Source organism: Pipistrellus kuhlii, unplaced genomic scaffold (genome assembly GCF_014108245.1).
Source record: "Pipistrellus kuhlii isolate mPipKuh1 unplaced genomic scaffold, mPipKuh1.p scaffold_m20_p_18, whole genome shotgun sequence".
In the NCBI taxonomy this organism is placed as follows: Eukaryota; Metazoa; Chordata; class Mammalia; order Chiroptera; family Vespertilionidae; genus Pipistrellus; species Pipistrellus kuhlii.
In genome coordinates, this window is record NW_023425493.1 from 20,252,297 (window position 1) to 20,829,012 (window position 576,716).

At 41.4% G+C, this 576,716-nt stretch overlaps 2 protein-coding genes and 1 non-coding gene across 8 annotated transcripts; 2 read left to right on the forward strand and 1 right to left on the reverse strand.

Moving 5' to 3' along the window:
* Nucleotides 1-10,207: 10,207 nt before the first annotated feature.
* Nucleotides 10,208-305,540, reverse strand: PAPPA2 (pappalysin 2). 2 transcript variants are annotated; one of them, XM_045583190.1, is made up of 23 exons: nucleotides 305,456-305,540; nucleotides 212,738-214,559; nucleotides 189,619-190,690; nucleotides 141,920-142,065; nucleotides 129,076-129,369; nucleotides 126,620-126,812; nucleotides 122,947-123,068; nucleotides 119,626-120,115; nucleotides 116,678-116,806; nucleotides 111,530-111,621; nucleotides 106,137-106,330; nucleotides 105,288-105,434; nucleotides 94,219-94,354; nucleotides 93,535-93,751; nucleotides 74,446-74,617; nucleotides 70,740-70,917; nucleotides 69,423-69,636; nucleotides 52,546-52,714; nucleotides 51,012-51,147; nucleotides 49,243-49,352; nucleotides 42,447-42,518; nucleotides 11,730-11,828; nucleotides 10,208-10,364 (listed from the first exon to the last, which is right to left on the reverse strand). In XM_045583190.1, exons 2-23 carry the CDS (start codon nucleotides 213,639-213,641, stop codon nucleotides 10,290-10,292), a joined length of 5,361 nt encoding a protein of 1,786 aa, XP_045439146.1. In that variant the 5' UTR covers nucleotides 213,642-214,559; nucleotides 305,456-305,540; the 3' UTR covers nucleotides 10,208-10,289. The 2 variants fall into 2 exon arrangements, with proteins under 2 accessions (XP_045439146.1, XP_036297967.1); XM_036442074.2 differs by lacking the exon at nucleotides 305,456-305,540 and adding an exon at nucleotides 216,281-216,459.
* A 62,305-nt stretch (nucleotides 305,541-367,845) lies between these two features.
* COP1 (COP1 E3 ubiquitin ligase) lies at nucleotides 367,846-462,801 on the forward strand. 5 transcript variants are annotated; one of them, XR_004988676.2, is made up of 21 exons: nucleotides 367,897-368,570; nucleotides 376,129-376,188; nucleotides 378,337-378,434; nucleotides 383,774-383,850; nucleotides 384,886-385,005; nucleotides 389,329-389,397; nucleotides 402,826-402,885; nucleotides 404,605-404,681; nucleotides 410,866-410,923; nucleotides 415,638-415,752; nucleotides 419,217-419,352; nucleotides 425,735-425,878; nucleotides 429,727-429,835; nucleotides 430,197-430,278; nucleotides 431,551-431,667; nucleotides 437,743-437,860; nucleotides 439,022-439,146; nucleotides 440,496-440,656; nucleotides 451,176-451,219; nucleotides 459,908-459,952; nucleotides 462,466-462,801. XR_004988676.2 is itself a non-coding variant. In XM_036442075.2 (20 exons), the coding sequence occupies exons 1-20, from the start codon at nucleotides 368,155-368,157 to the stop codon at nucleotides 462,481-462,483; spliced, it is 2,205 nt and encodes a 734-aa protein (XP_036297968.1). In that variant the 5' UTR covers nucleotides 367,846-368,154; the 3' UTR covers nucleotides 462,484-462,801. The 5 variants fall into 5 exon arrangements, 4 of the variants coding, with proteins under 4 accessions (XP_036297968.1, XP_036297972.1, XP_036297970.1 ...); XM_036442075.2 differs by lacking the exon at nucleotides 451,176-451,219 and having other exon boundaries at nucleotides 367,846-368,570; XM_036442077.2 differs by lacking the exon at nucleotides 451,176-451,219 and having other exon boundaries at nucleotides 383,774-383,838.
* Nucleotides 453,300-453,438, forward strand: LOC118721799. Its single transcript, XR_004988823.1, has one exon. It is a non-coding gene; the product is annotated as a small Cajal body-specific RNA 3 (non-coding RNA).
* Nucleotides 462,802-576,716: the final 113,915 nt, after the last annotated feature.

Here is a 576,716-nt window from a genome sequence, read left to right on the forward strand (position 1 = left end):
TGGGGCAGCAGAGTGTCTTGAGATCCCCCAAGGACTTGAGTGGAGGGTTTGTGCCCTAGAGAGAGAAGTCAACCACACCCTGATGACATTGCCCAAAGCGTGTCTGGAGGAACTCACCAGTCTAGAGAGGGTGATGGTACCAGCCAGTATTCAGCCTCTAGTTTCCAAGCTGCCAAACAGGTCTTAACGGAGTGGGTCCTGACTTCCAACACTCACCCAGCCTGGTGTCCCCACAAATGGACACCATGAGAGCAGTCATTTCCCATGGAGTTTGGTCTGTTATTTTTAGTTAGCCACATTTCTTCATATTCAAATGTTCTATTAAAAAACTGAGTGTGAAAACCCCCCACTTTACTACTGTAGAAGGAAGAAAGAATATGATTGACCAACTTCAGGTATAGCAGTATTGTTTAAAAGAGAATTATTGTACGATTACTAAAAATGGAACTAAATAATAAAGCTGTTAGTAAATGTCCAGTGTGTGGGTATTACCTTGTGTTTTAAATAATCAGTGTCTGGTTGGACCAACTAGGGAATCGTTTTAAATGTTAGGTTCCAAATACATAGGTCTTATCACCTGTCATCAAAAAGTTAGATTTTAACAGCAAATTATAATCTTACACTATTACTACCTAGTGATGAGTCTTACTTTTTCTCTGCCACCTATTTAAATGTACTGCATACAACACAGCACGCCCAAGACACACTGGTGGGTAAGATGAGCTGTTCTCCATCTCAGAGTGTAGCACTTTATGGGGAAAGTTAGACATTGAAGCCATCATTACAAAGAACTCCAAACAATTTTTTTCTCTCTCTACAATGTAACTAACTATAAATAGATGTCATCTCACACCACTCCCTTTATCTTTCACAACCAGATGTGAAGGGTCTGCACACTTAGTAGGCCCCCTTGCAAAGTAATGATGAACCTTCTAACCTCTGCAAGCAGGAACTACTATTAAAAGATGGCTATAAATTCTTTGACATCTCCCATCTAAAAACATTATCTGCTGGCTCTCTTCCTGAATCTGGGCAGGATTATGCCTATTTAAACCATAGATTATGATAGAAGTGACACTAGGTGACGTCTGAGTCATAAAAGGCCTTGGGCAGGATTATGCCTATTTAAACCATAGATTATGATAGAAGTGACACTAGGTGACATCTGAGTCATAAAAGGCCTTGGGACATCTACCTTCTTCTCTGGAATTCTTACTCCGGGAGCCCTGCATTATCACAAAAGATCTGAGGCCACCTGCCAGAGTGCTCGTGTGTGAGCACTCTCAGCCAAGGTCACAATGTAAGCGCATGGGGCCCAGCCTTCCAGACATTCCTCCTGAGGCACCTGACACATGAATAGAGCATCTCAGACCCTCTGCCAGATGCGTACCACCCAGCAACCTCTATCAATGACTCATGAAAGAGAGAAGTCACCCTGCCAACCTCAACCTGGATTCCTGATCCTAAAAATTAGACATCATAAATAAAATGGTTATTATTGTTTAAGGTCCTCATGACACATGAGCTGAACTAACGGCAACATTTCACGAACAAGCTTTCTGTCCGTCGTTTTATCTGATGATGATGGGAGGGGGTGCCTTACCTACAGCAAAACTGATCAAGAAGACAAAGCCATCTTCAAGCCTTGATGCTCAGCCTGGATATCAGCACGTGTACTTTCAAGGCTCCTGTGACGTGAGTTTACTGGCATTCATGGAGAAGGGGCACCTCCCTTGTCTGATATCACTGAGCGTGGATGCAGACTCACATAGGAGTCACAGTAGTCCAAGTACACACCACCCCCCTCCCCATCTGGTCATATCCTCAGACAGCCCAGCCCAGCCCAGCCACTGAGATGTCTACACACTGAGAGAACGTACCACACCCACGGAGCTGTTGTGTCTGCGACATGGTAACCCTGACCAAGAAGGTCAGTCCCATACACTTCAGATCTCTAGACCTTCCAGACAGTCTCTCTTGGGTACCAAACAGGGGAAGATGTTTTGATCTTCACTCTGTAGGCTCTCTGTCCCTTGGCAACACAAGAGGGATCTGAGGAGGCCCACAATAGAGGTGTTGGTGATGGAGCTGACTGGAGCAGGCAGGGAATGGGGGGGGGGGGGGGGGGACATAAAGGGAGGGTATTTGGTTGCCACAGCAACACCAGCAAACACTCAAAGGGGAGGGTGTGGCCCAGGATTTAACGAAGTGCCACTGGGTTTGAGCAGCAACTGGAATGTCTGAGTGTAGCTGCATTCCTCCCCACAGAGCTGGGCCAGGCCACCAGTGGGGGCTGCCAGAACCTCTCAGGAATGCTCCGGGTGAAGACAGGCTTGGAACAGACAAGCAGGCCTCAGGTGTGGGCTTTCTGACCCCCCAGCCACAGAACGGGGCCTCCCAGAAGGAATTTGGAAAACTCCACCAAGAGCCAAAGCAGACTTGATCTACAAATATTGCCACCCCTCCCCCCAAAAAACAAACACTGAGCCTGACATTCTTCAGGGTGTGGGCAGGCATTTGAAAAGTTCTTCCCTGCAAATGCTCACCTCTGTCTTTCCCTTGCTGTCTGCCTTCTCCACAGTATCCTCAGTGGGGATGGACCTGGGTCTGAAAACCCTCACAGGCTGATCGATCAGAAGACAGGTTGGTGGCGCATGCTAGCAACAGGAACGTGGGTGGCAGTGGGCTGGTGAGGCAGGTTTGGAAAGATGCTGTAATGAGAGGTAAGACCATGGACATGGAGCACACAAAGCCTGAGGTCAAGGCAGGGCCCGTGTCGGATTTCCCAGTGGTTAGATGAGGCTTCCACTAACCAGGAGATTAACCAAAACCCCAAGAAGAATGCCCTAGTGAGGCACCTGCTAGCCAGTTACCCATTAGGAAGGAGGCCTGAAGCTCCCCCTAGAAGCTGAAAAAGCTATCTTGGGAATCTGACCTCGCCTTCTGGTCCAGGTCCTCAGACTCAGCCCTTCTCCAAACAACTCTCTTCTGTCTCATTTCATCTTCCCCTGAGCATCAACTAATGAGGCAATTCTTATCTGAGATACAGCAGGAAGGGAAACGAAGAACATGTGGTGAGATTTTTAAGGGCTAATTAGGGTGATTTGGGACACTTCCTTGGAAAAGGAAGAAAATTCATTCATTCATGAATATGTATTATTTCTTGAGTTCCAGCTGTGCTATGGAAAGGAATTCATACGAATGCTTTACATGCCAAATGCTTCCAAGGGTCACTAAAGTGGCCCCACTGAATGCTCATAACAACCCTGCAGATATAAACGTATCCCCACTTTACAAACGGGCTCTCAGAGACCCAGTCACCTTCCAACACCCTCCTGAGCTGGAAATCTATACTAGGTCTTGAGTCTGAAGCCTGCACTCTCTCAATGAAGAAGCATGAATGCCTGCTAAAGTTCACTTCAGGGGATAGGTTGAAATACACGGATGTCTCTGTACCTCTGGGAACTTCATTTATATTTGAGGGAACCTTGCTACTCTTCCCTAAGCCACAGCCATGGCCTGGAGTCCTCTTTACCTCATTAAAGTACCATGTCTAGCTCTAAAATCATTATGGGTGGGTGCAGATTGCTTGTTTATGAGCATGCTACTCAGGCAGAGGCCTGAGACATGCTCGGACATTAATAAGACCCTCTAAGATTGTGGATCAATTACATTGTCTTGCTGACAGTTTAAAAAAATTTTTTAAATCCCTTCCCTTTATACTTGGAATCACATTCTAACTGTTTAATTTGGGGTATTAAAGTGGCACATAGCATGGCTTTAAATGAAATTTATATTTAAAACATAGCGGAAGTTCAGAGAACATTTAATTGCATGTGAATGGGTATGGTGGGAGAGGAGAGGGAGGATGGGGAAGAGGAAAAGGGGAGAGGGGGAGGGAGATCAACAAATTCATTAGAATTCTCTCAAACTTTAAGCCAGAAAATGCACAAAAAGCCAGCATATCACCATCCCTACTATTCCAGCTCCATAGTAGACATTTCACATTCACTATACATCGAAGTGGGGAATTATTCCATTTTAGAGGTGGTAAATTTTAGTCTTGAGCCATTAAATTACTTGCTCAGGATCACCTGACTTTATCTCAAGTCAGGTTGTCTCTTAGAGTCTCTATCTCATCTGATCAACACTTACTATTTCTTTCCAACCAACATGGAATACACATTTCAAAACCGAAATGTGCCTATTTGTTAGCTGAACTAAAACATATCTCAACCTAAAGTTGACCCCTGAATTCAATGCAGTCTCCTAGGTTGGGCCTATATTATCATCACTTCTTGGATTATTGTTAAAGAACCAAAGAATAAAAGTGTCCACAGGTCCACTGACCCTCCCCAACACTATATATATATATTGGTTTTCAGATCCACAAAAATCTGGGTTGGGATTCAATTCAGCAAAATTCAAGGTTTTGTCTAGGCAGGGCACTGTGCAGGCAGGGCCAGAGACCTAACACCGAGTGAGGATGTGTTTCCGGGCCCCTGTGTGGGAATGTGAAGTACTGGCTTGCCGAGGCCACCTGGTTCAAGGGGTGAACATGGCCAAAAATCCAACCTGTGTCACACTTCCCAAGCCATGGTCTCTGATGAAGGGGGCTGGTCTCTACTTCAAAAGGCATCAAGTGACCTAATGGAACCCCGAGCTCAGCTGACTTCGAAGAGTTTACAGTTGAGTAGGGGGGAAGACAAGAACACACAGAACCAAACATCAGTCAACTAAATCGAGTATCTTAGGAGAGGACAGGAAGGGCTCAGGGACATAGTAACATTTTCAAGAGCTTCATGACAATGGAGAACACGAGAAGGGGCTGAGGAAGTGAGACAGGGAAGGCACTCCAGGGTAAGGCAGGAGGTTGGGGGATGAACTCACTTCCCCGCGTGGGGAAGATGTGCTTTTTCAGAGGCAGTGACAGGTCAGTGCAACAGTCAGTGCTGGGACTCGTCTGGCCACTGAGGACATGCAGAGTCTGTGGACTCGGTTCCCTGAGTCATGGCTGGCTTGAAGGAACGACGTGGACTCAGTGTGCTGGTGAGTTGGGGGCAAGAGGCAGAGTGGGTACCTTGCTTGGCCATGTTACCATGGTCTGTTGAGGGGTTGATGCAGCCTGAGCCAGGGGAGAGCAGGGCAGATGGAGAGGAGAAGGATGGGTGTGAGAGGAATGGGGATGCAGTGGGTTATGGGCAAGCACAAAGAAACTGGTGGCTGAGGAGACCCTCCCTCTGATCCCTCTCTGCCCTCACCTCCCTCCTCCCCTCCCTCTGTCCCAGAGCTGGCCTGGGTGCACCTCTACACATGCACCAGCTCTCTCCCACCTCAGATCTGCTGTTCTCTGTGCTGGCTTACTCAGCCCCCAGCTATTCACTGGGTACCCTCTCCCAGAAGCATCTCCCCTGGCTATGCCAAACCTCTTTTTTTTTTTTCCCCATAGACTCTTCACCTGCAGACATATTTCCAGGTATACTGTTTGTCCCCTTAACCTTTTTCAAGCTCTATGAAGACAGAGACCTGGTTTTGTTCACTGAGTAGGTGCTCAGTAAATATTTCTCAAATGAAACAACATTATCTGCTATGTGGGTGTTTTTTGCTTCTCTAAGGTCAGAGAAGTCCAGGCATACATTGTACAGCTCTGGGGCACAGTGGGTTCGTTAATGCTAGAGGGACTGGCTATTAGGCAGGATGACCCATAGAAGGAAATGCTACAGTGAACCATTTGATCTTTCAGAGATTCAAGCCGAGGACCGCACAAAACAAAGAGGAAAAACAAAGGGCTCATTGCCAAGGAGCTGACCATAGATAATCACTCACACCTCAAGGTGCACTGCCACCAGACTAGATTCTGACCAGAAAGTGTGCCTTTGAGCCTAGGTAGGCCCAGGCCATGGAAAACCTGAAAATAACTATTATTTTTAACCTCAATCTTACCTTGTTCCAGACCCAAACACCAAGGCACATACATACACTTGGGAACTCTGTGAGCGTGGACCATGGTGGCGTTACAGTCACACCACCTCCATGGCCAAGCCCCGTGTTTTTATCTGAGCCAACCATTGGGTGAGCTAGCGAGATGCCCCAAAGCCAGCCCCAGAGATGCCCTGGAACTGTTCATAAGAGGGCCCTTCCCACTGCCCTCCTGCCCAGCCGGAGCCCCTCACCATCTGGTTGGCCTGAGCCTGAGAGCACGGCTCTCCAACTGACCGTGCCTCAGCCTGTCATTTCAGGTTTCAGTCCGTGGAAACCAGAGCCCCCGTCGCTCCAGGACTGTCCCTGGGGAAGCTGTTCAGGAGAAGGCAGCCTCACCAGATGGCTCAGGCCAGCCTGCCAGAGTGGCATCTGCAGGGACATCTGCTTATACTCAGGGCCTAGCCTGGGCTGCGGGCCCTGGGAGGGAGCACTCAAAGGCTCACTCTCAGTTGTCCTGCCTTCAGTTACCAAGAAGTCCACAAGGACACCCAGGACACCTTGAAACACAAGCAGGTAAAGACATGTCGCCTTCCCATCTCAGGTCTGCACTGGGCCTCGTGGGCGGGACATCGCATAGAGGAAAGCAAGCATATGCGACATCCCTTTTGGGACAGAACACTGGGACTCCCATCCCAACTGCACTTAGTTGTATGAACTTACATTTCTCAGTAACCTGTCACTCAGTGTCATCATCTTTGAAATGGGGAAAAACAACATAAAAACACACACCTCTTCATGCTCTGCCTAATCCATGGGCAGCCATAAAGAGTAAGCAAGCACTTGGTGAACCATAAAGAAAATGCAAGGTGATACTCTTTTTATTCTCAAATGTTCACGTGTAATCAACTCCCTGCCAAGGCCTGAGCTCCCATCCTCACCTGCCTATTCCTCAGGGCTGCCCAAAGGGCTCCCAGGGGGCTGAGCGACCCCCGCCTTCTGGCAGCCCAGAGGCCTTGGCACGCTGTCCCCCGCTACAAAAGCCGCCTGGGTGGGCCAAATACTGGGTGAGATTTCCAATTGCCTAAAAAAGCAGCCATATGCTTTCTTCAAAAGCCTGCTGCTCCGGGCTCCTGTCCTGCCAGTACCACCTTCATGGGGGCGGGAGCTTACCACAGCGGCATCACTTTGAGGTTCCCCCCACGGTCCCCTTACACAGCCTGTTACTCACCGTTCTCTCTTCCTTCTCACATCTTGGCATCTCACAGAACCAGGCCTGACCCTCAGTCCAGTCATGGCACCTAAAGGAACCTTCTTCACCAGCCTGAACTGGTGTCCTTGTCTATGAAATGAGCACATGGAAGTTGAGGATCTGTTGTGAGAGTTCAATAAAGTTGTGTTTGCCAAGTGCACAGCATGCATGAGCTGGCTGCTACCTTCCAGCTCAGCTGAGTGGCCCACTGACATCCAGTGACACAGCCTTTCCTCATCCCACTGCTGTATTGTCAACCCTTTCTGTCCCGTGGCCCAGACTCTCCCCCGTTCCCTTTCCTGCTGCTAAGATCACATGCATCCTTCACAGCCATCCTTCAGATGCTACCTACCTTGGCATCAGGAGTGAGGCCCACTTCCTCTGAACCGTAAAGGGTTCTTGCCCTTTGTTGCTGTAACTCCTGAGGCTCTTGACATCACTACGGTGCCCTTTGCTTCTGTATATCATCACATCTAACAAAATTCCATGTTTCTCTTCCTTACACATACCAGTTATTTCCTCGTTTCTAAAAGCCCGGGAGGAATGGTGGGTCTTCAGTCAAAAACCTCTGCATCTGGCACTGGCACTCGGAAAGCGATCTGGAAGTGGTGGGAGGACTTACGGAATAAGGCACCAAACACACCTCACGTGCTAATTTCTTTAATAAACACCTTACAGTTGTACAGAGTAACGTGCTGTGGCTGTTACCTTCCAGTGCAGGGATGGGTTCTGTTCACCGTGCTCCCCTCAAGCCCTCTCTCGGGCACCAGCTGACATGCTCACTGGGGGTGCCACAGTGCAGAGCAAGCATCAGGCCAATGGCTCATAGTGGACAGAAGGGAAAGGGAGACTCCAGGGCAGCTCTTCCCTTTCATGTGCAAGTCTGTCCTCTCGTCTCTGGTTGGCCGCAGCCAGCCATTCCTGGGCAACTGGATACCAGAGTCTCCAGTTACCAGGGAAAAGAGGAAGCAGAGTTGTGACTTGGGAACAAAGACATAGATGGGAGGGGTCTTGGGAGAGGCTGCCTGGGACCCCACGGGGGAGGGGGTGAGAGTCACAGAACTCTGACCATCCTGAGGAGCGAGGGGGAGCTAACACCCAAAGTCCTTTAACTTGATGAGTCACCGAAGGAGCTCAAACACTAAACTGGGCACAAGGGCTGAAAGGACCTGCCCCAAGTGGAGGGCTTTCCAGCCACCACAGCAGCTGGAATGAAGAAGAGCATGCCCTCCAGGCGCCCCTGGCAGGCATCCCCAGCAGAGAAGAAAATACCTTTACGTGAAGGATGAAGAGAAGCATGCTCACTCCACTCCTGGGGGACAGAGCACAGACCTGCCCTGGCATGGCCTGTGGGCTCCGTGTCCTTGTGGGTACTGCCGCCTCCTGAGCTGGGCTAGGCCAGGATGTCTACTGCCTCCATCTCAGACAAGGACGGACCCTGCACAGAGCTAGATACCCCGCCAGGAATTCGGGTACTTTCTCCAAGAAAACAATTTTACACTTTTTTTTTAATGGAGAGTTGAAACTTTTCCATTGTCCTTGCCATGGGGAAGTCTACCAGAATCCCAGAAATAAACATTTATTCTCTTCTTGGGGCACTAAACGTGAGCCCAGACAGTGAGCGGTTTCTCTCACGCCTCCCGATTGGCGGTCAGGAGGATGAGCGTTGTTGGATGGACTGCTCTTTCTTTCCCTAGTAACTAAGCCACCCTCATCCCATGTCCTCTTCACCTGTTCCAGAACAGTCTTCCTTCTTGTGTGACGTGTAGTTCCAGATAGTGGCGGGTCACATGTCAGCGTCCTGTTTGCGCAGCCATGGACTCGGTGTTGATGGGAGACCAAGTGGCTTCAGGGGAGGCAAGCTCTCGGCCCTCCCCGAGATGACAAACTGGGGTCTCAAACAAGAAATTAGTTCCTGACGCCCATTCCCTGAGGCCTAATCCAGAAACTGTTGCCAAGAAACACAAACGTCATAGACCTGATGTAAGAAAGCCAGCCTGGGATGCAAGGAGAGGCGGGTTAACTGGTGCGGCATGAACGGCCCATGTACCCAACTAGAAGGAATACAAAGTGAACCCTAAATAGCTGAAATTCTTCTTTCTCCCCACAGAGTGTCACCCTTGCTCCACGTGCTTCCATAGCTTGGTCAGATGGAGCTGTCTGGGCCACAGATCTCACACATCAAGCCTGAAGAGAAATTACTCTGATTCGGAGTCAGTCAAAGGATCCCTGTGGTCAGCATTGGAACCTGGAACAAGGTGGCGTCTGCTTGCACATTTCATCTCTGGACCTTGATTAGCCATGGCCTCTCTCTTCTCCATGGCTTCCCTCTGCTCCTGCATCCTCTCAGCTCAGCTCATAAAAAGATGATTAGCTGATTCAAGAGCCCCAACTAATCCGTCTCTCTTTCCTCTATTTTCCTCAGCCAGCCCATCCCCATGGATACAAAGGTGGTAGAAGGACTTGCCTTTCTGTCCTCAAACCCTCGGTGTTTATTTTAGATGTGAGCTTCACAGCAGCATGTGTGGAACAATGGATAGTTTTTAGCTTAGTAAACAGCAAAAAATATAACATTTATATATATATATATATATATATATATATATATATATATATATATATATATATATATTTATATAATTATGTTTAAATACTTATAAAGAATAACTAACCTCGTTATTACTTTGGGCGACTACACAGATGACAGGGAGAGAGCCAGTTTAGAACAGATGAGTCCTGAAAGGTGGCAGTTCATTCAAACTGGGTGTGGAGTGTGTGTTTGGTAATGGTGTACAAGTTGGGTGGGGCTGAGGAATGGGCAGGGTGCCCAGCAGGGAGCCGGCAGAAGTTGAGGATGAAGTTGGATAAAATATAAATGAGGGAGGAGGGTCCTTGTACACCTATCATATTTCTCCTACTTTTAATCAACTGCCTACGATTCTTCCCTATTTGAGCTACTTGATGCAACAGGTGGCTCCTCCAGACCTCCTCCCGCGCTCCTCATAAGCTCCATGCTCTTCTTCATTCCAGGAACTGCCTTCCTCAGTCACCTTTTGTTTCCTTCCCTGGAGGACTCTCTTTCTTCCTGCCTCTAGGGTGGTAGGAGGGACTCCAGCAGTTACTGGTTCTCTTCTGCCTTGGGGTCTCGGCAGGTGCATTCATCCAGGTCACAGTCAGCAGCGAATGGGATGACCTGAGGGTTAAGGAGATGAGGTGGGGGAACAGCAACAACTGCCCGGAGGACATCTATGTGACTGAAGTTAAGATGATGGGTATAAAGCACACATTTCTAGGAACCTATAGCTCCTGTAACTCCTCCTTCTAAAGTTACCACTAATGTCTAAAACTGTTGCTGTTAATGTTTTTGTCATATTATTGTGGACACAAAATCTCTATCAAGTAGGTAAGATGAATGTCAGTGTTTTTTCTTCACCGAGAAGGCTAAGAGAGGTTGGGTGACTTAACCACAACACACCACCTGGAAAACCAAGGCCCTATCACCCAGGTCTAGGACTCTGTGCCTGGATGTGCTTGGAGCAATAGGACCATCTTGGCATCTTCATAAGCATGAGGCTTGCCTTTCTTGAATCAAGGATACACTCTGGCTTGATGAAACAGTGCATCTCTCTACCCACTGTTTATGGCTAGACTGCCTTCCTGTTATGTAATTATCTCTCCTTCATGCCAGACATGGTCCAAGAAAGTCTGCACTGTTGGCATTTCTATCAATAGATAAACACACTTTTGGGATGTCCATAACTAGCTTCAGAGAGATTGGGGCATTCAGGACACAGGATGTAAAGTGGCAGAGATTATACCCTTTGGCATGGACAATCAAATGAGATAAAAATAGATGTGTTTTAATGGTCCAAACACACTGGGCAGAAATACCATCTCTTGCATATTTCTGATTCAATAAATTGGCCAACTAGCATCAAATATCTTTGGAGGAATTTTTTTTTTCTTTAATCCACATTATTGCAAAATTTCAGCCTATTGAATTTTACAGGCTTAGCTTAAGCATACTTGCTAATGTAATAGAAACCAGATAAATAGGAATAAAAGGCATTGAGAGGAGAACCACTGTTCAGGATATGATCCAGGAGGACTACAGGTAGTTTGTGGTGGCCATTCAACATATGTTTGCAATATGCTTATAATATACTTTATAGGATTATTAATTTAATTGTAAAGATTAATAACTGGATATTACTTCCTGCATCTCTGTGGGGTGGAGGCCATTATTTCCTAACTACAAAGATGTTTCCTGAAGGTTAAGCAGGTGTGAGTTTCTCAGGAGCAATAGCCAGGGCTTTTCTGAAGGAGGTACTGTACTGACAATTAGAGAATTAACACTTTTGAAGGAGTTATCCTAAAAAACCACTATCCTTAATCCTGTCACTTTAGAAACCCTGTGATTGTTCATTGTGACTCCTTCTTCTTGACTGTTGAATAAAAACAAATTGTGATATACCAAGGAAAGAAGGAAAACTAGCCAATGCACCTGCTTCTTTCCTGGGGTTGTCCCACCCCCACCCCCTGGGAGGCCCTCACTTACCTTCTTGGAGGAGAGTGTGGAAGAGCAGCAGTCACCCCCATCGTAATGGCAGTAGGCTCGGTTGTTGATAGTATCACACCAACCATCTGCTTGGAAAGGCTGGCAAGGAGGTGAGAGTTCAGTGTCCAAGCCCAGCTCCATCTCCTCTCCCACTCAGCCTCGCCCAATTTAAGCTGCGAACTCAGGAGATATTATGGAAGAACACCCAAGGGGCATGACACAATTGACCTCCCATTCTAAGAAGTTAAAATCTCAAGACCATCAGGCCTAAGGAATGATCAAATTTCACCTGCAGAGCCTGCACCTGGCCTACTCAGGGGTCCAGAATGTTCGTCTGAACTCCTTGATGAATTGTTTCATATTCTTGTAATAACAGGCCCTTATATCATGTAGGCTACAAAACAGCTTCACACATTTCATTTTATTTTATTTTTAATCCTCACTAAGGGATATGTTTTCACTGGGTTTTAGAGAGAGAAGAAGGGAGAGGGAGAGAGAAACATCAGTGTGAGACACATCGATCAATTGCCTCCCACAGTTGCCCTGACCAGAGATCAAACCTGAACCTGGGCATGTGCTCCAACCTGAAATCAAACCCACAGCCCTTCAATGCAAGGCAGAGCTGGCTTTAAAACTCCTGTGATACCAGTGAGGAAGTGGAGATGCATAGAGATGACAAAGATTGCCTGGGGTCTCACAGCTAAAGCAGAGTTTAGGATCAGCAGTCATGTATCTTGATGTTTTGGTGCTTCTCACAGACTATGACTTTCACCCCTTCTCCTGGCACTTGTACATAGGATCCTATCAGTCCTACGGTGCTATGAAGACTCAAATGATGTCTGTCCAGAGTGCAGTGGTTCTCGGGCCAGGACACCCGTGCTGGAGTAGAGATAGTCCAACCTGCATAACCACTTGTGCACAGCAGCTAGACATAGGGTTATAGTAGAGAAAGCTAAAACATTCCCATTCACTGCTCTTACTGCTTCAAGTTCATAGAAGCTAAAATGGGAAAAGGGCCCAGGCCAAACCAGAGTTAATGGAGTGTTTCACCCCAAAAGGCAATGTGTGATAAGAATAGCAACAAGCGGTTAAAAAAGTAGCTCAGCGGCCCAATGCATTGCTTCTATCTGTGTTTTCCGATGGTCTTCAGCTCTACAGCAGCAGTTCTCAACCTGTTACGACCCACAGGTTGAGAACCACTAGCAGGGTCACCTAAGACCATCAGAAAACATAGGTATTTACATTATGATTCATAACAGTAGCAAGATTACAGTTATGAAGTAGCAATAAAAATAATTTTATGGTTGGGGGTCACCACAGCATGAGGAACTGTATTAAAGGGTCGTGGCATTAGGAAGGTTGAGAACCACTGCTCTAGAACCACTCGTGGAGGGCAATGGTGGCCCACAGCTTCCTGGAGGTCACGGCAGCCAGCCCACCCACTCGATCACATCAGCCAGCCCACCCACTCGATCACATTAGCTCTCCCCATCCTGAGTGATGCCCAAATGCAAAGTCTCAGGAAACATCTCATGGTCAGATTCTCTGTCCACAAAACAGTCAATAGACTCCTGAGTCCTGAGGCCACCTTCCAGTTTACATGTTCACATCACTTTCCCCCACCCTCCTTAAATGTCAAATAGAAGGACTGTTCTCTATTTTGCTGTGCTTTGATGAGACAGATCACTAAACTGAAATTAAAATTTAAAAAAAGTCCATTAAATAATTTTTAGCAATTAAGTTACATCAGAACGAGCTCATCCAAGATATTACTTCAGTGTTTTGATTTACTCTACAGGGTCCCGAGGTCACTTGAGCATCATTCCAGATGTGTACCCCTTTGCCAATCACCAAAAAGCGGCTACTTGTGGGGTGGAACTCAACAGGTGTTGCACAGCTGCACAATAATGTCCACAGTGAGCCGGAAGTGAAAATGAATTCTGTTTTCAACACGGGCCTCACCAGGCTTAAGAGAAAAGATTCCAAGAGGAGCATCTGTCTTTGACATGAAGCCAGGTCTCTGGCTCTGGAGAATGGGGAATAGATACACCATCAGGATCTGGGTCCCCACTGCAGCCAAGTAATTGATCAAAATACAGCTACCTGCATCCTAACACCTAGCAATGCCCGGAGGTCCTCCCTGGAGGACCAGATACATCTATGGAGATTCCCCCCCAAGTTTTTCTTTTTCAAGTGTTTGGAGTTTATTTTCTCATATAACGTGACATCTGTTCCTTTTCCTCCAACCCTGACTTATCATTGGCACAACATCATCGGTTCCTCCTTTCCTTTTCAGCCAGTTGTCTATAAAAGAGACCACCCAAAATACTTTTCCCACACATAAAAGTATGGTTGCAGTATGGACAGCTTTAGCATTTGGATGAATAAAGGATCCAGGGGAATCTTTCTTTCCTAAGTGCTCCCCAAGCATGGCTTCTCACCTCAAGAACATGAGGGAGGACACACAGAGAGAAGTGGTCTAGGTGACCTTCTAGGCCCCACTGCACTTCCACTGCCACAGCCCAGACAGGCTTCCTACAAGCTGCTGCTGCTGCTGCAACTCTGCTCTTAGAGGGTCATCTGAGAAGAGAAGGGAATATGTAAGAAGGAGCAGGAATGCAGAGAAAAGGTTGGAAAGACCCCAGTATTTAACTTACTATATACCTATTAGAATTAATTGCTCTTCCCCCAACCTGCCAAAAACAACTTCTCCACCCGAAACAAACAGAGGCTCCCATGGCAATATGGTCCTGGGAAGCTGAGAATGGAAAAAAATGGGAAGGGAAAAATGACTAATTGATCCCAAGTTTTTAAGCTTCTGTAGACTAGATGGAGACGGGAGAACAAAGTCTCAGTCCCAGAAAGGTGTCCAACCTGGGGAGGCACTCCTTCCCGGGAGCTTTCCCAAGGGAGGGTGCCAGAGGCTCAGTGTCTCTGCTGTGTGACCACCGATGGCGCCACAACACCCACCCCTACGCCCCATTCCTCCAGTCACATCAGAAAACAAAGTGTATTTTTCAAATACCTGAGCCTTATTCCTTTAGAAGCCACATTTTCATTTTAACCCTTTTTGACAAAAGAGAACCTGTATAAAATGTCTATTTCACTGACTTCTAATAACTTACAGAATATAGAGTCATCGACATGAACACTGAGAGCGCGCGCGCGCGCACGCACACACGCGCACACACACACACACACAACACAACACAACACAAACCCAGGCCTGTCTCTGGCTTCTTGGAATCATACTTTAAGTGAATGGGTGAGTCTGAGAGTCTGGGTTGCTCTTCTCATGACCTACAAGCTGGATGGGCCCTATTGTAGTTGCTGGAAGGCCTTTCCTGCCAGCCTCTCTGTGCTAGTTGTGTTCCAGGCAGATGTGGCGGCCAAATAAATGGCTACATGTAAATGAAGGAATACGAAGAGGAAGGTGCTCAGTCTACCTTACCTACTAGTACACTGCTTTGGAAACTTCTCAAATTGTCTTTACAATTTCTCATGTTATGTTTTCAGGGAATAAGCTGGTTAAGGTTTTGCTGGGGAGTTAACCCTAGAGATGGTGGCCTTGTCTGTTGTCCATGGTTGTAGTCACTTATGGGGTCGGTCAACATTCTTTATCCCACACTTACAGGTGCCGGGCACTGTTACAGGAATATGTAAATGAACAAATAAAACATGTCTCTGGCCCTGCAGAGACCCCATAGTGAGCAGGTATCACTCACTCCCACGATGAGTGCTGGCACAGAATGAGCAGAAAAGACAGCCCTAATTCAGAACTGGGGGGCGGTGTTGGCATGAGCTCTCAGGGGCTAGCTCTACAGTAGCCCTTGTGGAGGATGCACAGGACTGGATGAGAAAGGAAGAGGAGCCTGAGAAAATTGTCGAGGGATGAAGGAGAACACAGAGAAGTGGGTGGTCCCAGACTGCTTAGCACAGGGCCTGCCCTGGAAAGAGTTCTGACTGGGTGGCTGGTAATGCCTCTACGACTTGAATCAGACTAAGGATATTTTTCTCCTACAGCTTGCAGAAGTCAGGCCACATGTATGTGTTAGAAAGGTTAGTTTAGACTTCAGATCTTCTAACCGACAGGCTGGGCTCTCAGCCAGAAGTGACTGTATCACTTAGGGAAGGCATAGGCAGAATCCTGATTAAGCATCTTGAGGAGGGTTATGGACCAGGAGAAGATGTGATCAAGTGTTTGCCTGAGGCCTAACACATTTTCTTTCACCCACACCAACTCCCACCAAAACCCTCTAGTGATGTGAAAGACAAATGAGCCCCATGCCCACTTCCTCGCATTGATTGGGCTGCACCAGGCCCAGGAGAAGCCCACTGTCCAGGACAGTTCTGAGGCTGAGCCCAAGGGGGCCCCTGTTGCAGATACAAGCTGTGTGAAAGCATACTACTCTTCTGTGTGTGCTAATTCTCTTTCTTCTGACTCTTCCCTTGAATGGTGACCTCTGGCCTGATTCTTCTTACCGTATTTTCCGGCATATAAAATGACTTTTGAAACGAAAAAAAGCCTGCTCAGATTGGCCAGAGTCAGAGAGGTGGTCTATTAAAAAAAGAACTGGTGTTGCCTCGGAAGTGGGGGGGTAGTCTTATACAGCGAATATAGGACTAAACCTATGTTTTAACTGTGAAATTAGGGGGTCGTCTTATATGCCGGAAAATATGGTACTCTTCTTTTGCTGCGTGGATCTACCTACCGTGTCCACACTGCCTGGGATCCATGACAAGGCACTCTTAGCATCTCAGGGCCAAAACTTGAGAAGTGTTTGAGGTTACTCAGGGACCCTTGACAGCTACAATGCTTTTTGCTTGTTTTGTTGTTTTAAGGATCATAGATACATGAAATTCTAAGGCGTAATGGAGATTTGAAGACCACTTAAGCACAAAATTCCCATTTTACTAATGTTGAAATGGAGCCTTAAAAAGGAGACATGTCCTGCTTGCAAGGCCAGTTAGTGGTAACCCTGGGAACTGAGCCCAAATGTCTTGATTCTTGACCTGATTCTCTTTCTACAAGACCAGCCTCCCATGATTTGATGATTTCATTAGTCTTTTATTGATTGGGAATGCAGGTTGAGGTAAATTCTCTTGGCACCTCTATAACAAGAAATTAGGTACAAAGGCATTAATCATGAAGTAATGCCAGACATCCAACATGGAAAGTGAGAAAGGGTCATAGGTATAAAACCTGAATTCCCCTGAACCCCCACAACATCACTTCCCATTTTCTCAGTGATGAGTCCAAGTTTACCCCCAGCAAGCGCCCTGGCACGGGGGCTCCTTCTCATCTTGGGGCTGGGTTGGCCCACATTGGCAGAGAGGCTGACCCCCCCACCCCCATGGAAGCAGCACCATGCTCCCCTTCCATCAGCAGATGCCTGCAATGCAGAAATGTTTGTTTCTAGCCCCAGAATGCTACAACCAGGAGTGTCTCTGCTCGCTGCAGGCATCTGAGGAAAGAGGAAATGAAGTCCTGCCACTCCTCCTGGGTGCACCCCTTGAGGTGGAAGGTGCCAATGAGCTCATGTTGGTGGGTTTGTGACAGTCTTCTTGGGAAATGTAAAACTAGGACAGCTACGCTGAAGTGGACTGAGCAGGAAGAATCCCTTCCAAACAGCCTCCTCTGGAAACCCTTCCCTGCTTCCCCGACACAGAGTGCTCTCCATGCTTCTGTGTTACTCCGGTAACTTTTATGCATATCCGCCTTGTAGAACTCAACCCTCTGAATCAAGGGCCCGGGGCCCAATTTTTTCTTAATCCCAGAGACTAGTTCAGTGCCAACACACAGTAAGTTCTCAACAAATAAACCAATATGATGGTGGCTACCTACATTTCCTATGCATACATAGGAAATGAAAAGGCCAGGTCCTCCTTTTCATGATTCATTGACTCTAGAAAACTTACTAGGCCTGCTGCTTTATAAAAATCACATAACTCAGAGACAGGTCCAGCTGGCAAGGGCACATGTCCTTTTCTTTTTCTTTTCTCAGTATAAACCTAGACACTATAGTCAGATATTGGATTTGAGATAGAAAAAAAATACACATACACACACACACACACATACACACACACATCTTACCAGGTGTAGTATTGGTATATGCTCATTTCTGAGTGGGAATAGATAGTAGAATATACCATCTAAAAGTTCTCCTTTTATAAAGAACCCCAACATGTTGGATTGAATTTAACACTATCCTCTCAGTTGTACAGCTGGGATAATGAGGTCCAGGGCCAAAAATAAGAAGCAGCTGAAAACCAGAGAAGGCAAGGCAGTGGAACTACGGCTGTACCAGGGATGTCTGCAGATTCCTGTCATCAGGTGGCTGGGTTTTAATAGCCAACCAGGAATAGGGGCCTAGGTGTGGGGCCTCTGCAGGGTGGGGAACTTCTACGTGACTCCGTTAGTGTTGGGAGAAGATGACCCTGAGTGAGGGCTGACATGCATGGCATAGTCAGATGGCAATACTGCCCAGGCTGGAGAAAGGGAATGATGGTACACATTCTGGTGCATGGGCAGAGGGAAGCAGCCTTGTGTAGTGGCCCTGAGACGTGAGGTCTAATCTGATGCTCCATTGTGCTTTACTGGTCCATGTGAGCTTCACCCTCTGCCTGTGGAAGCCACAGATCACCAGAAGAAGAAAAAAGCATGTGTATACCCTTCACAGAGAAATCTGATGATAACCAGCTTATCTGTCACCAAAACCAAAGCACAGTCTTATACTAGACATCAGAAAACGGTGCAAATCTCTCCCAAGAGAAACAGCTGGAATGAATTGAGATCAAACAAATAAAAGCAAACAAAGTAAGGTCAGAGGACTTCTTTCACCTGCACTGTTTTCATCTGCTTCAAGGTGCCTAGTTGAATAGCTCTGGACAATGATCAGTCTGCTAAGCATAGTGACTGAAGGCATGGGAGGTGGTGTTAGGTAAGCCTATGCCCAGGTTGCAGCTTCCGTCACCGCTGGTTAGGCAGCAGTGCCGTCATCTGTGGATGAGCAGAATACCCACTTTGTAGGGTTGTTGCAAGGAATAAATGAGCAAATGGAGGTTAAACACTCAGCCCACAGAAAGCATTCAATGAACCCCCGTTTCATGGAGGTGCCAGGAACATGGCCTGTGCTTTTGCAATTGTGGGCGGGTGTCGAAGTTCCCTTCATAGACATTCTGGTCAGAAAAACATCCGGATTCCGCCAGCAGCATCCAGAGTCAAAGCTGTGGATGCTCCTTTCCCTGCGAGCCTCCTGCCCCATTCATTTCACCAGAAAGGTGCCCATCTGAGTCACGGAGGCGTGTCAGGGGACGAGGGAAATGGCCTGGGACTTAGGAAAACAGTGGGAAAGGCCTGGCTGGCTCCTGGCACCTGTGTCTCTCCTCAAACCACCGTGGAGACATGGAGACGTGGGTGTCTTAGCCTCTGAAAACCCCCAGCTGTCATTGACACCTCTGCCCTTTCGTGTGCGGGGAAAACAGGAAGGTGAGAGGCTGGCTGGGACTCGCTCTCCAGCCAAGAGCAACCTCCCAGCAGCCCCTTTCATTTGACTGCAAATAAAGACCTGCAGACCAGACTTTCCACCTGACTCACACACACACCCAACTTGTTTCCCCATGTAGTCTCTCCTCTTGACCCAACGTAGCCCCAGACCTTCTCATCCTCCCCAACAAGGGTGGGGGTCAGATCCTCAAGGGTGAAGACAGGGCAGAGGATGCTCATGTGAGACTGCATTTATCCTAAAAAGATCTGCTCAACACAAGAGCCCTGCTTCTCAGAGTGAGAGCCAGGAGAAGAGAACACCCCTCTGTGGGCCCTTGCCATGCTCTTTTGGAGGCTTAGAAACAAAAAGACACAGCCCTCCTGCCCATCTGTGAGTTGTGCCACTAAGAAATGCTACTGTCACCAGTCACTGCTATGGGTCAGAGTGTTACCCAGAGGCATCACCCAAGGTACCATGCTCTGTGCCCTTGCTCTTATATCTCCTGCCCCCACTTTTACCAAAACTGCACAAGACTGTGAAGGACCCAAGTAAAAGTAAAAAACCCTTTACTTTTTCAGCAAGTCTCCACAATCACTCTCAAGGTCACTGCCTGGACCTGAAGCATCAAACCCCAACTCTGGGTCCTAAACAAACAAAATCCTCGAAACTCTTTTTTCACCTCCTGATTCCCTTTTTTCTGGAGCAGCTGACCAGCGTGGTGGGCTCAGCCAGGTTTTACAAAGCCAGAGATTCCCATCCCTTTGCTATCAAATTCTGATTTCAGGGCAGCACCAACCTGCCTCCTTCTGGAACCACAGAAGGTGGGAACAAAGTTTCCCAAGATGCCATCTGGTGACCTTGGCAGCAGTCCCCCTTGTGGCCTGGTGCTGGCTCCCAACAATAATGACCTCCTCTCAGACGTCACACTCTCCCTTGCAGAACTGGGGAGCTGTTAATCTCCTGGTTTTGTTCTTGTTTTCATGGCAGGAATGGCACAGGTGGCCTGCAAGTTCTCGCAACACAGTCTTGCTGCATGGCATTTGGCTTCTTTAAAAAAGGAATGGATTAACTGCTGCTTATTCCCGGAATCTTTTGCCTCCTTGCCAGCTAACTGAAGCCAGCCTAATGCATTTCAAGGTCAGAGGTAGAAACTTTGAACACCAGAGCTTGAACTCAGCAGGGGCCATGGGGTCAGAAGCACTTCCCCTTTGTTCCCGCACTCTTCCTATTTACTTCCCTTGGCAATAAATCCCCCATAGACGCACATTTCCTGACATGACCTAGTAGATGCCTAATGAGTATTTGGTGAGACTTGTGGGCCCCCGGTTGACTTTATAAACAAAGGAGGCAGAATACTTTTTGCTTTCCACTCCTCCTGCCTTTCCTCCGGGATAAGGTCCCTTTCCTCTGTCTTGTCCCCTGGCCTCCCCAGATATCTGTTTCCACTATGCATTACTCTCTCTAAAATGTCATCTGCTAAGAGCCTAGTGTGACCTTCCAGGTACAGGCTCAATAACTTAGACTCTGAGAACCCAGCGTAAAGATGCAGGAGAATGAAACTGAGCCACTGGCACCTTGTGAGCAGGTGGGACCTGCTGCCTGGCCGCCAACCCCTCTGCAGGGGGTTGCTCACCCAGGTCCTCCTTTCCACGCCTCTGCCAGGCCCACGCCCCATTTGACAGGAGTATCAGGCTACACGTGCTGTTCCAAGCTCACACAGCTCTGGGAGGGGGAGGAAACACCAGCCTGAGGAAGCAGGAGTCAGAGGTGCAGAACCCGCCACTAGGAGGAAGGGAGGAGAAGCCTGTGGCTCCAGGTGGGCTGGGCACCCAGCCTCTACTTCCCTCTGTCTCTGTCTCCAGCTTCCCTGGCCGTCCCGAAGGAGGTTGAGGCAGGCCTGAGCAGCCCCGCCACACGAGCTCACTGCCACCCCGCATCCCCGCCATACACACACTCCTGCCAAGCAGCTCCCAGGCATGTCTTGGCTCCCAGGCCTGCCCGTGGAAGATGACTGGGAATGCAGACTGTGGGAGGAAATGACAATATTCATTGTTTGGATTAAATATTTTTTTTGGCCCTCCTGCTATTTGCTGAGCCGCCTATTTTTCCCCAACCCCATTCTCTCTCATTCTTTCCCTCTTTCCTCCTTTCACCCCTACCCCTACCTCGTTTTCTTCCTCAGCAATCAAGTATACATAGAGAAGCTTCCAGGAGAAAGACTCCTAGAGCGGGAAGAGCTGTTTTAGGAAATCAGTGGTTCACAAAGCCTTTCGCTGTTCTGATACCACACCCAGCTCTTTACAGAGAGGTTTCACCTTGGGGTAGAGCTGCATCTACACTGCTTCCAGTTTTCGCAAGTGTTCATGGGATATAACTCACAATAACCCAGGGGGGTAAGTTTTATTATCATGCCCGTTTTACAGATGAGAGAAAACAAGTCCCAAAGCGGTACGGAATCTGCCTGAAGAGAAGATGTAGAGCCACCGTCTGATGCCCAGGCCTGTGCTGTGACCGCCCTGACATGGATGGTTAGATGCCTTCAGCATTATCTCCAGTTCGCAGTCCTGTGCTCCTGGTCCAAACTCTCCTTCAAACTATGAGCATAATGCAGCCACTTTCCGCCTGAGGAAAGCCAGTGTCACAGCCATGAGAGACGTACCACGGAGGATAGTTAACTTTAAGACAATCCCACAGGCCCGGTATGGGCTGGTGCTGGAACCCTGGGGTCTCTGACGGACCCGAAGTTAATGTGACCCCTGTACAAGCCAGCACAGTAGGCTCTGCACGTGACAAGGTCTGTCTCAAAGAGTCTCTGGCAGCATCAGCACCAAATAAGGCAGCATAGGAGCAGTTTCTGAGACAACAGCGCAGAAACCACAGGCCAATAAGAACTCATCCCCAGCATAACAGATGGCACCGCAAAGAGCTACAGGAGGTCAGAGTAGGAAAGGGGCAGGACAGTTCAGAAGGCTTTATGATACATGTGCAATTAGGCTTCATCTGTGAGGGTGGACAGGATTTGGGCAGAGAAATGGGGAGAAGATTCCCAGAAGGAGGGTACATCCAAACCAAGATTTCAATGCAAAAGAGAAGATATACCTGTGGTTTTCTGCCTTGAGGATTAATGGGCCAAGCTTGGAACTAGGTAAAAATCTCCATCCAGACCAGAGGAATCTAGTCCTTGTCCCAGAGACAATGGGAAGTGATGGAAAGTTATTGTTTTGGAGGTGGTTGTTTTTTGCTTTTGAGCAGAAGATAATAAAAGCTGAGCTTCAAAGGTTAGATCTGGGAACAGTGAGGAGTGTTTAAGAGAGAAAGGGAGGGACCCAGAGCAGGTGAAAGATGACTTCAAGCATGTCTGAACCAAGAACAGAATTGGCTGGTTGTAATATAGAAAAGGAAAAAGCAGACAGGAGGGGGATTTGCAAAGGAAAACAATTGGGACTTGGTGAATGGTCATATTTGGGTAGAAGACCAAAGGAGATGAAAGTCTGTCTATGACAGTTGGCTTTTCTCAAAAAATTGTATCATTAAAAAAAAAAAAAAAAAAAAAAAACAAACCAAAAAAGCTAGAAAGAATCCTTCTGAAACCTAAGGACTGGGTCATGGGCAACAGAGGCCAAGCCGTCAGCAGACGCTGCCCTACCTCACAAGGAGACGTTGTACACATTCCCTTTTCCATATAAATACAGGCTTGAAGGTCCACACATTTTCGCTCCTGTCTGATGTCTGCCAGGCTTTCCCCACAACTTAGACATGACTATTTTATTACCCCCAGCCACTTCCAGCACCAGCTGAGTGGAGGAATGGCAGGAGGGAGGTGTCATGTTTATTCTAGAAGATTCTCTTGCCAACAGTCTTGTTGCTTTTAGCCTCAATCTGATGTTCAGTGCCTGTGTCTATCAACAGCGCCAGTTGTGGGGCTGATTATTGTGGTTCTCGTCCTCAACCTGTCACGCCATCCTGGGTTGTCAGCCAGGCTGTTCTGTGTTCTGTTAATTGGTCAATCCATCCAGTCTCACTTGCATCCATATGGAACCCATTCTCCATGCAAGTGTCTCGTTTACATTCCCTTTATCTACGGGATGCTTGTCTGTGTATCTTACTCACTCATCCACTGAGCGGCTGCATCTGTTTCACAACATGTTCCCTGGTCTCATCTCCTCGGTTTCCAATCCTGGTGGAGCAGGGCTCATGAGCACGCCTCCTCTTTCTCCTCTTGCTCTGGCTTAAAACTTGCAAAGCCCAGGGAGGTAGCCTAAAAGGTGGCCAGCATCTCCTGGTCATATCTCCACTGAGTTTTCTAAAAGCCCATGCATTCCTAGTTTATGTGTTGTTTATTTGTTTTTAATCTTCCTACCAGTTTCAACCCAGGGTCTCTGGACTCAGACCGCCTGGGTTCATACCCTAGCCCCACATTTGGACATTAAAGCAGCCCCTCAGTATCCTCATCAGTAAAACGGGAATGATAATAATGGGAATAATTCCTGTAGTAGGCTCCTGGCACACAATGAACACTCAATGAAGTTATACTGTGAGACTAGGAGAAAATCCCTTGTTTCCTGAGTACACTGAGCCCGAATACTTGGGTACTGATGGCTCCTTGTCGGGGAAGATTGACAGTAGCCCTCCTAAAAGTAGCCCTCCCTCATCATTCTTCATCTCTCATAACTATGACCAGAAATCCCAAGGACTTCACTGTTCACCAACTATGGGGACAGAATGACTGTATATAGCATGCCTTAAGCAGACAAAATAGCCTAGCAAAGTTCTCTGAAATACCAATCACCTCTCTTCTATTCCAGTACTGACAGTGAGCTATAGCAGCAATGCTGTGTCAAAGTCTGTCCTTAGTTCCTAATCTCCTTTTTATTCTTCCCATCATCCCCACCCCCATGCTGGACTCTGCTCCCTCTGACCACACTCCTAAGCAATGTATCCACCCTACCATAGCATCTGCCTTTGGGAAAGCAGCTGACATACTGAGGGGTCAATGAAAAATATGTATCTGCAACTCAATAAAAGATAAACATTAAGGCAAAAAAGTGACTTTAATTGTGGAAAGTTGGAAATTTTGTGAGCCACATAGAACAGATCAGTATTTGGTGGATAAATAAGGGCAGCACCTCCAAAATCACATAGTGGAGGTAGCCACTCATTAAACAAAATTGAGAAACCCAGCTCTGGGTATCAGGGTATTTCCTGCCTGGTAAAGTGAGTATAAGCAAAGCAAAACACACGTTGCTATGACTGAATGGTGTTGCTCCCAAATGCATATGTTGAAACCCCAACTCCCAAAATGTTGGTATTTAGAGGAGGGGCCCTTACGAGGTAGTTAGAGGATTTCATGAGGGTAGGGCCTCATGATGAGATTAATGCCTTTCTAAGAAGAGACACCAAAACTTTCCCTCTCTGTCTTGTGAAGACACAGTGAGAAGGTGGCCATCTGCACACTAGGAAGGGAGTCTCCACCAGGAAACAAAACCTACCCACACCTTGATCTGGGACTTTTCAACCTCCAGAAATAAGAGGAATAAATGTCTGCCTGTGGAAGCCACTCAGTCTATGGTATTAGGTAATAGCAGGCCACACTGTCTAACACACGCATTATTCGGAGAACTTATTAATTTAGTTATTTTTACTGACTTGTCAACCCAAAGAGTTCCCAGATATCCTGTCTGAAAAGAGGGATTATGAAAGGAGGTAAGAGGGGGGACAGCAGGAAGCATGGAGCTCACTAGATTCTGCTATTCAGTTATTGCAATTCTGGATGGGCACACAGACCTGAAACCAGGACAGGTGAGCACAGCCAGCAAGCCAGGCAGGCTGCAGGCACTTTGGACTCAGCTGAAGTATTATCAGGAACAGAAGTGGTTCCAAGGCTAGACCATTCCAGGAAACCTACAGCTCTGCAGACATGCACCACCACGTTTCATATGCCTCCCTTTAGAAAGACTTCAGTTGAATCTAATCTCGTTTTCAATTAGTGCTCACATCGCCTGGTGAGGCAGGTTTATATGATTATCTATATTCCATTGATGGGGAAAATGAGACCAAGGGCCATGGCCCAAGGACACTTGGGGAATGAGCAATAGAGGTGAAAATTAAACTTAAGCATTTTAAACTTCCAAACCGGCACACAAGGGAGAGGACATTGGGGGAGAGATTTCTCCTCTTTGTTCGGGATCTTTCACATCTGGATAATGCATATTCAATTTACTACTTGGTTTCTCTCATTAAAAAATAAAATAGTAACTACTTCTGAACCCCAATATGTCATATTCAATGCATAATACGTTTTTCAAATAATATACCAGGAGCAGCCAAAAGAAAAGAATAAAATGAGGATTACTTAGCCAATTGTGAATATTAATGGACTATTTATAAATGTTTAATATTAAACTAGATTATGGATGGTGGATATAAATACAGAATTAAATATGCCTCCTGACCTCTAGACACTGGTTTAACTGGACATTCAAAATATGTACACTAACAAAACACAAACAGTACACAGTTCTAACTGCACAGATAAGAGAAAGCTCTTCTCATTGCTAATAAATTGTCGGCTGAGCGTATCTCACAACAAACTGAGATATTTCTGAGACAGGAGCCCGCTCCAACCCAGTTAACTTCATCTTCACCTCCTCTCTTGTCATCAAAACCAACATCCAAATATTCACCATTCTATTGCAGAAAGTTTTGCACTGAGCCTCTTCTATCTCTTCTCTTCCCACTTCCTCAGTTCAGTTACTTTATAAAGTTCAGGTGAGAGATGATAAGGACTTTCACAGCCCAAATTTGCCACCATGATTTTCTTCCTAAAATATAAGTCTTATCATCTTTTCTCTGCTTACCTGATATCTCTGTGTTCCCCTGACTCACTGAAGTGGTTTAAGGTCATGTGACCATGTTCTGGTAAATGGGAAGGCAAGCAGGAAGGATGTGTTATTTCTGGTCCAAGGGACTCAAGGTTTACTGGCCTTTCTCTTTGTATTGTCTCTGCACCTTTGGAGGTAACCATGGAGACCACATCTTAAAAAGACAGAGGAATAAGATAGGCACTCTAGAGATCCCAAATGTTTCTGTGAGGGAGAAATCCATCCTCTCTCACGTTAAGTCACGGAGATTTCAGGGTTAATTTGTGACCACAGTATGCTCTGATTAATTCAGTCTATTTATAAGCCTCCATTGGATCAATACTGGCTACGGAATAAAGTCCAAACTTGTTAGCTTGGCACATAAGAGCCTGAGTGATCTACCCCCTAGCTCTTAACCTCAAAATCATGCCACACTTATTCATGTTTCCCGGATCTGTTTCACTAAGCAGGCCAGTAATATTTTCTGTGATTTGCCACCAGTGGTGTGGGTTGTTTGCTCTATTGACAGTATCATGGCAACACTTGAGTAGTACAGAAATTGGTATCAGAAGTGGGGTGCTGCCATAATAAACACCTAAAACACTGGTATTAGCGTGGTGTATCAGGAAGCAAGGAAATTATTTTGGGAAGCTATAAAACTGAAATAGCTATTTATGCAGTGCCAAGACATTTGATTAAATGTTTCCTGTAGTTGTGAGGACACTTACAATGTTAACTGCTACAACTTGCAGGTCAGAAAATTTACTTAACAACCTATTGGCTTTGGGTAAAGAGATTTAAAGAAGAACTTACTGGGATGAGCTGGTAGTTACTACCTTTACTTGATAAAGAGGGGAGCATAGAAAAGGCTGCTGCTTTGCCAGCAGAACCGGCAGGGAATCTGAGCACTAGGAATCACAGGACTTTTGAAGCCGAAACACAAGGCTGTTCCTTATCCCTAACTAGCCAGCAAAAGATAACGCTGAGAAATGCTCTGTATTGGAAAGGCCTTCCAAGACTGAAGTTAAGACCTAATTGCAGGCAAAGACCAAATCAAGGGGTGGACCATTACATGATTCGCTAAGACATCTAACAAAATTAAAATGGCACCTGGGGGAGCCTTGCAGCTGAACAAAGTGACTCATAGCAAAGAGACTAAGGATTTTGTCCTGGAGCCACCTCATAAATGCAGAATACCTATAATTAATGTGAGAATGAGAGAATAGGGAGGGAGGTAGAGGGAGAGAGAGGGGGGGAGGAAAAAAGGAGGGAGAGAGAGGAGAAGGACGAGGAGGAGGGGAGGAAGAGAGAGAAGAGAAGGTGGAGGAGGAAGAGATGAGGAGGAGGAAGGGGAAAAGAGACAAGCAGATCTTAAAAGACATGATGTGAGGACAGCCCTTGTAACATGAATTTGACTGAAGTTAAATAGATAAATAAATAAAGCTTGTGAGAGTTTAAGTACCAAAAGTTATCAGCCTAGAAGAAAATGGACTTCCTATAAGAAGAGTTTTGGTCCCCTCTATTACCAGGAGAAAGCAGGCTGAGAAAATTACTTAGCTTCCAAGAGGGAGATAGTCTGATGCTCTTTTTGTGACCCTAAGAGGATAATGGAAAAGAAAGAACTTCCAAGAGAGCAGAACCAAGAGCTATGAAGAACAACGGAATTAGGAGCTAAATCCAGGGATTGATCTAAAGCTATTAAATGAGTAGTAGGGGGGGTTGTAAATTTCCTCAGCAGGATTTAAGAATTGTTGTGGACCAGTGACTGTTACCTGCCTCTCATTTTTCTCTTTAAAAGGGAATATTTATTGTATTTGTCTTATTCGGCTCCACATTGCCCACCGGGTATAAGGAAGGCAGAGAAAGTGGAATTTTAAGTACAGATTACATAAATACTCCAGATTAACTTTAGCATTCCAGATTAAGAGAAGCTACATTGCAACCTGATGTAAATAACAGCATTCCAGATTTCAAGCCTAATGTGATAACTGGATAAGACCTTTGGACTGACTTAGGGTGAAGTGGGGTGAATCTGAGTATAGCAGATGTTTGTGTCTAAGAAGGCTAACTGACAGATGTTGTTTTATGTCCACAGTACCCTTTACTCTCTCTTCCTTTGACATGACTTCACTATCAGCAGACCGTGATTACTCTCTCTTCCTTTGACATGACTTCACTATCAGCAGACCGTGATTCCCCTTCCGACAAACTCTGGACTTGGCCGTGTGGTCTGCCTTGACCAGTGGACTGTGAGCGTGTGTGGCAGATGCTACATTGGACCAGAAGTTTGGAAAGCACTGGCATGCTTTTGCAGGCACATGGAGCATACTCGAACCCAACCCACAGTCTACAGCAGAACTACGTTAGTCAGCCTCCAAATGCATATAAGGAATAAATATTGTTATTAAAAGATATCGCTAGTTGGGGATTACTTGTTAGGCAGTATTATTACAGAAAAACTTGATGACTGCATCTTGCCATTTCCGTCCACATCACACCTTTGCCTTTCCATATACTCCTCTTTATCCTTCAAAGTCCACTTCACATGGTACCCCTCCATAAGACCTTCTCCACAAGAGTAAAAAAAGTTATTTGATAAATTTTCTATTTTCTCATACAACTTTGGTCATATCTTTGTATCAATATTCATGGGGTAGTAATTTAATTTTTTACCTCTATTGCATACTCTCTGCTTGGAACGCCTACTCATTTTTGTAATCTTGACACACAGTAGGCATTCAGAAAATATTACTTTAAGTGAAGAAATGAAGAAATGGATGTGAAGGAGTGACACGGTTTAATAACCATGGTGTAAGCTGGGAGAGGAGGCTATGGGGCGTCTACAAACACAGCCATTGGGGGGAGCAGCAAGCCTTTAGCTTTAGAAATGGTATGAGGCTCAGACCCAAAAAAAATCTGCATGAGTTTGTTTTTTCATGTGTTGGAATTTGGAACCCTAGATTCTGTAGCTAAGCTTGGGGAGGTGGGAAGATGCTTCCCATGCATGAAGTATTGTACATTCCTGGGTTAGAACATGTTTTCTTTGGGGGTTGCTGTGGTTTCTTTTTCTTTTTTCTTTTCATTTTTTTTCCAGCTTGGAAGCATCTAATGTTTGCAATAACAATAACAACAACAAAAATCTGAGGCTGGCCCAGCATGAATCAGGCGGGAATTTGTACATGCAGTGGGTGTAGGGGGTAGGGAAGGGAGGGTAGGAGGCCAAGGGAGGGGAGAAGAAAAGAAAAACACGGTTGCCAGGAGCTTTGCAGAAGAAAATGCCATGCAGAACACGTGGCTGGCACAGGGGGCAGCAACATCTGTTCTCGATGAGGATCCGGGTGCGCGGCTGTGTGTGCATGTGTGTGGAAGGAAACCCAGGCGCTGTGCTGCAGGAAGTCTGCTCGGGCCTCGGCCTCTCACCGGGGTTAGATCCGCTGCCAGCTTTGTCTTGAGAGGTATGCTACAGGCTCGAATGGGGCTATGGAAAACAACCCAGAGAAAAGCCACAAGCGCCTCTTGACCCACTTAAATCTTTCTCTTGCCAAGTTCTCATTACTGATCTTACATAGGAGGGAAAACAATGTACGTATAAGACTGAAAAGGCTCTGGAGAATCCACTGGGGAAACAAAAGGCTTACTTAGGATTCCTGGGCAGGGCTTCTGAGATAAGGAAGAGGCAATGAGTCTGTTCACAAAAGAGGTGCATAGTCTAAGCAGGCGTCTTCAAACTACGGCCCACGGGCCACATGCGGCCTGCAGAGGAGTCTGATCCGGCCCGCCAGGTTTTTTGAGCAGTGAGCGCAGCCGAGGTGTTACAGTAGGAATTAGTAGTTCATATAGTCCGGCCCTCCAGCTCTCTGAGGGACCGTGATCTGGCCCCCACTTTAAAAAGTTTGAGGACCCCTAGTCTAAGGTTTCTTTTATTTGCCTGTTTTGCTTTATTTTTATTTCTTTTCGTATTCAGTTTGGTTAAGCATTCAAAAGCTTAACAATATTCTCTCTTATTCTTATTACTCTGTTCAATGAAATAGAGGGAAAATGAGGTGGAGGGTTTGTATTTCTGTGGACAGTGGGAATCCTTTCTTAAGGGGAAGCTTGTGGAGCAAGGTCACCCCAGCTGGAGCTGGGATACTGTCAGCAAACCTCAGATCTGAGCTGTTGTGTGACCCTTTAAACAGGAGTCTGATGTCCAGTTGGGTGCCTACTCTTGGAAAGGTGAGTCCTTTCCAAGAAGAGCCACAGAAAACCAGCTTGGAGCTGGAGGCCTGGAAGGAATCAGGCTGGTGGACAGGGGAGCAGAGGCTGTGCCCTCCTGGCCTGTGACAGTTGTGTGCACTGGTCCTGACCACTCCCTTGGTGGGAACACTGGTGGGCCCTTAGGGTGTGTGGCCTGCCTCAGGCTGGCCTCACTTCAGAAGCCTTTTCACACAGGGACAATAATAATGAAGATAATCCCGTGCACAGGTGTAGCATTTTTAGTGTCTACAATTTGAGAGCAAAAGAAGCTAAAAGTCGACCAAGGAAGACATCATTTTCCCATGGGAGTTAGTGATTGTGACTACTCCTTAGCCAGGGAGAAGAAAGGCAATAGATGGAGCCAAGCTTTCTCTCATCAGAGAAAGAGCTGAAGGAACCCAGGGAGTCCCAACCTTGCCCAGCTGAGAATCCCAGCCCTGGGCCACACTGACTGTGCACTGAACTCCACAGCAATGACACAAAAAAGTAGTCAGTAGAAAAAACTCTTCACGGTGTCAAGAAACTCATGGTCTACTGGAAATTTTTTTATTCTTCACAATTTAGCAAAATGTTTCTTTACCCCCACAGTAATCAGGCTGCTTCTTCAGGCTGTTACCCTCTTGCCAGTTCTCTCCGCAGGCTGGGGCTGCCCTGACCATCCTATCTCATTCAGCCACTAAGAGGTATTTACTGAGCATTTCCCATGTGGTAGTCAATATATACCATTGTCCCAAGGACTTGAGATAGAACAGTGACTAAAATAAAGTTCCATCCAGTGGGGGAAATAGACATTAACTCTAACAAGTAACTTAGTGATTAGAAAATAACAGTTCTATAAAAACTTAAACAGGTCTGTGTAAGTGAGCACTGTGTATTGGGGGATAGGTAGAGAATGAGGAAGGACATCTGTCATTGTTGGTCAGAAGGTCAGACAGGGACTTTGGGAGGGTGGGGTAAGCCACTGGAAGGACTTTCACTTTTGCCTTGAGTGAAATGAGAAATTACCCGAGGGCTTTAGTAGAGGGATGCTTAAAATGCTACATTTTAAGGGGACCCCTTTCACTGTTGTGTTGAGAATAAACTGTGAGAATACTAGTAGACAGGGTATCATTAGACCAGCTAGGACACCGTCGCAGTAATCCAGGTAGCAGGTGACACAGGTTAAGTGGTGAAGTGGTGGGATTGTGGATACCTTTTAAAGACTGAGTTAGTGGGATTAGCTGATGAATTAGATGTGGAGAGCAAGAGAATGAGAGAAATGAAAATGACACCAAGGATGTTGTCCTGAGCAACTGAGATGGACAAGTCAGCACAGAGAAATGAGAAGCCACTGCCCATGAAGTCCTTGAATTCTTCTGAATTCCATTTGTTACCCTACAAACCTTATCTCCAGTCATCGTTCTAGCTTCCCTACCTGCCTCAGAGCCAAAGGAATCTGTAACCTCTTCTACCGCCTTTACTTTGAGTCTCTAGTCTCTCAACAAGATTACTACCCAAAGCCAATAACTATATTCAAGTCTCACCCATATCAAAAGTCTTTTCAGGGACACTACTTTCCCCAAAGTTCCTGCCGATCTCACTCCTTGTACTGAGCTTAGAGAGCAGAGGGCAGGCACTACTAGTCTTGCAAATAAACCTACAGGTGCTATCTGATTTTTTAAAACTGGATTCATATATTACTTTTATACAATTAAAATTAAGTTTTAAAATATTATGCAAAAATATAGCTAATAATATCAGCAGAGCTGAGATTTAAATTCATTGGCCAGGAGTTGAAATGTGTACCCTTTCTTACACGTGCTATGATCTGTAAATAACTGCAATCTTTTGGGAGTGTCACCTTTTCTCTATTATTAATTCACTGGTGGGTAAGGCAAAACATAGATACACAAACATACAACATACACATAAGAGTGGGCAAAAGTAGGTTTATAATTGTTTGTATAAAAAATAATATATTAACAAATAATAATACAAAAAGAAACTCATGTACTCACAACTGTAAACCTACTTTAGTTAATCTCTGTATATATTTTATACACTTTGAAAAATAAAGCGTAAGAGATTTAATACACTATTTTGCTAGTGTTCAGTCATTATACAAACAATTATTTAATAAAATAATTTCACTTAAAGGAACATCTATTTTGGTAGGATGAATTAGAAACAATTCAAATGATATGAATTTTTCCAAAGTGTTTGTCCATATGATTATTTAATAAAAGCGTTATACAAATGACAATGATGGTAAATGGCAATGATGGTAATTCATGTCCCATGGAATTTAAGATCAGTCTCTGTGAATGACCTGCGTCAATGCTCAGTCTGCATCTAAAACACATTTTAGAAGCACAGTTAGAAATGTCAGTGGAGCAAAGCCCCCATGAAAAGAAGAAAGGGGTGGAATTATTTCTAGACATAACCTGATTATATCTGCTAGCTGCTAATTTTATAGCCTCAGCATAATGAATGGGAGGCATCTAGAAGGTCAGGCAGGTCAAAGAAAGCTGCATTTCTGTGATGTCAATTTTGCAGGAAAGTAGTATTTAAATTGTCTGCAAGGCTAGGCTAGACATGAAAAATCAAAACAACAGAAAAAATAAGGAAAAGCATGGAGTAAATCAGAAAAAGGGTGCGGTGGGAGGAGAGAAAGGGACAAGCCATGTCATAAAGAGAATTAACAGAGTGAGAAAGTGGCCCACCCAGGAGGCTGAGAAGACAAATGAAGCAGAAGGCAGCCTTCGGGAAGGAAGCCCACCAGGATGTCACAGTGTGGCTCCACGGGAGTTTCAGATGAGCATACATTCTCACGAATGTTGTTCATCTAGATGAGGTTTTCCAATTTGCACGGTTGTGCTTTTAATGTTTCATTAAAAAAAGAAAAATAGCGAGGAAAAAAAACAATGGTTTTTGCTTTCAAAATGAAAACCTCGTCCTAATTAACATTTGGAGCTGGGCTCTCAGAGATTCCAGCTGAGGGATCTGAAGTCAGGCCCTGCACCGAATGGGCCCCTGGACAAGCCTGCACACATGCCCAGATTTCCAGTCTGGTGTGCACTGCACAGAACTGGCAGCGACGTTCACAAACAGATCTCCGAGGGACTGGAATTTGGCAGCTGGTAGGGCTGAAAGACAGCTCCAACTTAAGCTAATTTTCAGATTTTCTCTGGATTTTAACACATCCAACACGTATTTAGATTTAGATTTGTAAGGACCTCCACTACCCTGACCAAAAGTGGAATAGCTGTCCCCAATAGCTGCTGGGCCATTGCTCTCCCCACTGTGATTAAACCCTTTTTAACTACCCCTTTCTATTCACAAATATTAAATAAGCTGGCAAGACAGTAAGAGAAAAGTAAGCCCATACGACCCATCCTCTGAGAGGCAGGGAAGACATGATTGTTATATCTGATTTGTAAACAGCTGAAATATGGCAAAAAGAAGTTTGATTATTGGCTAGTATTTACATGACAAGATATAAATAAAGGAAAACAAGAAAAGTTAGTAGACAACCTCACAATCCCATCATACCCAAGCAATCAACTTGGAATAGAACATTGGGGTTTCTGTATATAGACCTCTTTAAACAGAATCATTTTTCTCCTTTTAATAAGGAACTTACACATATTCAATGTGAGTGTTTTTTTGGAAGATGAGTAGCAATTCTATCTGGTCACAGTTTGAAGTTCAAGTCCTGGCCACTTACTAGAAGTAATCTGTGACTAATGATACAAAGGCATTCCTAAAGCCCAGTAACAAGAGATAAATCTTACAGGCAACCATGAGACAAGACTAGAAAGAATGCCTGAACAGGTTTCCCTCAGCAGCTGAGGGGAAGAGAAAGGAGAGAGGTTTGGAATCAGAGGGGGTCTTAGTCTTGGGTGTGTTCTTTAAGTCCCTGACAACTGTCACTGTTGGGCCATCTTCCTCAAACCCTAGGGCGGCAGGTCTCAAGCCTCAAGGAGCCTCGGAACCACCTGGAAGGCTTTGTACACTGGCTGCCAGACACCCTCCCCAGGGTTTCTGACCCCAAAATGCTGGGTGGGACCTGGCCAGGGGCCACAGCTGCCTCACCCACCGGGTTCTCTGAAGGCTCAGGTATGGCTGCCCTCACGTGGGAGTCCTAAGCCTCAGAGAACTCCCTGGGCCAGACTCTCAGAGGCCTTGAAGCATTTCCCTTGGAGAAGGTACCCTTCCTGCTTTCCCACAGGAGGGCCTGAGCCTGGTTTAACTGCCACAGGGAACATGGAAATTATACGTTGATGTTTCCCAGATACACATATGTTTTCACTTCACCTTTTAGAATAAAGAATACTCAAATTTATGGTTATGCTATTGGGTTTTACCACCTACAATTGAGCTGCACAGATATGATGAACTAGAATACTTTTATCTATCATCTATCTATCTATCTATCTATCTATCTATCTATCTATCTATTTATCTATCTACCTACCTATCTACCTACCTACCTACCTACCTACCTACCTACCTATTTTTCTTTCTCACATCTTGTCAGAAAATAACGAGGACTCAAGATCCTAACAAGAGATGAAGCCCTTTCTCCAAAAGAGCCCCACATCATCATAGTTCCCTAAGTATCACCATTGCTCAGGTATACTCTTCTCCCACCCCCTGACCTCTGATCAGTCTCATTGAGATCTGCATGCATGCATTCTGCACCCAGAATAAAACACATCATATAGAATAATGGGACTCTTAAGTCTAACTCCAACTCCTCTCTACTTTTTCTTGGTTCAAATTCTGGGCAAGAAAAAGAGGCTCTATAACCACTCAATTTTCATGCCATCATATCTACTTCATATCAATTATGAATTGCATCTCCCTCCCACCTCCTACATCCCATCAAGGTTGAGCAGTGGACCCAGGCAATGACGGTTAGTGATCAAGAAGCACGTGTCCCAGCCCCACTAGCATGGCTCAGTGGTTGAGCATTGACTTATGGACCAGGAGATCATAGCTCAATCCCCAGTCAGGGCACCTGCTCGGGGTGCAGGCTCAATCCCCAGTGTGGAAGGTGCAGGTGGCAACAGATCAATGATTCTCATCATTGATGTTTCTATCTCTCCTTTCCTCTCTGAAATCAATATCTATCTATATCTATATATCTATATATCTATATATCTATATATCTATATATCTATATATCTATATATCTATATCTATATCTATATCTATATCTATATCTATATCTATATCTATATCTATATCTATATCTATATCTATATCTATATAAAAGAAGCAGCAGCAGCAGCAGCACACGTCCCAGACACAGCTAACGGGGCTACTATCTGAAATACAGAAAATAAAAGGGAGAGGTCCAAGACAACAGGGAAGAAAGAATCCAAGGAATGGCAATAGCAAGTGGAATGAATTAGTAATGGAAGCACTGCTGTTATCAACTACTAAATGTATAACTACACTAACTGACCACCTACATTTAAGTAAATGTGGCTGCTCTAAGCTACTAGTAAATTTGTCCCCAAGGCCTCCTCACCTAGACTTTCCACCCACGATTCCCTCCTATGCAAATGTTTATCAAGGTAGTAACTCTTATGGTAATGCTACATAAAAATAGTTCTATTGGTTGCTTTAAGAAAACACAAATATGTATGCATTTAAATCCACTGCATGCTAGATGTATAGGGAAAGAGAATACCAAACAGCAGAAAACGGTTAGCCATATCAGAGAGATCATAATACATATTACTTTAAGATGCTGCAAAGACTAATATGCCTTTAAACATGTCCCTTTATAACCCTGTAAAAGTCTAATACTTTCAGGATAACCTCAGACAGATTTATGTGAAACAGTTCATTCAGTTTTTTAAGCCCATTATTTTCTATTCTGTTCTTAAAAGGGGATGGTGACTATTAACTCTTCTCTAAACTATTTACTACATGAAAATATTTACTAAAGATTAATACTATATTAATATTTATTCTTTTCTTCTTAGGCTTAAAAATTCCAGTTCTTTTGATTTCCCCCCAAGGGTATTATTATCCCTTTTAATGTTGTTTTTTGTTACCATCAATTGTTGTGTATTTTCTAATGGCTATGGAGCCAGATTTAATGAGAAAATAGAAAGAGATCAATGGTGAGAATCCTGAAAAACGAAGGAATTATGTGGGTTTCTGTGGGTCCCACTTACACTTATTGGAGCTTTTTTAGAACAGAGCCATGTTGCTGTTTATTCAGGATCAGCTATAATTTTTCGTTAAATTGCCTATAATTTAAAAGCAATCCAGTCTTTTCGGGCTTATAAGAATTTCCATTGTAAAAAAGTTTTATTAAGCAAGCTTTTATCAAATCCTCCTCCAGGTCAGGTTGGCCTCTCACTCTCTCAGTGTATGCACATGTGTCTGTTAGGATAGTGGGGGGAAAGCACCAATTTTGCTTTGAATAACAGAAACTATTGAAAATTACTGATAAGTGGAGTTTCACTAGTTTGTCACACATTCCATGCGTGTCTACCAAATACTCATACCTTATTTTTATCAGGCTCTGACTCACATATTTTAGTAAGAGTTTCTCTTACCAGCTATTACCAGGACAGAAATAGTAAAACTCAAATGGACTGATGCCAAGCTAGGACAGTGCCTACAGATTTCCCAAATGCAACCCATAGGTAAATAAGAACAAGGCTAACCAAGAAGGCCCCAAAGCAGTGCAGGGGCCCTTAAGAGAAGGGCACAGGGATAATCAAGGTCAAAATCTATGTAGAAGGCAAAATTCCCCAGAAATAAGAGCAGGTTTCGTGGTTCCCCTAAAAAATTAGCATGACCCATACTTTACAGAGGTGTGGCCTCTCCACCAGCCCCAAACCATAATCCTATGTCTCTGTCTTCACAGTTTACCGAACCCAGAGTTTGACAAGTTTAAAAGATACATCTTACCCATTACATTATAAATCTGGGGAAACAAATTTTGAAAAGTGAAAAGTCAACCAACTTGATCAAGAAAACACGGTAGGGAATGGCAAGGAGGTGCATGTGGGACTCCAAACCAGGACACCACCCTGTGTCTATGGCAAGGCCTTTCGATTCTATGCAGGGCAGGTTTTTACTTCTCATTTCTTCTACTTCTTCCTTACCTTTACCTCCTATCTTTATTGTTCACACTACTTCCCAGAAAACTGATCCAATCTTTTGCAATTGTAAGACTCTCAAAGTCTAACTTCTACCTTCAATTCTCTGTCCCTGCTGAGAAGCAGATGCCACTGAATAATCAGGACTGATTCTGTCCAACAGGTAAAGAGGTAAACAAAACATGTCCTGCCATTCAGGAGTTTGCAGACTGTTGGAAGGACAGACCTATCAGATAATGTTGGAATAATGTGACAAGTGAGATAACAGGTATTCACCATGGTATGTATAAGAATTCATAGGAGAAATGTCAGCTAATGTTCAAAGAGACTTACTTTAAATTCCCCCCCCAAAAAAAACTTAAATGATTTTTAAGATTTACTGGAGGCCTCAAGAACATCAACTAACCACAGCTACATGAAGTAAGCCATAAATAGTCATAACTGGATATAAGTGAACTGTTTCTTGGTTCTTAATATGTTGCTTCAATAAGACCCTTTCCCCTCACAGTTACTTATATTATTCCTTAAGCAATATCACTATTACTATATTATTTGACAATTTATATAATACTTTGACATCAGTTATTTCACTTGCTTCTCACAGGAGTTCTGAGAGAAAGCCAGACAAAGGCTACACATAACTAACAAATATAAATTCAGTATCTGAACCTAATTCCTCTGACATTATTCCACCCCTGTCCTCCTGGCAACTCTCATTTATGAAAAGGAAAGGGCAAAAATAAGAACCAGCCAAGGGCTGATGGGAGAATCAGAAACTGTAGTCCAAACAGGAGGCTCCTGGGAAGAACTTGCAAGAAATACATGCTCACAGCAAAAGCAGAGCCAAAATGTAGGTTACTGGGCACTCAATGTAATCATCCCTCAGGAAGGGAACTAATCATTTCTATCCAAAGGGAGGCTATATATGTGGTCTTTATTCTCAGCTGCATTCTCTAGAGAACAAGATGCTCTTAATATAAATGGAACCTAGGATGGTGGACTTTGGGGAGAAAAATGTAACCTTATAAAGAAGAAAGAAAGAAGAAATGAAGGAAGGAAGGTATGAAAGAAGGAAAGAAGAGAGGTAAGGAAGACTAGAGAATAACACTTATATGAACTGACAGTATCATATTGCTCATGATAGGATGAACACTCACTTCAATTATACCCACAAAATGAGGAGTCTTTCTCCCTCTCCTTCCCCCTCCCCCTCCCTCTCCCTTTCTTTCTCCATTATGGGAAAAGAGTACACTTTCTTGGACAAGCACATGACAGAATAAATATTTGTTTTCTACACAGACTTCTGTATGCTTGTCTGTAATTTTAATGGGCACAAGTTTGGGAGTAGAAAGAACAATTAGGAATGCAATAGCCCAAATGAGAAACATTGAGGCCCCAACTAGGAGTGAGTAGAGCTGCTCATCTAACAATCTGGCAACCAGATGACCAGGTGACAGCCTGAATATGGCAGTGTCTCCAGGTGATTTGTGAATATGGATCCCTGTTTCCCTTCCTTCTCTTGTTTTCTCTTTCCCACCCTCTGAGTTTGCACCTAAACATACCGAGGCCACACCAGCAGCTCCACCCACTGCTTTCTGCTGTACTTATTCAGTTCATGACTAATGCCACCACTTTATAAGCACCTATTATGAAGATGTGGATTAAGACTCAAATGCTTTATATACATTATCACAAGAATACCTCATTACAACTCCTTAAACTAGTGTTGCTGCCCCCACTTCCCAATAACCATAAGACACAAATGCTCACTCCACTTGACTGACCCAGGGCTTGAATCTATATTTGTTTGATTCCAAAAACTTTCAATCAACCGAGTCATCATTCCTTGCCCATTTGCAACTTACAAAACAAGGACCCGAAAAATCTAAGGAGTTCAGGTCAACAGGCCAAACACAAGAATCAATGAGAAAAATATAATTTAAGTCTGAATAAGTTTGGGTTGCAGATATCTAGTACACATATCTTTTGTTTGATTTTTATATATTTTTTAAATTCATTTTTAGAGAGAGGAATTGAGAGGGAAAGAGAGAAAGAAACATGGATGTGGGAGGAAAACATCAATTGGCTGCCTCCTGCATGCCCCCACAGGGATCCAGCCCAAAGTCTGGGCATGTGCCCACACTGGGTATTGAACTGGCAACCCTTTAGTACATGGTATGATGCACAGCCAAGTGATATACACACATTCTTGTTGAGACAATGGCAACACAAATGACAATGAACAGATGGCATTATTTATACACATTTTTTTGTTTTGTTTTTTAGGGGGGGGAAATGTACAGCTATCATCTAAAAAATGTGAGAGGCATAGAACAGTGGAGAACTAAAGGTGAAATCTCTGTGGCAAGGGGGATATGACACACAGAGGCACCAAAATGATACAAAGTGAGACATGGGCTAGGGTAGTGAGGTGAGGGGTTCCCTGGCTTGGGCTCACTAAGAGAAATAAAGCAGGAGGACTGCCACTGTCTTATAAGGCGGAGTGTCTAAAAGGCACACCTTAGAATTCTATTCAGTACTGGAAAGCACAAAACAAAAAACCCTTTTTAGAGCAGGGAACAAGGTGTCTAATTTGAGCTCATATTTCTGTGCTGCACTTTATAAAACTTCTTCTCTTCGTCTAGCCCTCTTCAGTTTATCTTGCCTCTGGGTCTCTTTTCCCTCCATCTGTCTGTGACACTCTTAGGTTTCCCCTAATATATTTAGCTGACTTTTTCGAGTAAAGAATTAAGTGTTTGCCAAGATGCCCCTAGAACATGCCAATTTATGCCTCTCTCGTTCTTTCTGTCTCATTCTTACTCTCCCTCTCTGCGTTTCTTCTTACATAGTTCCTGTGAGTTGTTTCTCCTTCCCTAATCATTTTCCTTTCCTATGATTAGTGATTCTTCTTTTTCCTTTCCTGTTTTTTTCCAGGCCTTTAAGATATTTTTCTTCCCTCTAGCCCTTGATGGAAGACCAGAAGAATCTTGTTCTTTTCAATCTGATTTTGTAGAACAATCAGAATGTAAATAATGTTGGCTAGAAGTATTCCTAGACAAAGGAAAATTCACCTTAAGAACTCCACAGGCTAGGAACCTTCTCATCTGCTCCCACAGTGACTAAAGTTGTGATTCTCAAACTTGAGCAATCTCACGGATCCCTGGGGGTCTTGCTGAAAGAGTCCTGGGTCTCGCCCCAGAGCCTGCAATGCAGCAGGTCTAAGATGAGGTCTGGGGGTGTGCATTTCTGACAGGTTCCATGGTGGTATCCATTGTGCTGGTTCAGGGGCCACACTTGGGAGAACCACTCAAGTGAGAGGACCAACAGCAGTTGGGTGGTCAAGGCTCCGCTGAGCAAGGTAACAGCTCGGCAGGGAATGGAGTTTCATTCCTTGTCCCAGCAACCACAGGACATGGAGAAGCCTAGGGAACTCTAGAATAGGGATCCAGAGGATGTGCTGGGGTGCAGCTAGGTGGGGGAGGAGAAAGAGGGAAGCTCCATGTTTAACCTTCTGGGAAACACTGAAGCCAGCTCCAAGGCCTGCCAGCCACCCGCCCTCTTGTGATCTCACAATGAAGCAGCAGAAGGGAATTCTCAGCTCCTTTGATCCCTTCCCAGGCCCAAGTCCTTTGTCTGTTTATCTCCCTGTTCTCTGGCCTCCTCTTCCCTATCCTTACCCCCTGCCCAGTGCATGAGTCACTCCTCTCCTCCCAGCCCCACTGTCATCTGTTTTTCTAATGATGGCAGGAGATGAGCTGTTTTGTTGGCTGTGCCATCACAAAGCGCACTCCATGCTCGCCCTTTTCCTGATGCCCTCTCAGAACACTTTTTTATTGGTCTCCTTTCCCTTCGTCTCAAACCTACCTTTTCCCCTTCCTTGGCCTCATGTAGTCTCCAGCTTACCAGAAATAGATCAATATAAACAGAGATAAAGAAGATTGGGAGAGAAGGGTAACTAACATGCAAGTTGGTTGGGGGTGGGAGGGTGTTGGAAATCAACAGCCTTTAAACAGCTCTCTCTAGCACACAGCAGCCAGAATGACCCAAGTATTGATGCTAAGTGGCTTAATTACTTCCAGTGAGAGATTTGGAGGTCAAAACCTGGTGTGATTGAGACTAGAGGATTTGTATTTGTCACTGACTCTTCCCAGGGTGAAAAAGCTTAAATGGTGTTTGCATGTGCTTTCTGGGTCATCCCCCATCAGTGCTGCCTCACTCATGACTCTTCCTTGCCATCACACATGTTAATCTGGCTAAGGAATTCACAGCACCCTAGGTGCCCCAAGGCAGGGAATCCCCCATGTGAGGAAGTAGACAGGAGTCCTCAAGGTAGTAAAGGTCTAGTTTGGTTTACTCCACAGCGAATTGCAGGTCTACCCCAGAGGTGGGGAACACAGATGCCTGCCTAACCCCGGCAGAGGGTGAAAATAAGGTAGGAAGCCAGAGGCCGAGGGGAGGAGCATGTTGACCTGAAGAACAGCTGCTCTTCTGGGGTTGTAGCTGCTACACAGATTCAGCTAATTGTTGCCAGATAGTCTTGTTTTTCAAGAGAAAAATCTTTGCACAAAGTGTTTCATATTTATTTTTACTTGGAGTATGTGTGCCTGTGTGTGTGAAATGTTTTATATACACATATGAATTTTATGTGAAAAATCCCAATTTTAAAAATATTAGCAATCAAAACAAGATTGTTTTCAGACACTGTGTTGGCCAAATAAACCTGTCTGTGGGCCATCGGTCTGCAAAACTCTGATCTAATTAAGCTCAAACAAGGCCCTGTTAAAGAATCCCAAAACCATAAATAATTCTGATTTGCTTTTAACTTACTTTTATTGAGTCATTTCAATGAAACCCTGGAATTTTGCTTGAAGAAAAGCCAAAATCAGAAATACTAATATCTGTAGTTGTAGGGTTGTAGAAATTAAACAAAAAGCACAGAATTGGAGAAAGGGAGGACCTTGCATTAGAAAGGCTAAAGGCCTGGAGTTAAGCAGAGAAGTGTGGGAAAGGGTGGTGACTTACCTCACAGGACTGGATGCAATGGATCAGGACAGGGTCCGGGTGCCACAGACGCCGCCCAGTACACACGATGCTCTGAAGGAGAAGACAGAAAGTGCAAACACTAAGACACCTGGTCAGTGAGAAAAGGGGCATGTCCTGCGCTTACCCCACAAGCCAAACCCCAATCCCTGAGGAGTGAGACACTGAGTGGGACTCATGAAGCAGGTCAAAGCTGACGGGACTTTGCCGTGGAGCTGCTAGTCCTGCTGATGGTGCCACGGCACAAACTCTCAGTGGAAGGGACTTTTTATCCTCTTCCTCCTCCTTCTCCCTCCTTAAGGCATCAAACTTTCCAGAGCAGTGGTATAGGTGTGGTTTTAAAAAGCATCATCAATATTATAATGAGTATAAAGTGGTCTTAGGCATAATATTGATTTCATTTGTTTGCCATTTTTAATAACGTTACAAGAAATGGTGAGATGGCTGTGATCAGGAAGCAGCGTGAGTTTTTAAAGGCTGAGAAATACAGCCTCACAAGAAGAGTCCTGAACCAGAAAGGGATCTCAGAAATACCAGATCGTAAGATGTGAACACCAGGCAAGCCCTGAAGGCCAAGTGCACTCTGCAGCTCTGTGAACACCACTTTCTCTTCCTTATAGGGAAAAAAAGAGTCTGTGCCCTGATCAAATAGGGTTAATGTGAAACCACTGGGACTCAAAAGGGAACCAACGTTAAGCTGTTGAGTGTGAAAACACACTCACATTAGGACACAAGCTACTTTCTCATTCCCAATGGCCACTTCCAGATGCACATTTAAACAAATAGTCATCTATTCTTTGTTAAATGACAACTCATTTTCATTGAGCTTCTTCCATTTAATTTTTGTATTTTAAAATTTCCAAAGACCCACCTCAGGAAAAGAGGAGGTCCCATAGGAAGTTTTCAAAGAGACAGAGGGATTCTCTCCATAGCCTGCAACCCAGCCCACCCACCCATGTTCAGACTTTCATACTCACATTTTTTTTTCCAGTACAATAGGAATTCAGTTCAATGGTAAGAAAAGTAACACATGGGGAGATACAAGCTTTACACAAGATAGCACCCTATTAATTGGAAATTATAGACTCTACAATGCTATGGCTACAGTAATCAGATTGCAGACATTTGCATATATTAATATGGGTATATATGAATAAAAACCTCATGGTCAGCTGTGAGAATAGGAATCTGCAATATTCTCCTGGAGTTACATGACTGTAAACTAAAACCCCTCCTTCACAGCTTCCCTAAAGGAAGTAAACACTAAGAATCCTAACAAATTTTGATATTCAAAATTACATATTGTACTATTGTAGAAGGTGCTTTGGCTTAAGTTATCATTGTACTTTAATAAGAGGATTATTAAATTTATTCAGGACTACAGACATATAAGGTAACCCCAACAGGGAGGTTCAGCCTCCTGAGAAAGTGAGCTGTTCTCCTGCACTTAAAGCCATGCAAGCAGACTACATACTTATAAGCTCTGCTACCTAGAAATTATTCTCATTTATGTTCTGATGCAGACACCAGTGGAACTCTATCACCAGTAATGGTAATGAAAATGTACAATAACTTGTACCCTTGAAATGTGAATGCATGGCCACTGGCTTCCTTCTCTTAGCACTGTATCCACTAAAGATGCCCATTCCCACACTAATCAGTTCAGATCACAGGTATGCATCAGTTCAGATTCAGTTCAGGTCATAGATATGCATCTCAGTAGGAGAAAGGGATGCTCTCAGAGTGCTCAATGTCAACATCCTCCCACCAGACATTGAGCACTCTGAGAGCATTGACTGTTCACATGTGTACAGTCAAACCCTCCAATAAAGAAATACTTGGCCTTGAAACTGTCTCATGATGACCACTGCCAGACTCTCCAGAACACGCTGAACTTCATGTGTCAGCTTCTCTTCTACCCGCTAAACATTCTGTCTGGTTCACCCCTTTTACAAATGTAGGAGTGTTTGGTTTATTTAAAACTTTAGAAATTCTCAAAACATATATTGCAAAGGAAAAACAAAAGAGAGAAAAAGATTCCATCTTTACTTCCAATTCTTTCTCTCCAAGGATCTTCTCTGCTATTATTTCCAATTTATTTTTATATCTTTATATTGTGTAATTTTATTTCATGATCATGTCCTATCTGTAAAATATAAAAGGTATAAAAGTGTACATAACCTCTACCCTGCTCCTGTTCCCACTATTTTCCTCCCTCCTACTTTTAGTTGTTTTCTATATCACTAAAGATAGTCTATGCATATACTACATATATCCTATATAATAAAAGGGTAATATGCAAATTGATGCTAATGGCAAAATGACTGGGAAAAACCGGTCACTATGACACGCACTGACCACCAGGGGGCAGATGCTCAGTGCAGGAGCTGCCTCCTGGTGGTCAGTGTGCTTCCACAGGGGGAGCACCACTCAACCAGAAGCCAGCTCAGGGCTGGCCAGCACAGTGATGGTGGCGGGAGCTTCTCCCCATGGCAGAGCTAAGGATGTCTAACTAACTGTGGGGGACGGGCCTAAACCATTAGTCAGAGTCGGACAACCCCTTAGGAGAGCTCACGGGCTGCCAGAGGGATGTCTGACTGCCAGCTTAGGCCTGATCACCCAGGGAGCAGGCCTAAGCGGGCAAGTTGATATTCCCCCAAAGGGTCCTGGACTGCAAAAGGGCACAGGCTAGGATGAGAGACCCTCTCCACCCCAGTGCATGAATTTTCATGTATAGGGCCTCTAGTGTATGTATAAAATCCTTTCTTTCCTCACTTAAGTAATAGATTTCTTCTGTGCTTTGGTCTATTGTTGTTTGCTTGCCTAACTATATTTCATTTCACAATGTTTCCCGGGTGTTCTGTGCATTTTATAGGAGCTGGGCTGCTGTGTCCTATTGACCACACAGTGCTCCACTGCAGGGATGGAGTGGAGCACTGTGTGGTCAATTACTAAACTAGATCTATATTGATGGGTATTTTTTTCTAACAGACAAAATCTTTTGTTCTAAGAGACAAATTTAGTCTATACTAAATTTAGTCTAATTACTAAACTAGATCTATATTGATGGGTATTTTTCTCTAACAGTCTAATTACTAAACTAGATCTATATTGATGGGTATTTTTCTCTAACAGACAAAATCTTTTGTTCTAAGAGATAAAGCTTATGTGTAAATCATTTCACATGTGTACAGACACATCATCCATAGAATAAATTCATGGTTGTGGAATTAGCAATACCCATGACCTATTTTTAATGATCTATAATTCAGTCTTGTGACTCATTCAGACTGGCAGCCTTTCTTCATTTCTATAAAAATGCATAAGTTTCTGGTCCCTGTGTTTATGCCTTCCTAAATTTCAAAGTCCTTGAAAACTGAAACTGTCTTCCACTCATATTTATCTCAGTGACACAGAGAGAAACAATGTTTTATGAGTAACTGTCAACCACTAAATATGATGTTGTATCACTAGAATTCTCCCTTGTCTTCTGGCCTATGACTGTCACTCATCCTGTAAGTAAAGATATGCATATAACATTAATTGAACTAGTTATTGATCAAAATTGGAGGAAAATTTCAAATGCTTTTCAGGACCTAAATTTTATGGGCACATTTATTGTGGTGAGGTGAAAGAGGAAGTAGAAAGTAGGAGGCATAGAAGGCCCTGCTGAGTTTGTCAAATTGAAATAGGAAGTAGAAAGAAAGAGGCATAGAAGATCTTGGTGAGTTTGTTAAATTCATTGAACAAGGGAACTCTTCTGCCATGGCAGTTTACATAGCAAGCCAACCAAAACATAAGCTTGTGAATTCCCTCAAGGTCATGCAATTGAAACATAAGGACAGCCAATCACAATCTGCCAACCATGCTTTACACTATAGCCAATCAATTAATAACTTCCTTGCTTTGCTTTGGCCTTTTATCTATAATAAAGTATTTCCCTGGTGGGGTGCTCCTAACTAGTCCACTGGAATTGATTTTTGCTCAAATAAACTCAAAATTTTAAATACTTTGGTTTATCTTTTAAGAGCTCAATATGACTTTCTTATTTTCTGGAACATTTTTGGCGAATTATAATCATATATGATTACATTTGAATGGCTATTGAAAATGATTGAGACAATAACTTTATATCCTCTGTGCAACCTTATCAAACCCTAACATTTTGCTCTATCTGCTTCCACATTATAATAAGTCACTAAAGATTTAATTAATGTCCCCAAATGTGTCCCTCCATTATCATTCTCCTTCCTTCCTTCCTACTGGGTAAAACTATTTTGAATTTTTAAATTATTATTGCTATATATTTGTATGTAGTTACAACTATTGCTATGATACTATTGGCAAGTCACTGCTCAGATGAATTCATTGTGCAAGAGCAGCCAATAATTTGTTTTGAAATTTCAAACAGAAAGAGATTCAGAGAAAATCAATTTAAATATTTGAGCCATTAAAAGTTGGTTGGGCCATTTAAAAAAAAAAAGTTTAAAGTAAGAAAAAAAGAAAAGGAGGAAGAATAGTAAAAGGGAGGACATGAGAGAGAGAGAGAGAGGGAGGAGAGGGCAAGGGAGAGGGAGAAAGAATACCATTTAAGGGCTATTGGATAGTCTAAAGCTGTATGAAGGCCGTTGCCTAGTTAAATGCCTAAAGGTCACAAGACTGATGGTTAGCCAACAGTAAAATCTAACAAAAAAAAAATTTGCTCAATTGTGATTTTTATTTTTATTTTTATTCCAATAGTTGTTTGGCTCATCACATCAGACCACAGAGCTCTGCTGCTGCCCATGTTTATGGCAATTTCCTTATTTCTATAGATGTAGCAACCTAAATGCAGTATTATTCTGCATATTTTCTTGGGCCATTGTACAATACTCTGGCATCTACTTTCCAGTTCCTTTTCCTTTGCCCTCAAAGACCCTCTTGACTAGTCTTCTCTAGCAATGAGGGATTCAATGCCTAGAGACATATTCAAAAAGAGTCAGCAATTCCATGCTTAAAACTGATGAAAAAGATGGCCTTTCCATGGCTCATGGAACTGGGCCATTTGTTTTCCCACTGATGGGGGGCAAATATGACTGGAGCTGTCATAACTGTACCCTTTAACAGGACACTTTGGGGAGATGGTGGCAAGGATTAGGACATGAGGAGGCAGAAGGGTGGGTGACACCATTCTGTTGGAAATTATGGCTCCTGGAAAAAATGATCTTTTCTTTTTCTTCTTGCTTCTCTATTCCTCTTAAAACATTTTGTTTTTATTTTATTAATTATTAATCCTATGGCGACCAATTTGAAAAACAGCCAGAAATTATAAGATTTGTTTTGAATGAACAATTCGGTTGAAAAACTGGGGAGTTAAGAAAGGGATTTCATGCATTGTTGAGAATTTGCAAACCTAACATGTTGCAGCCACAGGAAAATCTAATTAATTTGGACCTCACTTCATTAATTTGATTTCATAATTATAATATATTAAAAAAAAGAGAAGCATTGTCTGTAAAAAATACATTTATGAAGCAAACTACTATGGGAAATAGGATGTTATGATGGATGCTCTTGTACTACAGAAAGAAATACTTTCAAATACAATTTAGAAACACTCATTTACAACCAATTGCCACATTATACATAGAAAGTAATCTCCCCATGAAATCACCTTCCTCAAGGACCACTTCTTCACTTGCAAGTCAAAACCTTAATTTTCCTAGAAAAGCCATGAGATATCATAAAACACTCTCTCGTCACAATGGTTAATCATAAAAATTTAACCTTGCACAGGTTTTGTGGAAAAATCAGGTTTGCCTTGAGAGATGGTTCTCTGGAGGTAGGGACCATTCTTCTCTGGGCTCCTTCGTTTTATCTGGCAACCTTATTCTGAGCAGAGGATGAAATGAGTCATGCATTGAGGACATCTGGGGATAAGAGTAAGGTATCATTCCTACCGTCAAGAATTTTATGGTTCTGGTGTTAGAATGACAGATAAGAGAAAAGTGAAGAAAAAAATGAAGAGGAAAAACAGATGAGGGAAATACCAAGTGCTCCCACCAACAGTCTAAGGAGCAACTCCACAGTCAGGCAACCTGGACATCAGGCCTCTGGGTGCTGCAGGAGGATGGTCAGCAGAGGCCCTTGTGTCTGGGTGTGAGCAATGGTACTGCCTGGACATTTGGCTGTCTCCTGCCTGTCCCAACTACCAGACTCCACTGCTCAGTCACTTTGATGGGCAGGCATTTATTTGACTGTTGAGAGCCCTTTTGTTTAGCATCCTCTCATTCTATCGGGGTATTTCTCTGCTTTTGCCATCACCATAGAAAGGCCTAGATGTCTGTGTGTAGTAGGTGAGGGAGGAAGATGCCTTCACAACAAAGGCCCTGAAAGTCCACTTGAGAATTTCAACCCTTACCTCTTGCTTCTCACAACCAGCACACCCCTAAAACATTTACAAAATAATAGCATGTCTCCATCCTTACTCTCTTCTGTTGGCAAGGCTGAAGATGGAAGTAAACTTTCCATCTTAATTTTCTTCCTGTATTATCTGTTCTTTGTGTTTCAGAATCTTCCTTCTCTATTATCTTTGAAACATTTCTTTGGATGTAGGCCATCTTTTTTCTCAAGCTTTTCCTGTTTTTCCTTCTTGATTTGCAAACCTTCTCTTTAGGAAATGACCCATGTAGTTGTTTGCCTTAAGGATGCTTTGAAAGCCTCTGAAATTATTCCAGGGAACATGCTGTCTGTTGGGAACTGCTCTGTCTTCGATATGTAAAAGTGTATCTTTGCTCACCTGGACTTTGATGGGCTCCATCCAGTGCTCCAGAGTGTCTGCAGTGATGTTCACAGGCAGAATCACTGGGTCACGAGGGGGCACTACACATGATGGGGTGCACACTGCACCTGAAGAAACAGAAATTTACAGCACACACTTGACTTTCCAGATCTCAGTCTTTTTCATTTGGAATCAACAGTTTTGATTTTTCCTCAGCAATTCCTCTCTATGCTATGGGTCATCATTATCATGGGTATGGGCAAGACTGATATTCCTCTTGTATGCACCTGTGAAGATACTTTATACACAAATTAGTGGAGGGCCTCTGCCCCCAAGTTAACACTCTGTGCCCCAAGTGACCACTCTTCTTTCTAGATTCCTTTGGGATCTCGGAATCTCTTCACGAGCCAGCAGTTAAAAGATTAACTCCTGGTCCAGCAGACCTCCAGGACCCCACTCTGGGATTCTGTCTAGCCAAGGTCTATCCTGATTGGTTGATGCATTTTAAGTACATTTAATATTATTTCTGCCTCTAGGATCATCTAAAGCACCTACTACCTAAGAACTTTACTAGCTGACCCATAAATTTTGAAGGCAGATTAATAATTTCTACATTGATGATCGTTATGCTGGCAGCCTTGCAAGAAAATGATGTGATTAAAAGAAGAAACCAGGGGAGATCCAAAGCAGAGATTCTGGTCACATATTGGCCTCTTAAAGGAAAATCTTGGACTCCACTCTTTTGTAGATGGAGTCCAAGTGTCTCCCAAAATTCAATTCAAAGAAGGTACACTCCAGGGTTTTCTATTTCCTCATCTATAGATTTGATGATCTCCAAGTTTCTTTTCAGCTCTTACTATCTCTGTTTTTATTTTTATTTTTTGCTAACTTGTATAATAATTCAAAAAGCCACATGACTCTAAAGGACTCTATATATCGAATATGTGAATACATGACCTATTAATGTAGAAATTGGAGGGTAGAAAGATGAGAATTTGCTCATGAAACATCACTTGAGAAGCATAGTCCAAGCTCCCCACTGCCTGACCTCAAGATATCTCAGTGCAAAGGGCAATTTGAAGAGGGCAAAGAACCATCTCAGAAACTAATAAGCTTTCTCATGAACTGAACTCAAATTATATCCACTGGCATTACAAAAGTTAGAATGGCTTATAAAATCACTGCTTGCTTGTACAGTTGGCATTACTCTCACAAGGTTTTCCACCAACAGCATCTCTTTCCCATGATGCTTTGATCTAGCCAGGGCTAAAGTGAGTCCACATCACTATAAACCAGTTCTGGCCACAGAGACCTTTAATTGCAATTATTTAAGAAATTGCCCAGAGGCTCTGGAGCCTGGTCCTCTACAGAGAAAGAATGGCTGAAGATCACACAAGCAAATGCAATCTCAAATCGTCCCTTTCAGGAACTCTCTCCTACAGCCACACTGCAGAGGAGCCTAGCACTTGCTGGGTGTGTGGCTCCACCTTCCCACCTCTCCTCTTGGAACTGCAACTCCTCCCCAAACTCAACCACCTTCAGCCTGCAGTGAAATAGGTAACATGACCAGACACTAAGCAAATAGCCCAGCAGCTGCACCAACATTATACACACATGGAGGAGTAAAATAAATGTATTTGTTATAGATTTCTATTTTATTGAAGCAGCTCAGAGTCAACTGCATATCCATACACTCCTCAGGGAGAACACTGGATCTATTCAAGATTCAGCCAGGCCTAATAAAAAGATTACTTGGCAACAGAATCCACACCTCTTCTTGAACTTACCAATCCCATAGCCCTGTTCGCACTTGTATTCCACAAAATCCAGCTCCGAGGGTGGTGGAGGACATTCCCCTTGCAGCTTCTCACACAACTTGAACTCCTCACTCCACAGTCCTTCCTTCGTACAGAGGATGGGAAGCTAGAAGATCAAAAGTAAAGAAAAATTTCATTATTGTGTTAACTGCATCTAGACTGGGGAAAGGGGATGTAATCAAATGGTAGTGTTCTCTAACTTCTAGAACTTAGAATAAAAGACACTCTTAAAATAATAAGCCATGTTGTTACTGACCAAAAAATGTCAGGACAATTTTTTAATGTTTTCATGTGAAGGAATCATGAAAAATTTTGTCATCAATTTATTTATGATGTGTTTTCCTTTGGCTATAAATATAGGATGAGCTATCCACTGTAGCCTATGTATTCTGAGATATTTTTGGAAATTTTTTTCTCCTGGTGCTATTTTGCTTTGATTCACCCATACTGTCACACAAATATTGTTTGTGGCAAATGTCAGGCTTTTTTCAAGATGAATTTGATCTAGTGAAACAAACTCACAAAATGTTGAAGGTACTTTTTGCCTTTCTGCTTGAATGCATACAACAGAGTTACTTTGGATCTCACTGAACTTCTGTTGCCTTTTCCACATGTGTGCTGGTTTGTGTGACTCTTAGCTTCACACCTCCAACACAAAGTATCCTAAATGCAAAGAACATACAGTATAGAACTAATTCATAAAAACCAAGAAAGTGAGTTTTTGGAATTACAGATAACTCTCCCTTCATCTGGCCAACTTCATGAGTCCTTAAAGAGTCAGTGCAAACAGATGTGTCTGATTTTTTGTCATATCCATAGCATATTCTTTTCACATCTATCCTACAGTGCTCATCTTAGAGTGCTGGATACTGAGATACAGACATATGCCAGGAGACCAGACAAGGTCACTGACCTTTGCCTAGAGAACCTGGTTAACTTCCTGTTTCATGTATAATGTGGTACTTATAAAGATTCCAAAATAAAATTGATCTTAATCATATAACCATGATAAGACTATAGTTTTCACGTGGGACCTCTTCTGTCAAAGTCCTAGAGAGAATAAAAGTACCACTTTCAGCTTTGCCTTTATTGAGGAATTCATATGTCTGTTCAGGACTCTGTTCCATTGAAGAAAGTAATATTGGTATTTCTAGCCATGTTAGGTCAGTGGCCACACATGGAAGGAAATCACGTTGTTGAATCAGAACCCCAGCCTTTTTTGGAATTTACCAAGGTATCCAAATCATCAGGTTTTTCTTCTTATGCAAAAGAAAGTTCTTAAAGAATATCCACCCCCCAAAACAAACAAACAAACAAACAAACAACAACAAAAAAACATGGTATCTTCTGAATTCCCTATGAAATTATATCAATACTCTGGTTAGAATCCCAACTTAGTAAGGCCCTGTGTGTTGGAATTCACTTATATAATTTCTACTCAACATTCTTGGTCATTAAGACTAGGGTACATCCTGATCCAAAACACAGTTCAAGTCATCCTCACCCTTTCACTTTCTCGGTTACAGGTGAGCACACATTGGCTATCGAGCTCAAAGCCATTGGTACATTCGTACATGCCCTCAAACACAGGAGATGGGGGCTCACACACCACTGGGATGCAGTGACCTTGCTCCCAGGTTCCGTCCTCCAGGCAATGTATCTTCAGGAACTTTCTGATAAGATATAAAACATAATAGTCCATCAGACTGATTCACAAAGGTCATGGTGGAAACACTGGATACTTAGTACTATATGATAAGAATTAGCAAATAGGCAGGGGCAGTTGGATTTGGTTAGCCAAATGTCCTATCCCTCCAATCTAATGTCTAAGACATGGAAGTAAAAATAGCAATGTACATTTAATAGTGATAGTAATAGCTTGTATATAGTAACCTTTGATTTAGAGCTCTCAAAAGAGATTGGTAAATATCAGTGCAGGGTCTAGATTACTTAGTTGGATTTTTCTCTAAGCCTTTCATCTTGGAGCAGTCTCACATCTAAGTGCACTGGTAGGTTGGAATACAGAGATGGTTATCACACACTCAGGGGACCACCCAGGAGGGATCAGAGGGTCATCAGTGTTACTATGGTGATATAACTGAAGTTGCCAATATTTACTGGTTCTCCAGAGAGGGTAGATGATGCAGTTTTATGAGTCTTCTTTTAAAACAGAGGCTCTCACCCTGAACTTCAGAAGGGGTAAAGCCTTGCTGGAGATAACCATGGTCATTTTGTTTGTTTATAGTTAATATTTTTCCTTGGAAAGTATTCGTGGCTTTCATCAAATTCTCAAAGTAGACATGACTCAATCCTGTCCTGAAAGACTTGCCCTTTCTTCTCATGCAGAGACATGGCCTCCAACCAGAGAGACTGCATTGGAGGTGGATGGTAACCAACAGAATGAGGTCTTGCTACTGAGAATTCCATCCTCTTCCTCTTCTGACTCACTGCCAATTTGAAGGATCTTTCCATTTTGCAGTTTCAATAAATCTGCTTCTGATTCAAAACATTCCTAGGTACAGATAAGCTTGTGACTCTAAAATAGAAATAATCCTTTGGCCATTGACTCACCCATTTGGTGAACTTAAATTGCTATTTCCAAGTATCTGAATGTCTTCTGTAAATTTAAATATGCCCATCATCCACACACTTTTAATTAGTTACTGTACAATCTCTCCTGTGTATTCTCCAGTGTTCAAACTTTACACTAGTGTAACATTTACCACATTGCTTTATATATGTGTATATCTCTTTCTCAGTAGGTCAGAAGCATCCTGAAGACAAGAAATCTTATTCTTGTTTTTTTCATTCAGGGGAACTAAATAATACTGGCTTATACTAGGCATTAATTAAATATTTGCAAAATTGAATCATTTAATCCAAATTTCCAGTGTATTAGGCTCATTGTAGAACACATTACATAGTTTTAAACAACTGAATAATCAGAATACACTTAAATAAATGGTTTTGTAATTCTCATGTTATAAAGAAACAAACTTGCTAAAGGTCCTGTAACACAGCATGCATTTGATTTAAAATAATTTAAATAAAATTTAATAGTTCAACATACTCTATCTAATAAAAGAGTGATATGCAAATTAACCATCACTCTGCTACACACACAAGCCAATCAGGAACAAGTATGCAAATTAACCCAACCAAGATGGCCACGGACATGGAGCAGCAGGAGGCTTGGGTTTCCCAGATAATGGAGGAAGCCAAGCTTTCCACACACCCTGGCTGGCCTAGGCCTCCACTCAAGGCTACAAAGTTTCAATTATAGAAGATAAATAAATCCCACTGTGTCAGGCTTAATTACCCTTTTATGCTTTACAGTCCACTTTTAATATTTTTAAAATATATATTTTATTGATTTTTTACAGAGAGGAAAGGAGTGGGATAGAGAGTAAGAAACATCAGTGACAGAGGAACATCAATCAGCTGCCTCTTGCACACCCCGTACTGGGGATATGCCCGCAACAAAGGTACATGCCCTTGACCGGAATCAAACCTGGGACCCTTCAATGTGCAGGCCGATGCTCTATCCATGAAGCCAAACCAGTTAAGGCCCACTTTGGATATTAATAGCATCTCTTTCCTACTGAGTAACCCAGACGTCCTTTATCGGTGTGGCAAAAACAGAAGATCCACTTAAAACTTTGAATTGAGTAATAAATTACAATGACAACATTAGTCAAATCTTAGTAGACAGCTCAAGGAATTTTATATGTGCACACACCTGGGGAACCATGGTAACCATCACTCAGATCAAGACACAAAGCATTTCTAGTCCCTCGATGCTCCCATGGTGTTCCTTCCCAGTTAAACCTTCCCACTCGCCTGTAACCCGCATTATTCTTTCATCAGCATGGATTAGTTTGGCCTGTTCTTGAATTTTAGATCAATGAAATCACACACAATGTATTCTCTGGTATATGGCTTCTTTCCCTATCTGTATCTGTCATCTTAAAATCTCTTCCCAAATGCACTTTCAATGAAGGGTTTGCTGTTGTTTTTTACCTAAGGAAGCTCCTTTTTGTCTCTCTCCTGGACTGGATACTTTACTCTTCTTCCCCCTACAGAGTGTATATCCTCCCGGGAACTTTCTCGTTCCCACCACCTCCCACAGATAAAACCCTTTCCCTACCTCTGCTGAACTGACATCCCGCTGCTGGAGAGAACAGGCAATACCACTGACATTAGGGAGAGCGAGGCTGTGAAACCCTGCATGTCAGCATGGTTAGAAAGGAAAACCCTCGCTTGGCCAGGATGATACTATTTTGACTTCATGTGGTATTTTTCTCTGAATTGGTTGGAACACCTCAACCAGGAAAACAGTCCTCTCTTTCCTTGCCCAGAGTGAGGAGCCATTCAACAATGCTGATTTAGTCTAGTCACTTGCCAGTTTAATAACCTCAGGGGTGAGGGGAGACAGATCAAACTTGGATGGTGGGTGTAGTAGATGGTGCCCAGACATTGTGATAGGTCCTGTGCTATAAACCAACAGAGTATCAGTAGAACAGAGAAAGTGGAATGCTGGAAGGTAGAAAGGGAGGCAGCATAATTCACAATTTGCCCCTGGACCCCATTGGAAGCACCACAGGCAGAAATGACGACAGAAGGGAGAGAGTCCTAACCCCTAGGATATACAGTTTCCTTTCTACATGAGATCCCCACAGATTCTCCTACAATTTCTTCTCCCTTGTACAGGGATGGCCTCCTAGGGCCATCTCTCCGTAAGCCTGTCACAGCTTCTGCATGTCATGTCTCTCCTCAGACTTCTTACAAAGTATTCATTCCTCAGGCCCAATAGCCAGGCTATCTCTCCTGGCTCCATTTTGACACCTGTCAAAATTCCTGTTTATGGAATTTATCCTGAGATCCTATGGTATGCAACAGGCACATGAATGCCATGAGCTGGTCCTGGCCATGTTGCCTGTAATTGCGTCAGGAGCTCAGAGTGTCTTGGGGTCCTCCAACCTCTAGGAAGTGTGGTTTCTGCACAGGGCCTCTGAAGAGGACTAATGCCTCTGGCAGGACTCTGACCTTCAATGGCAGGACTCTGACCTCCAGTGGAGCCACGGCTGCCTCTTCTAGTTTGGTGATGTTGAGGAGTGACCACTGACTTTATTTTGCTAATCCTCACCCAAGGATTTTTTTCTTTCATTTTTAAAAATTATTTATTGATTAAAGTATTTCATGTTTCCTTTTCCTCCCACTGACCTTTCCCCAGCCACTCTCATGCCCCAGCACATGTCCTTAATAAAAAACAAACAAACAAACACACCTGGATTATTCACAATGTTCCATAGCGTCTATGCATTAAGAGCCAAGTGGCACTGTGAAGTCACTGAAGTGAATGTGTTTGCATTTCTAAGAATGAAGGCATTGGATACTAGACCAATGCACGTGGACAAGTCCTCACCAGGACAGAGATCCCAAGACTTCTTTGATAGTCTAGTCCAGATGTTGCAGGTTGAAATAGGGCTCTTCTGCCGAGTCAAGAGAAAAGCATTTGGTGACCCATGCATGGGAGGATGAAGTGCAGAGGTGAAATTTATTGAAGCTGGAGCTAACAAAAAGGACTGTCCCCAGGTGCCCAGAATCTGTGTCTCATCCACAGCCAGGAAGACGTCCAACCTTGTTTTCAAGTACAGAAGGGCCAAGGGCCAGAAATTCTGTGCCATTGGTTCAATCCATGCCAAAGCTCTTTCCCCATCTAGCTAGCTTAATCTCTGTTACCATCTATGCTTCGGCCTGCATTACTATACCTAGGTCCACACTTAAGAGCCACACGTGAGGCCCACACTTGGGCTGCCTCAGCTGATGGGCCTGCATGGCTGCTAATAGAGGGAATACAGGAACAAATAAGACACCTGCAGGAACAATGCATGGATGCCACCAATATAAGCTTTCATTATATTACCTGGGGCTTGGGAAAGACCATGCATCCTTTCAAACTAACCAATCTCTTACTCAGTCCTTCAGGGGCTTGTACTGGGCCCTCCCCATAACCAATATGGTATTTTACCCAGATTAGACACCTCCCCTTTATGGTCATTGCTTTGGCAGCTACTATGCATGCCTCAAAGTAGAAGGACCTCCCCCTGTGCCATCTTGGCTTCCATTGGGCACATGCCCAGTAGAGAAATTCCACCCACCCTCCAAAATGGCACTACCAGGCTCACTGACACGTTAAGTCCCTGCAGCAGAGAGAGGATGCTGTGACTTCCTAGTAAATGAGGCTCAGTGTCTGATCTTAATAACTGATCCCATTTGCTCCCTTTTTGTATTAATATCTAGCTAAGACAAATGCCTTTCCCATTAAACATTCTAGTTGCTGCCTATCGGCTTGGTATATTTTCTTTATCTTAGTGGAGTAAAAGAAGTGAAACTATCTCATTTTACAGGCAAGAAACTGCATATTAATAACCACGAGGTGTCTTGACCAAGGCCACATAGCAAGCAAGCCACTGGCTAAAGCAAAAATAGAATTCAGAATTTTGAAATTATGATATAACACTCTGACCATTAGACCAATGGCTACCAAATGACATTTGTAGAAAGATTATGTGGGAACCATTTAAAAATAAATAAATAAATAAATAAATAAATAAATAAATAAATAAATAATTTTAAAAACACCTTTGATTCACAGGTGTACAGAACAGTTCTCCTGGGCTGACTTAGTACCTTATATTTTTAAACTTGCCAACAGTTTTAATAGGTAGCTAGACTGCCAAACTAATAAAAATCCATTCTAGCAAAACTAAGTCATAGGTATGGAAACCAGAGAGCATTTCTACCTACCTAAAAACCTGGTCAAAAGGCTAGGTATTTAGCAAAGACCAAACAGCTACAGCCTTACTATGCACATGATATCCTGAGAAGTTGGAGCAGATGATTAATACTGATTTTCCCTCTAACTACTCCAGACAATTTCCACAATTTCCAAGTTAGAAGATGCATTTTCTAATTTCCATAACTCATGATAACCACCTAGAACTGAAAATCCAGCTGTACTTTTTCTGGTTTTTAAATCTTTGCCAGAAATGAAGATCTTTTAATCAAAACTTGGCTGAAATTTTGATTGATGTTGCTTGAGGCACACATGTGTCTACCCCATCTTTCTATCACAAAGGCAGGGTTTTAAAAAGCAATATTTATTTTCCATTGGAGAAAGTGAAAATATTGTTGACTCCAAGAGAATGATCAGGTCTTTGCTGATGGAGGGCATCTGGTGTCTCCAGTGGTTAGCCCCTGGTGAGTACTTACAATAACAGAATAACAGTGGAACACTGAGCACTGTGTAGAATACATATCTCACTTTATCCTTAAAACCATCCTGTGATAAGGGCTACTGTAACCTGATTTCTTGATTCCTTATCTCCACATATTCTCTTTCTTAATCAATCCCAGCTCAGAAAGACCACCCTGTTGCTCAAATTTGAACTTAGAAGACTTTCTTGATTCTATGCTATCTCTCAACTTACCTTTTCCTCAAGTCCCCATCTTACCTCATCTATCCATCAGCAAGTCCTCTCAATTTTATGTTCCAAATAGCTCTGGACTCTGCCCCATACCTCATGCACATATCTCAATGAGTGATCGCCCAAATGCCTACCTCTCACTTCGACTGGATACCCTATTTCTCTGGATCCCTTCCTATGTGGTTGGCAGACACATCAAAGGGATATTACATAAAAACAAACAATTAGACATTCCTCTCTTTAAAAAAAAAATCAATAAAATATATATATTTTAAAATCTATGCTTTCTCTTTTTTTCATCATGAGGTCCTACATAATCAGGCCCCACTTCCTCCGACCTCATCCTATGACCCATTCTTTAATGCACTTGCTCCACACTGGATTTAGAATCCCAAGTACAACAAAGCTCCTTCCTGATAGAGTTCGTTGGTGGCATTCTCTATGCCTCCCTTTTTGCCCTTCTGATTGGCTCTTCTTCCTATCTAAGAATTATTTGGGCTATCCAAGAGCATCCTTATTTTATAGCTTTAATGTTTGAGGTTTTCTGTCAGAGCACCTGTATATCTCTCAAAGACTGCTTCCTCTGTAGTCGTGTAATAATTTCATTTTTAATTCCTATTGCCCATCTCCCCCACTGAAATATGTATAAACTTGATGAAGGCAAGACTTTGCTTACTCTTATACCCTCTATGCCCAGCATAATATCTGGTATGTAATAGGCACCAATAAACATTGGTTCAATGAATGTTTGACTTTATTTTACAGATGAGGTAGGTGAGGTTTAGAGAAGAAAAAAAGCTTTGCCTGGGGTTATGTGACTAATGGCAGAGCAGGAATGAGACCAATGATCTGATTGTCAGGCCTAAGTCATAATACGGAACACTAATATTCCTAGAAACAGAGCTGCAGATAGATCACCTCCTCTACTTAGCACCTTTGTACTGAGTATCTCCAAGTCCTACCACATAAAATAGTCCCAGAAAAGGAGACATAAGGGCAAGTTGTAATCATATTATTTCCATTATACAGTCTAGAAAACTGAAGCATTAATTAAGTCTCTTGTGTGACATGTGGTCAATTTTTTAATTGAAATCAGAAGCCTCTTTACTCAGACTGTAGTTCAGCCCCTTCCTGTTTACTGGTTCCAGGAGCAGCCTTGTGGGTGTCGCCGAGGAGCATGTCAGGAATGCAGATTCTCAGGCTCCACCCCAGAATCTGCAGTCTAATGAGGTCCTCTAGCAATTCCTATGCACATTATAGTTTAAGAAGTACCGATCTAGACCATCTGAAAAGACACAGTCCTCTACCCAACCCCCCCCCCCCCCCGAGACAGAACTGTGGGCACTGCCAACCTTCACACCAGTTTCTTAATGAAGTGCTGACCTGGTTTCTCAAGCCCGGTTTCTCAAGGTTGACTCCAGCGTGACTGGTCCAAAGCCTGTCGTCCTTACCCCACATTTCTAATAGCAGGCCAACCGGCATGTGGCCCAGCCCTTCTACAGGACAAGAAACAGTATCTGCAGCCTCAGCCCACATTGGCTTCGGTCTTCCACTCTTTCCTGATGAAAAATAATGCCCCGAACAAAGCTCTTCTCCCCTGTGAAATAGAGCCCCTCTGTTAGAATAAGCCACTGTTAACCCCTAAAAGTGTGTGGACAATTCCACGGTTAAGCCTGGCTACTCCACCTTCTATCTTTCTGCTGCTAAAAATTAGGTCTCCAAATTGGCAGTTGAAATAATGCCCTGTCCTTAGATCTGCACACCGGACTCAAGTCTGGGGCTCCGTCTTCATCTCTCTCTGCCACTGCCTCAATTGTTCAACACTCAGCCTCTCTCACTTCAAGTTCAATAGTTCCCTCTTTTCCATGAGTCCCTTGGCCTCTCTGGTACATTCTCCATATAGCTGTCAGCCTTATCTTCCTACCAAATCTGCTCAGGTTACCCCCAGACCTAAAAACATTCGAAAGTTTCTCTAATGCAGTACTCGCCAACCTTTCAGACCTCATGGACCACTGGTTGGCGACCACTGCTCCAATGTATGCAACTTAAACACAAACATATACAACAGCTGATAACATTGTTCTGCCCTTCAATCCATGTTTGAGGAACTGGTGATTATGCTGAAATGCAGGTGAAATGGGTCCAAAACATGGAAATGTTCAATAGGAATCTCTTGCCTTCACCATCTTTCATCATTCAGGTATCTGTCCATTGATAAGTTCAGCTAACAAATATTCACTGAGCTCCTAGTATGTGCCCATGCACTATTGTAGAAACATACATTAATATTAAAATAGGGAGCCACCAATGCTGCCTGGAACATAAAGGACAGTTTGACATGGGTTCATTAGATAGACAAAGAGAAGAAGGCATGCCTAAAAGAAGGAACAGAGCATGCAAAAATGCAGAGGTGGGACAGGTAGTGTATGTTTGAAGCTTTGGACAGGAGCCAAAATGAGAAAAATATGCCCCATAATGGCCCCTGTGGAAGGGAAGAGGTGGGGCAGGGTCATACCAAGTCAGGGGGGACAAAATTCTGATAGGAAAAGGCCACAAATTATATTAATTCAATTTCAGAGGGTGGGTTCTCCCACTTGTAAGAAATCCTTTGGTCATCTTCACAAAGTTTTCATCTTAGGAATCCCTCCAGGTATTGTTACATCCCTGGTTCCTGGTAAGTCTGACTCACATGCAAGTGTGATAGAAAGTGTTAACATTCTACACACATATCCACACCCGCCCCTCTGACTCTTCTGAGAATTAACTGACCAATCACTGCATGTCACTGTTGCTTTTCCTAAAAACAAAGCTCATTGCATGTCTCCGTGTCCAGAAGCCTCAGAAATGATAAAACCTAAACCAACTACAATAATAAGGTAGAGAACTTTCTGGAAGGTTGTGACACACCTAAGGACTTGGGAATTGGCATAGGTAAACCATGTCTTCGCAGTCCTCCTGATCTGTCATCCTCTGATGAGGGTTGAAGTGAAATGGCTGATTAGCCTTCTCCTGGTCAATTTTTCTTAACTGGAGAGGAGGCGTCGGAGGTCACAGTGGTCCTCAGCAGGCTTTTGGTGGCTGCCCTGGGTGACTCCCATCAGGAAGACAGTGAGCAGAGTGGTTCTGGGCAGATGATTTGGAATCAGTAGACTAATGCTCAGACTCCAGCTGTGGCTCTTAATAAATCTCTCAAGTTTAATTAATTACTTAAAAATTAAAAACTTTCTCAGTTTTCCTATCTAAAAATGGGGATAATAATAGCTCCCTTATAGGGTCATTAGAAGATTTTATAAGTTAGTGTATATAAAGCATGTAGTCCAATATATAAAGCATGTAGCTCAATAAACAGCAGAAATTATTAGCTCTTATGACAAAAGGATCTACTCAACCACACTCCATACTCCCCTCTCCATCCCTCACTGCCCCCGCCGGGTGTGTGTGTGTGTGTGTGTGTGTGTGTGTGTGTGTGTGTGTAGTGTGGAATATTATTCTACTCAATCTTCCCACCCCAATTAATTCTTCATTTTTGTCCCACCCAGAATCCTTCAGCGGACAGTTCATAAATCAGTTTGGCCTGAGATAACCTCATCACTAGAAAGCAAAGAATAATACTCACCCTGCAGACTGCAGAGGAGTTAGTAGAGCTAGAGACAGAGGATGGGAAGGAAAAGGGAAGAAGTGAAAGGGTGGAAAGCTTAGGAGATGAAGAAAGTCCCACTGGCTTATATAGAACAAGCCAGTGTTCCCTCGGTCTAGATCTAAAGGTGTTTTTTTTTTTTTTTCTGATTAATAGAGACATCAACAATCAACATAAAATCAAAAGAGGAAGGACAGTTTTACCGTAAGATACTCCCTAGACTAAGATGGAAGGTCACAGGGGAATTTATGAGTTCAACAAATGTCTTTTAAGTGAAGGCCTGCATGCTAGTCACCAAGGCCGCGTGAAGCCTGAACGGCAAGCTGGCCTGCACCCAAGTGTGCATTTGAGTGGCCAAAGCTTGGAGCAGACATGCAGCCCTTTGAGGCCAAAAGAGGCCATAATAAATTAGCCTGAAACTCACATTATCCTCTAATGACAAGAAAATTGAAGATTCCAAAGATAAACTTTGAATGTATTTACTATAAACTCTAAAAAAAGACAATGATTTAATAAAAAAAATTCTATTTCTCAGAGATTGCTGAGTGTACATGTTGATTACAATATATCCCTTCACTGACAAATCATAGATAGCACATATGTCTACATGTATATACATACATATGTACATATGTTTAGCACCTACTCATATATTAGCTTTAAAATTAGGTAGTTGTTTTTTTTTTTACTGATTGTTTAAAATCACAAATCCAGGACACTGAAGGAGTTTCAGCATTAGCCTTAAGTTGCATTCATTACCCAAGTCCTTCTTGTCCTTTCTATTATAAAATAAAATCAGGTGAACCTCTGAGATTCAAGCTATGGCTCAAAAAGATCAAAAGGGCCTACAAATCTAGGTAATGTGTCCAGGACATGCATTCCCTGTCTCCTCCAGACCTGCCTAACCTACTTGCCCACCCTCATTTCTGAAGTTTGTCCAGTTCTATCTTGCTGACTATTTCATTTCCATTTATCCTCCTCCCTTTTCTCCTTTTCCGTTCCATGGTCTATTTGAAGCCTCGGTAGTATTTGGATAACTCAGTGGGCTGACAGCGGGATGAAATGAAGCATTCAGAGAGGGTCCGGAGTGGGGGAAGAAAGTGCACATTCTTTACAATTTAATGATCTTACTGTTTTGATTTGTGTGTGCATTTTTTATAGGCAGAAAATGTGTTTCCCCATCAGTTGGTCACTGAGAACTTGTACCTCCCACTTAGAATGTCAGCTTCACTCTTTCTGGTTTTTATTCTGTTCTTCTGGAGCATAGGGAGCAACCATGCTTGGGAGATAAGCAGCCACTGATAAAGCTGTAGCTGAATCTTTCTCTTGTTAAAGAAGGGTTACCTGTTAAACACACGAAAAGCAACTAAGCTGGTTGAAATGCTGCTGCTGCTGATGATGATATAAATAAAAAGCAGCTACTGATGACTGAAAAATTATTATGACTAAAAACTGTGTTTGGCCCTAACCACTTTGGCTCAGTGAATGAAGTGTCAGCACTCAGACTGAAGGATCTGAGGTTTGATTCTCAGTTGCAGGCTCCACCCTTTTGGGGCACATGCAGGAGGCAACCAATGTGTCTCACATGGATGTTTCTCTCTGTTTCATCCCTTCCCTTCCACTCTGTCTAAAATTCAATGGAAAAAATATTCTCAGGTGAGGATTAACAAAAAAAAAATTTTTTTTAATAAAAAATAAATAAAAACTGTGTTTGGTTATTTACATTAATTCTCTCATTAAATCCTCATAAAACCCTATAAGTACTCCTATTTCCTATTATCTTCATTTTGTAAAATAAGAATAGTGATAACACAAATCAGTAACTTGCTTGAGGTCACAGAACTAATAAATAGCAGAGATAGGATCCAAATTCAGATCGCACTGACCCTGGAATCTGTAATTGAACACTAAGCCAAGTGGTAATTCTAGGACTAAAAAGGCTTTCCTAGCAATGTGACTAAATCATCTTCTTAGAAGTTTCAGGAAAGTTTTAACTTACAAATTAAATGCAATTCTAAAAATTTTTTAAAAATTATATCTTCAAGGAAGACCTGGATTCAGTTTTCTAGGGAGTGAATGGAGAACAAATGACCAAAACTCATCGAGAGAAAGAGAATAAAACTTTGGCTATCCTTCTGATCAAAAGTTCTCTAAGTATAACCTTAAGTATTGCCCACTAAGATCATGCTCAAGTAGTATTTGTGCTTGTAATATATCACTGCTTTTTAAAAAAATCCCCTGGTGATGATAAATTATTGTATATCACTTCTTTCCATGTTCTTATAGCCAAGTTCTAACTCTTCTTATTGTAAAAAATGCAGCATAGACTTTAGAGCTGAAAGTCATTCAATATTTTTTTCTTATTTTACAGATGTGGGAGGGGAAAAGCCCATAGAAATAAACTACTTTCCTCAAGCTTGAAAGTCTTTATACCCAAGAGCCTGGGCTTTGGGGTCATAATGGTTTAACCATATACTAGCAATATTCTGAGTCTGTTTCCTCATTTGCAATAGGGCATAATAATATACTGAAATGTATTATTATTATATTATAGCAGATTGTAGATTATAATACCATAATGTTATATTATACTATTGTCTAATTCTATAATAAAATGTATTCATGCCATTTATTAGCACACATAGAACACAGGAAGAATCAATATCACTGTCATCATTATCACTGACCCAAAAGGACAGAGCCCAGACCTTATGCTTTTAACTCCCTGCCACACAAATGGCTTGTATGTGCGGAGATGGGTCAAGTATACACATCTAGCTCCAGGGACTCCAAGGCCCACCTCTGAAGTTGGATCAGAAAAACTCATTGAAGAGGTTTAGCAACCAAACATTCATTAAACAGTAAACAGTCACAATATGAGACCTAGTTAGTTATTGCATTATTGACCTAGATTTGTGTTTATAAAACTTAAATAGATTTATGTCCTTTGGAAGAGCTGATCCCATGGGCAACCTTCAAAAAGGATGGCTGCTTACAATTACTTTCAAGCAGATCTGACAGCAACCTTTTGAATGGCTTCTTGATGAATGACATAGAAAGAGAGCCTAAGTAAAGTTAGAAAGTTGGAATAATTTAGAAATCAAATTAATTATGGGCCCTAATGAGGTTAACCTAACCACACATAAAGTTAACACCTAATGAGAAAAAGATAGCTATGAGTGTGAAAGATAAGCGAGACTATAATATTTTTGATAAATTTTAAGTTAAACACATTTATTTGAGCTCCCTAGGAAGTCAGGGTAATAATACAAAGGAATCATTAATGATGATGTGTATATGAAAGTAAATTGCATAGAAGAAAAGGAAAGGGCTTAAAGGAGAGTGGGTGTATTATAAAATATGAATAAGAGAGAACTGAAACTACCTAAATTTTATAGTTTCTCTGGAGTTACAATTCTGTTTGTTCCTCTATATCTCCAAAAATATATAAGCCTTAAAGAAACTTGCAAAAATATGCTATGCAAAAAATGCTGTTTCACTATTTTTTAAAAGAGACAAGCATTATTCTGGATTTTCTAAGGAAAGTCAAAATCCCACAAAAAAGTGATAAAAATGTACTTCTCATATGGAAAATAGGAATCGTGCCATTTATAATAATCACTTTCTTGCTTTTTCCTACTTAGTGTTGACTGTATAGTGAATGTTTTCAATATTATTCCAAACATCATTAATTGTAGCAAGATATTTCATAATATGGTTGTACCATCATATGGCTGCACTATATAATGGCCATTTAATTTTGCTTTATTAATTTTTTCTGCCCTTCAACATTACTTATACCTTCTTCAATTTTCCTCTGGGGAATCCATGGTTTTTGGGTGATGCTGACTCCACTCATGACTTCAAGGTCAGAATACTTGACCCAGGATTGAGCCATATCATCTCCCTGATCTCGGGAATTAGACTGAGTGCGGGCAGCACCACCCTCAAGTTGCAGGAAGAAGGGCAAGGAATACGGGGTCAGGAGAAAACCCCTACCTGTACCCATGTCCCCTTTCACGCTGTTTCTAGGAGAAATAATGCCCATGAGCAAGGGAACATGGAGGCTGTGTGCTCCTTGAGGCTGGGAGCTAGGTCTTATTCATATGAGATCTTCATTCCCAACCCATTGACAGGCACAGAGCATGCTGGTGGGACTGCCAGCTGCAGCTGTGCCATTGGACAGCCCCTATGTGGAATGGAATGAAGCTTAAACAGGTTGGATGGAAGGAGAAGTCAGATCCAGTACTTAAGACTTCTTTTCTCTTAAAACAATGTTCAATAGGCTTGAGGAAAAGCAGAAAGGGAAGGAACCTGGCTGATATTTGGGCCATTGTTTACTATTTTGAAAAATAAATGAACAAAAAGTAATATCCAGGATATGAATTAAACCTCATAGTTTATGAAATATTCTCAGGACATTATCCACTTTCAGCCTCAAAACAACACTGTTGGATAGAAATAATTACTCTGCCTCACACTGTGGATGCAAGCATTGAGACATGGGGGAATTAAGAACATGGTTCAGGATCATGCAAACAGCAAGTTGCAAATCTGACCATCAGGTGGGAGTTTCCGGTGCTCACAGACCTGCATCAAATCAGCATGTGCCACTGGGTCTGGATTGATCTCCCTGCCTGCTTTTCTCAGTTTCTTCTCCTCATGCCCACATGCCTAGAAAGAAGCTGAGGGCCCCATTTATACAACTCTGGGCTCTTTCCACCAAGCAAGAAACAAGGCTGACACAGTTCATTGTGTAAACACCAGTGGCAAGTGACAGTGATTTACGTCCAACCTGCAAACTTCTGATTACCAACCAGCCGCCTGCTATGTAAACAGATATAAACAAAGATTTAAACCAGTTTACACGGGGCAGTAAATAACTTAATTTCTCCCCAAAACAACCCTTGCGGCACTTGCAAATGTAAATATTTAAGCTAAAAAACGACGCCGACACTGTGATGTAAGCTTCCAGTTTCTCGATTAATTGGAGAAATTGTGCCAATGAATGCCCCTTGTGTGCTCCTGCCTGGGGTGGAGATGCAGGGTCGGGCAGAAATCCCACTGTTCTGGGGAGAGTCTCATTGGGCCCAAGAGCTAGAAACAATCCTGCCACCCTTAGATTTTCCTGGTCCTGAGACTTTTCTCTCCCCCTCAATTATTCTTCACCGCACTGCCCTGCAGACAGCTGAGTGGGGTGCAAGTATGTGAAAATGGAGGTAAGAAGAGGTGAGAGGAAGCAGCCTCAACTCCCTGTGATACCATCCTCGCTGGAGAGTAACCAGGGCACTCACTGCCTGTCGACATGTGCCTATGAAAATTGACCCAGATCCTATGAAAATCATATGCAAATGTATTTTTCATTGTCAAAAGCTGTTGACTATACCTGCCAGAATCCACTGAACCAGAATGCTGCTGCATATAAATTTTTCATCAGAATTATTTATATTCTATTCAACCTGGCTCTTGCCTCCTCAAACTGGGAGGACAAGGAATGGGATTGCTTCTCCACCTCTCATAGGTGAGTCTGATCTCGGATCGTCCTGCCCTGGAAAATCCACCCACATTAAGAAGGCTGGGTATTGCCTTGGCCAGTGTGCTCAGTGGTTAAAGCATAAGCCCACACACTAAAGAGTCACAGGTTTGATTCCCAGTCAAGGACATATATCTGAGTGGCAGGTTTGATCCCTGGCCCAGGTCAGGGAGCATGAAGGAGGCAATCAATCACTGTGTCTCTCTCACACTGATGTTTTTTTCTCTCTCTCTCTCTCTCCTCCCCTCCTTTCTTCCCTTCTGCTCTCAAAAACAAACAAACAAAAAAAAAACCCACAACAATAAAACTTTGAAAAAAATATCTACTATAGTCAAACTTCTAATAAAGACCTGTGTAAGAAATAAATTTTATTTTCTTAATTTATAGTAGCGAAAGCATAGCTACTATTTATTGAGTACAAGGAGTTTCTTTTTCTGAAAGTTTTCTGCTAAGGAAACAGTTCTTTTTCTGAAATCATTTAATTGAGCAATTGGCACAAGGCAGGTATTGGGCTGGACATGTGCTATCTCTTTTAATCCTAACCCAACACTGTGATGTGGGCAGTATCCTCAATTTACAAAGAAAGTTAAATAACTCGACTGGGTTTGGTCAACTGAAAAAAAAAGGGGGGTGTGTGTTTGTGACTGGGACATGAGCTCCAGCATGACTGTCTCCCTCTTCACCATGCTGGGAGCTTCTGTGTTAGGTTGCCATGTTGTCAGAAGACAGGCGCTAGATCTCATGTCTCAGAGTGTGTTCACAAGGGCCCAGGAAGAAAAAAGCAAAGAGGCTATAATGACAATACTAACAGCCCAATGAGACTCCCCCCAGAACTGGGGATTTCTGCCCGACCCTGTACCTCCACCCTAGGCGAGAGCACACAAGGGGCATTCATTGGCACAATTTCTCCAATTAATACTAATACGTATTGAGTTTTATGCTCTAAAAATAAATTTACTAAACCTTATGTTTTATACATATTAATCTAGTCTCCAGATAGATATTATTACTTCTATCTTCATTTTATAGAGGAGAAAGACTGAGGCACAAAAACAAAAACAAAAACTTCCCTGCATCACACAGCAAATAATTATCTAAACTGGGGAGTGTCCAGGCAGTTTCTCTCAGAGTCTCAACCGTAAGTCCTGACTGTCCTGATGAGGACGTTCCCACACATAGAATGACACTTGGGAAGCTCCTAACACTTACTTTAAAGGAAAATGATCATCAGGGCAGAGATTCTTTTCATAAAGCTCCCAGGTGGCCCTGGCAGGTTTGGCTCAGTGGACAGAGCATTGGCCTGTGGACTGAAGGGTTCTGGGTTTGATTTCAGCTAAGGGCACATGCCCAGGCTGTGGGCTCAATCCCCAGTGTATAGGAGGCAGTCAACCGATGGTCTCTCTCATCACTGATGTTTTTATCTCTCTTTTTCTCTTCCTCTCTGGAATCTATATATATATATATATATATATATATATTATATATTAAAAAGCACCATGTGAAACTCTATGGGATCTCCTATGGGAAAGAATAGATCCTCAGAAAGCACACCTGGTCGACCTGCCTGTCATAATTACACAAACAAATAAAATAAGCACTGGAAAACTCAGAAGCTTTTACTACTACGTACTCTCAAAACAATGGTCTGGGATTTACAGGAGGGAACAGGAGCAAGGTATGGGATATGGAGAACTTTGAAGACCAGAGGCGATCCAACTTACTTCCTGACTTTACTCTCTGCACTTTCCTCCACGTAGTAGCCAGGTTTGCATTCATATCTGCAGGCGGAGCCCACGTCATGGTGGCCCTGGAGGCAGTGTGGCAGGAGCAGGTTGGCATTGGGGATCGCAGGGGGGGTGTTACACTCCAACTTGCAGTAGGCTTCAGGGAGAGACCAGAGCCCATCCTCAAGGCAGGTCAGCCATGGGCTCAGTCCTAACTCCAGGAAAGAGAAGCAAAGGTGCTCAGAACAGAGAGTGCAAAAATACCACAGCAGAAAGAACTGAAACCTGTCAATGTATTGGCATTCTTGGAAAGGACTTTATTCTTTGTTGGGCAACTTCTCCAAAAACTTGGGACAAGTGTTTCTCCTATATTTATTACCCACAGAACATCCCATGTGACCTATTATACAGAATAGAGGTCAGGTAAGTATTCCCTGACAGTATCATGGGAAGCATAATAATGGATTACCTTCCCATAGTGCTTATTATAAGCCAGTCATTGCTGTAAGCATTTTACATGTAGTAATTTATGTAAACTTCAAACCTCAAAAAAACCTATGAAATTGATTTATTATCCCCTAATTTAGGGATGAGGAAATTGGGTTTAGGTAACTTGCCCAACTAGAAAGAGACACAGGCAAGGACTGAACTCAGGCAGTTTGGCTGTAGAGCTCTGTGCTTAAACACCACACCATGTGCCTACTAGAAGGCATGGTTTCTCCAAGTTGCAATCCATGAACTTCTCATGGTCCCATCACCAGCCCACACCTGACCTTCTACATCAGAACCTGTGAGCAAGGGGCTCAGGGAGCTGTATTTGTAACAAGCCATTGTTAGGCACAGGGAAGTGTAGGAAGAGGTAAGGAGAAGGTGTGTAGTCAGAGCCGGTTTTCCTCCCCTTCATCTGTGACTGGCAGTAGAACAAACCTTATAAATGAATTCTCATTTATGAACCAGAACTAAAAGCATCACTCTCATAGGATGGGTGTAAATATTAAATTTTAAAATGTGCATGAAAAAGTGTAGCTTTCTCCTTAATATTATCAGGACACTGCTAGTTGGCTTGACTCCGGAGGACATACAATCAAATAAAAACAGAAGAATGCCTTAGTTTCTCTCTGTAAGGAGATCCTGAGCCAGGAATCCTTCCTGGTTGTTGGAAAGAGTGATGTTGCCTTTGTTGGTGTTATTAGAAGGTGGTCCAGCAGAGCACATGGAAGAGGATTGGGGTGAAGGGAACATTCTCAAAGTACCCTCAAAGGAGAGAAGGATTAAAGGGACCCTGCACACAGGGTCTGGTCAGCTGAACAATACCTTGAAGCTTAGCTGGTGGGACACAGGAGATGGAGCAACGTTGTAGAAAGCTGGTTCCCTCTGGGCAGGAGAAGTTTGCGTAATTCACCAGAGCTGGGTCGGGAAAGCCACAATCAAGGGGCATACACCTCACTGCCCGGTCCCAGTGCCCTGAGGAGCACGTGAGCAGAATGTCCTTCTAGAAACAGAGAATTTTCTTCTGTAAAGGTCACATCAAAACATTTATCCAAAAAAATCTTCCTGGTAATTATTTGTTCAGACATTCAAAACAGGTACAAATTGTTTTGTCTTTCTCCCTCTTTGTATTAACATACAGCCTCCCAACCTGATACTGATGGAAGGCACCTATTTGTATAAGAGAACCACTGAGTGGGGATGTTCTGCCAGGCCAGCTATGGGCTGTCCTCCATGTATGCCTCCTGCTCCACTCTCCACCCTCCCCTACCTGCTTGGTGCCCAGGGATACTGGCCCTTGTGTATCTCAGGCCTCTGACCAGGACACAGTGGCAGAAGATTAGCAAGTAGGGAGGGAAAGAGAGGTCAAGGTGCTGATTCTCCTTCTCCCTCCCTAGAAGGTTACTGCAGTTTTGCTCCAACCTTCAGCAGCCCTCTCTGTACTGCTCTTGTGCTCTCTTCCTGCGGGGTCTCTAACTGCTCCCTACAGTCAACCTTCCAGGCCTTGAGTGCTAACAGCTATTTCCCCCTGGGAGACTGCACCAACTCTCTGTACTTTCCCTATTCCCTGCTGCTACCTTTGCAAGTAGTCCCTTTCTTAAATCCTCCGAAATTGCCCACTTCTGAGCATGTCATCTGTTTCCTGCTGGGACCCTTATTGATAAAGCAACTGATAAAGCTATTGAACATTGTCATCTCAGTTGAGGATGGGGCACAATATCTAAGGACAGTTGAGAATTATTATCAGGACACTTCTCTGATAATTTCTATCAGGCACTTTCCAAACCTTGTGGTTCAACTTCAAAGGTTCCAGCCCTCTCCTTGGGCATCGGCTCTGCAGGGTAGCCCTAGAGTTTAACATCCCCAAGTTAATGAAGAAAGAGACACTGACTGAGCACCTGGAAGGCCAGGCTCTGTACTAGATTTGGGTAAAAACACCCTCAAGGATCAAAATCTACCAGCAGAGCAAATCACAGGTTGGTCCAGTGGCTCAGAAAACACCTGAAGGAGAAAGAATGGAAAGAAGGAGAAGGAAGGAGGTACAGAAAGAAAATGGAGAGATACGCTTTTATTGGTTATATCCTACTCCCTTCTAAGATGAATCGAGAGAATATAATCCAAAGAATGCAAACAATGAAAGAAGTAGAAAATGGGGACCATACAGAAAGGACATATATAAAAACAACAGCGATGTCAGATATGGACCTTTTCTATGGATGAGGCAGCACAAAGGGGTGTGAGGGGGGACTGCCCATCCTTGTGCTGAGGGAGGTGACACAGGAATTGACCTTTGAGTAATGAGCTGGACTTCCCAGCAGCAGAGGGGGAGAGGGAGAAGAGAAAAAAGTGTTTAGAGTGAGGGGAACAGACTGAACAGGGCCTGAGAGACCTGGAAGCTCAGGGCATGTTTTGGAAAATACACAGCTGACACTCTAGCCAAAGGGTTACCAAAGGTCAAAGACAGCGAGTGGGAGGGATGATTTTGGGGATCAGCCAGGAGGCCACGGTGACCAAAGCCAAAGGTAAAATGACTAGTGAAAGCACCTGTCACCCCTGACACTCACTCCTGGCTACCAGCTCCGCCCTGCTTCCCAATGTTTCCCTGTTGCCAGACACATTTTTCTGTTTAGTTTCAGTTCTTGTGTCAACAAAAAGCAAATATCCCCACTGTCTTGTGATCACGAGCAGGGATTGTATAATTTCCACAGTGGGGCCAGTCTGTGTGTGTGTGGGGGGGGGGGGGTCTGGCTGGAGAGCTGACTCCACCATATGGTTGGTGAAAGGCAAGCTCCCAACCCAGATGCTGTCCCACACACACTACAACCTGGATGCCTGGCTCAAATCACAATGATCACTCAAAGAATACCTCCCAAACTCTGCACATATTGCCTGGTTTTTCTCCTCGCTTCATTAAGTACTGTCTATCTTTGTTTTGAATTTGCTCTTAATTTTAATAACTTGCAAAGCCTGTCTTCTCTTCTTCCCCTTCCTTACCTATCACAAAAATGTATCCAATCCTTAAATTCGTTTTGTTATTATAGTTCTTTTCATTTGTTCTCTTTTCTAGATCAAGTTAAGTTGGGTTAAGAATGGGTGGGTGATGCCGAAGCTGGTTTGGCTCAGTGGTAGAGCGTCGGTCTGCGGACTGAAAGGTCCCAGGTTCGATTCCTGTTGAGGGCATGTACATTGGTTGTGGGCACATCCCCGGTAGGGGATGTGCAAGAGGCAGCTGGTTGATGTTTCTCTCTCATCGACGTTTCTAGCTCTCTATCTCTCTCCATTCCTCTCTGTAAAAAATCAATAAAATAAAATAAAATAAAATAAAATAAAATAAAAGAATGGGTGGGTGATAAGAGCATCATATCACCAAGGCATCATAGACCAAGGATAGTCTCAAGATATATTGAAACTGTTTCTCTCTAAGCAGATCCTAAACCACCCGAAGCCAATGACTATGTCTCTAAATTCTGACTGTCCCTAAGCAAGTGAATTTTCCATTGACCCACAACCTGCTGGCAATCAACTGGTACAAAATAAAAATAAAAATTCCTTTCCTCCAAACTATTGAAATCTGACTGCCCAACACGCTCCCACCCTTTCCTCCTCACACAGCATCTCTCCAGGTCTCTCCTAGGGCACTATCTTTGGCCTACTGCCTCCGTTCACCATCTCATATTATGGCTATGCCTTAATGGTTGATTTCAAGTTTAAATTTCTCTGCAGCATACCAAAAGCTCTATAAAGAAAAAGTAGAAAATACCATTTTTCATTGAGAAGATAGCATCATGCTCAAAATAATGGTAGCTTAATGGAGTGCTCTGTACCTATCATTCTGCTAGCAGCTTTAAAACTATTTCCAATCAGTCATCATAATAACAAAATGACATAAAATCTTCTGTTCTAATTATTTTTAAAATGTGAGGACAAACTTTAAAAGGTTCCTTTGGTTTGTTTTTATTTGAAATTACACATCTATTAAACGGTGCCAAAATTTCATTCCAGATCTGTCTACCAAGCTATGCTCTTACCTCCAAGTCACCTTGAAATCCTGGAAAGGGTGATGTGGTAGAAATTTGGACAATTCTGACAAGGCTAGAATCATGACATAATCCCCACCCCAGGAACTGAGGGAAAGAAGTCAGCTCTTTTTCTCCAGCCTCCTTGTAGGAGGACTGGGGGTCAGACCATGGACCACAGATAGGTGGCTGCCCCCAACTTGCCTGCATACTGTGGACAAGGCTCAACTATGGCAACTCATTTTGAAGGCCAAAAAAGAGGGAGAAGAATGGAACAGGCATTCCTATCTACTGCCCATCTGGAGAGAAACTGACACCCGGGTATGGGAACAGCACTGTCTCTTAGACACCTGCATTGCTGTAAAGCCTTGCTTCACCTGGCTTGCTGGAGTCCTCATTTTTTCTTTCATCAGATCAATAAGCACCTGCCCTTCCTTGATGGGGCCAGAGAGAGGAAGATGAAGACCTTCTCTCCCCAGGAGTTCAGTCCTGATGACCATGGGTTTCCAACTCACCTGCATGGGCTTGAGGTACTGTCCACTGCTCGCCTGAAGGACAAACCCCCTTTGGCAGGTGATAGCGCACTTCATGTGACTTGGCCCCAAAGCGGTACAGTTCACCACATCCGTGTGCTCCAGCAGCAGTGGCGCACAGCTGCTCTGCTCCCCACAGGGCCGGTGGACACAGCTGAGGTGACAGAAAGAGAAGCATCTTAGAATAGCAAGATATTTTCTTGCTCTTAGAGCTGTTGGCAGTGATGCTAAATATTAGCCAAAATGACTACAGTGAATTTCATCATCATGAATTTGCTTTATTTTTCCCCGAACTGTGTTAGTGTTCAGTGACTTTTCTAAGAAGGTGAAAAAAAATGTCTTCGACTATGCACATAATGCCTTGAAATAACTGAGAATTGATTTTAAAAGCACTGGTCCAAAAGAGATAAATTTGATCTGAACGTGCTAAAGTTGCTGCTTGTAATCCTATGCCCATGGGACTGAAGTTATATGGCAGTGACATTCTCACTTCTATTACCTATACTTTTTAAGTATAGGGTGAAGGGATTGGAGTTGTATGATGTAAAGAAAGCCTTTAAACCCTGGCTATTCCCTGCAATGTTGTGGTATGCCTCATACACTCCATGGATCCCCAACAGAGGGAGAACTAAATTAGTTGGGGGAAGGGGTTAACTGTCAGGCGTTAATTGCATATGTAGTACAAGAAATACATCTTTGTCTCTGAGTCTCTATTCAACCTCTCAGGATAAGGTATCTGAAACCTGACTGTCCATGGAGTCAGATCAGAACACCTCATTAGTAATGCTAAAAAACTCTAAGTTCCATAGATGCTACATGCCCTGATGTCTACAAAACATATTTCTTCAATGTGTTAAGTGGAAAATACTGGAAAACAGAGTCATTAATGGTTGTGGTTCATGTCAGTTTCTGCCAAGAAATTAATGTGAAATAGCAGATGCTATTTTTCAACAACTCCATCCAATTAAGCCATGTCATCATTGAGGACAAATCTGTGCTGAGATACAACACAAAACAAACCCTGTGAATGAGCTTCCTTCCACGAGAATGGGGTTCCATTAACTACAGTTGCTATAACTACCAGTGGGCAAAGTCTGTCCAGCATTGGCAAAAGGGAGGAAGAGTAAGACAGGGGAGCACAGACCAAGGGGAAAGTGACATGAAATAAAACCAAGACCAAAAAAATATAAACCACCAAACCCAGACCTGTTTATGAAGTGAGAAATGGTTTTAGGGCAGCTGCTGCAGATTCCTTCACTAGCTTATATTTCCATGTGCTTCCTTTTTAAGGAATTTGTTTTATGAGGACGGTGTTTGTCAGGTCGTTAGCTTCTGATGGCATCTGGTACCAATTGTAGACTTTTCTCCCTCACACCTCAACCCCAAAGCCCTTCTGTATTTCTCTTCCACTACAAACACCGCTCTTCTGAGTGAAGATGTGTTCTTCGTTTTCCCACCGCCCGCGCATGCTCCTCTCCACCTAATGCTATATAAGTTCCAATATCATAAAGGTAATGCTAATAGTAAAAATTAGTCTTTAAAACTTCTCAAAAGCATTCTTCGTAGGGTCTTTGGACATGTGCTAACGACAGGGGCAACCATGAAACCTTACAATACCCCAGGGAGGGGAAGAGTTTGGTATTTATCTTGGTCTGACATATAAGGAAACTGAAGCTGTTTGGAGACTGGCTGCAGGCCACACAGCGAGTAGGAGGAAAATCCTCAGGCTGGACCTCAGAGCCCTCACTCTGGGGCCAGCCTAGACCACGAGGCCATCTCCCTGGGGGTGAGGCTGCTTCCCTGTTGCTTTCTTCTCCATTCAAAAGCTAGCAGCACAGGCAAGGCAAGCCAAAGAGTGCCTCAGCAGGGTCGCCAGGGGGAAAGTATAGAATTTTTAACAGTACACCTCCCTTTTGAGCAGTTTTCTCTTAAATGAGAACAAATGGTATTGGCCACATTTGCCCAGCGTCCATGGACTGCAGGGTGCCTTGCTCAGTGTGTTTCCTCTTTTGGCAATAGAGCCTCAACCTTCCACCCACTTTTTCCAGATCTTTCTTCACACCTCATCACAACGTGTTCTTAGGTAAGTATATGATGAACCCAGACAGATGTGATTCACAGGTATTTCCATTTTAACAGGAGACAAGTTTTAAGCCAAAGGAATGAGTTTCTCATGATGGAATTTTGAGTCAGGAGGGCCTTAGAAATCACACTCCTCTGTAGATGGCCACCTACTGTGATCTTAGCTTTGCTTTTTGCCTCTCCACTTCTCTGGATAAGCTTCCCCTCTCTCTTCTGTCCTCACTCCCCAAAGTCATTATATGTGAGGGTTTAAAAAATGCTTTCAACTGAAGAATCCCTATTTCAAATGTATTTAACCCTAGGCTGTCCTGCTCTTAAAACATCAGCTGCTTGTGGTCATCCAAGCTTAAACCCAGCACTGTCCTGCCATGATGATTGGTGGTTTTCCTTTGTTGGTTGGGTGAGTGCCACCTGTCCTTGGGAAGCCTTTGGTGGCACAGTTCCATAAAGGGGTGACCTTTGTATGTCATGAGGCAGGCTTTGTCAACCATAGTTGTAAACTTTACTCAGGAAATGTTAAAAAATATATGGATGCCCAGACTTTGTCCCCCTGGAGGTTTTCATTGTATAGACCTGTGGTGGGATTCTGGCATACATGAGTTTTTGTTTCAGACTTTTGATGCTCACCAGGAGTAAAATGCAGCACCAGAAAGGCCTGGATATGTGTAACCTGAAAGATGTCAATACATTTATAGATGAAGACTATAAAATGACTGGGCTTATTCCAGGAGAAACTGACCCCACTGCTCAACCATTATGCTCTCATGTATTAAGCACAAATTATCACATAGAGGCCACCAGATAGATCAAAAGCAGAAGATATTCCCCTGCTCTGAAGAAATTTTCAGTACAGCAGGAGAGAGAAAATAATTAACTATGTGTTACTGATTATACATTGATGGCCATTCCAGAGAACATTTTATCATTGGATAGGACTTGATATCAATGAATGTATAGGACTAGGGAAAGCCAGAGAGAGAATACCCTGAAATGTTGCCTCTGATGCTGTACAGTCAGAACACAGGGCAAGACAACACTCTCAAAATCACCATTTCCTCCATACCACTGAGAACTGGCGGTTTTTTGTGGGTTTGTTTGTGTTTGTTTGTTTTTACTTAAGAAAATTCAATATGTGTGGCTCTCTTAAATTTTGGCTAACAAATTTAGAGAATTTATACTAAAGGAAGTCAACATCTATATTTAAAGATAGACTAAGAGCCCATTCCTAAAGTTCTCCCCTGCTGTCCAGGGTTGGGTGAGGAACAGGGTGAGGCACCAGAGAGCAGGTAATATCCTCCACAGAAGGAGTGGACAGACTCACTAACAAATCTATCTTGAGCTGTCCCCCAGGGTATGCCAAACCAGGCACGTTTTTTCAGTTTTCCATCCCTTGAGGCCACTAGAGAGAAGTTGGCATAGCTTTCAGCCAAGGCCCACATTTGGGAAGCTGGGTAATTCCTATGAATGGTCAAAGGGCTGGCTGTTCTGCCCACAGTTTCTTTACAGCTTTGGCTCAAGGTTCTCCTAAGGAGCTGAGCCACCCTGAAAGTTCAGGAGGGTATGACAATATTCCAGAGTAAATCAGAATCAAGCTACATTTCTCCCAGGTGAGAATTGATGGAAGATTATGAACTAAAGACCCCATTTCTTAAATATAACTGCTGGGGTGGGGGCAGGGAAGGGGAAGTAAACTTCAGCAATGATCTTAAAGTAACCATAGCAAGTTTAAACTTAAATGGACCTTAATGGCAATTCAACCCAAATTCCTCTTTTTAAAGATAAAGAAACTGCGAGAAAAAGAAATGAGTTATTCTAGATCTTTCTACTGCACTAAGACTATAACAACAACAACAACAACAACAACAAAAAGCATTTAACTAAACTCTGGCTCAAAATCAGGATGACATCAGTTTATGAAAATTTTCTAGTCAATATCCTGCCTTCTCTCAGGCAGCCAGAGAAAGCTGACCACAATTTGATGTCTGGACTCCAGGCTAGCTTAGGAGAAACCAGCTGGCATCTGCACCATACTTTCTAAGGAAGAGCATGGTGTGATGCAGAAAGCAGCAAACCCATGTGAGCTGGGGTCAGGTCTTGGCTTGCTGGTGCTTATCTCTATGACCTTCGGTAAATCTCTTAACTATTCTGGCCCTCTGTCTGCAAATTTGTAAAATGACAGGGTTGAAGTAGGTTCTCTTGAAGGTCCCTTCCAGCTCTAGCATGATATTTAATTTCATAGATGAGGTGATAGTGGTATTGGGGTGGGAGTACAGCAAACCATGAGTGGGCAGGATGTGGTGGAGAACCCAAAAGGGAGTTTCACATGATCTTTCTTGCCCAGTAAGTTTCTACTCAGTGTCCATACTTTTCAGAACACACGTTAAATACAATACAAGATTGCAATTTCTTTACCCAAGAAGTGCCATCATTGACCAAAGAGCTATGCCATTAGTTTTGGTAGAAACAGCTCTTTTAAGGTTAAATAGTAAAAGAGGATCAGATGTCTCTCCATTTCTTCACTGTGTTTTATTGATTCTATTGAAATAAAAGGGTGTGGGCTAAAAAGGAATGTATGCTCTGGATTTGGCAGTAGAGGGTGAACAGAATGTGGAGTGGACTGGAAGAGACAAAGTCCTCATTAATCTTCTCACCCCCAACAGCAAAACCAAATAATAATGATAGCATCCATCCTTAGAGAGCTTTGCTGTTTCTCCAAACCAATGCAAAAGGAGATGGCCTCTGCTCTGGCTCCACATTCTGCCTCCTCCTTACTCTGGCCCTGTCTTTTTGTAGGACAGGGACTATCAACCTCCTTAGGCTGAACCAATGCTGGTACTTTGAGGGTCTCACTCAAGGATCATACCAACTGGGAAGGGAAAATTAATTCAAGTTCTTTGAAGATTCTCATCTGAGAGCAGACTCTCAGTAGGAGCTTTTAGTCTTCCCTCATGACAGAAACGATGAATTATTGCACAAAGAAGACTTCTCTTTCATTCCTATATATCCTAAAGAAAGTGGAGGTTTCTCCTGCCTCTACTGAAGTCTCTACCCTGAAGCTGGCCCCTCAGAATATCTCTATTGGGAAATGTCCATCTCTTTCTAGAATGTGACCAGTTTGTAAGTCCAGGACTGGACTCCTGTGGCCCCAGTACTGGGTAATTTGCTTTGCTCACTTCTAATTCTGGGCCCAGTTTTTACCATGCTTGGTTGTAACACTAGCAGTCCCATCCAAATGCCCCCTGTCCTTCTAAAGAGAAACAGATTTATATCACCCAGCCAAAAGCACTCTCTTTCAAAAGCCCCATGTCACCAAGTTCCAGAACCCATGATGTTAATGTAGACTATAAAATATGTGGAATATCAAAGGAAGAGTCAAAACAATTGCTGGCTAACCCCCAGGGAATGTGCTTCTTAGCATGCCCCAGGGAAGCAGAATCGCCTATCAGAAACAATAACAATGACTTTATATACACACTTTTTTCCTGCAGTTTGCAAGGGCAGCAACACTTTCCACATGGGCATTTTTCTGTGATCACTGCAGCCCCCACCTGACTGCATTGAGGACTCCTCTCTACCTGTTATTCATCCCTTGATATAAATTAAACTATTAATTCAGTAGTGACACTTCCCCAGCTACATTCATCGGTCAAGCCTAGGGAATTGTGAAAGGTGGAGTTAAGTGAGGGAACACGCAGTCCTGTGAATAAAGTTAATGGGCAGGAGCTTCTATTTGTGCTGTTGCTAGAACAGTACCTATGGGGCAGAAAGGAGTAGTTGGCTTCTCATCAACTATATGTAAGTTGAGGGCTTGATGATTTGCAAGCCAGCACCTTGAGAGAGCTCTAAATTTACCTATAAAAGTAGAATCTGAAACACATGCAGGGCCCCTTTGGGACTCTCTCTCTCCTCCTTGGCTTCCTTTCCCCATAAAGTTTCTGGACTCCCCAACAGAAGCTTCCCATTGTTCCCATCATCTTGTAATCCCAGAATTTGTCAGTCCTCAACTGACATCAGATTTGGAAGATTACTCCCTTCTGTCCTTTTACTCTTCCTGGCACTCCAAGCCTTGCAACATCAATGGCTCACTTTCTTATGGAGAAATGAAGGCACGGGGAAGGGAAAGGACAATCCTAAAAGCATATGGTGAAACTAGATGGTGTAGCCAAAAGCAAAAGGCAGGGTCTGGGTACTGGGCTTGCTGCCACCCCATCACCACACTTCCTCCGCCTCCATGGTTATGGCTACACAGAACCAGACACAGCCCAAGCCGTTCCAAACAGAACTTATGGTCAAACCTGTCAACAGTGTCTGTCTCGTTGGCAGGCTGGCAAAATGACAGAACCCTAGAAATGTTTTTTTGTTTTTGTCTTCTGTGCTCTCTCCACCAGCTGCCAGGAAGAGAGGCCACAAGGACAGGCTAGATCTGAGCAAAACTGGAAAGCAGATGGCATTTTAAACTCATTTCTGTCCAGCATCACTTTCTCTGCTTCTGCTCCCCTAAACTGCCCAATGCCTACACTAGGTTGCATTCCAGCAGGGTCCTGGTTTGTTTTAGAATTGTCAAGGTGTACAAGAGAATATTCCTGGTATAAATAGGTTGATAATGACTTAGAACATTTCAATTTCTATCAAAAAAGTTATTTGCAATTTTAAAAAGGCCTGCATAGATGGTCCAGACTTGAAGGAGAAAAAAAAAAAACCCTCCTAATTTCTGAAACTGAGATAAGGCATTGGAAAGTCACTGTTTCAAAGTCATTGTATTGAAGCCAACCAATTCCTTAGAGGGAGACACCAACCCCAAGTTTCCCAAAACTGTCTATGCCTGTTTCACTCAAAAGCTGTCACTCAACTGGTTCTTAGAATATATCCACTAGGAGCCATCTCAGATAACACTTTAATAAAGGCTATCCTATATAATAAAGAGCTAATATGCAAATGGTCATTGCGCCCTCGGGCTCTTGTGCTGGGAGGTGGGGGGAAGAGGGGCTTGAAGGAGACCTGAGGCTGCATTCCCTGCCGATGGGGTTGGGGCTGACCAGGTCTGGGTCCCACGCAATTTCAAGGTGCGAGTGAATGGACAGGGACTTGACTCTGGATCCCATGGCACACCCCAGACTGAAAGGAGGGAGATTTTCATATACATTTTATTAATTTTCTTTAATCTCTGACACTTCTATTATAGAGATAGGGCAAATAGCAATATTAAAATATTTCCTTTAATTCCCTTTTAATGTGCACAAATTTTGTGCACTGGGTCACTAGTTTCTATAATAATCTATTCATAGTCCAATAATTGCCTAAATGAGATCGTGTCCATGACCTTTTGTTGTTGTTGTTGTTATTGTTGTTGTTGTTGTTCCTCTATAACCCCATGAGAACAAATAGTTAAAAAGACTCAAACAGCTCACTCACTGTGCCTCCCCAAGCAGACCATCAACCACCAGGCCATCTATCATGGAGGAGGACACTGAATCCTCTGCAGTGAATTCTCCTCCTTCTCCCTCATACGGACAAGTCATTCTGGGAAAAGGAAGTTGGGCAAGAAACCCAGAGAACAACTGAGCAGCTATAATTCTTTCCTTGCTTAAGAAACAAAAACAGATTCAATGTTAATTTGCTAAACTACTTTGGGGAAGAAGATAATCAAATGAGTAGAAATGCAATACATATTTCATTTCTACAGTGGCTTTCCCAGCAGAGCAAGAGAGAACACTTCCCACCATCCCAAAGCATTAAAAGGAAATCCTTTCCTAAAAAAAAAAGTTGAAGAACTAGGGAATGAGCAAATGTTTTAACATGTGTCCCTAGCAAAAGGAAGGAAGGAGCCCTTCACTTTGTGAAGCTATCAAGAGAGGGGTAATCTGAATGTTCTACATAGGACAAGTTGGGGAGGAAAAGACTGGCAGGGCATAGCAGCCTGATCCAGGCAAAGGAGGAAGGGAAATTGCTGGCATTTCAACTCTGAGCTCCCAATAATTGAAGCACAATAGGAACTGGTAAAGCAGCAGCAATGAGGGTTATAAGGAATAATGAAGCATAAAGCAAAATGACAGATAATAGAGATGGAATGATCCTGTTACCAAGACCAGGCTCACACACTGATTATAGCAGGGACGGAATGCCAAGGCACTGAGCTGTTTTCTGGCCATAGGCCTTTGGACTGCGACTCAGAGGCCTTACAATCCAGCCCCAGGCCTACCCCTGAATTACAGCATAAACAAGAAGGGACATTTTCATACCTGAGTCCAGGTCTACAAAAGAATACTTCCTCTCCCAAATTCTATGGAATTCCTAAAGTCACAGAAACAAAGTTCTATGGGAAAGTTGCTTTCCTTTCTACCACATCCCTCCATCCCCAACCAAAATTTATAGTGCCTTTCCCAGCAGCAAACTCCTGTGGTTTCTCCATGTACAATGGAAGGTGACCCAGAAATCCTCTGTACTTGACTTAGGGATAGAGAGGCTCTGTCTTCTCAGTCAGAAGATCCACCTTTTCAAGAAGATGTTTCTCAGGCTAAAGACATCTTTTGTGGCACAACACAAGGGTTCCATGTAAGAGGGCTCTGAAGAGGCAAGGCAGGTGGGGTAAGTCAGCCTCAGCCGACATTAATCCTGCTTACTCTAGTTCATACATTGCCAATGGAAAATTATTGAGTTCTTGGTGATCGCTAACTGTTGTTGCTTTCCTAAGTATTATTTATTTTTTGCAGTCCCTGCTTCAGGAAACAGAACTTGAAGAACAGTGCCTATACTAACGTACATGCGTGGAAATTTACAGGTGGTCCCTGAGCATCCAAACCAAACAAGATCTATATTATGCTTTGATTATTCAGTTTTTAAATTACAGATCGTCTTCTCTGCACCAGCAAAAAAAAAAAAAAAACACAAAAAACAAACAAACAAAAAATCACAACATAGCAGGTATGTTAATAATGTGTATATGCATTTTTGTTACATATACAAGCGTTAGAAGCTGAAATCCAGTATTATTATGATGATGATGTACACAATGATAGCCTAATAGTAAGGGTTTTTAATGCATAAGGTAAATTTGTTTAAAAATTATTGCCTTTAAAACAGAATCATACAAGAGCACAGCGTGTTTGTTACCTTCTTCTTGACTCAGAGACAATTGTTCCCTAGGTTCCTAGCCCAGTGTCAGCAAACTGTGGCTTGTGAGCCACATGTGGCTCTTTGGCCCCTTGAGTGTGGCTCTTCCACAAAATACCATGGCCTGGGTGAGTCTACTTTGAAGAAGTGGCATTAGAAGAAGTTTAAAAAATTTGGCTCTCCAAAGAAATTTCAATTGTTGTACTATTGATATTTGGCTCTATTGACTGAGTTTGATGACCACTGTCCTAGCCCAACTTCCTTTTCCCAGAATAATTTATCCATTAATTATGGGGGAAGGAGGAGAATCCACTAAAGATTTTGATTTTCCTGGTGGGTGGGACGGATGGCCTGGTGGATAATAGGCCTGCTTGGGGAGGCACAGAGTGTGTGTGTCCATGCTTAGGTTGCTTTAAGTGAGTAGGAAAATAAAGATTTATATAGGGAAAGAAAGAGGAGAGGAGAAAATCAGGGGATGATACTACTCTTTTCAAAAACATTTATTTTTTACTTTAAAAATGGCTTTTTATTCATCAGTTTATGTTGTTCATTATATTTCATAAATGAGTGGGATCATGTGATATTTCTTTTTCTTTTTCTTTTTTTTAATATATTTTGTTGATTTTTTACAGAGAGGAAGGGAGAGAGATAGTCAGAAAGTCAATGAGAGAATCATCGACCAGCTGCCTCTTGCACACCCCCTACCGGGGATGTGCCTGCAACCAAAGTACATGCCCCTGACCGGAATTGAACCTGGGACCTTTCAGTCCGCAGATCAATGTTCTACCACTGAGCCAAACCAGTTTCAGCGATATTTATCTTTCTTTAACTGGCTTATTTCACATAGCATAATGCTCTCCAGTTCCATCCATGCTGTTGCAAATAGTAAGAATTCTTTCTATTTTACTGCAGCGTAGTATTCCATTGTGTAGATGTACCACAGTTTTTTAATCCACTCATCTGCTGATGGGCACTTCGGCTATTTCCAAATCTTAGCTATGGTGAATTGTGCCACTGTGAACATAGGGGTGCATATATACATAACATAAACTGATGAACAAAAACAGATCCAGAGACCGAGAAGTATCTATCAGACCATGAAACCTCAGAAGGAAGATAGGGGAGGGTGGGGGTAATGGGAAGAGATCAACCAAAGAACTTGAATGCATGCATATAAGCATAACCAATGGACACAGACAACAGGAGGGTAAGGGCATGAGTCGGGGGGGGGGGGGCAATAGGGGGATAAGGACACATATGTAATACCTTAATCAATAAAGAAAAAATTTTAAAACCTTTATAATGGCACTACCATTTAAAAGTTAAATCATTTTTAAATTTTAATTATAAAAAAGGACATTAACTTTTCTAAAAGACTGCCTTACATAAAATGAAACATACATACACACTCCTTTACACACTAGACTAAAATTGCTAAAACAATTAACTCTTAATTATCCAATATTATGGAAATAAAAATGATGCAGATCATTTAAAAAATAACAATTTCTTATTTTTATGTTTTATAATTTTATGATCTTCTAGGAAACAAACTGATATTACTAAATTAAAGTTACATGAATGAATACTATAGTAATTCCAGTTGAGCCACAAGGAATAGAGCTCTGAATGTGGCTCAGGCTTAGGAATAAAGGGGAAATGAAGTTGGGAATAAAATATGGGTAAGGATCACTCACAAAGCAAAGATGGTATATCTAGAGAGTGGAGAATTGAGAGGACATTCCTTGGTATCTGACTGACCAACCAATAACGGGGGGAAATCTATGAGAAGAACTCACTCTGAGAATTACTATTCCCCCATGCTTTTGTCCCTCATTCAAATTCTTCACAGGCCCATTGTGGCCCAGGCTGTGTGGTGAGTTAAAATTATATAAGTATAATATGTGCCTCTGTCAGGTTATGAGACACACAGATGCTTACAACTTTTCAACTAGTCCAAGCTAACATAATTTCTGAACATGATTGTTGCCTCCTAGAATCCACACCTATCTCATTTCCTCAACTTGAGTATGGGGAGGACCTGTGACTGGCTTCTAAGCTCCTGAATATGTCAATAGGACAATGTCACTTCTGATTATTTTGCCTAGACTGAAAGATATTCTTGTTGAGAGACCCTCTCTCTTGATGACTTTGAGGAAACATGAGGCCATGTGAGAGCTGGCCAAGGGAGATGGCTACTGACAAGGAACTGAGCACATCCTCAGTGCCACCCCCAGCAGGAAACTGAAGCCCTCAACCTTTCAGAACCAAGTGCCAAACATCCTGAGATCTTTCCCATTCAAGCCTTCAGATGAGAACCTAGTCCTGCCTGGCATCTCACTATAACCTTACACAAGATCCAATTAAGACTGGTCTAAAATCTTGATCTCAGGAACTGCAAGTATAAATGTATGTTGTTTTAAGCTGACAAATATGTAGTAGCAATAGACAACTAATACACACATAACCTAGGCTTTCAAAATTGTAGGTCTCCTTTCTGGCTTACCTGCACTTGTAATCTCCAAGAGAGTGAAATATTTTTTCTCTGATTTTCTCTCGTGAGGAGCAAAATTCTTTTTTTTTTTTTTTTGAGCTAGGACCCAATTGGAGCTGGGTCAAAAATTCTCTTTTTATAATGACCTTAAGTCCCCTGGATTCTGCCCATAAAATTGCTCTAATCTAGAAATTCATTTCCTGAACTTCCCCCAAAGTCCCAAGAATGTTTTCAATTCCACCCTTTTCACCTACTTCATCAAAGATCACTAGCGTACCTGCATTACTTGGAGCCCACATGTACATTTCATGGTTTCAGGGTTTCCTCAAAATAAATATGCCATTTACATAAACACATCTTAACTAGAGGTGCTCTTTATTTATTCCAGGGTCAGTTAAGCCCTGTTACCCCAATCCAAATACAGTGTGAGGGAGGGTGGTGGTATTTCTTGGACAGCAGTAGACATAAGTATATTTCTGAAACAGTCTTCCATTCATATAATGAAAACTTTCTTTACTAAAACAAATTACTTGAATTCTAGTCTTAGTTGTGCTAATCTCAAATAAGGTGAATTTGTGCACTTAAATCTCAGTTTGCTCAACTGAAAAATTATTCCTGGCAACTCTAGGCACTTAGTAAACATTTTAAATGATGCATAGTCTATCTCTTTCTACACACACACACACACACACACACACACACACCATATAGAATACTTTTACAAATCTATTTACTTAAAACTTTTCAGAAGCCTTTTTATTAAAGTAAAATATAGCAATGTACATACAATGTGCACATACACACATAGAAACACACACTCATTGTATTAGAACTAATTGCATGAATCAATTGGATAATTGATAAAAAAGCATCAGAGCATGACTATATAAAGTGAGTGAGAAAGTATGAGAATAAGAATGAGAGAAAAAAGAACTCAGATTTCCATGTAGATATTAACTTTAAAAGATTAATATCACACTCAATTTTAAGTTAGAATACTTGGCTTTGATAGGCTATAGTTTAAGGTAAACCTCAGAACCCACTCAGTTTTATATTTATGAGTATCTATTACTTGTTTTCCATCTCAATCAGAATGTGTATTTATACTGAATAAGCTAATGAGGTATTCATACTTTATGTTTGCTTTGGACTTCAAGTAAGGTCAAAACATAAAAATAAAAATAAAAGAAAATGTGCATTTCCAGTGAGGTCAATCTACTTACACGTTATATTGAAAAGTGGTTTTATAATTAATGTTAGGAACTTTTTAAAAAATCTTATCTGAAACAGAAAAGACAGAAAGGGGTTTCTTGACCTTTTCTACCAGTTACCAACTTACTGCCTCTCAGTTCCAAATCCACCCTTCATTGCCCAGAGATGGGCCATGCAAATGTTGCTTTTTCACCAGTTAATATCACATCATGTTTTCCAGGAGACATAAGGAGAGACACTGCAGAAGAAAAGACATCTCTTCTTGATTCCTATATGGTTTCCTCTCCTTGCTTCTGCTGCACTTGATGTCCATCAGAGCTTCAGTCCTTAACTTCTTGGTGCTCGCCTCATAACAAGTTTCAGTGACATCCTACCTTCCCATCAAGTCCCACCAGCACTGAGCTGGCTTTCCAGCAGGTTTCAAAGGTATGCCAGTGAATGACTCCCCAGAAAGTTTCATGTACCCCAAAGGCAGATGTCCAGCAAGCAGCTTCCTCATGAGCCAATCAGCAGCACCTCACTGGGGGATATAATTCTCACCAGCCCCAGCCTGTGAAACTTTAGAGAACTTCCCTGCCACCCAGGGTGCCACTGCCCACTCTCTCCATAGAGATCCTCCCACAGCCTCTTTCACATTTGTTCCTTCCTTTGATACTCTTCCCTTGTCCCTAAAAGTAATAGTTGCTCCCTTTATCTGCTGCTCTTCTATGAATTAGAGTTCTCCATACCCTTTAGTAATGAGTTATTTATATTAAACTTTGTTACTAGTAAATGGTTATTTATATTAAACTTTCCCTATTATAGCTACATTGCCCTGACTGGACCCATCCAGAATAGAACCAGAAGTGATACTGGGAGACAGATTCACAAAGACAGGATCTGGGGACCAATTGGTCCTGCCAATGTTGAGCTCCTTGCCAGTGGGAAATGTGATGCTAGCAATCCTGAAGTGCAGTGGGATCATAACTAATGAGCTCTTACAGACAAAGATCCGACTGGAAACACCAGGCAGCTGCTGGCCTTGACTGTGGGTGCTGTGCACACCACTGCTGAACACATTACAGCAGCAAAGTGGAAGATGGCACACCAAGACCATGAAGAGAAGCATTGTCCTCCTGCCATCTCTCCTGAACCCTCTACTGACAAAACTTAATATCATTCCAGCTGGCAAAGGGTCACTCCTGTTCTGGTATTTCAGAAGGGGGCACCCAGACAGAGATTGAGAGCCGAAAAGCAACACATTCACAGATCCCTGGCACATCTTGTAAAGGGAGGATGGTAAAGGTAATGATGGGGGGCTGTACTACAATGGGGTGTTAGAATATACTACAAACTCCACGTCTCATTCTCAGTTAATCTCACATGAATACTATTGAGTCATTTCTCCCTGCTTGCCACTTACATACCAACAATACAAAAATAAATAAGAAAACTTATCAATAGCAAAATATAAGACTGACAACTGGAATCACTGAGGATTTCCTGATTTCAAAATGTATGAAAGCTGAATTGAGAAACATCATTGGAAGCCAAAGCATGGATTTTTTTTTTTTCCTGAAGAAAAAGCAACTAAGGACTGGGGCCACACTCAAAGAAGAGAGGGAAATAGGAAGTTCTTTCTTCATTCCAGGTAAAGACCAGAAAACTGTACACTGACCTTCAAAGGTCACAGATCTGTTCTCCATCCATCAGTCCTTATCAATACTGCCCCTTCTTTACTATTTCAAAACTTCAGGTCAGAGAACATAGCAAATTTGGTGGGGTGGAATCAGAGGAGGGAGCAGGGAGAATTGGCAAATGCCATTGGACCCTAAGACATAAATGTCCCAAAGAGAAAAATGCTCAAATCCTAAAGAATATCAGAGGCTTGAGATCATGAGATAAATTTTCAGAATAAGATCTTGGAGCACTTTTATACAGTGAAATCCTACAGTGCGATGAAGCAATGTGCCCTGGGCTCCCTGTCAGTCCAGAAAGAGAAAGGTTAAAAATAAAAGTAATTTTTATCAAACAAATGCAAACAAAAGGAAATCAGGGATGGAAATTTTAATCCTAGATAAAGTAGAATACAAAGACAAAAGCATTTCAAGGGGCAAAAGGATTGGCAATAGGTTTGATCCTAATAAAGACGAAACAGTCACGGGCAGTTAGACACCTAATTATTTCACATCAAAGTATAAAAAGCCAGTACTATTATACTTAAAATACAAGAAAAAAAGTGAAAGAAGCACACTTGTTTGGAAGGTTACAGTACATTTCCAAACATTTGTTGGGCAGCTAAAAAGAAAAATCAATAGGAGGGAAAGTGCAAATGCTGAAATAAGATGCACAGTCAGAAGCTTCAACCACTGTCATGAGACCACACCCTGGGAAAGGAGATAATGTTTTTCAGAAAAGTCAACACAGGATCTGATGGATACATCATTAATTAGGGTCAGAGAAATTACAATCAATGTTTCCACTGGGTTCATGTGACTGGAAGAACAATTCTGTCGTAGCAGATACCACATGCCCAACAGCAATTCTCTCCTGTTAGTGAATTCTTCTGGACTTGACCTTGTGAATTTCCAAAGTAGATAATCTGAGTTCTAATTATCTGCAGGCAAATGCACTCCAAGACAAATTAACCTATTAGTGCGTGGGTTATATTTTGAACACATTCTCCCTCTGCATTGATCAAAAACATGATTCCTACTTTCCAAAGTCATCAACACAGTCCTGGATTGGTTGGAGGGTCTACCTCATACTCTAACTCATGGGATGTTGTGGCACATTATGTAGGGCCTTTCTCTAAAATCGTTAGAGCTGGAAACAGCTATAAATTAAGAATGACTTGAGATATTATTGAGCACTGATGGCCAAAACCTGGAGCACTAAACTTGGTTTTCTTTAAAGGGTTCATTGTCAGTACACTAAGCCGAAAGGGTAATAAACTGAGTAGCCGTCAGAGCAGAATGGGAAACAAGATGAAGAGAAAGATCAAAGTCAATGGGTCCAAGCCAAGGATCGTGAATGTCACTGGAGAGCCAGACATGGGTTTACTGGCCTCCAATGAGGCTCTGTGGGCCAGTCAGGCTGGTTTCAAGATGCATGTGGTAGGACAGACAGGCCATTGGTCATTACTGGTTAAAAGCAAAATGGCTAACACGTCTCCTACTGCCAGGCCTCTGTCAACTCTCCCTTGCCCATTTTAGTATTAATGGAATTCAAGTCATAAAGGGTAAGAAGGGGAAAGCCAGGAATCCCTCTTACTGTGCCCAGCTTTTGAGGGTTTCATATTATGGTCTATCTATATCTACAATTGTGATTAATACAAAGATGCAGAAAGACTTCTAATCTTTCAGAGTATGGAGGGTACTGATTTTAAATCTGTTCTGAAAGCAAATATATGGAATCTATTCAGTTTTCTGAGTATCAAAATGTACTATATTGCACTGATTTGCTGGCAGAGAAGGAAAAGCCAATTTTCACGGTTCCTATCAGTCAGATGTGGTTTAGAATTGCTTATGCATTCCAGATATACTCTACACATACTGGAGAGTCATATCTTGTTTCTGCTGGTTTGCATGCATGCATAGAAAACTTGTCTTTTCCCCAGTGCCAAGTGAAAAGAAATGAAGAACTAGCAGCAATGCAGCAATAATCTAAGTTAATCACCTTCTTTATCAAAACGTCATAACTTCAAGAGTGGTCTATAGAGGCTATGACTTCTATTTTTCTGGCTTGCTTGTTCAGTTCTCTTCCATGGAGTATTGAGAGATAAAGTCTGAACTGTCACTCAACACAATTTCTGATCCCTACTATGTGCCAGGCCTTCTGCTAGGTACCAAGAGATATTGAGCAGAAACCCCACTGCAGGCTGCTATTTATTTACTTGCTGTTTGTTAATGGGAACAAACAGCAAGTAAATAAATAGTTACCACCCAGTGTGATAGCTGCTTTTGTTGTGTGTGGATTGTGTCCGAGACCCTCTGGGGGCAGGGAGGGAGTCTGCCAAAACTTCACCAAAGAAGGTGAATCCTGATGGTGAAGCATGTGTTGAAGTAGAGAGAGACTGGAAGGCATTCAAGAAAGTAGGAACACTATGTGCAAAGACATGAAGCTCATCAAGAACACATGTTTCAGGGACCTGAAAAAATCCTGTATGGCTTGAGGCCAGAGGTAGGGCCAATGGAGAAATAATTTGAAAACACATAAGAGGCAATAATTCTAGTAAACTATGTTATTTTAATAGTCTACATTCTTGTGTTAATATGTGATGTTTGTGTATTAAGAAGACAGGAGTTGCAGATAAACTCGCTAATGTTCCAGTGTGCGTTACACTGGCTTACTGTTTCTCCCTCCCCAGCACTTGCAATAATACCTGGCACAGAGTTTGCACTTAACAAATGTAAACTACTTTTACTGCATGGGAGAGACAGCCTCTAAGGTGCCCCTAATAATCCATGCCCTGATGTAAATCCCTCCCCTTGAGCATGAGCTGGACTTATTGACACATAATTAAGGAATAGATAATATCAGACATAAAGGTATTCACTTCCAACATCTTATATAATAAAAGTCTAATATGCAAATCGACTGAATAGAGGAACAACTGGTGGGACGACCGGTCACTATGATACACACTAATCACCAGGGGATAGACGCTCAATGCAGGAGGTGTCCCCAGCCTGCAGGCCCCAGGCCAGCCAAGGTGGGTGCCAGGGGGGGCCCTCCTCCACTCCAACCCCCCATCACACAGAAGGAGGAAACTGGCAGCAGGGCCAACAAGTGGGTGGCACCAAGCTGGCCAATGCAGGAGCCAGCGGGGACCCCCCAATCACCCCACCGGTCACCCCACACATCAGCCCTGATCGCCAGCCAGGCCTAGGGAACCTACCTGTGCATGAATTTCATGCACCTGGCCTCTAGTGATATTATAAAAAGACTGTGGCATACTTCTGGATAGTTGCATGTAGTACTCAGATGCTCTTGCTCTCTTTGTCACTTGGATCATTATTTTCCATGTCATAAGGACACTCAGGCAGCTTATGGAGGAGCCCACACAGCAAGGAGAGGAGCAACACCTTCATGAGCATGCCCACTGTCAGCACCTGGGTGAGTAAGCTTGGATGCCGATCTCCTGGGGTCTGCCAACAGCCACAGGAGTGAGCTCAGATGTGAATTATTCAGATCTACTCAAGCCTTGAGATTACTGCAGCCTTGGCCAATAGCTGGATAGAAACCTCATAAGAGACTCTGAGCCAGAGGCACTCAGCTGATGTGTATTGAGATTCCTCACCCACACAAATTGTAATAAGCTACTACATTTTGATATAACTAAGATATTATATTAGTGACATCTACTCTTATTCCATAACTATGGTTGGTTTTCTTATATACCAAGTTGGATATGGTAGTATCAGACTTTCTTTTTGGTGATGAAGCATGGCCTGGAAACCAAGCTTTTGTGACTAGGATCCCATCTGCCTAAGGGACCACACTCCTTGAGGGACTGAACCTGTTACTTAGTGTCCCACCCCAACTAATCAGACCATTTATAGAATGAGTCCAGCCCAGCTACAACAAAGATTACTGTGTTTGGTGTACTCCCCATCAGGGCCAACCTGGGCACATCAACACTTCGAATTAGAGTCCCTCCACTACTGTCAGCTGAAGTCTAAGAAAGGTCTATCTATATGATGACAATCACAGATGTCCACAAAAAGACACATGTAGCTAAAATATTCTTGCTTTCCATATGTAACTCTACTTGATTATAACACACACCTTGGAAACTAACTGTTAACCTTGGTATATATACTGTTCAGGTGGGAGCAAGTGAGAAAGCATAGATTGCTTGGGGAACACTGGGTTTTATGGCCACGAATTTTTGGCAGTTTATATAACAAGGTTAATTTAAAGACATTGGTTTTACACATAAAAAAGATTTTAAGACCTTATAAAGATGTTAAATAGTTACATAAAATATTATGCTCAGTAAAGAAATAAAAAAATATAAAACCCAAATGGGCCTTCTACCAATGGTTCTTTGCTTACTTATGTCTTTTTAGCAGTTCTTAGCCTCTTTTTCTAGTTAGCGATTAAGCACCCACTGCATACACAATACTATGTATGGAACTGATAACATCTCATTACAGCCAAATGGAAAAGAAAGAAAGAGGACTTCGTACCTCTGTCCCTGATAATTTTGCCCCTCATGCTCTGGTACACAGTCATTAGGAAGTGAAGGATTCAGGTGGGAAGCTGTCCTGAGAAGCACGGCTGAGATGCCGATGAATGGGGATGAGAAATTCAGCAGCATGGAGGCAGTAAAGTGGGAGAGGACATTCGGGTGAAGGGTCACATTGACAACCAGTGGGTTATGTCGGCATGACAGTTCATAGATTCCTGGAGAGACATAAGGACATGAATCATATGTTAAGCCATTCAGGTAGCTCAGCAATTTTTAACCGGTGTATTGCAAGAATTTTTAAAGCATGCAGTACCTAATTATTTAGTCAGAGGCACAGACCTCTTGTCCCTCAGATTGTCATGAAAAAAAAAAAAAAAAGACAACATCCAACACAATAGTCATCAGTGTGGATGAATCAAAATTAAACCTTTTTTTTTTTGTCATATCAGCAAAAAACATTTTGTGTGTGTGTGTGTGTGTGTGTGTGTGTGTGTGTGTGCGCGCGCACGCATGCCATGAGATGAAAAAGGTTGAAAATCACTGATATAGCATATCTAGTACTCATTTTAACCTCTTAATAGCTGTGTAACATGTGCAAGGTCCCAAAAAATATCAGGAACAGATAAGGAGCTGACTCCTGGTTTACAAGACTGTCCTCTAGAAACTCTATTGTCGGACTCACCAAGAGAGTAGTTGTTTCCACTGATATCAGTCAGGTGGATGGTCACTGTGGGCCGCTGATGTTTCCCAGATACCAGGCCATCAGACGTCAAGAAAATAAAAATTGTTGTAGCCACTCCTGGTCTATTAAAACACACCTAGGCATAAGCACAGACATGTGTGAGCCATTATCTCCATTGGGCTATCAAGACACATTAAGTAAGAGCTCCCTTCTCCCTTACAAATAAGAAGAATGTGGAGTAGGAACACAAAGAAGTCCAAGGACACAGCAAAAGTTAAATAAAATTAGATGGAAAGGGGATAACTTTCAGCTACTGAGCTTCCCATCTTTTTCTGGGAATTCTGGCCTCAACTGTTTCTTTTTTGCTTCAACCAGTCTTTCTTTAAATGCCTCAGAAAGATCACTAAAAAGACACAATAAGGCACCACAGGGTCAGCCAATACCTCCTTGTCTTCACAGTGAAAGCAGTGGACAAAGATGGTCACTGAGCTAATGTTTTACTCTGAACCGGCCCAGGTAATTATTCTTCCCCACCTCTCCATTTTTCCCTAACATTTTTACCAGAACCTCCCACTTAGCATCTGAACTATGACATGGGGAAGAGGTTATTTCAGTGTCTTGTGTGTGAGATTAGAAGCTGCCAAACTGTTTATTCTTATGTGGTTCTCCTGGTGCCCCAAGCATGTATGTCCTATCCTTGATTAAAAAATAAGCCAACACTGAGGCACAGGAAAACCAGGTTATTTGTAAAGAATATGCCTCCATGGTTAGGCTGATTAATAATCAAACAGTCTTACAGAGTGAACTATGGAAGTCTTATCCCTGGAAATCCTTTATTATGAAAGAAAACAGCATAGAATTAGGGATGACCCAAAGAGCTGCTTTTTTTACACTGAAATCATTTAAAGTGGTAATTCTAGTTTTATTTCCTATAGCTCAACATTATTATTTTTTGTCCTGATTTTTATAGGGGATATTTTATTTTTCCATATAGGACTTTATTTATTTACCCTTTGTATTGTATACATATTCAAGATATTTGTTTACTGATTGCAGAATGATTTTAGTCTATAGAAGGGCAATTAAATATTCTTTTACATAGGAAATAAAGTAGAGAGATACTAGAAAACCACAAGTCAATTTGACTCTCCTTTTTCTTCTTTTTTACTATTGAATTTATTGTGTTAACAATGGATAATAAAATTACATAGATTTCAGTGGTACAATATTATAGTACGTCATCTGTATATTAATTTCTGTTGAGAAGGAATTTCCACCTTCCCTGATGTTATCTGTGTGTGACACTGTTAAAACCTGTGTACATTTCTATTTTTTTTTTTCAGGTTCTGAGGGTGATGAAGCCAGGAAAACTCCTTGGAGTAAAAGAGAGGAATGGTAGGGACCTCCTCTCAAAAGTAAAACATGTTTTCCATTTTCACAAGAATTCTTCCTTGGCCGCAGACTAAATTTTCCCAAATCTTGGTGGTATGCTTAGAGTGTTCATTTGCACTGCTGGCTTAATTAGGGGATTTTATGATTTGCAGTGGTCGATGGCGCACAAGTCTCCCTTCTTCCTCTCCTTTGAGGGAAAGACCAGCTACACTCTCTTTTTACAGTGTCTTTCCCCCCTTTTTCATTTCCCCTCTTTGAAGTAATAAATATTGCTTTACAACTTAAGAAATATCCAGACCCATAGATTATGGCTTGCAATGAGGTCCTTTGTCCCTAGCTGGATGAGGACTAGACATGAAACACACGGTAAGGTAACCAACAGCCTCACCTCATGCAAAGTCCTCAACTCCAGCAGCAAAGGACATCAAAGTCGCCGGAAAGGCCCACAACCTCTTCCTTTTCACACACCACAAAAGAGACCGAGTGCTGGAAGAAAGTTCTGGGTTGTTTCCTGAACCAGGACCAGAGTCTAAACAAGGACCTGGTGGCTTTACCCCAAGTAGCCTCAGACTTGAAGAGTGGGGTGGGCTTCAACAAGGAACAGGAAGCCCAGTTTCCCACCTTCAGTCGGGGTTCCACACAGACACCACCCACATGGAACTAATTAGTAGGAGTAGATCTGATGGTGTGGATTTCTCTGTCCTAAGGGCCTGTTCCCCAAACCTCCAACTCATTTTACATCTTCCAGAAACGTGTCTCCTGGCTCTAAGGATCTTTGAATACCGGTTAGTTTGAACCCTGGAGCCAGCTCCTAGTGGCAATGTCCCTCTCTGAGCCTCAATTTGTGGAATGTGCCTATGCCAGGATTTCCAGGCCCTGGCTCTAGCAGAGAAACCATAGGTGAGACTTATAAAGGAGACAGAGGCTGAGGAAGGCAGGGATAAACATAGCAAAGAAAGACAAGGATCTGATAAAGATATATAAGATGCCCACTCTTGGGTATTTCTTCTCAGAGCAACACAGAAGGGGGAACTAAATTCTATTCTCATCTAAACACCAAATAGGCCCCATAACAGGAGCAAGGAAAGTACAAACTCTCTCATACAGCCCTCGGATCCTCAAAATCAGAGGTTAGTTTGAATCTGCTACACATGTGCTTAATCAATCTAAGTGGGATAAAATGGATCAACTATGTTCACCATTCTGGAGAAGAGGGCTGGCCAGGCAGAACCCTGGGTTTGACTCTTAGCTCCCTCTTAACTCTTGGGTAAATATGAGCAACCCAGCATCTCTCCTCTAAGCCTAAGGTCCCTCTTCCCCACACTTGAGAAACAGACATACTACGAATCTCATGAGGCTACTATGAGGATGAGATGATATCTGAAAACACGTAGAACAATGCTTATCATCTAGTAAGGGCTCAATGTTCAATAATTGTTATTTCAAAAAAATATTTTTATTTTGTTTATACTTCAGGAAGAAAAACAAGGATAAAAAATAAAAATTTTAAACGAAACATACATCCATACATTTTGGTATCTAGAAAATTGTGATTTTCTGAACTGTATAGATTATAGAAATGTGAGTTGCTGCTCTAGGTTCTACTTTCATAGAAACTGGCAATATTTGAGGCTCTTGGTTTGGAATGTATCTCTATTTTATAAGTGGAATTTATGAAAAATGCATTATATATATAACTCTTTTATGAGTCTTTTCAGGAAATTCAGTTCAATATACAGTTATTAAAAACGTATTTTTGCCTGGCCTGTGTGCCTCAGTGGTTGAGAGTATCGACCTATGAACCAGGAGGTCATGGTTCAATTCTAGGTTGGGGCACATGTGCAGGTTGCAGGCTCCATCTCCAGTAGTGGGCATGCAGGAGGCAGCTGATTAGTGATACTCTCTTATTATTGATGTTTCTATCTCTCTCTCCCTCTCCCTTTCTCTCTGAAATATATATCACACTTGTATTTTACATATAAGCTTCTAGAATTTTCAGTATAATTAGAATATTAAATGTGTATTCCTTATTCAAACATAGAATATTTTTAAAGTTCTCTTTCCATAGCCATGTCACAGCTGTTTTAATAAATAGACCAAACTATTTTTACTTCATATAAAATAATGAATTTTGTGTCCATAGATATGAAAAATAGTGACTGAAGCAAAAAATTTGGCCGAATGAAGCTTTTACTAATTCTACCACCATGCCACCTTTGGCATTACAAGTATGACATCCCTCTAATCGCCACACAAAGTGCATTGTCTGAACAGCTGGCCCCACCCCCTTCAGGGCAAAGTACCTCAGATGCACCTTCAGGGAGATTACTCAGATCTGAAATGAGGATCTGGAATGACCCAAGGAAAAAAACAAACAAACAGCTAAGATGCTAAGAAGGCAAGAGAATTGTGGCTTTATCTATAAGGTTTTATAATTTGTCTTAACAAGGAGACTAAATTCATGTCATATATGGCCAACATAAAATGAATTTGAACATGGCTCTTATGAAGAAGAAAAACTAGGTGGACATCAGAAAGGTGAGATCTTTTAGAAAAATGAGTGATTACTGGGACTGAGAAATGTTCTCAAAATAGAGGGATTGCCAATGAAATTAGCTCAGTGAATCCATTGCAAAATACTTTGAAACAGAGAAAACATAAATTGGATGGATGGATGGGTGGATGGATGAATGAACGGAAGGACGGACAGTTATGGACAGAAGTAGAAAACCAGTTCCACACCCTGTTGTTTTTTTCATCCAAAGCTTGCTTGTTCACCACCAGATCTAACTTCTGGCCACTCATGAGGGAAAAGCTGAAAGAATGTTTCCCTAGCACAGAACTTTTGGGGCTTAAGAAATCCCTCTTCAATGTGTCTGCTCGGTAGAAACACTTAATATACTCCCAAGCCAAGCATTTCAACTTCCAGGTCATCCTTTGTGGTGGTCATTGGAGAGTAGACCCTCAAACTATACCACAAACTTGAAAAGAATCTTCTTCGAGGTTTTAAGATGCTTTTGGTTAGTTACAGGGTTATTTTTTTCCTGTGCCTTTCAATCTTCATTCATCTATGGCACTTCCTGACCCCAGAGAGGAGGAGGAGGTCCTTGAGTAGGATGAGATGGGCAGACATTCAATATGGTTGTGTCGCACTTGACAGTTTGCCAAGTGTGATCCCATGCTGTGCTGGAGCCTCCATCAAGCTTGTTGGGTTTTTACTTCTATTTAAGATTTTTGTTCTGTAATATCCCCAGAATACAAAGGTTATACTATAGAAGTGGGAAAAGCAGGATTCTGATAGCTTAAGTGACTTCCTCTAGCTAAATGCTAGAGAGGCAGGAATTTAGGTTTCCAACTTTGTTCTGTATTCTTTTGACTGCCCGATGGTTGCTAATTTGGAGTACGCAGGAAATCACAGATTCCTTAGGACATGTGTTGACATTTGTGCCCCTTCTACCTCCCAAAATGAAGTCATACAAACACATAGGCCTAAAAGTTTCATACAATTTCAGGGAGCTAAGAGAACCCTTTAAAAGCCATTAGCAGCCCAACTGGGAGGGAGGTTGTCAAAAGAAATTAAGAATGCTTGCACTATTGGTTGACCTATATGCCTTTTTGTAGATGAATAATTATCAAATATTGGAAATTTTATATGGATGCCCTAATAACACTGCAATCTGTGCAGATTTCAGAAATTTGACAAGAGAGAGATTAACTCTCAAAATTTTATGGAAGTTAGCTGAAGTCTAAATTTAACAGATAAAAGAAAGGTGTGAGACAACTAGCCTCTTGTGACTGAGCTACCTTGGTGGTCTCCATACCGGAGGATGTGAGTCAAAATGCGAGGGTTTTGAACCTGATTTAACTTCATTCCCGTGTCCAAACCTCTGTCTCCTTTGGAATTGGTCAAAACCCAGGTGATTTTCTGTGTTGTTCTTTCAGAGTATAAGTGAGGCTATAAACAGCGTGGGTTTATGTGACTCTTTTTTCAGAAGTGTGAGGTCATTCTGTAAAGTGAAGAGGGAACCACCATGGTGACTCTCACTGTCCAGAGAGAAACATTTGAAATGTATGCTTTGGCAAGTAAGTGAAAGGGTTCAGATCAGAATCAACTCTTTGGCTCAATTCTTCCTAAGAATTTTCCTCATTTGTGATTTTAAACATTAGGGCTAAGTATGTAGAGAATCCATGTTAGAATTTGGGAGAATGAGGGGTATCAGAAACAGACAAAAACAAATCTTTAGTGAATACTGTGGTCTGTCCCAGATCCCCTCCTTCATGACTGAGCACTTAGCACACAGCAGTCTGTTTCTGGAAACTGGCTTTAGAAAAGAATACCATCACAAGGTCAGGCTACATTGCCAGATGGGAGGAGAGGGCAGAAATCCATGTCCAATGGCCTTTTGATAGGAGTGATGGTATATAGGTAGGTCAATTCAAAAGCGTTATCCCAGCTCCTTTGGAATGGGATGCTGACAGTTTAATGTGGCTATTTTTCCCTCTGCTCACTCCTATTTCTTTCACTCCCCCACAGCTGTTGATCCCAAAGGAAGTTCTTGATCAATCATTGCATAGAACACTCAGAGTATGAATCCTAGGGAAATTCCACTTTTGACAAAGTCTGAGGAAGAGACAAAGTGCTATGGAATATAGATGGAGAGAGTTCTCTTAGGAACAAAAATGAGGGGATGAAGGAGCACTCTGCAGAGCCAAGCAAGCTTCCTTCTGGTTGAAAAAAAAAAGTGCTATCTTAATTATTCATGACACTGGGAGTCTGCTCAGTTGTCATGTCCAAGCCTGTAACAGCTTCCATGAAAATCAATGAAAAGTTAGATTAGCAGTAATCAGATAGGAAAGTGGACAATGAGTGCTTTAGTCTCTGGGGATAAACTGTAGGTATGGGGACATGCCCTTTTTTCTTCAGTGTATCAGGCTAGGTTGGGATGAAAATAAAAAAAAAAATTATATATACACATTCATTGTTGCTTTCTCAGGATTCCCCAGGCAATGCAAGGAACTGCATAGGTTAATTTTCCAAATAGAAGACTTTCTTTTAAAAGGCAACAGCTTTTTAGAAATTTCTATCATGTGTACAGAAATAATTCCAAAATATACTAGAAATCCTGCCTTCTTAAACAGAGAATTCTCTGGCTAGTTGACATTCTACATATCGCTCTGTGTGGCACAAATGCTCTTGGATGCCAACTGTATTTTGAGCAGTAAGGCCCTAAAGCAATCAATGGATATAACTATCTTTGCCCTTAGCACCTAATGACCTAAGACTGTTCTCTTATTAATAATATGTGTTTATCTCGTTTATTTAAGCTTCAAATAAAACGCAGACATGGAATGAATTGTTTAGTCCCAACACTTCATTTTAAAGCTAAGAAAACTGGTGCCCAAGAAGATTATATGATTTATGTAAAGTTTCTTGACTGGTTAGTGGCAAAGACAAGGTTTAAAATACTGTTTCTCTGAATACATGTTTTCTCCCAATTTTTCAATTCCCTACTAATTTGTTGCTTCTTTTCTATGCCAGACTGAAAATTCAGAAAACTAATATTGTTATAATTCCATGCAAAAGTAAACAGTCTCTAACAAAGGGTATTGTCAACTTTCTTATGAATAAAGTCAAAAAAATTCAAAGTAATAATTGGACTTGGTGCCTTCTACACATGAGGTCTTTTTTTTTTTTCTTTCTAAATCATAAAATTTGGATGGTTTTCGGGATGTTGGGATGGTTGAAGTAATCTCTAAATAGAGTATTGTCACCTGACCAATTAAATTAAAAAGCATTATAATTACTGCCTGATTTAGGAAAAACAAAAACAAAATTTTAATATCAGAGCACAACAAATAATTTTTTAGCATAAGTGTGTCTTGAATATAAAGCAGAACTTATTTACACTTAAAATTTATTCACTGTTTATCTGAAATACTTTTTTTTGCAATCCAAAGTTGGAGAGATATAAGAATGGACAATAAAAGAACAGATCAAATAAAGAAAAACAGAGAACACTAATAAAAAAAAAAAAAGAATAAAGGAATGGAGGAAAGGATATGATAGATAATTTTAACAAAAGAGAGAGAAATGTTAAGTTTGGTAGACACTTTTTGACCAACAAATAGAGAATACACATTTCTAACACAAACTGATCCTTAATTTCTGAATAAAGGCTCACTATTTAAGTGATTCCTAATAAAATGTAGGGCCGTGAAGAAGAAGACAAATAAAAATATCTCATACTGACACACAGCTGTCATAATAATAAAGTTGTTATAGTCTGAAAAATCAGTGCTAGAAACAAGCAAAATGCTTTTAAAACCCCATGATTTTAAAAAGAAATTATGAGATATTTTAAAATACTTAGGGCATATTGATAATGAAAATAGTGTATCTGACATTCATAGACTACAATTACAGGTGTACTTAGAGGGGGGAAATTAACAATGAAAACAAATTATTCAAGGATTCAATACAAGAAGCTAACAAAGAATGCAGGTGTAAATCCAGAGACACAGGAAGAGAAGAAATGCTAAAGAATAGAAATCAGTGAGTTATCAAACTAGAATGATAAAATAAAGAAAACTGAAAGCTGGTTTTGAAGAAATCCCAGGCACAAGTAATTGGAAGAAAAAAAGAGAGAAAAAAATCCAAAAATATATAATATAAAGGGATTGATAACTGTAACTAATATAAAAATACATTATGAACAACTATCAGCACTAAATTTGAACATGTGGAAGAAATTAATACATTTATGGAAATATCAAACAGTCCAAAATTGGAAATGAAAAATTGAATATTTCAATAAAAAACAAAGTCATTTAAATGACAATCATAAATCTCTTCTCTAAGAACCACAGGCTCAATTGGTTTTATAGGTGGGTTCTGCCAAATTTTCAAGGAATGGGTAACTCCTATTTGATACATGTCATTTCAAAAAATGTAAAAAAGGGGAAACTGTCCAATTTTATAAGGCTTATATAATGTGAATATTCAAAAAAGGAAAATATAAACTAATTCCACATATGAATACAAATGCAAAGATCCAAAATAAAAATTAACCAATAAAATCCAAGAATATATTTTAAAAATACCATAAACAAGTAAATTTACTTCATGAAGGCAAAAATGATTTGTATCTAAAAAGTAAAACCAATCTATCAATGTGATTCAATATAATGATGGATCAAAAGAGAAAAATCACATGATGTCTGATAGATCCTCCCTTCCTCCAACTGATGGACAGAGTAGTATGACATAACCTGTATCTGCAGCATAGACATTTCTGAGCACCTAACAAGGCACCTTATATGGAAATCTGTCAACAAGAATAAAAATCCAGCAAACAAACAAACAAAAAACAAAAAGAAAAGACAATGGTGGAGGTGAAATCTGAATTAAAGGTAAATAGAGTTATAAATAGCTGACTGCAAGAATGCTGGGCCATTGCCATTGGAGAGACTCTAGGTGTCCAGCCGAGGAGCTCAGTGAATTTGAACTTGTTAATCAGTGTGAACGAGAGAAGTGGTGCTGATAAAAAAGGATGAACATGCCCAGAGGGAATTAGTCCAAGAAAAAAAATCGCCTTAAAAAAAAGCCCTCAGAAGTATTTTATACCTTAAAAGCTTAAAAAAGGATTAATTTTTTTTCAAAGAAAACTCCAGATTTAAATGGTGTTAATGATGAATACCTCCCAATGAAGCATTCATCTTAAATGGAAATTGCTGTTTGAAATTTTAACCCTGCTAATTGGCTTCTATAAATTCTTGCTTACTAAGACTACTCCCACTTCAGAAAGGCCATTATACTCCCACTTCAGAGAGGCCATTAAACATTCTCCAAACAAGGTTATCAGTGCTGGTGCCAGGCCAGGCCTCTGGTTGAGATCTCAAGGCCCCAGTACATATGGGCTCTTTAAGATCATACAAAAGGGGCAGGAAACACTCCATATTTGGGAGACAAAGAAGGTAAAATCATATAAATAGGGAGAATTCCTGCATGTTTGGGCCCAGAATTTGAGAGACATTTTCCTCTGGACCCTCACGTAATAAATATAACTCCATCTCTTTAAGTATTGCTTTGTTCTTCTTTGGTTTTCTGTAACACCAACTTAATACCAACCTTACATAAAATATTCCTGAGGATTGGAGAAAAAGGAAACTTATTTTAGGAAGTAAAATCTAGCCTTCATCATAAAACCCAACAAGATCGTGTAAATTTTAAGAAAATTGGGAGCCAAGCTCTAATAAACATAGATGAAAAATCACTTAAAATATCCACAAAATCATTTCCCAAATTATTGACAAAGGATTATACATCACATCATCTTCAAGTTGTTGTTTGTGTTCCAGGTCTGTAAGATTGGTTCACATTTAAATGTTTGTCAAAGTCAAGACACTAACAGGACAATGGAGAAAATAATAAGAACATCACAGATGCAGAAAATCATTTGATAGAATAAAAACTATCTTTTGACCAAAAACTATAAAATATTAAAAGAAACTGAAGATTTAATTAACTGAAAGAACATATTAGAAGACTAATATGTTAAAGAGAAATCTCTCCCCAAATTGACATAAATTCAATGAAATCCCAATTAAAACTGCATCAGATTATTTTTTCCACATGTGGAAACTGAGGCTGATTATAATATGTATATGGAAATTCAAAGGACCAAAAACAGCCAATATTTTCTAGGAAAAAATAAAGTTCTAGAACGTACATTATCAGATTTTAAGACTCATCAAAAACATTCAGAAAGTAAGAATGTAATGTCAATGCAAGAACGTACAGATCAGGAGAACAGAATAAAAAATGAATAAGCAGAACAAACTGAAACCTGAGGGAGATCCTTTACATGCCCAGAATTCCTGAAATTAAGGTGTCAGATACCACATTTGGTGAAAATGTAAAGCAATTGCAATATTTATAAGCCTCTGATGGAAGTACAACTACTGTGAAAAAATAAGTGGGATTATCTACTGAAGCTGGTCAATTGCCTATCTATGATCTAGCAGTTCCAAATCTACTCGACTATTTTTATAAATTCACCACAAAAAAGTATACAGAAAGTTTATGGCAGAACTATTTGTAATAACATAATAGAGAAAAACTAAAAATAATCCACAAGCTCATGAATATGGATAAATAAAGTGTGATGTATCTATGCACTGGAATGCGACATTGTAATGATGAAAGTATATACTGTAAAGGTTCTCACAAGAAGTTCAAAACTAGACAAAACTAACCTATGGTGCTAGAAGTACAAATAGTAAATACCTCTGTGGCATAATAACTGAGGAGAATGATAGAACCTTTTGCAGGTGATGTTAACATTCTGTTTCTTGATCTGTGTGATAGTTAGAGTGTAAACTTTGCAAAAATTCATCCAACTGTGCATTTCTGATCTTGGCACTTTCCTGTATGTCACACTTCGATAAACTGATTATTTAAAAAGAAGCATACATTTCAAAAATAGGTGAAATCCAAAATGTAAACACATTGAGATGACAAAAGGAAATATTCTGACAAGTCGTTCCAATGAATCATGTGTAAACACACACATGCATGTGTGTGCACACGTGTGTGCATGCATATGTATAGACACATGTATAATCTACCTGCATAAACAAAACACACACACACACACACACATATTTGGGCCACTTACTTTGAGCCAAACTTCATCCTCTTTCTCCAGGGTTTCTTCAAGCTGCTCACTGCCTTCCTCCCCAGATCGGTTTCCACTGGGGACACAGGGAAGCCAGCCAAGAAGAGGTCGATGGTCCTGTAAATCTGGATGGTAGGATGTGCAAATCTGAAATGCAATTTCAACCAAAAATTAAATGTGGAGGGTGAAAGATGAGTAAACTCTCCAGCTCAAAACCAAAGTTTTCCTCTTTTACTGAATGCCTTATTGGCAGAACACTTTTCTCAGTGTAGAAAAATATCTCAGCCATCTCCATTAGCCTCCAGAGAGAACTTGCCTCAGTAGAAAAATACATGTGCCAACTCTCAGCCCACCATCAACCAGCTAGGACCTTAATTAATATATATATATTTTTAATTTTGTTTGATCTTTATAGTAAATCATTGAGTCGAATACAAAATGATTAGTATACCCATTTTATGTAAGAGAAAACGGGCCCAGAGAGGTTAAGTGATTTGTCAAATGTCATGTAGTAATATTAATGGTTATATTGGTGGATCTGGTAGTGTAATCCAAACATTCAGACTCTTCCATGCTTCTCCTTCTTTTTTAAAATAAATTATCTCAAACACAAAGCCCAAGTGTAATTTTTAATATGTGTACTTCTAAGGTTAATTTTGACTTGGTTCTGTATACCTAGAAGCCAACCCCTGAGGCGGGGGGTGGATAATACTTGATTGCTAGTCTAAAAGCTTTTCTAGACTACCTTATTTTATTCTTAGTCCAGTAAGAACAAAATGTGATGCCGAAGTCAGGAGAACAATGTCACTTCACAATTTTCTCAGACTTTACTCTTCTGGCTTAACTTACTGTGGAATGAGGTTCTCCTGTTACCAAGGAAACAGGACACTTGTTCTTGTCTTCATGAGCTGAGTAAGCGTGGGTAGCCCACTGATCCAGGTATCCACTAGGAGTGTAGAGACCACAGTCTATGAGGCTGTTTTCCCTCTCAAAAGGTTCACATATCCCATCTCCCTCAAAGACATAGCAAAGGCTTGGCTCTCCTGCCAAAAAAATATTGTATGACATTTGAAAATGTGTTTTTATATATGTCATGTAAAAATAATTACATTTTTTTCACCAACCCATTAGAGAATCCCATCATTGACAGTCTAAATGCCCACCCCAAACATGCAGACCACACACTCTCTCACACACACACCCACACACACACACACACAACCTTAAAGAAGCAGAATTCTTTTCCAATGGGAAAGAGGTAGAATCCACCTATATAATAAAGGTATAGAAAGGGGTGGAACTGGGGAAGAAGAAACAGGGAGAAAAATAGTGGCTGTGGGCTGGATGAAAAAATAAATTTTAAGGAATAGCTAGATGATCAAGATATTTAGGGGATATTAGAAAAGTGGATAAAAGAAGAAAGAGAATTTAAATAAATGATATGTTTAAGGTATTTGGGTCCCTCTCATAGTTTTTTAAATATTAAAGCATTTGAGGGACTGCTTTTCAATTACTTTTCACTGCTGAATTGTGTGTTTTTAACTCAATAGGCAGCTTATCTGAAATTGGACAATTTGGGCTCCAGCTTTACAAGGGTTACTACCTATTGTTTCTTTTAGTCTCACAGCAATCATGTGAGGTTACTATGTGTTTTCTGTTGGTTTCATAAATAGGAAACCTGAGTCTCAGTGATTTTGAGTAACTTGTCAAAGCCCCCTGATTCATATGCCATATAGTTTGGATTTGAGCCAAGCTTACATAATTGGGGTTTAGGGGATTCCCATTACTCCACCTGCCTCAAGCTTTGACAGGACTGAGCCCTACTCACTGATAGGATAACTCTGACTAAGTGAATACTACTTAGCTATTGCTCTGTAAACTAGCCTCAAATGTAGAGAGTGAGGGGCAGTAATAAAAACATTAAGTTCTAATGCTTTTTCTACCAAAATGTGGGGCAATTATTATTAGCAACACAATTCTAATTTCGCACTTCTACTTTAACTGCACATGGGGGGGGGGGGGGCGGGGAATCATGATTCAAACTAAAGCAACCAATAGATAACACACTCAATAACATCATTACTGAAATGTACCGTTACTATACCGGTCGTTTTAATTCTTCACGGCAATACCACAAGGCTTTTCCAGTAATATTCACAGCTCATTAACATGTTTATTAATCATTTTCCTTAATAATTTATTCAAATCTAAGATCTTTCTGTGGTAAATTGAGCTTTACTTGCCAGGAATAAGCCACTGTTCCAAGGACTTGGTTCTAAGCCTATCTGCGGCTTTAGATTCCTGCATTTCATTAAACCTAGGGCTTGTTCAAAATCATTCCCCAGACCCAATATATGTGTATTCGGAATGACTTCCCCATGATGATTCTCTCTCTCCCTCTCATAATAGATACATATACATATGTATTTATGTACATAAGCATGTGTATATTTTAGACATATGTACATATATATATATATATATATATATATATATATATATTGTGTCGGCAGCTACGTAATTGCGGGTTTCACACACATATGGCTTCAGTTGAATTTTTAGGTTTGCAGACGTAGTACAAATGTAAAACACATTTTGTTATTTGGTAGTTGGCTATTCAGCTGTTAATCAGTGAAAAAAGTTTTTTGATCTGTTTTGTAGTTTTCGTTTGGCGTTCGTTGAAAAATGGAAAATCAAAAGGAACATTTTCGTCATATTTTGCTTTTTTATTTCCACAAGGGAAAAACGCATTGCAAGCTCATAAAAAGTTATGTGCTGTTTATGGTGACGAAGCCTTAAAAGAACGGCAGTGTCAAAATTGGTTTGCCAAATTTCGTTCTGGTGATTTTTCACTCAAAGATGAAAAACGCTCTGGTCGTCCAGTTGAAGTTGATGATGCCCTAATCAAAGCAATAATCAATTCGGACTGTCACAGTACAACACGTGAGATTGCAGAGAAGCTTCATGTATCACATACATGCATTGAAAATCACTTAAAACAACTTGGCTATGTTCAAAAACTCGATACATGGGTTCCTCACGAACTGAAAGAATCACAGTTAACGCAACGCATTAGCAGCTGCGATTTGCTAAAGAAACGTAATGAAAATGATCCATTTTTAAAACGACTGATAACTGGCGATGAAAAATGGGTTGTTTACAACAATATCAAGCAGAAAAGATCGTGGAGCAGGCCAGGTGAACCAACTCAAACAACATCAAAAGCTGATATTCATCAAAAGAAGGTTTTGTTATCAGTTTGGTGGGATTACAAAGGAATTGTCTACTTTGAACTCTTACCACCCAACCGAACGATCAATTCTGATGTCTACATTGAACAACTAACGAAATTAAACAATGCAGTTGAAGAAAAGCGGCCCGAATTGACAAATCGAAAAGGTGTTGTATTCCATCATGACAATGCAAGGCCACACACATTTTTGGTCACTCGGCAAAAATTAATGGAGCTTGGTTGGGATGTTTTGCCACATCCACCATATAGTCCTGACCTTGCACCATCTGATTACTTTTTGTTTCGATCTTTACAAAACTCCTTGAATGGTAAAAATTTCAATAATGATGATGATGTCAAATCGTACCTGATTCAGTTTTTTGCTAATAAAAACCAGAAGTTTTTTGAACGTGGGATTATGATGCTGCCTGAAAGATGGTAAAAGGTCATTGATCAAAATGGGCAATACATTACAGAATAAAGTTATTTAGTTCCATGAAAAATTGTCTTTGATTTTCTTTAAAAAATCCGCAAGTACTTAGTTGCCGACCCAATATATATATATATATATATATATATATATATATATATATATATATATATATATATATATATCTTTCATAATGTATATAGGGTTTATAATATATACTAGAGGCCTGGTGCACAAAATTCGTGCATGGTTGGGGTCCCTAGGCCTGGCCAGCAATCAGGGTTGATCAGGGCCTACAGGCAGGGGGTACAGACAGTGTGGAGGCACAGGGCATGGGGAGTTGGCTGGGACCCCGAGGAGGCAGCTGGCCCTCGGTCCCCCTGGGAAAGGGGCTGCATCTGCCACTACCCATTCCCAGTTTCTTGTCACAGCCCAGGGCCCAGCCCCGATCTGGTGATTGGGGCCTGCCCGCCAGGGGAAAGGACCACAGAGGTTGGCCAGCTGGGAGAGGTTGGCTGTGGGAGTACAATGACCATACTCATAACCAATTGTTCCAGTTGCTCTGGTCAGTAGGTCATTTAGGCTTTTATATATAAGAGAGATATTTGCTTTCTTTTTCTATTTATTAACCGGTGACTGTTTTCTTCTTGCTTCTCTATTTTTTTTATTTTATTTTTTTTTTTACCACATGCTTAAAATTTTTGCCTCTTGTCTTTTTCAAATCCACCTAAAAAATAACAGACGCTTTTAAAACACATTTTACAATAATTGCTTCAAACCTAATCTTTGGAGAAATAATGAAATAGAACTATATTCTTAACCTACTAGAAATGTATTACTCACTGAAACAGATGTCTAACTGTGGAATATATCATGTTTAAACTCACCCTGTAAAAGTTAGGTGCAGTCTTACTGGAGTTAGAGACTCAGGAAATATAAGCCAAATTTACGGGGACCAGATGTGATAGCAACCAAGTGAGGTTGGCTCTGAAGTCAAATGAGATTTGAGCTGCACTAGAGAAGGCACAGTGTTTGGGAGCAGGGAGGAGAGAGAGAGACTTACTACATGTGTTCAATATAAGACCTCTAAGTACGACAAAAAGAGATGAGGCAAACAGAGGTGGGATTAACAAATAGTTGTGCACACAAGAGGGCAGGTAGTGGGTTCAACATATTCTGCACATCCAGACCACAAATGGAGTCTTGAATTCCTTTTTGGACATTGACCACATGAGTCATGACAGGTAAGGATAAAGGGGGGAGCATCCGGAAACCTAAGCACCTGATGAGGCATTTGGATCGAAAGGAGAATAATGGGGAGGCATTTCTGAATGGTAGTCAAATCAAACCATGCAGGGGGATGATCCTCTATAGTTTCACAGCAAGAAGAAAGCACCTAACTAAGCATTAGGAAAGCTGTGTCCCAGGCCTGGCTTTGCGGGGGCCTTGCTGTAGTGCTATGGATGGGTGACTGAAATGCTTCCAGCCTCAGTTTCCAAACCAAGAAGGAGAGGTGAATTTGATGGCAGATAAAGCCATCTTTAAATAGAACAGTATGTTTCAAGGTGCATTATTCACTACTAGAAAGTGCCCATCTCTCAGGAGCTGTATAAGGAAGCTGGACGCATGTTACTATTTGCCTATATACAGGCAGGGAGCAGGTTGTCTCTAGACTCATGGTTCTAGTTGGATAAATGGAAGACTACTAAGATCCTATGATTTTTATGACTCGGTTCTAGAAAGCAGGAACATTTGTGTTCTGTGCAGTAGTTAACACTTTAATAAATTCTACATAATTATAATCATAGCCTACTTTATCTTAAGATTTAGGGACATGGAAATACTTTTAAATGCACTATTTATTTAAATAACTTTACTGAGTGGTTATGCCCACAGAATCACACAATGTATGCAGATGGGAATGGGAAGACAGTCTACTTTTAAGAAACCTGCTGATGACAGTTTTTAATCATAATTGGGAAAAGGGTGGCCTCTCTGAATGGCAGGAGTCTAGAGTCAAAGCCACCTCATTCTAACTCATTACCAGTGATTCTCCAAGATTAAGAAATGTTATGGCTCACTGTCATGCTTCATGATCTTATCCATGAAATACAGCACTCCCTTTGGCTTAGAATGATCCTTTACCCTATTTTTCTGTAGAATTCATAATGATTGGGCTATTTTACTGATATTGATATTAGACATGAGGATCCAGGAGAAATCCTTGGCAACATTAATCTAGGGGGCAGTATAACTTAGTGGTTTAACATGCAGATGATAGAACCATACCTCCCTGGCTCAAATTCTGACATCACCACCTCCAGTAGTATAAGAGAAAGCAAGATACCGAAGGTCCCTGGTCCTCTGTTTAGTGACCTTGTACTTAGAGTAGGGATTAAATGAGATAATGTATGTGAAACAATTAGTGCCTGGCACACAACAGATCCATCAAATGTCAGTCATTATCATCACCATCATCACTAAGCTGTATGATACAGGATATCAAGAGTTCACAAAAATAAGACATGGGGATACGTCTAAACCTAGAACATGAGCCTGCGCTGGTGTTCCTAAACTCACCTGCACAGTTGAAGCCTTCCTCAAGGTTGCATGTCCTTGAGCAGCCATCTCCGCTCAGAAGATCTCCATCGTCACACTCTTCGCCCAGGTTCCTAGAAGGTAAAAACAGACATATATTAGTACATACACATAGAAAATGGTTTCTCTTTCTCACTACCACCATTTTAACTTCTTTTGTATATTAAAAAGTACATGTATGAATGATTTCACATATTCATGGAAAATAAAGAACAAAATAAATGAACAAACAAAACAGAAGTAGACTCATAGATACAAAGAACAGACCAATGGTTGCTTAGTAGATAGAACATCGGCCTGCGGACTGAAGCGTCCCAAGTTTGATTCCAGCCAAGGACACATACCCGGGTTGTGGGCTTGATCCCCAGTAGGGGGCATGCAGGAGGCGGCTTATCAATGATTCTCATCATTGATGTTTCTATCTCTCTCTCACTCTTCCTTCCTCTCTGAAATCAATAAATATATATTTTTAAAAAAGGCATACAAATTGGTAGTTATAAAACAGTCAAAGTACAGTGTATGGAGTATAGTCAATAATATTGTAATGACAATGGATAGTGCCAGATGGGTACTAAAAATATCAGGGGGGAGGGACACTTTTTAAGTTAAATAATTGTCTGACCACAATTCTTATATAAAATAACATTGAATATCAACCGTAATTGAAAATCTTAAAAACTTCAAGCTGAAAAAAAGTGGGAGCTAGGAGAATGCTTTTTCTCACACACACACACACACACACACACACACACACACACACACATTAAGTATACAGACAATTATAGAATTAAGCAATGACAGCTGATTGGCATGTCTGGTGGGAATTCCTCCAATGAAAAGTAGCTCATGGCTCAGAAACATCTAGAAAACCCATGTGGGTGTTTCTAGTAAGTGGTCTTGAGCTAGAAAAGTGCCAACCAGTCTGTTATGAATGAAATCTGAAAAGTAGTGCAGTGGATTTGGTGAGGAGGAAACTGCTTGTGATGGGTGGGTCTGTTTTCTGTTCATTTTTATCTATTTCTTTGTTTTCACTGTTTTGTTCCATCTGTATGCAGTTGTTGTTAGAGTTAAGATTTTATAGGAGTTAAGTCTGTCTATATACCAAGAGACTCAGCAGCCAATTGCAGCCTTCCCTCAGTCCAGGCATCTCTAAGGCTGTCTCACTCCCTACTACCACTTCATGGCAGCTAACATGTATTGCAGGGCAGAAACATACAGGATGGGGCAAAAGTAGGGTTATAGACGTTCCTATCTTATATAATAAAAGCCTTATATGCAAATTTCCCCCGCAGGCAGTCGTTTGACTGAGTTCAACTGCTCACTGATATGTGCTGGCCACCAGGGGTCAGTGTAGAACATGGTAGGTGTCAGCTATGTGCTGCGACCTCTTGCCAGCTACCTGGGGGTGATGGTGACAGGACAGAAGTGTGGTGAAAATGCTGGGTGTCTGCCAAGCTCATTCTCAATCCCCCTGCTACCCTGCCCCAGACTACAGGGTTCATGTGCTGGGGAAGACCCCCATGCTCAGGTGTCGGACGCCTGCAAGGAGCCCACCCCACACCCACATGGCCTCTTCCAGGTGAGGTGGGCAGCAGCTGCCGGGACCAAAGGGGTTGGCCAGGCTCCTTGTGGGTTTGCCCTGGAGCTGGTCTGTGAGGCTGGCCAGAAGAGAGTGTGCTGTCCACCTGGCTTCAATGCTGCACTGCTGGCATCCCAGAGGCCCATTGTGCCCCAGCCTGCAGCATCTGGCCACACTCACTGCATCTCTGTGTGGGGACTCAGACGCCATGACTCAGGTGGAAGGGGGCACATAGGGGGCTCAGGGGCCCATGTGCTGCCCCGGGCCCAGAGGTTAGCTGAGACCTGCCCTTTCATGCCAGACACTCATTCTTTGATTGCCGGCCAGGCCTATGGACTGCACCTGTACACAAATTCCGTGCACTGGGCCTGAGTCTAATGGAAAATAATCTACACCAATAAAAGAATAAGATGCAAATTGGCCATACCTTTGCAACACCCACAAGCCAATCAGGAGTGAGTATGCAGATTAACCCAACAAAGATGGAGGGTTAATTTACATACACAGGCACCCAGCGGCTGGGCAGCAGGGCAGAATGCTAGTGTTGTTGCCATGGCAACAACGCAGGTGTCCTGCACTGCCCCACCGGCTCCAGGCCTCTGGACAACGTGGGTAGGCGGAAAGGTGGCTACAGCCAGCGGGAGCAAAGGAGGTGCCAGCAGCCAGGGGAAAGAAGGCCGATTCTTGCACGAATCTTCATGCATTAGGCCTCTAGTACAATAATAAAAAAATAACAATAAAAGAATAACTCTGGGGTTTTTTTGCATACTAACAACTATAAACTAACTTTTGCTGACCCTGTCCTGGGAGAAGAAAATTATCATTTTTGTTTTGAACCTCAAAAGCTGATACAATGAACAACTAAATTTGGTTTGAGATGTGAAAGTTAGGTTAAAGTGAGGGATATATGAAGCATGTTATGGGAATAAAATAAACTTGGGTTAAAGCCACTTTGAAAGAACCAAGATTTAGCTGTTGTAAAATAGATTGAGGGCTACCATTGTTTCTCCTTGACTTTTTATGATGTCAGAAATGGATACACAGTTTGGAATGCTCAATGTTTTCAGGCCTAATTCATTACTAATAGCTACAACCATTGTTTAAATTATTCTTCCTCAGTGATGGAATGAAGATTAAGTAATTAGACATAAAAATGCTTTGAAATAAATTTAAAATATGACATAAATGCAATTGTATAATAATATTTTAAATGGTAAGTTGTAAATGGAGAAAAGATAGATGATATGTAAAAATAACATAATTAAAGAAACTTCAAGTTTATTTTCATCTTTAAGATACTATAATATAAGTATATTGTATATACTCTCATGTACTTCTGCCTATCAGAAATATGAAACCCAAATTATGTATACTTTTCAATTTTCTAGAAGTGACATTAAGAAGTAAAATGAAACAGGTGAAATTAGTTTGAATAACATATTTCATCTAGTCCAAAATATTGCATTGTCAATAATTAGAAAATTAATAAGCTATGTTACATTATTTCTTTGTATTCTAGGTCTTTGAAATCTGATGTCTATTTTTCACTTACAACACATCCCAATTCAAATACCTCATCTGTTTCATATTTCTTAAAATATATAGTTGAAACGGTAGATTCACCTGCCCAAATTGCTCCAGAGAAATTTAAAGTTTTTAAAATAACTGAATCAAGTTTTGTTTTTTAAACTGACTTCAAATAACTTAAAATTAAAGTGTCTTAGTTATAAGTGCCACATTTCAAAGGCTCAGCAGTCACTCTGGCTAGTGGCTCCCACACTGGGCAGCACCAGCTGAATGAATACTGCTTGCAACTGGTGGGCCCTCTGCAGCCTGTGTCTTGGTAGTCTTATTGATCAGTGGTTTCCAAAGTGACAACTTTCAGTTTTTAATAACAAAATTTACCTAAACTAGAGTCTGAGCATGGACCTGTGATTCCATCAGAATTAATTTCTTGAGTTTTAAATGGTGAATTAAATAACTTGCAATGGCTCCCTCTTGTTTTATGTGTAACTGGGAGCCTCCAGCTAAGACAAAGCAGCTATTCAGAGACTTCTTCCTGCTGGATGGAGGTACTAAGTGAGATTCTTTACAAAGAGGGAATATAGCAGGAGCTTAAAGGAGCATTTTGATAAGGAACAATGGGAGGCACAGTAGCCAGGCAGGTACTGCCTCAGGTTAAGCTGCTTCAAGGCACAGGATAGAATGTGCAATGCCAAGTTAGGAAGAGGGACCTTCACTCCTTTTGCCTAGACCCCCATGCAGATGTGGCATCGTGGGACCTCAAGTCAGCTGCCATCAGAGAACAGCTGTAGGAGAGGCTACAGCATAGAACAGAGTGTTTTCTTCGAGGAGGGCTCTACCTGGTTAGGAGTGGGGACCATGAACCCCAAAAACCTCCATTGGTGGGCAGCAGACTTAAAAAGAGGCAACCAGAGTGGGGAACACATCAGCTAGACTTATTCTGTGCATAGGCGAGGCTTCCCCAGGGAGAAATTTGATTGTGGTGAGGAGGGGAGAAAGGAGGCAGCATGCAGAGATTGAATTAGGCAAAAGTTGGCAGTTAACTAGTGAGGTTTGGGTATTCAAGTAACCTCAATCACCTCCATATATTACTGAGGTCTGGGAACATTTGGTGTTTATACTTCTATGAAAAGCAATAGGCTTACACTAAAACCTAAGGACCTTAGGAGACTGAGAAGATAAACAGTATTCAGTAATTGCTAAATGATGGGGTGGGATCCCAAGAGAGGCTATGGAATTGATTGCTATTAGGGCTTCACGATACAATACATTTTCACCTTGTCTAGGGAATTAAAAATAGGCTAGACTGTTAGCATGCAAAAATCTAAGACAAATCAGGGTTTCCTACTCCCAGAAGCTTGTGTACATGGCAGGTGATATCAGAGGAGCTTCCAGGACATGTTGATGTAGTGTGACCGCTGGGACATGGGAGTTTTATGTGCTAAATTTGGGAAAGTTCCAGGCAAACTAAGTGAATTAGTCCTCTAGGGTAATAATGAATAAAGGAACATAGAATGTTAAGAAACCAAAAGGGGAATTCCACCTTTACATTGGTGCATTGGTGATTTTATAAAATAGCTGCAAACTACATTGTATGAAGGTCTTCTAAGGTCCAATAAGTGGCACTCAGAAAATTAGACTGGCCTTCCTCAGATCACACCGCTAGTTGGGAGTGATAAGCACTGATCCACCAGTATCCTCACATCCTCTTGTAGCATCATTTGACAAGTAATCTTCTTTCCTACATATATCTTCCATGGACCACAGTTGTTCTCTGAAACCTTAAAAGCCACCCACCCACCCCCCTAGAGTCAGCCTCAATATCTCAGTATTGTGAGGTCAGATCTAAATAAATGTGAGTCCCTCTTGAACTATGCAGGAATGTGAGTGACCTCACAAGTTCACTGCCAGGTCTCAGAGTGCCCTGTCACTTCCTTTTCCAAAACAAGTCCCACTGAAACTGTAGGCAGACCCTCCTGCTCAGAGCACGGGTTCTGCTCTCACACTCCCATGCACCCAGCACTCACCTGGCCACCTTCCCATCTCCACAGTAAGGAGCCCCATGAATGTGGCTCAGAGGCGGTGAAGCTTCTCCCAGCTCTGCTCCTGCCACAGCTTGAACTTGGTACTGATATGCCTGCCCAGGTGTGACCTCCCTGTGGAAACCAATGGGCTGTGATTACCACATCCAGAATGTTTGCAGGAGTTTAAAATACATGTTATGGGGAGCATGAATGCTAAACACATGCCACATATTTCTGAAAGCAAAGACCAGGGCACGCAGTCTCCAACAGCAGCCGAAGGTTTAAAGCCATATTCATTTCAGTATTCCCCGTGCATTGCACATAGTGAGCATGCAGTAAATCAAGGCAGAATTAAGAGTGAACTAACAAACAGTCCTACAAAATCTAGGAGGGTGGTATTTCCAGTGTATCTTTACCATGTTTAAAAGTAACGTCAGCTATTTAAAAAATAGTGTATTTGCAAAGTAACCAAAGAAAAGGAAGATGAAACTTCAAAGTTTGGGCTCAGCAAGGCCCTTTTGTGGATTACAGGTTTTTTTGTTTGCTTGCTTGCTTGCTTTTGTCTCTTGAGAAAAATCTTGTCTTGGGTACACTGAATACATAGTGAAAGAGCATTTTCTCCTAGGAGGTAAGAACACCTTCCATCATCATTTTGGGGATGCAAGAAACTCCACAATTAGAAATGTGTTCAATTACTCCCCACCTCCGAACCTGTCAAAATGCAACACTCCAGGTGTGGAGTTATATCACTTGGCAGCAGAGATGGATGGAGTCTACCAGGCTCTCTCCAAAGTCCACGTGGACAGACAGGTGGAGAGCATGAGGGAAAGGACATTTAGAAGGGGTAGGGGCTTGAAAGGGGGGCTGCTGGTTCCAGAAACAAAGTCTTCCTTCATCTTATTGTACTGCAGTGCCTGCCCTGGAAAACTACTGCCAAATCCAGATGGGCTTGTGGGCTGGGAGCGCCTTCAGAGGCAGGATCTCAAAGGGTTGTTAGGACTCCCACCTGTGGCCACTGTGAGTGTCCTGCCAGGCAGGACCTTTTCTTTGCCACCAGGCTCTTCACCTCAACCACAAAGCATCACGCTCTCACTTGATGCTGCCACCACCAGACAAGAAATGTCATGGGGTTTAAAAACACTGTTAAAAAACTCTGTACTGGCTTTTAGTTTTCCTATATAATAAAAGGCTAATATGCAAATCAACTGAACAGCAGAACAACCAGTCGCTATGACACGCACTGACCACCAGGTGGCAGAGGCTCAAAGCAGGAGCTGCCCCCTGGTGATCAGTGCGCTCCCACAGGGGGAGCACTGCTCAGCCAGAAGCTGGGCTCATGGCTGGTGAGTACAGCGGTGGTGGCAGAAACCTCTCTGGCCTCCGTGGCAACACCAGGCCATCAGTCAGACATCCCCTGCGGACTCTCAAACTGTGAGAGGATGCAGGCTGGGCTGAGGGACACTTCCCTCCTCCCACCCCCACCCCACCCAGTACACGAATTTCATGCACTGGGCCTCTAGTTTTAATAGAAAAGACATCTAATATTACAGACTTTTACATTTCTAAATTAGCTGTCTCTGGGGAAGCAATCATCTCATGAGAGTGCCAGGTACTTTCAAAAGCAAATCAATCCTCATGGCTTCCCTTTACCAAGAAGTTTCTGTTGGATTTCTCATCCAGCTACTCATAAGTCTGACACTGTGCTACGGCTGGAAAGGGATGGGGAGGGGGCCCCAACCTTTCATGATGTGACATTGTAAAAGGCAATCTGTTACTAAGGAAAGGAAACCAAAATGAGACTAGGTCAGAAAATTAGATTTTAATCCTGAGACAACCATTTTCTAGCTCTATTCAAACAAATCACAGTTAAGCTAGGTTTTCTCATCTACAGAATGGGATACTATTGACCTTAAAGAATGTGTATTAGCGTGTGTGTGTGTGTGTGTGTGTGTGTGTGTATGTGCAGTTATTAAGTTAGATAATGAGTGTCATGTTAACTGCCCAATTAGAGAAGCTCAAAAATGATATTCTTTTAAAATTCATCCCTATTTGCATGAGCTTTTGGACCATTTCACTGTTACAATTTGGAGAGCAAGTAGGGGAGGAAACTGTAGGAAAGCTCAAGGTGAACATTTGTCTCTACTGTTTTGTATCTGGGGCAGATGGCTCAGACTATCCCAGATGTGCCCCTGCTCAGTCATGTGAGTTTACTATTCCTTTCCTTAATGGATAAGGACTCACCTGCCACCCCTGAATCAGGAATTGACTTAATGTGGCTACTGGAACATTATCATGAGTAACATATAAGCAAATGCTTGAAAATGTGAGGGTTTGGGTCTGTCTGCACTCCCTGCTGCTGAAGAACCTGCCACACTCAGGAGGAAAAGCACAGGCCACGCCTACTGGGCAATGAGGATTGTGTAGGAGGAGGCCTTGGGTTTCCCAGACATGCCAGCCACCTCTATCAAGCCTCCAGTATATGCATGAGGACATCCTGAGCCATCTAACCCCGGCCAAGCCAGTCCCTATGGAGTCACCCAGCCAACCCATAGAAACATGAGAAACAGTGTTTGTTGTATTAACCCACTATGTTTTGTGTTTATTTCTAATTTGGCAAAATATAGCACCTCTGATAAATCTTGTTTTACCCTGAGTTCTGCCCTTAGGGGTAGGGAGAATTTGTCTTTGGTGATACCAGCCTCCCAGTCTAGACACTGAACTCTTTTAAGCCAGTGACCTCCTCTTAGTCTGTGTCCATGTACTGGGCACACAGTGCTGGGAACACAGTAGAACTCACTAAAAGGAAGGCCAGAAGGAAGAGCAAGAGGAGAGTTGGGAGAAAAGGAGAGAGAGAGAGAGGAACAAGTAAAAGAGAAAGCATGAAGTGCACATCATGGGTGGCCAGAGACCGAGAAACACCATGGTTTAGAAAGCCCCACTTCCAAACTCACGTGTCCGTGAACTTCCTGTGAGGGTGTGTGGCCACGGCAGGTAAGCCACTGGCAAAGGGGGGTTCCCGGAGCACCTGATAACGCAGGGGCCGGCAGCCAGAGCAGAGAGGGCTGTGAGGCTGAGACGTCAGGAGGGCAGCATCCACCTCCAGCCGTTCATCGAAGGTATACAACTTCACCCCCAAGACCTTGCCGTCAACATGTAGCTTGATGGTGAGTGGGGTGTCACAGAACGTGTCCAGGGGGCCCAGGTGCACAGACTTCTGATGTTCAAGCAAGATTTCTGTGTCCAAGAGTGCCTGGGAATTGTCCACAGAGAGATAGGTGACCCACAGGGTGAGGGTGTCAGCGTGCACTGGGTGCTGGAAGAGCATCTCCAAGCTGCAGCCTTCCACCGGGCAGGGCACCGTCATGTTCATGTGGTACAGGTGCAGCTCGGGGCTCCAGGCCTGCAGGCTAGGCTCACAGGGCTGATCCACATCGGGGGGTCCTGGGGGAGGTGGACAGAAAGACAGATCTATCAGGCACGGCCATCATAAGCCTGCAGGTGAATAGCCCATGGTGGCAGCCATGAAGAAGAATGAGGAAAAGGAAAACTTTGAACAAATTCCTACAGAAGCTGGTTAGCTGAGTGGGTTAGGTCTCAAGTACAACTGAGGACACAGGAACAACAACTCAAAAGTACTGTGTCTCGATCCACGTCTTCTACTTGGTGTCTTTTAACAAAAGCTCCAGTAGAGCCCTAGGAGTCCTGTGACCCAGATGCCAGGTGGGAGCCTGAAGCCAGGCAGAGAAGCTCAGTCGCTGTCCTTGTCCTTGTTAATAATTAGGATAAATTAATGCTTCTGATGTCCTGTTTTATTTGTAAATAAAGCCAATGTCTGCTTCACTCTGACACCACACTGTTTAACTGGGCTCCACAAAACTTTCATCCCCTAAGGTGGCGCCTTTGCAGCCATGTGCTCGGCTTAAGTGCATGGGAGCATGCAGGTTGCTGCATGGAGAAAACGGCAGGCAGGAGAGAGGACACTTTTTCTTGAGTGGAAAGCAATGGAGATTCAGTATCCAAGCAATATTGTATTGGTGAAAAAACAAATATCACAAGTAATATAAAGGCTGGCTCTATGGAAAAAATCTCCATGAGACAGTTTTCTTTTTGTCACATGGGGGAATTGCAGAAAAAATGCTAAATCAGGAATGAACAGAGCTGGACTTCAACCGGTGCTATGTGGCTGTTTAAGCTTTGATATCCTCATTTATAAGTACTATTTAACCCCTGTTTTACTAGTTAGTGTGAAAGATTTATACAATGTTCCAGAGGAACATTTGCAAAAATAGAACTATGTAGCCCTTCAGAATATGTAAAATAAACAATATGACAGAGGAAACATGTTCAAATCTATGTGCGTGTGTGTGTGTGTGTGTGTGTGTGTGTGTTGTTCTGTGTGTGTGATGTATATGTGTATTACATCTTATGGTCTTTACTATTTTTTGCCTATATGGTGAATCCATTCATTAATTCATTAATTCAACAAAAATGTACTGTGTACCTCTTTTACACCTAAAACTCATCTAGATATTGAAGGCGGAATACTGAACAAGAGAGGTAAAGGTCTTTCTTTATATATTCTACAGTAGGGTGACAGGTGCAACAATAAATAGTAGAAGGTAGAGGGTATTCCAGGTGGTAATGACATCTTTGAAGAAAAGTGAAGGAGAATAAGGGCTAGTGAATGATGGGGTAAGGCTGGAGGATATTTTAGATTATGGGGACAGGGAAGTTGTCACCAAGAAGACAACATTTAAGCAGAGCATATGGCTGGTTCAAATTTCTATTCCCCATAGAAATTAGAAAGTATTTGGTGGTCAATAAGTGTTCCTTTGGTGACATTAAATAGGTTTTGAGCACATTTATAAATATATGTGTTTGTGTATGCTCTGCTGATTATTCGACTACTTTCATTGTGTATATTGCAAATATGACTTGGTTCTTCACCTTTTCAAAGCAGAGGAAGACCAGTATTTCTTAGCACTATTTTCTGATAGTTGTTCCAAAACACTAGCAACCCTTTTGGAAGTGACCCCTAATGAAGCAGTATATATTAGAAAGTTTTTATTATAATCTCATATTCAAACATGACACTGAGGCCCTAAAAGTTGACCTTGTTTGCATGAAGACACAAAACAAGGAACCCAGAACTTCTCATTCCTTTCATTTCTACCAGATAACTTTAAATTAAAGAGAAAAAGTTCAGGGACAGAGTGTTAAATGGGCACTAAAACACCAGCCCAGGACAACAAGGCCAGAAATGGCCTTGTATGAAATGCCAATCTCTAAATAGCCCATGCAATGCCAACATAAATTTTATAGAAACTATCTGTTCTGCCCTGGAATCTCTCAGTTGGAAGGAGTCCTATACGAACAATTGGATAAACCGTCCTGCTCAAGCCTTCTCCATGAGGGTCCTGTCATCTGAGGAAGTAGGAGCCCATGGGGACAGCTGGTGAACAGTGTCAGCTCCTAGGCCAATGTTCTCCATTTGTCTTGTCAGACTCAAGCCTGGAAAGTAACTCAGAATCTTGTCCAACATATCTTACTGAGTAGCTTTTAGGATCTTAACAAATACAAGAAAAAGAGAAAGAGGGTGATTAGATAAACACTGAAGATGGAGAGGATGAAGAAGTTAACCCAGTGATCAGGTGCTAACACTCATGGACCAACATTTTCTGGACTTGAGTTACAATAACATTCATGCTCTGATTTGTCTGAGAGGCATGTGAGTGAACATATAACTGAGAAGCTCGGGGAGACAGGAGAAGAGACAGCGAAAAACATCCCCCCTCTAAGAGCCCAGCTTAGATTGTAGCCAAAGCACAGTCAGTACCAGTGATTAATAGACTCATAAAATGGCAAAAATGAGAATGCTCCACTTGGAACCCCTAGTACACCCGTGTCTGAGTATTCCCCTGCAACGTGTTCTCCATTCCTCTCCTAGGAGGGAGGGACAGGTGGGCGGGCACTGTCCTGTGGCACCAGGTGCTGTAAGCACCTGAAACACCACGTAAGAGCAGTCGCATCCTGAGGTCACCTCCTGCTTTAGCTGACTTCCCCACCCCTGTCTTCCATGCTGACCTTGGCCTTACCACAGCCACTTTAAGCACGTGTAGGACATCCAGCACACAAAGGTACCAGGGAGTGTGTTTCCCAATAAATCACACACATACACACTCTCACACATTTGCACACCACATCTCCACTCTCCACCTCAACCTCCATTCTCACCAACCACCAGGGTTAAAGAAGAAAGCCATGGTCCTTACCCACTGCCTCCTCTGGAGTCCAGTACCCCGAGGAGTCGCACACCCGCCGGGAGGAAGCTGTGTGTACGTACTGACGGAATGTCCCATCCTCCGTGCAGGCACCACACATGCTGCCTGGGACCCTGGAAGATGAGGGGGGAGATGGGGAGACTCCATCAGATGGCTTGGAGAGCCAAATTCAGATCTTTGAGAATGGGGAGTGGCAATAGGTTGTGAGACCCTAGGGGCAAATGTGGAACAACTATTTATCTCATTTCCTTCTTGAATGAACCTCATCTTCACAAAATTCATAGAGACACGAGAAATCTTGAGGTTAGGAAGCAGAAGAACCTAAACCCTAATGGAGGCCTGTGGAGATGAACATGGGCAGTTCCATCCTCAAGCATTCGACTTAGAAGACTGCACCTGCATCTTCCAACAGAAAACTCCTTCCTATGCTGACTCTCGATAAGTCACCTGAGGACCCTGCATTCCCCCAGCTAAAACAGGCACTGATTTTTAGAGTACATGTGGACTTCTGCTTTAAACTCCCTACTTTTACTCGCATGCATAAAAGTACTATGAAATGTAATGCCCTGGCTCTCCATCACCTGTGGGGCTACAGCTGAATTCCTTACCATGATCCAAGGTTCTTCATGGGACAGTTCTTCATGAATTTTATGTCCTCATCACAATAAACTAACCACCATTCCACAAATATATCAGACCCTTCACGGGTTCTGTAAAACATGTTCTCTCTCCTGCCAAAGAGCCTTTCTAACCCTCTGTTTAGCCAACTCCTACGTATCCTTCAAGGCCCATTCAAATGTAACCTTGGCAGAGGTACTTAGTCCCACTCCTCTGAGTGGCCTGCACTCTGTCCTCCTGGCATCTCCTGCACACTGGCTCCTACCATAGGGCATCACTTTGAGGTATTGATAATCCCCGTCCCTACCCTTTCTCCTTTGCCTGTGAGCAGGTTCAGACAGAGCTCTGCTCTATGCCCAACCGTCAGCATAGGGACTGGCCACAGCAGTCCCGCGGGGACAAAGTGGGGTGTATGGGCATACCTAAGACTATTCAGAGCCTAGGAAGAACTCTTCAAGCATCATATCTGCAGTGACTGTGAAAAGCATGAACAACAGCTGAATAAGGAGGGGCAGTTGAATAAGGAGGAAGCTCATCTCTGATACTTTGAATCTTTTTAGGAGCCCAACTGTGAACACACATCTGAAAATGGAGGTATGGAATCAAGGTCTCTCTGTAAGGAGGGGAAAAGCAACACCTGGTGACATAATAGAAACAATAGTATTGTTGAAGGAAGGTCATAATTACTATGCTACCAGCCCCTCATATACCAAGCATGGTGCCATGAGGTGGTTTTCATAAATTATTGCTCATCCCTGTAAGAAGAAGTCTGTTTACAAATGAGGACCCTCAGCTTAAGGAGATTAGGCAAATAGCCTAAGGTCACAAATTCTTCAATTCCTATAAACCAGTTCCCAAATACCAGGAAGCCTCCAAGACTCTGGCAAGGGCAAGGGTTCGTTAGCTCCAGCCTCTGCTACAGTCAACACTGCGTAGGTGAGGACACAGCTCCAAACCACATTCCCCTAATGCACTTGGCCCTTCCGGGGCGCCACCAAGTGCGTGTTCAGACTCCTTGCTGACCTAAGGACTCCAAAGACCCACTGGGGAGACTTACGCTTAACATTCATGCTCTGGGGAGGAGTGGAGTAAACAGAGCTCCCAGCATGACACAAATTGCTGGGTGTGTGACGTGCATCTCCTCGGACACACGTGTGGGGAGGCCTCAGCACTGCGGCCACCGGCCTGGGAAAGGGAAAAAAACACTGCCTTTCTGCCAACAGCCTCGAGGCGAGTCAGCACTGATGTCTGCATTATCGCAATGTCTGTACCAGAGCGAGAACGGGAAGATTAAATTGTTTACATGTGTTACATAAACGGATGTAAAACTCTGGTTTGCACATGCCCATGAGGACTCACTGTTCAGCCAGTCCACCCCAAACTACACAGGCAACACACACAGAAGTGGATTCTTACACACATCACAGGGAATGAGCCAACTCACAAAGAGAGACCCTGAGTGCTGTGGTGCTGGGACATTCAAGAGTGCTTTATAGGCCCTGGCCAGGTGGCTCAGTTGGTTAGAGCATCATCGCACATGCCAAAAAGGTTTGAGATCAATCCCAGGTTGCACACATGGGAGGCAACCGATCCATGTTTCTCTCTCACACTGATGACCCCCCCTCCCCCATTCACTTCCTCTCTAAAAATCAATTTTAAAAAGCATGTCTTTGGGTCAGGATTAATAAAAGTGCTTTATAAAATTGCGGGGTCCAAATGATGTCACCAAGGTATCAAGGACAGGTGGCAAGATCCCAGAAGGATGGGATCACAACTTGGAAAAATGATTCACCTGCTCTGCCCCATCCCTGTGTCTCCCTGTCCCTTCCTCTCTCTTCCCCCTCCCCCCCAAGCTCTGGGGGAAGATGGGGCACAAGAGAAACATGCTCCAGGGACAGTCAGCATCTTGGCTGGGCCTGACACTGGAAGGAAAGTGCAACACAGAGCAGGCTGTGTCTACCTGATAATGAAATAGCCCTAATTGAAAAGAAATAATATATTCCATGTTCCCCACTTCTGAAGTTTCACTGGATGTCCTCAAATTTATCTCTGTAGTTGTGGGTGCTCAGGTAAGCCCCAAGTGCTTCTCTATGCTTCAATGAGTATGTCATAGCAGGAGTATGCTTACTATAAGGACTAAATGAGGAAATTACAGGTGAGATGCCTCCCACATAGAAGAACCAGACAGACCAAAGCCACTCTCAGAATGAAGTGGCAGGATTGGAAAGTTGGAGGCCCGCAAGGATCACAGGTGGGGTTCTCATCCTCGTTAAAACACATCCATTCCCCCATCCTCCCACCAATTGTCAGAGGTCATCTTTTCCTACCTTCTCCCCTTTGGAAAAAAATTTCCCTAATGTGAATTTACACCAATATGTAAAGGACAAATAAAAGCTAATATGGGTATAATGATTCTCTTCAATAAGCAGGTATTAGGTGTCTACTGTGGCAGGCCAAGGGACAAAGGTGTAAAAAACAGATGCTCCTGCCCCCAAGGAGCTGCCAGTTGAGTAGGGCAGACATAAAAATGAACAGATAATGACTGATCCACGAGAGGGCAGCCATAAATGGGGCAGGTACCAGGTACACTTAGAGGCAGAGAGGGCACCAGATGTCGACATAATCCAGATAAGCCCCTGATGCACAGCTTGTAGGAAGCCTGCCACCCACCAACTCATCCCCAGAACTGCTTTCTTCCCTGCCCCACCACCACTGTGCAAGTAGCAGCCTCTGTGCCACCTTGCACTGAGAAGGGCTGATCTTGATCAGATCTGTCAACCTCATCATAGCTCCTGGCAGCTGGCCAGAGGTGACATTCTGCAGGAAACATCTTCCAGGCCCCTCGCTGAGGAGTAAGCATGGGCGCTAAGGTGCGGAGCCAGGGGCTCTGTTAGGGAGATGGGAACTGAGCAGCCAGATGGAGGCTGGAGGCGGCAGCCTTCAGTGGCTGCTCATGTTCACAGCTCCCACTGGGATGCCCCTGACTTCACACCCTCCCCTAGTGCAGAAGAAAAACCACAGCGCAGCCATGGCAAGGACCTCTCACCTGTCATACATGACTCCACTAATCGGAGGCAGCCAGTAGATAGTGAGGGATGTGTTGGACTGCCCAATGACCATGGGTGGGATAGGAATGGGGGTGGGCTTTCGGCTTTGACTCCATTGTTGATACACAAGGTCCAAATAGCAATGCATTCGGGCCACTTGGTTAGGAGTGAAGCTGTCAGTGCAGTCATCATCTGTGGGAACAAAAAAGGAACAGGGGAAATGGAGGTGCTAGCCTGCAAAATCCACCTCGGTGGGACAAGCTCTGCCTCATTCACACCTGTGTCACCAGCCCCTAACACAACACCCCACACTTGTTAGGCCCCATAAACACCTGTTGAATGGATAAATGTATTCTGTTCCAGAAAATGTCTGTGTTGGGAATGGGAAAGAGAAGGCAGAGAATAGCATTTGCTGTCTCTAAACCTGGCCATTACCTTGATGTTGGGCTGGGCCAGATGGGCCCAGGGGTTCAGGGCTGCTCTAAGTTGATGGTTGCCTATTTGGGGATCCACAAGATGGCAGTGTTTCAGCATATGCCTTTTTATTCGGGAACATTTGTGGAGTTGCAGACACCTGCTCCATGCCCAGTGACTTTGGCAAGGGTGAGTGAATATTCAGTAAAGATGCTCAAGGGGAGACAGAACCTAATGTCAAGGAGGCAGTAGGACTGGAACTGTGGTCCCCACCTCACTTTCCAAACTGGTAAAATCTCCCTATTTGATCTTTCCCCCCAGGGGTAGAAAGGGAGTTATCTTAGTTTCAGGGCCTCTTTTAAAAAAAATATTTTTTAATTTTATCTTTATTTTTTATTTATTTAAAAATTTTGTGTGTCCTTATCCCCCCCAATATTCCCCCATCTCCCCCCCCCCCCATTCATGCTCTCACCCCCGTTGTCTGTGTCCATTGGTTAGGCTTACATGTATGCATACAAGTCCTTTGGTTGATCTCTCCCCCTTACCCCCACCCTCCGCTACCTTCCCTCTAAGGTTTGAAGGTCTGATCGATGTGTCTCTGTCTCTGGATCTGTTTTTGTTCATCAGTTTATGTTGTTCATTATATTCCATAAATGAGTGAGATCATGTGATATTTATCTTTCTCTGACTGGCTTATTTCACTTAGCATAATGCTCTCAAGTTCCATCCATGCTGTTGCAAATGGTAAAAACTCCTTTTTTAATAAGAGCGCACCAAACACTCGCCCCTGCTGCTTCTTTTAACAAAATACATTTTATTGAGTTGCAGAAAGAGACAGGGAGAGAGAGAAACATTAATGTAAGAGTATAATATTAATCAGCTGTCTCCTGCACACTCCCACCTGAGGATCAAGCCCACAAGCAGGGCATATGCTCTGACTGGGAATCAAATAAGCAACCGAGCCACACTGGCCAGAGCTGCACCCTGCTTCTTAGATGTTTCCTCTGCCCACTTGAAAACCAGGACTTAAATAGCTCTGCCCTCTGCAGCCCACTGTCTGGTTGCTCTGCCCTGTGACCTTGTTGGGGGAAGAAGGGAGGCTGGTCCTTATGAATGTGATGCACCAGAATTATACACTGAAATGCGACTTGGATAAAAATTTATTGATCATGACCAGCTCACGACCTCTTCTTCCCTCCAAAGGCATAGCAGTGTTCTATGGTTGATTTATTTTTATTTTTTTGATAGTTCTAGAACTTATCACCAAACAAGTCCATGGAACTTATTTAAAAATTCACCTCTTTCCTTCAACATTGGAATAAGTCATTATTTCAAACCTGTCCTTAATTTTAGCAATAAATGATAAATTTGAGTCCATTATCAGGAGTAATACTATGACTAGTATTACTTTTGGCCAGACATGAGGAAGGTGTCAAAGGACAAGGAAGAAGCATAATCCAGGATAACAAGACCAGACAATCCAGTTGTTCCCAAGGCCAGGAAATTATAATTTTTTTTTAAATGAGATGGCACCATTTGGGGAAGGGAGGTAATCAGCACTTGCTTAGTATTAGAAGAAGAGAATCTGATACTTTAACATAAAATGAAAAGATATCCTGAGCTTAACATCAATGAAGGCCATTTTTTTACCAACTTCAAAAATAGTACAAAGAGCCACCTTGACCCAGAAACCTTGTCCCCATCACTATTAGATTCTTTCAAAGTAAATGCCCAAGAGCATGGACAAGAACAGGAATATTCAGGTTGTAGAAGTCAAAGGCAGCTCAAGAAAGCTTTGTATTATAGAAGTGTTTTTCTTTTCATCTCCAGTGACAGAAAATCTAGTCAATGAGACCCCTACATATCTCAAAATTTCTTTAAGTTCTTCAAAGATATGAAGAATATCTCATGATAAATATACTTCAATGCTCAGGCATAAATGACTGCCTGAAAATCCTCTCCACCTCCTGCACATCCATTCTCACAGCCCCCAAACTCCCCACATCATCTTCATTGAAAGCAAGTACATTGAGACTGATACCTGTGTAGCTCATGTAGTTACTGAATGGAGCCCCCAGGAAGTGGGTAAAGCCGCAAGTGTCATTGGTAGGCTCCGGGTCCTGGCACAGCTTACTCTTGGGAGTGGGCGCAGTGTCAGCACAGAGGTCTCCTGTGTCCATGGAGGGCACTGTCTCCCTGCAGGGGTCATCGCAAGATTCTCTTTCACTGACCCCTTTGAAGACATGGTAGAGTCCCAGGACATGCCCCACCTCATGGACCATGATGTTGGTATGGCCAGGCATTCCGTAATAGGCTGGGTTGAGGACAACGCCACCTGTAATAGAAGGTTTGGAAAACATATCTGAGCATTTGAGGAATGGCAGCCCTCTGATCCTTAGTTATGTCTTCTTATAAATTAGCAAGTGTTCAATGTCAGCCTCTAAGGCAGGGGTGGGGAACCTTTACCTTCCAAGGGCCATTTGGATATTTATAATATCATTGGTGGGCCATACAAAATTATCAACTTAAAAATTAGCCGGCTTTAACACTCCTAATGCACAATCCCTAAACAGGAGAATGTAAATTTAACAAGACAGTGCTTAAATTCTAATGAAAAACATAAGCCTTTTAACACACTACTGATAGTAATATTTTCTTTTTATTCTGAAGAGATGGGACTTCTTCCCCCAAATCATCTGCATGCAACATATAGTAAAGAGCTTGGCTAACATATGTGTGTTAGATAGAATGTTGCATATGCTAATTTAGGAGGAAGTGCTGTGTACAATACTCATTAAGGAAAAACCCGAGGTCCTGGACCTCTTACAGTAATTCTGTCCATGAGAGTCTGAGTTTAGGAAGCCACATTGGGGTAGAATTTAAGGAACTGGAATGTGATCCTGTCATTAACTTGCTATAGGACCATGGCTCTGCTCTTGGACACTCTCCATCTATAGAATGAGGGGCTAGCAGGGCTCAACCCTAGGCTCCCTTCCTGTTCTCACTCAGGCCCACTAAGAGCTAACATGGAGTACTGCATAAGACAATCATAAATATCATGTGAAGAAATGTGGCTACCATGAACTGTCACCACCTCAGCCTTATGTGTTCCAAGATTTCCATGTTCCTGGAGCTGGCAGCAAAGGGAAAGAGCTAGGAAAGAGCAGCTCAGACATTCTGCTCTCAGATCTGTCCTGGGTTTTCTCAGGAGCAAAATTCACTGCCCAGTAATCCTCGTGGCCTTCTCTCTACCACACTGTCCCCTCCTTCCTCTCTCCTATGGGATCAGGCAGAAACCAGCTCTCTGACATCCCCCGAGGGATCCCAGATCATGAGAGGGGACAGAATAGGCTGAGGGACCCCACCCTTGCACAATTGGGGCCAGGGAGGGATGCGGGAGGTTGGCTAGCCACGGAGGGACCACAGGAGGCCTGGTGATCAGTATATGTCATAGCAAGCAGTTGAATGGCCTTAGCATATCATTAGCATATTATTCTTTGATTGGTTGAACAGACCACCAGACACTTAGCATATTAGGCTTTTATTATATAAGATTAGAGGAGTGGGTCCTAGTCATTCACCCCCACACACATGCATTTCATGCCAAAGTCTATGTGAAGCATAAAAGCTTGCTGTCCAAAATCTAAAGACAAATGTGAGAACTTCTTTTCATGAAGAAGGAACAAGACATGGTAAATAATAAAAACTGAGTCCCCTGAATGGTCAGACCAAGGAGGGTCTGAAGACCTGGGAACCCCACCTTTCAGGGGCCTGTGTATTCCTTTCCCAGGAGTGACTTCATAAGAATAATGAAATGAAAGTACAATTGCCACTTTCCAGGATTATTTTATATTAATACTAGAGGCCTAGTGCACAAAATTTGTGCAAGGGAGGAGTGTCCCTCAGCCCATCCTGCACTTTCTCCAATCTGGGACCCCTGGAGGGATATTCGACTGCCTGTTTAGGCCTGATCACGAACTGCTGGCTCTCAACCGCTCACCTGCCTGCCTGATTGCCCCCAACCACTTCTGCCTGCCAGCATGATCACCCCCTAACTACCACTCTCCTACCAGCCTGATTGACACTTAACTGCTCCCCTGTCAACCCAATTGCCCATAACTGCCCTCTCCTGCCACCTTGGTCACCCGTAACTGCCCTCCCTTGCCAGCCTAGTCACTCTCCCCTTCCAGCATGGTCACCCCCAACTGCCCTCCCTGCAGGCCTAATAACCCCTAACTGTCCTCTCCTGCAGGTCTAGTCCTCCCCAATAGCCCTTCCCTGTATGCCTGGTTGCCTGAGGGACCCCACTGGTGCACGAATCCATGTACCAGGCCTCTAGTATTCAATATTTAAATATTACAATATTCAAAACCATTGCTCATTTTTGTTTCTCCTCATCTTGAAGGATTAAAACATAGATGAGGGATAAAATATAGTGTTAACATGGGGGACAGAATCCCCTCCCTTGTAACAGAATCCCTTCCTGTGTGCTCTCTGCTCCAACCTGCTACATTGAAATAGGAAGTAGAAGACATGCCAAAATATGGGTTCAACCATACCGTGGCTCCTCAATCTTTACTCTAAGACACTGTCAGACTCTCTCTGCCTTTGTTCACCTCCCTAACACCTGTCCAGCAAGGCTGTCTATGGACAAGACCAAAAGTACCTAAGCAAGGGAAACTAAGAAGCAATAGTAAGAATAGAAGAGCAACAAGTTAAAAATACTAGTATTTCACCCCAGTGGTTCCTTGACTCCCCTCCCTCCATCCCCTTTTCCCACTGCCCGTTCCAGAAGCCAGATTCTCCTCATTCATCCACTACCTCACTAAGAAATACAGAACAGAGTGAAAAGCAAGGAAAGAAGGAGTTCTCTTCTATCAATAGCTGTGATAGTTTCCAAAGCCTATGCCATTTGGGTTCTGAGAGGTCTCCACGGTTTAGCCAGCATGGTGGATAAATGGAGGATATAGTGAGTTTTGCCTCATGTTAGCAATGTCACCCCTACATCTCAGCCTAGAGAAGATTCTCCTAATCTGGAAGGGAAAAAAAGGAATAGAAGGAAAATAATGAGAATGTATGTATGATGGTGGGTCTGGATTAAATAGAACTTTCCAAAGCCCTAGTAAAAGAATAAAGATTCAAAATAGTGCATGTGGTCTGACAGTGGGGGATCTTGCCTCCTTCTGGTGATGAATTCCTGGGTTCATGGTCTTGATCTAGAGAAGAATGGCTGACCAGTGGAGCTTAAAGGAAAGGGTGACAGAGAGACCCCAAGTGACGCCCTGAAGATGGTTTCCTGATGGGTGCAAGGGTCATCTCAGATGCCAGCCTCACCTGATGACTGAACATAAAATGGCCTTGGCATCTGTAAGCCTTCTACACATTAGATACAGCCCCAGGCAGAACAAGCTCAACTACTAGTAAGAGTAAATATCTACCACTCAACATCATAGGGACTCAAAATAGAAATTAAGTTCAATTATAAAAGAATAATTAAGAATTTAATTTCTTGCATATCTGAATGTATACACTGGGATTTGAACATTGCCACTGACTGTACATAGAATGAAATATGAATGGGACTTCTGCGATTTAGCAACTGGTGGCCATGTGTGACACAGCTATTGCTTAATGGACTGACAGTGGAGCACACTTCCTTAGAAGACCTTTTAGCTTTGATTATCAGGGACAAGCTAACACAGTAAGACAGAGTTGTTGTGTGGTAACGGGAAGAAAATAGAGGGAAGTTGCTAATTAAAAGATGAAATCTAAGTAGCAGACAGCCAAGCTCCCAAAGTGATGCTGTATTAGCAGCTTCCAACTGGCTTTTCCCAGCTTCAGCACAAGGCAGCCAGAGCGGCACGTGGTGAAGAAAATGATTTCCAAAGCCACTTCCATTCAACACACACACACACACACACACACACACACAGACACACACAGACACACACACACAGAGACACACACACACCCCAGACACACACAGACACACACAGAGACACACACACACAGACACACACACACAGACACACACACACAGACACACACACAGACACAGACAGACACACACAGACACACACAGAGACACACACACACAAAGTCACACAGACACACACACAGACACACACACACACAGAGACACACACACACACCCTAAGGCAGTTTGAGAAAAGGACAAGTTTAAAGCAGTTCTGTAAAACTTTTAGGGCTGAATATTATATGCCCATAAAACATGGCAGTTGAGGGCTGATGTGCAGGTGTCTACATAATTATTAATACTTCCAGTTATTGGCTAAAAACACTCCTCAAAATACACTTTTCATCACAAAGGGACAAAGCTACCAAAGAGTGGCTGGGGGGTCCAAGGAAGAAGCAAAGAACTGGCAGAAATGGAATGATACACAAAGGGAGAGAAAGAAATAAAATATTTTTTAAAAAATCATGGGAGCTAGAAAAAAACAGCACATTTTTAACAGAACCAGACCAGAAACCATTCATCTCCAAATCTTGAATTGGCTTCTTAGTTTTATAGTCTGTGGTCTCATTAAAAGGAAGTCCTTATTCTGGGCAAGACTAAACCAAGAAAGGGATGTGTAAAGGATAAAGATTTTGCAGTGTGGTATCATTTTTTTTTTCTTCTTTATACACTTTTAGCCATTACTACCTAACAACTGTCAAGCCCTTCAGGCTCTCCAGCTACTCCCACCTCATAGAAAAGTAGTATGATTTTAAAAACTAAAGATGCTATTACTGAGGCAATGAAGATTTATGATGTAATTCCTTCCTTCCTTCTGAATGAGGAAAGTGCTTCAAACACACACACACACACACACACACACACACACACACACACACACACTACTTATGCCAGAATTTCAGGCACTACAAAATATGTATTGAAATATTTTCTATAATTCATTTATTAACTTAGCATTTATTAAGCATCTACTCCATGTCAGGCACTGTTCTGGGCACGAAGTAGTCAATGATTACTAGTTTAAAAGAAGAGATAAAGGTTATTTGTATGTAAATAATCACACATAAAGATGCTTATTTATTCCACCTACTTATAAATGCATGATCCTACCTTTGGGACACCCCAATTTCAGGGCATGAAATTTATATCCTAGAGTAATTTTGTCCAAAATTTTCACTATCCAAAAGTGCTCATCCAAGTTTGAAACCCCAGTGAACCTGGGATAAGCCCACTTAATGAATGCTGTCTTCTGACAATGAAATAATCTACAACAGTAGCCAGTGGGTGATTCCAAAACCAATCCCTGTCTTGTTAATGTCAGGTAGCCTGTCTCATTACTAATCCTACAATTCTTCCTATTTACATGGTGATCTCCAGTGTACATACCTCATTCATTCCTCATCTACGGAAAGAATCCCTCTGCTTAGGCACCATAGAGACCCATGGATAGGAGTTAGTATCTCCTTTGTGTGTGGCCCAGCCACTTAATGGTAGTGCACCAGCGCTTCCCTCTTTACCTCCTGTACACTCTTCTACCTCCTCCTCTGCTCTCTGCACCTGCACTCATTAAAACAATCTGGCAGAGACTACCAAAGACTTCCTGCTTGTCAAGTCTCTGGCTGCCTCTGCCCCTGAGACCTCAACCCCACTGTGCATTAATGTGGCACAATTGATGTAACACCCTAATCTCAATGCCAACCTGTTGGTAGGAGGAAGTCGAGGCTTGTCCTGAGAGACCCCCTCCAAATTTCTGTGTGATGAAAATGTATCCCACACCTGAGCTCATCTCTGCTACTTCCACCTTGCCCACTCCCTACTCAACTGTTGCTTTGCTTTCCCCAGCCCAGAGAGCTGTCCCTCCAGTATCACCCCAAGATGGCTGCTCTCCTTGGACCCCTGGGTCCAGTGACATTCACAGACGCTGCCCTACAGCCACCCATCCCCACAAATGGCCACCCATCACTCACTCTTCTCTGACTGATAAAAAGACTCCCTTTGCTTCTTATCAGCTGCTCTACCATTGAAAGCAGTTGTACCCCTAAGTACACTTTTTTTCTCTTTGTAAATAAGCCAACATCTCTCCAGGGCAAAATCTTCAGGTTGAAAAGGAAGTGAGATGGGAGGCTGTTAGCAAACCCAGGAAGGTCAACCACAGACACACAATGTTCGAAACGTTCTACCCTGCCGCTATTATTGCTGCTACTAATGAAGCTAGCATTTCTGAGGCTGTGCTATGTGCCAGGTACTGTTCCTTATGCTTATTACCCCCATTTTATGTATGAGGATACTAAGGCCCAGAGAGGCAACTTGCTAAGAACCAATTAGTTCCTATCTATATGAAGCTATATTCTACTCTATAATTCAAAGATTTTTCCCCCCCTACAAGGTCACATTTTCTGAACTCATTTGTAGATCCTGGATGTTTAAACCCCTATTACCAGCCAGGTTCAAGTTCCCTCCCACATATCCTTTGGGTTCCATGCACACTGGGCCTGTTGCTTGTGATCTTATTGGGATGTCAGAATGTTACTTGGCAAGACAGACATTTTCTAGAACAATTAAGGAAGATGGTTGGCCCAGGACACTCCTGAGTGTCTAACTCCAGTGCCAGAGAGTGACCAAGTCTCTTGTCTAACCTGGCCAGGGTGCCCTGGTGCTGAGTTCATTCCTGAGGCACCAGTATTTGTGGGCCACAGGGAACTTTCTCAGATCTCTCTCTCCTTTGGCAGCTGGTATACCTCTAAGTCCTGCTCCTCCTCCTCCTATTTAAGTCCCTTCAGATGACCCTCAACTCAACATATCCAAAACCAAACCAGCTCTCCCTTTATTCCTCCTTTTCCTATATTTTCTGCCTTGGCCCACCAACAACTCAGTCAAAAAGAATTCTTCTCCCTCCCCACATTTACTTAATTATGTGAACAGTTTCTCAGTACTTAGAGCTATAAATTTTTAAAAAGCAATATAACTAATGCTGAATCCTATCTTGTTACAGCAATTGCTATAAGTCATCCACAGACATAATAACTAATTTGGAGGGGGAAAGACACCTCATTAAGATGTGCATTTCCCATTTTGTTTACTAGTCATCAACCAACACTTAAAAATGTTGATTTTTATCAATTTTGAACAACTAATCAGTTCCAAAATCAGCTCAATTGAGGAGAAATTTTCAACAATTTAGAACTTATCAGTATTGATGTGAATATCCTATTTGTGTTGTTATACCACAGTTTTGTTAAATACTACCATTGAAAAAAATAGGTAAGCAGTTTGTGGAATCTATTTGTATTATTCCACATGCAAATATACTACTGTATCAACATTTAAAAGTTTAGTTTAAAAAATAATTAATGCAAAAATTTGTTTTATTCAAAATATGTTTTTTAGCAGAGAAATGGGTGACCAACTGTTAGAAAAATAAGCACCTATATGTCCCATTAATATGAAATTCTATAGAAAAAATGAAGTAGAAACACAAATTCAAAGAGAAAAAGAATCAGTGAATAGTACCCCAATGTTAAAAAAGTGTGTGGCCACAAATTTTTAAAAATAAATAAGGATTATCAAATTGTTATATTACCAAGGATACATTTAGAAGAGTAGACTTAAATTTTATTTTAAAATTTCAATAATTTATAATAGTATAGAAGAATTTATATTATTTGCTTCTACTGAAATGTATGATTGAATGTTTAGATGTCACTTTTAGGCTGTGCAAAGGGTACAGTGATTTTTCAAAGTCTTTTAGGGGGTACAAGTGCTCTGCAAAAATAAATTTGAAGATCACTCTTCTAGCCAATATATTCCACTTTAACAGCCCAAACCTTGGCACCTATGAGCCTACTCAGTCTGGAATGCCTTCTCACTGTCTGCCAAGCAAGGCTCTTTCAATTCCCCTCTTCAGCCTCGCCCCTCTGGAAACTCATCCCAGGTGCTATGGGTACAACATAGTACCTTCTCTCCAGCTCTTGCCTGACCTCATGTGCGGTATCATTACACTGCACCCTAAGTGTGTGTATACACTCTATCTCCCAGGTAAGCTGTGCAAACCTTTAGAGTGAATTCCTTTATTGTCCTATCTCTGGTATTGCCATGAAACAGATTCAATAGGTTCTGGATGAATAAGTGAATTAATTATCATCATGTGCCTGGGATTAATAGTTTATAAAGAGTTTACCACTTAAATTAGTTTTCTGCCTTTGAAAATATATTTTCAATTTAAGTGTTGAGTACTAAGGCTAAAGATACTCAAACCAATAAACATTAGGGGATCTCATACATTCATTTACTTATGAAAAATTCTGCCCTGGGTTACTAATAGGATTAAAAGTACAAAATTACCCTAAATGGCAGAAATGACATTTTGGCAAAGGAGGACCACACCTCACCTTGGTCTTTTAGGATAGTCACTGAAGCCACTGGTGATCAGAATTTGGATTCAATCTTCAAACAATGGCTACTGTACTTATCTTCTAGGTCACTCAGCTGACTCTCAAAATGCAGGAGTCATATGTGCTGATACAAACAGGTAATTTCAAGACTTGAAAAGACTATTAAGAAAATCCTAGCCTGGTTGGTACGGCTCAGTGGTTGAGTGTCAACCTATGAACTGGAAGGTCAAGGTTCAATTCCTAGTCAGAGCATATCCCCAGGCTGTGGGCTCCAACCAGGAGGCAGCTGATCAATGATTCCCATCATTGATTATTTTGTCTCTCTCTCTCCTCCTCTCCCTTCCTCTCTGAAATCAGTAAAAATATGTGTGTGGCCGAAACCGGTTTGACTCAGTGGTAGAGCATCGGTCTGTGGACTGAAAGGTCCCAGGTTCGATTCCGGTCAGGGGCATGTACGTTGGTTGTGGGCACATCCCTGGTGTGGGGTGTGCAGAAGGCAGCTGGTCGATGTTTCTCTCTCATCAACGTTTCTAGCTCTCTATCTCTCTCCCTTCCTCTCTGTAAAAAATCAATAAAATATATTTTCTTAAAAATATTTGTGTGTGTGTTTTAAAGAAACTACTAAATCTCTTCCCCTATCATGTTATGCTGCCTATACTGTTCTATGCCTGGTTTAGGTAAAAAGAGTTTCTTTGTTCAATCACAGTGATGACTGAACAAGAAGAAGTACCCTATTTTTCAGACCATAAGACGCACTTTTTTCCCCCCAGAAGTGGGGGGAAAAAGTGCCTGCATCTTATGGTCCAAATATAGCCTATACATATACTTTAAAAAAAAAGTTTTTTTACTTGCCCGGCTCTGTGTGGTCTCTGTGTACTTGCCCGGCTCTAAAATGGTTCTAAATGCTGCTGTTTACTTTACAGGGTTGATTACATGTGTTTATGACTGTGATGTTGGATTTTAATGCACATAAAATATTTTAGGACACTATTTGTTTCAGAATCTTTTTTTCTTCATTTCCCTTCTCTAAAAACTGGTGCGTCTTATGGTCCGGTGCGTCTTATGGTCCGAAAAATACGGTAAGTATGAACAGGAGCCATTTCACACTGAGTCAGACCTCTCAGCTGCTCAGGCTACTTCTGAAGATCACATTACCTATCAGGCTATAGGGGGACATGGCTTTAAAAAATGCTTAAGAGTAAAACATAAGTATCCCAAGCTTCTTTTGCAATTCATGATGAGTCAATAATTTATGAGATAATTCTGGAAACCATTTAAATTTAATACCTTCACTCATTTATTCATTTATCTCTTCATTCACTAAGCATTCAACAAGCACCTGCTATATGCCAAGTCTCTGCTTCTGCATAGAGGTTATAGACCTTATGCAGATTTCACAAGGTCTTATATGCACACATGAGTATGTGTAACTCTACACAATTTTATCACAGGGATACCTTTGTATAACCACACCACCACCAAAATCAGGGTACTGAACCCTTGCCCGGTAGCTCAAGAGGTTGTAGGTTTGCTTCCTGGTCAGGGCACATACCTAGGCTGTGGGTTCAATCCCTGGTCAGGACAAGAATGGGAGTCAACCAATTGATGTTTCTCTCTCACATCAATGTCTCTCTCTTATCTTTCTCTCCCTTCCACCCTCTTTCCCTCCCTCTCCCCATCTCCATTACTCTCTAAATATATCCAAAGATGATGACTTAAGAAAAAGATACTGAACTGTTCCATCACCATTAAGATTACCCACCTGCTATCATTTTGTCTCACCCATACTCATACCCTGCCACCCTATCTCTACCCCATTCCTAACCCCTGGCAAGCACTAACTTGTTCTCTGTCTCTATAATTCTGTCATTTTGAAAATAACTACATAGATGGAATAATACAGCAGGTAACTTTGGGGATTTTTTTCCTACTCAGCATAATACCTTTGAGAGTCATCTGAGTCATTCCACACATGAGTTCTTTGTTCCTTCTTGTTGCTGAATAGATTCCATTGTACTACAGATGGACTACAGTTGGTGTAAGCAGTTAGCACTGAACTCACTTTTGTCATTTGCAGTTTGAAACTATCCTATATAATAAAAGGCTAATATGTAAATGGACCAAATGGTGGAACAACCAAACAACCAGTTGCTATTGACATGCACTGACCACCAGGGGGCACGAGTGGAACATGGGGTCAGCAGCAGGTGGCAGAGCATGGAACATTGTGGGTGTTAGCTGCGGTGAAATGGTGGAGCAGGTGAATGGGGGTGCCAGACCAAGGCAGTCACTGTCATTAGGGTGAGGCTCTGGTGGTTACTGAAAATTCATTGCTTCTGCGCACCGTGGTCCCACCAGGCGCTCACACCTGCTGCTGATGCTGGCCCCAATTACTGTATGGAGTGAATGGGAGAGGTGGTGGGAGCGGGGCTGCTGGCACATAGGGAACAGGAGGCTGTGGCGGGAGGGGCCGGGCAGGAGCATGGAGGATGGGATGTGCCCCTATGCTCACCACAGCCTCACAATTCACAGTTCCTTTCAAGGTGCATGAATTCATGCACTGGGCCCCTAGTTACAAATAAAACTGCTAGGACAATTGATATAAAAGCTTTTGAATAGGTTTAAGTTTACATTTCTCTATAATCATTGTCCAAGAGTCCACTGGCTGGAGCACAGGGCATATGTTTGCTTAGTTTTATAAGAAACTGCCAAAGTATTCTACAGAGTGGCTATGCCATTTTACATTTCACCAGCAATATAGGAGAGATCCAGTGTCCCTACATCTTCACCAGCATTTAATGCTGTCATTATTTTTAAAATTAAAATATAGTTGGCATTCAGTATTTGTTGTCCAATATAGTAATTTGACATTTACATACCTCATGATGCTATCACCACAATAAGTCTAGTAGCTACCTATCAGTGTGCACATGTATTCCAGTTTTATCAACTCTATTCCCTGGGCTGTACCTTACATCCCCCTGTATTTTTTATTTTGGCCATTCTAATAAGTGAGTAGTTACATCTGGCTTCAATGTGAAATCTCCCTAATGGCTAATTATATTGAACATCTGTTCATGTGCTTATTTCCCATCTGTATTTCCTCTCTGGTAAAATGTTTGTTCATGTATTGCCCGTTTTCTAATTGGAATGTCTGTTTTACTGTTGAATTTTGAGAGTTCGTTATATATTCTAGATACAAATCCTTTGTGAGATGTATAGTGTGCAAATATTTCTTCCAAGTGTGATGTTTCTTTGTCTAAACAGACTCAGAGAAAAAGTTTTAAATTTTGATGAAATACAATTTATCAGTTATTTATATGGACTATGCTTTTGGTGTTATTTATAAGTTCACTCTCTCGTGTAGTCCTGCCCTGACGATTTTCTCCTATGTTTCCTTTTAAAGTTACCGTATTTTTTGGACCATAAGACGCACTTTTTCCCCCCCAGAAGTGGGGGGAAAAAGTCCCTGCGTCTTATGGTCCAAATATAGCCTACACATATACTTTAAAAAAAAGTTTTTTTTACTTGCCTGGCTCTGTGTGGTCTCTGTGTGCTTGCCCGGCTCTAAAATGGTTCAAAATGCTGCTGTTTACTTTACAGGGTTGATGACATGTGTTTATGACTGTGATGTTGGATTTTAATGCACATAAAATATTTTAGGACACTATTTGTTTCAGAATCTTTTTTTCTTCATTTCCCTTCTCTAAAAACTGGTGCGTCTTATGGTCCGAAAAATACGGTATATAGTTTTATTTTTTATATTTAAATATCTGATCTATTTTGAGTTAATTTCTGTACAAGGTGTAAAATTCACATTAAGATTCCTCTTCTGCCTGTGGATGTCCAATTGTTTCAATACCATTTGTGGAAAATACTTATTGTCTATTAATATCAAAGTATATGTAAGAATATTACCTCCTTTATTCCTCAGAGTGGTAATACATTCTTTCTCTATTATTTATTTTTTCTTGAACAGGGTTGTTTTTTCACTCTAGGGGTCTATCAATTCTTTTCCCCAAAAAAACTTTTGGTTCTGTTAATTTTATTCTAATGAATGTTTACTTTCTATTTTATTTCTTTCTACTTTTGTTACTTTCTCTGGTCTTCATTCATTGGGTTTAATTGTTATGCCTCCAACATATAGAATCAATCTCATTCCATGTCATCACTTTATTTACATCTAGATTATAGAGTTAGTCTAGAACAGTGGCTGGCAAACTCATTAGTCAACAGAGCCAAATATCAACAGTACGATTGAAATTTCTTTTGAGAGCCAAATTTTTTAAACTTAAACTTCTAAGGCCACTTCTTCAAAACAGACTCACCCAGGCCATGGAATTTTGTGGAAGAGCCAAACTCAAGAGGCCAAAGAGCCACATGTGGCTCGTGAGCCGCAGTTTGCCGACCACAGGTCTAGAACATCCTGGATATTTCCCTCTGTTTGCTCTGATATCTCTTACCTGTTTGCAGTGAAACATTTTGACAAATTCATGTTTAGTCTCCACTTCACTTACCCAGATGACTGATGGCTTCCTTATCCCAAGGCCAGGTGGCAGCACCTGCAAGGTCTTCCCTCACAGAGCTGGCAAAATAGACATTGAGGAAGTGTGTACTGTTGAGCTGCAGCGCCTCCTTCAGCTCCTTCACACTCATGTAGGCCCTGTAGAGCACAAGAGAGGGTCAGAGTCACACCGAGGGGTCAGCTCTCAGGGAATAGCACAGCCACAACTACTCAGACACTCCCAGCTAGTGCCACTTTTTAGAAGGGCAGGGAGGCAGAGACCAGGCTGTCATGAAGACATTTTGGATATTTATTCTAAGATCAATAATACCCCACCTTGTTAACATTCAGTATTTGACGTCAGATGATTTCTTCAAGATAAGCCCAATGTGACTCCTAGTTCTTTGCCCTGAGATTTATCCCAGGCCATGGTGAAGGCCATCTAACTCTCAGTCTCAGCTTCTTTGCATCACACTGCATGCTCTATATTAAGATCAGAAAACCAACTGAATCTTTATCTCAGTATATGCTTCTTCCCAGACATTACTTTTTTCTTTTTATCAATATATATATTTTTTTATTGATTTCAGAGAGGAAGTGAGAGGGAGAGAGAGAAACATCAATGAGGAGAGAGGATCATTGATCAGCTGCCCCCTGCACACCCCTCACTAGGGATCAAACCTGCAATCGAAGCATATGCCATGACCGGAATCAAACCATGACCTCCTGGTTCATAGTTGGATGCTCAGACACTGAATCACACTGGCCAGGGCTCAACCAGACATTACTTTTTAAGAGGGGAATAGTGGCTAGGAAAGAAAGTGAAAGAGGATTTAAAAAAAGAGAGAGAGATGAGTGATAGGTAAGAGAGTGTGTCATAAAGCTACTGCAAAAAAATATTATATATTTTTTTATTTTTCTAGCCCCTTAATCATAGAAATTCTACTCCTACTCACTACCTTATGATACCAAGTATCTTTATTGATGATCTTAAAAGCACTAGGCAACATTATGTTTATACTTACCGAATCAATGGTCTATTAAAAACACATGCCCTATGGCCCATTAGAAAAGAAAAGGAAATAATCATTTGATCTTTTTATATGCTCATATATAGTCAAAGACCTTCATATTCCTGGTAACAGTGAAACTTAACACTTTACCACAAGCAAACAGAGGCTGCCATTCTCACTGAAGAGCTATTCTAAGAAGGAACAAGGAAACCAGAGCTCAGTGGCCCCTAGGACTCACTAGATGCTTCCCATAGTGGCTGGCCATGGTTTGCACTCCAAAAAGGGGAATGTTCTCATCACAGCTTCAACTGAACAGACCGTTCCCTCAACCAAAGTTGGATCAAACTTCACTGTTGCTATTCTGGTAATCTCCCAACCCAAATGCTCATGTTAGGACAACATGACCTTTCTTCTCTTGCTTGCTCTATCTCCCAGCCACACTATTGATGCCATCTACTTATTGATGCTTTGTGTAGGATATATTAGCAAGGAGTACCCAAGAAATAGAGATCACAAAGATTGAATTTTTTAAAAGATAAAGGTGTGTAGGTATGTAGAGCTAAGACCCATTGGCCATAATATAAGAGCTTTTCTTCCTTTAAAAAAAAAATTAGTGATTGATTTAAGAGAAAGGGGGAGGGAGGGAAGGAGGGAGGGAGGGAGGGAGGGAGGAAGGGAGAGAGAGAGAGAGAGAGAGAGAGAGAGAGAGAGAGAGAGAGAGAGAGAGAGAGAATATCCAGTCATTCATTAGGTGATTCCTGTATGTGCCCTGATCACAGGGGATCAAACCCACAACTTTGGAGATTGGGATGATGCCAGGACCTAAAGACTGTTTTAGTATTCTTTGGAACAGAACCAAAAAGAGAAATAAAACATAAAAAACAAAAACGATTTTGTTTTAGAACCAGAGATTCTTGGGAGAAATGGGATTTGAAAAATACTTTCTTATAGAGTTATAATATCTTGGAAAAATAGTTCTCAGCCCCAAGAAATCATCCAGTTCCACGAGGTGATGCCAGATGTGATCAGAGGGATATTCCTTCTGCTGCCGTCCTGGAGACACAGTGTGTTTTGGACTGTTGCCTGGTTTTCCCTGAACATTAGTCACATCCGTGTTCCCTTTCTCCTCTATTAAAAATAATTACAATTTCCTGACTTGATAAATTAATGGTTTGAAGCTGTGATGACATCAAATAATTATTTGACATGGAGATGCCCCAATAGGCCAGAAGACAAGAGTAGAAAAGGGGCAGATGGGAGATGAGACAAGAGAAGAGAAATAGAAAAAGAAAGGAAAAAGAAAAGAAGAGCAAGAAGAACCAGAAAACACCTATATGCAATGCAGGGACCATGGAATAAAAGTCATACCCTTCCCTGTTTCTATCCAGAACTCTTATTATCATTAGGAATTGGTAATCTGGCAGTTCTCTCTCTTTCCCCCTCCCTCACTTTCCCAAATCTCCTGTCCCTGGTATGGTTTACTTGGGCTATAAGTGTGTTTTTGGCTCCTCCACCTGCCATTTACCAGTCTTGGCGACCGACTTTCAGTCCTCCCTCAACCCAGCAGCAGTTCCACTCATTTCCTTTGAGCATCCTCCAACAGGCCTCTTCCTCCACCACCAACCTTATTAACTGGTTCTATTCATCACCCTCTTCTCCTTGCCCATCCCTCTCTCCAACCATAAAGTATCCTTCCAGATGAAAGTGGTTATATCATACTGGTGGCAAATTGGGTGTGGTTGCTCCAACTCCTGCACTCCATGGAAATATAGATAGAAGTCAGCAAGTCCAAGAGAAGAAGACATTTCAAAACGCAGTTTAAACAGTCATTCATTGAATGGATAGAAAAATGTCTTATTTTGCTGGAAACAAGGATTTGTGACCAGATGATTCTAGAAACCAAAAAAAAAAAAAAAAAAAAAAAAAAAACACGTAAAAATACAGACGTCAGTATATCTGCTTTGGTATAGAATGTTTGCCTATTACAGCACACGTATGCCATGTTAGGACTTACATCAGAGCCAATGAGGACAAACAGCTTAGCTTGACACTAATGTGGCCAGAGTCTGGCTCAGACCTAGGGTGGGGAAAGTGAATATTATCCATAAATTCAGAGTTTAAAATTTTGCTTCAAAAATGATTTATTAAGAGACAAACTTGCTATTCTAAAGAACTTAATATTCAATGGAAGGTAAAATGACATACATAAATGTTATAAAAAGCATTAAGAGTCACAAAGTGACCATGTGAAATGAGAGATGAACTGCATGAATCTGCTTAATTCCTGCCAGGATCTCCCCTTCCTCATCCTCTTCACACTCTAGACTGAAATACCACACCCTTCTCCCTGAGGACTCAGACCAACCAAAGTGAAGGTGCATCTTTATTTTTATAAAAATTGCCTCAGAAACAAGTTTCCCTTGAAGCTGGCATCCCAAGTGGCTGTGTGCACTGCTGCCTTCTCTTACTTCTGACATGCTCCTGATAGATGCACACTTGCCTCACTAATATTATGACTCTGACCCACTGGTTTGGGATAAAACCTTGCCTGGTGTAACATGGATGTCATCAGCTTCACTTCCATCACTTCCATCACAGCTTCTTTTGTTAAAGTTGTTAGCAACCTGCTAATTGCCCTTCCCCACAAATGAAAAAAAAAAAAATCAGTCACCTTCTAATTGGAATGTGCCATATAGCTAGGACCCAATTAATTATAATGACTATTATTAGAGGCAAATAAATTATTGTTACATAAATGATTTTCACTTTAATAATTATTTATCTTGGCAAAAAGGCAGACTTCAAAGAGTTTAGTGGTGTGTGTGTTTTTATTGTGAATCATTCTAGTCCCTATTTTGCTTATTATTCTAAAATCTGTAAATTTTAAAACATCATTCTTTGCATTTTTATGCTTCATATGTATTCTCTCATATGAAGGTCACAACAATCCTATGAGGTTAGCATATTTTATTTTACAGATAAGAAATTAAAGTTTACAGAGATAAAGTCACTTACTCCACACCTATAAGTTTCAGAGGCAAGTTTTAAACCTGAGTCCCTCTCACTTCAAAGCCCACATTCTGTATCCTATTCTTAAACTGGTTTTCCTATAATCTTTGAGTCAACTGTGTTGGGCTTTGGCAATGAAAAGTTGTATAAGACATGACAGTTGTTTTCAAGAAACTTTGTGTGGTGATGAAGATAACTGTGTAAACAGGTGGTTATAACACAAGGTGACAGGTACAATGATAGCCATGTGAACAAAATTATTTGCAAGAGCAGAAGACGGGTTAAAAAATCAACATAAAGAACCAGACAGATGCTATGAATCGGCTTGTGCACAACTTCCTCACCCCTTTCTTGGGTGTCTCCCTGCTCTGGAGGACAGAGAAGTTAGGTTCTACATTTCTCCAATTCCCTTGCCCCAGAGGATCTGGATGTGATTGAGATTCTATTATACTAATCAGCTGTGCTCTAGTGAGAAGTGGAAGGTGACAGTGAGATAAACACCTTTCTTCTGACTGTTTGTTTGCTTTTTTATCTGCCTGCCAGGATGGCTGGGCGAGAGTCCTGGTGCCCAGGCACCAGCAGTGAGGGTGTGGAGAAGCTGGTGCAAATCTAGACAGAGCAGTGCTGCTGGGACCTCAACACTCCCTGCCTTCCTGTCTCTGACAGGGGCTCCACTTGCTCTCCAGTTCTTCGAGGTTGTTCTGAGAGATCTTTCTAGATGCCCAAATGAAATCCTACTACACTGGCCCTTTCAAAACCTTTATAACCACTAAATTCCTTTGTTGGTTAAAATAGCTACAGTACTTTTTGTTTTTTGCAACTAAATTTTGACTGATTCAGAATTATATTTCAGCTGTGTTTACAATGTTTGATTTTAGTTCTCAAGGCAGAAGAACAGGAAAATACATTCAAGCTGATGAAGAAATGGAGCAAGGGTTATTGTTTTTAATCTGAATCATAGAATTATACCCTAAGATCCAAAAAAATTACCTATTTAGGTGCTGATAACAAATTAACATTCAACTCTGTGGATAATAAGAGATGCAAAAAGGCTGAAATTGAAAGATATTTCAAGTTCCATTAAAGGAAAAAGAGAAATTTGGAAACTACAGATTAGTAAGCACAATTATCAATTCCCAGAAGTATTTCCAATGCATAATTAAATAGACAAATGTTTACAATTAGATAAGAAAGAGGTGATGACTGGAACTACCATGGAATCACTTGAAGGGTGGGGGAAATCACACAAAATTAATCACATTTATTTTTTGTTGCTTTGGGTGTTTTGTTGGATTTACTGGAATGGCATGACTCCTTGGAGAAAATATGTCTTGATTCAACAGGATACATGATGAATCTCTTGCTAGATCTTAATGAGGATGGTGAAGAAATGCATAGTTGTATATTCCTAACAACTCACACCAAATCAGAAGATCAGGTCTTTGTATTTGCCCTGATTTAACTGAATTATTTAATCAATGTCTTGCAAGAATCTACACAATGTAATTTTATCACATTTTAAAATTATCTGAATTAGAAAGATGATATGTTAGATTCAAATACATATCAAAAAGCTATGATTATGGGGGTAAACTCAAAGGTAAAATTGACAAGTTTCAAATGTAAAATTTAAATTTAAGCATACAAAAATAACAATTGCTAAAATACAGTATTAAGGACTCTAGATTTAGCAACAATTAATAGGGGGGAATGACGACAGATTTCAGTTGCAACAGCACTCTGTGACTCCCTGGGAGAAACTATAGTCCCCTAGGATTTAATTCTAGGCACAAAGAGAGTACATTGCCACAAATAGACTTGTGTTTGGTTATCCTATGCTTCCCTTGGACATGTCATTCTTGGTTCTCTGTGGTCTATACAATCAAATCCTTTACATTTCCTTTAAGTTGCCACACAAAGCCTTTTATTCTGACCCCCCCCCCCCAGAGTATCCTAGCACCACTATGCCATTGACTGAGCTAAACTGATTTATCCACTGATGTCAAGTATGCCTTTAATCTTTTTGGTTTTGAGGTTATTTGGTTGATTGGTTGTTTTGGTTTTATTTTGGCCTCCCTGTTTTACTTATGTTCTCCCTTACATATACAATTAACAAAGTTGTTTGTCCCCAACTTCCTTCCTCTGCCTGCCTGGTCATCCCTAACTGCCCTCCCCTGTAGCGTTGATCGCCCCCAACTGCCCTCCCTTGCAGGCCTGGTCTTTCCCAACTGCCCTTCCCTACTTGCCTGATCACCCACAACTGCTCTCCCTTGCAGGCCTGGTCTCTCCCAACTGCCCTCCCCTACTGGCCATCTTATTGTGGCCATCTTGTGTCCACATGGGAGCAGGATCTTTGACCACATGGGGGCAGCCATCTTGTGTGCTGGAGTGATGGTGATTAATTGGATGAGGCCAGTCGAGGAAGAGGAAGAGTCCAAAATAATGTCTGAGTTTTTAAATTGAGTAACTGGGCAGCACAATTCACTGAAAATAGGAGAAGGAACAGGTCTGGGTGAGTCAAATATGAATACAGAAATGGGTGTACCTCCTAGAGTAGAATTATTTTAATTCCTTTCAGGGACTTAATATTGAGAAATTCCTGTCTCAAGCACCACTTCCTGGGAATCGCCTGGAAGTTAGAGAAAATAGGAGAGGGGGGTAAGAGAAAAGAAAGAAATGGCTTTGAGGGTTGATGGTAGTAGTTTGAGAGGAAGCTCCTCTAGGCTGCTTTCCCAGTAAATAAAAGGTGAAGGGTCCCCTCAGAGTGGGAAGTGAGGTGATGGGGACAAAAATTTGAGAAGACTCAGAAGGTATGAAATATCAGTGTGGGAAAACAGGGAATGGGAAAGCACTTACTAGGGAGATACATGAGACCACTTAGATGGCATTCCTGAGAAAGGACTGCCATGCTCATCTCCTCCTAAATCCAGTAGTCATCACACCTACTTAGATGTAAGTAAAAGACTTCTGCTGTCACTCGCAATTTCTAAGTACAGTAGCGAATTTTTTTCCTCAATGTGGAATTTATAAATGTTATAGAATAATAAATTCTGTTAATTATAAATTGTATACATGCTTAGATTATATATAAACATGAAGATGTCCATTCACCCTTAGCCCTCTGGAAAACTGTCCTCTGCAAGGTCACCAAATATCTCCTAGCTCCTCTTTCTAGGACACCTCTCTGCCTTTTCCTTCCTGACCTCTCTGAGGCTTCTGGCTTCAATGAGCACTTCACTTGGCTTCAGTAAGTTGGCATTCTCCTGCTTTATCTCCTATAGCTAGACACCCCTTCCCATATCTCTCCTGGGACCTTCTCTCTCTCCCCCATCTCTCAAGCACTGCTCTCCCCGGGCCCTGCCTCTGCTTTCTTACATATCACTCTCTACTTCCCTGGGGTGAGCATGTTCACTCCTGCAGCTTTTCTTGCACTGATGACTCCAAAATGTGTGTCTCTAGCCTAGATTTGTCTTCTGAGTTCCAGGTAAGTATATTAACTGTCTACTGGTTATTATCCCCTAGATATTTGAGACCTCAAACTCATGAAGTCTAAAACTCAACTCATCCTCCTTTTCCATTTCCTCTTCTTGTGTTTCCTTGTCATGGAGACAAGCATAATCATTACTCTGTATCCAGCACTCTGGATGGAAGTTATCTTTCTCAATCCCATGTCCTCTCTTTCTCAATTCCATGTCCAATCAATCACCAACTCGAATAAGTTCTATATATAATATTTCTAAAATCCCTCCCTCCCACAATCCACTCTGTCGTTGCTTTAAGCCATCATACCTTCTTTCATAGTTTATTGAGCAAAATCTTTACTGCTAATCTGTGTCCATGGCTAGCCTATGTCCAGTCTGCCCCATTTTCTTCCATCTTCCTTATGGAAATCTGAGTAAGCCATTTACCCACTCCAGCAGTATCCAGTGCATTTGAGATGAAATCCAAATGCCTTAATACATTTTCAAAACCCCTCATGACTGGCCCCTTGCTACCTGTATGGCTTCATCTCTGGTCATTATTTCTCTTACAATGATTTCCCAAATCCACTAAGTACTTATAGCTCTGCATCTCATGGTTCCATGAAGGTGCACAAATTTTTTTTCAGCCTAGAATGTTCTTTTTCTGTGAACTTTTCTAGTAACAACTATCCACGATTAAAAAAAAAAATTGGTCCTAACCACAGATCTGGTTAAGCCTGGTACTACATCAGCATTGGTTCAACCAACTGATACTGAGGGTACTGTGCTAGTGACTGGAGGAAAGCTATAATGTCAGTGGAGATCCTTCTGATTCCAGAGTTCTCTCTCTAACATGGTACAGTATTGCTTCTAATGATAGACTAAATATTTCTCAATATTAAGTCCCTGAAAGGAATAAAATAATTTTACTCTAGGAGGTATACACTTCCTAGGAGGTACAGCCATTTCTGTATTCATATTTGACTTTTTTATAAGGCAACTAATTCCAATGGACCACCAGATAATAAAATAAGCATTTAAAGAATAGACTCATAGACTCCAGAAGTCTCTCTGGTTCTAAAGAGATACAGGATGGGAAGATCCAAATCCTCCAAGGCTTCTTCTCACAGCTTCCCAAGAAGTTGCCTGAACCTGCAACCAGGGCCCACTTGTCATCATTGGCTCCTCATTCCACCTTCTCACTGGACAGGGCCTCATAAACCCAAAGCACCCACATGGAAATTTCATCCATGTGCCTCCTGATGAAGAGACTTTTGATGGGAGAATTTCTTTGCCTTTTGCATGATCACTTGTAAACTTCGATTTTAGATAGTTGCCAGACCATTCCTGTCCATCTGAAAGTTGAAAGTGTTGTAATGGCTGAGGAAAGAGAATTCTGTAGTCATCCATTGCAACACCTTCCTTGGCCTCCCTTCCCCACTCACACCTCCTGGCTTGTCCCTGACCTACCTTCTCCTCTTCTCTGAGAGTTGGCAGGCCGGTAGGCATGCCCTCCAGCCACTCTTCTTAAGAAGAACAGGACCAGTGTTTGTCTAGAGAGAGCACTCCTCCATCCCTCTCCCTCTCTGCCCCTGACATCCATGCTTTGAAGCCAGCTGAGGATCAGATCATGTGTTGGCTGAGCAATTACATTCAGACTGTGGCCTAGCAATGACTCACACTCTTGTGGTCTACTTGTGTTTACCAGGGATACTCGATTCCAGATGGATTTCCCTTTCCCCAGGCAACCTAGAGCTAAGCCATGTCTCCATTTTTCTCCTGCCACCCCAGCACTCTCCACATTACCCTTTCAATACCAATGGTCTCTAAAAGGTGTGTTTGTGTGTGTGGGTGTGGGTGTGGGTGTGGGTGTGTGGGTATGTGCGCGCGCCATATAAATAGTCTTTCTTGCATTCTTTTTCTCCATCTCCTCCTTCCTCTTCTTTTTTTATAACTCTTAAAAAATGGTAAAAACCATTTTTAATTTACAGATCAGACAAAAGTAGGTGCAAGCAGAACTTGGCCTGCAGTTTACAGCTGTAGATCCATTTGGTTCTAAAGTCAAGTGGCAATTCTGAGAGTAATGTGGATATTGGGGCTGACTTTGCTGCAAAGTTTTTCCCAATAACTTAGACTTCCTTGACTTATCTCAGAGCCTGTACCAACACCTGCAGGAGTTGCAGGGACATCACCATCACCGACAAGCACTTGAAACCAAGGTGATGGCGAGGATGACTCAGCTTAGACTGAACTTCATAAGAAATAATGATTCCTTATATACTTTTCACAAAAGGGATTTCATGGTAGAAATAAAGGGGGAGAGAGGGTTGTTCTCCCTTCTTTATTTCACATAGAGATTATTAAATGTTCTGAAAGCTCCTGTATTAAATTAAACTAAATTTTTTTAAATTTCTAGGGGATAGCATAAGTAGTAGTAAAGATTTTAACCCTGAATTAAAATGACCTAGTTATTGTCGGCTTTGCCATTTTCTCATACCACTCGGAGCATCCTAGGTAATATGCAAATTGCCCTTCACGCCCTTGTGTAACAAGATGACTGCCCCCACATCACAAGATGGCTGCCCCATATCATCACAAGATGGCCACTCCACATTGTCACAAGATAGCTGGCAGGGGAAGGCAGTTGGGGGTGACCAGGCCTGCAGGGGAGGACAGTTGCAGGGGACCAGGTTGGAAGGGGAGGGCAGTTAGGGGTGATTGGGAGGGCAGTTAGGGGTAATTGTGCCTGCAGGGGAGAGCAGTTGCGGGGAACCAGGCTTCAGGAGAGGGCAGTTGGGGGTGATCGGGCCTGCAGGGGAGCAGTTAGGTGTCAATCAAGCCAGCAAGGGAGTGGTTAGACATCAATCAGGCTGGCAGGAGGAGCAGTTAGGGGGCAATTAGGCTGGCAGGCAGGTGAGTGGTTAGGAACTAGCAACCTCGGATTGTGAGAGGTATGTCCGACTACTGGTTTAGGCCTAAACTGGCAGTCGGGACATCCCCAAGAGGTCCCAGATTGGAGAGAGTGCAGGCTGGGCTGAGGGACACCCCCTTCCAGCGCATGAATTTTGTGCACTGGTCCTCTAGTTATATAATATTGCTAAGCCTGGTTCATGGTGTGAAAATTATATGATCCTTTAAAAAGTTAACATAATAATACCTACCTCCTTACATTGTTCTGCAGGTTAAATGAAACAATGTATATAAATTATCACATGACAAAATACCAACTACATAAAAAACAATGGTTATTTCTCATATTTGACAAAGTCACACTTTATGTTTTTTAAATAATAATTATTTTAAAACCAGTGGAATATAATTTCACAAACTGATATCAACTCAGGCTCAGGCTTGTTTTAAAAAATAGAGAGAAGTAAGCAGGGAAAATGGAACACAGACTTAACTTATACTATTTCTTTACTGTGTAACAACTTATAAATATAATTATTTATTTGAGAGGAAAAATTCCATTTTAAAGAATGAAAAGGGAAAAATAGACCTCAGGTAGAATAGTCGCCCTATACCAGGCAAATCTTTTAGATGCTGTTACAAAAGCAGCTTCTTAATGGACGGACTAGCATATCTAGGTGAATGCCTCAGGCTCTGCAAAGGCAGAAGAGGTGGGCAATGCTTCTGGGTGTAGAAGCTTCCCGAGGCTGAGTCTGGGTCACTGATAGAATGACCCAGAATTATCCTAATTCTATAATAGAATTATCCTAATTCTATTCCAGTACTTGGAACAAAAAGATGGGTCAACCATCAAAAACTAAGGAAGAAAATAGAGACACAGGAGAAAGGACCAAGTGAGTACATCTTCATTTTTTCACCTGGTGTTTCTCCCAAAGACAATTTTAAAAGCTAAAACAAGGATGGATGGGTCATCTGTTTAGCCTCATTCTTTATTTAAAAAAAAAAAAATCAGCATTTCCGACTCCAGCATCTATTAAAAAAGTTGTTTCAACATTCAGCATTCTTCATTTGTCTCCCCTACACACACACATGCATGCATAAGCACTTTCCTAAAACCCGAGTTTATTTTTAGGCTAGAAAGAGGGTGTTCCAGATCAGAGCCCTCTGCTCTTCAGACATTCTCAAATGGTCCATTGCCAGATCTAAAAAGGCCACTGTAGAATTTATTAGAGGAATGTTCACAAAGCTCTGATTACTTTTAACCAGAAAATGAAGAGAAAAAAGTTCAAGAGTCCTCATCAGATCCAATATTGCACGTGGCATCCAAGAATTTTTAGGGGCTGGGAATCCTCAACAAACCCCAGCCCAGCCTATTCATCCACAAGTGGCACGTCATGGAGGGCTTCAACTTAGCTGACATTCAGTCTTTTCTCTTCCCTATGAAGGTACAATTCTGTTTCCCTAAATATTAGGGGAGATTAGGCCAAAGAAAACTTGAAACAATGCATTCGTTTTACAGCTCTAATGGCTCAGCTGAGGCCTGCCAATGAAAACGCTGGCTAAATCATTCCAGGGAAGCTTCTACCAGAGCTAATAAAACCCACCACCTCCTCCTTTCTGCCACTCAATAATAATAATAACTATTATTATTATTATTATTATTATTATTATTATTAGGGCATTTTGGCCTTTTCCAATTGGAATACACAAAATACCCAAAGAATGTTCTCTTTTCAATAGATAATATGTTTGGGGTACAGATTCATATTTACTTTTCATGGTATGGTGAGCATAATTTCAAACAAAAAATCAATGTGAGGTTTTATAGTAAAGGGTATTTTATAAAACAATAGAATGGAAGATCTGAATCCTGACAGTCCTGAAAAATCCAAGTAGGGTCAAACTTCATTATTGAGAATATAAACATGTCTGATGTTGTATGATGTCTTTCTTTCAAAAAATATTTTTTGGGAACTTACCATTTCCTAACCCTGTGTAAGGCCCTTGGAAAGACACTGAGATAATTCAACTAAAAGGAAAAAAGGTCTACCCTAGATAATAATTAACCAATAACCCCCCCACACTCTTATCCCACATGATCATGGGAACCTTTTTGGACCCTAAAAAAAGAGATTGGCAGTCAAAAATAAGAGAAAAAAATGTTGGGATCAGGATATAAAATAAGAAAAGAAGCAAAAGGAAAGGCAGAGAGAAAATAAATGTGTTCATTATATGGCAAGGCCACTAACAATTGAACCAAGCCACTATTATATACCAAGGCCACTCTTGTCCACCCCTATATAAGAAGAGCAATTAAAACCAGACAGTTGGAATTAGATTCCATGCCTTTCAACCTTCAAATTACCAAGAGAAAGTCATCAAATTCCTCTCAATTCCTTCAAAAGAGTGTAAAGCTATCACATGATTTGGAAAATGTCTTCTGGCTTTCTCATCTAATATAATTGCTATGGAAACCACAGGAGTCCCCTGTTATTACAATTTATGTGGCATACAATGGTGCCACTTTCCCATGGTTCAGTACTGACTGGATCACAAGGACTCAGGCCTGGAGAAATCTGCTACATTGATTCAGTGGTTCAAAGAGAAGAGAAGGAGCATGTGAAAAATGTTGTCATGTGCATTGTTTTAGAGAGACTTTGAGCAAGCTATGGGGAAGCTTTGGCCTGAAACAATGCAGTTAGTGAGGCCTGTAGCTCATCCATTCATCTTCAGGTAGTCCCTTCTCTATTCCATCCTGCACCTTGCTGCCAATTAATATTTCAAGGAATAAATGATGTTCCTGTCAGTCTCTACTCAAAAACCAACCGTGGGTCTTCATTACCCAATAATTAATTTTAAAATCCTTCATTTTGTGTTGAAAATCTTTCAAGCTCTTGATTTTTTACCTTCTTAGTCCCTATTCTTCTGCAACTACCCTGACCCAGTTGAATGACACTGCTCTTAATTTCCTGAATACACCTAGAAAAAAATACCTCATAGACACAAATAAGAGTACAATGATGACAAGAGAGAAAGGAGGTTGGGTGGAGGTAGAAGAGGGTATGGGGGGCAATAAATGGTGATGGAAGAGACTTGACTTGGGGTGCTGGACACAATATAATATACAGATGATTTATTCTAGAATGGTATACTTGAAACCTATTTAATTTCATTAACTGTTATTCCAATAAATTCCATTTTTAAAAAAAAGAAAGAAAATAGGAAACAAATAGTCAAATATTTCTGGAAATTCTACAATTACCTCTGTAAAATGAGGCAGTTCCAATTGAATGTCTCTACTAATTTATATGACTTTCACTTACAACTGTATTGTTGACGATAGCCCTTTTATATTCTCCACAGCAAAGTGCACCAATGAGAAACAATTCTATGCGGGTGCTACAAAGGCACAAGGAAACAACACTGAAAAGGCTGTTTCGTGTTATTTACTCTGATTCCCTGGTTTCAGAATTGATGACAAACATTACTTGGCATTCCTGGATTTGTGGTTTTTAGGCCTCCAGGACCCATTCCTGGTCATGTCAGGTTAACTCGGGGCATTTGGCAGCACTGCATAAGGTGCTGTGAGTAACTTTGGTTTTGCAACCTCATTTGTCATATAATTAAATTATTATATAATGAAAACTCTGTACCACACAGTAAAATGTTCATTCTCCTACTGTGGTATAGTATGCCTAAGCATAAAACAGCCACAAGAGAAGATTGTAAATGACATTAAAAGGTCAGCCTTAAAATTATTTTAATTCATTTACAAAAAAGAAAAACAATAAAATGAACAACAAACCCGGGAAGAATTAATTTCCACACCAAAGGGACTGAGGAAAGTTAACTTGAAAACAGGAAATTAAAAGAAAATAAATGCTGGGACAGGGCAACAAAGAGAGAGGAAGAGAGGGACCTCTGCATCCTTGTCCTCTCCAGAGCTCCTGTCTCTGGCCTAAAATTGGACAATTTCCAGCCAATCATTCATCTCAGAGATGAGCACTGAGTCACTCTCATGAAGTACTTCTGCTCCCCATACTAACCAAATACCCCTCAGTAGGTGACTTACCTCTGTGTATGTCAATGCCCTCACCTAAAAACAGAGTTCATGGGTTTTCTTAACTCATTTGGTTATTGTGAAGATAAATATAAATCATGAAGACTAGTGCCTGGTAAAAAATAAGCAACAAGTATCTCTTCATCTTTTTTTGTTTGTTTGTTTCATTAATAAATCTCTTTTTAAAATATATTTTGATTTTTTTACAGAGAGAAAGAGAGAGAGACAGAGTCAGAAACATTGATGAGAGAGAAACATCAATCACCTGCCTCCTGCACACCCCCCACTGGGGATGTTCCCGAAACCAAGGCACATGCCCTGGACCGGAATCAAACCCAGGACCTTTCAGTCCACGGGCAGATGCTCTATCCACTGAGCCAAACCAGTTTCGGCTAATAAATTTGTATTGTTTATATTATTACAATTGTTCCTCTTTTATCCCCCATAGCTCCCCTCCACCCAGTTCCCACCCCAACTTCTGCCCTTACCTCACTCCGATTTTCCTCACCCATGGGTGTACGATTTTTGTCCAGTCTCTTCCCACACCCCCCACAACCCTTTCCCCCTGAGAATTGTCAGTCCACTCCCTTTCTATGCCCCTGATTCTATTATATTCACCAGTTTATTCTGTTCATCAGATTTTTTATTCACTTGATTTTTAAATTCACTTGTTGATAGATATATATTTTGTTGTTGATAATTTTTATCTTTACCTTTTTCTTCTTCTTCCTCTTCTTCTTAAAGAATACCCTTCAGCATTTCTTATAATACTGGTTTGGCGATGATGGACTCATTTAGCTTTTTCTTATCTGTAAAGATCTTTATCTGACCTTCAATTCTGAATGATAGTTTTGCTGGGTAATCTTGGTTGTAGGTTCTTGCTAAACGTCACTTTGTATATTTCTTGCCACTCCCATCTGGTCTGCAGTGTTTCTGTTGAGAAATCAGCTGATTATCCTATGAGTGCTCACTTGAGGTAACTAATTGTTTTTCTCTTGCTGCTTTTAATATTCTTTGTCTTTTGCTCTTGGTATTTTAATTATGATGTGTCTTGATGTGATCCTCTTTGGATTACTTTTGTTTGGGGTTCTCTACGCTTCCTGGACTTATAAGTCTATTTCTTTCACGAGGTGGGGGAACTTTTCTGTCATTATTTCTTCAAATATGTTTTCAGTATCTTGCTCTCTTTTCTTCTGGCACCCCCATAATTCTGATGTTGGTATACTTGAAATTGTCCCAAAGACTCCTTACAATATCTTCATATTTTTCAGTTCTTTTTACTTTCTGCTTTTCTAGTTGGGTGTTTTTTTTCTTCTTTGTATTTCAACTCTTTGACTTGATTCTTGGGATCCTCTAGTCTGCTGTTGAATCTCTGTATATATTTTTTTTTATTTCAGTCAGTGTATGCTTAATTTCTAGTTGGTCCTTTTTCATATTCTCGAGGGTCTCACTAAATTTATCAGCCTTTTCTAGAAAATTCTTAAAAAGCCTTATAACCATGATTTTGGACTCTATATCCAGTCATTTGCTTTCCTTCATTTCTTTCATTTGTGACCTATTTCTTTGTCTTCACATTTTGGCTGCTTCCCTTTGTTGATAGAGCGGTTTTGTGAGCTACGTGTCCTATAGGGTCCAGTGGCTCAGCCTCCCCAGTTACCTGAGGTGGACACTCTTGGTGCACCCCTTTGTGGACTGTGTGCACAGTCTTGTTGTAGTTAAGTTTTGATTGTTGTTGGTATCACTGGGAGGAATTGACCTCCAGGCCAATTGGCTGTGAGGATCGGCTGTGTCTATAATGGGAGAACTTCTATGCTGGAGACATCCTTATAAGACAAGACTTGCTTCAGTGGGGCTTTGATGCTCACTGAGTCTGCTCCCTGAGTGTGTCCCTTATGGATCTGAGGAATTGTAATCTGGATGGTCCTACTCTGACCCCTGGGTACACTGGCTCTTGTATCTCCAAGGAGGGCTAATTTAGCCTCTGCATAAGGCTGCCCAGCAAGAGCTACAGAGAGATCTGAAGATTCACCTTTTTTGTTTGGGTTTTGGAGGTGCCCATATGAGGCCCAGCTGTAAAGCAATGCAAGCTGCTGTGGGGCCTTAGGCCTTCTTTTGGATGTTCTGGATCTCACTGAATCAGCTACAGTTTGTTAGATAAGTTTAGAATTCAAAGGACAAAGCCATTCATATGCAAAAGCCCTTGTGCTCAACTTGGATGAGGCAGAGTCTCAGGGTGGAGAAAACAGCAATGGATTCCCATCAGCCCTGACCTAAGAGGCCCCTGGCTTTCAGTGTCCCAAGGTAATCGCTGCACCCACCTCTGAGAGAAAGCCACCCTTGAGTTTCGCCCACTGTCAAACAGTCCAGTTTCTCCCTGTATGATTCTGGGTCCCCAGGGTCTCGCCCAGACCTGGAGTTCAGAGCAGTCAGAAACTTTCGTTTCTTCCCACTTGAAAAAGACAGCCGCGTACTCAGTTGACAGCCCTCTCCTCTTGCACACCTCCGAACCTCTGCACTTTCACAGCTCCTGTGAGTCTCAGTGTGCTTTTCTCTTTCCTTCTAGTTGTATAATTTCCACTCAGCCAGCCTTCCTATGGTTCTGGATGATGTCTGTTTTGTCTTTTAGTTGTATTTTTTAAATTGTTGTGCAAGTCAGCAGTTCACATGTTTACCTATGCCACCATCTTGGTTTCTCTCAGAATCTCTTCATTTTGTTGTTGGTTATTGTTTTACTGTTAATAAATTAAATCATACGTCCTCCATAGTGATTTTTCCACTTTTTCCTAAGAGTCAGGTCCCTGTGAGGCTAAGGGACTGGAGACCATATGTTTACAGGTGTGCCTCAAGGCTACCAAAGGGGAAACTGTTTGTTCCCTTTGGGAGCTAGTTCCTAAATAGCTTTCATTAAGTAAAATAGCTCCATTGCTAAAATAAAATTTGAACAACCCTTCCCGGGCCACAGGGCCATTCTGAGCACACTCTCTCTTTACTTTATTAGCTCCTACCCTGTCCCGAGCATCCTGTTAGTTAGCCATTTATCTATAGGTTTGATTCCCTGATTGTCTTTATATGCAGTGCCCCACAAGATTTCAAAGTTGAATAAATCGCAGCATTTTTTCTTCGGTTCATGTTTCTGTGAGCTGATGAAAAATAATAATAAAGTACATACAACTACACTGTTACTACTAATTCTTAGTCTTTGACCTCTGTTGAATTCCCATTGCTGCTTGGCAACCCAACATGTCTCTCTCAGCATCAAAATTACTCCATTTCCTTCCCTACTGAAATCCTTTCTCCTTCCTTAAACCACCTACCTAGCTAAATCCCACTCAACCTTAGAAGAATTTGGTCCCAATCTAATGAGAAAATGGAAGCCACATGGCAACACTTCATTTACTTTGCTCTTTCCCACTACAAACATCTCCATCATCACCTATCCTTCCTCATTCTAGGTGTGCGGATAACTGTCAAGACAATATCCACCCTCCACATGCTTTTTCTAAGTTTTTTTTAAATTAAATTATTATCTGTGTACATATTTTACCATTGCCATCCCTCCCTTACATACTCACCCTCCCCAGAGTTTTGTGTCCATTGGTTGTATGTATACAAGTTTTGATGTGCATATTCCATTCCTACTGAACATTTTTACCTAAGTGTTTTACTGAGCATTTCGAATTCATTGACTAATGCATTTGCTCTGCTCTGCTCTTCATTCCCAAACCAGCTACTTCTCCTCAATTCTTCATTATGGGGCGTTTGCCATTTAGAAGTCTATGCCATAAATGTACTAGGTCTAGTAATAATTAATGTCGTTTTCTAATACTTTAAAAATCAAATTTATTTAAACAATACAACAAAATTTAGTCAACAATATAGTTGCTGTTGTTTTCTACTACTTGTGCCCAATGCTCAGGAAGCATTTTAATCCCTCTGTTGTAAAATTCTTGTGATTTTGATGCAAAAAATTTGGTCAATGCATTTTTGAGGCATTCTTCATTATTAAATTTTTTTCCAAGAAGAAAGTTTTGCAAAGAACAAAACAAATGGTAATCAGAAGGGGCAATATCAGGAGAATATGCAGGTTGAGGGAGAACTTCCCATTCCAACTGGCGCAGTTTTTCAGCAGTGATTCTTGCAGTATGTGGTCGTGCGTTATCGTGGTGAAGAATTATGCCCTTCCGATTAATCAGCACGGGTTCTTTTTCTCTTAAAGCTTGGGCTAACCTTTCCAATTGGGCACTAAAAACTGCTCTTGTAATGGTTTGGGTAGATGGTAAAAGTTCATAATGAAGAATTCCTTTAAAATTCCACCAAACACACAACATCACTTTTTTCGCATGCAAGTCAGGTTTTGGCGTGGGCTGCGGAGCCTCATTTTTGTCCAACCATTGAGGCCACCTTTTCAAATTAACATACAGCACCCATTCTTCATCTCCGGTAACAATTTGCTCTAAAAACGGCAAACGGTTTTGACGAGAGAGGAGCGAACTGCAAATTGTGACTCTTTGATTACAGTTGTTGTCTATCAACTCATGAGGAACCCATTTTCCAAACTTTTGGACTTTGCCAAGTGCACGCAATTGATTGGAAATTGTTTTTTGTGAACAATTTAAAGTTGTCGCAAACTCTTGTTGGGTAATTTGAGGATTTTGCACCAAAAGAGCTTGAAGAGCTTCTTGATCAAAATTGGACACACGGCCTCGACCACTCTTGTCATCTAAGAAAAATTTCCCTCGCGAAATTTCTCAAACCAACGCTGGCATTTTTCTGGTGCCAACTGCATCTTGACCAAGAGCACTACAGATGTTTTTTGCAGCCTCACTTGCTTTTCTTCCTAATTGGAACTCGTAAAGCATGCAGTGCCGAATATGCTCTTCATCTGCCATCTTCTTAGCCCTAGTTTTGCAACAAAAACCAAACCAAACACAAACTTTTTCAAGCAAAACTTGTTAATTGCACTTCACACGTTCTGTAGATACCACGTGTTTGAAGGTTATGTCAATACAAGTCAACGCCAAGCAAGATTTTAAACGAATGTTGAAAAACGACATTAATTATTACTAGACCCGATACATGTCACCCCTTCCCTCTAACCCTTCCTATTTTCTATCAGTCCCCAAAGCCCATCTAGTCCTCATGCCCTTCATACATTTATCTTCTCTCCACTTTTACTCTCAATATATTCTCTTAGTTTAAGCATTTATCATTTCTTCTGAGAATTAATATAACTTCTGTAATGCCCCCCTCCAACCTATTTCTACAAAATTCTAATCTCATCACATACTTTTAAATAATCTTCAGTAGTTCCCCATAGTTGAGTACACAAGATTTGTCATGATCTCCTTGCTTAAGTCTCTGGCATCAAGAATCTTTTCCCTTAACATAATCTCTGCTCCAGCTTTCTACTCCCTCATTGCCATTTCACTTATGTGTGCTTTTTTACACACTTATTTTGCCTAGAATGTCTTTATAAAAATAAATACTTATTTTAACATAAAAATAAATTTATATTAATGGAGATAGAAAAAATATATTAATACATGTAGTAATAACCTTTACCTAAATTTTATAACTCCTCACCAGGGAAGCTTTCTCTCCCCTTCCTGTCTGATGTAGACACCTCTCACCTCTCATTGATGTTGTCTGATTAAGTACAGATCACTGTATGCTGCAAGCTTTTGAAAACAGGACCTACCTCCCACTTGATTTTGTGTCCCCTGAGCACTTAGCACATTGGTTAGCACATGCTAGAGCTTTAGTCATGTTTTAAGAATCTTGTATCTTACATTCTCCAGGAAGCTTTCTCTCTCTTCATCCCCAGTTTTTGGGGGTGGTCCACCCAAGTGCTTCTTAAAAAGTAACTGAGCCCAGTAGGGAGAGTGCAGGAGGCAGCTGATCTTTGTTTCTCTCTCATTGATGTTTCAATTCTCTATCCCTCTCATCTCTGTAAAAAAATCAATAAAATATATTTTTTAAAGAAAATAACTGAGATACTCTGTCCTAACATCTATTACACTGTATTATAATTATTGTACTTCTCTTCATATCCCAGTGTCCTCCCCAATGCCTGGCACATAGTAGGTGTTCAAAATACCCTTTCTTAATCAATGAATAGATGAATTAGAACAAATACATGAAAGAAACACTTTTCATAAAACCCAGCCTCTGCCATATGGCCCAGTCCTGATCACTGAACTTAGACCTGTGTCATTCTCCCTATGTTAATTTCCTGAGTACCTAAGGACACACAAAATTGAACCCCACACACATGGACCCCATTCAGGGTCTGAAATTCTAAATTCCATCTTGATATCTGAAGCTCTGACAGTTTCGTCTGATACCAGCAGCCCATCTGCTAGGAGCACTTGGGGATGAAGAAGGAGAAAACTTCCTGTAAAATGTAAGATATGAGAGGAACCACTTTCTGATGGACTAAGTCCCTTTGAATTTACACCACTTGTGTGTGTACACATATATCCAACTATCTAAAAGGAAGCTGACTCTGATACCATGCCTATCTTTCTGTTACTATCATAGGGAGTTATTGGAGTCAAATATCTCTCACTGGGAAAACACTATAAACCACAACAGATGGGGGTCAGGTTGGTCTGTTTATACCAATTTTGATTGCTTCCCATTGCTGGTGAAGGGCTTCAATTTTATGGTAGAATAAATTGCAACTGCAGCCTAGGATTCCATATCCAGCTCTTAACATAATAGACCTGTCACAGGCAACACATCTTGTGAAGTGCAAAACCAGAGAGAAAATTTGAATTTTATCTGAAAGCAAACTTTTTAAAAATAGGAGTCTACAAATTCTATTCAACAGCTGAGAGAGTTACAATTCCAGATGATAAACCAAATAAAAAGGCAAATACAAGATTATCTTTTTAATGGAAACTTTCAAAACCAGCCTACACACATGCATTGTATCATCTACTTTGCTTGGGTTTATCAACCAGAGGTTAATCTGTACTGATTTTTTCAAGAGACAGAAATCAAAAAAAATATCCAATACTAATCAAATAGTGGCATTATACAACATACATATGTTCACAAAAGTATTCATCCCCTATTTTGTTATATTTTTACATCATATTCTACTCATCAATTAGATTATAAAGCTCTTTAGGGTGAAAATCACAGCATACTTCTTTATGTATCCCTCAGCACTTAGTATCATGATGAAAGCATCTATATATATAAAAGCCTAATTTGCAAAATGTCCCCTCAGGAGTTCAACTGCCCAGGAGTTTGATTGCTCCCTATGATGTATGCTTATCAACAGAGGGTGGCGCAGAACAAAGGAAGGCTCCGGTTGGCAGCAGGCAGCCAGAGGAGGGAGGCCCCAGCTAGCAGCTAGCTGTTGCTAGGGACCCTACCCATACATGAATTTTGTGTGCTGGGTCTCTAGTATGATTAATAATTATTTCATTAATTGAAAAACATACATTCAACAAACAGGCATTGGGAACCTACTAAGTCCCAGTCTGAAGACAGTTCTAAATTTGTCAAATAGGTCTACAGAAGACAAAAATTTCTAAGACACCAAGATCACAATTTTTCATCATTAGATCACTCCTTTACATATATCGATATTATCAACTCCCTTGTCTTTATTTCATTGTATATGCCCTTGGCAAAACCTCAAACCTAGTTAACTCAACATTTCCACAGATCTACCAATGGAGATGACCAGAGAAGAACACACAATGGTGTGATGTGGACTCAATGTGTGGCCTTCAATCTCAGGTTGGCCCTTGTGCTGTTCAGATCCTAATACACTTCCCTGGTCATTCACTCTCCTGTTCACCTAAAAGCTACAATACATCTCATCATCTTTCTCCCATCAAACCTCTCACTCTTTCCTTCTCACATCCTCCTCTCAGTTGATTACCTTCATGCCTCTTTCACAAAGTAATGGAACTGAGAATAACTTTGGACAAGCTCCCCATCATCATCTACCCACCAACCCCGAAAGACCCTTATGCTCTGATCCTCCTGCTGTTAGGTGAGCAAACTGGGCTCTGGCCTAAAATCAGTCCTCCTGTTGTGCCCTGGATCTTATCCCCTCTACCTTCTCTAGGCTAACACTTAGCACTTCTTCCCAAGACTGACAAACTTTTAAAATGGCATGCTCCAGCTTCCAAGAGTATCTTCCTTTTAAGTTTTTCCTTATAAGGAAGAACAAATTATACTATCAAATGGATCTTTAAGATAATGAAGATAATACCTATATCTAGATTCTTTTAAAATAAATAATATCAAAAATAAAATTCAGTTTAGATACACAACCAAAGTTAAATAAGAGCCTGGAGGCAGGAGAAGGGCTTTAGACTGGGACTTGAGAGGCCTCAGATTAGTCCTTGCTTTGGGCAATTCATTGACCTCTCAGTCTCAAAAGATTAGACTGGAAGACCTTTGTGGTCCCTTCCAACTCTCAGATTCTTATTTGGCACTGGCATTCTTTCAGACAATCCATTTTTGGAAACAAAACAATGTATGGTAACAAGTAGTTGACTTCATCCAAATTTGTTTTGAGAACAATGAGGACTTTTGATACCAAACCAATGGACACATATGGTCAAATCTATACAGTCCCAGTTCTGCCAAGTTCTCACTCTCCTGCCTTTCTCCAGGGTCAATAGGCTTTACTTCAAAACCACACTGATGACAATGTAATAAGTACAACAGCAGAGTGAAAGGAAAACAGAGGAATGATTGGGGATGGGAGTGGAGGAAGCAATGAAGCTGGGTCTTAATACAAAGTGACCCAGATGAAGGAGCAAAAATCTATCCCAGCAAGGGAGGAACAACTTCAAAGGCATAAATGTGGGAAGAAGCCTGACAAGTTTGGAAAACGATGAGAAGTTTTGTGCACTCAAGGAATGATGAGAAATGAGAACAGAATGGTAGATAAGAGGAAAATGGAGAAAGATCTTAAAGGGCTTGCTAATAAAACATACCCTATTTGGCATGCATTTAATTTATTCTTGTCACAATAATGATAAATTAACCGGTCAGAACCAAAGTAATGAATGAATTCTATTTGGGGATTCATGTGGGCTTATAATTTATGCTTATAATTTAAAAGCATGCAAGGAACTCTGAGCCCTTTGGTACAACTATCATCTGCACCGTATCGTTGGGCAGGTAATGGAGATAGGTTAACCACCTGCTCAGATGCACAGCGACTTTAATGGACTTATGTTTTGTTTTGTATTAGTTTAGTGGCTAGACAATCATATACTTTAAAAGTGATCCCCTTGGTCTTCCCAGTACCACCTGGCACCAAACACAGTTATAACAATGTTATTGATTACATTTCCTGTGCTGTACTTTATATCCCTGTAACTACTATGCAACCACCTATCTGTACTTCTCTATCCCTTCACCTCTGTCACCCAGAGCCCCTACCTCCTCCCCTTTGGAAATCATCAATCTGTTCTCTGCATCTATGAGTCTGTTCATTTATATTGTTCTTTACATTCCACATTATTTAAGGTCATGAAGTGAAGGAAAGAGCAGAGGAGTTGCTTAGTAAACTACTGATGATTATTTAATTTTTAAAAATCCTATCTTTTGGGAAATCTCCCAGAGTTCTATACCCGATTCTGTTACCCTGGGTGCCAGGACCACTCTCCCCTGGCCCCCTGCAGAAAAGCAGCTGTACATAGAGAGGAGGCTTCAACAGGAATAGCCAGCCCCAGGTGAAATGAGGACTGGCTGCTTTCTCGGCCCAACCATAATGAAGGTTGGCTCTATGCTTTCTGGCATGGCTAGAGTTCACACTGTTCATTTCAATGGCCTGCTGGCTGCCAGAACCTCTCTACTGCCTATGATCTACACAGCCAATAGTGAGTCATCACACGGATGGTTCACCTCTCTGAATCAGAAACACACTGACTCAAACAGTCAAGGGGACTTGGTTCAGAACAGAATGAGAAGGGGAAAAACAGCAGGGCAGGGAGTAGAAATCAGAATGGAGGTTCTTGAGACAGATGTCAAATGATTGTAATAATAATGAAGGGAATAGGTGGCTTGGGCCATTCGTGCAGGCAATGACTTCCCTATTATGTGAGCCCATTTTCATTTCTCTTAGACTTAGGTGGGCATAACTGAAGTTGACAAGAGCAGATGACTTGAGAGGTTTTACTAGAGGGAACACAGCACACCATCATGCTTTATCACCTCTCCACTTCTCAACTGTGCTAACATCAAAACCCCAAACGCAGAAGGAAACTTGCTTCTTATGGTTCACCATCATAATTTATTGGTAAGAAACTCTTTCAAGACACCTTGATCTCAAACACAAAAGAAAACAGCTTGACAAGTGACCTCGGGGGACAGACTTGGCCTGAGGTCATTCCAAAGCCTAATAGACTGTAGAGATCACCCATGGCCTCCAACAATTGCAAATTTATTTAGCACAGAATCACTGGGTTCCTACCATATTCTCTATGCAAGAACTTGCGAGGCAAATTGAGAGATTCTGATTGTTTTTCTATCAAGTGAGGATAATACTCATCTCTCATAATGGCAATTAAAGGAACTCATGGGATAGACTATGCCTGGAGTCTAGGAACTGGAGATTAACTACAGCTATTCAGTCATTCCAGAGTTCTGGGATTGAGCCATTCCAACTCAGTTCTGTACTTAATTCTCAGCATTCTGGGCTGAGTACCGTACAGGCTTTTCTTCTGTGTACATTCTAGATCCTAACTCTATCCCCCCATTTTGGTGTTACATTGAAAGAAAACTGTGGACTATTTTTAAATTTAAGTAAAACTGACTAATGAGGACAGCGTAAAGAGAATGTCAAGTGACGGTCAACATAAGTAATAGTTCTGACCCAAGATACTTCATAATTGGTAGAAAGTGTTCTTGACTAATATTTTTAAAAGAGAGTAAAAGAAAAGCAGAAAGAGTATTTCTTAGCATGAGGTGTTATTTCCACTAACGGCAATTACTACAATAGCAGGCCACTGATGCCAATTTTGAGTTGCCACTGACAGAGTGGGTACCTTGCAGGAATCACCTGTGCCAGAGAAAAATAGCTGCCATCAACTGGTCCTTCCTGGAGTTTTGAATGGAAATTTAACCTTTATTGCTATGAAATTGGCTTTGTCTAAACTGGCTGGACTTTTCTCTCTTTTTTTACTTTGCTGGTTTTGGTTTTTTAAAATATATTTTTTTACAGAGAGAAAGGAAGAGGGATAGAGAGTTAGGGATAGAGGGGTAGTAGGAATCCATTCTGATTCCTACTCCCTGCCCTACTGTTTTTCCCCTTCTCATTAGGTTGAGTCAGTGTGTTTCTGATTCAGAGAGGTGAACCATCTGTGTGATGATTCACTATTGGCTGTGTAGATCATAGATGAGCTTCCTCCTGCACACCCCTCACTGGGGATGTGCCCATAACCAAGGTACATGCCCTTTACCAGAATCGAACCTGGGACCTTTCAGTCTGCAGGCTGATGTTCCATCCACTAAGCCAAGTTTCAGCTTTTTGTAGTTTTTTTTTTTTTTTTTTTAATGTAAGACCTCATGTGATAAATTACTTGCAAAAGTGAAACCTGATTGGAAAGTATAGATAAAAACTAATAAGGATGCTTCATTCAGACTTAAAAGTAGAGAGCAGGGTACCAATGGTGACTAGGAGAACAGCATACTGAACCACCAGTCAGTATCATTCCTTTGTCCATTACTACATCCAAGACCTCATCTGGATTTCTAGGTTAACCCATTACATTCTTCCTAGTATTATGTTTGTCATCTTCCATTACAAGGAATTCTTGTTGAGTTTAAAAAACAAAACAGCTGAGGAGACAAAATGGCGGAAGAATAGATAGGCGGATTCTGAGCCTTGTCCCGAAGCAGAAAGAGAGAGCAGCTGAGGGTCTTGCTGTGAGTGTTTATTAGCAAGCCAAGAGACAGCCAAACACCAGAAGAAACTGGAGAGCTACTGACCAGGGTGCCCCTGACAGGGAAGCACCCACGGCTGGGCTAGGTCCCTTCCCGGAGCTACCTACAAGCTTGGACGGAGAAATCTCGCCATCTTGAAGGGAAATTGGATCGTGTCAGAGGCCTGAATATCCATAGACGCAGTGACCACCAAGCAGCTGTGACCCCCAGAACGCTGATCCCAGGCGGCGCGAACACTTGGACTCACAGGAGTGCCCCACTGCACGGCGAAAAGGTCAGACTTAGCGAGGAGATGGTGAGTGAGTGCTCGCGGAGAAGACAAAAGAACAGGGGCGGTGATTACAAGTAGAAGCCGCTGGCTGTTGGGCGGGTGTCACCTGTGAAAGTGGATGGGGCTCCTATTAGGGAGACATCTAAAGAGCAACACATTTGGATCTGACTCGGAGGGATATCAGAGAATTACAGGAGATTACAGTTGGCTCGGACTTGTTTCCTGCCTCCCCTCCATAGACCAGTGCCTCAGAGGGGGAGAGGAGGGGGAAGCTAGAGAGGCTTTAGAGCCTGGGAAGTCAACCTAGAAACCCTGCCACCCAGAGGCTAAATCACAAATTGACCCTAGTATAATAAAATCAAAGCCAGACCTGCTTAAAAATCAGGACCATATTACAACACTGAGGAGCAGTGAAACGCAGGGAACTGCAATATTGTCTGGACTAGAAAAAAGGCATGCTAAACAGAACAATAGAGGAAGTGAATGACCTTCATTACTGCAAATTTTATTTGAATTTTTAAATTTTTTAATTTTTGTTTTTTATTTTTTTCATTATTTGTAATGTTTACTCAAGAAACTATTTTTTTTTCTTTTTCCTGACTTGATTTTACCTTTTAATTATTACATTGTATACATAATCAATATTATTACTACTATTTTACATTTTTTATCTTATTTTCTTTTGTTTATTTTTATTATTATTATTTTATTATTTCGGGATTACTGTTCTACAGTCTATATTTATCTTTCCTTCTCCAATGCTTTATTCTATCTCAACCCTACCTTTATGCCATCACTCTCTTCCTAACCTTTTCCTTTGGTGCCCTGTTTATCTTAACCCTTTCCTGCTCTGGATTTTCCCCATTCTTTCTGTTTACCCCCTCCTAAAATTTCACCTTACTTGTGTATATCTAATTTCCAACCCCCTGCTCCAAGCCCATTCACACCTCCCTCGTCGCTGTCCAAAAAAAAAAAAAAAAAAAAAAGTCTTTTTCTCTATCCCTTTGTAGTTGTATGTTGAATGTTAATTATATTGAAGTTTTATGCTTTTTGTGTAAGAATGATTTGCCTATTTTTTTTGTTTTTATGTTTTTGTTAGCTAGGTTCTAGTCACCTTTATTGGAGGTTATTAATATTGCAAACACATTTCTATTCAGTGCCTTGTGTGTTATACCTGGTTGTGTTCTATTTTGTGCCTTTAAGTCAAAGCAGGAGAAAGAGAACTACACAACCAGACATCCTAAAAAGAGAGATCATGGGGAGATAAAGAAACAGCCCGCATATGAATGAAAAGCAGGCATCACCAGAAAAGGAAGTAAATGAGTTAGAGGCGAGCAACCTACCAGAGAAAGAATTCAGAATAATGATCATAAGATAACTAAGAAGAATGGAAGATAAATTTGACAATATGAGTATGACCCAAGAGGAAATGAAGAAGAACCAAGAAGAAATGAAAAGTGACATCACTACTGTAAAGAACTTAATAGAAAGCATCATGAGTAGACTAGAAGAAGCAGAGGACTGCATCAGTGAGCTAGAAGACAAGATGGAAAAAAAATACCCAATTAGAGCAGCTTCTGGAAAAAAAAAAATTAAAAAGCAGGAGGAGAGTCTAAGGGAACTCTGGGACAATACAAAACAAAACAATATTAGAATAATGGGGATTCCAGAAGAAAAGGAAACTGAGGAAGACATGGAAAATGTATTTCAAGAAATAATGACAGAAAACTTTCCTGAGAAAGAGAAGAAAAAATCCACACAAATCCAAGATGCTTGCAGATTCCCAAGCAAAATGAACCCCAGAAGACACATTATAATTAAACTGGCAAACACCAACGACAAAATAAAGAGAGCCATGTGAAGCTGCTTTAGGAGAGGCCCATGTAAAGAGGAGCTGACATCTCTTGCCAACAGCCACATGATAAGTGATCTTGGAAAAAATTCAGTCAAGCATCGATGACCACAGCCTGACATCTTGACAAAAACCTCAAAACACCCCAACTAAGTACCTCCCAGATCCCTGCTCCTTAGACAACAAAGGCTTGTTATTTTACACTGCCATGTTTTATAGTAATTCGTCATTTGGCAGTAGATACTATCTGAAAGAGTACATTTATACAAGAGTTGGTAAACTGGAGCCTGAGGGCCAGTGCTTGTTTTTATAATTTAAGTTGTTTTGAGACACAGCCACAGTCACATATTAGTTAACATATAATTATTATTTTTAGTTATAATTTATACCTCCATAACTCACTTCCCAGTCCAGACTGTGAATTCTTTGAGGGAAAGTGTGTTTCACTATACTAGATACTAAAATAGACTTTTGATGGGCTACAAGTATAGCTCATCTTTAATCTCTAGTGCCTCGAATGACAAAGAAGGCATTTGTTGACTTAATAAATGCTTGAGATTCTAATATTGTTTGAATAAATGAATAAACAAAAGAATAAATAATCAGGGTAGTTGCTTGACGCTATTGCTCAACCTTTCTCATGATGTTCCTTACAAGTTCACTTATTGAAATACTGGTATCAGTTTCAACATATACCAATCAAAAACAGCCCGTGCATACGGGAAAATCTTTAGTTCCTGGTGCATTTGAGTGGTTGGCTGAAATATGATAAAATCTCCTTATCTTAACATTTTGGTACGGTTAGTAATAAACATTTGGTCAACAGTGGCCCATCTCTGAAGAAAGGGAAAGAAGCAGATGACTTCTGAAGATCCAGGTGACCCATCTGGAAAAGCTGTATTGACAAGATGAGTCTAAAAATATGAACCTTGAGTAGAGACCACCAAATTGAGTCTAGTATGGCCAAGGAGTTGATGGTTTCACTTGATATTAAAATACCTCAAATTGCAAAATGGAGGAACTGAAGCTTAAGAGGCTACATAAATCAGTACTTATTGAAATCAGAAATATCACAGGAATTGTCTCTCATAACACAACTTGGCTAAGTTTCCTAAATCCTAGCTGGTGCACAATCCAAATATCATTCTCACAACTCCAAAACCAAAACCTTCTATAAAAAGGAAGTGCTATAAACGTACTTTTTAGGTCAACTCAGGAGTCATTATAACTGACAAGATGTCCTGATTCCCTAAGTGGAAGCCTCTTTAATCTTCTATTAAGTTTGTTCTCCACACACCACAGTTTACTCAGAAGTGGACCTTATTATTGCTTTAAAACCCTGCTTAGATACAATGTGAAGGTTCTAGATACCAGAGGAGGCCCTTGCATTAAACCTGACAGAAAGGAAATTAAGAAATATAACCTCTCAAGAGATTTATTTAGTTTCTGACCAACCTTTCAAGTTTTCACATGTAATACTGTAAGTCATTCAATAGGCAGTAGGCAAAGCTGTCCCAACACCAAATACTGCTATAGTACAGTACATCGCAAAGTAAATCAAGTTTCCACATCTCTAGGAAAATGGCAATGGGTGGGCTATCAGATCTCCATATGGCTCTAATTAAAGCCTGTTCAATTACGGAGCAAGTTCACAATTGGAGAAAAGAAATATAATGTGCCTGTATACTACTTTCTTTTCTTCCTCCAAAGAGTTCATGAGACTTTCAGAATTTACCTTGGTTCTACCTCCTTAAGAGATTAACAGCAGCTTCCCCTTCACCAATCTTGTCTTCATCTCCCTTGTTCTGTCTCCCCACCTTCCACCATGCGTTGGGCTAATGATTTAGTCATTCTTCAAAACAGAAGAATACTGCCAGTTCTGGGAAAATGATATGGCTTTTTTAGTCCACTCGTAGTCATAATTTTTCCTGATTTCCAAACTTCTCCTGTGGCAACCAAAATGTAGCATGGGCACGAGGCTATTTTGTGCTTTTGAAATTGGGAGTTGCATACTGCTCTCCATGCCAACTGCAAAGACTTGTTCACCAAGCCAGAAGCCTCCCAAGGCACTCCAGCCATGGACACCACAGAGTCAGTCCATTCTAATTTCCTAGGAATCACATGACCCATGGTGACAGTCAGCTCTGGGTTTCACTCTCATTCTGAACTTTAGTTTACATCCTCTTTTGATGAACCTTCTTATTTTTCTCCAGCATCATCTCTTCTATTAACTACTATATCATGTGAACCTAGTAGACCAGATAAGCACATGGCCACATAGGCATGGGAGTCTATTAAGGAATCTATAATTGCAAACTTCTCTTGATCCCCAAAAGATAGGTTTGAAGCTATACAGTTAATCAAAGGCATGGGATAAAATGGATAAACCGAGACAGAAAATTAGATAAAGCAACCTCGACCTCCTGCCTAGTAGCTTGAGTAATTACGTACAATTGGGAAAACAAGGAATCTGACAACCTCTCTTTGGGTCATCAAGCTTCTGTGAGCATAACACAACACAACACAACACAACACATAACATAAAACATAACATAACGTAACGTAACGTAACGTAACGTAACATAACATAACATAGCATACAGTTGAACTAAATGATCTCCAAGATCCAGCTATGACGTTCCATGACTCTGAATAGGTTTGTGTATCTTTCAGAATTTGCTTTGGTCCCACCTCCTTAGAGATTCACAATAGCTTTCTCCAGAATCACATTCTTTCACAAAGCTCTTGAAAGAAGGAAATGGGTTAAAATTGTAAGTTTGCTTCCAATTTTAGCACATGGAGACTGACTGGAAAGAGGCTATTATGAACAATCTTGACCAACCTCAAGCACCTACACTGTCTGAAAACCCCTTGCCCCCTTCTTAAGAGACGGCTGTCTCTCTCTTCACCAAGTATATCAAGTCTTCCAGGCAAAACCTCTCTCAAATCCCTGCCTGCTGGGGAACAGCTCAAATATCTCTGTCCACCCTAACCTCGTTTCCTTGTCTCAGAGAAATTGTGTCCTTTCTTCAGTCCATGTCTCCCACTGTTGCTGGGTTCTGAATCCCTCCGTCTCTTACCTCCACAGAAAGGCCAGACTTTTGATCATTGTTTTTAAAACTGTTTCAGGATAAAATTTTCCAACCATTCTCTAAAAGGTAGAAATTGAAGTAAAGCTGAGGAGCAGACCCAAGACTGACTCTTTAAGAGAATATTAGATTTTTGCATAAGAGTCTATTGAAAATGTGTTTCATTGCACTACACAGTTTTCTCTACATGTGGTTCCTGAGAAATTTCTGTCCAGTATCACTCTCTATGCCAGTTGTTCTGTCTCATAAACAGAGTGAGCCATCCTGTCTCCCTCTTCGTATTGATTCTGGGAAGTTCAGAGCTAGCTCTGTGGTCTGACTTTGGCATGTTTAATATGTATCCACTCCTTTGGCATACTGAATTTAGCACTGACTTCATCTTCTCTTATCTGTCCTCATTTTCCCTTTTTCTCCTCTTCCTTCTTTTAAATGATTGTATCATATGAAAATATAAATTATACTTTAAGTCCTACCTGCAATAAGATATGGTATAACTAACTCCAAAACAAATTAACAGACATTTCTTATTCATAAGTATGTATTTAAAGTATACAAGTATTTCTCTTTCCATAGAAATTAAATCCAAATATGTAAGAAAAGCACTGAAATATGCCTTAGAAAAGGATTCCTTATATTTGAGGTCTAGTATTGGTTACAATAAATCCACTCAAATTAAAGATGCTGTGACAGTTCCCAAGAACTCCAAAAATAGGAAGACCAGTCCTGCTTGCCTTTTCACTATGGGTTCTTTTCAAACTACCTGTGGTGTGACAGACTCAACCACTAAGAAAAAGTGTGATTGTATTTATTTACTGATCAAGGACTTATGATCATGCAGAAGAGCCCAGAATGACAGAATTAGAGAGGATTATTTTTTCCCATTATATTATTATCTATGGAAAAAGAAGTAGACCAAATTATTAAAAGGGGAGAATGACCAGTATATATAATTACAAAATGTATTTAAAAGTATTATGTTCCATATATGAGTCAGTCTGAAATAATATTGGACAGTGACTGCCCCATAATTTCACAGTTAACGGTAAGGTCATTGAATGCATGGTAATTATTATTATAGTTACTGTCCTAAATCATCTTATGCTATACAATAGGTGCCAATTCTCTGTCCTAATACACTCTTCTTTCCGGCCTCTACTACACATATTTCAAGAACCCATCCTTCCCGATGGGTTCCTCTAGTTGGGAAGAGCAGAACGTATGTATGATTCTTAAAATGATTATTCTAATGAAAGTGTACAGAGTTAATTTGGGGGTTAGGATGGAGAAAGACTAAAAGTAGGGGGGGGGAGTTGGTTAGTTGCTGTAGATGATTAGAGATAGCACTGGCTTTATTCTATTCAGTATTGCAATTGTATTCATGGATGACTGTCTCTACCATCTGAACTTTTTGAAGACAAGGATCATAAGCTTGCTACTGTGTCTAAAACATAACTGGCATTCTATAATTGTTTGTTAGAAACTGGATGAATTAATGAATGAGTGGATGAATGAATAGAAAGAATGAGATGCTAAAAAGGGCCATTATTACTCTTTTTAAAATTCTCTACATACTGGCTTCTTGATCAAGCAGGAAGGAGAAAATTCAATCTAAGGCGGCGATCAGGGCCATATTACCATCTTCCCCATCACAATTCTCCTCCCCAAACTCTGGGATGTGCTCCAGGCTGTCGATGTTCCCCATAAAACCTGCTGCCCAGAACCGAGCACAGACTCCAGACAGTCTGATTAATAAGGCTGTTTCTGAAAGGTGCATCTCTTCCAGCCATCTGAACACTGAAATCTTTTTAACAGAGCCCAAAATTGTTGGCATACTTTTAATGGCCACATCATGCTTTTGTTTCATATGAAGATTATGCTCAGAACTATTTTTCACATTGATTGCTGCAAACATAAATATCCACCAGCTTGGTTTACACATTTTTTAATATTCTAAAATCTAAGTTCATCCCTGTGAATTTTCACAATATTGTGTTGAGCCCAGCATTCAATCCTTTAAAATTTTATGTGAAGTAATTTTGAATCCCTGACTCTATCATAGTCCTAAGTGCTATGACCCCCACAATTTTGCAGCATTTATACAACAGGCAATTCTGAGTATCTACTGGGTACTACACATGGTAGGCATAAGGCCTTCCTGAACAATACGTATTTTGAAAGCACAGTAGAGAGGAAATGCTCATTGTTCTTAGCTTTGCACTCTTATACTCACATGAGAAAGATGAGATAGGGCGCAGATTCCCTATAGGTCAGGGTGATGGTCCCCGCTTTCTGTTTTATGAGGATTCATTACCACATCAGATATCACCTTGCCCATAAATTCCACACTAAGATGAATATCTCTTTCACATCCCCTTTTCAGTCATCTGTTCAACATCTCCTTGAGAATGTCCACCATCTCCTCAAACTTACTGCTGAACCCAATGCAATGGCTCACCAAACACTGTCACTTATGAAGTATTTTCAATTTGCAAAGCCCTTTCAACAGATAATCTCATTTGAACTTCACAACATCCTTTCAAGGAAATACTTCTCTATACCTTCTCTGTTAGTATTGCACTGCTCAAGTCACTCTACTGACCAAGTCCTGCTCATCAAAAGTAAAAGCTAAAATCTATGACCTGATAGGCCTGTGACCTCTATGCTTAATTCATTCAACTCAACAACGGTAACTCTCCCATACTTCCTTCAGCTTTCTGCTCAAATGCCATATTTGCAGTGAGGCCTTTTCTGGACATCCTTTATTTTGCTCCTACAGTAAGCATTCCCTGTCTCCATTATCTTTCTGATTTATTTTTCCATAGCACTTATCATTCACTGGCATATATCATGTATTCACTTATTTGTTAAGTGCCTGTCTCCTCACATTACAGTACAAGCCCCATGAAGAAGGGACTTTTTTCTTCATCATAATATCTGCAGTGCCTAAAAGAGCAGTTAGCCTACAATAGGTGCTCAATTAAACATATGCTGAAAATCAATAAATATAGCATAAATATAAATGAACAAATTGTTAAATTTGTAATTAGGCTGGAGTAAGAACTAGAACCCCATTCTTCTCATTTACAGTTTTCTAGTTCTCTCCATTATGTCACAATAATTTTCCTAATCACTTGCAACCCAGCACCCTATGCTGCTTAGATTAGTACAGGAGTTTATAAGGTCATCTTCCTGCCTTCAGTATCCCTGTTCACAACACTGATTCTGCATGCTGCTCCCAAATTAATTAGTGTTCTGAAGAATTGCTTCCATTTCTAGAATAAAGAGTTTAGAAGCCCTGATCATTCTTCCACTGTAAACAACTAAGACTTCTCAATAAAATATAAAAGTAAATGTTTTGCCCTGGCATGTTTGGAAATGATCACATTTCCACTGCAAGGTTGATGCTTCACTTCCCTGGTTGCGAACTGGATCCCTCATAGAGTCATGCAGGAGACAACTGATCAATATTTTTCTCACATTGATATTTCTTTCTCTTCCTCTCAAAAAATCAATGAAAACATATACTTGGGTGATGATTTAAAATAATAATAATACATCATATTAAAATATATATATATATATATATATATATATATATATATATATATATATATATCAATCACAGTAAATTTTCAGGACACTGAAGACACACACAAAAAATGAGAAAGAAGACAACTAAAGAGAAAAGGCAAAGTAAATACAAATGAAAGACAATTAGATTGCTAACTTTTGAACAGTATAAATGGAACCAGGAGACTAGTATAATATCTTGATAATAGAAAGCAAATAGCCTATCTAAAATTGAATAACTAAAAGTTAGGTAAAATAAAAACATTTTTGAAAAAATAAAAATTTTAAAGTATATGAGTAGAAAACATTTTAATAAAGAAAGCTGAAGAAAAAATATTTCAGATATAAGCAAATTGATTCCAGAAGGAAGATATAAAATTTATCAGAGATGGTAGCTATTAAACCAGATACATATTAAAACAGATGTCTATTTGTGGATATCTATGAATATCTTTCTCTCATGAATCCCAATTGATTACTATTCAATATCTGAGGACTTCCCAACATAACTTTTCTAATGTTCTCTCTATCTTATTCTTCCCTGAGAAATGTCCCCTCCTTTCAAGTTGTTCTTCTCATAATGGCCTAAATATATTTGCATGTAACTATCTGTACTTTGGTTCATACTTTTCCCCCATTCTTAATAAACTATTTCTCTTATTTAGCTATTCATGTTTTAAAGAATCTACCTCTTAACTAATGTTCTTGATAAACACTAAGCCCTTAGTATTTTCCCTTTCCTTTCCTTCATCTCTTCAAGTAGTTTCTGAAATAATAATTGTATAGCCAAAATAAACATATATTATATGCCTACCATGAACAAAGTACTTTGCTAGACATGTAAGATTTAAAACTGACACATAATACAAAATGGTGGTTAATAACACAGACTGTAAAGTCAGACTTTAATCCCTGTTCTGCCACTGGGTAATGATAGTTATTGAATTCTCTAAATCTTCATTTTCTTATAAACTAGAGATAATAAAAGCATTTGCTTCTTAGAGCTGTTGTGAGCATTAAAAAAGATAACTCTTGCAAAATGTTTTATTTCCTTGGTAAAATAATTAGATGATTGATTGGTTGGTTGGTTGATCGATGATAGATAGAGTTACATTACTAGGAATACCAAGGTCTAAAGTCTAATAAAAAGGACAGTACCGGGAATTATGCCTGTCAGGTGTTTCATCCCCAAGAAGTAAAGATGAAAAACCAACTCTCTCTATCCAGAGTGTTGGCACTGCCTGTGAGAAGACTTCCCTTGGAACCCTGAGGAGTTCTCCCTGCTGTCCTGCTCCTTTGGCCACATTTGCTTGAACTTGAAGCTAGCCAAAAACCTATGACTTCTGGCCTGTCTCATAAAAATGAATTGAGCCAATTCACATGGACTGTTTCCAAAATTTAAACCAAGATTCTGCAAAGAAACTCAGATAATTAGCATTGAGACATGAATCTGAAGATAATTCTCAATGAGATAAAGCAGGAGTCACAGCCAGCTGAGTTTAGTTTTAAAGCTGTAAGGTGATGGGAAGAATGAGTAATCTAGCAAACTGAATGAGAAATGAACAGTGCAGATGCACTAAGCTATGGAGGGCCCTGAAGCCTTTGAAGGAAATGAAGAATCCGGACCTGCTTCAGTTCCTAGCAGTCTTCTGGCTCCATCTCCAGTCCATATGTAACTGTACAATAAATCCAATTTCTTTATGGATTTATTATATAGTTATTTATTTATAGAGACTTGAGGAAGTCTCTATTCCTTACTACCACAAAAGCCTAACAAAAATGTTTGATAACAGTCTTGGCTAATCTGCAATATTATTTTAAACAGGCTTTACTGATTAGAGGGAAGGCTTGCTCTATTTGTCATTTGAGGGGAGGCTTGCTCTATTTATCAATCACTGTTTCCCCGGCTAGCTATGATTTATCTTACTTCCTTGGTACTGTAATTGACTATTTCTCTGTTAAAAACTTAGTCCATGTTTCATACTTTCAGAGCCATCTGGGCTCAACTACTCAAACAATGAAATCATGAATGCAACTGCTTATAGCCTTTCCCTCCCCAGCTAACATATTCCCACTTTATGGTTATCTTTAGTTGTTTTACTTACTACTCAACATGGAGACTGTACCACAGTAATAAGACAAGCAGAATGGATTACTAGAGTGTAGATTCTGCGTATCTCTTTTTTCAATACAAAGTAGCATACCTTGCTCTACTCAAACTCTTGCCCAATACTGTACTTCCCCCTAAAAGTCATTGATTTTTTTCACTTGTATATAAGTTAATTCATTTTTAAAAATCAGTTGAACATTTCCAATGCTACAGGAACTACAAAGAGCCTAAATCTTGTGCAAGAGACAAACATCAAGGGGTAATTATAATAGAGTATGATAAATATGTACTCGAGCAGTGGTTGGCCAACTTTTACTGTAAAGGGCCAAATAGTAAATATTTTAGGTTTTGTGGGCCACCTGGTCTCCACTATAACTACACAACCCTGCCACATGAAAGCAGCCAGAGACAATGTGTAAATAAGTGGATTCCAATAAAAATTTATTTACAAAAACAGGTGGTAGGCTAAATTTGATCCATGGGCCATAGTTTGCCAACCACCATACTTGGGTAAGAACATTCTTTTAGTCAACAATTATTTCTTGAACACTTCTTAGTCCAATGGCCAGCAAACTGTGACTCGCGAGCCACATGCGGCCCCTTGGCCCCTTGAGTGTGGCTCTTCCACAAAATACCACGTGCGGGGGTGCACTTACAGTGTGATTGAAACTTCATGGCCCATGCGCAGAAGTCAGTTTTCAGCTCTCAAAATAAATTTCAATCTTTGTACTGTTAATATTTGGCTTTATTGACTAATGAGCTTGCTGACCACTGTCTTAGTCTATTCCTTTCACTGCTCTAACTGGAAGGGTAAAATAGTAACCTGAACATACAAAAACCCCATCTCTAATGGAACTTACATTCTCATGGAGAAGATGGACAGTAAGCAAATTTTTAAAAATATATAGCACATTAGTGGAAAATCCTAAAAAGAGAAATAAAATAGGAAAGCAACCATGAAGAATCAGAGGAGTATGTGAAATTTTTAATGATGTCACCAAAAAAGGATTTGTCAAAGGTGACTGAAAAAACTCTGGAAGGAAGTGGGAAAATCAGCCATGTAGAAATATAGAGGAAGGATGTGCCAGAGAGTGAAAAGCCACTGAAAAACTAATGGAGTGTGTCCATCAAGTCAAGGAGCAGTGAGAAGGCTGGCGTGATGGGAATGGAACAAACAAGAAACGTGGTAGGAGGGGAGGCCACAGAAATGACTGGCACCAGACCAGGTAGAACTTGTAGGTCATAGTAAGGCTTTGTCTCCAGGTGAGCTAGGAAGCTGCTGGAGCATCTTGGCAGAGAAATAATTGGATCTGTTACACTCTAAGATGATTACTCTAACTACTTTGCTAGAGGAAACTACTGAGGAGGCCATTGTAATGAAACAGGTGAGAGACCAGAGGGGCTGGACAGAGTGATGACAGCAGGGGGTGAGCAGTGACACAAATGAGATAGCTAATTCCTACTACAGGACAAAGAGGAATGTTATCGGAGAAAACAAGATGGCAGCATAATCACCTATACTTGCTGCCTCTCACAACTACATCAAAACCACAACTAAATGGCAGGACAACTACCACCCAGAACCACTAAACCAGGATTATATGAAATGCTGAAGGGTATTCTTTAGATGTGGAAGAAGAAAAAGGTAAAGATAAAAATTATGAGCAACAAAGTGACAACAAATACATATCAACAAGTGAATCTAAAAATCAAGTGAATAAAAAATCTGAAGAACAGAATAAACTGGTGAATATAATAAAATCAGGGGCATAGAAAGGGAGTGGACTGACAATTCTCAGGGGGGAAGGGAATATGAGGGTGCGGGAAAAGATTGGACAAAAAACTTACACCTTGGATGAGGACAATGGGGGGTGGTAAGGGCACAGGGTGGGGTGGGAACCAGGTGGAAGGGAGCTGGGGGGGGGGGGAGGAGGAACACCTGTAATAATCTGAAAAATAAAGATTTATTTTTAAAAAATAAAAATAAAATATATATTACAACAGAACAAAAAGGAATGTTATCAGGATGGAGGAAATGACATCCTGAGACATAAAGAAGAAGCAGGAATCATCTAAGATTTAGGCCAGGGAAATCAGGTCCACAGCAGTGGGCACATCCCCTGGGTTAGAAGTTAGAGATATGTTAGGGTTCAGGAAATTAATGGATCAGCAGCTTCACACAGGAGGGTGAGGAAAGGGAGGAGAAGAGGAGGAGAAAGAAGAAAAGAAAAACCCTGATATTCAGACTCACTGTATGCTCCAACCATTCCCCAATCTACTTTTCTCGGTTAGGGAAAACCCAGCAACAAGATTTAACTTCTGTTCAGTCATTAAAGTAATATGTAAGCAGGGCTCCTAGAGAAAAAGAAAACATTTATTAGTAGTAGCATTGTTTAGATTCCTAGGCTGAAATTCTACCACAAGATCACTCAGTGAAATCATCTGAAACAGATGGGCACCAGGCCAGGATATAAGGGCCAGCACCCCAATCCTAGGAAAGTGCCCAAGTGTCTTGTACCTGAATGAAGTTGGATACTAGGGTCTTTCCTCAAAAGTTTCTAAGAGAAAATAATTTTAATACAGACACACCACTTATAGCTCTCTCGTAAGTCTATTTGGCTATGAAATAACCATGAAAAGGAGAAAAACAACCTCTCCCCACTCACCTAGGAAGGAATGTTCTCTGAGCCAGGTGAACAAAGAAATTGTAGATTTCCTTCAGTATACAAGGAAATCTTTGTACCTATTGGGACTGGCAGAAATTGGCCTGCCGAGAAACAAACAGGAGATGCTTCTGTTTGCAGGCACACTTATTGAGCTTACATGTAAGGTGTTCCCTTACTGCTTACCCCTGGTCTCTTTGCCAGGTGAAGTGAGTGTGAGAAGGTAAGGCTTGTATCTTTAGAGTTTACACTGTTTGATGTTGGAAGAGTTGTTATGTTTTAAGGCTTTGCCTCTGTTTCTTTGCTCTCTACCCTCTTCTACCCCTTACACTTAGATATTTTCCCATGTGTTTTTAAATATATTTTATTGATTTTTTTACAGAGAAGAATGGAGAGGGATAGAGAGTTAGAAACATCAATCAGCCGCCTCCTGTACACTCCTCACTGGATATGTGCCCACAACCAAGGTACATGCCCTTGACTGGAACCGAACCTGGGACCTCCCCAGTCCTCAGGCTGATACTCTATCCACTGAGCCAAACTGGTCAGGGCACACTATTTGTGTGTGTGTGTGTGTGTGTGTGTGTGTGTGTGTGTGTTGTTTTGTTGTTTTGGCTGCAGGGAACTTTGAATCCCAACTTCAAAAGAAACCTATAATGAAGCCTGGCTGATGTTTAACAGACCTGCCACTGAAGGGGCCCAGCACAAACAACCATTCCTCTGGCTCAACAGCCACAAAGGGTGGGTGAGTGAGACCCAACTAATCCCCTGCATCCAGGTCTATTCAGCACTGGGCTCTCCACTTGTTCCCAAGTGTCATGTGCATTGCCCTCCTGGCCTAGGATACACATCCCACATTATACAACTGTAGGTACCACTCTCGCCACACCCTAGCAGGGCTCCTCCCAGTCCACATCTTGAGGACCCTTTTAGAACAAAGTAGGCCATGGCCCAGCATAGCTACATAGCTGTTCCCTGCCCTCAAATACCCCAGCAGCAAAATGGAGGGAGTGAAGCAAAGAAGAGACTGAGTCACCAACACAGAGACATCAGCCCTCCATAGGCTTCAGAAAACAAGTGGAGGGCACCCCTGGTCTGCTTCATAGCATGACCTGACACTCGGTGATAGATGGCTTGCTTAAACTATGCTCAGCCATCTCATCCATTTGTTTTTATTTGATGGTTTTCCCCTGCATGACAACAATATTATGGAATCTGACACACAGAAACCAAAACAGAGAGGCAAGCCCACAGTTCCAGTTCCACTGGGCACTTGGCTCAACTCTGATGGGAAAAAGAGAGGAAGAACAAGGGATGAAAAGTAGGTTCAGCAGCAAAGAAGCGTCATCTCTGATACCATTTTAGAAAGAAAAAGAACAGAAACAATTCATGACCAAAAAGAGCTGAAGTCTGCAAGGCTCAGGGGAGCCAAGTTTCCTTGGCTTGGCTCCCTAGGATGTGTCATAGGCGTGGTCAATGACATCTGTAATGGTGGATTCTGGACCCCCTTCCTTATGGACTTATGGACCCTCTTGCAGGGCAGCCACCATGAAGAAGTAGACATCTGGCTTACGCAGAAGCACCTGCCTATAACCAAGTTCCTCTATCTTACCGTGTTTCCCCGAAAATAAGACATCCTTCGAAAATAAGACCTACTTACAGGTTTCCTTCTGAGTGAAATATAAGGCATCCCCCTGGAAATAAGCGTGCGCCCCTCCCCCCAGGCTCTGTCTCAGAATGCTATTGCTAAACATGAGAGATTTGGTCCACTAATTCTGAAAGAAATGTAGTCACAAGAAATTCACCAGGAAATTTAGGAATTGGATTGTTATGATGATGTTCCAGAAGATGATATGATTGTCATTAAATAAATGAGTAAATTCTTGATACTGTAGGATTCAGTTTGTCTGGTTTGTGTTGACAACTACCGTACTACTGTACCGTATACAGGTAATAAATGTCCTTTATTTTCATTTAACAATAAATGTGTACCATATTCTTCTTCATGGAAAAATAAGACATCCCCTGAAAATAAGACCTAGCGCATCTTTGGGAGCAAAAATTAATATAAGACACTGTCTTATTTTCGGGGAAACACGGTATTAACGCTGTTCAACTGACTGGGTAACATCTATAATTTATATGTCTTCCTGACCAGTCCCAAGTCTGATAAATACTCTCCCTTTGACATGCCCATCTGGGTTACAGATGTTTGATGTTGGATTCCTCAGGCCCTCTCTTCCTCTGAGCCTTTGGGAGAAGAACATCTTTGGACTAGATTTCTGGTTTCTTGCTGAACTTGGAAAAGGGGCATGTTGAGTAGGATTTGAGAAATGAAGTGGATTGTTCATACACCAATAGTTGTACCTGCATGTTAATGATCTACCGATAGATGTGTCCCCTACATCCAAACTACCTACCCCCCAGCCCCCACACATACACACTAAACTAGGGGTGTCGAACTCAATCAGAGAAGGGGCCAAAATCTAAAATCCAGACTAAATCGCAGGCCGAATGGTTTACTGAACAGTCATAAACTGTCATTGTGATGGAAACGCAGCGGAGTACAGTGATGACAGCGCGGTGCGGGCCACATTGCAAGGCCTGGCGGGACGGATTTGGCCCGCGGGCCTTGTGTTTGACACATGTGCACTAAACTTTGAGCTCCTGAATAAAAAGACTCTGTGCCTTGCACACTCTGTTTGCTCAATAAATATCTGGCAAAGCAGAGTCACAGTATAATAAAGTTGTGAGTTTGAGTTCTGTGATTTAAATATAATAATAGGGATACTGCCTATGGGTAATTTCATTCATAGACAACCCATAACTTCACCAAGTTGCAGGAACAGAAGACACTGATAGAATTTCAGAAATCTGTATCTCTATGAATCCAAAGCCCTTTCCAATGATCCAAGCACAAAAAGGCAGTCTATACTCCATATTCTGCTTTTGGTGCTTCAGCCTAGATTTCAACCAGGAGAATTTAGATATAATTACTAAACCCCTCCACTAAGTTGTTAGCACGTACTCTATATTTTTTTTTAATTTGTCTGTCTGCTTAGCTTACTGTATCTGGCACAACATAAGAATAATTGTTTTTCAAAATATGGTTCTTGCCAATACGAGTTATGAAAAACACTCAATGTTTTTAATAATAAAATTCAACACCAGGACTACAAGGCAGAGGATGGGAGAGGGAAAAGTCCTTATTGAAAAAAAAAAAAAAAAAAAAAAAAAAAAAAAAAAAAAGTCCTTACTGAAATAAATATAAGGGAGTTAGTAAAGAGGAAACTGCTCTGTCTTCAGATTTCTTCCCTCAAAAGAGGAAATACATAGATAATTTCCCTTCTTAGTTCCTCTTAAGTATAAATGTAAAGATCTGTTTCTTACTCTGAATAAGCAAGGGGCACTTGAGGAAATCCTCCAACTTCAAAGACAGGCAGGAATTAACCGGGTTTTGGGGGGTGGGGTGTAGAAAAGTTGACTATAGATCAATCAGATGTAAAACACCTTTTAAAAAATTTAGACTGGATCTCATTTCTAGCATTTTCAAAGGTTTCATCCTTACATCGAAAATAGATTAATACAGAAAGTTCCAAGAATAGGAAGATCTTAAGAATATAATTGCTGGGGGGAAAACAATTCAATAGAAGAGATGGAGGATAAACTCAAGGAACTCTCAAAAAGAAAAAGAAAAAAAAAAAGAAGAAAAAAATAAAGAGATAGGCCATATGAGAGGGGAAAAAAGGAATAAACTCAGGAGATCAATCCTCAGAAGATTCAGAGTGAAAAAAGAAAACAGAAAACACTGACCTTTGAAGAATCAAAATCTATCACTACTAGAAGTTGTCAAAGGTGAGGGACGTGAGTGTTGAAACCTAATGCTCAACAAAATTAGAATAAAAGTCCAACCCTTTAAAAAAAAAATCGTCAGATTCCCTAAAATACCAATGCTAAGGATAAAATTCTAAAGTTTTGAACAGAAAAAAATATTCCTCTTTGAAAAAGACACATAGTTATCAGAATAGAAGTTAGAAACAATTAATAAATTTATTCAAAAGTTTGAGAGATGTTTTACAACCCAAAATTTTACAAAGACAAACTATCAGTATTGTGCAAAGTCAAAATACAAAATGTTTTGCAAAATGTATTTTCAAAAAAGTTCCCTAAAACCTCCATTCTTAGAAAGTTACTTAAGAATATTTTCCAGTAAAACAAGGTAGTAAATTAAGAGATATTCATGCAATTCAGGACACAATAGCTCCAATCCAAAAAAATAAAAATTAAAAAGCAAGCATTAGAGAGAAATTCCGAATAACAACTATGCAGCAGACCTGAAGATAACTGGTCAAGTTTGAAAGTGAACATAAAATAGAATGAACTAGAAGAGAGATCTGCATATTGTTTAAAAAAAAAATCTATATCTTTAAATAACTGTTATGATAAAACATGTAAAAACAATTGAGGTTATCAAAAAACTGAAGGGAGATAGAAAGAAAGGAGTAAAGGAAGGGAGGGGGAGAGGGAATAGACTCAAAAAAAGTAGAGAGAGAATAGTAAAAAGCTATTGCCAGAAAAAATATATAATAATAGAATGATATTTTGTTCTGCCACAAAAAAATATTTTATAGTCATTATATTGTAAATATAAATATAACTAATTCAAATAAGAATAGTAAAATAACTATATTGAAAAGATGGAGGGGAGGAGGAAAAATGGAATAAAGGCTCATTTTTACCATAAGAGCAAGTCAATGCATAATGTTTAAAACTGATGAATCAATTAATATAATATATAATACCAGAATACATGGGTAAAACAATTAAATATGAGAGCAAGGTTAGAGAGTTAAAGAAGAATTAGGCAGGGAACTATCATTCCTGTTTACATCTTTTTATACAATTTGATATTTTTAACCATGAGCATTTGTTACTTTGATTTAATTATGTGTAACTATCAAAGGGTATAGATAATATAATAGTTCCTTTTATTCCACAAAGCAAGTTTTGCATGTCGAGATAAGAAGTTTTGAGACACTTTTGGATCCCCAGAGAGAAAGAGAGGAGTTACCATGGTAACTCTGTGACAGAAAGTGGAGTGTGTTATAAACACTCAGATAAGGGCAGTGGCATTGAAGATTTAGAGAACAAAGGGCCATATTCAGGAAAATGATAGCTAGGTACCATGAGAACTGTCTCAGTCAGGGCAGTGGGCTGCTGTAATGAACTAGAATACAAATGAGAACAAGCCAGATTTTCTCATCTCTTGAGTTGGCAACCACTGATATTAGTGAGCTTTAGCTTCTGCTTAAGATTATCAATATCTAAAAACCAAATCCAAACAGAATTTTTCTTATGTGAATAGTTCTGGTAATGTGATCAGTGCCCTGCACATTTTTATATAAACATAGGCTTCCCATCTGCCAGCTTGAATAATGATAATAATCACTAAAGTTAACTTAGAACTATTTTTGTACACTGACAACTTTAGAATTACCAAGTATTCCCTGTACTGTATGTCATCTGATTCACAAAACAACCCTAGGATATAGATAATGCAAAGTACTGTGCTCGCTTCGGCAGCAAATATACTAGATAATGCAAAGTACTACTGCAATCACTTCTTTTATAAACTTGTACAATTTACACAGCTAATCCTACATTATAAAAAGCCTGTGGTGGAGATGCCCTCATGTCATAATGACTGATCACCAAGAGGCTGCATGCGCAGCAGGCGCATGCAGGTGGGCGGGGCTGTGTGTGCAGTGAGACACATGTGTGCGGGTGGGAACGCATGGCTGCTGGCAGGGACTTGACCAGAAGGTGCATTGGGAGAGTCCCTCGGGGTGGGATTCTGGGATTCGGGGGAGTCCAGGTTGGTGCCAGTGGTGGCTTGACACTGTGTCCCTGTGGGTGCCAGCAGGTCTGGGTCTTGTGCTATTTCAAGGCGCGCACGGGTGGGTGGGGCTGCATGCACAGCAAGGTGCATGCGGGTGGGCGGGAACTTGACTCTGGGTCTCACAGTGCTGGCATGACTTGACACTGAATCCCCATGGGTGCCATGCCAGACTCTGATAGGAGGGAGGAGGGAGCTGGATACCAGCACCCAGGACTTAGCAAATAGTGATATTAAAATATTTATTCTAATTAATTCCCTTTCAATGTGTACAAATTCGTGCACCAGGCCACTAGTTAAGTCATAAAGACTCTTGAATTCCACTGTCTACCCTGATTCCAAATCTTATAATCAATTCCTGACATCACATTCCTGAACTATAGGCCAACCTATGAACTTGTGTTAATTGTCTGCCCACACACAGGGACACCATGAATTGTGTCCAACAAACCCAAAGGCAGCCATCCAAGTATCGGTAGGAGCTGACTTTCAGTCTTCCCACTCCCACGAACTCTACAGATCACATGTGAGCCTTTTTATAATTTTTACAAAGGTACCAGTTACAATGGGGGAGCCTTGCCCACACACACAGATTACCAAGTTTACCACCCAACTCTCTCCTTTATTGTTTTCCTCTAACTCTCCCCAGCCCTTGCATGGACCATTAAATGGAAATCCTCTTATTTGCTTCTATTTCACAAGGAAAGATACATCAGATCTATTCATTCATTACAATAAACATGACATAAACAACCAGGTGTCAGCTGCTGTTCTAGGCACTTGGTACACCCTGGTTAATAAAGGCCCTGATTTCATGGAGTTGAAGAAACATAAATAAATGAATGCACAGAAAACATGATAAGTGATATGTGTAATAAAGAGAATTAAAATTAGTTGATGTAATAGTGATTGATCAGCTGATTTAAATTGGGGGATCAGGAAAGGCTGCTCCAGGAGGTGACATTTAAGTAGATGTTGGAATGACAAGAGAAAACCCACCAATTGGACATTAAGGAAAAGACGATTCCAAGAAGGACAGCACAGGCAAAGCCCTGAGGCAAGAACAGTGAGGCAGGAGAGGTCAAGCAGGCTGCGCAGTGTGGATGAGGTGGGTATTGGTGGAGGAAGCTGGAGGGTAGGCAGGGGCTACCTGCAGCTACCTGTGAGCAAGGTAGGGAATCTTCATTCTATTATAGGTACAGCTGGGGGGGGGGGGGTTGTAAGAAGACGAATAACAGGATCTGATTCACCTTTTACATAGGATCTTTCTGGATGCTGTGTGAGAATGGAATTTAATAGGGCAAAATGGGAAGCTTCCAGTCCTAAAGGAGACTTGGGGTTAGGTATAGAATGTCTTGTGATCACAAAGCAGGTGAACCCTTAGCCTGCAGCAAAGACCAAGGATAAGAGGCCTCTTTGAGGGTTTGTATAACTTTGCTTATTACAGAAGAGTGATCATGTCTAACAGGTGCTGAATGGTTTCTGTCTCTCTTGTCTGCTTTCCGCGATGGTCCCCTGGCTTCCCCATGTTCTCCCCATAGCATCCAAAAGGATCCTTTGTAAAAGGTGAATCAAATCCTGTTATTCCCCTTCACAGACTATGTTGTTCAGGTGCCTCAGGCCCACTTACAGCACATACACAGCTGACTTCCCCCTATACAGTGAGTCCTCTGAGGGCTGACCCTGGTCCTAGTCATCTCTATGCCCCTAACTACTTAACACAACACCTAGTACTTTATGAAAGCACAATAGTGTCTGGTGAGTGTATGCATGCTTTATTTTGGAGGCTGTGTGAACCCTCTTTTGTCTCCAGAAGTCAAAAGGATAAAATGATACTAGAAATGTACATTGCAAACAGGACTCTCCAAGCCCTAGTCTCTTACCTCTTAGGTGAGTCAGGATCAAAGCAGGTCTTGTGTACGTCAGCCACCTCGGGGTCACAGCAGTCCCCGTCATCAAAGTCATTCAGCATGTTGTTGCACTCCATGTGGCAGAGCCCATCCCTGCGGTTCCAGGAGTAGCACCGGCCCTGTAGGCGGCAGTCGCCCCCATCATAACCTGTGAGTGGGTGCTCACACTCTGGGTCACAGTGGTCATTGCCGATCTTGCTGGGCTCACAGTTGATGAGCACAGCACGGTGGCGCAGGGTGGAGTTGTGGACCTGGTAGACGCTCAGCTGCCAGGTGATGTTGTAGCGACCAAAGGCTTCATTGAGCACCTTGTGCTGCCGGCTGATCTGCTCGTCAGTCACGGTGGGGTTCAGTCCATCATCGTTGCAGATGTTCACCACCTGGTAGCGGATCACCTTCTCTCCCCGAAGAGGCCAGTGTCCATTGTAGTGGGAGATCAATTCTACATTGTCACATGCTGTCTTCCCACAAAGTGGGGGCTGCAAAGGTGACACAATCTCCGGCTCTGGCTCATAGCCCTGGAGAACCTCAAGCCGTGGGTACTTGTCATCTCTAAAGGGGGCCCATTGGTGTTCCAAGGGCTCAAAGCTGGCTGTCAGTATCAGAGTAGTCAACTCATCCACTTCACTAGGATGCTGAGGACTGTGCTGGAGGTGGCTCTGTGAAAGGGCCGTTGACCAGAGAACCAGTGTGCCCACGTGTCCACGGAAAGAATGCCCATTCTCAGAGCTATCCCCTCCCAGGAGCAAAGAACGGCATGATGCCATGAAGGGGCTGTTCAGGGGACCAGACTGGTCTAGACTACTAGCCACCTGAGTGCCATCCACATACAGGGCCATACGCAGTCCATCATATGTAGCTGCCACGTGTGTCCACATGCCTGGTTGGTAGCGACTGTGGCCAATCACAATGGTGGCCTTCTTCATGCGATCAGTGCGAAGAGAGAAGAAGAAGCGAGCATCTCGCCTTCCTGTGTCCTTCCCTGAGTGGATCCCCAGGGCCCAGCCCTTGTCACTGATAGTGTGGGAGCAGTTATCAAACACACCTGGGAAAGAAGGAAGAATCGAGAAGAGAATACCAGATACAAAAGGGGATGGAGAAAGGGAGAAGAAAACCCATGTGAATAGCAAGAATGTATGGTTTTTTAAATTAAATATATTGCGGTGACATTGGTCAACATGAACATATAGGCTTCATGTGTAAGCTTCTATGTTACAAGATCTGAATATTGTACCATGTGCTCACTACCCAAGAATGTAGGTTTTTAATGGGGGAAAAATTAAGTGATATAAATTCCCCACCTGAGATGCCCACGCAGCATCTCATATCAAGCTATTCTGGTAACTTCTGTGCCTAAAAGGAATCTGAGTTGAGATTCCATCACATTACACACATTTTGATATTTTAAAACAACTAAATCAGAATTTTTAAATGGGATGTCTAATGCAAGAGACAACCATCTCTAGAACTTTGTCACAGATGTTTCTTATGCTACTTTGAGTCAATGCCTTCTCTCACTGATCCTTGTCCCCCTTCCTTTTTCTCAAAGCCATGAGGACAGTCACAGTTTTGTTTTACAAAAGTGAGTAATTTCCTAACCCCTCAAAAAGTAATTTTTTTCTAGTAAATATTGAAATGATTATTTTCCTGGAGAAAATAAGGAGTTGGTGGATAAGGGAGTCCCATCAGAGAAGACTGTAATATCCAGACACCATTCCCAGCCTGATAATCCCTCTAGTGTAGGGGTGTCGAACTCAATCAGAGAAGGGGCCAAACTCTAAAATCCAGCCTAAATCGCGGGCCGAATGGTTTACTGAACAGTCATAAACTGTCATTGTGATGGAAACGCAGCGGAGTGCAGTGATGACAGCGCGGTGCGGGCCACATTGCAAGGCCTGGCGGGACGGATTTGGCCCACGGGCCTTGTGTTTGACACGTGCTCTAGTGTCTAATGGCAAGTATACCCACCCACAAAAAACAGTTGCTCCCAAGAGGAGGAAAAATGGAATTGCCCCATGGTCCTTGCCTGAAAACTTAAGTCAATAATAAGAATAACTATTCTAGAACCAATGGTGCCCACCATACTACAGAGATATATGAAGATCCTAACCACAGACTACTTTACCACCTTGCTCAATGTAGGCATAAGGCTATTAATTTCAACTGCATAAACAAAGGAAGGACCACCTGTAGATAACCTGGCAGCAGGAAAGAGTAGGAAGTTCAGATACATGAAGGCAGTTTAGATGCCTTAAATGTTTCCATCCTTGGTAATGAACCCAGCAATCTCTTCTAATACATAACTCCATTCCTCTAATCTGGAGGATATGAATGGAGAATCTTTTGATTCTCTTCTCCCTCAGTCAAACACAGATTTAGCCCCAATATTGAACCTATAACCTGAAAGCTCCGAGCTCCACCCCTCACTGGTGGAAAGAGAATCATGCTTGTTCCCTCTACTAAATCACACAGGGTCCACATTTCATCTCACTGTCACACTCCTCCTGAAATTAGTAATTTCAGTTCATCACACATTTATTGAACTGCCAGACATAGACACTTTTCTCAGTGTTGAAAGAAAATGTGGTCTTTGCCCATTAGAAGTCTCAAGGGGAAGTGAGAAACGTAGAAGAGTACTTCAATATAACATCAGAACTTCAATCAAGGGACACATAGGTAAGTGAAAACAGAGTCAAATCTCAACCCAAAGATCAGTGAGGGTTTCCCGTGGGGATGAAATCCAAACATACTCTTGAGGAGTGTGTCAGAATTAGCCTGGCAAAAGGATTACAGAAGATATTCCACACAGCAGGGACAGTATGAATAAAGGTACTTGGGCAAAACCTCCATGTATAATATTACATAAATTATATGGCCCAACCTACCCAAGGTAGGTCTTGTATAACATATTAAGGGGGTTGGGCCGTATAATTTATGTAATACATGGAGGTTTTTCTATTTCTGTCAAATACCTCTGGCATCCTGACAGCACACATAGTAACTGTAGCAGGAAACATCCCATAGTTGTTGGCCTTGCCCTGAACACAAGATCCAACTGCAATTAAAACATCTCAGAAACTTTGCAGATGGACAACTGTGGCACAAGAAGTAAATGAACACCCAAAAATACCCCTGCACTTGTACAGTAGAGAGTCATGAAGCAATACCAGCTGCCAACCTCAGTACTTGGAGCCAGGGATTTGCATAGTGATTGAATGTTTGTCTGACATCATGGAGAGTTCAGTATAGGTAGAATATAAAGCTTAATAAATAACTACAATAAAATATGCTAGCTGTTTCAAGTAGAAGTGGTTATGAACCTCTTTATTAAAATATGGACAAAATACGGCAGAAACTCTCCCTAAACTTACTAAGTAAATGTCAGCTTGTTGACATTTAATAAATAATTTTATTCCTAGAAGAAATCCACTTCAAAATCTGCCCCTGAAACCAGATTACCTGCCAGCCTGTCTGAGAAGATTAGGAAGACCTAACCCAAAGGATTCCAAGAGATACGTTTAGATAATACCAGATCAAAGGTTCTGCCAGTTTACCCAAATACATTTACTTACAATTCCTTAGAACCTGCATTTATATAAAATGCCCACTTCAGCTGAATCTTCTAAACTGGGACACATGGTGTTCTTTTTATAAATACTTTTCCCTTCACTTAGCATGTAATGATATCTCCCATTTGAGATTTCCAAAGAAATCTTGTATGAACTATCATTTAAGAAGTGAAGCTATCCAGTGAGCTAGGCAAGATTATCATCACCAGCATCATGATATAAATGAAGATAATACCATGGTGCTGAGAGGTCTGGTATCAGGCTGTGTGCAGAGAGAACCAAGGTGTCATGATTCTGAGCTCAGGAAAGTTTTCTATGGTGAGAAAAACATAGTGCATGGTAGTTACAAATAGGAATAAGCCACAAGCTCCAGTCCTTAGTCTATCACTTACATGCCATGTGACCTCAGAAAAAAAATGTATCATCTTGCTGAGTCTCAGTTAACTGACTTGCAAACTGTACCTATAAAATAGAATGTGTCCATCTCTGGTCTGCTCTTCAGCATCCATCAAACATAAGCTGAGATCACAGACCCCTCATGAGGTTGCTATGAGAATTAAAGAAAAGAATACATGTGGAAGATCTCAGCCTAGCATTTGACACAAAATGATTGGCAAACATTAATTATGATGCTTAAAAAGCCTTTGAGAATGAGATATCTAAGGGAAAAATCAAATTAGATATAAAACAAGTATTTCACTGATGTTTATATTTAATAACTGATCCTCTGAAGAAGAAAAAAAAGCTGTCCTGATTTGCAGCATTTGCCAATTTCTATAATATAAATGCTCCCCCTATGATCAATTTTCAGTTATCAATATTATGTCACTGAACATGGGGTTTGGAAGATGTGCATCTTTGGCCCTGGTGAGCCAGTCTGAGCCAATCCTACCCTGTCAATTTTCGCAAGGAAAGCAGATGCAGGAGGCCATTGTCTCCTTCTCCCTCTGACTATTAAAGGATATGGGGTTGCTTTGCTGCTCTAGGCAAGATTATCATCACCAGCATCATTATATAGATCAGTGGTCAGCAAACTGCGGCTTGCGAGACACATGCAGCTCTTTGGCCCCTTGAGTGTGTCTCGGCATTAGAACCACTTCTTCAAAATAGACTCACCCAGGCAGAAAACCGACTTCTGCGCATGGGCCACGAATTGCACTATATGTGCTCGCCCGCATGTGGTATTTTGTGGAAGAGCCACACTCAAGGGGCCAAAGAGTTGCATGTGGCTCGCAAGCTGCAGTTTGCCAACCACTGATATAGATGAATATACCAAGGCTCTGAGAGGTTTGGTGTCAGGCTGGGTGCAGAGAGAACCAAGATGTTATGATTCTGAGCCCAGGAAATTTTATAATTTAAATTCAGATTATGTATAATTTAAAAGAGATAAATGTGACTTCAAGACTTCCTATAAAGCTACTGTATTCAAGACAGTGTAATACCAGTGAAAAAATCTACAAATGGATGAATGAAACAGAACAGAGAGCCCAGAAACAGACCCTCATAAAAACAGTCAACTGATCTTGGACCAGGAGCAAAAGCAATACAAAACGCAAGGCAATTTCTTCAATAAATGGTGCTGGAACAACTGGATATTCACATATCCCTCCCCTTCCCCAAAAAAAGAATGACTTTAGACAGAGACCTTGTATTCTTCACCAACATTAAATCAAAATGGATCATTGACCTAAATGTAAAATGAAAAACTACAAAACTGCTAGAAGACAACATAGGAGAAAACCTAGATGACCTTGGATGTGGTGATTCCTGTTTAGATACAACACCAAGACACAACCCAAAAAAGGAATCACCTATAAGCTGGACTTCACTAAAATTAAAAACAATGCTAAAGACAACACCAAGAGTACTAGAAGATAAGCCACAGATGGGAGAAAATACTTGTAAAAGATACATCTGATAGAGGACTGTTACCCAAAATACACATAGGACTCTTACAACTTAACCATAAAGAAACAAAAAACCCAATTTTAAAATGGGCCACAGACTGTAACAGATAATTCAACAAAGAAGATATACAGATGGCAAATCGATTTATGAAAAGATGCTCCTTACCATATGTCATCAGGGAAATACAAGTTAAAACAACAGGAAACTACTACACACCAATAAGAATATCCAAAAGCCAGAACACTACCACCACCAAATGCTGGTGAGGACGTGGAACACAGGAACTCTCTTTCACTGCAGATGGGAATGTAAATGGTACAGCCACTTTTGCAGTCATTTTGGTGTTTATTTAAAAACTAAACATACTCTTACTAATAGATCCAGTAATCACACTCCTTGGTATTTACCCAAAGGAGTTGAAAACACTGTCTTCGCAATAACCTGCATACATGTTTGTAGCAGCCTATCCACAATTGCCAAATCTTGAAAATAAAAAGATGTCCTTAAGTAAGTGAATGAATAAATTAGCTGTGGTACATCTAGCCAGGACTATTATTCAGTGTTAAAAATAAATGATCTATCAAGCCACAAAAAGACATGGAAGAAACATCAATGCACATCACTAAATGAAAGAATCCAATCTGAGTACATACTATATTATTCCAACTACATGGAATTCTGGAAAAGGCAAAAGTATGAAGACAATAAAAAGAGCAGTGATTGCCAGGGGTTTGGGGAGAGAGATAAATGGGCAGATCACAGCATTTTTAGGGCAGTGAAAATAATCTGTGTGATATTGTAATGATGGTTATGTCATCATACTTTTGTCCAAACTCAAGTAAACTATAAACTTTGGATGATTATGATGTGTCAATGTATGTTCAATCTTGGTTTAAAAATAAATTATCATTTTTGTGAGAGATCTTGATTATGGGGGAGAGGGGGTTATGCATGTGTGGGGGCAGGGAGTATCTAAAAATCTCTGTACCTTCCTCCCAATTTTAATGTATAGCTAAAACTGCTGGAAAATAAAGTCTTTTTTTTTTTTAAGTGGATTTTGAGACTTCAAATGTCTTCCTGAATGCCCAGTGACCAACTATACTCGAGAACAAAAACCTGTTCCTCCAAGACTTGCCTGTCAGCATCCTTCATCTGCAAACTGGGACCACAAAGCAGCCTGCACGCTCGTCCACATACTGTCAGGAGGGTCCCTATCCCCGCTCCCTTAATTCCATCAAGCAGGAAGAAAAATTACCAAATGCCAACCTTGAGGAGACTTCTTCTTTTCAGTATAGCAGAGTAAAGCTGACGAAACCAGTGCAGCCAAAGCCAACACACTATATGTGGTCAAAGTCAGCTTATGCAACATTGAGATTTTATCACTTTGGATATACATGTGAGCCACATTCTTGGGTGGAACAGAGGGATCAGATCATCAATATGATTTATGAAATCACTCAACACCAAACTGAGCTGTGATAGCCCATGGGTCAGAAAAAAATCAGATCCAATGATGTAACTGGAAAAATGGTAGTGGTACCAAAGCCAAACATTTGGACCGTGTCATATTAAAACTTCAAGAGTCATTCTTTTCCCTCTTGCTTCAAATTGGCTTCCATTATGTATTGATGTTTACGAAATTTAAAATTATTGTAACACCTTCTCTTGTATCTAATTTAAGTTTGGAGAGAAAGGAATATAAATGGAGGAAAACTATCTTGTTCATTTTATCCCTGAGCTCAACTCCAATACTCATAGTTGGAGACCCGGGTTAGCTCTTTACTCACGTGGGTCTCTGGGAAAAGTCATTTGGATGCAGTTCTCTACTATTATGAATTGCCAGCATTTGGAATTAATAGAGTTTATGTCCCTCAAGGAGAAAAATCTTCTCTCAAACTGAGCTACAGTCTCCCTGCGTGATTATAAAAAAATTATATTAATGGTAAGCATGATAGCTAGAGTGTTACAAACTGTTTGATGGGGAAATATTTCAATGTGGCCCCTGGGGAATAGGGACCCTGCTTGCTTTTATTTCGTGGATTCTTTCTTTGCACTCATGAGGTAGGCTGCTCAAGCAAAGAAGAAATAAAGAGACTTAAAATATATTTTATTAAATGTCTTCTATGATGGACAGGTGTCACCCTATAACAACCTTCCATGAATTTATCAGATTAATTGTACATCCTCAATTCAAAACACTGAGGATCACAGATGTGAAGCAATTTGTCCACAGTCTTACATCTATGAAGGGCCAGAAACTGAAATCAAAATTAGGTGTGCTCTTTCCACTCCACAAAAATACCTCAAATACCAAGACATACATTGTTAGTTGTTGTTTTGGAGCAAGAACAGTTAGGGCTGCCGAGTATGGCATTAACCAAATTGAAGGTGACTGGGGTCTGACTTTGGAAATAATGTACAGCTAACATCCACACCTGGAAATGGTTTGGAGATAACAGACTGGCTAGCACAGCAGCAAATATGTCCATGTTTGGCCAGCACCTAAATGGACAGCCTACCACCTGAGAGTGGATAACATTTCTGGGTGGTCCTGCAAGGTTTCCTGTAACACATACACTCAGTAATCAATTCCAGGATCCCAAAGGAAAGGGGGAGCCTCTTATCCCAAAGCCAGGGCCATGGCCCAAGGTGGGAGGGAAGCTAAAGTGAGGAGCGCTCAACTGAAAACTCCCTTCCAAGCCAGTGGCTTCCATCTCCAGTTGTTTTCTTACTGGGTATGTATTTAGCAGAGTAAGACTTCATGTTAGAGGAGGATATAATAAAAAGGGAAATGAAATGGTCCAGACAAGAGCTGTTCCCACCCACCTCTCAACAGATCCAAACCAACTGCTCTGATTGCTCACTCCTTTTCCCGACTAGAATATCCTGTCAATTGATTGTGACAGAATGGAGTCTCCTGGCCACAAGGCCCCATAGAGGGAATTAGGTTTCAGCAGTGCTCCTGGCATCATAATGAGAAGAAAAATGTGTTCACTCCAGGAGTTATATAAGTCAATATAAAGTAAGAGAGAGAAAAGAATCTTCTGAGAACTGTCAGGAAGCAACCTGTACTTAATGGAAATAACATAAAATTCCTTTTTAAAGCAGAGGAGTATCCATGTTTCAGGAACATTATGTGAACTTATTTCAGATTGATGAAATAAATAGAAAAATAAAAAAAATGTCCCTGAGAGGCAATGTAGGCCAAATGCTGAGAAAAATGCAGGGTGATGTCCTCCTCCCCAATTAAAACCCTGCTCTGTAGTCAACACATCACTTCCTGACAGCAACACTCCAAGTACAATCTCAGCCCTGTAAAAGGTATCATAGTGCTCCCTTTGTCCAAAATACCTCCCATCCATGGGTATGACATTCAAAGGTTAGCTGAAGACTGCTCTTGTCAAAGTGGTCTTTGCAGTTTGCTGATCCTCATGGTGCAGCTGATATTTCTTTGTTTGGCCAAGCGACTAGAGAGTTTCTTGGTGACAAGAATCTGTTAGGCAGCTGTGAATTTTTGCACACAATCAAGGAAGGAATTGGTTCTAGCTCCTGCATTGCACCTACTCTGCTCCTGACATAAAAATGACTCCCAGAGGAGCATCTCCTTCTGGTCTTGGAGGAACCCTAATAACCCTGCAATTGGGTCTGGCCTAGAGGGATGATGCAGGGGGATCAAGCATTCTCTTCACTGTGCAACTGCAGGTGCTTGGGCTTTCCCTGATGTTAAGATGTGCTTTTCCCATCCATCACATAATAAGCTGTTTCCTTCTGGATTCCACACACTTGGACTAGAGCACACCTGGCAAAACTTCCTGAGAGCTTTCCTTGGGCAAAGTGCCATTCTGGAGGGAACACCCACACGTGTGTCTCACAGAGGAGATTGTTTAACAATAAGCCAAGGTAGCAGAAGAGAAAGCCATGGTCCAGACAGAAATGCTGCCCTTAAGACAGACACAGCCATGGAACCTCACTTCCAGGAGAGTCCACCCACTGAGCTCTCTACTCCTCTGGGAACATTCATGTTGGGAGTGAGAGTCCTGCTTCTCCAAGAAGGCCCATGAGCTCCCAGGAAGGTGAAGTTCTCTTCAACAAAACAGAGGAGTCACGCACAGTATCATCAGCTCTGGTAACTAAAAAAACATGCTGTGTGGTGCAAGTTTGTTTTTAGGAGGAAAATGAGCTTAAAACGGGGCCAGGTTAGGTCATGAGCATAAATCAACCTGCTACAAGGCATGGTCTTTTCCCGGGATATTATGCCTGCGGCCTCCTCACACCACACGTGGGTCTGCTGCCTTCTGCAGAACTACTTACCCAACACTCCACCCCCCAGAGAGAGCACCAGGCAGGAGAACAAAAGGACTGAGGAGGAGGAGCTGGGCTATCCATCAAAGACCAGGATCTGGCGGTGAGCAGAGGGCTGTGTCAGCAGGAAGAGTGGGAGAGAGTGAACAAAGAAGGCCAGGGAGGTCTTTTCAGCTGTTCTAGATAATTCTCCTTCAAGACAGGATTAGGCTCAACCTTTCATCTGGGAGTCCAAGCTTTTACAAATTAGAGCACAGAGTGGGACGAAGCTCCTGGGAATGCTTCACTTACATCTTCCCGGCACATATTTCAACCTCTCCTCACAGCGTGGACCTTCCCTTGTTGTCATGCTCTCATGATGCGCCAGGATGACAGGAATCAGCATGGGGATTTCCCTAGCTTTCTGAAGGCCACTGTGCTGAGACAGAGGCAATATGGTCAGGTTGCAGTGGTGGGAGAGGGCCTGAGAGAGCAGGGAAACTCAGAATGGTGAGTTATCAGCATTGCCATGGGCCTGGAATAAGTCGAGGGCGATGGGAGCCTCCTTCCTAAGGAAGCTTCCTTGATCACTGCAGCAAAAAGCAATATGGTTTGAGGCATGGTCACCCATGGCCTGAGAAAGTAATCCACAAGGGTCAGAAAAGAACAACTTGCACAGCCCACCTGGAATGCTATTGTGCCTTACATATCGGGTCTAGTAATAATTAATGTCGTTTTTAAACATTGGTTTAAAATCCTGCTTGGCGTTGACTTGTATTGACATAACCTTCAAACACGTGGTATCTACAGAACGTGTGAAGTGCAATTAACAAGTTTTGCTTGAAAAAGTTTGTGTTTGGTTTGGTTTTTGTTGCAAAACTAGGGCTAAGAAGATAGCGGATGAAGAGCATATTCGGCACTGCATGCTTTACGAGTTCCAATTAGGAAGAAAAGCAAGTGAGGCTGCAAAAAACATCTGTAGTGCTCTTGGTCAAGATGCAGTTAGCACCAGAAAATGCCAGCGTTGGTTTGAGAAATTTTGCGAGGGAAATTTTTCGTTAGATGACAAGAGTGGTCGAGGCCGTGTGTCCAATTTTGATCAAGAAGCTCTTCAAGCTCTTTTGGTGCAAAATCCTCAAATTACCCAACAAGAGTTTGCGACAACTTTAAATTGTTCACAAAAAACAATTTCCAATCAATTGCGTGCACTTGGCAAAGTCCAAAAGTTTGGAAAATGGATTCCTCATGAGTTGACAGACAACAACTGTAATCAAAGAGTCACAATTTGCAGTTCGCTCCTCTCTCGTCAAAACCGTTTGCCGTTTTTAGAGCAAGTTGTTACCGGAGATGAAGAATGGGTGCTGTATGTTAATTTGAAAAGGCGGCCTCAATGGTTGGACAAAAATGAGGCTCCGCAGCCCACGCCAAAACCTGACTTGCATGCGGAAAAAGTGATGTTGTGTGTTTGGTAGAATTTTAAAGGAATTCTTCATTATGAACTTTTACCATCTACCCAAACCATTACAAGTGCAGTGTATAGTGCCCAATTGGAAAGGTTAGCCCAAGCTTTAAGAGAAAAAGAACCCGCGCTGATTAATCGGAAGGGCGTAATTCTTCACCACGATAACGCACGACCGCATACTGCAAGAATCACTGCTGAAAAACTGCGCCAGTTGGAATGGGAAGTTCTCCCTCAACCTGCATATTCTCCTGATATTGCCCCTTCCGATTACCATTTGTTTCGTTCTTTGCAAAACTTTCTTCTTGGAAAAAAATTTAATAATGAAGAATGCCTCAAAAATGCATTGACCGAATTTTTTGCATCAAAATCACAAGAATTTTACAACAGAGGGATTAAAATGCTTCCTGAGCGTTGGGCACAAGTAGTAGAAAACAACGGTAACTATATTGTTGATTAAATTTTGTTGTATTGTTTAAATAAATTCGATTTAAAAAAAAGTATTAGAAAATGACATTAATTATTACTAGACCTAATAGCTGGACAATGCCTCCAGGGGGCTCAGGGGGATCTGCCACGACAATCCTGCCTTGTTCCCAAACTCTCCAAGACTGGATCCAGACCTACAAATGGCCAAGTGGAGCCAGCACAGCAGCCAACAGAGAACCACCTTTTTGATTCTCATGATAGGACTGATAATTCACCAATGAATTAAAGCCACAAGAAGCAGTTAGAGCTGCCAAGAGCATCCTCCCAATTGATGATGATCCTCTAAAAACCCATCCCTCTAACAAAGAAGAGCCCTTGTCTAATAAAAAGCAACCCCCTCCCCATCTCCCTCCTACACCATTCACTCCCCACTGTAAAGACAGCTACTGACCACATCACCCCCTATAGGAATGTGTTGGCTTTCCACTTCTTCCTACTAAGGATCTAGAACCAAGAATAGTTACCCGGGAGGATTAGAATGGACAGTACCCTGGTGGGGTATAACCACCAAGTTACCCATCCCCTATGTCCCAATAAAAGAAAATTCACAAAGGAAAAAAAAATAATAGTAATCAGACTTCTGCCTCCTCCCCCCCAGTCCTGGGCAATTTCCCTTAGAGTTGTACTTTGTGATCAATTCCAGGGAGGGAGGAAGAAAGGGAAGAAGAAGAGAAGAAGGGAAAGAGAGAGAGTTGGAATAAGGGAGGAAGGGACGTAGGGAGGGAGGAAAGAAGGAAGGACATTTTAAACGTGGATCTTTTAAAATTTTCATTTCAACCATTTTAATAACCTCAGAGAGCAGTATGAAATTTCCTGAGCATTCAACACGCTCTACAGGTCTTGTAAATATGAGGTCCATGAATAGCTTATCAAGGCTCAATGTATAAAAACTATGGTTTCGCAGAAGGAGCATCTGGGATATGAAAGGTATGGGCTGGGCTGGGCTGAGCTGCCTGCAGGCTTCTCTATCCATCTGATCTCTTTCCTTAACAGCAATGGGAAAGCATGCCCTTATTCCAGCAACACAACAGAAAGACTATAAAGCCCCAAATGTAGAAGGTAGGTTGTACATCAGCCAAGACAGCAGTATGAAACCCCACACTTTAGAGCCTGGAATACTTTGAATTCCATTAACTTTGATAAGACACATTAGTGCACAGCACAGGCTGGTCCCAGGAGACACCCAGAGCAGGATGCCAGCCCCTCCTCCACAACCTCACCCACCTTTAGCAAGGTTCCCTCTGAAAACTGGATTGTATAGCTTCAGCTAAGCAACACCAACACCAATTTCCTGTTTTTTTCCTTTCCTCTGCCAAATAAATAATTTTGAGATCCCTCTCAGAAGTTTTCCTTGGCACTTTTTTGACCAGGTACAGTTCACAGTATCAATGCTGCCCTAACAAGACGTGTTTAAATAGTGTCCACTGTACACTTCATGATGCAGAGGTATCGCAGGAATCTTGTTTAAAGGTAGTGTGAACAAGATCCTCCCGCAATGAAAACAACCTCCCAACTGGTCACTCAGTTAAGGTCAGATGCTTGTCTATCAGGTTTTCTTAAAGTGAAATATCGTATGACTTTCACAATGTTCGGATTCGTGCAATGTGTCTCCTATTCACACAGTGAATATGCACTGCCTGTGTTTATTTAGTAATATCATAACATTTTGGCCTCTACCTTGTGGTCAAAAATAACCCAAGGGGATCCTAACTGCTTTCTAGGAAGCAAGTGATACCTAAGGACCCCACAAACCTAAGTACTCTGCCAATCAGAATCTAAAGGCCCATAGTCCCTTTTGCCACCAGTTTCAAAGTCCGAGATGAACACAGAGAGAATACAGGCATCCATTCTCAACTTGAACCCAGGTGAGTCTTCGGAGCCCAGTGTTCAAAGAGGACACTTAACACTAACCTCTGAGTGAGAAAGTCAAAGAACAAGGAAAATAGGTGGTCTGATTAATTAATTGATGTTTCAGGTTAAAGGAAAACGAAAGTCATTTATTAATTTTTTTTCTTTTCTTTTTAAAATATATTTTTATTGATTTCAGAGAGGAAGAGAGAGATAGAAACATCAATGATAAGAGAATCATTGATTGGCTTCTTCCTGCAAGCACCCTACTGAGGATGGAGCACAAAACCTGGGCATGTACCCTGAACGGGAATCAAACAGTAACCTCCAGGTTCATAGGTCGGATGCTCAACCTCTGAGCAAGCAAGGTCAGGCTTCCTTTCCTTATTGAAAGTCTTTTCTACTTCTTTCTAATAAGAGATGTAAATTAATCAAAGGCAACCTGGAAGTGTTGAAATAAAACCAAGTTGGAAACCAAGAAACTTGGGACATTGTCCCAGCTTGTTGCTGTGTGATGTCTGGGAAGTCCTATTCTCTCTCTGGGCCTCATGGTCCCATCTGTGAAGGAGAGACTGGCTAGGCCAGGTCATCACCATGCTGTTCTGACAGTCTGTGTCTGGGACCTCTAGGCTCACCCTGAAGGAATACAAGGTTCTTGTCCTTCTGCAGCTCCTCGCTGTTCCACATCCTGCAACAGTGGCCACAGAAGATGGAGAGGACTGAGCTGAACCCACATCTCAATGGGCAAGGTCTGTTTCTACTAGATCCTTCTTTTGAATTCATTGTGTAATTATGTGTGCCTAACTCCTAAAAAGTGGAATGACTAAAACAGTATGGTAAGTTGAGGATACTTGTTCTTGGGATCCAAGGCATCAATGTTTTACTACCAATAATTCTATGCTCAATCATATCACATAGTTATGCAAGCATATACACATATAAGAGCTCATGAAAGAGAGATTTTGCATGGGCTGGGGACAGGGGAGGCCCTGGGGAGGAGGGACAGGACAGCCTTAGTCTGCTTGACTGGCAGTGACTTGAGAGCAAGGCATTAGGTCCTTCTTCTGCCACCACATTACCATGGAAGGATGAAAAAAGCATCTAACATTGACTGAACACATACCATGCATCAGGTACCAGGTATAGCTCTAAGTACTTGACATTCACTAATTTAACTGTCACAATTCTATCAGGCAAAGTGATCCTTATTCCAGCATCACTGAGGAGGGGACTTCAACTTGTCAGGTATGCACAGGGAGTAGAGGACTCCAGATCCTGAATCCTTAACCACTGTGTTAAGAAAAAAAATTAGAATGGATAAAAAGACTGAGGTAGACAACTCAAGGTGAGGAAACCGCTGTACAAAGGCCAGGAATTGGTAGCAGATGGGTCAGGTGAAGAGGAGAAAAAGACTTCCCTGACTCAGCAACAATGTTGACTCTGGGGAGTCAGAAGCAATCAAGTTCTATGTATAGAAGAAAGGGGCCAGATTATTCTCCATCCATGTATTCAACCTAAATGCCCACTCCAGTTAAGGCCCCAATCTGGGTGTGGGTGATACCTAGATGAATGGATCTAGAGAAGCCCTCAGAAGCCTGCAGGCAATCAAAAGTCTTCTGCCTGCTGAGCTGAGGAACTGGAACTGGAAGTAGAAACCGCCAACAGTGGTGGACTAAGGACAGGAAGGCTGCAATTGAGTAGGCGGCAGGACCTGGAGGAGAGGTCCTATAGGAGAAGTGGTAACAGTAGCACCAGGAACAGGTAGACAGGCGGTTGCCTTCCATGGCATATCTTTCCTAATTCCCAGACCTTGCTGTGGGCAAAGAACCAGGATGGGTGGAGCCACACACGTCCTTGGATCTGCTCCTCTGTCATAGCTGGTCCTAGCTAAGGTGTGGCCAATGACACCCTGCACTCTGTCCAAGGGCCCAGTCAGATTGCCACAACCAGGGAGGGAAGCATGCCCACGATTGCCTCCCTGCTCAGGACGTGCACCATGGGCCAAATTAGAAGGATATTCTATTGTGCAATTATTTCAAATAATGAATGTGCCCTGAAACAAACAATGTCTAAAATAGACCTCTGCTGTGGTTAGTGTTTATTACTATTCTGCATAAAGTTGGAGTCTATTTCAAAAATAGTTCTTGAGTACTTACTTTGTCCTCAGTAAACATCTGTTAAAGAAATGAAATTAGTGAGGTTAAAAAATAAATCGAGCTAAGTACTACCTGTGTTTTATGTTAAAAAGAATTCCATTCCCCCCAATTCTGCAGAATTTGAAAAGAGCACAAAAAGCACAGAAGGAGCGAAGGCTGCCTGGCCTTCTCTTCAGATGGGCGAGACCAACTTTCCCTAGGTACATGCGAAATGGGCCCTCACCTGAGTAGATGGAGCCCTTTGCTGCAATCAAGGACATGGAAGTGGGATTGAGAAAGAAGAGTTTAGTTGAGACATATTGGATCCCTTCACTCCTCCATGCTGCTGCCTTAAAATCCAGAGACAGCTTCACATCCTGGATAAGAGCATGTACTCTAGGAACAGAGCCCTCAGGTTCAAATCATGGTACTGCATGAACCAGCTGTGTGACCCTGGGCAATGCCCTATTCCCCTCTGCTTCAACTTCTCCATCTCCCTCCTCAAATTAATATTTGTAAAGTGACCACAGTCACGCCTGCCACAGAGTAAGTAATGCATGAGTGTTTGTCAAGTGTCTTCAATAATTTCTTGGAACGATTGAGCTTGCATTTGCATGCTTTAGATTTCTGTGACTTCATCTTCCATTATTTTCCTATGTTCTCTCTGCTTTAGATTACTAGTGCTTAATTACATGGCCCTGAAATTTGCATCTCTTAGCTCAAAGAAAAACCTCTCTGAATCTCTACTTCTGATGTTTATCAGCTCCCTTCAGGCCAAGTTTCTGTGTAGAGTACACTAGACCCACACTGTCTTCACTCCCCTCTCATTCACATCACCACTTGCTGGAATGTGGAGACCCTTCCCACCATCCCCAAACTCTAAAGTGAAACTGCTCTCTCTATTCACCAGCAATTTCCTATCTGCTACGTCCAATTAGCCCACCTCAGGACTACTGGCTTGTTGGGTGTCCCTGTGCCATCAGACACTAATAATTTTGTCCTCTTTTCTTTTCCCCAAGTCTGCTGCCTTCCAGGCCTCCTTCTCTCTGTCTAGTCATCAGCTATCTTTCCCTAGCCTTGAGGCACCCCCAAACTCATCTAGGCAGCACTAGCCCTCCCAACAGCTGGGCTGTAATCATCTCCAGGTTGGTGTCCAGTAGACAATGAATACCGTCCAGCTGCAGTCCCTGCCTTGCTCATTCTGATTCTCCAACACGTGGTTAAATGCCAGATACTTCACCTAATAGAAGCTCAAAAAATGTTGGATGTAGGATGGATGGATGGATGGATGGATGGACGGATGGATGAGCGAACAGAACCAAACAACTTTACTTTGTCCCTAACTGCCCCAGAAAGTACAGCAATCACATATATAAAAGTTATCAAATGCTGAGTCACTGCTTGAATGCTGACTCACTAGCTGATAAACTTTTAAGCACTGTGACTTCCCCTCTGATTAGCTACTGGACTTCTAATTCAGAAATGAGCCATAATGACTGGCCTTGGTATCCCAACTGATTTTCATGGCAATGCTTTGACTTCAAAGGGTTCTGAGACTCTGGGTTCAAGTAACCATATTGCATATTTGGAAAGAACTGCTCTTCTTGACCACAAACTTCTGAATCATAAAGAGACCAGGATGTTTTTGTTTGACTACCACGCTTCATTTCCTGGAGATTCTCTTCTTGAAAAGGTCCAAAGAGCAGAACTCTTTTAAGGCAGGTCGTGAACACAAGAAGCAAAGGATGCTATTATTTTTCAGATACAAACTTAACCTAGAACTATGCTTTCTGGTAGGTGCAAGCATTATGGGTTGTATAATGTGAGCAGAAAGGAATATAGCAGGCCCCCAGAAGAACCTAATTCCATGTACTGTGAGCTTGGAAAAATTGAAGGTGGGAATGAAGCCCTGTACATGGGAAGAAATATGGGATTATGGACTTGCTTATGGCATCAGGAGCTGAGGGCAATGAATGTTCAGGTTATATGAGCTCAGAATCCCAACTAAGGAGTAGCCTCCCCACCTATCTATCTGGCCTCCCCAAAGCACAGAAAAAGGGAAGAAACACTGGAGATCTCATTCACACAGGGAATCCAGGAAGGCTGCATGTATGAGGCAGCCAGTGTGGACTACCTAAGGAGGGGGTACATAGACAGCTGTTTTATTTCTACAACCAAACATTGCCTCTTCTGGATAGTCAAACAGCCAGCATATAAAAACGTTTCCTATACACTAAAGCTAATTTGCCTAGTCCACACAAGCAAACTCAGGGACCTCATCCTTGTTACGGTAGGCAAATAGAACCCACCCAAAGGGCTGATAGCAGCTCTCTCACACCATGATTCTTCCACTTCAAGGACAGGGTTGCTAAGACTTTGATGCATGTCTGGGTCCTGGGCAAAGACTGACTTTGACCATTTGCTGCACTATCTGAAGAGGCAGCTGACAGGTGGGCCCTCGTCTTCAGAAGAGCTCTGGGAAAGGCATGGATGTGGCTCAGTGGCTACTGGAGTCCTGCTGGATAAAAGGGGGATAGCACAAGAAATTCAAAGAAATTCCTTTGAAAATCTTTGAATCTGTCTTTTGCGAAGCTCCATCATCCACATGAATAAAACTCCTGCCCTCAGAACAGAGTACCCTTACTGGGAAGAGTGGTTGCCACCACAGCCTGTGAAACCTCATTGTTCATTCAGAACAGAAAAGGTTTTCAACAAGCCCTAAACAAGGGGCTTTAAACCCAAGGTCAGTAACCTTCGGCCAGCAAAATCCGAGAATTCTGAAAGTTGTATGACCTGCAAGAAACTGCACACTTTCCTAGGCAGAGATCACAACTTTTATCAGATTCCCAATGCAACTGTGACCTTACAGAAGCTTTAGTACCAATGTCCAGGTTATTAGAATAAATACTGCCCAGGCTCAACAAGAACAAAAAAGTTTAAAAATAGAATTCTTGCAGGCCTCTGACTCTACCGAGTTCTCATAATCTTGAGATCATTTTGTTAAAAAATCCTACTTACGACCATTCGTATTTGACAGATGAGCAAACTAACAATCTAAGGAAATGAAGTTAATACCCCACCTAAATAAAAGTTACAGGTTTGTGGGCCAGAACCAAACATACAAAGATTACTTAGTATTGATGGCCTCTGTATCCTAAATAACACATCATAAATAAAGATCAAGGCTCAAGCAGGGTGTCAGGCACTCTACATACATGACTTACTTAGACACCATAACAGCTCTGCAAGACTTTATCTCATATTTTGATTTGAGGAAACCAGGACTCTGAAAAGTTTGATGTGGTTGCCAAAGATCCCAGCACTGAGAAGTGTCATTAATGAGATCCGACTCCAGGGCTGTCTGATTCCCAAGTTCTGCACCAGAAGACACTCTAAAACTTGGATCCCCAGAGGAGGACTCATCTTGAAGCCAGGGACAGTTTCTTAGACATCTTTGTATTCCCTACAGCACTTTTCATGGCAAGGCACTCCATAAATATTTGTGAAGAAACCTGGGCTTGGACCCCAGTCCTGCCCAGGACTTGCTGACTGGAGTTGCAGGTAGCTCCTCAGCTGGGCCACTTCAGGGAACATTTGAAATCAATTACGGGGGAACAGGAACCTATTAAAAGGGGTTCTTCTGTGTATGTTGGGGTTGAAGGAAAGAAAGTTGAGGAGGAGGAAAATGAACTGAATGATTTCAGGGGTGGGTGCTGAAGCTTAAAATTTTCACACCAGGATGAGGCAGAATTTAGCATATGTTCACTGCTGAGTTCCAATGCCCCATCCAAATGGGCTCCTAACCCTGACTTCAGGATACTCCTTGGTGGCACGAATCCCTAACCTGCCTGGCCCCTCCTCCAAAGCAACTGCCTCCAGCTCTTGCTTAGACCTTGCTGTCCAGTTTCTGAACTATGGAAGATGGGCAACTTCACAAGGTCAGTTTGCTGGGATCCCAGCACCAATACTCACCTCTCGGGGCAGAGAGAAACTCAGCACATAGTCAGTGGGGCCCTCATTGTCTTCAGTCCTAACTAACAGTACTAACCCATTCTGGACTCCAACTTACTATTTTGGAAGAATGTGGGAGTTTGGGGAGAGGGGAGGTAGGTAACCCTAGTTGATTTTTTTTCTTTTTTCCTTCTAATTTTTATTCTAGAATGTAAAGCTCATTTTAATTATAGTTGATATAAAATATTATATTAGTTTCAGGTGTACAACATAATTTGACACTTATATACCTTACTCATTGCTGAAAGGGCAAAGTTAATCACAATCCCCCAAATGTCACTTTAGCCCCTTCTCTTAGGCCCTACAAAAAAAGACTTGGATGAAGCTGATCCTAAGGGATGCCTACCAGCAACACTCTGGAAGGGGAAAATTAAATACAGCTCAGAGGCCAGAGCAGGAACAGACCTTCAGGAAGCCAGGCAGGTTCCCCACTATGTGGCTTCCAGAGGCTGGCCTACTCTCCTATGCATGAAGCAACACTGCCACCTAGTGCTCGTGTAGGAAGTATTCCCTAAGGCCCCTTACCTCAGGGGTCCCTCTACCATGGCTGCTGTGGCTGAATTGCTTGAGGTCTTTGGTAAAGAGAAAATGCTCCAAGGTGGGTAGATTGAGAATCAGGAAATTAGGTCTGTTAGGTATATAGAAGTTAAGGTTTGAGAGCTGTTGGAAAAGTGTGGGAGCCAAGTCTTACAGCACTTGAGCTGTCAGTGGAACAGCAGAAAATCATTGGTTGAATGGTATTTTGTTCCCAGAAACCTGATCCAATAGTTGCCATTCTTCGTAAGTGGAGGCCAATCATTCCAGGAACAAGAAATGGCCTGTTAGCGAGCCATTGCTAAGATAAAAGAGGGAAGATGGGAATAAATGAGTTCAAATCGGAGAGCTCTATTCCTTAGAGCACATGTGTCAAACACAAGACCCGCGGGCCAAATCCGTCCCGCCAGGCCTTGCAATGTGGCCCGCACCGCGCTGTCATCACTGCACTCCACTGCGTTTCCATCACAATGACAGTTTATAACTGTTCAGTAAACCATTCGGCCCGCAATTTAGGCTGGATTTTAGATTTTGGCCCCTTCTCTGATTGAGTTCGACACCCCTACCTTAGAGGAACAACCTTGACCTCTGCATGGTTCTCAACCAGGGAACGGACCCCCAGTGAAGCCTAAGAAGCTAAGCACAATGAGGAGGCAAGGATTTACACCCTTGGGAGCCTGGTTGCTAGAACCCTGAGGCATGAAGGCCTTCCCAGCCCCTACCATTCCCAGACTTTTAACCAAGTTTTCTTGAATTGTTTCTGATATGCACAAGCCTGAAGGAAGACACAGGGTAGAAGCTGAAGAAGAGACAGACCTGAGTATTCCCTCCCCTGGACCTTCCTGGTGTGGACTTCAGGGGAAATACCAGTACACCACAGGGGTCACTTTGATTTGAAGAGAAAGAAATCCCAGAAGCTAGACTGCCTGCAAAAGATTTCCTGCCTAATTTTACATGCTTAGGAGGTTAAAAGAGTTCAGATGGCACAGTGGAGAAGGATCTGAGTGTGTGTGCTGTGGCAAGGTGGGGAGCTGCTGGTGATGATGGACAGGTGGGAAAGGGAAGGAGATGGACAGGAGGTGGCTGGGGGAAGCATGACAAAGAATGCTGTAATTGGAATCAAATCAGTACAATACTCTCCTCCAGGCAGACCATGAGACAGAAGGACACAGAAAGGTCAGAACAGGGGTCAGGTACCCACCATCAAAAGTCTGTCTCCCCAGGTTTGGGTTTTAACAATCCAAAGCAATTGTTTCTAAGAGCTCCCTCCTATATCCCTACTGGATCCTTCTCTAATCCCTCATAGGTCCCCATGTTGCTACCGTGAGAGGAAGGGTAAGCAGAGTCACAGTTCTCAGTCTAGAAAGCAAGCACACAGCTTCCCTGGCAGATGAGTACCACGAAGCCAGATCAGGCAGCACGAAGATGTCATCTGGGAAAAACGGTGGTGCTGCCAACTCTAGTCAGATAATCATCTCGTTATTTCTTCCATTTGGCCCCAGAATAAGGATTTCCTTAGCCCTTCTCTCAACCCCCACCTATTTACAGCCCAGCCCCTTCTCTCTCCCCTCCCCTCATGCTCTCTCCTATCCCAAAATAAAAATAAAGCAAAACCACACAACTCTAGAGCCTGGGAATCCCAGCTTCCAAAGGAGAAATCACAGCCAAAGAGAGGGAGACAGTGAGTCCAACAGGGATGTTCCAGCAATATCCCATTGAAAGAGGCTCCATCCTTCCAGATTTCTTCTTCTGATCTGAAACTTATTTGCAGGCATTCAGCAACCTGAGAAGTCTTTAATCTGGACAGTTGTCAAGCACTGGAGCTGAGAAACTCCATTCCCAGCCTGCCTCTGGCATGTTTCATGTGGGATTGGTTTCCCTGTCAATGTAATGGGAGTGGAAACATCCACGGGTGTTGTGGATGGTCCAAATTAAGAAGATTTAAATGGCTCTACATGTGCCTAGCCTTGTGTGAGGTTCTGTCCTAGAAGATGAAAAGGGATGATGCCAAATGGTAGAGTAGCAGATCTCATCCCCCAATCCCTTGCTTGAAACTCGTCCCCCCTTCCCAGTAAGGCACAGGAAATAGCTATTCCTACTCCCAATCTTTCCCTTGTTCTTCTGAGTGACTTTCCATGAAAAACAAGATCTGGGTATAATGGAAAATAAGCATGGGTAATGTCCCCATTGTTGGCTCTGACAAAAATTATAGAATTATATAGGTGCATTTTTTAGGTCCCTCTCACAATAACCAGGGCTGGAAAACAGGGTCCCGGCTTGTGCCTACCTTTTCCAGTGGACCCTGATGTCCCTAGGTTTACAGATGACCCCAATACCCAGCCAGGTAGTAGCTACCTGCAAAGTTGCATGACTGCTCAAAGAAAAGGAAACCAGTCCAGACCCAGTGTTTATGCCCTGGCCACCTTGCTCCCTAGCCCTGACTCACTGCCCAGGCCCCTGCATCCTAATGGGGCTTTAAAGTTGCCTAGGAATCTCGCACTGGACTTAGGGGAAGTGGAAGAGGACACCTCATCCCCAGGGACAAAGAATCAGAGGTCATCCCCTTTAAGGAAGAGTACGAGAGGGGACCGGAGGTCTCCTAAGTGCCAGCACCATGTATAGACCAACAGATCAATACCAGTTCATGTGGTTAGAGCTATTACTGCAGAGGAGGTCTGGAGTTCTGCTGTGATGGGGAAGAAAGGCTCTACTCAGCTCCCCCCCCCCCCCCTTCCTGGCTGGCCCTTCTTGGCTTTTCTGTTCTGTCCCCTTCCCCTCTGCACCCTTAGGTCTGACCCCATTCAAAATGAGGCCAGCCGCACCCCAAGGAGCCCAGGGATCCCAGGAGGGGCTGTTACCTGCAATGATGGTGGGGCTGCTCTGCCCTCCCTCCGGCTTCACCCAGGCTTCCACTGTGAACGCCTCCCGGGGAACCTCAGCCAGCACTTCTGAGCGAAGCAGCAGCCTCTCCCGCCTCCCTGAGAAGTACAAGACGGGCAGTCCTCCTCCGTGGGGGTTCGAGGTCTCTGCTTCCCAGTAGGGATTCCCTCTGCCATTCCGGATGCTGTCCTCTGAAGAACTGCTTCTGACCCCGTGCATAAGGGGACGCTTAGGCCAAGGGCGGAAATGCCCGAGAGAGACATCCGGGTCTTCCTGCACACCCTCTGCCAGCCCCTTCACCACCTGGCGGCGGCGCCTGGGCTTGGCCAGACCCTTCCTTCCAGTCTTCTGGCGTGCGAAGGCGGTGGTGATGGTGGCAGCTGTAGCTGAACCTTCCCGAGTCCCAGCCTCACCGAGAGATGCCTTGGATCCTCGATTGTCAAGATAATTGTCATCATCTCCCAGCAGCTCCCATTGCCCAACAGGACCATTCCCTACCCACGAGGCCGCCAGCTGCTCAGCCCCAGTCCTCACTGCTGCACCTGCAGTCTGATCTGGGGTAACACCACTCATAGCCATTCCCTCAGCAGCTGGCTTGCTGCGTCCTGCGTGGTGGATGCCCTGGTCCCTCACTGGGTAGGGCCTCGGGGAGCTGCCAGGCCTGCTGGGGTAGACCCCAAAGAGGTGATGCTGGGGAGAGGTTCTGGGTCTTCGAACCCTGGTCCCTAGCCAACAGCGTTCTCCCTTTGACAGCATCTCATTGAGGTGTCCCTTCTGAACCAGGGATCTCTTATGTGTCCAGCCCGGCTCAGAGCTGGAAGTGCTGAGAGCCCACCCAGCCAGAACCAGCAGGCTTACTCTCAGGATCTGTAAGCACATCATACTTCTCCCAGCTCTTTACACAGATCCAGAAGGCAACCTCTGGGTACCACACCAGAAGGATGGGGCAGAAAAAGAGACGGCCAACAGTGGATTTGCAGTCACCGGGGAAACTGTTTTGTTCACAAACCAAACTTTTTCAAGCAGCCCCAAAACAGTGCCTCTCCTGGCTACCTGCTCTGAGTGCCCTGCCAGCGTGGCCTCCGTGCCTCGCCTCACCTCTCTCCCTCACCTCTCTCCCTGCTCTAGTTCAGCCTTACAGGATGAAGTTCATTTCTCTGGGTTCCTTTGAATTTCCTCCAGAGAGCTCAGGTTTCTTCCCCCCCCCCCCTTTCAATAGCCCCTCCCCTTGCTGATTCTAGAGGAGGGACACGTGGACAGGAGCCAAAGCCTCTCAAATACACACTCCCTCTCAAATACACACTCCCTCACAAACACAGGGCTCTCGCTACCTGAAATCATTAAAAAGACCCTTCTCTCCTTTTCATCTTACTCTTTCTCAGGAGTTACCTTCTCTCTGTAGTCCTTACCCTAAAATACATTTGCCTCCAAACCAATGACCAGAAGGACTTGTTTGCAGAGACACAGAATATGATGCTTATTATCTAAAAGGGCAAAGAGAAGCTGGGTGCACAAAGATCCAAGCTGGTACTTAACTTGTACTCTCCAGATGTGTCCTCAGCCAGAGCCCAGCCAGCCTCCAGTCAGCCTTGCAGGTCAGAATACTTCCCTCAGCTCCGGGCTTGGGGTGGTGGAGTGCTGAAGGTTTTCTTTTTTCTTTTCTTTTTTTTAATCCCCTTCCAACTTGTTAGTATGTTGCAAGTCTCTGTAAAGTTCTCCTTTGGGGTGCCAGTCTGATGTCCTAATAACCTTATGAGTCTGAGAGCCCTGGACTTGACCTCCTGTGAGTCTCGTGAGTCCCTAGGAAAATGGACAAGAGAATAAGAAGGGCATAGACTTCAGGGGACCTGTTCACTCCAGTCCCTTCTGCTCCCCCGTCTCCCTTCCACTCTGCCTGTAATCATCTTAGTGGTTGTTTCATTTAAAGACAATGATGATGTCAAAGCTAATAAGTTCGGTTTATCACTCCACCCCCTCCCTGTCCCCTCCTTCCTCCTGAAAACCTCCCGACCTCACCGAAGCACAAGGGACAGAAACTACTCTCGGTTTACCCAAGAAACATCTCGGGCTTTCTCTCTCCGTAGCCGCAGCCTACACAATCAATAGCCAACAATCAATACGGTGCTGGAGCACTCCTCTCTGTGTGCACGTGCACATGCACACATGAGTGTGCACACACACACACACACACACACACTCACACACTCACACGTGTGCTGGGAGCAGACCTGCCTTGTAGGGGCCACTTGCATCTTTCTTTTGTTTTACACAAACCTCCTGTATTTTTTTCTTATTTCAATCACTCAGGATTTAAAACAAAATAACCCAAATTCACTTGAGCTTGCACCTTGAGAGAAAGAAGGATATCAATTCTCCTGCTGTAAGAAGCAGTAAGTGGAAATGCCATGGGAGTGTACTACATGGATCTTGTTATTCTCTCTGAAGTTTCTCACTGTGAAGTCACTAAAAGTCACCATATGCTGAGTGAGCAAATAAACAAATAAGATGTTCAAAATAAGTAATTTGCAAAAATGAACAGCTAAACCCAAGCATTTTTTTTTCAATTAATTTGAGATGAATGGATAGGGACAGGGAAATAGTGTGATTTTAATCTCTCTAATAATGTTTGCCTAAATGCAGGCTAATCTCAAAGAGTACCACCGCCAAACGCATGTATTTACACACACACACACACACACATACAAGCATACACACTCCAGGTTAGGGTGTGTGACCTCAGATGGGCACATAAGTAAAGAAATATATTGGGTCCTTCACTGAATAATAAGAGAAATCATTTAAATTTAAAATCACTGTTTGTGTTGCCCCATATCTAAAACCCACAGCTTACATAGTTTGGAGTAAGATCATGCTGCCTCTTCTGCCTTGGGTCTCCTCATAGTCTTCTAAACTCCTCTACCCAAGCTAACCATTGACTGCTTTGCTTTGAGAAAACTGTACCCCCAAATGCCCCATTAGGGGCATATCCTGCTTCCCTAGGCTGGGTCCACTGGAGCCTCAAAGCAAGTCCCCCAAGAAGGTATCAATTCAGGCACGTGGACATAACTAAACAAACTACTGATCCTAGACTGTCATTCCTCTCATCTTTTCTACATTTCCTTTCACTCTCCTGACTCAGCCCTTAATTTCTTTATATCTTTCCTAAAGCAGCTCAATAAAGATTATAGGTTTAAAAGGGGGTAGAAAGGATATTTAGAAAGAGTTAGAAAAGCAGAAGGAAGGGGGAGGGGGAAGGTGGCGGGGGGGGGGGGGGGAGAGAGAGAGAGAGAGAGAGAGAGAGAGAGAGAGAGAGAGAGAGAGAGAGAGAGAGAGGAAGAAGAAGAAGAAGAAGAAGAAGAAGAAGAAGAAGAAGAAGAAGAAGAAGAAGAAGAAACAACAACCACAAAAGGACGGTGAGGAACCTTAGTTTAAATGAAAAGAAGATACTCTAGTAAGAAAAGGAGAAGTAAACTTCCCCTCCCTCATGCCACCCCCACAACCCCCAGAAAAAGGTTTCCTACCATTCATTTCAGGAAGGAGAAATAACACAGCAAGGAAGAAGAGTCCCGCGTGCTTTGCTCCCCTGTCACTGTGGGAATGATCTGCATCCCTATAGGTCTCCTGGCTCTCAGCTGCTAAGGATCCATTCATAAGCTTTCAAGAAGCTACACAAAACTCAAGCTTCCAGTTTAGTTTTTCTCTCTCTCCCCTTCATTCCTTTGCTCACCACTCTCCTTCAGCTCTTGGCAGTCCAAAGTTTAAAAAAAAATGTTGAACCATTTCTGTGTTTTCCTCCTGTTGTAACTTTTGCTGTGACATCATAACCCTGCCCACCAACACCCCACCTCTCGCTCTCCTTTCCATCCCACCCCTCATCAGCCTCATAACCCCCAAGATGCCCCCCACAGAGAAGCAGGGCTCCTGTCAGTTCCAACGTGTGAAAACACAAAGCCACTAGAAGGTGCCCCTCTCCCCCCCCCCCCCCCCCCGTCCCTTTCCTCTCTTTCCCCTCCCTGCCTTACCCACCGCTCAGCCACGGCTCTCTGAGGGCTTTTAACATGATCCCATCTGTTTGACATGTGCAGAAAGGTGGGCTGAACTCAGATAATCTGTCAAGTGGATCAGATAAAAAAAAAAAAGCACACAGCAAACCCCCCCCCTTCAATTCCAACACACACACACACACACACACACACCAGACCCCACTGAAAGTGTAAGAGGAGTCAGATTCCTACAGCACCCACCCTGGATGCCAGGGAGAAAGCCACCAAATATGCCAAAGGAAACGCACATTCAATATATATATAAATTCTGGGGCTTATTTGTTTATGACACACACTCGCACCCCAGTCCCCTATTCGTCTCCCCTAAGCCCTGCCATACGGCAAGTGCACAGATTTGAAAGCTGGTAGAATCTGTTTTGAAATCTCCAACCAGAGGGTTTTTCCCCCTTTTTTTTTCACTCCCAAGCACTATCTGTGGCGATCAGACTGGAGCAGGGTTGCCAGCAAATGCAGGAGGCCCCTTCTAGGGTACAGACTTTCAAACCAGCTAAGCTAGAGGGAATGGATTTAAGGACACACAGCAGGAGCTGGCTGAATTTGCTCTATTTTGACGGGGTAGTTGGGGGAGGAATATCATTTCTGAAATGCCCAAGGAATGAAAAGAGAGGATATGGATTTCTTAAACAGTTTTTGCAAGAGGAGCGGTGTCTTGTTCTGCAGGTAAATCTATAAGGCAAGAAATTGGAGCTTAGAGATAAACAAGGACCGAGAGAGAGAGAAGGAAGGGGAAGGAGGAATAAAGAGAGGGGGTGAGGGAAAGGGGATGGGGAGATGGGGAAATGGAAAGAGGAGAGAGGGGAGGAGGACAGAAAGGGGGCGAGGGGGAAAGGGGAGAAGGGAGGGAGGAAAGAGAAGGATAAAGGGGGAAGGACGGAGGGGGAGGGGAGATGTGGAAAAAGAAAAGGGTGAATTGGAAGGGGGAAGGGAGGAGGAAAAAGCGAGAAGAGAAATGTTTGGGAGGAAAAAGAACTAAAAAAGAAAAGCAGGGGAGAGAGAAGGGAATAATGATACCGAGAGAAAGAAAAACAGAGAAGGAGGTGGTAGGCACATAAAATATGGAGACCAGGAAGGCAGCTTAGACCCATTATGCTTAACCATCCAGACATGGGGCATGTGACAAAAAGCAGGAACAGCAGGGGTGGAAGGCCAGGGGGTACCCAGAGGCAGGTGAGTGGAGACATTATCGAATGGGGCAGAGGTTGGGTTTTATAACAAAGAACACACACTGGAGGGGCTCACTGTTACTGACTGGACACATTTTTTAAAAATCAGATTGCCAGGGCTCTGCATGGTCTCTTTAAGTAAACCCCTCTTCCCTCTTCCTTTCCTGCCTCTGTCTCTTCCTCCACTAGCCACCTTCCCACCTCCCTTCATTCACTCACGATTTGTTCCCAGCAATATCTTCCCTTGGAGAATTCACAGTAAAATTTAGACACCCCCTACCCACCTCCTAAAAAACAACAACAAAACACCATAATATTATAGTCTCTTTCTTTGCTTCTCCCATGGAGGGTCCTGGGTCTTCTTATCTGAAGATTGAGCTGTTTGTGATAATCTGCACTTATAATATATTTGCCAGAACATCACAGCTGTTTTGCTTGCATCTGCTGCCATAGGAGGACTGGTTAGCTCCCACTAGCACTATCACCATTACTATCAAGAGTCTTTGAACAAAGGGAGGAGCTAGTTCAGTTAGTGTTCACCTGCAGTACAGAGCTTTGAAATGGGGAGTGGGGGGGGGGGGGGAACCCTGAATATGGTAATGGATCCTCTCTGACTTTCTAATTCCAAAAATCTGATCCCTTGAGGGAAAAGCTCAGCTGGGAGCCGCCAGGGAGCGTAGTAATAAAAGCCTCCCAGAACACAACCAAATGCAGTATCTATATATAGGAGTGAACTCTGTTTTAGCTACTTGCAGTCTAAAGTGACTCCTGGAAGCAAACATTTCAGCAGTACGTTTATTGGGATTGTACTCAACTAGTGCTAGAAAGAGTGAGCTTCTCTGAAGGCTTTGGCTCCACAGGCTACAGCTTTCTGCCCCCACCCCACCACCCTCTCCCCATTCTCCAGTGTCCTGAGCTGGCACTCTGTCTCTATCCCTTACGGGGGTCACTTGAGATGCCCTGGGCATGACTTAGCACAACCCGTTGTCCATGGGAGGAAATAGGGGTGAAGTCACAGGATGAATGGCCAGGCACATATGGCATCTAGGTCTCCTGAATCCCAGCCCAGGTTTTCCCCTCTGCTATCTGCATCTGTCTTGCTGTCTGCCACCCACAGCCAATCCAACTGGAAGGCAGTAGGAGAAACTGGCCTCTCTGGGTTCACACCCAGGCAGAGCTATTTGAGACCTTTGTTGGTTGTGTGTGTTCTATAACTCAGAATCACATAGCACTCGCAAGGAAATGCAGATCTGGGTTCTCACTCCTCCCTGTGCATTTTGAGACAAGAGAGGCCCTTTTTGTCGAACTGTGTGGAGCTCCATTATGTTCAAATTATAACCATGCTAGAGGCCCGGTGCACAAAATTTGTGCATGGGGGTGGGAGGCAGTCCCCTCAGACCAGCCTGCACCCTCTCCAATGTGAGATCCCCTCTAGGGATGTCGGACTGGCTGTGTAGGCCCAATCCGGATCACATTCCTTTCACAATCAAGGACTGCTTGCTCCCAACTATTTGCCTGCCTGCCTGCCTGATTGCCCCTAACTGCTTCTGCCTGCCATCCTGATCACCCCCTAACGAATCCCCAGCCAGCCTGATCAACGCCTAACTGCTCTCCTGCCAGCCCGATTACCCCCAACTGACCTCCCCCTGCTGGCTCCATCACCCCTAACTGCACTCCCTTGTCAGCCTGGTAGCCCCTAATTGCCCTCCCCTGCAGGCCTGGACACCCCTAACTGCTCTCCCCTGTAGGCCTGGTCACCCCCAACTTCTCTCCCTTTCCGGCTTGGTCCCCCCAAACTGCCCTCCCCTGTAGGCCTGGTCTCCCCCCAAACTGCCCTTTCCTGCAGGCCTGGTCCTCCCCAACTGCCCTCATCTGTAGGTCTGGTCACCCCCAACTGCCCTCCCTTGTAGGCCTTGTCATCCCAACTCCCCTTCCCTGCAGGCCTGATCAACCCTAACTGCCCTCCTCTGCTGGCCTGGTCGCCCCCAACTATCCTCCCCTTCAGGCCTGGTCACCCCCAACTGTCCTCCCCTGCAGGCCTTGTCATCCCAACTGCCCTCCCCTGCAGGCCTGGCCACCCCCAACTGCTCTCCCCTGCTGCCTGGTCCACCCCAACTATCCTCCCCTTCTGGCTTGGTCCCCTCAACTACCTCCCCTGTAGGCCTGATCCCCCCAAACCACCCTCCTCTGCAGGCCTGGTTTCCTCCCAAACTGCCCTTTCCTGCAGGCCTGGTCCCCCACAACTGCCCTCTTCTGTAGGCCTTGTTTCCCCCAACTTCCCTCCCCTGTAGGCCTGGTCACTCCTAACTGTCCTCTGCTAGCCTGGTCGCCCCAACTGCACTCCCCTGCAGGCCTTGCCCCCCGGCCCCGAACTGCCCTCCCCTGCAGGCCTAGTCCCCCAAAATTGTCCTCATCAGTAGGCCTGGTCACCGCCAACTACCCTCCTCTATAGGCCTGGTCACTCCCAACTGCCCTCCCCTGCTGGCCTTCTTTTGGTGGCCATCTTGTGTCCACATAAGGGCAGCCATCTTATGTGTTGGAGTGATGGTCAATTTGCATATTACCCTTTTATTAGATAGGATTCTTTTCCATGACACTGTTACTATTATAACTTGTTATCAGTGTTCATGGTAGTGCCTTTCATACAAATAGATCAAAGCATTTTATCCACAGGCTAGGCTTCCCACTCCCTCAAGGGATATATGGCAGAGGTGACATGCTAGAGATGGAGTTTCCCTGGGCACAGTCTCTATTGGGTGTTTTCTATAACATTTCCAGCCTGGAATCAGCTTGTGGAGGCCTGAGCTGGGGGAGAGTTTACCAGTGAGAAGGATCCTGCTCTGCTCATCAGAATAAAAAATGCTTTGCAGGGTTTTGCTTTAGTTAAGATTGCCATTGTACCCTAAGTCTGCAAAAGGCAACCTTGAAACAAGAATGACAAATAGTCTTGCATACTTGCATTTCCTTTTACCTAATGCACATTCCTTTGCAGTCTTCCCTCCTAACACAAGGACTCAAATGCAAGGCAGGTGCTGTGCCCACTTTACAGATGAGGACACTGAGGCTCAGAGTTAAGCAACTTGCCCTAGAACCTGCAGGCACTCAGAATGTAGCCAGGACACATCTCCAGTGCATTATGCTAGACTCAAAAGGCCACATCCTGTATAATACCATTTACATGATATTATGGAAAAGGCAGAACCTACAGAGACTAAACAGATAAATGCTTGCCAGAAACTGGAGGTTGGAGTGGCAGGACTAGTCTGTACCGATTGTGGTGGTGATGCATGATTGTATACATTTTTCAAAACTCAAAAGAACTGTGAGCTCAAAAAAGTCACTGTGTATAAATTATACCTTACTGAACCTGGGCATTGGGCAGGGAGAAATGGAGTTGGGACAGAGTCAGGGTCCCTTGATTCTCAAGATGGTGTTCTTGCCGAAACCGGTTTGGCTCAGTGGATAGAGCGTCGGCCTGTGGACTGAAAGGTCCTGGGTTCGATTCCGGTAAAGGGCATGTACCTTGGTTGCGGGCATAACCCCAGTAGGGGGTATGCAAGAGGCAGCTGATCGATGATTCTCTCTCATCGATGTTTCTAATTCTCTATCCCTCTCTCTTCCTCTCTGTAAAAATCAATAAAATATATATCTTAAAAAAAAAAAAAAAAAGATGGTGTTCTGTCTGCATCCTGTAGGATGGGAAAGACCAAAACAGAGTGTGACAGTGCTTGGTCATGGATAGGGGCCACTCTGTGCCTAAATGCTCCACTGACCCTCTCACCTTAACCCTAAGGGGACCCCATGGAACCAGACTGTCTGGAGCAGCACTGGCTTCTAGTCCTAGTCCAACCAATTAATGACCCTAAACAATCAAATAACCAATCATAAAGTAAGCACTGGCCAGTGGTTAGGCTCATGCTCTGCCATTCAATAGCTGCCTGACTTTATACAAGTTAATGAACTTCTCTGAGCAATTTGTAAAATAAGGAGAGTAGAAAGAAGACCTCTAAGTCCCCTTATAGGTCACACTTGAGAGTCCCTAATTTTGCAACCCAACACTTTTCAAAGACTCTGTTTTCTCAGTTATTAAATAAAACACAGCCAGTGCCCATTTCCTGCAGATGTCCCAGAGACTCAAGTGTACCTTAGCATTGGACACGCCTGAACTTTTAGTCCTTTAAAAAACCATATATTCAAATATTACTTCCCTGTAACATGCACAAATAACAAGAAATAGGAGTAGCATGTGGGAAGCTTTTGAACTCTGTTATTACAGTGAGGAAGATGTCCAATCCACAGGGGCCACTGTCATGTACTTAACAAATCAAATATCAGAACACCTATTACTAGTATGAAAATGATTCAATGGAAATGGCTTTTACATTTGATGTTGTGCTAAAATCCCCACAAGATGGCAATTACAACAATACCAATAATAACATGTATTACTTATAATATGGCAGGCACTTTTCTAGTCACTTCCCAGACAGGAGTTGATTCAGTCCTCACAACAGTCCTGTGAGATGGATACTTCTATTATCCCCATTTTCAAATTAAGCATAACAGTGGCAGCTCACATTTACTGAAAACATACTATGTTCTCAATGGAAATCTAAACAATGTACATAAATTATCTCATTTAATCCAACAGGTAACCTGAGATAGCTGCACTATGAGACTAATTTTTAGATAGGAAAACTAAGGCACCAGGAGTTCAAGCATCTTATCTGAGCCTATCCACCTTGGAAAGAACTGCCTGTCTCCAGAGCCTTTGCTCTTAATTGTCATATTCACTAAGTTCTGGTGAAGGATATAAATGCATGTCGATTATGATCTGAGTCTCTACAAAATGAAACTTGTCCTAAGGAGGACACCCAGTGATTTCTCTAAAGTAGAAGAAAGATCTCTGTTAAGATCTTTTCCTAAAGTCTCCCCTAACTGAGGGTCCAATGCCTTCAAGAAATGTAGCCCCAACAATAGCAGCAGCCAGGGGCAAGCTCTGCTCCTGCCAATGCTAAGGTTCCGCTACAGATCCCCCAAAGACTCCTTTCCTCACTACCCTTACCCTCAGGATCCATCATGTCCTCATTGAAAACTAAGGCACATATAACAACTACCATGTTTCCCCGAAAATAAGACATCCTCCGAAAATAAGACCTAGCACATGAAAAGATAAGACATCCCCTGAAAATAAGACCTAGCGCAACTTTGGGAGAAAAAATTAATATAAGACACTGTCTTATTTTCGGGGAAACAGGGTAGTTATAAATAGAAAACCAGTCACTTCCCCAGCTCACTCATTCCATCTGGGAGGAATCATGCAAGATAGATCAATGTCTAGTTTTCTATTATCACTAATACAATCTTTTAATAGTGATAATAACTATTAGCTGGTAGTCTATTAACCATCATGAAACATATACTTCCTGGGTTAAGGTCAATTCTGACACAGAACTCCAGGTTTTAGTCCAGGTTCTAAAGAGTGAAAGGTATTCATGTCATTTAATTGCTGAAATGTGGTCCATGTGTAAATATTTCAAAATGGCTATGCCTCCCCACCCCCCACATACACACACACACACACACACACACACACACACCCAAGATTTATTTAGGAAAGGCGACAGGCTTATGAAAGAAAAAAAATTTTCCCTTGTAAAGCCTAGCCCAGCCTTTCTGAAGGTCACAGCCACATCTGGAGGCATGAACAGAAACCAAGGCAGTCTGAACCCCTAAGCTTGTCAGCTGTCCTCCAACTCATTCAACAGGAGATGCCAAGACAACTTCAAGTTTCTTTTCTGCATACTAAACTCTACTAATGTGGTATCATTAAAAGGGCAGGCCCCATAGGTGACAAATATGGGTTCTAATCTGGGCTCTGCCCCTAGGGCCTGTGTAATCTCAAGGATAAAAGTGAACCTATGCCCTAGATGAGAGGCCATAATAAGACCATTTATCAGCAATGTATGTGGCACAGTGGGTGCTTAGTAAACATTAGTATCACAAAAGACATCAACTCCTTCAAATTTTCTACCTACAAGTTTCTCATTTTGAACTTTCAGTGGGTCCCAACGATCCATTTTGATGCCACATCTTACACTGCTCTGTATCTTTCCCATGTTCCAACTGCTCTTTGTTCATCTAAATCTGTCATTCTCAATCCTCAGACTCCAAAGTCCCATTTTTATGGCAACTATTTTCTACTGAAAATGAGAACACAGTGTGATCTACCCAACATGCTTTCAAAGTTAATACTCTATAATATTTAAAAAATAAAATAACTTACATTGAAATTAAATAAAATTCTACATGTAAATATTTCTGAAGCAACTGCATTAAAGGACAAATGAAGTCATCATATGCCTGCACTTACTTTTCATGAATAAGTTTGGATTTTAGAGAAATAAGAAAAGTATCAACAAATGGGACAGGTATTTTTCTTTACACTGACATATTGAAATCAGGGCTATCAAAGTATCTCAGTATATATTTGTAGAGTCTGCATGACTACCAGAGCACCAGATGCAGACTTATAGGTGGATGTATGGTTGATGCAAATATGGGACCAGCACCACCATTGATGGTGTGATTTTTCAAAATTCAGAACAACTCTTGGCAAAATTCACAAACAAATCAAAAGGCAATATTCCTTTAATAGCATGATAGTTGCATTCCTGGAAAGTAAATTTAAAGTGTATGAAAAATGTCCTCACTATTGTGGCTCAGTTGGTTGGGCATTGTCCCATGCACCAAAAGGTTGCTGGTTCAATTCCCAGTCAGGGCATATGCCTAGGCTGTGGGCTCAATCCCTAGTAGAGGGAGTGCAGGAAACAGCTCATTATTGTACTCACATCAATGTTTCTCTCACTCTCCCTTCCTCCCTAAACACCAATTTTAAAAAATGAAGTGTATGAAAAATGCTTTTGTTAACAAGTATTTGTACTGAAAGCATCAGGCTCCTAGATTCTGATCATTGTAAATGAGCTTTTCATCCACATAAGTGTTTGGCCAAACATTCCAGAGTTAAGCAGGATGCAATAGGATTCATCCTGTGGGATAACCTTGAACTACAGGGACATCTAATTCCCTGGCACCTGCCTGCTGAATGCCACTGTGATACCAAAGCATCCTATGTTTCAAAATGTCCATAGGGGGCAGCACTTCTCCCATTGAGAACATTTTCTATCGATAAATAAATGCCAAAGTCTTATGCAGACAAATCTAATTGAAACTATCTGAATTTGCTCTTGACACTCTGCCAAGATCCACAAGGGAGGAAGCCATGTGGAGGCTTTTAACTGCAATATTTATATTTGTTGATAAAGCTGATGTATATACATGTCTTGTATACATACATCCAAATGTATAGAGCTCATTCTACCTAAATACACTAAATATCATCCAGTGAGCTTCTTGCTCAAGGAAGTTTACTCAGTTCCATTAAGCTCCCTCTATTTAGAAATAAATAAATGTAAAATGTCCAGCATTATAGTTCGTGAAACTCAAATCATGGGTTCTGGTTCTTTGCACCAAATGTCATTTAATGTGCCCCAAATTTTCAATGGCAAATGTTAACTACAGAGGCCATGGCCATCTCCACCTTTGCACAGTTCTTGGGTGGAAGCAGTTAAGATCTCGGAAGCCATGGTGGAGATGTGGTGTTTGCCACTGGAGATATATTTCCCACCTAATGCTATGCACCAGCTCAGCCAGTGGAGTTTCTGTGTTCTCCCTCGCCTTGGCCTAAATTAGGCAGGTCAGTTTGCCTGGTTATATAATTACAAGTTTCATTTTAACTCAATATTTTGGCCCCATCCTCCCCTCTGGACTAGGTCTTCAGTGAAGAAGCAGTTGTTATTATGGCCTCACCTAATCTTCCAGGAAACATACGTTGAGCACTTGCCACCCATCACCCATTCTGGGACAGCACTGATAAGATACAAGCATGCCCTAGACTATTTCATAGACAAGTTAGAGAGACAGTCCCAACATGAATCAATTAGGACATGGCTGTAAGTGGAATTTCAGAAGTCTGAATGAAGTGATACCAGACACCAATGATAAATAACCAATGCCTCATGCAGGAGTCATCGGGCTGTCACAGAGGGGTGATTTTTTTTTTATTAAATTATTATCTGTGTACATATTAAGTCTAGTAATAATTAATGTCGTTTACTAATACTTTTTTAAATAGAATTTATTTAAACAATACAACAAAATTTAATCAACAATATAGTTGCTGTTGTTTTCTACTACTTGTGCCCAATGCTCAGGAAGCATTTTAATCCCTCTGTTGTAAAATTCTTGTGATTTTGATGCAAAAAATTCAGTCAATGCATTTTTGAGGCATTCTTCATTATTAAATTTTTTTCCAAGAAGAAAGTTTTGCAAAGAACGAAACAAATGGTAATCGGAAGGGGCAATATCAGGAGAATATGCAGGTTGAGGGAGAACTTCCCATTCCAAGTGGCGCAGTTTTTCAGCAGTGATTCTTGCAGTATGCGGTCGTGCGTTATCGTGGTGAAGAATTACGCCCTTCCGATTAATCAGCGCGGGTTCTTTTTCTCTTAAAGCTTGGGCTAACCTTTCCAATTGGGCACTATACACTGCACTTGTAATGGTTTGGGTAGATGGTAAAAGTTCATAATGAAGAATTCCTTTAAAATTCCACCAAACACACAACATCACTTTTTTCGCATGCAAGTCAGGTTTTGGCGTGGGCTGCAGAGCCTCATTTTTGTCCAACCATTGAGGCCGCCTTTTCAAATTAACATACAGAACCCATTCTTCATCTCCGGTAACAATTTGCTCTAAAAACGGTAAACGGTTTTGACGAGAGAGGAGCGAACTGCAAATTGTGACTCTTTGATTACAGTTGTTGTCTATCAACTCATGAGGAACCCATTTTCCAAACTTTTGGACTTTGCCAAGTGCATGCAATTGATTGGAAATTGTTTTTTGTGAACAATTTAAAGTTGTCGCAAGCTCTTGTTGGGTAATTTGAGGATTTTGCACCAAAAGAGCTTGAAGAGCTTCTTGATCAAAATTGGACACACGGCCTCGACCACTCTTGCCATCTAACGAAAAATTTCCCTCGCAAAATTTCTCAAACCAACGCTGGCATTTTCTGGCGCTAACTGCATCTTGACCAAGAGCACTACAGATGTTTTTTGCAGCCTCACTTGCTTTTCTTCCTAATTGGAACTCGTAAAGCATGCAGTGCCGAATATGCTCTTCATCTGCCATCTTCTTAGCCCTAGTTTTGCAACAAAAACCAAACCAAACACAAACTTTTTCAAGCAAAACTTAATTGCACTTCACATGTTCTGCAGATACCACGTGTTTGAAGGTTATGTCAATACAAGTCAACGCCAAGCAAGATTTTAAATGAATGTTTAAAAACGACATTAATTATTACTAGACCCAATATTTTAACATTGCCCCCATCCCCACAGAGGGGTGATTTTTGCACGGCGTCTTAAGTGAGGACTAGTTTTCTAACTCAAGGGCATTTCTAGAGAGAATTACATGTACAAGATGCCCCAGTTAGCATTTCATTCAAGCCTCCAAGAGAACATTTGTTGCCAAGTCCTGCAGTTTGCCCATTTTTATGTTTTTGTTTTTTCCCCAATGACCATGCAAATAAATCTAGAGTGATTCCTGCATCTTACTTTCTGTGCATCCTAGAGGTCTGCAAAAACCAGGTTCAATTGAGGAACCATGAGAAATTTTGATCACTAGGAAAAACATTCCTAGAGAGAAGCTTTTCCTCATTTTGCTATTAAAGAGCCTGGAGCTCTTCCCAGCAGACTAAGACCAGAAAGGACATACAGAGAGTAAACAGCTTTCAAATACGTGATGAAAAAAGCAATATTTCAATAGTGAAGGGCTACCTGTTCCTTAATTCTCTTTTCAGTATCAGGCTCAGCCAAGCCAGACCAGAAAGAAAGGCATGGCCACATACAGGAAACAATGCACTAAATGAAAAGACAACCTATAGAATGAGAAAAAAATCTGTAGACTGTATATGTGTTAAGGGGCCAATATCCAAATTATAAAAGAAATTCATACAACTCAATAGCAAAAACTAAATTAAATTAAAATGCCCCCACAACCTCAAAAAAAATTATCAAAGGGCCTAGACATTTTTTCCATATACATATGTTCAACAGGTATATGTAAAAGGTGTTAAACATCATTAATCATCAGGGAAATGAAAATTAAAACCCCATTGAGACATCCCACATCTGCTAGGATGGCTTTTTATGACAAATAAAATACAAGATAACATGTGTTTGTGAGGATGTGTAGAAAAGGGGACCTTGATAGAAATGTCCATTGGTGCAACTGTTATGGAAAATACCATAAAGGATCCTCAAAAAATTAAAAACAGAATTATCATATGATCCAGCAGTCCCACTTCTGGTATATGTCCAAAAGAAAATTAATCAGATTCTCAAAGAGGTATCTGTACGTCCATGTTCTGCAGCATCATTCACAATATGTGTATACACACACACACGCACACACGCGCACACACACACACACACACACACACACACCAGATACAATCTTAGCCATGGAAATAAGAGTCTGTGTGTGAGGGACCTGTTCTGCTGCACATGGCAGCATGTGGCTCTCGCTGGGTCAGGCCACCATGACCTGAGCCTGTGCTTTCCTCCACTTGCCTCCCACCTGCCTCTGGCAACCTCCTCCTCCCTGGCTGGGCCCCATGCAGTTCATTCGCCCAGGCTCATCCCCTGCACTCCATACCAGCCTTGGCAGCTGATGAGGAGCCTGGCACAGCTCTCGAGCCTTCTAAGCTTTGCTGTCAGTCGGCTCTTGTCTGCCTGGTCAGACCAGCACACAGGCATTTGGACTGAAAGGGTTTCGTGAAGGGCTTATCCAGCAGGGAAATGAAAGGCCTTTACTTAGCACCTATTAAACTCCAATCCCAATTTCATTCATCACTATGTGAGTCTTGGGCCCCGCCAAGACATTAGGATATAGGTGAAAGGAACAGAGTTCAGGGATGACTGAAGTCTCTTCAAGAATCTGAGGGATAATTCATAAAGGTTATGTAAACAGCCATAACTTTAACCAAAATTATTTAAACCTGTGAGGACAGGCGCACACACAGACTATAAGACTGTCAGACCCAGAATCTCAGCTGGCCTCTTTCATGAGTCTGCCTTTAAAAAATCTGTGAATAAAGAGCTGGCCGCAGTATTTATGGGTGGTTTGAATTTGTAAAGTTTTATCTAATGGTAAGATAAAGGAATTTTGAGAAGAGATTGCCTAAGTGTGAATACTGCTTAGGAAATGTGGACCAACAAGGTGGGGGGAGAAGGAAAAGTGGTGCAAAAGGACTAAAGAAAAGCAAGACTGATCCAAACAAGAGTGGGAAAAGGTTCTAAGTTTCATCTCTTCCCTCATCTCTAAAAGCAATTGTGAGAGGTTTTTCAAAGGAAACCCCAGCTTGGCTTGGCTTGGCTTCAGGAAGAGACTTGAAGAACACAGTAGATCCAGGCACAGGCTCTGCAGTCAATCATCTGCTGTTCTGGAGCTTGGCATCTGCATATACTATCAGTATAACCTTGGACAAATGTCCTCACCCCATCTTAATTTCCACTCCTATACAATGGAAAAAATAATAGTACTTGTACTTAGCTCATAAGTTGTGAAGATTACATAATAGATGACAGTGAAGTGCTTGATTCACTGACACCTAATACACTCAAGACAGGGAACACCGCTGACCCTTGGGCTTGTCCTAGCTCCAGAGGTGGAAGTGGCAGAGGAGGGGGGAGATTTGGAAGAGATAATCACTGGGGAGTGTGCCTGAGCAGAATAAAATGTTAGGATGAGAGTGTGAGAAACAATGAGATCCAAACACAGCCCATTGCACTAAAAATCAGTGTTGAGACAATGAAAAAGCAGAATTGAGGCAACAAATCTCCAAGCATCAGGGTCCCAAAGAAAATAAAGAGATATAGGGGCCTAGGCTGAATGGCTGGGTTCAAAACACGGAGTTCTTGTGTTTTCAAAGAAGTTATGAAACATGAGGTTAAATTTCATAGGTGTGGGTACAGGTGAAAGCATCAGCAGAGGTCCAGGTAGTCAAAAGGTTGCCAAGCAGGAACATCACGGTCACACTAGAGATCTAGGCAGCCAAGTTATGGCTATAGATCACAGCATTAACAACCAAAGATGCCTGGCTCTAGGACAAGACCACTTATTCTGTGTTTGTGTAGGCCAGATGTCTAAGGCAGACAGAGCCAAAGAGAGAGCCCCTGACTAAGGCATCCTGGGAGGTACTTACACAGGGAAATTGAAGGGCCATTCCTTCTACTTGGGGAAGTGCCAAATTTATTTCATTCATTGATTTATCTGTGTCAGGGAAAGATGCTGCATCGGTCACACACACACACACACACACACACACACCATACCTCCTTCACTTTCAAATGACTATATTCTTTTTTAGCAAACACACACACACACACACACACACACACACACACGACTTTTCTCCTTAAGCACCAAACAAAGAAGGAAAATAAAGAAGAGAACATAGAGTTTGGTTCAAAGGGTGTTCCAGTTCTGTGCACTAGTATAGGATGCGCCAGGCAGATGGATAGGAATTTAAACTAAGTCAGAGTATGGAATTCATTGAGCACTTCGTGCATTCAGAGATCCACTTCAAGTGTATGCTAGATGAAACGGCATGAGAATAGCTCAAGTCCCAAGTACAAAGCAGTAGACACTGATGTGCAGATAACACTTGAGCCTTGTCCCCTGCCTTGGAAGGAGGGGACAGTGGATATCCACTGAGTCCACATTGAGAAACAGAATTAAATCTGTACCAAGTGTACTCAAAGAAAAGGAACAATCAGAGTAAAACCCATTTCTCCAACCTGCTTTCCCCTCATTATCAACCAGGTCTAGAAGAATCTATGAACTACGTTTTGTTTAGGGGGAAAAATCCTAGGAAAATAATCTGTCTGACCTCAGTGGGGGCCTGAATGGAAGCAGTGTGGCACAGAAGTCAGGTACATGGGCTCTGGAGTCCCATGAGGGAGATCTAAGCCTCACTCTACTAAATTACTACATAGATGCCTCTCACTGTAAGCCTCCATTCTCATTAACAAAATCAAGACGGTAACTGAACCTCCTTCAGAGGGATGTAGGCAGATTAAATGAGATAATATATGAAGCAGAGTTTAGTAGTTTCAATATAGACTATACATATCCAATGCCTGTTAGTATTAATACCACTTGTATATTGGTTGATGCCCCTACATTTTTACTCCTTCTTACACATATTGGGCTTTGTAGGAAGGAGTAAAAATTTAGGGTGTGGCCATTGGGGTGTTAGTGAATGTGACCAGATGAGGGTTGAAAAGTGTTTACATGATTGAGCATGCTTGCACCTGCTACTCTGCCCTGGCCTTGAGAACATGCTAAGGCTCAGCTGCTGGAGGATGAGAACCAAGGATATTCTGGGTCACCCAGCACGACCAACCCACACACAGGTAAGCACATCTAACCTAGATCAGCAGCACATCAGCCAACCTGCTCAGAACCAGGGACTGGTCTAGCCAAGATCAGTCAAGTCAGGTCAACTCCACAAGCACATGAGCTAATAAATCTACCAGCTGTGTGACACTGAGGCTTTGTTAGGTAACATTACTTTACCAATAAATAACTGATATGTTACTATTGTTAGTGTTGTCAATGTCATTCTTATTTGAATCATTACCTTTCAGAGCATAAAAAGGCTCACCCATACCTTACATAGCTGTCACAGGAAAAACATCTTTTCTCACAACCTGTTATTCGTTACAGAGAAAGAAAGACTGAGACAAAATGAGCAGGTAGCTGCTGCTTTGGAACTTGGTGCCATATTTTCCTGACAGGTTGATGCTAATTATGCTATTATTTTTCTAGTGAGTAGAGATATGCGTGACAGTGTACCTCACAGGCTGCTATAATGAATTGTTAATTAGTTTAATTAGTGAAGAGCCCTCCTTCCATCAACTTAGATTCTAGCCTTATATGTTCCCACAAGCATTAGTCCATTCCTCTCCACTCTCCACTCATACACCCTTCTATGGTCTCCCTCTGATCTTGAGAATGGAAATGAGCATGGGGTACATGGTAAAGAGCAATCGTAGATCCTAAGAAAGCACTTTTCAGGAGACCTGTAAAATCAAAAGCATGAAATAAAATGTGTCATTGGGGCTTCTTGCCTTCACTTTCAGATAATCACCGCAGCTCTTGCTCTTTTTCAGATATGATGCATTTAGCATTATCTCATTTATTCCTCACAAAAATTCAAAAAGCAGGACTATTCTTACCCCCATTGTATATCTGAGAAAACTGAGTCTCAAAGAAGTAACATTGATGTTTCCAAGCTCACAGAGCTGGTAAGTGACATAGCTAAATTGGAATCCAGGTCTGTCTGACCCAATTCTTGTGCCTTCCAGAGGTGCCTTTTCTCTGGCCCTAATCCCATCCTTGCCCTCAGGCCCAGTTGTCTCCTGTTCTCTCTGTCTCTCCCTAACACACTTTACTCTCAGAAGAAATCCAATTGCATGTTATGCCTATTATCATAGAATTAGTTCAACTGTGGGAGAGGGTAATCCCTAAAGAATAGTATATTAAACTGAATAGAATGTTTTTAATTTAGATCTTATGGAAATGAAATGTGGAAGTCAGCAAAATAAGATTTTATGGTCTCCCTAATCATCAAAAATATGGGTTTCTTTTCTTTTTTTGCTCCATGATATCACTATATGCCTCTGCCTCATAGTCCAGCATGGCTATTGGAGCTCCGGGGAGCATATCTACATTCCAGCCAGCAGTATGGAGGGAAGGGAAAGAGGGATGCTCCTTTCTCCTAAAAACATTTTTTTCTTGTATTTTATTCATTCTCCCTTTACCCCTTTTTCACTTCATGCTCCCCATTTTTCTTCACCCTTAGCAGGCTAGTCCATTCCTCTCCACTCATACACCCTTCTATAGTCTCCCTCTGATCTTGAGAATGGAAATGAACATGGGGTACATGGTAAAGAGCAATCTTAGATCCTTTTGCACTGCAATGAGCAAGATACTTAGCAACTTGCCGAAGATTTCATTGGAACTTTGAACAGGATTCCAAAGCAAATAATTTCCATTCCACCGCTTTGCAAACGTTCCCTCTTCATTCTTCTTTCCAAATCCCAATCTCAGTGTCTTTGCAGTTGAATTGCATGAAACAAACTTTCAGGAATCCCCCTTTCCCAGCCTGGGATGGCTACCCATAAGAGAGCAGCTCTGGGTCTGCAACGGTTGCTTCTCATGGGCACATACCTCTTCTATGCTCAGATTCAGGTAAGTCATGGCACATGTTGAAATAGGCTTTCCTGCCATTAGAAATCCTAAGTAAAAAAGCTTCCTTCTAGTTGTGAATCAATACTATCTGCTGATATCATCAAATATCTTCAAGTGTCTTCATTAGTTGGTGGGGGTTTTTTCCCCTTATCTAAAAGCAACTGGATATATTTGAAATGTTCTCCCCCATCCTAAGCCATTGAAATGGCTCTTCTGATCTGGACAAGTTGAAGCCACCATCTTGCCAAGGCTGTGGGAAGCAATGCCTTGGGGAGATTGGGAGGGAAGTCAGGTCTGGAGAAGTGAGTAGGCTGGGCTCAGAGAACACCCACAAATCATCAGTTAACCTAGAAGCTAATGCTAGAAGCCAGGCAAGAGAGTCAGGGAGCTATGACAATCCAACATGACTCCCCCACACACACACACCCCTCACCCCTCCTCCCACCATCCTCGCCACTGCTGCCTCTCAGGCAGAGCTCTCTAGCCCAACACTAACTGATAGAAATGCGCCACAAGCCCAATGTGTCATTTAAAATTTTTCTAGTAGCTACTTTTTTTTAAGGAAAAGGTGAAATAATTTTGATAATATATTTTATATCATCAAATATATCCAAAAATATTATCATTGGAAAATATAAATTAATAGTTAACAAAATAATTCATGAAACATTTTAAATTTCTTTTTCATATAAGTCTTCAAAATCTGAGGTGTATTTATACTATTGCAGGTCTGGACCAGCCATATTTTAAGAGCTCCACGTGGCCGGTGACTGCTAGGATGGACAGCACAGGTTGGGACAGATCCTCAGTGCTCAGAGTTGGGTCCAGGGACCAGCACTGCTGATATCATAGTGAGACCAGCCGAATCTTGGCCGTCAGTGAATTGGAACCTGCATCTTAGCCAGCTCTTCAGGCATTTCCAAGTTTAAGAAAAGCTGCCACAGAGGCAGAAGTCCTCTAAAAGAAAATCTGGTGTGACCAATATTAACAATAGTATGTTTTAGCATCACCATAGATGTAGCAGTGAGGGGTACAAATGTCCCCACTCCTGGCCAGTTGCTCAGAGAATAATGGTTTAACTAAGTAGTGCTACAGTTGAATAAGAAACAGCTCCAAATGAAGTGGTTTGAAGAAACAAAAGGCTTATCTCCTCAGCAGCTGAAGGTCACCTAGTGGTCCAGGATGCTGAGCTCAGCCTTAATAAAATGGCTTAAGGTATCAGTGACTGCAATCCAGTCACAGGAAATATTTCAAGCATAATTACTCTCTAAGATAACTCTCTAGCAACCTACCAAGATGCTAAAAATCTATACCATTTGACGGACACCTTTGGATTAGGTGTTATTCTCAGAAGTCCTAGGCAATGAATGGCAAGCTCATGTCTGGAAGGGGGTCCCACTGTGTAGGTTTGCCTACACCACACTGAGAATCTGTTTATGGCACACATGCCGAGAAAAGCAGCAGAAAACCAGCATTTTGACAGGATCAGGGGAAGTTCTGAAGCCAGCAAAAAGTGGCCTCAGGGGAGGCTAGAGGGTGTGCAAAGGAACAGCAGTGAGCAATCCAACACAAAAGTCACAAACCTAAGCTGTTGTCATGAACACATCTGCATTAATCCCACCAATGCTGAGGGCACCTGGCTAGCAGGGAAGCTTCTGGTCTAGTTGGGGGTACCTAGGGGGTGTTCGATGCATGTGTATGGCATCAAATGATCATGCTGATGTTTGGCAGAGATGGAGACAGAAACAGGCAGAGGGAAATCTAGGGAGCACTGGACAGAAAGTCAGGCAAGTTCACAAAGAAGACATGACATGAATGTGATTGTCTGCCTGCCAGGTGGTGGCTGGAGTGACACTCCCACTGTGCTGGTCCACGGCCAGGTAGGCACAGGAAGCTGGGTTGCCCTTCAGGCCCTTGACCACAACTAAAGGTGAATACCCAGGAAGGGCATGAACGTAAGCCTTCCCTTGCACACATTTGTTACCAGTGGCCAGGAAGAGAGTCAAACAAACACAGCACCCATGAGTAAATCAGCTCCTGTTTGAGCAGGTGCCCTTTTCCGAATGAAGTTGCGTGTGTTACTTTTAATATATTGTGTCCATCTGCTCCGGCTATTTCCTCTGGCCCACACTGGAAAGCTCCGTCTCATTACCTGGATGGAGATGTGACCACACAGTCACCTTCACTGGGCTACAGAGACATGCTTGGCTTCTCTCTCACGCAAACCCCACGAAGTAAAAATAGCAATGTTGCTTTTATTTGTAGACTTAATGCTCATGGGAAAACTGGCTCAGAGGCATAAAAGCTTACCTCCTCCAATTCACTGAACTTTGGGCCCATAATTCTTGCAGTTCAGAAAATTAAATAGAGGTCAGCAGTTTCTGCCTAAGGTACAGAAGGGAAAGAACAGGAGTGGGCTATTAAACCCGGCAAATGTGCTTGTATTTTCAATTTTCTCCTGTTGTTTCTGCTGGGGTCTTCCACCATCACATTGCTGCTGGTTTATGGAGTGAAAAGAAACATCAGAGTGAAAGGCAACTTTTCTTCAGCCACTCTGCCAATATGTCAAGGCCAGTCTCAGCCCAGGCAACCCTCACCCACAAAGCCCCTAGGAGTCCAGTTCCCAACATACAGATGTGCTACCATTAACATCAACTTCAGTCAGTGCCGAACTGGGCCTGAGGGCCAGCTCATATTCAATATGAGTCCCATAAAAATACTGAAGATCACTCATTTAATTGGTAATTTTTTTACTGACTTGTGTGCCATTGGAAATAAAGTCCTGGGAATTAGTGTAAAGGACCACACTGACCCCTAGAACCTCTAATCAATCAGGTATTGGCTGGCTGTTAAACACTGACCTTGGCACATCCTTGTAAAGAGCTCCCAGAAATGTCAGAAAGAAAAGCTGCTCTATTACTCTCCTTCCTGCAGAGAGAACAGTGACCCATTTTCTTGAGCGAATTAATTCAGTCTAGACTCTGTGAGGAAACTTGAAAAGGGCAAATACTACTTCAAGAAACATCATCAATGTTTCTGATAAATGGGCTCTCCATAAATATTGATTGACTCTAGGGCTATAATTCCAGGTTTATAGCTACCTTTATACTGTACTTATAAACATTGTAACACCCAAACAGAGCATTCTTTTCAGATTCCATCCTTGTTCAGAAAGTCATGCATCTGGCAGGCTCTGCCTCTGACACAATACACTGAAAACCAAAGATGGTGAACCGTGAACATCCCACAGGGTCAAGTTGGACTAACTTACATCAACAGTAATGCAGAGCTACTGAAAGCAGGCAGGATCCAAGCTGGATCTGGTCTGCCTGCCTGCTGCTAGGAACCATGTTGGTGTGAACACTCCTCTTGACATCAAAAGAGCTCCGTATTTGCTTGGCAAATAACTCAATACAAATTAGAACATTCAGTTCCACTTTGGCCTGGTTGCCTCCTGTAGACAGAGCTAAAACTGGTTGTCTTTTATGAACTACCAGAGTGGCCTTAGATATTGGGCCTGATGAAACTTTTATGTGGTCATAGAATTAATTCTCCCCATTGGAAGCAAAACGTAGAGTTGTATGAAAGTGGAGAAGAAGGTGGAAAAGTGCATAACTTCCTTATCCCCATACAATTTTGGATTCCAGTTCTCAGATCTGTTTTCATACAAATCCAACCCCAATATCTGACATGAAACATATACGTTTAACTTAAAATCATGAATTTTCTAACTCTTACAATTCACAAATAATGAAATCAACATCCAGAGATTTGAAGTGACTTGTCTGAAACCACACAGCTATTTGGTGGAAGTCTCTCTATTACAGTTCTAGCCTCTTTCTACCACAATTTAAGGGGGAAAGGAGAATCTGCTAAAGCTGTCTTAAGATGTAGGCAGGCCTTAAGCATCACATTTGTTCAACATCTAACACTGTGATTCCTAGATCTGGTCATCCCAAGTCACTGGGGACATCTTGTCTCCCAGGACTGCAGGCAGCACCAGGAATGCTGGGCCTACTGATCTATGTTATAAGAGCAGATAGCTTGCTGGCCTCTGAGTAGGACTGAATTATGAGCCTTATCTTCTTTTGCAGTCACTATTACATGCCCACTTGCAAAAGTGAGAGAGAAATTTCCAGCCTTGACCCAGTGGCTGGGTTGGAACATAGTCCCATACACCAAAAGGTTGTGGGTTCAATTCCTGATCAGGGGACATATGGGAAACCACCAATCAAAGTTTCTCTGTCTCCCTCTCCTTCTTCCTGTATCTCTAAAATCAATCTTTAAAAAAAAAGAGAGATAAAGTTCCATAATGTGTGTCAAATGATGCTATTGAGCTTTTTAGCCAGTTTCTGTGCATCAGGCATTGGAATTTCTTCAGCCCATTAATATTACCTCTCCTGGCATTAAAGAAGAGATGGGAGAAGAAAAACTCTAAAGAAACGGCATAGATGGCAAAAATAAGTGGGAGAAAAGAAAACGTGGCCTCAAGAGAAAGTAAATAGCACTATGGATACAAACATGTTGATTAAAAAAAAAAAAGGCAAGTGGTCATCTTGCAGGGTTAAAAAATAAAGGCTGGTGATGGATCGCCATGCTGGCAAATGTTCCATGGCATTGAAAACAGAGCTAGCCACAAAATCTTTTTTTCTCCAGGTTTTTTGTTTAGGTTGGAAAATGCAACATTAAGACGTGGGTGGTGAGGGAAGGCAGAGCACCAGCTCATGCACCAGTTTTCTTGGGCTGATAGCTGCTCTGCTTCCCCCTGCCTCCCACTATTATCCTCCCCTCATGGCAGGATAGACGAGAATACCTTACAGGTCCCTGGCACCAACAATGCCAGCACTTCCATGTGCAGACCTCAGGGAATTCAGCAGTTGGGAGATCAAGGGCCCATCCAAAATTGATAAAGAGCTCATATAACTCAACACCAAAAATCCAAACAATCCAATTTAAAAATGGGCAGAGGACATAAAGATGCTCGATGTCACTTATCATCAGACACACAAAAACTAAAACCACAATGATATATCACTTCACTCCTGTCAGAATGGCTACCATCAATAAGTCAAAAACAACAAGTATTGGTGAGGATATGGAAAAAAGGGAACCCTCAAGTATTGTTGGTGGGATTACAAATTAATACATGTACTGTGGAAAACAGTATAAAGGTTCCTTAAAAAAAATTAAAAATGAACTGTCTTAGGACCCAGAAATACATATGTGTGGGGGGGGTGTGTGTGTGTGTATCCCAAAACACTAAATCAGAAAGATATATGCACCTCTATGTTTATTGTAGCATTATTTACAATAGTAAAGATATGGAAGCAATCCAAGTGCCCATCATTAGATGAGTGGATAAAGAAGAGGTGGTATATATATATAATGGAATGTTACTCTGCCATAAAAAAGAATGAAATCTTACATGGATGGTCCTAGAGCAGTGGTTGCCAACATTTCAGACCTCACAGACCACCAGTGGTCTGAGGACCACCAGTTGGCAACTGCTGTCCTAGAGGGCATTATGCTAAGTGAAATAAGTGGGCAAGAAACACAAACACCATATGACTTCACTTATATGTGGAATATAATGAACAAATTAAACAAAATGCAAACAGACTCATAGAAAACAAACTAAGGGTTGTCAGAGAGGAGGGCTAGGTGAAAAAGGTAAAGGGATTAAGAAGTACAAATTGATAGTTACAAAAAAATCATGGGGTGTAAAATATGGCATAGGAAATAGAGTAAATAATAGTGTAATAACTATGTATGGTGTCAGGTGGGTACTAGACTTATCAAGGGGATCACTTCATAAATCACATAATTGTGTAATCACTATGCTCTACATCTGAAATGAATATAAAATAAGATTGAATTCTATTATTGAAAAATTAAATTAAATTAAATTTTAAAAATGTAAAACCTTATAGTTTACAATGTTTTCCAAAAAATACATAACTTTCAGCCAAAACCGGTTTGGCTCAGTGGATAGAGCTATCAACCTGCGGACTGAAGGGTCCCGGGTTCAATTCTGGTCAGGGACATGTGCCTTGGTTGCAGGTACATCCCCAGTGGAGGGTGTGCAGGAGGCAGCTGATTGATGTTTCTCTCTCATCGATGTTTCTAACTCTCTATCCCTCTACCTTCCTCTCTCTAAAAAAATCAAATTATTTATATATATATATATATATATATATATATATATACACACACACACACACACACACACACACACACACACACACATACTTTCAGAGAGACCAGCATTTCCCACCCAGTCTTTCAATGGACCTCTCCTATGTGATCTATTCCTGTAAAATTACCAGTAGCTAGAATTTTTAAAAAGTCAATCTTATTTTAAAGATTAAGGCAGTGGTTCTCAAACAAGACTGTGTATCAGAATCATTTGATAAATTTTTCAAAAATACAGAAGATCCAGAAATCTGAATTGTTTCAAGCTTCCCAGACAATTCTGAAGTAATCAGGCATTATTCAATTTACATCATGAAGAACCACCATCCTAATATATCAAAAGAAATCCTGAACATCTTTTTGCCATAACCATGTATATACATTATAATTTGTTAAGTAAAGCAGAACACTATCCTAATGTATAATACCTTTCAGAGTGTTGAACTACACAAGCAAAAGCACACATATAGAGACCTTCAACTTGACAAATAAACGCTTCAATGACGACATGAGGCCAGTCAGAAACCAGAAGAGTTTTATTAGACTGAGTGGCTGAGTCATCCACTCATTCAGTCAATCAGTTGAATCATTATTATTGAGCCATTTGTCAGGTACTGTGCAAGGCTTTAAGAATATAAAGATGAAGAAGAGTTCCTATCTTTCAAGAAGACAGAGAGAAAAGCTATAGCCAAACTTGTTTCCTGAAAGTACCCACCACTATGCTCCTGAAATTTTAAGTCTGTAACATTTTATTTGGGACAAATGCAGCTCCATAAGAAGGAACAGACTATTTCTGCTCCCTTTATCACATTTCATCCATCTGGAGGTCACTTGTTTGCCCCATGGTGAGTTGTCTTATTATTCACTGCAAAGAAGATAATGCCATATCAGAGGCTACCTCCTCCAGGAAGTCTTTCCTGATCACCAGAGCCAAAAATAATAGTTTCCTATACCATGTATTTTATTTCATGTCACTACTCTATGCTTTTATATTATATTAACATCACCTCCCCTCCCCTGTAGTGCTGACTTGTTGTAATGCTGTTTCCTTTTAAATATTTTCAGGACGCTGAAACCGGTTTGGCTCAATGGATAGAGCGTCGGTTTGGGGACTGAAGGGACCCGGGTTCGATTCCGGTCAAGGGCATGTACCTTGGTTGCGGGCATATCCCCAGTAGGGGGTGTGCAAGAGGCAGTTGCTCAATGACTCTCTCTTGTCGATGTTTCTAGCTCTCTCTCTCCCTTCCTCTCTGTACAAAATCAATAAAAATATATTTTAAAAAATAAAAATAAATAAATATTTTCAGGAAAAAAACAGTCAATCAAAGTATACTACTAATATAGCTCTTTTCCATGTCCTGAGTGCCAGCCTTTGAGAGCTAGCATGACAGCCTGATGTCTGCACTCTTGGTCACTGAGATTGCATCACATTGCAATGCTCCCAACCCGAAAGAGTGCTACATTGAACTGAGTGCATCCTATTGTGGGTGGTGGGGGGGGCTTATTTATCATATCCTCCATTGTTACCATTTGTTTCATGTTTATACAAGAGACCAACAGTTTGGACCTATAATAACTGAGAAAATGTCTGCAGATGATAGTACTAGAAAGAAATACACAAAGAGTACCATAAGGGATGTGTTGAAAGATACGTTTTGGAGCTGCTTGAGAATTCTTCAGGGAAATGGACATGCATGAGAAAACAGTAAAAGTCAACAGGCAGTTGGAATCTGGGGGCTTTACTTTCACAACTTGAGGGGCCTAAAAATCACCGTCACCTGCGAGAACTGCCACACACTTGTATGAATGAGGCTGAAGGAACTCTGTAGGACACCACTTCAGAGAATTTGTCCATATATAAAATAAGGAACTTAATTCTGCAGGGACTGTGCCATAAATAACCCTTACATCTCTAGTTCAGTTAGAGCTCTCTTTCTGAGAGGGCCTCAACCCTGCCAAACTAAGTAGGAATGATTGTTTCATTTCTCCTACCCGATCATAAATTCTTTCAACAAGAGAGCCTACGTCTCATTCCTATTTGACTTCCTTACAGAGTCATGCCGATATCATTTAAAATGAATGCATGAATTTCTAAATGAAAGAGACCACCCACGATCTCTGAAATGTCACTTAGGGAAAAAACATAAAAACAAAAACTCAGAAGTTCTGAGCAGGATCTTTTTTTATCAGAAATCATGCAGTATCAGGGTCTCCCCAAAAGAGATTAGCAAGATAAATAGCACTGAGCTGGTGATGAGTCAGGTTCTAGCTGTGGACAAAGGCTCAACTCTGATTTGCAAGGATCAGAGATAATCGGAGAGTCTCCAGGTTTCCAGATAGACCCCATATTCATTTTAATAAATGAAAAGAATTAGGGGAAAATAGGCCTCATCCAAGGAAGTAGTTGTATTCAGGCAGGAGAACAAATTTCTCTGGCCATTGTGAGGAAAGAGAATGTGGAAGGAAGAAAAGGAGAAAGGGAGGGAGGGAGGGAGAAAAAAGGGAGGAGGGAAGGAGAAATGGGAGGGAAGCACATCCCTCTAACTTCCGACCTCTTGCAGGGAGTTTTTATGAGAACCACTTGGTCTATTGCTATTGGCAGCTCCATCAGCCTTACAAACCAGTCCAGAAGAGTCTGGTAGCAGGAGCGGTCTATTGAATAAATCCTTTTCTGGCAAGCAGTCTCCTACTCCCCAAACTCCTTTGCTTTCCATCAACCACACTTCCTCCATTTATCACAGCCTTTCTGTGTCCTTTTGAAGCTTTCATCCATTTGCTAATCAAAAAAACAAACAAAAACAAAAACATGAGTTCACCTTAATCAGAGAGATATACATGTGCCATGATGATAAGGAGCTAACTCTGAAATGTCTATGTCACTTACCCATTATTGGCACAGAGATGACAAGACCTTCAAAGGATCCAGATAGCCCCGTATCACCCAAAGTTCCCAGATCTAACTCAGAGTGGCAATTTTGCTCTCTGAAAGTCTGATTCAACTGCCTGAATCTGAACTACTTTAGGAAGACCCTCAATGAGTCAAGTTCCTGCATTCAATTGAATTGGTATAATTCCAGAATTTTCTGGTAGTTCTAGGACGCTAAGAGGATGAAATATTCCCCCCAAACAGTACCTAAGACGCCTGGGGGCAGGAGAGAAGGCAGAAGATAAAAGTTGATGAGGGCGCGAAAGAGAAGTACAGCATTTCTACACCCTTGCTCCTGGTCTAAAGGAAGCTAAAGATGCTAACACTGCAAAGGAGTGACTTTCCTCCCCTCTCAGGAAACAAGGACTCTGACCAGGGTCAACTGCTAAGTCCTTGCATCAAAACAACTACCAATTAAGCAAATTAAGCCAAAGCTAAGGTACAGTTTTTCCTTAGTCCCATGGTTGACCACATGCAGCTCTTTGGCCCTTTGAGTGTGGCTCTTCCATAAATTACCATGGCCTGGGTGAGTCTATTTTGAAGAAGTGGTGTTAGAAGAAGTTTAAGTTTAAAAAATTTGTCTCTCAAAAGAAATTTCAATCATTGTTCTGTTGATATTTGGCTCTGTTGACTAATGAGTTTGCCGACCACTACGCCTCGTCCAAGCTTCTCAATTCAAAGCTCTCTTCTCTTCCCTCACCTTACAGAAGTGCAAGCAACAGAGAAGAGCACTTGTAGCAACAAAGAGACAATGAAAGAGGTTCTTCTCATTGTAACTTCCAGCCAACTAATGACTTTCAACTTCACTGACTGTGTACTGCTGTTCCCTGTGCACACCCCACTGGTGCTTTTACCCCAAAGTGTTGAATTACTCGCTCACGTCTCTCTCTAGAAAAGTAGGCTGAAATGGATTGTCTTACTTGCTTTGCATCATTAGATCCTAATCCCGTCTGGCTCACAAAAAGTGCTGAGTCCACACTGAACTGAACTGAACTGGCATCTAACATTCTGCTGTGTGACTTTCAGGATTCTTTTCTCTTCAATGTTGCCAAATAAATTATGTTAATATGTCTCCATCATGAGGCTAAATTAAGTGCATCTCAGGAGTGTTGAGATGCACTTAATTTAGTGCATGTATAGTTCTAGAAAAAAAGTGTATAGTTCTATAAACTACATGTATAGTTTCTAGAACTACATGTATAGTTCTATCATTGTGATAACAGCAATACTTTATTCTTGACTTGCTCTTTAAGTTGTGTTTCCAATAAGTATCCACTGTCTCTCCTGAGTTCCCATTGAGCTAAAAGCAGATAGTTGTGAGAAGTATGTCCATTCCAGGAATGCTGTTTCACTGAAGGATTAGACCAACCTATGACTTGCCCTCACCAACTCTTCACCCACACACATTAGCTCATGTACAGAAGTGTACCCATTTGCAAATGGTTTCTGCATTTATCCTTTAAAAGCCCACATAAAGCTTTTTAAAATCACAAGGACTCTTGGTTGTATTTTAAATGCACAGATTTTTTTTAATTGCATTTAAAATAATTATTTTCTGCTGGGACTGGTTTGGCTCAGTGGATAGAGCTTCAGCCTGCGGACTCAAGGGTCCTAGGTTCGATTCTGGTCATGGGCATGTACCTTGGTTGCGGGCACATCCCCAGTTGGGGGCGTGCGGGGGGCAGCTGAAAGATGACTCTCTCTCTCATTGATGTTTCTAACTCTCTATCTCCCTCCCTTCCTCTCTGAGAAGAATCGATGAAATATATTTTTAAAAAATAAAATAATTCTTTTCTGCTTTCCTTCCTTTCAAAGTTGCTAATTTCAGGTGTTTTCTGGTGAGTCTCTTTTTTCCTGCCAAGCTTTCCAAAATTAAGGGCAACTCCACTGCAGTCTTTCTGTTGATATTCCAGTTGACTGGGATGAACCTGATAGATTCTCTGCATTTGGATCAAACTATTTTTACCCCATAGATGAATATCCTCAGATTATGTAAGGTGAGCTTAGTATGTGGTATTCTTAATTTCTTCAAATGTGTGCTTTTTTAAAGTTAAGAAAGAAGCAAGAAGTCTTTTTAAAAAATCACCCAGACTGGGAGTCAGGAGAACTGTAAGAGGTCTCCAATATGAACAGGAAAGTAAGTTGGAAAGGTAAGTAGGTAGGTAAGTAGATAAACAAACAGGATTAGCCTACTAAGTAGCCCTGAGATTGGGCAAGTCACTCCTTCCCTCTGGACCTCAGTTTTCAGTTTTCTAAACTGTGGGGGAGAGGGCTGTACTAGTTGGTCACTAAGCGCTGTTCAAGTACTTTGAGTCTATGAAGTAACCTGTGACTGGCTTTCTTTCCCGCCTACTTCCAGTTCTCACTTCCTGGGTGTCTCCATATTCCCACCATCCTGTCCTCTGCCACTGTTCTTCTCAAGGTGACCCTAGATCTACTGAGATCTGCTTTCTTAAAATTCACTTCTTTTTTGCCCTGAAATTCTAAAGCTTCCGGGTTTACGCTGCCACCCCGCCCCCCCCCCCTTCCCCACTCCCCGTGATGATTCTATCTTTAAGTGTTTTTTCATGTTAACAAGTACTAAGGAAAGGCCCCTGACTTTCTTGCTACACATGACGAGTGCTTCTGAAGTGACACAAAAAGTTAATCAAATTTTATTAAATGCCTTGCTCACTGACCTACCAAGAAGTGGAGCCTCTGGCTCACCCTGACTCAGTCATCTGTTCTTAATTGCTTGGGTTCCCATATTGGCCACAAGTTCAGGTCTCACAGCCCAGGATGAGTCATCCAGGGAGGTAGCCTTCCCCACCTGCCCGAACACCTCCAGCCTGAGAGGAGCTGTCATGGGTAGTTTTCTTTTTAATATTTATAAACAGGAAAGAATTCTCCTCTCCCCCATTTGAAATGCATATATTCATTCATTAAAAGGCATTGACATTGCTGAGGTAATGGCCTGTCAACAGGTCTACAGCAGGAACTATTTCACTGCCTACAGGCCTATAAATTTTAATATCATTAAAAGGCTTATGTTTGGAATCTTTACTAATTAATATTCATGCCTTCCTCCTTCTACCTGCCATTCCCAATTTGCTGTCTTTTAAGAGATTGTATCATGGCCCAATTAATCCCACCACCAGTCACAGCAACACAGACAAGGGAAGAAAGAAGACGTGTCACTACAGCTCGAACTTCTTAATGAGAAAAGAACATTTTAATTCATGGAAATCTTCTCCTTATTCCTGAGGGAAGTTGAAGCAGAGTCTCTATAAATACAGGGACTTTGTATGAACAGTTAACCAGAAGTTGTGGATTAATTGCTCACACTGAAGTGAGTTCAATTTATTCATCTTTAAGCATTTTCATAAGTTTCATTCACAGAACAGGAACTAGGAACAGGAGGTAATAGATTTTTTTTTAATAAAAAGTAAAATGAAAGAGTCAGTGACAGGAGTCACTATTCAGTAGCTGAATGAACATGATTTAACTACTCAGGACCTTTGAGAGTCAATCAGATTTTCAGGGATAGGCACGTGGTCAGTTACTCTTCTTCACCTCTGTCATCCTTTAACCTCAAAGCTTATAAGTGGAAACTGTTTTACCTTTAAAAAAAAAAAATAGACAGAAGGAGAGGAGGGGCTGTGTTAAGTGGCGGGGGGTGGGAGGAGAATAAAGATGTTTGTAATTAAACTTTCTACAGCTTTGTGAAAGCCTGTCATGAAGGAGAGAATTAAACTTTCTCTACTTGACTTCAAAGAATACAAACAGGAATCTCAGCATTTTTATGAGACACTCAGTAACCATGGACCTTCACTTGAGGAACATGGAAAGTAAGAGAAGAAATGGGCTCTGCCCTCCTCACACAGTCTCTCTTCCTGGTCCTGGATGTCCTAACATGATGACAGCAAGTACCAGAGAGAAGTTACCACACACAGACCCACATTCAGGCTAGCTGACGTTGGCCAAGTTACTTCCCTTTGAGTCTCACCCATAAAATGGGAAAAACAGTATCTCCTTCAAATGATGGTTGGGAGAACTAAATGAGTAACAGTGCCATGTTTAGTAAATACCAATCCCAGTTGACTATCCACAGCAACCATACTATAGAACAAAGTACAAAAGGGACAACTACTCCATGTCGTAGTGAAGAACATTTTTTCAAAAGGAAGAAAGATGGAGTACAGGGAAATCACTCTCTTGATCACAAAAATGCAAAAGTGCAAAATGGAGTTTATGGTATCTGAACCTGTCTCGCCCAGTGCACTGGATATTAATAACGGAACAAAGAAAGGTTACAAAAGCAAGATAAAAATACACCAGAAGCACTGGGTTTATGCAACAGGTACGTGTAGTCTGTCCTGTTGATGAGTCACTGTCGGAGAAATCTGTTAGGGTTCAGCAGAAAGTCCTTGGACAGGCTGCAACTTAGTTGTCCTTCCACCGTGGTGAACCCCACAAGCTTGGGATTCTTTATTTTTCACAAGTCTGAGCAACCACGTCCTCCTGGATGTCATCATGTAGGGACTGGATTGCTGACCTTTGACAGTTTCTGGCTAACAAACTACTATTTGAACTTCAGGGCAGCTCAAGTGTAGGCTCCTCTGGGAAGACAATGCTATTAACCTGGTCAGAATGGTTCCAGACCCCCAAAGAATACTCCTGCCCCATTAACATTTGCAAATCACCATCTCTCTCCATGATAAGGATGATAACATTTGCTAACAGTTACTAAAGACTTTCCAAATATCAAATGCTGTGCTTAATGTTTTCTGGGCACTGTCTGAGCTAATCCTAGGAGGTGTGTATTTTTATTTTCCCCATCTTATTGATGATGAAACTAAAGTTGAAACAGATTCAGCCCATGAAGAAGGCTTTGGAGAAATGATTTTATACCTATTTTTTAAAGTCATGTTTTATCCAAATGCTATTGTTGGTGACGATTCTAAGCTGAAGAGAAACTCAGGCTAAGTCCAAATGGCTGGAAACCTGAAGGGACTTTTCTACTGGGTGTTAATTTGTTATGCTAACCCCACCTGGGTATAGGTCTGGGTGAAGGCCTATGGGACTGAGTATATCCTGCAGGCTCTTTATGGCAGTCATCCTAAAATCATGGTAATAAGCCATCCCCATCCACTCATGCTGAGATAATGTGTGTGAGAGTCCTTAGAGCACATGTGTCAAACACAAGGCCCGTGGGCCAAATCCGTCCCTCCAGGCCTTGCAATGTGGCAAGCACTGTGCTGTCATCACTGCACTCAGCTGCGTTTCCATCACAATGACAGTTTATGACTGTTCAGTAAACCATTCTGCCCGTGATTTAGGCTGGATTTTAGATTTTGGCACCTTCTCGGATTGAGTTCGACAACCCTACCTTAGAGTGAGGTGTTCTTTGGAGAAAGTTGTTACTTTGTGCTTTCCCAAGGTGCACTCCCCTAAGTCGCCTGTCTTTAAATGGAACCCTAGAAAGATGCTTGAAATGCATTCCCTTCCTCCTACAGCCATGTAACAGAGGATGCAGAGTGTAAAGAGAAGAAAGTAATTGTGAGGCTTCTGTAGCACTTCCAGGGAAGAACGTGATAGGCAGAAGAGATGGCCTTCAGCTCTCTCATTTTACCCACTTCCAGAGACAGGGAGATTGTGGAATGAGTGGCTGGCCACTGGACCAAGATAACATGGATCGTTCACAGATGAGTTAGAATGAGAACTCAGGTCTCCCAACTTTTATAGACATGCTATGATTTCTCTTCTCAGAACTTAGTCCTGTGTAGGGTGGGTTTTTTTGTTTGTTTGTTTTGTTTTTGGTGTAAGTTGTTTTTGTTGTTGTTTGTTTTGTTTTGATTTGATTTGGTTTGGTTGGTTTTTTGGATAAATGTCTCCCTTTGTGAGAAGTAGGCAGGGAGCCAGGGAGGGGGGGTAAGAGAGAAGAGGTAGGTGTTCCTGTAAAATGGCTGAAAAAAGAACCCAGAGCTTTATGGGTGGTAGCAAAAAAAAGGAAAGAGAAAAAAAATTGTATTTGAAAATTTAGAAAAATATAAGTCACAAGAGTTTATACAAAAACTATAGAATCTAAGAAAACTGAGTTAGGTCATAATCAATCATAATTTGGAAGAGGTTCAGGTCATCCCTAAATTTTGAAATTGTCAAAATGTATCAGTCTCCTACAAGATCTCTGGGGAGAGTGACAGTCTAATATACCAGGGAGCGCTGCTCCTATGACCTGGTGTGTCTGTGCTTCTTACTTGCTTTTGTTCATTTGAACAGAGGCAGAAATGTCAAGGTTCCATTATGTTTTACTGATGTCTTACAATTATTCTGATAAACTTTATTGAAGAGTAAGTTTCATAAACTAAAATGTCAATTTTAAGTAATATGCAGGAAAATGTTTCCCTGGCACAAAACATAGGAGTCTACAGTGGGAAAAATGTTACAATACATCCTTTTGTACTGCTCAAATTTTTTTCCAAGGGCACTTATTATTTTCATAATGACTTCTTAAAAATTTCTATTTCACTGTAGGTAGAGAAGACTACTAAGAATAATACATACAAGCTTACTTTGCATAACTCAACAACAAAAATTTTCCAAGAAAATATTGATCAATAATTGATCATTTCTTTTAGAATTAGTGTTTTGTATTTCTTTAGATAAATACCAAGAAGTGGAATTACTAGGTCATATGTAGTCCTCTTTTTAAAAAATTGAGAAAACATATGTACCCCTATATGCATTGCAGCATTATTTACAATTGCCAAAATATGGAAGCAACCTAAGTGTCAATTGATAGATGATTAGATAAAGAAGATGTGGTATATATACAATGGAATATTACTAGGCCATTAAAAATAAAATCTTAACCATTTGCAACAAGAGAAGGGTATTATGCTAAGTGAAATAAGTCAGAGAAAGACAAATACCACATAATATCACTCTTATGTGAAATCTGAAAACAACAAGAACAAAACAGAAACAAATTCATAGATCCAGAAGGTTGTCAGAAGGGATGAGGCTAGGTGAATAAACTGAAGAGATTAAGAAGTACAAATTGACCTGGCCAGCATGGCTCAGTGCTTGAGCATCAACTTATGAAAAAGGAGGTCATGGTTCAATTCCTAGTGAGAGCACATGCCCAGTTTGTGGGCTCGATCCCTAATAAGAGGCATGCAGGAGGCAGCAGATAAATGATTCTCTCTCATCATTGATGTTTCTCTCTCTCCCATTCCTTCCTCTTTGAAATCAATAAAAAAAATCTTAAAAAGAAAAAAGTACAAAATGGTAGTTACAAAACAGTCATGGGGATATAAAGTACAGCATAGGGAATATAGTCAACTAGAGGACCGGTGCACAAAATTCGTGCATGGGGGCGAGGATGTGTGTCCCTCAGCCCAGCCTATATCCTCTCCAATCTGGGACCTCTTGAGGGATGTCCGACTGCCCTAAGTGGGCAGTCGGACATCCCTCTCTCAATCTAGGACTGCTGGCTCCCAATTGCTCACCTACCTGCCTTCCTGATTGCCCCTAACTACTTCTGCCTACCAGCCTGATCACCCCCTAAACCACTACCCTGCCAACATGATTGATGTCTAACTGATCCCCTGCCAGCCTATTTGCCCCCAACTTCCCTCCTCTGTCTACCTGGTCACCCCTAACTGCATTCCCTGGCACATTTGATTGCCCCCAACTGCCCTCCCTTGCAGGCCTGGTCCCTCCCAACTGCCCTCCCCTGCTTGCCATCTTGTGGTGGCCATCTTGTGTCCACATAGGGGCAGGATCTTTGACCACATGGGGGCAGCCATCTTGATCTTGTGTGTTCGAGTGATGGTCAATCTGCATATTACTCTTTTATTAGATAAGATAAAGGCCTGGTGTATGGGTGGGGGCCAGCAGGTTTGCCCTGAAGGTGAGGGTTCCCTTGGGGCATGGGGCAGCCTGGGCAAGGGGCCTGTGGTGGTTTGCAGGCTGGCCATGCCTCCCGGGAACCCAAGTGGAGGCCCTGGTATCTGGGATTTATTTATCTTCTACAATTGAAACTTTGTAGCCTGGAGCAAAAGCAAGCCTTCTGCTTGCTCCGTGGAGGCAGCTATTTCTATTGGGGTTGATTCACCTTCTATAATTGAAACTTTGTAGCCTGGAGTGGAGGCCTAGGCTGCCCAGGGCAGGTGGAAAGTTTGGCTTCCTCCATCGCCCGGCACAACCATAGCCTGCTCTCTCCAGCTCTGTGGCTGCCGCCATTTTTCTTGGGATTTATCTTCTGTAATTGAAAGTTTGTACCCTTGAGTGGAGGCCTGGGTCCACCAGGGTGTGTGGAAAGCTTGGCTTCCTTCATTGCCGGGGAAACCCAAGTCTCCCTTCTGCTTTCTGTGGAAGCAGCCATCTTGGTTGGGGTTAATTTGCATACTTGCACTGATTGGTTGGTGGGCATGGCTGGTGGGTGTAGTGAAGTGATGGTTAATTTGCATATTACTCTTGTATTAGGTAGAATGATAGTATAGTATCACAGGGCTACTAGATTTATTAGGGGAACCACTTCATAAGTTATATAAATATCTAACCAACTGAAAATAATATAATAATGAATGTCAACTGGAATTAAATTATTTTTTAATTTAAAAACATAATCGCTCAGCTGGGTCTGGTGCAGCCAGGCCCGGAGCAGCAGCTGTCAGGCTGGGAGTGACCAGACCCGGAGCAGCTGGGCCGGAGCAGCCGGGTCGGGTGCGGCCAGGCCCGGAGCAGCAGCAGCCAGGTCCAGAGCAACTAGGTCGGGAGCGGCGGTGACCAGACCCGGAGCAGCTGGTTGTGGAACGAACCAGAGCAACAGAGGCCAGGCCCGAAGCAGCCAGGCCCAGAACAGCTCGCTTCTCGCCTGCCCCTGCCCCATGACGGCCTCTCAGACATGGCTGGAAACTTTTGTGGGAACTTGAGGGTCTGCTGAATCAAGTGATGAAGGCTTAGATCTGGATGTGTTGAGTTAGTATAGGTCTGGGGTGTTGATCTGTGAGTGCCTTGGGTGGGGCCTGGATGAGGCTGGTTGACCTATTTGGAAATGTCTTTTGTGTGAAATGTATCATTGGGCATGTGGTGGTATTATTGATATGAGAAAATGCTAAGTAACATTTACTATCTGAAAAGGGATTTACTATCGGGGAAAGGGAGGGAGGAAGAGACTGAACATAAACTGTGCACCTATAAATGAGGACAATGGGGGATGGGGAGGGGGTGGAGGGTGGGGTGGGAACCTGGTGGAGGGAGGAAGAAATGAGGAACCTTTGTAACAATATGAACAATAAAGATTGATTTAAAAAAAAAAACATAATCGCTCATATCACTGTATTAACCATTTCAGGTAAAGAGTAAGTATATAAGACTGGCTGAAAATACAAGTAAATTCCTTTCCATTATGTGATAGTTCAATGTATCACATGATATGCCAGACATGGACTTTCACTAATATCATTTCAATTTACAAAAAAATACTATCTGAGGCCTTCCCACTTTGTTCTAATACTCTCAAACAAATGGTTAGACTTCTTAAAGGATGGTGCAGACAGCTGGCATATCTTGAATCAAATGTTTGGAGAAAAGTGGATAATAAAGCTTGAACAGTTTTTTATTGTTTAACTAGAGGCTTGGTGCACGAAATTCGTGCACGGGGGTTGGAGGAGGTCCTCTCAGCCCAGCCTGCATTCTCTCCAATCCAGGACCCCTCAGGGGATGTCCCAACTGCCTGTTTAGGCCCAATTCCAGTTTAGGCCCAATCCAAACTGGCAGTTAGACATCTCTCTCACAATCCAGGACTACTGGCTCTTAATTGCTCACCTGCCTGCCTGCCTGACCGCCCCTAACTGACCCTCCCCACCCCACCCCCGGCTGGCCTGGTCACCTCCAACTGCCCCCCAACAGGCCTGGACACCCCACGCAGACCACTGCTCAGTCGTTTGGTCGCCCCTCACTGCCTCTCCTGCTGACCTGATAGCCCCACACAGCCTGCAGCTGAGTCATTTAGTCATCCCTAACTCCCCTGTTGGTCGCTTACACTTTTATATATATAGATAGGTCATCCCTGCTTTCCACAATGACTGTTAGTCCTGCTTATTTTTAAAAACAGTTACATCCAGACTTAACAGAGAACTTAAGCCAGAAATTATTCCTCGTACTAGTTTATGTTCATCACTTTTCACTCATTTATTCTACAAAAGATTGTCTTTTATTAGCAACCGTGAAGCTGAACCGCAGTACATTAATTTTATAAATGAGATGTTAGTGTGACTATCACAAAAAGTTCAGAGGGACACTAAAGAAATGGCATTATCATGGTGACCTGCTGTGATGGTGAGCACCCCAGAGACAATGGACCACAGAAAAACCATTAGGAAGCTCTTCTCCAGGGACCTGCTATTGTTTACTCAACCACTTAAGGGATGAGCAGGGCCACAAAGTCAAGGAAGCAATCACTCACTCTTCTCTGACTATTACAAAGAATGACATGGAGTCTCTAGGCTCTTTTACAACCATTGTACAGACATGACCTCCGGAAAGGCTTCCCCTCTCTGACTGGAAAATTACTTCAGCAAGAGAGAAAAGGTTTCACAAATGTCAAAGGGTTCAGTGGTTCATTTTCAGTTTGTTTGCTCCCCTTTTTAAGTTCTGTAGTTTTGTGTTTCATCTGTTTGTGCAGAGTTGCGGATGTAATTTGGAGGTTTGGAGAAAAGTGGCCTGAGGGATGGAGATGGGGATGATGAGGATAGGGCACCTTCCCAAGGAAGGATTTTGCAGCAATAATAAATTGTAAAACAATCTAGTAATCCTGTAACACCAAACATAGTTATTACAACACTATTATTGACTATACTTCCTATGCTGAACTTTACATCCCTGTGACTATTTTGCAACTTACTTCTTACGCCCTTCAGCTTATTCACCCAGCCTTATCCCTTCTGACAACCAGCTTGGATCTATGAATTTATTTGTTTTGTTTGTTCTTGTTGTTTCTTATAATAATCTATTATTCCTTGTTTGTTTTAATTACCATTCAAAGTAAGAGAAATATATTGTTAAGGGGAGAACTAAAAAACTAGGAAGATATTAGCAGCCACATTAAAACTAACTTTTAAGAAGTAATAATAAGTACAGCATAGGAAATTGTCAATAATATTGTCATAACTATGTATGGAACCATTTGGGTACTGAAAATATCAGGGGGAACACTTTGTAAAGTATATTTTTGTCTAACCACTATGCAATGTACCTGAAACTAATATAAAATAATTCTAAATTTAATCTGTAATTTAAAAAAAAAATTTAAGAAATAAAAAAACTCTGAAGAAGACTTTTCCATCAACTCTGGGAATTTGCTTTGCTGCTACTACTTCGGTGCTTTTAACTTTTAGATTCAGTGTGACGACAGGGTATCTAATTCTTTCCTATATATTTATAAAATATAACATTTTATGATTAACATTTGAAAATGAGTAATGTTGACAATAGCCAATTAATGCTAATCCATAGCCTTCCAGGTACTAATATACTATACTATAATATACTATAAAAGAAAACCAATTTATTCAATCTATTTGCACAGTAAAGCACATATTAGTCAATAGTCAATATTTTAGCTGAGACCAGTTTGGCTCAGTGGATAGAGCGTCGGCCTGAGGACTGAAATGTCCCGGGTTCGATTCCAGTCAAGGGCATGTACCTTGGTTGTGGGCACATCCCCAGTAAAGGGGTGTGGAAGAGGCAGCTGATCAATGATTCTCTCTCATTGATGTTTCTAACTCTCTATCCCTTTCTCTTCCTCTCTGTAAAAAATCAATAAAATATACTAAAAAAAAAAGTCAATATTTTAAATGAACTGCTTCAGGGTGATTTCTCAAGGACATATTAGGCATTTGCCAATTAATATTGCTGATGTCAACAGTAACCATGGTTTAGATTTATGCTATCGTGTACATAGGTTAGGGGAAATTTGGTATTGAGTCATTATCAAAGGTTAATTCTAGTAAAAACTGCTTATATTTGATTTATTGCATGGATACAGAATGCACCTCAAATTTAGCAGACATTCTTTAAATTCATGTTGCTGGCCAAAAGATATTTGAAATAAATATGCATAAATTGTCATTACTATTGCAAAACAATATAAAAATTACAAGTCAGGAGTTAACTCAGTAACTTAGATATGCATATAGTGACACATATTTAGAGGTATACACTTTCTTTAAAAAAAATTAACTTATGATGAAAAGTATTGGAATTAAAATATATCCAAAAATTGAATTGAATTTTTTTTGTTTTTATGTTCTTTCAAGTCTGAAGTCACTTTTGCCTTTTGTTTAGCAATATAAAAATAAACTATTTTATTCTGATTTGTCCATAAAATCATTTTTTTCTTATTTTTGAAATTTGGAGGGGAGGAATAACTGGAAAATTATACTATTTTAACTGACTTAACAAAGCTGCATAACTTTCTACATACACATGTATATCTCTAAAGGTGAACATTTTCAAAAGTGTCTATTTTCCCTTGACTTAAGTACATATATCCCTGTGCATCTAAATACACACTCATTTATCTTAGGATTCTTATTTCTAATTAAATTGCAAAGAGGTTTAAACATTTCAAAACTGGACCAGGGTGTTCTCATTTATTATTGAAAGAACATGACGATTTTCAAATACATCCATGCACACAGAGAGATACATTGCAGACTCCAATACCAGGAAATGTTGCAAGCATTTGCTCAGCTACCAGGAGCAAGGAGAGGGAGAGGAAACTACTCACAGATTCAAGAGGTTATTACTCACAAAACAAATTAAAGAGTGGGTTAGCAAACTGTCTAAGGGATGGACTGTGATAGGGCCCATGTTAGGCAAGTCCTCTTTGTAGTGTGGGTCTTCACAACCTATTCGATAATCAGGGAGGTGAGGAATCTGGAAGAGAATTGATGGAGTGAGCTGTCCACCACTGCCTCCCCTCTGCAGCTGGAAGATAAGCTGGGCTAGAAGACAAATTTGGGGAGATCACAAATAGCCCTCAGAAGCAGAGATCCGAGCAATCAAAACAACCCCGCCTTTTCTACACTAAGATCTCTTTAAGTGTACATCTCCTGGCCCAAGGATTAACTCAAAACCACTAGCTCAAAATGTGTGTGATGAATTTTTTTTCCAGCGTTTCATAATCTATAGAATAAGTCATGAGGCAGAATTTTAAACATGCAAATATTAAGTTATTATCTATTCTGGGACCTTGGCATGATTAGCCTCAAACTCTGAAATTCTAACTTTGAAATTCTAATCAATTAAACTGAACCACTATTTACTATTAACTTACTGTTTCTTGAATACAAGGATTAGTAAGACATAGTTGAAGTCAATTCATTACATAATTATTTCTCCAAAATATGTGGTCCCTACCTAATTACTGCGTACTAGAAATCAGAAAATTCATGGCCCATTCTAGTGAGAAATCCATTTCTTATCTAGCCAGATAGTCATTTGTTCTTTCACATCAGCTGTGAATCACCAAACATGCTAGGTAAGATTTTCTTGTTTGGTTGCCAGTTAGAGAGAGACCATTTAAATTAGCATAAGACTCCCTTCAGAAGCAGAAGTACATGGAGGAGACAGAAGTGATCTGAGGTTGCAGCCACCATCACCATGAGCTCCTCAACAAGCCCAACAGGGAATCCATCTAAAGGAGCTGCAGGAGTGGGAGCAGGAGGAGGAGAAGGTTAGCATGGGTCCATGTCCCCTGTTCCGGGAGGTCAAGAACAACCCCTCAATGTTCATCAACTGCTACCACATGAAGCTCCTGAGCCATGTAAAAGTATTTGACATGGTGCTGAAAAGAGTGAAGAAGGCGTGAGCAGAAGTCCCCAAAGAGCAGCAAGTGCAAGTCCAACCCATCAACAATGACCACTACATCTCCAAGGTTTTCCTACATGGGGACCAGTCATCATCACTTCCTGTAGAACCTATTCATCCCGAGCAAGAAGGGGCCTTCTCACTACAGTCATAAATCACTCCCTGTCCTGCAAAGACCTATCCTTGGTGATGCAAATAATAGTCCTGTGGTTTTTAAAAGAAAAAAAAAAGATGCAAGGAGAGAAAACTGGAAGGAGATGAAGAAGAGAGGGAGGAAAAGAAGGAAAAAGAATACACTGGCTTAACAAAAACAAAATGTGGACAGCATAGCCTTGGGAATGACTGTTACCAGTGATTTCCGTGATGCTACCTGGAATTTTTTCTTGTGATTCTTCTAATTTCCTGCATGTTGGTTTCTTTTTGACCAGCATTTCCAACAAGGATGAATGATAGCCACCTGTAGATTTAGATTTATTTCCTTATAATCTCAGAAACCAGAATTTCAAGCTCTGATATGAAAATTTTCTTAGCATCCTGGTTTGTGACAGCTGCCCACCCTGGGGTGAATCTCTATGGCCAAGATCTCATAAACAGTTAGCAACGCCCAGAGTAGAGAATGGCCAAGAGTGGTTCCCAAGGAAAAGGAGAATACTATGTCCAGGAGAAAAGAATAATGTTGTGCAAACATAAGAGAAAATGTCCAGCCTTGCCACTCAACCTATAATCTTTCCAGATTCTCAAGACACCTATGACTTAAGAGCTGGAAAGGATAATAGAAGTCCATGGTTCTAGCCTTCCACCACTGTGTTCCACTCTGAGTACTATGTATTAAAAGAAGCCTAAACAAATTCAAGATGTGTCCAAAGGAGTGTTGGCATGAGAAGCTCTACCATACAAGGTATGGCTAAAGAAACTGAAATGTACCTTACAAAAAGGAGCATCTCTTTCATGTAGACCAAGAGCATATTTACTCTGTGCTGCCTAATTCTTAGGGTCACAAATATGCCTATGGGATCCAGAAAGGTAGCATAAGGGAATAAAGTAGCTAGATGTTTAAAACACACACACACACACACACACACACACACACACACACACAATAGTGTATGTATGACAGTTAATGGCAAGCAACACTCAGCCACAGAGTGTGGAAATCCATAGGGAGTGGAGAGCTTTGGAGAACTGGAGAATTTAGATCCCATTTAAGGATGTAGTCCTTAGTCAGGTTCAGATAATGATTGCCCTGTGGGAATGTGGGTGCAATACTAGAAGATCTTTATCACTTAAAAAGAGCTAGAAAACCTATTTTTATGTGAAATCTCTCAATTTCTTCAATGTTAGTTCATTATTTTTAAAAACACCATGTGTACCAAAAAATGTGATTTTGAAAGGAAACCCCCACAGGGCCCCCATTAAAAATATTCTAGAAGGTAAAGTAGAACCAGTTTTATGATATAGTATGCAATAACTAGAACTCTCCCATCATGAGGTAGTAGATGCTTTGCCAGGATCTGGATGTAGGAAAGTAGAATCTGATGATCATTATTAAAGAACTAGAGGCCCGGCGAAGCCAGTTTGGCTCAGTGGTAGAGCGTCGGTCTGTGGACTGAAAGGTCTCAGGTTTGATTCCGGTCAAGGGCATGTACATTGGTTGTGGGCACATCCCCGGTAAGGGGTGTGCAGGAGACAGCTGGTTGATGTTTCTCTCTCATCGACATTTCTAGCTCTCTATCTCTCTCCCTTCCTCTCTGTAATAAAAAATCAAAAAAATATATTTTTTTTTTTAAAAAAAGAACTAGAGGCCTAGTGAATGAAATTTGTGCATAGGGTTGGGGGGGTGGGGGGTGTCTCTCTCAGCCCAGCCTACACCCTCTCCAATCTGGTATCCCTCTCACAATCCAGGACTGCTGGCTCCCAACTGCTCGCTGTCTGCCTTCCTGATTGCTCCTAACCACTTCTGCCTGCTAGGCAGATCACCTACTAACTACCCCCTGCCAGCCTGATGGATGCCTAACTTCTCCCCTGCCAGCCTGTTTGCCCCTAACTGCCCTCCCCTGCAGGCCTAGTCACCCCTAACCGCCCTCCCCTGTAGGCCTGTGCCCCCCAACTGTTCTCCCCTGAAGGCCTGGGTCTCCCTCAACTGCCCTTCTCTGCAGTCCCGGTCACCCTCAACTTCCCTCCTCGGCTGGCCTAGTCACCCCTAATTGCCCTTCCTTGCAGGCCTGGTCCCTCCCAACTGCCCTCCCCTACTGGCCTGATTGCCCACAACTGCCTTCCCTTGCAGGCTTGGTCCTTCCCAACTGCCCTCCCCTGCTTGCCATCTTGTGTACACATAGGGGCAGGATCTTTGACCACATGGGGGCAGCCATCTTGTGTGTTGGAGTGATGGTCAATCTGCTAGATAGAATAGAGGCTTGGTGTATGGGTGAGGGCCAGCTGGTTGTCCCGGATCAGGGTGGGGGTTCCCTTGGGGCATGGGGAAGCCTGGGCGAAGGGCCTGTGGTGGTTCGCAGGCTGGCCACGACCCCTGGCAACCCAAGCAGAGGTCCTGGTATCTGGGATTTATCTTCTACAATTGAAACTTTGTAGCCTGGAGCAGAGCCAAGCCTTCTGCTCACTCCATGGAGGCAGCCATTTTTGTTGGGATTTATTTATCTATTATCAGTGAAATTTTGTAGCATTGAGTGGAGGCTTAGGCCAGCAAGAGCAGGTGGAAAGCTTGGCTTCCTCCATTGCTGGGGAAACCCAAGCCTCCCTCCGGCTCTCTGTGGCCACAGCCATCTTGGTTGGGTTTATTTGCATATTTGCTCCTGATTGGCTGGTGGGTGTGGCTTGTGGGTGTGGTGGAGGTACAGTCAATTTGCATGTTACTCTTTTATTAGATAGGCTATTGTGGAAATTAATTTTGCATTTAGTGGTCTGAATAGCCCATAACAAGTCTAAAAATTGACTCTGATGTTGTTGAAATGAGCTCAGAAAATGTTCTTCTCTGAGAGTCTAAACAAGGAAAAGACATTTGAGGACTATATAATCAACCTTGGATTCGAACATGTTGCTGAAAGAGACAATGGAGAAGCCAATACAGTACAATATTCCTAAGTGCAGGCAAGAACACACTGAAGATATATATATGTCACATGTCCTGGCAATGGGATAGAATTTTTTTTTTTTTAATTCTCACCCAAGGATATGTTTATTGATTTTTAGAGAGAGGAGAATGAGGAGAGAGAAACATTGATTGGTTACCTCCCATTCATGCCCCAACTGGAATTTTAACATGAAATCTAGGTATATACAATGAGTAGGAATCAAACCCACAAACTTCTTTTTTAATATATATTTTATTGATTTCAGAGAGGAAGGGGGAAGGGTAGAGAGATAGAAACATCAATGATTGGCTGCCTCCTGCACATCCCCTACTAGGGGGATTGAGCCCACAACCCAGGCATGTACCCTTGGCCAGAATTGAACCTGGGACCGACCCTTCAGTCCACAGGCCAATGCTCTATCCACTGAGCCAAACCAGCTAGGGCCAAACCCACAAACTTTGGTGTTCAGGACAGCATTCCAACCAACTAAGCCACTCTGCCAGGGCAATGGAATTGAATTTTAATGGACATAAATCCAAATCTCTGTCTAGTTACCAAAAAAGAAAAAAGTTTCCTGGCCCTGTGACATGTTTTAGGATGTTTGGAATGAGGAGAGTGTGGCTTTGGGGGTTACGTGGTCTGGATTCTTGGCCCTGGTCTGTTACACTCTCCAAAAAACGTGAGTGATTTAGCATCATATCAAATTCAATATTGCAAAGATAGTGCCCCCTCACTTCCTTTCTTCTCCTGCTCCCTTTCTTGGTGTCCCCATGCCAAGGGAAGCAGCAAAATCTGACACCTCCCTGTATTCCAATGACCTATCATTTGCCCACTATCACAAGGGCAACATCTCTGACATACATCATGAGCAATGGTCTAAGGAGGAAGTTTGTTTTCCTGGTATAGGAGAACAAAGTAAGAAATTTCCACTTAAAACAAAAGATAATAAAGTCCCCAATTAAGAAAGCAGGTAGCTATTAAGTTTCTTAATGTCTGTATTGTTTCCTCATCTATAAACTAGTAAACCTGCATACAGGGTATGGTGAGGCTTAAATAACTTAATGCATGGAAGGCAGTGCCTGACACATTGTTAGTTCTGCCTGTCTGTGGACTATCAAAATTATTTCATCTTATAAAACCCATTTGCCCCATAGATAGTTGCAAGGCTGCCTCCTCTGTCCCTGGCACTGTACTGGGCACTGAAATATGTGGAGCATTTCCTAAATCAGGAGTCTGATTGGGCCGGCAGTGCATTCTCAAGTACAAGAACTCAACAGTAAGGTAGAAGAAGTAGGGGCAAGCCTCCATGTCCTATCTAATTAAATGTATTTAGCAGAAACTGCACTGAGCATGCTTCAAGGACAGGTCACCCATAATCTGTGAAATTTGCAGTCAGGTGGCTTTTGTCATATCTACATTAAATTTGCATCTGGCTTAGATTTCTGTATTAGATAATGCTTCTAATTTGTGTTTTGGGTTACGGCCCAGCTCCCAGTACATGGAGACCGGGTTACGAATGAGGAGGCCCTGTTATCAGAAGGCTGGGTGGGATAGAGTTTTGATGTGAGTGTGCCTGGAGTGCCAGTTTTATTCATCCACAGCCCAGGCCAAAATCTGCCCTCAGTTATGCATGCACAGCTTTCACTGACGTCAGTTAAGAACTGTGCTCATGTACCAGGAAGCAGAAATTTGGCTGTTTGATTTTAATAGAGTTAAATGCCAAAAATTTTGCTGATGCAGGTTGCAAATTTAAAGCAATCTCATCTTTGCACAGGCCATGTAAGTAAGGAGTCCTGGATTCTCAAACCTAACTTGGAAGCCCTGAATGCTACTGTGCCTAGGAGTTGTGTGTGGCCTCCCACTGCAGTAAGACCTTTAAGTATGATTCCAAGATTGCGTCTGTGGCTTCAGAGAAAATCCCCACACACAGCCCCAATTCACTGTCAGCTGCAGGGCTCCATCCCTGGTCTGGGCTTTAACAACGATGCTGAAATCAGTCAGTGGTGCCAAACAGACTCCACTCCCCGCCTTAGATGACTGAAGAATTATATAATGAAATTAGGGTCTCAGCACTCTTAGCATATTCAGCCCGTTTCAGTCTAATTTATGTTCAGGCACATCCAAAGCTTTGTTTTAATATTTGTGTGGTTTTTTAAATTTTAATTTAATTTCATGCAATGATGTTAACAATTGGATCTCCCAGACCTGAGCATCTGGTAGTAAGTTTGAGTGGTGAAACACAATTCAACAGAAATATTAAGCCAGGCCAATGACAAAACACACACACACACACACACACACACACACACACACACACACACACACACACAAAACCTTAGCTAAAGAACCTCAATGTTTTTGGTTCCTTGAACTAGCTATTTCGAGTTGTTTTCTGCATTGGGTCCAGAGAAGCAGGTTTTCTCTTGAATTCTTATTTAGAACTTAGGAGGATGTATGCCTAAGTGTGTCTCCCTTGCCCGAGTTTCCTCGTGGAAGACATGGCTTAGGAAAGCCGTCTTGACCCACTTGTCATTTCTCACTCTCTTTTTCAGGGAAAGTGTGTCTTACACAAACAGTAAATTAGGGAGCAAGAACAAAACATATCTAAGCTCTCTCTCTCTCTGGGATCTTCCTGTCTGTAGAAAGCATCATTCTGCTCTGCTCTCGTGCTGTAAAAATTTGTCCCCAAGAAGGAGGCAGCATTGCCTATGACTGAGGATGGCATCTGTTCCATTCAGGAGATGTGTATTCATAAGCCCATAATACCTAAACCACATTCTACCATGACTTCAGGTACAACAGAGCTGCCACCTTGGTACCTGCCGTCTTTACATCTTAATGAAAGGGGGGAGAGGATTGATGGACAAGCGACATGAAGTTATTAACTAATGTCTGGAATTGATCAATTAAAAACTAACAGACTAAGAGAATTACTTAGGAATAGGGAAGCAAATATCAAGGGGGAAAGGAGCTTGAAAATCAAACTGATGGGGTATGGGAGAGGGTGATATGGGATATGGCAAGAGGCCACTGTCCTCACTGACCCTCAAGATTCAACCTTGTATTGATATGTGGAGAATGATTCATGGTTTTACTTTTAATATATAAGAGTAGGAGAGACATTAATACATCTTCTCCAGTGTTTTCCAAATGGAAAGTCACAATTGGTTAGTATATCATGAAATCTAGTTATTGAATTGTGACCAGCATTATGAAATAATTAGATCAGAGGACGTAGCTGGATTATAATATAAAACATATTTTATTGTGTATTATAATAAAAAATGTTTGTAATCTATTCAGTTTCTCCAACATCCTACCTAACCCTCAATTAGTGTTCTCAATCATAACACCCATTTTATCTACTAAGCTAAGTGGTTCTAAATGAGAGTATGTAGATGACTATGGTATAAATACCATGAGGTTCAAACCAAATATAATGTATTGATTATATTATGATTATTATTGATAAATATCTGCACTAGGTGACCTTGAACCTTGTACAGCTCTTCTACATGAAAGCAGCCACAGTACCAGACCCACCCCACACTAGAACATGTCTAGTTCTGCCACTTTGTCATGGAAACTTCGCTAAATCATGTTATTGCTCTGATCTTAACTTTCCTCCTTCAATAAGATAGGATGGAACCAAGCAGAAAGTCAAAAGTCTAACTGCAGTGAGAAAAAGTCTGAGGATATGTGCACTTCTAAGAAGCTACTGAGGCCACAGAGAGTGTGGGCCAGAGCCCCAGATCAATAGGCTGATCAGTAGCACCTTCAGGCTAAAGGGAAGGATAATAGCTATCAGAGACTTTAGCATTTGTTATATAGTCTGGGAACCAAATTTAGCTCTGCCCCTGACTGACTATACAACCTGAGGTAAATTATTCAACCTGCCTAGATCTCAGGATAGTATCATTATTGTCACCATCATCTGAAAAAAATCATTTTTGTTTTACATTCTGGAAGCACAGAGGAAAAGAAGTTTATCCTTCTCACTGGAGCACCTGCCATGCCACTGAAGAGACAGAAAAGCTTCCTGAGTTGAGAGCACAGAGAGGAGAAAAGACTCAATCTGAGCCAGCTTCACAGGCATCTAAACATCACCTGTGTATGGCACCAGCAAGACCTGTAGCTCGAGCTCTACCACGCATGGCCTGTGAGCACCACTGACTCACCCTCTCATGTTAAGACACACTTCTCATTCTCAAGTCTCACATCTTGCTAGTTCTGGTCTCACACATATGATCCCCTGGCATTTTCACTCAGGGTTCCATGCTTATTGTTTAAGAGGGTCCTGTGGACTTCCAACCACACAGTTGCCCAGAATAAAAGAGCTTGGGGTCAGCTGCATTTGACAAGTGCTGAATTTTGGGATAGAAGACCTCGGCTCATGGTCTAGTTCTGCTACTTTGTCGTGGAAACTTCGCTAAATCATGTCATTGCTCTGATCTTAACTTTCCTCCTTCAATAAGATAGGATGGAACCAAGCAGAAAGTCAAAAGTCTAACTGCAATGAGAAAAAATCTGGGGATATGTGCACTTTCCAAGACAGAATGATGTTAATGGGAGCAAAACAAATAACCTCTGCAACATATTTCATTTCCAAATGTTTTAAGTAAATAAAAATAATAGTAAATATTGTTCTTGGCCCTGACCAGGTAGCTTGATTGGTTTAGAGTGTCAACCCAATTCACCAAGGTTGTGGGTTTGATCTCCAGTCAGGACACATATAAGGAACAACCAATAAATGCATAAATAAGTGAAACAACAAATTTCTTTCTCTTCTCTCTCTCTCTCTCTCTCTCTCTCTCTCTCTCTCTCTCTCTCTCTCTTTTTCCCACTATCCCCCCGTCTCTCTCAAATCAATAAATAAAAAAATACTATTCTTTTTTATGATGATCTTTACTGTGTACATATATTTAAAAAAAAAACACCTTGGTTTTTTTCAAGTATACTTCTTATTGATTCACATAACTTGTTTTGACATTCATCACCTGTCACCATCTGGTTCCACCTGCATTTTTACTTCATTTTCCTTCATTCCTCCTATTCTGCTCATCCACGGCTGTGGTCACACTCAGCCTTGCCATTTTCCTAAACACGTCAGACATGTTCTAATTCCTTGTTTTTATTCATGCAAAGGTCTTCCTCTCTCCCCTAATTTCACACCTGCATCCAAGCTCAGCCCTGATATCACCTGATCTGGAAAGACAGCTCCCAACTCATCCCCAACCAATACTAATTTTTACCACTTAACGATTCCCATAGCACTCCATCCACAGGGATAGTGTAGGGTAGTGGTCGGCAAACTGCGGCTCTGTTGACTAATGAGTTTTCCAGCCACTGACCTAGACTCTCAATTCCAATAATTACTGGCTGTTGTTGTTCCTTGAGATTAAGCCCCTATCCAATGGTCGGCAAACTTATTAGTTAACAGTGCAGCAAATCGCGGCTCACAAGCCGCATGTGGCTCGAGAGTGCAGTTTGCCAACTACTGGTGTAGGGCAAACCATAGGATATCATCATAGTCCTATTTTTTCCCATTAGACCAACAGATCCTTTTCCCTGTTTGAAGCTCCAGCCTTTCCATAGCACCTGGCACTCGGGCAGCAGATAGTCAAAGTCTGATGAAAGAACAAACTTATATAGACTCCTCCAGATTTATAGCCTTTGACAAGGTTATGGAAGAAATCTGCAATCCTTCTCCTTCAGGCAGCAAAGCCAGTTAGTGGCCCAGCACTTCTGAGTCACAGGCAGAGCAAGCACTTGTGATCTCATTGTGAACCAAGTGTCAGGCTGAGCTGACCAGCATATGGTCACCAGACATTGTGCAGTAAGTAGGACAGTCTTGAGTTTGGCTTAAGATGCATGGTAACAACAACAACAACAAAAATCCCTATTGGGGTATGTTGGGATTGTTGGGCTCCAGCTAGACTGTGGAGTGACAGCAAGGAGAGAGAGAGAGGTCAGGTGTACTGGGCCCTTCCAACCTTCCTGTCCCATCATGGTGCAGGGCCTTCTCTAAGGAGTATTTGCACTGAGGGAGCCAGCTTACTCCTGATGGCCACACTGACTACTCTGAGTTCTGGTCACCATAGAAAAACATGAACACAGAGCAATCTGCTTTCCCAGCCCCATCACAATGCACAATGATAGAAGATGAAAACAGAACAGGGAGGAAGGATGAGCCTGAAGAACTGAACCTTTGGATCTCCTTGGACCAAGTAGACACAGCTGCACTGGACTTTATTAACACCATGTTTGAACAACCATGTTCCATCCACAAATGCAGAAATAATTGGTAATATCTACCAAGGGCTTACTATGGAGTTTACACCAAGTTAGCTACTTTACATCTCAACCATATGTAAAGTATATAGGGTTATCATCCCAATTATTCAAGTGATAAAACTGAACCTCAGAGAATTAGGTACTGGTCCAAGACAACAGCTACTCAGTGGCAAGCCAAGATTCACACTCAAATCCAACCTCAAAGTCACTCCTTTGCCCTCTCCATCACAATTCTGTTTTCAGATATTTTAATCCTATTTTCCGAATTTTAACCACATTTTTCTTCTATAGGTATTTCTAAGCTAATTTTATGGAAAGGCTAGAGATTCAAACATGGATAGAAGGAGGAACAGTATGGCTTTCAAGGGTGTGGCAATATAATGGGGGGAAATTATATAAGCAAACATATATCTGTGTATATCTGAATGTATTTACATATCTATATCCATCTCCCTCTAGCTCTCTCTGTAGGGGAGATAGAGATAGAGATAGAGATAGAGATAGAGATAGAGATAGAGATAGAGATAGAGATAGAGATAGAGATAGATAGAGATAGAGATAGAGATAGAGATAGAGAGATGTATGTATATATGCATATATGTATACATACATATATGTATATATATCCTATATATCAGTGGTCGGCAAACTGTGGCTCACAAGCCACACGCAGCTCTTTGGCTCCTTGAGTGTGATTCTTCCACAAAATACCATGGCCTGGATGAGTCTACTTTGAAGAAGTGGCGTTAGAAGTTTAAAAAATTTGGCTCTCAAAAGAAATTTCAATCGTTGTACTGTTGACTAATGAGTTTGCCAACCACTGTCCTATATAATAAAAGGCTAATATATAAATCGACCAAAAGGTGGAACAACTGGTCACTATGTTGGGCACTGACCACCAGCTCAATGAAGGAGCTGCCACCTAGTGGTCAGTGCTCTCCCACAGGGGGAACACCACTCAGCCAGAAGCCAGGCTCATGGCTAGCAAGTGGGATGTCCACCTGATGGGGGACATTCGCCTGATGGTGAGAAGTGGGCTTAAGCTGGCAGGCGGACATCCCCCGAGGGGTTTCAGATTGCGAGAGGGTGCAGACAGGGCTGAGGGACAACTCCTGCTGCCAATGCCCGAATGCCGTGTACCAGGCCTCTAGGATGGATGGATGGATGGATGGATGGATAGATAGGGATAGATAAAATCTCCAACCCTCATTATACTCCACATTTTTATTCATACACTATAGGCGAAAGTCCCTAAGAAATAATAGTCTATGATTATCCAACCAACTCTACCAGTCATTCTCTTATTTTAAATAACAGGTAAGAAGTCTATAAAAGTTTAGTTACTCTAGAAAATAAGAATGACCTGGGCCTATTTCTATCCACACAGGACTTTTGGAGAAAAAAACAGTATCAAAAACAAAGGCAAGAACAGAATAATAACATGAGGGTTTCATATCTCTGAAGATACGTTTGCTATTCACCCTTATAATAGGATTTGAAAGCAGCCCTTTCCATTTTTTCTGTTCACCGCCTATAATCCCAGCTAGGATTCCCACATTGACCTTGCTGGTTGAGTTGAATTTAGAAGAGGTCTCAACACCAGTATTCCAATTTTAAATCTTGAGCCTGAATACTACTTATTCTTGACCCTAAACACTTTTTTTTTTTACCATAACCTGTCCCCTTTACCGTCTCTCTTTTGTTATTTACAAATATATCTGACCCCCTAGTTGACTCCACATCCCTTTGAAAGCAAGAACCACTTTTATTTATCTCTGGCCACACCCAGTCCCAGCCCAGGCCTTTACACATAATCATTTTATATACTAAAAGCCTAATATGCAAATCAACCAAAACCAGAATGACCCATCAGCAGAGGGTGAGACCAGAGAGTGTGTGGCACCAGACCAGCCAAGGCAGGTGCCAGTGGGCAAAGGAAGAGGATGGCAATGGGGAAGGGGGTGCACGGCATTGACTGGAGGTGGTAGAGGGTAGGGCCAGCTGCTCACCAGCTGGTGCCATCCCCCAATTGCCCTGCCAGTCACCTCCCACAGAATGAGGTCAGACTGCAGCTTAGGCCCATTCTCCATGCCATCAGTCGGACAACCCCCAAGGGCTCCTGGTCTGGAAGAAGGTGCAGGCCGGACTCAGTGAGAGCCTCCCTTCCCCAAGTGCACAAATTTTTGTGCACCAGGCCTCTATAACTCACTAAATGCTTATTAAACTAAACCAATAAACTTCTGGAGAATGGCCCCAGCCTAACCAGTTTGTCATGTGTAGGACAGACAGGCCATGCTTTTACTGTGAATACTGACCCCAGCCCTGCCATCTACTTGGCTTGCCAATTTCTTATATCTTCGTGCACTTTTGTCCAAAATTGGGATTACAGGCACTGGAGAAATAATGAAATTTTAAAATAATAATAAAAGCTCTTCGGGCATTTAGCTCCTCTAGGGTTTCTCATAACTAGATTACTAGTCATGGTTTAGAACTTGTCAAGGTGAGATGTAACAGTGATGTGAACTAGGAAAGTAGCAGTGGAGAGGTCCAGTTGTAGATACTTCCATATACAGAACCAACATCATTTGCTGAGAGGTTAAATATGGAGAGTAAAAGAAAGAGAAGTTGACTCCAATGTTATAGCCTGAGCAACTCAAGAGTGGAGTTGTCATTTGCTGAGAATAGGTTTGGGTTTTGTCCCATTTTTTGAGGACTGGGTTCAGAGATTCAGAAGCCCTCACCTCATTCGTCTGCAGAGACCAGCTGCAGCCCACACCCTCCAGCTTTTACCACTGGCCTGTAGCACATTTCTTCACTATGGCCAGACTTTGTGTTCCTGGAGCAACCATGCCTCTCTCCAAGAGCTCCCAACTCATCTGGGAAGTGTTTCTACATTTGTTTCTTCTTTATCCCTTAGAGCTCTCTTTTACTCCTTCTACTAGTTATTTGCTAGTGTATAAAGCTGTACACTAGTGTATACGTATGTACATTGTATAAAATTAGACACTAGTATAAAACAACTCTGTGTACTATAATTTTTCTGTCTGTGTCTGGGTGTTTTAAAATTTCAGAACTTAAATCATCCAATGAAATATTCATGGGGATCTAAAGTAGTGAGCAAGCTAACGGCTTTCTTATGGGAATATCAATATTCTTGGAGCCAGTTTTAATCCAATATTCAGAAAGCTTCTTTTCCCCCCCTTCATCACTTTGGGTTCAGACTTATTTTCAGAAACGCTCCACCCTTTTAAAACTCAGCAAGATAGATGGTGACAGGTGGGCCAAGGGCAGAGAACTATGACAAGAAGGCAGCACTGTGGAGTGTAGGTGCAGGTTGGTGATGAGGAGAGGTGCTCTCCCAACATAGTCACAGGTACCGCCAGGGGAGAGGCTTGGTGTGGGCACCCTAGGAAGGTGAAGAATGTGTGCACAGTTGTGTGACTGATTTTTGATTTTCATATGGCCTATGATTTCAGGTGTATACGTAGGATTTTCCTTCCTGGCAAGAGCAAAGGGAGGGGTGTAGAGAAGGAGAGGGGAGTGGGAGGTCCTCACCAGTGTCATGGAAAAAAATTACTGCTGGAGAAAGAATATACGGGCGCCCCTCAAGAGTATAAAAAGAGGTGCGGGATGAGCGTCTACAAAACACCTCGCCCAGCAGATAGCTGGTGTGCTACACAGTGACCCCTTCTCCACCGGGCTCCTCAAGCCTGTCTACCTCCACTCCCACCCACTGCCTGCCTGCCCTTAAGGTGGGGTAGAATTCTACATTTTCCTTTTCCCTTCTAAGCCTCTCAGTTCAAACTGCCAAAAAAGGGGCCAGTTGGGATGGTGGTTTCCTGATGTGGGTACCTGTCCCTCAGGACTGGAATAAGGCCTGCCAACTCATTCCAGGTCTGCCTGCCTGAAAACCATGAAGCAGTCTTCTCCCCAGGGCTGGTCTGTGTTACTGAGGCTTATGCAGAGCTGCCCTTTCGAGTGCCCCAGGAGCTGGGGAAGGCAGAGAGACTGGTGCCCAGAGCAGTACTGCCAAGCCAAGCTGGGAACTGAGGAGGCCCAGTTACAGGCATGGTCAAGAGAGCTAGGTGTGGGCAGAACGACCGGGGGAGAGGGCTGCTCTCCACACACACACACTCTCCCACCAGCTGGCTTCTCTCCAGCAAGAGTTAGTGAGCAGCAGTGTTCAACACTACACCTCAAAGGGTGTCAGTCCGCTGGAAACCCTACCTTGTGGCCAGGAGGAGGAGGAGGAGAGGGGCCCCTAGCCACCGGCACTTCACTGGGTATTTCTCTTCCGAAGGCTAAGTCTTCAAATTCAGACTTGAGAAAATACTATTTGTTTGTTTTTTAACTTTCTGTGCTTTAAGATTGATGTGCTGTGAATTTGGGGAAGAAAGTAACGGCAATTTCACAAATTAAGTCATACTGTATCTTGCATGCTGAGGCTTCCCTACCATAGGGCTTGAAACAGGGAAGCGTCTAGATTCAATGCCAGGACCAAGGTATTTGGATTCTTTCGAGAAGTTTGAACCATATTAGGTACTGAGTAACACAGGCTAATCAACAGTGAAAAGTGCAAGGACACTCCCTTATTCATGATGTTTCTCTGAATCAGCTGACTCAGCAAACGCCTATGAAAACCCCAGAGAGTCCTCAAGCCCACTAACCTTGAACAACATCACCTCCTCTCTAACACTTCTCCCTCTCTAATTATATCTAAGTAAGGGGGTGCTATTTCTTAGAGACATCTGCTTGTTAGTGTGGAATACTCAGAGTCTGCTGTAGAATTGTCACAACTACGAAGGCCAAAGAATCACCACTTCCTTTCTTGTAAGTCTTTAACAGTACTTAAGAAATGCTACTCCCTAACATCCACCCACCACAACCCTCACAAGAAAAAACTGGGTCCAAAAGAAATGGATCTAATGTTGCCTTATACTCTCACAGAACGTGGCTCTGTGCTTTAGTTTATATGCTGAGTGACCTTGGAAAAATTACTTCACCTATCTGTGCCTTAGTTTCCTCATCTTCAAAATAGAGATAATAATAGTAGCTATCTTTTCAATCATTTAACTTGCCTGGTGAGATTTTTAGAAATTAAATATGTATGGGCAATTTCCCCGCCCATCCTTCCCTCCCGGTTCTCACCTTGGAGGGTCCCTAATGACAGGAACTTCTCTAGCCAGGGCTATTCCTGAGTATTAGTAGTACAAAGTGACAGCACACAGGGTTTTTGCTGCTTACTAAAAGAGGTAACCATCTCTCTCCGGTGTAGATCTTCCTCCTAAAAGGATGCACTGAGGCCAGTAACAACTGATGTTGGGCCAAGAGCAGAGAATCTGGGCTTTTCATTTTCAGTAACACTCCATTAAAAACTCCTCACCTGTACTAGGCTTCTGGTTTTTGTGGGCCAAGTCATACCCACACACACACATATGTAATCATTCATTCATTCAACAAATATTTATTGAGCATCTACTGTGTGCCAGCCTGGAGTTAATGACAAGCGTGGCTATTTCACCATGGGAAACCTGTTGCACATGTCTCAGATGAGCCATGTGCCCAGAAACAGTTTCATGGCATAACATTCATGGATTTTGTTTACTGTGTAAATTCATTATGTTTTAGTTTCAATATTTTAGAAAAGAAAAGAAAAAATTCTCTTAAGATCACCAACCAAAAATAACAACTATGTTTACATATATTTTCCTCTCATTTTTAATAAGCAGTTTGTATTATAGTTGTTTGATGTAGTTGTGTTCATACTGCACATATAATTTTCTCCCTTGCTTGTTTTCCCCACTTAGTCATACAACATATGATGTTTCCAAGTGTAAAATCCTGGGACTTAGAAGAGGATTCTGAGAAGATGGTAGAGTAGGAAGAACCAGAAATGTCTCCTGACTTAGACAATAAATGCATTAGCAGAATCTGTCTGACCTAACTGTTTTGGAACTATGGAGTCTATTGAAGTCTTGTAATTTCCAGGGGAAGGCTTGGACAGTACATTGTGGTTAATTTTAGTCAATTTCAGCTCTTAGCAAAGTAGCAGCTATCCATAAACCATTCCTAGTCTCAGGGAAGGTAGCTCTGCATATATCCCTGGAGCAATTGGCACACAACTTGCAGAAGCCAGGGTGGGCAATAAGGACTCTGTCCTCCAAACATCAGGGATTTGTGCTCTGACAGAGCTGCAAACGAAGAGGTAGACAGCTATTGTTGTTGCACTTTCCCCCATTGTGGCAAGCCACTCCCATTGAGCTGAAATGAGTCTCAGGTGATGTAGAAGTCTGGTGCTCTCTTTTGTCCCTTCTTCATTTTTCCCTTTTTTCTCTTTTGAGAGCCAGACCTTAAAGACTAGGATATTAGCTTGGCTGGTATGGCTCAGTGGTTCAGCACTGACCCATAACCAAGAGATGCCCAGTTCAATTCCAAGTTAGGGCACAAGCCCGGGTTGCAGGTTCATCCCCAGTAGGAGATGTACAGGAGCAACCAATTGATGATGTCTCTCTCTCTCATTGATGTTTCTATCTCTATATCCCTCTTCTTTCCTCCTCTAAAATTAAAACATTAATAAAAAGACTATAATATTAAAAAGTAACTGCATATATGGGGAAAATTAGAGTGTGACTATGTACATCCATGGAAAGGTACAAGGTTTAAAAAAGACCTAAGAAGTTCCTAAATTTACACCTCAGCACTATTCTGGGCACAGAAGCAGTGTACAACAATTTTTTTAATGAAAACAACAACAAAAACAGCAAACTCTAGGACAGGAGGAGAATCTGATCTCCAAAGTTACCACATTTTTAGACTCAAATATCCAGTTTTCAACAAAATCACAAAAAATAGAAAAGTATGGCCCATTCAAAGGAAAAAAAAATAAATTGACACTGTCCTTAAAAAAGCATGATGGCAGATCTACTAGACAAAGACTTTAAAACAACTGTCTTAGTAAAGCAACAGGCAGACTGTCAAATTACAGTGGGGAGGGGAGGAAGTTCTGGGGGAGATAATAGATCAACCGAAGGACTTGTGTACATGCATATAAGTACAACCAATGGACATAAAACTCTGGGGAGGGAGGGTACGTCTGGGAGGGAGGGAGGGGGGCAAAAAAAAAAATCAATAAAATATATTAAAAAAATAAAAATAAAAAAATAAAACAACTGTCTTAAGAAGCTCAAAGATCTACAGAAACAAAAAATATGAACAAAATAGAAATATCACTAAAGAGATAGAAAACCTAAAAAAAAAGTAATACTGAAGCTAAAAAGTACCATAACTAAAATAAAAAAATCCACTAAAGGGATTAAAAGGCAGATTTGAGCGTGCATAAGAAAGAATCCACAAACTTGAGGACAGGACAATGTAAATTAATGAGTCTGAAAAATAGGAATAAAACAAAAGTAGACTAACACATTGTGGAAGAAGAGACAATGGACCATTGTGTTACCAAGCCATGAGAAGACATGGAGGAGCCTTATATGCACATTACTAAGTAAAAGAAACCAATCAGAAAAGGCTACAATACTATATGATTCCAAATATATAAGTTCTGGTAATAGCAAAACTATGGAGGGAGTAAAAAGATCAAGGGTTGTGAGGAGGGGAATGAGAAGGCAGGGCACAACGGATTTTAAGGGCAATTAAGCAATTCTGTATGATATTATAATGGTGGATGCCCACACCTATATAACATATAATACCAACAGTAAACCCTAATGTAAACTATGCACTTTGAGTGATAATGATGTGCCAATGCAGTTTCAACAATTGTAAAATGTACCACTCTGGTAGGAAATGTTGATGACTGGAAAGATTTTGCATAAGTGGAGGCAGAAGACCTAATAGAAAATCTCTATATCTTCTGATCAATTTTGCTGTGAACATAAAAACTCTATAAAGAATACTAAAATTTAAAAATGAAACTTTAACACAAAAAAATTAGAGGCAAATGCAAAGAGCAAATAAAAATATAACTCTTAGTAATCATAATGGTGATGGTAGTACCATTATTGTTGTTATAAGCCTGTTGTGTTTAAAAAACTTATTTGAATTCCAATTCCTACTAAAAGAACCAGGGAGCCTGGCCTGCATGGCTCAGTGGTTGAGCATCAAACTATAAACCAGAAGGTTACAGTTAAGATTCCAGGTCAGAGCATATGCGCAGGTTATAGGCTGAATGCCCAGTGTGGGCATGCAGGAGGCAGCTGATCAATGATTCTCTCTCATCATTGATGTTTCTATCTACGTATCTCTCTCCCTTCATCTTTGAAATCAGTAAGAATATATTTTTTTAAAATAAAGGAATGCTTGAAGAAAAAAAATCAAAGTTGCTTTTTGAGGACAAACCATGCAATATGCTTGCTTAGCATGCCAGTTACTTATAGAAAAATGATCCACAGAAATGAAAAAACTCTAAGAGAACTGGATCAATATTTTTATTTTCTAGATGAAGAAACCAAGCTCAGAGAGCACAGGTAACTTGCTTAATCACACACAGCAAGATAGAGACAGAACAGGAAAGGCACTGCAAGTGGAGCTAGGGCCCTGCCGTTAAGGATGCTGCTCTCCTTCCGGAAGATCTACACATATTTCACCAGGAACTAAGGTGTCTCCTAGAGTAGGGTTTCTCAAACTGGCTGATGGTAAGAATCACCTGAGCCATGTATTAAAAAAAACAGAGACTCCAGACTTCCTAAAATAGCATCTCCAGGCAGGGGCCCCAGAATATGTGTTTATAACTGGGCAGAGCCTTACCATCTGGCCCTTTGGGAAACAATGTCAGGATAAAGGTCTCTGGGATTTCAGGCTGGAGGCTCAGGGAAGGTGGTGACCTTGCAGAGCCTGCTGCTCATAACAAGAAAGTCACTGGATTCTGCATCCTTGGGTTGAACAGGCCAGAGAGTGGCACGAGGAGGGAAGTGTAAAGAGAACCAAAGGTATGTGGGTCCCTGTGAGGGATGGAGACAATAAAGAGGTCAGGATGGGACCTTACAGGCCATTCTTCTAGTGGAGGCTGGGGCACATGAAAAGCCCTGAAGAACGTGTTGGGGAGTAGGTTTCCCACTCTCTGCAGGCCGGGGTCTGTGCTCTCTCTGAAGGGTCCCTGCCCTCAGTGACTTCCTTGCGCTGAGGCAGGGTCACCCACCTCACTGCCTGGGTGAACACGGGGAGGCAATGCCAGCCACAGCTGGCACCAGCACAGGTAATTAATGATGGCTGTCCCCTGCTCCCTGCCTGGCCCCCTTAGGAGCAGAGGTTAATTGAGTGGGGCATAAGCTCTAGCTGATCTCAATTTCTTCTGATGCAATTAAGCCTTCTCCAATCTTTTATTAGCTCATGAAATTGACACAGCAGGTTAGCAGCACCAGGAAAGAGAAAGAGTTTTTTCCTTCTTCCTGGACAGCAAGCCTCAGGCAAGCCTGGCAGAGGGTGTGGGAGGAAGGGGCTCCTTTTACTTTGACTGGACCTATGGCCATTACCAAGCCCCAACCCCCAGGATGAAGGTATGAGGAGTCAGTGGTCAGATCGGTTCCTTTGCCCCAGATGAGCAACTATAGCATTGAAGAGCCCTGTGCAGTTTGGGAAGGGGCCTAAGAGATACAAGGAACTTTTGCAAATCATCAAGGTGGAAAAAAGAGCATCAGTATAATAACGGGCAATGGGCAGGTGGGTTATGAAAGAGGAAACTCAAAGACTAACAAGAAATGATACCCAAACTCAATAGTAATTTGAGAAACACAAACTGAAACCAGAAAGAGCTATCACTCTATAGGTAGGACTGGCAGAAATGAAGGAGCTGGATAATGCCAAGTGTTGACACAGATGTGGGATTTAGAAGCACTGCCAGTAAGGTATAGCTAGGGCAGCTGTTGAGGGAAAAACCAGGTACTACTTGGTCATATTAAGTTCACACATATCCCATAAAACAGCAATTCTATTCCTATATCTATGTCTCCCAAATTTCTCAACACATTCATAAGTGGGACGTAAAATAAAAAATGGAAAAGGAGATGTTACGAGTGATACCAGAGAAATACAAAGGACCATAAACAATTATATCCCAACAAATTAGATAATCTAGAAGAAATGGAGAAATCTATAGAAACATACAACCTATCAAAACTGAATCATGATTAAATACAAAATTTGAATAGATCAGTTACTAGTAAGGAGACTGAATCAGTAATTTAAAATTCTCCCAACAGCCTATGAACCAGGAAGTCATGGTTTGATTCCAAGTCAAGGCATATACCTAGGTTGCAGGCTCAATCCTCCAGTACAGGGCGTGCAGGAGGCAGCTAATCAATGATTCTCTCTCATTATTGATGCTTCTGTCTCTCTCTCACACTCCCTTCCTCTCTGAAATCAATTTAAAAAAAATTTTTTTAAAGATAAAAGAAACCAGGGATCCTTGAAGGACTGGCAGATTACAGATCTGGGGCAGGAAATGTACAAGATGAGCCCAGCACATCCTGTCATATCAAATAGCAAGGAAGTAATGAAATACTAGTAGGGCCATGTCAAAGCATTCGAGAGCCAATGGAAGAGGTTCTCAATGGCCATCAATGGGATTACTTGGCAATAAAAAGATATTAATATTGCTCTAAAACCATCATATATGTTGTATAGCTATTGATATATGAATACATAGGTTATGATTTCATAATCCTATATAATAAAAGCCTAGGGACCAAACAGTGGAATGAGCAGAATGGCCAGACCAATCACTGTGGTGCACACTGACCACCAGGGGGCAGATGCTCAACACAGGAGCTGCCCTCTGGTAGACAGTGCACTCGCTCAGCAGGAGCAGCCAGCCACTCAAAGGGCAGGTCCACAGCCACTCAGCAGATCAGGATGAGCTGTGCTCCCAAAATGTACAGATCCCCACAGGCCACACCTCCCACCAGTGCACAATCACATGCACTGGACTGTTAGTAATTAAAATAAAAAGGTATCTTTGGAGGAGGATGGAAAACATTCATTGTTGTGGCAACTAGTAAATAAAAGGGAAGAATGAAGTATTTACTTTACCTTTCCTACCTGAACTGTATCACCGATTAAACAAATAATCAATGATGAAAAGTATCTTTTTATAAAAATATTATAACTAATCAATGAAAAAAAAACAGAATTATCATATTCTGCAGCTCACAATAAATATAGATGGATCTAGGCATTGAGCCTATTAACAAAGTGACAACCAAACATATTTCCTTTTCTGCATACACCAGTCTCACCCATCATCTTGCCAAAGGGATCAAGCCTGAGTTTCGTCTTTAAATCCAGCTTCCATTTGGCAGAAAACACAGAACTGCATCAGGAGAATGCAATCAGTATCAACCAGACTGCAGGAAACTCTACAGGTCAACTGCCTTGGGTTTTGCAAAATATCTGAAGTATCTGGAGAAGGCTTCCCAAAGAAGAATATCTAGAACTAAATCTTAAAAGGCAGGGCAAATGAAAGTTGGGAATGAAAATATAATTGGATTAGAGGGAAGTAAGTCTCTTGGAACCCAGCTTGAGCTCCTCATCCATTTGGGGGCAGCACCTCAGATCCTTCAGGCCCAAACCAAGAAACTCAGAACCCCCATAATCCTCCTCTCCTAAGCTTTGCTTATTTTCACTGCCCCACTCTGGTTCTTACTGTCCCAAGTAACAAACACTTCCTTTCCCATGTTCTTCTTTGCTTAGGTATGAACTCCACCTAAAGATGAAGCTATCTGTAAAAGCTGGAGAAGACAAACCCCGATCCTAGAATCAATAGCTTCCTCACATTCTGCGAGTGTACTATTTGAGCCAAGAAGCCACTGGGGACTTGGAGAGAAACCATGGGGCCAACTCCCAAAACTTAAAAAAAAAAAAAATCAGTGACCCAAAGCAGTGGTCTCCAGATTAGAAATCAGATCCAGCCACGATGAGAGGAGGCGCCACTTAAAAAAGGCTGGCACATAACTGATAATCATAAAGTATTCTTGGAATTGCTGTGTTATTTTTTAAATGATTATGTTTTTATTTCACATTTTTTTGTTGCTTCTGGTCCATTTTCATTGGGGGTTGAACATTTCTCTCAATTTTCTGTTTTGGAGCCTTTGGGGACATGAAGTCTTCCTTCAGGAAAGTATTCTTTTCTCAATCAAGTCATCTCTATTTTCCTTCTCCCAGAGTGGCCTATGGAGCCTAGAGCCAACCTCACTTTCCTAGAACATGTCCCCTCTGGTTTGCCTTCCCAGCTTTCAGGTCTAGAAAGGGCAGGTGAAAAAGTGTGAGCAGATATTGAGACATTTTCATTAGGAAACTAACGAGGCTGTTTTATACAGCTGTTCATTGGCAGAGTACAGAGTGAGAATTTTTACCCCTTACTCTTGCTCAAGGCCTCTGGTAAGCAGAGGAAATAGACAGAAACAGATGCCACATGGGGCAAAATGAGAAGTCAGCACAAGTTGTTAATTCTCAATGACCAGAGTCTCTCCCTTAATGCTGGGATGGTGTAAGGGAGCCCCACCCAAACATCCTTCTTCACCTTCAAAGTCCAGGACCTTCCTGTTTGGTGCTGGAGTGGGCTGGTTCTCATTTACATATCAGAGTGGATTTCAGCTAGCATTTGCATTGGGGAATTTAACAAAACTGAATGCTGTGCTTCCTGTTAGAGAAATTTCATCATGCTTTCTGGACATAATTTGGAGAGCAAAACCCCTTCCTAGAGTCCAAAAAAACTCCCTCAAGGAGTTGGCAGCTTCCCCTGCAGAGGTACATAGACTATCACTGAGCAGCAGCACTATAGAGAGCAGCAGGGAGCTGGAGCGTGTGTTTGCAGAGCTGGAATGTATATTGTGGGCTGGGCTATGGCGAGGCCTCTGACACAGCCAGATTACATGTGCTCCCTCCTGGACATCTGGAAGATAGTGAAATATCGCCAGGCCCTCCAGAGCCTAGGAGGTGAGAGTATACAGTCTCCCTGGTAAGACAATCCAGGACCTTTGGCCCAGTGAATGTTCTCACAGCAATCACACTCAAGCCAATTCCCAAGAAATACCATAGTCAGCTTTTCTTTTCCTTGTCTAGTGGGAGCCATTCTCCCTGGCTAAGGAAAATTACGCAACTGCTCACATAATCCTTGAAGACAGCTCTTCCCCAGGTGCCACCCTCAGTAAGAGCCCAATCAAAAAGCTGTTGTACCCACTTCTCCCCACAATTAGTCCTGGGTCATCCTCCATTTATCATCACAAATGGGCTCATAGGGGTGTTAGAGGAACCTGTGCTTGGATTCTATTCGAAGAAAAAAAAGGGAGTGAGAAGTGAAGGAGGGACCAGTGCATTCAATGGATACCAGAGAGAAATCACAAATGACTTTTTTTTTCTGATAGGAAAGTATTTTTCCAACAGGCTTTTTAAAAGCCACAAGGAATTGAGGAAAGAGTGTTTTCTGGGGGAAAAGAACTAGGCTTATCAAGAAAGTTGAAGTCAAAACTCTTGCCTTAGAGAACAGCATTGTTCCTTCCATGTTACGCTGCCCATCAAGCTGCTGAGTGTATATAATCCTTGAAAGGGTTTGGAGGCGGGAAGTACAATGGTTAGAACAGGGCTTGCCATTAGAAACTTGAAGTATTCCATCTACCAGCTTCTATAAATTAATTTCTCTAGACTTCACATTACTCATCCCTGATATCCTATATAATAGAGCCAATATGCTAATTAGATTGGATGGCAGAATGACCTTCCGGAATGACCAGTGGGTGGGGCCACGGGCCCATGAGGCAGTTCTTGCATGAATTTCATGCATGGGGCTTCTAGTAGGATAATAATTGTTACTATCTTAAGGGTCTGGGGTGAATATTTAATAAGATAATGTATTTAGATTGTCAAGCAAAGTACTAAACAGATAATATATATTCTGTAAATATAGTATTGCTATTATTAGTTATTAACACATTAAGCTCCATGTTAGTCACCGGTGACTGATACTATACTTCTGTCTGGAAGACAAAACAGTCTGGGCACTTAACATTGTTAAGGTAAAGCTTTTAAAGGCTGCATGTCCCAAAGTACCCATGAGGGACCAAGAGAAGCACTAGCTGGGATCAAAGTCTTTCATCTATCCCCAACCAGGAAAACCTTTCCTTTTGAGAAGTCATACTTGCAAGCAGGAGAAGTGAAAGAAGGTGGCACTTGAGTGGCCAACTCAACCCTTGTGATCACTGGGCTAACAGTTTTTAAAATCAGTTTGTCCTTTCATGTGAAAGATGAAGGATGGGAGGAGCAGGAGAACACAGGAAATGCCCCATACAGAAGTTGCTTCTGGAATCCTAATTCTTTCCAAGTCCACTTACCTGGCAAGAGGGCTGGAGCTAGACCAGTGAGTGAATCTTCATGAGCACACTCCCCAGTGTGTGGCTAGGAGGATGGAAGAAGAGATGGGAGCATGTACCTGGAAGGGTGTCCTCAACGAGTTGGCAAGGAAAATTTGCTCAGCTGATTGAAGTGGCTCCCAGCCAAACTGACACTCCCCCCTCACTGCAGGTACACCTAAATGCCACAGGAACTAATCATCAGAATTGCTTGTGCTAGTTAAACACCCAAACTGTCTTACCACATCAGCAAAGCCCCTAACTGAGCAATGGATGGAGGAATGTGATGGTCCATAGACATCCAGGATGGGAACACCTCAGAGGCTTGTATTAAGCATCACCTCCCTCTCTGGTATTCTCTCAGATATTTCAAAGTGAATCCAGAAAAACTAATTTGGAAGATACCTGAACCCACAAACCTTGAGATACATCAAGTTCCTGGATAGTGCAACCTTTGGGATTGTCACCGTCTACCTCATTTTGTCTACTTTATAATGGTCAGTCTTGATCTCATGCTCCTTTGCTGTCACTTATCCTCCCAGCCAGACTCTCTAGTGTCTCTATGCATAATGCTGTCCTTTTTATATTTATCAAATCCATGGGACAGAGAGCACCTTAAGTAAGTGCATTTTCAGCACCTAGCACAGTTCCTGGTACATTGCAGTATCTCTCATTGAATGGACTCACCGAGAGCCACCATGTGTCTAGCATCTCAGTTGTAGGCACAGTTGAGAAAGTGACTCGTGCTGAAGCACCTACACCTCTCTGCCCAAACTGATGCCTTTGTAAGTGGATAGATCAGATTAGGGGATGCATTTTAGGACCTTTTGTGGAACACAGTGAAATGAACTGGCTCAGTGAGAACTGAACCCAGAACCTGAGCCTCATGAGCACCTTGCTCTACTCACTGAGTAAACAAGGTGCCACTGCCCTGATTCACCAGACTGCCCAGGTGCCAAGGCTCCCTCCCTTGGGACAGAATCCCTCTGGGGACAAAGAGGGAGTTTTCTGACTGGAAAAGCAATTCTCAAAGTTCAGACAGAGAAGCTGAAGCTCACCTCCTGCAAGGCAAATGCTACTCTCTGTTTGCAACTAACCAGACCTGCCAACAATCTTAAAAATGCAAAATAAAAGCTCAGGAGAAAATAAATTAAAAGAGGAGATAAACCCTCAGCTCTCTTAGATTTATTCCAGGATGACTGGGCCTCCAACAGGGTCTCAGAGCTACAATATATAACCTAGGATCTCTAAAGAGAACAGGTGAGACTAACAGAATTTCACTGTGGAATCCCCAACTGGAGTTCTGGAAACAATCTTCCTCACTTGGTGCTGCAAGGAACTGTTGGCTTCCCAAGATGATCAATCCCCTTTTGACCTTATTTGACCCATGAAAATTACTGGTATACAGGGCCACCCCTAGGCTGGGTTGGTGGCTCACAGCAGGTCACCCGGCTGTTTTCTGCATCTGGAAAGCCTTTGCACCCCTCTCAACTGCACAGATTGAGGCATTCAAGGTTCACTCCCTCCGTGAGGACTTCCATGATTTCTATAGCTCTCGTGAGATTCCTTCTTAACTCCCTATAATACTCAAGTGTGGTTCTCTGGATAATAATACCATTGGAATTTAATCTCATTTTTTCTCAGATAAAACACCATGTTTTGAGAAATTATTGAATGATGTGGGAAATGGCAAAAATGTAACTTTAAATGAAGAGACAGGATTATGAAACTGCAACTGTGGTAAGGTCCTACTTAAATTTTAAAACATAAATAGGAAATAATCAAAATTGAAAACACCACCCAGAGAGAATCATTGCAGATAGGTAATAGGATCATGGATTATTTTGCATTTTCTTCCTTATATTTTTCTGCATAGTCCTAATTTTCTACATTTATTTCAATGACAAGAAAAATAGTGTTGTCATTTGTAGTGTTTTACAGTGAATTAATTAAGGAGGACCTTTACAAACTCCCAGTTATCCAAGACAGTGTTTAGAAGATGACAGTGTGGAGAGCTACATCCAGCACCTGGTGTCACCCAGGCAGGGGACTGGTGACAGCCAGGGAGAAACTTTAAAAAAAAAAAAAAAAAAGCCTCTTTTCATTTTTGTGTCCCCGACACCTAATGGTAACCTATACAGGACAAGCTACATAATTTACAGGGCCTAGTACAATGGAAAATGAAAATTCGGGACCCCTTTTATAAAACAATATTAAAATTTCAAGACAACAGGAATAGCACATTAAACTAAGCACAGAGCCTTCCTACGTGCAGGGCCTGAGAAAGTCACAGATCCCACGTCCACAAAGGTGGCCCTGCAGCCCCACACCTGCGGGTGCTCAACCAATATTTGCTGAAAGAAAAGAAAGGAAGGATTGGTAGTAGGATCCCAAACACAAACTTCCCAATTGTGCTTCATGACAAAACTATACTCAACAGGTTTGAAATTAATCAAGAGTATGAGGTCATACATAGATAGAAGAGCACACACTCTTCCCGAATTTTCCGTGCCAATCTATGTATATTGAACTACACTGTCCCATTGTCCTCGTAAATATACATGTTTGATCATAGTCCATAGTAACAATTTTTTTTTTTTTGTTAATTTCACCAGAGGATATTTTTTCATTTATTTTTAGGGAGAGTAGGAGAAGGAAAGACAGAGAAACATCTGTGTAAGAGAACCACATCGATTGGTTGCCTCCTGTATGAGCCCCGACCAAGGCTGGGCCAGGGAGGAGCCTGCAAACAAGGTACGTGCCCTTGACTGGAATCAAACCCAGGATCCTTTGGTCTGCAGGACGACATTCTATCCAATGAACCAAACCAACTAGGGCCACAGTCACAATTTTTTACCTGGATGATGCGATCACTCTATCCATGGAATAAATAAATATTATCTCTCTGTTCAAATAAGGTATTCAGCTCTGACTATTGTATCCTTCCTCTCTGCTTGCATCCTCCCTCTCTGCTTTCCACCTCAACTCACTTTTCCTATTGTAAAGTGTGAAGTTAAGCAAGAGAACTCTCCCTACCCACCCTTTCCTTCCTGCACCCGTTACACACCCATCTTCAACGCTCCTTCTGCCTTTAATGCCAGCCAGGCAGACGCTGAACATGGGGTGTCTTTAGCAGATGTGAATAATCCTCATCCTAAACTCCACTCCTCCACAATCCGCCTGCACAGGCCTGGCCACACGCCTGGCCAAAGCCCAGAAGAACTGCAGCTGCCAGCTCAGGGGAGGCACAGCAGCCTAAGAGGGACATGACAGCCAGGGGTCGTCACTTATCAAGGGGAAATGAGACCCTTTGTTACAACTTATTAGATAGGGAAATTGAGCCTTTAAAGGGGAACATGCCCCTAGGAAAGGGAGAACACTAAAGAAGGATCCTTGCCCTCCCCGGACAAAGCCACATCCCAGCCTTCTGACGTTAAAGGAATATGAAAAGCCAAACACCGGAAACCAAGCCAAGTCAGCAAAGGTCTAGCATCCTCCCCAGTCAGCAGCATGTGCTATAGTCACAGCAATAAGGTCCCTTAATATGTACTGCGTGCTCTGCTCCTCAATCTCCGCCACATGCTGTAGCCCATTGTGATCCTGGAAAGGACTCATGGTATAAGGTAGGACAGGTATTACAAACCCATTTATAGCTTTAAAAACTGAGACACCAGGAGAGTAAGTGAACTACCTAAGGTCAGAATTTCAGCTAATGGTGAGCCCAAGACACACAGGTTTCCTTGTCTCATGGCTTCTTCTCTGCTGCACTCATTGAAATTGGGTAAACATTGTAATTAAATCCCATCAAATGCAAGACAGGGAGTTAAACAGGAAGGATGAGGGGAGATGCAGCAGACTCTCAGGGGATTTTTCTGAACATTGTCCATTAATAAATAAGATATAAACAGTTTGCCACTTGTCTTGCAACTTAGCAGCTACTCAACTTTTAATTAACTGAATAAAAGCAGGAAGCCTGACTGAAAAATGGAACAATTTCTATTTCAGTTCAGAATGAGAAGAGGTTTTATTTATTTATTTATTTATTCATTCCTCAATTTTAATGTAGCACTTCTGATGGCCTGAGTACCCTTTTGAAACCAGATGTGAAGCCAGACTTTGACAAGCTGGTTCAATTCAATCCAACAAGTGTTACAGAGTACATTCTCTGTATGCTCCTACCAGGGGGATCTTCAGACTTGTGTCTGGGTCCAGCCCTGATTCCGGCTTCTCTGGCTTCCTCGGAGTGGCTCAGGCTTCTTCACACAAAACCCCACTCTGCAAATACGGGCTCCATGAGAACAGTTATTAGATTAGAATGTAGCACTTGTCCCATGGCAGTGAGCCCTGGAAGGCAAGGCCCATTCCCTAGTCATCTTCACATCTCAAAACCTAGAGATGGTCTGCAACATTGTAGGCCCTAAATAAATCCATCTGATACATGAGAAAATAAATGCAGAATCAGTTCACCTGAAACAGTTCACTTGATCTCTGAAGTTCAGGCCTCCCATTGTGAAATGGGTTTAGGCACACCTGCCCAGCCTGAGTCACAGAGTTGCCAAAAGATGAAATGTTTATTTATTGTCTGGCCCTCTTACGCACATGTTCCAAAGACACAGTAAAATTAAAAACCTGAACACAGAAGCCCTGTTACTCTTGTTCATGGTTGGATCCCCACTATATACACTAGTACCTTACTAAAATGTTCAATTAATGTTGATGGAAAGGACGACATTGGTACAGAAAGGCACAGAATACTTTATAAACACTACTAGAGGCCCAATGCATGAAGATTCATGCAAGAATGGACCTTCCTTCCCCTGGCTGCTGGCACCTCCTTTGCTCTGGTCCAGAGCCACCTTTGTACTGTCCCATGCTGCCCAGAGGCTTGGAGCAGCTGGGGCAATGCAGAATACCTGTGTGTGGTCCCCCCCCCCCAGCCACTTAGCACCTGTGTATGCAAATTAACCTGCCATCTTTGTTTGGTTAATTTCCAAACTCACTCCTGATTGGCTGGTGGGCGTTGTGAAGGTACAGTCAATTTGCATCTTTCTCTTTTATTGGTGTAGATGGCCTCTACCTGACAAGTCATGAAACCTTACCCCAACCTTACCCCCATCACACACACACACACACACACACACACACACACACAAAGTGTAATAGGTTCTGGTCATCAGAAAGCAAAGTATGCTGAGAGACTGTCTTGTTTCAGATCTGCCCCCTCTGTCAACCAGTCTTGTCACCCACTACATGAGGAGGGTCACACTCACCCTTCTCTTTCTCAGAAGGGGAGAGTTTTGTCTTTTCAAACTTTATGTGATGTGAGAGTGGTGAGATCAGGACTGAATCATATCAACAAAGCCAATATCTGAGAAGAATGTCTGTCATCTGTTCCAAAATTCATCTAGAACTCATAATGCCATTGGAGGAGATGAAGTCACTAAGCCAGGCTCAGAGGGACACTTTGGTGCAGACAAAGAGCCAGAGCAGGAGCTGAGAGCCAGCCAGGCGGGCCTATACCACCACCTTGGAACTGGAGTGGGTATATGGGTGCCTCTGTGGCCTTCCTGAACCAAATACCTCAGCAAAGGCACTTCCTGAGGATTAATGAGTCACAGAAAGGAATAACACCTCAACCATTAACCCTGACCAGCTATAAATTCTCAAGAATTGCATGGCCGAGTGCCTGCTCCTGCTATATTAAAGTGAAAATGCATTTTTAAAAAGCCTATGGATATTTTTTTTAATGGACAACAATCATATTGGTGCCCAATGGGCCTTTCCAAAAATTGAATACCTCAGCCTGGGGGCCTAGTCCTTTACTCAACTTGTTATGTTCCTCCTCCTCCTTCCTGCAACCTGCCCTTTGCTCCTAGAAAATTGAAAAACCCTACATAAACTGAAAACACTGGGATGATAGAAAGAGAAGCTAAAACAGCTTGTAGGAGCCCCAACTTGAGAGCAGGTGCCAGCTCTGCAGGTGGGCTCAGTGGGCAGCCAGACAGGGGAAAATTAAGAGTGAAGACTGCCATGGTGCTGGAATCCTCAATGACTTCTTTGGCATTGAGATCCCCAATGTAAATGTGATGGAGGAAGCCATTTTGGGCCATTAACAACTTTGCTAAAAAAAAAAAAAGTCTGGAATAGTCAACTACCTCTCAGAGCCCTGGGCAATAGAACTCAATGCAGGTGTCAATGTGGGAAGGAAATGATGGGGGCAGGAGGTAGAAGACCTGCAGGAAGGTGAGAGACATACCTCCTCTTGGGGAAGGTATCAGGTCCTTGGACAATGGATATCAGGGTGGTAAGTGGAAAGTAAAAAGTGGAAAGTAAATACTGGATCTTCAATGTCTTTACCAGACTAATAATATTTTCTAAAACACATCCAGGTAGGGGATGACTAAAGATAAACAGAAGCCAGAAGAGAAGGCAAATAAAAGAAGAAATGAAGGCCAGGGGACTTAGCAAGAGTAACATAAGCATTGCTTTGGGCAGTCATGGGATGCTGAAGTTCCTGGGGGTTCACCAACTATTAGGTTACCCACATTGGGTAAAATACATACCTACTCTGTGACTCAATTTTTCTACTGAAAATATCTCTTTCGCTCAGAAAGTCACTCTGAGTAAGGAGTTAATATTTGAATACCTCAAGGAGACTTTGGAGATTCCTATTCTATGTGTGAGGGAAACCCATTATAAGAAAGTCTGTAGATTGACAAAACTAAATGGCCTCTACATTGTATAACCATAATCCTCCTCTGTGTACAAAAGTCCAAAAATAAAGACCAGATGTCTTCAAATTGCTGACGTTGGTTTAGCTGGTTCCACTCTCTCACAATGATTGCTAAACCAAGCTTTCCCTGGACGCCAAGCTGAGGATTTCCATCATTGTATTATTGGCTTTTTTTGCCACAATTTTCCTGTTCATGTATACAGGCACCCTTTTGGCCCCATCAAGTCCAGAATGGAATTTTCCACTCCCTAGAAGATGCTTCTGCAGAAGCTCAGTTGAAACCTATTATGTACTACTTGTGCTTCTCTTAGCAGCCTTTTCTGGCATCAAAGAGCCAGTTTCTCATTAACAGCTGGTTAGAACAGTGGGGCCTCCACCAAACTTGTACAAATTCTGTTTCCCCCAGAAAAACTTTGTGAAGATTCTGTCCCAGGCAGCTCTTCCAACAACCTCTCCACCCTGCAAGGTCCCAAAATGTGTTGGGAGGCCCAGCCTTTGGGTAGGCCAACTGGGGGGTAGTTTTCCCATTTCCTGTTCATCCAATCATTCTGTCTCATTCCACATGTTTCCAAACTGTATTAGGTAGGGGTGAAACGTTTCCTGGGTATCTTACTCATGTTACAGGTTGGGCATACACAAATCTAATTCCCATCCCAAGATGCTGAAAAGGTAGAATATATTTTTTAGGCCCACTTTTAAGTGGTCCAATAAGATGTTTTCCATATTGGAAGAATTGCTTGTTGTTCAGTATAGGTGTGGAGCAAACCGTTCTTACCAGTTTGGCTCAGTGGCTAGAGTGTCAGCCTGTAAACTAAAGGTGTGGAGCAAACCAACATCATAAAAGCTTTTAATCTTCTTTCTCTTTCCGGGAAAACACAAATGAATCTGCAGTGGCAATCCTAGGGAAAGTACTGTGGGTTGAAAGAGAGAATGAGAATTTGGTTTTATCAGGAGTGATGACAGAGATAATGTATGGAGATCACCAAATTCAGCCAAAAGGCCTCTTGCTGCCCCTGAAATGCACCAGAGATGCCAAGTTGAGTAAACACCTGCCTTTCATACCTGGTCTTTCCAGGTTTGGAAACAAACCTGGAGTCCTATGATTATATAACCTCAAAAGGTCTAAAAACCAGGTAATCTCTACCAATACATAGAGATTTTTAAATCTTTGGTTTTATAGTTTGTTTTTATTTGTTTGAATTATGCTAATTGGTTTGCAGTGAGCCAGCTAGCAACCCAATTCCATTTTTTCTGGAACCAACAGTAATACCTTTCCTAGGTGACTTTTAAATGATTACATGGCAGAATGAAACTAACCAGCCATGTGACTTCATCTGCCTTTTATTAAATTACTACTGGCCTGGTGCACGAAATTCATGCAACGGAAAGAGGTCCCCTTAGCCCAGCCTGCACCCTCTCCAATCCAGGACCCCTAAGGGGATATCCAACTGCTGATTTAGGCCCAATCCTCGGGCCTAAACTGGCAGTCAGACATCCCACTCACAATTCAGGACCACTAGCTCCTAACTGCTCTGCCTGCCTGATCACCCCTGACTACCCCACCACTGGCCTGGTAGCTCCTTATTGCCCCCCCCCCCCCCGCCAGCCTAGTTGCCCCTCACTGCCCCCTTCTGCTGGCCTGGTCAACCCACACAGCCTGCTGCTCAGTCACTTGGTCGGCCTTCACTAACCACCCCCCCCCCCCCACTGGCCTGGTTGCCCCACATAGCCTATTTGTTCAGTCATTTGGTTATCCCTCACTAACCCCCCCTCCCCCCTGCCAGCCTGGTCACCCCACGCAGTCTGTTCTGTCATCCATTCGTTGTTTTGGTTGCAACTGTCACTTAGGCTTTTATATACAGTATACAGACTAGAAGCTCAGTGCACAAATTCCTGCATGGGTGGGGTCCAGCCAGCCTGGCCCCAATCAGGGTGGATCGGAGCTATAGGGAGGAGACAGCAGATTTGCTGGCAGACCCACCCCGATGAGGGGGAGGGGAAAGCTGGGGGAAGGGGCCATGGGCAATTGGCTGGAGGGCCCTGCCCCCAACTGGGGTGAAGGAGCCAATTTGGGGTGGGGCTGGCCATGGGGAGAGCCTGTGAGCAGTGGGCCAGCTGACCCTGCTCCCAAATGGGGCTGAGGAAGGGACTGAGGGAGGTGGGCCAATCAGCCCCACCCCTGATTGGTGTGGGGGGGATTAATCGGGGATGGAGCTGGCTGGGAGGAGGGGCCGCAGGCCAATCAGGGTTGATAGGGGATGATCGGGAGTGGGGCCAGCCCTATGGGTGGTGGGCCAGCCAACCTTCTGCAGTTCCTCCCCCTGGACAGCCGGCCCTTCCCCCTATTAGGGTGGGAGGGGTGATCATGTGCGGGTCCAGCCTGGGGGAGGGGCTGGGCTGATCAGAGTGGGGCAGGCAATCAGGGGCGGGGCTGGCATGGGGAAGGGACACAGAGGGGGTTGGCTGGCTGCCCTGCCCTCCATCAGGGTGGGAGAGGCCAATCAGGGATGGGGCCAGCCAGGGGGAGGGGCTAGAGGAGGTTGGCTGGCTGGCCCCAACCCAGATGGGGACAGTTCTCTGGCCACAATGGGCATTATAGCAATGGGTTGTTCTAGTCATTCCAGCGTTTTGGTCAATGGCTTTATATATATATATATATATATATATATATATACACACACACACACACACACACACACACACACACACACACACACAGACAGACAATTACCTAGGTCTATAGCAGAATGGACTTCACAGATTGAACACACAAATTGAACATGCTTAATCTCACCCCAGGAGCCCTCCTTGTGTTCTCTTCAGATCTGCACACCTGCCATGAGTAAAAACTCTTCTGGCTTCTAGTACCATAGATTAGTTTAGCTCATTTTGTACTCTATATAATTAGATTCAAAGACTGTGTATCCTTTTGTGCTTGGCTTCTTTTACTTAACATTATTTATTGAGATTCATCATGTTGTTGCTTTTAGTTGTAGATTATTTATTCTAATTGCTGCATATTACTCCACTGTGTGAAAAAATGTCACAACTGAATTATCCTTTCTACTGTCAATGGGTATTTGTGTAGCTTTCAGGATTTGGCTATTTTGAATAAGGCTGCTATAAACATTCTTGTGCAAGTCTTCTGGTGCATTTCTGTTTGATACACACCTAGAAGTGCAACTGCTGGGTCATAGGTGTGGCACGGAATCAGCTTTGGCAGATGCCAACAAACACTTCTCAAAGGTGGCATTTTCACCTGTAATTTTCTCCTTGTGTATGTTTCGCCTGTGATTTTCACCCTCCATCACTGGCCTCATTATCACAGAACTTGCACAGAACTAGTTAAAGACTACACAGCTGCAGTCCTACCCCTCCTGTGGATGCAAATCCTTGAAGGGCATGAAATCCCTAAAAATTCTCAGACATATTTTAACCCTATAGATACTCTGAAAACATGATCTTTCCCTAGTGAGGGAAAAATGCAATTGGGGGGCAGTTCTATGCTGCTGGTGTTACAGATTCCAGGGTAGAACAAGTTTTGCTTTCATAAAGTCCAAAGCAATTACAAAGAAGCCTTTGCAAAAGAGATGGAGGTTGGATCAGAGCACTTCTGCTTTCCACACACACCACTGCAAAAGTCCCAGGAGGTCCATTGGAATAGAGACTGGTTAGAACCCTTTATAATCCCAAGGAGAAGTCATCCTAATGGTCTCCAAAAATGGAGTGTAAACCACAGCTGTATGGAACTTTGAAAATCTATCTTTTGTTGCTAATCTCTCTGTTCTGAAAGGGTGGGTGGGGGATATATGAAAGCATTCAAATCAACAAACAAGTTCCAGACAATAGTTCCTGTCCTTGCCCAAGGCTGTGGTTGAGTTTTTTTAATAAGCTCATTGGGATTTATTCTTGTTACTGTACTTTACTCATTAGCTCTTCAAGTTGGATACCTCAGGGTGAAGGCCCCAAACTTTAGTATTCTTCTAAAGGGCTCACTAACACAGGACGAAGGAATGTGGGTGGTATGGGGCTTACTACTGGCTTCAGCAAGATGCCGCATGCCTGGATCTCCTTCCCAGGAAGGAGGTAGGAGCTGGCAATAAGACACAGGACCTGACAAACTAGGCTTCTGCAGGAGTCTAGACAAGAGTGCATCAACATGTGGATTCTGGTGTTGTAGAAAGTCCTGGGCTTTACTAGTAGATCAACTCCCTCCAAAATGTCCTCCCTTACAGTTTTGGTTGGTTTTCCTATAATCGTGGATGAAAAAGCATTGGGAAAATGCCCTTTGACTGATCAAAGTTGCAAAGTTACAAGGCTGTCATCATTTCCTTTGACATTAATCTGGTAAAAAAAAAAAAAAAAAAAAAAAAAAAAAAAGCCCACCTACCACAAGACTTACTATATAATTCCATGAGTCTTTTTTCCTAAGTTCATTATGGTAGTGTGTTTGTGAATCATGTTTTTCAAGAGGTTTACTCAATGGGACAGGAAAGAAGAGGAATAAGTTCATAAAACCACCACACCAAATTGAAGCTTTACAAGAATATGCTAAACTTAACACTTGCTGCTCCCCAGCCTTTACTGTAAAGACACTCTATTATTATACTGTTATTATATTACACTAATCTAGGTAATTAGCCCCTTCCAGGGATCCTAAGTGTCTTTTAAAAACAATTTATATTACATACCCTCTCTGTCTAGTCTCTTTACCATTCAAGTTATTGGTGTATTTCCTCTCTTGTCCCAACTTCCTCTCCTATTTAATTCCTATACTGACCAAAGTAAATTTTTCTCCTGCCTCTTCTACTCAATTTTATTCTACCATCCTGGCCAAATTATTTATTCCCTAAACGCCACCTCCCTATATCCATGTACTTCCCAGCCCTTCTTTATGACTCTCATCCTCCAGAATATCTCTCCTATTTTACTTTATGGTTCCAAAAAGAAAAGAAACTAAGACTCACTACCCCTCATCATGGAGAGAGGATGGACATGAACAAATGTTCTCAAGTTGGAATATGGTGAGTGAATGACTAAGTCATAATTGCCCTTCTATTGTGGGATTAAACAAGACATAGAATATTATATGTTGTCAGAACAAGACAAAGTCAACATACTCTAGATTCATGTAGATGCTACTGGCTTGTCTGTGTCCAAAATGAATGGGGAACCTGGAATTGCCCCTGGTCAACTGAAAAAAGAATTATACAAGTTGTGAAGCCGCCGAAACCGGTTTGGCTCAATGGATAGAGCGTCAGCTTGGGGACTGAAGGGACCCAGGTTCGATTCCGGTCAAGGGCATGTACCTTGGTTGCGGGTATATCCCCAGTAGGGGGTGTGCAAGAGGCAGCTGATAGATGACTCTCTCTCATCGATGTTTCTAACTCTCTATCTCTCTCCCTTCCTCTCTGTACAAAATCAATAAAATATATATTTTTTAAAAAGTTGTGAAGCTAATATTTTTTTTTACCTTTGCAAGCAGCATTTCTTCACTACTGTGGATTGGGGAGAAGGTAGGGTTGTTCTGAAAACATGGAACACTTAAGGAAAGAGAACCCAAAATACTAAAAACTCAACTTTCACAAACGTAAAAACTTGTGCCCTGCCCAGATAAATGCAGTTTTTCCAAGATACAAATTTCATGGACAAGTTCAAGGAATTAACGGGATATTTGATCATTTAACCACGGAGCAAAAGCTAGTTCTTTATCCAAATTTTTTCCTCAAATCTTCACATCTAATCCTTCCCCAGCCCACTACCCCTTGGGTAGCTCATGGTGTCAGATTCATCCTTCAGATTCTTGGACACAGGCTGTCTCTACAGGTCTTAATAAGAAGAGAAAAAATGACAAAGATCAAAGAAACATGTGAGCTCTTCTTTCTCCACTCTGGCACCTGATTAGATCCATTGTCCTTCCTTTTTATAAAATTCTTCCCCAAAATGGTGCTGCATGAAACACGTGCTTGCAAGAGGAGGCATGGGGTCGGGGTAGAGGAAAGTTGAGTGTGGATGGTTCAGGTCATAGTGACAATGAGTTCTTTCAAAAAAGACATCTTTTAAAAAATAAATAAATAAATAAAATAAAAAAAAGCCCAGATCTGAGAGTCTGTAAAATGACATTCAACTGAGTGTCTTTCTTTAAACATAAACAGATGTATAATGTCCACCAGCCCTCCAATGGAATAATGTCTGAGTTCTTAGCACAGTGTGCTTAGATATTCATTGAGAAACGATCATTTAAAAACTGTATTGTCTAAAGAACTATAGTTAAAATAATCAAAGTCATTCTTTTATTCAACTCACAAGCACTGAATATCTATCCTGTGTGTGCCCAGAAACTGTGCTAAGAGATAGTATGTTCACCTGGGTAAGAGGCCTTAGCCCTGAAGGAACTTTTATTTTAATGGAGGAGACAAAATAACAAAGAATTATTATAACACTGTGAGGCAAATGGAAGGAAAGAAAGGAGGAAGTAAGAGATAATGAAATAATAATATAGAAAAGAAAGCACCTAAATCTACCTGGGGAATTTGAGAGTGATTTTAGTGGATGACACTAACATGAATAATTAATAGTAGCATTAGCAATAACCATTATTGTAATTTTTATTGATGGACCCTAGAGAATCTGGGTGACATGAATAATATGGGTTAAATACATGAAAAGCATCTTTGTTTAGGTTAGAAAATTCCTTGCATTCTGGGGAACACCTAAAATAGGCAGTGAAGAATTGTGGAAGATGGTTTTCAGTGCTAACAAATGGTCATTGGACAACAGAATCCCTTGCAAAATTACAAGGAAGCCAAATTATGTTAATAATTGCTAATAAGTAACTATTCTAAGGACTATGTCATATTTTCTAAGAAATGTTTACTAAATTTTCAATACTGTTGTAATTTAATTCACTATATATGACAGAATGTCAGATATATGCAAAACATTATTCTGAGTGTAACAGAGAGTCTGGGGATAGAAAAGCATGGTCCCTGCTCTCAAGGGGTTCTTTGTGTAACTGGATATGTTAGATATGCTTATAAGAGACTATAAATTAATTAAAGTAACAAGAAACATCATAGCTCTCCACTAGTCAATTTTCCTCTGGCCAAGTACAAATATCATCCTACAGGTCTAAACTGAATTAATGCTGATGTTAATACCTGCTATAACAAGAAGGACTGAGAATCTTCTTATTGGGGCAGAGTCTACCCCAAAATCAAGGTTCCCTTCTTTGACTGTGTTCTGCCTTCTGCTTTAGCCTGCCCCTTGTCCCTGATCCTTTCCTAGCTCCTCAATCTGTCTATCTACCAAGCCTTTAGACCATCAGTCTTGCCTTGCCCTACTGTGGGAGATCTGTGTCCTTTTGATTTCTGTCCCTCTGCCCAGGTTAATCCCACTTGCAGGTTGTGACACACAATATACATTCCCATGACATGCTAGACTGCTCAGCTGGCTCCTGACTGCTGACCCTTGGCCCTTAGATCTGGTTTACTCTTGGAACTCGCTCTGCCTAAGTCTTTTCAACCCACACCTAATCTCTGTTTTCCGTATTAAACACTTTGACATTGAAGGTACATTGGTAAGGTCTTAGAGAGGCAGAATAAAAATCAGTGAGTAATATATCTGATTCAGTTGTTTGAGCAGAGATAATGGAGCTAAACTATTTGTTAGTAAAATAACTGAATTAAAAAGACCTTTTGAAAATAGAATTTATGCTCTTAACTGAACTATGAGAATGATCAAAATCACCAAATTTAATATCCAAACAAGAAAAATGTGTTATTATATGGAAACAGCTACACTCTGAGAATTTTATCTCAAGGTCCCAATATATCATACAGTCATTAAAGAGCTAGGAGGACTTTGGAATATGTCCAGTTAAACCAGCATTCAGTAAAAAAATCTCCTATTGGAAAAACCAATATGGCATCATAAGGTGTATACCTGTATGTGCTGCCTCTCACAACCACACCAAAACTACAACTAAAAGACAAAACGACTATCACCCAGAATCATGGGAAAGCTGGCTGAGTAGAAATTTTACAGCTAGAAGGAAAGAAAAAATCACATTGAGACTGGGTAGGACTTGCAGAGGCGCGGAAAAGCAGAGGTATGGAGGCATGCGAATTGGGATGGCAACTGGATGTGCTGTTATTTTCAATCAGGAAGGAGATACAAGCTCCCGATGGCTTTGAATTCCAGTTTCTGGCGAGAACTATGGGGACTCAGACTCCTACAGGGAAAAGCTGGACTGTCTGGCATCAGGTCAGAAAGTGAGGGTGGCTTTCTTGCAGAAGTGCTAGCAGGAATCATTGTTTACTGTGCTGGGGTGTGGGACACGGAGCTGCGGAGACACAGAGATGGCTGACTGGCAGCCATCACTGTTTGCTATACCCTGGTGACTCCCTGAGATCCCATTCCACCTAATTTACAAACCCACCCAAACTATGTGCAGCGGCTTTTACATATGAATGGCCTGCCCTTTCCCAACTTAAACCAGCAAACTGCAGTTGGGTCAGACAAATCCAAAACTTCCAAATCCCAAACAAAGAGGAGAAATCTGCAGATTTCCCTGTAGATCCTGCTGGGTGACCTCAGACAGTAACTGACTTGCACCTTCTTGGAGATCCAGGAGCCAGTATACCTAGTGGTCAGTGTGAGACAATATCAGATTTCAACTCCTCATATCCATAAGTGACACACTCAAGAGGCAGACTCAGTGAGGACCAAAGCCCCACTGAAATTAAGTTCTGGCCCATAAGGGTGTCTCCAGTACAGCAGTTCTTCCCTTATAGACATAGCAGGTCCTCACAGCGAATTGGCCTGGAGATCAATTCTTCTTAGTGTACCAACAGCAATCAAGGCTTAACTACAACAAGATTGTGCACCCAGCCCACAAAAGGGTTCACCAAGAGTGTCCACCTCAGGTGATTGGGGAGGCTGAGCCACTGGGCCCTATAAGTCACCTACCACACAAGGGCACTCTATCATCATAGGGAAGCAGCCAAAACACAGAGACAAAGAAACATGTCACAAATGAAAGTAATGGCAGAAAGCAAATGACTGGATATAGAGTTCAGAACCACAGTTATAAGGTTACTCAAGAATCTACTAGAAACATCTGAGAAACTTAGTGAGATCTTCAAGGATCTTAATGAGAATGCCAAAAAATCGAAAAGGACTAGTCATAAATTAAGCATACACTGTCTGAAATAAACAATAATATACAGAAACTCAACAGTAGACTAGAGAACCCCAAGAATCAAACCAAAGATTTGAAATAAAAGGAAGCAAAAAACACTCAACCAGAAAAACAAAAAGAAAAAAGAATCCAAAAATATGAAACTAGTGTAAGGAGCCTCTGAGACAACTTCAAGCGTACCAATATCCAAATTATGGGGGTGCCAGAAGAAGAGAGATAACAAGATATTGAAAACCTATTAGAAGAAATCATGACAAAAAACTTCCCCCACCTGGTGAAAGAAATAGACTTACAAGTTCAGGAAGTGCACAGAACAAAAAGGAATCCAAAGAGGACCACACCAAGACACATCATAATTAAAATGCCAAGAGCAAAAGACAAAGAGAGAATCTTACAAGCAGCAAGAGAAAAAGTTATCTACAAGGGAGCACCCATATGATTGTCAGCTGATTTCTCAACAGAAACTATGCAGGCCAGAAGGGAAGTGATGAATAGCAAGAACCTACAACCAAGATTACTCTACCCAGCAAAGCTATAATTCAGAATTGAAGGTATGATAAAGAGCTTCACAGATAAGAAAAAGCTAAAGGAGTTCATCACCACCAAACCAGTATTATATGAAATGCTGAAAGGTATTCTTTAAGAAGAGGAAGAAGAAAAAGGTAAAGATAAAAATTATGAACTACAAAGTGACAACAAATACTTATCTATCAATAAGTGAATCTAAAAATCAAGTGAATAAAAAATCTGATGAAGAGAATAAACTGGTAATATAATAGAATCAGGGACATAGAAAGGGAGTAAACTGACAATTCTTGGGGGGTAGGGGGTGTGAGGGGTGATTGGACAAAATGTTACACCAATGGATGAGGACAGTGGCAGGGAGTAAGGGCATGGGGCAGGGGGGAGGGAAATATGGTGGAGGGAGCTATAGTAGGGAAAAGAGGAACATTTGTATAATAATAATCTGAATAAAGGTTTTTTTTAAGAGAAAAAAAAAGAAGAAAAGTCTCCTGTCAATCATCCTTGATAGGTAGAAAGCTCTCCAACCTCATTTATCCAACCACTAATTGGATCATGTTCTGTGTGCCAGCTTTAGTACTAACACAGGAGATATAAGATATAGGCCACAATAGAAGGTACCAAGGTATTTTTCTTTAAATCTCTGGTACATACCTGAACTGGTTTGGCTCAGTGGATAGAGCATTGGCCTGTGGACTAAAGGTCCCAGGTTCTGTACCGGTTAAGGGCATGTACCTTGGTTGCAGGCACATCCCCAGTGGGCAGTGTGCAAGAAGCAGCTGATTGATGATTCTCTCTCATCGATGTTTCTATCTCTCTATCCCTTTCCCTTCCTCTCTGTAAAAAATCAATAAAATATATAAATAAATTTAATAAATAAATAAATAAATCAAATCTCTGGTACAGTTGTTCCTAACACTATATGGGTTTTGTCCTCCCTCCTAAATTCTTTAGCATGCCTGCTAGACCACTGCTAGTCCACCTTACTTCCTATGCTTACAATAAGATAAGAAATTCTATAGTTTACTGAGGACCTGGGAATATCTGATCTTGCATTGGGTCCCAGTTTTTTTACATTGGGTCCCACCATTAAAATGAATCTTCCTAATGAAGAGACAATTACAGTAATCCAGATTAGAAATAACAAATACCTAAGCCAAAGTAAGGAGGTATGACAAATACAGAGAACGGATTAAAGCAGCATCATTTTTTAAAGAAAGAATTGGCAAGACCCAGGGATAATAGAGACTGAAGAAAGCTGACTTGTATGCCTTTGTATTAGTGTCTCTGTGTTAGATCTGCCTACTATCTCCCCTGGATAAAGACAGTGTGATGGAAAGGCTTTATAGACCATGAATTGTAATAAAGAAGAGATGGAGAGAAACCAAGATGGCGGCAGAGGTAAACACCTAAACTCCTGCCTTGCACAACAATTTCAAAACTACAACTAAAAGACAAAATGGACATCATCCAGAACCACAGGAAGGCTAGCTGAGTGGAAATTCTACAACTAGAAGGAAAGAGAAAAGTACACTGAGTCTCACAGGAGCTGTGGAAGGCACAGGTACAGAGGAACAATTGTAATAATCTGAACAATAAAGATTTATTAAAAATAAAAGAAAAGAAAAAAGAAGAGGCAGTGCTTCTTCCTGAGTTATATTCTGTTGGTTTTTAAATAGATAGCATCGATCATCTCCCATTTGAGATAGTTTGGTGTAGGCTCATTTACCCTTAAGAAAATGAAATAGATTATCTTCACAAAGTTCTTTCTAGCTTTGTTGTTCTGTCTTTGGGCTTTACTTCCTGTGCTAAAACACGCACATTATGTACTTACAGCATTTGATCCAGTAGAGCCAGTTTATGTGCACTTTAACCATTAAATTTTTTGTTATATGAGTGTATAATCCACCCATTATTATTATTATTTTCTCTTTTCTGTATGTTGAATACAGGAATTTATTATTAGGGCAGTAAATGCATTTTAAAAAATTCTCTAACCAACTAATTCCCTTCCAAGCTTCAATAATATGTGGGCACAAGGTGAACCTAATGATTTCTACCCATGAATCTACTACACGTGAGCTATCTTCAATGGTCCTCTTTTGAAGCACTTGTTAATCCCAGAAAGATTGTTATGGAAAATTCTGTGCTGGGATCCAGGGGTCACACAAAGAAATGCATATGTGTCAACCCTGGAAAAGTATCTTCTGCATTCCAGTAACAAACTGTTTTGGAAATGTTGTCCCTCAGAGGATTTCATGACAGATCCAATTAAAGTCATGGCAATAAAAAGGGGGATGAGACACAAATGGCTACAAAGAACCATGAAGTGTTAGAACTACAAGAGGTTAGACATGATCTAGTCTAATTCCACCATTGAAAATTAAGGAAACTGAGGCAGTGGGTGAGTGGCATAACAGGACTCTCTCCAGCTCTCCCGACTTTAGGTCCTGTTCTTACCCTAATGTGCATTGTCTTCATGGAATCCCAGAGTTGTACAAAGCAATGCATTCTGGCTGAGACTCAGATATGCTAGCATGTGGAACTGGACGCCCTCCTGTCCAGAGGTCATCTATGTGCACCAGGCTATTAAGAGTAAGTGTCATGGAATGTTTGTGAATACTTCGATAAGAATCTAGCTAGTACATCCTTTTACTGCTATTGGACCTATGTCCTCATGGGAAAGAACTTGAACTGTGTCCATAATTGAGGTCTAGACAAATGCAGACATTTCTGATAGATTGGGAGGTCTCAAGGGAAGCTATCCTCCAAAGAGTGACAACCAGGCCACTGAAGGAAAAATTATCATAATTGGGGAGAGTCTTCAGAGGGACAAACTTAGTATCATGGCCTGAGTGCAGGACAGGAAGCAGTTATTCTGGGTACAATCTGAGGCTGTCCTTAAAACACTCTCCATCTACTGGTAGCCCCAACCAGCCTCCTGGGATGCCCATATGTCCAAAGCCAACGAGAACTGCATAAAAAAAATATACAAAAGAAATCAATCTTTCAAAGGCGTCTGCATTTCTGACAAGAAAATGACCTCCACAGAGAGCTGGATGATGTAAGTGAAAGATTTTTGCCACTAGGAGCCAAGCAGCTATGTCAAAGATGCCCTACTGGAGCTACATATAAGAAAGGAACAGGTTTCCTCACCAGCAGAAGACTCAGAGTACAAAGATGGCCGATATGAGGAGAAGCTTCAATCAGCAGCAGAAAGAAAATACTTATCAAGGAAGTAGAGGTTGAGAATAGGTCATCAACTGTGCCAAGGCATCCAGAGTCTAGCACAGCCAGAATGGCATACTAGTGCCAATAGCCTTGAGGTGACTAGAGCAAAGCCACATGAGATGCAACATGTTAAGAAAAGTGCAAGAGCAGCACTCTGTGAGCATCAGCTGTAAGGCAGCAACATATTTAAAACAAGTCTTAATAAAGATCAGGGCAAGATCGTAGCTGGAACAAATCAACTACATTATCAACTCTTTTCTCACTGCCATGTTCCATACACTTAGTACTTGCTTGATACCTAAATTCAGACAGTCACTATTCATGGTGCAGGTTGGGTTCCCTGGGAGGAAGGAAGACTTCAGAGATAGCAAGTGACTTTTATATGCAAGACCTTTGTTTGGAGTCCTCTTGGGATCAAACTTATTGGAACAGATGAAAGCAACATTGAACCCAGAGAGAAATTGGTGTGTAACAGTAAAATCCTCAGCTAATCCCCTGGGGAGCTCTGAAACTGGAAGGCCCTACAGAATTGTCCCAAATTTGGTAAAGGGATGAGTCTTCATACTCTTGGATCAGCCATGTGGATGGACTACCTCCAGGAAGGAAGGATAATCTTAGCTGACATTCAGCAGAGGACAATCTCTGGTGAGGGGCTCTATTATAAGCCATCAGTTGCCAACTCCCAAAAAGTTGGGGAATGAGTGTTTTGATCCTCACAGAAGGATCTGGAGGACCACAACACATACCACAATTATTTTAATAAATGAAGGGATAGTCTAAATTATATGTGCAACCCCACCAACTTTTTGAGGATTCCTGAAGCCATAGGAAAGAAAATAATGTTGAGGTCCAACCACTTGAAAGATAAGCATAATCGATCAGCATGTTTAAGGAAAAATTTTTCAAGTAGTACCAGCCTGAGTCTATAAACTAATGAGCACTTGGAGCATCCAGATTCCATTAAGACTGTGAAAAGTTAACAAAATCATTCAGTCCAAACTTCACCCTAGGGACTACCTGCCTGGATGCCAAAAGAGTCCAATTGCCAGTTTCCTCATACCACTCAATAAAAAAAAAAAAAAATGTATTATGGATTTGTGGGCCTATGACTCACCTGTTCTCTACCTCAGAACTCTATTTAATAATGGAACTTCTAACTAAATAGAGATCCAAATAGTTTCTTAATGGCCTGGAAAGTATTCAATGACCCTCAAAACAGAAGTCCTAGGGAATATAGCTTGTAGCTGTTGCAGGTTGAAGTCTTCACTACATACTGTGGCCCACACAGTCAGATGTGTCATTGGGTGCTAAAGAGTAGAACCAGGGGACCCACACCCATCTGGATGAAGAGCCTGCATATTTGATTCATACAGTAATCACCTGACTGTATAAAGGAAGAGCTTTATATGATGACCCATCCGTAGGAAAACATGGCCTCAAAAATGCCCTAGCCTCTAACAGAGTTGACTCGTCTCTCCCATGAGAAGGAATAAGTAAGAAGATTGAGAGAAAGGGGGTAAAAGTATTGGTAGAAATGTCCCTCTTTGTGCTAACATGGATCATAGATTGGGAGATATGAACCTTCTTCCCCAAACCACATAATAGTTGCTGGTTGAGGCTCTCTGTGATCATCTCCAGAATGAGAGGTGCACTGTTTCCCAGAAAACATTCCATTTTTGAAGACCCTCATTGTTAAAATGGGGATTGCACTCATTCATTTAGTCATTCATTCACTTATTCTGATCTGAAAACTGGTGCCATTCAAGTTCCACTCACTGGTTCTAATTCTGCTAACCAGGACATCCAGAAATACCTGTGCCCTTATACTACTACATTAAACTGACTAATTACCCTTTCCATGTGTTTTCTAAGCACACTGGAAAAAACCTTCACAACATTTATGAAATTATGCTGATAGCATATGTGTTCCTAAAAATGCAGCTTTCTAGACCTCAACCTGCAGGCTAACTCAAGAGGTCTAAGGAGGTGGCGAGGACTATACACTGTTTAATGGATACCCAGTTGTCCACAACTCCTGCATGTTTACCTCTGCTGCCCTGGCATTTACTAGAGGGTTCTGAAAAAATGCTTATTGAATAAAAAATTAAACATGAAAAAATTAATGAAGAGATCTAAAGATAGTTGTTAACAAATTACCTGTAAGTTCTTTCCTTTTCAGAATAAATGGATCCCATTTTCTTCCCAACAGACTATTCAGAATCCTGTCACTCTCCTCTGAAGCAGTACCACTATCAATATTCCTGTTAAAATGTGGTGCCTAAAGTCCAATTCATCTTCCACATGTAGTGGGTGCAAGGAACAATTCTCTCCCTTGATGGAAACACAAGAATGCTTCTAACACAGGATGAGATTGCAATAAATTCTTTCACCAACCAAATGACACTGTTGGCCTACATTGCCCTTACATTCAACTAAAACTTTTAAAAACTACCCCGCCCATCTTGAACAGAAGCAGTTGGTTGTTTTTTGTTTTTTGTTTTATTAATTGTAGTACTGTTCTGCTACCACTATTAATTTCATCATAGTACTTTCAGCTCATTGTCCCATTCTGTCTAAAGCCTTTTGAGTCTTGATTCTATCATCCAATATATTAGCTGTTCCTCCCAGCTAATATATTAGCTGTTCCTCCCAACTAATATATTGTGTCACTTCCCTGCCAAGCCTTGAACATGGTCATGGACAGATCCAGCCTGAACAACTGTGTGAATGGACATCCAAGTTTCCCATCTGTAATGTCTGAAATCTATACTTTCCACTATAAAAGTTAAGATGTTTGCCTCCCTCAGATTTTTAGCAACCCTCTGCTTTGTCATTGTCTCCTCAAATATCATTAGTGTCAACTCCATGCATACATTTCCAAGTTCACGACTTACTGCCCCTTAATCTAAAATCCTAAATATGTTTAAAGCAGTTGGAAGCCCTCTTGCTTTTACTTACTCATCTTAGTTTTTTATTCTGCCTTTCAGTTTTTTAATTCCTTTTTCTTTGATAGAGAAGAATGAGGAAAATACCAGTTAGAGAGGTCTATTATTATCTTCAACAACTGTTAGCATTGCCTCAACTACCTTTAAATAATGAAACAGTCTTTTAACATTTCCTTTGCTCCCAAATTCCATTTTATTCCATCTTCGTTTTATCACCACCACCACCCTCTTGTTTTTTGTTTTTGTTTTTAATCTTCTGGGACATGATAATCTTGTTTGGTAACTTTTAAATGTACACATAGAAAAAAGACTAAACCTTTATAAGAGCCAAGTTCAAAAGCAGAGGAGCTGTTAGGCAGAAAAGAGGAACTCTGATGTGAATTAGAATCAAGTAGCTGTTTGAGAATTTCCAAGTCCTCAAAGAAGCACCCAGGAGGTTAAATAACAGAGTCTCTGAGCTTGAGGGCAGACCAATAAAGAAATGTGGCTAACATGAAATGAAATTCATTTAGTGCTCACAGAATAATGGGCATTTAAAAAGTAATTAAGGACTTTCTTCTGAAAAACCAGTTTAATGTTTTATTGTATCTCTGCTCTGATATTTTTTATTTATGAAAACCAAAAAATTAATCAAATTATGTGTTCTTGTTTTTCAATAAAGTTACCTAATATAAAAATGTTAATTAAAAAAGATACCTTAATATAAAATGAAAACTAAAGGATGGCACAATCTAATGTCATATCCCTGACTCTCTATTTCTCATAGCTAAAAATGGTCTACACCAAGTTCAGTTTACCATCAATGACCTCCATCAGTGACCTACTATAACTATGCAAAAGAGAAGCATAATTTCTAGAAGAAGTTTATTTTCTAAGAAGACAGTCCAGCCCCTTTAAGTTATTAGTAATGAATTGTCACAAAGAAGTTAACTATGTATAATACAGTATTCAAATTTGATAACCAAAAGATTAGGTAGCAATGAAATTAAAAGAAAACACCAAAACAGAGATATTTTGGTTTGGCTTGGTTTTTTTCTTACTTTCTTCTCCTTCTTGCCACACCATGTCTGCAGGGATCAAAGGGAGATTCTAGGTGAGACAGTTTCCCATTCTGATTCCAAATGCCAGAAATTAAAGATAATTTAATTTCAGTATTAGATATTTTAACTTTTAAAGTGACCCGAGTTCATTTTACTGGAGCATGTAGCTTTGCAGAAAGTATAGGATAATGATTTATTTATTTTAAATATATTTTATTGATTTTTTTACAGAGAGGAGGAGAGAGGGATAGAGAGCTAGAAATGTCGATCAGTTGCCTCTTGCACACCCCCCACCGGGGATGTGCCCTTGACCGGAATCAAACCTGGGACCTTTCAGTCCTCAGACCGACGCTCTACCACTGAGCCAAACCGGTTTCGGCAGGATAACGATTTATTTTAAACCCTTCAGAAATGAAATTTGTTACCCTTGCACAGGAGAACAGAAAAGGAGAAGACACAGCCATAGAGAGAAGGCCAGGTGAAGACAGAGGCAGAGATAGGAGTTATGCACCCACAAACAAGGAACACCTTGGAGTCATCAGAAGCTGGAAGAACAAGAAAGGATTCTTCTTTAGGGCCTTCAGAAAAGGCACTTCCCTCCCGACACCTGGATTTTACACAACCAGTTTTGAACTATAAGAAAATAAATTTCTGTTGACTTAAACCACCAAGTTTGGGATAAATTTTTTGCAATAGCAACATGAAGCCATTACAGCAGTTTATCAGAATAACATAAATAAGGCAAGTTTCAAAGACTCATGTTTCCCTTTCTACCTTTCCCCCATCTTCAAGGCCCAGTCAAGTCTTTCTCACCATACATCAATCTGTTTCCATCATTACCTCTCTTTCTCTGACCCTTCTACCTCCCTCTTTTCTTATAGGTACTCTTATGATTGCATTGGGCCCATCCAGATAATTCACTATGACATCCCTATCTCAGGATCTATAACTTAATTACATCTGCAAAGCACCTTTTACCATGTAAGGTAACTATAGAAAGAGGTTATAGGGTTAAGCCTCGGACTGTTCTGCTGGCCCAGATTACTCTGATTCCAAACATAGACAAAGACATTACAAGAAAAGTAAATTAAAGACAAGTATTAATTATGAACATAGATGCACAAATTCTAAACAAAAGTTTAGCAAGTTGAATTTTACAATATATAAAAAGAATATCACAGCATAATCCAGAATACAAGGAACATTTTAAAAATCAATCAATATAACATCATATGAATACTGTAAAATACAAAAACCATATAGCATCTCAATTGAAGCAGAAAACATATTTAATGAAAGCCAAAATCCATTCCTGATAAAAATTCTCAGCAAACTTAAAATAAAAGGAAATTTTCTCAACCAGATAAAGGGCATCTGTGGAAAACCTAAAGCTAACATAATACTTAATAGTAAAAACTACATGAGTTCTCCTTAATATTAGGAATAAGACAATGCTATAATATATTCTCACCTCTATTCAGACACTGTACTAGAAGTTCTGGCCACTACAACTAGACAAGAAAAAAATAGAACATGTCTATACTGAAAAGGAAAAGTCAAATGCATTTGACTATTACAATAAAATGCAAACCTTTCTATAGACATTTACAAATATTGTAAAACTGAATAAAATATACATATAAAAGAGAGTTTTAAAATAGACCCAAAGTAAAATATTTATATAAAAGACATAAAATAATTACCTATACATAAAGAATATAGTGAAGTAGACAGGGAAATTCAGAACTTCTCTGAGTAGCTGCTTTATAGGTTGACTTTGGACTCGTGTACATATTTTACATGGCTGTAAAAAAATTTTAATCATTCCAAAAATTTTTTTTAAAAAAAATAAAGAATCAAAATGTGAATCCAGCTGGTCATATAACCACAGAGAGAGGAACTTCAAAAATAGCCTCCAAATCATACTGTTGGTGGAAGGACTGGTATTATTATTATTATTATTATTAAACAGCTGTGTGTGTATTGTGGGATAAGACAAATGAGTAGGTGACAGTCTATCATTCCTGTTGCAAACCAAGATTCTCAGCATACTTAAGAGGAAAATTTAGATTTCCTACAGCCACATAACTATTCAAAGAAATTCAAAGAGTGGAGAGTCTAGAAAACTAGGGAAGATTAAGTTACATTTGGCTTCAAGGTAAATGGGAGTTTACTATCTTTGGAAGTTTTCTAGGAGTAATGGTAAGAAATGTGATCAAGTTAAAAACAGCAAAGGAAGAGTCAAGTGCCTTGTGTTCAAGCCTTGGATCTATTATGGCCAACTCTGAACTGAAGGTTGTAAACTGGATAATTTTTAGGGTTTCTTGACATTTTCAAACTCTGTCATAGTCCCAGCAAGCATATGAAAATGCTAGCAGCCTAATGTTTTAGTTTAGTAGTTTCATTACCAAATAGGCTGACTCATCAGCAAATGTCCAATCTCTCTTGAAAGGTGCATAATATATATACAAAAAAAAATAATGATATCCCATGCCTCTCAACCAGACCACAGCAGAACACTGGCACCAATATGTTTATCTGGAAGGAAAAGTAAAAGAGACTATATCATTAGAGAGGATAACTATAATAAAAATCTCAGGATTGCAAAGCCCAAAAAATACCAATTTACCACAAAGGTCCACAAATTGAAGGCCACATTTGCCAGACATGGAATTCCTAAAAGGATTATCTCTAATGATGAGACACAATCATCCTCAAAGGAATTTTCACATTTTGCCAAAACATGAGATTTTGAACACTTCACAGTCAGTCCACATTACCACAGAGCCAAGCCCTTTGCAAGGGGTTAGTGGTGAAAATCTGAAAGAATGAAACTCTAAAACACATTGGCTCACAGTGAGACTAATGATAAAGGCCCATGCCTCAGACTATTTAGAGCAAAAAATGCACTGTGGGCAACTTCCAATTCCTTTCCCCGGTTATTATAGTCTCAGCATCTCCCCTCAGCACTATTGTCTATGCAAGGAATGTGAAGGCTTATGGCACTGAGTCTACCCCTCACACAAATACTGTAAAATGAAATAAAAACAGATACAATAAGCAACTCATGCCACCAGGCCCTGCTCTAGATTTACAATCTATGAAATCCTATTCATTGGACATGCTGCTTGAAATTAGAGGTATTCTTGCTGATGATGGTTTTTGACACCATAGTGTCATGGGGAGCATTCTAGAAAAGATCAATATTTTTCTTAGCATAACAAGTATGACTTGAGAATTTAATAAGGGCCTAGATTTGGGCTAATGAAGTACAATCCAGCCTTAGTAAAAACTTTTTCAGTGAAAAGCAACAAAAGCCACTCAAGCTATCTTTAAAAATGAGAATGTGAGATTCCAGTCAAGATGGTGGAATAGGAAGACACTGAACTCACTTCCTCCATAACCATATCAAAATTACAATGAAATCATAGGACAATCACTGAATGACAAGATGAACAAACGTCTTATAACTAAAGATATAAAGAAGAAACCATGTTGAGCCTGGTAGGGGTGGCAGAGATGCAAAGCAGGCTAGCAATGCACCCATGTGTGGCAGCTGTAGATCCTGGGAATATCTCAGATGCAGAAGTCCCCCCAAAGGATTAAGGCATCTTGGCTCCACACTAGGATCCCCAGTCTAGAACACCAGTGCCAAAAGAGAAGCCACATAACACCTGTCTGAGAAAATCAGAAAGGGTTCCATCTATCCTGGTGAGACAAAGGCTGCTGGAAACCCAGGTGTCTTTTTTAAAAAATATATATATTTTTTATTGAATTTTTACAGAGAAGAAGGGAGATGGATAGAGAATTAGAAACAGCAATGAGAAACATTAATCAGCTGCCTCTTTCACACCCCCTACTGAGGATATGCCTGCAACAAAGGTATATGCCCTTGACCAGAATCGAACCTGGGACCCTTCAGTTCGCAGGCTAATGCTCCAACCACTGAGTCAAACTGCTTAGGGCTCCAGGTGTCCTCTTAAAAGGCCAACACACAAACTCTTGCTCAGGCCCTCACTGTAGGTGCTTGCATAGGGACAGTGGTTCAAGAGACATCAGAAATATACAGGGATAAACTGAGTTGTGTGGCTATACTGCAAGGACTGGAAAGACAGTCGCCATTATCCCTGTGTTAAGCCTTCCTCCCCACATGAACAAATTATGGCATCTTTCCTGTGCTGAGCCATATCCTGACACAGCCAAATCCAAATATGCATTATCCTGTTGAACTCCACTAGCTCCATCCTGAGGATTCCATGAGATCCCATGAATCAAAGCCTCTGACCAACTACCAACAAAAATATGTCCAATAGCCCATGAAGAACTAAATCCTACCAACAAACATGTGAGTGAGCATGGAAATAAATCCTACCTGAATCTAGCCTTCAGATGAGACCACAGCCATGGCCAATCAAAATGTAAAGCACTTTGTATCCTTCAGATAATGATGTAGAAGAAACATCTAAACCACTCCTAGATTTCTGACCCACAGAAATCATAATATAATCAACCTTTCTTGCTTAAAACTTAACTTGGAGGTGATTTGTCACACAGCAATAAATTACTAATACATTAGCCCAGCCCTGCATTCCTGTACCTATTATTCTGGCACCACCAACTGCTGGATGTCCCAGTGTCTGATTTCCAGGTTCCCAGGAGAAAAGTTCCAACTGGCCCACATTGGCTTGGGTATCCATCACTGGTATAAGAGCTATGGCCATGGAAGGAATGAAGTTGTGTAGTACAATTACAACTGATCTCCTGTGAGTAGAGTAGAGTAAGTAGGCTGGACAAAAAGTCTTTTTAAAAGAAGATACTCATTTAGTTGTGAATTTACAAAGACTATCCAGGGAAATAAATGATTAACTATGGACCCCATGTCTCTATCACCTAAAATCTAGGACCTGTGCCTAGTATGACTCTAAGACAACCAGGAATTTCTGTTACTAGAAATATTCTGTTTGTGAGGTGTTTTTTGTTTTTAATCCATTAAGCTAGTTGTTGAGCAGAGTGCTAAAAAAAAGAATCAATCAATTGATTCCATTTGTTGACACAATAAAGAAAGAAGGCAAGCAGGTGTCATACTGGCAAATAAATGCTCCTCTTTGATGCAAGGCAAAGAAAACCTCTATAGTCCTCTATAGGGCATGACTACTCTAATGAATACTCTTAAACATGTCATCATTTTATAACTGAGCAAAGAAAATATGTGGAAAGAGAATTATTAATGGCAAAAGATCTCCATGAAAATATGAACATCATGCTTGGATGAAATCAGGAAAAGAGCTTCTTGTTTCTCTCCCTAGTAGTAAGGTTTTCTGACTGCTAGAGAGCATATATTACAAAGAATGCTGGTCCTAGAAAGTAAAAAAAAGATTAGAAAAAAAAATCGCAAGGAAAACCAAGATGGCAGCATAGGTAAACACCTGAACTTGCTGCCTCACACAACAACTTCAAAACTTCAAATAAAAGACAAAATGGACATCACCCAAAACCACAGGAAGACTGGCTGAGTGGAAATTCTACAAATATAAGGAAAGAGAAAAGCACAATGAGACTCACAGGAGGTGAGAAAGGCAGGGGTACAGAGGAACTCACACAGAGAGGGAGGCACACACAGAGAGGACTAGAAACCAAGTATGTGGATGGCTTTTTCAAGCTGGAGGGAGACACAAGCTCCCGACTGCTCTGAACTCCAGTTCTGGGCGAGACTCTGGGGATTCCCAACTCATATGGGGAGAAACTTGACTGGCAGTAAGTGTGGCTTTCTCTCAGAGGTGCTTGCAGCAATTAACAAGGGACACTGAGACCCAAGGGCCTCTTAGGACAGGGCTGATGGGAATCCACTGCTGTTTGCCCTGCCCTGAAGCTCTGCCCCACCCAAGCCGTGCACAGAGGCTTTTGCATATGAATGGCCTGGTCCCTTGAATTCTTAACTTATCTATCAAACTGAAGTTGTGTCAGAGAGACCCAGAACATTCAAAAGAAGGCCCAAGGCCCCACAACAGCATGCACTACTTCACAGCTGGGCCACATCTGGGCACCTCCAAACCCCAAACAAAGAAGATGAATCTGCAGATCCCTCTGTAACTCTATCTGGGTGGCCTCAAGTAGAGACTAAATTAGCACCTCCTTGGAGATACAAGAGCCAGTGTACTCAGGGGTCAGAGTAGGACCATCCAGATTACAACTCCTCAGATCCATAAGGAACATACTCAGGGGGCAGACTCAGTGAGCATCAAAGCCCCACTGAAGCAAGTCTTGCCTCATAAGGGTGTCTCCAGCACAGAAGTTCTCCCATTGTGGACACAGCTGATCCTCATAGCTAAATGGCTTGGAGGTGAATTCCTCCCATTGGTACCAACAACAATCAAAGCTTAATTACAACAAGACTGTGCACACAGCTCACAAAGGGGTGCACCAAGAGTGTCCACCTCAGGTAACTGGGGAGGCTGAGCCACTGGGCCCTGTAGAACACCTAGCACACAAAGCCACTCTATCAACAAAGGGAAGCAGCCAAATTGCAGAGACAAAGAAACAGGTCACAAGTGAAAGAAATGGACGAAAGCAAACGTCTGGATATAAAGTTCAAAAAAAATGGTTATAAGATTTTTCAAGAATTTTCTAGAAAAGTCCAATAAATTTAGTGAGACCCTCAAGGATATGAAAAAGGACCAACTAGAAATTAAGCATACTCTGCCTGAAATAAACAATAATACAGAGAGATCCAACAGCAGACTATAGGATCACAAGAATCAAGTCAAATATTTGAAATACAAAGAAGCAAAAAGCATCCAACTGTAAAAGCAAAAAGAAAAAAGAATCCAAAAATATGAAAATATTGTAAGGAGCCTCTGGGACAACTTCAAGTGTACCAACATCCGAATTATGGGGGTGCCAGAAGAAGAGAGAGCAAGATACTGAAAACCTATTTGAAGAAATAATGACAGAAAACTTCTACCTAGTGAAAGAAATAGACTTAGAAGTCCAGGAAGCACACAGAACCCCAAACAAAAGGAATCCAAAGAGGACCACACCAAGACACATCATAATTAAAATGCCAAGAGCAAAAGACAAAGAGAGAATCTTACAAGCAGCGAGGGAAAAACAGTTACCGTATTTTCTGGCATATAAGACGACTTTTGAAACAAAAAAAAAGCCTGCTCAGATTGGCCAGAGTCAGAGAGGCGGTCTATTAAAAAAAGAACTGGTGTTGCCTCAGAAGTGGGGGGTAGTCTTATACAGCGAATATAGGCCTAAACCTATGTTTTAACTGTAAAATTAGGGGGTCGTCTTGTACGCCAGAAAATACGGTAGTTACCTACAAGAGAGCACCCATATGATTGTCAGCTGATTTCTCAACAGAAACGATGCAGGCCAGAAGGGAGTGGCAAGAAATATTCAAAGTGATGAAGAGCAAGAATCTACAACCAAGATTACTCTACCCAGCAAAGCTATCATTCAGAATTGAAGGTATGATAAAGAATTTCACAGATAAGAAAAAGCTAAAGGAGTCATCATCACCAAACCAGTATTATATGAAATGCTGAAAGGTATTCTTTAAGAAGAGGAAGAAGAAGAAAAAGGTAAAGATAAAAATTATAAACAACAAATACATATCTATCAACAAGTGAATCTAAAAATCAAGTGAATAAAAACTCTATGTGGGGAAGGGCTTGGGGTGGGAATGGGGGGAATGAGGACAATTATGTGATACCATAATCAATAACATTTTAAAAAATAAAAATAATAAATAAAAAGTGGGAGATTTGAGGAAAAAACACCAAAAACTCTGATGAACAGAATAACCTGGTGAATATAATATAATCAGGGGTATAGAAAGGGACTGACAATCCTTGGGGGGGGGAAAGGATGTGGGAGTTTGGGAAGAGACTGGAAAAAAATCATACACCTATGGATGAGGACAGTGAGGGGGCGGTAAGGGCATAGGGTGGGATGGGGTGGGAACTGGGTGGAGTGGAGCTATGGGGGAGGGGGGAGGAACAACTGTAATAATCTGATCAATAAAAATTTTTAAAATAAATTAAATTTTAAAAAAGAAATAAGAAAAAATAGCAAAGGTAAGGACAGGACAAAGGGTTAATAGAAGAAAACCTAAAAATTGATTGGAAATGGGCTTTTAAGTCAAAAAGCAATAAAGATTATAACATGACGATTTATAGCACTAATTTATACCCAGAATTTTTCAAGTGAAATTTAAAAATTAGAGAAAGAAGTTCAAAGATTAGTGCTCCCAATCTGTCACCAAGTTAAACTGAAAATCTACTGAAGATTCCTTGGCTTTGTAGCAACAGTACTTAACAGCTTCTATTTACTTAGTCCTAGCCAAGTCTTAAGCACTGCTGTAAGCACCTTTGGTACATACCACTTAATTCTCACAACAATCCTGTAATGTGGACCCTATGAATTTCTCCATTCAGTGCATAAGGAAACTTATCTAAGGCTGACAGAGATTTACAAAACTTGCCTAAGGATGCACAGCTGGAAGTGAAAAAGCTGAAATTTGAATTAACTTCCAAGTCCACAGCCACTCTATTAGCCTCCCATCATATTTCATTTACTGAGCAGTTATATGCTATCATTGTGCTGAGAACTTTGCTTATGTTATCTCAATAGATTATCACAACAGCCTATACGGTAACTTTTATGATCCTATTTTACAAAACAAGAACCTAAGTAAATGCATTGATTACCATACTGTCCACTGACCCTCCAGCTAAAATCAGCCACTATATAAGTCACTAACAGGTGCAAAGCGAATATAAGAACAATCTTTGTAAACAATATGTTTTATGATGACATAATTGATGAACAAATATCATACAGTGAACCCCTAGTGGCATGGGATACTGAACTCATAGTAAACTATCTCTTTCCCTCATTTTAGAGGTGAAAGAGGGCCCCTTCCTGCCTTGTACCCACTTACATAACCCCACACAGACGCCAATGACTGTTTCAGGCATAAACAAGACAGATGTGGCTGCCGGGGTGGGGTGGAAGATAACCAGCATACAGACTGTTGTACTTATGTTGTTCTGTGTTGACATCTGATATGACTATTCTTGTCTGTGTTTACACGTCCCAGTCATATGATTCAACCAGACAGGATTTTATTAATATTATTGATGGTTGCCATAACAACAAGCATGGGAATATACTTTAGCTATGAAATTATGACAAGTATTTGGTTGATCACAGTCGGTAAATTATATCAGAGGGATGATGACAGCGGTGAAGGAAGATGGAGTAGGGCACCACCGGATGGACACTTACTTTGATCTCTCCGGGGAAATTTACATAGTGATTTCTCCTGAAAAAGTTTATTTCCAGGGCCTTCCTCTGGAAATTTGGAGCTGTTTGCCCCTGGAAAAAAGCCAGCAACTCAACCACAGACTCTTCCTAGGCCATAAATAGCATTTTGAGTTTGCACCCTCCATTTCCATTACTCTCCGTCTCCTGACCTTCTCAGATCCTTTGGTATTCAGGACATGAATGGAACAAATTCAGATAGTATAAATTGGATGATTTTCCCTTGCTGCTTTCAGCTCTGACTTCTTAGGAGACATTCCTTTGGACTGGAGATACTTGCTAAAATTTATATTGGCTATTGTGATGGGAGAGGAGAAGGGGCAAGATGGTAAATATGGAAGACATGTAAAACAATCCCTGCCATTGAGAAATATGTGGTCTTGTTCAAGGGGTAGGTGATTCAAGAGGTCCCCGAGTTGTGAGACTTTTAGTTTTATAACCAGTAAAGTCCAAGACAAACTAGGATGAGTTAGCCACTCTAGGAAGTGAATATGGGAAATTCACTTTACATATATAGACTTCATATCTCTCAGCTCCAACAGTAAATTAAAAAATTTAGCTCCTTTGCCTTAATTCACAGTAAGCCTCATTCAATGGCAAAAAAAAAAAAAAAATGTATGAAATCTTTAAAAAGGAGTACAGAGATGCTAGCCATGTCTGATTGTAGAGCACTGACTCTAGAAAGACGGGGAATCTGGTCTCTCCAATGGAACACCTCAACATCCATGACCTCAAAAGCATAGCTTCTTCCTGTGGTGCACCTGGTGTCTTTGAGGCAGTGGAGTACTATTTAACAAATTGACTCCCTGAAGCTGTCTAAAGATGTAGTGTACACACTAGAAAAATCTGGTTCAAACAATATTGAACAACCGATCTGAAAACTCCCAACACACAGTTGCAGGTTTAGGATGAATGAGACATGATCAGCAAAATATGTTGATTACAAGGGCTGACAACTTAAACACAGCAAAGAAGGTACCAGACTGAAGTGTTCCATTTAATGTACTTGTTCAGAAGGGGATGAAAGAGAGAAAAGGGAACAGACTATAAAGTCATCCTACAGTGATTTCATATCACTATCCCTCTTCCAGCAAGAAGAGCACAGTCATTGGCCATAGAATAATCCATTATTCATCTTTCTAGAGAAATAGGAGTGCTATGAGAATTACAGGTTGGTGCAGGGAAAGGGGAGTACTCAAAGCCTCCCCCTTATCCAATTTAAAACATAGTCTGAAGAAGGAAATGTGATGAGCAGATCAATGACCATGGGCCAGGTACAGAAAGTCACCAGGGCAAAAAACCCTGAGTGTCTAGCAACAGGCAAAACTGGAAAACAAGGACCTCTAGCATATTGCTGGTCATACAGTTTAGACCCCCTAACCTTTCATATAGCTAGTCATGCAGTTTGAACCCTCCCCTGGCATGTCACTAGTCATGTGGTAGACCTCCTTAGAGGAGGAACAAAGGGCTAAAGGGTGGTTTATGTGACTCCCGTGCAGGCCCTTGCACAACCACTTAAGCATTAACCCATAGAGATAACATCTAGGCCTCAGCTGTGTTTCAACTCCAGGCCCAGAAAAGCAGCAAAACCAGACAAGTGATGATGCGGCTGATATCAGGACCAGCAGCATGGACTAATGACCCCCTACCTTGGCACTCACCAATTAGTGAAGACCAGGACCCTGACAGAACACACCTGAAAAGCTGTTAAATATTCCAATGAGGTCCTCCCCTGGGGCCTTCTCACCTTTAAAAGCCCTTAGGACTGAGTATCTAGAGCTTGACAGCACCCTTCACCAGCCCCTTTCCCAAAGGCACGTTTTCTCTGCTTCTCTCTTTCCCCTAAATTCCAAGGGCCTTTCTTTTGCCTTAGTAACGAGTTTCCTGAGTCCATTCCTTCTACAGCTTACTTCTTTGACTATCTACTAGTAAATAAACTTTCTTTTATAGTTTGAATCTTGGCTCTGAAATCTTTCTTAGCCAGAACTTGAGTACTGACAGGTTGCTGAACTGATGTCCAGTCTGACTCCACCGGTCTAACACCTGCTGCCATTTTTGTTCTTGCCACCAACAGAAGGATCACACGGTCTTTTCCTCCAGGAAAGTAGCAAGGACAACACTATCCACACACTGTGACTCAACTCAGCCAATAAAGAAAAAGGCTTTCCACCCAAAACACTGTCAGAGCAGTATGTGAATGAGGCTGAGGAGACAGCTATTAGGCTATGAGGCCACACAGATGATCCATCACTTTCCTTTCTGTGCCCAGGAAGGTTTGGTGCATGTTAGGGCCTGAATTGTGTCCCCCCGCAAAAAGATATATTGAAGTCTAAACCCTGGGCACCTGTGAATGTGACCTTATTTGGAAATAAGGTCTTTTAAAATCAATCAAGTTAAGATGAAGTCATCATGAATTAGGTTGGGCCCTCATCTAATGACTGGTGTCCTTATAAGAAGAGGAAATTTGGAAAGAGAGACACACAAGAACAACATGTGATGACAAACACAGAGATTAGAGTGATGCATCTGCAAGCCAAGGAATGCCAAGAATCACTGGCAGCTGCTGGCAGCTAAGAGAAAGGCATGGAACAGATTCTCCCTCAGACGGAACCTCTCTGAAACCTTGATTTTGGAATTTTGGCCTCCCAAACTGTGAGAGAATAAATTTTTGTTGCATTAAGCCACCCAGTTTGTAGCAGTTTGTTATGGCAACCCCAGGACTTCAATACAAAGGTCAAAGGTCTATTCCTGACAAAAGAGTCAAGTACTGCTAGAAACTGAAATTCTTGCCTGTATTACTGTATTCACCTCATTGCATCTTGCTCGACTTCTTTCCACTCTCTACACTTATGCTAGAGACATAACACTAAATTTCAAATCCTTCAGAAACCACAACCCACCCACCCCCCACTTTGCACAAAATAAAAGCAGACCTCACTCGTTGGATTTATAATCCCTTAAAACTATCCTTTTTTTCAAGCCTCGGTGATTTCATACAGATGTGTTCTTGGTCAGTGTAAAGACTCAACTCAAATATCACCTCCATAGGAAGCCTTCCTTTACCTCTGTAGGTGAAGAATATGTCTTATCTGTGTTCTGTCATAGAGTTTCTTTTTTTATTTATTTTTTTATTGATTATGGTATCACATAATTGTCCTCACCCCCCATCCATTCCCATCCCAAACCCCTCCCCACATATGCCCCCACCCCCTTGTTGTTCATGACCACTGGTTAGGCTTATATGCATACAAATCCTTTGGTTGATTTCTCCTCCTTTCCCCCACCCTTCCCTATCTTACCTCTGAGGTTTGATAGTCTGATCGATGGATGCTTCCCTGTCTCCGGCTCTGTTTTTGTTCTACAGTTTATGTTATTCATTATTTCCCCTGGATGCGTGAGATCATGTGATACAAAAAAATATACTTATTAAGAACCGAAAATGAGACAACCATAATGGATGTGCTGAGAGGCAAATGAATCAGTCTGTAGTGAGTTTCAAAAACCTTTGGAATTTCCTGAGTGATAGAAGTGTCATTGTCTTGCTAATAATGTAACTCATGATGAGCCCCTAGATAGTTTCGGAATAGGGGCAGACCACCAGAAGAGGGTTGAGACTTTCAGTCATCAAACCTCCAGGGAAAGGAGTAGGACTGGAGATTAAGTTGTCACACAGCCAATGATTTAATCAATCTTAACTATATAATGAAGCTCCAATAAAAATGCTGGTCACCCAAGCTCATGTAGCTTCCTGGTTGGTAAACACATTGATGTACTGGGAAGATGATGCACCCTAAATCCACTGGGACAAGTGTGAAAATGCTATGCTCCCTCCGAGAACTCATCCTACTTATATCCTTTATACTAACAATGGAATCTTAAGTATAGCACTTTCATGAGTTCTGTGAGCTGTTCTAGCATATTATCTAATCTGAAGGGCTTGAAAGCCCCAAATTTATAGCCAATCAGAAGATCAGGTTACTTGGAGTCCTCCAAAGTATAGCTAACATCTGAAGGATAGTATTGTAGAGGATCTACCCTTTAATTTGTGCTCTGACACTAACCCCAAGTGGTTAGCATCCAAATCCTATCTTATAAGAGTAATATGCAAATTAACCATCACTTTACTACACCTACAAGCCACGCCCACAATCCAATCAGAGCAAGTATGAAAATTAACCCCAACCAAGATGGCTGTGGCCACAGGGAGCAGGAGGGAGGCTTGGGTTTCCTTGGCAATGGAGGAAGCCAAGATTTCCACACACTCTGGCTGCCCCAGGCCTCCACTCAAGGCTACAAAGTTAAACAGAAATGATGACAGCCACAGAGCTGGAAGAGCAGGAAGGTTGCCCTAAGCCAGGGGTCTTCAAACTTTTTAAAGTGGGGGCCAGATCACGGTCCCTCAGAGAGCTGGAGGGCCGGACTATATGAACTATTATACTAATTCCTACTGTAACACCTCAGCTGCGCTCACTGCCCAAAAAACCTGGCGGGCCGGATCAGACTCCTCTGCGGGCCACATGTGGCCCGCAGGCCGTAGTTTGAAGACGCCTGTGACCTAAGCAATGGAGGAAGCCAAGCTTCTGCAGCCCTGGCCTGCTCAGGCCTTCACACCAGGCTACAAAGTTTCAATTGTAGATGATACATAAATTCCAACAGAAATGGCTGCTGCCACAGAGCGAGCAGGAGGCTTGGCTCCACTCCAGACTACAAAGTTTCAATTGTAGAAAATAAATAAATTTCAGTTACTAGGGCCTTTGCTTGGGTCGCCAGAGGGCGTGGCTGGCCTGCAAACTACCATAGGCCCCTCTACCAGGCTGCCTCACGCTCCAAGGAAACCCTCACCCTGACCTGGGACACCCTTCAGGGCAAACCAGCTGGCCCCACCCATTCACCAGGCCTCTATCATATCTATTAAAAGAGTAATATGCAGATTGACCATCACTCCAACACACAAGATGGCTCCCCCTATGTGGTCAAAGATCCTGCCCCCAGGTGGACACAAGATGGCCACTACAAGATGGTCAGCAAAAGAGGGAAGTTGGGAGAGACTAGGCCTGTAAGGGAGGGCAGTTGAGAGGGACCAGACCTGCAAGGGAGGGCAGTTAGGGGCGATCAACCTTGTAGGGGAGGGCAGTTAGGGTGACCAGACCAGCAGAGGAGGGAAGCTGGGGAAAAACAGACTGGCAGGGGAGTAGACATCAATCAGGTTGGCATAGGAGTGGTTAGGGGGTGATCAGGCTGGTAGGCAGAAGTGGTAAAGGCAATCAGGAAGGCAGGCAGGTGAGCAGTTGGGAGCCAGCGGTCCTGAATTGAGATAGAGCAGTCAGACATCCCTAAGGGGGTCCCAGGTTGGAGAGGGTGAAGGCTGGGCTGAGGGACACCACCCCACCTTGCACGAATTTCGTGCACTGGGCCTCTAATTGTATTATAATACACCTAAGTTGGATTTTGAAACAGAACAACACCCTAGTCCTCCTCTCTACTTCATCTCCAGCTGTGCTAGAGTCTGTGTTGTTTTGCATACCTATGAGGAATCCACCTCCATAATCAATCCATGATGTTTGAGTGGGCTAATCCCATTTTTCTAGCTCCAGAGTAATCACTGACCCAGACCTGGCCAAAAAGAGCATACCATTTTCTTTGGTTGCTTTTTAAAAATGGGCATGTGAATATAACTACAACCAATGGACACAAAACTCTGGGAAGAGAAGGCATGTATGGGAGGGGGGGCAATGGTATATGTACACAGATAATAATTTAATAAAAAAAATTTTTTTAATGGACATGTGATCCAAGTTGGCGCAAAGAGATTAGCTTGACAGAAAAGCACTCTCATTCCATTAGGGTTGCTAAGCAGATCATATGCAAGACCACAGCTGCCTCATCCATCCATGGCACCATTTGCAGAAAATCTGCCTGAAAATGATGTCAACACAAAAGAAAGAAGAGCTGAGAGACAACTGTCCTGATAGTTTTTAAGAGTCTGAAGACTGTCTTCATAGTGTTTGAAAGCAGAAATACTTCTTAGACTTCCTAGTCATGATAATCAGTGAATCCTTTAAATCAAGCTGATTTGAGTGAATGTTTCTGTCAGTTGCAACTAAAAGAATCTTAACAATAACCTATACTTCCAAATGGTTCTCATGTCTACCATCACACTCACTATAACTATTGGTTTGTTTGCCTAGCTCAGGAGATATGTCTTATTTATCTTTAGTGTCTGAAATATCTACCTCAATGCCTAGAACAATAATGCTAACTACCTCTAATAGTAGAATTAGCCACTTCTTTTAATGTGCTCACTCCCTCCCTCCGGGTATCTCTTTTTTCCTCTCACCTTCAACCCCAAGCAGAGTGTAATTCACAGGGCAACTGAGGAAAAAGGCACCAGTCACAAATCGAAAAAACTGAATCGTCCTTTTTTTCCAGCTGTGTAAGTATAGTTTTCTTATCTCTCTCTAGCCTCACTTTTTTCATTTGTAAAGTAACAATATCTGAAGACCCTTTAAAGGAAAACCTTAAAAAGTCAATGACTAATGGGAGGGGGAGGCAATGGTAAGATATGTACACAGATAATTTAATTTAAAAAATGGTTTTAAAAAAAGTTTTTTTAAAAAGTCAATGACTACAATACCTGCTAAATTATTAATTGGAAGTTAAACCAGTGGCTGTTTAGGACTAAGCAATGAGCTTTCCCTGGAACCGCTGCATTTTAACAGATCATTCCTGAAGACTGAAAAACCTTAAACGATTAAAATAGAAAGGAAATGAGATGTTTCTGAAATCATCCTCACCGGTTTACAAAGGTGTAATGATAAGCATCAGAGAGAAATACGTGATAGGTGTGCCCAGCTCAGTGGCCCCATACATCACATCTTCCATGGGATTTGCTACTGAAACCACCCTTGGAAAAATATAGAATAGGACTAACTGCAAAAGGTGGAATTTTATCAAGTCTCTTCAACATGTATACTACTCAACTGCCCACTCAAATAATCAGAACTAGACCATAAACCAGAACTTGCCCCAAATCCCACTGGTTGGATAAGTGGCTGATTCCATGGCATTGGCACTGTGGCCCCATGCTTAAAAGGAAAACATCTGTTATAAGAGAAAGGTGGGGGATCCAATGAAGAAAAAAGTCAAACTATGCCTCTCCACTCTTAAACAAACAGGAATAAGAGTTAGATCCACTGTCCACTGAGGACACTGTCACAGGTCTCTAGCTTCTTATGGACAACAGTGTATTTTTTTTTCTGGAGGGTATGACTGGAATATCTTTATTTTAAGTCAATTTCACCTAAAGGGTAAAGCTACAAAAGAATTTAAAGAAAAGAACCATTGAAAGGGGTATACGTACTGAATCTGGTGTTCCTTACTCCTACCTGCCCACTCAGGCAGGGTCCTGACAGGGCCTCAAGAAAGTGAGCTTCAACCGGATAAAGTCCATCTTTCTAACCAAACCCAGAGGCCATGCCTAGGAGAGCAGAAGCAAGTGGAGGCACAGGGCATGATCTCAATCATTCGGACTTTGTATTACTCCTACTGCTCTCCCTAGGGGTTGACAGAGGGTGGCTATTGAAAAGGGGAGAAGGAAAGGAGATGTTTCTAAAATCATCCTCATCAGATTATTATAAAAGTTTTACTTTCTTTCTGAATAGACAACAAATGACACTACGACAAGATTCCCAGGGATAGCTATAAGGTATAGGTCAAATACAGGACTGCTCATGAGAAAACAACTTTTTTAAATTCCAGAAAGAAACTTCTATCCCCCTTCCCTCTACTCCCCACACCCTCAAAAAAAACCTTCCCCAGCCAGGCCCACTGGATGCTACTCCATGTCTCTTTAAATCATCAATTCCTTGGTTTAAGACCTTAATTTTGTTATAATGCATGTACTTCTAGGAAGATCACATTTTAAGTCAATATGAGCTACTTTAACCTGAAAGTAAATATGTTCCTATTCTCTACAGCAGTGACAGTGGTAAGTGAGGGGATCCAGGAAGGAAAGTGAGGAAGGAAGGATAGACAGTGATCATGACTGAACAGTGGCACACAAGAGAAAGGAAATGCTGAGATTACTGTCTTCATAACTTTGCAAAAAAAGTTGTCTTGGTAAGGTGAAATCAAAATTCAAAAATATGATCCTTTAAGTTTGTACAATGAGCACCTAGAAACCAGCTATGAATCATCTCTTGTAGAAATAAATCATTTATTTCTACAGCTCATGGAGATAAATCCTGCTTTAGAACAGAAAGTACTTCTGTCTTCAAACAACACCAGAGTAAGTGCATTTGTGAACTGTCTGCTCCTCTCTTTCACACAGGCATTATCTGGAGAGAATTAAGCATCTCCCTATAAATCTAACCTCCCTGACACAGGCTATGGAAGGTTATAGGTCATTTTTCCACACTTTGTAGCTCTTGAGCTACTACCATAAGGCTCTTAATACTGCAGTTTCCCAAGATAGACCTCAGGAAAGAAACACTCGCAGAGTTCTTAACCTGTGAGGACTGCCAAGTTTCTCTTGGGTAAGAGCACCCTCTGGTGGTAAATGTCTGGTTTGTAGCATTACAGCTCCACCTCTGGAGGTGTGCTGTCTCCTAACTGGGCTCAACCCTAAATGCTTCCAGATAGAAATGTATTCCAGAATCTCTCTTGGTAACATTAAAATCCACCAATATCATAAGGCCGTGGTTCAGGGCCTTACACTATAATTCCTAGTGTGTGACTTTGACCTAGTCCCCTCTCGTTTCCTCTGTTAAAAGAAGCAAAACAAAACAATAGGATCAAATGAAATGCTTGCTAATTAGTAAAGTACTATATACATTAAAATAAGAGAGACCATTATGATTTACCAGATACATTCAGATCTCAGAATCAAAAAGAAAGTTCTTAATATTTTATTCTTATCCCTAAGGTCCCTTCACACTTTGTGTATGTCACCCTTACAAATCTCTTACACCAATAATTTCCTTCCAGATGCCTGCTTTCAACTTCTATCAAGTCCTTTTTTGTTAAACTCAAATCCATGTTGCTACCACAGCCTGGTGACCCTGCCTCCAGCTTCTCTTCCAAATCACCTTGCCAAATGCTTCTTTATTAATCTTAACAGCTATGTTCATTGAGTCACTTCCCAGCTTTGGAATGAAGGAAAACTTCATGTGGCCTTGAGCATGGGACTGTGAGAACCGAAGGTACATGAACAAGCAGACCTTGCACAGTATGGCTAGAGTTGGCCTGGGGTTCCACCACATCCTTCTACTCTGGCATCTCTGACATGATTGGCTTTGTGTTCTCTATTTCTTTTCTGCAGACTGAAAGGCAGTACCTGGTATGGGACACAGAGCTTTCATCGTTTAGCCCATGATACCTCTAATATCTCATCCTGCTTTGCTACTTCACACATACACCACAGTCCACCCAAACCATCTACTGGTTATCCAAATTCACACATTAGTTATCTGAACACAGTGCTTTATCATGTTTCCCTGACTTTGTATGTGGGTTTCCTCTGTCTAAGCAGGGGTCTTCAAACTATGGCCCGCGGGCCACATGCGGCCCGCAGAGGAGTCTGATCCGGCCCGCCAGGTTTTTTGGGCAGTGAGCGCAGCCGAGGTGTTACAGTAGGAATTAGTAGTTCATATAGTCCGGCCTTCCAGCTCTCTGAGGGACCGTGATCTGGCCCCCACTTTAAAAAGTTTGAGGATGCCTGGTCTAAAGCAACTTTTCCTCGCTTTTTGTTAATCCTTATTCACCCTCCAACACCCAACACCAGCATAAACTCCTGGGGACCTCCATTCACTCCCCACCTCAAAGGCTGAGTTAGGTATGACTCCCCTATGATAGTTGCCATTATTATACCAACCATCACTGTATCCTAATTGTCTTTTACATCTATATCTTCTCCATTTGCCTAGTATAATACCTGACATTCATTGGGCATGCAGTTTAGTTGAATGAATAGATGTTGGCTACTGTGTTAGTAAATTCAGAGGCCACATTTTTGTTCTAATCTTACTTCATCTCTCAATAGCACTGGCTGATCTACTTCACCTTCTTCCTTTGGCTTTCATGACATCGAATCCTTGGCTTTCTCCCAGCTCAGGCCCTCTACTGGAATTCTACATGTGGGTTAGAAGGCTATAACAGGAGATTGGATCAAGATGGGAGAGTAGGACAATGCTGAACTCACCACTTGACATGAAAACATCAAAATTACAACTAAATTATGGAACAATCAGCCTGGCTAATCATCTGAAGACTCGCTGAACAAAAGCACTATGACTAAGGATATAAAGAAGAAGCCACATTGAGGAATAAAGAGGCAGAACAAGCTGGCCCCGGTCCCTTACATGGTGGTTGAGAATCCAGGGGGACATCAAAGCTGCAGAGGTCCTTCTGACAAGCGAGAGGTCTCTGCCCCATGCAGGGCTTGCCAGTGGGGAACTACTGTGTCAGAAAGAGGAGCCCACCTGCATCAGGCTGGGGAAATCAGCAAGAATCCCATACATGTGGGTGCAACACAAAGCTGCCAGAAACCCAATCATCCTCTTAAAGGGTCAGCACAAAAACTCTCACTTGCAGGCACTCACCTTGGGCTCCAGGAGGACGATGGAGGCTTGGGGGCTGCCAGAGACATACTGGGAGAAATTGAGTTGTGTGGGTTCAGGATAAGGGCTGGAGGGACATCCACTATTGTCCCTGTGTTGAGCTGTCCTCCTATGTGGCCAATAAACTGGAAAAAAACAACAACACACAAACACAAACACATGGAGGCTAAATAACATGTTACTCAACAATAAGTGGGTTAATAATAACATCAAATAAGATATCTAAAGATACCTTGAGACAAATGAAAATAAAATCAAAACAATCCAATGGGACACAGTTAAAGCAGTCCTAGAGAGAAATTCATAGCAACAGAGGTTATGAACAATCTAACCTTAGAACTAAAGAAAGTACATAAAGAACAGCAAACAAAGCCCAAAGTAAGTAGAAAATAGGAAATTATAAAGATTAGAGTGGAAATAAACAAAATAGAGTCGAAAAAAATCAATACAAAAGATCAATAAAACCAAGAGTTGATAAACCTTTAAATAGACTCTTCAAGAGAGAGAGAGCTCAAGAGAGAGGGGACCCAAAATAAAATCAGAAATGAAAGAGTAAAGAAACAACTGATACTCTGTCTGCAACTTTGTATAGTGCCAGCACTCATCAGCAAGCTGTAATCAGTGGATACTCACTTATATTTGGATCTCAGAGGTGTACTGGAAAACGCTTATCAACCAGCTCTTTGGCAGGGGTGGGTGGCAAGGAAAGAGCACTGGTTTTTAGCATTTACCAATTTCTGAGGTGAAAATACTCCCATTATCCATTTCAAGATATAAACTCAATGTCACGTTAGGAGGAGTTGGGAGGAGATGGGTACAAATAGCTCTCGTGAGCTGGTGCAAGGCAACTCCAGTAACCTCCATCCCACCATCCTACATAATAAAAGCGTAGTTTGCAAATTGTCCCCTCAACCGGGAGTTTGACCAGACTGCTGGCCAGGGGAAGGGAAGGGAGTACCAGGCAGCTGGGAGACGAGAGGGAGTACCAGGCTGGCAGCAGCTAAGGACTCTACCAGTGTATGGATTTCGTGCACTGGGCCTCAAGTTGTTTATAAACACTGTTTTGTTCTTGATCCTTCTTTTGTACAAATTGTGTACCTTAAAAATTGTGTATAACAGCAGTGATGTTTAATCTTGTTTTCCGTTGGGTTTTATACCGCACACAGAAGGAATACTGCTCTTTTTCTCATTTCATAATAGCTACCCCTGAATGGAATGATGGACAAAAGCGGCTTTCTTGTCTAGTTGGTAAAACTAATCTTGCAATGCTAGGGGTGGAGGTCGGGTGGAGGTCTAATCCTCATACACTATGCGTTTTACAATGTGTTAATGCTGCATGGTAAAATATTCTGATTCCTAATGCCTGAGGTCTAACTCAATGTATATCACAGAAAACACATTCATTTGTGCTTGTTTTTAATGGCCCTGAAAGTAAATAGCCCTACCTTTGTAAGTCATGTTAAGTTCCTAAGATTATTGAATAATAATAGTTTATTCTGGGTTGTTGTTTTTTAATATGATATAGTAACACATAGTTTTCTGGAAAAGTTTCTTTTTAGCCATTTTTCTTTGGATATTCAGTATTTTTTCCATAAATTATACATAGAGGCATAGGGGTATAGGTATATGAGTGTGAGAGGCAGAGAGAGAGTATGTATGTGTGTGTTGGGCTTTCTCTTGACTTTTTTTTTTTTTTTTAATAGAATCAGGAAAGAAGCCAGACCTAAATGTGCAATAAAACCATTTTCCTGTAGGCATGCTGTGATGCTGTTGCCAAATTCCTGAAGGAAATAAGCGTTTGAACTAAAGTAAAACACACCTCTTATGCAGCTACCGGAATCAAGAAGCTTCTAATTATAAGTTGCCCTCACTTTTATGGTGTTTTCAAAGGGCTTTTAAATGCATTATGTCTTCTGGTGGACTTTTGCCAAAGTATGCTCTTGAATCTAAGGTGCAACACCTTTATTTGCATGGTCAGAATCTTGGCAGGAAAGCTGCCAAAAAAACACTAAAGCAAATACCTAGAATTCAAGACTGGAGGAGCAAACTAAACAGGCAATTGTTCACTTCCATCTTGGCTATAACACAGTGGTTACTATTATATTTGGGGAGAAAGAAACCCTAAATAATCATCATTTAAATTAATTTAAAGCAAAATACCCTCTAGGTCCTTCCATTTTGTCACAAATGGCTAAGTGAAATAAATCAGACAAAGAAAGACAAATACTGGCCAGGACTGGTTTGGCTCAGTGGATAGAGTGTCGGCCTGCGGACTGAAAGGTCCCCGGTTCGATTCCGGACAAGGGCATCTACCTTGGTTGTGGACACGTCCCCAGTGGGGGCTGTGCAAGAGGCAGCTGATCGATGATTCTCTCTCATCGATGTTTCTATCTCTCTATCCCTCTCTCTTCCTCTCTGTGAAAAATCAATAAAAAATATATTTTTTAAAAATTGTCTAAATTAAAAAGAAAATGATCTGTATTATTAAAAAAAAAAAAAAAAAAAAGAAAGACAAATACTGTATGATTTTACTTTTATGTGGAAAACAACAACAACAACAAAAATCAAAGTCTTGTAGAAACAAAGAACAAGCCAGGGTTGCCAAAGTGGGGTGGGTAGGTGGAGAAATGGATGAAGAGGTGAAGGCAATTACAGTCAATAATAGTGTAGTAACTACACAAATGGTTACTAGATTTACAGTGGTATTTACATCGTAAGATATATAAATGTTGAATCACTATGTTGTACACCTAAAACTGATATAATATTGAATTCCAACTAAACTTTAATTTTAAAATTTTTAATAAATTAACCTAAAGAAGAGGGATCATCACCTGATCACACACAAGAAGGGTGACCTCACTGGATAGTGCATATAGCAGATCTGCATAACAAAAAAGAGAAAGGCTGAGAAAACAATCTTTGGAAGGCTTTGGATGGCCTTTCTGAGTCTTACACACAAAACTCAGACCAAACACTCCATGAACCAAGCTTGAGTCCCATGGCCCTTTCCACCAGAGACAGGCAGGTAATGAAATTGGCAGATGCCCAACACCATATGAGATGGGAAAGGTAGTTAGTTCCCAGTGCAAAGTCAGCTATCAATCAAATGTCCACTACAGGTGTATAATAACATTCCTATTTTGGTGATAAGAAAATTGAGGCCTTGGGTGGTTGAACTTAAAACCAACCTTGGGAATAATATTGCACATTGGAAACCACTTTGAGAAGTACTGGGCCTGCCCGGCTGTGGTGGCTTAGTTGACTGAGCATTGTCCCATGGACCAAGAAGTCCCAGGTTCAATTCCCAGTCAGAGCACATGCCCAGGTTGTGGGCTCGATCCCCAGTAGGGGACATGCAGGAGGCAGCCAATCAATAATTCTCTCTCATCACTGATGCTTCCTCTTCCTCTCTCCCTCTCTTTCTCTCTAAAGTTAATTAAAATATATATATTAAATAAAAAAATAAAAAAAAGGACTGGGCCTGAGCCCCACCCAGATAACCCAGAATCCAGGTGGTGAGAAATGAGGACATGTTTTGTAAAGCTCCTCAGGTGATTCTAACATGCAGGCCGTACTGAGAACCCATATCCTAAGCAGCAGGCCCCTATTAATAATAAAACCCAGGCTGCAGTGCTTACTTCAGCCACCTTAATCATCCAGCTCATAAGATGGCATTGTCCACTTCACCTGCCTGCCTCCATCCCTCCCTCGTCTCAGTTATCATCCTGTCTTTATGGCTGCAGACCCTCGTATACATCACTGGATATAGCAGACTTCCCGTAAATGCTTGTTAAACTGAATTGATGTAGCTCCTGGATTTTTACACAAACACTCCTGCTGGAATAAAGGGTTCATGGGTGGAAACTAATAAAACTACCTTCGTGATGTAGTGATGGCACTGATAGGAAGAAAAAGGAAGATGATAGAAATCCATTGCCTATATTTTATGGGTCAAGGAAGAAACAGAAAAAAAAAAAAAGTTCAGTAGGTAATGCTCTGGTGTAGCATACTTTCCAATTTAACATAACCCTTCCAGCCAACTCCTCAGCTCTCCTTCAGCCAGATTCCCCCAATTAAAGTCTAATAAGCTTGTCAGCACCTTTCTAGAATATTAACTATTTTATTCTTTAAAAAGCTAAGCTTTATTAAATTGAAATCCTTAATGGAAAAGCAGTATATTCTAAGATCTTCTTGATCTTTCAAGGACTTTTAATCAGAAGATACTAAACAATATCTTCTGATTAAAAGTCTTAGATAAATTTTATAGCAGTCAAGCAACTGCGCTTGCGTGGTTTTTTTTTGTTGTTGTTTGTTTGTTTTTTAAGAAACTTCTTTTAGAACTACACTAACATCATAGCCACTGGGTTCTGCGTTCCTTTAGGTGATTTCTTTCCCACGAAATGACTTGCTGCTCTCAAATTTTTATTTCCCCCCATAGTACACCTGAAACCATGTGTTTCGTGTTTATTTGGGTGTGAAGATGGGTGCAGAGTAATTTTAATGTTCCCTGTCAGGCTCTCTCTCCAAGAATTTCTCCATTTTCCGTGCCCTGAGATTTCCCTCTCTGAGATACCTGCATCAGACCTGACCCTGGGCTTTGCCCCCAGCATGGGCCCATTGGTGCCAACTAAGAACACCTGATGTTTCCTCTCCTCCTGACCTTCAGTGCCCCCCACAGCAGGGTGGGGCACTCCTTCTATGGTTTCTGGGGCCTGCATATCTGTATAATCGGTCAGTCAGTCCCCCAAGGAGTTTATTTTTGAGGGAAAAAGAAGATTTAACACTAACTTGTGTTTCAGGCTCAGCTGGGCCCTTAGGCTAAAAGAAGCATTTGCCTACAAAGACCCTTTCCCGAGCGCTGGGTGGGCCAAAAGGATCTGTCTCAGGCATCGACAGTGGAACAGACCCAGGGACCCTCCCTTCTTCCAGCCTCCGCTAACCACTCTCTAACCTCCTTTCCAGTAAAAACTTTCGGAACCATTTTCCCAGCCACTCTCTGACTCCAGGACCAGCCAACACTGGTTTTTTGCTTTTTTGGTTTATGGGGGGGGGTTTTGGTTGTTTTTTTTTTTAGCTTAGCTCCTGGCTGCCGACCAACCACGAGCTCCCAGGTTCGTCGGAAGAATTCCACGGAGGTGGAGGCCACCATCAAATGCCTACCTCTCTTTGGGCTTCTAGTTCGACCACATCGATGTGGCTCGTTCCGAGTTTGCCGAAGAGAAGCTCCAGGAGGCAAACCACGTCTTCCTTCCAGGACGAGGAGGAGCCGGCCTACACGAGTGAGGCGAAGCCCTGGACTGCGACGCTGAAACTGACCCTCCTGCAGCTGCGCACGCGCAGACTCCTGACTTCCCGTCAGCCACTTCGCTGATGAGCAGGTGAAACTCATCAGGAGGATGAAGACCACCTGGCTGAGGTCCGCAGGCTGGCCCGCCCCAGGCTGGGCTCAAGCACCCAGGGGACTTTGAGGGGTCCTCTGCAACCCCTCCTGTCAGAGATTTTACAACCACTGGGCAGCTTTATATTTATATACATACATATATATTTTATATTTACATACATTCATATATATGAAGAAATATATATATGAAGAAATAAGAGGGAGAGGGAGGAGAGAGAGAAACATCAATGATGAGAGAGAATCATTGATCAGCTGCCTCCCGTAAACCTTACTGGGGTCACAGTCCCACAGTCCCGGCATGTGCCCTGACCAGGAATCTGACCGCGAGCTCCTGGTTCATAGGTCAACACTCAACCACTGAGCCACTTGGGCAGCTTTTAATACCCTGGAGCCTTCACCCCATGCTGTGAACCAAATAGAAACAACAGAGCTTCCCCTCCCCTCCTGGGGGAGGGGGGAGGGGGGTGGGAGAGGGGTAGGTATGTGGGGAAGAGGGGTAGGTATGTGTGAAATCCAAAGGCACGTTGGCAATCATATCCTCTTTGGTCATATTTTTTTCCATGGCTCATGTTCTTCCATGTCTATGTCAGCGATCGTTAAAGAAAAAACAAAGTCTAATTAGAGTCCAGGGGAGGATGCATGTTTCTTCAGAGGAAGAATCTAGAATTTCCTTTAGCAACTTGATGCTCATGAATTACTGTTTCATCCCCGTAACTGTCACTGCCACCACCCCAAGACTTTAGACTTGGTAATTTAGGAATCTCTTGATCTCTTTGCTTAATTCTTTCTTGACTCAAGTATTTCTTTCATCAGATAGTTTCTGTGGTAGTAGCACATAAATTCAATAGGCTTCAAGGGTCAGCAGGGGGAAGCCAGTCACTATTTGCAATACTGCTCCTATTATGTGTTATACACACAGAAATACATGTATAGCAATGACTACATGTCTCCTTCCCTCATCTCCACCCTCAGGCCCTGCTCCTAATTCAATGGAAGGCACTGGACACCCACAGCAGTAAGAGGAAACACACAGCAGCTCATCTGCTCACTATTCCTTACTCTTTCCTTCTTTGTTTTCTTCCTCCTCAATTACATCCTTCAGTAGTTCCTTCAGCAATGTTCTTTTGTGCTCAATTATTTTATTTTTATTTTGTCTGAAAATGGGGAAGGGAAAGTTTTATTAAAATAAAGTTTAACTGGCTACAGAATTTAGTATTAATTTTCTGTTAACACTTCAAGCTTATGTTCCTACTATATTTTTCAAATATAAAGTTTTATCAGCTTGATGTGGCAATATTGTCTTTGCAATTATATACAACTCATAAATGATGCAGGAAATGCTACTGAATGTTGGTGAAAAAGAAGTATTAGTAAAATATCCATATGTCTTATATGAGTTGAGTGAAATATGTAGAAATCATCTGAATATTCCAGAGAGTCTGTGATCTTTAGGTGTTTCAAGATGATTTCGTTGATCAATTCATTTTTTTATTTTTTACTCTTCAGTTACAGTTTACTTTCAGTATTATTTTATATTGGTTTCAGGTGTACAGCAAAGTAAATAATTATTCAAGATAGTTTTTAATAATGTCATCTTTGTAAATAAGGCTGTGAGGATCAACAAAAAGAGCCCTGGCCTGGGAATTAGGTAAGCTCTGTTCTAGCCCTGCTCACTGCTGATTATCTGTGCAGCCTCAGGCAACTAATGTGTCCTTCCTGACCTTTAGTCTCCTCATTCTCCATACTGACCTCATAGCTCTGATTTTTTTCAGCGGGGCTTGAAAATTTCTTCACAATACCATGTTGATGAGTCAATGGCACAGGGTCCCAGAGATCATTTAGAATTCTCCTTCCACACACATCCCTCATTTTTCATTTAATAAAACACTTTTGCAGCAGGCTGGAGCTGGAGGATGACTGGAACCTATATCACTTGTCTCAGAGACACTGTAATTTTCACTAAAGCATGCTACTCCATCCATATATACCACAATGTCAATATCAGGGGTTAGGTACTAATCCTAATACACAAAAAACCAGAGGCCATCACCACCGAAACAACCAGACAGGCTACTGAACAGCAGTCTGTGTGGGGTGACCAGGCCAGCAGGGGGTTTAGTGAGGAATGACCAAACAACTGAACAGCAGGCTGCATGGGGCAACCCGGCCGGCAGGGGGGCAGTGGGGGGCAACCAGGTCAGCAAGGGAGGGCAGTTGGGGGTGGCCAGGCTGGCTGGGCAGAGGGAGCAATAAGGGGCTACCAGGATGCCGGGGGCAAGGGGGGCGGGGGGGACAGTCAGAGGTGATCAGGCTGGCAGGCAGAGGTGGTTAGTGGTGATTAGGCTGGGAGGGGGCAGTTAGGGGAAATCAGGCAGGCAGGCAGTTAGGAGACAGTGGTCCCAGATTGTGAGAGGGATGTCAGATATCCCTTGAGGGGTCCTGGATTGGAAAGGGTGCAGGCTGGGCTGAGGGGACCCCCAACCCCCCATGCACGAATTTTGTTCACTGGGCCTCTAGTATAAATATAAAGCATAGCAATTATGTTCAAAGGCTTTTACAGCCTAGAACACATGTGTCAAACACAAGGCCCGCGGGCCAAATCCGTCCCGCCAGGCCTTGCAATGTGGCCCACACCGCGCTGTCATCACTGCACTCCGCTGCGTTTCCATCACAATGACAGTTTATGACTGTTCAGTAAACCATTCGGCCCGCGATTTAGGCTGGATTTTAGATTTTGGCCCCTTCTCTGATTGAGTTTGACACCCCTAGCCTAGAAGCAACTTCCACCTCCATTACTTCAATTGAGCTTCACCACAAAGAAAGCTGACACCTGGAAGGATTCAGTGGCTTGCCCAGTGTCACTCAGCCAGGTGGTAACAGAGCCAGCACTGGAGTCCAACTCCTTTGATTCCTAGTCTTCTACATTTCCTGGACTTAGGCCTGCCTTCCATCAAACAGGCTGATTACCAAGAAATGAAGTAGATCTTTCCATTGCCTCTGGCTACTGAGGGATCAACCTAAAAAGTGTTGGTCCATTTGGGAATATACTCCAAGCTATTCCCATGTTCCAATCTACTAATATCAACACTATAATTAAGTTTACTTTTAGGAAACTCCTGAGCAGGAAACCAACCATAAATCAGATATTCCAGCTGATATTCTCTCTCTCTCTCTCTCTCTCTCTCTCTCTCTCTCTCTCTCTCTCTCTCTCTCTCTCTCTCTCACTTTCTCTCTCTCTCTCTCTCTTCTGAAATAGCTCATTAATACACTTTTCATTATGTTAAAACAATATTATAAATAGGTGATTCACACAGACTCAATCACTAGGGGCAGAGGTCCTTCCTGATCAGACCCATGCTGGGCTCTCAGCTGGGAAGAGGAACCCACATAACAGCTGGCTGTAAAAATCAGCAGGGATTCCTGACCATTCTGATGAGATGAAAGGCTGTTGGAAACTCAGGCATCCTCTTAAAGGGCTGGCACACAAATTCATTCACAGGCACTCACGTTGGCCTCTGGCAGAGGGATAGTAGCTTGGGGGAAATATTCAAAGGGATGTAAAGTACAGCATTAGGCAATATAGTTGATAATATTGTAATAACTTTATGTTGCCAGGTGAGTACTAGAATTATTGGGGGAGCAGTTCATAATTTACATAATTGTCTATGCTGTACACCTGAAACTAATATAAAACAATATTAAATGTCCCCAGGACCGGTTTGGCTCAATGGATAGAGCGTCGGCTTGGGGACTGAAGCGCCCCGGGTTCGATTCCGGTCAAGGGCATGTACCTTGGTTGCGGGCATATCCCCAGTAGGGGGTGTGCAAGAGGCAGCTGATCGATGACTCTCTCTCATTGATGTTTCTAACTCTCTATCTCTCTCCCTTCCACTCTGTACAAAAATCAATAAAATATATTTTTAAAAATATATGTAAAGAGCAAGATTTAAAAAAAATATATATATATTAAATGTCAGCTGTACATGAAAAAATAAAAAGGAGCCGAAACCAGTTTTGCTCAGTGGATAGAGCGTCGGCCTGCGGACTGAAGGGTCCCGGGTTCAATTCCGGTCAAGGGCATGTACCATGGTTGCAAGCACAACCCCAGTGTGGGATGTGCAGGAGGCAGCTGATCGATGATTCTTTCTCATCGATGTTTCTAACTCTCTATCCCTCTCTCTTCCTCTCTGTAAAAAAATCAATAAAATATTTTTTTTAAGAAAAAATAAAAAGGAAATTATTTAGAACAGGTCTTAGATTGTGGCAAACCCTAAATAAATCTTAACCTTACTTTATTGCTAAATGGTTTTGGGACTAATTTTGAGTTTCTACATAACCCATGGTCACTTCATAGATACTGAGGGCAGTTGCTCGAACTCAGTTCACATAAATGCACAATGAGGGAAGAGTTACTATGTAGAGAGAAATATTATGTGCTCACATGTGACTCTGAGAAAAGAATATAAAGGAATTCACTCTGAACCCAATGGAGATTCAGTGGACCCAAATCTATCTGAGTCCAGCAAAATCCAGGAAGATAGCAGTGTGAAGTTAGAGTCTTACTTCCCCTATGTTACTTTGGGGGTCAATTTTAAAGAAGTCCTCTGATGAACTGAGTTATACAGAACTGTGCTCTGCACTGAATGGTGGGGCTGAGGTAGTGCTGTCTGCTTGCCATGGAACTCTTCCAGGAAGCAGTAGACTCTGCAATGACCCAGAAGGTCTTTCGAGAACTGTTGACAGGAGCAACTGGGAGTTACCACAGTCAGAGTCATGGCATGTAGCTACATAGAGAGCAATGGTCACCAGGAGCTGCAGCCACTGGCTTTCCCTGTCATTGAGGACCATGACCCACAAAAACTGCTGCCATCAATAGCAATTTCTAAATGACAGTGCTAGAAATTGCCCATGGAACATATCCTCATTATTCAAAGCAGGAGAGCCTAGGTCAGAACTTGGAGGTCTTATTGCTCAGACGCTTTGGCCCTCTTCACTGTCAGTTCAGAAGAACAAAGAGCTGATCATTGAACAGCAAACTTTAGAGGGAACAGCATGTGCTTGTACTCAAAAGACCTGGACTTGAGTTCTGCATTTTCCATTCTATGACCTTGGTAAATTGGTAAATTCCTTAATCCTCTGAGCTTCAGATGATTTAATGAGTGTGTGTGTGTGTGTATGTATGTATATATATATATGAAAATTCTTTATAGCAGGTATACAGTACCAGGAAAATGGAAAACTTTGTTATCATTACTTTTTCAGTACATTCCTCAATGAAGAGCAAAATTGACAATTTTGCACCAGAAAACTTGAAGGAATATAACCCCAGAAAATCTGAGTGGAGGCCCAAGTCAGTTTTAGAAACCTCTCATAAGAAATAGAGCTAAAAGGATGAGGTTTGGAGAATGAGAGTCTCACTAATGAATAGGATCTGATTCAAATTTGTGATCTCAGTTCTTGGGCCTCTGCATAAATGTGGTACAAGTTTTCAGCTGCTTAATGTTCTTGAAATCCCATTTTGTTTCAAATGAAAAACCACCTGAAAGTTTCCTGAAGAGGGTTTTTTTTTTTTAGGGAAAATGTAAGCATAACATATCTGTGGTTGATTGTCAGTATAGTCCCTTCCAAAGTTCCTCAGGGAAACCAGAAGGCAACAGTATTGCAGCAACTGGGAGAGAGAGACACATAACAAGATGCGATCACAGCTGCTATGTGGAGACAGGACACCCTTGATACCTACAGAATAGTGCTCAGGGCCACTCTCTTCCCTTACCACCGTCTGGAGCCATCACAGGGGCCATTCTACCTCCATGCCTCTCTTACCCAGGGCACCATCTTCTGTTTTGGCAATAACTGGTGCTTCTGACAAACTCCATCTGTCTAACCACTTTGAGTTTCCACCGCATTGACATCTGGGATTCAAAACTATTCAATCTACTGTCAACAGAGCTTTCTTTTATAAAAAGAAAAAAGAAAAAAAAAAGTCAAGAAGTGATGGAACCCAAACACTATCTAAATGAAACTGAGAAACATCATTCATTTTGTTTTGTTTTGTTTTTTTTAAATAGAGCTTTCCATCCCCCACGTGTTTATTCTATAATTAGAAAGGGTATTATGATCACCCTCTAAAAATCCTGTTTTTGTAATACTGAATTTACCATATGATATTAATTTGAGGAAAGAAAAAAACAGGGAAGCAGCTACAGCACAAAGAGTTCTGCAATGCAGTACTATGGAGTTTCAGAGGCACGAGTAATAACTGGGGGGGGGGGGGGGTCTATTAACGTGTTCTGACATGAAAGTGATGAAATTGTTCAGTTCAAGTCCACATTGACTCTTGCCTGGACTATTGCAAAAGACTGAATTGCTTATCCTTCTTCTCAATTTTTCTCTCCTCTGAGTCAATCTCCAGAAATTATTGTCCTGCACCCCAAGTCAGATCATGTTCTTGGTCTGGTCAGAAGCCAGACATCATCACCTACAGAATAAAGGACTACCCCCAAACTCAGTATCCAAGGCTCCCTCAGTCATTTTCTACAAAGGTACACTCCCCTAAGGGGATATTTGGAAAAGTTGGGGGAATTCTTCTCAATGATCAAAACAACATAGATCAATGGTGGCTTTCAGAAGGCTAGGACCAGAGATAAACACTCTCTAAAACACCAAAGAACCATTCCACCCCAACATACCAATAGCATACCCATTGAGAAACTCTGAGCCTAACTTTTCAAATTTTCCTAACTTTATTCTCTCCTTCTTCTGTCATATGCAACACCCCAACCACTCTGACTAGTCTTATTTCTTTTTTTAAACATTTATTTGTTGATTTTAGAGCAAGAAAGAAAAGGGAAGAAAAAGAGAGAGAGGGAGAGAGAGACAGAGAGAGAGAGAGAGAGAAATTGATTGATTTGTGTTCCCACTTATTTACGTATTCATTGATTGCTTCTTGTATGTGCCCTGTCTGGGGATGGGGGATAAAACCCACAACTTTGTTGTATCGGCTCAATGCTCTAACCAACTGAGCTGCCTTGCCTTGGCCCTTATTAGTCCCATTTCTAACAACAGAGGCTGTGCTCACACTAGAGCCTTGTCTGAGATGTCCTTCCCAACCCACTGATTTTTAACAGTCTCTGACTTGCAAAACCCAGGATCAACTATTCTTAGCTTCCAATCAACATTAATTTCTCCCAAATCTGTGGTCCCACATGACTTTGCTTATACCTCTGCTGTTAATACTTATTGTATTCTGCCTTATATTATTGCCATTTTATTACTCTCATCTTCACTACCAATTAATATATTCCTTGAGGTTAGGAACTGCTTTATACAGATTTATACACCTCAAACACTGATCATTCACTTAGCACCTTACTACCTGGTACTTAGTAGATTTGTTGGATTTAATTGAATTAAACTAATTATTTTAAAATATTTTTTCTGTCAAATATATGCAAGAATATTTTAATCTTTAAAAAATTATTAGTAGATTTAATAGGTAAAGTCTTATTAGTTCTTTATGGGCAAAAATCTGTTTAAGTAAATTTAAAAAAAAAAGTTGGCTTTCTGTCCCTCTAACGTAGGGTTAAATCCTTTCAAAAGAGACAGCCAAAAGAAGTTAGTCTTCCAAAAGTCACAGGAAAGGGAAAATGTAATTTTTTTGGTGTTACTCAGTGAGATTTTTATGTATGCAAAGCTCCCCAAATGACTATAAACTACAAATTTCAATTTACTTCGATTCAACTTTCAAAAAATAATTTTTTTAAATCACCTTTGGACTAGGATGAAACGTGGAAAATTTCAACTCAAAGTAAGATTTTTTTTGTTCTAGGAAGCTGTGAGCAAATGAAAACAAGATTTGGCGGGAGCATTCTACCACCTCTACCATAGGACGGGTCACTGCCAGCACCATACTTGATGAGACATCTGGCAAGAGGCCTGCTGTAGAAATACAGTCTGTGACTTTATTTTGCTGGACATTTCATCTGTGAAGATTTTCTTTTCCAGTTACAAAGTCCTCCCAAGAGGGACATAGCTGCTTTTTGGAAACCTGTGAAGTGTTGGCAAGTCTTGCCCTGTTTACCATGGAAACTTGTACTTGGATAGAATTATAGCGTATGACCTGGTACAAGCATAGATGAATGTTTGATGCCTGCTATTTTCTCTTCATGTTGATTTGGAAATTATAAATCACAGAACCAGATCAAATAGCTTTGATCTTTCCAGTTCATTTGTTCATCGTGGCATATGGTCATACCTGCATAGACTTGAAAATACGTTGGCAGATAATAGAATGTGTTATGATTCAAATATATGAGTTTGGTTCTGATTAATCTGTATAGAATTGCCTGAAAAGTAGACTATTTGTAAGCATGGATGATTTAATATCTGCTTGTTTGTTGTTCTTTCTTAGAGAGTTCTAAAAACTATATAGCCTCAAAATTGCATTGAAAGGTTTGTGGGGGGTTTTTAATGAGAAAGAAATTAATTAGCTCTGACTACAAACAGATATTATCTGCTTTCCTCTAAATAACTGTTTAAAGCATCTGACCCAGGATTGTGTAAGAGATTTGTTTTTATGTCTTTGAGAAATAGTTAACTGTCTAGTTCAGGACCGCATCATTTCTTGCCTGGATTACTGCAACAGTTCCTAACTGGATACCAGACCAGGATTTTTGCATTCCACCTTCAAATTATTTGCCATACTCCTTGCTAATGGTACTGTCATTCAAAAAAACAGATCTGCCGAAACCGGTTTGGCTCAGTGGATAGAGCGTCGGCCTGCAGACTGAAGGGTCCCAGGTTCGATTCCGGTCAAGGGCATGTACCTTGGTTGCTGGCACATCCCCAGTAGGGGGTATGCAAGAGGTAGCTGATCGATGATTCTCTCTCATCGATGTTTCTAATTCTCTATCCCTCTCTCTTCCTCTCTGTAAAATATCAATAAAATATATATTTTTTTAAAAAAAAACAGATCTGATTCCCCCAATGATTAAAATCCTTCAAAGATTTCAGGAGAGCTTTTAGAAGAAGGTGCCAGATTAGTATGACATGCAAAGTTCTATCATAGCCTTCCTTCTTGCCTCACACTTTCACTCTGTATTCCACTGTGCCACGTGTCATGCTATAAGTTAGCACTCATTTGTGCTGCTTTGCCTTAGAACCAGCTGTTCCCATGCATATAATGTCACCTCTGGAATTCCCTGCGTTTTCCATGACTTGCTCCTACTCATATTTCAGTTCCTGGACCACTTTCTGCAGAAACCAACTCAAAGTTTCTCATCTAGATAAGATGACACCCCCTCCCACAAGTGTCCTGGTAACCTTGTGCATATCTGTAGGGTGGCAGCCAAATCACACAGCCCTGCATTATAATAGCATGGAAGTTCCAAGAGACAGATTTTAACTGGAGCCTAACAATACTCTAGTGTATATATATATATATATATATATATATATATATATATATATGCCTCTTTCTCTCTCTCCCCCCATTCCTGTCTTTCTAAAAATCAATAAACATATCTTCAGGTGAGGATTGAAAGAATTGAAAAATGGCACAAATAATTTAAGATCTAAATATTATTTATGCAATCATCATTCAAATAATTTTCTGACCCTTTCCACTATGTACATTATATTGACCAACCCAGAGCAACTATAGTAAAAATGCCAACCATAATTTGTGACCAATAAACCACCTCAAATTATTCCACGGATGTTGATAATTTTTAGGATAAAATCATCTTAAACTTATGTAAATACAAAAGCATTCACATAAGTGATGCTTAGCACTTTTGTTAAAAAGTGTGTTATTAATTTGAACCAGCAATAGGGTTTATTCAAATCCCCCTGAGATTTAAAACAATCTGCTTGCAGGATTTGTGACTTTTCCACTTTAAAAAACAAACAAACAAACAAACAAACAAAACCTGTAGATGCATTGACTGTTCGAAGAGCCCAATATTTATTTCTGGTAGCAATAAACCCAGATCCAGTCCAGAACATGTACTTCCTGGAACCTTCCACCCAGGCATCAAGAAGTCAAAGCAGTATTTGAAATCAGCCATCTATGTAGGAAAAAAAAAATCTACAGAATGTGGTATAAAGTACAACAGACTTTCTAGCCCCCAAAATCCATCCCTTCCTGACCCCCAACCTTACTGGTCAATTTCTGAAACTGTCTTAACAAACAGAAACACACAATAAGAGAAAATGAGGCTTAAGATGTCCAAGAGATTACCCCTGACTTAAATTCACATTATCTATTATATTTCTCTTTTTACCTTCTGTGCCAGGAAACTCCAAAATTTACTGTTTAGTTGTAGTAAAACTTTTCTAATTTCTGCTTTCAGTTAGAATTTTTTTTCCTTTTTCTATATTTTATGAACTAAATATTTGTGGCCCCTACAATTCATATATTGAAGCCCTAATTCCCAGTATGGCTATATTTGGAGAAGGGGGCCTCTAATGAAGTAATTAAGGTTAAAGGAGGTCATAAGGGTGATTCCCTGATCCAATGATCCAATAGGATTAGTGTTCTTACAAGAAGAGACATCAGAGAGCTGGCACACTCTGCTTCTCTCTCCCCCTTCTTTCCCTCCCTCCCTGCACATGCACCAAGGAAAGGCCATGTGAGGACATAATAAGAAGGCAGCCAGGAAGAGAACTCTCACCAGAAACCAAATCATCTTGAACCTTGATCTTGGGCTTCTGGCCTCCAGAACTATGAGAAAATAAATTTCTGTTGCTTAAACCACCCAGTCTACAATATTTTGTTGTGGCAGCAAGCTATTACATATATGATTCCTGTCTTCCCTTTTTATCTGTCTCTTTACTGCTTCCCTAGCAAACAATCCCTAGGCTTTGGTCACCATAAACTCTGCTGTGATACATCTCTCACCATCCACGAAGGCTTTAAAAAAATATTCTGTAAACTGAAAGAAGTTAAGAAGGATAATAACTCAGCATAGTAATTTGGAGGCTGCATTCAATCTACCCTTGCAATCTTGTTTATTCCTTTTTAAAAGTGTACTCTATAATTTTATTAAAAACCATGATAGCTTTTTCCCCCTATTATACTTAGTGTTCAATTTTATATGTGAAGTTTCTGAAAAACTGGCAAAATTAACAAGTGGGCTACTGTGGCTTGATTTCATAGGATGGTGTGTCCTTATTGGACACCAGAACAATGCTCTCCTATCCATTTTCTTATTTTTCTCTTTCTTCCTTAATATGATCCATAATCCAGTCACACTCCTCCATTCTCAGACCTTTCCCTCTCAATATCTTAAAGGGAATGATCTCAATATCTCCTATTTCTCCACTGTTACTCACTTTATTTTTCTTTTTGTTTTTTTTTAAACTCTCCAATTTCTTTTCTTTTAATTTAAACTAGAGGCTCAGTGCACAAAATTCATACATGGGATGAGGGAAAGGAGTTGTCCCTCAGCCCAACCTGCACATCTTCAATCTGGGACCCCTCGAGGGATGCCTGACTGCCCGTTTAGGCCTGATCCAACACAGGCAGTCGGACATCCGCTCACAATCCAGGACTGCTGGCTCCCAAGTGCTCAAGTGCTTGCCGGCCTGATTGACCCTAACTATCCTTCCCTGCAGGCCTGATTGCCCCCAATTACCCTTCCCTGCTGGTCTGATCACCCCTAACTGCCCTCCCCTGCTGCCCTGGTCCCCCCTAACTGCTATCCCTTACTGGTCTGGTCAACCCCAATTGCCCTCTCCTTCAGGCCTGGTTCCCCTGACTGCTCTCCCCTGCTGCCTAGTTCTCCCCAACTTCCCTCCCCTGCAAGCCTGGTCAAGCACACTGTCCTCCTCTGCTGGCTATCTTGTGTCCACATGGCGGCGGCCATCTTTGTGTGTTGGAGTGATGGTCAATTTGCATATTACCTTTTTATTATATAGTATTCTTATTGTTTAAAGTATTACATATGTCTCCTTTTCACCACTGACCTTTCCCCAGCTACTCCAACCCTCATCAATTTGTGAAAACTATGTTCTTATAAGATATATTCCAGATAGTTATCCTATAAGCAGTATGAATGATAAGATAGTGTAAGAGAAGTATACCATAGATATTTAGAGCTACAACAAGGCTAATAATGTTTAATTAATAGTTTTGGGGTCAAGAAAAATATAATTTATTCAGCCCTAACTGGTTTGGCTCATTGGATAGAGCGTTGGCCTGTGGACTCAGGGGTCCCAGATTCAATTCCGGTCAAGGGTATGTACCTTGATGGGGGATGTGCAGGAGGCAGCTGATTGATGTTTCTCTCTCATCGATGTTTCCAACTCTCTCTCCCTCTCCCTCCCTCTCTATAAAAAAAATCAATAAAATATATTTTTAAGAAAAAAAATATATATATATATAATTTATTCAGATAACAAGTGTTTCCACTATAGCATACATGTATAAATTTTATGCATTTATTTAAAATTCTATTTTGTCATTTTTAATTTTTTTTTTTAATCCTCCAAAAAGTGGTAAAACTTTGTAGATTCCTGTGTGGATAGACTTCGATGAGAAGTAATGTTAGTGAAACCTAGGAAAAATAATCAACTTAAATGTGATTTGAAAATACTTTATGAGCAACTAAAAAAAAAAAATCTTTAAAATCTCCTGGATGAGCTCGTTAAGTTTAGCCTCCCAGGCCCTTAAAAGCTGAATAAAGTTAAATGGCTCAAGATATAGCAGTGCCCAAATATAGAATGACCATGGATGCAAGTGTGCCTCTATAAATGGTCTGGAAAACATCTTTGGTCAGAAAAGTGAGCACCAGATCTTGCTAATTCAATAATTAAAGTAATTAGTATTTTCTAGAAATGACAAAAAGAGATTAGCAGGCCTAACATTCAAGATTTTTCATGGGCCGAAACCAGTTTTGCTCAGTAAATAGAGCTTCGGTCTGCAGACTGAAGGGTCCCAGGTTGGATTCTGGTCGGAGGCATGTACATTGGTTGTGGGCACAATCCCGGTAGGGGATGTACAGGAGATAGCTGATCGTTGTTTCTCTCTCATTGATGTTTCTAGCTCTCTATCCCTCTCCCTTCCTCTCTGTAAAAAATCAATAAAATATATTTAAAAATAAGATTTTTTATGGACTCCTCAACACAGACCTTTCTAGTTTTCAATTCCACAATCCTATCATAGACCTTACTCTGCAGTCTAAGTAAACTCTTCCCTGACCACTCATGTATTACTGTGCTGTTTTCTTCATAAAACCTACACTGTCTGAAATTATCTAATTGATTTGTTTACTGTCTGTCCCTTACCTCTCAGAATGTAAGGCTCATGCGAACAAAGATTTTTCTTTGCTTAGTGCTGGATCTCTAGGGTCTAAAAGAGTGTTTGTTGTATAGTAGGCACTTTATAAATATTTACTAGAGGCCCAGTGTCCCTCAGCCTAGCCTGCACCCTCTCCAATCTAGTACCCCTTGAGGGATGTCCGACCACCCATTTAGACCTGATCCTACCAGGCATCCCTCTCACAATCCAGGACTGCTGACTCCCAACTGCTCGCCTGCCTCTGCCTGATTGCCCCTAACTGCTTCAGTCTGCCAGCCTGACCACCCCCTCACCACTCCCCTGCCAACCTGATCAACACCTAACTGCTCCCTGGCCAGCCCAATTGCCCCTAACTGCCCTCCCCTGCCAGTCTGGTTGCCTCTGTCTCTTCTGCAGGACTGGTCACTTCCAATTGCCTTCCCCTGCTGGCCAGGTCACCACTAACTGCCCTCCCCTGCTGGCCTGATCACCCCTAACTTCCCTCCCCTGCTGGCCTGATCATCCCTAACTGTCCTCCTTTGGCAGCCTGTTGCCCCTAGCTGCTCTCCCCTGGAGACCTGGTCACCCCAACTGCCCTCGCCTGAAAGCCTGGGTCCCCCCAACTGTCCTGCACTACAGGCCTGGTCCCCTTCCAAATGCCCCTCACAGCAGGCCTGGTCCCCCCAACTTCCCTCCCCTGCTGACCTGGTCTCCCCTAACTGACCTCCTCTGCTGGCCCAGTCACCCCTAACTGCCCTCCCTGTTGCCTGGTCCCCCACCAACCGTCCTCCACTGCAGGTCTGGTCTTCCCCAACTGCCCTCCCCTGCAGTCCTGGTTTTCCCCAACTGACCTCTTCTTCCTGCCCAGTCACCCCTAATTGCCCTCCCTGCTTGCCTGATCACCCATAATTGCCCTCCCCAGCAGTCTGGTCCCCCACAACTTCCCCCACTGCAGGCCTGGTCCCCCGAATTGCCCTCCCCTGCAGGCTTAGGTATCCCCCAACTTCCCTCTTCTTCTGGCCTGGTCACTCCTAACTGCTCACAACTGCCCTCCCCTATAGGCCATCTTGTGGCAGCCATGTTGTGTCCACATGGGGTCAGCCATCTTTGACCACATGGGTGCTATGATCTTGTGTCTTGGAGTAAAGGTCAATTTGCATATTACTCTTTTATTAAATGGTATGGAATGAATAAATGAATGAATGGATGAATGAATGGATGAATGAATGAATGAATGAATGGATGAATGAATGAATGATATAGCTCCCATAAACATATGGACTTAATGGCTTCTGTGCATTGTCATATACAGTTTCTTCCATCTACATTGCATGTACTCTCCTTCCTCTCTACATCTTCATGGTCCAGTTGAAATTTTATAGCATTCAGGCTTATGTCAAAGTTGTCAATGTACAAGCTTCAGCTCCCTTCACAGAGTAGAGGATATTTAAGGGGTCAGCTTTTGATGATTTCTGCGCACGCATACGGGGACATACACACAACACACACACACAATATCACTCAGTAAGCATTTATCACATTGATAAATTAAACTAATGTACCATTCGCCTTAGCTAAAAATTCATCAAGAAAAGTGAACCATTATTAGGTTAGTGCTGTGAAACAGCAGAAAAATATATCAGTTACTTGTGTTCAACCCACACAGACAACCAGAGTAGCAACATTCGAATGTAAATTCTGATCACTAGTTAATAAACCTGGATTTTGTCATATTAAGTCCAGTTGTTTCCTGCCTGGCTCCTGGTACATATCCAGGACTCCCTATGGCACTCTGATGGGAGTTTGGGGAAAAAGAGGAGGAAAGAAGAAAAAACACAATCTCCCCAAACTTACATAAATTTGCAGGGGCCTTCTGATGTCAGTTCATGTCAGGCTGACCTCTGCTCTGCTCTAGTTGGAGAATTTGGCTTGAACAGGTCAGTTGAGATTTATTGAAGGCAGAGAGAGAACTGCTTTTGTTCAACCCTGAACTGAGGGGTTTTAGTACCCAGTCAGTCATGCTAGCCCCACTCATTTTTTCAACCACCAATTCCCTATTCTCTTCCCTCTCCCTCCAGGCATTCAGTCTCCAACAGCCTATTCAGTAACAACTCTAACCTAGAATTCTCATGACTTGTATTGACAATTAGTTCTCTTGACTATAAAAAAAAGTATCAATATTTAATCATTCTTTTTCTCTACTTCCATCCTCAGAAGTGTGTCCTTTTTATTTTAAGTTGCTATGTGCAGGTTGCCCAGGACCAAACCAGAGAGGGTCGGACCTGCATTACCACCATTTGTCTACCATCCAGAACTGAAATATCATTGCTGACATGTACACATAAGGAACTGTTTGACATTGGTTCTCAAAAGAACTGTTGGCCCAGAAAGAAACTCACTACAGACTGATTCATTTGCCTTCCAGCATAACTATTATTGCTTGTCTCAGTTTCAGTTCTTTTAAGTATATTTCTAGTAGGACATAATCTCACTCATCTAGGGGAAATGATGAACAACATAGACTGATGAACAAGAACAGACCCAGAGACAAGGAGGCATGGATCACACTGTCAGACCTCAGATGGAGGATAGGGGTGGGTGCAGATAAAAGGGAGAGATCAACCAAAGGAGTTGTGTGCATACATATGAGCTTAACCAGTGGTCAAGGACATCAGGGGGGTAGAGGCATTCTTGGGGAGGAGTGTGAGATGGAAATGGAGGGATGAGGACAAATATGTGATACCTTAATCAATAAAGAAATTTAAACAAAACAAAACAAATAAAGTTGCTATGTAATATCACTTGCTGGGTCTAGAAGCGAATGAAATCTGTGGATGCCAGCACAGTAGGTGGATTTTTATTTTTTATTTTTGACAAGTTAAAATAAAGTTACAAACTGGCCAGTGAGTCCCAAAGTCCATTATGTGATACTCCAAAAGGTATTATAAAATTATTAGAACTAAATTAATTTAGATTCACCTTAAATTTTTTAAAATAAATATGGGACAATAGAATTCCTTGACACAAAACATAAAAGTTGTTGCAACTCCAGACAGATTAGGAACTGTTGTTCCTAGAGATAGTCCATTTTGTGAGTATTGTTCAGCTACTTACCACAAAGTTTAGATATTTTGTAGTGATAATAAATGAATTCATGTTTCCTGCATTTATTTTTTTTAAATATATTTTATTGATTTTTTACAGAGAGGAAGGGAGAGAGATAAGAGAGCTAGAAACGTCAATGAGAGAGAAACATCAACCAGCTGCCCCTTACACTCCCCTTACCGGGGACCCACCCGCAACCAATGTACATGCCCTTGTCCGGAATTGAACCTGGGACCTTTCAGTCCGCAGACCGACGCTCTACCACTGAGCCAAACTGGTTTCGGCTCATGTTTCCTGCATTTAAAGTCTTTGTATTTTTTTTTAATGTATTTTATTGATTTTTTTACAGAGAGGAAGAGAGAGGGATAGGGAGTTAGAAACATTGATCAGCTGCCTCTTGCACACCCCCCACTGGAGATGTGCCTGCAGCCAAGGTACATGCCCTTGACCAGAATCAAACCCGGGACCTTTCAGTCCGCAGGCCAATGCTCTATCCACTGATCCAAACCAGTTTTGGCAACTCTACCATTTTTTAACCACAATTTCCTCATAATTAGTCATTTGAACTATCATTAACATGTCAAATGTTCTAACCATAGTAGAACACAATAGGAATGCAAGTGTGCAATCTCCTGGCTCCCTTGCTTCCCGGCTCCCTGTTGAGTGCAGGTGCCATGTGCTGCCTCTTATCAGCCACACAGCACTGGGACTAGATTTAGTCTCAAAACCCTTCTCAACCTAGCTTTCCAAGTACCACTACTGATTGATGAAGGAGGGTACATGACAGGATGATCATTTCTCATTCTGTCTATATCTGTAATTGTTACATGTAAATAAATCATTTACTTGTGAAATCCCTCCTTTGTAACTTCAAACAGTGCCATTTGTCCAGTTAATCATCCGGAGATTTTTTCCAGTGACATCACTGGTGGATCATCTTTGCTGATGTTTGGACTCCCAAAAGTCCAATTTGATTCATAGTCTTGACTTCCAACATGATCCACAGTCAGAACAAGTTTTAAAACTTCTGACTTAAAGGCACAGACATGTATTAGAGAAATTTGAGAGAGGAGCTTTACCAGATGCTAACCCTGAGTGTCTCTTCATCGGCGAGCCAGCGTCTAGTACCACTCTGCACAGACTCTCAGAGTTTTAACTAGAATTTATAACCTGCAAATGGATGGAACAAATTGTTAAAATAAACCAAATTTCCTATTTATTCTGGACTGCTTAAGATTAATTAATTTATAGCTTTTGCGCTCTGAAAAAGTAATCTATTTTTAGACATCACCACTGAATGATAATAAAAAATGTTGCCGTTATTTTCTTCATAAAGATAATTTTAAATTAAGTTTAATAGAATATTAAGTTTGCTATTTCTTGATCTTTTGGTTTTTCTTTATAAATGGATGCCATATATACATCATAAAACAAAATGCTTGACTACTTCCTTATTTATTCACTTATTCATTTGTTCAATATACATCTATTGAGTGCCTATTATGTGTCAGGTATTCTTCTAAAACCTAATGATACACCAATAAATAGACAAAAGTGCCTGCTTTATTGCTGTTTACATTCCAATGGACATCAAAGACCCTGGGAGAATAGCTCTTAGCCACTTCTGGGTAGTCTAAGAGATGGCTCTGAATTCACTGGGATGGTGAAGAGGCTAGTAAAGAGGATTCAAAAGAATCATTTGAAAAGCTAATCTATATTCTCTGGAATTTGAGGGACATAGAAGCAAGTTACTTGATCCAATGCTGAACCAAAAAAAATCAATGTGCCGAAACTGGTTTGGCTCAATGGATAGAGCTTGGGGACTGAAAGGTCCCGGGTTCGATTCCAGTCAAGGGCATGTACCTTGGTTGCGGGCATATCCCCAGTAGGGAGGGTGTGCAAGAGGCAGCTGATCGATGACTCTCTCTCATCGATGTTTCTAACTCTCTATCTCTCTCCCTTCCTCTCTGTACAAAATCAATAAAATATATATTTTTTAAAAATCAATGTAGATAGCTAGAGTTAAATACAGAAGAAAAGTTAGTATCAATAGTGAGCTACTCATGCACTGAGAGCTAGGCAGAGGGGTATGTTTTCCTCGTATCAGGTACAGACTCTGTGGGATGACTGAGAGTCAAATCTATTAGCTAGCCATGAGTTCCACCAAAATCCCCTGGCAAGAGGGAAGCAGCTTCAATAGCAAGAGGATGAAGTGTCCCATGGGTGCAGAAGTGGAGTGTGGGGATGAAATGGGCCCCATGGAAGCAACATGACTCACACTAGGAAGCACAGGTGCAGGTTTCTGGAGAAAGAAGCACCCAAAGGAAAAGCATTATTTCGAGGATGAGAAGGATGATCAATGCTTTATAACTTTACCAGTTCAGAAGGACGCCGTCTGCCCCTTACTTCTCCCTCTTCTATTCCATTATGAAAGGGCCCCGAAACAACAGCTTTTAAGTGAAGAATGCAGTGAAGCAAGAAAAGAAAGATGTTAGATCAAAACCTTTCCCTACCTCATCCTTTCATTCCCCTAAGCCTGAGGCAGACCTAACCTGGGGGAAAAGATTTTACAGTGAATGAGATTTGGGCCTTTTGATACTCATCTGTGCTGTACTTTTAATTATTTAGTGAGACAGAAAAACCTTGGGACCTGACTGGAATTCTATCCCAGGGGCTGAAAATAACTAACCCAAAGAGCAAGTGAAAGAGAATAAAGGTGCTTTCTGCTTTACCCTAGTAAGTGCAGCTCATTCAATAACCAATTTAAAAAGATGAGTTTTCATGACCAGGAAGAAAACCACAGTTAGGAACATTTCTGAGTTAGACTCACTGGGAAAAGAGGGTGACAGAACTGTGCACTCTTGATATTTAAAAGTGAAGCTAAACAAAGCCTCTAGGATCAATTTCTAAATACCCTATATCAATAGAAGATTAGAGATTTATAAAAAAAAAAAACTAATATGCAGCCCACTATTGAGCACCTTTATCAATTTTTTTCCAAATGCTTCTAGTAATTTCTATCATCTAATTCAGGATAGGGAAATTGTGACCTGTGAACTACAGAACTCCCAAGTGAGGAATTGTTTTCCTTTTTTACTAAAGCTGAATTTGAGTATAAAGCCTGTAAAAAAAAAAAAAGGTTCAACCATGATAAAGTTTCTACCACCTTTTCAATGGGATACAAAGTTCAACCAGAATAGAGATAAATGAGTCAGATGAAATATAGTAGAAGTTTTCAGATCAGCATGCCCTGGTAGCATAGATCCAGGAATATTTAAGACATACTCTAAACTTATCATAGAAACAATCTTTTCAGAACACATGGTAGACAGCTATGAAGCCTAAAAACAGAGAAAGGACATGGGTAGGACCTACCTCTTAAGAAGAAAATAAAGTAATAGCCCTAAGAATTATAGCCTGGTCACCTTAACTTTGATACCTGAAAAGACCAAACTCATCAGTCATTTCATTTATAAAACACTAAAAGATCTCAGGGTGCCAGTGACTAGGAAGCTGGACTTTGGGAAAGATAAATCAGTCAAAACTATGTAATATCATTCCATGACAGACTGCCAGCCATTATTGATGGAAAGGGAAGAAGAAAGACTTTAATCCTGGTCTTAAAGGACACACATAAGTAAAGCTGGGAAAATATTTTCAGAGTACATAACTATATGAATTCTCAATATATTAGAAAGCAAAACAAATGGAGTTTATTCTGCCTTTTCTTTCCTGGAGAGAGGACAGCAAGAAGAATGGTTAAACCTTAATTGAATATATTGGGGGTGAGGGGACTCCACCAAATTTTTGTAAATTGGGATGATGTGATTCCATTTTGCAATAGGAAAGAAACACATCTTCACTTTTAATATTGTAAATACTCCCAGTCTGCAATATCCATCTGTAAATGGCTTTGCAGATGGATTTATTTTATGCTACATTAATCCAAAAAGAATCAAAAGTTAGGGGATACTGCTCCCAAGAAAAAATGAGAGATGTTCAAGGGATTCAGAAAAAGTAAGCTAGCTGGGGAAAACCAGGACAAGCAGAACAAAAATAGACGAATTCATGGGATCTGAGTAAGTTTTATCATATTAAAGAATGGAAAGGACTTTACTCTTCTGTTAATTGAAAGACAAGATACAGTTCTGAGTTGTCTTTGATTCAAACTGTTCCATTAACAATTCCTAACAGCTTTTATCACTCATTGCCATTACTTACAAGTCATGCCTCCATTCCTGATTACTTAACCAATGAACTAGTCTTTCTATTCATCTGATGCCCTACCCAATTCATTCCCATTCCTATTGACTTAACACCTGGCTCCCTGACTACAGAATTTCTTAATTCCCATAACATCTACTAATGCTTCATTACAAGATGGCATGGCCACACTTTGGGTTTTGTTATATATACTGCTTCACCTCAAAGTTTATAAAAGCTGAGTTTCCTCTATATAACAGTTTCATTCCCTCACTTGTATTAAACTCTTTATTAAACTTTACTGTGATCTCTGAACCTTGGACACTCAAGTAAACAAAACTAAATCTAAATATAAACTTTCACATTTGCAGGCCATATGCCTTCATAAAAGTTACTCCACAAACTCAGGCTGTTTCTTGGTATAGCAAACTACCAGCATTGCCTGATAAAACTCACTGCACACTCAATTTAACATTAAAAACCCATGACAGTATAAAAATGACAAAACTGGCTACAACACTATAAGCTAAAAATGAGAAGACCATATGCCATATCTGAGTGGAACTTCCATTAGCTACATTGTCATTTAACTTGGATTAAGAAGCATTCTTAGACTATAAATCATGTTTTCCACAATCTAGATAAAATATCATAGAAATCCCCACCTCACCAAAAAAGGGGGAGAAAAAGGCTTTGCCTTTGCCTTGCAATGTGCTGCCAGCTCTGTGATACAAGAAATATAGTAACCAGCAAAACAAATGACTGGTCTTCAACTATATCAACCAAAACCAGAATCCCAAATACCCATGTTCATTGATTCTTCTAACTTATTATATTCATGGGTCCATATGGTATAAAAATGACTGAATAAATAAGTACATGGTGGAGAAGAGACAAACCTCCATGTAGAAGAATTATAAATGATTTATGTAGACACTTTGCTCTCACAGAGGTAGATTATAATTCCCTATCATTGACAATGAATTATGCATAGTGACTTCTTTCCAAACGCTGAAGGATGGAAAGAGAGGTGATGGGGGGAACAAACCTTACAGTAGGGAAACCTGATAAATACCCTGTTTTCCCAAAAATAAGACAGTGTCTTATATTAATTTTTTCTCTCAAAGTTGCGCTAGGTCTTATTTTCAGAGGATGTCTTATTTTCTGGGAAACACGATACTAGGGGAACATAAGGTGATAAGCCATGTTGCTAGAAAGTATTTTTGACATAATGTCATGAAAAGGGTAATTTACCTCTGTGATCTTGCCGCCAAAAATCCATAAGCTCAATCTACCCATGAGAAAAAAATCAGACAAATCCCAATTGAAGAACATTCTGTGCAATATCTAGCCAGTAGTCCTCAAAACAATCATATTAATAAAAATAAACAAACAAAGCCAACAAGGAATGTCTGAGAAACCATCACATCAAGCCTAAGGAGACATGATAACTAAATGTAATGTACCCTGGATAGGATCCTTGAACAGGAGTGCATGCAGTAAAAACTAAGGAAACTTGAGTGTATGAACTTCAATTAATAATAACATATCAATATTAGTTCATTAATTATAACAAAAGTACTTCTCTAATGTAAGATGTTAATAATCGATGAAGCTGGGTATAGAGTATATGGGAGCTCTCTATTTACTTCATAAAATTTTCTGTAAACCTAAAACTATTCTAAGAAATAAAATTTATCAAAAGCACACACACTGCTCCCTCTCTAGAAGCAGATTTACACAGTGCCACCCCAACCCCACCTTAGTACCCTACTAGAAGGGGATGGTTAAGAAATTGCTATAAATTCAATAAAAACATTATGTTAAAATTTTAAAAATAAATGACTGGACCAGGGAGAGCAAAGAAGAGACAGTAGATGAGGCTAGAGAGCTAGGAAGAAGGCCCTTGGGCTCTAGGAAGATTTTGGACTTCATCTGAGGGAGGCACTAGCTTTCAGCAAGGAAGTGAGTGACAGACACGATTTGCATTTGCAGCAGGTTTGAAATGTATACATGATGACATGTACAAAAATATAACCTCATTTTCTATAACACAACTAGCTTAAAAGTCCTCACTTCTTAGTAGCAAAAATAAAGACATTTTTAAGGGTAACAGTCACTCTAGGAAAAAAAATTGCTTCTCAATTAACTCAGTTTATTTGAGAATAAATATTTAGTATTTATTTCTTCTCTTCCTTTCAGCCCTTATCCCTTGATAATAGAGGATGAAATTTCTGGATGTTATTTCTGTCTGTATTGGACAGAAATGTAATTCTCTTTTTACATCACATCCTTCAATATACACTGGCATCTATTGAAGCATAACTGTTTTAACCTGGCCTTAGGTAATTGGGAGGCTTGATGTGATGGTTTGATGTGATGGTTTCTCAGACATTCCTTGTTGGCTTTGTTTGTTTATTTTTATTAATTAATATGATTGTTTTGAGGACTACTGGCTAGATATTGCACAGAATGTTCTTCAATTGGGATTTGTCTGATTTTTTTCTCATGGGTAGAGAAAGTATTGCATGGTGATTTAAAATCCTGAGTGCTGTGGAAAAGGGTGCAGAATCTCAGAGGGAAGGCTGGGGATGCTGGGTGGGTGAGTAGGAGGTAAATAACCAAAGACCTTATATGCACATATGCATAACCATGGACACAGACAATAGGGGAATGAAGGTGGGGGTAGGGGGAGGTTGGCTGAAGGAGGTCAGTGGGGGGGAAATGGGGACATATGTAATTCTTTCAACAATAGAGAATTATTTTAAAAAATAATAATAATGTAAAGCAATCTAAATAAATAAAATAAAATAAATTACAGACTGTCAAGAAAATTTAAAAAACAAATAAAACCCTGATAGCTGAAGCCATATTACCTAGATTAAAACTCCATTTCTGCCATTTACTAACTTAATTTCTGTGCTGAACTTTTCTCTCTTCTGTAAAACTTAGATGTTTATAATACATACCATACAGGGCTGAGGTGGTGAAGACGGTGTTAGTTAATATATGTGAAGAACTTAAAAACAATATTTATCATATAGTGTTATATAATTGTTGGCTACTATCATTAATGACCATAGTTTCCAACTTTACATTTTTAATAGACAACCTAGTTTCAAATAATTTTGGACATGAAAAAAATAATAGAGTTCCCATGTATTCTTCACCCGGAGGCCCCTAAAGTTAATATCATACAACACCAGGATACATTTACCCAAACTAAAAGATTGACATTGGTATATTTATTAACTCTAAACTTTATTTGGATTTTGCCAGTTTTTGAATTAATGCCCCTCTTCTGTCCCAGGATCCAACCCAGAATAGTACATTACATTTAGCCTATTACATTTCTAAAACATCACACAGGAGCCTCTCCTTCTAGCCATGATAAGGAATGAAAACCAGACTCTCAAATACAACTATGGACAAATGAATATAAGTAGGCAATGAACAACAGTCAGCAAGTGCATGAGCATTGAAAAAATAGACATACTCAAAGGGAGAAGCACCTCAGATGTTTGTCAGGAGAGACTTTGTGCAACAGAAGGAAGTAGAGATCCGGTGGCACAGTGTACTTATTGGGCTGAAGAGGCAGGGATTTGTGGAGCAGGGTACCTGAAAACAGGTTGCTGCCTGTAACCAGATGGCCAGTTTTCTGTGTGAAACTCACCATGGTGTTAAGGCCACGGGCGGGGCCATATAAGCACAGGAAAAGAATGCTCAAGGCCTAGCAGGGATTATCTGCAACAGAGATGAGAGCTACATTATGATCATACATTGAACCACCGGCCCAGCCAGAGCTGAGCGGTCTCACTGACAATCTCAAAAACATCCTTGGACAGAAGCACGCTCCAAAGTGAAAGCACATCCCAAGATGAGGCTCAAAACTGAAGCCTGACAAGACCTAAAGGATCTTCTGGTAATTCAACTGACTGCAAGAACAAAATTTAAAATCCTTCATAGTGGAAAAATCATAATGCAGGTCCCAACAACATATAACCTACAATCCATATATTATAATAGATGTATGCATGTCTATAAATGTAGAGAGAACAAAAGATAGGAGTGCCAAATGGAACCATTACAAGGTCATACATTTTTATCAAGTTTTACACAGTATTAACCCTAAGTAGGCTGTGATTAGTATGCATGTTGTAATTCTGATAGCAACCCTCGGACATAATGTGAAGAAGTATAGCTGAAAAGGCAAAAGAGTAATCATGCCAGAATACTGAAATAATATTCTATTAACCCAAAAGAAGTCAGGAAAGAAGAAAGAGAGAAAAATAAAATAATATTTTATTTTATTTTATTTGGCAAATCAGAAGCAAGCATCACAAAGGATTGACCTAAATCCAACTGTATCAATAATTTATTAAATATTTTTTAAAGATTGGCTTAGAAGAAAAATATATACCATGTAAATGGTATGCACAATAAAGTTGAAAGAGTTTCATTAATATCAAATTTAATGGGTCTGAAGACAAGAAGAATTATCAGAGACAGAGATATTTATAATGATAAATGGGTCTATCCATGGAGAAGACATAGCAAATCTAAAATGTAGATGGCTAATAACTGAGCTTAAAAATAGATGAAGCAAAAGCTGACTGAACTAAAGAGACAAATAGAGAAGTCTACAATCCGAAGCAGAAATATTAATTTCCTCTTTAATAGCTACATAAACATTGAGAAGGGTGTGAGATATCTATACTAATAAAAGCCTATGTGGACCGAAGCCAGTTTGGCTCAGTGGTAGAGTGTCAGTCTGCGGACTGAAAGGTCCCAGGTTCGATTCCAGTCAAGGGCATATACATTGGTTGCGGGCACATCCCCGGTAGGGGGTGTGCAAGAGGCAGCTGGTCGATGTTTCTCTCTCATCCATGTTTCTAGCTCTCTATCTCTCTCCCTTCCTCTCTGTAAAAAAAAATCAATAAAAAATATATTTAAAAAAAATGTGGTCATCATGCCCTCATGCTGTGACACCCTCACATTGTGACACCCTCACGCCGGAATGAGCACTCACCAGGAGGCTGCGTGTGCAGCGGGCAAACACAGATGGGAAGGGCTGCGTGCACTGCGGTGGGCAGGGGCTTGACACTGCATTTGCAGTATGTAAGCGAGGGGCCTGTGGCTTCGCACCGTGATGCCTGGGGGTCCCACAGCTCTGGCCTATCTCTTTGGGGCACTGTGAGAGGGCACAGACAAGCTAGGACCTCTCCCTTACCCAAAGTGCATGAATTTCCTCATCGGGCCTCTAATCTAAAAATAATTGCTAACCACTCTAAACATAGCTGACCTTTATAGAACAACTTATACAATAACTACAAAATTCACATTTTTATCTTTGTGCACGTAGAGCATTAACCAAGAAAGACCTTATGCCAGGACATTATAAAACAAGTCTCAGTACATTATAAGTTTGAAATTTTACAGAATGTTATCTAAACACAAGGAAATTAAATAAGAAATCAATAATAATTAGATATTTAGATAAGCCTCAAATATTTGGAAGTTATAAAGATTTCTAAATAACAAGTCAAAGAAGAAATTCTTTTAAAAAATTAATAAGCCAAAACTGGTTTGGCTCAGTGGATAGAGCATCGGCCTGCAGACTGAATGATCCTGGGTTCAATTCCAGTCAAGGGCATGTACCTTGGTTGCAGGCACATCCCTGGTGGGGGATGTGCAAGAGGCAGCTGGTTAATGTTTCTCTCTCATTGATGCTTCTAACTTTCTATCCCTCTCGCTTCCTCTCTGTAAAAAATCAATAAAATATATATATTTTAAAATTAATAAAAATAAATATTTGAAACTAAATAATAAAAATACATCAAGGTGTTTTGGATGGAGCTAAAGAGTACTTATAGGAAGTTTATCAATCTATCTTCAAGTTCCTCTCTCCAATGGGGAAGACATGAGTTCTATTAAGAATAGTGCCTATCCCTACTAACTATAGTATAGGATATGCTTTAGTTTAACCTACTCTGGGACAAGAGCAGTCATGTCATATCAAAATCAAAGCATTTCCATAAACCCTGAGGCCTTAAGATTCTCACATGCATGCTCCTGAGCCTCAGGGGATAGGATAGAGGGCCACTGCCCCATGGCCACTTCAGCCTCCATCTGTATTAAGACACTTAAGAGGACCTCTTGGACCAGGTCCTTTCCCAAAGCTGGGCTCTAACATTATCCAACACTAGAGGCCCATTGCATTATATTCATATAAGAATAGGCCTTCCTCTGGCTTCACTCCCAGCTGCCTGGGAGCCAGCAAATTCTCTCTTTTGGCTGGAGCATGGCTTCTGGCCAGAGCACCCCTCCTGTAGCTCCCTCCCCCTCATAGCAGGCATCCTGCCCCTACCAGTCACTCCTCACCTGTATATGCAAATTAACCCGCCATCTTTGTTGGGTTAATTTGCATACTCACTCTGATTGGCTATGGGCATAGCAGAGGGATGGTCAATTTACATGTTTGTCTATTATTAGGAAAGATTATTGGTTGAATCTACCTGGCCCATTGTGCTAATGTTTCATTATCTCTCCAGGCTAACTCCCATCCTTTGTCTTCCTCTGAGATGAAAACTCGCTTTAATTTGCCTTTTCTAGTGAATAACTTTTTCCTCTGAATGCTGTTCATCATTAAAAGTAAACTCTGCCTGTCCCAGGATACCTGGGCTGGCATCTAACTCCCCTAAGGTCTTTTTCTGACTTGCAGGTTATTGCTGTTTAATTCACCATGCATGTTGTTGTCATTATGTACTGATGGCCTGGGTCCAATTAGGATATATATTTTGTACCCAAAAAATGTTAGATACCCCAACTAGTGATAGTCAAAGCCAGATTCTATTTGGTTTGAGTATGCCATAAGACCTCACACAGCATTCCTCATCTCAGGGTGGGCTGTTCCTCAACGAAAGAGCTCAGATCCATCACACAATCCTCATGTTTTAATCTCATCAGGAAGCCATTGCTTCCCTACTCCCTGCTAAGTAGCTTTCCATCCATAAGAACTAGGGTGATTGTGTGTGTGCATAACACACTGTGGCATACTGGGCATGCTGCCATTATATTTTGACTATTGTAACCAGAGACCTTGCTAAGCATCTGATTGTCAGGCTTTACAGTTACCCAGCAATCAGTGTGCTTGGAGCCATATACCACATGGTTTAAAGTCCCAGGAGAAAGCAATTCTTGTAAATTCTTTCCCAAATGATGCCCTTTGCAGTGAGTGGAGCTTGAAAATAGCAGTCAAAGATACTGGCACCTTGCTATAGTTCAATAGTCATTAATACTTCATGCAGTTCAACAACATATCATCTGACTAGAAAGCCTCCCAGACTCAGGTTTGCAGACTGCCTTCCAACCTTGTCAGGTTTCAAAAGCAGGCATGGTCTCAGTAAGCATAGTTTCACCCTGCTGGGCATCTGTATACTTATGCTCAGAGATAATGTTACTCTGTTGCTCTGAGCTATTGAGGAATTAATAAAATGTTGGATTTTTCTCACTGAGTAACCCTCATACATTTCTTTACACTCAGCTATTAATTTTCTTCTCAATTTGTCATTTATTTTTATCCAAACTTTTTCACCTTTGGAAGGGACATCAAGTTGCTACAGCAACACTAGTCTAGCAAGTGCCTCTTGTTTAATTGGTTTAGAGATTGGCTGGATTATTTTAGTGAAGTCTAGTCTCCCTCTTCCCCCATCCTACACACACACATACAGTGTTAAACCTCTCACATTGCTCCTTAAGGAGGCACAGATTTCTGAGCCAGAGCTCTGGGGTTGGGAATGATGGCAAGCTTCTCTTTGAGTGACATGCCTACTATAGGAACTGAGTCCTCAGTGAAGGAGAGTCAGCAGCAGTTCCTCTCAGCTTGCCTCTCCTGGCAAGGAAACATTGCTCTCACGCTGTGGCAAGGACTATGGCCCCAGTCTTCTCAGCATGCTATGACCAAGGCCCTGAACTGCTCTTATCTCACACAGTAGTCTCTACTTCCCAAGTTAGCAGTCATTTACCATATTTTTCGGACCATAAGACGCTCCGGACCATAAGACGCACCAGTTTTTAGAGAAGGGAAATGAAGAAAAACAGATTCTGAAACAAATAGTGTCCTAAAATATTTTATGTGCATTAAAACCCAACATCACAGTCATAAACACATGTAATCAACCCTGTAAAGTAAACAGCAGCATTTAGAATCATTTTAGAGCCGGGCAAGCACACAGAGACCACACAGAGCCCGGCAAGTAAAAAAACTTTTTTTTTTTAAAGTATATGTGTAGGCTATATTTGGACCATAAGACGCAGGGACTTTTTCCCCCCACTTCTGGGGGGAAAAAAGTGCATCTTATGGTCCGAAAAATACGGTAAATCATCCATCCATCCTCAACACAGCAGTACCATAGATACCCACATGCATTCCTTTGATATTAATAGAACATTCTCTGCCTACTGCTATCACGATGTGCACAGCTATAAATTATTCTCCCAACAACCAAAAATTATTCAGTTAACTTACTGTAAGATGAGAGAGTTGACCTTCCTGCCTTTTTCCTTTGGAAAGTATGAAATAATCTCATCTTCACTGACACCCAAGACTTTTTCTTACTAAAATGAGAAATCACCTTCCTCCTGTGCTTTATTATATACCAATGCATGCCTAAACGATAGGACTTTCTGAAACGAAGTGCCATAAGAATAATTTAACATTTTGAATGGTAGTAGAACATGCCACCTCAAAATATGCCTCTTTGGCATAAGGATTATTTTGAGCTAATTATTTTAAGAAACTGTAGACACAAGAGAAACTATAAACAGTAGAAATTGCCCTTTTGTAAGACAAATCTACATTTGTAAAGGAAATTTACATTAGAAAAGGGGTCTTCGTAAAGATTTCCATTCTAAAGATAACTTTTTCCATCTGACATTATCTGCTTGGCAGGGCAACCTTTGTTTACCAAACATTTCCTCTTCTCAACTTCCTCTGAATTGCCTTCTCTTTTTTGAAACCCCTAATCCTAACCCCTTCCTTAGCTCACAATATGGCATATCAGCCTCAATCCTCTGGCTGCCTTGTGGATCTTGTATCTTTGAGAAACTCCCATAAGAACAAAAAAATCAACTAAGTAAATTTAGAGATTTAATTGATTTTATTGAATGATTCATAAATTGGACAAGAATCCCATCTAGTAAATAGATAGGTGCTCTGAGAAGTGTACATAAAGGAAGGTTTTTATAGGCAGAAACTGGGCAGAACAAGAAAGGGTAACGGATCTTATCAGCATATTTCACTAATGTTGGTTGGGCAATTCCAGACTAGATTAAAATTCACTCCTAAAATAGAATGAAACTGTATTAAGTCTTAGTGGGGCTTAGCATAAGTGACTTCATTTTGAGCCTGTTGTTTCTTTTTTAACGGTATATAACTAAATTAGGGTGTGTGTTTTTTTATCCTGTTAATCTATCTCCTTACTCAAAACCCCTAAGTTTTGGCCCACCCTCAACCTGAGCCAGTATACATCCCCTCTTGAGTTAAACTGGCTTTAGGGTAAAATAAAATATTCTCTGAGCTACTACCTGAATGTGCCACCCACTCATCCCACTTAGTTCTAGCTTTGTTTACTCTTTCTTTTTGCCTAATTCCAGAGTCCTTATAGTCAAAGCATTCTCCTTACTGCAATGATCTCCCTCCCCCACTCCCCCATTTGCAATAGCCCCTTTCCCTCTCTTGCAATATTACATTTGGATATAGTCTCTTATTCTCTAAATCCAGATTTGACTTTTACTCCTGTCTTGTCAGTAATTTTTCTTGCTATTATCTATCCTGTAATATCCAAACAATAGGGTTTTATGTTTTATGGTTAACCCTGAGTTAATGAGATGGCACCTGGAGCAGATTGTTGCTGCCCCAGCTGAAGTCATCACTGCCTCCAGCCAATGCCAAAGTCCCATTGAGAGCCCAAGTAAGACCTGAAGGACTTCCCAGTGGAGTTAGGATAAATTGTCAGCCTGTACAGCAAGCTGTCAAACTCGCGCATACAGCCCACAATGAATATTTTTGCAGCCCAGCCAATATAAGAAACGTTTTAATAGAAATTTTGTAACTTAATTTTTACAATATTCTGTTATACATAATTATTAATAACAAACTACAACATTTGCTACTATTATTATCATGTTGTATTCATTTCCCTTTTGCACCTTATGCACAAGCACACCATTCTCTCCACTAATACTAGCAGTGAATATTTTAGCAATCAATTGCCACATCATTAGTCTTGTACTAACTTGTTTGCTGTGCGCAACAGGAAATATTTCGCTTTCAGAGAACAAGAAAAATATGTTTATTTGTGTTACACTTATGAAGTTGTGCAGTTATTCAGTTTCTGATAAATTAATGTTCAAAAATATTAGTTTTTATTAAATTGTTCTATTATTTTGTTAACAATTACTTATTTATTTCAGTCCTTTGTATTCACATGTCTCTATCAAAATAAACCTGTTTCTATGAAAATTGAAGCTTTTGTTTTTTTGTGGCCCACATAAACTTAAACCTTGTTTATTTTGCCCATGTTAGCTTTTGAGTTTGACATGCTTGCTGTATAGTGATGAACTCAATAAATGGTGTTGTTTTAATTGTTGTGGGGTCGAACCCTGGGTTCAAAATAAGACCACCGGAGGCTGATGATTGATTAAAAAAGTAGGCAAGGATTATTGAAAAACTGGCCACGAGAAAAATGACCGCGAGAGCACCACACGCAGGTGGCCACACTCACGACCGCACCGTTCCAAGTGTAGGCAGTCTTTTTAAAGGTCCAAACCACAGGAATTTTCCTTTGTTCTAAATTCTAAATTCTAAAGGCTGGGAACAGCCTTCAAGGGACATTGGGATGTGGCCCTATCTTGCGATAGCAGATAATACAAAAGCAGAGCTCAGTGGTTAATCTCTAAAGGTTATCTACAATTTCTACCCCTGAAGCTACTGAGTCAGTGGGAATTAATCTCCTGTATTTCTGGTCTCAGGCACAGGAAAATTGCCTTAGCCTCCAGGTCTCCACCTGGTAGCTGAGGTAACTACCATATGTGTAGGCAAGTAAGCAAATGCCAAAGCCAGAATAGCAGGGTTAAAATTCAAACAGCAGTTTTTACCTAAGTATGGTTGCTACTATATTTCATTAATGCTCTAGTTTATGGATGTTTGTTATTCAGCAAATGGATTAATAGATTGGCTAAACACATGAATGTGTCAGTGTAAGAAACCTGTAGACAATTATTACACAATCGAATCAAATTGATGAAATTTGCCAGGAAGCAAAATTTCAATGGATTGAGAAAAATGCTCTGAAGAATGGCAGTTTTACAGCTTATTTTATACATTAGAATCAAAGGAGGAGATATAAAGGGGGTTCCATAAAATTTGTGCTGGTAGACTAGGGAGGTGGCCGAAACCAAAGTGGGGAAATCTCTGAGATTAGATAAAAGAGTAAAATGGAGAGACATACTTTTTTACTTTGGTGGGTACAGGAGAATTAACAATGAACATTTGCAGCATATAGAGATGGTATGGGGGGGGGGGATATATCAATGAAGGGTTCTGTGGTCTTGTGCTCTGATGTGGTGAGTATGCCCTGAAGTGTCTGGAAAAAAAGAGATTATTCTGACATTCCGAAGGTATGTTAGCTTAGATGCAAAGAGACAATAGACAGCCTGAAGATTGACCTTTATTAAGGAAGCTTCAGATTTAGGATATTGTTACCTGCCATGATTCACTTTTAGTTAGGAAGTTTATGTTTAGATCATTTTATGTGGTTACTTTAGGTCTTTTGAGTTCGTAGGGCCTGCCATGCTGGCCTCCCCAGATCTTGCCAGGTTTAGTATGTGGCCCTTTTTTTGTCCACAAATGAACAAACAAACGAGTAAACAAATGGATACCATCAATCTGGGATTGTGTTCCTTCCCAAGAAGGAAGAAGGCAAACAAAAGTTCCAAAGGAAATTGCTGCTGGGGTTTCTGTTCAGAGATACATTTATGAGCTGACAAGGATGAAAATAGGGCTTTTGAGTATATTTTTGAAACTTTAGCTGCTTTGGGGGTGCATCAAATGTATCACCCACCTAAAATATGAAGTCATGATGCTAAAAAAAAAAAAAAAATCTGAGTTCTCTGTGAGTCATGCAGAGTAGAAAATACCTTTTTGATGTTGTGAAAAGTCAAAATCACATAGGGAAATTGAATTGGTCTCGAAGGCATCTTTAAAACATGAGAGCATCTTTATTCAACATTGATTTAGAAAAATATATGAGCCTTGCCCTCTATATATCAGGTACTTTGCCAGAGGCTGGGAATAGACCAGGAAAAAAATAGTGATTGCAATCAAGAATGGCAGTCTAGTTGAAGGAACTGACAATTACAATGCTAAGTGTAATAACAGCAGTAAGGAATTTATTGCCTGTATAACTAAATATTTTGGGTTAATGCTGCTATTTAGAGAAGTTAGCTTGACAGGCAGGCAGACAGGGCAGGGGTCCAGGAAAACAAAGGCAGGTGGAACATAGGCAGGGGCAGACATGGCAGTTTGAGCAAGCCTAATCACAGAAACCAAACATTGGCACTGTAGTGAATAATACCAATACTAAATCAGATCTTCATATGGAATTCAGCTTATAACTTCTTCATACAGCAAAGGAAGAATGAAGAATAGTGTATGACAGTTTTTATTTGTAACTTTGATTTGACTCAAAACTAATATATGCTCTCATATCAGTTGAATTATTGTCAAACAGATCCAGTAAACTTCAATTGAGTTGGCCGGCAGTTTACTGCTTTGACCTAATTTTTCCAAACTAAAGATGAGATAAGTTTCTACTATCTCACAATAAATTGACAGGTGCAAATAAAGTTGATGAACTGGTTTAATAGGAGACGCCCAAAGCTCTGTGTGGGAGGACTCAATAGGGTGAGAAAAGAAATACCTGCTATATCTGAGTAAAGCAAATTTAGAATATAAGAATTACCATACAAACTCAGAGGATAAGAGGGAACATTGTCAGAAAGAATATTTATTTTACTTTACATCACATTCAAAGGTTAAGAATAGGCTCCCAAACTAACTTCTCTTCCAACTGGGTATAAATCTAATTGTAATTATTATATCCAAATACTATTCAATCTTTATTCTAAGTTGTTTAGAGAAGTTCACAATTTAGTGCTACTTTAGCGTTCCCAGTTTCTTTTAGAATTCAATGGGTGTAATAAATTCAAATAAATTAGTTAATTCAATGAGAGGAGTGGGTATTAGAGGTGATGTCATAGATGACTTGACAGCACTTACATCTGAATACCCAGGGTAGTAGGCAGAAAGAAATATCATTCACAATCTAAGGAGACTTGATGCAAACTACAATGGACAATATACTTTTTAAACATTTATTGATTGATTCTAGCTTACTTTCCCAGATCACTTAATTATACCACATTAAATGCATGAGTGATCAAATCCCCCCTGCTCTTTAATATTACCTGGTCTCCATTTCATGATGACACCAATTGTTCTGTTTTGTTTTGTTTTGTTTTTTTTCAGAATTCATTAGACCTTATTTTGTCTTTGCTTATGATCTTCAAATGGATCTAAATCTACCCGCATAGTCACAAAATATGTATACATTCACTGTATAATACAAGCAAATGTTTTTCTAGTCAATGTTGATTTTTGTTTTGGGGTGTGTGTGTGTGTGTGTGTGTGTGTGTGTGTGTGTGTGTTTTAAGCTGATTAACCCTACTTAGTAACTTGCAATCACATATATACAATTCCTTCTATTTAAGCCTTCATTGTTACAATACTTGGACCAGCCAGTCTAAGCCGTATTTTGCAACTACCTTGGCTAAAATTGCTTAGCAGTAACTTGCAAAAGACATGCTTTAATAAAGGAAATTAACTTCTTTTAATATGATGACTGACTTGCCAAGTTATTAGTGTTATTAATTTACCTTTTCTAAAAAAGTGCTTGTAATTTTACACAGGAAGACTGGGAGAGGAAAAAAGGCTAATGATGCAAATCTAACAATGAAAACATTGTCAGAGACATTTTTGGAAAAGAGATTGTCCTCAAATAATAACTCTAAGAAATTATAGTTCTCCATAGGTGTCTACCTCCAGTTTTAATGTCCAAGTTGGAGCTTTTCATTTTACCTGCAGATCATGGATAATTTTCTGCTGGATGCCTTATTATGCCTATCTGGTTACAGCAACTTTTTCTTTCTTTCACATTGATCAAAAATTTTTTTCTCCTTTCTCTTCTCAATTTAGCTACCTCCCCCCCTTTTTTTTTCTCACAAGGCAAACACATTAAATTAAAAAAAAAACAAAAAACCAGGAACCTATTATTTACTGAGAAATTTGATGAGAGATTTGGTTAATCAGCAAACAGGGCTAACAGGTAGCAAACCCTTCAGGTGAGTCAGGTAAATAGTTTTTTAGGGAGGATCTCTTTTGGGAGATTGGTTACCAAAGGGCAGGGTTAGCTGGAGATGAAAACTAGCTGCCCCATTTCCCTAAAATATTATGTTTGGATAAGACACCTTAGAAATATGTCTGGAAAGTTCAATTCTCTAGGTAGTTCCATTTCATCTTAACTTGATTAGATTTTATTTCAGTAGCAATGTTTTTGTGGAGCACTTTGGATTTTGTCTTGTCATTTTTGTCACTCAAAGGATTCATGTATTTAACAATATAATGGAATTCTTCTAATTATTAGGACTTAATTTTTATATTACATTTACTTTCATTTTTCATTAATGTTTTCTTCCCTTCTCTTATTTGCTACTTCTTCTGAGTTGTCTGACTTCCTTTTAGTGTTTGCCAAGCTTCCTCTTTTCTCTGCTTCCCCAGATCTTGCCTATAAAAATAAGGACTGTGTTCTTTCAGATTGGTCTTTATACGTTTATCTGGTATTTACCAAAGTTTTACAAAAGTGGTAATACTAAGCACTGACAATTTTTTTTTCTAAGCTGGAGTTATATTGCTTTCTTTCCTTTTTTTTTTTTTTTTTAATGTATTTTATTGATTTTTTACAGAGAGGAATGGAGAGGGAGAGGGATAGAGAGTTAGAAATATCAATGAGTGAGAAACATCGATTCAGCTGCCACCTACACACTCCCTACCGGGGATGTGCCCAAAACCAAGGTACATGCCCTTGACCGGAATCAAGTTGGGTTCCTTCAGTCCGCAGGCGGACTGAAGCTCTATTCACTGAGACAAAAGGATTAGGGCCATATTTCTTTCTGTCCTCTGAATAAAGCAATCTAAAAGGAAGAGACTATTTTATATATTTCTCTTACATTACCTACAATGTCAATCACAGTGTTTCTCAAAGGGTCACCTGCATCAGATTCACCTGGGTGCTGGTAAGAATGCATATTCATAGCTCTGACACCAGACCTGTAGAGTCAGAATTTGGAGCCAGAGCTCAGGAATTTGCAGTTTTATTTCTCTTTTGTGCTGAACTTTTCCTGTGCTTTGACCTGAATTCGCAATCACTGCCTGGATATGCTCACTTGAATGTATTTTCATCCCACACTCACACAACACATCCAAAACTAAACCACCCATTGGCTGTTTCCAATTCTGTTTTTACGCTACCGGTAGTATCCCTGATTTTTGGAATCACTCCTTTTTGCATTCCATCAGTTTTACTTAATCAGTTTGTTGGCCTTTGTGCCAAGCACTGGGAAAGACAGTGAACACAGACATGGGTCATGTCCTCAAGGACTGTCACAATTCTTTCAGAGAGCAACTTACTCCTATAGTCTTTTGTTTTTCTCAGGCTATTCCCTTATTTCCTTGTCAACATTCTTACCTAAAATCTCACCACTTATGCTTGGACTGCTATAATTTTTTCCTAAATTAGTCCCTTTGCCCCTAAACTCCCATCTCTCTGGAAGATTAATCTGCTGAAAACTTAATCTTCAAAATAACACATTGAATATAGTTTATCCTCACTTAAGGTCTTCATTGTTCCCAATTGCTTACACACTATTTTCCAAAGTGATTTCAAGTCTGTTTATAATCTGCCCCACAAATGATTTTTTTTCCTGAACAAACTCTTTAACCCTATCAATTAGACAGCTGAATTTCATGTCGGTATTTTTACTTATTTTCTGAACTCATGATTTTAATTACACTTTCTGATCAACCAGACCATAACTTTTCTTTCTTAAGGCCAAATTGCCCCCTCTCCCCCACCCCCAGCATGGCTGGCCCTCAGCACTTGTTGCTTCAGACCCTTTTGTGATTCTCTGCGTTCTCCATTAAACGCTTTGTATGTGCTCCTTGGTACTATTACTTATTTTTTCTCACATATTTTTCTAATCCTTCAATTATTTCATAAACTTCCTGAATGTAGGAGCAATGTTTTATATACTTCACTTATTTACGCACTCCATCAAAAAATTGGTCCTGTCTTTCAAAGAGCTTACAATTTAGTTGTAAAGGCACACTTTCAGCAAATAATTAAAATGATCAACTGCTTTAATTTGTTGGTCAAGAAATTTTGATAAGCACCAATCATAGGCCAGATATTGTGCTACATGCTGAAAATACAAAGTTAAAGCTGATAGGCTTGTGGTGGTAGAGAATCATGTATAAACCACTAAAATGCAATGTTTTAAGTGCAAACAAAAAATTCCTAGGAGTACATATGAAGGTGAAACTATCTCTGCCAAGGAGTCAGTGAGGCTCATTTTTTTGTGAAATGGGTCTTTTTGTTTTGCGTTTTTTATTTTTTGCTTGTTTTGTTTTTGTGGGTTTTTTTGTTTGTTTTGTTTTACATTTTCAGGTGGGTCTTGAAAGTGATTATAAACATGGGTTGGATAACGCAGCATTCATACATAAAGAGTGGGTCTTGGAAATCTGATAAGGCCATTCCTATATTATTTTGCTGAGTAGGAACCTGAGCTGGGCACAGAGGATGTGCAGCTAAGACAGAGTTGAGGAGGATGGCAGACTTACTATGGCTCACTGCCCAGGAGAATGGCTAGGTCTTGTTACTGGGCCTTCAAGTAGGCCCTTCCCTAGACCTGCTCCCTCAGCAGGCATAGATATTTCTAGGGAAAGGTCCTCGCAGCCCCTAGTCTTAAAAACTTTTGCAAATTAAGTCAGGGAACGTTCCGTCTAAGAATCATATGATGACAGAGTTAGAAAAAGTACCAGAAATCAACCAGTTCGGTTGTTTCTAATTTACATCCCCGAGATTCTTAGGGATTCTCAAAAAGGCAAATGAAAATCTGCAATTTTTTTTTTTTTTTTTTTTGTAATCAATTCTTTCTATTCCAAAAAGCACATCAGAAACTTTCTGGTGGCTTAAAATGCCAGATTTACTTGTTTTGTGCTAGAACTGTATCAGTTCCACATTAAACTGGGGTTCTGACTCAGCCGTGTTCTGATTAAGTATAATTTGCTTTCCATATGCTTCACTTGGTCAATAACTTCTCAAAATGCAAAAGTGAAGGGAAGGTCGAATGCATAAAACTGGTAACGTTTGCTACCACGTTTTCCACTTACAAAGCGTTGTTGACTGACTTCATCTTAATTTATTCCTCAGGAAAACTGTGGAATGGCTTCAAACAGAACTTGGAGTCCCTGCCTCACGGGCCAGTGCTTTCGACTGCTCGGAAAGGAGCTTCTGGGTCCTTTCTGTGTGTCCCAGTCTACAGGGCGTGCAATTCCCTACTCGGAGGCACCTGTCGTGCCTTCGCCATTGGGTTAGGCCGCCGGGCGAGGGCCACCGCTCCCTCTCGCCATTCGGGAAGGCGGCTCTCCCGCGCGCATGCGTGGTTAGGCGACTACGCGCCGGCGCCGCTAGGGGCCCCTGGGTAACTTAGGGCGCGCGTGCGCAGTCGCTTTTGAGCGAGTTCTCTCCCCCTTCTCCCCCCGTTAGTCCGCCACCCTGACTATTCATTCCGCCGTCCTCCGCCTTGTCATCCATTAAGAAGGCCTGCCCTCCGGTACGTCACGAACGAAAACAGCTCTCGTAAACAGCTGCTGTCGTTACTAGGCCACCGCCGTCACCGGAGGCGCGCCGTGCGTCTCCGATCACCCACCGGTCGGCGTCTGAAGTCGTATTCCCCCGCCGCTCCCGCCCCTTCCGCCGCTCGCGCACGCGCACGGCCGGCCCTCGGCTCGCCCCGGTTGGCTGCGGCGGAGGCGGAGGCGGCGGCGGCGGCGGCCTGGAGGGCGGTAGTGGTTTTCACTCTGCGTGATTCGTTTCCTCCGCCCCCTCCCGTTGGACGCTGTTGTGTGGTCGCCTTAAAAAAAAAAAAAAAAAAATCAACTTTATTGTTCCCTGGCCCCACCTCCCGGCGCGGAGCGCATCCTCAGGATGCACTGAGGCGTAGGGTAGGGGCGGCGGCGGGTCGCGGTCCCTCTCCTCCGAGAGCCCGGCCGGAGGGGAGGGAGTCACGATGTCCGGGAGCCGCCAGGCCGGGTCGGGCTCCGCCGGGACCAGCCCCGGCTCCTCGGCGGCCTCTTCGGTGACTTCCGCCTCCTCGTCCTTATCCTCTTCTCCGTCGCCCCCTTCCGTGGCGGGATCGGCGGCGGCGCTGGGGTCCGGAGGGGCAGCCCAGGCCGCGGGCTCCGGCGGCCTCGGGGGCCCGGGGCGGCCTGTGCTGGTGGCGGCCGCCGTGTCCGGCAGCGGCGGCGGCGGCGGCGGGGTGGTGTCCGCGGGCCTGTCCCGGCTCAGCTGCGCGGCCCGGCCCAGCGCCGGCGGAGGAGGGGGCAGCTCTGGCCTCGGCAGCGGCAGCAGAAAGCGACCTTTGCTCGCCCCCCTCTGCAACGGGCTCATCAACTCCTACGAGGACAAAAGCAACGACTTTGTCTGGTGGGTGTGAAGAGCGGCCCCCTTGTCGCTCAAGTCTGAGCTGCTGTTCGGGCTTGTGGGTCCGGGTGAGGCGGCTGTTCGGTGCTGCACAGGGATTCGAGCTGGTAGTTGGGGTTAAGATGGGGGGATTTTGGGGTCCCTAGCAGGTTGCTGTGCTAAGGAGGTAAGTGCTGGTGGTGGGGTAAATGAAGGAGGTTTTTGGAATAAGAAATAACGGGAGGGGTTGGAAGGTGGGCAGTCAAATAAATGGATGTGCATAGAAGAAGAAAGCTGGGCAGGGAGGTGGGCCTTGAGTTTTCTGGCTGCCTGGTGAATGAGGCATCCTATCAGTCCGATTGCTTGTCGAAGTGGACTAAATTTGTAATGGAAGAGGGTTAAGCTTCCTGGGTTGCTCGAGGGGTGGAACTGTTGGCCAGAGTTTGCTTATTGAGACTGTGGTCTCAATAAGTTTGCTTATTGAGATGGTGCTCTAAGCATAGGTATGGATGTTTTAAGGAGAAGTAGTATTTCATGTAAATATCCATTCTATTTCCAAGGGCGGGCCCCTTTAAATCTGCTGTAGAGGCTGCTGTCATCAAGAAAGTCTGTTTCAAAAAAAAATTTCACCTCTCAACTGAATGTCTTGCAAGAGGGAACCACATTTACTAAATCTCATTCATGTATCAGATGTAACTGGAGTAATGCATTAGAGCGAACTGGTACTTCTGCTTTGAGAGACACTAGGTATTAGACATTTTGTCGTCATAGTTTGCATCATGAATGAAACACCATCGTGTTTAGTTGTGATATTTGGCATAGAGGGTAAAGTTAGCTGTAATAAGTGAAAGATTTAGTTGATTGTATTGTTGAGAGTGTTTTGGGATTTGCATTGGATTTGTATCCGAAATGCAGTCTAAATGGTAGAATTGTGAAGAAGGAATTGCATTTAGCTGAGTGAGAACTGGTAGGATTTTGTGCTTGTTCTCTGGAGAAAATTGTATATAGACTTAGAATATTAGTGATATAGGAAGTTGGCTTGCACTCTCATAGGGGAAGTTGATTCACTTCAGGGTCTAAAATGATCTGAGCCGAAACCGGTTTGGCTCAGTGGATAGTGTGTTGGCTTGCAGACTGAGGGGTCCCAGGTTCGATTCTGGTCAAGGGCATGTACCTTGGTTGCGGGCACATCCCCAGTAGGGGGCGTGCAAGAGGCAGCTGATTGATGACTCTCTCATCAATGTTTCTAACTCTCTACTCTGTATCTCTCTCCCTTCCTCTTTGTAAAAAATCAATAAAATATATTAAAAAAAATAAAATAAAATGATCTGAATTGGTGTCATTACAGTTGACCATTGAATCACAGGGGTTTGAAGTGCCTAGTCCATTTATACCTGGATTTTTAAAAATATATTTTATTGATTTCTTACAGAGAAGAAGGAAGAAGGATAGAGAGTTAGAAACATCAATGAGAGAGAAACATCGATCAGCCGCCTCCTGCACACTCCCTACTGGGCGTATGCCCGCAACCAAGGTACATGCCCTTGACCAGAATCGAACCCGGGACTGGCAGGCCAAGCTCTATCAACTTAGCCAAATCAGTTAGGGCCATACCTGGATTTTTAATATATTTTATTGATTTTGTACAGAGAGGAAGGGAGAGAGAGTTAGAAACATCGATGAGAGAGAGTCATCGATCAGGCTGCCTCTTGCACACCCCCTACTGGGGATATGCCCGCAACCAAGGTACATGCCCTTGACCGTCCCCTTCAGTCTCCAAGTCGAGGCTCTATCTATTGAGCCAAACCAGTTTCGGCCATACCTGGATTTTTAAAAATAAATACAGTTTGCCCTTGTATCCATGGTTTTGCATTTATGAATTCAACCAACACTGAACAAAAATAGTATTTTCATATACTTAATCTCAGATAGAAAATAATGTTTTCCATCCCCCAATTGGTTGAATCCACCATTCGAAGGGCCAACTGTAGAGTCAGAAGTTATAAGTGTATTTTCAATTGTGGGGTCAATGCCTTTAGCCTCTGTGTTATTCAAGGGCCAGTTGTAATAAATATAATAGGAAGTTATTTAGTCTTATAATGTCTAATTTTTGCAGTTAATAATGTCTGTTTATTTTTACTTTTGTCTTAAATACGTCTGGATTCAGAATTAATTCATTTTTAATTGAAATTGGGCTATAAATGTGATTGTCACTTATAAATAACTGAAATTGCTTATTATTGGGTCTAAGAGGTGTTTGTGCCTACACTTAGTAGAGAGCATCATATGAAAAAGTAAAAGCTAATGAAACAAAGTGAGGGTTTGCAGGATTCAGTTGTCTTATTGATTGATTGAAGGATTTATTTATTTATGTTTTTGATTTTGCAGAGAGAGGAAGAGAGGGAAGAGAGAGATAAAAACATTGATGATAAAGAAACATTGATTGGATGCCTCTTGCACACCACTAGCCACTGAGCCAAGCCAGCCAGAGTTTAAAAAGAAAAAAAAGAAAAAAAAGAAAAAAAATATATATATATTTTATTGACTTTTTACAGAGAGGAAGGGTGAGGGAGAGAGAGTTAGAAAGATTGATGAGAGAGAAACATCAGTCAGCTGCCTCCTTCACACCCCTACTGGGGATGTGCCTGCAACCAAGGCACATGCCCTTGACTGGAATTGAACCTGGGACCCTTGAGTCCGCAGGCTGACGCTCTATCCACTGAGCCAAACCGGTAGGACTGAGGAGGGGTTTTTCTTACACCTTACACCAACAGCTGTTTGGTGTAAGGTGTAAGAAAGTATTTGATTTTTTAATAATTGGTTTGGCAGTATAGTTCATATGGCTGGCTATCAGTCCAAATATAAGGGTTATGTATTTTTGTCTGCCAAGAGCAGCTCCTCCTGCTGAAAAAGGTTTTCTCCCCCCATTTAAGCAATCCTATCCTATGTAATCTATCTGTACTAATAAAAGGATAATATGCTAATTAGACCAGTTGACCGACCATCTTCCAGACAAAGCCATGGTGGTGGGGGGCCAAGGCAGAGGCATTTAGAGATGATCAGGATGGCAGGGGAGAGCAATTAGGGGCAAGATCAGGCTGGCAGGGAGTTATGGATGATTAGGCTGGCAGGAGAGGGCAGTTGGGGGCTACCAGGTTGGCAAGGGAGGGCATTTGGGGGGTGATCAGGCCAGTAGGGAGGGCTATTGGGGGCATTAGGCAGGCAGGCAGGTGAATGGTTAGGAGCCAATGGTCCTGGATTGCAAGAGGGATATCTGACTTCCAGTTTAGGATCAGGCCTAAACCGGTAGTTGGACATCCCCCAAGAGGTCCCAGATTGGAGACTGTGTAGGCAGGGCTGAGAGACACCCCCTACCTCCAGGCAAGAATTTTGTGCACTGGGCCTCTAGTATAATTATATTTCAATTGAGGTACAAAGAATTTAAGTAATGTTTCTAATTGGATGACTAAGGGACAAAATCAGAACTCAGATCTCCTAATTTTCAACCTTGTGCTTTCTTTGTATGGAATTAGACTGCATATCTTAGGTTTGAGTACATGTGTTTAGCCTAGTGGTTTTTAAATGTGGTAGGTTGGAGGGAAACAACTGTTCTGTAATCACATGAGATAAATGTTTTTAACCCCTAACTCCTTCCTCCCCTTGCCTCCTGAGAGGATTTACCAGAATTGGAGGCTGGAGTGGGCAATCTAGTTTGCAAAAGCTCCACTGGTGATAATGACATGTCATCTTCTTGAGAATAATTGATTTAAAGTCAAATGCTTAATTTTCAGTAATTCATATTGGCCTCTCTTGACTTACATGTTTTTTTTTTTTAAGTTTATTTTTAATTGCACAATTGAACATTTTAGGGATTTATAGTTTTCACACAAAGGATCAAGAGTATATATTATCAAATTGTAGCTCATTCTAACTGATTTTAGACAGAATTTGTAGTTTTTAGCTTGAAGTTGGAAAAATTGTTGACATTCAAGGAAGTCTTTGTTACGTTATTTTTCAAATTTTTCTTACATGATCCATTTAATTAAAGTTATTTGAAAGATGACTTCTTTTATTCTTTCACATTACTACTGCCTTTGCATTAGCTTTCAACTATCTGAAATGCTCTTTTCTACCTCTCTAAGGCCCAGTTATTCTCTAAGTTACAGCAGAAATAAATGTTTTCAAGTAGATAGCCCCTTGTGGGATGGTTAATTCTAATCATCTGTCTGTCTGATAAGTAGGTAGGATCTACATTCAATAGATCTGCCATTTATTAAATATGTCATTGCCTCTCAAATCAAACTATTAATATTAGACTATCCTAAAGAAAGACTTTTTAATCACCTAATTGTGTCATATCCTGGCATTATTACTTCACTTAGATATTAAATGTTTCTGAATTCAGATATTATCTCACTGCATTACATACTAGGCAGCCATTATCTATAAATCACACTTAGCACTAAAGATGAAACCTGTGACCACACTTGCTACTGTTTTCCCAACAATTACAAAGTGTTTTTAAGAGATGTTAAAGCATATTCAACTACTGATATAAGCTAGAATTCATTACGTTGTTGTTATAGCAACATCAGTCAAGCACTTCTTTGTATCTGCAAAACAAAACTTGGCCCTGCCAGTGTGGCCCATTTGGTTGGAGCATGGTCCCATATACCAAAAAGTTTCGGGTTGGGGCACATGCCCAGGTTGTGGGTTTGTTCCCAGGTAGGAGATTATGTGGGACGCAGCCTATCAAGGTTTCTCTCTCACATCAATGTTTCTCTCTCTTTCCCCCTCTTCCTTTCTTCCCCTCTCACTCCCTCCTATCTCTAAGATCAGTACAATTATTAAAAACAAAACAAAAAATTATTTTATTGTTGAGGGAATTACAAATGTCCCCCACTTCCCATCTTCTTTGCTCCCTCCACCCAGCTCCTGCCCCACCCTAGGCCATCACTGCACTATTGTCTGTGTCCATGGGTTGTGCATATAAGTATATAAATTTTTTGGTTAATCTCTTCCTGCACTCCCCCTTTCCTCAGAGATCTATCAGTCTGTTCCATGCTTCCATGTCTCTGGTCCTATTTATTCGTCAGTTTATTTTGTTTATTAAAAACAAACATACAAACAAAAAAACCTTGATTCTTTTGCTTTATAATACATGTGCTGGTTGGATGACAGTGATCATGAAAGATACTCTGCAGAAGATGATGTCAAGTCATAGCAGTTCATTAAGGTTCTTTTATCAGCATCAGTGTCAACATAAGATTTAGGTGCATCAAATGGCAGAGAAAATGAGGTGATCATGAAGCAGGATATAAAAGACTACTCTTAACTTGAATTCTGGTCTGTAAATTGAGAGGGAGGTACTTGTACAGTAGTATCGTAATAGTTTGGTAATAGTATGGTAATAGTTTATTACCAAAGAATGTGCTGATTAGAGATTACCTTTTCCCTTTGCAAACCTTTCTTAATAATGAACCAATCAATATTTCTTAGGTGACCATATTCCTTCTAAGAATTGTTAAAATAAGTATAATCTTAAACCTTGTTGCTCATTTTTTCTCCTTGTATACATATGAGCCACTCTAGCCAAGCTATTTCTTCCTATTTTAAATAAGTTTACCCTGCAATCCTTTATCCTCAAAGCTTATCTAGCTTGAGAGAAAGGCTGCGATAGTCATGCTTCTTTTTCCTGTTAAAATTTGTATTATACAAATTAAAATTATTCTTGACTTGTTTTTAACATGTGTTGTTTCCCCATCTTTGCCTTTTACCTTGCTTGTTCTTTGCCCTCTTTCTTTCTTCATATATGTATGTGTCAAGTTCTATTTAAATAGTCCCTACTATCTCAATATTTTTATTGAGTAACATGTTTTTTGTACATATTCTCATATATAAGCTAATTGTCCTTTCATTTTTCAAGATTATATTTAATGAACTGATTTTTGACTCTATTTCTATGTAGAGTGAAAGGTGGATTGTAAAAGATAGTCTGATTTCTGTTTATCATAGTTCTGATTTTATCTTTGGGAATCCATCCTTCTCTCTTCCTAGTCTGTGTACTTTGGGGTGAGGGCCTTTGTCCCCAAATTCAGAATTGGAACACATGATCCTAGGCCCAAATAATCTAGACATTCAATACATTGCTTTTTGTTTCTGGCTTCCTTAATTTGGCATAATAATATTTTTTGAGATTCACATTAAACTGGGATAAATGTACCGTGTTTCCCCGAAAATAAGACATCCTCCGAAAATAAGACCTAGCGCATGGAAAAATAAGACATCCCCTGAAAATAAGACCTAGCGCATCTTTGGGAGCAAAAATTAATATAAAACACTGTCTTATTTTCGGAAAAACAGGGTGTATACATAGGTATATATGTATTTATGTGCATAAATGTGTTTTTTAATGTATTTATTCATTTTAGAGAGAGAGAGGGAGATGAAGGGAGAGGTAGAGAGAGAAAGAAAAATCGATTGTCTGCCTCCTGCTTGTTCCCTGCTGGGAATCGGGAATCAAACCTGTGTCTTCTCAGTGCATGGGATGATGCTCAGCCAATTGAGCCACACTGGCCAGAGCTATGTGGTTATTTTTTTAACTTATGTTGAAGAGTTTTACTCTAGACATGTATGAATAGTATTCAGCAATGGACTTGATGAGAACCTTGTATAGAGTTGTAGAATTCTTTCTCCTTGTAGCTCCTTCCTCTGGTGTCTGTCCTGTCCTGTAAATTCTTTCCCTTTTGTCTTTCCTAGACTCAAAGAATCCTTTTCTTGACTCAGCAAGATACTTGTTCTATGCTTGTGTTCTCTTTTCTTGGGCCTGTGAATCTTCTGTGAAAACAGAAAACTGGGTCTATGATAGTGCTCCTTATTTATTCATCTTCCATAAAAAATATCAATACTGTGCTGCATAGTGTCTAATGCCTGAAAGCAATTGTTTCATTTACCCCCTGCCTCAGTTTTCTAAGTGTATGTAGTAAGAATGTACATCTGGTACCTCCAACACTGCTGTTGAAAGTATTAAGTGGGTTAATATATGTCATTGTTTTAATGAATATAGTTTTTTCTCTTTTGAGTATTAACTATCATTACCATCTTCATTATCTGGAATAGAAGTTATTGAAATTGGAATTGTAAATTTATCATTCAGGATATTAGGTGTTTCTTTTTTTTGTTTTTTTTTGTTTTTTTTTTTGAGAAGGTAACTAAAAGCACATTTGGATTAGTAGATCTGGGTAGATGTTTTTGAGTACGGATGACCAAAGAAAATGATACAACTTTCTTAAGGACTCTTTTGATTGCATTGCACTTTTAAAAATTATATGTGAGTTAAACTATTGGAGCCATTTTAATATACTTATTTATTTTAGAGCTTGTGTTATCTTGAAAAAATTGTCATTTGACCTGCAATCCCCTGAAGTTTATTCAGCTCAAGAGAAATTTCATTTCTCATTGATAAGATGTTTGGAGACTTAGTTGTATATGGAAATAGAATTTTGTTGTATTGTTGCTTGCCTTTTCTAATTTGAAATCACTCTGCTTTAAAAGTATCAATTATTTTCTATTTTCTTTTTAGCCCTATCTGCTTTGATATGATTGAGGAAGCATACATGACGAAATGTGGCCACAGTTTTTGGTAAGATGATTTTACTTAGCAAAATTGCCTTTTGGCATTCTTAAATCTGTGTGTAAATGTAGATAGTGAGAGGTTTTGTTTTTTTAAAAGTAATTTTCATTATCTTGTAATCATTTTTTTGATATATCTATACTAATAAAAGGGTAAAGCCATGGTGGTGGGGCTGATGCAGAGGAGGTTAGGGGTGATCAGGCTAGCAGGGAGGACAGTTGGGGGCAAGCAGGCGGGGGTAAGGGCAGTTGGGGGTGAGCAGGCGGGCTGGGAGGGGCAGTTGTGGGGGGGGGCAGGCTGGCAGGAAGGGCAGTTGGGGGCAAGCAGGCTGGCAGGGGGGGGGGTAGTTATGGATGATCAGGCCAGAAGTGGGGGCAGTTGGGGTTGATCAGACCGGCAGATGGAGTGGTTTGGGGCAATCAGGCAGGCAGGCAGGTGAGTGGTTAGGAGCCAGCAGTTCTGGATTGTGAAAGAGATGTTCCATATTGGAGTGGGTGCAGGAACACCCTTCTCCCTTCCTCCCTATGCATGAATTTTGTGCACTGGGCCACTAGTCTTTATACATTCTTTGCCTCAAGGCAGTAAGCATATGGTTGGTGCGTAATATCTGTGAAGTAGTTAGGTTTACCATAGGCTTTACAGGTGGATTTTAAAACTGGGTTTATTAATTGATAAAGAGCTTTTAACTGCTCTTTTAGAAATTGGGGTGGTGGTTCTGGGTAATCAGGACAAAGCATCTTTAACTCATTTGTGGAGATAGGTATGAAGCCCAGTAAAGCAGGCTAGAAGGATATTGGAAAAGGATATAGAAGGTTAAAAACTTCTGTGTTTTTTAACACTTTATCAGTATCGTTATTTTATCAGTATCATTATTATGTGTATATTTTGTAAAATTTAGTTGTTGTAAATACACATAATAAAATTTACCATCTTAACCACTTTTAAGTTCAGTAATGTTAAGTATATGTGCACATTGTTGTTCATTCAATATCCAGAACTTTTTCCTGCAGAAAAGCTACTACATCCAATGGCTAATTAACCAATAGAAAAAAAATTTTAATTCCATTATTTATAACACATAACCCAATTTTCAGAGATGCCAAAGTGTAAAAGAAGAAAAAAATGTTCAATTTGGAATAAAAGAAATATAACAAAGTAAAACACAGTGAGAGAGGAGCCTTGGATAGGCCAGTGGATAAAGTAAAACACAATTAACTCACTGTACACTTGAGATCAACATTTAACTACAAGCAGATATACAGGAACTCTATACCTATTAACTCCTCATTTTCCATTTCCCCAGCCTCTGTCAATTGCCATTTAACTTTGCATTTCTGTAAATTTGACTGTTCTAGACCTCATATAGGTACAGTCATTAGTACTTGGCTTTTTTGTGACTAGCTTATTTTACTTAGCATAATGTCCTCAAGTTTCATTAATATTGTAGCATATGTCAAAATTTCTTTTTTAAGGCTGAATAATATCCCATTGCATGTATATATTATATTTTGTCTCTTCGTCTGTCAGTGGACTCTTGGATTATTTTAATCTCTTAACTGTTGTTAATAATGCTACTTTGAACATTGGTTTATAAATATCTTTTTTAGACACTGCTTTTAGTTCTTTTGGTTATATATCTAGAAGTGGAATTGCTGGATCATAGATAATATTATGATTTTTTTTTGAGGAATAGCCATACTACTTTTCTATATATAGCTACAGTACCATTTTATATTCCCACTAACAGTTCATAAGTGTTCCAATTTTTCCACACTTGTTGTTATTTGCCTTTTTTTTAAAATAGTAACCATCTTAATGGGTATGTAATCTGTGTATGTTTAACTCCTGTTGTTTGTTATTTTGTTTGGGAGTGGTATATTGTACTTGCAATTAATAATCTTTTTAAATTTTATATTCAGTAGATTTATTATTTGAATTTATTTTTCAATAACTTTTGTTTACTATCGTCTATTAAATGCTCTATGTATTTTCTTTATGAGATACACATATAAGATGGAATAAATTGGATAAAGTGTTTGGTTGCTTAAGTTGAAAATGAGGAATAGAAGACTAATAGGCATTATTAAATTTCGTGACCAGTTTATTAATCTATCACTGACTTATCAAACCTATTTTATTGTTTTTCTCTGCTAATAGCTACAAGTGTATTCATCAGAGTTTGGAGGATAATAATAGATGTCCTAAGTGTAACTATGTTGTGGATAATATTGACCATCTGTATCCTAATTTCTTAGGTGAGTCTTTGGAATGTTTTTTTTAATTTTTAAAATACTTCCCCCCCCCAAAGTGTATGCTAGTATTTAATTTATTCAGAAGACATAGCTTTGACTAAGCAGGTCTCTCTTTTATACTCACCAGATGCTTCCCCCAGTCTTACCTGGATTGTGACAGATGCCATACCTTATATTATTTTTAATTTTTTCTATTTGATTGACACTTAGATTCTTGCATAGATGGCTGGACAGAATGTGAGGCTAAAGGAGAATGCCAGATATCCAGAACACTTGTCTTTTTGTATAGTGTTGTGCATTCCTGCTGTATCTGCTTCAGGGGCAGAAGTAAAAACAATGGAAGAAAGGATTAAGATAGAGGGGGAAGGAAAGAAAAGCCATGAGCATTCCTGCATGGGTGCAGAGAGTCTGTGACCTGGGAGGCAATAGAAAAGTAAGAAGTAGGGAAGGAAGTTATGGATGGAGAGCTTTTGAGAGTCCAATGATAGCTGGAGAAGAGAGACAAAATAGAAAACCCTTTGGGTAAATAGTAAATGGTTGATAATAATATCTAGTCAGAGACAAGATATTATTATCAAGATATTTGTGAATATCTAAAAATTCTACTTGTTGAATAGCCTAAGATTTGTTAGAAATCTTTATATTGTGTTTTTAGGAATGAAAGTTAATTTTCAGATATGAAGTAGAGTATTACTGGGTATGTTTGTTAAAAAATTTAATTCTTCATTCTAAGGAGTAACATATTGAGAGTTAGAATGTGATGTTTACTTGTACTAGTATATTAGACTATTGGCGAGTGCACAAAATTCATGCTCAGGTTGGGGGAGGAGGGGTGTCTCTCAGCCCAGCCTTCATACTCTCCAATCTGGGACCCCTTGAGGGATGTCCGACTGCCCGTTTAGACCTGATCCCCAGTGGGATCATACCTAAACCGACAGTCGGACATCCCTCTCACAATCTAGGACAGCTGGCTCCCAACTGCTCACCTGCCTGCCTTCATGATTGCCCCTAACCACTTCTGTCTGTGAGCCTGATCACCCCCTAACCACTCCCATGCCAGCCTGAGTGATGTCTATCTGCTCCCCTGCCAACCTGTTTGCCCCCAACTTTCCTCCTCTGCCCACCTGGTCAGCCCTAACTGCCCTCCCCTGCAGGGTTGATCTCCTCTAACTGCCCTTCCTTGCAGGCCTGGTCTCTCTCAACTGCTCTCCCTTGCAGGCCTGGTGCCTCGCAACTGCCCTCCCCCTCTGGCCATCATGTGGTGGCCATCTTGTGTCCACATGGGGGCAGCTATTGTGTGTTGGAGTGATGGTCAATTTGCATATTATTTTATTAGATAGGATAGAGGCCTGGTGCACGGGTGGGGACCAGCTGGTTTGCCCTGAAGTGTATCCCAGATCAGGGTGGAGGTTCCCTTGGGGCTTTTGGGGTCTGAGTGAGGGGCCTGTGGTGGTTTGCAGGCTGGCCATGCCCATGGTGACCCAAGCAGAGGCCCTGGTATTTGGAATTTATTTACCTTCTCCAACTGAAATGCCGGCAAGGACAAGCGGAAAGCTTGGTTTCTGCCGTTGCCTGAAAACCCAAGCCTCCCTCCTGCTCTCTGTGGCTGGTAGCCATTTTGGTTGGGTTTATTTGCATACTTGCTCTGATGGGCTGGTGGGTGTGGCTGGTGGGCGTGTTTTGCAGTGGAGTGATGGTTAATTTGCATATTTACTCTTCTATTAGTTGGATTCTGACTGCTAGTGCTTCAGTTGCAGTTTGACCTTCTCAGTTCAAATGCTGGTTTATAATAAACCATGAATTTGAAACTTTTCAGCTATGGCTTTTGTTTTTACCTTTGCTCTAAAATTTCATTGGCTACAATCTTTTTTTCTCTCTACAATTCAGTTTTGTTTTGTTTTTTCATTAAGGAAAATTATTAGATGATTGCACGGCAGAAAGGAACCTTGGAAGAAATATTGTGAAGGTTTTCTTTTGAAATATCAAATTCTGCAACATAAAGTTTTATGATAAACTTAGGAAATGAGGAAATATAAGTGGTTTGATATTCTGCGAGACTGGACTTAAATGGCTAGTTAAATAAAAGGGAAAACAAAATCCTTCAAAGCAGAAAGCTTTGCTCCTGAACTTGGATTAATGCCGCTGTGTGGGCTCTAGAATCACTTTTCTATCAGTTGCATGACTTTGGAAAACTACTTCTTTTGAAATGGTTACATATGGAAGGGAATCAAATGTTCTGAAAATTTGGAGATTTACTAAAGTTTTTAAGCATAGTAAGTCCATAAGTTAGAAATTCTATTATGTGACTTTCTATGTGAAGAGAGAGAGAGAGAGAGAGAGAGAGAGAGAGAGAAAATATGCTATACACCAGTATGGAAGGACTGTAAAAATGTTGGAAAGTAATTTCATATTATAAATACAGTATACTATATATTAGTGTGTGTGTGTTCACTAGTGAATATTGAAGTCAAAGTTACTGATTTTTTGAGCTAGAAATTATTCTGGTGATGATAACAGATTTTTAAATGCTTTTTATGGATAGAAATTTTTTATTTTGGGTAATTGGAATGTAAGTATTTTTGAAGCCTTAATTACAGTGAAGCTTCCAATGAGATTTTTTATGTCAGCCATGGAAATAACATTTTGTCCTGATATATCTATTTCTGTTTTTCTGCACATCTTCAGCCTTTACCTTTGTATAGTGATGGTCAGACTCTTGAGGTTTCCTCACAATAAGTAAATAGGGATTATATTTCTTATGCACTCAGGATACCACTGAGATCTCTTTCTAAAGTAGAATACTACTTGTTGTTGTTGTTTTCTATATTGAAAAATTCTTTTAAATTATTTACTTACATTGCTTCAGCTTTCAGAGTTCTCTCTCTTGATCCTGGAAGGCTCTGTAGGATGAAGGGGTTGGGTGGCAGTGTCTCATCCAACTATTCCACTTCTGCAATTGTTCTCCTCCACTGCTGCAAGGTTTGCTCTCTAGTCTCCCTATTCTTTCCTGTGCAAGATCTCTCTTTAGCTGCCCCATCCTTTCTCTCTGTCTCTTTCTCTTTCTTCCTCTTCCTCTCCCTCTCCCTTCCTCTTTCCCTCCTTTCTCTCTTCTAGTTTCCTCTTTCTATAGATAAAAATTGTAAATTAATTTTTAAATCTTCCTAATGAATGGCCCTCTTTTTAAAGGAAAGAACAACATGAATGCAAAGTTTAAAATTCCTGTGTTGTTTTTTTTAAAAGTAGCCAATGCATTTTACTTCCTTACTACTGCTAGATACTGTCCTAAGTACTTTATGTTAACTCACTAAATTATCATTTATCATCTTCATTCCTCAGGTGAAGAAAGTAAGGCAGAATTTAACTGTATAAAAGTTATTCAGCCAGTAAGTGGCAGAATTGGGATTTGGTTCTAAGCAGTCTGGCTCAAGTGTCTTTTACTACACTATCCTGCATCTAAAAAGACAGTTGCTAAAAAATAAAATTTAGCAGTAGAAATGCATTGTTTGTTCTTAGTACTATTGGTGTTTTAAGGATCCATAAAATTATAATTATGAATATAGATTATCCTTCAGTTTCAGTGTATATGAGATTTCTTGGTCAAATCCAATGTAATATATATGTAAAATATTACAAGTATTTAACCCATTTTTTATTCCAATGGGTAATTATAACTGAAACATTAAATTCTTATTTACATACTCCTCTTTATTCCCAGTACTACATTATTTCAAGCTCTCTTTTTTGTCTTCCTTTGGTTATAATGATTACTTGTGAGATACATATCAGGCTCTTCAGAATCTGGGTCCAATCTAGCTACATTTTCAATCTTAGTTCTTAGTCCCTGTTAATCATTAACAAAATCACTGGATTGCAGCCAACACTTTATCTTCTGCTGTCTTTTGACTTTGACCCTTACCTCCCCCTCCTCTATCTGAATTTTTTCCCACTTAGTTAATCTCTGTGTTCCTGTTTTGGCTCAATTCTAATGTCTCCTTCAACTAGAAGCCTATTTCTTAAATTTTGATTACTCTTCCTCTGTGTTCTTTGTAAATCTGTTTCAATGATAACACTGATTTTTTTACATTATGTTACAACTACTGCATCATATATATTTGTCTTACTACTCTGAGCTACTTGAGTCTTGGATTGAATGTTACTTAACTTTAGTCTCACTCACCTTTGAAGATTGGATATCTAGTGTGGCTTGAAACCTCTCTTTGTTAGAAAATATTTGTAGTTGGATTGTGTTGTAGTGGAAATTTTAAGATAATTGGGTTTGTTTCCCAACCCTCTCATGTACTGTGTCATGATCTCTAATATTCCCTCATCTCTAAATGGGAAGAACAACCAATGGGATAATGGCTGTAAGTTAAAGTACTTACCTAGCCTAGTGCTAGTTTTCCTTTATCATTTTTTAAAAATTAGCTAGCTGTTAAAGACAGAACAATCCAATTAAAAGTGGCTTAACCATTAAGGAAAATGCATTGATTCCCATAAAAAGAATTTCTAGAACTAGTTAATCCTGTGGTTCTATAATATTATCAAGTTCTTTCCATCTTTTTGTTCCTCCATCCCCAGTATATGTATTGGTTTTAGACTAGATCCCCTCAAGACTGCAGGATGGTTCTAAGCAGTTCCAGATATCATTCGTTCATGATGGCAGGGAAAGAAATCGTTTTCCTCCTCTACTTCTCTTTCTGAAAGACAGCATTCCCCTCATTGGTCAAAACTAGGTCATAAACTTAATTCCATGTCAGTCACTGGCAAGAGTATAAATGACTTGATTGTGTAATTTAGTCCAGAATCATACCATAGATCTGAGGAAGGGTCTAGCCTCTGAAAGTATGTGGTAATCTGACACTTGGGAAAAATCTGTTGCTATTTAAATAAAAGATGGATGGTTTGTGGATAGGCAACTGACATTGTGTGCCAGGATATTTATAGAAGAGTCAAAAAACAAAAAGAAAAAATACAACTTTTTGGTACCACCTCATAGACTCAACCAGTTACCATGGGGAGCATGGTACAGTCTTACACAGTGAAGAATTGTCTCCAAGTGTCAGCAGTGTCATTATTGAAATATGTAAGAATAGGTACTACATATTCTGAGAATTCTCCTGTAGTAATAGTAGTAGTAGTAATAATAGTAATAGTTTTACCAGGAGTAAAACTAGTTTTACCAGGAGTAGCCTGTGACGAAACTGTTTTTAATTAAAAATTCCTGCATGGCATCATTTTAATTTGGAGCTTTTTAAACTTAAAATACAATTCATCTAAACAGAACAATTAGATGATGTCTTTAACACAATCATGTGTGTTTCTTGTTTTGTTTTTATTTTCAGTGAATGAGCTCATTCTCAAACAGAAGCAAAGGTTTGAGGAAAAGAGGTTCAAATTGGACCACTCAGTGAGTAGCACCGTATGTTTCAACTCTTATTACTATTTTTAATAAATTTTAATTCATTGTTTTTATTGTTTTAATATTAGATATTCAAATTTTATTTATTGTTGATGTTTCTTAAAGGAAATTTGTTTATGATTGTTTTGTTCAATAAAGAACTTAAACTGCATTATTTAGAATTTACTGATCATCTTTTGGAAGGTCTGATGGGATTACATTTAGATTGTTTGTTTGCAATATATGACAATTGAAAGATGATATGGCATGGTAAAACTACTATGTGTGATAATTTGGGAAAAACTGCTGAAAGAGTCTCAATATAAGAGGATTAACCCCAAATTATTGAGGCAGGTGAGCTTAAATTAAGACTTTACAACTAAATACAAAGTTGAAAATATTGCTAGAAAAAGAATTAAAACTCAGGTATTTATTCTAAAGGGAATTAGACCTTTAGAGACACTGACTCAACATTTGTCTTGAATATGCCTTTCATATCTGTTATCTGAATAAGTTTAAGGGGAAAAGAGTGTTTAAATGATTACGAGAAGGCAGTGGGAAGCCACTAGCTGGGAAATAATGGGTTGGAACATTATAGTGTACTAGAGGCCTGGTGCACGAAATTTGTGAACGGGTAGGATCCCTAGGCCAGCAGGGCAATCAGTGGGGCCCCCTCTTGGCACCTGCTTGGCTGCCTGGTGCCACCTGCTTGCCCGCCTGTTTGCTAGCCTGCCCCTCCTGCTGGTTGCCTCCCTTTGTGGGGCAATAGGTGGGAAAATTGGTGTGGGGAGGTGACCCCTGCTGGTACCCGCCTTGGCTGGCCTGGGGTTTGACGGCTCGGGGCAGCTCCTGTGTTGAGCATCTGCCCCCTGGTGGTCAGTGCTCCTCATAGTGACCAATTGTTCTGCCGATCGGTAGATAAGCATAGTAGGCTTTTATTATATAGGATTTTTGTTATCTGTGTAATAAACATTAGGAAGTAGCAGTTAAACATTTGTTTTAGATACTAAAGCACTCTCCTTAGAAAGTTATTGTGTTTCTTTTCTTCATTTTTAGAATGGCCACAGGTGGCAAATCTTTCAAGATTTACTGGGAACTGACCAAGATAACCTTGACTTGGCAAATGTCAACCTCATGTTGGAATTACTAGTGCAGAAGAAGAAACAACTGGAAGCAGTAAGTCATAGCTGAACTTAAAAAAACATTGATTTAAATTGTGCTGTTTATTGCATTGTAAAAGATATAGAAATGTTTATAAGTAGCAGGGTAGTGTCACTTAATCCATCCAGTTTTATTCAGCAGGAAACATCTTCAAGGTGTCACTAATAACAGATTCTCCTTTTTCAAATAAAAGAACAAAATGCTGTAATAAAACTTAAAGCGGCCAGTTTGTATTAACAAAAGCTGAGTGTTAAGAAAGATCATGAGAAAGTACAATTTTATTTTAATAAGTAACAATTGGTTGTCTTTCTTCTTTGCATGTTGTCCCCTCTTTACATACAAGATTTGAAGGAGAAAATAGAGATTATTTTTATATACATAAAGTCCTCTGAAAGGTGTCCATTGGTAGAACAGTAATCTATTGCTTAATTAAGGGCATTTAAAAGGATGGGAACTGGAACTGAATATATCCAGTCTGATGTAATGAAATGAAAATAATAAAATTGCATTTATTTCATGTAAAAATGTAAAATGTGAGTTTTAGGAATTGAATATGATTCATCACATAAGCAATGCACCCCTTAAGCAGATAATTCCCCACGCTGACCTAGTTTAAATAAGAAGCAGATATTTATTAATAAGATAAGGGAGTGAGTAGCTCATATATTAATACTTAAGAAGGAAATACTTATCAACCAAACATTAGAAAGATTGGAACCATGGCTTCTCTGGTGACTATATGGAAATAAGATTAGGCACTTGAATGTTGAGAATCTGTCTTTTGGGCTTCTGTGTTTGTGTGTGTGTGTGTGTGTGTGTGTGTGTGTGTGTGAGAGAGAGAGAGAGAGGGGGGGGGGAAAGGTATGATTGTCTTTTCTAAGATTTTTATCACATGGTAGATGATAGGTTCACTTGTAGTTCCAACTTAAGTTTTTTTTTTTGAGAAATCTACCTGCTGCCTGTGTATTTCAAGGTTTTTCTACTCTGGCTCCTGGGAAAATGTAACATTTCTGTTTTTTGTCTGAAAGCCATTGTTTCATATCCAGCCTGCTGTTTTGTTGTTTAAGGAGGAGAGTGCATTCTGTATTTCTCACTACATTTTAGCTAGTTGTAAGAAGTTAAATTTGTATGCTTTTGGTCTGTTGAAAAAAAAATTTTTTTTTAAATATATTTTTATTGATTCAGAGAGGAAGGGAAAGGGAGAGATTGGAACATCAATGATGATAGAGAATCATTGTTCAGCTGCCTCCGGCATGCTCCACACTGGGGATCGAGCCCAAAACCTGATCATGTGCCCTTGACCAGAATCGAATGTAGGACCCCTCAGTCTTTAGGCCAATGCTCCATCCACTGAGCCAAACCAGCCAGGGCTGGTCTGTTGAAATATTGTGGTTTTCATTATATGGTATATGGTATATGGTCTATTTCGTTAAATGATAACTTGCATTTGAAAACAGCATTGCTCTTTATTGTAATGCTTTTATAAAATTGATTATGTAGTTTGTTAATATTATTCAAATCTTTTCCCCTCCTAGTTCTGTCAGTTACTGATAAGGATATGTTAAAAATATATTTTAGATTGTCCATTTTTCATTGTTTTCTGTGGTTTTTGCTTCATGTATTTTAAAGCAGGTGTCCCAAAAAATATATATATGTCTAAGATTGCTTTGTCTTCTGGATGAATTGTTCCATTTATCATTATGAATTGTATTTCATTATCACTTAAAATATTCCTTGTTCTGAAGGTGGTTGTAGTTAATCTATGGTACCAAAAGTGCATATGCTACCAGAAGTGCATATCCTTTAGCATTTTATTGACCGTAGATTTAAGGAAAAGAATGTATTGATATAGAGAAAATTACCACCTAAATCATAGTAACAATTACATAAGACATGGCAAAATGACTCTTCATTTGTAAAATGTTACCTGCTTATTTTATAGATAGGGACTTAAGCCAAGTAGGAGAAGCACTCGAAGTTTTACATTATTTTTAGGTTAGAATCCTTTCTCTAATACTTGAAGAGTCAAGACTTACCTTGTTTTTTGTCTTCTCTTCTGTCTACCCCACCACCTCCTCCTCTTGCTTTTCTTTCCTGTTTCCTTGTTTTAAAATCTAAGTAATAAATAGTACTCCTAATTTACAAAGTCATATGATATTCCAGGATCAAAGGAAAAGTGTTGTTGTTGTTTTTACCATAAAACTTAGAATGTTCTCCCCCTTTTCTACAAATCAATAGCATTCTTAATCTATTTACATGTCCTAGTTGTAGACAGAAATGAAGTATTCAAACTTACTATTTTGAAGATAGTTTGTACATTTTCTTTGCAAATGAACTGTATTCTTTATTAACAGTCTTGATTGTGAATGTTCTTTTTTGTATAAAGATGTGATCTTGGCTCTCTAGCTATTAATAATCTGGAGCCAGTTATAAATAATCAGTGTGAAGAGTCCCAAGAAATAGTACCAATGTATCCTGGGATACATTGTCATATTGTTGGGACACAGAGCCCCTGTTTGTTCTTTGGGATAGTTTAACTTCTCAGGAATGTGTCTCAGGTTCAATAAATGCCAGTTTGTTATTCAAGAAAAGACTTCACTTTAAAATCTCATCACACCATGCTTTACAGATGTATGTATTCATTTATTTTTATTTTGAGAATATTTTTATTAAAACAGGGGACAGTGAAACAAGAAAGAACTTAGGACAGAAAAGCAACAAGGAGAGATGAGGAAGGGCTGCTTTAGCTCTCTAGAGACATTATGGGAAAGAAGTGAACCAAGGTGGGGCTGCTGTCAATTTACTGGAGGGTCAGAGAAAAGGGGAGCTTGGGGACAGATTTAGGGTTAGCCCAGGATGAGCTGCCTCTGCCCATTGCTCCCTTGATCGCAAGTCTCCTTGGGTCCATTAGAGTTTAGGAGATACGTCCTGTGTGGGGGAAAAAGGAGAGAAAGGGAAAGGTGTGGCCTGGTCCCAGGAAGGAGAGCACACTTATTTAGTTGTGATACATTAATTCAGTTGTGTGTGTTATTTGGAAAATCCTAATGTGATTTTCAGTTCAGATTTGCCTCCTTTGTCCTTACTTGTCTTGGCTTAAACATTTCATTGAACTATTTGCTTCTTATTCTTTAAAATGTTTTTTAAAGAATATATCCCCTGGAATGGAGGTGAAGTAGCCACACTCTTTTGTAGTAAATGTGATATCTTAGTGATTCTTCAAATTTTGATGGGTTTATTTTATCATCAGGGGAATTGTTAAACACACATGTATTCCTAGAATCTTTTCTAGAGTAATACAATAGAATCAGATAAAACCTGCCCAAGTGTTTATTTTAACAACTGGCTCCTATGATTCTATTGCATAGCCAGGTAAATGCAAGTTTTATTATCCCTTTGTATGCCATAAGTGTCTACTGTAGAGGCAAGAAGTATGATTTATGTTTTGGACGCATGGCAATTAACTGGTAATCTCTCTTATTTATTTATTTTTGTTTGTTTTGATAGTGTTCCACTGGCATTTTTATTCTATTTTTCAAATATATATGAAAAATTATATTTGTTCATAAACTATCTCATTACAATTCCATTTTGATTTTCTTTTTACATATATTTATTGATTCACTTGCAATTCTTTAATGCTTTTTGCGAATTTTAACATTAAAAAATATATTTTTTGTAATTGTATTTTTTGATACCCAGAAAATGTTAAGCTTATTTATAATAATCATTTATCTGTTACATTTTTGTTTGTAACCAAGTTGGGTTATTTACCCCTTCCTTCACTTGATTATATTAAAATTTTGTTTTTAAGTGTTTGATTTTGACTGAAATCTTCTATAAAACTGTATTAATTGTCACATCTGTCAGTAAGTAATAATCAGAAATAGTAAATTTTACTTCTGATATACGGATTTCTTTTCATTTATCATGCTTTTTACTTCCCTTCAAATGAAATTCTTATGGGGAAAGTGATATTAGTGTATAGAATTTCTATTCTGTCAATCTTATCATGATTTTTTCCTTAATGATGTATTGGTATGATTGGAAATAGAAAGGCAAGACAGATAGCAGAATTGCTAATTACCATGAGTAGTTTTTTCGCAAGATAGATGAGGAATGTATTTAAGGCATCTTTTTCTTAAAATTAGTTTTAGTTTTGGGGAAAATAGTTTGCTTTTTAAAATTTCCTAATTAGCAAATGGGAAAACTAAATAGAAGTAATAGACTGACTTAAATGGATGCATTAAGTTGTTTCCTACTGATTATATTGTGGTATTAAATAAAAGGTTGAACTCATAGTTATATTTTTATAAGAACAATTATAATTTTCTATTATAGGAATCACATGCAGCCCAACTACAGATCCTTATGGAATTCCTCAAGGTTGCAAGAAGAAATAAGAGAGAGGTATATTATTTTGTGTATTTTACATAATGTTTTATTTACTGTTGTTGACTATTCCCATTTCTCCCCCATTTTTGTAAAGGCATACCAGGCTAATTTTTTTTTTTTAATATTTAAAAAGAATTTGAGTTTTCTTAAGCTTTGTTATTTTAACTTATTTTACCTTTACAACTTGATTCTTTAAAAATCGCTTTTTTTGGAAATGTATATAGGATTGCATGCAGTGAGTTACCTCAAAGCTGTGAATAATATAAAATAGAATTCTTGAATGACAGCCCATCCTTCACCCTGAAAGAAAATTTAGGAAATAGAACCTTAGGTAGAAAGGGTTACAATTTTTGTAATGATAAAAATGCATAATGGGATAAAAACAGCTACCTGTTTAGAACTTACAAGATGTAAGTCATGCAGGATAGCTAGAAGATAATTTTTTTTAAAAAATATATTTTATTGATTTTGTACAGAGAGGAAGGGAGAGAGATAGAAAGATAGAAACATCGATGAGAGAGTTGCCTCTTGCACACTCCCTACTGGGGATATGCCCGCAACCAAGGTACATGCCCTTGACCGGAATCAAACCCGGGTCCCTTCAGTCCCCAAGCCGACGCTCTATCCATTGAGCTAAACCGGTCTCGGCATAGAAGATAATTTTTATGAACAATTTTATAACTGGAATGTTCCAATTTAACATTTATAAAATTCCTTAGTCATATCATACTTGTACTAAGTATAGAAAAATCAAATGCAAAATTTAGCATTTTAGGTTAGAATGTGACCATCCATGTAGTACTATCCTGATTAAACAATAGATTATTCTTTGTAGCATGCTAATATAACTTTGAAAGTTGCTTTATATTTAAATTTCCATCTCAAATCTCATGTATTTTTATTTTGAGTTGTTTAATTAGGATACTTTTTACTCATTAAGAAATATGACCACCTATTATGTGCTAGGCCCTCGGCTATCTTTTATTTTTGAAAATTAAAAGATGAGAAATGTCTCTATTTTGATGAAATACTTTAAGTGTGCATTGCCAGAACCTTATCTTAATTTGATAACTCCCCTTTTATGATTATTCATGATGTGTATTTTAAGCTTTTTAGATAAAATCTTTGTATTATACTAGTGTTTATAGCTAATTATTTTTACATGATTTATGACTGTATTTTTCTTACCTTAACTTTTGTTAACAATTTTTATTTTAATATGTCTGTTATCAAAAACACTATCTTCATTATAAATTTAAGATTTATATTCCCTTTTTTTTTCTGGGTACTTTAGACTTTAATATGTGTGAGGATCTTAGAATTCAAGTTCTGATTAAGGGCGTGTGTGTCAGATTTTGGTAATCTACATTTCTAGCAAACTTCAGTTGATCATGCTCTTGGTCCTTGGACCACACTTTGAATAACAAAGTTGAAAATTTTATAATATATGAAATAAAATTATTAACTGAATATGTACACTCAACATTTTTTCTATAGAAAATTCTTTGGAAGAGTGATACATTTTCATATTCCATACAATACCCTACTTTTAAAACAGAGTGTGCAATTGTTTTGCAGTAGTTGTACATGTTTCTTTTTGCTTTAGACTTTGAACCTATTGAAACTGAGATTCAGTACATAGGAAATTGCCTGATAATGAATGACTAAATGAATCAGTTAAGTATCTGGGGTTAAACGAAATGGCTGGTCATTGTCTGTATCCTGCCTTATTTAAGGTTTTCATTAGCTCTTGAGGTTTCTTAGTGCTTCTCTAGGGGTCTATTAATGCTTACAATAAATTGTTAGATTTGAAATTGTTTCAAGTAATGAGAACATAGCATAATACTGTTAAAAATGCTGTAAGAGTTCTGAGGTTTTTAATCTTACTAGCAAGTTAACAAGTTAGCCTGCCACAGTTTATAGACACTTGCAGCAGATGCGTGACTCCTGGGTTGGAGATAAAGGACTTAATTATATCAATCTGACAGTGTCAGCCTCGTATTTGCATCAGTTTCTTGTGACCCCCAAGTTCTATATAGGCAATGTAGAGATGGATCCAGTTGACACTGCACATACATGGATTTATATTACAACTAAGGAACCCTGAACTTAGGATACCCCAGTCTTTTTAAATGGTTCTATTAGCAAACCTGTCCAACCTTGATGCAGGACACACTTCTTATTATATTGATCAGAAACTAAATTTGCCCTGTTTCCTGGAAGAAGCGCTGTTTCTGTCTTGACAGGACATGCTTTATACATAATTGAAAAGATATTTAGAACAGTACCTATCACAAGATGAGCAGTGGTGTGAGAGATCAATGGAGAATTGGTTTGTTTTTTTTAAATATTTTATTGATTTTTTACAGAGAGGAAGGGAGAGAAATAGAGAGCTAGAAACATTGACCAGCTGCCTCCTGCACACCCCCCACCGGGGATGTGCCCGCAACCAACGTACATGCCCTTGACCGGAATCGAACCTGGCACCTTTCAATCCGCAGACCGACGCTCTACCACTGAGCCAAACCGGCTTCTGCGAGAATTGGTTTTTAACAATAACTCTTTCTTGTGATCCTCATTTGTCTTTTCTCTAATTTGGGGTTTCTCTATTTTTGTTATTAAATGTCTGGAGTAATAGTGTTTTAGAATTTTTCAGCTTAACAATTCAAAGTAATGTGATGTGAATGATTCATTGTGGTTTTCCTTGGTCCATATTTTATCATGGTAAGCAGTTTAACCAAGTACATACTACTGTAGTTCCAGGTACTTCTGAATATTGGTGCCTCTTCTGTGCACAGATTATATTGTAAATAATACATTTTTGGTTTTCTTATGTTCAGTATAGCCATCATTCAGTGATTTTCGAGTATTTCAAGTTTAATTACACATGGGACTTTGAGGAGCTAGGTTGATAAACTTTTAAACATTTGAAAATTTGGAGCTAGGTTAACATACTTTAAAAAGTTTACCTGTTACTTAGATTTATATTTCATAAATTTCTTCATGATTGAAGTAATGATTTGTAATCATAATAAACTTTAGTCTAGAAAATATAATATACTTCAAGATTTAGTGAAGATGGAATAAAGTGATTGGTTATATTTTTGCGTATATTATTATATATAGTATATGTTCAAAATGAATCCTTAAAATGAATATAATTATAAAAAGTCTTATCTCTTATAGTATAATTTATAATTGGACTTAACTCAAGTAAAAATACAGAATGATCAGGAGGCAAAGTACTGCTTTTGAACTTATTTTCCTAAGATTAGCATACAGATTTTGAAAATTTGTGATTTCTTATTTATTTATTCATTCCTTCCTTTTTCCCCTCCCTCCTTTCCCTTTCCTTTTTCCCTCTTTTCCCTCCCTCCTTCTTCACCCAAGGATATGTTTAGAAAGAGGAAAAAAGAGGGAGATGTGGGGAGAGAGAGAAAAACAGAGAAACATTGATTGGTTGCCTCCCAAACACACCTGGACCTGAATGGAGTCCAAAACCTTTTGGTGTATAGGACAGTGGTCCAACCAACTGAGTGAGCCACCTGGCCACTCACCTTTTTTTTTTTTTTATTTTATATTTTATTGATTTTTTTTTTTTTTTAAATATATATATATATATTTTATTGATTTTTCATAGAGAGGAAGGGAGAGAGATAGAGAGGTAGAAACGTCGATGACAGAGAAACACCGACCAGCTGCCTCTTGCACACCCCCTACTGGGGATGTGCCCGCAACCCAGATACATGCCCTTGACCGGAATCGAACCTGGGACCTTCCAGTCCGCAGACCGATGCTCTACCACTGAGCCAAACCGGTTTCGGCTATATTTTATTGATTTTTTACAGAGAGGAAGGGAGAGGGGTAAAAAGTCAGAAACATCGACAAGAGAGAAACATCAATTAGCTGCCTCCTGTACACCCCCTACTGGGGATGTGGCTGCAACCAAGGTACATGCCCTTGACCAGAATCGAATCGGGTGCCCTTCTGTCTACAGGCCTGCGCTCTATCCACTGGGCCAAACCAGTTTTGGCCATACTTAACTTTTAATTGGGGTTATGGTGAGTCTTGGTTTAGTCATTGATGTATACCAAAAAGGAGTAAAATCTGTCTTTCAGATTTAACATTAATTCCAATGTCACATCTTACTATTTTAGGGTATTAGGATCCTATCTTTAATTTTCATTTTTTACTATTTTTCCCTACTGACTCTTTCAAATATGAAGAGACAGGATTGTGCATTTATTAGACCTCTGAATTAGTTATTTGTTGTGTAACAAGCTATCCTCAAATTTAATGGTTTCAAATTTCAAACATATATATCCTGAGTTCAGTGTAACTGAGTGCCTTGGCTCTTACTAAGCTACAAACTGTTGGCCAGGATGGCAGTTATCTCAAAGTCCCACTGGGATGGAAACCATTTCAAGCTCACTCATTGGCTCTTGGAAAGAAATGCCAATTTCTTGCCACAAGAGCTTCTCCATAGGTTAGTTTACTACATGGCAGCTGGCTTCCCTTTGGAAGCACATGAGAAAATGAGAGATTTTGAAAACAACAGTCATGTAGTATTTGTAACTGAATCTTGGAAGTGACATCCCAACACGAGGACCACTGTTTTCTGTTCATTAAAAGCAAGTCATTAGTTCCAGCCCACACGAAGAGAGGGAATTTAAAAGGGTCTGAATACTAAGAGATGGCAATATATGGAAGCAAACTTAGAGCCTGTCTACCACAGCATTTAGTCAGTTTATAACTGAAGATGTTATTCTTCATATTTAGATTGAACAATCAGGCTTTGGTTTCCATATAAAAGCCAGTCTGATCTGTGCAAATTTGTACTAGCATTTGAACAGTTGCTTTATATATATTTTTAATTTCATTTTAAAATATACTTATGGATATTTGTGATACCTGTTTAATTACTGTAACAGGACATTTTTTTATGAGTCCTGGTTTCTTTTTGGTTTGTTTGGAATGTTAATGAGTTGAATTTTTCAGTGTTTTTATATTAACTAAGACAGGAAAGTTTATTAAGCAAATTTAGAGTTTAAGAATCATAGTAGAGTGACCGTCCATGTACCACCATCCTGATTAAACAATAGATTATTGCTAGGAACCCTGAAGTTTCTTCCCCTTTTCAGATTATAGCCTTCCTCGGCCTTTATGAAGTTATTATTCTGATATTTATGGTAATCACCTTCTGTTTTTCCTTATTGTTTTGATGTTTAAGTATTTATATTTCTCTGTGTTTTTTTTATATTACATAAATACACTTCTGTAGATATATTTTGTTATTGTTGTGTTTGGCTCAATGTTAAGCTTCATTCATATTGTTGTATATGGCTGTATTTGATTTGTTTTTGTTGTATTCTATTAAATGAATATACCCCATTTTTGTTGCTGATGGACTATTGAGTTTTTGGTTTCTGACTATTTTCAGAAGGCTGCTTACTATCTTATATATGTAACCAGATATATATATTAGCATATATATCTGTATGGGATGTATGTAGAAGTGGAAAGGATGAGTCAAGTTATGTACAAACTGTTTTACTAAGCACTTTTGCTCCTTAGTTATACTTCCTAGGGTCATTGTATGAGTATTTCTATCACACTGAATTTGTGTGGCAATACTTGGTATCAATAGATTTTTCAGCTTAGCTGATCTTTGAGGTATATATTGCTCTCTTTATGGTTTTAATTTGCATTTTCCTGATGACTAATTTGGTTGAGCACCTGCTGCTATGTTTATTGGCCATTTAAATTTTTTTTATGTATGTGTGAAATACTTGCTTAAGGCTTTTTGCATATTTTCTGTTTTGTTAGTTGATTTTCTTAATGTTTTGTTGTTTATATATAAGATAAAAATTATTTCTTTCTTATCTCCCTGCCTATCTAGCTATCTACCTAACTACCTATAGCAAATATTTCCTCCTCTCATTGTCTTAATGTCATTTGATGAGCAGAAGTTTCTATCTTTATTAGAGTCAAATTTATTCATCTTTCCTGTTACAATTAGTACCTTTTGTGTTGAAGAATAATTTTCCTCTGGAGGTCATGAAGATATTTTTGCTGTATTGTCTATTTGAAGCTTTAATTCTTTATTTTTCACATTCAGATGTATAATTTACTTGGAAATTGATTGTGTATAATGTGAGGGATAGGGAACTTTTCATATGGATAACCAGTTGTCTAAGTATTCTTAACTAAAGAGTTCATCATTTCCCCATTGCTCTGATATAGCATCTTTGTCCATATACATAATGTGTCCATATATGTGTGGGTCTGTTTCTAGTTTTTTTCATATATGACTATTTGTCTTTTTTTGGGGGGAGGGAAAAACAACATTGTATTAAATACTAGAACTTTAAAGTAAACATATGTTCTTCTTTATGAAGGTCTCAGATATTCCGGGCCTTTGTATTTCTATATAAATTTTAGAACCAACTGGTATATTTCTGTGATATACCTGTGATTTTTTTTTTAATTAGGATTACTCAGTAGATCAGTCTGGGAGACTGTATCGTTACAATATTTATACAATATTGAATCTTCTAACCCATAAACATATTTTTCTCCATAGAGTTGGGTCCTTAAGAATGTCCTACAAAATTTTAATGTTTCAGGGTAATATTTTTCTACATCTTTATTTTATATTTGTTCTTAGTTCTTCAATTATTTTTTATGCTATTGTAAATGAAGTCCATGTCTTTAATTTCAGATTTCTTATGTGGCTGGTATGTAGAAACACAGTAGATTTTTACACATACATGTTTTTGCGCCCAGCAACCTCATTAAACTCTCATTAATTCTAATAATTTGTAGATTCTTTTCTGTTTTCTGTGTACACATCATCATCTGCAAATAACAGTTTAGTTTCTTTCTTTATGATTCTTATATCTTTTATTTATTTTTCTTGTCTTACTCTGCTGGCTAGGACATCCGGTACAAGGATGAATAGAAGTGGTGATAGCGGGGCATCCCTAGTCTTGGTGCTGATCTCAAAGTGAAAGCTTTCGGCGTGTCACCATTAGGTATGATGTTTTCTATAGGTTTTTCCTAGGTACTTTTTATCATTCAAGGAAGTAATTTTTATTCACAGTTTCCTAAGAGGATCTTTTTTTTTCTTGTAATCATTAGTGGTGTTCATTGTGCAGTCTAATCATTGGTTTAACATTAAAAAGTAAATAAACGGCACAAGGAGACCAACTGTCCTGATTTGCTCAGGAATAGTTTTATCACAGAATGTTCTGCATTCTAGGAAACCCCACCAGGACGCTTGTTCACCTTATTTGCATCCCTTATGTAAACCAAACTTGGTCATGATGTATGTCCTCTTATAGGTTGTTTGGTATGGTAATGTTTTGTTTAGGATTTTTGCATCTTCTATACATTGGTAGATTGTCTTATAATTATTTTTATACTGGTCTTGCCCAGTTTTTGCTGTAAGTATTATTGTTTTATCAAACAGGTTAGGGAATAAACCCTCTACTATTTTCTGGAAGAATTTGTGTAGTGTAAGAAGGATACCTTGATTGAATGTTTAAAGATCTTACTGGAGAAGCAATCTGGACCTGTTTGTTTGCAGTTTTAAACTGTTGTTTGAATAGTTATATGCCTTATTCAGGTTTTTGTTTTAAATGTCACTTTTTATATGTTATATTCTCTCCAGGTATTACCTATTTCATCTAAATTTTCTAATGTATTGGCATAAAAATATCTCAATATTAAAATTTTAAAGTCTCCAGAGTTTTTAGTGATGTCCTTCATTCCTGACTCTGCTGCTTAGTGTTGTCTTTCCCTCTTTTTTGGCTTGATTGGTTCTTGCCAGTGATGTATCAGTTTTGAGTCTTATGTAAAAACCAAGTTTTGACTTTATAATTTAGTTTTGCTTTCTATTTTATTAATTTATGCTCTTTATAATTTCCATCCTTCTACTTTTTTGGGGGGGTTCCTTTTCTATTTGTTAACTTGGTTGTACATATGCAGACTTTTTTTTAATATGGCATTTAAGGCCAAATTTTTTTAAAAGCTGAATTTAATGATTTTTGTATGATATTTTGTTATCCCTTAGTTCAAAATAGTTTCTAATTTTTATTATTTTTTTCTTAAGCCAGTGTGTTATTTTATAAATAAATTAGTTAATTACTTGGACATGGAGATTTTCTTATCTTTTTGTTACAGATTTCTGTTATAATTGGATTGTCAGAAAATACATTGTTTTATTCATTTGAATATATTTGCATTATCACCTAGTAGTTGGTTACATTTAGAAATGTTTTGTGCTCCAAAATAAAGTGGGTTTTTTTGCAATTGCTTGGTGCAATGTAAAGTTTGTTGAATATAAGGTGATAATTTTCTGCATTCTTATTGATTCTTTGTTTCCTTGTTACATCAATTACTGAATCATATTCTAGGGGAGTTTCTTATGCAGAAAAGGTTTGTGTCCATTCTGCCAGACTTGTTTCTTTTGTTGTTGTTGTTACTTGTTTGTTTTTCTTGTTTTTGTCCTTATATTGGTTACTTGTATGTTTTTAGTTATTGTTTAAAAAAAATAGGTTTTATTGATTTCAGAGAAAGAGGAGAGAAACATCAATGAAAGAATCATCCATTGGATGCCTCCTGCATGCCCTCTACTGTGGATCGGGCTCACAACCTGGGAATTGAATTGTCACCTCTTGGTTCCTGGGTTGATGCTTAGTCACTGACCCACACTGGTTTGAGCTACTTGGATATTTTTATTTTTTATTTTTATTTAAAAATATTTTTATTGCTTTCACAGAGAAAGGGAGAAGAAGAAATAGAAACATCAGTGATGAGAGAGAATCATTGATTGTCTGCCTCCTTCATGGCCCCCACTGGGGATCAAGCCTACAACCCAGGCATGTGTCTTGACCAGAAATTGAATCGTTGACGTTCATATGTCAACGCTTAACCACTATTTTAGGCGTTTTTTAGGGGTTACTCTAAGAATTACATTGTATAGTCTAACTTATCACAGTCTACTGGTATTGATGTCTACTTACATTTGCTTTTAAGTAAGGCATCTTAATTGCCCCCTATGGTCCAATTTTTTTTGGGGGTGGGGTTGGGGTAGGGTGGGGTTCTTGCTTATACTTCATTTCTTCTCAACCAAAAAAAGTTCCTATGGAAGGACTGAGTCAAGCCTGCCATTATAGAACATAAGTATTAATTTTCATTTCATATGACTAAATTAGCTTTGCTTTTGGTGGTAACTATTTTGGGTTTGTGTGTGTGTATCTGTTAAAAGAAAACTTAGTGTTTTTTGTTTTTTTATTGTTTAAAGTATTAAATGACTCCTTTTTTCTCTGACTAAGCCCTTGCCCCCCCCCCCCCCCCCCCGCCACTCCCACCCGTGAGGGTGAGCCCCTATTGCCACAGTGTCTGTGTCCACTGGTCATGCTAATATGCATGAGTCCAAGTCCTTAGGTTGATCTCTATCCACCCCCTCCCCTTCCTACTCTCCGAGGTTGGGCGGTCTGCTCAGTGCCACCTTGTCTCTGGATCCATTTTTGTTCATCAGTTTATGTTGATCATTATATCCCATGTATACATGAGATCATGCGATATTTATCTTTCTCTGACCGATTTATTTCGCTTAGCATAATGTTCTGCAGTTCCATCCTGTTGCAAATGGTAAAAATTCCTTCTTTTTTATAGCAGCACTAGAGGCCCAGTGCAAGAAATTCATGCATGGGTAGGGTCTCTAGGCCTGGCCGGCAATCAGGTCCAGTCCAGGCCTTCCTTCCCTTGGCTGCTAGTCGCTGGCTGGGGCATTCCTTCATTCCATGCTGCCCCCTGGTGGTCAGCACATGTCAAAGCAAGTGGTCAAACTCCTGATTGGTTGAACTCCCAAGGGGATAATTTTCATATTAGCCTTTTATTATATAGGATAGTATTCCATTGTATAGCTGTACCACAGTTTTTTAATCTGCTTATCTGCTAATGGGCACTTAGGCTATTTCCAAATCTTAGCTATTGTAAGTTGTGCTGCTATGAACATAGGGGTGCATATATCTGTTCTGATTGGTGTTTCTGGTTTCTTGGGATATGGTCCTAGAAGTGGGATTACTGAGTCAAATGGGAATTTGATTTTTAGCTTTTTGAGGAAACTCTATACTATTTTCCATAGTAGCTGCACCAGACTGCATTCCCACCAGCAGTGCAGGAGAGTTCTTTTTTCTCCACATCCTTACCATCACTTGACCTTTGTTGATTTGTTAATGATAGCCATTCTGATGAGTGTGAGATAGTACCTCATTGTTGTTTTGATTTGCATCTCTCGGATGATTAGAAAAAAACTTTGTTTTTTTAGAGCAGTTTTTCCTCCCAATATATTTTATTGATTTTTTACAGAGAGGAAAAGAGAGTTAGAAACATCGATGAAGGAGAAACATTGACAGCTGCCTCCTGCACACCCCCTACTGCACACCCCCAACCCTTGACCGGAATCAAACCTGGGACCTTTCAGTCCACAGACCGATGCTCCATCCACCGAGCCAAACTGGTATTGGCTAGAGCAGTTTTAAACTTTGTGTGTGGGTTGTTTTTTTTTTTACAGCAAATTGAGAGGAAGGTACAGGGGTTTCCCATATATCTTTTGCACTCACATATGCTTAGCCTCCTCCTCATCAACATTGCTCACCAGAGGGAACATTTGTTCAAGAACCTACACTTACTCATCATAATCACACAAAGTCCATAGTTTTCTTTAGGGTGTATTCTTGGTTTTATACATTATGTGGATTTAAAGTGTATAATTTCATATATGTATCATCATAGAGTCATACAGAGTATTTTCACTGCCCCAAATTTCTCTATACTGTACCTATTCATCCCTTTCTATACTCCCAAACCCTAAATACCACTGATTTTTCTGTCTCCATAGTTTTGCCTCTTTCAAAATATCAGAGAATTGGACTCATGCAACTTATAGATTTTTATTTTATTTTGTTTTTTCTTAGTTTATAGCCTTTTGAATTTGTTTTTTTAAAATGTAGTAATAAGCATTAATTTTCTTCCATATCTTTTTAGCTTGCCAGCTCATTTTTTCTTAGCACTGAATAATATAGTCCATTGTCTGGATGTAACACTGTTTGTCCATTTACCTTCTGAAAAATGTGTTGATTGGCAATTATGAAAAAAACTGCTATAAACATGTTTTTCTTTGGTCATACATTTTCAGTTCCTTTGAGTAAATACCAAGGACTATAATTACTAGATTATATGATAAGGCTATGTTTGATTTTTTTTTTTAAATACACTGCTGAACTGTTTTTCAAAGTGGTTGTATGTACCATTTTGCATTTCTACCACAATAAATGAGAGTTTTTGTTGCTGCACATCTTCATCATCGTTTGGTTTTGTCAATATTCTGGATTTTGGATGTCTAATAGGTATGCAGTGGTTATGTCATTGTTATTTTTATAAATTAAGTTCTGTTAACTCTTTTTTTTTTTTTTAAACCAGCTATTTTCTGAAAATATACCAGTATTCTTTTGTTCAGTTTTGAATGCCATCTGATTTAAGTAGTCTTGGAGTGTTATAAAAAAATCTTAGGGTGGAGGAAAGTTTATTAGATGGAAGAGTTGAAAGCATGACGGTGCTAATTGCTTTTTTTTACACCCCACTCCAAGTTTCTAGTATGCATCTTTTCTAGTTTCGTGGCTACCACTTTGCCCTTGATAGTTAGTTATGCAGGGTCTCCCTTTCCTTTGCCAATCTCTTAATCATTGGTGTTCCTACTATCCAGTTCTTGTTCTCATATCTTCTGGTTATGCTAGTTGACATTAAGTGATTTTGCTCATTATCATAACTTCAGATTTATTATTCCTCAGAGCTTTTGTTCTCATAGTTTTTGTATGTATGATTAATTACACTGCTTATTCTGTATTTCCCCACTGTTTTCTACCTGGAAAATTCTATTGTCCTTCAAGGCTAGCCTTCCATTTAATTTCAGATGTACTTTCAGTTATCCAGTTACCTGTCCCCTCCTGCCCCTGAGTTTTCAATCTAGGTTAGGAGCAACCTATGTTCCCTTAATTGTATGCATACCATTCTCCTCATGCTTACTGTGACATAACTATTGGTTACTTGTTTGCTATCTCCCTAGACAGTTCTATGAGGGCAAGGGCTATAGTTTATAAATACTGTTCTTCCCAGGGCTTAGCAAAGTGCTTAGCATTGGTGAATATTTGAATAAGTTATCAATTATATGACCAACTATGTATGTATTATCACAGAAGAGACTGGTCCTATAATAATATTAATAAACTTTAAAAGACTGTTTAACCTTACTAGACATTAAAGAAGTGAAAGCTAAGTAATAAGGTAATGCTTTCAAGAAGTAGTATAGTATAGTGGCTAACAGATGAATTCTGGAGCAAGAAGGCTGTCTTTTTTTTTTTTTAAATATATTTTATTGATTTTGTACAGAGAGGAAGGGAGAGAGAGAGAGAGTTAGAAACATTGATGAGAGAGAGTCATCAATCAGCTGCCTCTTGCACACCCCCTACTGGGGATATGCCCGCAACCAAGGAATATGCCCTTGACCGGAATCGAACCTGGGACCTTTCAGTCCCCAAGCTGACGCTCTATCCATTGAGCCAAACTGGTCCCTGCAAGAAGGCTGTCTTGATTTGAACATAACTTCTCCATAATTCTGCTACTTGCTGAATTAAGAATAAGACAGCAACTTACATATTGGTGATAGAATTTGAAGCGTATTGTTTTTCTGGAAGGCAGCTTTGTTTTATATAGTGAAGAATTGCCTATTCTTTATTTTCTAATAACTTCATTTTAAATAATTTCTTAATAAAACTTGAAATTCAGACTCAAGTTTCAGATACTTAAGATAGCTTGCAATAAAAACCTGGTGAGAGGGAAATGGTTAAATGTATTGAATGTGATTCAGCAATTAAAATATGTGCATTTAAATGGCATGGGAAAAGCTTATAAAGCAATAGGCTGGATAGCAAAGGTAAGACATCTTAACTATGTCTTTAAAAAGCTTTTAAGAAGAAAATGTTAAGATGCTACCTTGTGATTGCTTTTGGGTTGCTCTGTTAGGCTAATTTTTGAAATGGGTTAACAAGTGACATGCTGACATTAATTGCTGACATTAAAATGAGGTTCTTTGGATGTCTTATATTTTTAGTAAGTTGCCTTGTCGTTTATATTTTTATTACAAAGTCAATTCTTACATTTAAAAAGTACATTTAGTTTTCTTATGTATTACTTCTTTTCATTTACATTTTAACATAACACTTTCAGATCTTTTTGTGTGTGTGTTTTCATCCTTACAATTTACTAATAGTGCCTTCTTTTCTAGAAATCATTTTTCAAATGTGTAAGTTATTGTATAATCTTGGTGCTGTCAGTATGGTTTGGTTTAGGCTTTTTCTTTTTCTCTTTTATCTGCAGCAACTGGAACAGATCCAGAAGGAGCTAAGTGTTTTGGAAGAGGATATTAAAAGAGTGGAAGTAAGATATCAAGAATTTCTCTGGCAATGTTTCAGTTTCATGAAATGGTCACTTTTCCTTTAAATTGCTGCATTAAACTTATGGGATTGGACTTCATTATATAAAAAATAACAGATAGATGTTACTTTAATTTTAATTGAAAGTGCATTTTTTTATAGAAAAAGCTTCACTTTTTATGATAAATGTATTCTAAATTTTTTTTACTGCTTTTTATTATTGTATTTATTTTGGGGCAGGTTGAAAAAATTATTCAACTTTATTGTATGTCTTCATATTAATTTAAATCAACTTCCACAAAACCCTCAATTATTAATGTTAAAAGATGTCACAATTCCATCCTTTTACTAAGTAAATATTTTTTAGATGTATTTATTGTGCCTTTCTAGGACTAGCATTAACTTAAAAAAAATATGAGAATACATTACCAATAATCTTAAGAATGTGTAGTATGATAGTTTACTTATAGAAATCCATGGGAGGATCTCTGAGAGGTTCATTATCTTTACCGATATTTAAATGTACTATATGCTTTTAATTATTCACAGGTGTTATACTTTCCTATTGTTAATTGATCTTGAGTTGTACTATTGTGGAATTTCAGTGTCCATGCGCATTCTTAACCTATATTGATGTCCCTTGCTTGGATATATGATTGAACTGAGTTTGGATCAGTCAGAAAAAATTCTACTTGACTATGGATCTTTAGTGGCATTTTAAAATTTGCTACATTTCCATGAATCAAAATATAGGATATAAAAAGGAAGCGAGGTTGGTACGATTCAGAGGCATAATTTATGCAGTATATTTGATTAGGGGCCCTTCTGTGTTTATGATCAAAACTTAAGAGTTTAAGTCTTTATTAAACAAAGCTTAATTGAGTCAAGAGAAGTGTTACTTTTTTTATGTTTGCAGGGAATATTTTTAAAGAAGAGACTGACACATTCTGCTGTTTTGTACATCAGAGAATTGAACCTAATGATCCAGTTACCATCCTGGCATATTTATCTTTAAATTATCTGTAGACACTCACCTGGATCAGTGGTTAGCCAGTTCACTGTTCACATAATATACTTGTACATCTCATTTAAAATACTGTTGACTCTTGAATACAGATTTGAACAGCGCTGATTCACTCATATGTAGGATTTTCTTTTCAATAAATACTATAAATGTCTTTTCTCTTCCTTGTGATTTTCTTAACAGTTTTTTTTTCTCTAGCTTACTTCATTGTAAGACTACAGTATATAATACATATAATACACAAAATATCTGTTAAATGTTTATGTTAAGAGTTAGGCTTCTGGTCACTAGTAGGCCATTATTAGTGACATTTTTAAGGAGTCAAAAGTTATAGCAGTTATATAGAGTGCTTGAGGGTTGATGTCCCTAACCCCCATGTTATTCAAGGGCTAACTATATTTACATTTGTCCTTATTTTGCATTTGGTGGCTTTATTAGTGATAAGTAATATTTATTAAAGAATATCTAGTTTTTTAAGAATGTGTATCATAGAAAAGGCTTATCTCTTAACTTTTTAGGATATTCTTGCTTTAGCACTCTGTGGAGAGGAAGCCTTGAGAAAGTTGGATGTTGATACAAAAAATGGCTGATAAAAACCTGGGATTGGAAAATAATATCGTATTTGATTTTGATTTTGATTTTGATTTTTACATCTTATGTTTAGATTACCTACTATAATTCAAATAATTGTGCTTTCAGGAAATGAGTGGCTTATACTCTCCTGTCAGTGAGGATAGCACAGTGCCTCAATTTGAAGCTCCTTCTCCATCACACAGGTATAAAAATTCAAACTTGTAATTGCATAGGATTTATGTTACAAAATGAATATATGGTACTAGTCCTTGGAAGTCTTTTCCATGTAATATACAAAATCCCAGAGAAATTACTTTTGGTCATGATCTAGAAATGAGATTCGGATTACCCACCTGTTTCTTTGATGCTTTGAATTTTCATGTCAGTTACAGTCACTGAGTAGACTATTGTTATATTATGAATTTACGGTTGGATTAAATGTTTGGTGGATTTTGTAAAATAATGATAATTTTAAATAGTTTGGAATAAAGTAAAACCTTAAAGCTTTTTCCATAACTTACTGAATTTTCTTGGATCTCTTCTCCAGATTGAAAATGAGTGCATTAGATAGATTGGTGAGTTTAGATTTCCGTGGCATCTTCTTATAACTCCCTGATATTAAGTTAATTAAGTATTCTTTTTTATATACTCTGTTAGAGTAGAGCTTATATTTGTTTAGCTTGCAACTATTTCCCTAGTTTTTTGAGTGGCTGGCCTCATTCACTATTTATGAGGTACTATCTGTGGTTCCTTTTAAAATTCTAGTTGATGAAATAAGTATGACCTAAATTTCTTGCTTGAAATACTGAAACTATTTTCAACTTGCTAATCCATTTAGGTAATGGTCCAATAGAAGCTTTTTTATTTTTTATTTTAAAGACATTTTTACTTTTTAGAGAGAGAGGAAAGAATAAAGAGAGAGGGAGACAATGAGCCTGCCACCTAAGCATGTGCCCTGACTGTTAATTGAACCTGCAACCTTTTATGTATGCCCAACCCACTGAGGCACATAGGCCAAGGCCACTGGAAACTTTTTAGACAAAGAGTTTTAGGATAACATGGAATATCATGCAATCTAATGCCAACATAAAAGATTTAGGAAAGCTATTGTAGGTCTAGTTTGGTATGATATGTAGGGAAAGGGCTACAGGAGATGTTCTAGTTAAAGGGCATTCCTGAGATGTTTGCTGTTTCCCCCATTAACCATTTTATGGAGATCCTCGTGAATTCTAGTTATTTAGGGGTCACTTTTGCTATGTAATTCAGATTGTTTTTCTCCAAGCTTATTTAAAATTGTTGGGAATGACTCAGTCTCTGTTATTTTTAAACTTAGCTTTCACTTTTAATATACATGGGATCTTTGTCCATGGAATTTTTACCCTGTGAGTACATGCAGGAAGGCACAAGTTGTCATATCACAAAATATTCACTAATAAACTTATAGTTTCCATTATCATATCCCTCTCCCTCTAATAGTAGCATATCTTTATATCTATTGTGTCCAGGTCTTTGTTACTCAGTCTCTCGCTGATGGTTTTTATTAACGTCTGACAAGATAATATTATATTCCTGTAACTGCTCTATTCAGTGCTTCTGATGTGCTTGACACTGTTACATATTGAATCTAGTTGGCAAAATTCCCCCTTATGGTATTCAGCTTCTGGGAAGTATATGTGTGGAGGTTGGGGAAGATACTAAATAAGCAAATTTATAAGTAGCAGTAGTAGATAATGTGTAAGTAGAATCTCAGGAGGTAAAATTAGGCATCCTAGGGATTTGCAGAGGTTCTGTTTTAGTTTGGAAAGTCACACTTCTTCAAAGAGCTGACATTTAAGGTGACAAATTATGAAGTGTAAATATGATTGAAAGTCATGGGAGAGTTTTGAGCAGGATGTGATTTAGATTTTAAAGTGTGTACTGAGGTTTCCATGTGGAGGATAGAGAAAAGTTGTGTCCCTTTCAGCCCCCTGCCATTGGAAGTCGGGAGGAAAGTTAGGAAGTATTGCAACAGTCCAAAGGAGAGGAGATGATGGCTGGGATTAGGATTTTTAAAGGTAGAAGAGATGAGAAGTGGTTGTATTGTAAAATAAAGTAGCACATCTTATAAAAGATATAGGGCTTTCATTAAATCTATGAAAACATTGTTGGGAAATTTGTAAACTAGTATTTAAAGCTATCATCAAAAGAGATTCTGGCAGATTTAGACTGGTGAAGTAGTTGAAGAAGGGAGAATAGTCAAACATGATATTTTCTTCAAAAGAGTATTTTGACATTTTATTAAAACAAGTAATTTGAATATTCCTCAGAGTTGGAGAGAGGCATTTGGAAAAAATCATGTTGCTCTAAAATACTCTTGGAAATGACCCTTAAGTTTGGGATGTGAAATTGAACATGCTGAGAAGAATGTCTTGTTATACTATCAATATTTGATTTTTCCTTATTTTTAAGAAATAGTCTGTAATTGCAGTTAAAACTTTCCCTCATAATTATTAGCTTTATTGTTTGCCAGAGAGTTTTAATTTTTATTCCTCAATGTAATGTTTTGATTTCTTTTAAGCAGGCTTATTATTTTAAAAGCCTGTTAGTAGATTTTTTTTATTTCTATACTAAGGACCTTCTTTATATGTCAGGTCATTGAATTCTCTATATCATAGATTCTGGGTTTGTAATTAGATTATATATTTAAATGAAGAAAAAAAAGAAAGAAAGACAAATAATGGACCTCCTATCCCCAGGATTTTGTCTTTTATTTGCTATGATCAGCTATAACTGCCATATCCAGTCAATTCTCTTCCTGCTGCCTTGTTTAGACCAGTGGTCGGTAAACAGTGGCTCTCAAGCCACATGCGGCTCTTTGGCCCCTTGAGTGTGGCTTTTCCACAAAACACCAGGTGCAGGCGCGCACGTACAGTATGGGGGTGCCCAAGAGGTAGCCAATCAATGATTTTCTCACATCATTGATGTTTCTATCTCTCTCTCCCTCTCCCTTTCTCTCTGAAATTAATAAAAATATTTTTTAAAAATCCTGTTTTGGGAACTAAATTAAATTCTAACCCATAAAAATAGTAGGCAGAGTACAGGTGAGTGTAAAAGACCATACAATTGGGGATCGAATCCAAAACCTCAACATGTGCCCTTGACCAGAATTGAACCCAGAACCCTTCAGACTGACGCTCTATCCTCTGAGCCAGACCGGCTAGGGCCCAAAATAGGATATTAGGTTACCTTTACATATAATGTTCCTTTTACATAGAAGCTTCACGGAATCATCTTTTAACTAGCTTCTCCCCAATGTTAAGTGATTATAAACATATCTTAAGAAATATCTGCTATACTTTTGAACACAAATGATGTTTTGCTGTATTTTTTAAATCCTCCATGCCCCCTACTGGGGATTGAGCCCATAACCTGGGCATGTGCCCTTGACGGGAATCAAACTCAGGACCCTTCAATCCACAGGCTGACACTCTATCCATTGAGCCAAACCAGCTAGGGCATGTTTTGCTGTATTTTAATGAAGTTGAGTATGTGGGAGAAATAGTAAAACCAGTTGATTACTTTATTGTGGGAAGTACATGGGATATTCACTTTATTTCTAACCCTATACTATGCAAAGGAGTTGAACTTGTCATAGATGAAGGAGGATCATTCAAGAATCTTATACAGAAATTTTAACTTGAACTAAAACGAAAGTACACACAAAACAAAAATAAAACTTCCTTGGCTATAATAGAGAGTTTACTCTTCTACATCTGTAATTTCTCATTAAATTTATAGGTAATAAACATATATAGCAAGTTATGAAAACCATATTGAAATAGTACAGTTTTCTTTAGAATATTTGAAGAATTTATTCTTAGTCACTCAGCCAGTTTTGGGATTGTATCATACATGTATAAAACACTGTTTTAGGTACTGGGAATACAGTTGTGAATATGACAGACCTAGAACCCTATTATAATTCCACAATTGTATGATGGAAAATCAGTTATGCTGGCAAATCAGTTATTTTGCTTAAAATTTGGTGTAAATAGACTTTCACTTCCAAGAGTTAAAATAATCAAAATGACTTTAGCTAAAAACTTTAGTAATCATATTTGATTAATAGGCATTTCAGGACTTAAAAAACTCCTTTAGGTTCTTGTTATAAACTGGAATTGTCATAGCTCAATGAAGCTATTGACAAATCCTTCCAATTCTGAATTTTGAGGTGTGAATAGGCCATATTTCAATAAACATGTCCTCGGGAGAGGATTTTAAAAAGGGCATAATTAGGTTTTATTTTTCAGATTTCTTCTGTCACATAATGTATGCAATAATAATTTTTTCTTAGTGAATAAAATAAAACTTGATATAAAAATAAATTTCAAACTGCAGATACTGGTACTAAAGTACCATTTAAAATTTGTAATGTCAATATCTTCAGCAAATTGATGAGTATTTTATAATTGAATTTATTGGGGTGACATTGGTTAATAAAATTATATAGGTTTCAAGTGTACAATTCTATAGTATATCATCTATATATTGTGTTCACCACTTCAAGTCAAATCTCTGTCACTGTTTATCCTTTGCTTACTCTCTTCTACCTGCCCTCACCTCCCTTGTCCCTCTAGTCATCACCATACTGTTGTCTGTGTCAGATGAATATTTTTCATACACACTAATATCATTTGTTCAGACTTGTGGTCAAAAAAAATCTGAACCATAAAAACATATCTAAAAATTGCTCTGTTCTATTGACCTCTAAATCACAGCTACATGATTTTATAATATTTATACAAGTGCTGGGGAATGGATTTTATTAGTAAAAGTAACAGATATTTTTGAATGCCTGGCATATCCTTATTTTTAGCCCTATTAGCCTTGGATGGAGTGAGTATACTAAAAATAGCATGTGATCTTGTCATACTCTTTGCAAGGAAGATAAGCATTAATTATATTTCATCGAAAGAAACCCATTTTGAAATAACCCATTATGTGTTAATTCTTTAATTTTTAGTGTAAGAGCTTTGAAGGCTGTTTCTTATATAATTAAGTCTTTCTATAGAAACAGTTAAGAACACAGTGAATTAAGATCTAGTAATATGTGTTGCTTTTGAAAAAGACTACTGTGAGGACAGTTCCATATGATTTATTATATTTTTTAAAGTGTGAGGTTCAGTGTTATACTAATTTTATTACTAGAAGATAAAATTAATTGAATTTTTACCACGTATTGGCATTGTACTGAAAAATTAACATACTTATTTAAATCTCATATCTTTCTGAAGTGTCTTCCTCATTTAATAGATGGAGAAACTAAGAGACCAAATTAACATTAGTAACTTACCCAGAGTCATTTAGCTACTATGGGATGAAATTCAATTCCACTTTGTGCTCTTAAGAGTGCCTCTTATGTTATAACCTTTGAGGTTATTTGAGTACTAACCTAAAATAATGATTATGTGTATTTGTGCAGAGAGAACCATTTTAAGTAGGAGAATGCACAGACCATATAACCAAATGTAAAGAACCAATGCAGAAAGCAAATATGTTTGACCAGAGCAGAGAAAACTGGTGTTTTGGTTTTGGGTATGAAAGATTATTGGTATTTTATTTATTTTATTCTTTTGATAGCTTTCTTTTATGTGAGATGATTATCAGAACACTTTATACCTGAAAGGGACTATAGGAATTATAAAGAGAAGTTAGTTCCCACTCATCTGATTGTATATGGGAAACTGAGTGGTTTTATTATTTTATTTTTTAAATATATTTTATTGATTTCAGGGAGGAAGCAAGAGGGAGAGAGAGATAGAAACATGAATAATGAGAGCTAATCATCAATTGGCTCCCTCTTGCATGCCCCACACTAGGGATTGAGCCTGCAACCCAGGCATGTGCTCTGATCACGAATTGAACAGTGACCTGATTCACACAGGTGGATGTTCAACCACTGAGCCACGCCACTGGGCAAAACTGAGTGGTTTTAAAGTACTTGTCCAAGGACCCGTAGCTTTTTAGTGCATAGCAGTATCTGTTTACCATCACTTTTGATTGCATGCTTGTGCTCTTTTCCCAACACTCTTCGGTAAGTGGGGTTTCAAACAACTTAACATATTTGAAAACCAAATTGAAACACATACATCTATGTATGTACCTGTCCTCTGATTATTTTTTTATTGATATTCCTTTATGGTGTGCATGTTTAAGGTGGTGGGGTAAAGAGATAACTTGTTTAAATATTTGCTATTTTTTTTGTTTGCTTAGCCTAAATTATTGACAATAAATATTTTATTTGCTTAGAAATTATAAATATTGGATTCACATATTTTAGTTTTGCTTTTTCTCTTGATAAAATAATATAAAAACTGAAATCACATTTTTTCTCTCTTTATTTTGCAGTAGTATTATTGATTCCACAGAATACAGCCAACCTCCAGGTTTCAGTGGCAGTTCTCAGGTAAATTATATGCTTAAAAATATGTCTTGGTGGTACTATGAATATAATCATTTGATTGGTAAAATCAGGTTGGTTTACTGTAATGTCCTATCATATAGACTGCTGTTTTGAATGCTGTAACATTGATTAGGACTTGAATAGGTCTGATACATAATCAGCTATTTATTTGCTCATTAATGATGAGTTAAAATTTTTTAAAAAATCTTTATTGTTCAGATTATTACAGTTGTTCCTCTTTTTTCCCCCATATCTCCCCTCCACCAAGTTCCCACTTCACCCTCTGCTCCTAAACCTCCCTCATCCTCATCCATAGGTGTACAATTTTTGTCCAGTCTCTTCCCCCACCCCCCACAGTTGTTTCCCCCCAAGAATTGTCAGTCCACTCCCTTTCTATTCCCCTGATTCTGTCAAGAAGAGAAAACTGAGATTTTTAACTCAAGGATTATGACTTCAGAGCCAATACTTTCAAATACGCATTTATCCAACCAAAATATTTTTTATTTTTATTTTTTTGAATACCTGCTATTTACCAGGCACTATTTTAGTTTCTGGGGATGCATTGTTGAACAAAAATGAAACAGACAAAAATCTCAAGTAACCAAGTTTCCAACCTAGTTGGAGAGATACTAATAGGTTATCCTTAAACAAAGAGAAGGTGAGGGAGCAAGCCACATGCTTAACTCTGAGAAGTTTCAGGCACAGAGATAACAAGTAAATAAGTCCTGATGTAGGAGAATGCCTGACATCCAGAAGTGAGCAAGGGGGAAAAAGTAGAAATGAGGTAAAAATATAACAAAGGCCACTTGGTGCATGACTTTCTTATGCAGTATAAAAACTAAGTTAGATCAATTAAATGAGCACTTGTCTCCCTTTTTACTTCGCATGAAAGGATTATCCTATCTAATAAAAGAGGAATATGCAAATTGACCATCATTCCAAGATGGCTGCCCCCATGTGGTCAAAGATGGCTGCTCATGTGGACACAGATGGTCACCAGAAGATGTCCAGCAGAGGAGGGCAGTTGGGAGGGACCGGGCCTGCAAGGGAGGGCAATTGGTGGTGACCAGGCCTGCAGGGGAGGGCAGTTAGAGGCAATCAGGCTGGCAGGCAGGCGAGCAGTTGGGAGTCAGCAGTCCTGGATTGTGAAAGTGATGCCTGGATTGTGAAGGCACACAGGCATAGAAAACACACACACAGATTGGAGAAGGTGCAGGTTGGGCTGAGGGACACCCTCCTCCCCCGCATAAATTTTGTGCACCAGGCCTGTAGTCCTATATAATAAAGGGCTAATATGCAAATTGAATGAACGTCGGAATGACTGGTCGCTATGACGCAAGTTGACCACCAGGAGTCAGATGCTCAATGTAAGAGCTGCCCCCCAGTGGTCAGTGTGCTCCCACAGGGGGCACTGCTCAGCCAGAAGCCTGGCTCATGGCTGGTGAGTGCAGTGGCAGTGGCAGGAGCCTTTCTCGCCTCCATGGCAGCACTAAGGATGTCCAACTGCTGTCTTAGGCCTGCTCTCCTGAGGGCTCACAGACTGCAAAAGGGCTCAGGTTGGGCTGAGGGACACCTTCTTACCCCCCGCTCTCCAAGTGCACAGATTTCATGCACTGAGCCTCTAGTATATTGATAATATTCCTGGAGCATTTAGAAAAATGGATTGACTACATTCTCTATATTAGAACCCCAAATAAATATTCAGACAGAGACAGACAACCTGGAATAAAATAAATGAAATACTTCCCTAAATGCCTTTGTGTCAAAAGAGTAGTTTTAGATGCTGCTACAAACAGTTACAAAAATAGTACTAGTGAAAATACTGACTACAAACTTTATGAAATGTGATCAGAATTGTCCTCAAAAATTTACATCATTAAATGAATTCTTTTTTTTTTAATGCATGAAAGGGTGAACTAGGCATTCAACTCAAGAAGCTGGGAAAGGTTTAAGATGGTAAATACAGAGAGAGAAATACAAAAAGAGCTCAAATAACAGTAAAATGTTTTTTTGTGTTTTTTTTTTTAATGTTTTTATTGACTTCAGAGAGATGAAGGGAGAAGGGGAGAGAGAAACATCAATGGTGCCAGAGAATCATTGTTTGGCTGACTCCTGCATGTCCCATATTAGATCAAGCCTGCAGCACAGTCATGTACTTTGACCAGGAATGGAACCATGACTTCCTGGTTCATGGATTGATGCTGAACCACTGAGCGAGACCAGCTGGGCTTCAGTAAAACGTTTTAATATATAATTGAAGTTGACTATTTAATATCGAGCATATTAAAATAATTTTATGCTGATTGTAATAAAAGTCCAATCTTAATGAAATGTATAATTTTAAAGAAAAGAAATAGATTTTAAAAATTATAGAACTATTTGAATATACCAGTTATCATAACTACTATTAATTTAGTGCAATTCCATAAAAAAAAAAATCTCAAAAATATTTTAAGGGTTTGCAGAGTGACCAACTGACTTTAATTAATTGATAGTATGAATGATTCAGAGGAATAATAATTATGATAGCATTCATCCAATAAGTTTTTTAATGTATTCTAAGACAGTTATAGCCAAAGCAGCACAAAATAAATTTAAAAGCGAACTGAAAGATAATTAAGAGTTTAGCCTGTGGTGAAGATTAGTGGCAAAGGGGAAGATCAATGATGGGCTCTCCCCACATGTACCACACTGGGGGTTGAGCCCAAATCCCAGGCATATGCCCCGACCAGAAATCAAATCTTGACTTCCTGGTTCATAAGTTGACCTTCAGCCACTGAGCCACACAGGCCGGGCTCCTATTTTTGATGAAATTTCCAAATGAGATAAAGTAAAATAGCCAAAGAACAATAAAACTGGAGGCATCACATTTTCTAATTTCAAACTTTTATATTACAAAGCTACAAGTAATCAGAACAATGTGATAAAAGCAGACACAAATTAAACATATGTGTATACCAAATGACCCTCACTTCCTCTCCTAGGTATAAAATCTAGAAAACTCTCACACCTGTGCACTAAGAGACATACAAAGATGTCCTTAAAAGCAAAAACAAAAACCATAGAAATAAATGTATGTAAAATGAACGACTGATTCAAGCACTGCTTTAAAATATGATTGTTACTTACCATCTGGTTTGAGCAGGGGTTCATTTTAGTATTTTGTTTATAATAATGCCTTAATATTTCTTAATACATTTGCAGTTGTGGCATAGTTATAGGTGAACTTGTGTCATCTCTCAAGGTCTCATTATGTACCTTATCTCTGTATCTGTTTCTTTGCCTCAAGCATAATCGATAATAACTTCTGTGGAAGAATTGTCTTATCCTTTCAGTTAACATGGAGTAGGTAATATTATAAACAGTTGACACTTAAACAATGTGGGTGACCACGCATTTTATGTTATTATATAATAAAGGCCTGGAGCACAAATTCGTGCACCAGTGGGCCAAAACTGGCTCTCTTGACATCCACTGAGAGATCCTGAATTTTGAGAGGGTGCAGGCCAGGTCGAGGGACACCACTGGTGCATGATCGGGACCAGGGAGGGACGCAGGAGGTTGGCCAGCTGGGGAGGGACTGTAGGAGGGCTCCAGGGCATGTCCAGCCAGTCTCACTCAGTCCTGATTGGCCACACCCCCACAGCAAGCTAACTTACTGGTTGGAGCATCTGCCCCTTGGTGGTCAGTACATATCATAGTGAGCAGTTGGGCAATGTTAACATATCATTAGCATATTGCATTTTGATTGGTTGAATAGATGACTAGACACTTAGCATATTATATTAGGCTTTTATTATATAGGATATTATATACTATATTCTTATAATAAAGTAAGCTAGAAAAAAAATGTTCTACAAAAATTGTAAGAGAAAATACATTTACAATGGCCCGCATTTAAGTGAACCTGTGCAGTTCAAGTGTCAACTGTATTTTTTATAGGAATTACTAGTATATGCCAATATATTTCAGGTTTGTTGTCTTTGTCTATATCTATCTACCTACCTACCTACCTACCTATATATATATGCTTCTCTCTCTTGCTAGCGCGGTCCCCCCCCCCCCATATATATATGACTTAGTTATCCTGATTTTCTACAGTATATGTCAAACTATTTAGTGCATACATATTACTGTCCCATACTCATATTCAATTTTAACTTAAATACATATTCTGTACAGTCATGCACTGCTCCTGTTATTCAAAAGATTAAAGACTACAATATAGGGATGATGGAAAAGTACATTTTAAAATTTGTAAAAATCTAAATTTTAGAATGGCAGTTATGATGGATTTTATCTTTGTTTAATTTGGAGAACTGATAGAAGCTTCTCATCTTGTATAATAATAAAAGCATAACATGCTAATTAGATCAGACATCCTTCCGGACAACCTTCCGGATGAAGCTAGGACTTCAAGGAAAGCCCAGGCCAGAGGGAAGCCAGTGCCAGCAGCAGGGGGAAGGAAGGCCTACTCTTGCGCAAATTTCATGCATCGGACCTCTAGTATTTTTATGAAATTGAGAACCTATATTTTCATCTTAAGAAACCATATTTTCACATTAAGTAAAAAATTAGAAAATGTGTAAGAACTATGGCTTTTTATCATTTGTAATTTATTTTAATGTGATGAACTTTTTGTTGAAATTAGGTATTCTGTGCAGAAAGGACATTTTTTTCCCTGAGTTATAAGTGTCTTTTCTTGTTAACACCTTAGACAAAGAAACAGCCTTGGTATAACAGCACTTTAGCTTCAAGACGAAAACGACTCACTGCTCATTTTGAAGACTTAGAGCAATGTTACTTTTCTACAAGGATGTCTCGTATCTCAGGTACACATTCAGGACTTCATTATTTTTTAAACTTTTATTTTTAATTATATTTTTTATGTTTATACATTTCAGTGACCACACATTCCATAATTTAATACATGATGATTTCAATAAAATACCTCAAATTTAAATTTCAGATCCATCTTTAATTTCCTTTGCTGGATTTATGGAAAGACCTATTTATAAAGCAAAAGTGTGTATTTTTGACATAGGCTATCAGAGTGTTGTAAAGGTTCTTAGAGATCTCGGATAACATTGCATTCCCATAGCTAGTTTTGTTCTCTTTCTGTGTTTAGAATTTTTAACCTTTACATAGGGAACTATATAAAGTTTAAAAAAACACAACCATGTATATGTAGATAGCAAAAGTAAGTTCCATTCATTTGCCTTCTATTATCCAACATTTATTAAATTCTAAATACTGTCTTCTGTGCTAAGAAGGAAAATATGTAAGAAATGGTTTTTATTGTCCAGGAGTAGTATAAACATAGTGGGAGAATGCAGCAGGTAAATTGTATGGGATAATGTATGTTATATAAATATGCAAAGGGTATTATGAGAAGAGAGAAGAATCTCTCCCAGCTTTGGTAGTGGGAAAACATTAGAGGAAATAATTGCTGTAAGGATTTCTGAAGAGTTGTATTTAGTTCAGGCTAGTATTAATTAACTTAAAAAGGTAAACAAAAACATGTTCAAAATAGAGGAAATAACTTATGCAAAGACATGGATGTGATAGTCTATGATATTTTTATTGCTGTTAGCTCTCTGATCTTTAGATTTTCTATTATCCTTGCTCACCAATTAAGTTAGACCATTAATGCCAATCCTACAGGTTTTTGTTTTGTTTTGCTTTTCATTTTTAAGTGATGTATATAATTTACAGTGATTGGTGATAAGTGGGATGCTCAGTTAATTCATGTCATTAGTAGTACACCTGCTCAAATTGAGAGCCACTAAGGATACAAATGTCTGCTATTTTATTAGTTGTTAAAAAATTTGGCCTTGGTATTCTCTTGAATTGGCATGTTTGTATTATAATTGGCACATTACTTCAAGCTTTATTGATAAGTGTGTTTGAAATTAATAATCAATAATTAATAAACAGATGAAAAGCTTTCATTTTCTTGCCAGGAAATCAAGTCTCTTATTTTTTTTTTCTTTTAACAATATTTTTTTTTATTGATTTTTCACAGAGAGGAAGAGAGAAGGGTAGATAGTTAGAAACATCGGTGAGAGAGAATCATCAATCAGCTACTTCCTGCACACCCCCTACTGGGGATGTGCCCGCAACCAAGGATGTGCCCTTGACTGGAATCAAACCTGGGACCTTTCAGTCTGCAGGCCGATGCTCCATCCACTGAGCCAAACCTGTTTCGGCTCAAGTCCCTTATGGAGCCTCTGTAATCTATACTAATAATATCTATACTAATAATAGAGGAATATGCAAATTGTCTTGGATGCTGTCATAGTAACAGTAACGACCAAACATTAGGCTGTGTGGGGTGACCAGGCCAGCAGGAGAGGGCAGTTGGGGGTGACCAGGCCTGCAGAGAAGGACAGTCGGGGGTGATTGGGCTGGCAGGGGACCAGTTAGGCATTAATCAGGCCTGCAGGGGAGTGGTTAGGGGGCAATCAGACTGGCAGGAAGAGGCAGTTAGGAACCAGCAGTCCCAGATTATGAGAGGGATGTCTGACTAAACCGGCAGTCAGACATCTCTCAAGGAGTTCAAGATTGGAGAGAGTGCAGGCTGGGCTGAGGAACACCTCCCTCCCACCCCCGCCCGTGCACGAATTTTCTGCACCGGGCCTCTAGTAGTCTATAAATTGCAACAGGAAGCTGTTAATTTGAAAGCATTCTGAGACTTACATTCTGATTGACAGAAGGAAGGTTCGTGTTAGCCCTTTCAGATGGCAAGTGTTAGAAATTAAAAACAGATCAGAAAGATTGGGCTAGACTATTGCTATTAATAATTTTTTAACTAATTAGCAGCACAGGCATGCTCTAGGATGGTAAAGGTAAATCACAAACCAATTTAATTAATTTGGGGATGTAAGTAGAATGATAAGTGAAGGTAAAAAGAAAGATTAGATTTTTATTTTTGTGAACCTAATACACATTGTTCTTAGTTTTTAGGAATCTCAAGCTTATCTTGTCAGATGTGCACATTGAGTACACTAATATTGCTCAATATGAACTTCCTTCTAGGTTACCTAAAAGTTTGGTTGTTCTTTTATATATTTTTAAATGAGAATCCACCCCACATCCCCTTTCTACTTTTTATTTTCACCTATGAAAATGAAAGATGAAGATTAAGAAATCAATGCCTTGGTTCTCAATTTTAATTGAAAGAGGAGGTAAATTATAAAGCTTTAGAAGAGAGAAAAGAGACACTGAATAGATACACTTTTACAAAATAATCTGTAATTAAGACAGGAGAGGTGATATGCTAGCTGATATGTATGGATGTTCATAAATCAAACAAGCAAATAGAATCCTACCTTTTTATAACCACATAAGTAAAATTTAATTCCTATACTTTTATATATAGAAGTAACTATTTTTAGTACTTTATTACTTTTGTTGAAAGTAGGTATTAATGTAATGAATGATGTCATGATGGCCAGAAGTTTAACAACCCTAGAAAAGGATTATGGTCTTCAACAGAATACACATTCTCTTTATTAATTTTGGAGAGGAAGGAAGACTAAGAGAGGGATCATTGATGGGCTGCCTCCTGCACACCCACACTGGGGATCAAGCCCACAATGCAGGCATGTGCCCTGACCGGGACCTCCTAGTTTATAGGTCAGTGATCAACACTGAGCCATGTCTGCTGGGCAGAATATACAGTCATGAGTACTTGTAAATTTTATGTACTTAGGGATTGATGTAATATGAGAAAAAATAGATTAGCATTAAAACAAATTTTAAATGAGTAAAGTAACTGCCTTCCCAGTATTTATTACATCATTCACAATAATAGGATTATATATGAAAAGAACTAATTAACTGTTACATCTAAGCCACTTTATGATAATTGATTTTTTTTAGAACCAATTAACTGTACCTCCAAACCACTTTGTAGTACAGTTGATTTTTTTCAATAACCCATGTTTTACTTATAATTTGTTAAATTTCCTGAGAATAATTTTTGTGTAGCAGGAGCTTTATCTCATTAACATTATGATATTTCATGCTAATTTGTTCCTTGCTGTTTTTAGAATAGAAACACTACAAATTGGACCCTTTTAATGTAGATTGTTAATGAATTGGCTAAGTTAGTTTTAAGTCTTTAAATGGTTATTAAAATTGAAAGATCAGCTAAGTTTTCAATCTCTTTAGTTCTTAGTCTCTTCATCTCAAGATTGGGAAGAATTGAGGTTTTTAAAATATTATTCTTAATTTGTGGCTATTGCTCTTGGATGTTGCAGTTCTTTTGTTTTCTTTTGTTTTCTTTATATAGATGACAGTCGAACAGCGAGCCAGTTGGATGAATTTCAGGAGTGTTTGTCCAAGTTTACTCGATATAATTCAGTACGACCTTTGGCTACCCTGTCATATGCTAGTGATCTCTATAATGGTTCCAGCATAGTCTCTAGGTAAGTACTGGGCAGCACTCCACTATTTCCTTTTGCAAGATTATCTAGAATTTAATTGAATTTGAGAAGCAATTATGGTGTTATGGTTAAGGCTTTAATGTTCTGAAGTCAGTTGTCTGCCAATTTTTAGTTCTTTGGTCTTAGGCCAGTTTTCAATCTCTATCCCTCAATCTCTTCATCTCAAGAATGGAATGATTAATAGTATTCACCTCATAGGGTTGCAGTTGTGTTCTTGTAATATCCTTGACTGGTTTGATGAGAAGGTATGCTGTTCTCATAAGTGCTTCCTCTTCTTAAGTTTTCTGTACATATTTGTAAAGAATTGGTATTATTTCTTCCATATATTTGAGAATTCTCCAGTGAAGCAATCTTGGCCTCGAGTTTTCTCTGGGGGAAAACTTTTAAATACAAATTTAATTTTTAATATATGTAGAGCCAAATATCATTTCTTCTTGATTGAGGATATTTTTAGTTTGTCTTTTAAGTAATTTTTCCATTTCACTTAGGTTGTTCAATTTGTTTTTCAATTTGTTTCAAGTGTTTATAATATTCCTTTATTATTCTTTTAATATCTTTAAATTCTATAAAGATGCTCACTTTCTCATTCCTGGTATTGACAATTTGTCTCCCCTACTCCCTACCTTACCGCCCACTTAGTAGTCTGGTTTAGAAGTTTAATTTTATTTATCTTCTTCGGAGCCAGCTCTTGATTTATTAATACTCTCTATTTGTCTATTCTCTGTTTCATTGATTTATACTCTTCATTGCCTTTTTTGCTTTCTTTAGTTTTAATTTGCCCTTATCTTTTGGTTTCTTCTTTATTGTAGATAATTTGTGTTACAAAGTTTCCTACTAGCACTGTATTGGCTGCATGCCACAGATTTTGATGTGATGCCTTTTTTTCTCCAAAATATTTTTATTATGGTAAATACACATAACACAAAATTTGCCATCTTAACAAGTTACTATTCAGTGATATTAAATACATTCCTAATAATATGCTGTCACTACCATCCATCTTCTTAATACTTGACATATAAAAAAAAGTCAGAGCCCACTGAAAAAATAACTCCTCATTCTCACCATTCTCCAGTCCTGACAACCACCATATTCTACTTTCCGTCTCTCTGATGTTGACTAAATATCCCATACAAGTATAATTAGGCTATATTTTTTAAAGAAAATTTTTCAATATTCAAGCTTTATTAGGAGATGAAGACTAGTTAGTAACAACAAAGGGAGATAGTATCTAAATAATTGAAAGGACTTGGAAACTTTCATAGAACAAATAATTTTTTTGCTTTCCCTAATTTCTCACATTCAAATGCGTTATTGGTAATAAGTATGTTTTAAAGGATTTTAATTCCTTTCAAAATAGGACCTTTAATGAATTTCTTTTGGGCCCTGGCTGGGTGGCTCAGTTAGTTGGATCATTGGTCTTGTACACCAAAAGGTCTCAGCTTCAATTTCCGGTCAAGGCACGTACGTGCCTAGGTTATAGGTTTGATCCCCATTCAGGACACATACAGGAGCAACCAATTGATTATTTCTCTCACATCAATGTTTCTCCCTCTCTCTCTCTTTAAAAATTAATACACACATATCCTCAGTTGAGGATTTAAAAAATAAATTTCTTTTGGGAAAAGTGGTAAGACATGTTAGAGATGACGTTGAATTTGGTATATTTCATTATGTTGTAGAAGAAATTATTCTTACTGTACAATTGTAAGAAATATATTATATCTACACTTGGTCAGTTATTGCAGTGAGAATCACACTGAGAGAAAGGCTGAACCAGAAACTTTGCTTTTACATTTTTTCTTTCCTTATAGGTAATTTTCAGTTAATTAATACCACACTCATAAATCCACAAGGTGGCAGCATTTGTTTATTTTGACAGTATCTCAGCTAATTAAACAGTAGACAGGTATGGAAATTAGTGCTTACATTGCAGTTCATAGATAGCTCATCTTATACATAGCAGTAATGTCACTTTTGTCCTTTTCCTTAAATTAGGTATTGAGTAGCTACCAGAGAGGAATGGCTTTAAAGCATAATTTAAACTTTGACTACATAGTAGCAATGGCTCTAGGTTCTTGAATCTGGTTTGAATTTTACATACCTAGATTGTTATGTTTAAAATTACTATACACTCCATTTATAGTTTAGAGATTTAACATTTTTCTTATGTTTTCTCAAATTTTTAAAATAGAATTTCATCAGACATTAGTAAATCCATAAGAAGAAAATGGATGCTAGTGTTCAGGGTTATGAAACTGCCTTGTTTGTTCATATCTTATAATCGTAAAAAATATGACAAACTGTGGGAACAAAATTCCCTTCTTGGAAAATTGACATCTTTGTATTGCTTTGTGCCACACTGTACTGGAAGTGTGCATTAATCAGCTGTCCTGTGTGATCTCTGGCCTTGTTGCTTACTCACTTGACTGATGGCCCTTTTGACAAAGAATAGAATCAGTTTCCTACATCTGAATTACATTTTATAACTGTTTTAAACACATCACTTTAAAAAAAAACAAACCAGTTGACATATTTCAAGTGTGAAAGAAAGTTACAGTTTATTTACATGGTTAAAATTAGGCTCCATTAATATTATTTTTCAAGAAAAATATGTTTGTGTATTTTGAAATTTAAAACATTTTACAAAATTGAATTTATCATTACAATGAACTTTCATAAACCACCTGTTTTAAGAATTACTGGTGATAGCCGGGACCGGTTTGGCTCAGTGGATAGAGCGTCGGCCTGCGGACTGAAAGGTCCCAGGTTCGATTCCAGGCAAGGGCATGTACCTTGGTTGTGGGCACATCCCCAGTAGGGGGTGTGCAAGAGGCAGCTGATGGATGATTCTTTCTCAGCGATGTTTCTAACTCTCTATCCCTCTCTCTTTCTGTCTGTGAAAAATCAATAAAATATATTAAAAAAAAAAAGAATTACTGGTGATAGTGGATAGCAGAAATGAATTTTATATAACAAGCAAGATTTCTTACAATTCTCTTGAATTTAATTGCACAAGCAGGGTATGTTTCAGTTAATTTGTTTACCTTTTACTTTGTTTATGTTTTAGCCAAACCAATCATTGTTTATTTTTGTTTACATTTCATAATTAAAGCAGTTGAAATATTATATTGTGAAGTAAGAGATCGTCTATTTTGGTTAAGCTCTGTAAAGCTCTCTAAAAACTACATTGTTCACTTGAATTATTTCATGATCTATTTTAGATCCTAATTATGTTTATGTTTGGGTACAGACATGCTTAAATCTGTCCAAGATTGGGAACAAATGACTCAGTGTTTAAAAGAACAGTACTTAAATATCAAGTTTCAATTATGTGGAAGTACTTGCATATTTTAAAAAGGCAGCTGTTTGTATTCTCTTTTAATCAAGATTGACTAGAAATAATAGTATTCTTTATAAATTTTGGTCAGTAATCCTATGAAAACCTTACTGATTTAAACTATAAAGAACGTTGATATCCAGAATATAAAAAGGATATTCTATACAGGTCCTTTATATCTCAATATATTAAGAAAAAAACATAACCAGAGTGTAAGAAAATAATAGCAGTGGATTTAAAAAGTTAATTTTTAGTATAAGAGTAAAGAATGAGCAAATGTAGATAATTAATCTTTGTAGGAAAAAGAAAGAGCTGTCTTGTGTAATGGGGTAGCGACAGAAGAAATAATAGACTTATATCATCAAATCAATTCTTTTGACAGGTAGCAATTTTATTTTTATGTCAGTTTTCTTCCTGCAGTGTCTTTGGACAATTGTTTTGATAAGATAGTGTTTAAACTTTTTTTTTTTTAAGAGCTATAGTTTGAAAGGGTACATTATAGGTGTAGGAAAAGTACTTAGAGATAATATAATGGATACTCCCATGAAGTCTGAGCTATACCTAAACTTCTTAAGTTAAGAATAGGATTTCAACCTCAATAACTCTGTCTTTTGCCAGACACAGTAACATATTTTTCTTCAGTGGCATGAGGTTGTGGATATAGAATGAGTCGGGATAGTTGAATAGTTGTCATCGATATAGTTATGTTGCATTAGAATCCATAGGACAGTAGCTGAGATAGTCCAGTTGAGGTGGTTGCACAAATAAATCTATTGCATTGTTACATAGTCCTGTTTTATTGGAGGGAACATTTGCTGAATTGTGATGTAGTCAATAGCATTTAATGAAATTCCTTTAAAATTTTTATAAAATTAAGAATTTAAAACTATAATGAAAAGTGAGAATCTCAACATGTTTTTATGGGATATATTTTTAATGTGTACTTATTTTCTTTATTTATCTCATCATTAGTTCAGCAAAGCTTCTTACTAATTTATTAACTAAACCATTAACAGTTATGTGAAAGAATATAACAGGTAATCATAAAATGTCTAATCCTTTCTCTTTCCCACTATTCACATACCTGTTGATATATTTGGTAAATCCAAGTGATATTCCTCTGGTTTTAAATAAGACTGTTACTTCCAGATTGCATTTTTTAACCATTCAGAACCCATTTAACCTCCTTTCAGAGAGGCTTCCTTGACCTCAGGGAAGCCTGCTCTTCCACTTACCCTATTGCCTTTCTGTAAGTATCAAAGCCTGTGAAGATCAATTCAAATCTCAAGTCCTCCATCTCAGTGGTTGCCAACCAGTGGTCCAAGGTGAGGTCTAAAAGGTTGGCAACCACTGGTTTAAGGAAACCTTTGGAGCAGTGGTCGCTAACCGGTGATCTACAGACTACTGGTGAGTCCATGAGGTCCAAAAGGTTGGCAAACACTGTTCCACCTGATTACCCAACCAGGAGGAAGTTTGCCTCAAGGTGTCCCTTAAAAGAGAAGGACAAAGAGAGTCCTGGAGCAGTCCTGCAATGACTAAAAACTCAATACTGTATTTGCAGAAGGATTTAAGTTGATGAAGTACTGTCACATTATCTTTGTTGGACCACCCACCCACCCTAGGAGGAAAATAAAGTCCTTCAATAATGAAGTTATATCACCACCCACATTTTGCCGGATGAAATATAAACTAAAAAAGCTATTAAGAGCCCTGTCTGGTGTCACACAACTAATAAATGGTACATATCTCCAGAGAGCCTTGAACTTGTGCTTTATCTTATAGTCAGACAGCCAGTTCATCAGCTCGTATATTAGGGGAAGAAGTTGGCCTAACGCCAACTCCTTTGCCAGGGCGCAGTGCCTCTGATACTGGGATTATGCCATAATTCTGGTAGGAAAGCCACTATTTTGGATGTCCTTTCCGACATCTGTTATGCAGTCATTTTTGTTGAGGTTCACCATCCACTATCAATCTGCACCCATCAGCTTCATCTCATTCATCTTGTGGCATCCTTGTTTGGTTTTTCGTATTGAGTAATGCTGGCCTCATAAAATGAGTTTGGAAAAATTTGAGAGAGTTCCCTTCTATTTTAATTTTTTGAAGAATTTGAAAAGGATTGGTATTATTTCTTCTTTGAATGTTTGGTAGAATCTACCACTGAAGCCATCTGATCCTGGACTTTGTTGGGAGGATTTTTGTTTGTTTGTTTTGTGAGTTTATTTTTATAAAGGTATTCTTATTGATTTCGGAGAGGAGGGGAATGGGAAAGAGAAAGAGAAACATCAATGATGAGAATCATTAGTCGGTTGTCTCCTGCATGACATGAGCCTACAACCTACGCATGTGCCCTGACTGGAAATCGAACCTGGTTCACAGGTTGCTGCTGAACCACTGGTCAAGATGGCTGGCCCATAATGATAACTTAATGATTCAACTTTTATGTGTATTTTATCCCTTTATCACCACCCCTCCCTTAACTGCTTCAGTAATTCCTCTGGTATACTAATTTATTTATTAAACTGACATTAAATAGTGTGAGATTCTATCTTCTCCACAAAATGGTAGGAAGAAGAATAACTAGAACTTACAGAAAATATTAATTGATGATTTTCTTTTTACTAATTTTTAATATTGCAAACCATTTAAACTTTCCTCACTACTTTTATAGCATAATTTTATTAGCCTTGACAGTTGGGTAGGTTGTATTATGGTTACTAAAACAAATGAAAAAGTAGTCCCAAGTTTCTACTAACAAAAGAACCATCTATAAACAGAATTATGTAGCTATGTGCATTTCATCACACTTGTAATTTGATGTCTTGGTCATGATTTAATCTGGACATAGGGCCTGGGACAGTCTGAGGGCCTTTCAAGTAGATCTCTTATCATTGTAGACAGAATCATTTCAGAAATAGAATAAACCAAATTATGAACAGTTGTCATTATAAATGTCACAAGTATAAATAAATAGTCTTACTGACCACAAATACATATGTTTTGTTACCCGCCCCCCGCCCCTTTCAGTATTGAATTTGACCGGGATTGTGACTATTTTGCAATTGCTGGGGTTACAAAGAAGATTAAAGTCTATGAATATGGCACAGTCATTCAGGATGCTGTGGATATTCATTACCCTGAAAATGAAATGACCTGCAATTCCAAAATCAGGTATCTACATTATTTTCTTTCATATTGCAGTTTATATGTAACAGTTGATATCTATAATAAGAATGAATTTGTTTTTTGCTTTTCTAGGAAACTCCTTACTTATTCATAGTGAACACTATAATTGCCTACAGAGGATACATCAGAATATCTTTCTTAATAGATATTGGTTGCTTTCCCTCAACAGTTATTGCTTTTCAGTTTGTCAAATGAAAGCTATTTTTCTTTCACTTAATTAAGTAAAGATCTTTGTTGTAGATGGCCTTTCATGAGGTATTGAATAAAGGATTACTATAGCTTATGAATATGTCTGAAAATCAGGAATTTTTCCCCTAGCATACACATTTCTAAATATTATGTTTTATAGTCTTAAGAATTCTTTTCATAAGAACATTCTGTTTCTTTTCATTAAGAACATAATATTTAAGTTTCCTGTATTAGGGGTTAGAGTTCATAATGGGTATGGTAAAATACTGCATTTTTAACAGTATTCAAACTTGGGATACTGTTCAAAATTGACGAACTAGGCACAATTTCTGATTTGCAACCCAAAAATTTTAGAGGAGTCCTGGAATCTGCATTTTAAAAATAAGCTTCCTAAGCTGGTTTCATGGGCACTGGCTTAAAGGGGGATGATATAAGGAAATCATCTAATAATAAATTATTTAGAACTTTGAACATTACCCAGTCATCCTTGTACCTTTTTTTATTTGAATGAATGACATATATATTATGTGTATGTTTAATAGTGTTAATTATATAGCAAGTATTACAGTCTTTATATAATTACTAGGGGCCGGTGCACAAAATTTGTGTGGGGTGGAGGGGGAGGTTGTTCTTCAGCTCAGCCTGCACCCTCTCCAATCTGGGATCCTTCGAGGGATGACTGACTGCCTGTTTAGGCCCAATCTCACATGGGCAGTTAGACATCGTACTCACAATTCAGGACTGCTGGCTCCTAACTGCTCGCCTGCCTACCTTCCTAATTGCCCCTAACCACTTCTGCCTGCCAGCCTGATCACCCCCTAACCACTTTCCTGCCAGCCTGATTGATGTCTGACTGCTCCCCTGCCAGCCTGTTTGCCCCCAACTTCCCTCCTCTGCCAGCCTGGTCACCTCTAACTGCCCTGCCCTGCAGGCTTGATTGCCTCCAACTGTCCTCCTTTGCAGACCTGGTCCATCTTAACTGCCCTCCTTGCTGGCCATCTTGTGGTGGCCATCTTGTGTTCACATGGGGGCAGGATCTTCGACCACATCAAGGCAACCATCTTGTGTGTTAGAGTGATGGTCAATCTGCATATCACTCTTTTATTAGATAGGATAGAGGCCTGGAGCATGGGTGGGGGCCAGCTTGTTTGCCCTGAAGGGTGTCCCGAATCGGGGGGGGGGGGGGGGGGGGGGCCTGGGCGAGGGGCCTGTGGTAGTTTGCAAGCAGCTATGCCCCCTGGCGACCCAAGCGTAAGCCCTGGTACCTGGGATTTATTTATCTTGTACAATTGAAACTTTGTAGCCTGGAGCAGAGCCAAGCCTTCTGCTCGCAGCCATTTCTGTTGGGATTTATTTATCTTCTATAATGAAACTTTTTAGCCTTAAGTAGAGGCCTGGGCTGGCCAGGATGTGCGGAAAGCTTGGCTTCCTCCATTGCTGTGGAAACCCAAGCCTCCCTCCTGCTTGCTCTGTGGCTACAGCCATCTTGGTTGGGTTAATTTGCATACTCACTCCTGATTGGCTGGTGGATGTGGCCTGTGGGTATAGCAGAGTGGTGGTTAATTTGCATATTTCCTTTTTATTAGATAGGATAGCTTTATTTTTTGTTTCCTAATTCATTCATAAAAATGGTAGACGCATAATTTGTGAGCCTGCTCATTTTCAGTGGCACTTACTGAGAATCCATTATACTTTTTGTCCAAGTCCAACATGAATAAGACATAATGTTATTGAATTCTTCTTACATGGCAGTCATTGTCTTAAGTGCTTTGTCTTAGCAGACCAATGAGATACTTACCTTTATTGCCCTACTATATATATTATACAAGGAGGGTGAAGCACAGAAAAGTTAATAAACTTGCTTCAGATTACACAGCTAGGGTTTGGAGGTACCAGGATTCAAACAGGTAGTTTGGTTCTAGAATCTGTGCTCTTAACCATTTCGTGTTCTTCATTTATAACATGGAGAACAAAGAGTAATACCTATTTTATTAGATTGTACTTTATTTTATTTATTTAAAAAAATACATTTTATTGATTTTCCACAGAGAGGATGGAAGAGGGACAGAGAGCTAGAAACATCAGTGAGAGAGAATCATCAGCCAGTTGCCTCCTGCACACCCCCTTCTGGGGATGTGCCCGCAGCTAATGTACATGCCCTTGACCAGAATCGAACCTGGGACCTTTCAGTCCGCAGACCAATGCTCTATCAACTGAGCCAAACCGGTTTCAGCTAGATTGTACTTTATTTATCTATTTATTTATTTATTTTAAATATATTTTATTGATATTTTACAGAAAGGAAAGGAGAGATAGAGAGCTAGAAACGTCGATGAGAGAGAAACCTTGAACAGCTGCCTCTTGCACACCCCCCACCGGGGATGTGCCCGCAACCAACATACATGCCCTTGATCATAATTGAACCTGGGACATTTCAGTCCGCAGACTGACGCTCTACCACTGAGCCAAACTGGTTTTGGCTAGATTGTACTTTAAATAAATGCACATAATGCACTCAGTACAATACTTAGCCCATCTCAAGAATTTATATTAAATGTGACTATTGAAAATGTGGAATTGAGAGTTTACCCTTTCTTGACACTTAAAAATATGTCAGATCTTTTGGTACCTTGGAATAAATGGAGGATGCTTTTCAAGACAGGGTGCCATGGGCTTGGGACTGAAAGAATCAACATGTAAGCATGCCTAAAAACAATTTGGAGCATGGCAATAGTGAAAGTGAAGTAAATTACCCAAAGCCACAGCTAGTCAATGGAAGATCTGGAATTTGAGCTCAGGTCTATCTGAATCAAATTTAACTCTTAACTGTTCCATGTAATTTCACTCAGAAATTCAGTAAGTATATTTAAACATGCAAATTAATTCTTCCAATCTCTGAGATTTAGCATGAATGAAATTAGTAGGGAGCAAAAGACTTTATTATGTTCATATGCTTAGAAGTCATTTAGACTAATTGCTTTCAAAGTGGCTTCTTCCTTAATATACTATTTGCTTTATTACTCTATGCATGATTCACATCTGTGTCTCACCAAAAACACACATTTTTAGATGTTGCATTTTCAATTTTGGAGTGACTGAGAATAGCAGAAAACATAAATGTTAAAAGTTTAATTCTCATTGTTAAATGCTTTTGATTGGATTTTCATCCACAAGATTATGTTGATTTAGAATTTTTTTTATATATATATAAACTGAAATTTAATTTAAACTAGTTTAGTTGCTTTTATGATTTTGCACAACTGGGTTCGGGGACCTAAACAATCTGATTAGATCTTTGCTATTCTGCATGCTTTGTGCCCCCTTGGCCTCTATTATCTTCACCCATATGCATACTTTCTCATGTATTCAAGATGGCCAGTGGCAGCTTTAGGTTCATATTCATCTTTCAGCTAGTGATAAGACTGCAAAGTTGTATGGGTCATGACTTGGTAGTTTCAATAGAAAAATATGGGAAATACTTGATATCTTTCCTTCCTATATGTGTTATGAGCAGAGAAATGATGGTGAATTTATGTACAACATTTCAAAAGGGTTCTAATCTTTCTGGACATATCAAAATCTTTTATCTCTATTGTTAATTACTTTTACATAAAGTACAGCTTAAATATATTGCTTTTTTTCAGCTGTATCAGTTGGAGTAGTTACCATAAGAACCTGTTAGCAAGCAGTGATTATGAAGGCACCGTCATCCTATGGGATGGATTCACAGGACAGAGGTCAAAGGTCTATCAGGTAATTAACAATACTAATTTGTCTTGATAATCAAATTTTGACTTAATAATTATAATGCTTCATATGCTTCTAATTTAAAGGCACTATTTAGTATTTTTTATACCTATGTAATACTAAATCATGCTTTTAAAAGCATTTTTTTAGACTTTTGCATTTGTAGAATGTATCACATTTTAGTAAATTTATATTATATATAAAAAGTTTGGGAACTACTTTGCATCTCTTTTGTTTTCATAGCCTGTTCTCTCTCCCTCCCACAGTAGCAATAAATTGTTAACAAGTTTGTTATTGTTGTTTTTGCTGTATTTATTTTAAGATTTATATTCTGTCTGAGACTACTTTGTCTTCCTTCTACATCTAGGAGCATGAGAAGAGGTGTTGGAGTGTTGACTTTAATTTGATGGATCCTAAACTCTTGGCTTCAGGTTCTGATGATGCAAAAGGTACTATTTGAATCACCTTTCTTTCCCTCCCACCCCCTTTATTCCTTTTACTATCAGAAATACAGATATTTATTGAAATTTATAGCAATCTTATGATTACTGATTGTTCCAAAAATAACTGAACTCCAGAAATCTATATCTCTTTTGGATTGAAAGAAAAAGGGATATACTACATCTTCATTATTATATTTTCTGGATACATGCCACATGGTGTCATTTTTTTTTTCTAACACATTTAGAGATCTTTGCATTCAGAATTATATTAAATTTCCAGTGTATGCTAAAATATTTGAGTACGGTTAATCATGTTTCAAGGCAAAAATTCTACATCTCTTTTTGCCAATTTAATTGACCATTGCTATTTTTTCTTGTATATTAATCTTTTTGTTGTTGTTGTTGTTATTCATACTGTCCTGTTTGGCCTGGTTTTTCTTCCTATTAGATTTATAAAATCATATTAACAGTTATATTATCTTAGAGTTAGAAGCCTTAATTTCTTTGTGTGTTTTTCCCCCCTTTTTTCCTACATGTAATTTCTAAAAGTGGTAGTTGTTGGACCATTTTTACTTTTTTTAAATTTCTGTTTATAAATTACTGTATTAGTATTCCTAAAAATATTCTAAAGTTTTACTATGCCTCCATTCTTAATACAGGTTTTCAACCCCAAATGTACATAGTAATCACCCAGAGAGCTTTTTAAAAAACACTAATACATGGATCTACCTTATCTGGGTATTGTCCGTCCTGGATGGGACATTGAGACCAATCAAAAGATGAATGGGAAGGTTTTATTTCTGTAATTGTAAATGTTTGTTATTAATTCTATTATGCAACCAGGATTGTGACCTATATCCTGAAAATATATTTTGTGTATGTATTCTGGTATCTACAAGACATTTTTGTTTAAAAATAACAAGGTGGTTGCTATGGTACCTCAAAGACAACTGCTCACCTTTCTGCTTGTGCTTTCATATCTGACCTGCTCTGATCAGTCAGCTTTCTTTTTTTCTCCCCATCATTACAAATCTCAGTATATATCACTAGAATGAACTTAGTTATGAACTTAGTCATGTTATCACTTATTTTACATTGAATATCTATTTGTTTTCTAACTATGAAACTAAGCTCTCTTCATTTAAATATACTGTTCTTAAGTTGTTTAAAATTTTTGGTCCTAGTAAATCAAACTACTTTAGATTAATTTCTATGTTACAGAAGCATTTGCTAATGATTATTTATATATTTTTTGTTTTTATTTTCCTTTATTCTTAGTGAAGTTATGGTCTACCAACCTAGACAATTCAGTGGCAAGCATTGAGGCAAAGGCTAATGTGTGCTGTGTTAAATTTAGCCCCTCTTCTAGATACCATTTGGCTTTTGGCTGTGCAGGTAAGAACTACAAGCAGATTGTCTTCTTTTAATGTTGGTTTAGTATCATGTCTATGATAAAAGGGCATTTTAAAAATGAGAAACTTTCTTTATAGGTTTAAATTGTGTTTTAATTGTTAAACTCTAAATTAGACATATGCATTATGCCATCATTACTCATTTGTTGTTGTACCTTCATAATAGTGTTTAAACCATTCAGTTATATTGTATATTATATATTGATTTTTTTTCATATAGAAAACCAGTTAATTAGTTCAACAGTTACTTATTGAGTGTCTATTATGTACAAATTACCTATATAGGCACAGTGAATAAAACACTTAAAGTCTTGTATCTTGGAGTGCTTGCTAACATAGTAAATACTCTTAAAAATGTTTATCTTAATAATAGCAAAGAATGTTTTGCTAAAGTTTTTTTTTTAATCTTTATTGTTCAGATTGTTACAGTTGTCCCCCCCACCCCCCAATAGCTCCCCTCTACCCAGTTCCTACCCCACCCCATGTCCTTACCCCTCTCCCCGCACTGTCCTCATCCAAAGGTGTATGGTTTTTGTCCATTCTCTTCCTGTACCCCACACCTCATTCTTCCCAAGGATTGTCAGTCCACTTGCTTTCTATGCCTGATTCTATTATATTTACCAGATTATTCTGTTCATTAGAGTTTTTATTCACTTGATTTTTAGATTCACTTGTTGATAGATATGTATTTGTTGTCCATAATTTTTATCTTTACCTTTTTCTTCTTCTTTCTCTTCTTAAAGAATACCTTTCAGCATTTCATATAATACTGGTTTGGCAGTGATGAACTCCTTTAGCTTTTTCTTATCTGTGAAGCTCTTTACCTGACCTTCAATTTTGAATGATAGCTTTGGTGGGTAGAGTAATCTTGGTTGTAGGTTCTTGCTATTCTTCACTTTGAATATTTCTTGCCACTCTCTTCTGTCTGCATAGTTTCTGTTGAGAAATCAGCTGACAATTGTATGGGTGCTCCCTTGTAGGTAACTGTTTTTCTCTTGCTGCTTGTAATATTCTCTCTTTGTCTTTTGCTTTTGGCATTTTAATTATGATGTGTCTTGATGTTTTTCTCTTTGGATTCCTTTTGTTTGGGGTTCTGTATGCTTCCTGGACTTATAAGTATATTTCTTTCACCAGGTGGGGGAAGTTTCCTGTCATTATTTCTTCAAATAGGTTTTCTTTTTTTTTAAAAAATGTGTTTTGTTGAATTTTTAAAGAGAGGAAGAGAGAGGGATAGAGAGAGAGAAACATCGATCACCTGCCTCTTGCATACCTCCTACTGGGGATGTGCCTGCAACCAAGCCCTTGACTGGAATCGAACCTGGGACCTTTAAGTCTGCAGGCCAATGCTCTATCCACTGAGCCAAACCGGTCAGGGCTGTTATTTGTTTAATGAGGACATTTAAAAGTATTCTTTTATTGATTTCAGAGAGTAAGGGAGAGGAAGAGAGAGACAAACATCAATAATGAGAGAGAATCATTGATTAGCTGCCTCCTGCACACCCACTACTGGGGATCGAGCCTGCAATCCAATCATGTGCACAACAGGGAATTGAACTCTGTGACCTCCTGGTTCATAGGTTGACACTCAACCACTGAGGCACATCAGCCTGGCAAGAACCTATTCTTATTGTGTAGAATAAGACAGAAAACTATTTTTCCTCCAGTTTATCTTCTCTAAAGCCAATTTGGGAGAGCATTGTAAGACTAAAGTAAATAGAACCACTTGCAATTTGTGGCTTTAATAAAATATTAGAGTTGCTTGCATGCTAACTTGAAGCATCTTATAATTTTTAAAATTGTAATTAGTGTAACAGAGAGGAAATATGGGTGTTTTTAAGGTTATTTTCTTTGAAATAATAATAATAATAGTTCTCCCCTCCCCAAATTAGTGATATAAGTCAAAGATAAAATTAGTATTACTCCTTTTCAGAAGTGGCATTTATGTTAACAGTATATTCACTGGGTCGAAATAATGTTCCAAGAACAAATAAACAGGAATTTTGAAATATTCTATTTAACTGTGTTATTAGTAAACATTTTTAGCTTTTGTTACTGTGAACTCTGTTATTTTCACTAATCAGGTCACATATATAAGCACCATTTATTTTCCCATACTTTGTAGTTGTGATTTGGCATTTGATGATTCTTAGTCTTCAAAAGAAAAACAAAACCTTTTAAGGGTTTGGGAGGATTTATTAATTTCCCTTACTTGAACACTTTGGAAGCTTCTCATTGCCTAAAGAATAAATACAGATTATATTGCTTTCTGTTTTAGGCCTTTCTTGATCAGCTTCAGTATTCCTTAAATGTTACTCATGTTGTTTATTTTTTAACATATCCAGTCAAAATAATTTTTATAAAGGTTCTTCTTGATTCTCAGTAAAGCTATCTGGGCTATCTTATATTTGTGGCTTAAAATATTATCTACATTTGAAATTGTTTATATTTAATTAAACAAATAGTATAAGATTATGTCCTCATTCTCAACTTTTATTTGTTACAAAGTTTAAATTCCCCTTGATCAAACATTATTAAACTACCTTCTCAAAGGTACTACTGTTAATAGTTTTACAGGTGTCTTTCCATAAATAAATAGCATTTCTTTCTTTCTTTTTTTTATTAATATATTTTATTGATTTTTTACAGAGAGGAAGGGAGAGAGATAGAGAGCTAGAAACGTCGATGAGAGAGAAACATCAACCAGCTGCCTCCTGCACACCCCTACCCGGGATGTGCCCGCAACCAACGTACATGCCCCCGACCGGAATTGAACCTGGGACCTTTCAGTCCGCAGACCAACGCTCCACCACTGAGCCAAACCGGTTTCTGCATACATAGCATTTCTTGAGGAGGAGGCCAATAAGTATTTTTTCTTTACGTAGAAATATATATGATTTTAAATCAGAATGCATTCTAAAAGTGAACATCTACACTATACAAAATACACACAAATTTAGAATATTTTAGACCTCTAAAGTCAGTTTATGGACTACCTTCCATTCTCCTCCTTGTTCTCCCAACATTCCTGTCACCGATATATAATTAGATCCTTTCAGGTTGAAAACCTGGTGTTTAGTTTAAGGATTATGACACCTAATTTAATTCACGATGTAGAGTTAACATGGAGAGACTTGAGTAAGGTAGATATGTAATTGCTCAGGGTGACTTTTACTATATTTTCCTATCTTCTCTAAATAATGGGAAGCATTTTCAATGTGTTATGTTTATAAATATGCCTTGTCTTTTACTAGTATACAGCAGTTTCCAGTGGAGATGATGCCTTTTCCTTCAAATTTAAATGAATTGAATGTCTGAATATTTAATAAATCTTGATTAATGTCACAGCGTTCATGAACATGTGTTTCAGTTAACTATACTACATAGATAATGAGGGTGTGTGACTGAAGGACATTTTTTTTTCAAGTTTCCATGTAATTTGAGTAGACTTAAATGGAAGTGGCGAGCATAAAGCCAATATTCACGAAACAAATTATTCTATTCCTTTGTAATAAATAAAATATTTTTTTAGAGTGCTAGAATCTAAAAACAACTTTGAAGCACCCAATAAATCTCTCATCTATTTATGTCTATCTTGCCTTCCAGCCTGTAATTAGCTCTCTAGCTAGATCTTTTAAAAAATGCGCTTCACATGAATTTTATATTTATATTAAGTGCAGAGATATTTTAAAGTTAGGCATCTTTTACTCAGCTGTTACTAAAATTGAGTAATCACTACAAACATTTAGAAAATATGCAATACATGATACTATGTCAAGGGAAACCATTAAAATAATAGAACCAAAGTACAAAATTCAAACTATTATTAAGGTAAGGGGGAAGGAGTACAATATTTGGCTAACCCAAAAGCAAACAAGAAAGGGAAAGTGGGAAAACATAGAAAACTTGGGGTAATTAAAAAAAAAGAAATAAGCTCATAGATAGAAATTAAAATATATCTATAGTAAATGGAAATGGATTTAATGGGTCTAAATACTATAACAGGTATGGATTAACCAGGCTAGTTAAAAAATGTTCAGAATGCAATATTATACTCTTTTAAGAGACACATTTAAAACAAGAATAAAGAAAAGTAAAAAGTTTTGTTGGGTGCAGTAGTAGATACCTGACAAAGATTATATTGCATAGGAGTTTGGAAAGTATGGCATTTTTAGACAATTGGTATGGGAAAATGACAGTGTAATTCTACCTCATGAAATACACAAAACCAATACCAGGTGATTAAATGACCTAAATGTGAGCAGCAAAACTATAAACTGTTTATAAGACAACATAAGAAAGAATATCTTCACAGTTTTGTTGCAGAGAATGCCTTAGATACAAGAACTATAGACTTTAAGTGAAAGGTGGGTAAATTTGGCTATTATATAAAATATACTTTTGTTCATCAAATAACACCTGAAATAAACAATTTTTAAAAAGTCATTAATTGGTCGAAACCGGTTTGGCTCAGTGGTAGAGCGTCGGTCTGCAGACTGAAAGGTCCCAGGTTCGATTCCGGTCAAGAGCATGTACATTGGTTGCGGTCACATCTCCGGTAGTGGGTGTGCAGGAGGCGGCTGGTCAATGTTTCTCTCTCATGGATGTTTCTGGCTCTCTATCTCTCTCCCTTCCTCTCTGTAAAAAATCAATAAAATATGTATTTTTTAAAAAAGTCATTAATTGGGGTGAGATATTTAGGACACAGATTCCGAATATATGAAGAACTCTTTCAAATTAACAAATAATAAATATACTCTACAGCCTTATTACTCAAAGTGTAGTCTACCCCGTGGAACAACATGAGATCCAGAAATAAGCTCAAAACCATCACGCATTGTAAAATGATACAGTCAAAAGTTTGTCAGTTTCTTTAAAAGTTAAACACAAAATTATTACATTTCCCAGTAGTTACATTTTATAGGTATCTCCTCAAGACCTGAATATATGTCCACAGAAAGAGTTGAATGTGATTGTTCATAGCAGCATTATGCATGATAACCATAAAAAAAGGGAAGCAAATATCTGTCTACTGGTAAGTGGACAGACAAAATTGGTATATCTATACAGTGGATACTCTTCCACAATAAAAATGATTAAACTGCTTGACACATATTAAAACATGTATGAACTTAAAATACATTATGTGAAGTGTAAGAAACCTTGCAGGGAACCACATAGTATAATGATTCCATTTATATAAATTGTCCAGAAAAAGCAAATTTATGGAATGTAGGTATAGTGATTACCTAGGGCCATAGTTGGCAAACTGAGGCTTGCGAGCCACATGCGGCTCTTTGGCCTCTTGAGTGTGGCTTTTCCACAAAATACCACGGCCTAGGTAAGTCTATTTTGAAGAAGTGGCGTTAGAAGAAGTTTAAGTTTAAAAAATTTGGCTTTCAAAAGAAATTTCAATGGTTGTACTGTTGATATTTGACTCTGTTGACTGAGTTTGCTGACCACTGACCTTAGGGCAGTGGTGATAAATGGGCTTGAGGGAACTTACTGGATGGGGAAAATATTCTAAAACTTTCATAGTGATGGTTGCATCACTGGGTAAATTTAGTGAAAATCACTGAATTTTATATTTAAAATTTTTATGTAGTCTCTCTCAAGAAAGTGTTTTTACAAAAGCAAATGTCAGAAATAAAATTATATAGCATTATGTTTAGCCAGAAGCCCAAAATATTTATATTTCTTTTTTAATAAAGCCATCAAAATTTAGAGGTTTCTTTTTAAACTTCCAGTTATTTTGAACTCTTAATTCTCTATTTCTAGAGCCAGGATCACAGGAATTGTCAGTAGAACTCCCTTTCACACTGACATTGCCATATGTATATGTTTACATTTTTTAATGCATCCATATTTTCTTAGATTAATAAAAGAAAACCCATTATATCTTTCTTATCTGAAAATGAACCATAGCCCTTAATTTTCTGGCTATTAACAGGTTGACATTATCTGTGAAACATTTGATGCAAAACACCAAAACCAATTAAAATTAGCTTTGCTTTCCATTTCTTCACTTATTGCATTTTTTCTCTGTTTTGTTTTGTTTTAGATCACTGTGTCCACTACTATGATCTTCGTAACACTAAACAGCCAATTATGGTATTCAAAGGACACCGAAAAGCAGTTTCTTATGCAAAGTTTGTGAGTGGTGAGGAAATTGTCTCTGCGTGAGTATTACTCTTCAGAGGTTGAACTGAACACAGCTCTGTCATTTTGTAACGTTACCTTGCATATATATATATGTGTGTGTGTGTGTATATATATATAAAACACTGTGGTGGTGTGTGTACTTTTAAAAAGATTTTTAATAAGATCTAATTAAAATACATGCATATTCTGATCTGTATTACTCACTTTAATATGTTAGTTGTGAATAAATCCTGATTATACTAATTTTTAATGTCTCCCCCTTAAATATTTTTTTAAAATATATTTTATTGATTTTATACAGAGAGGAAGGGAGAGAGATAGAGAGTTAGAAACATCGATGAGAGAGAGTCATCGATCAGCTGCCTCTTGCACACCCCCTACTGGGGATATGCCCGCGACCAAGGTACATGCCCTTGACCGGAATCGAACCTGGGACTCTTCAGTCCCCAAGCCGACGCTCTATCCATTGAGCCAAACCGGTCCCGGCGCCCCCTTAAATATTTGAACTTCAGATTGAATTTCAGCCACTGCTTCTCTATAAGAAGAGACAACATAGTTGATGGAATAAAATGAGAAGTTTTTTATTTAAGTCAACTAATGTTATTCTATGTATATCTACATTGCAGTATTGTGTTTTTATTTTGTTACATTTGATTAACTTTTGATTACATGCTATTTGATCTCTCTATGATTTCATGGTGAGTTTTGTGTTTTGAAGAGAACTTATATAATTTATATTTTGCATACCAATACAACTCAAGAGTTGAAAAATAAGTGGAATAAATGTGTCTATGAAATTAGTACAATTCTCAATAGAACTTTCTCATTGTATGGTGGTGATATGGTGTTACCAATGATTAATGTTTATTAATGCCTAGAGACCATTGAAAGCATTTTAAATGAATTAATTTAATTTAAAAATATTGTATAAGATTCATAAAATCTTATAAGATTTTTATAGGATAAGAATCATTATATTTCATATTTAACTGATGAAAAAAATGCAGGCCCAAGAGGTTGTATAACTTTCCCAAGGTCAAAAACAAATTATCGGCATACTGAGCAATCGTTTCAGATTTTGCATTCTTACCCACCAAACTAGAGTGCCTCTAATTAATAGTGATGAATTTCATGCCATGAAATTTTAAATATGTTCTAACTTTTTATGTTTACTTTAGCTCAACGGACAGCCAGTTAAAGCTATGGAATGTAGGGAAACCGTACTGTCTTCGTTCCTTCAAGGGTCATATCAATGAAAAAAACTTTGTAGGCCTCGCTTCCAATGGCGATTACATAGCTTGTGGTATGTGAAATCATCTTTTCCTAAACATTTTTAACAGGTATCTGTCACCAAAATGCATTCAGTGGAACTATACTTATTCCACATAGTGGAATATAATTAATCCCAGATTGGGCTGCATTAGTCCTTCCCTTCTCTCTGGAACACTATCAAATCCTGACCACATGAAATAGCATAATATTTTGAAGTAATGTTTTTAGTTGTTCTCCATTATAACATAATTTCTATAGATATTATGTAAAAAATAGAAAATATTAATGTTTGTTAAATCCTAATTTTTGAGACATTATTTGTGTTCTTGAGCTTGATATTTATTTTCCCCTATAAAGTGTTTTCTTCGTTAAGCAGTCTATTTGGGTAGTTTTTATCTGATCTTTGGGGCTTTTATTGTTGGCTAGTAGCCCATTGCAGAAAGATTCCTGCAATAGGGCTTCCTGCCGAGCTTTCCCCCTGCCCACCTGCTTCTCTTCCTTCTCCCTTGCCCTGCTTGCTTGCTTTTCCACAGCTTTGTTACCTTCTGCAGCACTTGGCTTCTTTCTACACTGTCTTGATATGAAAATTAACCACCATCATGGTTGGGTTAATTTGCATACTCACCCTGATTGGTTGGTGGGTGTGGCTTGGGCAGAAGTGTGGTGAATTTGCATATTACTCTTTTATTAGGATATTTTATATATTTTTTAAATCAGAAGTAGAAAAATCAAATTTAATGTTATTCAACTCTCTAATACATCTAATGCTTGAAGAAATGAATTTTCAGTATCTTCAAATGACTTGGCCTTTATTGAATAAAATTGACTCTCCACATGTATGTGAATCTAAACTCTTCCAAAGCCAGTCTTTGCATAATTATCAACCTTTTTATAGACTGCTCAAAAATGTAGGTTTCTAGACTGCTTATCTAATAGAGTAATGCCTTCATTAGGGAATGGGAAATAAGTTTTGTAGGTTATTAAAATTTGCCTTCACAGGTGCAATAACTTACTTTTTCCTCTCTAGATAAAATCTTTCTAAATGTAATTAAAGATTCATGCGATATAAACAATGTTTTTATTCTTCTGGAGGGAGACCTTTCCTAGAAATGATTTTCATGTAGTAATGTCAGCCTTAAGAATTCCCAATGTTATATCATTTAACAGTGATTATTTCTTTAGATTAGTAAGGTGTATTTTTTCTTATGAATTCTTTTCTGACATGATTCCCAAGAAGTCCCATGCTCTGTTGTTTCAAGTTTAATTATAAAAGATCATTAGTTTTGGAGTTTAAACACTGAGGTATAAATTACTTATGAATGTGCTGTCCTAACTCTGAGTTATCCCATTCTAAAAAACTTTATTTTTTAATTTTTTTAGGAAGCGAGAACAACTCTCTTTACCTGTACTATAAAGGACTTTCTAAGACTTTGCTAACGTTTAAGTTTGATACAGTTAAAAGTGTTCTTGACAAAGACAGAAAAGAAGATGATACAAATGAATTTGTTAGTGCTGTGTGCTGGAGGGCACTGCCAGATGGGGTAAGTTTTCATCCCACCTTGGTGTTCTATACAATGCTTTATGTTTATATATACACAGGTGAGTTTTTTAAAGTTTAAAATATAAATTGATATGTTATATGCATTTTCTTTTTTGCTTAGCCTTGCATCAATCACTAAAAGAAACAATGATTTTAGGTAGTAATGGAAATGTCACTAATAGAATAGTGTCATACTGACATAATGTTTCTCTTATGTACCCATATCATTTTGTGTATGCCTCTGTTATAGCCTTTAAAACTTTGTCTCTATATCTATTCTATAAACTTGGAAATTTCTCCAGAGTATACACTATATCTTATTTTTATATTCTTTTTTTCTTTTTTTAAGTATATTTTTATTGATTTTAGAGGGAAGAGAGAGGGAGAGAGATAGAAACATCAGTAATGAGAGGGAATCATTGATCTGCTGTTCCTGCATGCCCCGTACTGTGGAGCAAGCCCACAACCTGGGCATGTGCTCTGACCGGGAATCAGACCATGACCTCCTGGTTTATAGCCTGATGCTCAACCACCAGAGCCATGCCAGACAATCTATATCTTATTGTTCTTTTTTTTCTTTTTTTAATATATTTTATTGATTTTTTACAGAGAGGAAGAGAGAGTGATAGACAGAAACATCGATGAGAGAGACATCGATCAGCTGCCTCCTGCACACCTCCTACTGAGGATGTGCCCGCAACCAATGTACATGCTCTTGACCAGAATCGAACCTGGGACCCCTCAGTCCGAAGGCCTCTATCCACTGAGCCAAACTGGTTTCGGCTATATCTTATTGTTCTTAGTGATTACATACAGAATATGCTCAAAAGATATTTAACTGACCAGATAATATATTAGGAAGAAAAAGGTTTGATATAGATAAAGGGGAGTGGCCTACAACTAATTAAATTCTATTTCAGGACAGAATTACTTTCTACAAAATATATTTTTTCAAGGATATTTAAATAGATTGAATTTCTTAAGAAAGTTGTACTTCTAGGTTGCAAAAAAAAAATGTTTTCTCCAACTTGTCACCTATTTAAAGTACAAGCTTTCTAATTAAGTGTATGAAGAAATAACTTATCTTGATTTTTATAAATAGTAATCATTATTTAGTGTCATCTTTTTTTAAAAAAAAATAGCTTTTTAGTTGCTTACTTGGTTGGTTTTGTTGTTAACACAAAAATTCTTATTGAGTACATTAAGATATTTGAGTTCCAGGTATGGTTTAACTTTAATTAGATATACTCCATTGCTATATTATTTAAAGTTCTCTTACTCAATTTTCAGTATTGGTAATGGCAGACTAAGTGATTTGGACCAATCTTTTCTCTAAGTAAAAATAGAAAAGAGGGAGCAGGTTTATGTATTTTAAAAACAAAAGCCTGTTTGAAGGCGTTGGAAAGTAAATAAAAAAGAAAAGAATTACCAGCCTAGAAATGTTATCCTGACTTTTGAGTATAATTTTTGCCTGGGAGCATTTGCCAATTTTGGTAGAGTGGCTGAGAGCACTTATGGTAGTTTCAAAGGGGCACAGGAATTGTGGGCTTGATACACAGGTATTGGTGTCTAGTACTTAACCACTGTGGAAGATAAGCCTCACAGTGATTGCAATTCAACTTCAAATCATATCAATCCTGAAATTAAAGGGAGATGATTCTGGATTGCTAGATCCACATGATGCAATATAAAATCCTTTCTGAAAGATCTTCTATGGAAGATCATCTGAAAACTTCATTTGTTTTTTTAAATTGCAAATGCAATAACTAGTGCACAATAAAAAATAAACAGACCTAGGTAAAAGCAAGGCAGCATGAATAAATCCAGCAGAAGCAATGGAGAGTAGAAATAAGTCACAGTATCTCTGGATATTGGAGTTATTAGACAGTGCTTGAAAAATACCCACACTGATGAGATTAAAGAAAATATTGAAAATTTTAACTGGGAACTAAACACTTTTTAAAATGAAAATTCTAGAACTGAATATATAGAGTTAACAAAATTAAGAACACAGGATGGGTTGAATGGAAGATCAGATACAGTTGAAAAGAGACTTAATGAACTTGTAGTTAAATTAGAAGAAAACATACAAAAGTAAACATGGAGAGACAAAGTGATGAAAAAAATACAGAAAGGAAATATAAGATGAAGCAAGAAAGGTTAATGTATTTAGTAGGAGACCTAAAAGGAGAGATGAGAAATAATGCTGCTGAAGCAAATATTAGAAAGGATTGTTGTTAAGAACTTGACAAAATTGATGAAAGACATCAAGGTAGAGATTCAGGAAGCCTTTGTATCCCAGAGAATAAATGACTTGCAATCTACAATGTGAGTATAGATTTAATATTTAACCCAGACCTTTTGCCGATCTAGGCCTGCCTGAAAATTTAATTTTGGTCTGTCTTCTCATAGCACTATTTTATGGAAATAAGCTGAGTTTAGACAAATACGTGCTAGGAGCTAGTCATCTTAAACTTACTATGAAACTTCATCTGTGGTATTTCATCTGGAGTGAGAGAACTGTGAGTCCTTACATCTATTCAAAGTGAACACTATAAGATGGCAGGAAAACAAGGCACATCTCTGTATGGGGGTGAACCACTTGCACCTTAACTGTCCTTGGCTACTTTTTGTGTGAATTGGGGAGAGTTCCAAGAAACTATGCCTGTAAATAGTTGCTTGGCCCTCTGACGAGTTTGAAGGTGCTGTGCATGCTGAATTTCCTACCCTATATCCCTCTATAAAGCTATCTAACTTAGTGCTGGATTAAAGTTAGTTGTATCTGATACTGTGATCCCCCTTCTGGTGGTAGGACAATCATACCTTGAATACGAATGAGGATTCTTAAAAGAAGGCATCACCCAGGAACTTGCTTTGTTTCAAATAAAAAGATTTAAAGTTCTGTAACTCATTTCATTACTACTTAAGATGTGTTTTAAGTACCCTATATAATAAAAAGCTAATATGCAAATTGCCTCCTCTACCATGAATTTGACCAAGGGACAGAGCCTGCCAGCCAGCTGCCTGGGGCTCCTAACCCAGGCCGACACCACCCCCAATTAGCCTCCACACCCCGGCCAACCTCCAGCGCCCCCTCCCCCTGGCCGGCTGGACCCCACCCGTGCATGAATTCGTACACTGAGCCTCTAGTGATTTTTATAATAACTTTCTTTTATTAACTACAAAAATAGCTTTATTTTCTTATTTTAGATGAGGCAGAAGGTGTGAAAGACTCTTTTGTTCATTTATTCAACAAATATTACAATATGTGCAGTCACAGTTTTAGATCCTAAGATAAACTGTGAACAAAACTGTAAAATGTTATGACCTTCATAGGAGACTTACAATTTTATGTGCTGGAGAAGACAGAAAACAAAGTAAATAAATTGTTGTATTAGAAGGAATGAGTGTTTTGGAGAAAAAAACACAAAGCCAAAAAGTGGCAGAGTGCTGGAGTAGGGCGTACTGGAGTAATTTTCAGTTGGTGGTGACAGAATGCCTATCTGAGCAGCTGACTTAGAGCAAAGACGAGAGGAGATGAAAGCATAATCCATGTTGAAATATAGAAGAGTTTTCCTGGTGAAGCAAACAGTTCTTTAAAAATGTGATTAATGTTCAAGGAACAGAAAGAAGGCAGTATTTTGCTGCTCTACAGTGAGCTAGGTGGAGAGCAGCAGATATTTCAGAATGGTTAGGAAGAGCCATTTCAGTACAGCAGTGTCAGGACTTTTTTTGGCTATTACTGGGAGTGAGTTGGGAACCAATGTAAGATGTTCCACTTTTCCACTCCCTCCCTTTCTCCCTCTCTTCCTCTCTCTAGTCTCCCTCCCTCTCTCTTTTCCTTTCTAAGCATGTCTTTGGGTGAGGATTTTTTTAAAAAAGAAAAAAAAAACTTGGCTTGAAAGTTTTTTGTTGCTGAATTTCTTTAACTGCACTGTGCTTCAGTTTCCTGTCTACAAAGTGCTGATGATAATAGTAACTTGCCTCTTAGAGTTTTTATATAGTTAAAATTAGTTAGTATACATAAAGTGTTTAGAATAGTTTTTGGCATATAATAAGAGCTATGTAAGTGTTTGCTATTAACGTCATTCAGTTTTTAATTACTTCTAGCACCAAGCAGATTATTGCACATAATGTGTAACTAATGTATAATTTTTATAATGTGTGATACAGTCCTTAAGGTTTAGCCTTTATTTTGTAAGTTGTATAATTAGCCAAATAGTAATTTTTGAAACTAAAGAAATTTTGGAGATGCTTCTATATAATAGAGTCACTGAAAACTCATTAGGACTATATTGATTTTAAAAAACAAGTTTTCCAACATGAACATTTATTGGTATCTATATAATCCATATATATAAAAGGCTAAGCGACTGGCCAGCCAGCTGGGATAAGTATGATGCACACTGACCACCAGGGGGCAGACGGTCAACATAGGAGCTGCCATGTGACAGCAACTTTGCAGAGTGCCCTCTCACATTCCGGGACCCCTCCTAGGGGGATGCCAGACTGCCAGTTTCCGACCCAATCACCACAGGCCAGGCTGAGGGACCCCACCTGCTGGAGGGACCCTGCTCCTATGTAGATGCCCTTCGAGCTGCAGTGCTGCCCCAGGCACGGTTGCGGGAGGTTTGCTCCAGGGTGTGTCTGGCCCATCTTGCTCCGCCAGGCTGGCCACCTTCTAATTAATTTCCTTTCAATGTGCACAAATTTGGACTAGGCCACTGTTTGTTTTGTTTTGTTTTCCATAATTACTGTTTCCCCTTAAGATATAACCTCCAGGCTTTTGCCTGTTTTCAAAAGAAATGGAAATTTTAAAGGGTGTGTAGTTAATAGAGAGATGGTATTACTGGCTTGATACTTTTGTTAAGATTTGTAGCCTGTTCCTTCTTTTTCTCAGTTTCATTAGTGATGTTTCACAATTCAGTCTTCTCTCAGAGACTTAACATTATCTGTTGTTCCAATTTTTATGTTTTTAATCTAAGAGATAAGCATCCCTCTCTAACTTAGTGAATGCTGTATATAAAACATCAGATTGTACTAAACACTAGGAAATTTAAAGCACATGTGAAAAGCCAGTCTGCTCCCATTAGAGTGCAGAAGACATCTACAATAAATTTATTTATACCAATAATTTTCAAACCTGAGTGATTATTAGAATCCTCTTGGGTTCTCTTTCCCCCCCTCCCCCCTCCCCCCCATAACAAAACAGTCCTACTCTTAGACCTATGAACATTTTGGGGAAAGAAACAGGAGGGTAAAGACTTGTATTTTGAAAAGTTTCTTGGAAAATTATATGAACAATCAAGTTTGGAAACAGGTGACTCATCTTAATACTGGAAAGAGATTTGTTATATATTATAACCAAAAGGCATAAATGGCTCTGGAGGAATGCTAAAGAAGGAATAATTGTAATTATGAATACCTAACTTCCATTAGATTTTGCTATTCTCTTACCCTTCAGGAAGAAACACAAACAAAAATGTAAGGTGTGATCTTTTTTATTAATCAAAAATAAAAGATACCTTTAAAATACTTTGACTTCCCAACTTATAAGGTATTTCTCATCCTAAATTCTTCAGTGAACACTGAGAAGACAACATAGGAACATCTTTTTCTTTCTTCTTCCCTTTCTTCATTTCTGTTTCCCTTTTTCCTTTTATCTTTCCTTTCCTTTCTTCTTTCCTCTAGCCGGATGGTTTGTAACACTTTAGAAAATTTTCCTGCCTGGAAGAGGGCCAATCTGAATGAACTTTTGTCTATCTTGGGCGCAGAAGGAAAGAAGATTCTGAGCATGGACCCTGACTTCCAGGAAGACTTGGCTCCCATTTCCTCCTAAGTGCCCCCACCTTCCCTCAGTGTCCATACTAGAGTTGGGTGGGGGGTAGAAATGAGAGGAGATAAGCAGGTGGTGGAAAACTGAAGCAAACCTATAATTTATTTCATTTTATAAATCACATTAAATGTAAATATTCCGTAACCTTAATGTCCAGTATGTATGGACAGCTTAGCATTTGTTTCATTAGATATTTTATGGTGAATATTGTAATGAAAACAACAAAATATGATTTAATGGGTTTGCTAGTTGACATTTTCATATATACTGTAATTAAATTTTACCTCTATTAGAATGGTTTTTATATTTTTTTCTCATTAAATATATGTTTTTTAAAAATAGTGCTTGTCCTTCTGAAGTATATCAATTTTGAAGCCTAGAAGCCTAGAATTATCTTTGAGCTACTTGGTTTTTACCTTTTTTTTTTTATGTGTGTGTGTGGGGGCGGGGCATTGGGGGAGAATGTTTGGTTTTGGTTTGTTATTGTCTTTTTATAAGAAAAAAAATATTAATTTGAGAGTGCATTCTCAATTATATGTTAACCTAAAATTTTATTACCCCACTGTGCTTAAAAATGTCCAAAATATTTTGAGATGGGAAGGGATTTAACTTTGGTCTCTAAATGTTTATCTGTTGATAGTTCCTACAGATTTCCATATTAGTATTAGAAGGAAAGAGAATGAATATTGAAGTATATGTATGGAAAAACATGATTATTGGTTACAGAATAAAATCTAAGCTTTCTTATGTGACATCTAATACCATCTTGGATCAGACCTTCCCCTCCCCCACACCTGCCTCCCCAGCATGCTCACCTACCACTTGCATGGGCACATTTAATACCTAGCACCACTGAACTGCTTATAGAGCCTCAAGCACCTCATTATGGATTTCGTTTTGTTTTGTTACCTTTGTGCCTTTGCCCTTGCTGCTCACTGTTCCCAGATATCCTTTCTTGCACTTCTATTTGATACATACTATGATACCATTTTTCTGGAAGCCCTTTAAGTACAAAGTGTTGAGTTTTGTAGCCTCAGAAGTAGTAATTATTGGGTGGATGACTGCCATTAAATTGATCGAGCCTTATCCTTTTTCCATTGTAGGAAAGATTTATATTTCTAGTGCAGTATTCTTCAAACTTTCTGAATACTTCTTGAGACAGGGATCTCTTGCTTTACCAGGAAGTCCATTATAGTTTTCCATAACTGTAAATCTTACCAAGTTGTCTCATAAGAACGTCTCTCATTTCTTCCCATTACCTTATTAACAGTAAACATTGTTTAAAAATGTGTAACGTTAAAGAACTTATGCTTCCATATGCAGTAAAAGTCAACATCCTACATTTTCATTATGTTAACCCATTCTTTACCCCGGTTTTGAATTCTTTAAGTGTACAATGTCACTTGATAATGTGGGCAAAAAGTTCTAAACTGCATTTTATGAAGTTGTGCAGGCTTCATGTGTTTTACTTTGTCATAACTAGTTTTAAAACGTGGGAATGAGAATACAAAAGAAAAGAATGGGACATTTTGTAATATATGTAAATTGCACTAGTGTAGGTAACAACCCCCAGTTTTCAACTTCCCATTCTACTGTATTTTAAATTCTCATGTGAAGTTTTTTTTCTACTAAATTTCTGTGATTCAAATTCAAGTCCTAAATAAACACCTTTTTAACCAAATAAATTTATACATGTAATTTTACAAATAAATTTATACAAATAAATTTTTACATGTATAATCATTCTCACTAAACTTAAAAGCCCCCTTAGGTTAAAAACTCCTGTCCCTATTAATCTTGGAATTCTGTTATTCGTGTGAGATCTATAAATTCAAGTTATTTTAAAAAATAAGTAAATATTTTCTCTTCAATTCCCTCCTTGCCACCCGCAACCAAAAGCAGAAAAGTGCAGATTTCTTTTTTTCTCTGGATTCAACACTTATAGACAGTTTTCAATGTCTGTACCAGTCTTTCAAAGTATGGTCTAATATTTACTTCAGAATTATTAATTACCTAGAATCTGTATATAAAACGCAAATTTCTAAACCTCAGACTTATATGTCAGAGTTTCTAAAGGTAAGACCTAGGAACCTTCATTTTTGTGTGTCTTTATAAAACATATAAATCTCTTATTTTATTAAATAGCCTAGAATTACATGGGAGAAAGAAGTAAAGATCCCATCCTGACACATCTAGTCTTGGTCCCACTTGTGGAAATTTGTAGAAAACCAATAGTGTTTGCATATGAGAAAGAGAAAAAAAGTGTTTTCAACAATGGCTAATACAGACTCATTTCACAGGAGTAATAGGCACTATCTCAAACCCTTCCAAGAGCCACATAAGAAGGCTTTCCAAGGTCCCTTTGGAAGTTGGTCACTTTGGAAGAGGTTGTAAAAACCAATTCTAAGGGGGTAAGATTGGGTAGGAAGAGGCTGGGGTTAAGAAAGGCTAGAACATTCTTTTTTAAAAATATATATTTTATTGATTTTTTTTACAGAGGAATAGAGAGTTAGAAACATCGATGAGAAAGAAACATCAGCTGCCTCCTGCACACCCCTTACTGGGGATGTGCACACAACCAAGGTACATGCCCTTGACCGGAATCGAACCTGGGACCCTTCAGTCCACAGATCGATGCTCTACCCACTGAGCCAAACCGGTTAGGGCAGACTAGAACATTCTTGTACATAATACTTGTACTAAATCAGGATCTTAAAGCTGGAGCCCAAAATCTGTCTCCCAGGAAGCAGCATGTCTTGATGTTTAATCAGCCAAATTTGGTCAAATGCATATATATATATATATATATATATATATATATATATATATATCTTTATATATATATATACACACACACACACACACACACACACAAACACACACACATACATATATATATATATATATATACACACACATACACACAAACACACACACACATATATATATATACACACACACACACACACATACATACATACATACATACATACATATATCCTAAGCAACCATTATGGCAGAATGATTAGTCGCAATGACATGCACTTAGCAGACAGGCAGGCAGGTGAGTGGTTAGGGGTGAGCAGGAAGGCAGATAGGCAAGTGGTCCCAGATTGCGAGAGGGATGTCCTACTGCCAGATGTCCTACTGCAGGAATTGAGCCTAACCCAGCAGTTGGACATCCCCCAAGGGGTCCTGGATTGCAAGAGGGTGCAGACCGGGCTGATGAACCATCCCCCCCTCATGCATAAATTTCATGCACCGGGCCTCTAGTTTATTATAAAGGCTATAGCCCAGGAGCAGCCAAATGGAAAAGATGCATAGAAACAGTTATTGATGGGGATGGTGTGGCATGGGGCTCCCATGCCTTCTCTGGACAAGCCATCTTTCCATTTCTATCACTTCAGTGTGTTCACCAACTCAGAAGCTCCAGAATTTCTATTTTTATAACACTGCCCATGGGATTTCTATATAATCAAGTGCTATAACATATTCAGGTTTTGAACTTTTTCATTTTTACATTTGCTTTGTAAGAAATTTGTTGAATTTACAAGTTAAATTTTACTTAATTAAATGTTCCAAGACCCTAACTGGTCACAAAAAGAAGTGAAGGCAATTTAAATCCAGCAGTAAGCCTGGGAATTTATTGTTAAATGCTATTTCTTTGATTTTTCCTTTCAGCCTCTGACAGATTAACGTCCTTGTTTCCTTTTGGCTTTATCATTCTTCTAAGTCATTTAAGCCCAAAATTCCTAAATCATTATTGTTGCATCTCATTTTTATCTTCAAATATTCATCCAACAGCAATAATACTTTGTTTGATATTTCTTTTTCTTTTCCCATTTATTTATGTTTTTCATCTCCTCATTCTTCTTCCTCCCTCCCTTCACAGATTACTACCAAAGCTTTATATTCTCTTTAGATTAGCTTTTGTATACTGCTACCAAATATCCTAAATCATTACACAAAGGAATTCACAGTCAAACATTGTTCATTACCTTTAATTGATCCTAGGTCATTCAGAAAACTTTCTTTTAAAATCAATGTTTGCATGTTACTCCAAGTAGTATATTTGACCATCATTAAAAATTAGGATAAAATTTCATAAATATATTTCTTCAACTTGATTATTTTATATTTCACTTCAGGTGCCTTTATCTAATTTAAACATTGTATTTTTACCTTCACAATTAAATAAGATTTTTAAGAAAATCCAGTTTCAATTATAGGAAAAACTACCCAGAAGAACTGATTCAAAGGTAGTTCAGATTTCAAATTTAAGTAATCAATTAGAAGTCAATCTTTAAAATAAGTATAGAATAATCATAGATGTGAATTTAAATGTCACTCTCCTTTAATTATTTCTTTCCTCATGTGTTTGATTTTAGGCACTGCTAATCTAAACTGCTAGCAGTACTCAAGATTTTTTTAAGAATTTAAAGTAATGCTACTTGTCCAACCTTATTTTTATTTCTAGCACAAAACATATATATTAAGTTTCTTTATTGCCCCCATTCTATTTTTAATCTTACCTCTGAACTTATGTTCATGTTGTTTCCCATATATCTGTATTGCCTTGTTCTCTCCCTCTTACCTAAATTCTCTTATCCATTTTTTAACCCAACTTCTACTATTCTATCCCTTTCTTAACCATTTCATCTCCTTCATTTCTGGCTTCTCACAGCTGCTGATACACCTATAGAGTGCACTCCACCAGCTGCCATTCAGGTATATTCTTCTATAATTGTACTTCATTAGTATGATTCCAGTTATATTCCTTGCTTCTACTTTAAGAGCAAAAAATATCAACACCAGCAGCTACTTAGTTTTTTAGGACTTCGGATTATGTTAAAATTATGTTAAAATTTAAGGCTGCTTAACTAGAGAATTTACTTTATGGTTTTGATCAATTTTATAAGATCATAACTATAGTGATTAGAATGATATAGTGGTAGTCATTGTTGCAACAACTGTGAAGAAATGGGTATTCCTATCTAATAAGACAGTAATATGCAAATTGACCATCACTGCAACACAGAGGATGGCTGTCCCCATGAGGTCAAAAATGGTTGCCCCCATACAGACACAAGATGGCTGTCAAAAGATGATTGGCAGGGGAGGGCAGTTGAGGGGAGGGGTCCAAGGCCTGTAGGGGAGGGCAGTTGGGGGGACCAATCCTGCAAGTGAGGGCAGTTAGGTGTGACCAGGCCAGCAGGGAAGAGGCATTTGGGGAAGGGGGACTAGGTCTGCAAGCGAGGGCAGTTGGGGGCGACCAGGCCTTCAGGGGAGGGCAGTTGGGGGCGACCAGACCTGTAGGGGAGGACAACTAGGGGCGACCAGGCCAGCAGTGGAGGGCAGTTAGGGCGACCAGGCTGGCAAGGGTGGGAAATTAGGGGTGACTGGGCCAGCAGGGGAGGGCAGTTGGGGTGACCAGGCCTGCAGGGAAGCAATTAGGTGTTGATCAGGCTGGCATGGGAGTGGTTAGGGGGTGATAAGGCTGGCAGACAGAAATGGTTATGAGCAATCAGGTAGGCAGGCAGGTGAGTGGTTGGGAGCCAGCATTCCTGGATTGTGAGAGCAATCCTATTGGGATCGGGCCTAAACAGTCAGTTCAACATCCCTAGAGGGGTCCCAGATTGGAGAGGGTGCAGGCTGGGCTGAGGGACAAACCTCTTCCCCTTCACAAATTTTACGGACCAGGCCTCTCTCTTTTTTTTTTCTTTTTTTCTTTTTTCTTTTTTAAAATATATTTTATTGATTTTTTACAGAGAGAAAGATAGAGGAATAGAGAGAATCATAGATGAGAGAGAATCATCAATCAGCTGCCTCTTGCACACCCCCTACTAGGGATGTGCCTGCAACCAGGGTACATGCCCTTGACCTGAATTGAACCTGGGACCTTTCAGTCCACAGGCTGACACTCTATCCACTGAGCCAAACCGGTTTCAGCTCTAGTTTTGATTATAAAGAAATGGGTATTTTAATAAGAATAACTGCCATGTATTTTTTTGGTGTGTATAATATGCCTGTTCCTTTTTGGTTAGATACTTTACTGTGTTTTCTTTTGAGTGTTTATAAAAATTCTATAAAGAACCTAAGATCATTTATTTTATAGCTGAAGAAATTGAGTCTCTAAGAAGGTTAAGAAATACTATGACAGACCCAAAATGCAGCTCCAGGTCTCCCTGTCTTAAATCCATTGCAGTTTCTACTTTGTTACATGGTATAGCTAAAATAATACGGAAGTCTTGAAACAGCTTTACTCAGAGTATCTTGGAGGAATTGTGCAAATAGCACTAGTAACTAGATATTCACAGTTCCATGCTCAGAGGCCCTCCTCAAGTCAGAGTTTTTCCCCATCAGGTATGCCTTGCAAGCATATGAGTCTCCAGCTTTATGCAGGAGAGTATCCCAAAGCCTAGAGTTATTGGCCTGTGAAGGAAACTAGGTGTCTGGAGGTACTATTTGAGTGCTGTGTGGTAAGGGAAATTAAGTTGCTTAGATTCTTGATGAGAAGGGAGAAGGCTTTGGAAACCATTGGGAATGAAGGAAGGGTGATAAATGTATGGGATATTTTTGTGTATCTCAGTCCTTCTCTTGTACATGTATTTTACAACTTTTTCTCCCGGAGTAAAGATCACTTTGAGTTTGTATCTTGTGTGTCTTTTCAATGGTTCTCAAATCCTGTTTATTTTCCATAGCTTGTCTGAATGCGTTAAAGTGTGTTTAAATAAGAATCTAATGCAGTCAGGAAGTTGGTATAAAAAAGACTGGGTAGCAAAGGCTGCTTAGTAATGAAGCACACCAAAATGGAACCTGCAGGTACTAACCATGTAGACAAATGAAAAATGCCTTTGTCTACAAATTGCAGTGATCCTACATAAACATGGAGGTCTCTGTCTGGCTTAGCACAGCTATCTAAGTCTGATCGTTCCCCTCCATACAAGCTGAGACACCTGTATTCCAGGTACTGCTCTCTTTGCCACTTGTTAATATCTGCTGAGTAAGTGTAGTGGGTTTTTAAAAAATTTTATTGAATTTATTGGGGTGACATTGGTTAATAAAGTTATATATATATATATATATATAAGATTACACACACACTCACACACACACACACACACACTCTAGACGCTTGGTGCACAAATTCGTGCACTGGGCAAGCGGGGGAGTGTCCCTCATCCCAGCCTGCACCCTCACGCAGTTTGGGACCCCTTGCTCCTTACTGCCTGCCCGCTCACTCCTTACTGCTCAGCTTGCTGCTCCTTAGTGCTGCCATGGAAGCTGGAGAGGCTCCCACCACTGCCCCACTGCCACTGTGCTTGCCAGCCATCAGCCTGACTTCTGGTTGAGCGGTGTTCCCCCTGTGGAAGTGCACTGACCACCAGGGGATAGCTCTTGCATTGAACATCTGCCCCCTGGTGGTCAGTGTGCATCATAGTGACCAGTCGTTCCAGTTGTTCCACCATAACAATTGCTTAGGCTTTTATTATATAGATGGAACTACCTGACAATGTGCCCCCCTGAGGGGTCCCGATTCCAAGAGGGTGCAGGCCAGGCCAAGGGACCCCACCCGTGCACAACTGGGGCTGTGGAGGGCTCCAGGTTATATCCAGCCTCTCTCTCAGTCCTGTTTGGCCAACCCCAGCAGCAAACTAACCTACCAGTTGGAGCATCTGCCCCTGGTGGTCAGTACACGTCATAGCGAGCAGTTGAGTGGCCTTAACATATCATTAGCATGTTACACTTTGGTTGGTTGAACAGACAACCAGACACTTAGCAAATTAGGCTTTTATTATATAGGGTATCATCTGTGTCATATTATGAGTTTACCATCCAAAGTCAAGTCTCCTTCCCATTACCATCCCCCCCTCCCCGACCTTTATCCTCTTCTTCCTTTCCTGACAGTATACTGGATTATTAATAGACCACCAAGTGAGGTTACCTCTGCATCCATCTTAACTGATTTATGAGTAACCTTGTGGTTTTTGAAAATAGAGATTGTTTCATGAAACTAAAGACAAAAAGTGGAATGAAAATAGAAATATTATTTTTCTGAGGGACTACATTGGTTTAACTAGTCCAGGATTATCAGTAAAGGTCAATCAGTAGTTTAGATATGAAGGAGCTCATCAGAGTTGGCTTTCATTAATCTTTCTCATTAAGAATTGATTTAAGAAAGTGCATTTTCCAAAATATAATTTATGTATTCTTTTACTTGTACCCAAATTTCCAAAATGACCACTTCCAGGCAGAAAAGCTGGTTATTAATTATTAATGTCTTAGGTACTAAATTTAAATTTTAGTTTTTAATGGAGTGTGTTCTGCTATAGGTATGGGATGAGGCAGGAGTGACAGTGACATTTCTAATGCACTGAGGTACTATATACAGCACCAGGGTATGCTATAAGCAAGCCACAGCTGGCAATTTATTTATAACTGATTGTGTGAGAATCTTGTTTGTGGTTATGAAAACCCCATATCTTTTACTCTGAGCAGTTATTACATCAAACAGTTGTTGAATAACTAGTCTTATTTTTCTAGGCTCTTTATTATTTTTTTAAAAGATATTTTTATTGATTTTTTACAGAGAGGAAGGAGAGGGAGAGAAAGTTAGAAATATCGATGAGAGAAAACATCAATCAGCTGCCTCCTGCACACCCCCTACTGGGGATGTGTCCACAACCAAGATACAAGCCCTTGACCAGAATCAAACCTGTGACTCTTGAGTCCACAGGCTGACGCTCTACCCACTGAGACAAACAGGAAATATTTTTAATATCCACCCCTAAGAGCAGCTTATAGTACGTATTCCCTAATTACAAACACAAATTCCTTTGGTTACCTAATAAAATGATAATGTCTTAACAGAAAATTTTAAGTTTGATGCAAGGGAAAAAATAGGACAATCTATGCTACTTTGCTGTACAAATCCAAGCTGCCCTACAGATACCATGAACTTACATCTCTGTGTCCTATGATCTGCTTGGATTCCTCTGTGCTCTATTTTGATTCTCCTATGTGCTCCAGAAATTGCCTCCAAGCAGAAAGCCGGAGCAGTTATAGGAGTCAGCTCATTTGTTTCCCTTCTCATAAGAATCACAGTCTTGCACTGCTTATTGCCCAATGTTGTCTTACAGATTTTGTTTAATTTTTTTAGTTGGTAAAAGAGCAGATGTGTTCCAGTTAATCTGCCATGGCCAGAAGTGGGACTTATTTGGGATTTCTTCTAACATGTTTAAATCTATAATAAAATTAGTTCACGTTTAAAATCAATTATGTTTATATCTAGGAATAAGTCCTCTAATTGCAAAGTAGTGAATGATTAATCAAGATTTTAATATATTAGCTATGATGGCACTTTTATAGGCAAGCTAGCTTTGTATCAGTGTGAGTATAATATTACTCACTTTATAAGTAAGGTGGTTTTTTGTATATGTGTCTTTTATTTTTATAAAACATTTGCTGCTAATTTTTCCATTATCTTAATCTCTTTATAGTAAGAAGAAAATATTAGGTGCAATATTAGCTTAACCTTGAGGAGAGTTTGTAACAAAACTGTCAGTTTCCAAGAAAGAAGGAGAAAATGAAAATTACTGGCTAGTGTGTTTATTTCACTTAGCAAGTGAAAACAGCTCATTAAGCCAGAACTTACTTACATTTGGGCTCTAGCAGACTACAGCTGCTGCTAAGAACTACCAGTCATTCAAATTGCAAATAAAAATCACTTGAAACCCACAGTAATAACCTTATATTTACCACTTTCATACTTCTATGCCTAAGTAAAATACTAGGTTTTATTTTATTGTATTGGTTTTATTGTCAGTTTTTAGCAACCTTTGTTTTTTTGTGGACTATATTGTGTTGATATCCTATCTAACAAAGAGGGAATATGCTAATTGACCATTACACCCTCACAAAGATGGTGGGTTCCACAGCTAATAAGGAGGGAATATGCTAATTGACTGCCATGCTTTCAAAGATGGCAGTGCTTAGTCTCCACAGCCCGGTGAGGGCGGCAGGCATGCAGCACGGCCAGGCCCATCCCAGGCAGGTCTAGCTGCTCCATGTGCCTGCCTCCGTAGTACCCCAGTTCCCTCAGCCCCCCAGCCACCCAGGGCCGGCCCAAGACACAGGCAAGTCTTGGATGTCAGCTGCCTGGCTTCCCAGGGCTGCCCAAGACTCAGGTAACCAGGGCTGGCCGAGGCTTGAGCTGCTAGCAGTAGCAGCAGCAGAGGTGTGATGGGGCATCGCCTTCCCCTGATTGCTGTGTCACTTCCCACCCCTGAGGGCTCCTGGACTGAGAGAGGGGGCAGGCCAGGCTGAGGAGATCTCCACCCCCTCCCACTCCAGTGCATGAATTTTCATCCACCAGGCCTTTAGTCAGTTAATAAAATTATATAGGATTCAGGGATACAATTTTATAATGCATTGTCTGTATATTGTATTGTGTTTTCACTATCCAATTCAAGTCTCCTTTCTTCATTTATAATAACTGGTTTTATTTTTCTGTTGCATGCAAAAATTAATTTGTTGTCAACCAATACCTGGTTATCTAAAAGACAGTTTTATCTTAAATCTCTTTTTTATAAGTTCATGGTCTTTGCAGGATGGAGATATATGGAGATGTAAACTTTTTTTTTTTTTTCATTGTTTGTTAATATGAACAGTTTTGAGTGTTTCTAAGAATTCTTAGGACAACACTTTATCACCTATATGTCAGTCCCAAAAGACAGTTCCAACTAGGCTCTTAACTTCCTGTGTTATCTTCTTTGTAAATGAGATATTTATCTGTCTCCACAGGAAAAGATGCTTAGTGTTAACACTGTGGTAGCATCTGATATGGCATCACTTGTTAATGCCACAGTAGTCCTGAGGTTACAAAAGATACTGTTTCTCGTGGATAGTTATCAGATGTCTTCCTACTTAGGTTTAGTGTAGTAATTATACAGACTTCAGATTCCTCTTATATGGTGATGTATTATTTAATTGAGCCTAGTCTTTCATACTAGGCTCAAATAAATAATATGTAATTTATAACCTCTAAAACTGGCAGAGGGGGTGGGCCTTCATCTCTACCAGGTTTCATTCCTTCCTTCTTTGTATTAAAAGGTGACTAGAGCCTGGCTGGTGTGGCTTAGCGGTTGATTATCAGTCTATGAACCAGGAGATCACGTTTTGATTCCTAGTCAGGGCATAAGCCTGAGTTTTGGGCTCGTTCCCCAGAAGGGGTCATGAAGGGCACAGCCGATCAGTCAATGATATTCATATTTTCTCTCTCTCTTTCTCTCTCTCTCTCTCCTCTCTCTCTCTCTCTCTCATCATTGTTGTTTCTAACTGTCCCTCTCCATTCCTCTCTGAAATCTGTGTGTGTGTATTTTTTAAGGGGACTAGAATTAAAATGGCAGAAAGATATAGAACTTTGGTCATAAAATTTTCACCATCCTATCATTATATGTTCCATTGTATGTATAGCAGAGAGAGCAGCTTTGGGTGACTGCAGTGTTTGAAGATGGTGACCAGGGCTTTCTTGGAGATTGGAGTCTTTGCTCAAACAGAAACTAGATCAGTCACTGCTATTTGTGGCTTCATATCTGGAAGGTGTTCACAGAAGGATCATGTCTGGGTCCAAAGTGGATGTTGAAACTAATTCTAAAAGTGAATACTGTATTACCCCTGTTACTATTTTCAGGAATACATGTGCTGATTTAAGGGAAAACCTCCACTAGGAAAATACTGGAGGAGGAGAGGAAAAAGTTCTTAGCATCCCTGACCAGGTATGAAAAATAAATGATAGAGACTTATTAACAGGAGAAGAGCATACAGACTTATTTAAGCTTTATGTGACACAGGAACCTTCAAAAGGAAATGAAGACCCAGAAAACAAGCCTGTGTAATTGGTGCTAAGTTTGAGGAAGAGGGGCAGACAGTGTAGAATGTGGAATGTTTCAGAGCTTGAAGGAAACAGCAAGGCCTGTTTGTTTGGATTCTTCTTGGCATCCCTTTGTCTTTGGAGATAAGTGTGTTGCTTTCTTCTGCTGGTAGGGTGGGCACCTCTCACCTGAGGGCTTTATGACCTGATTTGTGTTGGGAGTGGTCAGAGAGATCTTCCTACTTCTGTTGTTTTCTCAAATCCTTTTAGCTTATAGTATACAGTATGCCAAGGTGCCATGTTTTGAGAGTTTTTTGTTGTTGTTCCAAACCCCCCTACCAGGAATTCTCATGCCCATGCCAGCAAAAACATGTCTTTTATTCCTTCTTGACATATCATGGATTTTCTCACTACCAACTACAACCAAGAAATGTGATACTAAAATTTTGAGGGGTAGTAGAAAAAATTATTTCCTGTCACACCAGTAGCAAAAACATGACCATTTTCCAAAAGTAACTTTAGTAGGAATCAAAGGGAAGTAAAAAAATAGAAATGTACGAGTTTATAGAGCACAGATGCCTGACTTTCCCAGATGCAGATCAGGAGTTTTCTTTCTTGTCTTCATCACCTTGTCATGAAGCCTGTAGGATATTCAGCAGACTCTCTTCTTCATTGAGGCTTGACTACATTATCTGTTTCTCATTGCTGTTGTTTGGACTTGGTCATTCCATCAGCCATGTGGCCTCTGTGGCATTTTGAGTCTGTCTGCCTCCTTTTAACTGCCTACTCTGAAAAACAAAAATACTTTATACACTTCTAAGCTCCAGACTCTTCTTTTCCAACAGGAGACATATCCCAACTCTTCTTACTTAATGAGTTTCCTTCTGTTCAACTCAGTCTTGTCCATTTCATTCCTACTTGCCAGAGAAATGATTTTTTCCTAAAGCTTAGAATATAAAAATACATTACCACATACATTCTATTTCAAGTAATCACCAAAGTTATTAAAAATGCATATACTGAGTGATAGAATTAGAAAGCCAGCCTTTCTTCTCCCAGATGGACATTCACACTTGTTTGTTTTCCTATACCGAATAGCTGTCCATAGAGATTTATGACAGAGATATTGGCAGCATTTGCATCAATTACTGGTGTTTTATGAGAGAAAATGAATGAAAGGGGAGTTTTCTGGGGAAAGGATTATGCACTTTGTTTTTCTCAAGTTTTATTGGTGTTTTCTTCCAATCTTTGTTTCTTTTAGCTTTCCTTCTAGTAGTAATTTATTCTTTTATTTTTCTTTACATTTGAAAGTTTCTTACTCTGCTTCCAGCTTTATTATTTTTATTAAAACTTAATTCTCAAAATAAGGAATTTTGTGTTTAAAATTTGTAGTTAAAATCATGTTCAAGTTGGTTCCCCACTTTACATTCTGTTAGTTTCTTGGGGTGAAGGGAAGAAAGGAGAGGACGAAGAGGAATTTATTCTCTTGAACTGCCTTCCAAAGAATCCTTCTCTATATTTTAAAAGTTCTTATTCTTTTTTAGGAGTCCAATGTGCTGATTGCTGCTAACAGTCAGGGTACAATTAAGGTAAGTTATTTATTTTATACATCTGCATTTTAAATTCAGTTCAATTTTTAGACTATAACTGTAACATGGAAATAGAGTTATACTAGCCTTAGAGGTATTTCCAAATCCTGAGTCTATGTCTACTTGGAAATGGTTTTGATTGAAGGGGAAAAGAATAAGTAGCTTGCAACCATGGAGAAGATGATAGTACTTATTATAGGTTACATGAATGTTCAGTGGATTGATCAGTGGTCAGAATGAAAAACAGGCAGTGGCTGTTAAGCATTTGCTGTGGGCCAAGCGCTGTTCAGCTTCTTTTCTATGCCAGTCCAAAGACCCTCAGGGCCTTCCAAGATAGAGCTGATGATGCTTAGACATTCACCAGATTTAAAAATATCTTACTCTTCTTCATGTCCTCTTCCCTGACAAGTGGGTTTTTCTTCAGTTGCCAAGGAAAGAAAAGGTATTTTAGTGTTCTGTTGAAAATTGATCAATTTTGTGATCTTGCCATTAGTGTGATCCAGTGTCTCTGGGCCCACAGTCTCAGTGTCAAATTCATACATTCTTTTGTAGTTAAGAGCTTATGGAAGTAAAAATTATACCTAATTATACCATTGGATATTTAACACTTGGGCACAATACATTGGACAAATAAATCCTGATCTAAGCAGTGAACTTTTTAAACAAAATACCATTTTGGAGGAGTTTTTTAATTTAGGAGTTTAATCTCTTATTCTGTGGATATCAATTCTTTCCACATATTCTCTGTTGATATAGAGATATCTAGAAGTTGTTTATTTAAAAAAAAAAAAATATGTATCTTATTTCCCCTACCACATAGCGTTAATTTTGCCATGATTTCCTTTCACTCATCCTAAGTGGGGAATGACTTAGCAACCACGGGAGCAAATCCAAGCTTAACACCCTGTCCTACAGATGAAGGGAGCAAACTCGAAGCAGAACTGCACTGTTAGCTGCCAAACTCATTCCTTTCTAGGCAGCTAGTTTCTCCACTTGGAAAGCCTCATTAGAGAGCCATGGGCAGCTTAAACGAAAGCCAGGCTTTTGAACTGATCAGTGTTACGTTCTGAAAGCCTCAAGCAAGATGGTAGAGGGTCTTGGAATCTCTGTTTTAAGTGGTTCTCTGTAGTTTCTCAATCTCCCTTTATCTTATTTTCATGGCAAACCATTTATTGAAAAAGCTGCACCTTATTCTTTTGTAAGTTTGACCTTTGAGGCTATTGGAATTGCTAAATTGAGCTCAAAGTTACATAAGCACTTACAGAATCTTAGTGACAAGTCTAAGATTTTGTTCAATAGCATTGACCTCTTATGTTAAGTAGCCTGCTTGCTAACCATAAAGATAAAAACCATTTTTGGAAACACAGGTATAAGGCAAACCTTAGCACTAACAGAAGGGGGAATAGTTGCTCCTTTAATTCTTTGCCCCCTAGAATTACACTCTCCATCTTACATTCTTTTTGACAGTGGCTTGTAATTTTTCTCATGTTCTATGTTCTTTCTTAGCCATTTCTTCTATTCTTCTTATAACTGATGATTGCTTCTTGTCATTTTTAATTTTAGCGATATCTCACCTTTCTTGTGTGACAAGACTCTACTGTAATAACTAGAAAGATATTTTGACACCAGATGCTTAACTAGAAAATATGTGAAACCATAGGCAAAGGCAAAATATTAGGTCCTATATACCTTGATACTGTAAACTGTTTATCAATGGGAGAAATAAATAGCTTAAAATCCTAAACAGCAATACTTAAACTTTTCTTAAGAATATAGTAAGACACCAAAAATAGGTTTACAGTTGTATCCACTTTTGATTATAATAATTAATAAATAAAAACACAAGAATAAACACAGAGTTCTAACCGGTTTGGCTCAGTGGATAGAGCATTGGCCTTCAGACTGAAGGATCCCAGGTTCCATTCTGGTCAAGGGCATGTACCTTGATTGCAGACACATCCCCAGTAGGGGGTGTGCAGGAGGCAGCTGATTGATGTTTCTCTCTCATCAATGTTTCTAACTCTCTATCCCTCTCCTGTCCTATCAGTAAAAAATCAATAAGATTATATATATATATATATATATATATATATATATATATATATATATATATATATATATTAAAAGAGTAAACAGTTTATTCTTGTATTATTATTTATTAATTTAATATTATATTCAAAAGTGGATACAATTATGAACCTACTCTTGCCATACCCTATATATGTTCAAAAATGTTATATATATATATATATATATATATATATGCTATGCATCAGCCAGTTTCTTTCTAATTAACTGGAAATAACTAATCTCAGAGCATTCATCCAACTGTTCAATTGAAATCAAGAAAGGATTAATGACTAATTCCTTCAAATTCTTTGGCATTTTAGCAGTTAGCGTAAGTTTTCCTGATTTAGTTCTCCATTTACAATATAGTAAAGATGCATTACTAGTAAACTCTTTATATGTTTTTAAACTTTTTATTAAACTGATCCTTTTTTCCCCCTAATTAGGTGCTGGAATTGGTATGAAAGGTTTATTCAAGTTAAATTGTACTTGGTCCTGCTGAAGTATATCTGCAGCCAACAGTGAAAGAAGATAGAGACTGTCACAAGTTTCCCCCCAATATCATCATGGGTTTTTAATTTGTTTTGAGTATTTTTTCTTTTACTTTCCCCCCTCCTTTATGCTCTTTGGGACATTGGGAATGCCCAGTGAACTCTGCACCATCAATGTAACTGTGGACTTTGCTGCTGTTGATGGTGTAGTTATCTAATTTTTGTGATAGGGAAACAAATTCTTTTAAATAAAAGTAAATAACAAAAAATAATAAAAGTTTATTGAGCCATAGTTGAGCTGGGAAAGTTTGTATCAGTTGTGGCAAGAGATGGTAATCTCCTGAAGAAGTAGCACACATGATCTGTAGAATAATGTAGCCAGTGAGTAGTTTTTAAGGCCCATATTTCCCCACCTCTTTGGAATTATACATGTCAACATAAATGTAAAAGTATGTGGGTTCCTTTCAGTGAATTTAATGTTTACAGTAGGTGGGAATATTAATAATTTTACCATACAAATTCCTTTCTTCATTCTCTGGCCTGCCAGATTTCTCTCGTCAGCAAGTGCTATACTCCTCAGTCCCTCTGATTCTGACCAGAGATCTAAAATTTTGACTTAAGGCCACATTCACACCGAAAGGGGATGTCAGTCTGTGACAGGTATCTTTGTCTCTAAAGTGTCACACATATATGTCATAAGCCTTAAATGCAGGCAAATCAACTTAGTTCAACCCCTGCACTTTCTGTAAAGAGCCAAACAGTAAATATTTTCAGCTTTGCAGGTCATAAGGTTTGTGTCTATATGCAACTCTGTCTTGTAGCAGGAAAGCAGCCACAGACAGTAGGTAAACAAGTGGGCATAGCAGTGAAATGGGTGGAGGGTTGAATTTGGCCCACAGATAAAGGTTTGCCAGTCCCTGGCATAGAGGTAAAGAATTTGAAGCCCTTTTACCCAAATTTCCAAGCCATGTAATCTCTTAGACTGTCTAGTTACTTTTCTAAATAGTTTTCAGTTTGTAGAAGGAAAGAAGTTGGTGGAGTAGCAGGTTAAGCAAAAGTAATGTAAAGCCTTCTATTTGAGCTACTTTAAAAATCTGAATGCTTTTTAGAAAAAGATATAAACAGAATTAACTCCATATATTTTTTTAAAATAGACACTTGGAGAAACTTGGTATGAATAACTATATAAATAATATATGTTTTGTAACACCTTCCAACAGAGTCTGGAAAAAGAAGTGTGTTATTCTCAAACATCTTAATATTCTGCAGCAAACACACACACACACACACACACACACACACACACACAAAAGGAACACCAAAAAACTTTCACTTTACATGGGTTTAATAAAAGCTAAAAATAGTCTTGCATCAATCCAGATCAGGTTTTTTGTTTTTTTAATCCTCACCCAATGATATGTTTTATTTATTTATTTATTTATCTATCTATCTATCTATTTATTTTTGAGAGAAGAAAAACATTGATTATTGCCTCCCACACACACCCCAATCACAGATTGAACCCACAACCTAGGTATGCGCCCTGACTGGGAAAGTTATATGGGAGGATGCCCCAATAAATGGAGCCACCCAGCCAGGGCCAGAATAGTTTTTACCATCCAATGAGTTTACCACTAACATGGGTGAAATTTTTTTATTTTCAACTTCACAGTTATATCTTACTAACTTCTGGGAGTTGATAAACTTTTGGACTCAATTCTGAGAGGAAAGGTCACTGTCATTCAAAAGTTATGCCTGTCATCAGTCAGAACAGTGTTAGTTGACCTTTGTTTCTAAGACTAATGAGCGACCTTTTGCAGAGGTGCAGAAGGAATATTCAAGTGTAGGTTCTTCTCTTGAAGAACTTCATGTAGGCAGATGGGTCCAGAAAAATCAAAACAGGAAGCAGAGAGTTCATGTCTCTTTAAATGTGCTAAAATAGAAGCAGATTTTTGTGGTATTTTATGTGATCTGATTTTTAAAAATATGTTATTTTTGGGGGGTCATGTTAATTTTCATGAGTTTGGAAGAATGTAATAGGGTACTTTAGTTATCAAAGGGACTGAAATTTTTTTTACTGAGTTATTTTAAGGCAGTACTTTAAGTTTGTGTTTTAACTTCTTTTCTTGTAAATAGTGAACAATTTTTAAATTTGTAGTAGTTTTTGTAGGATTTCAATATCAAACTATTATTATTTCTTGGAAAAATAACATAACAATTAAATAAAGCTTAAACATAATGTTCATTTTAACACCCCCCCCCAAAAAAAAACAAAAAAAAAACAGCACACCTTTTAACTCAAGAAGAATTTGGGTTTTTATCTTTCAGTCTAATCTCTATTTCAGCAGATTTGTGGAGGGTTTCTTAGACACAAGATGTGCATTAGACACATTAAAGATTGAAGAACTTTGTAAAGTTCTTATAACAAGATGGAGTTACTAGACATCAGAAAATGTATGGGACTGAGCCACAACTTCAGAAAGATGAGCATGGTTGGCATTAATGAACAAGGAAGAGACAAGTATGGGATGAGTTTGAAGAAGTAGAGGAACCCACTAGATATTTGCAGTTTTGGGGGGCATGGTTGAGAATTTGAATTTTGTTATAAAAGCAGTGCCAAGGAAGAGTTAAGTAGAACAATATGATCTCATTTATTGTGAGTGGATGGATGTAGCAAGAGTACAATTAGGAAGATGATCAGTCAAAAGTTAATGGTGACTTAGACAAGGATGATAGCATGATCCAACCTAAAAACTATTTCAGCTTAATTGTTTACCACAGCATTAATTCCTATATCTGAGAGTCTTGATCAATTTTTAAAGTCATTTTCTCATAAGTCCTGACAATGAAGAATATAACTCAGCAAATTTATTTCTTCAGTGTTTATGCAATTCTGAACTAGCACTAAGTCACTTGGGAACTCCATGACCAAAATATCTATGTGCTATTTTAGGGATACCACTTCTCTAAGGTAAGCAGTGCTAGAAGCTACCTAGCCTTTGGTTCTAAACAATGAGGTAATTTCATTCCTCTTAATGTAGTTATTCAAATGTAACTGGGATTAATGGTCAGGAAATAGGCTTACTTAGAAGTGAGACATGAGGAAGTGTTAACTTAGATCCTGAGCCTCTTGTGTTATATGACCGATTAACACAACAGTAGCACCTTGTAGTTCCTCCCAGAGCAGTCAGTTACCAACTTCAGTGTGGCTTCTGCTTAATATGTTAGGCATTCCTAGACTAAAGAAAAAACTATAATGATCATTCCAGAAATATTTCTTGAGCTCCTGTTTTGTGCAAGTGAGGCACTATACTATATATAAAATAAATAAAATATGATCAAAAAGCTTATTGTCCAGAGGGAAAGATGATAAGTATACAGTGTATAAACACATAATATAAAATTTAGATGTATGGTAATAGGAAAATTCATACCCTAGAATGGTAGGAGATAAGGAGTAGAGATGGTTGCATGAATTTTTTTTTCCTTGGAGGAGGTAACTTCTCAGCTGAATCATGAAAAGCAGGGATACATTCAAGACCGAAGGAAGCAAGGCATGAGTAGCTCCTACTGTCCAAAGCTGGAATAATTTGAGCAACAAATAAACGATTGAGTGAATAAATAAATGGAAAGAAGAGAAATTTTTCATGGAACAATAATTGCCACTTCTACATATGGGCTGTGCATAGTGATTTCCTTCCACAAAGTCCAGTAAGGAAGAAAAGAAAAAAATTAGTAACTTGCCAGTGGAGAAATCTGACAAATATTGCCAGAGCCAGTTGATTGGGGTCATCATGAAAAGTTGTAAGTCATGTTGGTGATAGTATATACTCTTAATATGAGGTACTTAAAAATGGCACTTCAACTTTGGGATCTTCCAAAAATTAGTATCCCCAATCTAAATGAATATATAAATATATATCAGATGAATCTCTATTGAGAGGCTTCCTATTAACTAGCTGGTCATCCTCAACATGGTCAAGATCATCAAGACAAGGAAAGTGAGAAACTATGACAGCCACGAGGAGCCTAAGGTGACCTGACAATGTAATGTGATGTCCTGGATGGGTCCTGAAGCAGAGAAGGACATTGCATGAAAACGGAATCTGAATAAAGTACTGGACTCAAGTTGATATAATGTATTAGTACTGATACATTAATTGTAACAAATGTACCATACTGATGTTAGATGTTAATAATAGGGGAGATGGGGTGCAGTATGTATGGAACTCTTGATTTCTTTGCAATTTTTATATAAATCTAAAAAAAATTTTTTTTGGTCAAAAATAAAGGTTTGAGGATAGCTTCAACATATACCAAATGAAGTGCAAGCCAGTAATTCAAGCTGGAGAAGTACATGGAATAAATCTGATCTGTTTCAGCTATCACAAAGAAAGGCAAACGCAGAGTTTAGGGGAGGTTTACAGTCTCCACTTTGTCACTAACAAATTGTATAATTTTGCAAGATAGTAAACCCTGTACTCTTTATCCCTAAGTTTTACCAACTGAGAATGATACTCTTATCTTAATAAATAAGGTTATACTATACAGAGTCCTTATTCATTGTTGTGAGTCACTCAGATATGTGAGTGCCTGCAATTATTTGTTTCATTTTATTTGAGGTCATTATAGCTTCTCAATATGAGAATCGAGAAATCTGTTCATTTGCATATCATTTTAATTTGTTCTTTGTGAATCATTTGCCCTTTATCAGTTTCAGAAGCAAACTCCCTAGTGCCCAAGTTCTGAAGGAGATCTTGGCTTGGAAGTGGGTAAGGACTCATGAATTCTAAGTTGACGTTTCCAAAGATGATAACAGCCTAGGTTCACCAACTACTGTGTAGAGCAGTGGTCGGCAAACTGCGGCTCGAGAGCCACATGCGGCTCTTTGGCTCCTTTAGTGTGGCTCTCCACAAAATACCACGTACCCTAATTAAGATAACAATGTACCTACCTATATAGTTTAAAAAGTTTGGCTCTCAAAAGAAATTTCAATTGTACTTTTGATATTTGGCTCAGTTAACTAATGAGTTTGCTGACCACTGGTGTAGAGTTTTTGCAGTGTCTTTGAGGATGATTTTATGGGTTTTTCTATATGCCCTGTGTTTGCCCTACTGTTAGTGCTAGTCTGTGATCAGTGGCTAAGGAGCCTTTTGGAAGAACCACATTAAAAATAGTTTTAAGGATTTTTCAGAGAAAAAGAAACAACCCACAAATAATGACATACTTCTAGACTCAAAATGTAAAGATTCATCTTTAATTTTATACACCTGAAAGAATGCCTTATCTTGGGAATGTTTTTGTGAATGAGCTTCAGTGGAGTAGCAGCCTAGTAATAACTCAGTTCAATCCTGTGGTTGGAATCCTCAGCTCGTGGCCTGTAATGGATATGGGCTATTCTCAAAAGGAATGAATTCAAGACCCATTCATGCAACAAAACTGTGGAGTGCCTGTTACAAGGTAGTCTAGTCTAGGCTAGGAGTCAAATGACTTGTTAAGAGCTTTGTAATAAATATTTTAGGCTTTGTGGGCCATACAGTCTGTCACAACTAAATTCTGCCTTATACCACGTGAAAACAGCCCTAGCCAAATGTAAACAAATGAGTGTGTCACAGTTCCAATGAGACTTTATGAATGGACACTGAAATCCCCTTTAATTGTCACAATGTTTTGTTTTTGTTTTTTTGTTTTTTAATTATTCAAGCATTTAAAAATGTAAAAAACCTTCATTGGTGATGAGCCATAAGAAAAGTTTGGTTGGATTGGGCTTGCAGGCCATGATTTGCCAACCTCTGTTCTAGGTGCTCACCATGTGGCAGTGGCAGAAGGAAAAGAAAAGCAATGAAAAAAAAATCCCATCTCTCTGGAGCTTGCATTTGGTAACTCAAGTATTTTTGCAGCAGTGGTGTTCTCTTTCCATACTGGTGTGTGTCTAGCACAGGAACCTGGAAGGCCGTTTTGGAGCGTACACCACATAACAAAGCTTTTCTTGTTGCATTCATAGCGAGTGCACACATGCAGCATTGATGTATATTGGTGTGTGCATTTTTTGAGAACCAGGGGACACCTTTCTATCAAAGCTCAGCAAACAATGAGACTCTTTGGATATTTTATTGAGTGGAATATAAATATCTCTACGATTCTCTGGAAGATTTGTGCTTAAGGTAGCCTGTTGAGCTGGGAAAGCAGAGGGTGTTTTGCAGAGTTGACTCTTCCCTACCTCCCCTTTAGTTCTTTCATCCTGAGCTATTAAAATTTCCTTTCTGAACATAAAAGAAGCTTGTCAGCTCACAGCACTTACCAAAGATGTTTTCTTGGAATGACTGAGTCTCTTACTGGTAAGCATACATATGTTATGGCTAATGTTTGAACTCTGGCTCATTTTGAGGGGTGAAATTTTGAAAGATGCAACAAAATTATTTCCCCCCCGAAATTAACCACTGTTAAAAGCTAGCCCATTATTTAAAAAAAAAAAAAAAATGTTTTTTTTCATGTTTAAAGACCATGTTTGTACTCCCACTTCCCAGACTAAGCAGTTCCAGGAGAGTCTTCTCACGGGGTGTGGGCTTCCTGTGCTGTTGAATTGCAAAGCTTTGCAGTACAGTTTTAGTAATATATCTTTGGAAAGGCCTCAGCATTCTTGGAAATTAAAAAGCACTCCATGAATACAGGGCAACATTAGCATATGCATAACAAAATTTTAGTCACTTCATTATGAATAAGAAGTATAAAATAAAAATTGGCACCAACCAAAGATGGGAAGTTGAAAGGTTTGGTTAGCTATTCTGGAACTTGCACTGGGTCCATAAAATGGTATTACTGTTTATGTTATCTGAACATGGCATCTGCCTATGAGCTGACCTGCCAATAGCCACCATCACAATGGTAATGAAAAGCTGGCTTGGGGAAATACACAAAGTGAAATTTCTGAAATGTCTCTTTTCCTACCACATGCCCAGTGCATTCTCTCCCTGGAGATTTTTAGTAGGAGGTGACTGCAGGCTGAAAATCTGCATCATCTCTACAGGAGTCCTTTCAGTTTTATTTCTCTCCCAGGCAACAAGAGTAAAGAGGGGAGAAGGAATTGTAACTATAGGTAAAAGAAAAGATTGGTTATCAGGGGAGCAGTCACATCCATAGAGCCGCAAGTGGAGGCCAAAGATGATTTCAGATGAAAACTGGGCAGGTTAATGTGCATTGGCCCCCAGGTAACAGCTATTTACTGGCAGAGCAGGAATAATAAAGCCTGCCTCCCTGGAGTGTCTCCTTCCTCTACACCCTGAGACCCACATTGGCCCTCTGCACTTCCTGGAGCAGAGATTTGAAGCATTCTCACCCCCAGAGGCAGTTCCTTATTGGAGGCTGGAAGGGTGACAGCCTTCTCTCTCCCCACAGCCTACGTTCAGATCAAGGGCCCTGGATTCCAGTGGCTGTAGAGAGGGGAGGAGGGTCAGTATGTTCAGGACCCAACCTGGTTCCACTCTCCCATGGACTCCTTCCCGCTGTGTCTTCTGTCTCCTGCCTACTACCCAAGGGGGGGACTTCTGAATTAAAGTTTGAAGAGGGATAGTCCAACTGACTGGTTAAAAACTAACCTCTGTCTATGTTAGGGCCACCAGCATAGTGGTTCGGGGACCCAGGCTCCAGCTGCCCAGCCCCAGTTGAATCACCTGTGGCTGGAGGTGAGGCTGAGGATAGAGATGGGTGACCAGGAGTGATCACTGGCCAGCCGCCCTCCACAGGGACTGGTTTTATTTTCCTTCCCTCCTTCCTATAAAGTGGCAGAGGGGGGCTTTCCAACTCTAATCTGCCTGGTCCCTCTGGTCCTGGGCCCACACACTTCCTTCTACACTGTTCCCACCCTCCTTCCTTCACCCCTAGATTGTAGCTCTTGCTTACGATCTCCCAGGGGTCAGCCTGTCTTAGGACTTTGAAACAAAGGAAGAGCCTTTAAAAGCAAAGAACACACTCCTGGTTCAGATGACTAGTTAGTTAGATCTGCCTGAGTCTGCACCTCCCAGGTGTCAGGCAGCAGTAAGTTTACAGCCGTCACTAGGGCATTCCATCTAGGAATGCATGCCCATTGCCCTAGACACCCATCAGTGTCTTCTGAGTCAGGAGCAGAGAAGCCAAGCCGGGGAGGATCCAGCCCACCTGCTCTGGATTCTCTTAGGAGGATATAGACTGCTCCCCTGCCCTCTCATCAGAGCTTCCCTCTGCTTGTTATCCCAGCACTTTCTAAGCACCACCCATTTAATCTCATCCTCACCTCCAACAGATGGGTGGGGCCTAGGGAACAGGAAAGTGCTACAGATAAGGGGGGCTCAGGTCTGGAGTCTTGGAGATGATAGAAAGCTGTGGGATCAGGTGGGGGAACCCTGTGGGTGGGGCATGGTGTCAGTTCAGTCAAGTTCATCAAACATTTTGGGCAGCAACCCCAGGCCATGTTCTGGACTTGACACAAGGAACATGAACCTGTTCAGTTTTCTCCTGTCCACAGGGTGGATATTGAAACCCTCACTTCTGTCCTCAAGATTTTTTTGTCTGAGTCACCACCCACCCCTGCCTACCCCATCATCACCCACTGGGGAACTGCTGCTTCCAGCACAAAGGAGACGGAGCTGAGACTCCCTAAGCCTAGGGAGGGTGGCGTGTCCTCTCCTCATCCCTCACCTAGACAGGGCCCAGCCTCCACCCCTCAGGGACTGGGCTCTGTAGTACTGATTACTCTCCTCCCTCCTGCATCATCAACCTCTACTTCTGTTTAGAATCCTTTCTTCTCTGTACTTAATTATCCTCTAGTGCTCCTCACCCAGAAAAGCAGCAGCAAAAAACAAATCACCCCACAGTAGCCTCTGTTCTGTTTCCCTCCCTCGTCTTAAAAATGTTGCCCATCTGTGTTTCTGCTGCCTCCTTTCTTCCCTTTCCCTTCCTTGCTGAGAAGCAAGCCTGCTGGAGGGCAGCAGAGGACAGCATGACTGCATCCCACAGGTCCCTTGCATGCTCGCAGCTTCTGCAAAGCTCTTCCTGTCTGGCCCCACTGCCTCTCTCTGCACCCAGCATCCTCTTAGGACACATCGTAGTGTATGAAACTGGTTTCTTTTATTATCTCTGCCACCTCGGGCTTGTCAGTACCTCTAGGGACACTTAATCTTAGTCCCTAGTTCTGTTCCTGACCCATAATAAGCATTCAGAAACATTTAAGTGAAGTAATGGAAGGCACACTGTCTGCTTTGGGGGGCTTGCCTTCTATTGCAAAAGATGAGCTGTAGACAGGTTATAAATATAATGTGTGTCGGAAACAGTGCAGATATTACTTGAGCCTGGGAGTGGGGAGGAGGAATCCCAGTGTGTGAGCTTGACTTGTTCCAGGAGTGACAACCCTCGCCTGTGTGAGGCTGCCTGCTGGCTGGTGGTAGTGCACCAAACAGTCTCTGGGACAGACAGCGCCGGCAGCTGGTTAATGCTCTGCCAGTACTTGGAATGTAAATGCATCTGTGTTTGTATGAATAAATATACAATTCAACAGTTATATGTGACGCTGGAGAGGGAGAATGGCCTGGTGGCACCGCCATCTGGCAGCTCCAGCACCAACAAGTGCATGGTGCCACCTTTTCAGTACAGGTCCAGAGCCTGCTTTTATAAAAAAGGAAGCCCATGTCACAGGCCAGGGAGTTGCTTTCGTGTCTCAGATCTGCTTGGTTTTGTCCTTCTTAGCTGTGTGGTCTTAATTCTCTGTGCCTCAGGCCCATCACTTATAGAGAGGGGCAGGAACAGCATGTACCTTATGGGGTTGTTGTGAGCTTTAAATGAATTAACGTAATACAGGTCAGCACTTAGGACAGGGGCCAGCTTATAAAGACCTGATAGGCACCAAGCTTTTACTACCTCTGTGATCTGAGGCCTTTGTTATCCTCTCTGTACCCAGCTCTGTACGTGTACAAACCTTTCTATAGGATGTGGAAAATGCCAGTTGGTGGCTTCCTAGGGGCCATGGATTAGGGATGGGTGTCGCTTGGAGATAAGGGTGCCAGGTATAGCAAATGAAAATACAGGACATGCAGTTAAATTTTAATTTCAGATAAATGGCAACTGTTGTTTCAATATTATATGTCCCAGGTAATATTTGGGACATATTTACACTAAAAAGTGTATTGCACACTACTGCAGGTTTCTCAGGGCTTGCCGTCTGACCTGGTAGCCTGTACTTGGCCCTGGTGGAGGAACAGGCAGGAGCCAAGATGTAAAACTTAATTGCCCAGCTCCAGTCTCCAAGTCTGGCCTTTTGTGGCTTCAGGCCTTGGCCAGGACTGTTCCCTGTGTCTCTCCAGCACCATCATCACCCGACACAGAGCAGGCCTGCAGGGGAGACTGTGTTGATTCACTGGCTGGCTGGATGAATGACTGAATGAGGTTATGGTGGGCCTGTGGTTTGTGGGATGTGATTTGAGAGCCATGGAAGGCTTCATCCTCAACATGTCTAGCTCATGTTTCCCTGGAGGTCTGCAGACTTTACCACCAGAGAACCAGTCCTTTGAGCCTTCTGTCCCTGGAGGCTTTTTCAAGTAGAGTGGCCTGTAGTAGACGTTTATTCTCCCTATATTATTCCCATTTTCCATTTTGCCTGGCCACCTCAAAGCAGTTCTGCATGCTCTGATGCAAGACTAAACACATGACAAACGTGTGCCATTGGGACCGAGGGAAGGGAGAGAGAGGGCTTCCCCCAGAATGGACTGGGCCAGTGTAAGGAGCTAGGAACTATTTGGTAAAAGCAAATGGGGAGGGGGGGGGGGGGGTAAGCAGCAAATCAGAGGAGCTTTCTGGCTTCTTTCTGAAGTTTCCTGGTAGCTAAGGGTGATGTGAGCCTTAGGGATCGTGGTGTCTCATTAGTAAATAGTATAGACAGATCAACAACAACACCATTGCTTATTGAGTGCTCCATGCCTGTCACTGCTCCACCCTCCTTATAGGAATTACCTCACTGTATCCTCAGAGAGGCTACTTCTGCTTTTCCATGGGAAAGCGGAGGGCTGGACTGTTGAACTCAGGAACCACCAGGTTTTCTTCGAAGCCTCAGTTTGTGTAAGATCCTGGGTGAGAGATGAGGCTTGTAGAGTGACTAAGGGTAAATTTATTTAAGCCAGAGGTAATGGAGCCTTGAACTTGAATTTGAGTCGATTTAAAGAAATGTAATGCTTGGTTTGTCAGCTGAAATGCAAACTCCCATGCAGCACACCTTCCTTATGGACACTCATTGTTTTGACTCCACTTTGCTTGGCCTGAGCTGGCCTGGGCAGGTGCCAGGAGAGTTCCTGCCCTCCCAAGGTGAGGCTAGAGGACAGTTGGACTGGACTTAGCCCTGTCCCCGTCAGCTCCCCCGGGTTGGGAGAGGGAACAGCTACTTATTTGCAGGCACTAGTATGTGCCCGGTGCCAGAGCTGCGCCCCCCAGCAGGGCTCTGAGTAGTGTCTCCGAGGCCCCGGGGGGGCAATGCCAGCCTGTGGGCCCCAGGCCAGCCTGTGTGCCACCTCAGCATCCCGAGGAGCTTATGAAAACACATGGAGTCTGGTACAAATGCTGAAGGTTCTGGTTCAGTCAGGCTGGACGGAACTCCAGGAACCTGTATTTTGTAAAGCAACCCCAAAGATTCTGATGAGGGGTAGGTCGGTTTGGGAGCCACTGATCCAGGCCCACCTCCTACCAGTTCAGGCTTCCTCCCTGTCCCAGTCCCTGCCCATAGCTCGTCCATCCTTAGTTTGAACACTTTCAGCAACAGGGAGCTCCTTGCTTCACAGGCATGTGCCGTCGGATGTTCTGAATGCTCAAAAGTTCCTTCTTATACGGAGTCAATGGTGGGCCTCCCAGTTCCATTTCCAACCCACATTCCCTGTCCAGGGCCAGGCTGCATTGCCTCCCCCAGCACTGCTTCCCCTGTCAACCCTTCGCCTAAGGGCCAGCGCCGCAACCTCCTCCCGCAGAAGACTCCCAGAGAGAACTGCCACTGGTGCCTGTTCTGCCTGTTCACCAGTTGACAGCCAAACCTGAGCCTCCACACACACACACACACACACACACACACACACCCCCACAACGGGTCTGGTTGGGAGACAAGGCAGAGATGCTTCCCTCTCCCTGTGCAGACACTGCCCTCAGGGAGGCTGCTGAGGTGGAAAAGCCCATAAAACAAAAGAACATGCAGAGTCGTCTTAGCCTCACTCTCACATGAGTCCGATTCCGCAATGGCTTTGGCTCTTTTTGTTTTAATTATCCTTACATTTTTATTCAGTTGCAACCAGTGCTTTACATTCTGCCATTTTCATAAAGCACCATTTTTTTTTAATTTATTTTATTTTTTTTTTACATCTCTGCATAGTCTTCCTAATTATCATTATAATGAGCACACAGTTTGGCATCCTGCGGCCTGGGTTCTGCCAGCACACTGACACTCTAGGAGTGTGATCTGGCTCCCCTGTGTGTTTGCCCTTATAAATAGTTGCAGCAAACCTTGATGATTTCATACTTCTCCACTCCAGGCTTAGAGATGTGCTCGCTCTCTCTCTTATGGGTGAAAGACATTTCTTCTCAGCCCACTCTTGCAAACTGAGCAATTGAGGCACAGACACAGGAGGTCACTGGGCCAGAAGGGTGGAAGCCGAGAACAGGCCTTGCAGAGAGCAGGTAGAAGGCCAAGGTGAGAATGGGGTCATCAGAGGGAGGTGGGCAGGTCCGTCTCAGTTCAGCTCCTGTGAGCTCCTGGGACCGGAATCAAACCATCCCACCTCTGTACCTTCTCCAGGAATACCCTTCGCCCAGGCTGTGCCCACGCCGCTCTCCTCCCCGGCCTGTCCTGACCATACCCACCATGGCAATCACACGCTCCTCTGAACTCCTCGGCAATTATAGCTTCAATAATTCATTTGGCAATTAATCATACCCTGCCTCGTGACATCTCTTCTGTTCCGTGTCGAGCTGCTATTTCCAAGTGCAATTGTTCAACTTCCCAGGAGCAACAGACGCCGCCTTGCTAATCTGGATGGGTTGGTGGTGTTTTTATTTCCTGGCAGTCAATCAAACTAGGGGGGTAAGTCTGAGGCCCCCACGGGGGTGGAGGAGGGGATGGGGGGCAGCAGGGTTCCTCACTGCAGGGGTGGTGGGAGCCTAGCTAGGAACCCTGCTGACAACAGTTCCTTGCGGAGTTAGACAGCCTGTGACCCTCCCCGGCATCCTTTCCTTCTGACTCCCGGGTAATGAAGCTGGATACAAACAGCCTCAGGAATTTTCCGTGCGTTTGTACAGCCCCCTGGACTGCACTGCATTTCCTGTGGGCAGAGGCCTTTCCTTCTGTTTCCACTGAGCCTTCTTAGCATGATGTGGCCAACTCTGAAATGAGAGAGTCTGGACTGGAGCCTTGGCTTCAGCTGTAAGCGTGGGTACGTCATTTCCCCTGCAGACCTGCTTTACCTTCCAGTTGCTAAAGCCACATCCAAAGATGTATCATCAACTTTTTTTCTTTTTTTTTGCACCCCTGTATCTGAGCCACCAGCTAAGCCTATTAGCTCCTACCTTCAAAACACATTCAGGGTCCCCTTGCCATCTGCTCTCCCCGTTTCTGGTGTAGCCTCCTGGCATTAATACTACTCCCAGCACATGTATATTTCAAACACACATCAGGTCTGGAACCTTCTTGAACAATCCAGCGGCCCCGTTGCACACAGGACAGCCGGCAGTTACAGGGGCCCATAAACCTACAGGGTGTGATCTCGTCACCTCTCCAGCTTCACCTCCTATACTGCCCGGCTCAGCCCCAGGCACAGTGCAAGCAGCTCACTTTCTCTGGATTGTGCTGCCCCCTGGTACCTGCACGATTTGAAGGTGGTATCTCACCTTCTTCCCATGATGTTTAAACTTTCTCCATCATCCCCCACCCCAGGACTCCTTTTCTTGTTATATTGTGTTTTGTTTTGTTTTTGTTTTTCAGTACACTTAACACTTTTCATTTATTCTGTAACTTATTTTCCCTTCTACATGTTCTCCCCCATCCCTGCCATATCCCTGATTTTTATAACCATGTCTGGCTTGATGAATGAATGAATGAATGAATGAATGAATGAATGGAGTGAGTGCCTGAGGCCCCCACAGCACTCAGACCTGCTTGGGTGAGTGAAGGCATGGCAGTCCTGGGGAGGGAATGTGGTCGGCTACATAAAAACTGAAACCCCGAAGCCTTTCCCTCTCATCCTGTATTTTAAAGAACATCTTTCCCCTCCCAGCACTTTCAGTTCAAAAATCAGTGAAACAGGGCATCTCTCTTGCTCTCTGAGAGCCATGACTTTGAGCGAATGCTGCCAGGCCAGCTCTCCCTCGAGGTTGGGAGGGGCTGCACCCCTGGTTGAGGCTGGAGACTTAAGGGACCATGGGGATTTTCCTGTCTCAGTCGGAGCAAGGGAGCAAGGGTGTCTGCCCACTGGCAGGGGCGACCCGTGCTGCTACGTCTGATGGGAGGGCAGACAGGGTAGCGGGAGGGAGGCTGAACCAGCTGCAGATGGGGCTCCCAGGATGGCCCTGGGAGACAGGTGTGGGGAGATGGGACAGGAGCACATGGAGACGTCTCCCCCAGACAGGTAAGATGGCAGTAGATTGGGACCATCTGTGCTGCTGTAAGACATTCTAAGTAGAGCCAGATTCCCAGCACAATTAAAACAACCCTTCAAAGGAAGGGGGGAGAGAGAGAGAGAGAGAGGAAAACAAACAGAGCAGCTAGCAACCTGCATGCACACGCACACCTCATCTAATCATGAAAACATATTCCAGACGGTTCCAGAGCTGCCCTTGGGAGGGATGTTTGAAATGTGCATGTACATCCCTGAAATGTTAGCTGTCGGATCTCTCAGGAAGTGGCTCTGCCTGAACAGACTTGTGTGGACCTTCCTCCCATGAATGTTAAAAAGAGAATTTTTATAAGACAAAGCCAAACAGGGCTGGTGACAATTGTTTTTGAAGGCCCTTCCCTATTTTCTCTTCCTTATGTCCACCCACACCAGCTGCATTTCTCTCGCTCCCCAGACCCCATGACTCTTCTGGAGGCTTGGAGGGCATTCTTCTCATAGCATGGGGTCAGGAGTATAAGGAGGGAAGATGACTGCGGGGACAGGCCTGACCTCGGGTGTCGTAGGAGAACACACAAGTGTAGAGTCGAAGAGCCGCAATCGGGAGTCCACTTCCTACAGGGCTGGTGAGCTCATCCCTGAGCACCTCAGGCCTCAGTCTTCTTGTCTGTGTAATGGGAATGATAGCGATCACATCTCAGGGCTATGTTGGAGGTAAGTGGATGATGAGTATCAGGTCCCTGAGAAAGGCTTTGACAATGAGGACCCTTTTCTTCACGATCTTGAACCTGGGTCAGTCCTTTTGACAGGAAATTGAGGAGCTGAGAGGCTGTGACCAGCTGAGGTGCCCCCACACCACTTGCACCAGCTATGGAAAAGTCAGGGTGCCCAGTGTGTACCTGGCTTTGTGGCGGTCCCTATAGCCCCTGAGTCACCGGCTGCTGCTGGACCCCGACCTCCAGGCACCAGCTCAGGCGTCCAAGCAGGCAGGACCTGGGTCAGGACAGGGCTGCATGGGTCCTAGCTCTGACCCAAAAGCTTGTTTCTGGTGGAACATTTCTTCCCAACTAATAAACAATCACTACTTTTCTCCAGGCAAATGGAAGCTGGCCTCTGAGCACCAGCGAGAGAACAATAATAGTGGGTTATCGACAGACAGGGAGAGCTTAATAGGCCATAGACCCACAGGATCCCCCATGGGTGAGGGCTGTCCTATTGATTATTGGAGCCCTTCCAGCCTTCCCAGAAGGTCTCCCTGCTCTATTTCTCTCCTGGGCAGGGCTCCAACAGCACCCCAAGCGATCAGTTGGGCTGCAGGAGGGCTGTGCCCTGTGCCCCAAACCCCAAGGGGAAGGACCCGTAAGGAACATGACAATCATCAAACGTGACAGACTAGCCACAAATCCTGGATATGTAAGTCACAATTCTTGTGTTTGCAAAACAGCAAACTTTGCATCAGATGGAAAACCACCACCGCATAAGTGCTGCCTCACCTGTTCTCATCCCTTGAGTTAGAATCAGTCTGAAAGAGCTCTCTTGTCTGGCTGAGCCCACGGTTCTTGGAGCAGAAGGAAGAGGGTGACCACTGTCCACTCAGGCTGCATCGCATGGCTGGGGCCTGGAGTGACAGCTCAGAGGGACCTGGGAAGCCAGACAGGAGGATGGACCTAAGTCCACCAGGCCCTGGAAGATCAGCCACAACCTTATATTTATGGGGAAAATCTTGTGTGTGTGGTCCATAGCATTTATGAAATTTTCCAAAGGGGCCCATGCAAACTGAGTACCAGGGTCTGGGTCCCTACTTTGCCTGCCCCCCTCTCCCAGCCTCTACTGCCCAGTGATCAGCAGCTCCATGCCCTGTTTCCCTGGCACAGTGCTCAGCCAAGGAAGCCCACAGGGCCTCTCCCATTGGCCCTTCAGCCCATGACACTCCTGCCCACCCATTCTCAATCCTCAGGGCACACGAAGAAACAACTGTGTGTGCACAAGCCTCAAGCCCGCCAGTCAGGCAGGGCCTCTGCCTGTGTGACCCATGGGCAGTGCTTCTGGGTGAGAAAATGGCGAGTGGTTCTGATGCTAAAGAGGAATTACCTCCTTGAAGGGATCCTAAGGCAGAATGAATGGTGGCCTTCTGGAGTCTACAGAGGAAACAGGGTAATTAGAGGGCCCGGAAGAGGTTGCACATTTCTTTTTTATTGTTATATCTTTTTCTTTAAAACAATTTTAAATCGAGGTGACATCAGTTAATAACATTATGTAAGTCTCAGGTATACAACGTTGTCATTTGCTACCTGTGTGCTCACCAGCAAAGTCACCTCTCCACCCGTCACCACAGTTAGCATGGTTCTCATTGCTCTTTCCTACCACGAACCATGGCGCAGCCACGGAGTGCCCGCCACAGGCGCAGCCACACGCTGTGCGAGACCCTGGGACACGAGTGAGCAGTCAGGTCGGAAACGGGAAGCGCTGGGCCAGACCTAACCCACTTAACACTGCAGGCATGTCTCTCTCCGCAGTTATTGTCCTATCAATGATTTATATCTGTCTCCTAAGTGCTTTTAAGTCCCGGTCTCTTGTGAGGCCTAAAGTCAAGAATTGACATTTCTTCAATGTAAATAGGAAACACTACAGAATGAGATGAGGTCGGGTTTATAAAAAAATTGCTTTCTTGACTTTTAACCCTGCAGTCTTGCTGACTATTTAATTCTACTTGCAGTCTCTCGGGAACCAGCCTATAATCTCTTCAACGTGACACGGGGGTTTTAACGCAAACCATCTGACTCCCCGAACAGTGGTTCAGGGGAGGGGTGCCACGTCACTAAGTGAACCCCAGAGTTACCTGAGGGAGGGAGGAGAGGTCCCGAGGGAGGGTCCCCTGGCTGTGGGCGTGTGCAGCGCCCCTTCCATGTTAACGGATCGCCCTCATAACTCTCCAGTCTGGCCGGGGCGCTGGGCACCTGGAAAGCCTTTCCCAGGGAAACCACGTTAGTGACGGAGCGGGTCCTCGACGCACAGAGACACCGGCGACGCACAGAGACGCCGATGACGTGACGCACAGAGACGCCGATGACGCACAGGGACGCTGACGACGCACAGAGACACTGACGACGCACAGGGACGCTGACGTACAGAGACATGGACGCACAGGGACACTGTGGAAGGGACAGGCCCTGGGCACAGGGACGGAAGGACTGCATGGGCTTCCTTCCTTTGCCTGGGATGTCCCTGCTCGCTGCCTCAGGCTCCATTTCCCCAAACCATGAAGGCGTTCAGGGCTCGGATCTTCGGGGAGGAGAAAACACCCTTGCTTTGCCCTCGTCTCCAGCAGCTGAGCAGACCCCGCCCCCGCGGGCAGCCTGTGTCACTCATCGCTCAGAAAACAGCCAAGGTAGGGATGCCCACCAGGCCTCCCACAGAGGCTGTGCTCTCTGCCCTCCCTGCCCTGTGTCCCCTCTCCCCTCCACCTGCTCAGGACAATGCTTTTATTTTCTGTCTTTGCTTCATCGCCCTCCTCTCTGTTCTCCGGAAACGGGTGAGGTGCAGCGGGTGCCGGGCCGTTGGGGACACAGCGGAAGGGGACAGACTGGCGCCGCGTTGTCCAGCGCTGCTCGGGGCTCCGAGCCCATGGGCTCCCGGAGTTGCCGAGAAGGAGGGACGTTTGGGAGGAGGAGAGCTGCTGAGGCCGCGGGGACGTATTTATAGAGCCAGGCCCAGAGACCAGCGCGCTCAGGGCCCTGGAACCTTCCCTCCGTGCCAAGTTTCTAAACATAGAGCCGTGTGGCATCTGGTCCGAGACGAGGTACGCTAATTCCCTTTAAATCCACGGAGGATTTTCAAATAAATGCTGACCAGTCTCAGCCCTACTCATTCCTCTCACCGCCCACTCGGTCCTGCCGCTTAGTGGTGGGCAGTAGTCCGCCGGCAGGGAAACAGGGAAGCAGGCAGGCCAGCCGCTCTCAGGTGACACAGCATCCCTGTGACTGCGCCAATCAAGGGCTAGAATCAGCAGCGGGGAAGGTGGCTCGAACTTGTTATTCAGGAGCATGATGACGTCTAGATGATCATGTGGCATCCCACCCTTCCTTGCACCATCTCCACGAAGTAGGGGTCAGAGCGTCCATTTTACAGGTGAATAAACTAAAGGCTCAGGAACTTGCCTAAAGTTACTCTTAGGTGATGGAGTTAAGATGCTAGGAAGGTGGAGGATGGTGGCCCTTGTCTCCAGATGTTAGCTGTGCAATTAACTCATTACCCCCAAAGCTAGTGGGCTTTCAGACTGTGCTTGGTGATGGCTCCTTTTCTTCCATCTGTGGCCCTGAAATGAGGACAATTTGTGCTCACAGCTTCTAGGGGGTGACAGAGCTTCCTCTTATCCCCAGTGTGGGACTCCTCGCAGGTAGTTATGGAACGCCTCACCTACTGCCTGCCCATCACCCTGGACCAAATGAGGCCGTAAAGGAACGGTGATGTGTGCTGAGCGCCTGCTGTGTGCTAGAACACCCTCTCTGTCTCAGGAGAAGACACATTGCTCCTTCAGCCCTGTGATATGTGTTCTCCCCTGTGTGAGATGAGGACGTTGAGGCTTGTTGAGGCTGAGTGACTCACTCAGTGTCCCACAGATAGTTAGAGGCCCGATTGAGACCCCGGCTAGAGTGTCTGCCTGGGGTCAGTGCCATTGACTTCCTGCCCTGGCAGCGCTGTGTGCTCTGTCTGGTGTGATTTCACCGCTTCTCCATCGACTGCTCCACATCTGACAGCCTTGCCTGTGCAGTAGTAATAAGATTTGAAGGGTAAGGTGACCTCGGCCTGGCCCAGCCCATTCGGCCCACCCCCAGTACACTGAGCCTTCTTCCAGCCTAGTGTTTTGTTTTGTTTTAATATATTTTTTATTGATTTCAGAGAGGAAGAGAGGTAGAAACATCAATGATGAGAGAGAATCAGTGATCGGCTGCCTCCTGCATACCCCTCACTGGGAATTGAGCCTGCAACCCAGCATGTACCCTTGACTGGAATCGAACCCGGTACCCTTTAGTCTGTAGGCTGACACTCTTTCCACTGAGCCAAACCGGCTAGGTCCCAGCCTAGTGTTTGAACATGGAGCTGAGTAGCCAGGGTGCTGGGGGGTGGCCTGCCCCTCTCTGGCTTCTGGAGGCCGGGACCAACTGCTTAGCCCTTCTCCGAGGAAGTCAGAGCAGGAGGCCAGGGTGGCAGGACCAGCCACGAGGAGGGGAACAGTGTTGTCTGAGAAAGTTCCACTCTCCTCTCTGACAACTTAAACTTTTCTCATCCTTAAGGGCCTGTCTGAGGCCCCTCCTTCTGGGAAACTGCTCATTTCTCTTTTCCTCGCCCTTCCAGAGCACGTGTTGTGTGCTCTACACATTCTGGAACTCCATTCGATGAGCTTCAGAGATCACAGTCCAACTCGTGGCCAACTGAGGCAAGCCTTCCGGTCACCCTTACAGTGTCATCTTCTGCTTGGCTGCTTACCTGTCAGGCCTGTTCCTCGATGAGTCAGCACTAGGCATTCAGACATTCCTCCTTGCTCTGACCAGAACTGTGCCTCTGGTAACTGCCTGTCCCAAGACCCAGCCTCTGGACTTGGCCCATGGCAACCTCCAGATCTTTGAGGAGACCTCTCAGGGCCACAACAAAACCAGGGGACCCTCAGCAGAACCCAAGAAATGTGTTTCCTAGAGGCTGTGCCTTCAGAAGGCTATTTGCAGTTGCATTGGGGCGTATCAGCTTGAGGTTTAAATGGCAGCATTTTAGCAGCAACTCATAGGATATTCAGACCATCTCCATTAGCATTGAAAACGATGACCAAGTCTCATTAAAAACAAAATCAACCTTAGAAATATATAAATTATCCAACTGTAGATTTAAAAACCCTTTTCTTGCTAACATTATTTGTGCAGCACTGGAAGCGTGATGTTAGGGGATGGGCATTCCAATCCCAGCCATCCACCTCTCCCTCTCACTCAGGCCACCGTCCAAACAAAGACCCTGTGCAGGTCATGCAGGACTGATGCATGTCAGGGCTGGCACGAGACATGCATCTTGGCTTTCCAGGGAGACGCTCGTGTGAGAGAAACTGGCCAGGAAGGAGTGGGAGTGGGCAGAGGTGGGGTGTGGAAGCCTGCTGCTAATTCTGTGTGCAGCCCACAGTGAACCCTCAGCCACAGGCAGAGGAGTTAATGTCCTGTGTAATGAGTGAGGGACGGAGGTTCAGCAAGATTAAGGCACAGGATAAGCAGGTCCAAACCACATTCCTTCCACTGTGGCCCTTGCTAGCTCATTCCAGTTTTATTCCATGGGTGGAAATCTCAGGTCCCCAGGTCACTGGGTGGTCCCCAGGCCCAGACCACGCCTCTTGACCCTCCTACCTTCACCCCACCCAGGGCCAGGCTGGAGAATTAGAGGCCCTAGGCCAGGGTGCTGAGCTGAGCCCTCCTGGTTCCCAGGCCCTGTGACCCCCTCTGGGGTGCAGAGGGAGGAACAGGGATTCAGTTCCTCACTCACCTGCTGCTCTGAGGCTACAGAGACCGGCCCCCTCTCCCAGTGGCTCGGCGCCTCTGGAGCTGGGAGAACCTGTCCCTGTCCCTTGGCCCTGCCGGACTGGTGATCAAATTAGCAAAGAAAGGGTGACGACGGCCCCCATCTACTGGTCAGGGAGGTGCTTTAAAGAAAGGTACTAGGTGTAGTGGCATCTTTCTTCTTCTTAAGAGTTATGACAGCCCGACTGGCATGGCTCAGTGGTTGAGCATCACCTATGAACCAGGAGGTCGTGGTTTGATTCATTATTGATGTTTCTATCTCTCCCTCTAGCTTCCTCTCTGGAGAAAAAAAAAAAAAAAAAAAAAAGGCATAATTTTAGCAGCAGATTTTACTGGGGCCCCACTGTCACTCAGCAGAGTCTCTCAGCCTCCCTCTGACCTGGGCCTGGCCAACTCTGTGCCTGCCTGTGTGCTTGGCTTGTTCATTTGAGTCCAGTCGTGCAGGAGAGTGGCTGGGTGACCTGGGGTTGGGACTCGCTGTGCAGATTCAACTGGCAGCTCCATAGTCCTGCATGTGGGGTGTCTGTTGTCATTTCTGTCCTCAGATGTCACCCCCTGCCCACCTATAGCTTTAAATAGACTACCCACTTAACCCTTGCAACAACTTTTATTTCCATTTTACAAATGAGGACATGGAGGCATAGAGTCTCTAGTTGCTCAACATCAGACAGAAAGTACAGGGTCAGAATTCCAATCCCAGCCTATCAGATTTCAGGGCCCAGGGACCCAAACACAACCCTATTTAGCAGATATAATCCATGGCAACACGTGTTTAGTGAAGGAATAATGGGACACACAAATGAACCAATGAGCGACAGGCACAAAAGCCATCCTCTAGACTGCGGTCTCACTGAAGGGCGGTCACATGGGTGGGAGGTGATTGCATGGTGGAGTTAGGAATGGAGAGGGGCCTGCTGTGGCTTGAGCATACTAAGAAAAGGCCCTGAATTTGTGCCAGGGAAGTAGACGTTGAAGGAGGTGTTGCTTCAGGCACCTGTTTCATCCTGGGTTCTGGTGTGTGAACTTTCTGAGAGCAGGGCCTGTGTTGTAGTCTCACTTTCTCACCCAATTCCTGGAAAAAAGTGGGTATTAAGTGGATGTCCATGCAATTCACTCATGAAATCTGAGTTTGTTCGTTGTTCATGGGAGGCCAGTCCTTGGTTACACCGTCTGCCTTTGGGGAGGCTCTAGCTTCCAGTATGCCCTGCCCCTCCCCTCCTATTCACCCCCTTCCTCCTCCTCTTCTTTCTCATCCTCACAGAGAAACAAGGTGGTCCTGGCTCTGAGGGGACTTCCCTCACATAAAATTCCACTGTTAGACTCAGTTTTCTGAAGGCCTTCCAGGGATGACATCCTGGAGTCACTACCCCTTACTCCCCCCGCCCCCCTTTCTGGGTCACCCAAAAGGTCACTGAAACCTGTCCTATACCCCTGTCCTGTACCCCTGTATCCAGCAGGTGACTGCTGGCACAGCTGGCAGAGCGAGCTGCTTTTTCTGCCCAGACAGCAGGCGCTGGAAATTATTCAGGAATAACAAACATGCCAGAACATTTGCATACGGAATCATGCAGAACAATACTTGTTATTTAAACCATCTCTGGTTGGCAACTAGAAGAAAAAGCAGCTGCGATAGATCTGCAATGCAAATCAGCCTGATTTGGAGCTGAGCCCCAGCTGGTTTGGGGGTGCTTCCAGAGCTGGGAAGGAAGGAGTGTCCTATCTCCAACCCCCCAGGACTCCTCTCCTGCTCTCGTACATTTTCCCATTCTCTCCTTCCCTCCCTTCCCCAGCGATTAATGGAAACAATTTGTCTTGTAATGTGACTTTAACTTATGAATTCTTTGTCTCGCTCTAATCCTTTAAATTATCTGCATAATAAAATATGTATCCAGTGATTTCAAATCATAATTTGATCTTCTAGGGAAAGTGGGAGCAAGGAGGAGGTAGGTGAGCTGAAGGGAGCCTTCTCATAATTTGTGCCTCTTCATTGGCTATCTGTCTGTCTGTCTGTCTATATTTATTTTGCTTAATGATCTTCCTCTTGCTTCCTCTTCCCTCTGTCCAAAGCACTTCCTTCCCTGTGCCAGGGGTTGGGCCTGAGCAGGGCATTGCAGGGAGGAGGTGGGTGAGGTGACCTCCCTCTTAGCAGCAGCAGCAGCAGCAGCAGCAGCAGCAGCAGCAGCAGCACAGGGTGCAGTTCAGGGAACTAGGCCTTGCCTGCCTCCGTCTCTGGATTTAAACCCCCGGGTCTGCCATCATCTGTCGAGGGGCCTTAAGGGGGTGACATTTCAGTTCACTGACCTGGGTGGTGCCCCTCATCTGCAAATAATCAAATGACAACCCCCTGCAAAACACCAGCCAGTCCTTTTTGCGAGTCTGCACAAACTTACCACTATTTCCCCAAAACCATTTAAGGGTGGTGACCTTCCCTACTGTCCATCCTGAGACTGGCTCCCCTGGAGCTGCAAACCCCAGTGGGCCATGCACTCAGCTCACCTTCCCCAAAGCCCCGTGTTCCATGGAAGTCCCAAAGGACCCTCCTCTGGGCCAGTGTGTAATTGTGCATCTTGAAGTTTGCACACAGCCCTGAGCCTGTACATGACACAGAATCTGCATATGGCATTGATTCTGCATATGACACTGAATTTGCACACTACACACTGAATCTGCACACGGCACTGAATCTGCACATGGCACAGAGACTGTACAACGCACTGATTCTGCAAGAGATCCTGAGACTGTACATAGGTACTGAGACATCACAGGGGTGCTGACCAAGGCATCATCTGGATCATGGGCCTTCTGTTGTGCTTGCCTGGAGTGGGAGAGTTTTTATAATTTCCACAAAAGCACCATAGGATACTTGGCCCTGTCCTCATCACCATTCTAGTTTGCACATTGTGTGCTATTCCCCAAAGGAGCCTTACATGTGCTCCTAGGACAGGGTGCACACCCTCCTCCACCATGCAGACAGCACTCGGGTGAACACTGACCACTCAGTGTGCCTGCCATCTTCCTCAGTCTCCTCCAACAATTCCTCCATCCCAACCAACACTGTCTACCCCTGACTCCATCTTTAATGTGTTGACTAAATGTCCAAAACTGTAGAAAACTTTTGTAAAACATTGTATGAGTCAAACAGAGGCAATGCCTGGAAGCAAGATCTCAACAGAGTGAGAAAATTGCTTCTGAGAATAACAATTTTGCAGTTTCTTTTTTGCATTTGTGATTCAGAAGAGAACAAAAGGAAGATTCCATGAAGGTGGCTGAGGAAGTGAGGGAGGTTTGGGGGAGAGGGTGCTCTTGGGGGTGGCGGGGGGGGGGGGGGGGAAGAGAGTGGTCACACTCTAGAGAAGGGGTCCGAAAGGGGGCATTTCCAAGAGGCATTCACGCAGAAACAATGGGTACAGCTTGCTTTCAGCCAAGATAACCTTTCAGTAAAGAAGTTGTAGGCCTGGGGCATGGCTGCCCACACTAACCTCCCAGTAAGGAATTTATGATCAGGTCACTGTGAGGTTACTTTCTGTTGACCCCGTTTATCATCCACAAATATAAACCCCTGTGTGTCACAGGAAGACGACCCCCAGCTTCCTGCTCAGCGGAGCCCACGAATGAGATGCCAGGGAGGCCCAGGAGCCTGGCACTTGCTGGGGAAGAGCTGCTGAGGGAAGGAGGGAGCAGTATGTGGCCTTCCAGGGGCAGTAGGGGTCTTGGAGTGGATGAACATCAGGGACTCTGTGGCCACGTAGAGAGGTGAGGCCAGGACTGGCAGCGAGGCCCTCGCTCTCTTATCCAGCGTGTCTGTGTAGCTCATTTGGAGGCAAAAGCTGCCCTGAGCTGAGGCTATTTATAATCTCTTTATTTATCCCATTATGCGAGAATATTCATGGTCCTCCCTGAAGATGGATTCTTGTGCCTGGTGCAGTGAGCTGGCCGGGATCTGGCAGGGCTGTTGCACACCAGGGGGATAAACGGCATCCTGTTGCCTCCCTAACATCTGAAACCTTCTGGATTCTGGGGCTCAGGCTAATGTCTGTGATCCACGGGACAACACGCTGTGTATGGCATCAGACACAGGAGGGCAGGAACAGACAGGCAGAGATTTGGATGGAGTTCTGGATAGACCAGGGAATAGGAGCTTGGGTGGCGTGTCAGGTGGGAGGGAGAAGAGGGTTGGTGGAATGACTGAAGAGTGGGGGCAGGAGCTCTTTTCTAGGGATGATAATGAGTTTCGAGATAGACATTTTCTTTGCGGAAATGGAATTTAGAAGGAAAGCCCGACTGTGTGGTCTTCCCTGGAAAAACGGGCTGAGACCCCAGGAGAAGAGTTTCCAGGAGGAGCTGCTGGAGACCTGCATGTGGAAAGACCAACGGCTCAGGGTGGTGGATTTGTGCCCTGGCGCCCAGGGCTGCTGCAGCCTCTTCTTGGCCTCTGGGTGTGAGGGGCTGCCCTTGTGTGGGGCTGCTAGGAAATCCTGTCAGTTGGGCAGGACAGCATAGCCCCAGGCCCTCTGCTGGGGACTTTGAGCAGCCATCTGGGGTCCCGCCTGGCTCAGTGTATCCCACCCTTTCGGCTTCAGGCAACAACACCCTTTCCAGAATCAGGATTGCATCCTTCCCAGGACCCCCCTTTCCATCCCACCCCTCACAGTCTAGTCTTCTCACCCTGCAGTCATGGGAAACTAGAGACAGAGCAGAGGCAGGGAAGCCAGGAGTGATGGGAAGCTACATGGCATGGTTGTGACACCCCAGTGCTTGATCTGCTCACAGGAGATGGACAGACAATGCCTTGTTGTCTGAAGTAAAGCTTTCCCCCTTCTTCCCCCCAAAGAACACTTGCAGTTGGGCTGACCTTAGAGTAATATTCAGTCCACCCTCCTCACTTTATAGGGGGAGAAACTGAGGCAGAGTGAGGGAAAGTGGGTCTGGGACTGACTTCCAGCTTACTTTTCCCTCCTGAGTCCTGCACTCTGGCTCCTCAGCAGCCCTTGCACCTTGCCTTCCTCCTCACTCCAGGCTTAAAAAAGTTCTCCATCCTGAGGACTCCCACGTGTGAAATATTTGGAGTCTGTTGTCACTCTGGTTGTTGCTAGCCAGCAATCCAGCATGCATATTTAGAGACTTCCCTGCTCCCTCTCCCCTCATCCCACCCTGTGATCCCGGGGCTGCCCCGCTGGGCTCAGTTCTCCCGCTCAGGAGCCTGGGCATCTGGAGATGTGTGAGGATGTGAGAGGTGGTTCACAGGGAGCTGAACATGGGGAAGAGCTTCTTGCCCACTCTGAGCAGGACTAGAGTTCATGCCGTCCACCCCCTCAGCCTGGACAGTGGCCATGGGCACCCCAAGGGTTCCTGGAAGCCCCCTCATGTCAGTTAGGACGTTGGAGCAGTGCAGCCACTGGATCCTGGGCCAGTTATTCAACACCTCAGCCTCAGTTTTCTCATCTAAGAAGTGGTATACCAGTCACCACATTAAAGGGAGAGCAGGACTGGAACCTCCAGGGTTACCTGATCTTGTTACTGATGGCATCTTCTGACCCCCAAAGTAGGGCAGGCCTGATAAGACAACTTAACTGGGACAATGGGGAGATTATTTTAAAAACAATCCATGAAAAATGCAGAATGCTTAGCTGGTTGTTCATTGGTGAAAATAGGTATTTAATTATAATTATTAACTAGTGAATATAAATGCCACTTATTTGGCATGTTTTTAGTTTAGTACATACTATATTTTCATTGACTTCCCATAAGTATTAAGGTAAGGTTATTATTAGGGAGTTTCCCATTTTATAGATGAGGAAGCCGAGTTCCGAAAGGTTAAATGAATTTACCAAGGTGATCTAGTGGACAGAACCAAGGCTCAATCACCCAGTCTTATCTTCTACCCTAGTTAAGTCTTGCTCCATAGTACCCCATTCTAAAACCAGGAAGATAACTTGTGTCCTTACCTGTCAAATCCATTCCCTTGTAAAGATTTTATGCCAGAATTAGAATCAGATGGACAAATACACTGTACTATATTCATGCAATGGACACCACATACCATTACAAATCAATAAGTTAGAGCTGTGATTTTCAACCTTTTTATCTCGTGGCACACATAAACTAATTGCTAACAGTCTGTGGCACAACTTGATGATCTGAGAGAAAAAAAATAGGTACAATTTTGGTTGACTTACAAAAGTAATAATAATTACCTACGCTTTTTATTTCAAAGTGACATTTTAAAAATCAGGTGCCTATATTTATGTATAAGGAGTTCTGGTACCAAGAATTAACCAATCAGACACAACCTTATTATGAGATGTGACCAATAAGATGCAACTCTATTAAAAGACCTATATTTATGGTTCAAGACAGGGCATTCACATGGGATGGCTATTGTTGTGTTGGCTATTGTCTTTTTTTTTTTTTTTTTTTTTTTCAATCTAAGGGAAAGAGGCCAGTGATCTTGACTAGTCAGGTATGCGAGTTTTAAAATTCTTGCAGCACACTGTTTGAAAATTGTTGAGCTAGAGCTACATATATCAACGTGGATAAGATTGAGAGAGAAGTGAGTTGCGAAAGAATATCACATGTGATACCAGTATATGTTTAAAAGGATCAATATCATGTTTTAAAAGTAATAGTGGGTGCTCACCACACAAATCAGCAATTGCAGTCTTAGCCACTCACAGCAGATGAACAAAAACTTATGTTTACACAAAAGCTGCTTCACAAATGTTCTCAGAGCAGCTTTATTTGTAATAGCCCCAAACTGAAAACAACCCGGGTGTCCCCCAGTTAAACATACCCTGATGCATCCAGACCCTTGAACACTAGTCAGCAATAACAAGGAACAGTTGATAGATGCAACAAGCCGAATGCATTTCAAGGGTGTTCTATTTGGAGGGGTTGAGGGTTAAAGCCATCCTTTAATGTTTATATGCCATGATTGCACTCACATAACTGAAATGGCAAAATAATAGAAATGGAGAACAGATTAGTGGTTGCCAGGGGCTGTGGCTGTGGCTGGGAAAGGGGTCCTTGTGATAGAACTATCTGCTCTGTGTCTGACAGTGGCGTGGTCCGCCAAATCTTCACGGGGTAGACTTGCACAGAACTAAACACACACACTCATGCTCTCACACAGGAGTGCTTGTAAGTCTGGTGAAATCTGCATAAGGCCAGTGGGTTGTCTCAGCGTCACTTTTCTGGTTATGATCATTGCATTTCGGTTTTGCAACATGGAAGAAACTGGGTGAAGGGTATTCAGACTCTATTATTTCTTAACCACTGCATGTAAACCCGCAGGTATCTCAAGATAAAAACTAAAAAAAAGAGACCTAGAGAGGTAGTAAAGACCCAGTTTAGCATGGTGGTTACAACTGGGATGGGAGACAAGAAGAGAATGGTGCTGACTTATGCTGCTAGTTTTCAGCACATTCGATACTTCCTTTCCTAAGTTGGGTGGTAGATACATGGCTGCTATGATCTTTGGTATTTCTTTGCGAAGTCTGAATTACTGGCATTCCATAGTTAAAAGCAACTAAAATGACTCAAACCCTCTGTTTTGAAAAGGAGAACTAGAGCAGAGTAACAAGGATTCAAATTGGTGGTGTGTTGCATCTTGTGTCTGTGTCTAGCCTTTCTGAGTGAAAAGCTGCTGTCTTTGGCTGCTTGACACAGAGTTTGAAGAATGCCTGGAACTCGGTGACATGACAATGGTGCCTCTGCACAGCCCATCCCTGTCGAATAAGGCATTGTTCCAGCTGTTGGAAGAAGGTTTTAAACAGGTGATATTATTTTAAGCAGCATAAACCAGGGTCTGTGTTCTGTCTGGCCAGTGTCTCAGAGGGCTCTTGCAGCTGGACAGTGGGCAGGGAGGATGACGAGGCCAGGAGGAGGGCGGGAGTGGGGGGGCGGCTAGAGGACAGGGACCATGCCTGGCTGGGGATTGCTGGCAATCAGTGAGGACAGTTGAGCAAAGCCCGGGGAAGCAATGGAGTGTTTCCCAGGAGCTCTGAGGTTTGTTTGGAAATTGCAAGGATTTGGTGTCTGTTGAGTGTCATTGGTGTGTGGAGACCAGGGCTGGCCTTGAGAGCCAAGCTCTGTCCCTGCTCTGCAGGCTGACCTGATAAGTGACTGGGGGATTATGACTCAACACTTAAATCAAAATTAGCAGCAGCCACTGCCACCAAGATTTCTTGCTCCAGCTTTGCTGAGAATAAAATGCTCATGATCCCCGATTGTCCTTCTTTCTCTACCTGATTGCACTGTAGCCCAGTCATGCGCCCAAGCACCCGGGCCAGAGCCCGGGCTCAGGCCCAGGCCCAGGGTAGGCAGCATACTTTGTCTCTAAAGTCAGGCCCAGGGTAGCCAGCATACTTTGTCTCTAAAGTCAGACCCTAAAATGGGAAGAGACTAAAGATTTAGGTCAACCTTGAGAGAGGAAGGAGAGGAAGCAGACTGCCCTTAGTTTGGCCACCCTGCCTTCCTCGCTGGTTGTACCTCACAGGCTCTGCAATATTGGGGAGGTTTAACGCTGGAGAAGAGCAGGTGAAAGAACAGAAAGGTCAGCTAAGGGTCGAAGTGCTGGAGTGGTTTGCATCAGCTGGCCCTCAGCAGCCTCCCACGTGTGGTGTGTAGTGGTGTGGGAGGGGCAACAGGCCTCACATCCAGGAGGGCCATGAAGCCGGTGCCTATGGGGATGAGGCTCTGCGAGCTGGGAGGTGTACACCCTGCATGATTGTATGTGAGTGGGCCTGGGCACTTGCAAAAGCAGTCATCTCCAGCAAACGTCTGGGAAGCAGCTGATCTGCATTAGGTACCAGGGGAAGGTTTTCCAGATGGGGTGAGATCTCACAGCAGTTTTGCAGGTGGTGTTCTTGCCTGCTGTATAGATGCCACAGGGAAATGCCAGTGTCTGCTTCCCACTGGAGAGCCCATGACTGTCACTCACCCCTCATGTCTGACCAGTGGTAAGGTGGTGGGAGACAGGCAGGGCATGCTTCCACCACCTGTCACTGCAGCTTAGGAAGGTCAGTGCTCCTTATAGATCTGCCACCCACAGGCAGCCTTCCTCTTTTGTCCTGGACTATTATAAAATCCACCAAGAAACTGGCCAGAGTGCTCTCACACCAGAGGATCCCTGTACCAGTTAGAGGTTCCATGCATGGGATGGAGTGGGTAGCAGGACAGAGGGGGGATATAAGGGAGGGGTTGGGGGGAGGATTGGGAGAGATAATGGGGGGAGGGACTCCAAGAAGCAAAGAGGACCTTCTACAGAGCAGGTCCCTGGGCTGCTGCTTGCTCTCACACCCGTCTTCTGGATAATGGTACCTCAAGTGATGACTTCCGGGCACTATTTGGAAAGCAGGACATGATTGGGAACAGGCCATAGACTTCCAGAATGCAGGCAGTAATACCATTGGCAATTCCCAGTGGGCCCACCCACTTCCTCCTTAGACCTTTAGGGTCTATTCTTCAGCCCAGAGGGCTCCCTCCCTGGTTCTCAAGACAGGAAATAACTCTTGTGAGTGAGCACTGTACTGTACTCCGGACAAACCTGTATTTCCGAATGCCCTCAGCCTTCTCAGGTTCCAGCAATAGCTCCTCAGCACCTTTGTCCCCACAAGCTAACACCATCCTCACACTTCTCCTCTCCTGTTAGCTCCCTTCACACCACAGGCGCGGGGGAGGGGGGGGGCTCCTCTTGTCCCACACCCACCTTCTCTTATATTACAGAATTCTAGGATGTTTGTTTCCATCATTATGTTTCCTGTGGGCTAGCTCCTCCCTCATTCTGCATGTTGCTCCCACACCCACAGGATAGGGCTCTCAGTAACAGGTTAGAATACGTTTGCATGCTTCATCTCCTCCCTTCTCCCTGTGAGCTTGGGAGGGACAGAGAGGAAAGATTTCTACTTCACAGCATTGCTTGCCAAAGCGTTAAGTTATTTGACTCCAGATAACACGGTAATTAATAATGTAATAGGATGCAATCTATAGGCACTCATGCCTGAAGGCCCCGGTCCCAAGGTCCTTGGTAAAAGGCAAAATTGAAAGCATCTACAATCTCAAAGAGGACCATATGATCAGAGCTCGCTGTGGCTGGAGATACCTGGGGCTCCTGGCTCCCCACTCAATGGGCAGCAGCCCAGGCTCTCAGTTCTCAAGAGAGTCCCAATATATAGACTCAGGAGGTGAGAAGTCTGCCAACCTCCCCTCAGCAGGCTCACAGCCGACCTGAGAGTAGCCTTCCATTCGGTATCACCCCTCTAGGATGGGGAGACGCAGGAATGTCAGAGGCATCTGCTGGCATCCCAGCCCGGCCATTTAATGGAGGTTGACCTTGAATGCCTCTCTTGCACTTCACAGGGTTGTTTGTGAGGGTGAATGAGAACAGCTGCAAAGCCCTGTTGAATTTACAGAGTGCTCATTCACATGAGTTATTTCCTGTCTCAAACACTTTCTGAGGTTTTACAGCAGGAACTACCTGCCCGGTATCTATTCTCACCTGCTTCCTCCCTACCATGGTTACTCATTCATGTAGTGCACTGCACATGTTTGATGGTTTCTAGATGTGTATAACTATGGGTCTAATAACATGGGTATTAAAATTTTTTTAAGTACTACCAAATCATAATCCAAACAAATTTTGCCAAATGACACGTTCACTAACAGGGTCCAAGGAATAGTCATTTTGTACACTCTTGCCAGGGTCAGGGATTCCCAGATTTCTAAATTTTTATCTCTCTATTGGGTGAACAATAACACCTCATTGTTTTACATTGAATTTCCCTGATTACAAGGTTGAGAGCCTTTTAAATGTATGTTCTTCTACAAAATCTCATTCATATCCCCTCCCTCCTCTTCCATTGGGTCTTGGATTTTCTCTGTTGATGTGTAGTAACTCTCTTTGTTCTAGATATTGATGTATTTCCCCTGTTGATCATATTACAAGCCTTTCCTTCTAGTCTTTCTTTTCTTGCTTGCTTTTTCTTTAACTCTGTGATGTCTTTTAATGTATAGATGTTTTAAGTTTCTATGTAAGCATTGCCCCTCTTGAATTTTCAAATGACCAAATGTTCAAAACTTATAGAAAAATATAAAGAATAATATATAATCTACTCACTACTAGCTTTATAAAACCTTAACATTTTTCCATGTTTAAATATTCCCACCATCTTATAATTTTTATTTGGAGTTTTAGTTTTCTTTTAAAATGACAGAAAACAATCTTTATTTTTTTACAGTAAATGGCAGTTGTGTTACTGACATGTGCTATATAATTCCATGCTGATCATCACTCCTTGTGGTCTATATCTTTCCTTAGGATTTACTTTATTTGTAAATGCAGTACTTCATGATAGTACTTTTAGTCAGAGCCTGTGTATGTTAAATTCCTCAAATATTTTTATGGCTAAAAATGTCTTTATTTTGTTTGCACCTTAAATAAAAGCTGCAGCAGTGACTGCAAGCTGCATTCCCACATCCTAGTCCTCTTCCTCCCTTAGACACAGAACTGGAGCACCAGTTTATTTAGGGCAGCTGTGTGCTCAGCAGAAAGACTACATTTTCTAAACTCTTGGAGCCATGAATGGCCAAACAGATGTAAGCAGAAAGCACTGAGTGGGGAGGACTCTTCTTAAAAGTGGCTGATTTAGTGAAGAGGGGGAAAACTCTCACCCTTGTCCCTCTCTCATGAGACATAGGAGCCTTCCTGAGACAATAAGGAGAGAAGCTGCAGCCAAGGAAGCTGAGCAGAAGCAAGGGGAGTGGGCCCTCAGGCCTTGTAAGGCCCGTCCCCCGTCCCCCTCCTGTGCTGCTGCATTCCCACCTCTGAGAGGAGGAAGCCTTTATCTAATTTGTTTACATCTTTGTTCCTAGGTCTCGAATGCTAATAGCAAAATTCAATTCCAGGTTGACATTTATTTTCCTTTTTCCCTCTGAGGGTGATGTTCTATTGTCCTTGGCATCTCTTGTGGTTGCCGAGGAGTCTACTGTTAGTCTAATTGCTCTGTCTTCTTAGCTGGTAATTTTAAAGTTTTCCTGTGATTTTTCTTATTCCTTAATGTGTCTGTGAGTGGACTTATTTTTATTTATTTTGCTAGATACCTAGCATGTATTTTTCATTTAATGACTCATGTCTTTATCCAGTTTTGGAATGATTTCAGCAATTATCTCTTTAAATATTGATTTTCTGCCATTCCTTCCATTCTCTTTTTCTCTGGAATTAGATGAATGTTAAACCTTCCTTCTCAATTTTTCCTTCCTGTCTCTGAATTGCATTACATATATCACGTGTGTATACTGGTAGAGGGAGGGCATTTCTGGGTGAATTTCTTGGTTTCATCTTCCAGATTATACAATTTTTTAAAACAGTGTCTTGAGTTTTTATAAACTACTACATTTGTAAAAATCAATGACATTTTCCTTTAATTTCTAGGATTTCTAATTTCTAGGGTTCTCTTCTTTATTCTTATTGCTGCCTAGTTTTGTTCAATAATTTCTCATTTCTTTCAATATGAAAGTTATGGCTTCATTTTTCTCTAAGAACATACTAAAGGTTCTGTCCTTTCTGGTCTATCCTGCTGTCCTTTCTCAGGACAGCACCTTCTCTCATGTCACCAAGCTCATTATCCGTAAGTCCACCCAGTTATTAGAGTGGTGATGTGTCTTATATGCAGGTCAAAATAGATGTTGTGAAATTGTGATTTACAAAAGAAAGAGAAGGAACAGTTTCTGACCCCAAAGAGTTTATAATCTATTCTGAAGTTGGAACAAACACAAGAAAAATAATGGAAGGAAAATTTCAAACCAGAAGCAAGAGTCAATTCCAACCAATCAGGCAGAGGCAGATATGAAGAAAGCAGTGAATTGAGAGGTACCGTATTTTTTGGACCATAAGACACTCCGGACCATAAGACGCACCAGTTTTTAGAGAAGGGAAATGAAGAAAAAAAGATTCTGAAACAAATAGTGTCCTAAAATATTTTATGTGCATTAAAACCCAACATCACAGTCATAAACACATGTAATCAACCCTGTAAAGTAAACAGCAGCATTTAGAACCATTTTAGAGCCGGGCAAGCACACAGAGACCACACAGAGCCGGGCAAGTAAAAAAACTTTTTTTTTAAAGTATATGTGTAGGCTATATTTGGACCATAAGACGCAGGGACTTTCCCCCCCCCACTTCTGGGGGGGAAAAAGTGCGTCTTATGGTCCGAAAAATACGGTAGTTCCAGAAAAGGAAGCAAGTGTTTACTGATCTTCCATTGTGAGCCTCTTGATGATCTCTGTTAATTCTCAGTACAGCTTTATGAGGCAGGATTTATCATCATTTTGTAGAGGAGGAAATTGAGACTTAGAATGATTAAATGTCTTGCCCTATGTCACCCAAGTAATAAATAGTTCTGACCCCACACTCTTTTCACAAATCCATGCTGTTAGTTCTGGGAAATGTTGGGTAGGGAGGTCAAATAATAGTGGTCCCATTTTAAGACCTTAAAATGCAAAGTTAGAAAAACGCCACAGCAATTTCACTCTAAAAGGACTCCCCTGCAACATTTTCCATTAGTTGTTCCTGTACTTTGCTAGAGACAGACCTTGGGTAGATCAAAAGGTATCGACCAAGCTCTTAGCAGAAAAGAGAAGGAATTCAGAACCATGGCTATTGATGTTTTTGTTAGCTTGTTTTTATGTCTACACCCTGGCTTCTTTGACTTTTTCTGGAGGGCTTATAGTAATTTGAATCACCACACGAAATGCTGTTATGAAATAAACTATGGTTGGGGTTTGATGAATTCCCTTGGAAAGTGAGGTATTATGCTCAGAGATAGCTGGGTGCTGTAAAGTTTTATGTCCCCGAGTTGGGAATGATGGTTTCCTCAGAGTGACAGAGAGGCTAGTAACTTAGTTCTGTCTCCTGAAATGTGTGGCAGTGAAGTTTATGGCCCTGCACACCATCAACCTGGATGCAATGCCAGCTCTCTTCTGGAACCTTCTCTTCTGGAACTCTTCCACATAATCTGGGGATATAAGCAAGGCATATTTTCTACAAGTGTAGCTTGCAAGCTGCCTGAAGCAAGATGGAAATTTCAATCTGCTGCCAATGTAGAAAACAACAATATTTATGTGACGTTACTGTGAGCATGAATTGAGGGAAATGGTTCATTGTGCTGCAAACAAGTAGAGAAACCTAGCTAACAACCGAGTTTGTGGGCCTGAGCTGAAAGTGTAGGAGAAATTGGAGGCAGAAGAATGTGTTCCTCTGAGCCTGCCCCTCCTTCCAAAATGCCTTGAGAAAACAAGAGAGAGAATTGAGTCAGGACAGTGCAGGCTTTAAATTATCCACATGACTACTTCCTGGTGTTAGCAAGTATAATGGGGAGATAGGACTGGCTGTAATCTCCCTTCCTGATAGAACCTGTGTTTTGTGTTTCCTTTATTACTTCCATTTCCATGAATTCACTTTCTTATCCATGCATTTATTCTGTAAGTGTTCATGGGGTGCCTACTAAGTATTAGGCAGGTGACTGAGGCCAGGGATATAATGATGAGTAAACACTAGAACAGTCCCCTGATGGAGCTCATAGTTCAGGGGAGAGGCAGATATTAATCAGTCAGAAACCATTGTGGAATTACTATCAACGAGTTCCTGGGATTCTGACTGTCTAGTCTATGTGTCAGGTGCTGTCAGGAGCTGAGAATACAGCAGTGAACTGGGCAGAATCCTGCCCTTGCAACACTCAGGACCTAGTACAGGAGAAGAAACACATATTTTCAAAATAAAACGTAACTTCAGATATTAATAAGTGCTATGATAAAAATAAAGCAGATAAGTGGTTAGAGTGTGACAGGGATCCATTTTTGGGTGGGCCCTGTGGAAGGGATGACTTTTGAGCAGGGAACTGGAAGATCTGAGAAAGGATCTGGGGAAAGACATTCAGGTGAGAGAATAGCGTATGTAAAGGTCCTGAGGCCTGAAGGACCTTGGCTGTGTGTGGAAACAGACTGTAGGTGGAAATGAGGTCAGCAGGCTACAGCAGGAGCCCATAGGGGCCTGGAGCAGGTTGTTGGTGGTGGAGGAGGTGAGATGGTGTGGGCTATGGAATGCCCTCTACCATAAGATTTGGCCTGTCAGGGAGCTCAGGGAAGACTTTCCTGAGGAGGTGGCATATGCACTGAGATCTGAAGGCTGAGTAGAGTAATGAGGTAAAGATGGAAGGGCAGAATATTCCAGCCCATACATGAGCAGGCTCTGTGGGAGTGCAGGGCTGGTTGGAGGCCTCTCTCAGACGTGTGTGGCTAGGCAAAGATGAGGGTGAGGTGAAGCTGGGAAGATGCATAGTCCAGATCTCGTGGGGCTCTGTGAGCTGTGCAGAGGACCTGGGCTCTGTGCTGAGGGCTGCGGAGAGACGTGAGCAGGTTTCAGCAGGGGTGGTCTAGTCTGATGTGTGTCTTGGAATGCATAGTGAGGAAGCTCCATTTTCTGATTGACATTCACCTCTGAGGGAGGGTCTCCTATCCCATTCTACAGACAAGAGAACAGAGTCTCAGAAAGTTGATGGCACGTGTCTAAGCACACGGCCATGCCTGGGTCGGGAGTCTGGAGAGACGGCCCTTTGTACCTGGCCACTTTGCTGCACTTGGCCCTTCTCCCCCACCCTTAGCCAGAGCACTCAGTAGTGACCAATACAGTCGAGGTCATTTCTATTGAATACATGTTCTTTCTCAGACTGGGGTTTCACTGTGTCCCCCTTTCCATTTTTCCAGGGCTTTGACTTCTCTCTCTGGGCTGGACAGTTAGTAGTATTGTCCTATTGTGTACTGAAATTCCTGCCGGTTCAATTCCTGGTTGGAGCCCATGACCATAGCTGATAGATGTTTCTCTCTCCTCGTTCTCCCTTCCTCTCTCAATAATTTTATTTATTTATTTATTGTATTGTATTTTATTTATTTATTTATTTATTTATTTATTTATTTATTTATTTTTATGTTCTTGGTCCTTCTAGTTCTCACAGACTGTGATTACAAGATGTGAGCTGAGGGAGTATGAACTTGTCAGCAGCTGTGGAATAAGAGGCCCCGAACTGGGGGCCAGCATTCTGTGGATCACCAAGGGAGTGAGACCCCAAGAACAGCAGACATTGTGGGCTCGGTCTTTCCCACGCCTGCCCTCGCACGAAGGTCAGTGGATCCTACAGGCGAAGAGGGCTGCTTGTGTGATACTGTTTTAGGTGGCTGCGGTTGTGTTTATTTATTTACTGATTTATTTTGCCAGTCCGATTCAGCCTTATTGACAGGCCTCAGCCTGCCCCTGGGCCCTCTTCCACCCGCCGACTGCAGTGCACACAGAAATAATTAGTTGTCAGGGTGTTGGGAACAAATGTCGAACTGACATCTTCCCTTTACTATTGTCAAATTTAGCAGTTTTCCTGCTTCCCTATAAATTACCCACCGCTTGCTGCCTTCTCCTTGCTGTCTGCCTGCCTGTTGGGCTTTCCTCTCCTGCCACGAGCAGAGCCAGTGCCTTGGAGCTGACATTGTCCTAGAATGGACCTCCCTTCATCCCCATTCCAGCACTTTTCATCTCATTTATTCTTCTTTGATGGGTGTGAAGGAGGACAGTGTGCTTGGGTAGGCTCTAGTCTCCCCTCCTAGGAAAAGCTCTCACTGATGCTCAGAGACCTGAGCCCCAGGAGCTTGGGGAGGAGGAGGCCATTCATTGCTTCATATCAGGGCAGTGACTTTGTCTCCTTAGGCATCCTGAGGCCTTTTTGCAGATGCCATCAAAGTTGGGTGCACTTTCACAAGCCATGCTCTATCTGAAAAGGACACAACTTCTGTTCAGAAACCCCTGGAAAAGGCAGGGCTGGGTGTTGGGGGTATGCAGGGAAATGGTGCAGTTGGGGCTGCAGAGTTTATAGAGAACACTCCAGAATACTGAGGTGTGCTGGGCACTGTGCTTTAGAAAAGCTATTTACTGGGGCTGACATTGGGGATGATATTGGGGCTGGTGGAAAATTTGTTTATTCATTCACTAAACTAATATTGAAAGAGTGCCTTTATGTGCCAGGCAGGTTGTTCAGCCTTGGGGGTGCTGGAATGAGTGGCTTTTGAGGTGTCTGTAGCAGGCAGGCTGGGAGTCTGGTGGGCCTTACTAAGAAGGCTGACCTTTTTCATGAAGGCGCTGGGGATCCACTGAACAATTTTAAGCAGGGGTGTGATATCATCCAATCTCATTTTAGAAAGAACATGAACTAGGGGCGTGGTACCAAGGACACCCAGATCTAGTAGGAAAATTCCTGTCATTGTCTGGCTGAGAATGACCAGTGCCCCGCAAAGGCTGAGAGGTAGGTAAAGAAGGAAAAGATGTTTTGGAGGTACCAACAGTAGGACTAAAGGATTGGGATTAAATTAGAAACATTTTGTAAACTCATTATCTTATGGCCCAGAAGAAGTTAAAGGGTCTATCTCAGGTCTTGTCGCCTGTAAGAGTTGGCAGAACCAAGATGTGACTTCAATGTCTGACTGTCCTGGACAGTCTGCACACCATGCACAAGTGGCTGCTTCTCACCCAGGTGAAGACCTAGGAGATGTCTTCTGTAGTGAAAACTTGGGACTGGAAGGTGGTCTTCAAGGTAGACTCATCCAACCATTTACATGGACATGGCTTAGTCTTCACACCAAAGCTGTGCCCAGCACTTGGACACAGGGAGCTTATCACCTCCTGGGACTTCCCACTCTATCCTGGCAGGATTTCCCCAAACTACACCAAAGCCAGTCTCCAGGAGATTCTGCCCTGCTGCTAGTTCTTCTCTGGGAGGTCATGAGAACCAAACAAAACCCAGCACAAAGCAGATTGGAAAGCTCTGGATGCAGTGAACTCAACCCAGAAGCAGAAGCTGCTTGGGAGAGGGCAGGTACGAGCTCAGTTGTTTGTCAAGCATCAACTATGGGAGATTGGAGAGGTTGGGCGAATCACCTTCTCACCTGTGTCAGTTAACTGAGCCATTCCCATCACTTAGGACACTTTTCATTTGGTCAATGTAGGAAGCTCATCGATAACATTTTACTTTCCAAGCTCTGGATTTCTAGATTCCACACTCAGCCTCTCCCATTTCCTGCTCTCTGTGAGATACGTAAAGATCCACCAGGACTTGTTTGCTCCTGTGAACAGCTTGCTCACGGTCTCCTACATGCGATGAGGAGAAAGCCATGTGAACTCTGAGATCTGCAACATTGTCCTGCTCACTAAAACTATGCCACAAACCTCATTATCTGATTTATCAGCTCAGATACGAACCGCAGCTAGGCCCATTTCTAGCTTTTAATTGGCTGCAAAGTCATGTGCAATCCTGACCTCTAACTAAACTCTTCCCATTAAGCTTTCATGTTTACATAGCACCATAAATTGGGCTCATCAGTTCTCTAGGAACTTCTCCGATTTCTGCTTCTTTCTGTGAAGGCAATTATCTTCCTGTTTGCCTTGCAGGTCTATCTGAAGCCCGATTTCCTGACCTACACACAGAGCTTATGAGTCTGCCCTCTGCTCTGCCTGCCCAGTCTAAGCGTGTTCCAGGCCTCTTTTCCCGACAAGCTCACTGTGGGAACTATCTTCCAGCTTCCTCTCTTTCAAGCATCTCTAGGTCTCTTAATCTTCTCTTTCTTGCTTCACATTGGCTTGTATTGTTTGACCCTCTCTTTAGCCGGAAATCAGCACAATTCAGCATTATTCAAAGGACCCTGTAACCCCTCCTTCCTAAACTAATCAAAATTTGTGAATACAACTTTTGAAGCAGTAGAAACCCAGGAAAAATGTGAGTAGTGACAGAAATGAAACAAATATATACCCAACCAGGGTTCAGGAAATAGAGAAAATATGCCCCCCCCCCCCCTCCAGGGGTGAGGGGAGGTGAGGGAGAGAAAGACAATTTAAATACTATTACTAATAATTACAACAACAACAACAAGTAGGTTGACACTCTAGTTACATAATGTATAGCATGTAAAAAAAAAAACCCCAAATATTGTTAGCAATAAAAAATAAATACTAGAATCGACTCTGGAACAACACATGGGTGAGATATAAAATGAGTAACAAAAACCATAGAAGGAATAAACAGATTATTGTAATGCATAAAAGAAATAACAGACTAACAAAATAGGAAGATTCACCCTGTGGGAAGTAGAAAGGGGAGAAAAGTTTAAAAATATGGAAATACTAAGTAAAGACAGAATAGTAGAAAGTTTCCCAGATGGTTTTTTAATAAAGAATTTAATCTGTACAATATCCCTTTTAGGATTAATTATAAAAAAATGATAATCAGAAAATGCCATTGGGGAACCTTTTCAAAGACAAAGAAAGAATATTATGAAGAAAATAAAAAGAAGAGAAATATAAAGTAGCTCAGATCTTACAACCTGAACAACCAGAGCAAGGGGGTTAGAGTACAGCATATAAAATTCTTCAGTACAGTGTGATATAGGTACAGTCTGAGGCTCCAGGAAGAAGGGAATGACAAGGCAAGTACAGTAGGTACAATATCATCCATGTCACCTTATAAATTGGATCCTGTTAACAGTGAAATTGCTCCATAGGATTGAGGTTATTGTAAATCATGATACATAAGAAAAAAAAATATTTTGGCAAGTTTTGTCTATTTCTTCTATAAACATGTAATGAGCCTCACCTGTATGCCTGGTAGCTACTGGGCTGGTTGTCATGTGTGTTTGTTTTATAGTGACAATAGTTAAAATGCTATATTTTACCACCCCAATAATTCAACAACAACAACAAAAAAAGGTACTTGCTTAAGAACAGGACATAGGTCATTGGGAGATAATAGATATCTCTGAAATATATGCTAAAGAAGAAATCTTTTTAAAATAAGTAACAAGTGAAGTATCAGGAACCATAGGGTTGGGCTCACTAGAAGCAATGTGGAGAAAACCCAGACCTGTAACTTACACTTTACAGCATCTGGTTATTAATGAAAAAACAAACAAACCATTGAAACCTGTAAAGCATTTTTGTGAGTTTATTTGAGCCAAACAGTCCACATATGCTGGGAAGCAGAACCTCAATGAATTGAGATAATGCTCCAAAGAATGGTGGGTTACTTAAAATTCATTGGTGATGGATTAAGTAGGTGGGAGGAAGCAAAGCTGTGGGAAACCCCTGGGATTGGATAAAAAATAAAATGAGGGACACATACTTAGGTGGGTACAGGAACAATTAACATGATAAAGAAGGAATTTGAAGCGTTAGTCCTGGCGCCCACTACATTTGATTGTGTCCCAGGGGCTCCAGAAAAAGGGAAGTTACAAGTTAACCAGACATCTCACTGATAATGTTATCTTAGAGGCAAAAAGGCTAATGGGCTCAGTTAAGAAGATCTAAGTTGATCTTTGTCCGGGGAAAATATCGGCCTAGGACATGACTACCCACAATAACCTGTTTGTAGTTAAATATTTAATTTTCAAACTATCTTTTGTGGTTATTTTAGATCTCTGAGTTTGCAAGACTGCCATGGAGGCCTCTCCGGAGCTTGTCAGGTTGGCATGTGGCTCCTTTTGTCCACATGGTTTATTAGCAAAAACAAGCTAAAATAGACAAAGCCAATGCCAGTGCAGTTCTCAGCAGACAGGCAACTCTCTCCCATCACCAGTGTCAAGATTAATATTTTATTTATTTTTAAAAAAATATATTTTTATTGATTTCAGAGAGGAAGTGAAAAGGAGAGAGAGAGAGAAACAGCAATGATAAGAGAGAATCATTGATTGGCTGCCTCCTGCACGCCCACACTGGGAATCAAGCCCGAAACCTGGGAATCGAACCTTGACCTCCTGGTTCATAGGTTGACACTCAACCACAAACTATGCTAACGAGGCTCAATGTTAATATTTTAGAGGACACATTGTGAATAAGTACATACATGCATCCATACTTGCTGCCAGTGTTTCCCCTCTGAGAGAGTCAAGGAACTTATTGTCAATAAATTAAAACTTATTTTAAGGGGAGCATTGCTAAGGGGAGCATTGCTTATAATAGTAAAATCCAAAATATAAAATGGGGAGAGGCCAAGTACCCAGAACCTTATCAGTTCAAAGAAATATTTGAAAACCACTCACAGACAGGTAACATGAAAAAGTATGCACAGAAGTTTTAAGAGAAAAGTACATCATGTAAAATCCATTGAGCATAGCAATTAGAAATTATGTGTATGTTTATGGAAAATTACAAGAGACTCTGGGAGTGGTAATGGCCCCTGATGATAAAAATGCTGGCTTTCATTGACCTTTTATTTTCGCCATGCTCTGTGCTCCATCCTTTATGAAGATGATTTCATTTAATCTAAGCATCATGTGCAGTAGCTTTGAGCTCCAGAGGAACTGATTCATGCCACGTTAAGCAACTTGCCCAAGGCCACACAGCTAGTAAATTGGAAGCTGGGATTCTCACTGTGTAGTTCAAGCTAATACACTGCCTAATCGCACCTCAGTTATTTCTTGAGATACACATTCTACTTGCTCTCTGAATTTGTTAGAGCTGTCCCCAGCTGACTAATTTTGGTGAGCTGTGGGGAGGCCCCTTTGGAAGGGCTGGCTTTGGCTTTGCCTGGTAGGTACAGAAGGTAGGATGGGGAGTAAATAGGGATAGGGGTGCATAGTGGGAAGTGGGGTGGAGAGGAGGAGTGAGGGATGGGAAGTGGGAGGATGGGAAAGAGGGGGAGGGTTGAGGGGAATTATCTCAGCTAAAGGCTTGGAGAGTTCTCCTTAAAGGGCACCAGCTCCCTGACGCCCCACAGCTCCTTGGTCAGGTCTACTTGGAATAATTGCCTGCCCTCCCCACTTTCGTATTACCATACAAAACCTCAGCCCCATGGCCCTGTGCTGTGTGTGGGGTTTGTTTTCCTAGGTAGGAATACCCTCTCCATTCCAGGGCCATGGAATGAGTCCCTGCAGAGGAAAAACAATATTTGTGCCCATGCTTATCCATGGCCCAGAGCTGGGGCTGAGAGCTGGATGGAGAGGTGAAGGCTGTCTTCAAAGGCTTAGACGTTGTCCCCGGTAGAGGCAGAATGATTCCAGCATGTTCTGCCCTGGAGATATGAACTTGGTGCAATGGGAGTTGAGCCATAACCATGGGAACACAGCAAGCCCACTGTCTTTATCAGGAATGTTTCCAGGTCCTCCCTCTGCTCTCACCACACTAGAAGTTCTTTTTAATCTTCTGTTTTCTAATCATTTCCTTAGAACTTGCAAGAAGGGTTTTTCATTTAAAAAAAAAAAAAAAGAAAGAAAAAGAAAAAGAAAAAGAAAAAGTAAGTTAGGCCCTGCTCTCAGCCCAGAGAGTTTATCATACAAAGTTGTCTCAGCACAGATGAGAGAAGCCCTATGACTCATTGTAATGAAGTAGATATTGTGACAAGAAAGATGTGAACATTTTAATAAAGACCCTGAGGGGAAATTTGCATAAAATAGTCTTTTTGTTGCTTCAAAAGAGCCACTGATGCCTTATTAACGAAAAATCAAAACCTAATTCTGTTAAATATTCAGTCTGGGAATGATGTGGAGTATTTTCCTTATCTCCAGGCTGCTTTGATTCTGCTTGACAATCACAGATCGAGTTGAGGAGGCCTCCTTCCTGAGGGCCCAGTGTGGGGGTGCTGTCCTCCTCTTGGAGCCCCTGCTTTCTGAAGTCCGAGAAGAACCACTGGACAGAGACTTGGAACTCCGAGAAGAGAACAGGAGACCCCTGTGCTCAGGTCTCCCTCTCTTATCCTAGTCCATTTCTTCAACTTAAAAAAACAACTCAATTGGATTTTGAGTCTCTTGCCTCGCATGGTGGTCAATAACATTGAGCAAATTCATCCCTGAAGATTGACAGGAGAGCTTGGGAGACCGGCTAGCCCAGAACCCTGTTTAACCAGGGTTTATACCAGGTCCAGAGGGTGCCTGGCGCCTAAGTGGACTGCCTGTCAGCCCTGTGCCTCCCACTCCTCCATTACCCACAGTGTCCTCTCCACCCCCTCATCTCAGTTCTGCAGGATTCTGGCCCTTTGTACTGGGAGTGACTTAGAGAATACCAACTACCTTAAATATTAGCTCAACTGATAACTAGGTTAATTAGGCTAATAATTAGGAAGATGAATTTATTGTGCAAGAAGTCACCCAGGGTATGCCAAAGCTAATTAAAATTAAAACTAGAATTAACTGTTCTTTGGGGTTCCCTTCATCCCTGGCCTCATTGTTGGCCCAGACCATCCATCCTTGACTGCACATTAAGGGAGGCCCTTTTCCTTTGCGCTTACATCGATGCTCAGAACTTATCACTGCCCAGATGAAGTCGGGAGAGCAGGTGTCCTTTGGGGTCACAAGCCCATCATCGATGCAGAGAAACGTCTTACTATTTTCACATGAGCACAGCAAAGGAGGAGCAGATTCATTTCCTCATCAAGATGGATGATTTCCAAGAATTGAAACAAAACTAGATGCTTAAACCCATTTCCTTCCAAAGCCCGCCTGGGCCTGCCAGTGTCTTCTCCCTTAGCTGCTGAACCCAGCCCACAGTGACAAGCTAGACAAGCCCATCTGAATGGGTATTTAATTTGATTTCCAGGATAATGTATCCCCCACAGGTGCAGAATCTCTGTGGAGTTAAGATGGGCTTATTATTCTCTGGGAAGAGTTATCTAGACACCCCCAGTACTAGTTGGAGCAGAAACAAGTTACATAAATGGGTCTTAGGAGCCCGACATCTTTGCTCAAATATGACTCACTGTTTTGAGAGACTGACTGCCCTTCTGGGCGAGGAGCCTGAGCACTTGGTGTCGCCCCTGCTTGTCTCCGATAGACAGGCCTTTCCAGCTCCCGGCCAATATGCTGCACTCTGTCCTTTCTACTTACAAAAATAAACCGATGTGAGTCTTCACGCAGATGGGGAAGAAAGCATGTTAGCATTTCTCTTTGGGTTGGTTCTTGCTGTAAGCTGCACACAGGCCTTGCCACGCTCCGCCTGGCTCTGGGTTTCCCTCTCAGGCTCAGATAAGCCTGTTCAGCTCTTTCCCCATTGTCCAGGTTCCCAGGCACCAAGCTTCCTGATTACTCTTGGGGTCTACTGTGAAGGACCCCAGTGGATGGTGCTGCTGTCTCCTTCCTTTTTGCTCCCAGAATGACAAGTATCCAGGCCTCCTTTGCCTTAGTTAGTTTGTTCAGATCCTGAGCTTTGGCCCTCAGTTTCCATTTCTGAGTGGGTGACTCAACCAACCCCAGGGTGTATGGCGCTTTCACTGGTAAACAATTCACTATCAGCTCCAAGCATATGTGGTTGAGATCTGTGCCTCCAAAAGTTACCCATTTCTACCTGTCAGAGGTCTCCGGGCTGCTGGTAAACAGGGGAGGTGATGCCAGCTTCTTGGATGCCAGGGAAGCCGAATCATTGTCAGCCAAAGTGTAAATAGAAAATGGGATATAATTGAAAATGGCTACCATTGTTTTTGTCCATGCAAAGGATAGCAGTCTGAACAGATACTAGTCTTAGGAACTTTCCCTACTAGTAATGCTTCAAGCCCCACAAGCTTCTTAGAAGCCCTTTATTTATTTCAGAGGATCATGAAGGTGCACCCTTGAAATTTTGAAAGCATCTTTTCTTTTTAATGGGAGGGTATACTGAAATATATTTGATATTTGATAAACTGGGCTATTGCTGAGGCTTTAATAATGAATACTATAGCCATGCCACCAACTCATCTTTAGAAGATGCTCTCCAGGTGGTGCCTCGGACTTGATCTTGGCTCAGAAGCCATTGCTTAATTTTAGCATCCTTTGCTGTCCTGGGAGGCTAAGACGCTTCAAAGCCATAAATTCCCAGCTCTTTCAAGTTTCACAGACCTTCCTTAGTGTATCTATCTCCCTCCGCATTTCCTGCAAATACTTTAAGCATTCTGCCTGTAAATATCTCGAGTTAGATTGCCAGTTCTTTGGGTACATTTTATTTTCCACATTCCTGCAAGTGACAGTCCTACTAAACTTCCTGTCACCACATAACAAAGATTCCCTTTCCTCCAATTTCCAATCCTCACCAAACCATAGGAAATTGTCATATTTATAGTTGAATGTTGGATAGTTTCATATACTACGAGTTCAACTGCATAGATACTCCCTTTCTATTAGTTTGTGAGTAGGAGGGATTTCTGACGGTGGCTTCAAATTAGCACATCCTTGACCTTGCCTGCACTCTGGATTCACCTTGGGGAGGTCACAATTAAAAGTCATAATACTCAGACTGCACCTCAGGCAATTACATCAGACCCGCTGCAGGTTCATCTCCTCAGGGGATTGCAATGAGTGGCCAAGCTTGAGAACCACAGATTTAGGGTATACATGTAGCTTATTTCCTGGTATCAGTCTCTCTAATGTCACTGTAGCCTCCAGTTATCTGTACAGTCCCCTGACCCTCCAGCATAACACTAATTTGGAAGTTAAACCTTTAATGTTAAAACTCTCATTTTAGGAAGTAGTGCTTAAAATTTGAGTGAGGTAAATACTAGGATAAGTTGTCCTAAAAGTTGGAAATTAGAATGGCTGTTGCATCACCCTGTGATGAATTAATTCCCCTTATTTTATTACCTGGTGCTTTCACTCTTAAGGGTTCTCTGCAGGACCAGTGTCAAATTCCCTTTTCTTTGGAGCTTTCCTTTTTCCCTTGTTGGACCCGTGGCTTATTTTCATGGGCTTTGTTGTCAACGTTTCCCCTCTCTTACCTTTCAGAAAATCCTTCTGATATGAAATCCTTCTTGACTTTCCAGAGCTGCTGTGGATTGATTATAATATTTCTTCTGTGATTGTGGGAGAGAGGCAACATCACGTGTTCAGTCAGTTCATGCTCATTGAGCACTTAGCACGTCCCAGCTCCCTGAAAGCCCTCCATCCATCAGGTCATTAACTTAAATTGTGAGGAAGAAGTTATTGTTGTATTCTCAGAATTCTCCAGAGAAACAGGAGCAATAGAGAAAAGATTTATTATAAAGAATTGGTTCACATGATTATAGAGACTGAAAAGTTTCAAGGTCTGTAGTTGGTAAGCTGCAGACCCTGCCGAGCTGATGGTTTAGTTCTAGACTGAGTCTAAAGGCCTCCATTTGTTGTAGTTTGAGTCCAAATGTAGGAAAAGCAATGCCCAAGTTCAATGACAGTGAGGCTGGAGGAATCCTCTCTTACACAGGGGAAGGCAGGCCTTTTTGTTCTACTTTGACGGGCATATGCTTTACTCCACCAATTAAAATGCTGATCTTATCCAAAATACCCTCACAGACACACCCAGAATAGTGTTCCACCTAATATCTTGGCATCACGTGGCCCAGTCGAGTTGACACATAACATTCACCATCACATTTTCACTTTATTTTATAGATGAGGAAACCAAGATATGAGAAGTTGTTTAACTTAAGCTCACACAGGTATTGAGTGACATAGCTAGGATTCAGAGCTAGACAGTCTGGCTCAAGCATACATGTTATTAATTGCTACTCAGGTTACCTCTCTAAGTAATGACTCATTCTGTGCGCACTTTGAGGGAGGCTGGGTCCGAGGAGGGAACTTGGGAGCATGTTGTGTGTTTGGAATGTTTGCAGTAAGTGAGGAGAAAGAGGAAGTTCATTAGGGATCAGGATAAAGATTGCCGCTCACAGGTGAGATTGGGATGCTGGGATTCATGAGAAAAGCAGAGCTGTTGGCACTGACCATGTTTCTAGGATAGGGTGAGTCATAGTCTTCCTAGCAGTACTCTTATGTGTGGTTCTTTAAAGTAAACCTACAGACTTTTTTTGCTTGAAGAGTTCTATTGTCAATACTTAAGGAAGAGCAGGAAGAAAGGAGATGGAGATATTAAAAAAAACAAAAAACAAAAAACAAACTTGTGGGAATTGGGTTCTGGGACCTTACAGCATTCTCATAAGAAATTGCTGTTTGATGACTCCTTTCTTATGTTAATAATTGGAAGCCTGGATAGTTCCCTACTCTCTTTTTCCATTTATGAGGATGGAACTCATCAAAAATCTCTCTCTCCAGCCACTAGATTCTCTTGACCAGCAATTAAAAAGTGTCAGGAGCATAATTTATTTCCAGATAAAATCTTGCTCAGTCTCTCAATACATAAAACACACAAAAGAAGCATTTTGTAAGTATACATTTATTTAATAAATTCATACTAATAATACCTTTTCCTAATTACAACAAAGTCAAATACTGATTCTTCTTTGATGAACACAAAATTAGAAATCGTGATTGTGGCTGACATTTGCAGCCTTACACAAGTCTCAATATGCAATTTATTTTTGTAATCTGTTTTGAACAAACAATAGCAAGAAAATCCTGATTCAAACAGATAATCAGCTTACCTTGCAATCTCAAGATTCTCTTCTATCAAACAGATCCAAAAGTATTAAAGAGGATTTGTAAAACTTCTTGTTTCAAAGTTGAAGCACCAACAATATCTAATAACTAGCTTACTTCTTTACCATAAATATAAAAGTCAATCAATAGACACTTATAAATGCTAAACCTGTCAACTTTAGAGCAAGAACACAATGAAAAGTGCTCTGATTTTACATGTCATTGAATAGTAATTATATAACTCAGTATAGGCTGAATAAATGTGCCTGAAGTCGTTCAAGGCTATATGAAAGGGCCTAGAGAAGAACCTAACTCCTAATGGGCATAAAACAAGTATTTGTTGAATGAATGAACAACCAACCTTGCCTAATATCTCATTAAGTATTAAGTTATATATACACTAGAGGTCTGGTGCACCTGTGGGGTCTCTTGGCCTGGCCTGTGGGGTTCGAGCTGAAACCATGCACTGGGCCTCTGATATCCTCTGAGGGGTCCTGGGTTGCAAGAGGATGCAGGCCAGGCGTAGGGACCCCACTAGTGCATGAGTTTGTACACTGGGCCTCTAGTATGCCTATAAGATCTTTGGTTAATCTCCTCCTTTCCCCTTTCCTCTGAGATTCATCAGTCTGCTCCATGTTTCTATGCCTGTGTGGACATGGAACATCATAGCTATTGGTTGAATGGTTGAACGGTTGCTTAGGCTTTTATAAATAGATTAATTTTTTTTTAATCTTCACTTGAGGATATTTTTCTAATGATTTTTACAGAGATTGGAAGAGAGAAACATGATTGGTTGCCTCCTGCATGTGCCCAGACCAGGGCCTGGGCCAGGGAGGATCCTGCAATAAGGCATGTGCCCTTGACTGGAATCAAACCTTGGACCCTTTGATTTGAAGTTTGATGCTCTATCCACTGAGCCAAACTAGCTAAAGCTACATTTTTATTTTTACTTTTTGATTTTTACTTGTGCATGTTTGAATTTTAAAAAGATTATTGCAGAGCTACAAAATTCATAATAAATTACTTATTTGCCAGACTTTCAACTCTATCTCCAGATCTGGCAGTAGACATTTTCCTCTAAGGTCTGCATGAAAACACATCAATGAGGCTACATGGAGTTAATCCATTGGTTGATTAAATCCATTGGTTCATCATCAAAGTTAGAATAGAGCACATCTGAGATTGTGTTGAGACTTATTGCAGTTTAAGAAATTATAAATGTGAGTCAAAACATTTGTGAAATCCAAAACATGTCACGCAACTCTGGGTTACCCTGTGTTCCAAGAAGCAAAGTGTATGGGGGCCGCTTCCTCCTTGAGGCCCCTATCTCTCACATGGGACTCTGAAGGCGGCTCCTCTCACAGATGTTGCATTTAACTGGAGAAAATGTTCACACCACAGGAAGGTCTTTGGTTTGGGTTCCTTCAGTCAGACCAGTGGGAATCTTGGTATTTCCCAGCTGTTCTGTATCTGCAATGGACTCAGACTAAAGTAAGAGTCAGAGGAGGCCGCTTGAGTGAAGCTTCCAAACAGACATGTCTGAGACATTGATTCCTTCAGGCCACAGGGCACATGAGGCCACCTGTCTGTGGCCTGGAACAACCTCTAACGGTGCTCTATGTGCCTCCCAGGTAGCCCAGTGTGCATGATCAGCATGACCATTTTATCTCTGAGCCACTGAGGAGAAGCTGTGAGAGGATTTTGGTGCCCTGAGTCACTGTTCTGGATTTTCCTAGAATGAAGGCTGGAGTGTCAGACAGAGGAGGCAGCGATGGGATTCTGGTCTTTCAGCTTCAGCTAGGCTTGTCCTTGTGTATGAAGAGGGAGACTTTTGAATTGGGTGCCAATTTCTTTCCCTCAGAAATGTGAAGTTGCAGGTTGAAAGGTTTTATTGTTGCTGGTATTTGGGGGGCTATTTGTTAGAATCCACAGTGACTCAAAGCTGAATAGAGAGAGTTATTTTCTGAGCTTTTCAGTGGAATGACAGGTAGGTTCAGTTTATTTGGCAAGAGTTGTGCTAATCTGCTGAAACTCGGCAAGTACTGGCCCAACTGCTGTTTCTCTTCTGTTTACCTGCAGTACCAGCAACTGTCCTTCAAATTCGTCATGCAGAATTTGGGAGGAGTCACAGAACCAAGCCAGAAACACAGTGCTAAGAGGAGAGGGTAGGAGATGGCAGAAAATGCTGCAGGCTTTGATAGCACAAGAGTTTGAGTTTGTTCTACGTGAAGCTGTTCTAAAGATCACAGTTGTTTAAAGGAAGCATATGGAGAGAAACTCCACAGCCCCCTGAATTTAGCACCTTGTAACAGGAAGAAAGCCTGTCGATATTTTATCATGGCTTTACTTATATATCAGTCTGTCTATCTAGTACCTACCTACCTACCTACATACCTACCAATCTATCTACTGAACAACCAATCTATCACTGTACTTGTGCCTTTGAATGCTGCCTTTTGCATTATTTACCAGAAGAAATATAAGTTCTAGAAATTGACTACATAAAATACTTGTTTTTACAAACAGCTTGGGACCAAGGTTATTCTGTAAAGGTGTTCTAGCTTTTCTTTTTAATGAAAATTAAGAATTTATCTTGAGAAAGTCATTGAAAGGCTGGTTCATTTATTTGCATAATGAGAAAATGTGCCAACATTTCTCTTCTCTGCTGCAATCAATGAATAGAGACTCACAAAGCCTCAGTAGAAAGACATAAAAGGCATCCAAGCATTCTTTGGATCTCCTTTGTGAACCAGTCAGCTTCAACAAATGAAACTGGCACTTCTAGAAAAATGTATTTTTATAAAAATCTTATGCAATCAATAAATGTCTGTTTAAATGCATGCTAGACAATGTACTATTTCCTTCCTCTTGTGTGGCATCTGCTTATTATGTTATCTTCTCACACAGAAACACACATCTCTCTTCATCCAATAACTGCATTTGACTACTCTGTAAACTGATTAATACGGATGCAGGACATGGAAGCAGCTCTTGGTAACTTATTGGATATGGGGATTAAAATAGAGAGTCCAAGATAATTCTCCAGTTCTGGCTTAATGTTTGGATGGTCATTGACTAAGATGAGAGATACCCCAAAGCACAGATGCCTTTGAACATTAAACCCCTTCAGAGCAGAACAAAATCTCTATGATTTGTTTTAAGATCTAACATTAGATGGAGCTAAAATAATTTGTATAAAGCCTGGACATAATAGAAAGAACTGACCTCTAATAAAACCACAGGACAGTTGGTCCGCATTATTGCTGAGAGAATTAAATGTGCCCCCAGGAGACTCCACTGGGAGGGACGCCTGGAAGCATATGCCTGGTTTCTTCTATGCTTTGACCCATCTACCTCTCCCTTTGCTGGTTTTAATTTGTGTCCTTCTGCCGTGTTAAACAATAAACATGATATAACGCTTTTAATGAGTCTTGTGAATTTTTCTACTAACTTGTGGAACCTGAGAGTGATTTTGGGGACCTCTAACATAGAACCTCAGATGCAAAAATTTGGATGGAAAAAGCAGTTTGGAATAAACTGAAGCTGTCCTGAAAGACCTTGAGTTGCATAGGGAAGCAACAGTTGTGTGAACTAACCCCTGGAAATGTGGTTTTCAGGAAGAGACATCAGAGACAGCCAGACTTCAGTAAAGAGAACCTTGTTAGATACTGTCAGGAAATAACTGGCACAGCAGCAAACCTCTGAGGGGTAACCTGTGGATATATGTCTCTCAAGTCAAGAGATCCACACAATCCTCAGATCACTGGAGACTGTCCCAGCTGGAGACCTTCAGCTGAGGATTCTGACACTCTTCAGACAGTTAGAGACAGCCTCAACCCAATGCCTGGATCAAGTAGACAATGGAATGATTTGTTCCTACAAACTTCAACAAAGTCCACATTTCCAGAATCAATGAGAGTCAAGCTTTAAATTGCATGTATTGTTCTTTGTTTTCTTAGCAAGTTAGTCTTTACTCTTTGGTCATTTAAAAATCTGCTAACAGACACCTGTTAACCCTTAACTACCCCAAGGCCCTTCTTAGTACTGCTCTTTGCATTCGTAGTCACTCCTTGGTAAACGTTTAATATAGGCTATAATTTGTTCATGATCTGGCAAAACTGTTGGCTTTATGCTCACTTTTCTCTGGTTGTCACCTATCTTTCTTCAGCACAAGTCCTCTGTAGTGATTCAGCTGGTTTCTTTAACCACTTGGTGGCATTTTAGATAGTAAACATCACAAAAGTTCAGAGAGCCCAAAACTAGGATCTTCTATATCACATTATACATAGGATGAAAGTTTCCTATTTCCACTGAAACACCACCTGAGAACCTTGCATAGGAATTGCCCTGTATTACTGAGTCTTCCCAGAAGCAGATCTTGGAGATGGACTCTGAAGCATGTGAACCATGGGCAGACCTCGCCAGGAAGGCTCCCTACTAAAGCTCAACTTCATGCTCTTACATTTCAGATCTACCTAATGATATGTCTTCTATAAATCTCACTGACTAGTGCCAAGCTACTCTTGTCAGGTAATGCCAAAACCAGCTAATGCTATTCAACAACTTCACAGGGATATTTTGGCTGATTAGTGATCATCAGGAGGCTCCTAATAACTAGTGATTGGCCAAAAAACCTACAGCTCATAAGCCAGATGGAGGTATGTTATCTCAAAAAAAAAAACAAACTGATGCCTGCCTTAAAATAGTCTCTGATATCACCCAGAATTTGTTTTGGCCCATCCATTTCCCCTCTTGGAAGAAGAGACTTTTAAATGACTAAAAAATATGAGACTTGATTTGACACCTCCAAATCTTAATCATTAAGGAGAATTCTGAACTATCTTCTTCTTTTAACCATTTTATTTCAAGTCTGAAGTAAAGGTCTGGAAATTCCTATATTTTAGGGTTCACCCATTGATAGGGGAGCTGAACTAGGTTACAAAGGCCACAGAAGTCCTGACTCAGGAAGTTTATGAGATTAGGTGGACGGTGACTCAAATCACAGCAACCCAGATTTACTGGCTTTTCAGGGTGGAACATGGGCTGTCTTAAATTTCTATAGAGCTGGGAAATGACCAGAGAACTGAGGAAAGTAGCTAATTTAACTAATATCTTCATATGCAGTTCTGGAAGCTCTTCTCATTAGAATCGAGATCTTTTCCCTTGGACATAGTTGGCTCCTCACTTAGAGGTGAGCACACTGATCACAACCCCTTTTTGGGTGTTTGCCATGCTCATACAAACACTTAAATACAGTGTGTGCTTGCTGTTCCGTCAAAAGACCGGAAAAATGATCAGCCCACGAAAGGCAGTGTGTCAGTTTTCTGTCACTGATGGTTAACAAATCACCACTGACACAACTTTATGCCACAGTTGAATAGGTCAGAAATCTGGGCTGGTTTGACTGATTTTCAAAAGGCCCAAATCAAAGTGTTGGCAGATTGTGGTCTGATTGGGAGGCTTTGGGAGGAATGCGCTTCCAAGTCCATTTAGGTTGTTGCCAAAATCCAGTTCTGTGCGGTTATAAGCCAGAGGGTCCATTTCCTTGCTGTCACCTAGGGACTGCACTTTCATTTTAGTGCACAGCCATGCATCTCAGAGCCAGTGAAGGCACATTCAGTCCTCCTCGCACTCACTTGTTCCAACTTCCCCTCTGCTGCCTCCCTCCTGCTTTCAGCCTGAGAGAGTTCTCAGCTTTTTAGGGCCTTTGCTATTAGTCTGGGGCCCACCACATAATTCAGGGTAATCTCCCTATTTTAAGATCAGCAGCCTTAAACACATTTGCCACGTTCCCTTTGTCCTGTAATCTCACCTATTTGTTGGCCCAAGGAGTAGGGTGTGAACATCATTCCATCTGTCAGACTGGAAACCCTGATGCTTGTAGAGGTAGAAACAGCAACAATTAAAACTTGACACATGATCTGGGTTGATCACAGCCCCAGAAGGTAATGGCTTCTTCTCCAACTCAGCCTGGAGAATAGTCCCAAAGGGGCACCAATCAATGAGATTAATCCACACAGTCTCACCATGTACAAACAAGTCTGCGCAGGCAAACGGTTTTCTTAGATGCACTACTGCCTCTCTTATGAGTAATAATGTGCTTACCTAAGTACTGATGGCTGACGGAACTAAGACCTTGTCATCACCTCTGTGACCTCAGGGTTCCAGCTTCCTTTCTAGAATGTTCAGAACTTGAGAGCAGGGGAATATGGGTACAGGGGGTGAGGGGAGCAGGGATGGTTAGACACTTCTGTTCATGGACTAATGACAACTCCCTAGAAAGGGAGAGCTTTCATTTCCTTAGTAGTCCATTACTGAGGAAATTGATCTTCTCCATCTTTCCTTAGTGACATTCTAGCCCCTGGTTTCAGGAGTCATAGGCAGGTGCTTTGCTGGGCTGAGCGTGAGGTGGGGGGCCATGTGGTCCTGCTTTTCGAGGCTATTCTGAGTGGGAAGGAAGTGAGCATGTGTCATGCTATAGCCTTTGTGGGGAGAGCCCTCGGCCAGCAGTGGCCCTGACACCCCTTTGGCACTCCTTGATTCCAGAATAAATGACCCAGAAAGGAGGCCAGGGGCCTGGGGAAAGCACCATTCTATTCCTTATCTGTTACGAAGACATTTTTGAACCTCTACTCCAGACATAGCTTTTCCAAGAGTGCTCATTGTTAAAATGTGGGAAATAATTCCTATCACACATAATTTTAAGGATAAAACAAGATAATATATGTGGCAGGATCTCGTAAGCTTTGAAGAACCAAATGTGCGACATTTTATTCTCCACAATGTATTCAGAAGCCACTAGATTGGAGGGTGTGAATGAGACTGGGGAGTGAGTGAGCAATAAACTCAAGTGGCATTCAGAGGAAGTGTAAATGCAACCCAAACAGGTACACAGGAAATGTAGGTCTCCCTCCCTCCTTTAGGGACAGAGAAAGTGTGCAGAGACTGGAGCTCAGCTGGGCTTGGAAGACAGGGCTGGCACTGGAAAGGCAAAAGGGAAGAAGGAGCCACTGCTGAGCAAGGGGATACATGAGAGCATCCCAGAGAGCACAGCTGAACTGTGTGTGTTCAGGGCATAGTGAGGAGCAGGGATGCACTCTGAGTCCCAGAGATCAGCCAGGAGAAATCAGGCGGGGCCTGGTTTAGGAGATTGGTCTTCACGTGGCTGGTAACAGAGCTCCCTGAAATTTTGGGGAATAGGAATGACACTGCCAAAAGCTATTTTAGCCACCTGGCCCTGGAGACTAAGATGAAATTGCAGGAGGGAGAGGTTACCTGTTAGGATCCCAGTTGCACAGTCCAGGAGTGGTGTGACAAGACTCAGATGATCACAGGAGGTCACGTTGGAAGGAAGGAGAGGCAGGCAGAGACAAGATTCCTTTTGACTAGATCCAGTTTCCTCGGCCTGCATACCTGAGGGAATAATATTGCCTGATAGACCACCCTCCTGCAGACGTGTAAGTTCTGGTTGCCACCTCAGCCCTGCATACCCCCCTCTGTGGAATGAGCTCATTGCATGGATTGTCACATCGTCCCATGTCATCAGTTGCATCTCTCTGCCCCACATCGACCCAACTTGGAAACGTGTCTATCTTTTTTGATTCATGATCTTTGAGTGCAAAGCAGACTTTGATGTGAGTTTGGAAGGGGGATATGAAGGTGATTATTTGCATTATGGCAGCCCACACCTTCAAATTAAACAGCAGATAGTTCTCTTTTGAAGAGCTTGTTGGCCATCTGCTCCTCAGGCTTTTTTGAAGGCTTCTTGGCCTCTGGGTAGCATTGTCCTCACCTCTCGCTTCAGGCTGGGGTCCCTGGACCTTGAACTCTTCTCCCTCTGTTTGTTCCAAGCCAAATAGAAAGTCTCAGCCATAGTTTATCCATATCCACCAGATGCTCAAAAACTGAGAGTGTGCATTTAACTAGAATTGAACCTGCTATCTAGGTATATGACCTGACTGGGAATTGAACTCAACTTTTTGGTGCATGCGATGATGCTCCAACCAACTAATCCATCTGGCCATGACGCATTATTATAATTCTTTAAAAAAAAATATTTTATTGATTTTTACAGAGAGGAAGGCAGAGAGACAGAGCTAAACGTCGATGAGAGAGAAACATCGACCAGCTGCCTCTTGCACACCCCCTACTGGCGATGTGCCCGCAACCAGCGTACATGCCCCTCACCGGAATCGAACCCGGGACCTTTCAGTCCGCAGACCGATGCTCTACCAATGAGCCAAACTGGTTTCTGCTATTATAATTCTTAAAGAGGTTTGGGGCTTTTCCTGCTGCTTCTGGAATTCCTTGAGGATGTTTGAAGTTTCCCCATTGGGTCTAAAGACACTAGACTGGAGCCTCACACGTGTGCTCTATAATCATACTGAATCTGAAAAGCAGAGACCACCTGGAAGCTAGGTAGTTCATTCCGCAGTCCCAGTCTACCCCAAACTGAGTTCAGTTCTAATCAGTTCGGCCAATATTTACTACCCTCTCCCATGCCATTCCCTGTGAAAAAAGAAAGATAAGTTGGATGTGGTTCGCTGGCCTCAAGGAACATTGCTAAACTGAGGAGCTAGATACAGACCATGATAACATAGATAACCCAGACAACACCAAAGACGTGCCCAGGGTGCCAAGTGAGCTGGGAGGAGAGTACTGAGCTCACTGGACTCTGGTGTGTCTGGATGTGCATGGGAAGGAAGAGACTAGAAACAAGGGCCTTTCCTTGTCTCTCACATCCTGGGAGGCTCTGGAGCTGCAGGTGGGGTGTCCAGATAAAGCAGCTGGGTCCTCCTAGAAGCCCCTCATCTCTAGAGCAGGGGAAGAAGGAAGAGCCAGTGTTTGCCTCTCTGCCTGCTCCCAGCTCGAGAACAAGGCAAGTCATAGCAATCAGCTCCTTTCACCTCCACCTGAAGCAGTGAGGGCTGCAGGCACCAAGAGCTGGTCCTACTGTCTGCTCACCGAGGCCCTGGATGCAGAGCTGCTCATGGTTCCCAGGCAGGAGGCAGCAGGATATGAAGGTAAAGCTTTATGGAGGGAACTGAGCTATTAGCAGTTAGCCCTGAGGTACTTAATGCAGTTCCTCACAGCTAAGCCTTAAGGAAATGGGGCTTCAGAGGATTTCCCGAAAATGTAAAGCTCCTTTTAAATAGCAAGGAGATTTCCTGACAGCGGGGAGGGGCTTCTCCAAGGCCATGTTTCCTTTGCGGGCATGGAGCCTCACTTCCGAGGCACCCACCTGGCCTCTGCACCCGGAGTCAGAGATCCTCTTTAAGGGGAGCCTTATCAGGTCGGTAAGCTCAGATTCTCAGCATCTCTGTGCATATGTGGGGATGAGAAGGAGCTGGAGCATGGACAGGGATGCTGAGGAAGTGCCATCAGTATGCGCTCCTCATTCTAGAATGCATATCTCCTCATTCCAGAATGCACGCTCTCCTCATTCCAGAATGCATACTCTCCTCTTTCTAGAATACATACTCTCCTCGTTCTAGAATGCATACTCTCCTCATTCCAGAATGCATACTCTCCTCTTTCTAGAATGCATACTCTCCTCTTTCTAGAATGCATATCTTCTCATTCTACAATAGAATGCATACTCTCCTCTTTCTAGAATGCATATTCTCCTCTTTCTAGAATACATACTCTCCTCTTTCTAGAATGCAGTGATGAGTTGCAGGTCCTTATGGTGCTTTTACATACCCTTGACTCTCAGGGACCCGCCTGGTAGGTGGGGCAGATGTTTGGGTCTTATCTTCATTTTAAAGACAAAGAAACTAAGTCAGAAAATGGCAATCTATGGACAGAGAATGGGAGTGGGGATGAGGAGGTGTGGGTTCCAGTCACCAATGTAGAGCTGAGCCCCAGATCCGTCACCTGTGAAATGCACAACAAGATTAGGCAAGATCAGTGGCTTCCAGACCAGAGTTCAGGATGAGTGCCTCTGGGCCCTCCCAGGGGTGGGCGGGTTCAGGAAGCCACTCTTATCAGAGCACTCCACCTTTATCTGTTATGTTTTGGGATTCCCACATGAAATTTCATATGAGGATAGGGTTTCTCAGCTTACAAAATTCAAAAACTGCCCCCTTTCTAATTTCTGACTCTCTTGAGTCAGGCCTCCTCAGCCATGACCCAATGTCCTATCCACCCTCACTCTGGGATAGGTGGATGGCCAAGAAGGAAGCAGGCAGCTTCCCCTCCAGATGTGGGTGGTCTTTGACCAGAGCATCTGCTCTGCAGAGGTAGAGTGTGAACTGGGGCTACATCTGCTGGCTGACTCCATCCCTTTTTGCCATTAGGCTCCCTAATTATGTTTTATTTTCATATCTGGAAAATACATTTTGGACAACTAAAATACATTTAGTTGACATATTAGGATTCCCTGCCTGAGTTTTGTCAAGTTTGCTCCAGCCTTCATGACTGTTGGGACACCCAGTGAAGCAAATCTCTGAGGGCCTGCAATAGGCAGAGTGGCTAGCTGAGCAGAGAGGGAATACAGGAGCCTCGCTGATTCAATGGCAATGAGCCACCCCCAGGATGGAGGCCACATCTGACAACCAGCTGGGGTTTCCCATTCAGATTGCCTTCCTTCAGCTTTCAGGGTCTCCTGCCTGAACCTCAAGGTAGGGAGGGTGCCAAGCAGGCATTGCAAACACCCGGAGCTTCTTCCAGATCCTCTGAGCCTGCGAGTCTGAGGGGGCACTGAGAGCCCCACTTGGCAGTTGTCTTGGGGCCGGGGTCAGGCAGGGGCATTGGCTCTGTAGGAAGCAGTGCTGGTGATAGTGGTGGTGGCCTTGAGTTGGTGACTTGGATGTGGTAGTCGTGCTGTCAGGGTTAGTGACATAGCAGAGTTTGTGGGCCCAGTGTTGGCAGCAGCCCTTTAGTTTCTGGTGCCAACATTGATGGAACATCACCAACAGTTGTATGGTGACAGATGTGGCATCGCTGTCATTTTGGTATTGACATCACCACAGTGAGCCAACTCCGAAGTTGATGGAAATGGCACAGGTACACACACAGCTGTTTTCCTGCAATCCAGGAGACACCACCTGGTATGCAGGGATGGAGTGAGAAGGGAACCAGAATTTCCTTAGAAAGGAAGGGTGAGGAGTGGGAAAAGTCCCGATTTATGCCTGTGGTCATACCTGTGGAACTCTGTGTGATGACAGACACAGGAAGGTTGGTGAAGAATTAGGCAAAAAGACTGATCTTCATGGGTCACATCTGAACGTGTGGGAAGCCACCCAAAGAACAATAAACAAGGAGGGATATCTACAAAGACAGTCCTGAGGACAAGAGAGGAAGAGTGGGGCGGAGGTGTGCCAGTGAGGGGGTCCGATGAAGGATCAAGCTCCTTGAGTAATTTTCTTCCCTCGAGCAGGTAAAAAATGGTACTTAACTACAGTTTTAAGTTTTTTCCAGTCTCTGAGGTGATTCCATTTGGATTAGTTTCCTAGAGCAGCCCTAACAACCTGAGTGACTTAGAACAACAGAAATGTATTGTCTCACAGTTCTGGAAGCTGCAAGTTCAAAATTGGGGTGAGGATAGGGCCTCACTCCCCTGGAAGCTGTCGGGGAGGCCCCTTCCTCACCTGCCCCTGGCTTGTGGTGAGTGTTGGCACCCCAGGCTGTTCCTTGGCTTGTAGCTGTCTTTTTTTTTTTTTTTTTTTTTTTTTTTTTTTAATATATTTTATTGATTTTTTACAGAGAGGAAGGGAGAGAGATAGAGAGCCAGAAACGTCGATGAGAGAGAAACATCGACCATCTGCCTCCTGCACACCCCCTACTGGGGATGTGCCCGCAACCAATGTACATGCTGCAGACCGACGCTCTACCACTCAGCCAAACCGGTTTCAGTGCTTGTAGCTGTCTTGAGTCAACCTGGGTCTATTGTCACACAGAGTTCTGTTTCTGTGTCCAAATTTCTCTCTTCTTATAAGGACATTAGTCATTGGGCTGGAGACCACCCTACTTCAGTGTGACCTCGTTCTGATTACTTGATTGCATTTGGACCCTATTTCCAAATAAGGCCACATTCACAAGTAGCAGGGATTAGGCCTCGAATATCCCTTTCTGGTTCAGCCCACACCTTCATCGAATTCCCTTAGCCTTTTGGTAATGCTCACACAGCCTCAGGCTGTCCTGTGAGGGGAGGGACAGAACAGTGTGTGTGTCGCCTGCCTGCTGAGGGGAGAGAGGTGTCCTATTTAAGCCTCCTCCAGGATGCTTAACTTCCTCATTTACCCTTCTCTTCCCCCATTACATTTTAGAGGGAGATGACCTTGAAAGGTGTGTGTGTGTGCATGTGTGTCTGTATTTTTCTACCTCTATCCCCCTAGAAATTATAAACCTGTTGGGCTTACAAGCCAGAACACTGGCTGGCTCTTATGAGTATTCCGCATGCCCAGGCTCAGGGCTGCCTTACTCAGTAAATATTTGTTGAACTAAGTAAAACTAGATTGAGTTGTAGGGGAAAAAATCATGGCTGTACTCCTTTGGCCTTGAAAAAAGAAAAGAAAGGAATTTGTTATTAGAACAGCAAGGGCTTGGGGCAGAGAGAGAATAATTCCGGATGAGGCCATCCAGACCCAAGGCTGGGCCTGAGGCATCAGAAGCTCTTCAGGCTCATCATTATCTTTCCAAGGGTCCCATGGCTCCTTGTCAGGCACCTGCTCTGCCTTTGCAGAAATGTCTACCTTTTAAGAAAGTGGCATCCCTGAGATTTCCGGCAACCCAGTGTGATGGAACATGACTCTGTCCACTGGAGCTGGAGCATCCGACACCTCAGAGAAAGGAAAAAACTTAAAACTGTAGCTAAGTACCATTTTTCACCTGCTCAAGGGAAGAAAATTGCTCAAGAAGTTGGATCCTTCATCGGACCCTCTCACTGGGTCACCTCTGTCCCACTCTTTCTCTCTCATCCTCAGGACTGTGTCTTTGTAGATATTCCTCCTTGTTTATTGTTCTTTGGGCGGCTTCCCACACGCTCAGATGTGACCCATGAGGATCAGTCTTTCTGCCAAATTCTTCACCAACCCCAGCAATTCATTTCTTTAGGCTTAATTTGTTCATGGGAGAGTGACACCCCAGTGGGAGACCTCAGCAGGACAGTCACAGGGGGATGGTGGATTGGATGATGGTGGCTTTGGGCTGGACCCCCAGTGTCCATTACAGACCACTTCATATTTCTTAGTTGTCTAAGGGACACACACACACACACACACACACACACACATACACACACACACACACACACGATCAGTAATGCTCAGAGACCCTGTGTTCTCTCAGCTAAGGGTGGCAAACTCTTGGCGTGGGATTTTCATGGAGTCCCATATGCAGTGCTGTCTCTTAGCTTGTCTGGAGCCCTGCACCTCTCACCATGTAAGCTATTCACAAAACAAAAAATAGTGACAGATTTGGAATGTGAACTCTCTGGAGTGGAAGGCACTTTAAAAGCCTGCCAGGGTTGTCGCCTATCCAGGTTGCATATTTCTTCCACTCTGCAGACCTATGAACTGCGCAGGTACCAGGGGTCTAGCAGGATTGAGAAGTGAGTGATTCTGTTATTGAACTTAGTGGCCTGGGAATGGAGAGAAATGGAAGGATTTGTTTTTCACATTTTAAAACCATAATTTTTCTTCTCATCTCCTCCTTGGGAATGGCGCCATGCTCATGTCACCAGTGACAGTCCCTGTGGCCCTGCAGCTGTTCTCACCCCATGGCACAGAACCTAGAACTGGAGGAGCCAAGGCTGGAGCCCACCTTCCTGAAGGCTGGGTAGATCCCCAGCGGCTGGCCAGCCAGGCCCCCTGTCACCCACCCACACTGAGCTAAGGAAGTCAACCTGTTCTCACCCCCACCCCGTAGCTCAGCTCTGTTCAAATATCTCATTTTCTCTCCTGGGCCTTCTGGCAAATCCTCTATTTATCTTGCTCATTCTCTGTCCCACCTGTTGACTGGGCTTTTCACTTCACCGCCCACCCCTTTCTGTGCCTGTACTTACTACATATGCAGTTACTCTTGATACCAGATAATTTGGTTTTTGATTGCAGGGCATTAGATGGATTTAAAGTTGTCAGTGTATTGCTTTCTAGATTGTAGGCAAACCCTCCCACTACCACCACAACCACTACCATAATTTAAGCGCACTGAGCACGGTGCCTGCCTGAGGGAACTGGGGGTCCTGACACTTCCCTGCTCACCCTCTAGGGACGCCCTTGGCATTGCTGAGCTGCAACCTCACTCCAGACACAGGTGGTTCACCCAGAGCACTGGCCAGACACAGACACCACTCATCTGCATCCCACCAAGCTTGGCCTCACAACCCGGGCTGTCCCACACCCAGCTTTGCTAAGCAGAATCCCGCCCCCCCCCCCCCCCCCCCCCCCGCCTCCTGTTGTTATTAAGCTTAAGATAGAGATCCTGGGTGACTCAGAAAAATAACAAAGGCTCATGGAACCTCTTCTGGGCTTCTTCTTAGAATTAAGAAAGTGCATGTGTGGGGAGGGGATGGAGGTGGATAGGTGGTAGGATGGTTTGGGAGCAGTGAGTGGGGGCCAGATTCCATGAACAGAAAGTCCTAAACACATTATAGCTATTTGAATATGGATATATTTGGAGTCTTGTTTAGACCTCTGTGTTCCTCAATATTCTCATCTATGAAATGGGGATGATGATGTGTAATTTAATAAGGCTATTAAGAACAATGAATGAGAATACATATAATATATATACATATATATAATTTCCTTTGGCCTCTCTCCATACATACATGAACAACAGTACCTGGTACCTGGTAATTGCTAAATAAGTGTGGTTTATTACCCTGACTGTGATTGTGTAAGAAACACAACCCTAGAGACATAGCCTTTGGGCTCCATAACTTACTTGATATGTAAATATAATGTAATGCTCTATTATTTTCATTTATTATTTATAATAAGCTTATACTTTTATCATATTATTATCTGTGATCCGTTAGATGTGACCTTCGCGCATATATACTTTCATTGGAAAATGTGGTAGAAAATTGCTTCCCTGCATCTTCCATGGGGTCAGATGTGGTGCTATGCTCAGTGATGCTTGGGCAGGCTCCAGACAGGTGTGTGCTGCCCATCTGGATGCTGCTCCTTTCACTCTGCACCCTCTGTTCTTACATGGTGACCTCAGCACTGACACCGTCTGGTACCCATCAGTGCTAGGGATCTACTAGTCCCAGTAACCAGTACTTTCCTATAGGAAGTGAGGAGAGACACTGTCATCAACAGTTTGCAACTACTGGTTGAAAACTAGCGGGTAGGGTTGAGCCAGATGACAGGTTGGCTCTGCCAGCTCAAACGTTCTGTGACCCTAAGGTTCCCAGGAACACAGGCAGGTCCATATGACAGAGGCCAAGCCCCATTCTCTCAGGACCTGGGACGCAATCATGACACTGAGGCCGTAATCCAGAAGGAAGTTGGCTGGCTGCTTGGGCGGATGTACATGGACACCAGGGAGAGCACATCATTCCAAGGACTGGATCGGTAGGCCTGGTGGTCAGTGAGTCCTTGCCATGCACTGATCCACAATGATGATGATGATGATGATCAGCAATTACCCAATGGCAGGTCCAAGGTGTCTAACAGGGATATGTGAACTACTGGAGGAGAAGTGACTCTTCCACCACGAGACGTATGACTGGTGGGGGCCCTGGGGACACACTGTTAGGTTTCCCTGAGAGATCTCTGGTCACAGAGGGGTCACTGGGTGTAACCAGCTATGTGAGGGTGGGCATGTTGCTTCCCTGCTCTGGACCTGGACACCCTCATCTGTAGAATGGGACAGTGTGGTTGAAAAGATTGGTTCTGAGGCTCTTTTAGCTCTGACACCCTACAAGTTTATTATTTCCTTTCTTCTGGATCCCTCTGGCTAGCAGCCCAGACTCAAGCTGGTCTTGGTAGAGGATCTTTTTAGCTACTTTGTTCCAAGGCCTTTTCATTCATCTTCATTCTCCAATGCAGGATGAATGTTCACTCTTAGCTACTTAGGAAACCCTTGTCCTCCATTTTTCTTTTTCAGCATTTAAATAAATGAAATCTAGTATGTTAAGTGCTTAGCACAATGCCTAGCTCATAAAATGCATTTATACATATAATATGTAATCCATATTCTATATAATAGTATATGTTCTCCTAATACATGTCTTACTTTAACTTTTCCCTGTAGCCTAAATATCTGTGTCATTTAAAATACATTTTATTTTTTGAAACTCAGGACCACCTAGCTTGCTCTTTGCAATAGAAAGGTTTCTTTTGAAAGCAGCTCATTCATTCAAGTTCCCAGCACAGTGGGCCCAATCCCTTTGAGGGGCTCAGCACCGTGTTAGATACTGACAAGGCAAAGCTTTATCTGCAGACTGATGAGGCCCCAGGAACATGGTTTCTGGAGAGGCAGCCCTGGCTCAGTCGGATGCGAGGGGGGAGTTTGGATGCGGATACAGGAGGGGGTGATGCCTATGAGGCCCCAAAACTCAAAATCTTGGACCCGTTGAGTTAACACTTTCCAGAAGTGTTATTCCAAGTGAGGAAATACTATAACCCATCTCAGACGGGGCTCGAGTTGATTCCCTGAATCTGAGTTACCCTCAGATTTGCACTGAAAATGTGATCTGAAGCCCCACTTACCCGCGTTAATAGTGAGGAGAGCAGCACAGTTTTGAAGACTTTTTCTGAGGCTCCTTCCTCCCCAGATGCCCAGACCCATCCCCACAGCCTCACCTCTGATCCTCAGCACACACTTAAGAGGTGCAGAGCCTATAGTAGAAATTATTGTTCTCATTTTCTTCCAAGGTTTCCAAAGGGCAAACTAATCTCAAGAGGCTACAAACAGATGGTTGACGGGGAAGGCGACTGACCTTGGGGAGAGAGGCAGGTCCTGGGCTAGACCAGGATTAGAAGCTGTGCTCTGTAAGCTGCCTGTGTGTGGCTTACAGAGGTCTTACAGACTAACTCCTGGACGGGGCAGGCAGACCATGACATTAACCAGCCTGGACCCAACAACCTTGATGGTTCCCTTCAGGGGCCCCACAGGCAGTGCATCATCGTCTTTGTACTTGTTCTAATTCCACAAGCTTTTCTACTTACTAGTATTAGTAGAAAATGCTTCCACTCTGACAAGTTGAAACAGGGAGGGGTAGGCAGCCAAGAGCGCGTCACTTGTGTCTCATAATGTTGAGCCTTTTATCTCCTCCATCTCTAAGCCTTGGCATCTTATCCCACCAGCCTCTGTAGAGAGGAGGGTGAGGGAGAGGGTGAGAGAAGTTTAAATAGCACCGAGAATAGCCTGAGAGGGCCTTGCTTCTTCAGGAAAGAAGAGAACAAAATTCAAAAAAAAAGAGAGGAGAAGGAGAATAACTCTTTACTTAAGAGCAATAGGAAAGGTAAAGAAAAGAGATGCTGGGAAGGAATATTAAAGACCTTATAGGAAAACCAGACATGAAGCCAAAAGTGCCAATGGGAGCTGGCAACACCCTTCTGAAGATTGGAAAAATGTTCTTTTGGCTACTTTGGTGCCTCTGGCTAAATCTGTTCCATATTTGTGATTTGTGGCACTCAAGCTAAACTAGTGGCCGACCCAGGCTTGAAAGGGTAATAACTTCCAAGGCTGGTTCAGATTGCTCTTGCCAGAGGGGCTCAGAAGACAGACATCCTGTGGCTGAAGGATCAGCAGGGTCCCCACTGCCAGCCTCCGGAAGGAGGAAACCAGGAGAGAGAAAGGGTGAGAGGCAGGAGAACAGGTAAAGGCAGGGCCCACTCTCACAGCCTTTCCTTCATTCACTTTTTATTCATGGAGGATTGAATGAGTTTCCCCACATGTCAATCACTGTTTCAGGCACCATCATCTCCGTTAATCTTCACTGTAACCCTACATTATAAGTAGTATTATTTTCTCTATTTTACAGATGAAAAATCAGGTGCTCAGTGTACAGTTCTTAAGGTATAAAGGGAAGGTTTAGATTATGTTCTGCCTGATTCAGAACCTTACTGCCAGCAATAAAACACACTACAAAGGAGCTGGAAATGACAAGGAGGTAAAATATGCTCAGAAATGGCAACATTTATTGAACAGTTGTGGGCCATACGACTCAGGCAGGGCCCCTATCTTTCTGGGGTGAAGTGGGTGATGGGATACTAAGCCAACAGAAGGATGGGCATGCCAGCTGGTGTGAAGGAGTAGCCTTCTGAGGGGAGGCCTGGGAGCAGGGAGGGGTAGGATCAGATGTGTGCAGACAAAAGAGACCCACGATCAGCAGCAGCTGCTGAGTTTCTGCCCTGTTTCCAACACTACTCTTGAAACGCTCATCCATTATTTCATTTGATTGATGTACCACCTCGGAGAGGGTGTCATTATACACCCCCCCCCTTTTTTTTTAAATGAAGGGATTGACCACAGGCACCAAAATCTCAGGCATATGCTGAAGCAATTTCTTCACTGATACTGCTCCAGGGCAATGGAAACTAAAGAGAAAATAAATAAATGGGACTACATCAAAATAAAAAGCTTCTATACAGCAAAAGAAATGATCAACAAAACAAGAAAGCCAACTGTATGGGAGAACATATTTGCCAATGTTATCATTGATAAGGGTTTAATCTCCAACATTGACAGGGAACTCATACAACTTAACAAAAGGAAGATAAACAACCCAATAAAAAAAATGGGCAATGTACCTAAATATATACTTTTCAAAAGAAGACAGAAGGAAGGCCCAGAGACATATGAAAACATGCTCAAAGTCACTAATCATCCAAGAGATGCAAATCAAAACAACAATGCAGTACCATCTCACACCTGTCAGAATAGTTATCATCAACAAATCAACAAATGACCAGTGCTGGTGAGGATGCAGAGAAAAGGAACCCTCGTGCACTGCTGGTGGGAATGCAGACTGGTGCAGCCACTGTGGAGAACAGTATGAAGTTTTCTCAAAAAACTAAAAATGGAACTCCCATTTGACCCAGTGATCCCACTTCTAGGAACATATCCCAAGACACTAGAAACACCAATTAGAAATGATATATGCACCCCTATGTTCACAGCAGCACAATTCACCATAGCTAAGATTTGGAAATAACCTAAGTGCCCATCAGCAGATGAGTGGATTAAAAAACTGTGGCACATCTACACAGTGGAATACTACACTGTGATAAAAAAAAAAGGAGTTCTTACCATTTGCATCAGCATGGATGGAACTAGAGAGCATTATGCTAAGTGAAATAAGCCAGTCAGAGAAAGACAAATATCACATGATCTCACTCATTTATGGAATATAATGAACAATATAAACTGATGTACAAAAACAGATCCAGAGACAGAGAAGCATCGACCAGACCATCAAACCTCAGAAAAAAGGTAGGGGAAGGTGGGGGTAAGGTGAAGAGATCAACCAAAGGACTTGTATGAATGCATATAAGCCTAAGCAATGGACACAGACAACAGTGGGTGAGGGCATGGGTGGGTGGGGGGATGGAGAAGTAATGGGGGGGATAAGGAAAAAAATAAAATAAAAATAAAAATAAAATAAAATGAGGGGATTGAGATGTGGAGAGATAAGTGCCTGGCCAGAGGTTACATATCTTAAGTGGCTTAGGAGAAGTTTAAACCTTATCTGTTTGATCACAGGTCTAGGCTCTTCTCTCCTGAAACCGCAGAGGCCTCTGGAGTCAGCCTTATTTGTAAAGCCAGAACCAGCCAAGTCAAAGGCAAGAGAGATTTTTAAAAAATGTGTATATTCCAGAATGTTTGTGGGTAATAGCATGTGGACGGAGCACTCCCTGCAGTAGGTTGTCATGTGGACGGAGCCCTCCCTGCAGTAGGTTGCTCCATTGCTTTCCACGAACAAACTCACACCTGCACAGCCTCTCCATGACAACAGTACAATTATCTCCCCAACTCAACTCGCACATGAGAAAGCCCAAGAGAAGGGTACCTTTTCCAATCGGACAGAGCACACACACCAGAGCAAACTCAGACCCAGGTCCACTGGGAATGAGCGGGCATTCTTACTGTGCCCACTGCAGAGGAGGTGGGGATCAAAGACAGGGTGGGGAGGGCTAGGCCACCAGAGGAGGAGTGGTGGCAGCTGTGGCCAAGTCAGGCTGAGAAATGGTGGAGGACCACAGAATGGGACAAAGCAGGATGTCTCTGGCCCCTCACCTGGCCGTGCAGCTGACGGGTACGAGCATCAAGGACAGCAGCTGGAGAAGAGGCAGCCTGGTCTCTCCCACAGTGGAGGGGGCTTAATGTGGGGGGGAAGTAGGGGCAAGGATTGGAAATTTGTAATATGACCAACACAAAAGATGATGAAACCTAGAAGAAATCTGGAGACCGAAGGAATGCATACAGAGCTTCAAGAACAAAGGAAGAGTAAGAGGTTTGTAAAGAAGGAAGTCCATTCCCATGGTAGTTAGGGGATGGCGAGCAGGTCGGGGAAGTGGGCAAGAGTGAGGGCTGGGGTAGTTTTGACCCCAGGCTGCCCACTACAGTGTGGCCTTGGACACGAGAGGTAGCTATACTGGGTCCCCACCCTGCCCTTGTCTATGCGGAAGAGAGGCTGCCTCCATCCCATCTCCTCCTTTGCTGTACTGAGGGGAGACATCTGCTTTGCTCTTGCTAATTTAGTGTGGGAAGCCTGGCCCGTGCTCTGGTGTAGATAACGATGCCTGCCAGCTGGCAGGCAGGCTGGGGAGCCAGGGGCCCAGCCGCATCCCTCCCTGCCTGGCATTCCATCACTCGGCAGCCGGCACCCCGGGAAGGCTGCAGCTGCCCTGTCACCCTGTACGCCCACGTGGAGGCAGTGGGAGGAGGGCAGGGCTCCTGCCTCACACAGGCTTGGGCTGCAGCCTCCAGACCAGCAGGCCTCCCTCATAGCCCTCTGAGCCTGCTGTAGCCACACAAGGGAGGAGTGGGGTTTGAAGTACAGGGTATGCTGGGGATGGCAAGAACAGATGTGTTGAGAATGGCCATGGTCCTGGAGATGCCGTTCTTCCCCATGTGGGCACAAGCAGGACAGCAGAGCCCCGTGGTGCCAGTAGTTACAGGTCCAGGACAGAGCATCCCTCCGCACAGGTAACCGCACAGGCCTCAGAACAAATGCTTGCTTTGGGATCTATGCTCACCAGGCAATGCTGCCTTTCACTTCCCTGGGCGTTTTCTCTGCACTCCCCAGGAAGGGAGCTTCAGCTGTACTCTAGGGACTGACAGGGAAATTTTATCTTTTCATCTTGTTTATCTTTCTTCCTTGCATGGGAATGGCATCTTTACTCACCCCCCACTCCTGATGCTGTCCCCTTCCCCAAGCACTTCCCTGTTCTAAGTGCCCCTCACCAAGCTGAAGGCATACCCCTAGGAGGAATTTGAATTTTTTCAGACACCTTAGAAAAACCAGGGGCCGGAGATGGCCAGCTTCCAAGGAGTAGACGGTGACAGACGGGCTTTGTCTCTAAGAGTAGACCAGACGCTGAGAAACCAATAACTGATCTCAGTGCCAATATCACCTTCAGCTAACACATTATTCGAGTTGTTGTTATAAGCCTGTGGATAGCTATTGGATACCAAGTACTTTAGCCACAAGAATGGAAAAAGAAGTATAGCCTTAGCCGGTTTGGCTCAGTGGATAGAGCATCAGCCTGTGGACCAAAGAGTCCCAGGTTCGATTATGGTCAAGGGCACGAATCTCTGTTGGGCTGCAGGCTTCTCCCCAGTCCAGGCCCGGGTCAGGGCACATGCAGGAGGCAACCAATCTATGTGTTTCTCTCACATTGATATTTCTCTCTGTCTTGCCTTTTCTCTTTCACTCTCTCTAAAAATCAACAGAAAAATATCCTCCAGTGAGGATTTAAAACAAAAACAAACAAACAAACAAACAAATAAATAAATAAAACAGAAAAAAAAGTATAAAATTTGATCCAGAGACCAAGAAAATAGACTTGGGATTCTGTCCTCAGTTTTCCTAGATTTCTCTCCCATTAATCATGGTCTCTGTCCAGCAATCATCATGTCCATGTAGATGGCTCCAGATTGACATAACCAATCCTGGGTTTCTAACCACTGCCTAAACATGATATATACTTACACCCTCCTCAAACTCAACATGTTTAAAACCAAATTCATCCATCAACCTAACTTCCCCTCACTCTTCCAAACCTACCCATTTTCCAAAGTTTGACATCTTTTTGTCTAAAATGATTCTCCCTACTCCCACTATTCTTCAAGATAACTCAGATCACTTGTTTACTATGTACAAAATGACTAGGTGCCATGGAACACTGCATGGTTGGGCTAGGCTCTGTCTTCCGGATGCCCATATTGATTTCAGAGAGAAAGGGAGAGGAAGAGAAAAAGAAACACCAGTGATGAGAGAGAATCATTGATTGGCTGCTTCCTGCATGCCCCCTACTGAGATTGAGCTCGCAACCCGGGCATGTGCCCTGGCCAGGACTTGAACTGTGTTCTCCTGGTTCATAGTTCAATGCTCAGTCACTAAGGACACTGGCTGGACTGAACCCCCATACTTTAAGGTCCAGATGAAAATCCATGTGAAGACTTCCCGAGTGAAGTCTCCCCTAATCCCTTCCAGGTAAAGTGCCTCCCCTTCCTCTGGGCTTCCATAGCACTTACTCTGAATCTCTCTTTAGCCCCTTTTTGCTCTCTTCTCCCCTTTAAATACAAGTCTGTAATGTCTTTGTACCTCTGAAATGTCCCTACTTCTAAATACATTTAGTACTGTCCCAGAAACAGTTCTGTCATTCTGAATTTCTCATTTGTGGAGTGTTGACTGGTGCCTTCTTGTATCTTTCTTATCTAACAGAAATGGGGAATGCTTCTCCACTCATTGCTGTCTTGGCTTTGATGCCACACTCCCCAGGATGTCCCCCGTCTTCAATGATCAGGTTGGTTGACTTGTCTACGTGTTATTACACTGTATTTGCTCATGACTGGGCACTTACCCCTGAACTAAATGTCTCTCTTGCCTCTCTACTCCCTTTGAAGAAAAGACCATGAGGTCAGGGACCATGCTTTGTTAACCTTCCCATCCCATCTTTGTCCTGCTCGATTCACCTTTGGTTCAAAGAAAGCCCCAAAAAAGTAAGCCACATTTGGTAAGGAACTCAGAATTCTGAAGAAAATGTCAACAACTCACAGAGTGCATTTTGCAGCAATCCAGCTTTTCTGTTGCTGGCTCCATTCTAGACTGTAGTAGGCACGAGGCAAAAATCTGCTTTGGGTATAGAAATTGAGTGATGTGTTTTTTGAGCTGATGTTAAAGTCCAATCGTTTCCAGCTTCATGAGATTTACAGCCAGTTTTGTATGTGTGAAACTAGCCAGATCACCAAGGGAATTTGTTTTCTCATCAATAATAGCAATTTCCACAGCTTAGCACCTATAGTTGTAAATAATTTACTTTAAAAACTCAGCCATATTTAAATTTATTATAACCATCTAGACACTTCATCATGCACAAAAATAATAGCTGCAGAGCTATCTTCTGTTTATTTCTGATGCTGCCACTTCTGATGTGTACATTTATTATGTATAGCGATTAACAATGTCAGCTCCAGGGTCAGAGGGCCTGTGTTACAACTCCACCCACCCCACTATTCACTAGCTGTGAGATTGTGGGAAAATCATGCCATCCCCTCTGTGCCTCAGTTTCCTGGTCTATAAAGCAGTAGTGTTGGCGTTTGCATTACAGTGTTATGGACTGAACGAACTAATCCATTTAAGGCCTTAGACAGTGCCTGGCACCTGATAAATACTCTGTGAAAAACATTATTGTTAGGATTTGCTTTGGGTGAAGCCAACATAAGAAAAATGTTTGTCTCTATACCATTCCCAGCCCTCAGCGTTCCTATTCAGTAGGGAGGGGGCAGCATTATCCACATTTTACAAACAGCGCAATTGAAGCCAGATGTCCAGGCAGCGAGCAGCAGTCTGAAACTTGAAGATGTAGAGGTAAGTACAAGGACTCTTTCCAGGAAGCTGTGAAGCTGTACAGTTAAAATGAGTGCAAGGCATCCCAGAGGAACCTGTGACCCCCAATGTCCCTTCTCTGTCACGGTTCTCCATGGATGCTCAGCAAAGTCACTTCCCTTGCCATCTCTGAAATGACCTCAGGCTGTGGCTTCCTAGATATTTCTCTCACCAGTTTTTAAAAAGCCATATTAGAGTGTTAGATGAGGTGCTGACGAGATCCCCTCTCCTTGGTTCGCCACAGTCCTTGGCTCCTGAAGTCCTCCCTGCTGGGTGCCTTGGGTATAGACATATACCTCCTGGCTGCAGACTCTGGGGCGTTGCAGTATGTCTTTCTGCTGAGCCAGGACCTTAACTCGGAACCTCACCCCGCCCCAAGAAGATTCTGGCTGTACAAGACCCTGTCTGTGTGGAAGCAGCCCCAAGAGTTTGTGGGTACCAGGAGCATTCCTGTTTCAGAATCTGGACTATTCAAGAGGAAGCGTTTCCTTTCTGTCCACTAGGGGGCCGCTTGTAGGGGGATGGAAAAAACGGAGGCTTAAAAAATATGCTGCTGAAATTTCAGCAAGAGGGGAAAAGAGAGAGCGTTTGAGAGAGAGAGAGAGAGAGAGAGAGAGAGAGAGAGAGAGAGCGCAAAGCAGTCCCAGGCTTCCTCGTCTCCACGTCAGAGGCAGGAACCGACTGTGCGAAGGCTGTTGGCTCAACACGCAGAGACGGAGGAAGGCGCAGACACAGAGAGTGGGAGCAGAGGGGTCCTTCTGACCCAAGGAATTATTAGCACGAGTGGAGTAAAGCCGCCTGACTTTTTGATCTAATTTTGGTTGCCTCCTCTTCCTCCTTCCACTCCAGCCCTGCCAGCTGGGAGCCTCCTCTCTTCCTCCCAGAAAAGGAGGAAGGGAAGAGAAGGGAGAGAGGTGGGTTCTCTAGGTGAGCGCATCCGCCGGCTCCAGCCCGCACAGGCAGGAACCTCTTCGAAGAAAGCTCCTCTCGCTCCCCCGCCGCCCACCCCCAGCCTGGTAAGTCCGTGCGCTCACTCCTTCGGCTTTCTCGCTAGCGTGATTTCAGCACCGCGGAGAGCTACGAGATGCCTTTCCCTTCCTGTGTGTCTGTGTGTTCCTGCAAGGCATTAGGCACTAAGGTTACATCTATCTCTCTGCTGCCCTGGAGCTGGGTTCTGCGTAGCGGGAAAAGGGCACAAAACTATGTCTACCGGATTAAAGGGGGATGCGGACTCCGGCCTTAGGGCTGTGCATGTGTATGAGTGTCATGCTGTTGCATAAGACAGGTGAGGTCTGAGCTAAATTGACAGTTGGTTTCTGTGTCTCTGTGTAGGGTTGTTCTATGTAGATAAGAGAGAGGGTTTGGGGAATTAGTCATGCATCTTCATTAACTCTTTCCTGACAAGCCATTCACGGTGGGAAAGTGTTGCAAAGGAAGTCTGGGGGTTTGGGAGTGGAGGTAAAAGTTATGCTCTTCTGAGAGAGGTGGAAGAGATGGTTGTTAAAATGTCAATTTCCCCAGGATTCTCTGGGCTCTTGCTGTGGGAGGAGACCAATCTGACCTTTTACTTTCTCTCCTGGTGTGGATCCATGGCAAGTGGACAGGTGCGACAGGTGAATATCAGGATGGAGTGGTTTGGGGGGGCTGAGGTCCCCCTGACCTCACAGGAAAGTGTCTTGAGCTTTGCCAAGATTGGCTGATGTGAATTATACTTCATTTGCAAAGAGGCAGGAAGTGCCCTCCACTTTGCTGCCATTCTTGTCTGTGTATGGTTGAGGACAACATCTGTTCTGCCCCGTTTTCTGCCTGTGGAAGACAGCTCAGGGGAAGGGTTTGCCCTCACATGTCTGGGGAAGCAGACCGAGGCCGACTCTTTCAGCACTGAGGGGCTCTACAAATAGGTTCATCGTTACTTTAAATTTCATTGCTATTTCTTTCTGCAAGGCTCTGCTCTGTCTCCTCTGCTTATTGCCTCTCAGAAATATGTTCATTAACTCCCTGCATCTGCCTTGGGTTTGCCTGGGAGACACTATCTGCTTGCTCCCTCCTTCAGTTTAACCCACATCTGGTTGGGTGGGACTGTTCAACAAGTGGTGTTGGGGACTTCCTTTCATCATCTAGTCTCCAGGGAGGGGCAGGTTATAACCCCAGTGAACTCTAGGTTGCAGTCTCTCTTGCTTTTAATTCAGCACCCTGGGCCCCTCTTCCAAGCTGAACAAAGTACTTTCTGCTCTTGTTCTGGTGATAGACATAGTCCTGAGTGAATGGCAGCACTGTTTGTGGTTTGGTTTTGACTATGCTTGCCATTGAAGATCCAGTAACCTCCGCATCAGTGAATGCGGTGAGGAAAAGAGTGCAGCCAGAGGTTGTAATGGCGGGGAAGGAAGATTGAAATAGAGAAGCGGAGCATCAGAAACCAACACTGACACATTTGTATTTCAACTCTCCCAACTCCTCCCACCCTTGAAACCTCTCAGTTTGAGCAAGAGAGTGGATGGCTTTCTGCATGACGTGGCCCTGAAGGTTTAAAAAAATCCATGTCCTTGCAGTGAAACCTGTCCTAAAGCACCATTTATTACTTAAGTCACTGTGCTTAGTGGTCATTATCTTATTAATGCCCTTAAATTCTCTCTAAAAGAAGTGCTCAGTGTCCTTACTAGGCCCACTTAATAAATGGGGAGACATAGGAGTTGGAAGTGGTAGGCTTGAGCATAGCAAAAGTGCAAATAACACTTCAGGTCTCCTATTATCTCATCACCTCTGAGGTGCAGAAATGCTCATGTGTGAAGGAGCAGAGATGGATTACTCCCCAGTGGACAGAGTTGCAACTGAAATCTTTTAGTGAGCTCAATGTGGAGCAGTGACTTCACCCTCGTGAAGAATGAGAATCAGCCAGGAGTCTCAGGTGCTGCTGGCCTCAGGTTCTCAGCCAAGAAGATGGCTAGGAGCCAGGCAAAGAGCTCTCTGGGCTTACTATGAAGAGAGAAGCCCAGGCTTGTGGCCTCTAGGCTGAACTGATGTCACACACCTGATTGCCATACTCACCTTGTCCCAGAAATTCCAGTTGAAGGCACCCTTCTGGGGCACATTGCCATGAGTGTCTTGGTTCTAGGTGTTTAATGACTTTACTCTCCTCTGAGCCATCTCTGCAAGTGCCTCTATTGCATCCTTGGTGGCTCAAAATATGGAAGGATGACTAAGGAGCAGGAGACACCTGGGCTCTGTGGAGTAATGGAAGATGGACACAATTAGTGGAGTAATGGGAGATGGACACAATCCCACCTCACATACCAACTTCTGCACCTCTGGCAGCCCTTGCCCTCCCATCTGGCAAGCATTTTAGAGAAACAGCCACTGTGTTCTCATATCCAGCCCTTGTTCACAGAGCAGGGAAGACTCTGCTGGCTGCCTCTTAGATCCGGGGATGGGAGAGATGTGGGGAAAGGTGGAGGAAGGAGAAGGTGGGCACCCTGCCTTATTTATTCTCCACAGCCATGGGTTAACATCTTTGACCTGGAGAGCACTGCTATTACTAAAAAAAATCCAGGTATAGTTTTTATACAATAAAATGTACTGATCTTAAGTCCTCAGATTAGTGAGTTTTGACATTTGTGTTAAACACTACCCCAAACAAGGTATACAGAAGTTCCCTTGTGCTTCCTTCCAATCAATTTTCCCTCCCCCCATTTCATCACTCTCTGACTCCTATTAACATAGCTTCCACTGCTTCCTGTTGCAGTAGAAATATATTGCTTAAGGTGATACTTAATGAGCATGTTATGTAGATCCTAGACTTTTAAGAGAACATTTCAGAACTCTGAGGTTACTGTCATTGGGTGGGTGGCAGAGAGGGTAGGGGAGGGGTACATTCTTTGTCCAAGGTTGTGGTCACGGTGTTGGAAAGTCAAATGGTCATTGTGAGTGTGTGTGTGTGTGTGTGTGTGTGTGTGTGTGTTCCACAATCAAGTCCGAATAAAAACCACAGAGACCCCTGCAAGCCCCTATCTCTGAGATGACCTAAGTTATTTGATGGTGAAGTACGTGGAAAGGATGTTAAAATTCCTATTCAAAACTTGGAATTCAGCATTTGGGTGGCTGGGCATAAGTCATCCTATCTGGACTTCAGGAGGAAAGAGTACTTGCGTAAGGATACTAGGGGAAGAGAGAGGAGCATTTATTGTGATAGTGTTTATGCCATGAAATTTGGCTTCATCAACAAAGGTCATGGCTAAGATTGTTGTTTCTCCTTATTGAAAAATGGCTTTAGAACCAGAAGACACTTTGGAGATATTCATGTCCCATCATATACTATCATAGTTCCATTAAGGATGTCTCCATTCTTCCTTCTTCCATCCCTGGTTGTAGGTTAGGATAGGGAGTCTCTCTTCTATTTTATCATAAAGAAGCATTGGAGTTATCAGAAGGTTTTGATGATTTTGGTGGAAAATACACACCCCTACACCCACCTGGTTTCTATAAATGCTCTATGTTTTAGAGAATGTTACATAGAGATGGGCCTTTTGTGCACATTTCAAACATAAGGTCCTCAACTAAAAACTCAGTTTCTGGCAGATAAACCAGTAAATCAGAAACTTTAGCAGACCTCAAAATTTGACCAAGTAGGTCAGGGAGCTCTTTGGATGCTTGGTAGATGAACATGTCCTCTGCCTCTCTTCACTCAGAGCCTTTACTAAGCATTTCTTCCTGGCGCTGCCCCTTCTGGGATCGCCTGCCTCAGGGAATGCACTATTCATTCAGAGTAAGCGAGAGCATTTATGCGAGGCTGCTTCCTGATTCAGCTCTCCCAGCTAGGATCCCTGAGTGGAGCGTGAGTTGCTAAGCCACCAGGTCATGGCAAGTTAGAAGATAGTCACAATGCGGGCTTCTGAATGTCTAGGCAGAATTTTGTGCAGAAACACAAAATCTGAGTGATCATTACCAAACCAGTTCCAGTGCAGTGGGAAGTGCAGAGGCCTCTTGGCCTAGTGTTGACCACAGACTGTTAACAAAGATCAGATGAGAGTCCTGCTTAACTGCACTTTCATCTGCAGAGCAAACTCAGTGGGAAGGGGAAGCTGGGATTGAGATGTTTCAAAGCTGTTGCCAACTGTATGTAAGAATCTCTCCATATCTACATTGGAACATTACTTTGGGCTAGAATTATATTGATAACTAGGACACAGCAAGTAACCCATGTGTCAGCTGGCAAGGGAACATAAACAGTCTTGCCCTCTTCTCTTTCCATCCTTTATTATTATTATTATTATTTTTGTGATGAAGTATATTTTTAAGTTTACAGTTCAGTGTTTCTTTCTGTCTTTCTCTCTCTCTAAAAATCAATGAAAAAAATATCCCCAGGTGAGGATTAACAAACAAACAAAAAAAAATGATTATCAGGACCCAGGAGGAATTTATGGTTCTTTTAATCTAGATGAATTCTCATCACACTACAAGGTATGAAGGAAACAGAGAGGAAAAAAAGCCTAGAACATTGATCCCAGGACAGTATTAAACCAGAATGGCTAACATTTGACAACATCTTAGCAATTCTCTGGGCTGGAATTTGGTCTTTGATCCTAGTACATCTAAGAATTCATAATCATGGGTCTTGATAGCTTGGATCTTTCTATCGGGTAATGATAATGCTAGCCAACATTGACTGAGTGCCCACTAAGAACTTTAGTCAAGTGCTTGGCACAGAGAATGCCCTTAATAAATGTTTGTTATCATTACTATTAATATGCATTTTATATAATTTATATCATTTGGTGGCTAAAATGTTATGACATATACCCATTTTATAGACGAGGAAACTGAGGCATAGTGATATAACTGACTTGCTCAACTTTCCACAGCTAACAAGTGCTAGAGAAACCCAAAGCCAGGTTTGCAGCCTTCGTCTTAATTGCTTTCTTCTATTCTTTTATATTCATCTGGCAATGAATAATGGCTTCATTGTGATTCCTCCTAAGCACCATTAGAAGAATTTTGCATCTTGCATTACTGCTAACTTTATAGGTGCAAATCTAGGTGACTGTCCACCTAGATTACCTACCTGTTCTATAAGGTCCAGGAGAGCTCAGCACAGGGCCTGGCACACAGTAGGGCCCAATCAAGACTTTCTAATATGCTGTTGGTTTTGCTCAACTTAAATAAAGGGGTTCCCACACTTGTTTCCGTTGCTTAATAATAATTATATTAGTAATAACTATTACTGATGGGTGTTCACCAGGTGCAAGGCGCTGTACCAGGTATTGCTCTGGATTCTCGCAATATCAGGAACTGGTAATTCTCATCCATTGGAGGTTGTTGTGTGGAAAGTGCTGCGCTCATTGTTGTCCAACCTGTTATTCAATACCCACAACATTTAGCAGGAGGGTTGCCAAGGAAAACCTTCTGCAGGCAAATGAGAAAAGGAGACCCTGGTCATAGCTTTTTCCTTTGAAGACCACAGGGGACAGAATGCATCGATGAGGGAAACAAAGTCCCCAAATTCAGAGAGGCTAAGTAACTTTTCTGAGGACACACAGCTTATAGGTAGTAGGGTTGGCTTTGAACCCAGTCTGTTTGAAAGGGAGCCCAAGCTCTTTCCCTCCTCTGTGCTGTTTCTGTCTTAGTCACACCCTTTCCCATCCTGAGCCACACGTGCAGTAAGAAGCAAGGCCTGGAGGCTTATTACCAAAATACTTGGCTTCATATTCCTGCCCCACCAGGTCCTGACTTGTGACCTTAATTTGAGGATCCTCACCAGAAGCCTCTCTACCTCCCTCCCCTCCCTTTCCCTAAAGTCTAAAGAGATCCTCACACATTCTTTAAGGGGTTCTTATGGGAATTAAATGGGCACAAGTACAAGGTGCCTAGCACAGCCCCTGGCAGGGAGCACTTGCTATTTTCTGTGGCCTAGGGACTCTGTGAAATGGGGGGAGGAGGGGTGATGGAGGGGAGAAGGGTGTCGCCTTAAAATAAGCTGACAATGATTTGGGCTGACCTGGATTTTATATTCTCTTCAAGTGCTAATGGGCTGGGTTGGCCCTTGTTTGACATCACCTTGATTTTAGGAGCATGTGTTGGCTATTTTTTCTCCTCCTCCTTTATTACCAAGAGCCTGGCAGCTGATATTTTAAATATCTGAAAGATGCCTCTCACCAATTAATTACCTGGAAATTGTACTAGACCGAAAATTAATTTGGGCCTTAAGAAGACAGCAGGTTTCTGAGCCGTTCCACTCGCAGCTGGAGGCCAGGAACCTTAGGAATCCTGTTCTCTTGCCTTCCCCTCCCTCCAGAGTCTCTGCCATTCTGGGTGTTATTTATGAAACCTTTTCCCTTCCTTTATAATTATGTTTTCCATAAGAAGAACATCAACAGCCACCTCCTGGCTGGGCTAGAGTAATTGTTTGAATTTTTCGACTGTGTGCAATTTCAAAGGCTCGAGTTTATATAGATTACCTTGAATTTATCTCCACAAGCGCATCAGGAGAGGAGCTGCCGCCTGCCTGGTGAAGTATTGTAAGCCCTGTAGCCACCGAGCGCCGGCAGCTGTGTATGGTCTGTTTATCTAAATGGATTTCCGTAAAACAGATTCATTAATAAACCAGGTTTTGCAAGCCTGTCCTGCCATCTCCTATGGGCTTGTCAATACCAAGGTCAGCAGTGGGGCCTGGCCAAAGGACAGATGTGGAGAGGAAGTCAGCTGACAGCAGGCCAGCTGTGAGCCAGGGGTGGAGGGGCCTGCAAAGGGCAGAGGGCAGCATCAGGGCAGGGAGCCCTGCCGTGGAAAGGGGAGGCTCTGAATACCTGATGACAGCCCTGCACATGGTGATGTGGGAAAGGGCAGAGGCCACGCAATCTACAAGGTGGCTTATTCCTCTCAGTGGGTGACCCAGTCTGTGCCACAGGGCGATGGAACTTATAAACCCAGCCATAAAGGCCCTCGTTCATCGCCGTATATATTTATAGAGATATAAATGAAGTTTAATACCGATGAAAGTCACTATAAAAGCGAAAGACTTTATCTGTATCTACACTCCAGGTGCAGGTCAGTTCTGGGCTTCTTGCCTTTCTTTGACTGAGAGCCACCAGCGCACGAGCTCAAGTGCACCCGCCCACACCCCCCAAGTGAGATGGGATTGGGTAGGCACCCGCAATGATGTGCTCCCCCTTACCTCTGTGGCTGTGGAAAAGCAGCGGGAGGAAAAGAGAAAAGGGAGAAAGCGCTGCCAAAAACCCAGCGGCTTCCGTCAGGAGTCTGGCTTTCAATAAAACAATTTGAGGGAGGTTAGCTTTTCTTTTCTTTTTTTCTTTTCTTCAGGGTCCATTTGCTGAGTACATTCAAGTGGAAAGGCCATTTGTTTTATTGTGGTAAAATACACATAACACAAAATTCATCATTTTAACCATTTTTAAGTTTACAGTTCAATGGCATTAAGTACATTCACGTTGTTGGGCAACCATCACCGCTCGGAGTCATTTTTTGAAGATGCACAAGTTTTGGGGTGTCCACTTCTCTTTCAATAGCAAGCCCAAACAATTAGTTTCATGCTGTATAGACCACATTATTTTAAATCCACAACACTAGCAAAGCAGCACCTTTCAACTCTTCAAAATTATAGATATTCAGTAGAAATACCAAAGTAATCCAAAAAACATGGAATTTATGCAAAAAGTTAACAGTTTTAGGTCTGGTGGTATTCACTAATTATTCTGAATCAAATCAGTAAGAACTCTGGGATTTTTAAAAATTTGTGTGGGTGACATTGGTTAATAAAATTATATAGGTTCCAGTAAGGAACAGGTTTCTGCTTTTCATCGCTCCAGATGACATGTGGACCTGAGACTGCAAAGCCCTGACCCGCCCCAGCCGAGCTGTCTCTACTGACCGCCTTGCATCCTCTACTGTCCACGCTGGGTCAAGCTAAATGGTGCCAAACAAGGATTGGAATCCTGGCTCTCCCACATACTGGCTGTGTGGCCTTGGAGACGTCACTTGACTTCTCCGAGCCTCTGTTTTCTCTCCCCTGAAAAGGATAAGTAGTTCCTATCTCTCAGACTTGCCGTGTGTGTGAAATGAGATGTCATTTTCTATAGCAAGGCTCATCACAGCCTTTAGCACACAGGGGTGTTCTATCAGTCGATTTCTTTATTAATGGAAATGTCTGAGGTAGAAAAGGAGCATTTTGAGAGTGGAAGTCAGGGATCACATGGCTACTTGACACATATTCTCTCCAAGGAATGGCCATGTGACCTGTGCAATGCATTTCAACCCTGCCCTCTTTTCATCTCCACACCAGGTATCCTGTCTTGAGAGGCCTCAGGGCCACAGTGCTGGGGGCAGCCACTCAGAGGGAGGTTGACTGATCAAATGAGATGGCTCTTACCTTCCTGGAGTGGCCCCCTGTCTGTATCCCTGTAACTGTCTCCCTGGAAAGGCCAGGGCAGCAATGCAGCCTGTGTAGGCGCAGGTCCCTATGGTGTGTATCTTTGGGTCACCAAGGATGCTCTTCCAGACCTGACCCTCAAGAGGTCAGCAGATCATGCTAAGGGTTTGGCATCCTCCAACCATCCATCATCCAAGGAAGGGCCAAGTGGAAAATCCTGGAGGAGAGTGAGGAAAGGGTGTGGCTGCTCTGGGCCCTGATATGTTCTGAGTGGGAGGGGAAGGAGGCCACTCGCAGTCCATCTCTTATTACTCATGGTCTGAGGCACAGGACAAGAGTTATTAAAATGCAAAGTAGGAGTGTGCCATACCCTTCTCTCCACCCCACCCCCCCTTTTTTATTTTATCAGCTTAATTTAGTGAGACTGAAAGGCTCAGGCAGCCATGCTGGGAGGTGGGAGGGATGGGGAATAAAGCACTAGAGAGGGCCCCTGGCGGCTCTTCTGGCAGCAGCCTCTCTCCCACCCCTTTCGGGTTCCCTCGCAGGGCCCCAGAGCCCCTCTTCTCTCTGGCTGGACCCCAAGAGACTGTGACCAGTTTGGGACTCTCTGCACATGCACATGCACATTTCCATTGCTTCTGTGCTTTGTGGGGATGGGAGGAGGGTGTCCTGGGGCCTCTGGTGACCACATTTAACAGAGTGGCTGGGTTCCCACCTGACAACCTCCCCCTTTGCCAAACTGGAAACCTGGGAGAAGACCTGATTCCTGTTCCTTGTGACACTTTGCCCTTTTAAGTTAATTTTTTAGATAATAAATTTGTGTTCTTTATTGTATTATAATTTTAAAAATTAAATTTATTGGGGCAACGTTGGTTAATAACATTGCATAAATTTCAGACATACCACTTTGTAATATGACATCTGATGAGGTGGGGTGACATACAGTTTAGCTAGAGAAGCATGTGCAAAGGCTCTGAGTTAGAAAGATTATGTTGGAAGGCAACTGAGAACTGTGATGTAGCTGGACACAGAATCACAGGATCGTGGTGAGAATGGTGGGAGATGAGACTGAAGAAGGAGACTGGAATTGGGGCCTTCTGTCAGGGTACCCACGGGAGAATTCCCAACAGCTTGGGTACTTTATGAGATCTTAGCTATGTTGTAGGATGCAAGCCTGTTGCCTCTTTTATCAGAAAAGTAAAGGCACAGCATAACAGAATTTTATTCACTATTGAATATAATAATTTTATTCAATACATGTATTCTTATATATTTTTTAAATTTTACTTCAGTTTTGCTTTTTTTCTTTATTTTTATGTTGACACTATTACAGATATCCCAATTTCCCCTACCTCCCAGCCTCCTCCCCCGCTTCCCTCTGGCCATCACCAACATATATGTTCTTTAGCTAATCCTCTCACCTTCCTTCACCCAGTCATCCCTCTCCCCTTTCCTCTGACAGCTGTCAGACTGTTCCATGTCTTTTACTGCAAGATCTCCAAGCCGAGAATGATGGGGGGAACTTGGAGGTGGGTGGACCTGTGGACCTCTACATCTCTCATCTCTGCAGAACACTGGGGGACACTGTTCAGTTCTCATTTTAAAAACATGAGGTTCGTTCTCAACCACCCTTGCCAATGACACCACTCTGATTGGTCATACAGGGATTAAAGGTGTGATTGTCTAGTGAGAATGAGAAATAGAGAAGCAAAGCAAGAGATGCCCGAGACCAGAATCCTTGAATGCTCATTCTGTTGACTTTAGCTGTGGCTTAAGAAAATTGTCTGCTCTATGTCTTCGATTCCCTCTCTTCTGGAAAGAGGATGAGGCTGGGAGGCTCCCGTGCCAGGTCCCCAGTCAGGGAAAGCACTTTCCTATTGATCTGTGTGTCAGCAATTCAAATGGGGTATTTATCCTGCGGCTGAGCACCTAATAAAAATTTAAATTTTCGTTTAAAAAAATCGAAAGGGAGGCAAACACTCCTCAAGGAATACCTCAGAAAGAAAGTAAGACAACCACACACAATTCAGGGCCTCAGGAGGTGCTGGAAGACTAGGATAGTGACGTTTGCCAAGAGGTGCCTCAGACCCTGGAATTTCTCTTCTTAAATGCCCTTCCCTCCCACCCAGACACCCTTCCCAGGCTCTGCAGCTCCAGACTGAGACTCTGACTTTGTCACTCCTGCCTTCGTCACTCCATTGCTTGGGCAAAAGGCAGATACTTCTCTCTGAGCCCTCCTGTTGCATAAGTCGGAGGACTTATATGCAGTGATGTCATATATGCAATGCTCTTGGAGCAGTTCCCAGCACATAGTAGGTGTTCAATAAAGCTTTAGTTCCCTTCTGTGACTCCCCTATTCTAATCCTTCCTTACAATCTGATTGCAGCCAGCTGCTGCCTTCCTTGAAAGATTCTAGCCACTAAATCACACCTATGTGTAAATGATTGCTAATGGATTAATAGATTGTGTAGTGGCATTCACAGGAAGCAGAGGAGAGAAAGGAAGGAAGCATTAACAGCAGAATGTCAGAAACTGGTCACAGGCCTCTGTAGAGGTATTGAGGACAGTGGAGCTTTTGCTCAGACCCTTAAATCATGCCAATAAGGAAACCACCTGTCCTGTCATCTGTAAGGATGGGATAACCAGGACAGGAAAACAGGTCATGCTATCATATAAGTTACTTTAGAAAAATATTAATATTTTAAAAAATACCCAGTTTTTGTTAAAATTTGTGATCATATTTTTTTCTGCTTTTTTTCCTTAGGCTTTTATATCACTGACCTGGTTTTGACTCTGAAAGTCTACCCTTCAAATGCAGATCTTGCCTAGGCATTCATTGCCCTGCCAGCAGCAAAAAGACTATTTGTTTAGTCACAGAGCATATTCTGCTTTGTCTATGGACTTTCTCTGACCACAGACAAACTATATGAACCACCATCTCTAACTCTTATTTGGCCACATGTACTTTAGGAAATGGGGCAGGGATGTTTGGAGTGTAATTTTACTATCATGTTGAGGTTCAAACCCAAACTCTAGAGAACCCCTCAAATCAAAATTTTAGACTTACTTGTAGAAAAATATTAAATACCAACAACATGGACTTCATCCTACAACTCCAAAGATTCTACCAGTTATATTGCTGCTCTTCAATATTTAATGTAGAGTGGATACCCTATCATCTGTTGGAGGAAAGATTCATTGGCTGGTGTTTGGCCATTTATTCCTTCTCTGGGTAATCTTTGAGATGTTGTTGAAGATTGGTGATTTAGCATACTCGGTAGCACTAGTAACTTTACATGTTCTCCTTTCATCATATTTACTATCATTTAAATAATCTATTTTCTGCTTCATTTACTTTTCTATTCTATGAAAGAACTGGAATCCCCAGGGTAGCTCCTGAACACTCTAAGCTTTTTGTCTTCATTGCATTTTTAAAATGTATTTGGCACCACAGACTCTGCCTCCCATCACTTCACCTCCATTTCTATGACACATGCTGGGATGCAAAAACAAACATATTGAAGAGTCCTCAGTAAGAGATGCTATTGTTCTAGGAACTGTCCTAGATGTCAAATATCCAGGATTGCTGAACCCTCAGAGCTCATGAAACATACATTCCAGGCGAGACATGCAACAAATCCACTGCCAACTTCTGTTGACTTGACCTTCTCATTATCTCTTAACACATGTCCATTTATCTCCATCTCTAACCTGCTTTATTTAAATTTTCATTATCTTCCTGTTTTACAATTAAAATGAGACCCTCACTAGCCTCCATATCTTCTCTTGCCTTCTTCTAATCTTTTTTTTTTTCCTTCTTTTTTTTAAGAAGTCCAAAGCATTTATTTGAAATCAGCAAGAATACTAATGGGGGACACACTAATTTAGGCAGAAGCCTAAACAATATTTCCTCTTGTAATCTATTTCTACATGTTAGAGATCTCATCAATATGTGTATCTGATCATGTCACTCCCCTACTTGGGACCTTTAAGAATTTCCCATTGATCTTGGGATATAAACAAAAATCCTTAACACGGCTCTGTGCGGTCCAGCTCCTGTTTCTTCCTGGAGATTTGCTCGTCTTCACCTTCAGGGCTCCACTCACACTGGACTCGGTTGGAGTCCCCCAGGCTTCCTACACTCTGCTCTGTGCTATGCTCGTCCTTCTCTGCATCCTCCTCCTCCCTCCATCTCATCTCTCCATACCTTCCATCCTCTGCTTAACTCATCTTCATCTACAAATCTCAAGTCCTATGCTTCTTCCTCTAGGAAGCCATCCTTGGATCCCCAGACCAGGCTAGGTGCCTGTTATATGCTCTCATGGAACTTTGTAAATTTCTACTTATCATTTAATTATTTTAGTTGTGAAATGTAACATATCTATAGAAGCACACATGAAATATAAACATCAAAATGTAATCAATAATAATGTGCCCTGTAACCACCATCGAGGTCAAGCAATAGAACATCACCAGGACTCCAATGCCACCCTGTACAGTTCTCCCTGATCACAAACCCCTCCCTCCACTGGAGAGAACTGTTTTCCTGACTTCATGGTCATAATTTTACTTTCATACCAATTTTGTTAAATTTAATCAAAATATTAAGAATAAAAGCATCAACTTTTATATAAATGTCTCACATTTATTAGTACATATCTAGTCTCCTGGTAGTGGGTACATCCAAAGGATCAGGGAGAGGTCTATTTTCTATTTGCTTGCTTTGTCTTCCCAGGGTCTCCTCAGCCCCTGATACACAGCATGTCCTCAGTAGATATTTGGAGGCAGTGTGAATGAGATGACACCAAGCAGCCCATACACAGAAGCTGAGCTATCATGAGGATCCTTGTTAGGACTGCTTTTCAGAAGGGGGGCTACAAATTGGGGGTTAGGGCATCCACTGCATATGAAGAACTTCTTTCCAGAAACTTGAAATAAGAAAAGTGACTGCGTAAGCTCTATGGGGAAATGACTCTGTCTGTGCATCTGTTGGTGTGACTACTCGTTTATCTATCTATCTTTCCAACCATGTCATATCATGCTCCTATTGAAATATACTAGAAAGATGGAGCATCATAGCAGACCTGGGTGGGAAAAACGATAATGGTTTTTACGCAGACATAAGTATTGGCCTCCATTCACGACCTGCAGCAATAAACCCCAGGCCTGTCAGCAACTCAGACCAGAAGATGGTGAGAAAATAAACTGTGTTTCAGGGGTTTGATTCATGAGGGAGAAAAGCCATGGCAGGACCATGGAAACACATGAATTATTCACAGTTCAAGCCGGGCAAGGAAAAAGAGGAGGAGGGAATGACCAGGAAACACCCATCAAGAGAATGAAGCTCTCTCTCCGAGGGGGTTGGCAGTGGAGCGGCCTAACATGGGGACTAAAGCCAGGCATGAAGGGAGGAGAAGCACCTTGTTCCTCAGACAGGTGAGCAAGAACACCTGGCTGAATTGAGGTGGCTCTCTAGTCCTGGGGTGTCCCTCCCTCTGACAGCCAGCGAGCAACAGCCAAGCACTCATGATTGACTTTCAAAGTCAGTCCTGGTGCAGGTTCACTGCTGCCCTGTGGTCCCAAAGGAGGAAGGCACATCTGACTGGAGTGGTGGCCTGGAGGTGGAGCAGGAGAGCAGGAAGGGCGGGGTGTGTGTGTGTGTGTGTGTGTGTGTGTGTGGGCGGGGGATTGTGGGGAGGATGAGTCACCCTCTGAGAAGCATTGCTTTACCTCCTGGCTGTGTGTAAGTGTATGAGGCGGGTGGGAGCTAAGGAGAAGAGATGAGGCTTGTTCCTGAAAACAGAAGAGAGGCTTAGGGCGTGTTGAAGTAAGAGGGCCCCTGTGAGTAAGAGACCTGGGAGGAAGGTGAATGTTAGGAACGGAGAAAATGCAGGAGTGCAGTGAAGGAGAAGACGAGATATATTTAGAAGTGGGACCACAGCTACATTGCTTCAAGTGAGAGGCAGCCAGGCTCGTGCAGGCAGATCCATCTGGTTTAGAGACCTAGGTGGGTGTTTGGTTACCCACCAAGAGCACAGCCCATGGTGTCTGTAGTATTTACTGATCACTTTTTATGTGCCAGGCTTCCCTTAAAGAGCTTACACTCTAACTCAAGGAGACAGATGAATAATGAGCATGTAAACAAATAATCAAATGAGATACCAACAAGTACTAAGGGAGCTGTGAAGCCGGGTAATGTGTCTGAGACGAACTGGGCATGTTGGGAGGCAGAGGGGCTGCTTTCTCAAGAGCAGTCAGGAAAGGCCTCCGGGACCAGGGGACATTTCACTTGAGCTCTGAGAGGGGAGTGGGAGCCAGCCTGTAGGGGAAGCAAGGAGCTCAGAATGTGGCTAAACAATGAAGGCAATGCAGTCAAGAAATCAACTCAAATCCATCCCACATGACCTCACCGAGCCTCATTTTCCCCAGTCTGAAAGATGAGAGGGCTGGACTAGCTGGTTGCTAAGTCCTGCTCAGTGTAGCCTGTGGCCTCAGCAAGTATTCACGGAAAAGGTGGGGCCCGACTTGGGTCTCAAAGAAAGATCCTCAAAGTATAAGTGAGGTTGTTGAAACCAGCACCAACAAGAGCAAAACAGGAGTATGGGCTTTCCCCCTGATGAGGCTGGGCCCTCCTTCCTCCATCAAATGGGGAGCCTTCTTCCCAAAAGGCAGCCCAGGCTCAAACTCCACTGCTTCCAATGTTTTGCTGAAATGAAAATCCATTACTTCTTGTTCCAATGGAAAAATACTTCTATTTGGCCACTTATCTCATTCTGCCTTTTATTGTAGTTAACAAAGTGACCAACCTATTTGTACATCTACTTTATTTATTTGTAAACTCCTTGTTCATCTCTGAGCCTCCAGCACAGGGCCAGGCTTGGGGCAGGTGACCCCCGGAGGCTGAAGGACTGAATAAGTTGAGGATGGGGATGTGCTGTTCATCAGCAATCATAACCAAAGGGTGCAGACTGGGGGCTGAAACAACAGGAATTTATGTCTCACAGCCTAGAGGCTGAAAGTCCAAGATCAAGGTGCTGGCTGAGTCACTTCCTGGTGAGGATGCCCTTCCTGGCTTTTGGTGGCCACATTCTTGCTGTGCCTGCACTTGCTGGGGAGAGAGGGAGCTCTAGTCTCTCTCTTATGACACGGATCCTGTCAGATCAGGCTCCAGGCTCACAACCTCATTTAACCCCAATTATACTTCTGGAAAGGCGGTGTCTGCAAATACAGCCACACAGCAGTTCTGCCTGCTCAGCCCCTTGCTTTTGCCTAACTGTGACCTGGACTATGGCGTTCCCCATCCAAGTCTCCAGTTCCTCCTCTTCAAGGTGGGGGAAGAGGGGGTGGTGCTTTCCTGGGTTTTATGGGGTGAATGGGGTAATGTTTCCTAATTATTTAGTGTTCCTTGGAGCGCTAGTTCTGTGAGTCAGGCTAAAGGGTTCTTCTAACCCAGTTGCTTCCAGAGATTATTCATCCAGAAATGTAAATGAGCATTTAAAGGAGCTCAGAAGCTGGGGATTGCAGGCCAGAGACAGCCTTGGCCTCAGCAGAGGGTGGCTGAGGAGGGGCCAGGCAGAGCACTGGGGTTGTCTGGAAGATGCTCCCTGGTCTGCAGGATATGTTGCTTGACATCAGGCTGTTCAAGCTCTCCCCCAACTTTCTTTTGCTTCAGAGTTCCCCAAATTCATGTTCCCCTCTTACAAAATACATTTTATTAACTCATTAGATGGTCGCTGACAGTAGAAACCTTGGGTATTGGAGGGACAGAGCCCTCTGCCATGCTGTACAGAGGGGGTGGACAAGGAGCTCCAGGCAGAGGCTTTATCCTTGGTACACTGCTCCGAGAATGGCTGCTGGGGAAGTTGGCATTATGCAGGTAGCCCTGAGTGTGTGTGTGTGTGTGTGTGTGTGTCCCTTGTACTCATTCGTGAGGCCAGCCTGCATGAAGACAGTGAAATTGTGACATCCATGCTCTCGGCTTTGACACCTGACAGAAAGGACATGGTTTAAATGTCACAGCAAGGGCCTGTGACAAGGGTAGTTAGAGAAGCAGGTGTCTCCTTGCTTGACTGTGCTGTGGAAGTGCTGGGCTGTGACCCTCGGTGCCATATGTTAGTGAATTGATTTTCTAATTTGGAAGTATTTTTAGGAGGAATAAAAAGTCTGCCATAAAAATCCATATATATTTATTCCTTTACTCAACATCCATTTATTATATATTTGGTCTAAGCCACTGTTAAGCAACATGAAGGACAAAGATTGTTAGACCAACCATCATTGTTATCAGCACTCCCATGAAATAGATAGGAATCATGAGTCCCATTGTGCAGAATAAGAAACTGAGATTTTAAATAAGCTATCCAAAATTTCACAGCCAAAGTATTATGAGGTGTCAGAACGCAAACTTAGCTCTTCTGGCTCCAAGTCAGACGCTCCTGGGAGGTGACAATTAGGTAAAGGGGTGATGACAAGACCATAGACCACAACTTAAGGAAGAGCAGGTGTGGACCATGAGTGGTGTGTAACTGCTGTAGTTCTGGGGAGGGATCTGGAAAGATCCATAGAGGAGGTGACCTTGGGCATGGAGGCATGGGGACCATTTCTACCATTGGAGGGAAAAGTGGAGGCAGAAGAGGGGACAAGCAGAGGGCGGGAGCACACAGCAAACAGTCTGGCATGTTTGGAGTAGTGCTCCTCCCTCCTGGCTATTTATCAGAATCACTTGAGTAGCTTTTCAAACTACCAGCATCATGCTCCCATGTCCAGCTATTCTGGTTTAATTGGTCTCAGTCATTGGTGTCATCATTAATATTTAAGAAAAGCTCCCTTCCCTGGCTGGTCTGGCTCAGTGGATAGAGTGTTGGCCTGCTTACTGAAGGGTCCCACATTCGATGCCTGGGTTGTGGGCTACATCCCCAGTAGGAGGTGTGCAGGAGGCAGCCAAACAATGATTCTCATCATCATTGATGTTTCTATCTCTCTCTCCCTCTTCCTTCTCACTGAAATCAATACGTGTGTGTGTGTGTGTGTGTGTGTGTGTGTGTATCTGTATATATCTATATATCTATAATAATAAAACGGTAATATGCTAATTAGACCAGACATCTTCTGGATCTCCTTCTTGAAGAAGCTAAGGCCAGAGGGAAGGCAGCCTAGACCCGGGTGGCTGCAGGCGGCCAGAGGAGGGAAGCCCAGTCCCAGGTGCCAGAGGGAAGCTGGTGCCGGCAACTGGTGGAAGGAAGGCCTACTCTTGCCTCCATTTTTGTGCATCAGGCCTCTAGTATGTATATATAAAAGAGATGCTCCCTGTGTGATTGTTGCACAGCTCAGATTGAGACCCACAGACACTGTGAAAGGACTGTGGAGGCGGGGGTTCCAAATGGGGGCTCTCAAAGGCACCAGGCTCAGCGTAAACAGGGCCTGAATAAAAGTGGTGACAGTGGGAAGAGAGGCAGAGGTGAGTGAGCAGAGTACTACTTTGGAAGGTAGAGCTGCTGGGACTGACTGTCCATGAGCCAGTTCATGTCGTGATGACTTAAGACGAGCTTGGGCACCATTCACGAGAGTGAAAGCTACAGGATGGAAAAGAATGTTTGGGTGTGGGAGCGGGGGACTGTGGGGAGGAGAGTGGTTTTGTTTTAAGGCACCTTGAGGTTAAGGGTAAAAATTACTGGGCCATCCCGAAGGAATGCTGCACTGCAGTCCTCCAAGTATGAAGAACTGGGATGGAGAATGGCCTCTGATGAAATGGTAGTTGAGGCTGGGGGTGAGCATGAGTTGAGAGAGAAGAGCGGAGTGGAGGGCTCAGGTGGGAACACTGATGTGCGGGAGGCAGAAGGACAGAGAGAAGCTTCCAGCCATTTCTACAATAAATGGATAATTGTTCCATTAGCATTAGCCACTGTCTGGGTGGGATGGGGTGATGGGCAAAACAGTCATTTTTCATGGGCCTGGCTCCCTGCAACTTGGAAATTGATCAGCGGAGTCGATAGCTCCGTGCTCAGACTCGGAGCCCTGGCTGGTGTGTGTGAAGTAGGGCAGCTCTCTCTCTCTCTCACCAGAAACACAGCCCGCGCAGGCGCCGGCAGGGCAACTGAGCTCATTTTGCCACCATCCTTGGCCTCTAAGTCCCAGAGGCATGAAGGAGGAATCAGCTTCACACATGTAGGGCTTATGGGCTCACCCGTCACAAAGGAGTCTTTTATTCTGAGCCACCCCAAAAACGAACTCCTGCTTTCCGGGGGGAGACAAGCCCATCAGCCCTCACTGGTTTAAGGGGATCCCAGAAGAGCCTTTCTTGAGACAACCCAGCATCATCCTGTGGGACCAACTTAGTCCCTGAGAGGACCCCTGAGGATTTTCCAGAGAGCCACCCCTTGGGGTTCCCAGGAAGAATGAACCCTGGCCGCAGAGAAGCAGGGGCAGTAATCAGGAGCAGCTCAGCTTTGGGCACTGGTTCTGCCCTGAGACCCCTTTTGGGTCTGACTTCCCCACTGCCCAGCAGGGGAAGGGACCTGGGAGGGATGGCAGGACGGTGGGCAGGGGACCTGGGGCAGGCACTCTCACATGCTCCTCCAGGCTGAGCTGTAGACTCCGCACTGCCCGGCTGTCTCAGTTTATTGGCTCCTGAGGCTCCTGGCTTAGGCAGAGTAATTACAGTTGAGGCCCTGATGAATTGGGGGCCAGTAATTAAAGCGCCTATTGATTTTCTACTTAGAAGTTCCCTGTAGCTGGAAACAAAAGTGGGAAAGGAGAGAGATAAACAATCTGGGCAAGGTATTTCCAGACGGGATTTTTCAGTGTGCATTAGCCGGGCCTGGCTGTCACTGAGGAGGGGCTGTGGGGTGATCATTTGTCACTGCCCCATCCATCTAGAATCTGAGGATGGATTGGCCAGACAATACACTTCTGGGGTGCAGTGCCAGCACAGTAAGAGGAAGGCAACTGTCTTCCGCAGGGTCCATCCTTAGGTCTGCAAGCCTGGGTATGTCTTGTTTGCCTGCTTCATTTGGCTATTTTAATTGTGAACTGAAGCCAGTTGCCTCGTTTATGTCATCTGCCATCATCAAACAACAATGGCTTTCTGTCACTAGAAATGTGGCTTCTGATGGCTTCTGAGATCAGATACCGGAAAGTATGGGCATGGGAGGGGGATGATGGGGGAAGGTCAGAAAGTATGGGCATGGGAGGGGGGATGATGGGGAGAAGGGGGTAGAGGAGAAGGGCTGAGGGCAGGTAGAGGGAGCTGGAAAGAGAAAGGACATAAAGAGGGTCCTTTGGGCAAAGTCATGAAGGAGAAGCAGCGGTACAAGCAGATCCAGAGGGAGCCTGGAAGAAAAGGGGCCGAGAGAGAAGGGAGGAAGGCAGGCAAATGGAACAACAAGGAGAGGGTTTTGAGTGGAAACATAAACACACTTGAGCCTTATTTAAAGATTGCCTAAGTTATTTTGGTGCATTTAACTCTTAATTCATCTTCCTTTCACGGAGCTAATGTGAAGTGTGAAAGAAAAACTAATGAGAAGATGGCCTAACGGGGAATTTTATTTTCGCCAGTTCCGGGAGCTCTCTCTTCCTTCTCTCATGCTGGGTCACTTGATGGAGATGATTCTTTTGTTTCTGAGAGAAAAGTCGCTCTCTCCGAAGCTGCTTCCTTTCACCGCATTCACTGCTGCAGCTGGTTGGGCTGCTTAGTGATCATGAAGTTAGATTAAAAGCTGGGTTTTGATAATGATTGAAGCTGAGCAAAGGGAAGCGTTTTAGCATAATGCATGTTGGAACACAATTACCTATTATCCCAGTCTGGGCAGAGAATAGGGGTGCTGGGGAGAACTGAGTTGTGGAGAAGTGGGCTGTTACTTGTTCTAAGTTGGATTTTTAAAAAATTCTATAGAAATATTGAATACATTTATTTAGCTTATTCAACCCCATTGCACAGTGTGCTTGCATCTGAAAAAAAAAAAAAAAAAAGATCTTCTGCAAGCGTGCCCAATAAATGGCCCAAATCGGGGTGGGGGCAGGCGTGTTGTGATTGTGTTAAGTAGCTGTTGTGTGTAGATAGTCACACATAGAAAACTCGGGCCCTGCCCTCACAATGCTTAGAGAACTCTAGGGCGTGATTCTTACCTGTAACTATGTGTATCTGGCTCAAATCTTAATGGATCCCTTCCTGCGGAACAAAATTAAGCTCATGGGAAAGACTTAGATTGGATCGATCCCAGTCTATACCAGCATCATCTCCTGGTTCCTCATGTGCCTCTTTGCACCAGCCCACCTGGTCATGACCATCTTCCCGTGATCCCCACCTCAGCTAGAAGCACCACCTTTTACCCAGTTCCTCCAGCCAGAAGCCTCATTCTCACAATTCAGTGGGCCACCAGGCCTTGTCATGTCACCTGGTCACTCCGGGACCCTGTTCCCTCCTTCCTGTCTTTGCAACCCTCGCCTGTGTTCAGGCCCACATCACTTCTTCCTTGGACTCTTGGTTTATTGCAATAACCTCCCCACATCTGACAAAGTTATTCTCAATTTTTAATGGCTCCTCACTGCTTGCAGAATAAATTACCTCCCAGCTGTGTGAGCTTGGGCAAGACAGGCAAATTCTCTAAGCCTAAGATTTCTCATCTCCAAAATGGGGATCATGATGGTGGTTTTGTGGGGTCATTGCGAGAAGTGAGGTAAAGTGAGCACAAGGCCGGGCACAGACAGTTTGGGGTGAGGGGGTGATGGTAAGAGAAAGAGGAAGTGGTTTTAATTGTTGTTATTACAGGGGAAAGGACCCACGTTTATACCTACAGCTTTGACTTTGCCCTTGAACTCCAGATTTAGAGGCGTGTGTGTGTGTGTGTGTGTGTGTGTGTGTGTTTTCATTTGGATGTCTAATGAATATCACAAATTTAACAATCTCAAAATGGAACTCCTTATATTTACTTCCTAAACATATTCTTGTCCTGCCCTCCATTTTTCCCCAACACAGTAAATGACAATTCCTTCCTGTATCTTAGGAAAAACCCTTGACTGCTCTCTCATCCTCCAGCCCCAGCCCCTCTGTAAACACCACTGTCTGTATTTTCCCAGTCTATCCAGAATCAGCCCCTTTTGTCATCTCTGCCGCTCAGCCTGGTTCCAGACACTCTCTCACTACCTGGGTCCCTGCAATGGTTTCTGCCCAGCCTGGCTTCTCCTGCCCATGCCCTCCATCACGTATTCTCATCACCATAGCCAGAGGGCTGCTTTTACAGCAGAACCTGAGTCACTCCTCTGCCCCCAGACCTTCCAGTGGGGCCATTTCAAGGCACTTCTCAGCCTGATCTCCCACATCCTGTGATGCTAACTTTATCTCCTACTGCTCTGGCCCTCTGCTCACTTGGCTCCAGCCAGACTGGCCTCCCTCCTGTCTCTCAGATATGGCAGGAGGCTCCTGCCTGCAGCTTAGGCACTGGCCCTGCCTCCCTCCGCCTGAACCGCTTCCCCCAGAGATTCTTGTGCCTCACTCTCATCTTCAAATACGGCTCAAATGACACCTTCTCCATGGCGCCTGCCCTGGTGGCTGCATGTAAATTGTACACCCCCCCCTTCCCATCACTCCCAATCTCTCCTACATGGTTCTCTTTTCCACACAAAACTTAGCATGTATATATCTACTTATTTATTGTTTTTAAAGATCTGTCTCCTTCCTATAGAGTGCAATTTCCATGAGAACATTGATTTTTGTCTCATTTGCTACTTTTTAAAATATAGAATAGTGCCTAGCACATAGTAGACGCTCAGCTAAATCTTGTTGACTGTGTCTTTTGCCATTTGTACCACTCTCCAGACCCAGTAATCTATCCCAAGGAGCTCTCCTTCATGCACATTGGGACTTTGGTTTATATCCATTTCTCCACAAGATCCATTTCCCTGCCAGGGCTGGCTATAGTACTAGATAAAATGTTTATATTATGGATACATTGGCTATAAGTAACTTGTACAATTGAAGATGCAAATAGAATTTTCTTTCACAGAGTTCCTTCAAAATGGCTAAGGTTCCATTTGTCGAGACTGGTTGGCTGGCAGCTGAAATGCTTCCCTTTCGGGGTGAAAGTGTGTCACACCCCCCCCCCCCCCCCTGCCTCTCTTGTCCCCATCAAGTCCATCGTTCAGGTGCCTGTTGGTACCACAACAGATTCTCTTGAAGCCTGGGGGAGACCAGTGTCAGAAGGTGGACATTTGTCTCTGAGCCATGAGACATGTCCTTTTATTCAGTGCAGTGAACCCCTTCTCCATCCCCCTTAGGGTGTAAGCGATGGAGAAGGGGAGGAGGTTAAACTACTTATGCAAGGTCAGATAGATCACCTTTGATGGAGAGCCGAGTAAGCAGGGGGCAGCAGTGAAGCTATGTCTGTGTTGTCTGAGGCCATCTTACAGAAGGCCTTCAGTCCCAGGGTGATGTGATTACACTTCATTTGGCAGGGAATGGAGAGGCATCAGAGGGTCACCATCTGCACCCCTGTCTCCCCGCTGGCTCAGAAAGCCTTCATCCTGGCTCCCAGCTCCCTCCCCGTCTCTGTTCATTCACCAAAGTTCTATAGAATCTTTCCACTTCTTTCCCCTGACCCTGCTCTAGGCCTGGAAAGCACTCTTTCCTAGACCTCTTACCACACTCCAAACCAGTCACTCTGATGAAGTTTTATTTATTTTTTAATATAGGTCTTTGAACAATGCAAACCTAGCCATACAATTTTCCTACTAAAATGTACCACTAGCTTCCCATTGTCTTTAGGATAATTGGCTAAATCTTTAATGTGGCTTCAAAGACGTACCACTGCAATCTCAACCCACACCTGTCTCTTTCTCACGTTGTATGAGAGTAAGATGCAGAAATGTTGGTGTCACCTGAAAACCATTGAGCCACTGAGCGTGGGGATTATGCCTGAACACCAAGCAGAATATCTGACACCTGGGCCCTATGTTAGTCAGGGTTCCCCAGGGAAACAGACCCCATAGGGAAAAAACCTGTCTGTAAGAGTCATTTATACTAGGAATTGGCTCAGAGGACTCTGGAGGTTGTCTGCTGTCTGCACCCCATCACAGACTTGTCATGAGGATTGCATGAGATAACCTGCTTGAAAGACCCGAAACCTGGTGCCTGGTTCCCGGTCGGTAGACACCCACTTCGTGATCCATGCTAGGAACCCCCAAATGTGAGAAAAAGCATCAAGTGATAGACTATACTCTTGCAAGGTACAGATGTTCACTGAGAGGAAATCAGTTTTCTTTCTTGCTCTTAAAAACCATTGACTTGCATTGTACTTCTAAAAATGAAGAACACACCAAAAAGTGGTTAATTAAAGGCGGCAGTTAACTCGGATTTTACTTCTCATTCTTTCTCTCCTAATGATAACAGGAAAGTGCTGTGGTTTTGGAGAAAAGAAAGAAGCTCTACAGTGAGGTCATTACTCTTTCCTCCTAACCCGGGAGGCACAGGAAGGTGCTGCCAGGAGAGCCTGTCCTTCCCGTGGGAGCTGAAGGGAGAGAGGACGGAGGTGGAGCTGCCTCAGGCCAAGCAGTTCTCTCCTGAGCCCAGGGCAGGGGCCTGTGGCCCTGGCTCACGGCTCTGCCTGAGATGGACTTGCAGTATTGCTGACTCTCAGCAAATGAAGTTTGCTCTGCTGATACCTCCCCAGCATTGCTGCGTTAAACAAAATGGAAAACTATACCTGACTTAAGAGAACAACAGGCAGGGCTCTTTGTACCTGTTCTAAGTCATTAAAAACGTGTTTCTGAAGTACTGAATGTATAGTTAATTGCACAGTTAGTTGATTCTGTAGCACTATTTTTTCCTTTATAAAACACCAAACTAAAGTGAACCCAACCAATTACTTGAAGTCTTGGAGATATCACAAAAAGAATGACTTAATTTAGTAAATAACTTTAACTTAAGTAATTATTTACGGAAATAGAGAGTTTGCTGAGTGCCTCAGGAGACTGCTTGCTATTGGCCTCATAAAAAAACCTCCCAAGTAATTCTTGATTAATTGCTTACACAAGGAACATTTTATTCACTTAGAGCAGTGGTCGGCAAACTCATCAGTCAACAGAGCCAAATATCAACAGTACAATGATTGAAATTTCTTTGGAGAGCTGAAAACAGACTTCTGTGCATGGGCCATGAAGTTTTAATTGCACTGTATGTGTGGATCCGCACGTGGTATTTTGTGCAAGAGCCACACTCAAGGGGCCAAAGAGCCACATGTGGCTCTCGAGCCGCAGTTTGCCGACCACTGACTTAGAGCAAGTTGGGTTTTAAAAAGAGGTTATAAAAGGTCAGTGAAGAGACCCCAGCAGCAATGCTTGGTCCTTTCCAAGGCCATGAACAAACGGGTGGGAGAGGTTCAAAACTCCCCATACCTCAGTGTTTCTTTATGTTACCAGTATTGTTCTGAACCCTGGTACAGACACACTCACCCCTGTCTTATTATTTTGCTCTTGTTTGCTACATACTACGAGATGTCACACACACACAGTAAATAGTTAAATAAATATTACATAAATGAATATAGCAGCACCAGCAGCAGTGTTTTAAAAAAAATACACGTCTGTCAAATATAGACTAATAGCATTCAGAGGACTTTTTTTTTTTTTTTTTTTTTTTTTTTTTTTTTTAAGGCAAGATAATTAACGTATGTTGGAAATGGAAGAAAAATGGCTAAATGAGCCAACGATTTTCAACTTGTTTGAAATGGCAATCTGAACTTTTGATAGTGTTGCCACAATGCTCCCGAGTATATATTTATTTTTTTGAATGAATGTGAGCCCAAAAAGGTTTTAAGAAATTTGTGTAAATCAGAAATTCGCTGAAGTATTAGAAAAGTCACGTTTAGGGATTATTACTCCAGTTTTTAAGCATCGCTAGGCCCACAGAGCGCCTAGCTACAATCATCTGTCCTACAGACATAATCACGTGTTGATGAGTGACTGGGTGCATAGAGCAGGTGTTCCCATGAGATTATAATGGAAGTGAAACATTCCTATCACCTGGTGACATTGTAGCCATGGTAATGTAGCTGCTGTAGGTCATAGCTGTCGTAAAGTCCAGCCGCATAACGTTGTAGCCATAGTTACCACGCAGCCCATATAGCCGTAGTGAGGTCCAAGGGGTTGTAGCGTCCGCAGCCGGTGCAAGTCTGAAGCATGCTGCGTTACTCACCGCTATTAATATAGAATAAGGATATAGAGAAAGAAATAGTTTTTACAGCTGTACAATGCGTCTGTGCTTTAAGCTAAGTGCTACTACAAACGATCAGAGAGTTAGGAAATATTTAAAAGTTTATAAAGTAAAACAGTTACAGCTAGCTAAGGTTAATTTATTATTGAAGAAAAAATACTTTTATAAATTCAGTGTAGCCTAAATGTACCGCATTTATGAAATCGGCTGTCCTGGAAGCCGTGTCCTGGGCCTTGTATTCACCCACCGCTCACCGACTCACCTGGAACAGCTTCCAGCCCTGCAAGCTCCTATCACCGTAAGTGCCTTATACTGGCGTGCCATTTTCCCGCTTTTATATTGTATCTTTACTGTACCTTTTCTATGTTTACATGTTTGGAAACACAAATAGTTCCCATTGTGTTACAGTTGCCTGTAGCGTTAAATGCAGTAACAGGCGGTACAGGTCTCTTCCATCCAGGTTTGTGTGTTGGCTGTGATGTTCATACAGTGATAAAATCGCCTGAAGGCGCATTTCTCAAAATCCATCCCCAGTGATGAGAGATGTGTGACTGTTCCCAAGTTGGCTTCTGAATGGTGCTAAGAGGGAAGAAGGGCAATGGGGCCTTCATCTTTGGAATAGACAACCTTTGAACATTGGGAAGAAAAGAAAAAAAGGATCTTCAGAATTAATCTTTAAAAACAGCTCAGTTTTACATGAATAGTTTTTTTTTTGGGGGGGTGACCATCCATTCTCTTGACTTATTTGAAGGGCTATTTATGTAGAAGGGACATTAAACTTGACCTGTGTGGCCCCAAGGTGCCTGGGGCAAAGAGTGGAAGAGTCATAGAGAATGAGATTGCTATTCAAGGTAAGAAAGAAGTATCTAATAGCCCAGGAAATGGTGGGTTCTTGTCCTAAGTGTTCAAGCAAGGACATGCATGCAGTGCAGTGATGCCAGGGAAGAGCTAAACCAGGTAGGTAAGGGGAGGTGGTGGCGAGGTGGCTGGGGGTGGGGCTAGAGGAGCCTTCCAGAGGGCTTATCATACCTTTTAAGATGTCTTACCACAATCTTCTCCCTCTTCTTTGGATATTCTTGGCTTGTTAATGTTCTTCTTAATGTATGGTGCCCAGGACTGCACATGGTATTCCACACTGTGTTTAGTGTCGAGTAGGGCAATGACACCCTTGATTTGGACCCCATAGTTTACTGGTATAACTCCTGCTTTGAACAATGCCATTCTTATGTTTGATACTGAATTTAAAGTCAACCAAATCCCTGTGATTTCCTTATTTGAACTGATACCCAGGTAGGTCTTTAATATGCTGACCTTAATATGCTGAATGGATTTTTAAAAATCATAACTTTTTACTGTTACATTTTTTCTCATTAGTTTCAAACTGTGATGCATTGGCTTATGAGGAGGGGGAGTGGGTAATTTTTTCCATGTCTTGGCTACCATGAATGTTGCTGCTATGAACATAGGGGTGCATATATCTTTGTAAGTAAGAAGAGGGATTGCTGAGTCATATGGTAACTCTAGTCTTAATTTTTTGAGGAACCACCAAATTGTTTTCCATAGTGGTTGTACCAGTTTATAGTCCCACCTGTAGTAAATGAGGGTTCCCTTTTCTCCACAACCTCTCCACCATTTGTTATTACTTGTCTTGTTGATAATAGCCATTCTAACAGGTTTGGGAGGTATCTCATTGTAGTTCTGGGCTCTTGATTCTGTTCTTTTGGTCTGTGTGTCTGTTTTTATACCAATATCATACTGTTTTGAGTATCGTAGCTGTGTAGTATAATTTTAAGTCAGGCAGTGTGATAGCTCCAGCTTCATTCATTTTTCTTAGGATTGCTTTGGCTATTTGGAGTCATCTTTTGGTGTCCATACAAATCTGAAGATTTTTTTTGTTCTATTTCTTTATAAAATGATTTTGGGATTTAGATGGGGGATCGTTGCTGAAACCGGTTTGGCTCAATGGACAGAGTGTCAGTCTGTGTCTGACTGAGGGGTCCCAGGTTCGATTCTGGTCAAGGGCATGTACATTGGTTGCGGGCACATCCCCGGTGGGGGGTGTGTAGGAGGCAGCTGGTCGATGATTCTCTCTCATTGATGTTTCTAGCTATCTGTCCATCTCCCTTCGTCTCTGTGAAAAATCAATAAAATATATTAAAAAAAAGAAAAAAGAAAAAAAATCATAAAAAAAAGATGGGGGATCATATTAAATCTGTATATTGCAGTGGTTGGCAAACTCATTAGTCAACAGAGCCAAATATCAATAGTACAAAGATTGAAATTTTTTTTGAGAACCAAATTTTTAAAACTTAAACTTTTTCTAAGACCGCTTCTTCAAAATAGATTTGCCCAGGCCGTGGTATTTTGTGGAAGAGCCACACTGAAGGGGCCAAAGAGCCGAATGTGGCTCGTGAGCCACAGTTTGCCGACCACTGGATTGCATTGGTAATGGCCATTTTAGCTATGTTGAATCTTGTAATCCATGAACACAGAATATCTTTCCATTTCATTGTGTCTTTTTCAACCTCTTTTAATAATGCTTTGTACTTTTAAATATATAGGTTCTTCACATCCTTTGTTAAGTTTAACATATTTTTTTCATTTCTTTTTCTGAAGTTTCATTATTATATATAGAAAAGCAGTGGATTTTTATACATTGATTTTGTATCCTGCATCTTTACTATATTTGTGTATTGTTTCTAATAGTTTTTTTTTGTGAGGAGTGAGTAGTTTTGAATGTTTATTCCATTCCCTAAGGCAATAAATACTCCACCCTTTGTGTGTTCTCTAGTAAGGAACAAGCTTTGAAAAATCCTGGGAAATATTCTTGGGATCTCCCCCCCCCCCCCCCCCCCCCCAACCAGGTAAAACAATCACAGTTAGAAACTACCTTAATGGATGCTTAATTCAACTTTTTTTTTGTATGGAGGAAGAAACCTACATTTAGCAAAATTAATCTTCAGGCAATGTTGTTTTGTTAGTTATAAATCACCCTATGTTTGTTAATATCCTGACCATGGTTTTCCATTTTGTCTTTGAAACATTATTAAAAATATTGCTAATACTACACACACACACACACACACACACACTCACACTCACATAATCACCCCTGATTGATTTGTTATATATTTTTGTCTTATGTTGTCTTAAATGGATTAACTTTTTCTTTCCAAAGGTTTGTAAGTCATCTCTTTATCTTTCTAGAATTTATGTCAGTCTTCTGTGGACAGAATATTTTTACATTCAATGTTATAATTTCTAGAAAACAAGGTAGCTTATAGATCAAAATGGGTCAGTAATAGTTTTAAAAACGTTTTAGGCAAAAACCCAAAACAAACAAATAAAAAAGCCTACTAATCTAAAGTTAAATTCAGAATATGTTTTCAACTTTGTTCTAGAATTTGGAAATCTATACTAGTTGACTTCAAAGCTTTGTTTGGCCTCTCCAAGTTTTCTCTGTGCTGGAGTGTGGCCTGGGTGTTGGGCTGTATTGGGATTATCCTCATTCCAGCTGGGGAGACTGAGCTCCAGTCCCATCCTCATTATGTTCGTCCCATTTCTGTTTTCACCTTGTTGAGGAGATAAAATGCCTTTTGGTCCCCTCACTTTCTTCCCTTGCCCAGACACTGTGCAGGGACCTAATGGAAATAATCCAAAAAGAGAAGAACGTGTTGATAAGTCTCTGTGGGCGAGTGTGAAGGCACACATCATCTGAATGACAGGTTTGCATGTAAATAGCTGCAACTCATGAAAATAGTTTTTAATCGACTTGAAAGGCATATTCTCCAAAGGAAATCCAGTTCCCTCCAGGTGCATGGAAGCTCTTTGTAAAAGGAGCTGGTGCAGCAAAAATACAGCCATTATGAGATGCTACTGTTTAGGACCCTTTTCTTTTGTTACCTCTTTGCTACTCCCCTCCCCTCCCATCTGTGAACTTATATCTGGAGGGCTTTTGCCTGGAGAGAGAGGGAATAGGCATCAGGAGAATGACATTCCTCTTTCCTGCAGATCAAGGCCAGGTTTTATCCATTGGGTACTGCTTGACTTTCTGCTAAGCCTCTATCTAATCTTATTTCCCATCTTTTTGTTAAGACCTTCCTTCTCTAGGCAGATGATTTCCTCATGGCCTTTTCATGCCAACTCTGCCCACCCAAATCCGAGGTCCTTTAAAGGCCCTGGTCTAGAGGCATCCTGCTGGTTCATCTTATAGGATAAGGGACTCTTAAATTAAAAATTGTATTGTGGTAAAAGAGACACAACATAAAATGTGCTGTTTTATCCATTTTCCACCATGCTGTCCTGTGGTATTAAGTGCATTCACAGTGTTGTACAGCCTTCACCACCCTCCATCTCCAGAATGTTTTCATCATCCCAAACTGAAACTACCCACTAAACACAACTCCATGTCCCCCCTTCCTTAAGTTTCAATTATACAAATAATAGAAGAATTAATTGTAAAAAAAATAATACAAATAAGGTCAAGTTCTCTTTGTCACTAGCAATACCTCCCTTAGAGTTGATAACTGCATGTGTGTGTGTGTGTGTGTGTGTGTGTGTGTGTGTGTGTGTATAATTTTGGATGTAGTTTTTGCACAAATGATACATATGTAAATGTACATAAAATATCATTGTAAATATTTGCAATATATCCTATCATTATACTGATAACTTGCTGTTTTCAATCAACCATATGTCTTGGAGGTCATTCCCTGTCAGTACCTAGAAATCTTTCCTCATTATTTTTAAGTGCAATGTAGGCTCATAGTTCTACCATAATTAGCTATTCCCCTGTGTAATCGTTTCCTTATGTTTTTTCACATATCATGCTGCAGTGAGCATGAGAATGAAACAAATGTATGAGTTTTCAAGAGTAAATACTTGGAAACAACAGCAGGGCCACAGGATATGCATAGTTTCAATTTTAATAGAAGCAAATGAATTACTTGCAAAATGGCTGAACTAGTTCATGCATCAACCAACAATATATGAAGGCTTTTGCTTCCCCACATTCCTCAACACTCGGTGCCAATAATAGATAAATTAATCAAGTGGTGACTTTCTTCCAGGCTCAGTTTTGAATGTTTTATGTGTATGAACTCATTTAATTCTTACAACAAACCACGGAAGTGTAGGTATTAACATTATCCCCCCTTTATAAGCCCGGAGAAGTTGAGAATCTTGTTCTGAGCATATAGTAGCAAGTGGTAAAGCCAAGATTTAGACTCCAATAACCTAACTTCTAAGCCTGTGCCTTTACCCAATATGTGATTTTACCGGATTGCTGCCCATCTGATGGGTTAACATTGTGCTTTGATTTGTATTTCCTTGATTGACAGTTAGGGGAGCATCTTTTCCTATGTTTGTTGCCCATCTGTATTTTCCTTTTTTGTGTATTGCCTTTTCATATCTTTTGCTCTTTTTTCCCCTTATTGGGTGGTATATTGATTTATAGTTTAAGAAATGGTTCTATCTGATTTTTTTGGTGAAGGATCATTATTTATACCTTAATTAAAATGATCAGTACAGCCAACTGTTATCTGGGTCTAGATGGTACCCTAGCTGTGCAAGTCAGGGTATATGAAATTCAAACATTTTTGTAGACATTCAAGAAATTTCTATACCAATGTGACCAGTCATTCATTCATTCATTGAATAACTTAATTGAATGACCCTCTGAATCAAGCACTGTGCAGAGGAACTTCACAGACCACAGAAGGGTTAGTGGAGATCTTATTCAAAACAAAGAACTATTAACTTCTACAGTAAATTGATCTATAATGAATGCACTGCTAATTGCTTTTGCCAATAGCCCCCTACTAAAAATATGTAGACTATCAATTAATCGACATAAGAATCTGCCAATGTAAATATTCTTAAAGTTAATATATTATTGACCTTCTGGAGAGGAAACTTAACTATCAGAGAATCTTTATTTTAATCTTCTCTCTCTCTTTTCCTTCATTTTCTCTTTGTTTAATTTTTTCCATGGAATGCCAAAATATGGTGCTGTGTGTAGATCAGATGCTAAGAATTATGGGTGGTTATTTTGGACTGCTATATTTGAACAGGAAACTGCCTGTGGTAGCAAACTGAAAACTTTAGAAATAATTGTACTTTAAAAATTTTTATTTTTATTGATAATCTGGCTGGTAACATGTTAATAACATTATGTAAGTTTCAGGACTACAACATAATTCAATATCTGTATACTCTATTGTGTGCTCACCACTGAAAGTCTAGTTTCAGCTTGTTATTCTATCTTTGACCCCCTCCCCTGGCCCAAACCCTCCTCTGGCAGTCACCATTCTGTGGTCTAAGTAAGTGAAGTCAGACAGAAAAGGACAAAAGCTGTATGATTTCGGTTATAAAACAACAACAAAAACAACAGAAGAGCAGCATGGTGAAACAAACTCATAGGTCCAGACAACGGAATGTGAGTAGTTTTAAATGCAGGCAGATCCTGAAAGCTTTTTTTGTGTGTGTGGCAAGAACATTTTTATTCTGAGCTGAGTGAAGAAATCTACCTCCTCATTTGGTATTGATCCAGAACAGCCCCAAATGCAGAACCTTCCACTGCTTCAGATGCTTCTCTCTGTGTGCTGGGCAGGTGCACCTCACTGTCTCGAGGAACTGTGGGCAGACACTGCCATTCAGATGAAATGTTTTCTTCCCAAAGCTCTATCCCTGCACTGCTCTGCATGCTCACACCTGCTGTGTTGAGGCGGGGGCGGTGGGGGGAGTAGCATTGTTGAGAGTGCATCTGTGACCCTTTCCCTCATTTCAGCAGGACAGCAGGAGATAACCAGCCATCTTCATTTTCCTGTCCCTCCTCTACCAAGAATCTTAGTCCTACTCTTTCTCTCCCCCTCCTCCCCCCCAGGTTTCTTGCTAAGGATGCCTTTCCTCCTGTCTGTGAGTCTGGAGAAAGGAAAATGTTCATGGATCCAAAAATCAATGTTTCCAGGGACTCTCATTCATTACATTATAAAGCATGCTGGCTGGTGACAACCCAGAGGAGTCTGTCAGTTTAAGAGCAGCTTAGGGCTCCATGCAGGTGGGTGGGAGGCTGGGGGGAGAGCTGAGAGTCTTTGATGGCTCAATGTTTACTTCTTTTCACCAAGTGCGTGACCTGCAGTGGTGTCCCTGTATGTGGCCATTTAGTATGCATGGAAGATGCAATAGCCACAACGTGTGCCTTGGAGTCTTCCTCAGAGTATCTTCCTTAGAAAACGAGTAACTTAACTTGCCATTTACAGAAGACAAAAATTATGAAGGAAATGGACTGTTTAATCAACCTGTCAGTAAATAAAATGGATTTAGCATCTCTTCTGTGACAGATAGCTCTCTGTACCCACTATAAATGGACCACCAGATATCTGTGTTCCGGAGCCTTGATCTGGCGGGTGATGTCACATGTTGGAGTTGGGAGGCAGGGCTGAGGTCCCTGGATGGTGCTTCTGGTAGGGTAATGTATATGGGAGCCACATGGAGACGTGGGACAGTGCGCATGTGACTCAGAGGTGTGAGTAGGACCTAGATTCTCATTTGCACAGGTTCCCTGGTGAGCCCCAGCTGCTGGCTCTCCAGGACCCCAGAATCTGGGCTGTCCCTCAAAGCTGGAATCTCTCCTGTTTACAAGCTTCTAGTAACTTTTTAGCTCACTTATAGTAAAAACAGAAGCTGTTACAACAGCAGACTTCATACTCTCCATCCCTCATCGCTGACCTCATCTCGCCCTTTTCAGTCTAGCCTCACCTCCTTGACAGTTCAACTCCAGCCACACTGACCCCTTCGATGTTCCTCAAACCACTAAGGACCTCAGTACCTTGTACTTCCTGATCCTTCTGTCTAGAACCCTCTTCTCCCAGAGCTGAATTTTTCAGTTCCTTCTGGTCTGCTCTTACCTGTCACCTTCTGATGAGGCTTTCTTGACCACCCAGCACTCCTCACCCTCTCTGCCCTGCTTGGTCTTCTTTCCTTACTTAGCACCATCACTATCTGACATAGGGCATGTTTGCTTGTTTGTTGCCCGTCTTCCTCAACTAGAATGTTCCACCCCCCACCCAGCTTCTCACAGCAGGTGTTCAATGAGTAGTTGCTGAATTAACAAATTAGTGCAAGTGGAAAGAGACAATGGGGGAAATAGAAGGGGAGTAGAGGTTTAGACCACAAAAGAATATTTTCTGATGGGAAAGGGTGAAGAACACTGGGTAGAGTCAGAGCTCATCATGGTGGAAAGGCAGGGCTGGTTCCAAACTCAGGAATCCTGTCAGCCTGAAGCTGTCGCTCAGGGAGCCTCAGTTCCCCCCGCCCCCGTCCCTGAGTTAGTGTGAGACTTCAGATCCTGGTAAGAGGTCTGGCATGTGGCGGGTGTCCACAGAGATCTATTGGGCCAGGTCCCCCTGTCTCACACTAGGTGGAATGAAGGCTGAATAGCACCACCATCTGCTGCTTGCAGAATTAATTAAATCACATAAAACCATCTCAGGTGAGGGGAAGAGTCCCTAGGGTAGGGAGGGCTGTAGGATTGGAAATCACTGGTGTAGAAGTGGCAGGAAGGAGGGGCTGGGGATAGGGCGGCAGGCATTGGCAGCCCCTCGGAGGCTGGGCCAGGCTTTTCTCTCTGTAGCCAGAGGGAGGAGCAACCTGGATGGCAAACAAGTGGTGATACGCTTCAGCATGCAGAACAGCATCGGAAAGAGAGATTATGCAGAAAGGGAATTGAGTCTATCATAGCTTTAAGAAAGAAAGAAAGGGGGGAAAGATGTAGAAAGGAGCTGTTTGTTGCTTTTTGTTCAGGTTTTTACCTCAAGAGCCTGTTTATAAAAATGTTCTCTCTCGCCCAGCTTCTTTCACTTTTGCCTGGATGCCTCCTCTCTCCTGCTCTTTTTTGAGTCAAAGCTCTTTTCTTGATTAAATAATGAATAAAAGCTCTTCCCAAGTCTAGCCTTCCTGGTGCGAGGGAGAAGTTACAGATATATGTACATACATATACAAGCAAAATAGCCTGCGATAAAGAGGCTCCAGATAAACTGGTTTCTGGTTTTGTTTTGTTTTCTTATTAAAAAAAATGTCACCCATAAACTATGCTTACAAACAACACAAATTCTAGCTAGGACAAGCCAGCCCAAGTGAGGCTAAAAAGTTTGATTTAATAAAAATCTTGGGTCTAAAAGCAGCTGTTTTATTTAAAATTATAATAATTACTTTAAAGAATGGGTTGGTGCTTTCTCCTCTAATGTTGCTGAGCTAACCATGCTACTGTACGTATGGGAAGGATTATTCTATCTGATAAAGAGGGAATATGCTAATTGACCATCATGCCCTCAAAGATGGCGGCACCCAGTCCTCTAAGCCCTGCCAGGGCAGCAGGCGCACTACAAGCCCAGGCCCACCCCCAGGTGAGTCTGGCCACTCCATGCGCCTGCCTTCCGAGTCCCCCAGTTCCCTCAGCCCCCCAGACACCCAGGGTTGGCCCAAGGCACAGGCAAGGCCCGGATGGTGACTTCCCAGCCACCCAGGGCCACCTGAGTGAGGCTCAGGTAACCAGAGGCTTGCACTGCCGCAGTGGTAGCAGCAGAGGTGTAATGGGGGCGTCGCCTTTCCCTGATCACCGGGTCACCTCCCACCCATGAGAGTGGGCAGGCCAGGCTGAGGGACCCCCCACTCCAGTGCATGAACTTTCATGCACCTGGCCTCTAGTCTGATTCATAACTGATGTTCATTTTGGCCTTCTTTCTCAAGGCTCATCAATTCAGGCAAAACTGTGGGCAGGGCACCATCTGCACAGTTACTCTATTTTACTCCAGAAGAGCTGGCCCTGTGTACCACACCTTCCCCCTCAAAAAAAAAAAAAAAAAAAAAAAAAGTCAAACCTTTTTATTCATATCTCACAGATACAGGAGGAGATATGGCCATCACCCTAACTGCCCCACTCATGTACCCCTGGGGGCTTTACTTTTTTTTTTTATCTGTTCTAGGTTTGAAAGAGTCCCTTTTCTTCCCTCACTCATGAACATTGACACACACAATGGAATTTCAAAAATAAATTGTTCAAAGATCCTAAAGGAAGACAAGATCATTTTTAATGTCATAGTGTGAGTGAATAATGGATAGATTTCTGATCTTTGGTTAACTTGTGTGTTATAGAGTCGTGAACAGTGTTTATACTCAGTATATATATATATAAAAAAAAAACTTTATAGGTTCACAGATGGCCCTGAAACTAGGAGACTTAACAGAAGGACAATCCTGAAATATAAGGTTTGTTCCTTTGTAGGTACTGGCCAACTTCTCTCCATCCATCCAACAATTATTTATTAACTGACTAAATTGTGTAGGTAATGGGAACATAGAGGTGAGCAAAAACAACACCTTCTCTGGCTTCATGGAGCTTAGAGTCTAGAGGGGAAGACAGGCGTCGATTCAGTATTCACCATAATGAACAACAATAAAAAGCTGGGGAATGTGCTCTGAGGGAGAGGAATTGGTTTAATGAGAGCATCTTACTCGACCGTAAGTCAGAAAAAATCTCCCTCAGAAGTTGATGCTTGTCATGTAATAAAAAATATGAGTAGGACTCAGATAAGGAAGAAAGTAGGGATGCATTCTAGAAAGAGGGTCTAGGGGAGGATGGGGAGTTTCAGGCCCAGCAAGAAAGCCAATGGCCAGAGCTCTGAGAGTAACGTAGGCAAGCCTAGAAGAGGAGTTCAAGTTGAGCTGTACTCATTATTTACTACTGCATACTACATTGCCTCAAAACGTACGGCTTGAATCGACATTTATTACCTCACAGCTCCTGTGGGTCAGGAAATCAGGAACAGCTTAGCTGAGTGGTTCTGCTTCAGGGTCTCTCATGAAGTCAGTCCAGACATTGGCGAGAGTTGCAATCCCTGGAGGCTTGTTTGGGACTGGGGACCTGCTAAAAGGAGAGCTCACATACATAACTGCTAGCAGGAAGCCTCAGTCCTCACCATGGGGCCTCTCCATAGAGCTTCTTGAGAGTCCTCCTGACATTTAGCTCGCTTCTCCCACAGCAGTGACCCAAGAAAAAGAGAGCAAGAAGGAAATCACCAGGCCTTTGAAGCCCTAATCTGGAAAGTCATATACTGTCACCTCCACCACATTCTGTTTGTTAGAGGTGGGCCATCAAGTCCTGCCCACACTCAAGGGGAGGGGAACTTGGCTCTACCTTTTGGGAAAAAAAAAGTGAATATATTTTAAAACCAGACCACAAAACATGAGGATGTTGTAGACTGGTTAAGATGCCTTCATTGGCTAGGGCTGGCATCACAAAGCACCAACAACTGAGTGGCTTAAATAATAGAAATTAATTTTTTTAAATAGTTTTGGAGGATGGAATTCTGAGATCAAGGTGTTGGCAGTGTTGGTTTCTTCTGGCTTCATTTGAAATGAATTGCCTTTTTAAAGGTCCTGTCTCCAATACAGTCACATTCTGAGCTACTGTATGGAATATGGCTTTAACATATGAATTTTTGGGGGGACATGATTCAGCCAATAACATAAGAATTTTGGTTTATTTTTAGATCCCCAGGGAACTATTGAAGTAAATTCAAGCATGCAGGGAAGCACTATCAGATTTGCATTTAGAAATTCTCCAGTTGCAATAAGGTGATCTGATTAGACAAGGAACCAAGTCAAGGTTGACTGGATGTCTTAAAGTAATAAGTGAGAGGGTTTTGGCTGTTGGGATTAAGGTGGTGACAGAAGAGACAAAGGGTGATTGATAGATTAAAGAGACATTTAGGAGGCAAAATTGTTAGGACTGTGAACAGCTTGAATATGAGGGTGAGAACAAGGGAGAGTCAACAGTGATGCCTGTTGGCTTGTATCCCTGGATGGTGAAGCACTTGCTGAGATAAGCAATGATGGAAGAGGTCCAGGTGTGGAGAGGGTGATGGAAGGATGAGAGCTTGTTCCGGTTGTGTGATGCTGAGGAACTTGGTAGTGAACTAAGTAGATTTATCTTTTAGGATTTTTGTGGAGCATTCAGCTGCAAGACTCAGAAGTGTGACTAGAGATGTTAGTCTGTGACTCATCACCAGAGAAGTGGTACCCAAAGAGAGGTCATGGATGAGATTGGACAGGACTAAGGCACAGGTGAGAAGAGAAAGGGGCCTCAAAGAACTCTGAATTTTTAAGCCTTGTTCTTCTATTTTCCACACATACTGAATTTTAAGTATAGTGTACATGTCCTTATGGAACTTGATGCACTATATATGAGAAGAACTAAAGGACAAGAGGTCAGTCCAAATATACTTCAGCATGGACCATGACCTTATTGTCCAAGAATATCTCTGCCCCTCTCCCCCTGCCCTCCCTAACCCATGCTGGACACATGGAAGGAGGCTGGCTTCTCCATTTCATGCATGTACATATATGTCTCAAACCTCTTATATGGCAAGTCTCAGAATAGTCACCCATGGGATATAGTTAGGTACAGTGTTTGTCTCATCCTCCATCTCACCTCTGTGTCAGGAATGTTAGGAGAGGAAAGTGTTGTGGGGGATGGGCAGAGATGGGGCTCCTGGGAGACCGTGAGGGAGAGGAAGAGAAGTCAGTTATAGCAATGGGACTCTTCTCCTTTCTCCCTGAGTTAGATCAACTCTTCTTGGCTAAGCACACTTCCCACATGTGTTGCGGGGGAGGATCTGTGGGAAAAGGACTTGAGGGTAAAAACAGATCATCTTAGAAGAGGATTTCTTTCAGGGAACAGAATTTTTGCTTCCAAACTAGGGTGACTAACCCATTGTCACACGTGTGATTGAGCACCTTTGCTGTGTCCAGTATGCTTGTAGTACAAGTAATGGGCAGAGGAGGTTATGTGAAGGGATAGGAGAGAAGGGGCAAGTGTGGTGAGTCTGGCCCCAGAGATTCCTGATGAGATGATAGAGAAGAAGCTGAGATTGTACATGATAATGTGGTATTTAGGAAAGTGCATACATTGGGAAGGATAGGGTCTTTTAAAGACCTTGTTCATGTGATCTCTAACATCCCACATGCTTTACTGTTTATCATGTTTGTAGCTTGTCTGAGTCCTGTCACTTGAACATTAGCTCTACAAGTACAGGACTCTGTGCCTGTTTTGTTCAGTGATGTATTTATTGCAAGTACCTAGAATGCTGCTGCCCATAATAGATGCTCAATAAATATTTTTTGAATGAGCAAAGGAACATTCCCTAGAATTCCATGAAGCAGAATGATGTGGGTCTCCCTGCACAGGATCCTGCTGCTGCAGGACCTCACCTGTGCACAGCAGCAGGAAAGAAATCTTTACCTTATTTGTCTCTCTTTCTCTGGATACTTTGGAGGAGGGGCTTATGAAATTCATGCCACTTCTTCCGATGTCTCCCACTGCCCTTTTTATGAGACCTTTCTCTTCTCTCCCCCATTGATAGCCCCATCCAGGGCAGAATCTCATCAGGCCGCCTGCACATGCTTACACCAACTTACAACCGTGTACTCCTCGTTGTGACAGATCTTTCTCCATTGTGGCCCTCAACTGCGCTCTTAGAAATGAGCCCACTTGTTTACCGTTGCAAAATTAGGAGCTTTATTCTTCAAGTGTACAAATTTCATGCTCTAAGCAGATGAGAAAATGGATGAAGAGGACATGGAGCATCTTACTTTAAACTGACCATTGCTAGGTTCCCTGTGCAGAGGTGTTGGGTCCATTTCAGGTGGTGTGACAAGAGCCAGGTCGGAAAGGATGCCGCAGTTGGGCTCACTTCCCAGATGGCCCCTGCTCCTCCCCTCTGGAGGACCAGCCAAGGCCTGGCCTAGCTGCATACGATCATGGTCCAAGCACTGCCAGTGGCAGAGAGCCAGGTCTTTCCCAGGACCTGGAATGTCCCGCCGTAGCCCATGCTGACCCTCGCCTCTTCTTGCACGCTCTCCTTGATGTCCCTGCATGGCACGCCTCTGCCCCAAGGTTAATTGGCATTTAAAATCATTTGTTCTCTCCCAGCCCCTCTTCTGACACCCAGTGACACATTTCTCTTCATCGTTATTTTCACCTCTGATAATAACGTTTTTGATTGTGCAGTGTGTCATGGGAACCCGACTGCTTTGCCACTGTGAAGTGCAAAATTGAACCTAATTGGGAACAGAAATTAATTATATATGAACGAATTTCTGAGGAATGTAGAGAGGACTATGGGTAGCTGTCCAAGGGAAGCACCCTCAGAGGAGGGGAGAGTCAGATGAGGTCTCAGAAGAACTGGAGCAGTTTTGGGTGGCAGGGGACAGCCCGAATCCCATCCGATGAGCTTAGCAGAGAGAGGATGAGCCTGGAGAAAGGGTTCATGTTGGAGAATTGGGTAGAATAGGAAACTTGATTGCTTTCCACAGCTGCAGCCTGCTGGCCTGTCAGCTAAGCCAGCAGGTTTCCCCTGCTCTGAGCATTGAAACAGACAAAGAGATTAATCAGCCAGGTTCAGGGTTGAGAAAGGACAGGACCCTGGAGAACTTAGTCAGGGCCTGTCTGAGGTTCAGAAAGAAGCTGATTTGTAGGGCCCGAGAGAAGGGACTGGATATTGCCTACTCAATGAACACACAAGGGAAGAAATACCAGTGATTACACTTTAAGTAACCTCTCTGTGCCTCAGTTGTCTCATCTATAAAATGGGGAGAGTAATAGTGTCTCCTTTCCCCCCTCATCTTTTCCTCCTCCTCCTCCTCTTCCTCCTTTTTCTTCATCTTGAAACCCTTCCATCTCTCTGCTTCCTGGCCCTCATATCCCCCAGGTTTCCTTCCCACCTTCTGGCCTCTCTTTCTCAAGTCTTCTCTGCAGAGTTCTCTTCTTTGGCTCTGCATTAGAATGTGAAGGTGTGGCAGGGATAAAACTGGTCTCTTTCCTCAAACACAGCCATACGTGGATTTTTAATTAGCATGTAGCACTAGAATGGCCCAGATAGAACTCTTGCCCCCACTACTCCCAATCTCCCAACCAGTGTCATCCAACATTCCTCCTTTCAACAAATGGCAACATGATTTACCAAGTTGCTCAGTTCCAAAACCTGGGAGACTTTCATTATTCTCTCTTCCT

What these genes read in the sequence shown, in the direction of transcription:
- COP1 (XM_036442075.2), top strand. Translation starts at nt 368,155, where the DNA reads ATGTCCGGGAGCCGCCAGGCCGGGTCGGGCTCCGCCGGGACCAGCCCC. An exon ending in AAATGTGGCCACAGTTTTTG is followed by an intron (nt 376,189 to 378,336) that starts GTAAGATGATTT and finishes CTCTGCTAATAG; the next exon opens with CTACAAGTGTATTCATCAGA. An exon ending in AAGGATGTCTCGTATCTCAG is followed by an intron (nt 415,753 to 419,216) that starts GTACACATTCAG and finishes TTCTTTATATAG; the next exon opens with ATGACAGTCGAACAGCGAGC.
- PAPPA2 (XM_045583190.1), bottom strand. Translation starts at nt 213,641, where the DNA reads ATGATGTGCTTACAGATCCTGAGAGTAAGCCTGCTGGTTCTGGCTGGG. An exon ending in TAACTACATGAGCTACACAG is followed by an intron (nt 126,813 to 129,075) that starts GTATCAGTCTCA and finishes TTGTTCCCACAG; the next exon opens with ATGATGACTGCACTGACAGC. An exon ending in ATTGCATCCAGTCCTGTGAG is followed by an intron (nt 11,829 to 42,446) that starts GTAAGTCACCAC and finishes CCTCCTTGCCAG; the next exon opens with CCTTTCCAAGCAGATGGTTG.